Source organism: Andrena cerasifolii, chromosome 2, assembly GCF_050908995.1.
Source record: "Andrena cerasifolii isolate SP2316 chromosome 2, iyAndCera1_principal, whole genome shotgun sequence".
NCBI classification, from domain to species: domain Eukaryota; kingdom Metazoa; phylum Arthropoda; class Insecta; order Hymenoptera; family Andrenidae; genus Andrena; species Andrena cerasifolii.
The window spans coordinates 17353400-17789777 of NC_135119.1; the positions used below are offsets into that span (position 1 = coordinate 17353400).

Here is a 436378-nt window from a genome sequence, read left to right on the forward strand (position 1 = left end):
TCCGCCACGACCTATTAGCATTCCAGGGTCAGACCGGCCGATTCTTTTGCCGAACGCCCGTGACGCAGCATCCCCTAATCTCCATCCCCCGATCAGGCACGTTGGTTGGGTCGAGAGTGACGCGCTCGGTCAACATCAACGGCACACGCCAAGTGTATGACCGAGGCGAAGAGACACGGGTCGTGCGCTCGCGCAACCCCTGCAGGGTCGTGGGGTGACGGCGACGCGGCGCGACGCGACCGTCGCTGCGTCTACGCGGGACACGGCGGGGTAGGCGGGTGGAGGTGCGGTTGGTGGGAAAGAGAGGAAAGATGAGCGAGAGGGTAAGGGTCGGAGAGGGAGTAGAACGTCGGTCGAGTGTGTATGGTAGGGGCAAAGAGAGAGTGGGGAGTTCGCACGCCGACCGGAACGGCCCCACCGAGTTTTATCCAACGATCCGGGAGGCTCGTCGAGGTAGTGGTCCGCGCCCCACAGCCGCGACAGCTTGAAACGCGTGTCGTTGTGCTCCGTTCTCTCCCTCTCACTCTTTCTCTCCTCTCTCTCTTTCTCTGGTTGAAAATTCCTCACAGAGAAGGTTTCCGCGTTGGGAAGAAAAATCGCGCGTCCGTAGCAGGCGGGTGCGTCCATCTCGATCGTCGAAAGCCCACCGGGAGGAGCGGAGTTCTCGGAACGGACAGCCGGGTTTCGGGGTGGTGAAATACTCGGCTTTCCGGCGGAGGGAAGAGCGCGCGATTCGGATAGGGAAACGAATCGTTCGGCTGCCAAGGTGGTGGGAAATGAAAACAGGGAGCAACCATTGAGAGGGGGGGTGAGGCCTTTCCCGATGGTGTCATCGTCACGAAGGATTCTAAGTTGCGCGTGAAGGTTCTGAAGAGTCGTCGATAATATACCGGTGCGTGGTGAGCTCGTGCCAGGGGCTAGTTTCTCGAACCCCCGAACCGGGCTAGTAGACGGTGAACAACGCCGGTCGAGTGTCGTGTTTTCGTTTCTTCTACTCGATCCAATTGGACTGCAGGAGAGTCGCTCGGGACACCCAGCAGCGGCTGCAGGTGTCAGGACAATTTCGGGGGTGGTGCCGGTTATACTCCCTCTACCTTTACGTTGGTGATCGTTGGCGTCCCCGGGGCTAGACGCCGTTGGATATTCGCACCTGGACAAGCGTACGTATTTTCACGAGAACACCTGGCCCCCGTGCTACCTAGTGCGGCGGTGCCATGCTATGGCCTCTCTCCTTAGGTACTCTCCTACACCCCCAAACAGGTTATTGATTTTGCCGAAGTAAGGAGGTACGGATGTAGCCCGTACGCCCTGCGGCCTGCGACCTGCTCGTTTTTCCACCCCCTTCGCCGCCTGTCTCTCGTCCTCTTTATCCCCAGATCTCTCTCTCTCTCTCTCTCTCTTTCGGTCGCCTGTCCTTGATGCTGGGGCCACCCTTTGACGGCCGGGCGACGTTCACGCGATCTTTTGACACAGTTCTGCGAAACGTCAAACGATGGGCGAGCGTCAAGGAAACCTCTGGTGGGGGTGTTGTCGCGAAAAAGAGGGAGAAGAGACCACTGTCCCTTTCTAGCATATACCACCTCGTAGAGCATCGTCTGTCATCGCGTGCCAATCTCCCGTGTCCTTTCTTCCTTTGCTAATTGACAATGATTACGAAGTCCCGCGAAACTGTCCCGTGATCGAAAGACGAGCCTGGTTTCGTCGAGAAAGGTCGAGTGTTACGATGATTCCGGAAACAGCCGGTGTCGATTCCCTGAAGCCAGTCTAAAGCCCTGTGTCGTATAGTGTACCGTGTCACTGAACTGTTGGAGCAGACTGTTGCAGTGGCAGCGTGACTATACACGAGACAACGGCTACGAGGTGATTCCGACTGACAGCGGATCGATCAGCGGTGAACTTTTCACTACGGGACTTTGCGGTTCTTTCGGAAAAGCAGCGCCTCGTAGTAAATCAATAGAAGCCACGTGAAGTCAGGACGAGAGATCGCGCTCTTGTTCTCTCTCTCTCTCTCTCTCTCTCTCTCTCTCTCTCTCTCTCTCCCACCCCCACTCTCTCTGCCTCTCTCTTTTTCCCTCTTGCTTCCACTCTCGCTTTCTCACTCTTTCTCTCCCTCTCTCTCTCTCTCTCTCACCCTCTTTCCCTCCCTCTCTCTCTCTCTCTCTCTCTCACTCACTCACTCTGTGCCTCCCTCACACACACTCTCCCTTGCGCCCTCTCGCTCCCCATTTTCCGCTTTTCTCGTTTTCCGCCGACCGATACGCGCGTTTCGCGAATTTCGTCGGATGAAGCCGATCGATAGCGTGCAGAAGAACGCCTCGCGTGCGCCCGTCTTCCCGCTCGTAGACGGAATTAAATAATTAGCGGTGATCGCTCTGATAGCTACCCTCGTTTCAATCCATCCGACAGCGGATGGCTGTGTGTTGAATCGTCCATGATACGTCAACCGTTCGCTCCACTCCACGCCGCTCCGCGCTCGTCAATTATGTAAGATTTCCTGAATTTTGGCTTATCGACCGGTCGGAACCGGGACGTGGTTAATCTTTCATCAGCCCGTGGCGCGCTCGAAATCGTATTTTCCTCCCCCCCCCCCCCCCCCCGGTTCGTTGAACGCGGAGTATCGGATTTTCACGGTTTTATTTTAGCGTCCTCGGCGCGGACGTAAATTTCTATGCCTCCTCCGCACCGGACGGCCGGCAGAATTTTTGCTGCCCCGCCGAAACGTTTCGCCGCGTGCAATTTTTATCGCGCGAAACGCTGCCGGCCGCGGATGAAGCTCGCCCGAACGTTCGATGGGGAGAATATGGAGGTGCTCCGAGTTGACTGTGAGCAGTGGCGAGTACCAGTGGCGCTGGGAATGAGACGAATTCGGGAGACGTTCGCATGGCCCTCGGCAAAATTCTGAGGTCGCCTGAGCATCTTTGATCGAAATAGGGCCAGCTCGTAGGCGTGTCCAACCTGGTGTGGTCGCGGGGAAATATAACGGTTCCCTTCGTAGATATACGAACCATCCGGCTACTTTTACTGCGGCTACGTGCTGCCAAAGCAAATGGTACCGCGTTTATCTTAACTAATGAAAACGGATTAACGGGGAGCGCGAGATTAATGGAGATTAGATCGAATCTGTCGGGAGGGTATGAATTATCGAGTTGTCACGTGTCAGTGATTCCATCGGCTCCACCAACCGTTCCTTTGCAAACAATGAAGACGTTCCGTTCGTGTCAATCAGCAAGAAGGGCTTAAAAGATTCTTCTGCACTCCAAACACAGAATATTTATAAAAAAAAAATAGTATCAAGAAATAGATGTTCTTCTCAGGTGAAAACAGTTCAAATTCATGACGAAATAGATGAGCGAAAACTTGAGTCTCCTTTCTACCAAAGTACGATTACCTTCCATTCTTTTGGGCTACGCAAGACGGGGAGGATGGGCGGGAGGGGAAGTTTCATGAAACTGAGGAATAAATGCCAGCTGCGAACTTTTATTTCGCGTGTCTAAATACAATGACTGGTTTTACTTTCGCGGCAGCAGATGGCAAAACACGGTCAGTGACCAAGCGATGCAACGTGCCACGTATCCATGGAAGTCCGCCAGTCCCGAAATACGACGGAAGTAACGTCCGCGGGGGGAGGGGACGCTTTCCGAACGGCTCGTAGCTCGTGGTTCCGGCATCTATTCGCTGAAATCCTGACAAGCTGACAGGAAATGTATCGGCAAAAAGTAGAACTGTCAGCCAACTCTTATTTACTACTACCCCTAAACATTTATTAGGAAAAAGTGAGAGAACCACATTCGAAGTAAGAAACAAACTTCTAACGTCTAACGATTAGAGGCCTCAGAGTGTTAGCACCCAAGAAGAATATCTCACACCACGTTGTGTCTGGCTTAAATTCAGAAGATACCTCTCAAACTTAATACGCGCGTCATAAACGGCACATTTTATGGCGCGAATCGAAGTCCAAGAGAATATTCGCAATCGTTACGTTGCGTCGCTCCTTGCCTCGACTGAGGAAGGCGAGGCGAGGCACGAGGTGGGCATAAAAAATCATAGCCAGACTTATCGAGTCGCGAATTCATCGTCGCATGCGAGGCCTGCGTGCTTTCCTCCTCCTAGCCCTGAGACTCCCGTCTCGTGGAAATAGGTTCCCCATTTGACATCAGCGTTGCGTGTACAGCGCACACGCTGGAGCAGCGGTTGTGTGGGTGTGTGTGCACGCGCGCGCACGCGCCATCCGTCGCGTGGAATGCTCGCCTCTACCCCGTGCAGCTTCTCCCTTTCTCTCCCGTTTTGCTCTTCAGACTCCCCTCGGTTAAAGGCTCTTTAACGTTTGCGTGCGGCCAGCTTTCTAAGCGGCTACTTAGGTCGGAGTTCATCGTTTGTCGGGCGACGATCACGGTTACGGCGGAAGTCCGCTGGCTCGCGATCCCGCCGCCTCAAGGATAAGGGAGCCCCCGGTGATTAAGCTGTTCCGAGGCCAGACGCTTCGATTTCGGTAAGATAGAGTTGCATGGGCAGGCTTTGAGGTGTCGCCGGGTCATCGTTTTAGCGGCTAGCGAACAAGCACGGGACACTGATTGAGGAGTGGATCCTTGCATTTTGACCTGCAGTGGTGTCGTGAAAGCTGCAGGGGGCTGAGATGGTAGGGGTCTTCGTTGTTTTGCATACGAGTTAAGAACATGGGGACATTACGTGAAAATGAGTGCAACGAGTGGCTAAGAAAGTGTTTGGGAGCTTGAATTCTCAAGGTGTTGTAACCTCTCGAAGACGCAATATGAATCGTGGGGCCGTCTCACTTGGTTTGGAGATGTAGATACGCTTGAGGATCAGTTGAATTGTTCAGTTTGCCTTCTATGTGGAATGATGGAGGTGTTATATGTGTACTGTTTTGTGTCGCATCTGACTGGGGAGTGTCTACTTTATTGGGTGATGCTTTCCCTTGGAAAGGGTGATTTTTACTGTTGATAAGTCCTAGTGTGTATAGTAGGGTGGCCCTTATTTTCAACCTACGATTTCTTTTGCTCTCACTCCCTAATATGGTTCCATTTCATAAAAAAATAGTCCCTGAAAAAGATTATTGCAATCGGACAAAGGGAAAGGGTGCCGACCAGGCCTTATAGTTTATAATTCATCAATAGTTTGGATTTAAAGAATTTCTCAAAAATGTTAAGCCCTATCGAAATTTTATTCAAACAATAGTTAAAGAGCATTCAATTTTCTACAATTACTGTATATATAATTTTTTCGTGCTTCCAACCATTTTTTAGATAACAACGTTTGAATATAGAGAAATCCGCACTTCGCGCGTCCCACCTGTACGGCGTGACGCATTCTGTATACGCGCGTAGTGCGTAGTGTGGACCTGTCTATATTCAAACGCTGGGTATTATCTAAAAAATGGTTGGAAGCACGAAAAACATATATACGTATACAGTAATTGTAGAAAATGGAATGCTCTTTTTACATTATTCGAACAAAATTTCGATGCGACTTACCATTTTTGAGAAATTATTTAAATCCAAACTGTTGATGAATTCTAAACTTCAAGGCCTGGTCGGCATCCATTTCCGTTGTCCGATTTCAATAAACTTTTTCAGGGACTATTTTTTTAATCAAATGCCACTGTTCTAGGGAGTGATAGCAAAGAAATACACAAAAAAATGTCGACATGTATAAATAAGGGCTACCCTAGCGTATTGGAGACAGGGGCTAGTTGATACTTTTTTTAGTTTTCAATTTTTTTCATTTTTGTTTTAATTAATTACTTGATAACAAATATGCTAAAATATACTTGGGTCTTTCCTCTTTAATATATTGTAAATGAAATGTTGAGAAAATACATACAAAATGAATGAAAAAATGTTATTTGAACGAAGGTAAAATGTATCAATTTACACGACTGCGGGGCTAGTTGATACGTTATTCTGTTTTCAATTTTTTTCATTTTTTATTTTAATTAATTACTTAGTAACAAATATGCCCAAATATACTTTGGTCCTTCCTGTTTAATATACAGTAAGCGAACACTTGAGAAAATACGTACAAAATGAATGAAAAAATGTTATTTCGACGATCAATTTGGATGTATCAAAACTATTTACTTTTTCTCGATATAAACGAAAACAGTTAAAAACGGTCGTTAACGTCAATGTACAGACACGTACGCTCGATCGTAGAAAAGAATTGAACAACAATCATCATATACCTCGCTCAAATGGAGCTACACATATACAGTGTCGAGATAATTCGTCTGTAACAACTTGCCCCCTGTATCAACTAGCCCCGGTCTCCCCTATAGTTCTGGAAACTATTTTTTGTCGATCGGTGACGCGAAAAGTGAAACGAAATGCCTGTAAGGTAAATAGTGTTTCACCTGATAAATAAATGGCATTGTTTTAAATAAACGATAATTGGTTAAAAGAAGATAGCGTATTGTTTCAAATTTAAGAATCAGTAAACAAGTTACTGTTCGAAAAATGAATCGCAATAAGTTAGCTCTCGCTATAAGTTTTCTAAAGTTGTATGTAAATTTCGTGTATTCAAATTGTTTTCTCTGCCTTATTAACTTCTTACATAATTTTTAAGAAGATTGAATATGCCTTTCCTTTGGCAGTTATGTTTCAATTAATGTATACATAATCATATATTGGCCGAAAAATAGTGTCGAGCACTATATTGCTGAAGATGTAATAAGTGTTTTCATGGGAGTTTCTGCTAACGTTTCTAATTCGTTGAGAAAATACACAGACGTTGAGGGTGTTAAGAGAATCTATTGGAGTTTCGTTTCAGACATATGCTCCATTTGATCCCATTCAGACAAAACAGGTGCTTTTATTTTTATCGTTGGGTGATCGCTCGAATTTTAAGAAAGGATAACTCCAAATTCCAAAATTGGATAGTATTTATTTCTATTATGCAGTATAATGAAGAGATGGTGACAAACAGAGGCTTAGGATATATATTTATTATTAGCAACATACGATAAGTATCTACGTTCGCTCACGCAATTATTTATACGTTGGACTGAATTAATCTAGAAGTACTCGTAGGTACTTGGTAAAGCAACGCTTAATGATTACACTACCCAGGATCATTATTCAAACTATAATCCCATATATTCGAGTTAAAATTATCAAAATAACGTATGGTCGGTTCAGTTTACTAGATATATTTACATTCGCAATACAATTTTGCACATGCTTTAACTTCGCAAGAAAACAAAATTTTTTAAAAATATGGGTGTTGGAAAGTGTTTTCTATTTCAACTACAAATTTTAAACAATTTCATCTCATAACTTTCTGGAGCATAACAAAAGATTGGATTTATAATACAGGAAAATAAGAAAATACATTATTTTTTAAGAGGTGATGCCACTCCAAAGCATAAAAACGTAGGCGTGGAAAAGAATTATCCGATAGTTCTTCATAATTGTATAAAGCTGAGAAATCCTATTCTTTGGGTTAAAACAGCAAAATTTGGGTTCTTTTTTAAGAATCCAGCAATTCGATTCATCTGAAATTTGGACCACGTTTTAATGCACCTTTGAAGAAGCTGCAGATTTTTGTTTATTAATTTTTAACCATAGTAGTTAAGCATGATTGACCATCACGCCACGCAAAATTCGTCGTCCATTGGTGTGCGTGATATTTATCTACCAGGTAATCTGAAACAGAAAAATGAAACGGCGTTTTATTTTATACATATGTAGCTTGAAATTGATGAGCCAGCAAAAAAGCAAAAAATTTATTTGTGTGGGGAGTTTTCAAACTGAAAGGTCTGAACCTTTAATTTCTGCGATCCAATTTTGCGCCAAAATGTCTTATGTAACAAAAGAAGTATATAGAACTTAGCGATAGTCTGGTTCATCAAATTGAAGCTACATATGCACAAAGTAAAAGGCCGTTTCATTTTTCTGTTTCAGATTACCTGGCAGGTAAATATCATGCACACCAGCGGACGACGAGTTTTGTGCGGCGTGACGCATAGCTCCTATATTTATTATCAAAAAAGAATGAAAAAAAAACTGCAACTTCTTCCAGGATGCATCAAAACATGATCCACATTTCAGATGAATCGAAATGCTAGTTTCTGAAAAAAAAAATCCTAAATTATGCTATGTCTAGCCCAAAAAATTATATTACCCCCTTAAACATCACACAACCCCCTTTCATCATCACTATATGCAGAATAAACGTTGCTAACGATAATTATCCACGAATAAGGAAAAGACAAAGTTGTCATCGCTAAATGAATAGGCAACTGAGCTCCAATTACAAAGTCACACAAGCCTCCCGAAGTCGGGCCAACGTTTCCATCGTGAATTCCGTGTCGTTGAGCCGGAAGCAAGCAGGGAGGATCACGAAACTGTGCCCCCGCGCGTCGCAGAGAATGTCAAGGGTGGCGTCGAAACCGCCATTTCGCGACGTCTCGTCAGACACAGCCCTCGGAGCGCAGGGAAAATTTGCTTCCTTGCCCTCCCCCTGTGGGAAGTTCAAGTTCTTCGCTAGGGTGTGCGCCGGGGCGCAGCCTGTCTGCGCAGCCATGGAGCACCGACATGATGGGGCAGCCCGATGTCGATGGTTTCACGGTAATTCCATAAAAGATTTACCGACGCGTCTGGCATCTGTCGGTGTCGTCGCGATGCCGTTATCTACGCGGTCCTGGGCGATGCAATTCTCCGGGAATCAGGAACGAAATTTCCATAGCTCCGCGAGCAGTCGCGGTATCTGTCTTGCTGTGTCAAAAACGAAGCCATGGAGGGCCCTTTCAGGAGACACAGTGTCTAACTCCTCCGCAGGGACGCGCCTGGGTATCTCCGTTGCACCGGAACCGTCGCGGAAACTTCGAGGAGCGTTACCAGAAATGGGCGTTCCTCTGCAGCCCCCCGATCCAGTGGTCCATGCCTGGAGCCCGCTAATTAAGGTTCATTGTTATTTGTGCACGCGCGGGACTTGAATTTTAGTTCCTGTTATGTGCACGCGCGAAGGCAGAGGTGCTTTCCGCGCTTCCTCTTGATTAAGTCCGCTCTGCCAGCCAATAAGGCTATAGGAGCCGTCCTGGCTGGCTCGTTCCTTTTTCTGCCACTCGGTTCAATGATCTTGAGAATTGGAAATACTTTGGGCTTTAATTATACGGTGGCTGCAGGTAGCGTAGAGTAGAAGAGGGAGTGCAGTAGGATGGTGAGTTGATTGGAAGCTACTTAGGTATTGAAATTAATAGCTAATACGAAGTTCTTTTTTTTGTATTTGAGAGGGATGAGTATTTTTAATACCACTTTTGAAATTGTTTTGTTTATTTGTTTCGTGATAGTAGCCCAGTTAAATTATGCTCAGCATTTTTGCAATTGGTTAGAAGGTACGAGCGAGGATAAAAGAAACGACTGAAGATGATATTCCGTTGGAATCGTCGTATCGGATCAGTGAGGCTGAAATATTTCCACTGTTATTACTTATAATGCCTTGCATTAACATAGAACGGGGATATTTCGCTTATAATTACCATTAAACTGCACGCTCTCCTGAACTTCGCGAATCTTGTCCCACGTGAGATACACGAAAGCGTTTCCTATGCATGAATTCACGTTATCCTGCAAAAACCGAGACAGCCCCGTACTGCACCCCGCACCCTGCGCGCTGCAACGTGGACAATGCGATACAGATACGCGCGAAACAAAATTCCGCATTCAAAAGTTTTGCGGGGCGCATTAATTAGAGATCTCCGCGCCGCTAAAATTGCGTTTACTTGCATGAGTTACTTGTTCCATTAACTCGACGACTGTTTCTCATCTCAATGTTACGCAGCTCGCTGGAAAAAAAAGTATATTGCGCGGGGAACTAAATATTTGCAAACTGCTAGCTTTTAATATCCTGTTTTCTTCGCCTTTCGAGCTTGCACCATGTAAACTACCGGGCACCAGTGTATAGAAATATCGTATATTCTAGATCGACCGGATTTTTTTTTAAAAATACACTCGTGCTTTCTGGCACCAGAAATACGTAGGATGAAATTCGCACGCCGATTTTTATACAATTTCGCAGAAATGTACTTTAGTCCAACCTAAGAATGTTATCGTATTTGGTTAGTGCTACCTGTCAAATTTAAGTGAGAAACTACACCGTTTATCGGACAAGGCAAGTTTGGTTACCCGAATATTGCGATATTTTTGAAACTGCGCAGGTTTGTAGAGGCCCCGAATGTGCACAAAACGACGATGCACGAAGAAACTACACAGTTTTCACCGATGAGCGTTATCCACGCGTATTTATTAACATTTCACTTGGTTGTAAAAAAAGTTTCAGCCATTTATAATAATAATTAATGGAGATAAAGCGTGTGCGAAAAAAAGTCGCCTCGTGGTACACGCGATTCCGGCTGTTCCGCTGATCCAAAACGAAAAAATCGAAAGGATTCTTAATCATTAAGAGTGTGGCTATATCCGTTAGCAGATTTATGAAAAAAAATTAAAAATTCATAAAATGGCAGGATTTTGAATTTAAACTCATCTTTTCCGTGTTCTTTTTCGTCTTTAAGTGGCCTTAAACTTGTGAAAAGAAAAGTATTTCGCTTTGATTCTGCTACCTGCAAGAATCATATGTTTTCTGAAGGTGCACGAAAAAGATGGACCAGATTGGCCCAGTAGAAGTTGAGATATCGCGTGTACTGTCATGAGAAACACCATTTTGAGAAAAACCTATATCTCCATTAATTATTATTATGCATGACTGATTTTTTTACAAGTTACTGAAATGTTAGTAAATATGTGTGGATAATTCTTATCGGTAAAAATTGCGTAATTTTTTTTGTAGGTCGTCCCTAAAGAGAATAGGAGGATCTCGTCCCTCTAGACGAGAATATCCCGTTAAAGGTTAATCTGTGATTTCCTGTTTTCCAGTACCTATATCTTGAAAACTATAGTAGATATAAAAAAAATTGTTACGAAGAAAATTGCATACATCGAAGTAGTATAGGTAAGTGTATAGAGTTGAACGCTTTTAAAATCTTCTAACTGTACATATGATGCACAAATTAATTTCTCAAGATTCTTTTTCATAACTTTACTCACAATTGTTTCGCAAAATATGCATAATCCTCTGCTGAATTGCAAAATTCCTTGTCACGGAATAATTTTAAAATAATCCCGTACACGAGGACGACATTTCACCGTGAGAGAATTTTAAGGCACGGCAGGAAGTTCCACTGGCTGGACACCTAGGCGACGGAAGAAAAAAAGTCTTGGGCCCAGTGAAAAACGTGGCAAGTTTCGGAGCTTGGAAAATATCGCGGCGAACGCACCGTGCGTCGCCCGCTCTCCCTTGCCACCCCTTTGTCCTGCCAGCGAATTTACGAAGCAACACCCTGCGCGCCCCGTTGAAACATTTCGTCCGTTTATCCCGAAGTAATTAGAGCTAAACGAAAACGCGTCAGGGAATTAATAGTTTAAGCGAAGCTGTCGCCGTTCAACGTAAATTAAGAAGTAATCCTTTTAAGTCGCTCTCGTTTCGTATCTCGGCGCTGGCTGCGCTTTCAAACGATTGCGTCAGGACAAGCGAAACTTTCGGAATTCCGCTTCAGCACTTTCTGCTCGACGCTACTGTTATTATTGTTCATCCGCGAGCAGTCACGACGAGTCTCCTCGAAACTGAAATTTTGTCTTTGAAATACTTTTTTCGTGGCCACGGTTCTGATTATTCAATGGCGAAGTTGTATAGGTAAAGGACCCAGGTTCTGTCACTTTTAGAATTGACTCTGACATTATAGCAGAGTTTTCGTATTTACTGGCCGAAAGTATAATTCTTTCTATTTATTTATTATTATTTAACACGTTTAGTTGAAGAAAAAAATTTTTGCGACTCTCAAACCCTCTGCTTTTATTTATAAATTCGTTGATTTGAAAAGAATATGTCGGGAGCTATTACTCTCACCCTTAAAACGTGGTCGGTGGAATTACTGACACCCTAATTATTGCCACCTAACCAAATACCTAAAAAAATTCGTTAATATATTAATGTATCTTCAGATTGGCGGAGGGAATTTTCCGAAATATTAATTTAAAACAAAATGGCCGCTATTTAAAGTTGAAATCATGATTTTTTTCACGTGATTTTTGCACGAAAAAATCAGGTCTTCAAATTTAATTAGCCACCATTTTGTTTTAAATTAATATTTCGGAAAATTCCCTCCGTCAATCTGAAGATACATTAATATATTAACGAAATTTGTTTTGTATTTTGATTTTAGATAATCTGGTTCCGAATGGCAGTGCTCACCGCAAAAGCAAATTTTTAAAAAGACTTCTTCTATATGGGTTGTTATTTTATTATAAACATAAATATTTTTCTACGAAAAAATTACGAAATATTCTTTATATGTTGCTCTTTTAAGTGCAAAAAGTTCTGTATGAATATATGCTTCTGCTTTTTCAAAAAAAATTCACAAACATTCGCCTCTTTTCGGCCGCCTGTCTGGGTATAACCCTTTAATACCTTGTTTTCTCTTTCGCTAGTAAAGAAGTTATCGTTTTGATTCTTCTAATATCCGCTTAAAATTTTGAATCGCCTTATTAAAAATTGTATTATGTATGATTTCATAAGCCTGTTTCGTTATTTTAAGTGAAACAGCTTAGAGTGGCAGTAACTGGGTACTTTACCTTAATGACTTTATTCACAAACAGCATTGAGTCTCGATTTTAGTAAGCACAACCTAAATCGGGGGCCAATGCAGTTGCCTTTGTAAGGTTTTATAGCGAAGTATCGAAGGAGGCGATGTCTTCTTTCAGTTCTGATTCACTGTGCGCTGTCATTTAAAATTTTAATTCAGGTTACAATGGGCGTCTGTCACGTTTTTTTCTCGGAATGTATTATCCTTGATATATTATGGCCTGTTATAAATGGCTGTCATGATTGATGCTTTCAGCTGCCCTCTTCATGCAAACGGATTTGAATATTTTTCGCTTCGCAGTTTCGTTGGTGATCAATTACAGTTTGGCCACCTTGTACGAAATCGTGATTAATACAGAGGAGGAACTGCCTCTGCGTTGTTTGTAATAAACACATAGGTGTATCATTGTAAATATTACACATTTCTCGAAATTGTTCCTCTCGTGTGCAATAAATTTGACTGGAAATTGTACTGCTAAAAACGTGAGCATGATATTAATTACAAGGTATCATAATTAGATGGTACCATGCGGCCTGGTGCACTGTCTACGTTTATAACATTAATTGCTTTCAATTAATTACACCGTAGTGATAAAGCACTGCCTTTGTAGAAGCCATGGCAAAACGCAGATGGGACCTACATATCTCGTTTGCATAAAATCATTTTTCACGTTCGTTGACGTTCGTCAAGTGAACTGCGAACTTTGATGATACGATGATTCCGTTGGTTCAATTGCTGCGCGTGCCATCGCTCGTAAAAGATGAACAAGCAATTAGATCCGCAACGACGTATAATTTATCATCGTAGTTTATAGCACTCTCTGCTTCTTGCCACTTGTTTGGCGGTTAATTTGGCTTGCTGTTGAATTATCTATCGTTAACACGTTTCATCAGATTATACTGCGTCAGTAGTTGCTACCATCATACGCAGAGACACGAAATTCGGATGCGCTGCACGTTCTGCCATGTTTTTAAAAGTAATTATTTCCTGCAAATGTAACTGGCGGAATGGCGTAATTTCGATGTAAGTTCATCAGCACATTTAAACGGAACCGGCCAGCACGGGTTAATTCATCACTCGAAAACACGCGTAAAGTTATCCGAATGGGAATGTTGCACGCGAATTGCAAATATGCCGTTGCCCTGAAAGCGACATTCAAGGAATTTAGCGAATTCTCTTTGCCCGGGCAGGCCAGAATACATCTGTACTGTGAGTACCGTGTCCTGGGCGCGAATGTTTTTGTGATATAAAAACTAATCGCCGACCATCTTTTATCGCGTGCTTTTAAAATAATTTTCATCCCTATCGCACAATTTTTATTTTTATACGAATATGGATAGAGAATCAATAAACGTACTGTGATAAATGGAAACGGCATTGTGATAAGCAGTTCTGCATAAATTTTGCGAAATACGAGGGCGTCGGAATGTAGCTTTTGTATTCGCACAATGAGAAAAGTATAAAAGAAATAGTTTATCGCCATTGTCAGGAAGAATAAGGTATAGACACTAACTGATGTACCCTGAAGTTGTTATTTTTATATAAAAATTCTGCGTAAACGTAGTTATTTGCAAATATTCCATGAATATTAAGATAAAACCAATTTGACACAAATTTCTGATATTAAGTTACTTCCTCTCTAAACAGAATAAGTATTGTTTAGCCGTAGACTGGTGCGATCATTTAAACGGGCCAAGCACTTCGGTGTCATTTAATGCCGAGTGCCCTAAGACGACATTGCACTTCAATATTATCCAGTCCGCATGAAATTAGGGGTAGTTTAAGTCATCACTTCGCACGTTTCAAGTTTGTTTAAAAAATACAGGCCACAAAGCTTTGCAATTTTTCCCTATTTTCAGGTACAATGCTGTCCCTTCGAAATATATAATTACACACCAGCACTGTGACTTACATCCTTCCTAATAATATCCCTTAAATAACAAGACCTCGTCATATTCAGCAGCACAGCTGCAGCAACATTCTCCACCGCTGTCAGCTTTCAAATAACCAGCAAACATCTTTGCCGCCGGTAATCCGCTTCAATTTCATCCCCTCTTGGATCGGGCATTTAATTCTTCTGTGCCAGTACTCGCCAATAAATTAAGCAAAGCCAATACCGAGAAACTTGGATGCCTCGCTGCTTCATTCAGCCGGCTAACGCGCAATTGTTTAAGGCAGCCGGGGAATGTAAAACCAATAGAACGGCCGTTGTACCGAATTGTCGATTAAGATTACGACGAGAGGGATTTGTCATTGTCAAGACGACGCTCTAATTACGTGGACCGTTGCGATTGCAGCTCACGTAACAGCAATTGCGGTTGCTCGGCCGGGAGGGCGGGCCGGTCGGGTAGAAGAGCGAAAAAGGAGGGGCGGCAATTCACCTTGGCAAATAATCGTTGCCTCTGTTACGTTGAGTTGTTTCGCCGTAAAGATTTTCGCGAGCAATTCCCCAGCGGTCTTCCTTTGCATTCGGTGGACGCTTAATGGCCTGTGCCTCGACTCCGCGGCGAACCTACTCAGCCGGGGCTGGCTTCAATTTGCAAGGGTAAGGTCGCCTTAAGATCAACGAACGGAACTGCGTCTCACAGTTCGTCCGACGTTAGAGCGCCTCGTCAAAGGGGGCCCGTGGTTGCGAGGTACTTAACAATACGCCCTGCCCCCCCTGCAAGTTTAAACTGACTGGCGTGGCTAAGTTTCTCGGCGTTGATCCGCGCGTGCAGGAAGAAGGGAAAAATACAGCGAGCTGCTTGTCGATACAGCGCGTTCTAACTGTCGCCTTTGGCACCGAGTTGTGCAAATGAATGCGATTCACGGAGCCCTACGTAGTTGGAGTATTTGTGAGCGAAAAGTGCACCGTACTACTTGAAGTGATAGTCTTGTTCTTGAGGTGTTCGGAGTTAGACGAGCAGCTTCTTTAGTCTCTAATGGAATTGGATTGTACGTCCTAAGGACGGACTAAGGTCCTGATCCACTTCTGGAGTATTTGGGAATCTAGTGTGATCGAGGTAATAGGGGGTGCTCAAGACATTTAACTTTAATAGGTAGTTTTTATGGGCATCGATAGCAGGTACTGTAGTATGACGGTGAAGTAGAATATGTATGGGGTGGTACTCCCAGTTTTGAGAAGTTTGTTGCGGAGGGAAAGAGGACAATTTTGGTGATAGTTTACAATTTATTGATTTGTGTATGTGTGCTGTTAAGTGGATTTAATGTATTTAGGTTCCAAGTAAAAAAGGTGAAGAGGAACTTTTGAATTTATTGTAGAGGAAGCGCAGCATATTTGGAATACTGTTGGTAATTTGAAATACCGAAGTATCTAATAAACTACTAACGCTATTTAATTTGTAAAAATAAAGGCTTCTGCGGTGACCACTGCTGCTCGAAAGTCGATCATCTAAAATAAAAAATTCAAAAGAATTTACTTATTATATTGTATTGTCTAGTACTTGAACGAAGGATTTTTCGAAGTATTGATTTGGGAAAAAATGGCTGATGTTTAAAGTAAAAGTTTCAATTTTTATCATAAAGCTTGCCTGATTTTCGTCAATTACAAGAGAACTAAGCATCGGATAAAAAAATCCTTCGATCAAATACTAGATAATATAATATAATAAGTAAATTCTTTGTAATTTTTTATTTTAGACGATCGACTTTCGAGCAGCAGTGGTCACCGCAGAAGCCTTTATTTTTAGAGAACCTTCGAGTGATGGACAATAACTTAGTTATTGATAAATATTTTTAAATAAAAAAATTACGATGCACGGTACTAGATGCAATGCTTAAAAGGAAGAAAGATTTTTTGAGAAATGTGTTATAGCTTTTGAGTAAAAAATTTCCAAAGACCACCCTTTTTTCGGCCTCCTGATATTCCAAATATACTGCAATTCCTCTATTATATTATTGATCTTAATTTGCACAATTTTCAATGTCTCCGTGAATGAAAATTCACGGTGGAAAAGATTTTTTTATAAAACAAGTACCAAATTCTTTACTCTTGCATTTTGTATAAACTACTTCAGATAAAAACTGAAAAGTAACTTGTTTTTTTGTCTTCAAAGTCTGTATCTATGTATCTAATACTTACACATCAAAAGTCTCATTCCATCTTTGCAAGAATTGAAAGAATAACATTCAATTTGCACGTACAGATTGAACTCGTTAAAAAACATGTAATTGAATTTTGCGCGTACTGAAGGCTTAAAAAGGAAACGATTACTTTTTACTTTCTCTATATACCTACCTATGAGAAATTCACTTATATCAACTACATTGCAAGTGTGATAAAAAATAAGTTCCTTTCTTCTGTATGCTGGTGAAAAAATAAGTTTTCGTATTAATTAAAACCGACAACCTTATCGTCCCCGAGTTCTGCCAGGGCAAAAGGAAATTACGATACTCCTCGCGATAACAATCATCTATATCTATACTATTACCACTAGAAGAACTCTCATTACCGTTCACCCAAGAACCAATTTCTTTTTATACAATCATCTGATAGCTTCTTCAGTGCCCCGCACGATCGTGAAGGGGAGGAATAAAATCCTGTGGCGTATAAAGAAGCCGCAACTTTCGGCTCGTTAGGTTTTTATTCGGTTGGAGAGAGCACGACGATCTTAGCAATCGCATTTACTTAAACGATTCCCATTACAAGAATGGAATTTCCTCTTCCAGAGAAACAATATGTTGTTGCGAGCTCAGAATGAAACACAAAACAAACGCTACGTTTCCTTGGGCGTTAGAAGTCTTACAAAGAATGTAAAAGTTCTTTTTTCAATGCTCGAAGCGATAGAACATTATAAAATATTATTACCGTTTATTTCTATTATGTTGTAATGTTTTACTTGAGTCTTCAGAGGGTTACTTAAGGGGTAGTTCCGGTTTAGAGCCAATAAAAATAGGTGATCTTTAGGAATTAATTAAAGGAAAACTACAAAACCTGCCAGGAGATCGCTGATATTTCTTTTATTTATTTATATTTTCCATCGGAAAAATTACCACAAGTAGTTTAACATGTACACTTTCGAATACGTACAAGTTTATTTAAAAAAGTCTTCAAGTTCGTTAAAAAAAAAATCCCGAAAATATTGGTGTTTTCAGACCTTGCAGGTAGGCATAACCCCTTAACACACATCGTGAATTTCATTAAGTTAACACATCCCACAATTTTTCCTGTCCAAGCAAGAATCCTCATCAAAACACATTACAATACTATCCGAACATTTACAACATCCGAATGGTATCTACAGCCGAGCTTAACACCTTCGTTGCTGCAACCTCTTCCCAACACTCTCTACCACAGACCATTAACGTGTCGCCCACAAGGTTCTTCTTAAACGTCGATCAGCAGATAGGCCTGCTACTCCCATAATCAAACCCTCGCCCCGTAATTCCCCCGCTCCATTTATCCAGCATTCAATTTATCCAGCATCTCGTTTGGTGGTCCATCGCGTCCCTGAACGTGAGGAATAAAATCCCCGCTGCCCAGCAGCGCCGTCATCGCGGAGTTGCTGTGGCCAGACGTTCATACTAATTAGGGTACGTGTCCGCACGCGAGCCAATAACGTGTCGAAGGGTGGATAGTGGCAGACCGAGGGGGAACGGAGGGGGTCTGAATTCCCCAGGCGGGCCGTTGGTGCGTGGCATCTGCGACAATGGGCAGGGGTGTCGTCGAAGGGTGCAGCACAATGAGCCGAGGAGTCGACGCGGGAACAGTTACGAGCGCGAGGGAGCTGCAATTTTGTAAATAGGGAATAGCGCTGGATTATTCTAGGTGGCGATGATTCAATTCTGCCCCAGCAGCTGCGCATCGTCGGGGTCGACGTTACACAGCATCCGCACCGTTGTTTCCGTATCGATACCAACGTCAGCCTCGGCTCCTTCCACGGGCTGATCGTTTGTCACGACTGGATGCGGGCAAACGGGGGCGCTGGGGAATGAACGTGAGAGAGTGCTTCACTTTGGAACCAATTTCTCCGTGCAACGTGCATATTTCCCTTTTTAAGTAATTCTCTGCGGACGAGTGTGGGTTCGATGCTAAAAGAATCGATCGAGCGAGCTGCTAGCGTGGTTGGAGGGAAGGTTGGCAACGAATGTTAAAGGGATGATATGGAGATCGATGCAGTGTAAGGTATATTGGATAGGTGGTTGCAGGAAGTACTGTCTGAGGGATTTGGTGATTCGGTATGTTGAGGATGGTATTTTTAAAGGAGGTATGTTCGCTTAAGGTTGAAATTGAGAGCTTGGATTAGTAGATTCGAAAGTTGCTGTGTTTAATCTTCAGTTAGGGTATTTTTCAGTGGCGGAATGATTGGAGTAACTGTGAGGAAGAATAGAGAAGTTTTTGAACGGTGAATAGAATTCCTCTTGATTTATTACATTTGCAACAGTTTGTGCTATTTTTGTTCCTGAAAGATTATTTTGAGTAATTTATATTCAACACCCTTTCCTCCGTATTCCAAGCTTCTCAACGAACCCTTTTCTACTTACGATTTTCATACCAAATCAATGAAGAAAATTCTGAGATGCCCCACCTAGAAATTAATAGAATTTTTCACATCAATGTATTTTACTAATCAAACAGTCTATAATGAATTTCCACATTTCAGTGGAGAACGAGGCAAAATTACCGTGATTGTAGACATCCATTCGAATAAAATACAAAGTTCTTTTCAGAGAAGAGTGTCATTGCAGTAATAAGTCTAATTTTTTAATCCCATCAGCGTTATTTGCGACTATCTCGCCTGTACAGTGCGACACAATCTCCCTCACTAATTACATCATAATGGCTGTTATCGTTCGCCATCGCGGGTCCCAACCGCGGCTACAAAGAAGCTACATCTATTTGCATCACGGTGCGACGACCTCGGTGTATAAATAAATTCCCTGCCTGAAATACGCCGAATAGCCTGAATAACTCTAAGCAACTCATTCAAACACGATCCTTCCCCGTTTCCGCGAGACGGCTCCCGCGCATTCACCGCGCGGCGGCGAAAAGAAAGGGTTGACTTGTGCTGCGACGAGCCGCGAATACGGCAAGTCGTTTTCACGCGTCCCTCTTCCGCGAATTTTGAAGGGGAAACGTCGCAGGAGCGTCGATAGCATTCAGCGCGGACCGACGTTCGAGTTTTCATAAGGATGCATGGAGATGCGAAAAAATTTTCGCCTGCGACAGTCGACGAATAAAAATAACATATTCGTGGCTAACGAAGCTTGCTGTAAATTGTGTCTGAATATTCGGATAACTTTCTTCGGTGTAAACATTTAAATAATTTTGGTTTAGACAGCTGTTATTTTTAGAGAACTTCGCTGTTTCAATGTAGATACATAGGTGCATGATAACTGAGTTTTGGAAATGGTGGATAGAATTTTTCTGCAACAGTAGTGTCTTCTGATTTTATAAATTGCGGTTTAGTAGACAGTAAGTTACATTTAGAAGCTACTAAATAGTTCTACATTTTTTATTCACTTTCCATGTTGACCTTTAGAGGGCCGGGATTTTTTCATTGAAATTGTAAATTTTGTTTACTTAAAATTTATGCATATATACCACCGAAATGGCCGGCAAAGTATCCAAATTCTTAGGCGGCCACTATAGTGGCCAGCCCGGCCCTCTAAAGGTTAAAGACTAACAAGGGAAGTTAGGCAAAAATTCAGAAAATTATGCAATGTTGTGTGAAAAGTAGAGTAGTTTATCCCTAACACAAACCTATCTTTTGTTGGTGCTATAGTGCGATTTTATGGGGAGAAATCACCCTTTGAAAAATATGCAGAATTTTCTTTTTCGTGGAGTATACCGAGAACGGTGAGAGATATCTAAAATAAGTTTAAACAGAAGTTGCATCTCTTTTTAGCACACTTGAAAAGGGGGAGGTTATAGATCCGACCCGTATGTATTTTTTTACTGCTTGTCCCCGCATGACTCCTCAGCATATAAATCGATTTTGATGATTTTTTTTTTATTAATATTTTGCCAGTTCTGGTTAATAAAGGCTATTGTCACCTAATTATTATTATTTTATGTACGTACGCCCATATCTCTCCAGCATAAAAAAATGTAAAAAAATAAAACCGGCTTCAGAAAAAAAAATAAAAATGCACTAAAAAGTAAAACATAATTTTCCCCTTATTTAATCTATGACTCTCAATTTTTGTATGTCGGCGCCTCATCATTTGCACTGCATAAATCTGGGGCCGACTTAAACAAATTGAGTGTCGTAGATTAAGTAAGGGAAAAAATTAGTTTTTACTTTTTCGTGCATTTTTATTTTTCACATCTACAAAACTGCGTAAAAATAATTATCGAGAAATTCATACATTTCAGGTTACCCCCACCACCAATGCTTAATTTGATAATTATTTACTCCAAGTAGTCAGTCGAGACCGGTTGTCAGTCCATCGCCTCATGAAGCTATTGAGATTCAGATCGCCACGGTGCAAAGCCATGAATTACATACTCAGCTCACTACTGAAAATCATTCCCGCGCATTCGCGTTACATTTCATTACCTGTTACATTATTATCAATCAGAGTCAAGCCATAACACGTCCACCACAATAGCCTTTGAGAACTTTCGACTTTAATCGATATAATCTCCGTGTACCTCTCTAAGTGCGCCCAGCAATAACGATGCAGATAAAAATGCACTGTAATTTATTCGAAGCTTAGCACCCGAGTCTGCCAGGCTACCGATGATCGCGGAGCAATCAGGCTGCAGCCGCGTTCACGCGAGCAACGAATAACTTACTCGTGTCACGACACGCGGAACAGGAAGAATTTCATTTGAATAGTAATCTGGATGAAAACTCATTCGAATAACGAGGAAACTCTGCTGGCTGGTGGCGTGCGTTCGCGTGCACCGTGCGGCTCCACGCTGCGAGCTTGCTTTTTTATAAGCGCCCGCGTCGCGCTGGCATTATAATATTGGTCACGCCATATGGCGTCGATGGAGCGTAAAGGGTCGCTGGTCCTCAAGCTCCTGAAAGCCGCCTCGCTTACCAGTCCTTCACCTTGGGTCTCGAGAGGTCGGCATTACAAGGAGATCCCGCCCTTTTGTTCGAGGCCCCGGCATTCGCGCGCGCTTCCATTTCGTGCGTACGTGCCCTCGCGACGCGCAGAAAGATCTTCGCCTCCTGCTCGCTCCCCGGGGCAATTAACGACGCTTTTTTTAACCCTTCCGCGAGGGTCCATGTAAATGAACGGTAAACGTCAGGTCGCTGGTGTAGGTATCGACAAGCACGGTGCTCTTCCCCTTTCTCGTCCAGGGAAGCGTTGTTTCTCAGAGTTTCTGAAAGCTTGGAGAGGATGTCATTCTCCGTTGCATTTCAGCGTTCCGGTGGATGTAGTCCGATTGGAATCCTGTTGCTCTTTTTATTACGGAGTGTTGAATTTCTTGCGGAAGCGGGGATAAATAAGAATGGTGGTTGCGAGCAGGAACGGAAACTAAAATGGGGAAGGAAAAGATCGAAATATTTTTCCGGGACGGAAACAGAAACGAAACGAAATTCTTAATCCTACTGCAGGAGTGAAAAGGATATATATAAACTAGAAATGATAATGTTATTATTCTGTTTTCGACGCACACTTTATGTTACAAAATTTAAATTTAGCGCGCCCCTTATTCTGGTTATGAGTATATTTGTGCCTCAATTTGAACGGAAGATTCATTCTGTGATTTCGGATTTTTATTTTTATAAACTAGTTTTTATTATACAGTTTATATTGTTCGAAGCTTTCGGGTGTAAGCCTCTATTTTTTCGTAGTACATAATATATGTAATATATAATTATTATGTATGTATAATAGTTTATAATACATAACTACCAAATGCTATAAAATTGTTAAAAATAAATTTATACGACACCTTTAGTTTCGGCAAGACTCCCAGCGAACAAAACAGGAGACTTTAAACCGGATCCGAGTGGACTAGATAGAAGGGACCAAGTAACTATTACGCGTTTAATAATTGGCCATACCAAACTGACACACACCCATTTGATAACGAAAGAAAATACACCTAAATGCGAAATCTAAATATCAGCCACATTCTTTTTGAATGCGATCATCTCGCTGAAAGCAGGAAAAGGTACCAAGTCGAAAACATCATAAGTGAAATAATAAACTCAAGCGAAAAACATCAGAAACACAATTACGTTTTTAAAAGCGATCGAAATATATGCCAAATTGTAAAGTTAGAAACGAGCTAAAATTGTTTGTATTTTTCGTAATATGTAGGTACCCTGCAGCACATCGATAAACTTGTAAAGTCGCTCATGACCTCAGCAGTTAATGCGACTCAAAACCTTAAATAAAAAAAAAAAATTTTAAATAAAAAAATTATATGAGTTTCTTATAAATATGAAATAACCGGTTCGGAACAAAATTTGTTTCTCGTTCCAATAGAAACGAAATATTTTTCAGCATAAACGATATTAGCCGAAACGAAATTATTATTATTATTATCGGTGCTGAATCGAAACGAAATTATTATTATTATTATCGGTGCTGAATCGAAACGAAATTATTATTATTATTATTATTATCGGTGCTGAATCGAAACGAAACAAAATAACATTTGGTTTCAGGTTCCTGGTTACGAGGGTGTTAATGTAACTTGTCAGGTGATCATGCTGCTTTAGAAGTAGGAAATTGGAACGTGCCCTCGCAGAGTGATATTTGAATGTCTCTTAAAACCATTCGTTGGATTCGTTTGAGGTAATATTCGGTGAAACGTGCTGTGATATTCACTTTCGTATCAAGCTTCAACGTTCCTTTGAATTAATACATCGAATGTAGTGGGAGGACGGAAAAATTCGAGAAATGTATTTTTTTCTGTTGTACTGAAAGAGGAGAAAAGACGAAGACAGTCGTTTCCTGGTAATAATTCAGGGAAGTGTGGCGTGAAAACTGGTGGAACGTTCAATTTCTATTTTGTAAGTCTAAACGAAACGAGAGCAAGTTTTCCTAGTTCATCGGGCGAGTTCCCGCGGGACATTTAATTTATTAGCGCGTCGAGCAGCGAACTCCGGTTTAGCGTAATGAAGCGCTTAATTAACTCAATAATTAAAGTTTTTCCTAATTTGCATTCTACAGGGATACACGAGGAGCCTGGCTCGCGCTCCGTTAAATACGTCGAAGTTAGGGGGAATAATGACGCGAATCCGCGTTAACGCTCTTCTTTTTTTCTCTCTCCGCTGGGGGGTGGAAAGAAGGGTGTAATAGCCAGCCCCGTTGTTTTCTTTCCGCGATCGAGACCGTCGATTAATGCAGAACTTTCTCTAGCGTGCAAAATATTCACTCTGACGGTCCGTCTCGGTCTCAAAGCTGACCCTTCAAAGGGTTGAACGGGAGAATAACAGGATGTGAACGCAATCAACGACGAATACGCGGCGTAAAAGGCGCCGGACACACAGTAACGCCGTGGACACGGCCGGGCTTCAATACTGTTTTCCTTTGATCCCCGTCTAGGGGGGGTTAATTATTAAAATAACTAATTTCCTTTATTTGGCGAAAACGGAGAACGTCAGCGTGACATAATATAGGTACCTACTTTGGCTAACGAATGCAACGACAGACACCGAAAATCTGTAGGCATGCCAGGGATCTCGATTACAGGATTCTTGTGAACGTTTTATTGTGGAAAAGGTTAATTTTAGTACCCGTGAAGAGTATAGGCTAAATAATAAAGGATGAGAACAATGGCGGTCACTGTATTGGATTATGGGCCTGGAGTATTGGAGAATTTGCATCGATATTAGAAAAATACGGATATTGCTCAGACCCTTCGCAGTGAATTCGACAGAGTAAGTCTCATTCAGAGTATCTCCATTCACTAAACGGTAATAGGGGAGACCGGGGCTAGTTGTGACAGTTTTCCGTTTTATATTTTTTAATTTTTTGCATTCCATATTCAATACTATAAATGACTCTCGCTTAAAGTACGCGCTTTCCTCTACCGATCACCGCTATCACGTGTAATCAAACGAAAACCGTGACTTTGAAAAAAGGCATTTTGGAGGTCGAGACTAGGGATTGCAAAATTACCGACTTTTTCAACTACCGGTAATTCGGCAAAATTTTTAATTAAAACCGGTTTACCGATAATTTACCGGTATTTTTTAAGGTATTGAAAATGTGAGTAGACATTACAAAAAAAACTTTTTTTTTAACTGTAATCGAGCATTATAAAAAATATATGGAAATAAAACTATTCTGAACATAAAATATAAAATAATATAACACAAAATAGATATATTTATATAACTATCGACAATACTTATTAATATGGATCGTCACCACGAAAACAATGAAAAGAATCTTAACTTACATACATAATTAAATATTTTTTATTTAACAATTCTTTTTATCAAATAAGCACGCAAAAACATACCTAATTCGTCTAAGCTTTGGTCTGTATCCTTTGGTGTTTAAATTTTGCAATGGAAATTTGTCCAAAGGATACATATTATTAGTTGAATATCTTGTCCTGCTATTGGCATTAAAGAAAATCAAAATTTTTATATTCGTCATCCTTCAAAAATTGAAACTAAAAACATCCATTTTTTAGGAGAGACGCCGCACGTGCGGGAGTGGTGCTGCATTTCGAAAAACGTTTAACTTTCCATTTAAACTTGTTAATTTTAACTTTTTATTTAAAAAAAATAGTAGAAGCAAAATAAAATGAAACATCTTTTTAATTTATACAGTTATAAAGTACAATAAAATTGGAAAAATAAATAGGAGCAGATATTATTTCTGCTTTTCTAAATTTAATTGTCATTACACATAGAATAAAAATAAAATGTGAAAAAAGAGTAAAAAGCCCACAAATATGTTTGGATTATCAGATTTGTCATTAAAAAATAAATGATTTGCCTTGAGATATCACGGTATTTATTTTGAAACACTTTTTCTGTATTTTTAACATTAAAAGCATCATTTAGTCGACTTAGGTACCTTCCGATACAGTGCGCATAAAAGTGCGGCATCTATCCCAAACGCCCGGAAGAGACACCGCACTTTCGTATTTCCAAGTGCTATGTCGAATATATCCTATTCTAGTCGAGAAATATCCCACAGAGTTCCTTCAACGTATTACAAAAGTTATATGACGAAAAACCATGAATTTTTAACTACTACGATAGCAAAAATAAACTCGACGTATAACTATTGAGGCAAAGTGTGAAAGGGTCTCTCATCTGAGCCGACGTGTCAGCGTTTCGCGTTGTCTTCCGTTTCGTTCGTCGCCGAGGTCGCAGGCGCGGTAATTTCATTCAGAATATGTGTACCCGCAGTTGAATTTTCGATTACGATGCGGCTAATGGGAAATGCCATTTAAGGGGTAACCGGGGACGGTACGAATTTGCTGGAAATACGTGGCGTATGTAAGAGCGTTACCGCGGAATTCCCTCGATCCACTTAGCACGAAGATTCTTATTCTAGAGATATCGGGGGGAATACGGTGCCCGCGGCAAAGTGGATCGGAGGAGTTTTATAGCGACACGACCCGATGGTGCTCGAGAAATTTCTGCGGGACCATTTCCTTTGCTTGCCCCACGGAAACCCCTCGAGTACATTCCTGTGACGTTCCATTCCGGACAAACGGCCCAGTAGCACGCTTATCCCGGGGATAATGCGACGCTAACCAGTTTCGGGTCAGTTGTGGATACTAATTAATCGATTAGCCTTCGATGCTCGTGGCTTCGATAAGACGAAGCTGCCGCGGATTGCATCGCTGCGGGCAGGACTGCTGTAAGCATGTCGTTCTAGTCACTGTTAGTGCCTTCTGTGGCAGGAAAGCTTGGGGAATAGTGCATGATAGATTGCTTCGAGGGGACAGTATGATGTGACTGTTTTTTTTTAAGACTATCTGCTCGTGGGTTTGGGAGTTTGATTTATTCCCTCTTATATGAGGTATTGACAGCAAAAAACGGACTGGCCCACGTTGAAAAAAATGTAATTTCTCCTATTTTATATGATCAGTAGAGCCTATTGAAATACATTATGGATAGTAACTCACAAGGGGAGGACACCATGTGGTAGACACCGATTTTGATGAGCCTTGGCACGATGAATCTATGTTGAAAATAAGTAAATAGGTGTCCGAGCGTTTCTGCCAATGGGCCTTAATAATAGAGATATTTACATGGAAATTGTTAAAAATTTCATAGTGGCCGTGGAGTTTTAATGGGTAAAAATCACACACTACCCTGGCGCCCCAGGGAATTCCTCTCTGAAGGAGTCGGGGTGCCTTTTGAAGATTTCCCCAAGTTAAAAAAAAAAATTATATAAAAAATAATTTTTTTATTATACATTTTTTATTATAAATTATACATTTTTTTTTATAAAGTCTATAAAACTTTATAAAAATGCCTCGTATCATGTTTGTCGCTGGTGAAAGTGCGTAACTGAAAGATTTTAATGGCGTTTATAGGATGAAACTGTAAATGTTTTCACGAATTGATTAATAATTTGGAAATTTTGCTGTAAAATGTATGACTGATTCTATACTGAGGTCATTCGGTATTCTTTTCTTAATGGAGTTGTATATTTATTTCCTTACGAATGCAGATAGAAGGATAATTGGAAATAGTGGCTTGATAGCTAGATTTATTGTGTCGCATGCAAAGAGCCTTGTGCCACTCAAACACCAATTTATATAAATGTATCTGATTTCAAGAGCTTCCAATAGAATCATACGGTGCTCCAGTTGGTGCTTAATACTCCCTTAATACTTTAATAAACGAAACAAATTCACGAAAATAGGAAAAATATTACGTGTATATAAGTTGTCTAAGTTTCAGTATCCCAGTTGTAATGAATTTGAAAGTGGTCGATGTATTATCTATCATTTCAGTAGTGGCACATACATTCTGATATTTCACTTTGGACAGATGTTACAGATGGCAATTCCTTCTTTGATATTAGAAGAGAAATTGTATCGTTAGTAGATAAGCGATATTACATAAATATTATATATAATGAGATCAATATTAGGTAACTATTAACTCTCGACTTAACACTTAGCAGGTTTCCTTTTCTAACTCAGGGTAACTTAACTTTCTTCCTCTCCAGGTTTTTCTTTATTCACTCTGTGTATTATGTAAGTATAGTCAATTTTGATAACCTTTAATTCAACGACCAACATAAGTACAACAAAAGCATGTACATAATAGTTAAAAAAAAAAGAATTAAAGCTTTGAGTGGCGTGGGCGTGTATTCACGCTGGGGTATTGCTATCTTCTGCACAGTTTTGGCTCGTTCTCGCGTGGATATTTTCTGGAATAGTTACATTGAAAATAAACTAAGCAAGAACGTCGCTTTCTACGCTTTGTACAAATCTGTCCCGGGGAAGACGATCGATCAGAAAGGCCTGACCTACTTAAAGGGGCGTTTTTCGAAACCCTGCGCCACTCAGAGATCTTAACACTTTACGATAGCGTGCCCATTACTTGAAAGTTAATAACCATTGGCGTTACTAAGTGGGATAGTATTATTTGCAGTAGCGCGAATTAAATATACGGTGCAGGAAATTGCTTTCAGCACTGTTGACATTTAAAAGGAACGAAATGTTTTGTGAGGATTAGTACCCGTCAGTGGAAAAGTAGTCATGAAAGCAATTTAACGGCGACGAGGGCAATTTGTTAGTGCTCGTGGCACGGCCCGGTAAATCCACAACATGGGCCATTTGTTTTGAACGCAGCTCGCGACATTTTTATTCGACGTTTTACGAAACAATTTTTCTATGATGGAGAGCTACTCCTCAATTAATTGGCTTCCTTCTCAACATCGTCGGTTATAATTACACGTTCACTTTCTATATGGGAATCTGTATTTCATTCCGTCCTTCATTAGTTGAATCTTACGAGTACCTAATTAAGTCGTTAACGCAACTGGTCAACTTCTATGAAATTGAGGATTATATAAATTACGTCAAATGAGATTATTATTTAGAATTTTATCTAATTGTGAAAAAGATGAATGGGCTTACATGTAAAGTTATAAATTTTAGAAAAATGTTGATCTGCTTAGTTTTATTATATTTAGGTATTCTAAGTTTATCGTTGTATTTTTATTATCATGCTGTTGTTAAACGTACAAATAACGACAGTTCTAATTTAATTCTGGATGAAGGAAATTATTTTAATATTTTCAAAATTTTCATACTTGTGTAAATCCAAAATTAAAACAGAGAAGCGGATAATCGCAGCGATGGAAGCTTTATTTATAATATACTAGCTTTACTATTTGTCTTCGCCCGAAATTTAGATTCCGAGTTTATAAAAAAAATTTATTTATTTATTTTTTGTGAAAATAGACAGATTGATCTGGATTAGCCTGGCATAATGTTCGAAAGGTTTCAGGCGACAGACAAACACACAAACACTTTCTGCTTTATATAATAAGGGGTTAGGTATACAATTTTTTCCGGCTAGAGTTGTACAATAACAGACATCATCTTAAATTTTCTGTTTATTTCATTATCTTCCTAAAAAAAAATTTCGAAAATGACTGCAATTTTGCTCCGACCAAGGTGGCCTAACCCCTTAAGACGAATGAAAAATATGTATTTCTGGTTTCTTCCTCATCATCTCGCCGAATATTATATAAAATAAGTGATACGCAGTTTCACCTCGTTTGCAAGTGAAATGAGATATTAGGTACCTGGATCGTGTCACCTGAAATGTCTGCCCCGTGAAAACTGTAAAATTGTAAAGCAAATATATGAACGCTTTAATAACGTGGCCCTCTACTCTTAATCCCGCCAGACGGGTAAATTATCAACGGCAACTTATTACTTTAAAATTCTAATGGACACGCTTTAATTCAGATGACTCGCCTTCCCATAAAATTTACATTTTTATACGTATTCCTGCCTCTTACCTCATTTTATTCCTCGCCGACTTACCAGCAGTACTCGTTTCTGATCAAATAATTTTCCCTGCCTCGCTTATTCAATCAATTTCTGCTTCACCGTTCCCGATTGGAGCATCAGGATTCGGAAATCCTTTCGAGCGGCGACGTTGCACGGCGATGGGAGAATTCAGGGCACCATGCTTCAGGCTGACAAGCGTTCAGCGAAATCTTTAATTAATTACCGATCAGATTAATAATCACCCGTGCATGGCAGACGATCAATTCGAATCAAGATCGCCCGGCGTTACGGCTGAAATCGCGGATCTCGTTAAATGGAACGGGCAAAGGGTCAATGAAACGAGTCACGTGGAAATCGTTTTCCTGAGGAGCGTGTAAAATCCCATAAATCTCTTCCTCGTGACTCGGCGTTCCCATGTCCGGGTTACGCCCAGTGATCTTTTTTTTCTCCCGTTCTGTGCTTCCAACCGGCCGAGGCATCATCTTTCTATCAATTACTACGACAGATCGAAACACAAAATCGAGGGAGACGTAACATTAGGGTGTTGCGGAACTCGCTAAAAACTTTCAGCTCTCTAGTCGTTAGTTGCGATTTTACTTTTTACAGAAGTGAACTCAAAGTTGTGAGACGATCTCTTTCAAGGATACTCTGTAAAATACAGGGACCTATTAACGAGAGATAAGAGTTGAATTTTTATTTGGAAATAAGTTGACAATTGGAATGAATCTTTTTGCATGGGATTTCGTTTTCCAGGAAATCAAGGTCGAAGATTTCTCAGAAACGCGAGCAGCTGACCTAATTTTAGTATTTACATAGCTTTCATCTACTTTGACTTTACTCTTCAGATCACACTAAGGAATTCTGCAAGTGCTTGAACAATTTAGCAGCCAGTGCCAAGTATTAAAACCCATCCACCTTAGTCTGGCTAATCTCCATTTTTTTTTCTAATTCACATGCCTCCTTACAATGAGGAACCAAGTTGTTCATAAGTAACTGCTTCATTCCAAGTGAAATAAATTTTCGACTGCACTCCCCTTTAAGGGACTAGTATTAAAGGGATTAAGTGTTCGATTGTAATTGATTATTCGAGACATAAGTTTTTTAGTTAAGGGGACTAGGCAGTCGAAAAATCGATATGTTTTATTGAAATTTCCGAAATTACTATCTTTTCTGAATAAAATACTGCTTGGTTTATAGTGAAATTCGCAAAATTGTAGATTTGGCAGCTAAAAACGTCAAGCGGCAACCTATAGCGTCGCCTTTGCCCAAAAACTTTAAACGCGTTTTTCTCGAAAATTTTTTTCTCTTCATTTTATCATGATTGCGAACGAATTGAAAAAAATTTTGAAAAGTGTGGTTATAATTATTTCTTTATTTTGTTCATGTGGAATTTCTTTTTTATCTGGTTTTTATTCGAAGGATATAATTTTTGAGTATTTTTTGGTTACTTCAATGAATTTATTTTGAATATTGATGTTTTATTTATCTATGATTTTTACGGTTAGATATTCAGTTCGATTAGTTCGGATCGACTTGGAAAAATTACAGGATGTGTAAAACATGTGCCATTTCGTCCCAAACCTCTGATATGGTTCGTAAAAATTCGAGATTTTCATAAAAAAATTAAGAAGTCACCGGATTTTTTTTATGAAAATCTCGAATTTTTACGGACCATATCAGAGGTTTGAGCCGAAATGGCACATGTTTTACACATCCTGTAATTTTTCCAAGTCGATCTGAACCTCAATTCGTTCGCAATCATGAAAAAATGAAGAGAAAAAAATTTTCGTGAAAAACGTGTTTAAAGTTTCTGGGCAAAGGCGACGCTGTAGGTTGCCACTTGACGTTTTTAGCTGCCAAATCTACAATTTTGCGAATTTTACTATTAACCAAGCGGCATTTTATTCAGAAAAGATAGTACTTTCGGAAATTTTAATAAAACAAATCGATGTTTTGACTGCCTAGTCCTCTTAACTAAAAGAAACTTATGTCTCGAATAATCAATTACAATCGAACACGTAATCGTCGTGAAAACTCACGAAGCACATAGATTATACCATAAGTCACAAATCATCAACTGCTGTTTCTAGCTGTTCACTTCTACTGTCCAAACCCTTCCGCGGCTTTGTGTGGCACAAAGAAACCGAACCCTCCTCTGCCTGTCGGGGGTCACGTTTCATTTCTCGGCATACCAACGTGGTCGACGGAAGTTCCATTTATTTTATTACCAGAATTCCTGGTGCAGCTACCGCTGAGCGAAAGCGTTGTCGGATATTCGTCTTCGTTACAGAGGGGCCACTGTGCTCGTTAGAAGGAGCTTTGCCACAAGTGCTAGTTTAGCGATTAGAGGGAGCGGGGGAGGGGCGTGTACACGACTCCTCTTCTGTTTTTTGTGGCCGACGATAAGTGGTATCCTTATGTACTTAGGAGACCGAGGTCGAGAGCCATTAGGTGTCCGTGGATCTGATTTCAAGCCTCGCGGATCGCCGGGAAAAATAAGCAACCCCAATAACGAAGGGTGCGTGAAACTAATTGAAAAAAAAATGCAAGGTGTACGAGGCCTGTGATTTCTTTAATCTACCGTTTATGCGGCCGTTACTGAGAATCGAATTTTATAGGGCGTTTTATAGAATGTGGCCACGGATTCTGGAGTGAATTCATTATTTAATATTAATTATAATAAAAATAGAAGCTTACGAATAGATTTATTTTGTCCGGTTTCGTTTTTGGGTCACAGGCGATTTTTAATCTTTCAAAATTTTTGGTCAGAAATTAAAGGAACCGTAACTGATACCATTGAGGTACCTATCTCTCTCTTACCGATTTGCCGGATTATTTGCGAACATATTTGTATCGCGTAGGTGGGCAAATACGTTGAGGATAAAGCAGCGTGAAAAAATTCTAATGACATTTTCACAGAAATATAATTTGATAACGTGGTCAAATTGGCCAAACTTTTTACCATTCTTGTGTGCTGAAATAAACCCTGAAGGTCGATCTACGTTCTACGAAACACCTTGTAGACTGTGTCAACGTGATTCGAGGTGTAATATTGCGAAGGTTCTGGCAGTCTGTTAAGAATATTAAACCAAAGTTCAATTTTTCTGATTTCAAAATGTTTTGAATAGTAACGCCTATTACTAAGGTGGGTTAGTATAGGGTGAACAAGTGTAATGAAGGTACAGGTCCATTGAAATTACTATTCTTATAGATTAAACTATCGTTCCGTTATTTTATGAGTGGAGATCACTTCGATCTAAACTTTAAACTATACTTCCGTTCCCGAAATTGATCTATCTACGATCTTGTCTGCGGTCTACTTAAATAAGTGTCTGCCAGACAGTTGGGTGTCAATTGATATAGATGAGGAAGTCGAGTTACTGGTTGGTCCATCGTTTACTATGGCCTCACTTTTCTCCGCACTTTCCTACGTTTCTGTAGCTTCTCCCATACAACGAAGCAAATGGATGCAGAGAAGATCAGAAGCACTGTAAGAATTTAATTAATGCTCTGTAAAAATTGCAATATTTTATATAACTACTTGCGCGACCCACAACTCCTACTATTAATGTAAATGTAAATGTTACTTGAAAAGTAAGTGTAATTAATTTTTATTACTTATTCAAGCAAGTATTGTTTTTTGCGTCTTTTTTTAATTCTTTGTGTGCTATAAGTTGTGCTGCATACGTAATATTTGCGGTAAAGAATTATTAATAATAGTAGATTGGAAGTATTTGTGCGAATGTAATTGTTAATTTTATGTTAATACTATTGAAAAATTGGCAACTGGAAATTTTTTACGAGAAACGAGTGTTTACTTTATAGATATTGTTTAGGGAAATTTTTCTTAGGAATTAGTTGTGAATTAAGGATCGAAGGCTAAGGTAGTTTGCTTTAGAAATTGTGTATTTCGAGTACCTGTATATATGTATTGGTTTTGCAACGCAGCGATATTTATAATTGTACCGCAACCAGTGTATGTTACTGATATTTTTCAACATATTTACTATTGACCAAGTTCTTTAATCCTTTGGGTACAGATTTATTTGAAGTACAGATTTATTTGGGTACTGATTTATTTGCAGATTTTTTGCATATGAAATAAATTTAACACGTGCACATGACATAACATGTTCATAACGAGTGTGAGTCGTCAAATATACCCAAAGGGTTAACTACCGCTTTTAAATTGCTTGCATTTAATTAATTAATGACATAAAAGTGTTCATCCCTTCTAAAATGGCGTTCGGTTAAAACAGAATGCCATTTTATCAAAATGTTGACAGAAAGTCGTCAAAAACAAACTAGGAGAAAATTACAATTTCACTATCAAGATAGTCATCCCTTTGACAGAAACGATATTATTAGATCCGTGCAAAAGTTTCTTCGCTCGGTGTTAAGTGGCGTGAAATGTTTTTTTTTTCCACCAACCCCTTACGTGTGCTTTCATCAGAAAAGTGGCAAATGGTCACAGATAGCGAAGAAAAACACTTTGATTAAAAGACCACGTAATGTATTTTCACTTTTAATAAACTCTGATGGTGATGAACACTGACCCAACGTAATCTACCCATCATCAGACAAAGTATCCTACGAAATTTACCGGCAATTTCACGAACATCGAGACGCGTTATCCGCGTTTTTTAATCAGACTAAAGGATTCGTGTCGCAGCCCACGCCATTACACGTTCAACTTTTCCAGAGCCACTTTCAGAAGGAAGTCCGCGCCGTTGTCTTTCTTTTTTTCTATTCTGAACAGCACGAGCGTCTAATTATAGACAGTGCAATCACGTCCCAGCCGTCCGTCCCGCGCGCGGGTTGACCCTGTCCAGCTGGAGCGCTCTAAATTCGGAAAGTTTTAAACGCGACAGTCCAGCCACGGGCGCAACAACGTCCAGGAACTTTGCAGATTAACTGCTTGCAACAATAATAGCGACAGTAGTAACCGTAGTGGCAGCGGCGGCGTCGGGGGTGAATTTAGAGACGCATGCAACCGCTATCGATTGACATCCCTCCCTCGTCCTCTCCGCCATAGTAGACACCACCGCGGGCGCAACGGCCTCTTGCCTTTTCTCTCAATCAATTCGAGTAGTTTCCTCCCTTTTCTTCTTTCCCTTTTCCCATCCCCCGTCGCTATCCGGCTGCCTCCGTCTTTCTCCTGCCACCCTTCGGCTTCCGCAGCGTCCGTCCTCCACGACGAAATCCTGCGAAGACTTTCCGTTTTCTCCGTCTTCCTCTCGCCTCCTCGTCGCCCCCGTCGCTTAATCTCTCCCTCTCTGTCTTCTTTCATTTACCACCCCCTAGCTCCCTCCGCCGTCTCCTTCTCCCTCCCCGTCTTTCAACGTCTCTGGTGCTGCTCCAGCCGTGTCCCACCCTTCGCCTCTTCTGGTACTCTCGCTCCCTCGCCTCTCAGCGTTTTCCCAGAGTCGCGGAGAGCCTCTCTCTATTTCGATCCTCCGGTCCAGGCGTCTTTCTCACGGAACAGAGTGGAACAGAGTGGAACAGAGCCTCACCCGCCGCAGCTCGCCACCTTCGCCAGGCTCCCTCTCTGCCCCCGCCCCTTGTCACAGTGTTCGCCTCGCCCCTCTGCCCTCTTCCTGCGCCCAACCCTTCAGGAGAGTTTGTCGTCCTCGGCCGTCTCACTTGGCCGTTCGCCGCGGGATTTCTTCCGTGAACCCCTGCACGAGGGGATCCCCTTACGCCGAGAGACGACACAGGGAGGGAAACACGACGGGGACAGACGGGATGATCGAGCGAAGGGGGACGCGCGCTGAGGGAGGAACGGAGAGAGCCGACGATAGGATAAACAGAGGGGGAATTGGAGACAGACAAAGGGGGGTCGTTCTCCAATCGGACGCTTTCGAAATATTTTACGAGCTAAACTGCGCCGGCGGCCTTTGCACGCCTCCGAGAATCGATGTCCGAAGATCAGACGCCGAGGGGTAGTTGACGGCCACTCGATTCCCTCTGTCGCTGACCATTGAGCAATTTCGCAACGTGAAGCCCCGAGCCGCTTTGAATTTAAGGGCCTTAAATTAGAATCTACTACGAGTCTCGAGAATTCCGATACCGTATCGACGTAACGCTTTTACGTAAGCACTCGTGCGGGGAAAAAGTTTTGGTGAACGGGGTGTGGGGGACACGTTGTTTTGTTATTTCCGCTGCTACTTGGGATATTCATATGACATTTAGGCATACGTGGAAATAGAGTCGAGGCTCGCGGGTCTGGAGAACCTTCTAACATTTAACCTTTTACGTATGAATAGTATTCGAAACGACCTGTAAGCAGCAAGTGTTGCGAAATATGTTAGGGGGTCATTCTCCTTGGATCGGCCGAAAAATTAAGTTATTTTTAAAGATCTTTTTCTGAGTAAATACAACCTGTATTGAAATAAATCTTTTTGGTATTTATTAAGCTATTTTTATATTATACAAAAAAAATTAAAAAGAATTTTATTAATTTGTTTTAACCGATTTTTTACGGCGTTAATGTGGCACCTAAAAAAGAGGTATGTTCGTGGCGTAGGTGATTTCCGTGGGCTCAGGCTTATCTGAAACAAAAAATTCGATAAGATTCTTAATCTACATGAGTGTCGCTATCGTCCGTAGCGCAATTAACAATTTTTGTTGAAAAATAACCGAGATCTATCTCGGGGAACACCCGAGCAAACATCATTTTGGGTGTACTGTCAAACTTTTTTTTCAAACCGGCGCCATCTTGTTACTTTTCAACAAAAATTTTTAGTTGAGTTATGGGCGATAGCGGCACTCATACAGGTTGAGAATTTTTTCGAATTTTCTGTTTCAGATAAGCCTGAGCCGGAAAATCACCTACGCCACGATCATACCTCTTTTTTTTAGGTTCCATATTGACTCTGCAAAATAACAATTAAAACAAATTATAAAAACTCTTTTTAATTTTTTTCTGTATACTATAAGAGTAGCTTAATAAATACTAAAAAGATATATTTCATTATATGATGTATTTACTGAGAAAACATCTTTAAAGTTTGCTTAATTTTTCGGCCGATCAAAGGAGAATAACCCCTTAAGATACCATATCTCCTGATATTTATATTAAATATCAGTGAAATTGTAAGAAATTGTCGATGGAGGAAAAAAGGAGACTCTGAGGAAATGGAGTCTGGGTGATTCGAATATGTATTAAGTATGAATAACAATAAGAGAATGAATTACATTATGATTAATTATCGATGCATCTATAGATATTTCATTTGGTTAACATTACATTAATTTGATATTAAGATATGTGGCAAACTATTTTTAGAACAGTCCCCAACATTATTATAAAATCTTTTTGCACATATCTGTCCCTTTCTTAGTTGTAGTCATTTTTTTAGAAACACTTTCAACGAGGACAAATCAAGAAATTTTTGAAAAAATTTTATATAATACGTACCTACGACGTTTCCATCCTGTACACTGACTTCAGTTTTAAAATAGCAGCAAAATGCGGTACACGTGATCAAAAGAATTTCATAAAAATACGTTTCGAATAAAAGTTAGTAGGTACTGAGTTTGCAACAAATTGCGAAAGTAAATACTGAAAAAAACTTTTTATTCAATAAAAAATCATGATCATCTCAATTCTTTTAATGGAACTGTATGTTGTTTTATACAACAATGCATCGTTATATACTCGTTAAAAAAGTATTACATTACATAGACCGATAACTGATTTGTTCAGAAGTGATGAGTTTCGTCCCGAACGTTCATTCGGCGTGTTTTCATACAAGAGATTTACTCAATCTGCACACGGTTTTGACGTGTTTTCACCTCGATATAATCTGCAAAGCATCAAAAGTATTGTTTGACACGTTTCCACCGAAAAGAGTCTCATCTATAAATTTAATGCACAACATAGAAGCTTCAATTTCTTTGTTAATATTCCAAAGAAACTTAAAATTCTTGAAATCGGTACAGTCTTGGTCTACCGAAAGTATATATATATACATAATTGTACATGTATGTCGTAGGACAATTATAAAATCAGCCTTTTTTTTAAAAAAGCCTAGTCTTTTTGCCAAAAAATATTTTCTATCTCAATTAGGGTGGGAAATCATAGCCTTTCTGCAATACTTTTCATTGCACCTATTAATATATAATTATACCTAATACTTTACTACTTCAATACCTTTCATTGTCAAATGTTTCCATTACATTAAGGCTGGAGGTTAAGATCCCTCAGCCTACTTGGGGCCAAAATTTGGTAGAAAGGCTAGGCTTTTTACAGAAAGTCTGATTTTACAATTGTCCTGCGACATATACGTACGTATCATACTTGAAATCGCTTGCAGGCCATCGTCATTGGAAGGTCCAGCTTCTCCCTCGCTTGCTGAGGGTTGGGCGCCCAGTGTTGCTCGTTCAATAGACGATTAAAGGAGAAAGTGCAACCCCTTGACCGTAGGCCGAGGAAAGGGAATTTTCGATTTCCGATTATCTCGAAAGCGCAAGCCCGTGGGCCGCGGGGTATCGTGTCGTTCCGTCGACCCCGTTACACCCTCTGACGGCCCTCGCGCCCGGAACTCTTGCCGATCGTGGAAGAGGCCGTCTAACGAGGCGTGTCTCTTGACGGGAAACTGGGTTAAGTGGCGAGAAAACGAGGCAGAGGCGGAAAAGTGTAATTTTCGGCGGCTCTTTCTGTGGAAATATCTTCCTCGAGGGTTGTAGAGAAGGTATTGGCTACAGGAAAACGTAATTCTCTTCCCTCCGCTGGCTTCGTTTGAAATACAGCTTTTTCTGGGGCTTGAGGTTCCAGGGGGGGAACTGATTATTACGCTGACCCCTTGAAATTCGGATATTCCCTCGTTTCCCTTGTCGGGATGAAACGAGCGAATTTCCTTTTCTACAGTGGATTAGAGCGTAGGTGGTTCTGCAAACTGCCTTGTGGTGTGCAGAGTAGCTTTCGCGTAGAAAAGATATCGTGTGGACGGTAGGTATAATTGAAGCTTGTCACTTGTAGAAATTTTGAGGTCACAGAGTGTCAAGGGGGTGAAATAAGGGAGAAGGGGTGGGATGTCCAGATTTTATAGTAGTCCATATTTTCCGCAGGGTTCTAGAGAGTAATTATGCAAAATTTGGTCCAGATTGGTTGAAAGAATCGGGATAAAAAGTATCCTGTACATTATTCCTGGTCCTAGACTACGTGTAGGTATACGAAATTTCAGAAAGATCAGCGAGATTTCAGAAAGATACTTGCGTAGTTGCGAGGTGATTCAGTAACAAACATCCAAACATCCGAACATACATGCACGCTTTCGCATTTATTATATTAGTAGGAAAACAATAAGAATGATAGTCAAGAATAGCGGGAGCAATTTACTCCTTTTTAAAAAATTTATATTAGCTTCGATCCCCTGTAGGTTTGATTGGTGTATGGTTCAAATCTGGCAACTCAATTTTCACTCACATCCACCAATCCAATTGTCTTGAAACTTTTTAGGCGTGCGTGGATGTGATGACAATATAATTTAAAAAAAAAATAAAAAATGTAAAGAATAAAATATAAAAAATAAAAAATGTATAATTACGTGCTGCACACGCTGGCGTAAAATAAACCGGAGTGGTTTAAAAAATTACCCAGTCATCAATAAATATAACCCATAACCACAAATCTAAACGAGTTGAAATCAGCCTATAACCACAGATAAAACTTGACACTAAAAAGTAATAAATAAAAAATATACATATATAAAAAAATTTTAAATTAAACGATTTATAAAATGCACTAAAAGCTGAAAAATAATTATTTTATTGTACTACAATTTCGATGGTGTTTTCTCACTTTAAATAAAATTCTGGTGCTGCATTAAAATTGATTCATATTCTGCTATGAAATGTCCCGCGCCACGATTTTATTTAAAGTGAGAAAACACCATCGAAATTGTAGTACAAGAAAAGAATTATTTTTTATTTTTTAGTGCATTTTATAAATCGTTTAACTTAAATTTTTTTTATATATATTTATTTATTACTCCATGGATATGGTGGATAGGTAAACGACCTCAGAGTCTAAATCTTTGTAATACAATTATACATGATGGCAAACAAATGATGTGCAAAGAACTGTATTGTACCTAAGTAGGTATTTATCGACTAAGCATATCATTTTCACTGTCGAAATAAAAAGTTGCATATTTCTGTGATGTGGTGGATAACGACATTACGTTAACAAGGTACTTTTATCTATTTCTAAGAGCACTGTTATCTCTGAATCGTTTTCCTCCCCTTTGAGATGCCTATTTTAATTTCTGCCTTTACAGCATAACACTGCGCTGCAGCTATTTCTCTTGGGGTAGTCTAATTGCATCAAATATATTTCCACCGACGAAGCTAAAACTTGTTTAAAATATATTTGCATATTATAGATGAAATTGTTGATTTTAAACCCCATGGGAGTGGACGAATTTCAGCGTAAAATATTCTACCAAAATGAAACTATGTGCGGTATCTACTCGATAGAAGATGTAAATCCTCACGCTCCAGTTTCATAGCAGATCATAAATCTTTAAAATTCTCTTAAATATTCTCTCTTCAATGCCGTAGATTATGACTTAAAGTCGTAGGGAAACTCTCAACGATGAAAGCATGTTCAATTTAACCAAGAAAATCAGCGACGACATTCAATCTCGGGAACTTCAACTTAAAATGGAAAAGTTACGGCGCTGCACTTCGCTTCGGAATGCGTTTCAAAAGGTATTTGCGGTCGGAAATATTTCCAACGACTGCAACGAAGTTATGGAGTCCCTTTATGTGCAATTTCCGCGGTAATAAAAATTGACTGTTTGTATCGCCGTGGGGTAAGGTTGCGCGACAAGATTTGTCGCCAATGCGAGTTTTGCACTTGTAAAATCAACAGAAAAATAATAACAATTGTCGCAGAGGAATAAGGGACACACTGTAGTGCATCGCATAGAAACTCGAGATGGGCAATAACAAATAATTCTGCCCTCGTTCCATTCTACTTAACAGTTAACAGCGCTGTCGTTATCTATGCTGGTTTTATTGTCCGCAGTTGAAGTCAAACGGTTCGTCTGGAGTTTCTTTATGAGAGAACTTCACCAAGCGCAAAGTTCGAAGCCATTTTTCGCGAGATTCAAGAACGACCCGGAGTAAGACGCTGTATGTAACGTGAATTCAGTAAAGTAAAAATGCCATAAACGTCCCGAAGTCGATGTACCATAATTTCACTTGAAAGTTAGACTCGATTAAAACAAGAAGGATTTACGAATTATAGGAAAAGGACTGTGAACTGTATCTGGAAATTTTTTACAAATAATGGTGCCTCTATTTCACTTTTTGGTTTTTTGTTTGCAGAAGAAAGATTTTTAAGTTTCGTTTTATTTTTTCTATTATTAATGTTCAAGCCAAAGTAATACTAGTTACAAATGTATAATACGAAACTAGTTTTTTAATGTTTAATTACTACTTTTTTTACCATCAAACATAAAGTGATTCGATTCGCCTCTGTCGACTCTATCTGAAAAATGTATTTTAATCTTATGGAATGGCAGTTACAGTTGCATTGACGTTAACAATAGTTTTTTTTAAACTGTTTTCGTTTATATACAGAAAAAGTAAATAGTATTGATACATCCAAATTGATCGTCCAAATAACATTTTTTCATTCATTTTGAATGTATTTTCTCAACTTTTCATTTACAATATATTAAAAAGGAAAGACCCAAGTATATTTTAGCATATTTGTTATCGAGTAATTAATTAAAACAAGAATGAAAAAAATTGAAAACTGAAAAACGTATCAACTAGCCCCGGTCTCCCCTACTTCAGGATATAGAGCATTCTTATGCATTATTGCCATGGTCAGCCATCGTTCCTCAAACATTTAAAGTTCCTCGAATATCGATGGAAAGTTTGCAACTCTGTTGGTACGCTATGGACTTGCAGTGACGTAAAGATTGTAGTTGTAACCGAAGTACCTATTATGCTTCCTTGGCTTTTATTGAACTGCATGTTTCAATAGGTATTTATATACATGAAAACCATCAATAATATAGCATATTGTAAGTAGAGTAGAAATCTTTGAACGATGTAGTTTTGTTAGTAATTTATGTACACATCGAAATCACGAATTCACGCATACATGACAACGGCCCGGGAGTAGGCGCGCAGACCCGCGCTTTTTTAGTAGACCCGCATTTTTTAAAACAAAAATTGATTCTACTTTTAGATCAATAAATTTATTATTAATTAAAAGAAAAATCACATTTCTGTCTATTATACATGGGTCACAATCCTTCTTCAAAAAACACCCATTTTTAAGGCTGTCGCACTGTTGATCCCACTGGACTGCCTGTAAAATCTGTACCGTCAGGAATTTCTATTCAAAATTTTAACTGAGCCTTTATGAGATGTTGTTGAATGAAAATATGCATCAGCAACAAAAAATTCGATTTTTTGACCGGCGGATGCCCTTAAACGCATTTATCTCGAAACATGATTTTTCCGAACGGCAGTTCTTCGCAGAACAAAAGAAATTGTGAACCGATTCGAAAAGTCTTGGTGGCATTTTCTTTGTAATTGAATTCACTATCGTATTAGTCTTCGATCATAAATTTTAAATCTCATAGTTTTACGTTATTTACATTTTTGTGCGGTAAATGACTCCTTTTTTTACCATGTTTGTATTCAAACATGCGCCACGCATCTTCATTTTGCTTTCGTTGCCTTCTTAAAGGCTGGTATGATAGCGATTGGTATAACATAGGTAAAATAATATCTTTGGTTTTTTCATTTGAGACAATCGTACGTCGAGTTATACTGTCTACCACCGACGCCTCTTTTTGTTGTAGCAGTACACTTAGCGCCACGTAGAAATCGAACCACTAGAGGAAAATGAAAAAAGAAGAAGATTTTTTCATATCTTTGAGTAACGAATAAATAAAGGCCATAAAGTATTTTTATTGCATGTTGCGTACTTTTTCCAAAAAAGAATCCTAAACATCACCTAGTTTTTTAGCGATTTCATGAGAATGTCCCTTTAAAGTTTACACACAGGTTATTTAAGCCATTGACATTTGCCTTTCGTCTTTATTAATATTAGCAACTGTGTTTACTCTTAGCAAATATGGTATGCGCATGGACTTTAACAAAATGTAATCTTCTCCAAACATGGACAATTGTTTGCAACCCACTTGATGTCTGTCGACTACGTCTCGGTTCATAAATCTAGGCAAAATCTGAATCGCGAACAGAGGGATATGTTATGTGTCTAAAATAGAGCGAATATACTGGCTGCAACTAAGATATATGGGAGCCGAGGAGAATGTCTTCAGAAAGCACGAAATGTTCCCTGCTGCCAGAAATCTCTTTTTGCGTCTTTCACCCCTTTTCCGCGCGATGTGCGCGTAACGGACCAGAAGGGGTGGAAATTTACAAGGATTTAGGGTGCATTTTTATTCGAAAGCCTCCCCATGTTTGCCTTCTTGCGCTGAGATTTAAATTCTTAAAATTTCACGATTTCCCGCTCGATTTCCTCCCGTTCACAGTACGTTAAAGATTCTTGTAGTCGAAACGCGTCGGATTCGTTGGTCGCTCATTTTTCACGCGGATCGTTGAAACAATTTCAAAGTCCCTCAAACTCCTTTCAACATGTGAAACGTTGCACAATAAAGTGAACAACAACATTTCAAATATTAAAATAATTTTCTGCCACCGCGGATAGGGGAGATGTCCCGATTACCGTGCCCTGTCTCTATTAATACCGTGCCTTTATACTTAAAGAAGGCCAACAAAAAAACTCGCATAAATAAATAAGGAAAGAATCTTTTTAATTAAGTTAAACTATTAATCTGTGTGTTACACACGAGAAGGTTGCATTTATAAACAATTAAAGCATAGTAAAAAATATTTCAAGAATGCATATGAAGATTTCGATGGATTTACCTAAATCCTTACTGGAAACGTTAAGGAACGCGTACTTTACAGAAGGGAATAAATTTATAATTATCGTGATTTGCACTTATGTAAAGTGTTTATTAGGTATATCATAAAAGGTTCAAATTTTATGAAAAAATAGCAAAATGAGCACTTCTGAAATGTTTTTGTATTTTAAAGTGAATTCAGTAATAGGGACAGGAATTTAAGGGTTGTCCCTATTTACCGTGCCTCTCGGTGCCCACTGGCTCCCTCTGTAACTGCTAAACCTAACCTTACTTTCGTTTCTCAGAACGGGTGAACAGAAATTTATATTTCCATCTTTTGCTTTTGTAATGAATAGGTCATATTAAAATTACATAAAAACACCTCTCGTAGAGCAGAAATATATTTCGAACAGTTCAAAGTTGAAAGACATAACCTAACCGCGGGAACGCTATTAAAAAAAAAGGGCACGGTAATTGAGGACACGGGTAGGACAACACAGTTTTCAGTGCACGGTAATTGGAACAAAAACATGTATTTTTATTTCAATTAAAAAAATATGAAAAATCAACATTTTCAACCCGAAAAAAATGGCTTAATAAAGAGAACAGTTCAAAACACCGATATAAATTTTCACCAAGAAAAATTAAGATAAGAGATGTCAGTAATTAATTCCTTCGTGAGCAAGTCGGCGTCAAAGCACGGTAATCTACCCTATTCTCCATTTTCAGAATAAAGGGTACACTTGTGGACGTCCTAATTCTAATATTTCTACACACATGTACATGTGTAAAGTTATAAGAAGTATCGATTAATGAAAACAGACGACGAATTATAACTGAAAAGTCATAATTTCCAAGTGTATTGCCACTCCTGCGAATACAAATTAATCTCATTTATCGAAGTAGCATATTTTCGTACCAATTCTTCCAGTCCCCATTTGAAAAAGGGCATTCCAGGTCGTCCCGCTTCCTAAAATTATGGAACACGCTTTTAGACAGTGCCGTCCCGTTTCGCGTATTGATAGACTCGAAGAATCGGGGTTCGGGGAATAGTACGACGACCTGTAGGTCACAACCAGGGGTTGTAACCCCTTTACGTCAGAAATCGAGTAGACGCGTACTATCAAGCGCGGCAAGTGCTCACGTGTAGGAGTTCCCGTAAGTGCTTTCGATGGGTAGATGTCGATAAAGGGCGCAGCAGAGAAACATCGTCGGAGCATCGTCATTACATTTTTCACTACCCTTGTCGTAAGTCGTCGGGGAGACTTACCCTCGGCGTTCGTTAGGGATACCGGCGAACTTCGCAATGCTCTTTGAACGTATCACGAACTCCAGTCATCAGGAAGTACGACATGGATGGAACGCGGATTTCACTACCACCCGCCGTGTTTCAGAAGGAACTCAATGAATCTCGTTTAAGTTCCGAGCTTCATCGTGAAACTTCTCTTGTTTCTTCATTGTCATTTGCGATGGAGCTCGCGTAACTGTTCTTGATTGTAAATTAGATACCTGCTGTAGCTTCTTAATGAGAAAAACGCACCTTTGCTGTATATTTAACAATCACAATTATTGTTGATAAACTACTGAGATTTGTGTGCCAACAGAATGTGTACCGCGTAATTATTGATATTGTGCATCTGATTGCTCAGCGTTTCAATTTCGGATTTCATTTAGCGCAGCGAGATAGCCGCCCCTCGATTCACAAAAGAATTAATATTAACGAGCACACAAACACTCCAATTACGATGTCAATACAACGTGACGTTTAATTATGCACCGCCTCCATGTTTACTGTATTACATTAATTTCAACGCGCGCATATAATAATTTCCTATTAAAATCCTCCGGCCCAACGACCCAAAATTTTATATCGCGAAGATACGCATTTGCAGCGGCGCTTTATTATGGTCGCTATACTTAACGCGCGGAATTTGCATTAAACGGAAATTACTCGTGTTACGGGGCTTGATTAATAGCTTGCAGCAACAACGACTGTAGAAGTACAATATTTGCCGGGCCAACGAACTCGAAGTGTCAATATTGCAGGATACCTATAGGGAGCCGCTGTTATTTCAGGAGAAAGAAATCGATCGCTGGTGCCTGCTCGATGATTGTTGTCTCCCCCGTTCGGCAAACGTTGCGACTTGCGCCGCGCCCCGTAACCCCTCATTAACCCCTTTCAACGTTTCGAGTATTCGCGATAATAACCCCCGTTATTACCGGTTTTCTGCCCCCACCATTACCCCCTCGTTCTCCGTTAAAGTGCGTGCACTTGGCCGGCCAGGTGGTCACGTCACTTTCTTAGGAAACATTGCCCGCCTCGTTAGCATGAGACACTTGGCCCCCTTGATTGGCTTAATTAAACTCTCCACGTTCATTGCTAATCACCGACACGTCGTCGCTCCACGCCCCTGGAGTCCATGTGTTTTTCAGTGGCTTTCGCGACGGACAACGTGAGCGCTCACGTGACCATCAATGGCAGAGGAAATGCTCGCAAGCCGAGCGTTTTAACCCTTAGACAGTTTAATCAAATTTCAAATTACGGTTCTGGAAATGTATGTTCTTTTTATGTTCTACAATAATTTTGTTTGTGCTAGAACGTGTAAAAAAATGTGTTTTACAAATAGGTACCTTTTTTTATTTTTTCTTATCCTTCTGCCCGTGCCTGACACGTGTTAAATTGTCAATGGGTTAAGGCCCTTTCACGCGAAACGTTTTTAGGGATCTTAATATTTTCGATAATTTGCATATTTTATATCAGTTATCAGTTCTATCAAAGTTGTAGTGTGGCACTGTGTCGCGTATGGTCGTCGTCGGTTTAAAGTTGTGTGATTTAACCGTAAGGCTCTTCTCATACGGGAGATTTATTTATATTTTCGATGTAAATGGTGCGATATTCTGGATTAATTTACACAGTTTATACCTGCTCTATCTACCAATTCTACTGTGACGTGATGTCGTGCTACGTACTTCCGTCATGGATGATCTAACGATTTCATGATTTAACAGTAAAGCCCTTTTCACACGAGAATCTTTTGCGGTTCGTGATTGGGGTAGCTTGCATGTTATCTATACTTTCCTCTCTTCGATCTGAGACATAATTTATGTAATTTAGCAGCCAAAAAGATATTTTTTGCTCGCTTCATTTTTCGAAAAATTTCTGTAAAATTTAATGACAACTGACTTCCATTTAAATAAAAATTAACGTTTCTCAATGATTTCTTTCAAAAAAGCTTAAAAAATAATTGTTACTATTGGTCTCTGTTTAAAAACTCTTTGCCATATTCACTAAGAATTTAGCATTAAAACTTTTAACTAAACACATTACATACAAACGCTTCCTGTAAGTAATGCAACATGAATAAACTCACATCATAATTAAAAATTACAAAAATTCTGCTTTAAAGTCCTAAATTACGACTTACATGGCCACCAATTTATTATCTACGTTATTTACTTGCCCCATACAAAGCGCGCCACACGAAACTCCCTAATTGAACATCGCTAGGTGATCTACCATATTCTTGTAATTTAAGAAATCGAATGTTCCCTCTGCTCGAGGGTTCGTGACCAATAAGTGAATTAAAACGTCCCTTTAACTCTCCTCGAAAATCATACGGGTACACCCGCACGCCTACAACAGAACCAGCGGTTCAGGCCGTCATTGAATTGTGAACATCGTGGCTTTCAATGAACGACCAAAATGTTCCTCTTAATAACAACTCATCCCTTCAATTGGTTTCTGTCTATACTCTTCAATTATTCCTCCTTGCGTGCCCTGTAATTCGCCGGAACCGCTAACCGAGCGCCGCGAGTTATTAATCTTCGATGAAAGAAGGCGTAACTTACAGGACCGTTAAATAAAAGGCAAGCGTTATCGTAAGCTACTGCTGAAAATATTGAACTACCCTAACGTTCAGGCCCATTATATACATATAAAAGCAATGCAATTATATATATAATATTTTACAATTGGTGCAAATGACTTGTCAACCGATTTCAACAAAATCTTCAGCACGCGTACAACTTACTTAAATCTATAACCGGGATTTTTAAAAATTAAAAAATTTTATTTTCTATTCTACGACTCGTTTATATCGATCAGCCCGATCGTAGCCCCTCCCCTTCCTTTTCCTCGCTTAAAGTTAGGCTCGCTCGCTATCAAATACATTTCCTATCTTCGTCAACAAATCCGCTGCTCCCTAAGGCCAAATTCCTCCAAACACTGTTCAACGGCCGACGACTGCCGTCACTCACCGTGACGGGAACTCTCAACCGTTCTCGCGTCACAAAAGCATTTCACCATCCCCGTCGAAATTTCATCGCGATTTCCTGCCTCTTTAGCGAAACGTTTAATTACCAAATAATCAGGGACTGTCTCGCTGAATTCTGCGCGTTTAAATACCGTCGAACGTTCCGCGATGCCTGTGTACACTGTGCATCCGTGAACGTCAGTTGCAATAGTTTTCGCAACGTGGCCATCGTTGTATAACCCGCGTTCAATCTGAAAATTGATATTGACGCTAACGAACGACCTGTCGATTCCTGCTGCATGAGCAGCCGCACCCTCCGAAGCCCAGTCTCGCCACCCCCACCCCCCCTTCCTCCGCCGCCCCAGCCCCCTGCGCCACCGTAATTTGCCAGCAGCTCATTCTATGTATCCTTCGAATTCACTGATGACCCTTTTTCGATATCGCCGTTCGACGACTCTCGGCGATTTAATTGGCGGATCGTATCGTTGCAGCGATTCCCTCAGGTGTTATGACGGGTCTGTTTTAATTTAATGCCAGTTTTTATCGGGACGACGGTATCGATTAGTATGGCGAGACTCGTGGAGCCATTTTGAGAAGCAAAATGCTGGGGGTGATTTAAAAATATTGTATTCGCGTTTCAGGCCCCTACAGGTGTCCCAGGTATCCTGGGGTATCGATGTTTCGAGTTCGTTGCACCTGGCAGATACTGTATTACTACGGTCGTTGTTGTTGTAAGTTGTTAATGAAACTTTGTAACAAGGGGAACTTCCCTTTAATGCGAATTCCGTCTGTTGAGGGGAGGAGCCATGTTAAAGGGCTATTGGAATTATGTATTAGGTACATATTCAGGGGCGGATTCAGAGGGGGGCGATAGGGGCGGTCGTCCCCCTCCCCCAAATAAAAATAATAAAATAGAAAAATATTGTGACATTGTGTATTATTCTGTAAAAATAATTAATGTAAATTAATTAGGCTATAGTATCAGATAGAGATATTCAAATATATATTACAAGCAAATTCTAAATCATGTAGAAGAAGATTAAAAAATGTACTTATGTAGTTTTATATATTTCGCCCCCTCCAAGAAAGGCGCCTGAATCCGCCTTTGTACATATTATGAGGTGAAGGGTTGAATTGTTGATGGGGAGTACTATAAGAGGTCGACGAACTTTCCGAATGTTTGGAAAGTTTTATGTGTGATAAGATTTTAAAATTGATTTGAAGTGAAGCATATTGCAGAATATTGAATATTAAAGGATATTAAAGTATTAACATTGATTCCAGAGAAAATTTAATATCTCCGGTGAATATTTAACAAATATTGGCAACTGAGTACAAAGTTTTGAGGAGCTACGTAGTTACAATCTACTTTCTTGGAATTGTAATACTTCTTTGATCGAGGAAATATCATGGGATTTAAATTTAAATTTTAAATTTTCTCTGATTTTGTTAAAAGAGATTGCGTCGGCTGGAAAACAGAGATGATAAAAGAAGAGGAGTTGTAAAAGATCACAGCTTCTGCTTAGACGGAAATTGTTATTGACATCTTTTAGTTTCTCTTTCTGCTTTAATGGAAATTGTTACTGACATCTTTTAGTTTGTGCTTCCGTTTTTACATGAAAACGAAAAAAAGAAATTATATTTTATATAAAAACTTTAGTGCACTCAGAGTGTGTGAAATATGTAAATGACGTATTTGTCATATTCCAAATGTCTTAAGGACTTGAGGATACGTACTCGTGAATTAGGAGACTGTCAAAGCGACGAAGATATAACTTGTCCCGTAGTACACTCTGAACTGTCGGAAAGTTGCAAAGCACTCTAAAATAGTACACGGGTAACTTTTTCATTTTACATTCCCAGGAAGGCAATTAACGCGCACTTTACAAACGAAGGGAGGTTGTTTACCATTTGAAAGTCCAACAGAATTTAATTTTGATCAACCAGCTAAAAATATCTGTTTTAAGTTATTTCATCTTTATTTAAGTGGTTAATTTAACAGTAGTTCTGGTTCAGCTTATACATACATTTGCATTTTCGAAAATGGCAGTTAAAGTTATAATTGAAAAAGTAGAATTAAGTAGTCAATTGAAGAAAATTCACTGGTCGAGGCTATAAACATCAAGATACCAGCATATAGCGACTGTTATGATAAGTTTATGAGTAGCGTGAATGGAGCCATCTTTTATAATCCTCCTTAAACATTACTTTAGTCAGACTGTCTTGACACAGAATGACCATTGTAATTCTTAAAGGGTCATGCTCAGTCAGGAGGCTCAAAAAAGGGTGATCTTTGGAATTTTTTTCATTCAAAAGCTATAACACATTTCTCAAAAAATCTTTTTTCCTTTTAAGTATTGCATCTAGTGCCGTGCATCGTAATTTTTTTATTCAAAAATAATGATGACCACTGCTGCTCGAAAGTCGATCATCTAAAATAAAAAATTCAAAAGAATTTACTTATTATATTATATTATCTAGTATTTGAAGGAAGGATTTTTTTATCCGATGTTTTCTTTTAATTGACGAAAATCAGGATTTATGATAAAATTTGAAACTTTTACTTTAAACATCAGCCATTTTTTCCCAAATCAATATTTCGAAAAATCCTTCGTTCAAATACTAGATAACATAATATAATAAGTAAATTCTTTGGAATTTTTTATTTTAGACGATCGACTTTAGAGCAGCAGTGGTCACCGCAGAAGCCTTTATTTTTAGAGAACCTTCGAGTGATGGACAATAACTTAGTTATTGCTAAATATTTTTAAATAAAAAAATTACGATGCACTGTACTAGATGCAATCCTTAAAATGAAAAAAGATTTTTTGAGCAATATGTTATAGCTTTTGAGTAAAAAATTTCCAAAGACCACCCTTTTTTCGGCCTCCTGACCGAGCATGACCCCTTAAGCCAGACATACCGGGCATCAAATTATCAAACTTCGTTCCTTCCGAATTATCTTGTAACAGCTCGGGACGACGGTAATTAACCATCTTATACCAGTAGCAACCGCCGTGCCAATCCAATTGTCCTTCTACCGAGTCCAAGCGCAGTCCATCGCATTAATCACCGCGAAGCAAATATTTTGTCGCTCCAATCCCGTTTGCCTGCCGGCGAATAGAGGCGCGGTATGAATCAAACCTTAATCACGTACCATCTCGTGCCTGCGGACCAAGTTTCGCGCCAGACGGTTTCGTGAAAACGACGATAATTTACCTTCCCAGCTGGTTATTAAGCCTTCTATAATTCACCGGCCGCCTCTCTCCAAACCGTCTCGAGCTATATCGCACAGACGTCGGAGGTTATTCGCATTTTTATTCTTAGAGCGACGAACCCAGGTCGCTCGGACTGTTATTCTAAATGAAACGTTGCACGAAACACAGAGGAGAGGATAACTGGGAGCGTCTGGCTTCCGACATTTAGAAAATCGTTCGAATCCAGCGCGGTGAAATCACGTGGGCGCGTGCACGAGCCGGGACCGTTGTCCCGCCGTGATAAATCTTCACCGGCTAATAGGCCTCTGTCACGGTTTAACGCGGGTTATTCGCGTTCACGTGGATCGATCGAAGAGGCTACACGCTAGGAGGTCGTATCATGGTCGTGTAGGCTTGTAAGGATTGCTTCATCGTGAGAAACGGGCCCCTATCTGTTGCCTTCCGCGATGAAGATGCTTGGAAGGCTTCGGTCGACTGATCGCGATCTCTTTCAGAGGTAGAGTACTGGATTTAGGAATGTAGCGATTGTTAGGGTAAAGTATCGACTGCCTTATTAAATTTCGTGATATTAAATTTAATTGCTCCTTACGAATGGGGTTGTTATCCCTTCGTTGGCACTCTGGGTGTGAGCCACGCATAAGCTAATTTTGACGCTTTGTACCTTTTTCAATACGTAGAATATCCTGAATATTCGTGGAATATCTCTGTTTTTCAATTACCGAAATAACCTACCTTCTATGTGCGAAATGAATAGGTTTTTTCCAAAGCCGAGTTACAAACTATTTTCTTTCCCAAAATATATCTGAAAAACAACTCTAGATTTTTAGGTTTTAATATTGAAATTTGTAAAAGTTACAATTTTGTGAAGATTTTTTTCGCCATATGGTAATCTAGAATTTTTTTTACATAAACTGTGGTCAAATTTCAATAAAATAAAGTATTGGAACACATTTTAGAAACTTTAAAATACACCCATGGTTTTTCTCATAACGATTGGATTCTGTAGATGAGAACAGCAGTCACAATGTACAATGTTCCACTGGTTTCAAGAAATCAAAAAGTCGTTTATCCTCTTGTAACCTGAAGCTTTATTTCTAAGACGTAAGTAAGCCTCCACAGTCGGCATACGTAGGAAATGTGGAGCAAGTAGTTGAGAAACGTGGGTGAGTGGACTGATGATACAAATATGTGTACAGGTTCGTATTATTTCAATAGTCACTATCCCGAAAAATATTTCATACGGCTGGTTGCTGTCATATTGAAGGGAAATTCCAATTTTTAATGACAGGGAAACTGATATCGTAATCTTTTGTTTTTACTGGCATAAGGAAGTTGCATGTCTTGGTTGCCCTCATAACTTCAGGTTATCCTGTACATAATTGATGTGCATTATTAAAACTAAGTGATATTGCAGTGAATTGAAGCTTTTCGAAATTAAAATTAAAAATAAAAATTACAATAGGTTTAAAGTTAAGTTTTCCAGAAATAATTTATTAAATCCCATCAATTTTAATTGCATCACTAATTTACATTATTATCTGTGGGTATTACTATCTAATATTTAGGCAAGCTTAGTTAACTTACCCTATTTGTTAAAACAATTTTAGTGGGGTGTTATTTAAAGACTAAATAAGCATCCAAAAACATGGAATACGATTACATGTTTCATTACCTGCATTAAACCAAATTATTCGAAATTCTATGTTGGTACTATTTTGTGTAGTAATAAAGCTATACTATTTCGAACATCCGAAAATAACAATTATTCGCACAGAATCAAGTTAATAACCTTGACTGGAATATATAAGTATTCTCCAATGCAACACGTTAATTTGCAAATTATAATTATTTAGAGAAATTTTAATTAACCAAGTAAAAAGTATCCCAGAATATTTTTTTTACGATAGCCTCTCAGTATTTAATCAGTGGAGACGTCACGTTTTATATTGCAACGCGGTATTAGCGTGCTTCTGTTCCGTCAAGTATGTGCTTCCGATAAATTCAATGTGCCTGGTGAAATAACGAATTTATAGGCACTTACTGTGCGTTCACGTTTTTCCTCTCTATCCGCTTCGGATTTAAAATGTACATATGTTGTTTCGTTAACGCAAACGCCGCGTTTTGCAAATTCCTTTTAAAAGGGTGACTAAAATGAAACGTTTTCCAGAATGGCAGCGATTTTCCCACTTATAAATGCTGAAATTGAAAACTGTGCTTGTGAAAAAAAAAATGTTTTTAAAAAGAAGCGTTGTGAATTTGATCGAGGTGACTATGTACATAATCCATATACTATATTTCCAATAGAAGAAACGTTACATCGAAAGACTATTTTTATTAAATATGGCAAAGAAATTAGCGAGTATGTGGTATTTACTAGAATAATGTAAAACGTTGTAGATATAAAAAAGAGGTAGTGTTAACGAGCTCGAAGACGATGATTTTACTTTCAATTTATAACCAGGGCTGTGAAGTCGGAGTCGGAGTTTTTGGGGCTTTTATCGGTTGACGTTGGTGTTGTCATCATCCTGGGTAGCTCTAAAAAGGTTTTAGTCGTCGCTCGTTGTTCGTTAAAAAGTTAATAACAAAAACTCTGACCGGTAGTTGGTTGTGGCTAGATTTATTTAGCGGTAACATACTCCCCATGAGTTGCTGGTTCAAATTCCCATGACCATCCATTTCTGAAACACATTTTTTTATCTTAAATCTCCCAAAAATTGCCAACCCTCCTCGCGGGGGAGTGGATTTTCCTATAATTTCCCGAGTTTTCCTTTGCATCGACTGTCGAAGTCGGTTGTGGTTAGATAAGAGTGTTTCAATGCCGGGTCTATAGTTTTTAATCTATAATTTTTTACTGCAACTATTTGTTACTATTTCTCATCAAGAAGATTCGACACCAACGTTAACTCCCGTCTTCAGATACAATACTTTTTCTCTTCTTACGTTGAATTCCGAACGCTCGGTTCACAAAGGCATATCCTACCCATTTCTGATCAAGGGCCCCCCACTTTCTGAGTAGGAAGTCGGACGTCGGTCACAAGTGCATCTCGACTCGGAAGACCGGCGCCGTGGAATGAGTTGGGCTTTTTGAAAGGGCGCCGGGTGCAGGCCGATGTATCGTTTTCCATGCTCAAGTCCCATGGGCCCCGGCTGAAGGCAGTCACTTAATACGTTCCGAGGAGGGATTAGGTGTCGTGTTTCTACGGACTTAACCGTATAAAATGCTGCCTCGACCCACGACATCTGCTCCCGCTGCAAACACTGTCCCCGGCGATTCGCAGAGGCAGATGATGGGACGCTTCGCGATCGCCTTTCGATACGTACTGTTACACTCGTGAGGGGACTGCAGGAGGTTTGGGTCATTGATTTGGCTAAAATATCGCGTGCAGTTATACAGCCCATGCTGTGTGCACACTAACGCATCAAACACAGAGGACGCAATAATCCGCGAGTAAATTAAGTTCGAAGTTTTAGCTTTTGCAAGTTGGTACTGTATGATTTATTTGTACGACTGGATGAATTAAATAATTAATTGCAGGAATAGTAAGGAATAAGTAGAGCTTTGCAGATACAGTTAATCACAAAAGTATCCCTCCACCCTATATGTAACATATTTTCTATATTAAACCGACTTCACAAAGTAAGAATTAGCAATTCTAATTCACATTAATATAAACCTTGATTACCTACTATACTTTTGTTTTGGGTACACTCAATTGAAAATTTTACACATTTATTGAGAAAAGTATTATTATCCGTCCAAGTAGCAAAGATCGGGCAAAAATATTCGCTCAAATTCAATATTTAAATCACACAAGCATAATTACTGTAAATAATAAGTAATATTCTTCTAATATGCCTGCGATTTTATTATAAGCTTTAATCTATTATGCATAGATTTAACTAATTTTCTATGAAATTCGGGCTGATCTTGTTCCATTCTTCTAGCAAAATTTCCTTCGACATTTCTTTGGTAGATGTTTACTAACAAAAAATATATTAATCAAGGTTTATAGCAATGAAAATTATAATGCGTAATCCTGAAATTAGCATTACTTAAATAAGTAAAATATGTTATGCGTACGGGGGTGCGCGAATACTTTTGCGAGTAACTGTACGTCTAGAATTGCTATATGAATTACAATTGAGTGGTGTATACATAACGTGTGCATATATCGAGGGTTTTGAAAAAGACAGAAATTCGAACTCGAATTCCTCGCAAAATTGTCAGTAGTGCGCTGTATGCGTTTGACACATTGTTATATTCGTTGTATACTAACTAACTGTATTGTGTTTTTGGGGAACGTTCGCTGCATGTAAAATTGATTTATATTACAACAGCATCGATCGTTCTTCTTTATCGTACAGATATCACGTTTATGTTTTCTAGTTGTATACTGTAAGGCAACTGGAACGGTAGATCTACACTGCGTTCCATATAAGAGTGGACCAACGCCCCTAGCGATTTGCGACCGATCTGCGCAGCTCCCACGGATCTGACACGCGCGATTGGTCGTAGCACTCTCGCGATTGGTCGTAGCACTTACCCTGCCGGTTTACTACCAATCAATAGTGTATCCCTGCGCGAAACGAGTATGTTCTAATGTGGAACGCAGTGTAAACGAGTTAGTTCTGTTTAAAAGTAGAGGACTGCAGCTGCAGTTGCTGACGCTGTTAGGTATTCGAGGTTATCATCTTCTGAGTGGAGATTTTACGGTGATTCGTTTAAGGTCTTTTAATGAAGTGACTTTTTTTTAGTACTTCTAGTAGTAACAGGGACGAAACTAGGTTGTAAGCAGGGCATGAAACGGTTCCGAAAATGACTGTTTGAAACTGTTATAAAAAGGTTCTGATTAAAACGGTTATGGAAAAAACTTTATTCCAAATAACTGATATGAAGTTCTTCGAAACTTCCAACTATTACCTGTTTCGGTTACGGTTCCTATTTCCCTCCTCATATCGATTCCATAACTGTTATTTTTTCGGTTGTATATCGGTTCCGTAACGGTTTCAGAATCAATTCTTGTATCGATTTCTCCCTAATTGATATCATTAATAATTATTGTAGCTGCAGATTACTGTATATGTGCATATTTCTTACAGAATCCTTATAGAAACAGGAGAAACTTTTAACTTCCCATTCTGAATAATACAGTGTGTGTGTGAATGCAAAAAATATGTAGCTGATTTATTTATTTCAATGCTTTATTAGAAATCAATGATATGTATTAATGTTTCTCATTTTTCTATAAGGATTTTGTAAAAAATGTGCACATATACAGTAATCTGCAGCTATAATAATTAATGATATCAATTAGGGAAAAGTCGATGCAAGAATTGACTCTGCAACCGTTTCGGAACCGACATAGAACCGAAAAAATAACGGTTATGGAACCGATATAAGGATGAAAATAAGAACCGTAACCGAAACAGATAATAATTGGAAATTTCGGTTCTGAATAATAGTTATTCCAAATAAAGGTTCTTCATAACCGTTTGGAGAACGAAATCGATATTATATCACTTGTCAAGCCCTGACAGGTACCCTAATTTGTTTGGTGTTTGATAACAGATAAATCAATTTTAAACAGATGAATTTTAATTTCTTTTCCATAAAATCTGCATCTCCTTTATTCCTAACGCAATAACGTAATATATAAATTCGACTAAAGCCATTGATATAGCTTTTCCAAAATTCTGTCCTTTCTCTACAAAGATATCTTGGCGCCCCCGGCAACTCAGCGCCCGGGGCTGAAACACCCGCTGCCCCCGCTCGCGGAGTAGTAACACGAAGAATCTATCCACAATGGAATCTCTTAAACAACTGTAAACCTAAAATCGCCCAAAAATACGTCCACCTAAAATATTCCTACAATTGCTTCAAACTAGGAATCAGCCTGATCTAGAAATTAACACAAAACACGGAAATCTCGAAATGGCCAACAGATAAGCATTCCCTCTCGAAAAGAACGTGAAAAATCGGCGCGTGCAGGTGTATTGAGAACGTTGCTCGGATTGAAAAGGAATAACAATCGTTCCGTCATTGTCGCCCTTTATCGTTCAAAAATATCAATGCTACTGGCATTCGTGCTCGCAGCTCCGAGCAGAGTGAGGTCGTTCAACAGAGAGAGACCCCGACGCAATGGACAATGTCCGCAACGTTGCACCGGAAATAAGAACCGGCGCGTACGAGTTGACCATTGTCATTTAGTAACCCCCCCGTTCCATTTGATTCTATTCACGCCCCGGGAGGACCGGACGTGAGGTCAGCCGCGGCTCGTTTAAGTTCGAAACTGCTGTGGCGAAAAAAGGCTCGCGAAAGAGGCGACTTTCTCGCGACGTCGCCTAACGACGCGTCCCATTCGGGCTCGTTTCAATTCCTAGCCGCGTTCGACACTTGACGAACGTGCACCCTTGCGGGAGCAGTTGATTAGTCGGCTGCTGCATGACTGTACGTTGCAATGTTCGAGGAAATAAGGTGAATCATGGCACGAAGGAATTGGGAACTTGGGGATGGGAATGGTGCAAGTTACTCAGCCTTCGTTTTGAGAAATTTAAGGGAGCTTATATTTCTGGAGGGGTAAGAGTTTCAGGGTAACTTAGTTTTTTAGTCTCTTTATCGCCTACCATGATTATTATCTTGTTATTTAAGGTGATTTATTATTGTTACATTCTAACAACTTTGTCGGTTTATAGAGCGACTCAAGACAAGAACAACGGTATGTCTGGTTCGTGCACAATCGCTCTTTAAGGGTGTGAAAACTAACCTCAAACTCAAATAGGCGCTCCCATGTTTTCGCGGATAACTCCTAAAGTACAAGGGATAGAAAAAATTTCAAACAAAAGTTTAACGGTAGGTACAATAAGCGCTGCACACTTGCGTGAACAAGATTATGAAGAGTTTAAAAAAAAATGCCTGAAGAAAAATAAGTTTTCTCAAAATTTTTTTAACGCATGTTTTGCAACGCTTAGTGCATTATTAAACTTTTGTTTGAAACATTTTTTTCTGCCTCTTGTACTTTAGGAGTTATCCGCGAAAACATGGGAGCGCCTATTTGAGTTTGAGGTTAGTTTTTTTCGGAACAAGAACCCGGGTGATTGGGCACAAATGAAACATACTATAAACCCACAAAGTTGCGTTCCAATTGGTGAGTAAGGGTTCGCGGTGATCCCTTGTACTTAAGTGTTTTTTTTTCTTAGAATTAGTGGAAGGAGGTATAATAATTGTGATACTATAGTTAAAGTTTTTGGCTACGAAGGGTACTTTTACATATAGTTCGGACAAGCAGTCCATTGTGATCATTTAATTAAATTATAACAAGCTCAGGGATAAATAGGGTAACGTTAAGAAATTATGTACTTATTGTATTTTGTTGCGCTGAATCTTACTGGTGTTGCTATGGTCCTAAAGATATTACAGATCAATTGAATTTGTTGTAGCCTGCGGATATTTTATTTGTAATCAGTAGCCCCTTTATTGACGTGTCAGGATTTACGAGAACTGTTCGAGTATTCAAACTCTGCAGCGTCACTTTCTCTCGAATGTCCAACTGAGCCAAGCCCTCGATAGCTTCAAGTAGATCAAATGCATTCCCGTTTTTTTCGGTTCGAATTTCAAACCCCTTGATGATTCAGACTATTGGAACAGCTCTATCCTCGCGCCATTGCGCCTTGCTTTACCCAACTGAACACGATTCATTCCCTAAAGCCGGGAATACACCTGAAAGCCGAGCTAAGCTATGCTATGTTCCTTTTATGTTTTATAGCAAAGCCAGACATAGCATAGCATAGCACAGCTTAGCTTAGCTTTTGGTGGAAGCGGTTCCATGAGGATATATTGAAGTTATTTTTTTAAAACTTAGCATTGCATGCGATAGCTAAGCTGAGCTATACTATGTTTATTATGTTTTATAGCATAGCATAGCTTAGCTCCCAGGTGGATCCCCGGCCTTAGGATCATTTCTGTGAATTTACCATGGACAACTTCCATTACAAGCAGTCCAAAAATCCCGTCTTTATCTTCGCAATAAAATGCGAACACCTTCAGAGTTGGCCTTAAAATTTCTAATTTCAAATTTGTCGATACAGGAAACGGTGGAAAAATTACATCCACTATGTGAATGAAACTTCAAAAGTACACTCAAGTGACACGTCAACAATATCCCTGAAATTCAAGCATCCATTTCTGCTAATCATTACAGGAACACATTTGGAGATTTGTCCTCCCACATGAATGTGTCTCCAAAATGCTATCACGCTTGACTGCGACTTATCTGCCCTCTCTCTTGCCAACAGACTCGAAGTAACGAAACTCAAATCCACTATTAAATGCATTCTCATCACAATGTGAAGAAAAAAAATTCCATCATCCGATTCTTCTCTACACAGCATCCCAACGACACTCGTACCGCCGCGGCGGCGTTAAATCCAACGTCACTCCGCGCAAGCTCGGCATTGTCCTCTCAAGATGACAAAGTGGGGGAGGAAAGGTAGAAAATTCCATGGAAATGAACGATTTAATACATACATCGCGTCCCGGCGCACAAAATTAAGGCTAATTGGCAACGGTTTTCCACGGCAGGAGCGCGTTAATGATGTTTCGCACAGCTTCGTCGGGTGTACATATAATTGCGCGAGGCAGTGTCTCTCGTCTCGTGGCTGAATCGCGCGTGTAAATTATTTGCGCGTTGGTCACTGGCGTGCCGACCGCAATCGGCACTCGGGCGATCGAAAGCGCATGGAAAATCGCGCCCGCTAATGCGAAAATTGCTCGTTATGCTCGCAATATGTCGGGGGGCGGCGCGGGGTGGGGGGCTGACTTGCGCGTAGGCGTACGAATGCGCGGTCTGTTTAAGGGGAGACATAAATCAGAATGAAGGGAGGGTGCAAATTGTGCCGATCGAAATAATTTATCGCCGTTTCGGGGCTGTCGCTCCTCGTTTCGGAGTTTTCACTGGATGATCGGCATGGGAACGGATCTTTTAGGGGGTTTCAACCCTACACGAACCCCATAAATCATTGAGTCTAAGGGTACAATGATTCATGCTACTTTTAATTTAACTTTTTCGGGGAAGAGGGGTTCATGAATATTCCTTTTGGATTAAGTTATATGTTTAAATGTGGGGGATCCTTTCGATGGGTACAGATATGAAGATATAAATAAGTGAAGTTGCTGGAGAACTGCCTTCTGATTGGATTAAATACTGTTGTGCCTCTCGCTATTATTCTTTTTATATAACGATGCCGGTGTATTACGCAATACAGAGTCGTTTGCCCCCTCACCGTTAATTAACACAATTTAAAGTCTCCATCTGAGTAAATAATCAACGAAATCTGGAGCGTCTGGGGTCCTCGACGAATACCTTCACTACTGATTAATTGAATTTCGGTTTCGTTTCGGTATATCCTTCGTAATTATTATCTCCCGAATCGTTCCCCCTTGGCCTGATTTTAACTTCGAAAGGGGGTCCATAAACAGGGGGAGGGTGGTTTTAACTTTAGGAGCTAAGTATCCTGAAAATATTACATGTCTGATAACCCTGTCGAACAAAATTGATCGTTTATCGCTATCACCCTCAGTTTTCGAGAAATTCGATTTTGAAAAAAAAAAATGCAAATTTTCAAATTTGAACATATTTTGTGTTCAAACAGTAATAGTTATTCGGTTGTTTGTCGCCTCAAATTATTCTATAAACCCTCCCGAATACAACGATATAAGTTATTGGTGCATTATGAACATTTTAATATGTTTAAACAACGATCACAGGGAAAAGAACACCCGAAATGAACCCATGTTTGAGGATATTTTTAATTTTATTTCCAAAACTAAGGGTCTAGGAGAAAATCTGACTACTTCACGCGACGCAGCAGACATTTTGCTTTCGGAAAGCATCAACAGAAGTGGTAAGTCACATTTCGTTTCCAATACAGAAGCGAAATAGTTTGGCGAAACGTGCGCCGTCGACAGTGGTAGTCAACGACGGCGCGCGATCCACTGCCGCTCAGCGTAATACAATGGCTTAAAAGCGCGTGACTACCACTGTCGGCGCCGCACTTTTTGCGAAACGATTTCGCTTCTATATTGAAAATAAAACCCGACTTATCACTTCTGTTGATGCTTCCCGAAGGAAAAATGTCTGGTGCATCGCGTGGAGTAGTCAGATTTTCTCCTAGACCCTTAGTTTTGGGAATAATTTGAAAATTTGCAGTTTTTTTGAAAATCAAATTTCTCAAAAACTGAGGGTTACGGCGATAAACACTTTGCGAATTCGTTTTCAGCGCACGAAAACCTATAAGAGACGGCTATTGAATGTTACAAGTCCAGATGCCTGTCGAACTGTGTAATCGATACCTGATCCAACACTTCGTCCCGTATTTAACCGAAACCAACGATATTTTCTCCTAACCTCAGTATTTCTGGTTTCAGAAGGTGCCTGCACACATGCTCTAGTGAAAGCGCCAGCCTACTGAGAGCGGAGCGGACAAGAGGCAGCACGATGTGGCGTATACTCGTCATCGTGGCCTTCCTGGTGGCCACGTCGGCGGGCGACAAGGTGGCCGTCCTGCCCCACGACGTTTACCCTGGCTACGAGGTCACCCAGTTCGACACAAAACAGCCGTCCAACTTCCACCTGATGGAGAACGGTTTCTCCCAGTTCTTCACGGTCCTTGGGAACGGCCTGGTGATGACCACGTCCGACCTGTCGCCGCTGGTCGACCGGCCTGTGAACCTGATCGTCCTCGAGGAGCTGGCCAACAGCACCGAGACGCATTTCCTTCATCTCTACGTGATTAATCGCAGGAACATGGTCACCTTCTCGCACGACCACCTCGGCGAGGGGGAGGTGCCGGAGAACTCTGCGCCAGGCACTTTGATCGACGGTTTTCCCGTTCTATGGGCCCGAGGTAGCTTCCCAGTTCATTACACCGTGCTGCCAGACGAGACCGGCGAGAGGGTGTTCGCTCTGAAGCAGGAAGACTCGGATAAGACTGGCTTCAACCTGACACTGAACAGCCAGAAGGTGGGCGTCAGGGTGGTCACCGCGAAGCCTTTGGACAGGGAGGCCAAGAAGCTCTACAATCTGGCGATACACGCTTCCGACGGCAACTTCCTCAGCAGCTCGCAGATCAACGGAGTGGTGCACGTCCTCGACGAGAACGACAACAGCCCCGTCTTCGAGAGGGACCTCTACACGTTCGACATCAGACCGACCAACTTGGACGCGATTCACAAAAACTCTGTCGCCTTGCCTGGGTGGAAACGGTTCTCCACGGTAGGCAAGGTAGTTGCCAGGGATAATGACGGCGATAAGGTCGCCTACAAGCTGCTCACGCCTAGCAGCCTGTTCGTTGTCGTGCCTCAAACTGGGGAACTCATGCTGGCTGGCGAACCAGAGATCACCACCGAGGAAGACAGCGAATGCGCTGTGATAGTCGAGGCTCACGATATACGGACCCCGAGTAGGTCCGCGGAGAAGCCAGCCAAGGTCATCGTCAGATTCCTCACGTCGGAGCCGATTGAAATGGAACTCCATCGGATACAGAAGCGCAGGGTGACGAGAGCTGTCAGGCCGACGAAGAAGGTGGACTTCACCGAGGCGGACGGCAAAATGGAGGGGACAATTGCGTTTTATCTGGAGAAGGAGAACGAGAAGGAGACGTACAAGATTAGGGACGATAACAAGTGGGTCACTGTAGGGCCTAATGGGTCTGTCATAGTCAACCAGAAATGGGATTACGAGGAATTAGGGTCGGAAAAGACCATCGATTTTTGGGTGACCATCACGAACACAGGTAAACGATAGTAATTGAAACCTTACGGACGGTCAGAGAGTATATTATTATTTTTATACTCGTTCACTCGAGGAAAGAGTTAGTTTTGTTGAGTGGAGGATTAAGTTATTATTTGCGAGTTGGGGGACGGTTTGCTAGCTTGATCAACTAAGTTAAACATTAGATAATGTTTAGTTTCATAGATTAAGTTTTTTTGATTGATTTGTTTGAAAGTTTAAACTACAGGTATTTTACAGTTTCCTTTAATTAATTTTCATTTTTTTTGTTCGTCCCTTGGCCGAAGATCGGTGTGCACGGTACCCACCGTACCTCCGGTGCCCATTTCACGGTACAATTTTAATTTTTACCCTTATCTCGACGCACCATGCCATTCGATCGTCCATCCACCTTCACGTTACTTTTCTCTATGGTTCTGTTTCCTCTTACTTGCTGGATCTTCTTCGAAAATCGAGGCGGGAATCTGTGCTTTGTGGAGAACCGTGCGCTGCACGCTGCACGATCATTATTCCAACGACCTGACACGTAGCGAAACTAGTTCTATCGTGGGTGGAAAAAGTACAGTGATGTATTTGGGAGCTCCTTCGAGTGGTGTATAAGACGACACCACTGAGGTGGAGATGAAGCATTAATGGTAACATATCTCACTTGGGTAGTAAGAAGGAATCTTAACATTATTGTGATTTGAGGATAAGAGCCACAAGAAAGGAAATAGGTACCTACTGTGATACCTATGTAAAGGGGGTGTTGCTGGTAGATATAGAGCTGAAATATAGAGGCAATATTGCACTGTCAAAATGTTGTAAGCCGCCGAATGTGCCTCTAGCCCCTAGTTACAGTGATGTACAATCCCTAAGCGCCTATTTACCTTGGTACCTAGATTCTTACCTCTCACGTGGTGAATACTGGGTCGCTTTGGACCTACGCTATCTACCAAGCAGGTAACATAATTTATTCCCTACTAATGTCTATAGCTTTTGAGTACGATGGACCCTGTAAACGCCGTGAACTTAACTGTAGAGCCATTTGCTTCCTAAGGATCGATATTCCAGCTTCGAAAAATTATACAGAAAACATTCGATTTCTTAATTATCAACAATCCAGCTCGCTAAAGTCTTCACCCTCTACTGCTTCCATAACCTCACTGTATTTTGTCCACTCACTGTACGCCATAAGGGAGGCACTGCAAGAAATACTGAAAGTTGGCTTCCGGTGGAAGCATTCTGGGCGCTGCTCGCACGTGGATACAATTTCCTTCTGGGGTGGGTGACTGTTTGAGTGTTGGTTTCGTATAGTGGGTTATACGTTAATTACAGCTTCGCTGGGAAGAATGGCCGGGGCCCGCGTTACGCATGAAGGGACCGGAAGGAATTAAATTCCATATTCCGGGGCGTTTGAACGTTATTTAGTCGCGCGTGTTGGTAGCGAAATTATTACGTCGCCACAGTTTTCCATGTAATACGTGTAATACCAATAGGGACATTCCTTTCAACGTTGCGTTGTTAAAATTCTGATCTAATGTACGGTGACTTGTTTACCCTTCGAAAATGAATATCTGGGTAGTAATCTTTTTTTTTCATTTTAGATAACACCAATAATAGTACTGTTATCGTACTTTGGAATTAATTAGATAATTAAGTCAATTCTTGGGTCCAGGTATTTGTTTGTTAGCTGGGGTTAAGTTTCGTTAGCAACTTAATGGAGGAAGAAAGCCATTGCAGTGTTAAGCAGCAAAGGATACTTCAAATATACAGTCATGCGAATTTTTTATTGTTTTCTATAATATTTTATGTTTACCACATCGTCTTATATTTCTATGTTCTGTACAGTCTTACTTTTAGTAACTTTCTGTTCTTAAATGGTTAATTCTTGTTTAGTAAAAACTTAAAGCACATCAGTTTTCACGTGCCCGGTGCATCCCCTCTTTTCTTGCTGTGCGTCCACGTTTAATTATCTGCGCTTTGGTATCACTCTTACTAATGACGAATGTTCTCTTTCCCGCAATCTCGGCTTCCACAGGATATCAATGTAAGTAGACACACCTTTCACCTTCATTTTCATCTTTTTGTACAGTCATTTGTATATACAATCGATAAGGAGACATATTATGACAGCTTCGGTAGCTGGGCAGTTTGCATAGAACAAACCAATTAGTTTCTTGCACTAGACGCTTTTTCAAATTAAAGCTTGCCACGTAGAGCGCCGTTGCTGAGTTGACAGTGTTCATCAACGATGACCGAAGAAGATGCACGTTAATAATCTGACTTTTTGTTCTGTCCGAGCATTGCCTCTTGGAACATTAACACGATAGCAAATCACTATTACGAAAGAATTTTTAGAAAATTCGGTTATCGGCAATAAAAATGATCAAAGTGTAGGTAATATGAGGAGGTAATTTCTACCAATTTCGAAAATTAATAATATAACGTTAAGCACTAATTATTATTAAAAAAGGAACATTGTTTTACCTGAATTTCACAGAACCCTGAAATTCATATAAAATCTATTCGATTGCGTATTAGCGCTCCAGATATATTCCCTAAATTTCTTTCTAGCAGGCCTTTGTTGGGTCCACTGAATCAGGGCTCTGAAAAAATTAAGCCACTGAATGATATTTCGAAATACATATACAATTCACCGACAAAGCTTCGCGCGATGACGCGGATCGTGAAATTTAATTTCTGGCGTTGAATTTAACAGGCCAAAGGTCATAGCGCGACGCGAGATAATGTCAAATGCTATTCGGTCGTCGCCTTTGAATACTGTCCAACGTTTTCTGTCGGCGCGCATACACGTTGCGAGCGCATATCAATAATCGATGGACGATTACAGACACGGACAATCAGCGTGTCATTATCAACATGAAGGACGTTAACGATGAGCCGCCGTACTTCATAAATCGGCCTCTGCCAATGGAAACGGTCGTGCAGCTGAATGCGCCACCGAATACTCACGTGTTTACCCTTCAAGCACGGGATCCTGACACCGACAGCAATATTCACTACTTCATCGTACGGGATCGGAGTACGTATAAATTGTACATTACGATCTTCTTTGTCGTTAATACTTTGGCTTGTCTCGCTGCAGTGGCGGATTTAAGGGGTCATTCTGGTTAGCGCGCCGATAAATTCAGCGATTTTCAGGAATTTATTTCGACGAAAGTAATTATAGTAATGGAATAAAACTTTTTTCTATTCATTAAACTACATTTCTACAATAAATAGAAAATATTAAAGTAATAAAACTATCGCTTTTAAAATACTTTTGAAAGCGATCTTGTTGACGTGTTTAAAATTTCTCACCTCGCCCGTGCAGACGATTTCAGCTGTTAGACTTATCTGAAACCACAAATCCAAACAGATCCTTGATTAGCACGACTGTCGCTTTCGCTCGAACTCTAATTAGTGATTCATCTTAAAAATTAGCAAAACGGGGGACAAAATGCAAGAAAAATGTTTTTCGGCTTTTCTATTTTGCTATTTTCGATTCTAAAACTAGGTTAGACTCAATGAAAATACTTGGTTGTAGTCTCTGCGAGAGTCATCGGTGTGCAGAATAAGCAGTAAAATTTATAAAGCCATCGGTTCGATAGATTTTGAGATTTTATCTTCACGATGTGAGAAAACGACGTTTTAAGAAAAACGCGTTCAAAGTTTTCATCTATAGAGGCCGAGCCTCTGCGCTCTCTACAAAATAGGTACCTCTATAGTATTCGATTTTATTGGAGTAAAAAAAAATACATAGAGTATGAGCGGATCTTCTGCTCGCTCGAATATCTCTGTTGCTTCTAGATATTTTAAGGAACCCAGTTGTCATGGGACCGTTTTCCCGTGAAACATCCGCGGGATTCTTCGCGTGAAACATTGAATCCCCCGGCCTGATGTCAGTCGCCATGAAATTATTCGGCTGAAAAATAAATGGGCGCACGTTTTGGTTGCAGCTGGGGGCCGTTTCGAGGTAGACGAGCGATCTGGTGTGGTACGGACCCGTGGGACCGATTTGTTCCAGTTGGACATGGAGTACGTTCTGTACGTGAAAGCGGAGGATCAGAACGGCCGTTTAGACGAGAAGCGTTTTCAGTCGACTCCTGAGGAGCGGTTATCGATCGTAGGTGGGAAGCGCGCACCGCAGTTCTACATGACGGGTTACGACGCCGAGATACCGGAAAACCAGAGGAAAGACTCTGAGTGAGTTGAACGTCTCTCAGATCTCGAGCATTTCCGCGACGCTCGAATCACGATTGGACATTGAATAAATAACAGTAAACGACGACGTCGCATTTTCGAAACACCATCTTTGATAATTTTCCATTTGGCTAATGCTCCTTTCGCCGAGGAATGGGCGATGCATTATACGAGTATTTGAAGAGTTGCAACTTTGACAGGGTGTGTTTTTTTAAACAAATTCGAAATCAGCCAAATGGTGACTTAAACTCCCCCTAATTTTACACGGTTCATGTTATATGTATTTCAATTTCATGGAAATCTTCCGTGTCAACTGTAGAAAATGACCGATTTGCCGTGGAATTACCATTCAGATAAAGGAACCCTCGAACCAGAGAAGAGTGGACGTTTAGATTTATTTTTAAACAGAATAGTAATTTATGCAAAGCAGAAAATATAGTACAAAGGATAGTACCAAGGATCCTTTTAAAAATTTGATACAGTTAACTGCGTAGAATTATATTCTTCTTGTCCTTCGAATCAATTAATGCAGACTCTGTTTAGTGTCATGAATTCTTCAAAGATTCTTGGCGAGGACATTTTTAAGGCTAATGCACGTGGGTAGACTTTTTGACGCTATGAATACTTGAGACTCTTGTGGCAGTTTTGTAAAAATATAATGTTGCAGAAAGAATTACAGTTCAATTTAGGAAGTTACTAAATAACAAAATAACTGTATTCACCATTCTCAAGTCTAATACATTCAATATACGCGTATACAGATATATTTTGTTCGTAACTTAATTTTAATTGAGATAAAAAAAAAGAACAATTTTAACTTGTAAGTATCACAAGTCTCGTACACTCAATAAAGTCCATGTTAACATTTATTCCAGTATTATATCGGTGAAGGCGAAATCATTCGCTGACCGTGAAATTCGGTACACCCTGAAGGCCCGAGGTCAAGGCGCAGCGGGAACATTCAATATAGGCCCTACTTCTGGTATCGTGAAGCTTGCTAAAGAATTGGATTTCGAGGATCTACGTCAACCACACATCTACTCTCTGATAGTAACAGCCACCGAGGATTCTGGTGGTTTCTCCACAACCGTCGAGGTACCATATCTTTCCCTCTCAAATTCCATTAATTATAATGGCAAAATTCATAAGTAAAATTTTATTTTCCCATTAATCAACAGAAGTACCTGCGAGACCTTAAAAACTATTACCACGCGATGCAGACAATCTAGTATTCTTAGTCTCACGTGGTACATACACCTGTATTTTAATAAATAATTATAGGATAAAGTAACTTCACCACGATATTCAGTTGGTTACCAAGTTAAAGTTGTTATGAGTCGATGAAGGAGTATCGATGCGGCTGATTGTGCAAGAGCCTGCCCTATTTGAAATCTCCCTGTCGTTTGCAGTTGACCATTCGAGTCTCGGACGTGAACGACAACGCGCCGAAATTCGAGTTGCCCGATTACCAAGCTCACAACGTGGACGAGGACATATCATTGGGCACCAGTATACTGAAAGTGAAAGCGACCGACGCGGATTCTGGCGCTAATGCGGAAATAGAGTATCTGGTGTCCGACGACCACTTCAGCGTGGACTCGAGCGGCATCATCGTGAACAATAAGCAGCTCGACGCGGACAACAACAATGCGTACTACGAGTTCGTTGTCACTGCCAAAGATAAAGGTACACCTCTACTTGAAAAATCATGGAAGAGTCAATTAATCTTGGTGCTTTCACCACTGTTTACAAACCACCAGTGTCATTCGATTAGTAATCACTGTGGAAAATTGAAATTTGTTATGGTTCACCCTTTGATTCTAAACAATTTCTTAAATTCTCTTAAAAAGTTGTGCAATAGTAATTGCAAGTCTGGCGAATCAAGCTTTAGGGAAAGACAAACACGATTGGAAGACAGAGAGGGGAGACGTAAAAGACTATCCTCGTTCATTTTTAAATATGTACCTACATTTCATTTTATTACGGTCCACCATTCTCCATTAGCCTCAGTCATTTGGATAACATATCTCCCCTGGAAATAACATGCAAGTCTTATGTATCAAGTCACTCTCGCTGCCGTTACGCTAATGGCAACCTACCTTTCCAGGCGAGCCGCCAAAGACCGGCACAGCTACGGTCCGCGTGTACACGAAGAACAAGAACGACGAGGAACCGAAATTCTCCCAGCAGGTGTACACGCCGAACGTGGACGAGAACGCCGGGCCCAACACGCTGGTCACCACTGTGGTCGCTTCGGATAAAGACGGCGATAACGTTCAATTCAGATTCGTCGGCGGGAACACCACTTCTGGCCAATTCGTGATAGAGGAGATCACTGGCGTGATCCGACTTCACGGGAAGAACATCTCCTTGGAAAGGGACAAGTACGAGCTGAACGTGACCGCCCTCGACGACGGTACCTGCTGTCCGAACGGCGAGCTGACCACCCACACCAGCACGGCTGTTGTCGTGGTCTTTATCACGGACGTGAACGATAACAAGCCAGTCTTCAAGGATTGCAGCATGTACAACCCGAAAGTGGAGGAGGGCGCCCCGAATGGCAGCACTGTTATCAAGGTGCAGGCCACGGACGAGGACAAGGGTGTGAACGGGCAGGTGAAATACTCGATCGTTCAGCAACCTAATCAGAAGGGAACGAAGTTCATCGTCGACGAAGAGACTGGACAAGTGCTGACCAATAAGGTACGCCTTGACTTGGGATCGGTAGCTGGGATGGGTCGCGTGGGATTAGATGGCTGTGGAAGCTTCCTGCATACGAATCGAATCGCGTGAATGGACGTTGGTAGAATGCAGAGGAGCTGGCACCTTTTCAAGTGTATTTTATTGCTTTGATGTTGCTGAGGATTTAGTTTAGATTAAGCATTTTTTCAACTTGCGGTTCTTTATTCAGTGATTTAATCAATCAGTTACTCAATCACATCGCAACTACGCAACGGATCTTTCTGAAATTTTGTATATACGTAGTCTAGGACCAGGAATAACATAGCAGGGGTGTCGAACCAGCGGCTCGCGAGCCGCAGTGGCTCCTTCTCCTCTTCGCCTGCTCCGCAGAGCCGTAGGAGAATGGCCCCCACCTACTTCACTCTGATGAATTTCTCCTCCGGGAGCCGCACTGTCTCCCTGCCGGGTCTCGTGCAACGCCTGGAGAAAAATAAGTGGGGGAACCGGCTGACCGGGGGCCCGACTCGTGCGGCTCTCGGAGTGGGGAAGTTCGACACTCCTGACATATAGGATACTTTTTATCCCGATTTTTTTAACCGATCTGAACCAAATTTTGCATAATTACTCTCTAGAAACCTTGCGGGAAATATAGGTTACCATGAAATCTGGAGATCCCACCCCTTCCCCCTTATTTCACCCCCTCACACTTCGTGATAATCGAAGTTTTACCCAGCCAACGCCGGGTACTTTAAGCTAGTTTTAAATGAAACTAATATGAACGTAATGTTATTGTATGCGAATGTTTGCAGGTATTCGATCGTGAAGGAGACGATGGAAAATTTGTGTCTGTTACTGTCAAAGCAACAGATCAAGGAGAACCTTCCTTGGAAGGCGTGTGCTCATTCACTGTTGAGATTACTGATGTTAATGACAACCCACCATTGTTCGACCGTCAGGTGAGTAAATTTATAGAAAACCGCAATCGAAAACTGGACGTGATCGTTCAGTTTATTAACCACCTTTAGCATAAAAAATCTCTTTTACTGAAACGTAGGTACCTGTTCCCTTAAAAGTGGTGTTACAGTTCTGTCCCAAGATCAAAATTATTCACTAGCTTATACTTTTCTCTTGAAACATACGTATTTCAGTAGTACGTGCATCTTTGAACTGTGCTTTTATTCGTATTCATACCTTATTCTCTGTTCACTCTCTTTTTTCGCCGAGAAAACAGAGAGAAGGAGCGGGTGGAAACAATCAAAGGAGAAAATTAATTTTCACGTGGTCGCATCGCGCTATTCCATGCTCTTTGAAATTTCAAATAGCAACTACCAGAGAGTACAAACAGCTGCAATTGAAAGAAACGCAAACAATGCCTGACGATGGCGTTTTGAACTTTGTGCGTGAAATAGCTGTTCGGAATAAATTAACGAACCCCCTGTTTGCGATAAACAAAAGACTCCTTGTGGTTTGCATATCTGTGTGTCAGTCTTCCGCCGTACATTGCTGGAACTGACAGTTGAAGTTTTGTTGGGGAAGAATGTTTCAATGGAGGATACAAATTATGCGGGAATCTTTACGTTCGCCATTTATCTTTTACAAAAGAATTTGCAATTGAACCGTACTTGCTTACTTTGGACGAAAAACATTTTGTCCATTTCGTTTCTAATAGCAGAACTTGATTGTTGTAATGGGTACTTCAAAAGTTCGTGATAATTATAGATGGTAGGAGACTGGTACTTTTAATTCGAAGAACGTATGAATAATTATAATTACAAGATATATATAATGATTTTTTATTATAAGAAGGTCTATGTCAGGTCTACACAAGGAGCCGTTTTTAGCGCCTATCTGCGAGCAACCAGCCGATCGTCGAGCTGTCTCGTTGCTAAGGGTAAAGTCAGTGAGGAGAACTGCAGTAGTGTAGGTGCATACTCGTAAGCGCGTAGCGTAAGAATATGTATTTTGGCTGCTCGACTGTCGGCTGGTTGCTAGCAGCTAGGCGCTAAAAGCGGCTCCTTGCGCAGCCCTGATCTAAGCTAAATGTAATTTAAAAATACCACTTCCCTGTTCCCTGATTACAAATACTTACTGCATCGCACAAGGCTCAGAGACTTATGCATCAAATCCACACAAACTCCTCCACAGATATATTTAATAACAGAGAAGAATATAACTGCTACTATTTAACACGATAACGTTTCTAAATCTCGAGAAAAAATAAAAGCTTTTCATTACCCGTTTAGGGTACCCCATCCAAGCGTAAAGATAATTAGCATTCCTTAGAAAAAGCTCCACTGAACTTCGATTCCTACGTTAAATGAATCTCGAACAGAAATTATTAACCGTGCCAGTACCCAACGCTGCTATGCACCTTTGGGTATCCCCATTCTTCAGCAAGACAGCGACTCAACTTACACTTTTGTTTTTATTACAGAAATACGTAGAGAATGTGAAACAGGACGCTAGCATCGGAACAAACATTTTGAGAGTGTCGGCATCAGACGAAGATGCCGACAATAATGGTGCCATAACGTACTCGTTGAGTTCGCCCAACAATGAGCAGGGCTTGGAATACTTTGAGATTCAACCAGAGTCTGGTTGGATCGTCTTAAAGAAGCCTCTAGACGTGAGTATTCCCATTGACGATCATCTACATATACATCTCTCTCTAGTAGTAATGACAGCAATCGTTCTCTGGAGGGCCACTGTGCGTTCCCGAGCGAAGAACATCTGGTTCTCTGACCCGCGCTGACCAACGTCCGGCATTTGTCACGTGCCCCGTGCCTCCAACCAATTTATGAATGTCATCCAACCCGATTGCCCTATATTTTACTGCAACGGAGCGCAATCTAGAATGTTATTATTCAGTGCTTTGAATGGCACCGCACGAGAGAACGTCAGCTGGCGAGAATCGTTCGACAGCCGAGAACACACGGAATGGCCCTCCGGCCATTATTATGCCCATTTACGATATACACGCACACGTATGCGTACCTTAGACCGTACTCCCTATACGTGTGCGTGTACCAAGCAAAGATATATACATATAATTATATCTATATTCATATGATACGAATTACAAAACTTGAGTGTACACCTTCTGCCGATATATTGTACGTTTACGTTCTGACTTACGTTCTTTAAACACGAATCCGTTTTGTTGCTGATCGGATAACTTGTATACTAATATGCGTTTGGTCGGCAATTATTTCTCTAATTATCACTAATATGCAACGAACAATGAGTTTCCTTTTTACGGCACATGTATAGAACTTTTTAATTCCCATTGATATGCACAATGTGTTCACTATGGTAAATACTTAGCTATGCCTGATTTCCTCAAACGCTTCATGTACCTGAATCGATCGACCGTTCGGGCTATTTTTGCAACAGAACACTCTCTCTCTGTCTCTCTCATTCTTTTCTATCGAGAACATGCTCGCGCCGCGAGTACCTATTTTCTTTTCATTTTTTTTTTTTAAAAAATTCCAAATCGAACTGTCGAATACCTTGTTTGTCCAGTTTCGTTTAACGTCGCGGTCGGTCGTCGACGAACGTCTTCAAATATGTTTCGTTCCATTTACCGGTATCTCGTTTACTCTTTGTACGTTTTCTTCTCACTTTCGTTCGATCTTTTCTTTTTGTTTTCCTTCCGTTGTTCCTTTTAACATCTTTTTCGTTGGCCGACTCGAATTCGCGAAACGAGACGAGAATCCGCGGTTTCCTTTCTATTTGTTCCTTTTTTTTTCTTGTTTCTTTTCTAATAATTTTCGCGAAGTCTCGGACGGTAACGGATGAGATTAAAAAAAAAAAAAAAACGATAACCGCGGTGTTTTGTGTCGCGCGCCAGGCAGATCGGTCCGTGGCGGAACGAGCGTGTGCACTTTTCTTCATTTTCCAATACCTTAGCCAAGGAGAAAGATGTCTGCGTATTTTTCATTCCCATTTTTTGTACACGCGTCACAGAGCCGCGGGGATACGACGGGAAGGAACGAACGAATAACAGAGCAAAAGGAAGGGAAACGATCGATAAAGAACCCAGACTAATTACCTTTTAATTATTCTCCTTAACTGAATACTAATGTGAATGTTTTTCAAAAGGGAAGTGATGTTTTTTGAACTTCCAGGAGCAGGTGGGAACGACATTTTTTGAGCCCCACGTACGGTGTACTTCAACCTCTACGCATTTTGTGGTGCATCAGACATAAACAATTTTTGAAAATGCTTGCATATTTTATATGAATGTGTTTTTGATTCCTTTACAGGAACGGATCTCGCTCTCGCTCCTACATCCTTCCTCTCTGCTCTCTGTCTCTATCTCTCTCTCTATCTCTCTCTCTCTCTCACTCTCTCTCTATCTCTCTCTATCTCTATCTATCTATCTGTCTCCCCCTCTCTGTCTGTCACGTTTTTATCCATTTTTTTCTACATTCTTTACTACTTGCCGTTTGGTCAGCCGGTTTCTTTTACCTTGCATCGTGATCTGCGCGTGGTTTGGACACTTTTGTGACTTTTTTGTTCTGGGAACGTTCGAAGTATGATCGCCGGGGAAACGTGATTTTCTACGATTTGCATTTTGTTAACACAACACGTTGGAACGTACTTTTCCCATTTTTTGTTTTTCCACCTTTCGTTCCCGTCTTTTTTTTTTTCTCGCTGGAACGATTCGATTACCGTCTTTCTTTCTCGCTCTGTTCGCATCTCGGATTTTTTTCCGTCACTTTCGTTCTCAACCCACCCCGCAACCCGTCCACCTTTCTGTGCGACGTTTCCCGACTTTCGTCCTCGCATCTCCTCCGCAAACCATGACGTGACTGACAATGAGCCAAACAAAAAAAAAAAAGCTAAAAGAGAAACGAGAGACATTTTTTGCCGAGAGCGCAATAACACGATAAACCGTAAGAAATCTGTCCGTGGTGTGACATTTTTTCTTCTGTGATTGGGGCGGCATACCACTGTCGTAACGAAACAGAGAAAAAAAATATATACGGATAAATGCGGATCTATAATACACACACACGACGAGGCAACGTAAAAAAAAATATATATACATATATATATATAAGAATGATGCACGGTAAAAACGTCCATCGGTTTTTGAGTGTCGTTAAAACGAAAGAATCAGACGAGGGGTCGTCATAATTTTTTTTCCTTCTCTCTCTCTGTGACTCCGGCCACCCTCCCGATCTACCCTTTCCCACTCCCCCCGAAGCTCTGTATTTTTCTCTCTCTCTCTCTCTCTCTCGCTCTCTCTCTCTTTCTCTGTCTCTCGCTGTCTGTCTGCCTTTCTCTTTCTGTCTGTCTGTCTCTTTCTTTCTTTCTCACGTTACCCAGTTCCTCCCGATGCCTCTTTAAACGCATTCTCGCTTGCATGCAAAATGCCTGCATTGGTTGATTTCGTAAAGGAACTAATTTGAATTTCTTATTGTTTATGTTTGTGTTCATTGCACCATTTACTTTCTTCGGATTTGATGATGACAAAAAAAAGGGCTGTTTTCCAGTAAGTAGGAACTACATTCTTGTGTTTTCACACTTTGCATCGAGAGAACACAGTATAACATGATAGCTGAATGTTATACCAGCGCAAGAAAAGAGAAAAAAAAAAAAAAAGAAAAGATAAGAGAAAAAGATGTATGACATTCGTTGCAGTAATACTAGAGCGCCTTTCCGTTCGATTAATTGAGTGTTTACCTTATCGTTTCGATTGTATTTTCTTTTTCGCCTCTGTTGTTGTTCTATATTTTTATATGATTACTGTCACTCGGATACGTCACTCTGTTTCTTGATTTTTAATTTTTCATTCTTCATTTTCCATTGTGTTTTTTTTTGTTGTATCGCTCTCTCTTTCTCTCTCTCTCTTTCTGTCTCTCTTTCTATCTCTCTGTGTCTCTCTTTCTCTGTCTCCGTCTTTGATCGATTTCTTGGTTTTTCTTTCTCTGTCTTTACGTTCGATATTTATTACCATGCGCGATCCGTACGGTTCTTTAGTTATTCTTCACTCTTTTTTTCGTTTGGAGATATTCGCTCGTGTCACCGCGCTTTCAGTTCGTTCTATCGTCCTGGTCTCGAGCGTATCCGCAGGTGAAGGACCTCTTCGATACCGAATCACTGCCGATAACGATTTTGCGAAGGATTTCGTTGAAAATAGATGGAAAGTATATAAAAAGGTTACGCGAAAAGACAAAGGAGAAATATGCATATGAAAAGAAGCAAAATTTAACATGGCTGCGATCACCATCGAGGGAATTGTTGATACTAATAAATTTACAATATAAATAATTGAAAACCTTTGCCTCGGTAAATTTAAAGTGTCCAACGTATATTTTCACCTCAGTAAATTCAGTCAGGTCTTATATAATATTGCACACCTGTTTTATACTCTTCTTATCTATCGCAAAAAGATTGCATTAACAAAATGGAAACGTTATCGGCATAAAGACATCCTAGTTTCGCTGTTCATCGGTATATTTCAGGAACGATCACGAAATCGTTTTATACTGTCACGCTGCTCGCATTCCGAGATATTTCGAGATATGTAATTTTATTTTCTGCCCGCGTAATTTTATAAAGAGAAAATAATAAGGTATCGGGTAAGTACTCATTATAGGAACTAACGATCGTTCACGGCAAAGATTAAATCACCGAAGTAAGCAACTGGGATCGACCGTGCCGGTGTCGCAGCTACGAAGGAATGGACCCGATAATGGTAGAGATTTTCAGGTCGATCGCAGATTGGCAGACGCGTCAAGGATTAATTTTAACGACCCCCTGAAAGAAAGAGGTCTGGAACGGTTAGGCGGATACCCGCGAGACTGCATGGTCCTTCACTCTCTTCTATCTCTTTCGTTTCGTTTCGCGACTAGGAGAAATAAAAACCCTTCGGTAAAAACCGCGCTCGCCACTGAGTGACTTATCTCTCCGTGAAACGCCAACTGAGAAAAAAAGAAACAAAAAACCTTAAACCAAAAAAAAAAAGCAGAAAAATGAAACAGAAAAAAAGAGAAACAATGAACAAAAAAAAAATCCGCCGACAACAGTCCCGAAAAAGTGTCCTGTGAGTTGACGGCCCAATGTTTTGCCACTAGCGTGACAGCTATCACCTGCGAGTACGGGCCTCCGACAGAGGGATGCAAGTCTTGCACGCAGACGTGGACGTTGAGTTAGACGTCGTAGACAGAAACAATAAACCACCTGTGTGGGATGCGAATGTATACGGCCCCATTCACATCAAAGAAAATGTCACAGTGGGTACTGTAGTGACGTCGGTGAAAGCCAGGTTTGTATGTCACGACATGACCGAGACAAGACACGTGACATGCCGTGCCGTGCCATGCAGTGCTGACTCCCCCTTTTTTTATTTTACCTTCTGTCTGCCTTCTGGACACACTTTCCACTCTGGTGTTTCTGTCTCTTCCTTTTTTTGGTTCTCACCGCCCATCTGTCGCTACGTTTCCCCCCATCTCTCTTAAGGCAAGCTCTCACTACGCCTGGCCTCGCCCCGACTCGGCGCAACTTCATTTCGCACTCACGTCTAGGTTCGCGCCGCCTCGGTTTCTCCGTACCTGAAGTTATCCGAGCTTGCCTCGGTTCATGTGTTTGGTCAGTTGCTGAAAGAACCTCTTCCCTCCTCTTTTAGCGGTTACCGAAAGCGTTGCATCCACTCACACTACGCCTCGCCTCGCCTCTCTTCCTCAAAGTATTCTCGAGGAAGAATCCGCGGCTGGGAGTGGCGCCGAGGCGAGGCGCAGTGCGAGTCAAATTGTCAAAATGCACAAGAAAAGCATAGGAAGAATAAAATGAGCCGAGGCGAGGCGAGGCGTAGCGAGAACCTACCTTTATTAGACACCTATAGCTTCACGTTCACCTCCGCCCCACCGGCTATGCGTCATGGTACCACTTTGGTTTGCCTCTGTGCCGTCATTTCACACAAGCTTCGATCTTGGTTCGTTACATTACATTCTGCCGTCTCCTGTTTCATTTCTTGCGCGTACATGATGCATTTCACGGGAGCTGAGGCATGCATGGTCAAGCGCGGCGCGGTAGATCGCTGATTGGTCGGACACTCCTACCTACTACTACCTACTACTACTTACTGTTACTACAACTACTACTACCATTACTATACTATTACCACTACTGTCTATCCCTTACTTATATTAATTGTTATTAACTCGTCGGAGCTGATTTCCCGCAGTACGTTTGGGAATCGAGCGGCACCCCTGCCAAGCAGTCTCAATGAGCCCCGCCGGTGAGAGCACCCGTCGCGAAATGATTCCCGAAGTATGGTGGGATTGGCTCCGACGACCTCACCGTAAAACATCCCTAGATGTGTACGAGTTCGGAAAACCGGATGCCGGATTGCGCGATGATCCGTATAGGGTAGGCGAGGATATAGCGAGAGATCCAGGTCCCGGGTTTTCTTTTTCTTTCACGTGCAGTACGCAGGTGCAGAAGCGGGCGCGAGAGCGCATCAGCGAACGCCGTTCCCGTGTTCAGCACGCTCAGCTTCCAGCTGGCGCTAGTATCGCTTTGCTTAGAGCGTAATCGCGCTAGTTAGAGGGCTAACCGAGCTGGCAGCGGCTAAAGCAGATGGGTCCAACAGTGTTATCCAGGCCGACGTAATTACGAGCTACATAACGATGTAGCGTGGCACAGATGATTTAACTGACTACACCAGGGTCCAAAGCAATGGCTGGGCAGGAATTTAACCGATGGAATTGGCGGGTGGCGCCGCCGCCGCAGGCAGAGGGAGAGAGAGAGAGAGAGAGAGGGAGAGAGAGAGAGAGCGAGAGAGAGAGAACGAGCCACGACCGTGTTAAATACCACTGCCACGAGCCATTACGCCTGACACTAACGCCATTGTTTTTTGTTCCCGTTTGTTATACACGCGGTCTGGTGTAGCGTGAGATGTACAAGCTGGCGGCGATGGCCCAAGACAAGGGCTTCCCGCCCTTGTCGCGAACGGTGGAGGTTCAGATTGACGTTGTGGACCGTGCGAATAATCCGCCCGTATGGGACCACATAGTGTATGGCCCGATCTACTGTAAAGAGAACATGGCCGTTGGGGCTAAAGTTGTGTCTGTTAAAGCCAGGTCTGTCACACTGTTAATGCTCCGTGCGGCTCTGCACGAACCCGCCCTGCACGCAATCTCGTGGCAGTATTGTTCTTGTGCACGTTAATTGATATTGTGTACGATTTCATACACACACACACACTCACACACACACACACACACGCGGGCGCGTGCATCTGAACACACGAGACATAGATACACCCGCTCATACACATACACGTGTACATTGATCATGTCACTAGTGATGGGCTCGAGATGCTTTGAACGTGGGGCCAAAGTTGCGAATCGCTTTGTGTATCGTTCGAAAGTAGGAGTATCTTTGAATTATCCAACCGTCTCCATGATACCTGGGTGTCTTGAAACGTTGGAGCTGTTCGAGTAGTGGTAGATACTGTATCAACGCTTCAACGAGTAAAATACTGTAACCGTCCTAATTTCTTGCGAGAGATCATTTCTACATAGAGTTATGCTGATACTATATTTTGGTGTTATTATGCTGCTGCATGCGTCTATCATATTGGAGCCCCTCGTAGGATTCCGGTGCCTCGAGGCTCTTCAGATTTGCGATACCCTCCAAGTCAGTCAGCACCAGTTGGAGCATTCGGGAGCACGAGCATCCACGGTGTTATCCGAAGCCGCGCGGATGGGGACTCGAAGCCAATGATGCGGGCGTACAACGGATAGGGAAAATTGTAAGAGTGTAGGTAGCAATGTGCGGTGCAGGCTCATACCCATAGGCTGAAGTAACTGGCCCACCTGGGAGCACCAGTGACAGCGAACACTGGGGCCCTCAAGAATCCCAGTCATTCAAGCCTATCCTACAGGTGTGAGTCTGTATCGCACGCTACTGTACTACAGTTCTCCCTATCCGTTACCCACGCGTAATCATTGGTTTCCAGCTCCCCTTCCGTGCGGCTCTGGTAAACAGCATGGAAGTAGGGCTCCCAAATTGCTCCAACTGGCCTTGACTGCTCCAAGTCCATCGAAGTTGTCGAGGCTGTCAAGCCTCCGTAGATTTCCGAGGTTCTCGAATGCTTTTGTACTGGAACAACATTCGAAGCGATTCACGCGACTAAGTTACTTATTAGAGAACACGCAATCGGGTGCCCATCGCTACACATGACGACGCAGCGTATACGCGCACAGGTGGACACGCATACACGTCAGGTGGTGAGCACGAATATTCGTTTGGAAAGAAACATAGGGAGAAGAAAATATGGGGGAACACAGCGATCGTTTGCGAAAGCTCCGTTCATTGCAGCGTCCGCGCGATTGTGCGCCGAACCACTGTGACCCGTTCATTCGAGCATCGATGCATACGCGAGGGAAAAATTGACCCACAGAAACGGTCCGTATACATGCTTTCGACATGGCGTTGCACGAGTTAGGTCTGGGGTTTTTTCTGCAAAATTCCAAGCAGATTCGTTACCTTTTCACGCTGACTCGTTTGTTTCGTGTCACACCGCGACTGCCGTTTGTATCCGGCGTTGACGTTTTCTCGCGCTGCTGGGGTAGCTAGATAAAATTGTTTCTGCAGACCACGGTACTGGCAACGAAGCTTAAGGAGAGTTTGATGCTAACGCAGCGAGGGGCATTTGTTCGTTCGAATTTCATTGGCTCATTTTGTTGCGCTCATTCTTGCGGTACTAGTGTATTCTAGTGAATATGTCAACACTGATATGGCGATATATAATCCGTTAAGCCTCGTTCACATTAGTCAAATTGAATTCCAAGGCAGACCAGCGGCCATGGCCGTGATGGAAACACCGGTTCCCGTAAGATCACCGAAGTTAAACATCACGGGGCGGCGTACTGGGGAAAGATGGGTGACCATCACCTGTCTCCCGGTGCGTCGCTGCTGCTGGGACCCGAAGGAGAGAGGAGGGAAAAAGGAAAAATGACTATCGTTCGTTGGGCAATATAAGCGAAATGCTTGAAACGCCATCCTGTGTGTCAGAAACACACAGGAAAACAAAAAATACAAATACAATTCCAAGGCAAATAAAATTGAAAGAATCTCTACTTCACTTGAAACTTCAAAGAAACCTGAAAAGACATTTCAAGTCAAGTAATTAACTGATTCACATTGGTAATATAGTTGCAAGTTACTTGAAGTCGCTTGATTAATGTGAACGAAGTTTTACTGAAATTAGCATTTGTTAAATTCATATTGGTAACTGAGAGGTTCTTTAGACAGTGTGCAGGGTAAGTGGGAAAAACAAGGAACGTCATAAAACAGCTTTATTGTATATAGAGCTGTTCAATGAATTTAACTGTATTGTTGGTAAATGAACAATTTATATTGTAATTAAGCAACAGAAAAGAACTGAGCAAAAAGATAACTGTTTTACATTGTTTTAATATCTTTCAAGTGGAACAATGCAGTATACTGTAACAAAATAAATGTCCACCTCTGTTATTATCAAAACAAGGATATGTAGACAGTGCAAGCTTACACCAATCAGAAATAGGGTAAACTACACTAATGCTGACACTGCACTAATCATTGGCACTCCTGATTAAAACGCCAAATATTAAGTAGTACAAGCTTAAAAAGTACTTTTTTTACAATTTCTTATTTTTCTTTCACTACAACACTGCAAAGCCCAGTAGTTGAACCACACATTTTACATCCGGCAACACCACAAAGTGGGACAAAGGGCTGAGTTTTAGGCGTTTTCTTAAAATTTTGATAAGGAGTAGGTAAGTATATTTTGTCGCTTTGTAACTAAGTAATGGATTGAAATGCAGATTTACTAAGTGTTGTAGGTATTTCATAGCGAATGAAATAGTCTGTTTAAACACTTTAAGCTTCGTTTTTAACTAAATCTATTTTTCTATAGAACCTAAAATATTAGAGTTTTTCATTGAATATATTTTAAAAAAAAAGACTTAATAGGTACTCAAGATGTTTTATTTTAATGAGAAAACATCATTGATAATAACTGAAAATTAAGACCATATAAAAACTTCACAACAAAATTTAGACATTCCAAATGGGATTTCCGCTTAGGGTGCCAATCATTGTAACAGTTTGCCCTACATAGTGCAAGTAGGAAGACTGGGGACATTCCTTGTTTTGTTCCAGTGGAGGGTGGACATTCCCTGTCTTAAATCAGTACACCAAATCTTTAATGCCTCATGTGGACATTTCTATTTTATAAACCTTTGTGATTCGACAGTTCTGTGGCCTCAGTTGCCACCAACGAAATACGTTATACATCGCAGAATCGCTAAAAATGGACATCCCCTGTTTTATCCCCTTACCTTTCACACGAACCAAACAAATTTACATTCAATGTGGCTCGTTTAAAATAAGTTGAAATTAGCGAAGAGCATTCTACGAGTGCAATTTATTAGACGCCAATGCTTCTTCTCTGGAGGTATAATCAAACGATCCTGGCAAGCGTCAGTAACGTTGCATCTGCTTTCAGCGTACCAACTGTTTCCCGGAGCAACGTCTCAGAAACAGATTGACTTCCGTTACGAACGAGTCGGGTAATTATGCGCGCGTTTGAACCAAATATTATGTGACCACGTGCTGCCAGTGCAACACAAGGGGCAGCGCATTCCATTGTGTGTAGACAGAGCGCAACCCCTCACGCATAACGTCCCGCGATCGCTCGCACGCCAAACACGTGCCAATTTCTTCCTTAATGTGGTTTTCTGCACTCACGTTGGAAGATGAAACTACCTTTCACTTACGACTTACTTACATGATTGCAGGAGCACTTGCAACGTAGAACGAATTTTTGCACAGTATTTGATTACACAGGCTATATAAAAAATCAGGGAAATTATTAACACTCCACACTTTCCATTTTTCCCACTTCCATTTATTGTATAAACTTACAAAGTCCAAAATAGTAAGTGAAAAATGATTTACTGTTGGACGAGGAGCTTTGAATTTAATCTCAAACCATTCCTTTCTGCGAGAACTGCAAATTAATCCTACACCTTGCTCGCAAAATGATAAAGTATAATAAAAAATACAGCTTCTTTTATGGTCTAAATTTTCTTCATTTATTATAAGAATTCAATGAATATATTGTCACATTTAATATTACACCTTTTCTTTTTGTACCTCTGAATAAGCCTCGCCATATTTCATCCGAACTAAACCAGTAACTGTTTTCCATTCTGGGACAAGTATCTATTAGTCAAAATACGGGTTTCTCCAGCACGTATCCATAAATCAGTGAGCGATCGCAGCGCGTTGCAAGAAAACGTCACGAACCGGCATTCCCTCGGGTTCTTCATCGTGCAGGCGAGTCTGTTGGCAGAAAAGACACGAGTTTTCCTCGTAAATGAAACGAGAATGGCTGGAAGCTACTCGATTACTGGGTCGTTTGGTATGGCATCGAATGACGGATTAACGAGATCGGTGGCGCGCACGCAACGAACATCGCGAAAGTCACATTCGCTCTGGCGATTATCCAGGTAACAGCCGCGGCTGGATTTTTGCCGCGGAGACTCATACAATTAGTGTGTGTGTGCCGTAAACATTTTTTGGGCATGTTTTACAAATAGATGCTTCCCTCAGACATGATACTTTTGATTGATTACGTTCACCCTGGTCTCTGTTTCGATTTCTCCGCGATTCCCCATATTTTCCGTTCTTCTTCCATCGTTCTTCTCTGTTTACGTATTTTTGCACCAGATTGGCTTTTTTCAAAATTCTTTACCTGTCGTTGTTTTACGTCTCGTTTTCGTCGTTTTCGTGTGCTCCAAGGGGCGCACCATCTCAGAACCACGCGCCAACCGTCGACCGAACCTGCGAAGGTGACGTCGCGACGACCACCGAGCCGAACGGTGTGCACTTATGGCAATGATTTTATGAAGTCGACGAAAAAAGAAATTTCTTGCACCGCGTGTACCGGATGGGACAGTTGACTGGAACGAGTTCGACAAAGCCGGATATACTGATTTTATTAAAAATTGGTCTCGATGAAAATTCCATGGTTCAAAGAATTTCCTGTAATTTTAATAACTTATAATGACTTATATGAGTTATTCTAATATTTGTATATTTACGAAGGTTGTAGATAACTTTGACAGTGTTATTTAAGTAGGTAACTAAATTGTTTTAATTGAATTTTAATTGCGCGTTAGTATGTGGCAGGATGAATGTAGAACTTAAAATAGAAATCAGTTGTATTCTATTCAATTGAAGAGGTTGATTGAGATTAAATTTCTATATCGTATTTCTTTTGATTTCGATCTCTAATGAAGCGTCATCTTATGCTTTTCGTGTCAGTAAGGATTAAATAATGTGGTCTTCAAGCACCATTAGAGAAATTCAGTTTTAATTACGGTGGAAGTTAATTGATATTTTTAATTATTAAGAAAAGGAGGACCACCATCGTATGATAAATAATTGAAAAATATGATTCACGATGATCAATCTATAATTATTTAACATAGAATTTATGTAATAGTTGATGCACGTTTCCCCGATCGAGTTCAACTAACTTTCGAAGGAAAAATACTCAAAAGTAACATTCTGAACAAGAAAATAATATTACAATCGAAAAATCTTATTATTCACAATTGAAGTCATACTATCTCATGTTTTTATATTTACTCCAGCGATATATACAATTTTGATCGCTGTAAAAAATTGAGTTGTTGTTCGAAATGATAAATGATGAAAAGAACTTAGAAGGGGAGGACAGGGTGTGGTAGAAATCGATTTTGATGAGCCTTGGTAGGATGGATCAATGTCGAAAATAAGTAAATAGGTGTATGTGCGTGTAAGCCAATAGGCCTTAATAACAGAGATATTTACATGTAAATTAAACATTTCATATTGGCCGTGGGGTGTTAGTGGGTAAAAATCCTACACTACCCTGGCGCCTCGGGGGATTCCTCTCTGGAGGCGTGGGGATACCTTTTGAAGATTTTCCCACGTTGAAAAAAAATTATAAATTTTTCTATAAATTATTATTTTTATATTTTTTTTTCTACGTGGGAAAATCTTCAGAAGGCACCCCGATGCCTCCAGAGAGGAATCACCCGGGGGCGCCAGGATAGTGTGGGATTTTTACCCACTAAAACCCACGGCCACCATGAAATGTTTAATAATTTATATGTAAATATCTCTATTATTAAGCTCTATTAGCTTAAACGCTCGGACACCTATTTACTTATTTTCGACATAGATCCATCGTGCTAAGGCTCATCAAAATCGACGTCTACGACACCCTGTCCTCCCCTTGTTAGAAGTTACCAACGTCATAGCTGTACCCTATTTTGAACCATGCAATGTCCATATAAATCAATTTTTCCAGAAATACCAGCATCCATTTTGAAATTATCGAATTCACTCCAGTTTATCCTACCTCGTACAGGACGTCTGACGACACTGTGCGTCGTGTGGCCAGCCATCATTCGCCATTTTTCCGTTCCACGACCTTTTCTTTTACAGTTTGTTGCGAGACTTGCATTCAGTATAGATCGTCGATATGTATACATACTATATATATATATACATTATACATACGTATTGTACATTACGTGAATGCCGTATTAATTTTTGGGCATGTTTCGTCAGTTGCTTATCTGCGGTAGGTTACCGTATCATTCTGACAGTGACTCTCTTTTCCGTTTTTATTTCCATACGTCCCATTTTGTGATCTCGTTTACGTTGGACGGCTGTCCTTCCCCGTTTACTACCCCTCATTTTGTTTTTTTTTTTTTCATTTCGAGAGCGTAGTATGTTCTCATAGTGGTTTTTTGCCGGACAGACATTTTTTGCGCCAATCAGCGGCAAGCTCAGTAAGAATTAGCCATTTGAGAGTTGTTTTTTAGTTAGAGCTTCCCTCGGACTTTATTAGCCGTTCGCGTCGAGCAGGTTGAATCGTGGCGGGATCCAGTTGAATGCTATTGGTAGTTTTAAGCGTGTCGCCGCGTTATTAGGCGCTGTCGATCCAAGCTTCCACGATGCGACCACGATCAAGCTCAGGTAACGAGGAAAGGGGCGAATGCCGATCGTTGCGGGATGGCGGTCGACGAGAGATCGTTTAGGTGTACCGTAGTGAATGGTGGTATGAGAGCGAAAACGATGACAGAGATTTTGTCTGTGGCCTTTGACCTGCCAAGCGAGGCAATGCTAATTAATAAATATCACGCTGAAACACGGCTATCGAACACCAAGCACCATTGTTCGGGAACTATTTGAGCACCCACTGGGGATACAGCAGGTTCACGCTGTTCTTTTGTGTCGTTACTAATCTGGGGTAGTTGTTAGAGAGTAATTGGGCGATGTCTTTGCTCGCTTCTTTGCTAATTAATCATGGGTACAAGTGTTCACACGTACGTTGCACAGAGAACATGCAAATGTGGGGGGTGAGAGGCCACGCTTATGAGCTACTAATCCACACTGTCGTCTATCGGCGTTTGACTTCTCACATACTGACATCCTCTTTTACACAACATCTGTTAGACGTCTCCCAGGAACGTTCATAAAGGGGTTGGAAGAAAAAGGAACGGGTGCAGCTGAACTATCCGTTGCTGGTTAATAAGCGATTGATACCATTCGCCTGACTTTTCTGGTTCGCTAAAAAATGTAGTGTCCAATTAATTTATGACAAGGAGCTTAGGTACACTAATTGGCCATTTATGTCTCATATGAGCATGGAACAGGGAGGAATTCTTTTCTCGTGCATTGACGTTTGAAATATCTTGCAAAGTTGGCACATTTCTTAATAGGGGCAATGTGGAAAGCTGGAAAATTCTTTTGAAAAATTTAGAATTTAAAATTATGGTGTAACGTTCTGAGATGTTGTTAATTTTATTAAGCGATAATTTTCTTTTTAGCTTCTGTGTAGAGAAGGTTCTAAAATTTACTTTTGTTAGCATTAAGTGAAATTACGACAAATTTAGAACAAAATTTAGGTATTGTACAATTTGGAGTATTTTAGTCGGGTTATCGAACGGTCTCTTTTAATTCGATAGTGTCGTATTAATTGAGTATGATGTGGACTCAAGCTTGTTTAAATTTTGGTGATGAAAATCGAAGTATTTTAAAAAACATATTCTATGAAGGTATTTTATTTTAATTTATAGGGATTTTAAATTGCTAATTAATGCTGATGTGTAATCTTAATTTATATGTGCATTTTAATACTGGCACATTGGTTTTCCGCATTAATATTTTAATACTGATAGGAACGTGTCACGATGTTAGTAATACGGAACAACATCAAAATACATTTGTTGTCAATAAATGGAAATATTTTTGCAACCGTATCAATTTGTAAAATTACAAATATTAAATCAGAGCATTTGTCGCGGAAGAATTTTTTTAATCGTAATTGAAATCGTTAGTCAGACTCTAATTGTAAGTATTGCAAAGCATAACGGCAATTCAGAATGATATATTATAACAAAGATTACAAATCATTTCTAATGTTCCAATTCAACTTATAAAAGTAACCCAAAAGTACTAAATTCTCTGTCAGTTTTCTCAGTTTCAATCGATAGTAATTTTTAGTGAATAATAATATCTCCTTATACAAGAAATGCAAAAAAATCTGAATATTAACAGAAGAAACATACATATACAAATTGTTTTGTAAATAAACAGGTAAAGTTGCTATAGAATTTATCAAAATTATATTAAAATAGTTTTCGTAACAATAAATATAACTATGCGAAGATGAAATTATCTGAATTAGGAGAATAACTGTAGGAATAATTTGTAACATTTGGAAACAGATTATTTTCAATACTAAACGGAATTCCTTGACAGTAAAGCTGCATGTTGCTTAACATCCCTGGTTTGCTTATAAAAGCTGTAAACCCTTTAAAATGTTAAAAATAATGCGATTTAATCGTATTTACTCTACTGAAGTATCGATCGGCTATATTATTCAGTTTAATGGCGGTACCTAAAGTTAATCTTATTTTAATCTTGCGGTTGGTTATTATTAAAAATCGGGTTACTGGATTTTTAATCTCATCAGGCCTCGTAGAAACTTTAATCCTTGCCCGACGTGAATTATTAAAGCGGGAGGCTGCATTTAAGATTACCTCGAAACTGGGGATTAAAAGGGAATGATTCATGATTTTAGTCGGTGAAATTAGATTTTAAAACGCAAGAGTCGCTGAGAAAAATGTAGATACTTTCGACTATTGAATAGTATTTTCTTGGAGTTTGAACTATATTTCTGCGGATATTCAGAAGCTTATCGATCACTTAAAAACACTCAAAATTTCTTACTCAAATTTATTACACTATCGAGATTTTTAAATAAATGTTCCTCCAGGTACATTAACCGAATATTCAGCCACATACTTTCGAAAATTCCGTATTTCTTTTGGGAATCATCTTTTTCCATGTGGTATGCTTTACTGCCTAGAGATGGAATTTAATAACGTCGCTGTTTATTAAATCCGACTGAGTGACGTTTATTTTTTAATTGCAACAATTGTTCCATGCAGTCCTGGAAACAAATTCCAATCGTATTTTGCAATGGAAATTTCAATCCGTAGAATGCTTCGTATCATTTCAGCCATACTGTTGGCATCGGTATGTTGACAATTAATATGACGATTGTATATTTCGTTCTCGCGTAAATAATTCTCCTACATGTACGCCTGTATTGATTCAATCGGACGCAATACTTTTGCAAAGTTCATGACATTGATGTAAATTCTATTTGGATTCTATATTTCTCCACTTCGTAAAGTAAGCTGTCACTAAATCCCCAACGACCTCTTTGGCAGTACAACACTCTCTGAAAATAGAAAGGAATTCATTTATTACTACAGGTTTTGAATAAAACTGAATAAAGCTTATAGGAGGCCAGAAAATTCACCTTTGCTTTGGAACATTTCAAACATTTCATCAAAGTATACTCGGTTACAATTAAGTGAAATGGTCCAAGCGATTGCAACAAATGCAGGACGATAATGGCAGTAAAAATCTGCAATAAAGTTCAATAAATCTTTTCAACCAAACATTTTTTACCACAAAACAGTAAAAAAATTTCAAAACTGAAGATCCACTACTTCCTTGAATATTTCCATCGAAAACGTTCCAGATCTCAAAATCAGAATCCTTGAAATCAGTAGCATCAACGAATTAATTCATCCGAGCACGTTTTACGTTTCAAATGACGTTAAAGAAAACGTCGATGCACGAGGAGAAAGAATAGCCAGTATTCTCAACGGGATTTACTTCTACACAATCGCGTTTCGAGTCACTTGACCCGCTCGGGGGCTGCAAACATCCCCCTAGTCCTCGTCAAACGGCATTAATCGTCGAAAAATTAATGCAGAGCCGGATTTCCTTTCGCTAAGCCAGCCAGGGAATGCTCCCGTTTATCAATGCCCTTTTTCGACGCCCCTCGGAGCATCAAGATTACACCGAGAAGAGGGTTAATTCATGGAGCCTCGGTATCCAGGGACCAGCACGAAGCGTCGAGTACTTGCGAATTGCCCGGCATTTATCAGAATTCTAACGACGCTTGACGTCTGACGCGTGGATGTCGGTCTCGGAGTTCCGTTGCCTTCTTCGGCGGGTTCCGTTCACGATTCGGACATCCCGGTGGTGGTTCGAATTGACAAACGGCGCCATTAATTTCGAGGCCTTTGAAGAGCTCGACGGGGAATCGTCGAGGCGCGTCGTGGACGTAAAGGTGGAATCGGACGGCGCGTGAATCGGCGAGCTTGCTCGGCTCGTCCAGGTTCGGCGATTCGGCTTGGCGAGCACGACTCGGCGATCCATGACCGATCGGACGGCGCGTGGATCGGCGAGTTTGCTCCGCTCGCCCAGGTTCGCCCAGGTTCGGCAAATCGGTTTGGCGAGCTTCAGCCGGCGATCCATAAAACGGTCACGCGGCACGTGTATTGGCGAGCTTACTCGGCTCGCTCAGCGTCGGCGATTCGGCTTGGCGAGCGCGAGACGCCGATTTACGCACCGTCTGATTCCACCTTATAATATATCGTCGATGATAGTGCAAAACCGCGTATCAGCAGTTCGTAAATACCGCGTATCTGCAAAAGTAGCAAAATTGAGATTTCGCGCCCACGGTTGGCAAGCGCTGTTTCGCTTTTTTTTTAAAGTCGCGCCATGTGAAATAGCCAATAGGAAGTCTCTCTTAGCAAGTTGGCGGCAAAACCGCGCATTTACAGAGAAATCAGGTGATGTGGCGGCACGTTTGGTGGGTGAAAGTGACTTTGCCCAGAAATTAAGCATTTTTATGATGAACTGATGTTAGTATTTATTACAGGGAGTGCTGAAACTGTCCCAAAAAAGTTCAGTCAAAGAAAACCCCCCGTAAAATGGCTGAAATATTAAGTTTTTTCTTCCTCCTGTAAAATCGGTAAAATGCAGAACCGTGGTATTTACAAACTGCTCATACACGGTTTTGCACTATCATCGACGATATGATATCGTCACCATAAAGACCGGTGACCGCGTTGAAGGGGCCAATTTATTAGAGGAAGATTAAAGTGTTTTTTATATTTTCTATCTATGTGGGGGTAGTTGAAAGGGGTGGAAACTATCTGTTCTTTCCCAGCCACCTTTCAATTTTGCCAGGGAGAATTACTATAGTCGATTATTTGGTATGATGAAGTTTTGTTTAATCGAAGAAGGTAATTTGTTGAGATTAATTCTGATTGCTTTCTTCCTCGTGATTGTTAGTTTTGTAGTTTATGGATTTCATTGATGGCTGTGTAGTAAATATTTGACTTGGCGGGATTTTGGGTTTGTGAAACTTTGAGATCTTTTTGTGGAATTTTAGTGTTACCGTCTGGGTTGGGAAGTTGTTCTATGTTTAGGCTTTTTTTTAATGGGTTTAATACGAAGGAAAAAGAGAAACAGCAAATATTTATTGTGCATTGAAAGCACATGTACATGTTTTATTAGTTGGTTGATTAAATTGAAACAAGTAGATAGTAATTCAGATTTTGTAAATTGCCATTGGTTTCATTTCATTTAGTATTTTTGGAAATTAGTAAGAGAAGGATAACTTAATTAATTAATAGAGAATTTCTAAGTTTCAAATTTAGTAATTGTACCATAAGTCTTTCAATGCTGGTAGCTCTTCTCATTCGAAAAATTACGAGATTCGTAACTTAAAATAGTGGAATTCAATTGTCCACGAATATTTGAATACATTTCAGGAAGAATATCAATTTCTACTACTTTAATAATTTGGCCAGCTTCGTGCGCGATCGGGCATACGCATACTCGACGAGGTTCCATCGTTCTTGCCAGAATATCTCATTGTCAGTAAATTTCGAATGGCTTCAAACATCATTAGAAGCTTTAAAATTTGGAAAACCTCCAACACTACAGGAATTTCATATCTCGAACGCTTCGAGAGAACTTAGTTAAATCTCAGTGGTCCAAGTATTTGTAGAATCTTCCGAGAAGCCTGCATTCGGTGAAATTATTTCCCAATCTAATTAACTCCAGAAAGGTTTCATAGTTCTTGAAAAGCATGACTGAAAAGTCTCGAAACATTTGCTTTAAAATTACCGTTTTCAAATTTCTTGCTTATTCCATTTAATAATCTCACGTTTCAAAACATTTTTCGCCAATACTCTGATTGTACAAAGATTGAAGGGAACAAAGCTTCTAATAACTCCACTGCTTCCTAGTATCGCCTGCAGACTCGAAGGACGTTACATGAAAATTTTGAAAAATGTCTCCCTTCATCAATGTTACCTTTTCAACAGTCCGCAAAATAAATTATGCTTCACAAGGCTCTCCGCCCCACGCGCACAAAATGAAAAGATTCCCCATCTTAGCATTCGTACTGTTAAAACATTACAACTGTAACTATCCCATGACCCCATGGAAATTGTACGATCGGAACCTCTTCAACTCGCCGTAGATACCCATGATACCTGAAGACCCCGTAAACACACGCACGCCACAACACAACGTGACAGGACGCTTCTAACAAATCTGCTGGTAGACAACTAGGACTAGCAACTAGGGCAAGGATGAGGGGCCTAGCTTTAGAATTAGCAACGATATCATTTGCAAAGCGCCTTATCGCGACCGTGGTACGCTTAGGTTATGGACGTGCTAACAGTCTATTTAACTCTGCTCACGTGCGCCCTAGTCGCACCAGGAACGGAACAGGCAGGCGACGACGGGAAGTGCAACGCGTTAGGCAAATTTCCATCAAGTCCCTTAGATCGCATCGCAGCTCTCCAAAGTAGTTTGTCCAATTAGCGAGAGGACGTTCCTTCTTTCGTTCGGCGAACACCGACAAAAAAAAAGAACGGACGGACAAGAAAAGAGAAACGAAAAGAAAGAGAAAAATGGAACGCAAAGAACGTACGTGTGGGGGGTGGGGGTGGGGATGTAACTGTCGATGAATCGCATGGAGTCTTTTCGTTTCAAGACGGGTACTTTTCATAGTCTCTCTCACCTAGTCGGTAAACTATATTAGCCTTGTACTTTTCGATATACATATGTCTACCCTAGGAGTATTTCCGTTCTCGTTTCTGTTTCCGTTTCCCGTTTCCGTTTGTTAAGTCGACTCCGTTTGCCGGAGCTGATGAAGACCCCTGGCCGGGCTTTGTAACATGTAACTATGGTGTGTGTCGACAGCTCGGGGATCGAAAATAGTCCGACGGTGTTTTACCGGCTAATGCCCGGCTCCACGGCACAGACCAACAAGCTTCACACGTTTTACCTTCAGCAACGCCCGGAGAACTCCGTCACCTGGGCCGACATCAAGGTTAACCATCAGCTGGATTACGAGAGCATAAAGGAATACAATCTGACTATACGAGTGGAGGTACGTGAGAAGTAAGGTGCCATCGGGCTCGGAGGAACGTGTTTCCTGCGTTGCGCCCCCCCGAAATGTTTGTTGGGAAATTCGCAGCAGTGTTTGCGCTGCGGAAACTGAAAGAACAGTCTTGGCAGAGTTCGACCTGCGAATACGTGCTTCCAGAGATATGATTCCAGTGTTGCTGTTTATTCGTGGGAGTCCCCCTTTCTTGTTAGATAGAATTTAGAAATTAATTAAACGAGAAATGTTCTCGCGGGATATTGTTGGTTTAATATTCCAAGAGAAATGGCTGATTATAGTGGCAGAGGGGAAGTTCGGTAACCAAGGGGCATTTCTGTGCGAAATTCAACGCTCTCGAAGCACGAGTAATGCGGTATTGAATGGAGTTATTAAAAATAACGAACGCATTTCCGCGGAAATGTTAGTGTGACTGCGGAAAGCAATCTCCCACGACTAAATAACCACTGTACTTTAATCCGTTTGGTAACTGGGAACGGAGCAACTTGAAAATCCGCTTACGGATCGCGGTATTATTTATATTTCAGTAATACCCCGTGTAGAATATCTGTAGGTACGTCTGAGGTAGTAAGTAACAATGTGCAACAATACGGTGTGCTTTTCGCAATTCCTAGTTTAATACAGTGTAAGAAGCCGTGTCTGTCTTTCCATTTATTCTCCAGCTTTTCAAACAATTAGCGTTTCTCTCCTTGATAATAATTAAAGCTAAACAATTTAAGTTGAATGTCAATAGGTACTCTTTACACTTATGTTATTAACTTCGTTTTGCAAAATGTAACATGTGACTCCGGTGAATAATTAAACATAGCTTGCTGCACAGAGGTGACTTGCTACCTCAGAATTTAAGGGGTTATACCTAGCAAGGCGGCCGAAAAGAGTTGATAATTTGTGAATTTTTTTTGAACAAGCGGAAGCGTATATTTTTACAAAACTTTTTGCGCTTAAAAGAGTAACATTTAAAGAACATATGGTAATTTTTTCGCGGAAAAATATTTAGGTTTATAATAAAATAACAACCGACATTCAAGAAGCATTTTTAAAAATTTGGTTTTGCGGTGAGCACTGTCATTCGGTACCAGATTATCTAAAATAAAAAGCAAAAAAAAATTCGTTTGTATATTAACGTATCTTCAGGTTGACGGAGAGAATTTTTCGAAATATTAATTTAAAATAAAATGGAGGGTATTTAAAGTTGAAGCCCTGATTTTGTCGTGCAAAAATCCCCCGAAAAGAATCAGGATTTCAATTTTAAATACCCGCCATTTCATTTTAAATTAATATTTCGAAAAATCCACTCCGTCAACCTGAGAATACATTAATATACAAACGAATTTTTTTTTGCTTTTTATTTTAGATAATCTGGTACCGAATGGCAGTGCTCACCGCAAAAGCAAATTTTTAAAAATGCTTCTTGGATGTCGGTTGTTATTTTATTATAAACTTCAATATTTTTCTACGAAAAAATTACGAAATGTTCTTTAAATGTTGCTCTTTTATGTTCAAAAAGTTCTGTAAGAATATATGCTTCCAATTTTTCAGAAAAAATTCATAAACATTCGCCTCGTTTCGGCCGCCTGACTATGTATAACCCCTTAAGAGCTCTCAATTGTAAACTTTTTATTTCAACGTTAGTTCGTGCAGTTGAAAATGTCCCCTGTGATAAATTAAGAACATTTCAATGCAGTCAGTTCTAATTAATTTACCTTAACGTTTAATTTGAGATTCAGTGAATCGAACCGAACGGAAAATAGAATGTACACGTAAGATAAAGACAATTCTCTCCTGTAGAACAATGGTGCCCAGCAGCTCGCCTCTGAAGCGACCGTTTACATTGTCTTGGAGGACGTTAACGACGAAATACCATTGTTCACTGAACGCGAGCAAGAAACCGTACTCGAGGGCGAACCTGTCGGCAGTAAGGTTACTCAAGTCAACGCTATTGATAAGGATGGCACTTTCCCGAACAATCAGGTGAGTACAGATCACGAGCGGCCATATTAGCTGGTAGAATAAACGCATTTACAACGTACAGGGTAGACAACAGAGTTGGGCATTAACTAAATAAAATATTATGTAAGTAACGGATCGAAAAAAAGTTACTTTAACTTTAGATTATTCGACGAATGAAGTTCCTTTTTTTTATTCGTCGAACGCACGTCAGAAAATTATTCGACGTCGAAGAAAGTTAAAGTTGAAAAATACGACGTTCAAGTTGAAACGCTCGACGAATAAAAAAATTAACCCTTTGCTGACACACCTATTTTTTCGATCAACTTTGACATATTGGTGGCTCACACCCAAAGCACTTTTTCATCTACTGCTTTCTCATCTAAAGAATCCATGAAGTTATGAAGAAATCATGGCAATTTTAAGGTCTCTAGAATGTATTCGAATAATTTTTTCATCGAAATTTTATCACAGATTACCATATGTCGAGAAAATACGAAGAAGATCTTCAAGAAATTGTAACTTTTACAAATTTCAATATTAGAAGCTGAAAATCTACAGAGTTGTTTTTCAGATATAATATTTTGACAGAAAAAATAGTTTTTATGTCAGCTTTGGAGAAAAGGTTCACTTCTTTCATATTGCACATAGAAGGTAGGATATTTCGGTTATGGGTAAAACAGAGGTACGTATTCCACAATATCCAGGATATTCTACGCATGGAAAAAATTACAGAGCGTCAAATTCACCTTATGGGTGGCTCACACCCACAGTGTCAACAAAAGGGTAACTTTTTTCGACACGTGACGAGTAAATTTTTTTAACTTTTATTCGTTATTCAACATTTTATTTAAATCAAAAGTTTGCCCATCTCTGGTAGATACCTAATAACATTTGAATGGGTTCTGCTTTATTTGGATACATTAACCTAAGTGTAATGCTCGTAATCATCACATTAGAAATTCGTTATATTTCTTGTTATTTAGTTGCATTGATTTCGGATGAAATTCTGAATGAAGTTTATTCGTAATATTTATCGTCTTTGAATTCCTGTACGAACGGAGGGAACCTTGATACGTTTAATTGAGTTAAAAAATAGGTACATATACCTTCTTTGTATCAAAGTATTCCATCTACTATTTTTAATTAATGTTCTGGTCATAATTATGTGAAGCGATGAGAAAGAAAGTGGGAAATTTTCCCTTTTGAACAACCTACATATAAACTTCGTGCGTTCAATTTAACAGAAAGAAACTTCTATGTTTTCTGCAATTAATGGAACAACATTTATGCTTTGTAATGGAGCTGTAAAACATTCGTGCAAAAACTTTTTTCATCATTGGAAATTTAGTTCCCTTCTATTTTATTGCAACCGATTTTACAAGATTTCTTTGTATAATATTACGCCCGTTCATGGGGAAGTTAAACGATTTTGCATTCAACAGCTTCAATATATGGGTTCGATTTCAGAGTACTATTAACCAACTCTCGTGGCCAGTTTTCAGATTAGAGACTTCAATTACACGCTCTGTCTGCCATGTGCAGTATGTTGTACTGCGCGTGCATGTGCGTTCCAATCATTAATAGGCAAACTATCCGGCGATGACTATTTTACTCGGAGCCAAATTACTTCGAGATGACTATTTTAGTAGAAAACTAGTGATATCAAAGTGAATAACTTACTTTCGAGCTAGTAGTAACATCAGAATTAGAAAATTGTTATTTTGATGATATTGTTTAAAAGTGATTATTTTATTCAGAGTCGAATATTTTTTAAATGACACACTACGTAAAACTTTCTTGATCTGGTCGTGATTATTTTACAAGGAACATTTATTGTTTACTAGTTAGTATTTTATTAAAAGTTAGTAGATCCTTCTCAAGCTAAATATGAACAAAGTAACACAGATAAGCAAAATCATCGTGTCGATTAAAAGCATATATGTATCCTGATGTTTTACTTTCCGCATTTGGCAACTCGAATAATTAATAATAAAAATGTAACAGGACTACGCGTTTCAATTAAAATAACACCTGGCAATTGTTGTTCATTAACATATTTTGGCTTTTGCGAATATATAAATAAAGGAAGAAAAAGCAGGCTCACTCAGAATTTACTTTCTGTTGTCCTGACAAAAGCAGCGCTCTCCTCTGAATTTTTCAGTATCCTTGGTTGTGGACCATGCAATATTCTATTTGCCTGTCCGCGAAGCATCAATGATTCAAAACAACATAGTGTTTGTTTGAAACGGAACTAGCGGGGGTGTCCACAATACCGGAATGCTCGGGCTTGTCGAACTCTGCTAGCGGAACATAAACATCCAACCCCGCAGGCACAATACCTCTGGGCCTACGATTTCACCCGCGGTTGAAGAACAGGGTAGGGATGGGACGTACAGTGACTCGCATTAATATTCGGACACTTTTTAAAATCGCATAACTTTTCTAGAATTGGTCCGAACGACTTGAGTTTTTTTTGAGAAGCTAGAAGGATTAGTTTGCTAAATGACGTATTTGGTCGTTTTGAAAAAAAATGTATTTGGTCGGAATAGTGAAAAGAATAGTAAAGGTCGATTTTTAAACTTTTTTTTGTGAGCTTGTAATGAAAATTAAAAAAAAGTTTGTAGATTGCAGTAAGTTGTATACGTGCCTAAAATTTCATCAAAATCGGTTAACGTTGCTCCGAGCTACAAACGTTTAAAGATCGCAGAATAAGGTCGAGAATCGCGAAAATTCCCGAAAGTATTTACCCATTTATAAAAAAAAATAGTAACAACGAATGTACTCGTATTCAATCTAACTTATCCCATTATTAAAAGAAAAAGCTGTACAAAATTACTATATCTATATTTCATAAATCAGAACCTCGTGCACAGAGTACCCGTTTAGTTAATACGGACAAATAAAAAAAGAGCAAAATTCCAAACTAAGCTAAGAAGAACGGAGGTAACGCTAAATACAGTATCGTTTTTTGATGTTACTATATAAATAATTATATTTGTTGGCTGCATAAAAGTGGCGTAATTTTAATATGTATTGGACCTATCTTCAAAATGGTACCAAGTTGATGAAAATTTGTGAGATTGTTCTTTCTAATCTTCTTGATGTGCTCCAAAAATTTTAAACGTATTCACTAAATGATTGCTGAGTTATAACGATTTTAATTTCCACTGATTTTACACGTACTCTTATGGAAAGAGACGACCTTCACAGATAAAACAGCTGAAAAAATGTTGAAGAAATAGTACCAATGTTTCCAATTTTTTTTTACCTATAGTATACGGGCAGATGAAAATATCTGCCAAGTTTCAATTGTTTTCACTACACCGTTTTAAAGAAATAAATTATAACTTGAGATAATTGCGAATTTAGGGCATTTTCACTGCCAAAAGTTTAGCAAATAATGCTTGAGAAAGCATTTGTGAAGTGAAAAATACCTTCCTAGGAGTAAAAATAAGATTCCAACTGTCGTTCGAGTTCCTTACATCTAGATTTACTATGCGTAACACGAAGATAGTCAAGTATTTCAAGTTTCGTATACTTTTGTCTAATATTGTGCGTCCGAGACATCCTTAAATTTCTTTGTACGCGAATCAATCGAAATTGGCATCTTTAGAGCCAATAATTATTCTATAATTACGAAGCTTGGCATACCTAAGCATAGGTTTATGATCAAAACTTCTAATTGGAATCGACGGTTTCAGTTTCTCCTAATAAGTAGGTATCATAGTTGCGATCTGGTAAACGAACATATTATTCCTAGCCGAAACTTTGTTAATTTCGCGCGGTTAAATTCTGTTTGTCGAAGTCGTGGTGTAGCGGAAATACCAGTGTGCAAATTTCTTGCGCCGTGTAATATCGTTATATGTACTACGAAATACAGTAATTAAATTTAATCACGCGGGCCTCCGCGTCGCAGATCAGTTTAAAATCTCGCGTAAATTCATTGTAAATAATGTACCGCGCAAATGCTAATGACTCTTTCTGTCAACCGTTGATTTTAATATATTCGCAGTCATTATCCTTTTAATGCAGTAATAACGATATTAAATGCATATTTGACTTCAGCATATTAAACTTCATTAGCTTGGGGGGGGGGGGGGAGAATTTTTGAAGTTGTTTATTCAAAAAAGTTTATATAATTACGTCAGTTAATTTATGGAAATAGCGTGTAATACTTCCAACAATCGAAATATATATTAAAATTGAAAATGATTGTACAAGAGCTTGAAGATTCGAAGAAGTGGTGGTGAATGTTACAATATGTCAATCTAAAAAGACAATTTATCGCTAGGTACGTCTTTTAACTTAAAAGTAAAATGTAATACCGGTATGTTTTTTTTTTTTAATTTAAGGATTCTCTTCCAATTTCACAGAGATTCTAATGCTCGGCTGTATCTCGCGCCATTTTATCTGCCTGATAATTGTAACTGAAGGGGGTGTCGAAAGTGCCACCTTACTCTCTATTTTCACAAGAGTTCTACTTCTTCTTTCTCGACGTCGCTTTACATCGATGATAAGTTCCTTAACACGAAAACTTTTCCGAGTACGGACGAAATAGAGTCGACAGGCCTAACGGACTTTCTTTACTTAAGGGGCAGCGTATCCTAATGAACCCTTCCACCACCTTTCACGAAGTTCCGGTGGGCGAATGACGCTTACGTCACCCGGTTGAAGTTAAACCTTCGTGATTTAATTTATAGATAGGAGGTCTTCAATTTGTGCTGTCATAAAGATTGGAATCGATTAACATACTAATGTGAGTTGTGAAATTATATTATTCAGCAAACAATGACACTTTGAAATTGTTTCATTGATAATTATAATTTTATAAAAATCGAATGAATAAAAAATTGTCTTGCTTAAACGTTTGAATGAATTTTTATTTAGACTGTTCGTTTATTAATACCTAAATACTCTGCAGTATTGAGAACACACGCGTTGTAAGTATTTATGTACATGGTAAAGTAACAACTGCTGCATTTAAGTCTTAATATATAAAGCAGAAAGTGTTTGTGTGTTTGTCTGTCGCCTAAAAACTTTCGAACGGTAAACTCTGGGGTCACGAGATGTGTCCCGGCTCATTATGCCTAGCTGATCCAGATGAATGTGACTATTTTCACAAACAAAAAATAAATATTTCTTTATTTTAAAATAAAGATGTTGTCGCCTTGGATTTATTGGATGTAAGGGCTTTAATGCCGTTTCTTATTTATAAGTGGAACTAAGTTCCGTTAATAAACGATTATTATTATTAAATAAATAAATAAAAACAAAATTATAACTCAGAATCTAAATTTTGGGCGAAGCCGAGTAGTAAAGCTAGTACATCATATTATATCAAACAGTGATTCACGCAAAAGCTTTCTGTTTAGGAATGTTTTAAGGATGTGCAAACTCAAAACCATGAAAATGAATATATATATCGGTGATGCTAACGTAAATGTTTCTATCTGTTTAATTGCGCATAGGTTTGAGGACTTTGAGGGAACCTGTAGCATCGGTATTTTTCATATAAAATTCTGTTTCACTATTTATTTACGTTCCTAAAATTCCATTCGATGATTTGCATATCACGAGTATGTAAACCTAATAAATTAATGATTTTATTTAATCAAACTACAACACTTTGATTTCCATTTCTCAATAGATTAAATAGACTATTTTATTTTCGACAAAAAGAAATTATAGACACATTCAGACCTTTCGAAATCGAAGATCAAAATTTAATTACGAGCATCCTAACAGTTACACGCATTATTAATGGATTTCATGCTTCTAACTACAGTAATTAATACTGTTTATTGATGTTGCCTTTACTCCGTTGAATATCCTCGAATCAAATATCAAATTTGCGTCTCGTGTTTCCTCGATACGCAGGGTATTCACTATATTTCGAGCTGGCACTTTTCATTTTTATTTTTTCCCTTCCGAATGCTTAGTGAACGAAATCCTTTGAATTCGCACGAGTTCACAGGGCTGCGGCGATTTTAGGACGTTGCTCCACTTCTTCTTTCAAAGCGCAAATATTTTCAGATCACGTTGTCGATACCTATTGATGGATTTTAATTTACGTGAAAAATGTACGTACGTCTTTGGATTTAGGGGAATATCACGGATGTGCATGGTTACTTTTCGTTCCAATTAAAGCAGAATACGATAGGCGGAAATAGCGTATCCAGGACGTTCGGAACTTCCAGGATATATTTTCATTATTAACGTCCTGCTTTATCTAAAAAATTTATCGGACTTCAGGCTAACGAGGTACTCGAAAAGCACATCTACATTTTTTTTACGTGTACTATAGAGAACATTTTTCCTTTTTACTTATGTTTCATCATAACCCGTACTTTTTACTTTAATTCATTGCTTTTATTTTCTGTATCTTCTATTACTGTACATATATATAGAATGATGCCTCATTAATATTTTAGATGCCGGAGTACCCAAATTTTTACCATTTTCTACCATTCCCCTTTTAAATAAAATTGCTAATAAATGTGTATTTCATTGCGAAGCTACAATGTAACTCTTGCCTTAAAGAATTTTTAATTTTTCAAAATTAACCTGGATGGTTAGCTCACGGAGAGAAATAAATTATAAGGCAGCTAGGGAAAGTGGTATGTGTATGGTCAGACAGGTTCTCCAAGTAGGAGTGTAGAATGTATGATCCGTTATATACAGATCATTCTGTGAACACGCACGCTAATGCACTTTAAATTGGGTAATAAATATGTTACTTACCCACAGTAAATATAGTATATTAATATTGCGTAATATTCTTTGTTGGACAAAACGCCACGTGATACCGGGAAGCTTAAAAAGCAATTTAGAAATTCTCTCCTTAAGATACTCCAACTACTACTTTCTTAAAGCTAGATCTGAATTAACTTTATCTGCTATATGTCTTGAATTTAAGTGCACCTTTCTTCCTATTTAACTATAACAAAACACTATGTTGAAGACGTACAAATGTAGTTCTCTCCTGCAAATCAGAGTTGGGCATTAACTAAACAATAAATTAAATAACGGATCGAATAAAACTTTAACTTTAGATTATTCGACGAATAAAGTTAATAAGGTTAAACAGTAATTTCAACTTCAACTTCAACTTCAACTTCAACTTCAACTTCAACTTCAACTTCAACTTCAACTTCAACTTCAACTTCAACTTCAGCTTCAACTTCAACTTCAACTTCAACTTCAACTTCAACTTCAACTTCAACTTCAACTTCAACTTCAACTTCAACTTCAACATCAACTTCAACTTCAACTTCAACATCAACATCAACTTCAACTTCAACTTCAACATCAACATCAACATCAACATCAACTTCAACTTCAACACCAACACCAACACCAACACCAACACCAACATCAACATCAACATCAACATCAACATCAACATCATCATCAACTTCAACTTCAACTATATTCGACACATGATGAATATTTTTGTTAACTTTTATTCGTTATTCGAAATATTTATTTAACCCAAATTTCGCCCATCTCTGTGCAAATCTAGCGCAGACCTGGCACCGCAAGTAACAGTACAAGCTAAAAGGTTCCAGGATCGTAGCATCGCAACAACGTCAACGAACTGTTCCTAAGAATATTAGCGAAGCCCTTTCTGTAACCCAGCACCTGATCAAGAAAGTCACCTTATTGCCAAGCATAGCGCGTCATATTCGATCTAATTCTGTTGCAGGTCACCTATTACGTCGTCGACAGCAGCAGGAACGAGGGAAAGGACTACTTCGAGATCAACAAGGAGACTGGCGAGATCTTCACGAAAGTGATGTTCGATCGTGAAAAAAAGGGGGCGTACGCGTTGGAGGTGGAGGCCAGGGACGGTGCACCATCTGCGCGACCCAACGGCAATGACCAGCCGAATTCAGGTAGGTGGACCATTGAATTCACTTCGAATCCTTTCAGCCTGATCGTGCACAGTTCCAGGCGAACGTTGGTGTACGTACAGGTTTAGAATATCGGACGGTTGCTCGGAATTGAATCAGCTGGAGAAAGATAGCACCGGGAACGTGCAATCGTACATACTTATGCAAAAATGGGGATCACTAAAATAGCTGTCGAATTACGATTGAATCGCGTTTGTTCGCTGATTTAGGAACGACCAGTTTGTAAATTTCTTCATACGGATAAAAGACAGAAGTGGTTGAAGCGAGAACTATGATAATAGTGAAGGGAAGTTGAAAATGGGGATGGGAAGCAAATTTTTAGTTAGTGTGTTATCCCAACAGCACAGCAGTGTTAATTCGATATGCACCGCGGACGTAGCGATAGCTTTGTTGGTTTTAAATAATACTGCAGAGCTTCTCATTTACGTAGAGATACGGTAAGAAAATGTTTGATAGAACAGAGCACATTGCGATAGTTTCACGAGCGAGACTCTTTTAGGAGGCAAGGACAGAGAGCGGTTTGCATTTGAAAGCGCCGTAGACTGTGGGGTACTCTAGTTTCTCTAGCTTCATGTATATCAAAGAGAGCTGAGGATTTAATGATACCGCTGAAAATACGGTTTTTAATAACTTTTTGAGTTTCATAAATTGGAAAGGTACAGCCGTGAAATTGCGGGGCAAATTATATTCATAGAAACGAAGGACATAGAAAACCAATGAGAAATATATTAGAATATGATTTGTGCAATAATCATTTAAACAAATTCTATTTCATTAAAATGTATATCGCGAAATATTAGCAATATAAGATGTGGGCCCTTAACTCTTAATATTCAACCTTAAATGAATTTTCAGCCAACCTAAAACGAAATTTAGTTCATTAGATCTATTATTTTCTTGTTTTATTGTTTGCTTAGTTTTGTACTGGCTTTTCTTCCACACTGTTTCATTGTTAATTTTGTTAATTGTATATTGTACAGTAAGGTGTCTTTACTCGTGGAATAAATAAATAATAATAATAAAATAATAAAGAAAATCATTTTCATTCGCGTTAGGAAAAACTCTAAATTTATATTTCTCGAGGTTTCAAAATGATTTATTGTCAGTAAAATGTTTCTACTCGCGGGATTCGAATTTCTTCAATCCAATTGAACATACTTTTCTTGAATCACTTCCGTGCTAGACGCTCGAGATTGATGTTAAGCAACGATCCCTTCGACGTCCAACTCTTCTCCGGAAAGTTGAACGTTTCACCCCTCCTCGAGGTGCAGGTTTTATTGCTTTACTATCTGATCGACGTAACTTTTCCAATTTCCATGAAAGGAATCTCTAAATCATTCTCCTATCAGACTAGTTATTGAATCCGAGACAGCTGTACAGTCATAAAAATACTGGAACACTCGCGACTCGTAATTTAACGTCGACATTTCCATTTCATTTTCTGCGTTTACACATTTGCTTATCCAAACATTATTTAAGCATCTCCTAATCTGTCTTCGAACGGATTGCTTTATCTACAGATATTAAACGCAAAATAGCAATTCGTCTAGGAAACAATGAAGCAATTAATATTCCCAAAGGTATAACGAAACGTGGAACAGGAACGAAAAAAGTGACGTAAAGAGGATTGTGCCTCTAAATATAACGTTTCTATGCGTTCCAAAGCATGCCTCGAAGCTTACGAAATGCTTTTCATTCACGGAAGCTTCATCGCGGAAGCTCAAAAACCCTATCGATTTTTAAATGAACGTGTGGTTTAGTGACCGAAAAAAATTAGAAGACTCGAAGGTGTGACAAAACACTTACCATGAATATTCATGTAATTTCTCATTAATCATTTTTCGTGTTAAAGTGGAATCGTTATCTGAAAGAATGGTCCATCGTTTGATATTGAATTTCTCCGATTAATATGATTACCCACTTCAGAAGTCTCCACACTGCGTCCCCAAAGTTGCAATTCTTTTTTAAAGCAATCGCAAATAAATAACGCCATTATCGAATTCCGTTCTCGTAGGTAAATTCATTGGTTCGCCATATTGCAGTATCCAATTCCTTTGGCGACGTCGTAGCTCTACGTTCACGTAGCATTTGCAGTCGCGTGAGATTTGCCCCCGCAAATTACTCCGCACGTGTGTTTAAGGAGCAAGCCAATTGGTCACGTTTTCCTAACTTTTCATGGGGAACCTGGTAACATTTATATAGGGGTTGCACAGGAGACCGATTGTTCGCTGTTTCGCGTCGAACCGAGCGTGCACTTCTGGAGTTTTGATGCGGTATAGCTTGAACTTCTGGTTCGTAATTGGAATCGCAACAGTCGAGGTATGAGGATTGTCGTTCCGAGATAAACGAAATATTTCAAACATTGTGTACCGAGTTTTCTATAATAAATATGTGAAAATGACAATATAATTATAATTATGAGGCGTTATCTGTACGTATAGAAAGATTTTATGCGCAATCCCTTAAGGGGGGATTCTCGTGTGACAGCCTCTGTAATTTATGAATTTTTTTTTTAAAACTATTGTTAATATTGCTTTAAACTCCTTTGAGATATAAAGAGGCATCTTTAAACTTACAGAAAATATTTTTTTTATATCGATCGTTCTTATTATTTATTAATTATTGTGGAATCGTGTTAACCTCTTCGTCGATGTTGGCGTCAGGTGTAACACCTCTCACAGTCATCCGATTGCAACAGAAGAAAATTTTCTTAAATTTGTATAATTTACGCTGGGATTGGTTCTAAAATTGTAATTTTTCTTTTTATTTTTAATACTTCTTTCGTCGATGTAAAGAATAATATGAAAAATTTGTCGAAGGAAAATACTTACTTTTTCTTTCAAACGCTATAACTCCTTCAATTTTTCAATTTTTTTTCTTTAAAGTGGACCAATCCCAGCGTAAACTATTTAACTTTAAGAAACTTTTATTTTATTTTTTGCAATCAAATGTCTGTGACAGGTGCTACACATCTCGCTAACAGGAGTTACATCGAAGAGGTGGACAAGATTCCACAGTAATTAATAAATAACAAGAAGGATCGACATAAAAAAAAATATTTTCTGCGAGTTTAAAGGTGCCTCCTTATATCCCAAAAGAATTTAATCCAATATGACCAACTGTTTTTAAAATAAAAATTCTTAAATATCAATTACTTTTGGTGCTGCTAAAGGAGAATTCACCCTTAAATGGAACAGCAGGGTTTTCGGCAAAATAGTGATTTGTTACTAAGTTTGTTTCTTAAGCTGAGGAGGAAAATAATTTTTATGACAGCTAATTAATATTACTTCGAATTTCACTGTGGCATCAGTTAGGTGCAAGCTGTCTAGGTATAATAAATACTATTCGTAATTACTTTTATTACAAAACTTTGGGCTAATATAAGCTCAGAATATTTATACAGTTTATTTCTAAAGCCATTGAGTATAAATACATTGAAAAATTAATTGAAAGAATACTTAATATCCACGATATTAAGCGTTAATTATATCCACAGTACAAATAAAAATAATTACAATATTTATTATTGCGTGCTGTTCTCATAGAAAATCCTTTAACATCATAGAAAGTAGTCTTTCCAAAAACATTTTTACGTCCATGATATCTGGAAATTTGTACTATCTTTGTTTACTGACTTAGAATCTGTTTAGCGAGGAAAGCAATATATGAATGCCTCAGGATTAAAATAAATATTAAAGTTGTCGATAAAGTTCACCTGAAATCTCGCGTTTACCATTTTGTGCCACATGACGTATCATAGGAAACGTTATTTCGTCGTGGGTAGATCGATTGGTGCAAAAAGTTTCATCGGAGCTCAAAGAAGGCAGAGGCAAACGAAAAATCTAAAGACGAATTTAATAGCGGCTAAGTCGAATGAAACCACCACAGGAATGAAGGAAACCCGAGAAACGGAACAGAAAAGAGAACACGAGTTTCTGCTAGATTATTTTCGAACGAAGTTTAACATTTTCCAAAGTGCGATATATTATTATGGATACATCAGAGTTTGATATAAGGGAGTAACGCTGGTGTAGTGAATTTATTTCAAGAAGTTTAGATACGTTTTTCGTACCTCGGGGATTCCATCCTGACCTCTGGTACTGAATTTTCAACCACGGTTTGGAGGTATTACATCAGAAAATCTTTACCAGCGCTGGGAAACTTTGAAGATTCATTGAAAAGCGTTCAATCCTCTTCAAGACTAATCTAACTGTAATTCCTCTCAGCTGACATTCATGAAATATCTACTGAAATAAATAGGGAACGGGGAAGCGAATTTCGCACCACCCCTTTACAGAATATACTTTTCTCTTCCAATTTTTTTATGGTTTAAGAAATTTTGCAGTGTGAATCTTGAACTGTAATTACATGATTTTGCCAATATGGCTATTCTTTTTATATTGCACTTTTAAAAACGTTGTATTATATAACAAACTTGAAATTTGTTACGAAAATCAGTGCTTCATTCGTGGAGATGTTTGAACACTCCCTCATCATATACCAAGCATTTCACAAACAATAAATCCCTGTATCTATACTCTTCGTTACAGAATTCAGAGGGGAGCCTGGTGTAACTAGCTGAAAATCGAAGCATTGTTCGGGAATTTTTTTTAAAGAAAGTATTTAATCGATCTTTCTGAAACTTTCAGGATATTGTATTATCAGATTAAGGTAGATAAACAAAAAATTGTATTAAAAAAGAGGGGCAAATAACAGAGTTATACGGGCTTATATCCAGTCCGTTGGCGACGCAATTGTTCCACTGCGTTCAACGTAGCATCTACTGTATTCATCTGAAACCAAAAATCGAACAATTTTTGTTTAGTTTATGAGTGCACGCACAAATCGTATAAATTCACACTTAAAATATGCAAAATTGAACAAATGGCGGCCTCTCGAAGGAAAAGTTCACTTTCCAACGAAATTTTTCCTGAAATGTGTAAGAAAAAAAGTAATTTATTTAAATAATATCATTATACCAATAGCTAAGCTCTGCGAAGAAAATGTTCACAAATATCCGTGCACAAGATCAAGTCGATTGGTTGAATATTTTGGAGTTACATTGCCCGCGAATTGTAAAACTGTCGTTTCGAGAAAAACACATTTCAAGTTTTCTGGTAACCTGGTGCTCCGTAGCAAACCGGCTGTATCCGCTTTAATTTTTCGAATTTCGTGTTGCGGCATTGGGAACACATTATATTCAACTATTGATTTGTGCAAAAAAAAATCGGTTTCTTCGCCCCGCTACACCAGGCTCCCCCCTTAAGGACACCACTGCTCACGTGAAAAGGTCGCCCAAACAATTTCCTCCAATTTTTGCTTCCGAGGCTTCTGCGTTAACAAATAACCCAGACCTGCAGTGCACTTCACTTTTAAACCAACCCCAAAACCGCACAACAGTCCAAAATCTAAAGATTCGAATTAACCAACGAACCACCAATTCTCCAGATTCAAACTGAGACTGTCGTCTTTCCACTGGGAATATTCCGAAGAGAATCAACTCGCAGAAAAATACACAACTGATTGTGAGTTCAAAAAGAAATGTGCAATCGCACTTCGCAGGTGCATCATTGCGCCCCAGAAAGCGAAACATAAACCTCAGCGAACCGCTCTGCCTTTTTTCATCCCCCAGTTTTCTTCTACCTTCAACGAAACAGAAAATACCTCCACGTTTAATTGCAGAACTCTCCCCGTAGATGTTTGCAGCGAAGTTGTGTTAAGCTGCCTTCAAAGGTATTCAGCTCCATTTCCAGCGATAAGAGCATCTTGTTCGGGGATTATTCTGCGAACAACGCTTCTGTGTCGTTGCCATCGCCTGCAGTCGTGCATCGTTTGTATAATGCAAAAACTGATTACACTTGTCGGCAGTGCCTTTGCACGAGGATCCTCGACGATAAATCCCGTAATGATTACTCCACCATTCAGCTTCCGCGTTTCCACGCGGGGCGGTGAAATTTATAACGCGCAGTATATTTCGTTAGCATATTTGACGCGTGTATCCACATTATATTACGCGCAACTAAATTTCGGGTAATGGGCCGTTTTTCACGGGGACGTTAAATTTGTCGCGGTCAGCAGATTACCTGGCACGCGTGCACCATTCTGCCATACCGCGCGCTCTCTATTTACGGGGAAACAATATAAATGCGCCGCCCGAGGATTGTCGCGAGAAATTGGTATAATTTTCTTGCCATGAGCCAGGGCTGTTTTGTCGAGTTGGAGGGAACGGGTCCCTTAATGAGCGAGACGTCACTGCAATTAAAGTGCTGGCATCATTTGAGGAGGAGAAGCAATTTATAATAGCACTTTCCAGTTGTCGATACAAGTTGGTAGGTACACGTTTTTACAGCTTGTAAATTATTTAGAATTTAGTTTAAGGGGGTATTCTGATCTGGCGCGCGAGGTTCATGGCCGCATTTCAGAATTTTTTATGGGCAATGAAAGTAAGTGTACTGTATAAAGTTTTTCCTAAAATCTTAATCATCCTTTTAACTGTATTTACAATTTTTTTTGTCGTGAAAAAATTAGTATTAGATGTCTATATGAAGACATGAAAATTGTGCGTTTTGTCATGATGCTGTCCTTCGTAGGCGTCTGAAACAAATGATTAATGACAAATTTTATTCAGTAAGAATATGGCTATCGGCTGGATCGAGATTATTCATTGAAATTAATTTTTCACAATATGGCGACATGAATCTCGATCCAGACGGTGGCCATATTCTTATGAATAAAATTTTTCATTAATCATTTGTTTCAGATGCTTACGAAGGACAGCATCATGACAAAACGAACAATTTTCATGTCTTCATATAGACATGTCATACTAATTTTTTCGCGACAAAAGAAATTTGTAAATATAATTAAAAGGACTATTAAGATTTTAGGAATAACTTTGTGTAGTACAGTTACTTTGATTGCCCATAAAAAATTCTGAAAAGTGGTCATGAAACTCGCGTGCTAGACCAGAATCTTCCTTGAAGGTATACCCGTTTGAAATCTCGAAAAATGTGTACATTTTGTGGATTTTTTTACAAGTCAACGGCTCGATGAAAATTTTCGGTTTTTTCGCTATCTTTACATAGTATTATGAACTACTTAAAAAAAAAGTTTCAGTTAAAAAACTATTGTTCTTCGGAAGTTATGCATACATATCCGAAAGTCTCTCGATTTTAGACGGCTAAACGGTGGGCCTGAAAAAAGCTGTATGTCGTGTCTGAAATAAAAAACAATCAAATCTTCTTATAAATTATGTTAATAGCTATCGTCCAACGGGGCTGATTTTGAAAATTTAAAAAAATAAAGAAATGGTGAGAGATCAAAGGTAAAGTTACATTTTTCTAAGAGAAAAGGTCACCTTTTTTCTTTATAAATAATAAACGGTGAATCGGAATAAAAAAAGCCCTCGTTGGACGATGTGGAATCTTATTACGATCCTACATGCAAAATTGGAAGTGAATTGGTTGAACGTAGCGCGAGTTTTTAGGGCCACCGTGTTTAGCCGTCTAAAATCGAGAGACTTTCGGGTATGTATGCATAACTTCCGAAAAACAATAGTTTTTTAACTGAAACTTTTTTTCGAAGTAGTTCATAATACAATGTGAAGATAGTAAAAAAACGGGAAATCTTCATCAACCCGTTGACTTGTAAAAAAATTCACAAAATGTACACATTTTCCGTTGAAACGGGTATACCCCCTTAAGGTCTCAGGTTACAGTCAACTTATATGGAAGTGAGTAATACTATTTTGAAATTATTTAGAATTTGTAATCGTCGTTTTATAATTGAAGGATTAATGAACAATATTACTCTGATTGAGAGTGCAATTTTTGAAGAGAGTATGATATAGGAACAGTGGGAATTAAATGCAAGAGTCCCATCCCAATTCCGAGGTCTGTGTAACTTCTTTTGTAATTCAGAAAGAGCAGCCCCTAAAATATAACAGCTCTACCTTCGACTAAGTAGTTTTGTAAGCGGATTGCAAAGTTCAGGATACTGCAAACTAATTTGCCATTCATCCTGTACGTTATCACGGTCCCCAGGTTTCTATAGCCATCGGTTTGCACTCTTTTTTGTTTAACTTATCGGTTTATTTCCACGCGTGCGGATTAAACGATAGGTAATGAAAGTATGAAAAAAAAATTGATATCACAAATCGCGAGCATCGTTTCGGTGGTGAGTTAATTATTCCTGCTGGTTGCTGAGTAACCAGACTTTATTTCCGTGCACCGTTGGTGATTTACGCGAATCCCGCGTGTTCGTTCGCATTGATTTTTACTGTGAATGGTGGGGCCATCCGAAAAAGCCGTCACTCGATTAACGTTCAATAAGAATTGATCAATGAACACGTGTTGGATTTCGTGATTTAAAATGCAGGACACGAATGGCAATTAGCGAACGTCCATTTGCATTTGAGAGTGTTGTCCACTGCTGGAAAAAAAAACATTGCGAATGTATTTTAAAGCTGCTGTTTAATGGTTTATTTTGTTACGATTGGTGAACGCGCAATAATTTTGTTTATACGGAAGGGTGGATATTTTTTAATAATTCGGGCAAATGAACCGAATATACGAGATGAGAGGAATACTATTTATTTCGTGCAACGTAATATTTTTATTGATTGCTTAATTTGCACAGCGTATTCGAATTTTTAAATTACTATAAAATTTTGATCACTTAAAATGATTTAAGCTTTCTGAATATTTCAAAGAAAAGTTTATCCAATTAAGAAGAGTGTTTACACATTCTGAAGAGTGAATAATGAATGGTTAATTGATTTTTAAAAGCCTGATTTTGCAAGTGTCGCTATTGCAGTATTCGTTTTAAGCTTGGAACCTGGAACTGGTCGACTGGGAAGCTTCTTACTTTCCTTTCTTACGCTACAGACATTTTCTTTACTTTTTACTACGCTTGCTTTACGTTTACTCGTTCTTCACTTTCTTGCTCATTGACATTAGTCTCGCAGTTCTTTCAAACCTCCTTCCGTTTTGCAAGCTTCATGAATATGTGGGCTGCAGATGTTACTTGAAAAATAGTACGAGTAATGATCTACTAATTATTCATTCCGATTCGAAACGGATATTTTTCAAGGCATGTTTTCTGTAAATTTTCCCTACGAAAGTTGTGCAATTGAATAAACAAGTTACTTCCTGATAATAAGTATATTATCGCGTCAGCAGTTTAATGAATAGATTATAGGACTCCAAACTACCAATAGAACGAAATAATTATAATTTCTACCGTTTCCTCTAACTGTAACCACAATTTAAATGTATTACATAATATAAAATAATTATTAAGGATATGGTAGATGACACTTCTCGTCCATTCTTAAGTAATATTCAGAGAATTTGTTTTCTCAGTCTTTAAGTTTTCTGCGAAACGTGTCAATAAATTTAATACTTCCCCAAACTATGAAAGCCACGAGTCTTTAAAAGTTGACAGTATTGAAGCCGTGAAAACTTTTCGAAGTGTCCAGAGCCGTGAAACTTTATGGAGCTTACGGAAACATTGACAAATTTTGCGAATATTCGACAGAAATCTATGACGTTGGTAAAAGAATAAAGAACGAAAATTCATTCATTCTATTGAGCAACTCTTCTAAATCTAGTAACTATTTCCCCACCCAGAATTACTCATTTAAATAATATTCATTCCTGTGCAATTCTAAAAAGACAACATTCCATTTTATAACAAGTGGTATAGGCACTTACCCAAATTTCAGTGACATATCTACAAAGTAGTAGAATTGCTCCACATCTTTAACTACACATTTTGTTTACCATATTAACATTTTAGTGGCATTGATACATACTATTAAGGGGTTACACGCGGTCAAGGGGTAGAAAAAAAACGATTCTTTGGGAATTTATTTCAGAAACTACACGCATACTTTTAAGCAAAGGCTTTTGTATTCAGATGGGAGACACTTTAACAGGTTATTATATTATGTTTTGGTATAAAAGTATTTAGTTATGGCAAAATTACAACAGATTTCCCGGAAGCTGTTTTGGAAATACGTTTCGCGGTGACCAACATTATATGGAACTGGGTTATCTGAAATAAAAGAAAACAAGAAGATTTGGTTAGTACAATAGTTTATCTAGTCTTTAATCGTTCCGTTTTATAAAACATTAACCTGGGACAAAATGCCGGATGTCAAAGTGAAATGATCGATGCTCGTAGAAAAAAAACTCATTTCTCCTGCATAAAATAAAAACTATGCATTGGAAAAACAAAAGCTTCGATTAAACACTGGATTTGAATGTCTAGAAGAATCCTACATAGTTTCAGAAACATTGGTGAAGCGGTTTTTGAGAAATCCTGGTCACCACAGTCGAAAAACTCATTTTGGGAAATCAGTTGTAACTTTGAAATAAATAAATAAATACTTTTGCACCAAAACATAATACAGTGACATCTTACAGTGTCCCTTATCGACATACAAAAACGTTTGCATTAAAATATGCATGTACACTTTCCAAAATAAATTTCCAAATAATCTCTACTTCCTCTTCTTCTACCTCCTGACTGCGTGTAGCCCCTTAAATACCAAAATAGTACTATCACGGTACTAAATACCACATCACTCGTGCTATACTATAAAAATACGACATTAGCAGTATCACACTGCTAAAATATTACATTGGCAATACCACACTACAAACGACTTACATTTAGTAGTACCACACTACCAAAATACTACCCATACTATTTAGCACCAGTTTCCTAAACTACGACAGTTGGTATTATTAACACCTGCTCGATTTATTTAGTATCGACACCGATCGCCATTTTTCCACAAAATATAAGCTTGAAAATCTGATGCCAATTTAAACAAGAGATCTCGACGACTCTCCATTCCTTTCGCTGAAGTATTTTGGAATCGAACTTCTCGGATATAAAAAATGTCTATCCCATCAATCTCATCATTAGCCGCTCGCTGCTCGTGATATGGCTTCCGTTCGTAATAACCCAACGCCCGATCGATTCTTATAACGCTCTCAGCTGCCGCAGCGAATTTCATTCCTAACCGTAGCACGCATAAATCGACCGGCGAAAGTTTTCCAACAGCGCGGAATTCGGCAAACTCCGGCTGCCAGCGACGTTTTATATACCTACATAGATTTTTCGCCGTTGGAAAAAATTGCCAGCCCCTATTTCACTGCGAGCTTTCACATTAGCGATCCTGGCTGGCCGCTACCCGAGCCATATCCCACCAGATTTACATTATTCGCGCCCCGTGACTGGTTCCTATACCCGGCCTTTGTTTCTCTCACTGAATGGATTTCGAAAGTAATCAGCGATGGGAATTCTTTTGCATTTACTTTGGAACGAAATTTGTGCGCTTTGCAAGGGATTTGCGCTGCAATTTCGGAAGAATGATATTAGCACAGTAGGGTGCCCAACAATGAAGGCCCCTTCGAGCGAGATAATTCTATGGTGCGTGACTAGTGCATATTTTCGTTATGTCCATATGACAGAGGCGGTGCTGGTTTGAGAAAGATAGCGGTTCTGAGAATATATCGGAAATAACAGTTGTGAGGCATGACAGTGACTCGTGTGAAACGGCTTTAAGGGCCCATTCTACTCAGGGTTGGGCATTATCTAAATAAAAAATTATTTAAATAATGGATCGAATAAAAGTTGCTTTAACTTTAGATTATTCGACGAGTAAAGTTAATTTTTTTATTCGATGAATAAAGTTAACTTTTTTTATTCACACATTTGTAATTATATTGTGGAAATATAAAAAATACAACTCTATGCAGCAAGGAGTAGTAAATATTCAACAACAAAAAAAATCATTAAGATCAGTACAAAATTTTGTCATATTGCGCTTCATTGTCGAGAAAATCGACTTTGAAATTCTTGACGTTCCGTCCAGTCAGGAATCTACCACCGCGGGAGCGGTGGCGCTAGTGTAACATAACAAATATGGACGACGTAAGTATGCCTTTTACTATATGTTTATATGGATCCAGTAGTATAAAAGTTTATTTCAAAGTTATTTCTTACAGTAAAAATGTTGACAATACATTTAGACACATTTTTGGAATATGTAAAAGTATGTAATGTGAACAATTTTAGTTGCTCCACTTTTTGGCACTTTTATGAAAACTTAAATTTAGATCATTGTTCATTGTACCGTGGCAATTTGTTACACAACATTTATTTCTGCACACAGTTCGTCGATACTGTGAAAATTGGTAGACCGCAATAAATTGTATACTTGCGTCGGCCATTACTACTAGTTCGCGTACCGACCGCTAGTGTCGCATACTAATGTTCTACCCCCAATAGGATAACCTACCTTTACGCCCGTTTCACAAAGCAAACTGCATAATTAAGAATTATTGCACACATACGTATACCAACTTTTTTTATTATTTTGGTCAGTAGAAGCAATCCTCATAAAATGTTCCACATTTTTCTAAACACCCTGCATAGTGTTTATAACGCTTAGCAACACATAATTGGTGCGGCTTTTGAAGTCGAGAAATTTTTCAGGGCCCGTTTCATGGTATTTACATGCCTAAGTGGGTTTCACAATCTTTTGAACAAAATTCTTGAGTTTTTACAGTAGCATTTAACTGACGCACTGACATAGTTTTCAGTTTCATAGGTGTTCTCAAATACCATACAAATGGAAATTGATTGCAGTCTGAAATTCAGCAGTGGGTGTAGACAATTGCTTCAAATGAAACGAAATTCTGCCATGGCAATGTGATGCAGAATTTTTCACAGAGATTGAACGATCAGCGACTAAACAATTCAAATTAAATTTTAATTAATGTCTGTACCGTTCGTATCCAAACTGCAATTAACGTAAATTTAATTAACATTAACACGCTGAATTTAATTTCACTGTACGCGAGCGTGAAATTTTCTACAACCGTCTCGAAATCATTACTGTCATTTATCACTGTATCTCTGTAATAGCTCTTAATTTAATTCCAGACTAATATTAAAAATTGCCAAAAAGCTGTGATAAACCTACTGTTTTATTTTAGACGCATCCCTCGGCTATTCCCAAGAACTATTTACCTTTAACTCCACGTTTAATCTTGAATTAGTTCACGATTGAAAGGTTGCCATTGAAATCTCCAACGCAGCGACTGTCCCCGCGAAATTTACCTTCGACTTTAAATAAGGAGATTGCTCTTATCAGAGGCGTGTCAAGCGTTGAACGAGTATTAGGCAGAAGGCCACCCTAAAACGGGGACTTAAATCGTGCCGCGTTGCGTGAAAACCGCAAAGTGATACGGTCGGACGTGAGTTACAGTAAGTTTAATGAAGAGCAAGATTCGAATGCTGATAGCGGAATGGGTTAACCGTATTTATTGGAATACTGCTGCTATTGGATAGCCCGGTCGCTTTGCATTATGAAGAGAGAGAGATGCGGTTAGATTGGGGGCTGCATTTCTATTGCTTCGTGTGCTCCACGAAGGGATTCCGTGGGTTTGCAGCCGCTTGATTAATTAACAGATGGCGCGCAGCGTGCAACCCACGCATTGCTCCCTTGATTGTGTTTTCCCGCCTGATATCAGCCCTTGCTGGGTGTTGGTTTTTTTTTGTTAAGGGAACGCTGATAAATCTCTTCATATGGGACACGCGAAAAGCGCGACTGGATTGAATATTGAGATTAGGGATTTGTGTTGGTGAGTTACGAAGTAATTTGCGATTGCATAATGCGTATCGGTGATTCGCGGAATGAATGAAGAAAATGGTGAATGCGTGTGTGATGTCCACTCTAGTGTCTGACTTACGACGACTTGCAACAGTGGGTAATGTTTTAAGTAGTCTAAGGCCGTTCGTATACCGCCCGGAATTCAATTGCGATTTGACGAAGAAACGATTGCATGCGCCATTCGTAGGGGTTTGTTTCTCGTCAACGCGACTTCTTTCTCGTTAATTCTTTAAGGAAAAGTCTGACGAATTTCCTCCTCCATTTTTGGTCAAGATGTAGTTGCGTTGTGGCGGTGGACGAACGCCCTAAAGGAGGGCTCTCACTGCGCCTCAACTCGGCGTCACTTTTTTAAATGATTTCATTTAGCTTCACTCCTGTCTGTTTGTTTCGTTCAAATCTTGTAATTCAACTTTTACACACTTCCACCAATCCAATAGATTTGATATTTTGCTTACGTAGTTATGACGACAATGAGAATTTAATTAAAAAAATCACACCGAGGGAGTGGAAAAATTGCATCTCATTTCATTTTTGTGAAAAATCCTGCCACTCGATTTTACTTAAAGTGACAAAACACCATCATTATTTTAGTACAAGAAGATAATTATTTTTTAGTTTTTATTGTGATTTTGATCAAGTTAATCGTGTAACTCAAAATTTTTTTATTTTGACTCACAACTAAACTCACCTTGCCTCGGTCTTGCTCTATCTCGGTTCACAGTTTTAGTCAGTCGCTCAGAGAATTCACTGCCACCGTGAGTGACAATTGTTTCAGCGGTCGCTCAAGGCGTTGGCGTTGCATCCGCTCACGCTATGCCTCGCCGTGGTTCGCCTCTAATTTTTATACAAGAAATTAGAATTGTAAATATGTTGTACAAGGTTAATAATATTCAGGGAAACAGCTTTAAATTTCCTACATGTACCTACGTTAATAAATAATCACATACGAATATTTGAATAGACAGTATTTTGGACAATTAATTTCGAAATTAGTCGATACAGCCAACGTTATAAGTTGATAATCCTTGTTATTCAGTAAATCTAGATTCCACGTGGAACGTGGGTTATATCCGATTCATTGATACTTCTATTTGGAAACGGGAATAAAATTATTTTAAGAAAAAGCATAAGTGAAGTTGGCGCGATTATTAATCATCTGGACGTTTGGTTCTGCGCCACTGTCGATGTCTAACATAATTTAAATCTGTGGGGAACTTTAATTAAAGGGCGATGAGAAACATCGATGCATAGGTTTGTAACCTGCGAAGATACCGAGTCTCCGGTTGAATATTTCCTCGACGTCAGAAACACGTGACGTTGTTCTTTACTGCAAAGTTGTGCAGGGGATATGATAAATCGCCGTGGTAATCCCCTTGGCTGTCATTGCGCCATAAATTCAGAACAGAGCAAAAAAAAAAAATGGTAATGTACGACTGTGTCTGTATAAGCACTTCTTGACCAGTGAGGGAAATGAATGAAGTGGAAATGAAAAGGGAAACAAGGAAGAATACATAGAAAATGGAAGAGAGTAAATTCTTTTCAATGCAAAATTGTCTACTTTTTTTATTAAGGGCTATTTTCATGATTTGTTTTTCATGATCTAATTGCTAACGCACAAACATTGCGACTTAAATCCACACATTTGTAATTATGTTTTGTACATATGAAAAATACAATTCTATACAGCAAGGAATAATAAATATTTGACAAGAAAGAAACATTAAAATCCGTACAGTAGTTCCTGCAGAAAAAAATCATGAAAATAGGCTTCTTCGACCGGCAAAGTAGAATGGACTCTTAGCTGTATTTTAATCAGTAACTTGTTAATTAACTTGTAGAATTGTTTCTACTCCATATACCAAAGTCATTTAGAGGCTCTTCGCGCAGATTTCTGTAGCTCTCGATTAGTCTTTTAGATACATGGAGGTATTCACTTGACAGAAATAGACAAAAGATGCAGCAAGATAGAAAATGTATGAACGTGCCTTAAATATGAATGAATTGCAGAAGCATCTCTTGTGAAAAAAACTCTTAGTGTACTATGACCTCAAAAGCATAACGCTAGAAATCCAAGGAATTACAATACACAAACGTTTGAAATTAATAAAAAATGTTTTTAGATAGTTCGAGAGGTATGAGAAAAAAATTTACTAATTCGAGCTATGTGAAAAGTACAAGGCTCAAAATACAGAAATAATAGTTCAGTGCCTAGTAAAAAAAATAGAGAAAAAGAGCGTAGACACGAAATAACTGGCATCGCTTTTAATCCAGAAAAAAACACACACACATTTCGTCTAAACTACGAACTATTATAGTGTGCTTAAAGCAAATTATATTTCACTTTAACCAGAGGCACAGAGGGAATGAAAGCGCCGTGGGTTTTGCACGTGCAGTATCACTCATTGCCAATGCAATTTGAATTAAGTGGCCAGGACATTTTGATTCTAGGGCTCGTAAATAATTTAGCATAAATAGCAGGGCGGTGGCTTTTATGCACGTATGCTCGCTCATTTCCGATATTTCGAATATATTATAAATGAACAATTTGTTGCTCATTCCTGTTCAGCGTGTAACGTGGCGGAGCATATTGATATCGAGTAGCATTTATTGCTCATATGGAACCGCAAATGAAAAGCCGCCCGCGTAAATGAACCGTATAAGCAATTTTGCGGTGATCTTTGGTTGAACCGTAAGCAAAATATCGTTGCTACTCGAACGTCCGTGATTAATGCAATTTGAATGGAACCGTTGAAATAATAGGGGAAATGGTGATCCACGTGCAGCCGTAGTGTCACTTTGTTTGCACGACAAAGAGACATGTAAATGAACTTGAATACCAATCGAGATGACTTCCATCCAGCTGAAAACTGTTTTTGTAGGATAATACTCAACACAATTTGTCAAGGATTCCATTAACTAAGGTGTAGTGAAAAGTGTACAACAGTAAGTTCGATAGGCGGTGCAAAATTATTATTTAAATTGGTGGGTATGCTGTTTACCTACACATTCAATTATGGTAGGAAGGATAAATGTTATATAATTAATGCTATATTTATTTTATATTATTTATTATATATTATATTATCTATATTATATTTATACTAATATGAATTAATAAGAAGACGTAGTGAATTTTGTTGGGATTTATACCTTCTGGGTAACCAGATTCCATCCAGTTACTCCTCTCGGGAATATAATAAAGTGGACACATACATTTGATAGAGAAAATTTTACTAAAGTTTATTACGTAGGGGAAACCGGGGCAAAGTGAACCTCGGGGTAAATTGAGCTTCCTTAATTTATCTTTAACAATAGAATATATTCACAAAATTTTGGTGACGTAATAAATGTGCGTAATACCACAATGATAATTATGCACATTCAGATATCGAAAAATGGAAATTCGTTTAAAAAATTAAAAATGAAGTTTTAGAGACTTCCAATTGGTTTTCTTTTCAATTTAGCTTTTTGGATGAGTGAGTCTTGAATGTGTTATTTTAACTTCAATTTTTTTCTGCGTGCTTATAACAAGCTTATAAACATACATGTACACGCGTTTGAGAAAACATTAATCCTAACATTATTAAGTAATTAATTTTCTACTCAGCACATATTCGGGGCAAAGTGACCGGGGTAAACTGAGCTGCAAAGAAAAGATGCGCGAGGTGCGTGAATATAAAAGTAAGAAGTAATACTGTGCGTTACAAAAGTCAAAACGTATATGCGAATATAGTATAATATAGAAGGTGGCGCCTCGCCCTAATGCCTGGAACTTGAAGCGCCAGATTTCGAAATCTAAATCTCGACAAATTTGATAATTTAAATGAGTTTAATAGACCAAGTCGAAATGATAGATTTTTCCAATAACGATAATTCGCAAAATTCTCCCAACCCCCAAAGCATCTCGAAATCCTCAGAATTAGTTCAGCACTAGAGCAAAGCAAACACTTCTCTCATCGCGATCCAAAATTTCTAAGCAAACTTGAAGCTTAAAAATTATTGATCCCAAGTTAAGTTCATGCGCTGCGTTTGAAAAAAAAAACGAAGTAGAAGGATGGATTTAGACTTTACAGTTTCCATCACAAGCTCAGCAAGCATGCTTAATTGAACGCGGGCCTCTTCGAACGCGCGACAGTAATAACGTCTTTTGATACGGTGAATTCTAATCGCGTCAGTGCGATATCGGTTTCATGCAAATGAAGTCGGGAAGTTTTAAGGCGCATGGCGTGGAAGACGGACGTCGGGAATTGCGGCTAAGTGGAAGTCTCTGCCAGGACAAGTGTTAAATTGCAATTATGTTAAAGCGTACCTTTCGAGGCGCGCGTGGAACTGGAATACGTAGGGAACCAGAGTTAACGATACAGAGGGGCGCCGTAAAATTTGCACGTTCCCTGTCTCGAACGTGCCAGCAGCTACTCGCACCTTAAACGAACTCCTGTTTGTAATTAATCGCGCCTTCTATACGAACGACAATTATACAGTAAGATTGTCGCTCGCCGTCCGCCGCCGTGTCACTTGGACCCAAATTGATGGGCAGCTGATTTTCGTTTCCGACGGAAATTTGCGAATTAGGAGGATTTAGTATAGGTAGGTCGTTTAGTGCTGTTACTTCTCATAGAAGAGGGGCGCGTTGTTTCTACGAAATGAATAAAAATACACGAAGAAGAGGTAAATTAAGCTGTATGGGTTTTAGGACCTGTGGATATTGCGGTTGAAAGACGCCGCTTTGAATATTGATTGTATTTGACTAGTATAACTTTACAGTTTACACCTCAAAGGTTGTCATTGCTTAAGGGGTCAGTCCACTGTGCAGTCGTGAAAAATTGTCATTTTCTAGGATTTATTTTTAGTAAACGGAATGTTCAACGTAAGTAATGTTTTGTCTACTTATTAATACAATTATTGACAGTATAAAAAATATATTTTAAATTTTTAACAGTTTTTTTTTAATTTATATCGCACTGATGTGAGCGCCTTGAGAAAGCGATGCAGTGCTGGTGCAGGTGATTCCGGGAGAACGATGCATTTGAAATAAAAAATTCAAAGTGTGTTGTAATCATTATGAGTGTGGTTATCGCCGGAGCCTGGATTATTTTTACTGATAAAAAATTAACAAAATGGCGGAGGTTTGAAGTTTATATGTCGAAATTTTCAATCATTTTGCCATGTAAAAAGTATGAAATATTTAATCGAAAAAGGTTTCCGTGGTCCCGGCAATAGCCACTGATGTTCTGAATGACGTGTAAAAATTTGAGACTGATTGATCTAATAGTTTTTTTGCAATCAAACAAATTAAAACAAATTAAAAAATTCTTTTAATTTTTTTTTGTATAATATAAGAGTAGCTTAATAAATACCAAAAACATTTATTGCATTATATGTAGTATCTACGGAGAAAAAAATCTTTAAAAATAGCTTAATTTTTCAAACCGTCTCAGTGGACTGCCCCCTTAATAGAAGATGGCCAAATTCAAAATCATTTCAACTTCAAATTGTGAAAATTAGCTTAACACGTTTTTGGGTGTTAATTTCGAAAGGTATAAAAGCAGAATTGGGCATTAACGAAATAAGAGATCGAATAAAAGTTACTTTAACTTTAGATTATTCGACGAGTAAAAAAAAATCAAAATTTTACCCATTTCTGGATAAAAGTATACATTGCCATTAAAAGGACAATAATTATTCATGTTTTCAATGTAGATAAGATACGAGAATTCAATTCTACAGATTTATATGAGTTACTAGAATTTCTGTCGTTATATGTATACTTTCGTTACATTTTTGCACGGAATGCACAGTTTGCAGTGAAAATAGCAAACTGGATTTCCACGGATCAGGCATTCAGACTTTTGGTCGGTGCATAATGTGCAGCCTGGCTTTGAAGCTTCCCGCATTGCATCGTTCCTTGTTAAGTATATGAAATTTGTGTTGTTGGCTGGAGATAAAGACATAGTTCGAGTTACATCTGGTGTTATGGTTCCCCTCGTTTTAGCGGTCAGCGGAAGTTCGGTGCAGGGGCGAGTCAAATAAAGCGTTGGAAATAGTTCCCGCATGAATTTTCTGTAGTTTTCCGTGGAACTTCATGCAAGTGCATGCAGCTTATGTAAATATGCATATGCAACTCATTCAAATTCTACAGAATTTGAGGGCAAAGCCACTGATAGTTTTCAGCCAGCAGCATTCATAAAATTTCACCCTCCTCGCTCGCGCAATATTCGTGTTCAATATGTGAAAAATGGAGGGAAATCGAACACGCTGTGCGTTTCTATAAAATAGCATAATGCCTCTCCGGTCGTTATGACGCTAAACGCAGACTTTTCTGAATAATAAAATCGAACTTTAATAACTTTAATATTGGAATTTTATTTTAAAACAAATCTTAGTGGATTTATCACACCTTTAGCGTGCAAAATTAACTCACGAAAAAAGGTGAACTGACATCAGGAGCGATAGAAAAATTATTTTGCAAAGGTGTGCATTATCCATTTCTTACTCCAACTGCATAACTATTTTCTAATTGTAACGCTAGTGTAAATTTTTAAATAACTACAGCACACAAAATTCAAATTAGCCGAAATGATTGAAATTGATGCATAGCAGGAAACAGTAGGTATTTAGTATTTCTACCAAATTTCAAATATTCATTAACATATCGCATGATATCAACACTGGAACTTATCAATAATGTCACGTAAAATACAGCGTGATATATATAAAAGAAATATGTAACATATATGCATATGCCTTGTTTAAAGAAGGCATATGCAATATACAAAAGAATTTTTGCATAAACATCCACGGTCTAATAATTTTATTCAGGGCTCTGAGTCACCATTAAAAACACCCCTAGATTACAAGTACCAAAGCAGTTAAGTGGCAAGTAATAATTTTTTAATTTTGAAAAGGAAACATGTGATTTCAATTACTATTAAAAAAAGCACCTTTAAACGCATCTTCTAACTGTCTCTGTGTAGAATTATTGGCAATAATCACCCATAGTATCTAGTTACAGAAAAATCATAATCCACCCAATTTTGCCATTCGACCCCTTTGGTACTGGCACTCAACAATTGTGCGCTACCCTCCGCTAGAGAAAAGGGTGTTTCACCTCATTAGCCAACGTCTTATCATAGCTTTCGTTGGAAACTAGAATACCTCGCGTCGCAGCCCCCTTCGACTAATACTTTGCCGAAGCGAGGTCGTAATCTTAATGGGATACCGTCGGGACCAGAACCATCCCCCCCGATTCGGCTCGACTTCGCGTCAAGTCCCCCTTTCAGAGGGAGTAGCTCGCGACCGTTGCGCGTCCGCCGCCATGTTTTTTCACGTCGACGGTGGTTACGTCGACCGACGGAAGTTTAAGTTGCAGCTGATGGCGTCCTCTGCCGCGTAACCTCTGCTCCCTGATCCAATTGTCGCGGACCGATCCATTAAGGTCGCAGCACGGATAACGTTTCAAGGGAACGCGAACCGTGCCCGAGATACGCACGTCACACCCTTGAAATCACTATCCTCCCAGTTTCATTTCACTTCCAATATCACAGAATCCAAAGAGAACTTTAGTAGCCTCTTCTCGCTACAATTAACACGATCCATGTCGCGATGGAATTCCTCATAATTTCCGCTTTTTTGGTGTTCCATTGTGATTTCACCTTTGAAATGGCAAGAGGCTTTTAGGTGTCCGCCTTCGATTGTTTCAGGTTTTGGATATCTTTCGGAGGACCGAAAAAATAACAAATACGTGCTTTGTATTTTGGCCTGTTTGCATATTTAGGGGTAAACCACCCCTCAAAGTTCATAAGAACTGGTACAATATGTAGTTGCTATTGTTGGTTTAAAGAATATTATAACATTGTGTTGAATACAAATTTCGAATGAAATGAAGTTATTCGAGAATAACTAATAATTTTTTATTCGAATGACTCTGTATCAGAGTTGGGCAAAATGTAATGACAAAATTGTGATCAACTACCTAAATTAACGATTACAGAAAATATATGTGTAATTAATTACACAATTACAGTTGAATCGTAATTTGTAATTTGTAATTAGATTACACTTTGTTTTGACCACAATTTTGTCAACTACCTAAATTAACGATTACAAAAAAATAATGTGTAATTAATTACACAATTACAGTTGAATCGTAATTTGTAACTTGTACATGGATTACATTTTGCCCAACTCTGCTCTGTACACCGTTCAGCTGATATTGAAATTTTTTGCTTCCGAAGTACCTACTTTATAAAACTCAAGCGCATGATATCACCTGCTGAAAACAGTTGTTCTCTATTTGATTGTATCACCACTTAAAGCACTTATCGACACGTAAAGAATCTAGGCTGTGTTTCGATTCAACGATCAGCTTACACATTTCTTTTCCTGCTCCATAGTCTGGGGGTCGTAGACCGATTTGGTTAAACCAAATCAAAGTAGTACAAATTTAGTTCTTGGATCTTGTGTCTTTAATACCGTGTGTATTGCTCAGTCGAGGCACGTAAAGAACAAAAATTGGTATCTCGCGGAAGAAACAATATCTGGGGGGGGGGGGGAGAAAATTACATTCCTCCGTGTGAACCTCAGCGACGGGAAGAAATTCGAGCGACCAAGTCCGACGAGAATTAAAATAAACGAATCCGCGTTAGCTGCGAAGGGGCGTATGAATAATTCTACGATGGAAATAGTATCTTCATTGGTCTGTGTTGAATAGTCACAAGAATTTGAATGGCTTTGTTCGCAGTAATTTTCGTCGAGACGCGATATGATAAAAAAAATTCGTGGAGTTGCAAATTTTACTGAAGTGTGTAATATTTGTTTGTTGAAGGGGTGTAATAGCCTGATCAGACTTTTTTAATCATAAAGAGGCACTTAATTTCTGTTATATGTAGGCTATATTTTACGAAATTCAAGTTTTGAAGTTGTAGAGGAGAGGTCTTATAAAAGAAACTATTTTAATTAGTGTTATCATTTCTGATAATATCATGATAGGTATTTGAAGCACAAGTCCATTAATAGGAAGTATGTTGTTTGGCCTTCAATAGAAATCTTCGATTTTCAAATAAGTCGAAAAGTTCCCTTACACGAGTAGGTAGTCTTAAGGGATCTCCAAATTCCAAATATGGCATTCTTTTCGGGCCGCCAAGGTAGGGGGACCCCTTAAATGAGACATTAGACGCCATGAAAGGGACAAGTTACTGAAAATGAACCAACTGAGAAGAAAAATGAGATCAATTATTAAAATATCAGTAATAGCTTATCCCCATAAAAAACTTCGAAAAAGTAAAAAAATAGAGGATAATAATAATTACAAAAATAAAGAAAGATGTGAAATCAAAATGAGCTGCAAGTACAGAAAGGTGCTTTCAGTCAAATACTTGGCTATTATGAACTTTCTACATCCCAGAAATCATTATAAAACAAGGCGCAGAAGCTTCTTTGAAATTTTAAAATTTCGAGAAACAGAAATGAACTTCACAATAATTTCAAAGCAACTGCATATCAACTGCGTTACTGGTTAATGTAATAACCGTCTCTGCTCCCCAAACAAAACTGGTGGAAGAGACGGAAACTCAGGTCAAGCCGAAGCAAACTTCACTATTAAAGTTTGCTCGGTTACCGGTGAAAAGTGAAATATTGACCCGCAGGAATTCAACGTTACATAAAACTCGCCGGAAATTACGAGGCGTTCTCCGTTCCGGCTTTTTCGCGTATCGCTGCGAGGAATACAAATTTTTCTCGTTTTTTTTTTTTCGCGTTCGACGAGTTCGATAGCCATATAATTTCTAGGGGAATTAAGTAAGCTACACGTGGCGAACGAACGGGCAAATTTTTAGTGGAATTGGATTCTTGCAAATTTTTCAGCAAACCATATAACGGATGGCGGAAAAGAAATCCGCGGGGCGTAGACATTTCGGTGCAGATAGGATCACGATGTTCGTAGTTAACCCGTTGAAACCAAATTCCGCTGCACGCCGGCCGTTCGTGACGTTTATTCGCCGAAATACCGCGGCGGGCAGGCAGGATCGAACGCATACGTTATTCCGTCCCATGAACATCAGTTTTGTTGTATAAACAACGCGCGAAACTCGTTGCCGAGCTGTTTGTCGCGGCCCGATGCGTGTCGACGTCTGGGGAATTAGCTCGGCGGTATTCCACCCGCGTGAATAACCGGTGGAATTTGCCGGGGCGAATTTTTAATATCGAGATCGAGCGGGACCCCGCCGAACGCTCGCGAAAAGGAATAATGGCCGGGTAAATAGCGGTGTCGTCGATGAAGTAATATTTCTGCGAGCGGTGGGTGGGGTTTCTGTCGTCGGCTGAATCAGCTACGATTTCACGACACGTTTGAGGCAACGAAATGCAATTCTGCTGTTGCGCGGCCCCGCGCTGAATCTGAATCGCTATTTCGATCGCATTCACCCGGGAATGATAAATAGGATCCCGTCGAAATAGGAAAAGTGCCGATTTAAAGGCGCGTTTAGAAGGCGGAATAAAGTGCTGCTGGGAGAACTTCCCTGTGAATCGAAAGCGATCCAATGCATTACGGGATTTGTTTGTGGATGAAGGTTGTTTTCTAGAATTTCTTGGAGGGGCTGTTTCTTGCTGGGAAAGGGTTTTGGAAGGGGGTGCCAAGGGATTGGTACCATTCATGGTGCGTTTATTGCAGTATGTGGAATGCTGGCTTTTAGGTAGAATATTGTAAGAAACGAACAATGAAAGAGTGTTATTTTTAAGGAATAAGGAAAGCAGACGAAGCAACGATTTTGGTCGATTTTTTTAGTAGAAATTGTAGAATATTGCCTTTGCTGAACAGTTTTTAATCAGTGCTGCGTTTTATTTTTTAATTTCTTTTATTGGTGGAGTGTGCATAACCCCTATATTTATTACTAAAAATTATTTTAAAAAAACTGCAACTTTTCCATAGCTGCATAAATACATGGTCCAAATTTTAGATGAATCGAATAGCTAGTTTCTTCAGAAAAAATTCCCAATTTTCCTAGGTTTTTAGCTTCAAAAATAGGGTTCCCTCCTTAAGGGGTCGCCCTTAAATTACGTAAGGCTTTTGGGGGAGGGGGAGTCGCAAATTTCTCACGTCTTCTTACAAGGGAGGGAAATATTACATAAGACGCTACCTGAATCTCCCTAATAAATAAGTTACCTAATTTTCAATAAGTACAAATTCCATCATATTAATGTTCCAGCAAAGTAGTTTTAGTTTAAATTTCTCGAAACCGAGTTAAATGAATGATATGAACATTTAAAAGAATTTTAGTAACTGAAAACAATTCAATGTGAAAAATATTACGTAAGTAGGGGGTTGCAATATCAAATCTTACGAATTCTTATACTGAAACAATTAATGATATTACCCAGTAGTTCTATAGTGAGGATATTTCAAACTATACGATGAACTATAAATTAGTGGAACACAATTTAGAGATAGGAACCATAAAAAATTGCTAAAGCTCTTTGTGTGCATACTTTCGAATTCCATCGAGAGCAGACGTGTGCTTATTTAGCTATCGTCGTTTCGACAGGCAAAATCAGGCGCGAAACATTACTTCGGAAGACAAGTAGATCTAGTTGTAAAAGGTTGGCGAGTGTTGCTTCAGACCATGGTAGAGCCATTACACCGAAATCATTCTTTCCACCCACAAAGCTTGCGGAGTTGTGACAAAGAGGGAATGTGTAGCTCTCGTGCTCCTTTTTTTCTTTGCTTGCTTTTCCATCGACGTGACCAAGAACGCACAAAGCAAAATGAACAGGAGAAGCAAGAACCTAGTACAAATTGGGACACGTACTCTTGTTCCTAAGAGGATTATCTTCGTAGAAGCTACGTGGACTTTTGCAAAAGGAATTAAGGTTTTCGCGTCTCTGGTCTAGACTGACTATCCTCTCGCCTTTTCTATAACATTTCAAACTATTGTTAGTAATTGCACTGGAACTTTTTATTGTTAAACTTTTAGTTAAACGTTTTCCAATCTTGACTTTGGTTTTTGCTCTTTCTGAATAATATATTAGATAATTGCTGGAAGAATTTATCGACAAAATCAGGAATAGTGTCAATACTAGGCCACTCTTGATTCTACAATTACATTTAACACGTGATCTAGGCTTCTGCATCCCCTTCTTTGGAGGTAAAAAAGTTTCTTTAAACCTATTTTATCATTCAGTAGCTGCTTTAGGATTAAAGAAATGATCTTGTTTATTTAGTAGGCATTTCTACGCTACAAATAATAAAGGTATTCAGATGAATCTTTATTCCACGAAAGAAATTAAACTTCCAAAATGATTACCAGTGACAGTATTCACTATTTTATTGTAACGTCACGTAGGTAACTGGTAAGTCGACGAATCTGAAATTTAGATGAACTGTAACTGAGGGAAATTAAAAGTTCAAATTAATATTAGCTGAACAACTACAAGTACGTACACCGAGGTAAGAAACACAGATACAACTTCTTTGACTCGACTCGTGTCTGTACATCTTCGTAACTGAACCCTTGCTCTCACTGCCTTCGCTTTTAAATGTTAAACTGAGTTGCTTCGTAAGACGATATCCACGATCCTTTTCACCTGGCTCGCTCAATTATTCAAAAATCTTGCGCGTAAAGACTAATTTGCAGTGCAGAGAGTCCAAAGCCGTTGGTTAGACTTTAGTAGGGGCTTTCCCTTTGAGGGAAACTAGTTTCCTTACAGGGAAGACGAAAACAGACTACGGAATGTGGAGAAAAGAGGCACCAAGGACCATAATCCCCAAAGATGTCACGTTTTCATTTGTGATAAAAGGCAACTCCTGCTCTTAAGTCTTAGATGCATTGTTACCACAGACACTGTTTCCTTGTATTCTTTTTCTTTTCCAAAAAAATCAATGCATTCGCGGAGCAGCAGTCTTAAGAAAAGGAGAAAATGTGAAGCAGCGCCAATTGGCGATAGAGGAAGGTTTTATAGAGAGAAACGCTTTAGAACAATTGCCTCTTCTTTCGATTCCAATGCTTTTTAAAGGAAGGAGAAAAGTCGAAACTCTTCTTCTGTTGTCAAGTCATACTATTTACCAAAAACTTTTAGAGCGTTTAGTGTTGATGAAATTCTTGAAAATATTCAAGGACCAGAGATCTCGTAGCTGTTTCCAGTTTAATATTTCAAGAATTTTGAAAAAGATAGTAACCTTTGGCAAATTAACGGTCCAAGTTTTAGGGAATTTCGTAGGGTATTATAGAAATCAGATTACACAATCAGTTAAAAGTTATATAATGATTTATAACGTTGATAATTTTCTCTTTTCAACTCTCATAAGATATTCTATGGTTTCTTTACTAATTTGTACTATACAAAAGAAAGACGAACACTGTATCTACCAAGGGAGTCAAAATGACTTTTGTTAATTTTTTTTCGACTTTTTCGTGATTTTTATTGAATTATATAAATGGTTAATTCTGTAAAATAGTTTTCTACCTTGCTTGTTTATCTACAAAATTTATTTGTACTATATCCACATATACCGAGATGGGTCATTTTGAACCCTCGCGGGACGCAAGTAAACTCTTGATTTCAGAAGTTTTTCATAATATTTCAGTATAGTTCAAATACTTCTATAGAAGACTAAATGCATTTCAGTACATACATGTTGTACAGAAAATGCCAAACAATACCTCTGTGGTATGTTTGCTCAATTGTTACATTCTTTTTTTACTTTTTCATGCCTTTCGCTTTTTCATAAAAACCAATCGAAAATATTGAAATTCGGAATTCTATTTTATATCGTGATCTGTAAAAAAATGTTACGCATACAACTGCCCAGGAATTGTGGTAATATATTCACGAAGCGTGAAATTAGTGAAACAATAAATAATTTAGACGAAAAATGCTCTGGCACTGATGTGATGAAAGTGATTCGTTAGAAAGTGAGTCATCCAGATACTGACAGTGAAAATAAAGATTTCGTCGTTTACATAAACAAAGGAAAAGAGTGCAAGTTAAATAAAGCAGAAAAATATATAAAAACCCATGTTTTTTCTTAAATGACTTGTTCGTTTCCAAAACAAGCCAACGTCAATCGTCGGTAGTTCTACTGTTAATCTCAAGAGATCCAAAAAATTAGACCCACCAGCCTCACAAGACAAATATCAAGCAAACCATTTGATTTCGTGCAACAATGGAACTGCTTTTTCCGGAAACAAAGAGTAGCATTTCCATAAAAGGTGTTTCAAAATCATGTTACGCTTTTCTGTTCCTTGTCATGAATTCTATTTTTCTCTCGAACTTACACCTACAGTTCTAGAAGCCCTTTTACGCAACCTCTATTTCTCGCGACCAAAGAGGATAAGATAGAGTGGAAGCATCCCACAAGACCCCGTGTTAGAAAGTAATACACGTGATTCAGCGCCCTCGAAATTTCGATAAAGGAGGCAATATTTAAAAATTTTAAAGTTAGAAATGAACGAATTAAAACATTAATTAAAGGAGACATAATAAAAAGAACTGTAAATTTGATGTTATGTTAAAATTTATTAATGGTGAATTACATTATGAATATTACAGACATATTACATACATTACATTACATATACATATATAAATGAAACATAATAAAGTTAATTAATTTTTAAAATAATACATAAAGTAAAAGTATAAGGAAGTAATTGCAGGTGAAAAGAGATTTCTTTATTGATACTAATTCCATAAACTTCATTATTTAATAACATTGAAAGTTAGGTTATTGCTTGAAATCATTATACTTACATCATTAAATCTGCAGGTTCTGAGAAAAAGTGGTGATTTTTGTCTTTGACTTGTGATCTATGGCATACTTTAACGTGACAACGAACCATTTTTTTACACTTTCTTCACCTTTAAATCAACGAATATCCCAAGCCCACTACAAACAGCTACAAATGGCTACCGATGGCTACAAACAGGTGCCAAAGGCCGGTATTCATAGTCGCTACTTATTCTTAAGCAAATGCTTAAGCGTTCGGCATCATTTACTAGTTCCTAGGTTAGCAGAGGACACCGCATGCTTAAGCATTCGCTTAAGAATAAGTAGCGACTATGAATACCGACCAAAGTATGACTTGGCTTGTCTTGGCTTCTTCACCTCCCACTCTGCTACCCGCAAACTGAATAATATTGAGCCTGAACAGACAGGTGTCGCTGGCATCGCATATTTCTGCTTCTACTCTATCTTATCCTCTGTGCTCACGCTAATCACCAGCCACAGATCCACTCCTCGCCGTTGCTATACGCTTCCTTTCTCACCTTTTACAAATTCTATTACCCACTCGAACTTGCGCCCAGAAATAAAAACAAAAAACCGGTACGTGACCTCCATTTCTCGCGTCAATCGCCAGCCACAGACGCACATTTCATCGCTGCTTTGCGCCACGATTATAATCGCGTTGTCAAACCTCCGAGGCCGCGAAAACAGGCGAGATGTCGATTCTATCCGACACAATTTCCGCGCAACGGCCGGCCGCCGAGAGGCTCGCAGTTGCGGCCGGAAGCGCGGGATACGAATGAATCGTGGCAGATGCATACACGTGCACGCATCGAACGGACGATTTTTCTTTTGTATCTCGCGTCGTTTCATGGCTTGATTGACAGGCTTGTTTCAGGACAAACCTGGATGTCGGGATAGGCGTGTATTAACCCGTAGGTGACGGGTGTGGTGCTCGCATTCGAGGTTATAAGTCCGCCTAAAAGCGCGGTCTGCCGAACGCCCTTTGACATTTGTCTACGCTTCGGAACATCGTCGCATTCGTTTTGGTTTTCACTCTTTTATCCTATGGTAACGCCGCCGGTACGCTTTGTTGCGCTTCTGTTGGCGCACGACAATGCGCCGTGTTTACACGCGAGGTGAGGTATTTTTTGCCCGTAGCCGATGGTTTTCGAACGGAGCAAAAACTTTTCATGACCGTGCCGAGAGAGCGCGACGTGTTAACTGCAACAGGTAACGCGCTGCTGCGAGCGTGTGTTTGTTCGGCGCGATAAAGCGAGTAATTGGAACAATTTTTGAACGAGCGGAGCGAATTATTTAGTGACCAACTGGCGGCGCTCGCAGTCGGTTCTTCTCTGTTTATTTGTTCATGGCTGATGGATAAATAATAGCTAACAGTATTATTCGTAGAGGTTTGTGGAAATGTATAACGTAAACGTTGCCGTTGGCAATTCGGTCTCCTTTATTGGTAAATTCTTTTTATTTGCCCATTAAAAGTGGCAAATAAGTAAACGTCCTAACGCGGGACAAATGAAAATAGACTTATACATATATAGATTTATTTGCGATGCAACATATATTATCAAATTTGTTAATGTTCCCAGTCAATACCAGATTATTCCATTCTTACAATTATCCATGTATACGATTAACAATTCTTATATTCAAAATACGCAGACCAAGGATAGAAAAATGTTCTGGAACTCTTATTTTTAAAAAATTCTGTTAGAACTTATGTTTCGTTTAAGAAAACATCTGTTCCTGTGGAATTTTTATTGAAAGAAATGTTAGCCTTAGGAACTTCTTTAGAAAGAGTTCTCATGGAACAGATATTTTAAAAAAGGTTTCCATAAGATAAAGAAAAGTAGTAAACTATTAGGTACTAGTATTATTTAACAATATAATATTATATTCTTCGTGTTTATTTAATAAAAGGTATGAAAATCATAACATAAGTAATTCATAGTTTCATAAAAAGTATTGAACAGAAAACAGTACTTGTGAAGAATAATACCTAAATAACATTTTTTTATGACTTACATGAACCAAAATACACAAAAATTTTATAATATCTGCGTAGAAGTTATCTAAGTAGGTTGTTGAGCGTGCCGAGACTATGCTCGGTCCTTCTCGATCGATTTGCACTTGATCGAGCCGCGTTTAAATAAAGCCGCAGTCGTAGGGCAGTAAAAACGATAGTTTATTATAATGAACTTTATAATGGTCTGTCTCCGGTCTCGTTCGAGTCGTAAGAACCATCTGATCTGCCGACGTGTCGAGCCGGTCGCGCAGCGCTCGATTCGTGCAGCGCCGTCTTTCGTCGGTCGCCAGCGCGCACCGTTGCCACAAAAGAGGCGAATTCCTTTCGGGCGCTTCCAGGAAACGTACAGTGTTTTCGGAACGCAACGTAGGTAAATATTACAAATAAATAACACATTCAGAATATCAATTTAAATGTAATAATTATTTATTAAAGTTGTAGTACTATACATTGAATAGTATTCAGTATTTCTTACACCGATTGAGAACTTTTTTTAATATTGATGGACAAAACTTCTGTACCTGTCATAGAGAAATTTTTATTTTTATATTTTATAAGTTCCATTCGAACTAGCACTTTTATTTTCAAGAACTTTTACTTTATCAGCTCTCGTGAGAACTTACAATGTGAGAGCGTTTTTAAAAAAAGTTCCACGTTCCATGTTTCAAATAGAACCTATTGAAAAGTGCCAAAACTCTTTCGAGCCCTGACGGAGACATTTGTAGCATTAAAAACTACTGATCATAGGGCAAACTTGCCAGCAGCTTTGCACGTCCAAATTATAAGCGCACACCCAAACATGTCCATCAGGATCTCACGTATCTCGTTACCGTTCAAAGCGTTTAATTCTCGCGGCTTGTTGGGTCGCGCGATGGCCGACCGCCTTTGCGCCTTATTCTCTTCATCTCCGCCACCGTGACAGACACCCTGGAATGTCGCGCAAAAACACGATTATGTCCACTATTGGTGGCGTGTACAAAGGGAACGAGGGCGTTACGTCGACGGCAGCGTTCGACGAGCCCCGGGCGTTAAACTGACCGTGGAAACTTTCGGACTGGCGCACACAATTTCGTGTTTATCTCGGCGCCCGCTCGCGAACGAAGTTGCCTGGCGTGAACGTGGACCGTCAGGCTAGAGGCGCCGGTAAAAGCGGAAGAGCAGGGAGAGGTTGAGCAGGGGGGAAATGCAGGGCTGGTGAAGAGATAGAGAAGGCTGGTAAATAGAGAGCCAGTTAATGAGCGGGCAGGGGTGGGGCGCGAAGAATACGAGGGGAGAGATGCGTGCAAGTAATCTACAGGCGAGTGGGGGTTAATAGAGAGCCAAAGATAGAGGAAGGGAACGGCGAACGCAAAGGACGAAGACGGGGAACGTGGCAATGCGGAGACGAGAAAGGGACAGAGATCGTGTAGACAAATGGACAAAGGAAACAGTGAAACTCTGCGGCGTGGGGGTGGCAGGGGCGGGCGGGAGCTAGGCTAGAGAACTAGAGTAGAGGTCGGAGTAACGACGAGGAACGCAGAAGGAAACAGAATTTCGTGCCAGAGGCCACGAGATCTCTGAATCCTGATTGCGACCATACCGCGTCCCTTTTGACTTCCGCCCGCGCTGCGATAACGTATGACATTATCAGCTTTGCGCTCGGCATTGTCCGTAGCTCTGATATTTATGGGCTCGAATCTCGGTCGGTGGGGTGGATTCTTAACCGCGGAGATCCGCTATCGGCGGCGGTATCTTTATATCCCCGGCTCACGCGGGGCGTTTACGATAAAAATGCAGAAGTGGAGTTCGCAAGGTAGTTGCTGGAAGGCTGGCTCCTTCGGAGAAATAGGGACCTGTGCTAACAACAGGCGCTCGAATGTCGTTTTACGTGTCTGTCGGCTTTTGGTAAGATTGATGGTGGTGTGGGTTAATTTAATGCGACAGATTGTTACGGATTTATTTGTTCTTTTTTTTTATTTATTCTGGTAGCAATTGAGGACCTTGCAGCAACAGGGGTGCAGCTCCATCTTTACCAACTTCGAGTAAATTAGAGAAAACTGTTTGCAAAATTATTGCTTTCACTTCAGATTAAAAAGGGAACACTAATCGAAAAATATATTATTTTTCACATAATAAATAGTAGCTACTTAGTTATTGAGTTGATAAGTTTTTATTTCTATTTCTGACGAATTTTTTTTTGAGCTGCCCAAAACAAACATATTGCACAAAACAGTAATGGGTGCAGGTTCAGAATTTGCAAAAAATCGCTCATTTTTTATCGGATTTGCATGAAACGTGCACCAACCGGTGTAGATTTTTTTACGCATATTACACGTCATCGCTCAAAAAGTGACAAAAATGGAGTTGCACTTAGGTTTCACTGATCTTGCTTTCTTGGCTTCTATGGCGATATTAAGGTGATAGTTAAGACACCTCATTAAAAGATCTTAACAAACAGGAGCCCTTAAAAATTCCAACTCCTTCAACTTTCCCTTAGACATTTAATCGAGAATCTTCAATGCTTTCGAGAACCCTGTATTCCGAACAACACAAGAAGCGATTTAAGGTTCCGAAAGTTTGATCGCAGTTCGAAGCGACTCGAACCCATCGCTACGACGAGCTTGCTTCTTGGACAGAAAGGTTCGCTCCTTTTCTTCTCCTTCTTCTTCCTTTTCCTCGTGCCTTCGTTGCCAGGGAGCTTTGAAATGCGATAATGTCAGTCGTCTAGTTTAATGCGTGTCCCTTTGGCTGTGCCCGTGTGCGCGCGAGCGCGGCTAAAGAAGTTGAAAGAAGTCGGGAACGTGCCCTCTTTAAATTTACCCCTGTTCCGCTGCTGCTCGAGAGCGTTACATTACAGACGTGATGTTCCGCGTCGGTGATAGCAGCCACCCGGATTTCCGGATTTTCCGTCGCACGTCCATTTCCACGACACTTCTTCGGCCAACCAGTTGGAATTCCTACGAGCTTTCCCCGATACTTGCCCGATTTGGCTCGGAATTGAACGAACGAAGTGTAATCGTTCCTTCGCGACTTCGAGGCGAACTACGTGAGGAGCTTTACGTACAGGAGAAGGGTTGATATAAGAACTTGCTTCGAGGGAACGATATTAATAGTATTAATGGAAAGGGAAGTACAAATCAAGGTTACTGTTGATCGAGGATTTTTTTAAATGTTGGGTGAAGGTAGAAGGAAATTATGGTTGATCTGGTTTTTCTTGGATTTTTTTTTTGTAGTTTAAGTACCTAGGTATAACTTTGGTTAATGAATGTTTGATATCGTTTAGTATTTATAATTGTATATTTATTTATTTATTAATAGTTTCTTTTTTTGTGTCAAGTGGTGAATTTATCACGACGTTATTTTTAAAAAATGTCGAATTATTTACTTGTGTGAAACTTCTTGATGTGTTATATACTATTTGATAGCTGCACTGTGTAATTATGACTGAGATAATTTTCCTTTATTTTATTTCATTTAATTCTATAATTTTCTTCAATACAGAAAGATTAATATAATGTACAATAATTACATACGTTTCATTTGATACTCTGATTAAAAATTTTCATTATTCCATGAATTATAAAATTACGTTGACAAAGTAAACGACGTATAATTGTTTAATCAAGTTTTCAATCGAACCACGTCCTGCAGCAGTAAAACTGGAGTAAATTGCTTTTAATCTGCTAATTGTTTTAGAATGACTGAACGGTAAATAAGACAATAGCATGTTTTAATTGCGATATTATTCGTCTTTATTGTAACGAAATGCAAAAGCCACATTTAACCGTTTGTTGGCTGTAAAAAATATATAATAGAAACACTGTTTCCGAGATAACAAATGCCATGCCAAAAATAAATATTAGAAACTTAATGATTCAATATTGTAATTAAAAAGTTAGTAGTAAAATTTTCCTTGTTCATCCTTATGCAATACGAATCAATTTCACGGCCAAAAAATATATTTATTCATAATTCAGTTGTTAGTATTACAACTTAATTGCATCCTCAAGTGTTCTTTCATAATTCGGTTCAGATCACTCTAATTTTGATCACTGTAATTTTCCTAAGAATTTAAAGTAACCCTTCTTAATGGAAATGTTAACCTGCACAAACAAACATTGTTATTTCTGAAAAAGAAAATACGAACAAAGCTACCAAGTTCTACTAAAATTGCCCTCGGTGCGATGTTTAGCATGTGTGCATTTATTTCTGGCATATTTTGAAATCACTACGAATCATGCACGTGGAAAACACCATTATACAATAGTTGGGTAGAAAATAGCATCGCAAAATGCTTATGCAGACTACGTCTGTAGAGAATGGCCCTCAATTTGCATTTTGAAGGCAGCACAGGTAGCCGGTTTTCAGTTACATTTTAAAATCGAGATTTCCTGAGAGGATTTCGCATCATCTTCGTACGAGGTGTGCTTCGGAGAGTAAAGTGCAGCGCGGCTACATTTATTTTAATAGTAACAAAACAAATATTAAATAAATATACCTATTACATCTTAAAATGTTGGAGGTCTCATATTTATTGGGGACTTGTATTAGGTATTTAAAAGCCTGTTTACTAACTTACTCCTTTTATTATCATTAATTGCACGTGTTGTAATGAAATGTGTAATGAAATACATTCCTAGTGTTTAGGTTCGACCTGCGTTAAGGGTACCTCCGTTCAAATCGCTCAAAAAATAGGTAATTTTTAGAATTCTATGTAAAACAAGTAAACGTCATAGCGTTAACCTTTTTTAGCCTGTATTTGTACATGATTGAAGATAATAATTTTTTTTGCATATTTTATCTAATACTACTGTCCGTTGGTGGCTGTGACTGTCCTGGTGATACACAAAATCTGCGGATTTCCTTGTGGAATTATCTGAAATTCACAAACCAAGAAAATTCTTAAAGTATATAAGATTGTTCATGGAATCATCTACGGCCGTAGTAAAATATTGTAATCTCATGTTTCGGCAGATGTTTGGACCACAAACTTAAATAAAAACGTGTAATTTTATACACAAAAATGTTTATAAAAGGAAGAAGATTGGTCGAAAAGTTATGATCGTAGATGATGCCACGGAGAATCTTATAAACTTTAAGAATTTCCTTGGTTCGTTGATTTCAGATAATTCTACAAGGTGTTATAAATTCCGCAGATTTTTGTTGTACCATCAGGACAGTCGCAGCCACCAACAGACAGGAGTATTATCTTTTATTTTCTTCCATGATGTACAAATACAAGCTAAAAATTTTTTTAACACTATGACGTTCCCTTTTTTTTGTAAATAAAATCCTAAAAATGTGCAATTTTTGAAGCGATGTGATGAGAGGGCACCCTTAAGTTCAACTGTAAAAAAAATAATGTCACTAGGAGTCAAGATATCTAATGCTACCACAAAATTAATGACAACAACAAATTCACCCCAGACCTGACACCGTGAACCAGCACAGTAGGACTCTCTCCACTCCTAATACTTCATTCATCCCCTAAATTCACCAGAAACTTGGGCCCCTAATTATTTCTTTTGTAAATAAAATCCTAAAAATGTCCTATTTTTGGAGCGATGTGATGAGAGGGCACCCTTAAGTTCAACTGTAAAAAAAATAATGTCACTAGGAGTCAAGAAATCTAATGCTACCACAAAATTAATAACAACAACAAAATCATCCCAGACCTGACACCGTGAACCAGCACAGTAGGACTCTTTCCACTCCTAATACTTCATTCATCCCCTAAATTCACCAGAAACTTGGGTCCCTAATTATTTCACATAAAACGGCACGATCGCTAATTTTAAACTGATATCCCATACTTCAAACAACACTAACATGTATCGACATTTTCAATAACAACTGGAAGCACAGTATCAGCAAACAGTCCCCAGGGCGATCCCAGCGAAGCAAACAAATAAAGGGACATTTTCGAGGCAGAGTCACGACGCTTTTCTCCGTGGCGGGAGAAATGGTCGATCCCCAATATCGTTGAGCAGAGATTCCTTACCTCGGCTGCGTCCAAAAAGCCAACGTCAGCAGCGACGGCGGCGCAGCATTTGCTCGCCAGGGGCCACGTATTCAGGGGCGCCTCTATCAGATGGCTCCGGAATTATAACCGGCCGCATTATCTCTCTGCGAACAATTTCGAGAAAATTTGCCCGGACAAATCTCCGCGATCGCGGCTACGTATCGCCGTTTCGGGGAATGGTGATCGTGTCGATCTCGGCTGGGGTCGTCTGATGCGTTTCGGATTATCTCCTCCGATGTATTCCAATCGTCGGAATGGGGCTGGAGCATTCGAGAATCGTGGCATCGCGGCTCCGGGGCGTTCCTCTCGAATCCCCCCTTCATTTTCTATCCGCGCAAGCGGCGCGAAAAAAATGCGATTGATACCGCGCTGGAACAACTTTATTGACGGGCTAACTTCCCTCGTTACACTGGAAACTGGATCGCATGATGCGCCGTCTGTAGCCGATCCCACGCGTGATTTCTCTATAAATATACCTGCGCTGTGCAGCATCGGAGTAACAGCTGAACGCCAACAAAAAACGTTTCGCTGTTAACGCTCTTGGTATATCCAGCGTGTGTATCGTCGTTGAATTTAATTGAAATACAGGCTCCAGTGGAACGTCACGAGGCGGGCTGAGTACCTGCACGCGGAATTACCTCAAGCTGACCAGCCACTTTGCCCCGCGCCATTTCCCGTTCCTCACGCGCCATTTCAATCCATCTTTCATACGCCGCCACCTTACACAGTATTCCACTTTGCTGTCGCAGCGGAGGCCGCTCGCGTTTATTGCGCTCGATACCCCAGGCTGCCCCTTTGTACACAGGACAATTATTCCGCCCTGGTAGGCGATTATGCAGCCGACAATGACGTTCCATAACAATTCGTAGAGTTAAACGTCGATTATCTGTAACTTCTCGCCCCGATGAGAGGCGACGAATCCAGCGCGAGCGGCGCGCGGAGACGCGAGGAGGAGCGCTTTTATACTCGACCCCTCCTCGGCGGAGATTAATTAAGCCGGACAATGAAACGCGTTTCGTCCCCCTTCCTTGATTTAATAATGGAGCGGCTCTCTCCCGCTTGTTTTTTTTCTGCGCCCGGCACAACATTTCCCCCTCGAAGCGTCCCACCAGCGCCGCGTCAAGCCGCTCAACCCCCGAAGAATTAGCAAGAGACGCCGCGTTTCCTCGCGCCGGTCCAGCCCGCGACGTTGCCTCGCGATAAATGTCGCAGGTTACGATTAGCAGCGAGCGCCGATTAACCGTCTATTTGCACGTTTGCTGGCCATGTCACGCTCGCTGGCGTCGATCGAGTGTACGCTGGGGGTGTTTGCTGGGGGAAGGAACACCTCGAGTGGACGAATTTGTCGAAAATTCGAAACTATTTGCGCTATGGCCGGATAGAATTGATGACTATTTTCTGGCGCAAGCACGCGATTCGGTTCGAGCTGGTAATCGGGGCGTTTTACTGTAAATTGGGAATTGATTTCGTTGTTATTCAAGACACTGTAATTTGCATTGTTAATGCGGTGTTTAATTGGGGACTGCAGGGGACGAAATTAAAAATGTGAAGTCGAATTGGAGATTTTAATCGAACCCTGATTTGCTTATATTGTCGCGAGAACGCGGATGCGAGTTAGAACTAATTGTCGTTGCTGAATTGATGAAATATTTCGTTAACTTTCTGTAACGATGTTGTTCTGTGAAAAGTTCTAGATTGGATGTTACAAAGCATCGTCGTTAAAATTTGCAATGAATGTAGGGGGAAGGTATCTGCAATTAGGTGGTTCGTTTCGTTAAAATTTACGAGTTCGAGGGCATTGATGATTGGTAAGATATAATAATCGAAATCTATTTTCACTATTGGTGAATCAACGAAGCATGGAAGTTGTGTGTGTTATAACCTACTTCGAACTGTATAAAAAATACGAATACTTTTATTCTGGCAAAATACGTTGCGAATCTGGAACGTTATTAAACTTAATACATACAAAATGTAGGAAGACGTTTTCTCTTAATCCTTCTTTGCATAACTTCTTCGATTTTGGATAATAATACACTGTTAGACTCGTACAGGTGATAATAATAAGGGAAAAATAATAAAAAAATATTTGTATTTTTTAGTTTTCCATTTTTTCCGGTATTACGGTCGTGATTATTTAAACCCGCGGAATTACAACGTACCTACACGATCCATGTAAGTGTTTAGACACTAGGATATGTATCATTCACGATAAAGTAGTTACTTACAACAAAAGAATTTTTTATAAATTGACCTGGGGCGAGCTGGGTAGGTTAAGAAGACTAAACTTGTTATTATTTAAGTTTGTAATATAAGTGAATATATTTAGTATTAAAGACATATGAATACTTAAAACTACAGATATTAATATTGAACATAACTTTTCTCCGAACAAGGAGCTTTCTCAGTACTACCGTCTCTCCTTTCTTTCTCAGTGCCACCAGCAGCACTCGACCCTGTCCACATTCATGCCTTCAAACATCCTAACAGAATTAAAAAGAAAAAATAAGTTGCATATTTGCAACAGTATGCAACGAATGGTTACATCAACACATTTTGTTTGATTTCTTAAATAAAACCTGTAAATCGACCAAAAGTATCTTCTGTTGAGTGAAATCGACAACACTAATTCAAAATAATTGGAGAGTGGTTAAAACTTAATAATCCCTCGAAAGTAAGAGTTCATAGTTCATAAATGAATGAATATAATTCCGTTTGAAATTGACGCGTGCGAGATATTTCAAAGCGACAAATAAAAATAAAAAGGAGAAAGGAGAGCTGACGAAGGGAATCGCAAGGCAACAGCCGCCGAGGACATATTGCGAGAGCCCCCATTTCGAACCGAGACTTCCATATTCACCTGATCTGCTCTCCGACGATTATTATCTGTTCCCCAATTTGAGGAAAGTGTTACGAGGACGGCAGTTCAAAGGAAAATTCTCCGGCCAGCTGCTGAGCTTTTATATTGCGAGCAGGGAGTTTGCAGAGCAGATTTGTAAATTGGCTACGCGAAACAGAAGAATATATTCGACAGCAGAGGACCTCTGTTTTGGACCAAATAGCAGTTAAATTATTCAATATCATCGCATCGCGATAAAATTAATTAGCTTGATTTTGATAATGCATATATTAATCCAAATTCCTGTAGTAGGTATGGGACTCGTATCCAAAATGAAGTGAAATTTAGTCGCATTGAGTGAAGCCTTCCGTTCAATTTAGTGAACGATTAATAACGAATTTATATAGGAAATCAGTTAATAAAATGTGGATATTCCTAGGAGGATTTCTTTAAATTTAAATGCACACGTGTTTTTAAGAATTTTGGAATTTTTTTTGATGAGGAAGTGTTATTCAAAAATCTCGTAGGTAAATTGGTTTTTAGAGGTGCAATCTTCCATTCTTTTCTCATTTGTGTCTGTATCTGGGGCTCAGCACGTTGAACCGGTGCGAGTCTCCTCGTATGCAGGTCATACAGAATTCGGAAAACGGTGTTCGTTGTTCGACTCTTTGTCCTTATTGGACTGGCAGCTGTACGATTACAATGGGAGGCTGACCTATCGTTCCTTAGTTTGCATACCATCTACCTGCGCATTTCGATCTCACGATTTGCGAGCAATTCCATTGATAGAACTGAACGTTTTCCTGGAGTTCGTTTCCTGATCTTCGCAATCAGCCTAACAAATACCTACACACAGGGCCGCTGTTCTCTGTTCGAAATTCAATTTCTGCAGTTGATGCTTGAGCTTTTAGCTTTGTTACTGTCACGGGGAAATAGTGTCCGTTCGATCGAAAAATTTGATTCTCCGACATTCCAAACAAAACTGAACGTTGACGCGTTTCAAATCGATGGATGACGGAATTAATCTCACAGGTGCTTCGTCTCTGTTCTGAGCTTATGATATTTAATTTTATTCAGTACGAAACTTGCTATCATATTTGGGGGAATTTTTTTTTAGTGAAATTCAATATTAAATTAAATTTTATATTTTCGTACATAATAATTATAAGGTTCGTCGATAAAATTAGTAAACAATTTGAGTGAGATATAATATTTTTGAGTATCTTTGCAAGGGTTGATAAGTATTCTAACAAAATTTATTTTCTTTATTTCCAGTTCATATTATTATTTAAAGGAAACCGCAAACCTCTGACCTTGAAATATTAAATTTGTTTTCCAGCCAGGATATACTGTCGTAACGATATTAGTAACTCATGCCTATATTTCACTACGTATGAAACGAAGTAATTCGTGGTTATTAGAATGGCCAGAGTGTAATTAACGCGCGAAAATAACGACAGCCCTCTCCATATATGGATACTCGATACCTATACCTGCATGCTTGAATTGCTAATACGCAGTTCGGCAAATGAATTAGCCGAACCATAGATATTCCTGCACTCGAAATCAGCTGAAATTTTGTGCGGCCCGCAAAATGCGATGCTAATGCGAACAATCCTCCATTTTGCTAAATGACTTTCGAAACGTCTGCGTGTTTATCATTTATTCCCGAGTTGCCGGTTATTTGGACATGCAACAAATGTAAAAGCGGGCTGCTGCTGAATTCACGCTTTTGCTATTCAAAGGTTCTATTTATGCAGAGGGATATGAAAATGACATACAGCGAGTAACGAAAATATTCGGACACTTTTTAAAATCGCATAACTTCTTTAAAATTAATCCAAACGACTTGAGTTTTTTTGAGAAGCTAGAAGGATTAGTGTGCTAAGTGACGTGACTCGTCGTTTTGAAATTATGCACTTGGTCGGAATAGCAAAAAAAAAATAGTAAAGGTCGTTTTTAAACTGTTTTTTTTTTGAGCCTGTAATGAAAATTCAAGAAACCCGTTTGTAGATTGAGGTAAATTGTATACATGCCTAAAATTTCATGGAAATCGGTTAAAATTGCTCTGAGCTATAAACGCTTAAAGATCGCAGAGTAAGGTCGAAAATCGTGTCACTTAGCAAAAAGCTCAAGTGGTTTGGATTAATTTTAAAAAAGTTACGCGTTTTTAAACAGTTTCCGAATATTTTCGTTACTCACTGTACATAAAAGAAAATCAGAGCACACAGCAGTTACAAAAATGGGCCAAAAGTACTCAGATACAATACGTATCTATATCAACCTTGAAATTTAATGATTCAATAGAAATACAATGCCAAATGCATGGCATCTATAAAACAATTAACCACCAGCCATGCATTTCTCGAAGTGTGCGCCATTTTATTCCTGAAAATTCAAATTTATCTTTATACTTTCTGTACGAGGTGCAAATGAAAGTCCAACTTAAGAATAAGATCGTTTTTGTGAGAGTACTATACTCTTCTAAATGCTTCAGTCCTTTCTTCGATTATCCTGAAGCCACCTACTGCGTTTCTGTGACCTTATGTCAACACTGATCCAGCATTTAATATAAATTCCTCGAGCTTGTTTATGATCTCAAGTAATTAATCTCCGCAAAGATTCAGCTTTCCCGTCTCAGTCGCTCCAAGGTATCAAAGCACTAAGCTTCCGTAGACCTTCGCAAAGGAATGGTCGGACGCGCCCTCTATTCAAAATAATTATCTACGCTGCAGTTGAGAAATACGTAAAAATCCAGACGCACCGTTATCCGTGTCAAGGTGTACTCCCCTCAAGGATTTATTCTGCCTGGAATTCCTAGCAAGAATTTCAATTTTACTTATCTTGCGCGCGTACAATCCTCGGATAAAAAGAAACGGGAGCAGAAAAGGCGTAGGGACTTGAGAGCTCCCCTCGCGCACGCTGTAAGTCACTCGTACGTGCTCATCCGATAGGGGATGTTCGCGATTCTTAGCGTATGTAAAGGTGTATCGTGCACTTCGATAAATAGGTACAGTTATCTTCGTAATTCTAAACTCGAGAATTAAATTAAACCATCATGTTCCTTATCAAAACTGTTACATAAAATCATTCTCTTCCATGTTTCTCTTACACAAGCCACAAGAAGGAGACTGAACCCTACAAATATACACTGCCAGCGAAAAGTTAATATATAATACCAGAGGAGATAATTACAATCATAACTACTACAGCGCCCTCTATCAACTTGAAAGCGAATATTCACAGTATGCAATGATAATGAAAAATTTAATTTGCATTGTTTCTAATGCAAGTTCTTCCACCAAATACGATAGTAAAATAAATGCGATACGGTGCTGCATCGCGCCGGACGAAGTAAAAGAACGGCATATACAGCGTGCTCGGATACAGGTGGGCAACCTTTTAGAGGATGATTCTACGTGGCAAAATAAGACGAAAATCAAGAATGGCAAAATTGCGTTTCGGGCTTTGTTTGCGAATTATTAATTGTTGAAAATGTGTACGCGTAAAAAGCGTCTGACGCGAGTGACTTATACTACTGACCTCGCCGTGCCTGACCTGGTTAATTTGATACTACTGCGAGCCGGCAGTAGTCTAAATCCCTCGCGTCAGAAGTTTTCTACATATGGAACGCAATTCTGTCATTGTTGAGTTTCGTGTTATTTTGACCTGTAGAATCACTCTGTAAAAGGGTGCCTACGTATAGCCGACGACTTACATGTTCAGGAAAGCATCAAATCCTCCCTCTGGGTGCGCCACTGATCCTGATAAGAACTATATAAATGGATATCCATCGTTCCGAATATCCCCAACGCAGGTGCCAAATAATCGTGTTTTATTCGCCCGCGGGTACGAGTGTTTGGACAGGGAAGGCGAGGTATTAAAAAAATCTGGATTATATCCGGTGACCTATATCGCACGGCGACCAGCATCGTCCCTCTCTCGCATAAAGGCGAACCCACATGCGCCGTGAACCGATCGGGATAAAAGGGCAAAATACCAGCATATAGGGGAGATGCGGATTTAACGAACCGACGCGCGAATCGAAATCGCGGCCGGCTGGAAACGAAGCCACGGCTCGCGGAACGTGTCAAGGGAAAAATTTTGTCAATATACGATGTGGGGGGGGGGGGAGGGCGAGGCAGAAGAGGACCGCTCGCCACGAAGAGGGCGCGTCGGTGTGCGCGCCTCGTGTGTTGCGCGGATGAACGAGCCCTTTCGCACGAACTGTAATTTGTTTCCGATTGAAACGCGCGGCTTAAAAGTCCGTCGAACGCTCCGCCAGAAAAGTGGATGAGAATTTAGATTCAAGCGCAGGCTCGGTCAACATCGAACGAATCGCGGTATTTTTATTGGAGTTACGCGCCCCATGAAACGTGAAATTTATGCACCACGGTGGTAAACATCGTTTGCTGAGGAAAAAAGCAATAGTACAGTGTATACGGTATCGCGGAGCGGGAACGATATATCAACATGGGGACTGAGTTGTGCCCATGCTATTGTTCGCAGTAGGTATTCAATAGGAGAAATTAGGTTTCAGGTATTCCCTTTTCGGGGGACGTTAGGCCGAGTGCAGATCTGAACCGAACGGCGAACCGAACGCCACTGGAGACTCCCTAATGCCTAAATGCCTATAATGATAAACCGTACCTTCAATTTCTGTTTTATTTTCTGTCAGGGCCTCGGTTTTGTCCTGGCCTTCTCTGAATGCAGCCCTGCAAGAGGTAGTAGAGGGGCACGTTTAGCGGCCAGTACCCAGCAGGGTGACGGTTAAGACCCTGCTGAGGTACTTCACACCTAAGTCACTGTATCTCGGATAGGCACTGTACGTTCCCCACGTAGGAACGCGGCATTAGGAAGCCTAAAGTGGCGTTCGGTTCGCCGTTCGGTTCAGATCTGGACGCGGCCTTAGATTTGGTTGTTGTATTTATATCGCTTTGTAAGCAAACTAGTGAATTTTCTTACGTAATTTATTTGTTGTATATAGGCTTGTTGTTAATGAAGAATGTGTGTAAAATGAAGCGAAGGATTAACTGCTAGTAATTTTGTACTTTGATCGAAGTACAGTAAGTCCTCGTTATAGTCTACCGAGGTGACTATCCCCACCATTTCTTGGAATCCTTCGGTCGAGAGTGAGAGAACCCGAGATCTAGCACGAGGGAACGAAAGAGCCGACGGCAACTTCGTGTCAACTGTTTCGTTCCCTCTCGCTCACTCTTCGGTTTTCTCACTCGCGGCATCGGCCGCATGGAATAGGGTCCGTAAAGGTTTAGACACACTTGTCAGTTCCGTGTCAGTACCGTTCCGTCGTGCCAGTGGTAAGAAGAAGAGACCCTCTATGCCCCTCTTCTTCTTACCGCCGGTGGTAAGGGTCTCTTCTTCTTACCACTGGCACGACAGAACAGTACTGATACGGAACTGATACGTGTGCGCAGCCCTTAACGCGTCGTACGCCCGCTGCCAGCCCCGTCCGTCGGGTTTAATACGAGTGTTTACTGTATAATTTATTTATACCTGGCTTATACCACGTGCGAAATTGAAAGGATGATTATTCACATTTAGATCAATCAATTTTGGGAAACTGTTACATATGTCTTCTGAGTCCAGCGATCATCTTAATCTAACGGAAATTAAAAATTAACCGCTGTACATGAATCTCCTGGTACTGGGACACCGATGTATCCTTGTCATATTAATTGTTTCCCTTGAGAACAATAGAATTTCTAATTCATGGCGACAGTGTATTCGTGGCGTGACTGATTGATCACCGTCCTAACAGCCATTAAATCATTGCTGGAACAGTGATTTATTATTCAGTCCTATTTTAACAGTGCCTAGTTCGCCATAAACATTCGAGCAGTAGAATATGCGTGTACACGTTGCCATTGAACCAGACAGGCAAAGATTTCGTCATGCTGTTGATAAAATTCTGTCAGTTAATTTTCACACGTTCGACAGGAAAGCTGTGCGGCGTGCATGCTCTTTTAGGTGCGAAAAATAAATTTTCATTCCCCTTTAATTGTTCACCATAAAATCCGACTTGATCATATTTCATGCTACCACATTCACCAAAATCTTCTGACAAAGTAGTTCCCAAAAAAAAAAAAAGAAAATTGTGAACCGAAAACAGAATTAGAAAAACTTCATATAACTCTTCAGTCATCTGCGCAGCACAAACTTACGAGCTGTAAGATTACGTTCCTCCTTATTTCAGAATTTTTAATGGCCAACAGAAATGTAGATTCAGAATGGAACTTGGAGAACGCCAATGTCTCGCAATTAAGAACGCGTGCAGCGTCTCTGCGTTGCATACCTGCAGGCTACACACAGCAGATTGTATGAAATATATGCAAATTTAGTGTACCTCCTGAAAACTTCCCGTAGACACACTGACGCGCTTCAGTTCTACGCAGAAGCAGTCCTGAAAAACAGCTTGGGTGTTTAAACAGAAATATTTGGGATGTATTCTTTTATCATTAATAATACATTAGAAATTGATTTTTTTGGAATCTGCTTCAGCAACTTCAAATTTTCAAATTTTCAGTTCTAGCCAAAGCTTCAGATCAAAGAAATTAAACTGCATCAATTAAATTACCAATTTGACCACCCCCACTTTAGGGAATAAACTAAATTTTAGAAAGTCTAGGAATCCGTCTAGGAAAGTCTAGTATTCCCGATTAAAAAATACATCGCTTTGCCATTTTCAAAAATTACGTGCGAAATATTTTTGTAAGAACTACTTTCTACCAAGGTCGTATAAAAATCGGCGATTGTCACTTTGATACAGTAGCGATAGACTAGTTATAAAGCCCAGAATCACTCTGTACTTCAGGATTACTTGGGCGTATGAATCTAGAATTGTGTACGTACGTGATCATTCGCCATGCGCAAACAAAGGACGTGACATTATTCGAAACTGCCGAGGTTCCTATTATGTGTTGGACTTTGCACTTGTTGAACATTAGTGGATATTAATTAATCGCAAATATCAACTACGTTAGCCAACAATCGTTATATTTACTGTATAATCAACGAACTTTGCCCGAGTTTGACACTCTGGAAAAGGATTAACTGCTCATTCTGCCATTGCGAGTCGAGCGTTAAGGCGTTTCCGCACGACTGGTATTTGGAACATGAAAATAGTCACAAATGTTTCGTGCACAAATCTTCATTAAAGTCACTAAAAGTACTTACTTACTTTAAATTGAGTTGGTAAAATTTTATTTCTATTTTTGGCGAATTTTTCAAATTTGGAGCAGCCCAAAACAAAAATATTCTACAAAAAATGTAATGGGTGCAGGTTCAAAGTTTCCAGTAAACCGCGCATTTATTATGTGATTTGCATCAAACCTGCACCAAGTGGCGTAGAATTTTTTACGTATATTACACGTCATAATTAAAAAAATGTAAAAAATGGAGCTACACCACTCTTGCTGCAAGGTCCTCAATTATAGTAGAACCTCCAGCGTCCAAATTAATAGAGAAACATGATCGCTCGTATAGTGGAACACTCGCTTTCCGCGTTCTAGCTGACTTGTGTAGATGGGCAGGTCTAGCTATATTCACTGACAAGTGTACAAAAAGTACAAAAAAAAGCAGTGGCGGATTTATGGGAAAAGGCCCAGGTGACAAACGTTCTGGGACACCCAGTATATTAAGATGCCCCTTATTTACTAATTAAAAAATATATAAAATTTTCCGTGCCCCCCCCCCTAATTTTGTTTAAGTTGATCTAATATATTGATGTGTAAAGATTCAGCTTAATCGAATAACATTAAACCGTGGCGATTTGAACTTTAACTTTAAAAAATTACAAAGAAATTTTGCAAACAACGAAAATTAAGGAATGCAACAGCAACCCCCGCTATTCCATTATACTTTTATTGTTTCGTGGAATTGTCGATATCTGTAACGATTATATAAATTACCGTGTATCAAATCAGTTATAAACGCAGCATAATAAAACAGTAAACTTTTATACTTGGCTTTGGTATGTTACGGAATTGTGATTGATTGTTTTAATTATCGAATTAATTAGAATATAAGTACGTAGGATTTGGAAGACAGTTGGGATATTTGAAACAAGATAAGTCCTTCAATAAAAATTTGAGAAAGTAATTTTTTGTTAATATTATAATATTATCCTAATGAGCTGAAATTTTGTGTAGCGCAATTTTAAATAAAAAGGAACAAAACTGGGGGGGGGGCGATCTCCTTAAAAATAAAAAATCGAAAAATAATTGGCACCCTACTGTATATATAACAGAATTGCAAATAAATTTACTTGCGTGTGTATGAAAATTATGGGAAGTAAACAAAACTTTAGGGTTTGAATAAAATCATAATTTTGTTTGAAGATGGGGCCTGGAGGCATTCTCGAGTAAGGACCCATCGGCCGCCTGATAAATCCTTCACCGGAAAAAAGGCGCGAAATAGACAGTTCCATCCATCTTCTTTTCTGTGCACTTCTTAGGCACGCGTACCCGCCGTTAATGCCCAAGTAATTATCGCGGTATTATTATCGTGGATATATTGCGTTAATTGAAGTATCAAGTTCACGTATCAGGGTAACGGGATATTATCCGCTGGCATCGCTAGATTCGTGACGGCAGAATAGCGGCAAACGAAGCAGTATTTCCCTCGCGTTATTAGCACCGCCGTTGATGGATAACCGATTAATTAACGAGGTCTCTTTTGTTACATCGTTGAATTCGTATTTCATTAGCGGGTATGTAAGTACAGGTAAGTACCTGACTCCCGATACTTCTTGCCGGACAGTTTCTCGTCGTTGACGAAGCTAAACGAAAAGTTCGGTTGGACGAAATAGTTGGAAATTGAAGGGAACGCTCGTAAAAGGGAAATGTTTCTACGTTTTTATTATTACAATAAAATACAATGCACATCGTAAGGGATTTACGTTGGGCGAGGTTCCGGTTTCAGCTGACCAAACACGGCTTGAACGCGGGCGGAGGAAACACCAAAAGTCTGTACACGCCACTGCTTTATTTATTCACAGAAGTCTATCTACATGTATACACACAGACCGCGGGCGGGAGCGAACGTACATATACCTATCGAGGGGTACGCGGAATAGCTACTATACTCTCGGCACGGTAGATATCGCTTGACCGTGTCCTGTACCGCTAGGTCTGGACGTTCGGTCGTAGGCGGTCGAGGGTCGTAAAGAGTCTGGCTGCCCCGACCGCGGTGTTCCTGTGCGGGTCGTCTGGATGCACCAGGTCAGGTAGTCCGTATTCATTAGGGACTCGACGTTGACTGACACAGGTTTCTTTTTTAAATTAAATTCCTCGATTTTCGTACCTCTGCACCTGCGCACCAGCGTGCGCTTATCAGCGCTCTTATGGTGGGGTTGACGTTACCTAAGGAAATACTGGCTATTTCCACCAGTCTGAATTAATTTAGAGATATATTTGCAATGAAACTCCGGGCATATTTATAGCCGTGCGTTGTTGCAGGAATTTTGACCTTTAGGACTAGAATAGAAACAGGTTGATGCGATGAGCACCTGGACATTTTATTAGAAATGCCATGCAATTGCATTTGGGGTCAAACGTGCATGCACGAGTCGTTGACTGACTTTAAGAGGGGATTTTCGTCTAACAGCCCCAAATGTAATTGATATTTAAGAAGGCCCTCTACACGGTTGCCAAAAATATACAACTTCCACTCGACGATCCAAACGATGCCTCTCAACGTAAACATTCAACAAACACAGTCCAATAATCGCAGTGGAACATTCAACAGACCCGTTTATTACCAACGAACCCCCGAAGGAATGGCATGCATGTACGCAATTAAAACACGATTACGTAAAGTCCGTTAGGCCGCCACGGTTCCATACATTATTGCTGTAATTGAGAGCAACGAATGCGTCAAACGAACCGTTAGGTAGCCCTCTAAAGAAACGATCGTAGCCACCAAGTTCCATGCCGGAAGACCTGTTGGGGCGCCTGGCTGGTAAGCGCTCGGAGGAGCTCGTTAATTAAACACGTGATTGGCTGTACCAGCGGGAAACAGGGTCCGCGCTTCGTGAAATTAATATAACGATACTCGGGCAGCTGGGAAAAACCGTGGTAAATCAATCGTCACCGGCGTAGGCGAATGCGCTGGCTGCTGGTAAAGATGGAAAACAGGGGGGCGACCTCGCGTCGAGGAGGCTCGTTTGCAAGATGCGCGATGTGCGCGTCGCTGGAACGCAAAAGGGGTCATGGCGGATGTTGAACGGCCGGCCATAACGGCAACGCACTCGTGGATGCACTTGGGAACTCGGTGTTGCACGCGGTAGCTCGTAACGTTCAGGCTTAATGGTACTTGTCTAGTTGCCGTTATTAATTGTCATTGTGATACACGCAAGGCAGCATTAACATCGCGACACCAGAACGGCAGGGTTACGCGTGCGAACGCGTCGAGCACACCCTCGAAAACGGTATTTTCGGCGACACCGGCAGCCGAGATTGCGCCATTAAACGCAAAGGTGCTAACTGGCGCTGATCACTCCACGATAATTACGTTGTCCGGTTTCGCTGGAGACATTGCACCGGCGATGCCGCGTAATATGATGTTGCTTCGTGCGATTCGGTAACTCCGAACGGGCTCGGCTGCCCGAGCAACGAGGCGAGGGCTGCGGGAAGTAGGGACATCGTTTAGATCTGCAGCATGGATTTGCAAGAGCAATTTATGCTTTCACAGAGCTATTCCTGAAAGAGAGTTATTTTTCTCCTGGTAACTTCTTCTTAGCCTGAACACGAGGGAAGTAATTTCTTAAAAATTGACTTGTAACTGGTGATTCCTTTACCTTCAGATAGAGACGGCGATGAACGATTCATGTATCGAGAATGAAGAGAGTATGGGCGGTAGTCTCAGTCGTTACTTATTCTTAAGCAAATGCTTAAGCGGACTAGACAGTCGAAAAATCGATTTGTTTTATTGCATTTTCCGAAAGTACTATCTTTTCTCAATAAAATGCCGCTTGATTTATAGTAAAATTCGCAAAATTGTAGATTCGACAGCTAAAAACGTCAAGCGGCAACCTATAGCGTCGCCTTTGTCCAGAAACTTTAAACAAGTTTTTCTCGAATATTATTTTCTCTTCATTTTTTTCGTGATTGTGAACGAATTGAGGTTCAGATCGACTTGGAAAAAATTACAGGATGTGTAGAACATTTGCCATTTCGGCGCAAACCTCTGATATGGTCCGTAAAAATTCGAGACTTTGATAAAGAAAATTAAGAAATCGCCGGATTTTGGTAGCACACAAACAATGATGGTGCGCTACCAAAATCCGGTGACTTCTTATTTTTTTTATGAAAGTCTCGAATTTTTACAGACCATATCAGAGGTTTGCGTCGAAATGACATATGTTCTACACATCCTGTAATTTTTTTCAAGTCGATTTGAACCTCAATTTGCTGGCAATCAGGAAAAAATGAAGAGAAAAAACTATTCGAGAAAAACGCATTTAAAGTTTCTGGGCAAAGGCGACGCTATAGGTTGCCGCTTGACGTTTTTAGCTGTCAAATCTACAATTTTGCAAATTTTACTATAAACCAAGCGGCATTTTATTGAGAAAAGATAGTACTTTCAGAAAATGCAATAAAAAATCGATTTTTCGACTGCCTAGTCCCCTTAAGCACGCGGCATCCTCTACTAACCTAATGGCTAGTAAAGGATGCCGAATGCTTAAGCATGTGCGACTGAGAATACCGCCCTATGGCGATGTTCTTTGGAAGTTGGCTTCAATAAAACTTGTCAACGGTTCACTGAATTAATTTTCCTTCATATTCAGTAATATAGACGATTTGTTAGTAATATTATTTGAAACACACGCGTTTTCCAGGGAGATTTGTTATACCTGTAAAATTGATTTAAAATTTATTCTCACGAAACCCACGATTTCGAATTTATTTCGGGGTGGTCGTTTAAATGCTTCGTCCTTTATTTAGAAAATGCAGGAGACACATTCTGTCATGTTTGCGCCTCCTGAAATTGCTGGCATTAATTTGAAATTCCTGAGCAAGGCGACGAAGAGGATCGGCACGCGAAATCGAAAAGCACGGAATTGGAGCGGCGTTTAAAGCATAAACGGCCGTGCGACGGTTTTCCGTGGTTGTTGAAGTAGGGCTCTCGACTTACAAACAAACTGGCGAATAAAAACGTGACGCGCGTTAATTGCTTCCACGTTATTAAAAGTTCGACGACGTCCAATTGAACTTGAAGCATTCGAGGTGCGTCTGATGGAAATTAGTTTCATAAGAAGTGTGATCGAACTCTTTTTTAACCCTTCGTTGACGCACCTCTTATTTCGATCAACTTTGACATACCTGGGTGGCTCACACCCAGAACAATTTTTGAACTACTGCCATTCTCATCTCAAGAATCTAATCGTTGTGAAAAAAATCATGGCTCAATTTCAAGGTCTGTAGAATGTATTCTAATAGTTTTTATTATTGAAATTTCATCACAGTTTTTGCAAAAAAAATCTAGATTACCATATGTCGAGAAAACACGAAGAAAATCTTCAAAAAATTGTAACTTTTACAAATTTCAATATTAGAAGCTAAAAATCTACAGAGTTATTGTTCAGATACAATATTTTCAGAGAGAAACTAGTTTGTAAGTTGGCTTTGGGAAAAAGGTATTAATTTTGCATGTAGAAGATACAGAGCGTCAAAATCAGCTTATGGGTGGCTTACACCCAGAGTGTCAACGAAGGTTTAAGATACCTTTTTTAAGATGATCTCCGGAAAAACGAGGCAGACGTTTCTCGCGCGATTAGAAAATTCTCGGCTTTATTTTTCCCCGTATCAAGATGGAAGTCTCAAAGTTTGCGAAAAGTCTATTTTTAGTTAAGTAATATTTTCTTAATGACTCCAAAATTGTTTCGAAAGAAGATAGCATTTAGAACAATGTCTAGATATAGTTCGATTTCATTTAACTTATATTTCCGATCCTCGTTTGGTTGTAGAAGTGTTTAAAATAGCAAAACCATAATTAAGTCTTTATGCTGTTTTGCGTTGTGTATTCGTGAAACAGTCTTGATAGAAAATGTACCTACTTATTTAAAAGTAGGTTGAGTGCTCTACAGCCCACATGTGCGTCAGGTAAATTTTATACACAGCGAGTCAAGAGACTTGAAATTTGCAAGCTTTCTATCTTGGGCTTGGATGCGCAGAATATTGTGCGGAAAAATAGTGCAATTCTTTTTAGAAGATAGAAATATTGATCAGAATTTCTTCTCCCTTTAATGTTACTTTTTTTCTGAGAGTGTTCCACGCTGTCGTGAATAATGTAAATGTACATGTTTTTGTTTCTGCATATTGTAACAGATAACGTGGCATAATGTCACGTATATTAAAACAGTGTAAATATTTTCTTGTATACTGTTTTAATTCACTCTACGTATTGAAATATAGAGAATTATATATATATTAATATTCTGCAATTAACATTCGGCAAATAATTCGCGAATGCTCTTTATAATAACTTCAAAACTATTTACAATATTATATTCTAATACCCAATTTTTTATTCTTTATGTTACAGGTAAGGAACTCGATCGACATTTTACCTCCTTTTTCGGGGAGTGTCTGATTCTAAACTACAAATACACGAGATTCTACTAACGAGTAAGTAAATAGATACCAATTGTTATCTAACCCATCTAGTACTGCAAAGTTTCTCGTCATTGATGGTATTAGGAACTCTTAAAAAAAAACTCAGAGATAGGCAGGAAGTGCAACTTATTTTCGAAACATGGAGATCAGGCTCATTTTCCATCTCAAAAATCTTCTCATTAAATTATTAATATTTCAATTCAACAGTCATACATGACTAAACTCCTATTTACATCAACCAAAACATATACTAAATAGGATATAAAAAATTAAAAATACGTAAATCGTTTTAAAAAAAAGCTCTTTAGAAGATAATTCTCTTAAGTGCTAAGGAAGAAGCTATTCGACATTTTCGTCTTGTAAAGCCATTTAAAAATTGTCCAACGAGTGTCTTACAACTCTCAATCTAAAGGAGATAACTGGGTGCCTTTTATATATTAATAGATCCTGTATTTTGTACATTTTGAGTATCTTCACAAATCAACCACGTCTTCCTTACATGATATTTATTTCTACGCAAAGAGTGTAACATAATTTGTGAGAAATATTCAAGAATAGATTCAACATTAAAAAACAATACAGTAAGTTCGTATCAACATATGTCTAGTTTTGATGTATTTCGAAGTTCCTATAGAATAACCATTCTTCATTACAAGGGAAATTCGGTTATCCGAACATTCCGATTTTGTTGAAACTGTGCAGGTTTGTAAAGGACCTCAATAGAAGTATCAGACAATTTTTCGTTGATTTCCATATTCGATTTTTCAGGGTGAAAACACCCCTTAAAGGTTAACACGTGACTTCCAATTTTCCAGTACATCTAGAAAACAATAGAAGGTATAAAAAAATTGTTATAAAGAAAAATTACTAGGTTTTTATGTTGCATAAAACTGTGTAATCGAATTGTTTAAAATTTGTGGTGGGGAATATTTTCCTGCTTGACTTACAGGTTTTAAACAATTTGATTGCACGGTTTTGTAGAGCATAAAAAGCCGTTAAGTTTTCTTTGTAATAATTTTTTTATATCTGCTACAGTTTTCAAGATATAGAATAGGAAAATAGTAAATCACTCATTAATCTTTAACAGGTGTTTTTACCCTGAAGAACCGAACACGAACGAAAAATTTCCTGATACTCGTATCGAGGTCCTCTACAAACCCGCACAGTTTCAACAAAAATCGGAGTGTTCGGGTAACCGAACATCCTTTGTTAGTAATACATACATAACAACGTGTATCTGCTTATCTCCACAAGATACACTGAACATGGCCGCCCTATATTCAATACAAGCTTGTAATCGTTCTGCCATTGATCTGTTTACTCTGTGGGTACATGCAGATGCTACTCGTATTTATAAAATCTATTGTTCAATTAATTGGCGAAGTTGTCAATTGAATATTATCAATATTCTATCTATTACACTAATTTACCATATTAAAACTATTACTGGAAAACACAAAGCTTGCTGGAATTCGGAAACAATGCAAAAGTGTGCATATATTACGAATTTATTTTATCGTTTTACTGCTGCCTCCATTCTTATGTTTCCCACTTATCACGTGGCTACACATTCTGTAAAAAATTACCCGCGTAGTACGCAGCGAGTAAATATCAAATTACTTTCGTTTAGAGTTCATTCAGATCGTTATGGTTATTCTTCGCCCAATTATATGCCTTACACCTTAATTACCATACCGTATATTTCGGGCATTAATAACGGATGAAGAATTAACAAATCCAGCGGTATTTTCTTCTCGACTTACGTAACACTGAAATCGTATATAGCGCATAAAAAATGAGAGCATCAAGCTTCCCTTCACGTTTCATTTTCCCCCCGAATGGTAAATAACCCAGTTTCCTAGCTTTCATTAAATTCGAGAGTGGATACTTCATTCCAGATTTTCATTAAAATTTGCCGGCTCGTTTCACTTTCCATTAAAAGCGAAAAATTAATAAGTATTACTTTGGATAACATGCTCCACAGGGGAAAAAGCGTATATCGTGTTCGGCGATTTCAATTCCAGGCATACAACCTTCCATAATTTCCGATGTCGCGGGGACGCATTCAGAGGCTCTTGTCACGTTCGATTTTTAAAATTACTCCATTAGAGAGCGACATCCAAGAGCATAGACTTTTTCGTTACACACGTGCGGAGTTATTCCTATCAGAATTCTCTTATTAGAAGCTCGGGGATCTCGTGGCATGTGAAAATATCAATGAATATCTTACCTTCGTTGTAAAAAGTAAGTAATAAAATATCTAATAAATGTAGAAACCACGTAACGGTTTAATAAACAAACATTTCTCCATTAAAGACAAAGTAACTCGTAATTGCATGCCAGTGTTTCGAAGGTCGAAGGGTAATCCTATAGATATAGTGCAAAAAGTGAGGAAAAACGATTACAGACTTCATCTGCTGAATTACAAAGAATCAAACTACAATACTGTTTAACCAAATCTAACATTTACAAATCTTACACCTCCTCCAATTTGCGCTAGCATCCTGCAGCATCTGGCACACATCTTGAAAAATCAAATTAGCACAATAATTCCCGTTCACCATTCTCCTGGTGTTTTGCAAAAATTAACACAAACCTCGCCTCGCGGAATGAAGGATCGCCTTGCGTAACGATAACAGAGCGTCGAAAGTATGGTAATGTAATTGAGTTCAAGCAAGAGAGAGAGAGAAACGGGGGTAAAAAAAAAAATAATAAATGGGGCTATGAAGCTTTTTCCCAGCGGGCACGCGTAAATGGATTTTCCAATTTTCGTTGAAGAGGAGGCGATACGGTGCTGGCCGTCCCGAAAATCAGAAGCTCAAACAGCGTCGGTACATATTTCCTTATGGTAATTCTCCAACCCCCCTCTTCCTTCTTTTTCTGCAAGTCACTTTTCTGTCTCGGTTGTGCGGTAGACTTCTGACATACGCGCGCGCACCAGCTCATGGATATTCTCTTAACGGCCTCCTTTTTTCCCTCCTTAACGAAGGGAGATGAAAAAGTAATTTTCTTTCACGACGCGAAAGGAATTTTACATTAACACATTCAGAAGAGCACTCGAGGATTTTCGTTCCTTTTCAACGGCAGAGCGACGACGACTCCGTCCGGATATTCCCGTCGTTTTTCTTTCCGGGACGCGTCGGGAACACCGAGCACGGAAATTTCACCCTTTTATTCATCGCATTCTGATGATCTAGAGACGCGGCAGCGTCTCGACGCCAAGTGCATGTTTCGACACCCTGCATCTGTCGACTGTCGCTGCCCTGTATCTTTACTCGAAACGTGGCTATTCCAAGCTTATCAGAAATTAATTATTTTATTAATATCTCATCACGCCTGCAATTTTTTCTAAATTTAAAGGCATTTTTCTTATGTAAACCGCATATAAGCTTTCGAATAAGATGAAATTCAATGAAATCGGTCCACGCATGACAGAGATATCGTAATGTCGTCTCATGGATCAGTCGGAAACGGTAAGATTTTTCTTTTGACTCTGATTGTCCTTCAACAAAATTTTCGTCAGTATAATAGGGTAGGTGGGGTATTACTGCGGATCATATTTAATGTTGGGGAGTACATAATCTCTTGAAAATTTTTGATAAAATTATTTTAAACTCTATTACAGATAATTATTAATAAATATGTACAGCAAAGTTATTATTAATTCTTTTATCGTAGTTTGAAATTCGTCAGGGCGAAACTTCGGTCGATTCCCGATATGGCGGTCATGAACACCTACTTGAAACACATTTATATTTTTGTTATTAACAGTAATACATGTAATGCAGCTTTATTACTCGATAGAGTAAGAGTTATTTTTCAGAAAAACAGTAAATCAGTCACCTGCATTTTAGATTTAATTTTTATTTCTCAACGCAGTATTAAGTGCAGTACTTTACAGCATGTGCATGTATTACTGCGGACCGACGACAGCGCAATCTAACCCTTCTTCCGACCGTATTCAGTGACGTGATATTTGTACTAAGATTGTGTTTCGCCTGACGTCGGACCGCAGTAATACATGCGCAGTAACTGGTATTTCGTTAGTAATTAACACGCAGTAATGCATGCGTGTCCGCAGTAACACCTGCAATGACATTGATCGACAAATCTCTGTGTTTTTAATTAACTGTGCTTATCACCCCGCCCTCATATTTTTTTATGGAATTATTAAGGTTCCACCTTTCTTTTAAAAAAAGAAGGAGGAACTTTCATTCGTTCGAACGCCGTGTCGAGGGTTTTAAAGTTAACCTACCTTAAAAGTCCGCAGTAATACCCCCACCTACCCTAACGCATGTTTCGTTCGTCAATCGCTATCTTCACTATGCAATCTACCTCAAATTTTGACAGCTTACCGTCAAGTTATAACCTGGCGAGTGTCAAATAAGATAAGTTGTCAAAATTTTAGATGCCACGTGTTTTTACAAATCTGTATCGTTGTGCCATTGAGTTGCAACCGAAATGCAGTCTCAAACACAAGGTGAGTTGCCGCAATTTGAATTGCGACATGTTTGTATATCATCGAGATGTTTTTTATTGGTAACTAAACTGAGGATTTTATGTACATGTAGATAATCGAAGCGCGAAATGATGCTGTGACCTATTGCAGGCTATGTATGTACGCATAATTGTGCAGGAAGGATTTTGTATACATAATTATTCAGTTAATTTGACACATGGACTCCTTCGATAATGCATGAATTTAATCAGTGTTTATTGCACTGTGCACAAAGTACTGTACATATGCCATAAAAGACTTCGAAAAAGTAAACAAATTACGCCAAGTACATGAAATCAAATAGATCACAAAAAATAGAAGAAAATAATGATCATAAAATTAAAAAAAGGTGTGAAATCAAAATGAGCTGCAAATACATAAAGGTGCTTTCCCGCAGCGTGCAAAGGCGACACTGTGTAACGTAATACAAGACAAAAAGGATGGCCTGGCCTGGAAGTGAAATACTTGGCGTGGCTAGGCAAGATCAAGGTGTCGATGAATAAGAATTATTTAAAAACCGGAAACTAATGAAAGTGTACTCATATATTGTCAGAGTTTTAAATTGGCAAATTATTTGAAAGCCTGCGAGAGGGAAGGTGTGGGCATTGATGATCTGAGAAAAATACTTTGCCACGCCACGCCAAGTATTTCACTTCCAGGCCCGGCCATCTATTTTGTCTTTTATTGTGTTACACAGTGTCGCCTTCGCACGCTGCGGGAAAGCACCTTTATGTACTTGCAGCTCATTTTGATTTCGCATCTTCTTTTAATTTTGTGATTATTATTATCTACTATTTTTTGTGATTTATTTGATTTCATGTACTTGGCGTAATTTGTTTACTTTTTTTAAAACGTTATTATGCGGATTACATAATTACAACTGTCATCGTGCACAATTATCCTCATGACACTGTTCAGTCACCTGCCTAAATAAGTAGCAACGAAATCCAAAATCGTGCGAATGATAATCAGCCCCGGATGAAACGCCTTGTTTGCGCCGCCCGAGCGTCGTTTCGATACATTATCAAATAGATGTCACTGATTATTACCGATTAATGTCAAGCGCGGCGAGCGTCGAAATAAACTGTTCCGACGGCTCCTGGACAGGCAGATCAATGGGCGGCGCGCGCTATTTGTTGGACATCATCGAATTGGAAGATACGGAATGACAGTTACACGATGCAATCGTATGGTTCCCTGTCAGGAGGTAGAGAAACAAATTACGGCCCGCGGGCGGGTAATCGTGCCAGCCGCGATCCTCGTGACACGAATTTCCCTTGGAATAATTAATAAAGCAATCGCATTGCGACGATGAAAACGGTTCGACCAACTGATCAGATAAAGTCCCGAACGCTCGGGGGCAAAGCAGCGTTTGTAGCGTGCGCCCTCAGTGTTCACGCACAGTCCTCTCCAGTTTAACAAGCTTGCGATATACGCTTATTATAGAGGAGACCTAGCACACTGCAGCGATTTGCCATGCGCAACATGTGAATTACTTTTCTGTACAACTGGCGGATCTAATACTACATTTAACAACGTGTACAGTAGTGTCTCGAAAGAAGAACGGTGCGTCTGGCTCGAAATAAGATCATCGCTTTCCCCTCCACTTCTTCTGCTGCTGTCGCGGCGAACGCCACTGCGTGTGAGTGAGAGGTGCACTCAGAAGGGAAAATCCCCAACCCGGAAAATCAAAAATCATGAAACTTTGGAGATATCTCCACGATATATATATATATATATATATTGCGCAATTTTTTTTGCTTCCCAAATTCACTCTAAGGGGTGAAATTGACTCCTGAAAATCCGGCTACTTTCCGATTTTCTGTTATAACTCGCGAACTGTCAGAGATAGAAAAAAAAGGTTTCAGACAAAAGTCGCTTCTTTTCATTAGGAATATCATTTGGTAAAAGTGATACGCGAGTAAATTTAGAGTAAATTTGAGTAGCAAAAAAAATTGCGTAATACGTACCAATATATCCTCTACATGTACCCAAAGTGTCATAATTTTTTTAGTTTAAGGGTTAGGGATTTCCTCTTGTAAGCCCTCTCTCAAAAAACATCCTGTCTCAAAAATTCGGTCCCAAACGTCATCTTCTTGCAAGACAAATCGGTATCGCTTGGTCGACTGAAGATTCGCGTCCCCAAGTGAGTTGGTGGTCGGTGGCTGGGTCCGTGTGGACCAGAGTTGGGCATTAACTAAATAAAAGTTTATTTAAATAACGGATCAAATAGAAGTAACTTTAACTTTAGATTATTTGACGAATAAAGTTAATTTTTTTACTCGACACATGACGAAAATTTTGTTTAACTCTTTTTCGTTAATTGAAATTTTATTTAAATAACAATTTTGCACATCTCTGGTTTGGGCTCGTAATACATGTCCACTGATAAAGCATTTTAGATGATGTTGTATCTGTTGTAGCAATTTATTTTTTTGAACCCTTAGATTTTTTTCTTAAGACACTAGTTTCAACTTATTAATCACCATTGAACTGTATAGTAGGTATTCATATAATGCAAATAACAGAATAATAAAAATCATTTATGTTAAATAGTGCTCGCTCCTAAATATTCATTTGAAACTAACGAGACGTTAAATTTATCGTTCTATGTTGGCTGTGCAAATTTTCTAAGAGATTGATATTCCAAAATTCCCGTATTTATACGCGCCCGTTTCGTAATACGAAATATCAATTTGAAGCGCTTCAGCTAATCTCCGATCGTTGACGTTATATTGTCCCATTCCGGATTTTATTTGATCACGGGCATGCAACGCGAAACGCGCAACGCCCGCCCTGTTTTATTAATCGGTAATATAGAAAATACGTGTTTACGTGGATTTTGCAAGATCCGCGTGCAGATTGGATTTCGCCGGAGATGCATAAATGCGTTGTGTCACTGCAGTTACCGTGGCGCGTTTTCGCGCGAAAATTCACGGATAAAATGGCAGAGATTTTTCGTAATTCCATAATAGAAATATTTCACGATTATCAGAAATACCGGATTCAATTTCCAGAAATGATCATTTAGGACAGGTGTTTTGGAGCGGAATAAGTAGGAATGAAAGTATTGAAAAGGTCTATTATCACCGAGGAACAAAAACATTAATACCATTTTTAATGAATAAAAAGAACAGCAGGTGGCAGATGCATTTAATTTCCAATTAAATTTCTACTTTTTAATAAAAGCTTCTCAATTGAATTGCATTAATAAAAGGTTTTGCCATAGAAAGTATACAATATTTATATTATCAGGATATTTATATTTAAAACACCTTTCACAAGCATTATTACGAAATGTTTGAATAAATGAAATTTGTACCTTACGTCCTACAATTGACGGTCTCAGTGGAAAATAGGCACATGCCACATATACATAAATTTTCGTTTCTTTATACCATCAATTCGTTCTTGCAATGTAGTGTGATCCCACCACCTACTTATATAATAACATAAATTTCTACGAGTAGAATCATATTAAATTTTCTTCACACTGAGAAAAAGCAAATGCGTAATGGAAAATGGTCCCGTGCCACTCAACTTCTCGGGGACAAGTGACCTGATAAAATTAATTCCTCAGCTAAAATTTTATAATAGTTGTCATTTACCACCTAATTCAAGTACCGTTTAATATAATTACAATTTCGTACCGCATTTCCTATGAAAATGATTTTTCAGCTAAAAGTTGACAATAGTTGTCATTTACCCTCTAATTCAAGTAGCGGTTAAAATAATTGCAATTTCGTGCCGCATCTCCTATGCAAATAATTTTTCCTTCAACTTGCTTTCCTGTAAAATTATAAAACAGTGGCATGTGCCTGTTTTCCACTGAGCCTCTCAATTACAAACATACATATGTACTTACATACTCAAGGAATCGTATATTTGCGTGAAACAACCTAATTCGAAACGCGTCAGGAATTTTCGTTAATTAAATAAAGCGACTTGTTAAATATTCTACGAATCACTGCAGCACTGAAATAAAACCGATTTAAAAATACACGCATAGGTAATACCCCCGCTAGGAAGGCGATAGTGGATTAATTTGAAATTTATTGCTGTCTGAATGGTGCTGAATCTAATTAAAAAAGTACGTTAAAGAAACTACTCGTTAAAGAACGAGTCCTCTATGAATACCTACTGTGATGAATTGTACCTCGGAAGTTTAAACTGCAATCATTTATGGGGCTGTCAAGTGGCTGACATTAAGTTGGCTATAAAACTTGGTCACGCGTATATCGGACTTTAGTACGGAATTTGTTATCGCGTTTTATTATTGGATTATGGGGGCAGGGCACTAAAGTCTCGCTATCGATCCACAAGTAAGATATAAATTAATGATTTACTGCGAAAATTCTTTACGATATTTTTCTTCGGTTCGCGTTTGTGAAAGTAATATAAACGATCACAGAATGAACCGACGCTATCTGTAACGAGTGATATATTGCAAATAAATTATCGAGCCACTACCGAAGTGTGAAGTTTTCCAAGGAAGTTCCACCTCGTTATATGGTGTGCTTGCTGTGTTGGAGAAATATTTCTCACTGTAAAATCTTGCTCTGTAACTGCTTCCAGAAGCTTCACTTTCAAATATAAATTTCCCTCTGCATATTGAAATACAAAAGTTTGCACATGAAGCTTAGAAGAATTTCAAATAGAAAGTATATAGTTACCTCGCACGTTACTAAAGTATAAATTATTTAAATATCAATTTCACTTCACTTGACTTCTGCAACTTCAACACTGAGAAATATTTATTAGATATCAATTTATATTATGAAAAGTAGTTGAGGATTTTAGAATTTACTTGAGATTGTGTAAAAGTACTAGAAATACGTCGCACGGCTATCACAGATGAATGTTTTACATTTTCAAAGTATAATAACATAAATAATACGAAGCTTACACATAATCATTAAGTATAGAGCTATCGAAGAAGCTAATAAATATCATAGATTCCTATACATTTTTCAAAATCTAATCATTTGCCAATCAGGCTTCAAGTTTGCTAGCCAAAGCAAAACTACAATTTAATATTGCAGTTTTATGCAATATTTACATCATAATCTCGGACTAACAAGTTAGTCTGATATTGCGAGTAGCTGCAATATCCCGCAGAAGAAAGAGAACTTCGACGTTCTGATACTGAAACAGCACACTACTATACACCATCACTAAGTAGTGGCATTAACTTTGAATGATCGATCAAAACTTTATGACATACGCCGAATGCACACATAATAGGGGGGGGGGAGGGCAGCGAGTGTCACGGATTATCGCAAGTTGGCCGTAAATTATTCGACAGTAAAGTAGGTGTAACTATAACTTTTGGCCGTAATAATTCCAGCGAAATTAAACGCCCCCGTAACTACCTATGGGTTTATAATTACTACGCCTTAACCACGGATAAAAATAACGCGCCTTAATGGAACTTTTGCCGCAGCACACATTTCGTTCCTCCCTCTCCGTCCAAGATTCGCAAACTGCTTTAGGGCGACCCTCCGGTCAGCTCGCTTGAAAATAGCTGATTTTTATACACGTTTTTACAAGAAGAGGATATCCTAAAAAATATTTTACGGTTTTATTAACACACTCGTTAGAGTACGAAAAAAAAATGTTTGTTTTATGTTTCCCTTCTCGTTGCTTTTTCTAGGTGGCCCTTAGTGCAGCGCTGCCAAAAAGGGACGCCTAAACGGTAACTGCATTGTAAAAAATTCATGAAAATCACATTTTTCAAGCGGTTTGACCGGAGGGTCCCGTTAACGTAGAACGATTCTGCGCGAGAAATTCTGGCGACTCGCGTTCGCGAGCGGGAAATTGAAGGCTTGAGGAATTCACCTGTCCGAATCCAATAACGTATTCCCGCGTTATTGGAACGCTATTTTGTAACGTTTTCATTTTTGTAGAAAACGTAGCGAGAGGCGAGATATGGGTCCGCGTGGCTTTGCTCGCTCGTCTTTTCGCGTCTTATATCTCCAGAGATAAAAGCAGGTGTTCTGGGATACGTGAACTGACATCCGTGTTCCATGAGGGAGGCTCGCGCGCGCGTTTAACGCGACACTGGGAAGACCGATTGCCATTCAGCATGATCATTTTCAAATCCTGACTTGTTCGACATGCTAGTCAAAAATTGAAAAGGGTAAGGAAACTTTTGATAGGATGTAACATCGATGGTGATCTTGTCTGGCTTAAGCATAATTTAATTATTTCATTTGAAAGGATATTGGTGGCTCTGATAATTAAGCAAACGCAATTTTTAATTATTACTGGGTAGGCAATGTAATTTCTTTGGAATTTAGTAGATTGCCTAGTAGAAGAAAATTATTTTGAAAATACGCTCTATTGATCACATTGGAATTGAAATTCTGAGCATCTGGGTCCTGGGGTTCCTTGAAGAAAGTTTCTTCAGCACACAGAATCTCTTGTGACAGAACGTGAACCGATCTATTTAGATACATTTGCATTGATCACTTTATAGCAATCACTTTGTAGGCTCGAAGAACTGAGAAATTCTAAATTATCGTAGACCTATATTCATGTCTCGTATATTTCGTGATCTATCTAATTTGTAAAATACTAAATACTATTTACGAGAAAATCATCTGAAATATTATGCCCCGAATTTTTTTGGGTGTGAGTTTATTTTAAGGTGGTCGCATCAACACTAGAGTCATTAGCGACCACCCACCTCCGCGCAACGATTACACACCTGAAGATTTAGTTACAAAATAATTCGACCATACATAGAGCTGCCTAGTGCTCCATTACAAGAGAAGCTAATATATCTGTTTGAAAAATTTGATCACATTCAGGATATTTTCTGACTTGTTCAAGTTTAAGTTGAAATTCTCTTTGACGTTGAGTCGACTTCTTTTCTGCGAGAACTTAGGGCATTCCAGCAAAATATGTACTATACGCACCGGTTTTGATAAGAGTTCGTAGTGTAGTAGTAGTCACTTCTGTGAGAAATCATGGTATGTAATACATTAGGGTAGTCCTTATTTATATGTGTCGACATTTTTTTTTATTTCTTTGCTCTTATCCCCTAAAACAGTGCGATTTGATAAGCAAATAGCTCCTAAAATTCATCAAAAGTTTGAATTTGAAATATTTCTAAAAAATTGTAAGCCCTATCAAAATTTTGTTCAAATAATATTAAAAGAGCATTCAATTTTCTACAATTACTGTATATATAATTTTTTCGTGTTTCCAACCATTTCTTAGATAATAGCGTTTGAATAGAGAGAAATCCGCACTACGCGCGTGTAGACAATACGTCACGCCGTAAAGGTGGGACGCGCGAAGTGCGGATTTCTCTATATTCAAACGCTATTATCTAAGAAATGGTTGGAAGCACAAAAAAATTGTATATACAGTAATTGTAGAAAATTGAATGCTCTTTTAATATTATTTAAACAAAATTTCGATAGAGCCTGCCATTTTGGAGAAATTCTTCAAATTCAAACAATTGATGAATTCTAAACTTTAAAGCCTGGTGGGGACCCTTTCCTGTTGTCTAATTGCAATAATCTTTTTCCGGGAATATTTTTTTATGAAATGGAACCGTATTGGGGGGTGAGAGCAAAAGAAATCGATGGTTGAAAATAAGGGCCACCCTAAGTAGTCATACGTATGCGTCGTATACATATATTTGGATTTTCCATTCTATTGAAGAGAAGGAAATATAAGAAGAATAAGATGCCGCAGGACTTGGCTAGCGTAGCGCCCACTCCACAGCTATTCCTTTCCAAAACAGTCTAACTGTAGATGCCAGCTTGAGAACGGAAATGCGGCCGAGCGGTACGTGAAATCGTCCAGTGTCGAGGGTGCTCGCGTAATACCGGCCGGTATTACATTTCGCCTGACCGAATATTCGTTTCCTGGCTGCAACGGCCACGGAAAAAGGCGTAGCGCACGGGCGGATTAATTGGCGGGAATTTTTAACGGCAACGATGTCACGGGCACTACCATCGACAAGTTCGAATGGATATTGTTTCGATGGCGTGCAATTCCGCGGCAAAGCTTTTTGGGATTTTCATTTCGCAGAAGAGCGAAATGTTAATCTAACTCTTAGCTCCGGGGCGGTATTTTATTCGCACTGGAGGATAGGACACAGGGAGATGGAAGGTAGAATTTCGGGAAAATATTTTTGCTGGGCTTGACCATCGCTTCAACGAATGGGGCCACGTTTCTGCAGCATGAAAACTGAGGATGAAAAAGCGCAGCTGATTCGAGGAGTTCTTATATGCATAACGTTTGTTTACTCTGCTGTTCCATTAGATTTTCAGTTCTGTGGTTTATTTAGGAATGGAATTGTTAATTAGGCGTCTGTTTTGGCTGAGGCATTAGTGAGTAATTGCGTGAGAAGTGCAGTAGGACATTTGGTAGTTGAAAGTGTAATGGTAATTGATCACCCGAAGATTCTCATTATTTTAAATATTTATGTAAGAAGTGATCCCTACCTACAATTGTTATGTGCAACATTTTCGTGCTTGAATCAGAAAGAATATCTACAAGTGAGAATTGCATGGCGGTAGATAATTTATAAACGTCTCTTTAAGTTAGGTAGTAGAGCAGCAGTTATTAATAATAATAATAATTCGTGGAATACTAATTGTGTACTTTATTTATGATTTTGTAGAGGCATTGTGGTATATTTATTCTCTTCTTTCGTATAAACCATGAGTCCTTTTTTTTATTAAGAACTGCAGAGCGGCACGAATTAAACGCATTCGTAACATTTTACTACAATTTGTTAGCACGAGTTGCAAGCAAAAACAGTTTTAAATGTTTATGAATGCGAGACCATCACAATGGTCGTCCTGCATACAATGCAATTGTTGTAGAAGTGGTATTACATCACCTGTTGTAGGGTGATTTTTTTTTAAAGCTGTACTATCCGCCAATTGAGAATATTCATCTCGAAGGAAACACGAAAGAAAGATTTTCAGAATGATTAAGTTACGTGAGTAATTGATTCGTCGATATTTTAATAATTAACGAGATAACACTGTGCAGTTTAACAATTACTTGACGAAACTATTCCTAATTCGTACTAATGTAGCGTTGATTGTGATTATTAAATAAAATCAACCAAGTTATACAACTTTGAGTAAATTATATACTACGGTCTCAGTTGACATTTTAATTGGCTTTTCTTGGCTTTAATGGACGTCCTAAAAAGATTATCACCGAGTTGCAGACATTGAAATTTATGTGTTACTGGAAGGAATCGATATTAATATTCATATTGACATTAATATTCAATTTGCTCCTTCAAACGTGTAAAAGGATTTGTGGAATCGAAGTGAATGTGAATGAAGTTGCCCGAGGTAATTCCTCAGTGGAAATTATTCTGCCATTTAACGAGCAGGGACGAGTGCAAAGAAAGGGATGAGAATCGAAGACCCATTATTCCTGTTTCGCGTTACGTTGACGTGTACTGCTTACATAACTCTGTGAGTGGGGCAGGGAAAACAGTGTGTAATTGAACATTATATCAATTTAATCGAAATGCGATACAAATAATGCATCTATTACTATGTTGAAAAATAACTAAGAAAGCAACCACCTCAGAAAACACAAACAAATATTTAATTTCCCTCGAATTATTTCATACACCCCCAACAAACTTTCTGCATGTACAACGCTCAAATAATATTTCCTACACATAAACACCCAATGTTTAAATAAAATATTCGACTTTCCTGCGTCATTAACCAATTAGATACAGAATCCACTGAAACATTGGAACGCGAAATTCCACAAAACACACTGCCAACGAAACTATAAATACCAACCTTTCTCAACCCTGATTTACAAACAGCAGAAAATCAGTTGCATCAGCAGACTCAATTTCCAAACATAAAAATTATTCCGATCAGCACTTCGCTCTTAACGAGTGCACAATCGCACACCCCTCGAACCATGCGCATAATTGCAATTTAAATAACCTCCCTCTGAAATCTCATTCCACTTGATTCTTCGACCGTTCGTACCCTTCTCGCCTCCGCGATTCCACCGTGATCCCACCGGCCCAGCGAAAACTTCGCGTCGTAGGACAAGTTCAGCGAGATCGACTAACAAGTGAAGCTGAGGGGTGGGAAGTTTTCCTGTTGCTCGTCGAGGCATCCGCCATCCCCTGATATGCTGCAACCGTTGCACTTTTCCGTTGCACGTCGCTTGCGCAGCGAATCCCTGCTACCGTGGCGTGTCCATCATCGGCGTATGTATCATCATACCGTGCGATTGGGAGAAAGGGGAGCCTCTGATTATCGATCTGGGCAGAGCCTCATTGACGGATCACGTTATTGACAGTGCGCGCCGTACCCGTGCAAGTTTGCATTAGCTATGGATTAGGTCTAATGAGTTGGAGAACAGTCGGCTTGAGAGAAGACTCGGGAAACACTGACTGTATGATTTTCACAAATCCTGGGAATCCAATGCGTACCAACGTCGAACCTCGTTGGCTCGAGTTTATTGCATGCTCTGGCTGGAGCGTGCAGATGACTCAGAATCGAATTTATCGCCGCGATAAATATCGCGGAAGGAAGAAAACGATGCAAGTTTGCGCGCGCAGGAAGTCTCTCTTCCTAGTGACGGCGCTCTGCGAATCGACGAGAGTTTTGTATTGTTATCGACCCATAAATCGAGCCTGATAACGGGCGAATGTAAAACTGGCTATCCGCGCGGAAGGCTCGTATTTTCTTGGCCATTCGGGGTGGTTGATGCTCGAATGAAACGGCCAGATCATTTTTCATAGTGTGTAGTGAAGGCGAATTGGGTAGCGTATATCACGTTCACATGTATTTATTTAGTTGGGCTCGGCTGGATATTGTTTTAGTAAATCGGGTTATGAAATGGAATTGTTCATTTAGTTTAGGCGTTTTGATTTAGGTCCTCGACTTCTGAGATGTCAATTTTGTTAAGCTTTCGTTGCGACGATTTTAAGGAATTTTGTGTGAAACTTATGTCTAAAGTTACTGGGTAGAAGGAAATGAGTAATTCAGAAGGTTGAAGTCTGATTTTCTTTGTAAGAAATAATATTTCAACTGTGAACATTGAACAGAATACTTGAAATGCGATAAGTTAGTTTGTCAATATCCATCAAGACTTAAGCTCTGAAATTTACTGAAAAGAATAATTGGAGGATTCAATGTTATTGCTTAAGGGGTTGTACCTAGTCAGGCGGCCGAAAGGAGGCGAGTGTTTGTGATTTTTTTTTGAAAAAGTGGAGGCATGTATTCCTACAGAACTTCTTGCACGTAGGAGAGCAACATTTAAAGAACATTTGGTAATTTTTTCGTAGAAAAATATTTACGTTTATAATAAAGTAACAACCTACATCCAAGAAGCCTTTTTGAAAATTTGCTTTTGCGGTGAGCACTGCCATGCGGAGCCAGATTATCTAGAGTCAAAATACAAAAAAGATTTCGTTAATATATCGATGTATCCTCTGATTGACGGAGGAAATTTCCGAAATATTAATTTAAAACAAAATGGCGGCTGTTTAAATTTGAAATCGTGATTTTTTCCGCGTGGTTTTTGCACGAAAACTTAGGATTTCAACTTTAAATAGCCGCCATTTTGTTTTAATCTAATATTTCGGAAATTAAGTGCAAAAAGTTCTGTAAGAATGTACGCTTCCGCTTTTTGAAAAAAAATTCACTGGAGTTCACCTCTTTTCTAGATATAACCCCTTAACTCAAAACCATACTTTAGACATAAAAAGATGTTTGTAACACTCCAACGTACCACAGGCTTATAGTTTTAAGAAGTGAAATACATCTAAAAATGTTGTACCTACAACATTCAACAGTTCAAGCATGTAAAATTATTATTCAAGGGTAATGATACACTGTAACAAGGCTAATTCCATCAATCCATTCTGAAAGGCAGTAAATACTTTTCTACAGAACAGATCAACCAGCTAGACTACCATTATTTAATACTTTCATCGTGTCCCCCCCAAAAAATGGACTTATTGAAATATTTAAATTAGAAATGAATCATTCAATTAAAATGCGTATCTTTAAGAAAATCCAAGGTCTTACGACCAGGACGAGCGAGTGAAGAATGTCGAGGCAGCAGCTTTTTGCCAATCCTGGTGTTCTCGTTGCACCTCCGAGGATTTAAGTAGGTCGTCCTTCCCTTCTGGTCACTTGGTCGAAGACACAGGATCAGCAGATTTTTTTCCTCTTAAATCCCATGGATCCACGAAAATGTCGATAAATCAATAGTGCACTTCGAACCCTTCGAATTTCGAAGTTTATGATAAAGTTTCAAAGTTTTACGCTGAAATGCGTTATTCTGTAAGACTGCACATGTAAGACTGTGAGATAACGTATGGAACGCAAAAGAAAATTTTTCAATGCTTTCTTGGAACATTAGAGTGGGAAATGAAAGGTAGTAGGTGAGCATTGGTGGTTCAACTTTAAGAAAGTTTACTCGAGTTGATTTCACTTGTTGTTTGTTTTGTGGAGAAATACTTATTTTCATATTCTATGTTATACATGGTTACTAGAAAAGTAATAGACACATTCAACATTTTATGAAACTGAAAGCGTTAAAGAGACAGCGATCCAATGTAGCGTTGTGTGTAATTGAATTAGCAAAAACTAGAGTTTCCATATTACCAGAAAATTATCCAGTATGACTTTTCTAACTACCCGAATAGTCGAGTGCTCGAATAATGTTAATTTTTGCGCAAATAATTTAATTTAATAGTTAAAAACAATTAGATAAAGATCATATACTTAAAAACAAAAACAATTTATATATTTTGAAAACATAAAAGCAAAATTAAAACAAAACAATTAAAATCTCACAAAAATAGAGCAAAATGAAAAAAAAATTATTGCGCTTTTAAACATTTTGGTTTCAATTTTGTTTGTTAAAATAATATTTCGAAAAGACCAGGGCATTCAACGTCTTGGTACTCATTTTAAATAAAATCGTTCAACTTAAATTTTTTTTTTAAATATTTATTTCATTATTTACTTTATAGTGTCATTTTGATTTGTGGTTATATGCTGACTTCATGTCGACTGAATTGATTTGATTTGTGGTTATAGGCTGATTTCAAGTTGTTTGCATTTGTAGGAATGGGTTATATTTATTGATGACTGGGTAATTTTTGCACCCCCTCGGGGTTATTTTTTTAAAAAAAATATTGTATTTTCATTCCAACTACGGACGCCTGCATCGTTTCAAGACAATTGGATAGTTGGAAGTTGGTTAAATTTGAGTTCAAACAGAGGATCGAAGCTGAATAAAATCGTTTAAAAATCGTTTGAAAACTCTTTCGTCGATGCTGCATACCAACATACAATAGTCGGTGCGATATTTTTTTAGCCCAGTGTGCAATTCCGATATGTCATATGTAACAATCCATAGCGACATCCTTCGACAAGTTGTACGCCAAACTAAAAACATAAAATACGGTTTTAGTGCGTGAAATATGATGTTTGATACTATTGTACGTACTTTTAGTTTTTTTAACCAAGGGCAAGTTTTTGCGTTACAGAATCTTCGAATTTGCCGGCGGGCTTAATTTAATTACCCGGCAAATTTAATACGCGGACAAATAACTTGTTTATCGGGTAGTCGAGTATGCGAGCATTTGGGTTGAAAACCCTAGCAAAAACAAATTTCGTTATTGTCGTGCAGCGGAATTTTAGAACAAGATACGGTACAACGCCACCGACAAGACAATCCATCTGCAATAGGAGCAACAAATTTCAGAACACGGGATATCTGCGTAAAGAGAAATGTTCTGGAAGACCGCCCCTGTCAGAGGAACAAGTTGATCAAATTGAACTATCCTATTAAAGTATCTGCTGTGCAGGGTCTAGGGGAGCGCAGGCAGGACAATTGCCCAGAGCGGCAAATTGGAGGTGGCAAAATTAATAGAAAGAGAAAATTAAAATCAGTAAAACCCAATAAAAAAGTAAATTTTTTTGAAATAGTGGTTAAAAAGTAGGTAGGAGAAAGTGGGGCAAAACCGGGTGCTTAAAGTATTTTTCCTGCTAGCAAAAAGTCAGACGGCAAATTAAACTTTGGACACCGCTAGAAATCTTAATTGGACCTTACAGAATCAAAAAATGAGAGTACTTTTTTGAAAAAAAAAACTATTTGGCTCATAGGAAAATAAGTCTTCTCGGAAGTATGCAAGTACCTGGTTTTACCTTATAGGTGTGGGTAATATCGGGTACCTATTAAAAAGCGCATAAAATATGATATAATTATGTAACCTTTATTACTATTACTTTAGAAACCATAAAGAAAGATATTTCAACAAATATTAATTTGTACATGAATTTATTTTAATTTATCTAGTGCACAAAAATCACGAATAAAGGTCTCGTCGCCCTCCTCAAGATTTATGCAAATCTCACGAGCCCACCCGTGACCTATACATATAATCAAGATTATTATTGGATTTTTGAAAGATTAGAAATCAGCTCCTATAAGACATCTGACCCGCGTACCCGGTTTTGCCCCACTTTCCCCTAATACATATTTGAATTTAATATCAAACTTTATAATTAAATATAAAGGGCGGCAGAAAAGATTTTTGCCCAGAGCAGCGGAAGAACTATTGTACTTACAAGTAGTTGCACACAAAGTGCACACGTAGAACATCTAGAACTGATACAAACTTAAAAACGTCCTCCACAAAACCATGAAAAGTATTTATCTGCATCTTGTATGATAGTTTGGTTTGTACGAAATATAACAAGTGTCTATTCTTTTATAGTAACCCTGTATAATGAAATATCCAATCTGAGACATTACTTACTGTCGACCATCCTACACTAACTCAACTAACTTAGGATTGCAATTTATTTAAAAATATCTATTCTCGTATCATATATAAGTCATAGCTAACCATAGTTTTTAGTTGATTATGTGATCAATTAGAAAGTGGAGGGGGGGAGGGGAGAATGTATTGCAGATGGCGTTCAAGTAGTAACTCATGTCCCAGGTGGTGTTATTAGAGAATTTCCACATTTCCATATTTCAGGAAATTAATGCTTCTACGTTCATTATCAGATTTGTTCGAATTCTCGATCTTCATGTACCACTTCATGACTTTATTCAAGAGAAAATATATATGAACTGCAGTTAGTGCATCACTGCCATAACTATAGTCAAACGAATATAAGTTTGTTTTAATCCCCTAATATTTGCTTCATCCAATTTTTATCTCATCTTATATACCTGCAACAACTGTTCCAAGTGCGTCGTTCTCCTCGTGCGCACTTTGAATCTCGAATGAATCGGTATTACCGAACTCTATTATTTACTGTTACATCGTGTCGACGTGTCAGCTGCGCTCGCCGACACTTTGCTCGAAAGAAGCTGCAGGTTCGCGTCGTTTCTATACAGTGTTAGTAGAACCGGAGATAAAACACCTGGGGTACTGGACACCTCACTGGTTCTCGGAAGATTGTCTCTTACGTTGAAGAGATTCAACCCACCATTGTGTCGCCGCTAAATTCGCACAGAAATATCGCGATCCATTCGAGGGACCTCTTCACGCGAGCAATTTATACGAATTTTTCAGTGGTCGAATGAAACTATTAAAATCTTCAATTAATTACGAAATAACTGTAATTTAAGACTATTTTCATTTCTGTTCCGAGAGAACTGTTATAAAATGCCGTGCGTTAACTGAAACTTTTATTCCATAAGTAGATAGATCTGAAGTTGAAACCTTAAACTGTTCGGTGAAAATAATTAAATAAAAATCACAATGTGCTTTCTTTTCTATATTTCATATCGCTTCCAATTCCTTAAATATAACCAATTAAAAAAGTATTCCTAACGTTTATATTTCACCCTTAAATATCCGTTTAGAAGTATATGGTCCTCCAGAACGTTTATTAATCGAACATAAAATAACCATTAAAACTGAACTCTTACACCAGAGTTAAAGTGTTAATGAACAAAGTTAACTTGAAGCAGAAAAGAAATGTAGTGAAAAGTTCGATAATTGACTTTTATTTTTAATAAGCTAACAGTTTCATTCGACCCCTGGAATTTTTCCATGTGTGCAACCCAATGGATAGTAACATAATAATATAGTAAGTTGAGTTAGTAATATAATAAGTCGGCACGGAATGTGCTAGGTAAGAAAAATTGCAATGGTAGGAATTTTATGTTTATTTAAAAGGAACTTTTAGTAACCGCGATCTTTGTATTGGTGTTTTAAAAGTAAATAACTTAGTAGGTTATAACCCTTTCGAAAGCAATTTCTTTATTGTTTCTATTGATATTTTAGTTTAGTTTTATCGTTCGCGGTTAGGCTTACCATCAGTGTCACCACTGTAGCCTCGCCTCTACTCTTCTTGTCTACCCTTGTAAATCATCTGTTCTTTTTTCCCATTAGAGTAATAAAGACGAATAATAATAATAATAATAATAATAATAATAATAATAATAATAATAATAATAATAATAATAATAATAATAATAATAATAATAATATTGTTTTGTCGTTACTGCCGAAAAAAAATGTAAACTTTTGAGAGACATTAAAGCAGTAGCTGAATATTTGTTGTAAATATAAGAAGTAACAGATTCAGAAAAAGATTCGCGTAATTAGAAGGGACCACTGACAATATGTATTATGTATAACAGTTCCAAGCAAACTAGTAATCATGTAAATTTAAAACAGTAGTTTACAACATTCTTCATCTTACATTATTTTCTAAAATCCCGCAGGAAATGAATCTTGCGTTGCATTCGGTTACCATTATTCCCGAAAAAATTCAAAAATTCAAAAATTTTTAATCTAGCTGGAGAGTAAAATGCTTATACGTATGCCTTGCATGACGACTGCCATTTCAGACGTATTCCCATAATTTTATCTGTTCTCATTTTTTAAACCGTCATTGCTACTGCCCAAACTTGGAACGTACTTATCCGAAACACCAATCACGAGCCACAAAAATATCCCCCGAAAACTCAGAAGCACCGCGGCAAATTCAGTTTTACGTCACGAAGCAGGCAAACGGAAATGAACATAGGCGTGTTCTCGACGCACATCTGGCTTTACCGCGTCGGGGCTTTCCGAGTGGATCCCGAATATCCTGCACTCGAACCGTATGAGTGGTCTCTGTCGATAAGGCTGCCATTTCACGGGCGATCTTTAGCGGAGGTCGCGGTCCAGCCACTACAGTAGACCCTGGCGGAGTGGTCAGAACTTAAAACTACAAAATCCTTCAGCGTCCATCCGATAATATCGTTTTCATCGATCGACGGAGCCACCTAAAAGCTACGTACAAGGGGATATACACTCAATAAAAGTTCCCGTCCATCGCCACTGTTCCCAACTGTTGCCTGTTGGTGTTCGAGGGCTGATAACTAGGTGAGAAATGTTCTTTCTTCCGACGTCCATCGACACGATCGATGTGCTCCCCCCCACGGTGAGTTTGTACGAAACGTTTCACGGAGTTTTTCAACGCGACGGCAGGATTAGGTAACGTCGCCTGGTAGCACTTTGGGGTGCTACTTTCCAAGACACTCGAACGAATGAATTTGGCGTGTGATTTAGATTGGTGTGTCAGCTGATTTATGGGATTCAATGGGACGATGGATTTCTTTGTGCACGAGGGATGGTGGAGGCTTCAGTTTATCATACCGTGACGTGTCCTTTTGCTCGTAGGGTGCGGGGATAGAGGGTGTTACCTTTTATTTATTCGAAACGAGAAATGATGCAGAAGCGGAGGCAAATGTGTTTTTACGTGACTTTATAAATTTTGGGCTTCTGTTAGCTTGTGTATCCCGATTCACTTTATAGTTCTTCACCGATTCAGGGTCCACCGACGGAGGACTAAGAACGAAAGAAGATGGACACGATGTGTCTAGTTGCGTAGGTGATTCAAATATCACGGATCTAGCTAAATACGAAATTGCGTGAATACAAAGGCAGGTCTTAGGGGTAATATTCTCAATTTTTGTTAGAAAGAAAAATAATGAAATTCTCCAAATTACAAATAACAAATTTTCAGTTAAAGAAAACGAGAAAATTATCAAGGCCTCCTTGAAACCTAATCTGCTTACAATTTAACGTAAAAATTTGGTAGAAATTATGTTAGGCGACAAACTATACGTTGTAGATAATGATGCACATTTAGGTTGCTAACTGTAGACGAATTAGCCCCAGTGCTCCAGGATTCATTATCCGTCGCTGTTTATATGAATTTCATCGTAAATTGCAGTAAATGAACCGTGCATGGGATGAAAGGCGGCGCCTCGCCATGCTGTCCAACTATTTAACTCATTTTGGCCGTGATTGGTAGTTAATGAGTTTCGTCGGCGCAACGATGAAACAGCGTTGCCTCGCAGAAATCGCAGCTTAAAGCGGATAATCGTTTCCGAACATCGTTATTCGGATTCGCTACATTAAATTCCAACAGTCACGCATTACTACCTACGATGCATTTGGGAGTTTTCATTTCCGAATTAGAGAATTCGCTGAGAATTGCCGATCAGAAATCGATAACTTAGCAATAAGTTTCGACTCCTCCATATGTCGATGAGAAGTCGACATTGCGAATTGGAAGAAGCGAAGTAAAATGTGGGGAATGATAAACTTTTAACGTCATTCCTCCTTGTTTCTCGTTGAGTTTCATTGAGGAAGTGTATAAAGATAATTTGATTGCAATCGCGGACTGAAGTTGAAGTAATTACTTTTATTAAATTCAGCGTTGAAAATCACTGTTTATTGCGAAGAAATTGTGGGGTCAGACGGTTGGAATGCATTGCTGGTTATTCGTGAGATTCATAAGCTGGGGAAATTGTATTGACATCTGTATTTCATCGTGTAATCGAGTTGCACGACGCACGTCCTAATAATTACTCTTGCATCAGCAACTGTAGACAGGTGCAAATTGCGTCGGAATGTGTGACACCATACGCGTTAAAGACATTTGCAAAAACTTCTACACGTCCAAAGTTCTATTCCTCCAAAACATCAAACCTCGTTCTATGATATTTTTCCGAACATTTATTTTCTATGCAAGGTGAATGTCCCAATTTCTGCTCATGCCCGTACGTTTGTACTATAGTTGCAACAAAATAATTCTAAATTATTTAAACATTTACGCGAGTGTTGCACTAATAGTCAAATTACTAATAGTAAAACATCTTGAAATATCTTTCTTAAATAGTTTTTGAATTGGTTGATTTATTATTAAAGAATTAATCAATTACTCTGCAAATTTTCATCACAAACAAATTTCTTACACCTTCTTTATGACGAGTTACCTCTTAAATGAACAGAAATTGGGACATTCACCTTATTTAGGTATTTATCCAATAACATTGGCAATTGATATCCTCCTGTATATTATTTGATATGAGTGCATGGACTTTAAGTTAATTTCGTCGATAATTAAAACTGAACTTTCTTGACAAGTTATTATGGAAAAAAGCAGGGTGAATGATGTGAAAACTCTTTTGTGTACTTATCTGTAAACTTCCCCGAAGAATCAACAGTTGCAGTCACGGGTGTTCTCGTGGACATAGGTTAGGTCTCTGCTGCAGTTAAACAAACTATCTCCCTGGTAGCCGAAGAAGCCGATATCGATAGAAAACAAATGCTGGGGAAGGCTTCTTATAGAAAGAATGCTTGTTGACGAACACTGATGAAGGACACTTTTCAGACCGGACCAACAGTAAATGTTAGCTTTGGACTTCCCCTTAAGATGAGCTTTGCCTGGATGGAGCAAAGGGTCTAGACTGTTGCCCTAAAAAAATATGATCTTGCAGATAGGTGTCTCTTTGGATCGCTTCTTGTACAAGTAAGCACCTATAAACTGTCTTGACTATTTTGTTCCGACATTGTCAAAAGTAACAAGACAAAAACCTTTCGAGCGCTAAATTAACAGCGGTAGGAAATTTTAATGCTGTAGCAGATTGCAATGAATGGATATCCAGGAATTCTTCTACAACTGGAATATTTACAACTACAGGATCACAATTATTATTCACGGATCAACTGATAACTATGACCAGTTTGGGATCAACTGTTTAAAGATTTAGAAATTAACTTGACAGAGGTGTAAGGTTAACTTGTCCACAGTTCGAGGCGGGCTTAACCAAGGACGGAACAACGATATTGATTATCACTTAAGGTTACTGGACCTCTATCATGCTGCCATCGTAGCTGTTCAAAATACCGATTTCATCAAAAATAGAATCAATCGGAACAAGGACAAGCAGGTCGTACAAAATCGCAGTAAAAATTCAGAAACGAAAGCACTCTAATTAATCCCGTTTTAGTAAAACCCCTTTTTGGTGCGGGACTCCGCGATCTGCCGCAACCTATGGGAAAACTTTGACCGAATTAGTGTTTCGCCAAGTTATGGGTTGAACCTCGTAAGTTACCTGAAATTAATGTTCAGAAAACGTGGCTCTACGATATAGTGGAGGAGCAAGTTGTATTCGTGCGCGGAGCGGGCAAAAGTCCTCGGAAGTTTGTATATTGAACTCAGATTCGGTCGGACAACTTAGGAAACAAGTCAGAGATCAGATAGAATTTAATCAACCAAATTGTACTGCGAATACAGAGAATTTACATCAGGGAAATTAGGAGATGCAGCAGGCGAATTGCGCCAAATGACACCTACCACCGAAAAGAATTGCAAATTAGCTAAAACTACGAGTGCTTTTCACTTGTTTATCATTTAAGTCACACACCGAGCACTAAGGCCGCATTTATACTTTTTGGAGGTCCTAGACGCAACATCATTGTGAGGCCTCTCAAATTTTTCAACTGCCTTTGATTTTTTTATTATGAACTTAATATTTAAAAATAAGTATTTTATTTTGCAACTATAACTAGGCTGCTTTTATATTGTTTGCGAGGAGTAAGGATTTAAAATGTGGCCATAAACTGTATGGTAAATTTGACCCTGCTGAGTGGTGTTTTAAACTGTTTATTAACCGACTTCGAAAAGAAATAGGTTCTACGTTCGATGTGCATGTATGCATTGTTCAAATGGGTTAGCATTTTGTTAGTTAATCTTTATCTACTTAACTGATCCTACTGACCTAATTTTGACGATGTATGTATGTTTGTATGTATTATGTTTGTCCTCGAATTTCTCTGTAACTACTGAACCAATTCTCGTAAAACTTAATACATTTAGTTTATCTTCAAACAACTTAGGTCATGGAGAAAGAAATATAAAAATCGGTTAAGTAGTTTTGATGTTACACCAAAAATAATAAATCTCTTTCACTAGCCGACTTCGTTATTTAAATAAATGCAGTTATATAACTTAAATAACTAAAAAGTAAAAAATAAATAAAATTAAAGCCAAGGTAAAAAAAATTTAAAATGCGCTAAAAAGTACAAAATAATTTTCTTCCTTATTTAATCTACGACTCGCAATTTTTTACATCGGCGTCAGATTTACAGAGTGCAAATGATGAGGCGCCAACTTAAAAAAAATTAAGAGTCGTAGATTAAATAAGGAACACAATTACTTTTTACTTTTTAGCGCATTTTTATTCTTGTTGAAGCTGATTTTAATTTTTTCCTGTATTCTAATCCGCTGCGACTGTGTGTATAAATAATCCCACCAGTCTGCCTGGTATCAGTAAGAACCCCAATCGAGAGTTACTCATTAATTCGCATTAATAGCTTCGAAATTAATTGGAGGTAGGAGGGGAGAAGATCAAAACTCTGCGAGTCACCTGCGAAAGATGAAATAAACCAGCTTGTTGTTCGCTTTGCGAACCCCCTCGATCAACGGAGTGCGGTTTCGATCGCGATGGACGTGACCCAGTTTTCCAGCCCGACCAGAAAATCAGGAATTAATTCAGCCACCGATTATCGAGCTCCGCGCTTGTCTGTCGACGCCAAGCAATCGCGGGGCGACGCTCCACGGATCCAGTGATTTCCAGAGAGATGTGCCGCTGGGACTATTCCTCTTATTGCACGTACTTCCTGTCACCGCGTATTGACCTGGAAATCCATAAATTCCGGTGACAATATCGATGCCGGCCGGGAAGATCGACAGACGAATGAGGAGATAGAAACAGATGTCTAGGCAGCGCGGATATGTTTTTAATGTGCGGGTTGCGAACATATCGGGTGTAAATTTTACCGTACTGTTTGAAATCGATGATTTCTCCATCTAGACGTTCCACGGCCCTCCACCCATTGGTATCTATGTATACTGAAAACGTGGGGTAGAGGTAAAAGGAAGTGGGGAGTACCGGAGCTTCCAAAATGAATTATTTGGTACCACTTTTGACATTGCAGGAATATGCAGAGTGAGTCACACGTGACGTTAGGATGATTACACGTTACTTGGTTGGGTACCAAAATTTTCTTTGTAGTCTATCATTATCCAGATATGCTCTTCGAATTTCTTCATACCACTATTTACCCTCTTGTCACCCTCCACAGCAGCAAATAGGCAAAATGAAGCATCAAGCTACTCAAAGAGCAGGGTGGAGATAGTTGCCCATTGCCTTTGAGTAGTCAAAGCCTTCTCCTCCTGCTTTCCATGCCTTTGATCAAACTAATAAAAGCAATAAAAGGACTAATAACTTTCCCAGCAATTTACAAACGGGCAACGTAGTAAAAATTTTAAACTAATTATATATTGCACCGCTCGGTGTAGAACAGATCGCCAGTCACGAGTAGACGCACAACACCGATATCAAACGTCGATTTCTCGAGAAAGGAAAGTTTGAAAAGCTCCAATTTGTGTGTTTCAGAAGAGAACATAATTTCTTTCCCGCTTGAAGCCACTGTTGGTCTCACTTTGTAGATACATTCATTGTCAATCAGAACGTGTTTCTGCGTCTGATGTTTCCGGCGAGCGTTGTTTGTGGCTTTTAACGACAAGTGCTTGCCCCTTTGATGTTTAAAGGAAGACGATTGAACCAGGTTAAGTTGGAGAGACGGGGCATAAAAAGATAGTAAATTTAATTCCAGGGAAGCGGACATCAGTGGGAAAGTATGGCGTAGTAATCTGTCGTGGAGATTGAGACAGGCGTTCACCGCGTCAACGTGTTTCTTGCGGTGTTCGGATTAAAGTGGTGTCCTCCAGGAATACCCTTCTTACGGATTGCAACTGTCCTTTGTTTTAAAAAGGGTGTCGCGCAACATTTCGTATGCGCCTGCCAAGGCTTTTTGTACTTGAGACGTTCAGCGGAGAATCTTGAGGCTGCTCGAACATATTTCTAACGGTCTTAATAGAATAGCGACGAAATTAGAGCAATAATAATTACTATAGCAATGGCAACTGGAAAGTCGTGTGTCTTGTGAAATGCAATTAGTTTCGTTCTGAAACTTAGTGAACTTTCAAGAAAGAAGAATTACTTGCGCGCCATGATGCATTGCTACGCGAAGTACTAAACAACCGAAAAGAAGGATGAAAATTGCTGATTTAATTATTTTCTACTAACAAAAAATTCTATTCGACTGTTAATTAATTCAGACGAAAGAGTTCTATTTCCCTCGAGGAAGACAATATTAAATCTAAAACGAATCTGGCGCAATTGCAAAATTTGTCTATGTGCCTATCGGAATTTTGGAATGGCGGGAGAGATTCATGGGGCAGAGCAAGGACATTGCAGAGCACCTATGTAGTAATGCATGGTGTGTCATAAATTTGGGACGACGAAGGTGGCGTCCTCGATGGGTGCTAGGCCATTAGGAACACTCACAATTAGGAGAGAACCCACAACCTGTACGGTGTGCTGATACTAGCTTCTCTTTCTGGCAATAAAACTTATTAAAAAACACCAGAAACGGCGAATCTCCGTCTGACTTTGAACTCCGGGCAAGAATTGCGCCACTGCATTTAGGAGAAGTGAAAATTCATAAGGGAAGCTTTTACTACTTAGTCTCAATTCATGCTCCTAAATAATAGCATGAATTCTATTTATTATTCCTTCAGTCTTTCCATAGTACTTTGAACTTCGTGAAAATAATTACACATGCTGCTCATATCAGTAAATATTTTGAGTGTTGAATTTTACATAGTCCATGTAATGTATTCCTTTTTCATTACATCATACTTTTAACACACAACATTAGGTTCAATGTTCACCAGACATACTCAACGACATACTTCAATCAAATATTACAAACTGTTCTTTTAGTTTGTTATTCAGTAACACTATATAATGAAAGGCTAAACAAACCACAGAAATTAAGACTGAATTAATTTTTAAGCTAAGAAGCTAAGAATGAATAAAAAAAACCTGCAGTTTTCTGTCTAACAATTTTATTACAACATTAGAAAGGATGTAGTTCCTGGCGTCGTTATTTCGAGGCCCGTTATCGTACTGTTCCCTTCTGCTGGTCATTCTGGAGAAGCAAGACGAGCAGAATTACGACTGGCTCCACTTTACGAGCAGCTTTTAATCCAGTCGCTGAATCTTATGAAGTGCACGAGAGATCTGATCCCAGTGAGGTTCTAAACCCGTGATTTTTTTTGCCTGAAATTTCTAATCCGGTCTTCTCTCTTCCCCGAAACCACGATCTTCAATAAAGTCCCTGATGATTTAATTGTCCTTAGGAATTTCGATTTGCACGCACACTTATTCTCGCCCCCTTTTCCCTGAAGCCTTAATTGTACCTAAAATTTTCATTCGTCTCTGGCCAAATTACAGAATAAGTGTTTGACAAGTGGTTTGTAACAGAACTCAGTTTTGAAAACTTATTTAAACGGCTATGAACAGTCTAATAATGTTGAGTCAGTTTCCATGCATTCATACCTTTTCCATTTTAAATGGAAGCTACTAAATTGCTTGACGATTCTGAACACTGGAAGTGTTGCAATTATCAAACGAATCTCGTTTATCATCATACATAGTTGAAATTATAATTCTGTGATATTCTTGCAGGAATTTTTCGAGAATCCACGAACAGCCGTGCTTTAAACTATATTATTTAAGAGCGACCAGAGTACAGGCAATGAAATTAATTTTTAACCTGAATATATTTCTCGCTGCATCTTGCTCTTTACCCACAATAATATTAACCCCAGTAGCATTCATTGTTGGCATTTTGATGGCCAACTAATTCCCAACTTGGGGATACTGTGGGCCACCCAGAAATGCTACTGGGGAATCTCCTCATATTCGCTTCTTCTCGTTTTTATTAAACTCTTGCATCGTTACCCGTTTCATTTCGCTTATTATTTATTACACAATATATCTGTACAATAACGACGCAGTATTATTATTGTAGAATATATCGACGATAATCGCCAATGGATTCCACTGAGCAAAAAGCAACAGTGTAGAAAAATTATTCCTTTGTCAAAAAAAATGCAATAGAAACGTCGATTCAATTCTGACACTTGGAATACGCGCGTATAGCGGTGTTGCGTTCGGTGTAGGCGACAGAAAAATCGATCGAAGTGCACGGTGGCTTAAAGCCAGTTTCCAGAGACAACCAGCCCCTATCGTTCGTCTTCCTGTAACGGTCTGTACGTTATCGGGTAATCCTGGTAACAACTTGTTAAAATAGAGAACGGTGGTTTCATCGTATGTCTCGTGAGTTAAGGTGTCCGTAACTTGATGACATTCTATGGTCCTCGGCTCCACATCCTCCACTTGCTCGCCCTAGTTGCCCGTGCTCCACTCTACATTATTGCAACGCAGTTCTAAACCGTGCCCTCTTGGGATTCTTCCCCAGTAACGGGGATTTTTACGCTCGGGACACTAATGCAAGTTTTATTCGCCGGTACACAGTTAATGGGGTTTAATCCGCGGCACGGCTAAAAAAGAGGGAAGCAGTTATAGAAAAATAGATTAAAACTGCGGGATAGAGTCTTTGCGCAGAGGAAACTTTACACGGCGGAGAATTGAGAAATTCTGCGCGCTCGAAGTAAGTCTTATGCGTCCCTGTTAACTCACCCTTACTTGCAATCTTCAAACATTCGCGTTTGTGTAACCCGGTTCGTACGAGACTTACTATCTTACAATTTGTTTTCAGCTATCGGTATTTAAATAGCTGAATATCTCGAGCAATCGGGAGACATTTGCTGAAGTGGGAAAAAATTTGTGTAGTAAATGATTAACGTAACCTAGATACGATTAAAAGAAACAAGAAACATGGCTGATGGAGCATTATCAAATAATCGGCAAGATTTTTAACAATTTCTGAAATAGGTTCCTAATGAAATTACAGGAACGTAAAAGCTATGAAAATCGCTTGCGCGGTTTTTAGCCGTGGCGTCATCAAAGAGACAAATACATATCTACATACCTGACGCGCTTCATATTTTCAAATTTCATCCCCTCGGAATCATGTAATAGAATTTCATTCAGCGCGTTCTGTTCCGATTCGACGGAGCAATAACCATTCCGAGCAGGCTAAAGGTGAATGTATTTTTAATAATATTCGAGCATTTCATTTTCAAATAGCCATGGACTGTCTGAATTAATTTCAAAGGCCGTGCATTGGAGAGGTCTTGCCATTCAAAAGAGTGTCCGCTGTTTCAAAGCTTCCAATATGCTGATTCAATAACTCATGGTGAATTTCGCATATTGGTCAGAACAGTAGGTATGCGGGGGAGGATTCTGGGCTCGTATGTAAGGATTGCAAAATTACCGACTTCTTCAGTTACCGGTGATTCGGTAAAATTTTTAATCAAAACCGATTTACCGGCATTGCAATCCCTACTCGTATGCGCCATTATCCACCAGTGATTCGCGGAACAATATGACCGTCAGTCGCCACCTTTGCAAGACACTTTTCAGAAACAGAATGGTCAACTTTGTGTTTAGACCGTCCTTCTGTATTAAATCTTTACGTTGCCACATTGCCTGCTCGAGGCGCTGCCACTAATAAAACTAAACAAGCAGAACCGTCTTTCTCGTACAGGATTTCGACCAATTTCCCCACAACCGCCAAAATTTCGTCGATCAAATTTGTGGACAGTTGAACACATTCTTCAGATTCGTCAACCAGTCAAATTTCGTCATATATTTATACTATGCAAATGTTAATCATTCGGTGAAGATATGATCATGACAAATAACTTACAATTAAACATTTTTTAAATATGGGGAAATCGAGGAGTCGAGCTGACGACGGAATTTCGACGCGTATTCTTGTAACCGAAAAGAGCCATTTCACCCCAGATCGAGGATTTTAATGGAATTGAATTGTTACGTCATTATTTTGCTGGTTTCGAATTTACTTAAAAACTATTTTACCTTGAAGTTTGTAATTTTTGCCTGTTTAGTTTTAAGAAGGCCATTTTTAGATGTTTTATTGGTCAGAAATCTGTTATTCGTACCACGACTGACAATTTTGAGCCTTAAGGGAAACTTCCGGTCTAGAGCCCCAAAAAATAGATGATCTGTAAGAATTAATTAAAGGAAAACTACTATATATAATTTAATGGGATTTTTTGCATTGTATTAAGGGTGCCTTAAATTATAGAAATATTTTTTTGTTTTATAATTAATCGTTACAAGACGGCACTGGGGTGTAGTTAAAGTCGAGTCGTCAAAAATTTCATCCAAATCGGTGGAAACTGTAGCACCTAAACCATTGGTTTGAAATAAAAAAACAATGCTGGATTATTAAAGGGCATTAAACTCGCCCTTGGACTGACCAGAAGAAATTACAAAAAATCACATTTTTCGAGAAAATAACGACACTTGAAGTTTGAAATCACTCTTCGCCTATATTTTTCGCCTTCTTAACGCCTTTAAAAATTACAAATTTTCAAATTTTGTAAATTTTACTAGTCTATCCACGAGCCAGAAGTATATTCTTCAACATAAAAAAAGTTTCAGTCGAAGCGGATAATAACTTTTGGAGATACAGGTTCCACCGATTTTGAGGACACTGTTTCGAGAAAAACGCGTTTAAACTTTTACGAATTTGAAAAAATCCTTTTAAACACGTATTTCTAAAAGGTTGAAGATTCGAAAAATGAAATAAAAAAATCGATTTTTAGATCGGAACCTTCCCTTAAGACGCGGAGAAGATTGGAGAGACCCTGTGTGTAATTTAACATTTAACTCGCGTAATCGTACACTTTCATTGTATTTTTGCATAAGGAAGCAGCACCTCCTCAGTGCAAATTACACCTGACACTGATAATAACTATCCATTAACGAATGCCACTATAATTAGTGTTTCCCCTTCAAAGTTACACCTTAGGTAAAAACTTCGTTTGTCTTTACTTTTTAAAGAACTCGCGCACCTATAAATGAATTTAAGCAGTGCGTAAAGCAGTGAATAGCTGTCGTTTTAATTAGTTCCCGCAAAACAAATCGCAAAATAATTTATTCTGCTGACAGAGCTGCTTTCGATGGCTGGAAGTTTCAGGGGCGCGCGCAAACAAATTCGAAACAATGCGTGGAATAACGAACTGCTCTTTCAATTTGCAACTTCGTAGAAAATTATCGGGGAACAATTTATCTTGCTCACTGAACTGTTTTGAAAACTGGGCTGGATAATTCCTCCGCAGAATGCTGGGGTATAGGTACCTATGTAATTGTGTGCATGTATACCTATACCGTCAAAGCATCGTGCAACTTTCTTCTCGCCCTGTGGCTTTTCAGAAAACTCCAACGGAACGGATTAACTAAAGGCGCTGTCCACTTTTATAAGCTACTCAAAAAATACATGTAACGAGAGTACTCTTTATTTTAAACCACAAGCTCCTAGGGAACTTAAAAAACAACTACTTACGTTAATAGAAAAGTTCTGTAGATAAAATCAGATGTGTAGGCTGACAAGGGGAGGACACCATGGTAGACACCGATTTTGAAATAAAAAATTTATTCATTTTTTTTATAAATTTTTTTTTTAACTTGGAGAAATCTTCAAAAGGCACCCCGACTCCTTCAGAGGGGAATCCCTCGGGGGCGCCAGGGTAGTATGGGATTTTTACCCATTAAAACCCCACGGCCACTATGAAATTTTTAATAATTTCCATGTAAATATTTCTATTATTAAGGCACATTGGCAGAAACGCTCGGACACCTATTTACTCATTTTTGACGTAGATCCATCGTGCCAAGGCTCATCAAAATCGGTCTCTACCACATGGTGTCCTCCGCTTGTGAGTTTTGTTGTGTTCAAAATATTAAAGAAAACGACATCTTAGATTCTAGGATTCTATTTAATTTTCTCTGAAGGAAACTCATAATTCAATCTGGCATTATATAACAATCACTTGCTGTACCTATTACCGAAAAGTGGAAGCCTATCAATAATTCTAATTCTTCTTTAAAATTCAACCTAAGTAGTTTAATTTCGTTTTATTTGAGGATAGTGGGTAATAAATGTCACAAGCTAAAATGATTGCTGCCGTAATGTAGAGCGCAATTCGTTTCAATCTTAATCTCAACGAAATGATCGAAATGAAAGGGAATATTTGAAGAAGCACTTACTTTCGTGTCTCCCGGCGTCATAAAGCGAGGTCCAATTGAATATTAGCGTCTGTTAAATATTAATATACAAGAGAGCATAAGGAGATAATATTTTATGCTATAAGGGGATGAAATGGCGCATAAAAGAAGCTTATGATTTAATATTACATGCGCACATTATCAGGGTAGGTACATTAAAGAAATGATCTTTATTGAAAAACGAAGAGTAAAAATTATAAATACATTTTCGTTTCTGAATCCTTCAAGCTCTATAAATAACACGAATCATGGTAAAATAAGTCTGCATCAAACACTCTTATAATATCCCCTATCAATCTTCATCCTTTTGTTTCCAAAATTAAAAAGTTTCTCACATTCTTCCTCCATTCTTGGATCTCTGATCTCCTGGTATTTAGATATTCTTTCGCTACTGAAGTGATTCCAGTTCGCCACTAGTCACCTCCTTCTGTTACTCTCTAATAAAGAACATGTCCGTTGCTACATATATTGTTACTTTTCTTTTGCAATAAATACCCTACCAACGAGGCTTCCTCTGCCTTCTTCCTGAGTCTCCTTGTTCACACCCTTTTTGCCCCGGGCAGTCGGCAACCTCCGATAAAGAAGCCGCCACAGCCCCAGCCTCGACCTTCCTTCTTTCTCCCACGGATGTACAATTTCGTCGGCCCTTTTTTGCACACACGTGTGACCTATGACCCAGTTCTTTTTTCCCATGTAAGTAGGAGCTGATCTTCTTTTTTCCGGGACACGTGTTCACACCTTTTTTCTGGAACACGTGTTAACATCCTCCTTTCCTTGGTCAATAGAGAGCCGGCGGTGAAGGACATCACCGCGCTAGTGACCTCAAGCTCCCTTACCTTTCCTCGAGCTGTGAACAACTATACGTCGCTCTTTTTCGGACGCACTTAAGGGGACACTCTAGCGTAACTATCTGTTTTTTCACTGCCATCTTCGGGAATTTATTTAACCAAAACTATAGGTTTATACTGTCTGACGTTTCGCCTGGATATTGAGGTAGGTTTGAAGTAATACTCGGAATTTTTTCAGGCGCGAGCTTTTTCAAAAAAATTATTTTCTGACAGGCGATTGTGTGGGGACTGTTATAGTCACCCAAAGTGGAAAAACTAAGGTTTATTTTATTTATTATGGTTGTCGCTATGGCTGCAACTACAGAGGCCCCCTAACAATCAAAATTTGCAGAATGACAACATTTTGAAAAAATGTCCCATTTTTTGATAAAAATTTAGCTGTTTTCTTTCTATAAAATTATTTTTTTTATAAGATAGAAACTCGCCCGTAGCCAGTGAAAACTACCCGCCATGTGGAACCCGTTTTCCTTCCGCCGAGCGTAAAATCGCGGTCACTTTGTTTTTCACACACGCAAGTGCGATATCATATTCTCATTGAAAAAGGGTACCTATGTGTTTCTTTATTCGTATTTCGTTTCAGTTATAAGGAGCGTAACTACTGAAAGCAAATTTTCGGAACTTGCGACGTAGATTTTTTTTAAAAAATGATAACACATTTACGAAAAACTTGTACTGCCCGTTTCGACCTATTTTATTTTATAAATAATGATATATTTATTTATATCCCTTAGTCAATGGTCGCTATTACATCGATGTTTCTCAAAATTTAAGCGAATTTTTAATACACAATTAATACTGTGGACTGTGGAAGAACTTCGCCGGACATCTGGACTCCAGGAAACATTGTTGGAGTACGATTTTCGTAGGAATTGGTTCAATGGAGGAATATTTCTCCGGATGAATAGAGCGCCTCCCGATGGAATACTGATATGAAAATGAAGATGTCGAGGCTCCGGAGCCTATGTAGTAACGGGCGGGAAAGGGGATGGCACTAGGGGGCAAAGAATATTCTCCAGTAAATTCTTCGCGTACCATCAAATTTTTATATTAATCTGCCTTCCACCAACAAAAATCCTAAATTCCCTCGACACGCCAGCGTGGCTTTTTTTCGGTCAGCAGTGTTTCGATAATTTTGTCCAATACACAAGCTAGAAACGTGGATACGAAGTGGAGGGCAAAAAGCATGGCAATCTGGGGCAGACGCGTTGCAAACGCAGCGTGGCGAAATCTGCGAACGAGACACATGATTTAAGCGTGGGAGAATGAACAGGGGAAAAGTAAGCAACGGGAAATGGGAAAGTTCCCGGCCACCTTAAACAAATAACGGCACGTTCAGACTTTTAAATTACCGCCGGCAGAAGCTGACAATACTAATACCAGATACTACTATAATCTCCGTTGGACAAAGAATTCCTCGAAAATTTATAGTTGAAAATTACCGTTCGCAAACTTTTGTGGCCGTGCTCCGGCGGGTGGTGTACGCGCACACATTGTCACGGCCCGTTCTTAGCTGCTTAACCCACAGCGTTGGTACTTTTAACACGTTTATCGGGGGTGGAATCATGTAACCGGATTAACAGGTTGCCCGTGTAAGGAAAAAACTTTTATTCCACCGTCGGGAACGAGGTAAATAACATTTCCCTATTATCAGCGTTCCTGTTCGTTTCGCAGCGAAACTGCTCATAGCTGCTGGCCAAATAGACGATTAATCCTTCCGCGTGGTAGATAGAAGTTACGTATTTGAAATTTTACTGTGTCGTGCGCGTCATAAACACCGAAAATCGGTCTCGATTCGTGTCAGTAAATGTTTATGATTGTTTTCTGATTTTATTGACTTTTTAGTCTCTGGGAAATGGGAAGCGAGTATCGTAAAAATCGGATGTGATTCGTAATAATTGTTTTATCTATGTTTTCGGTAGGCGAATGGAATGATATTTGTGTGTGCATGGATGTTAAATAAACACTTGAAGTTCGTTCAGAACAACTGCAAAACAATTCTTATGAACGCAGGCGCTTGCAGAGCGTATTCACAAATAATTGTGTCACCGCGTATATGAAGGCATCTCGTGCGGAACGGTTGACAGAGAGGTAGGTAACAGGCGGTAAGACGGAGAAAAACAACGGTTAAGGGGAGAAGATCGTATAAATCGAACGAAAAATAAAAAGAAATTTTTTTCCATAAATCGCTTCTAAAATATTTAAACATTGTATTCTCAAAGTTATAGGCCGAAATTCAACTCCGTATTGATAATATAGCCCGGTGAGTCAGCGCGCCTCCAAGCACCGAAGTGATCTAAATCGCACTTTAAGAGGAGAACACTTTATAAATCAACTCAAAAATTGAAAAAAATATTTACACAAATCGCTTCTAAAACATTGAAGATGGTCTTCGTTAAGAAAACCTGAAATTAACAAAAATATCAATTACTGTCGTGCAATGGAATTTAGGACATTAATAGAGGTATTAAATAACTTTCGCTGCGGTCGAAGCATCCACCATGAAGATTTTCAGGCATCCTGTGCTGGATCGTGGGCTTTATTTACTGAAAGCGGAATCGTGAAATCCTCCCTTTGTTCCCCTTATTCATGTACGTGGGATTAGTATATCAGCAGATAAGGCCTCTATCAGATCGAAACTTTCGGATGTTTAAAGTGTTGCCCTCTCAAAGTTTGCCAGCTGCAGCGTAAAACGACGCTTATCCGCCTTCTTCACTTAAAAACTCGTTCATTCTGAATGGGAGGTTGGAACGAAGTTGGTTAGGATCAAAGATATCAGTAGTAACATATTAAGGGACCATATTTTGTAACTAGAAAATCTGCATTTTTCGCTGAGCATTCCGTTCCACATAATTAATTTACCGGATTTATGGGAGGGCACATTACATTCTAGTGACTTAAAAGTAGAGTTGGGCCTCAACTGAATAAAAAATTATTTAAATAACGGATCGAATAACAGTTACTTTCACATTAGATTATTCGACGTCAAATAATTTTCTGACGCGCGTTCGAGCCGCCGGAGCGATGCTACAGAAAATTATTCGATGTCGAATAAAGTAGAAGTTAACGTTACAGTTAAAGTTGAAATTGAAAAATTTATTCGACGCTGAAGTTGAAACGTTCGACGAATAAAAAATTCACTTTATTCGTCGAATATATTTACCTCGGGTCAACTTTATTCCTCACACGACGAATAATTTGCTTTTTAACTTTTATTGGTTATTCAAAATTTACTTAAATAAAATCTTTGCCCATCTCTGCTTCAACGAAATGGGTAATAGAAATTATTTATTACGTAAATAATGATTAGTAGTATGAACGATGGCTTCATTATGAAATACAAAGAAACACAACTAGTTAAAAAACAATCACTTTTAATAACCAAACAAGAAAAAGTGAATGTGATTGGTACGTTATGATAATTCAGCTCCCTTTTAACAAAATCCCCATTACACATATGTCCCTCAATGGACCAAAATTATAATCCCCATTCAATTTAAAAATCAAAATCCATTCCACCATTACGTCTAAAATATCCGAAAAACATCCATCCTCGATAACTTTCATTTAACTCTTGACATCGTGCCCCAGCGAATCCTCGGCTCCCTTAATTCGTCGCGTGGACGTCGAATTTCTCCTCCCCGTTCTTTTTCTAGCGCTTTCACGCGTTATCCTTGAGTGCATGAGAGTCACGTGTAACTTTGCGGAATAACTTTCCGAGTGGTATCGCGCCCGTTGCCGCGAAAGTATCAGAGTCAAACGCTGCGCGCTGAACTTCCACACAAAGGGGTGGAACTTGGCCAGCAGGAAGACACCGCGGCGAACTTTTGCTCCTTTTCACACACACACACACAGCGTCCAAGGATGAAGTTAACAGGGTGCCGGCTCACGAGATGAATCCCCCTGGCTTTCGCGCGGCTGATATAAATAAACGGTCCGCGTCTAATTGCGAGAGTTCTTCGGGAAATTGAAATTTAGTCCTGGTCGGTGTAAAACAGGGACGGACTGGCGGATCCGCTCCGTTTGGTAAAAGTTCACCGTGTCTCTTTCTGCAGTCGGAAATGGAGTTGCGGTTTCGTTCGGCGAAGCTGCGTCTTTCCACCCCCCCCCCCCCCCGCGCTCCCTGTATCAACGTTTTAAACGTTTGTGCTGTCGAGTTGTGTTCGGCGATGAGTAAGTTGCGGAAACTGTAGTTAGGTTCATAATTACCTATTGGCTGTTTGCTGATCAAATGTTCTGGAGCCGTAAGAAATGAGAGGCGCTGTTCAGGGAAAATATTTTACGGAAGTTTGAATTGCATCTCTTGGAAATAAATTCTTGATGGTAGATAGGAATTAAATGTAGTCAGTTCTCAAAGTCTGCTGGTATTACGAGTTTATGGGGTTTCTGATGCAATTGAAGCTGTACAGGTGCTTCTAAATAATTGCTGTTTATTCATGAAGCGTGTAAATTTTGCAAAACCACCTCTTTGAATATTGCCAAGGAATAAAAAAGGTACAGGGTTATCGCATTCACCTGTCCCTCTTTTGCAGGTAGGGTAGCCCGGGCGAATCGGATCACTTTGTGTTTGGCGGTAAAAAAATACTAGTCGAACATCAAATAACTAATTTTTTATTATATGTTCGCGATTAGTACGCCTTTGGCTTTAAGATTAATAATAGAAGATAAAATCAAACTTACAAATGTTTCTTCTGCAAACAAAGAAGCAAAAAGTGAGAAACATCCGATTCGCCCCGAAACTTCGCCAACCCTAAGGATCTTCTCGCATAAGCGCTTCTAAGCCCACGATTGGTATTTTGAATATATTCACTTGGTAAAGCAAACACTGATTAAAAAAGAAGAAGAAACGTAGTAAATCAAGAGGTATACATATCCAAAGTACCAGTTCTCTTTAAAAGCCCCTAACACACATTTGCAATTTCCAAAGGTATACGTCTCAGTGCCTACCAAACATCCAACATTCTGCTCACAAATTTATGCACCTACGTAATACGATCCAAAATTTAATAACACAGAGTTGACATTGCCTCTCCCAACGCCCTGTACAGTAACTCCACCCTAAACAACAGCTACTCCTGTCGCAGTATTACTCTGCAAACACAAACAAGTGAAAAGTAGTGCAATTACCACAGAGGTAACACTTATCCGTTAAGAGAAAGAAGAAGAAACACCAACACAGAAAAACATCGGATCAACATGATCAAACGTTTTATCGAGCCTCGACTCTTTAATAAGGTTGCCCTTATTTATACGCGTCGAAATTTTCTTTGTATTTCTTTGCTGTCACCCACTAGAACGGTGCCATTTGGTAAAAAACATAGTCCCTGAAAAAGTGTATTGCAATCGAACAACAGGCAAGGGTGCCTGCCGACCAGGCCTTGAAGTTTAGAATTCGTCAATAGTTTGGATTTAAAGAATTTCTCGAAAATGGTAAGCCCCATCGAAACTTAGTTCCAATAATATTAAAAGAGTATCCAATTTTCTACAATTACTGTATATATAATTTTTCCGTGCTTCCAACCATTTTTTAGATAATAGCGTTTGAATACCGAGAGGTCCGCACTGTGGGACGCGCGAAGTGCGGACTTCCCTATACTGAAACGTTATTATCTAAAAAATGGTTGGATGCACGAAAAATTTATATGCACAGTAATTGTAGAAAGTTGAATGCTCTTTTAATATTATTTGAACAAAATTTCGATAGGGCCTACCATTTTTGAGAAATTCCTCAAATTCAAAACATTGATGAATTCTAAACTTGAAGGCCTGGTCGGCACCCTTTCCTCTTGTCCGGTTGCAATAATTTTTTTCAGGGACTCGGGTAAAGGTACCACTAGTTGACTAACTTTTCAGAAACACGTGAAAAATAAGGTTTTTAGAAGTGCAACTATCTCTTTTCAACAGCGCGCCGCGGCTCCTAATACCCATAGTTCGCCACTTATAAAAACCTTATTTCTCACGTTTTTCTGAAAAGTTATCAGCTACTGATACATGGTCAACTGCTGGTGCCTTTACCCTATTTCTTTTATGAAGTGGAACTATATTAGGGGGCGAGAGCAAAAGAGATCGCAGGTTTAAAATAAGGGCCACCCTACTCTTTAATCCCTTTTCAAGCTTTTTAGCAGCTCGATACATGGGTACCTCCATTTGCATCACACTCCCCCGGGCATCTGTTTACGCGTTATCTCACCTCCGCGTGAGATACGAGCGGCGGGCCATCGTAAAGAAGGGAAGTGTTTTCGGATATATTTGTTCGCGCGGCGCGACCCATTTCGGTGGATTTGATGGGCCGTGGGCTAATCCGGTGAGTTACGCCCGCGAAAGTTCCTCGCGATTTTTCTGGCCTGGCCAGTTTGTCATCCCTTCTTGCGCGCCCTTTTAAGCCAAAGTAACTTTTCCGCCTCTATATCGGCGGAATTCAGTCCCAGAAGCGAGAAATCTTCGATCCCAATCGTCGCGGTCCAGCCAACTCTCGTCGCTTTTCTTTCGAAGTTACAGGCTCCCAAGTCGTAACGGCCCTCCGTGCTCGTTCCACGGTCGTTGTTCCTCGACCGAGTGCAATTAAGGGCGCATTCTTACGTTAAAGCGCACGGTATCCCGCCGCTTCTTCTTTACGCTCGAAATTCCTTGCCTCGTGTCTCCGGAGGTATATACACAAACGCTAAAAAATTCGGGTGCATCTGCCATATTTGCAGCCTGCACTGGAATACAGATGTAAAGTCTAACATTTGTCTGTAGCTTAACCTTTGCACGTTCGTCGAACGATTTTTGTACGATAAAAGCGTTCACTTTGCTTCCAGCTGTAGGCGACAGTGGTTTAATTACTTACTAATTGGGGTTTTAATTACTTTCCTATGGCCCTTTGTGACTTTATGATTTCAGGATTTAAATATCTTTTGATGAACAACGTAAGCAATGGTTACTTAAACTTTGTAATGCAAATGACAAAATTGTGTAAAATATTGATGAGAGGAAGGTGGATATTTTGGTAACGAAAAGACTTATGATGATAAACATTATGTAAGTTATAATATTATCCTGTTTCATACATTTTTGTTTAAACGAAATTTTATTCTAACATAAATACAAAATTTAAGAACAATTTCTCATGGCAGTGTAAATGACGTGTAGCGTTGAGTTGATAATTCGAAATTCTCCGTGGAGCTGAATATTATCGTCCAAACGATAATTGATAGCTGGGACATAGTTGGAAATTAATGGCGACTTATACGGAAGAAGCTGAATACAAATCACTTGGCTTGCGCTTCTTTCAGTGGAACAGCTGGTGGATTTTAATTGCTTTCCCTATATATGGAAGGAATGGGAATCTAGTTGTAGGGGGAAATGTGTGCATGTATAGCAGAATGAATGCATGGCCATTACATGGTCTTGTTTTGCTGCAAGTAAAGCGCGGGCTTTGGGATCTGGAGGTAGAAGAGGGAAATAAGGTGGGGCAGAGAGAACATCTTGCGGGGTCGCTTAAAGTGACACGGAATTGTTTTCATTTTGTATCTAGGTTTCTTTGAATTTTACTGCTTATTTAATGTTCGATAAAAGTGAGGCTCAGTTGAGGCTGAGTTTGAAAATGTTTGGTACTGTTTATGCAGTATTGTATGTACCATGTTTAAGTAGAGAAGAGAATTTATAGTCAACAGATACTTTGTGAATATGTAGGGGATTTCCTCCTGATTACCACGCAATTTTTGTTTGCTGCCCAAATTCACTCGAAGGGGGTGAAATTAACCCCTGAAAATTCGGCTATTTTCCGATTTTGTGTTACAACTCGCGAACTGTAAGAGATAGAAAAAAAGTTTCCAGACAAAGGTTACTTCTTTTAATTAGATCTACCATTTGGTGAAAAAAATATTTTACAGTTCACGAATTATAACACAAAATCGGTAAATAACCGGATTTTCAGCGGTCAATTACACCCGCACAGAGTGAATTTGGGCAGCAAACAAAAATTGTGTTGTAATCAGGAGGAAATTCTCTACATATTCACAAAGTTTCAGTATTTTTCGAATTTCCGGGTTCGGGATGTTCCCTTGTTAGTCACATTCAGCTAATGAAATTTAATGACTATCAAATATTATGAAATTTATAATGTCAAAGCTCGGAGACCAATTATGGTGTATTAACACCCGCCATGGCACGGTGTTTGATTATTACATCACTCCACAAAGAGGGTTGACAAATCCCATCCATCGGACAGGTATAAAATTAGCTCGAACAACATGTTGAATTTCTCTCAAATGCAGTACCTACTTATCACACACGAATTTGTGATCGCCGTCGCACCCTTCTGGAGTGAACAGAGCCAGAGAAAAGTGATAATAACACTACATACAGAGTACGGAAAGTGGTATGTTTAAAGCTGCGGACGCATAAGCAATATTGCTAAGCACCAATTAACCGTTAACAGAGTGAGGTACCTATGTAGTTGCAGCTTCATCGACTACGAGATTTAACTTTTGTAATGCACTTCGCGCGTATTCGCCGCGGCCGCTGGTGAAATCTCGAGAATTCCCCCTCGGATGATTAACCGAATTCCAAACGGTAAGCTATTATGAGTATTGCAAGCTCGTGATAACGCGATGGCTACAGAACATGCCCGTGGATATTCGAGAAATTTCCTGACACTACCTGAAGGAAGTGTAACAAAAATATTATCACGGCCATAGTTTTCATAAATGAACCTATACGTCTGGTTCGATGAAAAGCCCATTTTGAAGTCGTACAATAAAATCGCTCGAACTTGCTTTTTCTCCATCTTTAACGCGAAGGTCGAAAAGAAACAAAACCATTTCCATAAATCGATAGAACGAATTCACGCTTTAAAATGGTACATTACACGAACATTATAGTCAAAGTAAAATTTATTCCAAAATAAGCATGAAAGATTAAAGTCACAGAAGCCGAAATTAATTTTTCATCAATCTAATAATTATTGCTACTCTCGAAAATGAAGATGATTCCTTCTTTGTAACTATTGCCAATAACGTAAATAACAATTTCTTTAAAAAAATGTCAGTGCGCTTTCGCAAAATTTTATTTTAGAGAAACACAAGAAACGTACAGTACGTTGATGCAGGAGCACGAAGTACGGAAAAAGGATAATCGAGATTTGGAAATTCTGAGAATAAAATTCTTTCAGCAGACTGCAACATGTTACTACTTCTTACTTAAGTTTGCATCGTACAGTAGAGAACACTTAATTTTCTGCGGTCGAAGGTGCAGGTATTCCTGAAACGCTTTTACGAATTCGACAGCGCGATGGGAAACGTTCGCCCATTCGTCACAAGGGAGCAAGCAATATATTCTATAATAGAAAAGCATATATCATCGTTTCACGTGCACCGATAGCAGAAGCAAATTTATGCGCTTTCTAAGAACTCTTGTAATCTCTGGCTAAACGTCCATACGTCTTTTTCAGCCGCACAACAATTCAAACAAAACTTGCAATTGCCACTCTGATGGCGTCACACAACAGATCAAACTTTATTTTATAAAGAGCAGTGGATTAAAATAAAGAAAATTGAGCGACTAGTGAAATTGTGCTTCTGATTTCCTTGTCTGGCCACTGTGACGAGTTTAACATATAATTCGATTGGGGTCTACCCACTGATATATCAGTATGTAAATCATGTCCATTAATCAAGTGTCATTGTATTAGATTGCATTGAGAAATGAAACGGGGCGGGCAACGCAGTCACGCGTAATCAATTCAGCGATCAATGGCAAAAATTAGGTTTGACGTAACGGTGGAGTAAACTCACAGTGACGACGTGAAATCAAGTTTTGTAAATGTTCTATCTATATATAAAATGTACTTTCGTAAATTAGTGTAGGTGGTTGAGATAATGCTAACAAGGGATGTTCGACAACTGACAAATTCAAAGTAACTTCGCAGAAAAATGCAGGTAATTCAAATGATGCTAATAACGTAACCACTTTTTATTTCAAAAGGAAAGAAATTTAGATGGTAAATTTCTGAGCTGACAGAATAACTTTACAAGGCGATATTGAATGATACTTAATTGCAGCACTACTCAAAGTGGGGCCATAAACACTTAAATGTAAATATTAGTTGAAATTTAAAAAAGTAGTGTTAAGTCTGGGATTATTTAATTGGAAAATTTACAATACCCGTCGTATAGTATCAGATGTTGAAACCATAATGGAAATGGGCATAACAATGGCTGACATGTGCGTTATGAGGATATATTTATTAATTTCTGTAGAAATCAAGTTTTTATTCACGGAAAGGTGTACGATTAACAACATAAATCCCTTCATAACGGCACAGCTTAATGAGCTGGTTATTAGGGGTAACAAACAGGGCTGAATGAGTTATAATGGCGATGGTAAACCTCTATTCTTTCAATCAATATAACAACGAAACGACAAATGTACGGTTGTATCAATCTGAATGTGCATTACGTCATTATTATAAGCTTAAATTACAACTGCCAGGCTTAGCGTGACTGTTAACATTCGGATGAAATTATGTAGGTCGTAAATCTTGGTTTTTGGCAAATGTTGCAACGAATGTGTGCACTGCCGAAGCCAAACAGATCGAATTGCAATATATAATATACATACGAAGATTCACAAACCGCGTTTTATTTAAACAGTACTTAGAAACCTTTTCATGCGAAACTAGCTGACTGCTAATGTGTGGCATATTTACTTTTCGCCATTTACACGTGGCAGGCTTCCGAAAATTAGTCGATGAAAACATATACTGTACAGTTAAACATATTACAGAGTGTAGTTCGTGTTTCCCAATACAGAAATTCGAAATCGAAGTTTGATATACCTATCAACTGTGGTTAATAACTGAATAACTATGTAGTAGTTCGTAGAAATTAAACTGGTCGACCCTATTTTTTCCGAATATGTGATTACGTACATTAAGTGAAACATAAATGCCCAAGAAAAAGTATATAGGTACAATCTTCCTAAAAATCATGTAAGAATTAAATAAGACAGAGAAAGGAATATGAATACACGAAATTTACATACAACTTTAGAAAACTTATAACGAGGACTAATTTATTGCGACACATTTTTTCGACAATACAGCTTATCACTTTTTTACTAATTCTTAAATTCGAAAGGATACACTATCTTCTTCTATCTAATAAATGATAATTTAAAACAATGCCATCTACGTATCAGACGATACACTATTCAGTTTACCTGAATTTTGTTTAAATTTTCGCGTGACCGATCGGCAAAAAATAGTGTTCAGCAGTATAATACTTCCACACATAGAGGGCATTTACTAAAAAAACTCTACATATATATTACAATTGTGGGGAAATACTACCGTAATAAATATGTATAGGACACTTAAGAATTTTAAAAAATATTAATCTCTTTTTTCACTTGTCAGCACAACGCATGAACAGCATCCAATCGACATCAACACATTCATTATATTAATCTATACTGTTCATGCGCTGTGCTGATAAGAGCAACAACACTTATTATTATAGTTATTGTTATGAATATATTATATTCTTCTCAAAAAAATCGGTGTCTACCATATGGTGTCCTCCCCTTGTTAGTCAAGGATGATGTTAGAACTTAACTGACTATGAACACAAACAGATGGAGCCTTTAAGACTTAAAATCTGTCATCAACTCAAATTATCAATATTTCCACTTACACCACTACGATATATTATTGAATACAATTATAGCTCACACGGCAGAAAAACATAATTTCCATTATACCTATAACGTTCGCAATACTTCGAAGTATAATAGAAAACCGCTGCAAATATCCTCGTCCAGAAACGTTATTCCATCAAAATATGTATACAGAACCGAAAGAAAACAGCCCTACCACCGCAGCCTCTATTTACTGTTTCAAATACCGCAGCTTCCCCACGGCCCTCGGTAAAGTACACATCTTCCGCAAAGCGCGGGGGCCAACGACAAAACCATTCGCCCTCTGCTTCTACTTATCCCCGAAAGATCCCCCCTATTTGGCCTAAGTATTAAAGTCGTTTGTTCACGGTACATATTCCACGCGATCGATTAGCCGAGCTACAGTGCAAACTCCGACGGTACCACTGGCGCAGCAATCTAACCGATCGAAAAATATCCGCGACACAGCCTCGGTATACCCGGAAGTAACCTAAACCGACCGGGTGTCGAGATTAAATCTATTTAGCTAACTGCATCGAGGGACGAGTTCGCTTGGGATCAGAGCCGAAGGAATCCTCGGGCACGTGTTTCTCGACCAGACCCACGTTGACTATGGATCCTATCTATTTGCTAGTTACCAGGGATCGGCTCACCTGTCCGATCATCGCCGATATCGATCGCGCGTCCCTTTTTGTTACCTTATACACGGCATCAGTGACGGTAAGATTATCTGGGAGCGTAGACAGCGGATTGGCAACATCACATTCGAGGCACGTGTACGCTCGAACTTGAGGAACGTATTATTATACGCGATACACGTATTATCGGGCGCACGGGGGTTGGATACTGGGGGAGGGAGAGCGGGGGGTAAATCCCACGGCATTCGGCTCGGATGGAAATGTGGAAAAATGTTTCCGTTTGTGCGGGTCGTTTCACGGTGCCCGAACACGCGGATCGGCATGTCTGCAGCGTTCTGAAATTGGTCGGAACTGGTGGAAACGGAATGGCGGAAGGGTTGCGCGCCATCGCCTACCGCGCCCCCGTTCGGTTCGACTGCTGGTCGATGATTGGAATTTGTTTGACATACGAAATCTCGCGTAACTCGTGGGCTTGAATGAAGAGAACATGTATCTAGATTCTCGTCGTAAATCAATTAATCCTGTAGGACCTATGGAATGAAAAAGGGGCTGTTTGGTGGCGAGGTTTCGGGTTTTGATTGCGGTTACGCTTCGCTGGAGGGTGTGCAATGCTATGTTTATTGGGTAGGTTTCCTTTTCTCGGGAATACGAGATCTCCTTGGTACTATTACGCAGTAGTTTTTCCAATAATAATAATAATAATAGGTCTTTATTATATTCCCAAAAAGCACGAAGAGATGCAATGGGCGAGAATCAGCAACTTGCTGCTCTTAAGGGGACTAGGCAGGCGTTTTCCGTGAAAGGAACACTTTCTTTTTAATCTATTCGTAAAAAAATGAAAATAAATCTAGATATATCCTGTTACCCAATGTCTATTATTATCACAAAGATAAAAAAAAAGATTGGTATAAAATATACACGTGCTTTAAAAATGGCGCTGCTAACTGTTAAACATTTTAACGTTCTTCTGTTGTTTTGTTGTAGTATTGGTCTTAAAAAGTGTCACAATCCAATTTCAAGGTGTGATTATTGTTCGTTGCGATGGGCAAAAAATTATTTGAAATAAAAATTTGTCTACAGCAGACTTGAACTAATTACAAGATGTATAAAACATGTGCCATTTCCCGCGCAACCTATTACATGGTCTTAAAAAGTTCGAGATTTTCGTAAAAAAATTAAGAAGACGCGAATTTATAGTAACCCACAAACACGACCGAATTTTTCTTGAAATAATCGCTGTGTTTCGGCCACCAATTTAATAATTCAGTTTTAATTTCAGTTAAGACGAATAAAAAATTTAACTTTATTCGTCAAATCCTCTAAAGTTAAAGTAACTTTTATTTGATCCGTTATTTAAATAATCGTTTATTTACGCCTGCTTCCAGTAAAGAGTAATAAATAAACTCGAACCTTCTAAGTTTTAATAAAACACTTTCGCCGACAGGAAAATCGTGAAAATTTTTGATACCGCCGTTGGAGAAAAATAGCTTACCCCTCCAAATCGCCAATAAAGTACTTCAATGCCATGATAATCTTCAGTTCTACCTACGCTGCTAAGAACATAACCAAAATTACTTCACTCAGCAAACGACACATTCAGTACAACAGTCTTTCAACAAATAAACGTACCCCATTCACTTCCAAAAGACCCTTCTCTTATCGCGTTAATCCTTGAGAAACATACCTACTCCTCCGAGTCTCGAGTCCTGCGCCTTTGGACCGTGAAGAAACCCCCTCCCCATCGCGGACAAACGACGAATCGACGGAGCTAAATAACTCGCGCGTTCGCGCTCTAATCTGTCTCTTCGTAAACGCGGGCGGGGTGAAATTCCAGGAACAATCAAATTACCCCGATGAACCCGTAGCGGGACGTTTCATTAGGAGAAGAGGCTGCGAATAAGGTGCCCCCGAACCAGAATTAAACCGATTGTCGCTACCCCCGTTTTTCCACGGGTCCGCATCGAGGGCTGGAAATCGGTTCGACGGGGGCTCCACCGCGACGTTGATACCCCCGGGGAGGAGCGGGATTAGTGTCCTGGAAAAGTAATTTGTACTTGGCAACGGCACACCATTTGCCTAAGTGCCAGTTAACTGTAATCAAATCGTTCAGACAAATACCGGGGCCCGGGTACCCGGGATTAAATAGGGGGAGCGATTATTCGAGCGATCGTATCGTACGGGCGATATCCGATTACCATTTGTCTGATAATCGCGATACAATGGCTAATTCCGCTCTTCGTGTTTCTGCGCACAAACGAGGCGTCGCTGGGCAAAGCACAGACGGGTCTGAAATTGTCTAGGGGGGCTGCGTAATGGAGTTTTGGATCGCGGCCGTGCCGCCCGTTCTGTCGCCAGTTGTTCTCGTCAACGTCGTCAGACGTGGAAACCGCATTCCCAGCGCTCCCAGTGTGCATCATGCACTCGGCGGGGCAGTAAATTGAGCGTTGACGGTTAACGTTTCTTGGTTGGAGGCACGGGTACAGCTGGCACGCTGTATATATTGCACTGATAGTACTAAACGCTAAAGGAATGCGATAGGATTTACATTTTCTTTAAGACCACAGTATTTCTTTGCAAGCAGATTTATAGAAGTCTTTTATTTGTCAGTCGGACACGTGATGTTTCAATCGTATTTTATCTGCTATTATATAGTTGTTAAGTGCTGTCAGTAGTTCGGGAATGGGGTGAATGTTGTATAATAAAAGGTTGTTATTCCTCCAATAATTGAAATAAAAATAATATTTAAATAGACTTATTTAATAGATAAATTTTTTTAATAGATAAATTTATTATGAAAGATAGTATTAATAAGTTCATAATTCTGTAAATTACTAATGTTAGGATCAGTATTAATGGAAGAATATAATTTATTAATATTGATGAAATCTGCAGAAGCTAGCTGTGAAGATTTTTAACAAATTCTTTAAATCTGAGAACACTTGAACTACTGTATTCTTTTTCGAATTTCTTCCGTTAGAATATAGGGCGCAAAGGGTTCGAGACTTCCAGGAAAGATAATACACAACACGAGAAGTTTAGGCAACACGGCAATTCAGAAAATTATGCAACTTTGTGTGCAAGTAGAGTAGTTCATGCGTAAGACGAACCTATTTTTTGTTGGTACCATAGTGCTGTTATAGGGGGTGAAATCACCCTTTGAATAAAATGCAGAATTTTCTTTTTCGTGAAATATATCGAGAAGGGTGGGAGATATTGGAAAAGAGTTTAAAACAAAAGTTACATTTTTTTATATCCACAAAACTGCGCAAAAGTAATTATCGAATTAGGGATTGGGGGTAACTTGAAAAGTATGGATTGTTTTGACAATTATTTCTACGCAGTGTTGTAGATTACAGAAAGAAGCAACTTTTGTTTATACTTTCTTCCATATCTCTCACCGTTCTCGAGATATTCCACGAAAAATAAAACTCTGCATTTTTTCAAGGGGTGAGTTCACCACCCAAACCCGCACTATAGCACCCACAAAAATAGGTTTGTGTTACGCACGAACTACTCTACTTGCACAAAAAGTTGCATAATTTTCTGAATTTCCGGGTTGCCTAACTTCCCTTGTAAGTTGAATAAAATATGCTTATTACCCCTCCGCGCACCAGGTGAATAATAGTCACGCTCTGAATCATGTAAGACTCATTTTATCCTGAATATTATCCATTTACAAATATATCATTTGAATAAAAATTACAACTTCAACTCCATCTACTCGAAAAGCCATACCGCATGCGTATGTTTAAAAAAAAAACAGAAGCAGTTTTCAAACCGCTGGGGCTTAGTATACCCTACATGGTTCACGGGAGCTTAAACGTGAGGTGAAAAATGAATACGTCAAAGTTAGAAGGTAACGCATTATATTCACAAGTTTCAGGCGCAGAGGATAAAGGTAAAGGTTTTGCGACGTGTTTTGGGACGAACGTAAAAACTTTCAACATAAATTTCTTCGGTGCAGTGGGCACATAAGTATTCAAATAATGAAAATGCTTAGCTTTTTTGCTCGTACAACATTTTAATCTTGAAGTATATAAATACAACGTTCCGAAGCTGGGAGGCAAGATGTAGAAAAAAATCACGAAACTATTTAGACACCCCTTATTTAATATTGACTGACCCGTTACCCGGTTACAACCGGGAATTATTTCTGATGTTTCCAAAATAAAAGAGCCTTAACAAAAAACATAAATAGCCTATAATCTAATCTAGGACGTGTGTAATGTTTATTCAAAATTTCATTGAAATCCGTTCAGCCGTTTAGGCGTGAAAGAAGGACAAACAAACAGGCAACGTTTCACATTTACATATTAGAAAGGATAAGTAAGTAAAGTTTACAGTATGTAAACAACAACCTGATGCAAATATTTAAATAAATCACCAGCTAACTATCACTGAAAATCCATAAATTTGTATTGTTTGCGTCGGCCTGTGATACAGTAAATCGTACCAATTTCACATATCTAGTGCACGGATGGATTTACATAAATAAGTTTACACTCAATAGGGCACGTAGCAGACTATTCAATTTTTAACTATATACCTAGGACAGGGTTTCCCAAACTATGTTCCGCGGAACACTAGTGTTCCGCTGAACCTGAATAGGTGTTCCGCGACAATTTGGAAAGGTTTTTTACACTGCAACAGTTTTAAAGATCTTCTACTAAGTAGGGACCTATCAACCTAAAAAATAAGCTAAGTGTTTCGTTTAAAATTTCCGGGTTTGCGAAGTGTTCCATTGCAGAAAAAGTTTGGGAAACCCTGACCTAGGAGAATTGGAAGCTGCCACAGTAGCCAGCCAGCCAGCCAGCGAAATCGAATGTTATGATATAAATGGGGAAAAGAGTCAATCTAAACGATTTCTCGGCGAGAAACTCACACCAACGCTTATCGAGCACGCTAGAAGTGTTCACAGAGCTTTTAACTGGCTACCATTTCTGTGGAAATTGGTTTAAAACAACAGCATGAGCTATGAACTCTAACTTTCTTTCTGTCAGAAGTGCACATGCACGAATAACTTAGAGCAAATGTGCTTTAATTAGAATACTCAGATCTGTGACGTTCGTTTTTTAATTAGATTGAGTACAAAAAGATGAAAAGTCAAGGACTTTTCTCACAAAGAGGAAAAAGAAACTCAGCTTAAAAATATACAGTTCATCCCTTGATTTGTCAAAAAATGCAATATTGTGAGCAAATGATGTACTATCCGCATATGTACTTTGCAGAACTGTTCGCAAAGAAATACTGCACGTGCTAGAAGCTAGCCCATAAATTTATACTGTAAATGGGTCATTCTTTCTCACAAGGGAAGATCCCGAATCCGAAAATTCAAAAAATTCTAAAACTTTGTGAATATGTAGGGGATTTTCTCCTGATTACAACGCAATTTTTATTTGCTGCCCAAATTCACTCGAAGGGCGTGAAATTAACCCCTAAAAATTCGGCTATTTTTCGATTTTGTCTTATAACTTGCGAACTGTAAGAGATAGAAAAAAAGTTTCACGACAAAAGTTACTTCTTTTAATTAGATCTAGCATTTGGTGAAAAAAAAATATTTTACAGTTCACGATTTATAACACAAAATCAGAAAATAACCGGATTTCCAGGGGTCAATTCTACCCCCTTAAAAGTGAATTTGGGCAGGAAACAAAAATTACGTTGTAATCAGGAGGAAGTCCCCTACGTATTCACAAAGTTTCAGAATTTTTTGAATTTTCCGGTTCGGGATCTTCCCTTGTCAGTGACTGGAAGCATTATTCCCCAAACGGTATGAAAGTTCGTTGCATAAGAATAGTTTTAGTGAACTTAGTTATTGTTGGCAAAAAGTCATCTTTTACTGCGTATGCACTATCTCCAACCAACAGTCACAATTTCAATCTATACACTTTTGTCAGCTTTTGAATCCCGTTTGCTTTTCGTTAACGTAAAAGCTACCACTTTTGCCGTTGCGCAACTTAGATACACAATTTTTGACGCGGCCCATATTTTGAAGCGATTTCCCCTTAAGTGAACCTGGCTACATACTTCCAAATTCGAACTGACTGAACTAGGATTGCCAACTTTTTCCGGGAAAGGATAGCAGGTACACTACGGCCAAATGTAATAGAGAATGTAGTACCTACGTACATTGTGAAAAAATATAGTAATTTTCAGAGGGAAGTGGTACAAAATAAAACTACGCCCAATAAACGACATCTTATTTTCTAAATGTATATTTTTTGTGCATTTTGCATTATTAATTAATTTGTTGTATTTAAGAAATATGTCAAAGGTTTGGTTGCACTGAAAGTTCAAATTAACATATATGAGGGGCTCATGTTTTATGAGAGACTAGCAAAATACCCCCGCGCTTCGCTTCGGGCCTAAGAGATATTAAGGACTCCATGAACACACATTGCACCCCTTTTCACCACCCCCTTAAGGGTTAATTAGGGCAAAATCCTGAAATTGGTTTTTAGGCATTTGTGTGGGTAATCTTTGTGAGTAAGAGCCAAGTTGATATCTAATCGGGCTTAAGACATATTAGGGAGTCCGAGAAAATATATTCTACCCCTTTTCACCCCCTTGGGGATGAAATTTCCAAAAATCTTTCCTTAGTGGTTGCCTACGTCATGAAAACAATGTACCTCCCAAATTTCACGTTGCTAGGTTAAACGGTTTGACCCGATTATCTAAAAAATCATTGGAGGCGCGAAAAAATTATATACACAGTAATTGTAGAAAATTGAACGCTCTTTTAATATTATTTGAACAAAATTTCGATAGGGCTTACCATTTTTGAGAAATTCCTTAAATCCAAACTATTGATGAATTCTAAACTTTAGAGCCTGGTCGGCACCCTTTCCTTTTGTCTGATTACAATGAACTTTTTCAGAGACTATTTTTTTATCAAATAGCAACGTTCTAGGGGATGAGAGCAAAGAAATACAACAACAAAAAATTCGACGCGTATAAATAAGGGCCACCCTCATCTACATGCATGATTCCCACCCCCGCCCCCCTCCATCCTTCAATAATGCTTCTCGAAGGGTACACGTGTTGAAAATTCAAGTGACCTCATCACCCGAGCCGATAATTCTGGACAATTCTGTTGCGACCATGGATCCTTATTATCAGGTATCAAAGAAGTTGTATATTATAGTAAAGTCATTACCATATCCTCCCATGAAAATCGCTCTCAGAGTACCAGCGATACATCAATGAACTTCTGATCCTCGAGTATCGAAGGAACCATTCCTTTGCGCTGTATCAGTAGCGCGTTATCACCGGCAGAAACTTTTTCTTCACCGTCAAAGTGTCTTAAGCGTACTTACTTCGGCAAGGAGCACTCGCAAAGTGTCGGAAGCGACGTGACATCGCGAGGCGCGACCATCAGAAAGTATCAAAAGTATTACGCTGTTATAAAGAGAAACGCTTCCCTTTTAGAATCTGCGAGGCACCGTCGCGGCATAGAAAGGGGCACTTGCTCGCGGGGGCGATAGAGGGCACCGATTATCGCGAGCGCAAATGTTTTTCGCTCGGGGATCTCGACGGTATCGCGATCCTACGGGTAATGCGCTTCACAATGCATTCTTAATACCGTGGAGAACAGTCCATCCGTCACAAAGGGGGAAAGAAGTGCACACAGAAAAGCTCTTCCGACGAACTGTGAAAAGTACTATCGCCGTCCCGAGCAGAAGCATCCTCTTAGAAGCAGCCGAAATTGCTGCTGCCGTTACAAAGGGAATGGCTGGATCCGATGATCTAGAAGCGCCGTGCCATCGCGCGACGTCGAGGCCCCTTCATTTGCGAAATGAACGAAATGTTGCGCCGAGGCCGAACACACGGCCGTGCAAAATGTAATTGCCTTCGAAAAATTTTCTGGAAATATCACGGGGATTAAAGCTTCATGCCCGGGTGTGCGACGCCGTTGTAATCATTAAACACTCGAAAGCTGTACCGAGGGAAGCAAGAAACGTTCTTCGGATGGGAAATATGTTTGCTAACGTAAATGTAAATTTTATAACACCAAATAATGGCATCTTAACTGGTAATAATTCAAGTTGAGGAAAGTAGCAGTTCATTGTCTTATCAAGGAGCAACAACGCAGCGCAACTGTAAAGAGATACAGTTTTAATATTTTCATCGTGGCTTTTTCACAAGTGACAAAGCTAGCAAAGCTGGCTAGCAACTTATTTCTAACATACCATTCGCCACAATTTTGTATTTTTTTCAACCAACCTTATCTTCACCAACCGAATGCATCTGGACTCCCAATTGCGATAACCCAGACTTAACCCAATTGCGCAGCACTTAAGTCCCCCCGCGCGAAAGGGCCCTTAGACTTGCAGCGCTGGATTATTATACCGTGCAGAGAAATCGATCAATCTACGTGCAAAATAATCAATTCTATGCCATTCAGCGGATCAGGTTGCTGACGCATGAACGCGTTCTACGCGGAGATTGGTCGATCCTCCATTGGTTGGCTGTAGAACGGGAAACAACACTCGGCATAATCTGGCCTCCGCCATCCACCCCCGGCCCCCTTCCTCACGAAACACGCCAGTCAATCCGTTTCACCGCGATTTATGTGATAATCACGAACCACTGTCTAGAGCTATTCTCCGTGTCCCAGGTCCGGCAGGTCGTGGTCGTGTATGAAATTGTTCCCAGAGTACGTAACGGGGCGTCGGGGATATCCGGTTCCCGTTGCTGCACCGACATCTTCCTTGACAGCGTTGTCGCGTCGCGTGGTGTCAGTCTTCCACGCCATATCCCAGCAATATCGCGTTGTTTACGCGCGCACCACAGGCAGGGCGGCACAATGAACGGCGGTAGAAGTGGGTCACCGAGCGGCGGCGAGGCCGGTTTTTCAAGTCTCAACTGAAATTCAATCGAACATAAACACGCGAAAGGATATCGAGTAAATTGCGGTGGACTTCGCGACCGCATAAACGACGCGGACGGATGGACTCACGGGACTCTTTCGCTACGCTTGCTCAGATGGCTGGCGATCAACGGTCGATCTCGTCGGAAGGCGATACGACGACGGTCAGGCGAGTAACGAAGGCGGAACTTAACACCGTTCCTACCGGCACTTCACGTATACCTATTCCTACAGGGACCGGTCAAATGACCGGTCTTTAGCACAATTTATATTTTTTAAAATAGAACGAAGATAATAGCCAATTTGACAGTATAAAAATATAGTTTCTTTTATTCAGAAGTATATCATGTACGTACGTATATTTGAGGAAAAGTCGTGAAGTTTAAAGGCGGTTCAATTAAGTTGTATATAGGAAATTCTAATCGAAATTTTGAAAACGGTCATTTGACCGGTCGCGGTGGGATTAGTGTTAATACAGTTCGAAGATCTTGCCTCGTATCGCCGGGGGGAAAGTAAAACGATTCTGCTACGAGCAAGATCTTTGCAGAACATTCGCGATACCGGGGGCACGGTAATTCTTCGGCATTGTGAGCGTATCGTTTGGAATTGTTGGGCTGGTTGCGTCAGAACAAACGTTCGAGCGAAGCTACCCCTACCCACTGTCATTGTTCAGCCAGCTCGTCTTCCTCCTGGCTGAAAATGACGTTAAAACGAGATCGAGCATCGTTTCTTGCAGTGGTTACAGGATAATGTGTCAGCGTATTGTCTGCTGCATCTATAGTGTTTTTTAAGTTCATGATGTTTGTTGAGTGAGCTTTAAATTGTTGGCAGGAAAGGAAGATACTTTGGATGGCCACAAACAGGCTGGTAGAATTTACTTTGGAAATGAGAATGGCTCGGTGTTTACAGACTCCGAAATCCTCATACGAGTTGGGACGTTGAAGTGGAGACCTCTCGAATCACGTCAAAGAATATAACAAAGACCTTAAATCGCTCGGAATACTTTTCGAGTGTTGAAAATTGTAAAAGTTTGGATGGCTCTTAGAAGTTTCGACAAGTTAAGAAAGTCTCGATGGCTTTCAACAATCTTGACATGTATTTTTCGTCTTCAACAGTGCAGGCAGATATTCAAAGTTGGAATTAGAATTAGAATACTCTCCATTGCCAACTTGACATGCATTGAAACTCGAACAAAGTACATAGTCACGACTCATCAAAACTTTCAAAATCTACTGTTGCAGTAAGCTTCGAAGTACCTAATGGAAAACAGAAATCTGATTACATTAAACATACACCTTTCAGATACATGTCGAACGCCCTCGTTCAGTTGCCTCGAATAAAGTTCCCCCAAGGGCAAGCTACCCCCGTTGACCGCGAATTTAAAATCTCGCCCGTCGCGGAAACAGCCACCCCCTGGTATCTGCCGGGTGGCTGAAAATCAGGGCAGGTAGAGAGAACATCCGAACGACGATGTAGCTGGAACGTGGTGGTCGTCAACGGTGCCGTGGCACACGTCCCATAGACCGCATTCCGACAATTTCACGTTCCGTACGCGGTGACACAGTATATTGACTGAGGGTGGATTGTGCGCCCGCCGACTGATTTGCCGCGACTGCGCGAATCTGAGCTGGAGCTTGCAGCCTCCACATACCCACTGGCCCGGTTGGTATCGCGTACGTACTGTACCCTCGTGGCTCGTTCCGTACCCTTAACCGTGCCCGTGGCGCACACCGTGCTCGCCCCGCGTACGATCCAGCCGCCGCGCCGTCGACGCCGACGCTGACGCCGACGCCGACTCCGACGCCGACGCTCGGCGACGCTGCCGCCGCGTCGGGCACTCACGCTGCCGCTCCACTAGCCCGCCCGCCGCCTCCTCACCCTCTCCGTCCGTTCTTTCCACTTTCTCTCCGTTCGGCCACCACCACAGCCACCCACACGGTCTCGCGAGCCCCGCTGCGCGAAGTATAACCCGCGACAAAAACACGTCGATGACAGGCGCCGCGCGGAACGTACCGGCACCTCAGTACCTGCCCGCTACGAGACGACGACGTGCCGCGTTATAGAGAGGGTACGGCCGGAAACTGAAAGTCTCGGTACCTCGAGGCCGCGGCATATACGAGCAGTGGACCCAGCAGAGAGGAAGCAAAAAGAGTCGTACCGAGTTTCGAAGTGTGAAGACGGAAGACAGTGCCGGAAGATTGCCACGTGTTACTCGTTGTCGCTTCCTCTGGTCCACGTCTCTCCGTGTCACTGTGCTTTTTCCCATCCCTCAGTCGTGTGTCAGTAGTGCATGATTTTTGCTCTCTGTTTCCCTCGGCTGCCAGTGATCGTTCCCGGTGAGCACCCTGGGGAATAACAAGGGACGGTGTCAGTGAACGGAACATCGTCCGTTGTGTGTGTGTGTTAAACGGTTCGTGAACCCGTGGCGCGTTAAACGATTACGGTGTTTCGTGGTTGAACCGCCACGTCGGCCCGACGCAAGCCGGCCACCCTGCTCCATTGGAACGTGTTGTCTATGTGATGAAAGTGGTTTAATGGTTGATCCGCTAAAACTCTTCTGGGTTATTACCAACAGCACCTACTTAGGTATGCGCTAGTTTATTTCCCCGCGTTTGTTGTTCTGTTGTTTCCCCGCGCGACCACGCGTGATGATTTCCTGAGAGGAGGAGTTAGAGGGAGGATACGGTGCCGCGTAAATCTCTGTGTGGAAAAAAAAGAACGACTCCGTCGGGGGCTGTTCGGCAGGTCGTTGAGCTTCCGTGTCACGAACTGGAGACGCGTTCGATCTTGAGGATATTCGATGAGTCCCCAGCTATCCCGGGGCTTCTCGAGTCAGCCGGGGGGATCGCGTCGCAATTAATCAGCCGGCTTCCAGCGATTTCGCGACTGTTTATCGCGGACTCGTTCGCGGCAAACAACTTCCAACAGGTGACGAAACGGTGAACGCAGCGAGTGTAGCTTCTGTTGCAAGTGCATTCGCGAGCATCCTTGCTGTGAAAGTTCTCAGGGTCAGCCGAGTGCTGCCCTAAACTTTTCTGGACTAGTTCCTTTGTCCGCGAGCCTCCCCGAAACAATGGGTCTCGCGCACACGGGGTACTCCCTGAAAAACGAACCACCCTCGCAACCAGTGTTATCCCGGGCTCGATTCAGTTTCCAAAAAGAAGAGGGGTCGGGCTGGGAGGCCTACGAGGATCGCAGGTGACGAAAACACAATAGGTTGCAAGTGGAAAAATTGATGAAGTGTCGGTGAAACGTCCTCCATCGAGGAGCGATCAAATTCTCGTTACGCCGTTTCTATGCCGAGAACTGGGCATTCGACGAACGTTGCTCTGTACAAGCGAAATCCTGTAGTTTCCGCGTGTGGCATCGATCGAGGTCGGCGTTATTTTCAAAGGACACAATGTGTACATTGTACGCGTACAACGGTACCCCCGGCCAGGCTCCAGTGTACGGGCACAATTGGGATATCGTTCCATTCAACCGACGGAAAATCAATTCGGCTTAGTAATTACGAGGCGAAGATATTGACATCGTCGTTGAGTTTGCATCGAGCTCCCTCCCCCGCCCCCTCTGTTGTGTGACGTTTGTTTTCGGGGTGTTTTGTTCAGTGGCGGCGGAAGTTGACTCGACTTGGCGGCGAATATGGCCAGCGGGTTTCAAGCCAGCCGAAGCACACAATTCGGATGCCGGATTTTCGGAGGTGAAAATTCACGGTGGGGGCGACGAAACGAGATGCTCAGCTGGCAGCCGCTATTTGACGCGGATTTGCTCGAGCACTGGGATGAACGGGGATTGCAAGATTTAATTTGACAGCGCGACGATAAAAGTGCGCCTCCCTTAAGCGTGATGTGCCACGGGCTCAGCTTATCGCAGCGACTGCGAGCGGAATGCGTCCTGCTTAAGCAAATCGAGTGTGCCTCTCGTTTAGAAACGCCCGAATCTGTGGCAGCGTACGTCCGTATTTTGCTTGAAGAAAGCTGAGGCTTGAATTGTTCGATGTTTTAACGCATCCCGTGTCAAGCCAGCCTCCGCCGGCCCGCGATATTCGTCCGGGGGGTGAAATTTTCATTTGAGGGGGAAAGGTATTTCTCAATTCAGTGTCGTGCAACTACTTTTTTTCTGTAATTGAATATCGCAGTCTAGTTTTCTCGTTCAACCAAGAATCTGAATTTTACTGTGGCAGGAATCTAACTTTGCTTCGCGTGAAACATTTTAAAGGGAGAGTGTTTGAAAGGGAAAGGAATATGTGGTTAGATGTGGGTGTACATGTATGTTTTCTATCTTATTTTATTGGGGTTGATAGGAAAGCGAGTTACGTAAGGTGTTAATTTATAAAAATTTCAATGCATGTTTTAAAGATTTGAACGACTTTTATTGCTTACTATGAAATAATGGAAGCCCCGTAGCTTGGAAGGTCAGAATTATAATCATTCTACTGAGGAATTGTCGCGGAATGGGTGGAAGAATTTGTTTTATTCGACGAATTGAACGTTTTATAACTGAGAAGGTACTTACGTGAGAGTGAGAACGTTGGGAATATGAGAAATCAGAGAGGAAAAGAAATGTGAACTTTCATTACAACAACGTTTTATGTTACTTTTATCGCATGATAGCAAAGTTTATATATACACGTGCACAGTAATTGTGGAACAATAATATTCGTATTTCGTTCGGTGGTGTGTTTTGTCGATGAACTGTGATATATTTATTTTTAATAAAATTGTCATCGAGATAGTTTACTGGGAGAAAAAAATGATTAAAGTTGTCTGCTACTTGAATTTCATAAAACGAAACACTATTCGCTGGCAATTCACGTGATTCCGATTTAGATCTATGGAGGAGTACCTTATTAATTTCTATGTTTCATTCGTTTCCACTGATAAAGTTATTTTTTATAGTAGGTACATGTCTCTTAAAATGAAATTTAAGTACTTAAAGCGGAGATTCTGTTAAGTGTGAGTTCTATTAGTGACTAAACACATTTGATTGCTAATATTTGTATGAAATTAGGAGGAGAACTAGTTTGTTTTTAGACAGGGTACAACGAGCTGCTATCAATGTGATAAAATGAGCTAATTTAATCGCTGGTAACTTCCTATAATAACATACACTCTTGAATTACACTAATTACAGTGTCATAAATTCTTGCTTTATATTGGATATACCTTTTAAGGGCTTGGCTGTAATTATTTTTCTGGAACACCATTTTGGAAAACTTGAATTAATGCGGTATTTTGGCAAACAACGGATTTAATCGTTAGTAGTTTTCTGTAATTAGTTTTTCACAAAGTGTGCTGCTTTAATCATTGGTGTTTCAGTTGATTAATTAATAGAGGTGTATCTAACATATAAATTCACTATCAATTGAATTTTCCAAGTGAGGTGAAGGAGTAGTCGATCCCTTTACGATTTAATTTGAACAATATTTTTCAGTTAACACATTCGATATAGATACCAATAAATATAATACTTGTAATAAATACTTGCAAATTAATACTTGTGTCCAAACATAGTAAAGGTCCTATGATTTAGGAAAAACAATGTTAGTCGCTATTTAAATAGTAAGCAGTTAAATTATGAGATTCTGTTCCTACACATTCCTAAGTTAATAATACACTGTCATCAAAACTATCACCAAACATACAAATACAATTTCTATCGACAATTTACAAATAATTTCTTATCGCCCAGTTGCAGCTTTAAAGCTATTACGGGCACCATAGGATTATTAACAAATTTCTATAATATGAGAAAAAACGCCGTTCCATTGAAGTGTATTATTTTGGTGGAAATTTTATAATTACTATAGTTGTACTGTTATTGATAAAGTGAAACGCGATCAGCATGCCAGAATTTAATTCCGCGGAATTAATGGGCGCACGTTAACTCGTGATAAATTTTTCAGCGCAAAATTTTTCAGATAACAGATTTATAAGCGGAACGATGAAATTTACGACGAAAATGAGCTGCAAAAAAGGGACGAGAAAACCAAATGCTATTAGTGCGCCACAATTTTTCATGCGCTTCCTAATTAGTGGATCTAGGTTAACCAATGCGGAATTTCAGGAAATAAAATGTGCATAATAAATTCAATAAATGCGTGGGAAAAATCGGCGCAATGTCATTATAAAAAATAGATCTATAAATTAATAGGTGTATAATATTTCCACTATTATTACTGGGGGGGAGGGAGGGTTAGAGAAATTAATTGTTTTTGGAAATGTATCCAAACGAATACTCACTCCAGTATTCTAAAGTTGCCGTATAATTTTTGTCCAAATATTTATTTTATCTCGTGCAGTGGCTCTTATTTATTTTGTACTCCTTTATGTAAATTTTACGTTTGTTAGCTTTTAAGCGCTTATACAGGGTGGGCCAAATAAAGTGTTACAAGCTGTTTGCATCGAAACCACTGCAGTAATCGACTTCAATTTAATTTTAGTGTTATACCATATATGTAGCAATCAATCAACGTTAATAAAAATCAAATTGTAGAATATTTAATAAAATTGGCTAGGTCGACGTTCCCCTCCAATTTGTGCCAGCACATCTACAAGTAAATTCATCCAATAGAATTCGCCTTGGACTGTCAGTTTCATTTCTATTTTCTTATTATTCGACTAGCCTGAATTATTACATAGCACTTTAGAAGCTCGTGCTATCAGGAGACCAGACAAATCGAACTTTCAGCTGGCAGAATCGACTCAGACCATCAAATTTGTCCAAGGAAGCAGATAACATTTCATCAGATCCGTTTTCAAGGAAACTATCAAGATCGGCCTTCTCCCTCATTTTACTCTGATATATCTGAAACTATCATCAAGCACAATGGGAGTCTTAAATCGTCGCGTCCGTCTCCATCTGATATGTCACTTCACTAGCTTAAATTATTACGTAACATTTTCAAACAGCTGCTGCACGATCTTACTCTTCTCAGAGGAATCGCGCTATCTGACAGCGTTTATGTGATACCATTAAATTTGAACAGGGACACGTCGGAAACGTCCAAACAATTTTAAAGGAAACTAACTGGATGGAAATAGTTGTTTATCTTATTCAAGTGCATCTGTCAACACGTTTAAGTAGAATGAAAATTCCTAATCGTTTCATCCATTTCTACTTTCTTTATTAAATTCGTCTAGGCTAGACTGCTACGGGCAGCATTTTGGAGAAGCAGTTACGTGCATGATCTCAGCCTACCATACGTTCACAGTATGGATCCAATGTCACCAAACCTGGCCAAGCAAACAGCCAATGCAACGAGCCAAGCAATAACACGACATTAAAGACATCCAGAAAATGCACTTCGGCTTCCAAATTGCGCCTAGCAAGTAGCGATCGATTCTCGTGCACGATAAAACGCCAGCCATCCAGACTTGGCAGCACGTAACTCATGCTTCGCATGCCCCGCGAGCTAAACAAACATGCTGTATTTTATGTATAGGGTAATCTTAAAAGGTTTAATCAAACCGTATCAGTGCACCGATGATAAAGTTTCTTGTATACGTGGGTGCATTAGCTTCGAGTCACAGCCGCCGAACATTCTGTACATCATTCGAGTGTAAACAGTCAAAGATGACGAATAAGGATGAGGATCACAGCGTTGTAGAGAGGAAAGATTATATGAGACACTTTCTTGTGCATTTCACTATTTGAAAATATTTATTAGCATTCTTTACAATTTTATGTATTTAATTTCATAAATGGTGGGCTATTTCCCAAGTTCTCTGTAGAAGAGGCAGGGGAGACGGGGGAAATACGAGGCAGTTAACGAAAAGTCGAAATATTTAATCAATCAGCTGAAATGTTTATTAGAACCTTTGGCAATTCCTTAAACAAGTAATAAACAATAATATAAGACTGACCTTTTTCTCGTGCCACCAACTCAAAATAAACTATGACATTTTGTTGAAAAAGTAGTTTTGGCTCACATTGCCCGCAGGTTGGGGTAATGAGGGCCAAGCAAGTCTTCACACAGAACGCAATAAAATTATGTAGCCCAAAACAAAATTAAAATCTTTTCTTCTAATACTAAAAGGATAGAAATTATTAGAGATCCATAATATCCGTACAATAATTAAATTTAATGATTTGATTAATGGTTAACGAATTCTAATTAAGTGGATACACTTAGTTACTAAAATCACATGTGTAAGTACTTCTTTGGTGTGTCACAACCTGTGCCAACCGTTGCCAAGTTCTCGGCATTTGTGGCAAAAATGCTGTCACTATTCAAAGTGTTTGTCTGGGTTAGGACTTGACTCTCATTACCCCCATGAATGTTATTATATTTCTGTAAAAATAGCAGAATAACATTTGAAATAAACATAAAATTGAAGTTACCATAACAAAGCTTAACTATGGATCTTTCAAATAAGATCTAAACAAAATATAATAGACAAAGGTTTCGTACTTACTATTTCGATGCAATTTTTTTATTCTTAAATTGCTTGCAGATCATTATTATGTGGAGAATTTCACATCATAAATATTTTGTTTAGTATATCGCCAGAAATATAAGGCTACATTTATTGCTTACACGGGAAAATATTATATTTGTTAAGAAGTGGCGAAAACTGGTACAATACCTTAAAGTGGCCGCAAATGGTGCATCTACCCTACGAACGCGACTAGCGAGACAAACAAATGCCCAGTGTCGTTGTTGGGGAGGGGGGGATACCTTCGGGTGGAAATGTGTCGCCGTTCGATTTACAATTTTGCTAAAATTATACTGGCTCCAATTACCCACTGGCTCTCATTTCCCCCGCCTCCTCTAACGAATGCAACCCTTGAAGAGCTGTGTACAGCCACTTTTCCTTTGAATTTGTATACCTATACTTGAGGGAGAAAGCATATTGGAACACCAGTAGCACTAGTATTACTTGATGGTATATTGTAGTTTTTGATTACTTTGATCAGGAAGTTTACTTTAAACATTTCTGATCAGGAACATTAGAGGGAGCCACGAGCCTCTGTGTAGGATACTAACAGAGTTAATTTATACGGAAGATTTGTTTATAGTTGTCAACTGCGTTTGATACAGTTTGACACTGGTTGTAAATGAAAATATCACACGTGGGAATGACGTCGATTTGAAGATACCCCAGTGCAAAATGTTTTCATCGGAAATAAAATTCCTCTGGCAGGAATGCACTTCTGTGCCTACCCATCAGAGGAGAGTTACTATCAACTTTGCGAATTAAAAGTAACTACGTAAGAAACGTTATATTCGATTTTGCTGGGTTTCTCAGAAATTTGCAATTCCCTTCTACAGTAGCAACCCTACCAATAACGAAGTTCATACTGTACATTCTGTAGAATTACGTGAATGCAAATCTCTCTTGCCAAAGGAGTTTTGTTTCTGATCAACTATTCAGCTTGAAGGACGTTCGCCGCAGACCTACTACATTTTGCACAAAGGTAAATTTGAATCTACCTCGTTGTCAACATATAGAGACAATTTCTCTCCACATAGTGCCAAATTTTACAACACAAATACCACATAATTCAGTGTGAAAATTGGATGAGTTGCAATTACAATACCACTTTTTCAAAAATAACCAATGTCTCCTTTAACTCTTCGACGACAGATGACTTACCACTCAAATGATGGCCTGATGGACACACTGTAACTCATAATACAATTTAAATCACAAACATCTTGAAATAAGTCTTTATATTACATTTCGAACCTGTTATGATCTAGAACCTTTAATTTATTTCAACGAGTGAGACAAGTACCCAATACAGTCGCATCAATACTGTGATGTATAAGGGTCAAGATAGACCCTGCATCCGCCACAAGTCACTAAACCTCGAAAAGAAATTAGTCTCTCTCCAATCTTCATACAATACTGCTTCATGGAAGCTACTAAAACAGTGTTTTCCAACCTTTTCTGAGTGGCGACCTCCTTTGATAATATTCAAATAACCTGCCACCCGCCCTTCCATATAAAGTAAGGTATATTTAATAAGGTAAAGAAAACATTAAAAGTAGATATTTCAGAATATAATTCCAGCTTAATGACATTTAATTATCCTAATACATATATTAAATATACATAAAGATTTTTAATATATTTAATTACCTTTTTCAGTGCGATGGTTGTGCTTGCATCTGGGTAGCCAGTTTTTCTTTCTCTCATTTACGAAAAATCAGTGTTACATCGTTAATAGAATATGGCAACGTAACCATATTAAAATAAATAAGTGCTAAGAATCGTCAACTAAAAAGAACCGGGGCCACCCCCCAGGAAACACTTTGAAAACACTCCCTTGGGGTTACCCACAGGCGAGGAACCACTCTGCTAAAATAATACACGATAGAACTTATTCGAATATAATTAGTTCGTAGTATTAACACTACGATCACGAATATATCAGTCGAGTATTTTACGAAGAACCTTGTAGGAACATCGCACTGCCTGCCAAATCAAGTCGGCTCGATACTAAAGACACATTGTCTTTGACAATCAGCGCACAGCAAACCGACTAGAGTAATCATCATGAACAGACAGCTCGCGTGAAACGAGGGGCAGTGTTGCAGTCAGCGGGGAAACAATGCGACAAAACAACAACAGCGGCTGCGTTGCGTTACAATTATTTCGCAGCCGTGCACACTGCCGCGCGATTATTATCCGAGTTTCGTGGCTCTTGCTCACCGCGGATCTGTCTTTCTCTAGGCCGCTCATTAGCCTGACGTAACGCAGCAGCAGCTAGTTAATTAAAAAAAAATAATGAAAAAAAAATGGAAAAGAACAGAGAGAGAGAGAGAAGTCGTAACCCCCGAAATCCGGCGTTCGTACGGTTCGCATTGTGTTTCGGCATTGTTCCCCCGACGTTGCGGAACTTTCATGAAATTCGAAACGGGGAAGCTGCCGCGCTCAACGGGAGGTAATATGCGCGGGTATCGTTCGTACCAAGCGCGATCGATGCTGACACTCGAGATCTACGTGACCGTGTGAAGGCTTGGATCTTGTTGGAGGAGGCGTGCAGCGTTCCCACCTTAGCGATAAATCGGCGGGAAGTGCTCTTGGCGAATCCGTTGAACGACTTTCAAACGGCGGGATAAATCATTCATATGCTCGCGTTTGTTGGTGAACGAGTGGGGCGACCGAGAAGGGGATCACTTTCCACCCGCGTTCAAGATTCTTAGGGCAGCTGTTGTGTTTGCTTCGTATGTGGGCAGAAGTAGGTAACTGTTCAAAGTTAAGAAGGGATGTTATCTCATTTGTTACTTCTTACGATTAACAAAACGGTCTTAACAAAAAGTAACAAAGATATTTATATTCCTTTTTCCCTCCACTTTTCTTCGTGCATTCGTGCGATCAATTTATTCAAGCTTCCTGCGGTTGTATTTCTCCATTCTTGCCCCAGTTTTGCTCCACAGTTGTGCTACTGACTTACAAGGGAACCCATCGAAGTGAGAATCGGCAATTTTTATGGGACTTTGGTAGAAAGTAGTTCTTACAAGAATGTTTGACACGTATTTTTTTTATTTGCTGAGATTCGTCTTGAAGGGGTGCAAACAGCACTCAAAGTTGAGGGTGAGAAATATGTTTGGTTGAGTATCTTGGGAATTACTAGAAAATTACGTACATTTTGAAATGAAATTGTTAAAAAATAAGTTTACATATCATTTTTTTTTATAAATATGAAATAACCGGTTCGGGATAAAATTTGCTTTTCGTTTCAACGGAAACGAAATAATTTTCAGCAGGGTCGATATTAACCGGATCGAAATTATTATTATCGGAGCTGAGCCGGAACGAAACAAAAAACATTTCGTTTCAGGAACCTGTACCAAATACTCGAATTTTGATCGAAACAGCGGATATCGTTAGACTTTTGAGCGGGATTGTACATCCCTGTTTGGGAGTGTCGCTGACGCGTTGGCCGCGTTGCTGCGCGTTAAGCGTTGCATAGGAAAGCAATCCCCGAGCGTGTAAATACATGGAAACCTTATGTTTATATTTTACACACAAGAGGGCTGGTGACCCTTATTTCTCGTGAACGAGTGAGAAATTCAAAAATATTTACAAGCTGCTTGTCAGTGAGGGATGAAAATAGAGAATGCAGTTCCCTGTAGTGGGGTGGTGTTAACAAAAATTGTAGACAAAGCGATGAAATACTTTGGAAAGGACGTGCTAGTGTGATTGCTATGTATTGTTGACTTCAGCTTTAATTCTTTTTGTACAATGCATTTAGGCAGCAGTTAGTGTTGGAATGTTGGTAACAATTGCGTCAGCAAGAAAACAAAAATGAATTTGGTTACGTGTGACATCCGCTGACGAAAGACCCATGGGTCTGTGAGTGTTTGTCTGTACCTGACTGACAGGGTAAAAGACAGAACGCAGGCCTGTTCCTTTATCTCAAGTGGCAACGGACTTTTCACTTCGAGTCTTGCCTTCAGTGCAGTACGACGTCCTTCCAAGCTTAGTTTAATAAACGAGAGTTTCAGAAGAATAAGTATTTTCTGGCTTATTCAGCAACCCATTACCAATAGTCAGAAAGCTTTAATTTAGTACACTGGTTAATAGGAGGAGTTAGTAGAACAGGAAATATAAATGGAAATACATCAACAGCTTAGATTGGCTTAGAAGTTCTGATCATTGGATTGCAACGTTGGATGCTCAACCTGCTGTAACCCCGAGTCACTCATATAATCAGCTGTTAATATTCGCCTAAGTAGTGCATGGTTTTCACTGGTATTATGCAGAACTCTGTTGAGTTTGTATTGAAAGGGTGAATTCGTATTTACTCATTCTGTATTAAATTAATGGAGAAGGTCATCTTTTTCGAACTAAACAGATTTGAATATCAAGACACAGTTTATCGAGTATTAAAATCCAGATTCAGATCATTGCAGAGTATTCCCAAGTATTGTGCATCGTAAAGTATCGTAAAATATTTTACAGTACAATCCACCAAATGTATAATTTTCCACTCGTTACAAGATGCTCTTATTTGATCGCATTTCCACCCAACTCATTTTCAGCAATCCCTCAACTCGTCACTTTTCAACTGAACACTGAAAGTCATTGAAACTAAATTTGTAAATTCATCTATTGATGAATTTATGAATTTATAATAAATATATTTAATTAAGTTGATTTAAAGTATGGTGAAATATTTTTAATTATTATATTAAACTTTATTTAACTAATGTTTATTAAATTTTATTAGAAACTAGGATTAGATACCCTATTATAGAAGTGATTTAAATTGAATTGACTAATAAGTGAATCTCTGCAAATCGCAATCCCTCGTCACATTTCTGAAAGGCACTTGGTCTAACAGAAGTCATCAACTCCGTACAACTTATGCATATTACCTCTCCCACCGAACTAACAATAAGTACCTACACCTCCTTCAACTTTCACCAACAAAGGTAGAATAAACTCTTGAAGGTCAAATAAAAACCAAAAGCACCAAAAGGGACATTTTAGCCCCTAGGAAGAGCCTATCGTTCTCAACAATCCCAGTTCCCCGATTAATCATGATTTCGCCGCAACACGCGCAGTTTAATCCCCGGTTAGCTAGGTCGTTATAAATTTCAAGTCATAATTATCAGGCATTCCCGACCAATTCCAAGATTAATGCACGTAAATACCGTTCGAGTCCTACTTTTTGCTCTTCGGCGCGCGCATGTAACACGTTTCGGTGGCGTGCGGCACAGAGGGCAATGTTTCAGCTACGAAATCCCGGCCAATAATCCGGCTACTTTGATCTCGATGTCTACAATCGACGTCCACTGTAAACATCTGGTGATTTCGCTCGTGAACGTCCCAGTCTGCCCCTCTGTGAAATAACGTTTGTGTAGATTGTCGCGGTTCCGGTGGACCGCAGAGGTCGCGCGACAAGTGAAACTTCCTCGTCCGAAATAAGTCGTGGCTTTTTACGAGTCGCGACGATCGATCCTTTCCTCTAGTGGAATCGACGGAAACGTTATCCCTGCCTCGTATATACGTCTCTTTACCGGCGGGCGCGATTCTTTCACCCCGTGTTTGCGGCTGGCTTTTGTACCGTACCTATATCCGCTTAGGCGATTGTGGATCTCCATTTCCAGCGCGAGCATTTCCTTTTGTTAGCGCTACGGCTGAATTATTAAAGGATCCCCCGTTCGAATGACGTTATTAAGCAGTGAGGTTCCTAGGACTTCCGAGGATGTTATAACTAAAAGGAAGCTTAATGATCCTGAGTAGACTTAGCGCTTTCTTGAGTTCTAAGATGGGTAGCACTGGAGTAGTTTTACACGTGTTAGAATGTTATGTGCGTCTATGCCACGAATTTCGCGGTGCCTTCGCTTCGCAACGGGTATTATTTCGTAAATGGAGGAATTGTGGTGAAGTAGAAGGAATCGGGGTAGTTGTGTTCTTAAGGATGGATTGCTTAAGACGATCGCTCGAGACACACAACGAAACTATTCCACAGATCAACGTAGGTATCTATTAATTTGTTAATTTTGCCATTTCTCGAACAGAAACGTCGCTAGTGTATTAAAAGTTGACTACTTATATTTAAAAATGATTACAAGCGAGTTAACTCATTTTGTCCACAGGAAATGCGATGGGAAAAATAACAATTGAATTTTACATACATCACGTAATGAATTATTTATTCTATTTCCATAAGTGAAAGTTGTTAATTTACGCGGGGAATTAATTCGTGTAAGCCGGCGCAAAGGGATCTTCAAATGACAAATTATCACAGTTCGACAGCCATCTGGACTTGTAACATTCAATAGCCGTTTCATGTAGGTTTCCGCGCGCTGAAAACGAATCCGCAAACTGTTTGTCATCACCCTCAGTTTTTGAGAAATTCGATTTTGAAAAAATCTGCAAATTTTCAACTTTGAACATCTTTTGTGTCGAAACAGTAATAGTTATTGGGTTGCTTGTCCCATCAAATTATTCTATGAGCCCTCACGAATACAACGATATAAGTTGTCAGTGCATTATGAACATTTAAGTATGTTTAAACAATGATTAAAAGGAAAAGAACACCCGAAATACACCCAAAACTAAGGGTCTAGGAGAAAATCTGACTACTCCACGCGATGCAGCAGACATTTTCCCTTCGGAAAGCATCGACAAAAGTGGTAAGTCACGTTTTGTTTTCAATACAGAAAGGAAATAGTTTGGCAAAACGTGCGCCGTTGACAGTGGTAGACAACCGCGCGGGCGCGGCGGCGCCCGATCCACTGCCGCTCAGCGTAGCCGAATCGCTTAAAGGCTCCCCCAAAGCAACGCGAATTTCGCGGCGCGGAGCGGATCCGCCGCGGATCAGATAACACCGCCCATAAGCCGCCACGTATAAAAAACGGCTGCCTGGATTTTCGCATTGGTTTGGGGGAGCCTTAACACGGATGACTACCACTGTCGGCGCCGCACGTTTTGCCAAACGATTTCGCTTCTCTATTGAAAACAAAACGCGACTTACCACTTCTGTTGATGCTTCCCGAAGGAAAAATGTCTGCTGCATCGCGTGGAATAGTCAGATTTTCTCCTAGACCCTTAGTTTTGGAAATAAATTGAAAGATAACTGCAAAAATGGGTGCATTTCGGGTGTTCCTTTCCCTTTGATCGTTGTTTAAACATATTTAAATGTGCATAATGCACTAATAACTTATATCGTTGTATTCGGGAGAGTTCATAGAATAATTTGACGGACAAGCAACCCAATAACTACTACTATTTCAACACAAAAGATGTTCAAAGTAGAAAATTTGCAGTTTTTTTTTCAAACTCGAATTTCTCAAAAACTGGGGATGGTGATAACAAACAGTTTGTGGTTTCGTTTTCAGCGCACGAAAACCTATAAGAAACGGCTATTGAATGTGACAAGTCCGAAGAAAAAGTCAATTTTGTCGAACTGCGCAGTGGAGCGTCTAACTAAACAATTTCTTGAATCAGGTATAATAGGTGTGTGCTTTACAAAAGGATGTCAAAAATTTCAGACATTTTTATACGCACACTATTTAGGAGAGCCGTAGTTATTAATAAAAAAGATACAAGACCACAATTACGAAAGGAGTGAAATTAAAAACAGAGGCAAGAAATGTTAGTCCATTTGTCAGTCCATCATTCAACAATTTTTATATATCTGTCACGAAGTGGGTACTGGATTAAATACCGAGCACCTCCTTTGCATCGAACATACATAATTAAATCCTCAGTATCGCCCGCAACTCATGAAATAATTTCTGCACCATCACCTCGACTTTCTTCGAGTTTATTGTCTTTGAAACTTCAACGATTCGATTTAGAAGCAAGCTGCGGCTCGTTCGATTGTCTTTTAGCTGTGACGTCGCTTCGTTTTCGAGTTTTCCTTTGTCCGGCCCCGAGGGTATTAAAGCCCTTGTTAGGGTGTTCCCCAAGGAACGAGGTGTTCTTGTTCGAAAGACAGCGGCGCGGGGGGAGGAGGCCGAAGGAATTTTCGCGAATTCTCAGCGATTTGCATAGATATTCGCCATTGCTTACGCGTAATCGTAGCGCGAATTACGAAGCATTTAAATCCAATGTGCCGCGCAGTTATGCGGGGTACGGTTGTGAAAAATTTCCATCGAACTTTCCACCCCCATTCACCGACCCTCATGCTTGTACTTCTTCCGTTTGCTTGCGCGCTGCTCGTTGGTGCTCGCTGGGCGTTAACGCGAATCTGGGGTGCGGTTGTCAACGCTGAAACTAGTCCGCCTATTTGCAATATTTTCCCCCCGTAATATTTTCCCCCCGTGAAATGATTGGCGAGGATCGTTTAATTGGTCATACAGCATGAATCCGCTCGTGTTATCACATTCACAGTCTCGAAAGATATTCATGTTAATTGCATACTCAAAAGTGTATCCGTTTCGATCAGTTTCGTTATTTATATGTAGACTGCGGATGTTCGTGCAAATGCATATTTTTATAGGAAACAAATCAAGTAATGGGACTTGGGCAGAAATTTGTTTTGTCATTAGAGAAATTCAAAATTATACTTTTTATCTTGCATATCGCGTATATGTTTTGCGTAATGCATATTTCGTACATATTTCTCATGCGTTTCGTGGATGCGCAGCTGACTTTGTATTACGCGCTGAATATAGGCACAAAACAATTGATAAACGTTGATGGTGGAGTAAAAAAAACTATTGTAATATACTGCAATTTGAACTATAATACCTAAGTAAAATGATAAAGGGATAAATGTCTTGTAGATGTTTCTGTGTAAAACGTTTTTTTAGCTATAATTAACAATCTCCAAGAAATATTTCAATTTTGGATGACTCACTTTGTATTGTGCATATGTGTTGCACAAGTGTTGCATATATGTTGCATATTACGACATATTATACGTGCATAAACATCCGTAGTCTATTTATATGGATTATTAAGGAATTCTGGGATTTAAAAATGTAATTTGAAAAGGGTATTGCAATTTTATTGAACCTCACATAAGAACCCCTAAAGTAACGCATCCTCAATGTGTAGGTATGTACATAGTTGTGGGGAATATAAAAGACTAGAAGGAGGAAAGTAAAAGAATTTTATTTTTTTTTATAGGAATACAAAATGGCACTAGAAGATTGATATATCGGTTTATTCTCAAATGAGGACTTTGCAGCAAAAGGGGTGCAACTCCCTTTTTGACAGGTTTTTTGTTTCTACGTCGTTTGGTGGATGTTTCATGCAAATCCGACAACAAATCCAAAGCGATTTATTGCAAAATTTGGACCTGCACCCATTACTGTTTCGTGCAATACTTTTGTTTTGGGGAGTTCCAGATTTGAAAAATTCGTCAAAAATAGAACTAAAAACTTATGAACTCAATAACTACTACTTATTATGTGAAAATATATTTTTCTCAATTACTGTTCTCTTTTTTAATGTTAAGTGAAAGCAATAATTTTATTAACAGTTTTTTCTAATATACTCGAAGTTGGTAAAGATGGAGTTTCACCCCTCTGGCTCCCAGGTCCTCAAATTAGACTACCATACATATCTAAAATATTGAACTTACAATTAGAATTATAAAACCCTTTCATTCTAATTCTTGGAATGCGATAGAAGACTAACAAATTGTTGTATTTTTCCTACTTATACAATAATATTAGCACCAACCCTTGATACCCTCCCCAAATAGATAATTAACAGCACTTTGAGTACTCTACTTTGGATCTCTCAAATTAGGTCTAAAGCACACATTCACGCTTCTTAAATTACATTTATAAATATCAGTTAGGCACAGAGACATTCCCATTAAGTTCCATCGAAAATAATAAAAGTTGAACGTTGCAATGATTAATGAAGAATTATTTAGGTACTTGCATCGTGCACGGGTGTATATTTCGCAAATAATACACATACAGACCGCTATACCGTAGGCAACGTGTTAACCGCGTGGAAACCACGCTGCCTACGTTCAGAATTTGGTGGTCAAATTTTCCGTTATTGCGCCAGGACATGAGTTTGCCCAAATATAATATGTCCCGCTGTGGACGAGAACATTGGGTTTTCAAAACACCCCTGTTTGCGTCAAACACGGAAGCTCCGTCAGAATTAATGTTTAATAAAGCACGAATAAACTAGAAAAGACATTTTACGATTTAAGATTAGATTTCACTTACTCAGTAAAGATCCTTTGAGAATTGTTCCTGGTCCCGTGGAAATCATTGGCATAGAATGCATAGATAGTAGATTTTCCTTCGTTTCCTTTAGTAGGTACACGGAAATTCCGACGCCAGATGGCAAATAAATTCCGTCGTTCCTTGGACGTATTATGATTATTATTTGCTGCGACAAGGAAACGGTGAACGCGATAAGGTTCTCTGGATAGGTACTAGGGCGGAGCGATAATGTATAGGCGAAAATTTAAATTTTAATTTTCAGTTGGCCTGGGTGCGGAATAGTTGTCTTTTGATTAACGAAACACAACTGTAAAAAAAATGTGGAAAATATTTATGTCTGCAGGTTCCTTTTTCTCCTAAAAATGATTATATAAATCAAACTATATAGACAACGATTTAAATTTGAATTTTCAGTCGGTCTGGATGCAGGATAGTTGTCTTTTGATTAACCAAACAAAACTGTAAAAAAATTTTGGAAAAATATTCATGTCTGCAGGTTCCTTTTTCTCATAAAAATGATTATATGATTATATGATTATATGATTATATGATTATATGATTATATGATTATATGATTATATGATTATATGATTATATGATCGCATTTATTATATTAGTAGGATATCAAATTGAAATCGATATCAAAAGTAAATGCTATGAACTTATCAACGAACGCAAAGAAAACAATTCGTAACAATTTTTTCAAAACAATACTCAGAATTTTCCTAAAGTACCTACACACATACTAAGAATCACCAGCTTACATAGTGTTAGTGAAAGGTTTTTGGACTTTTATTGCACGTGGTCGGTTATTCCCCCGCCGAAGGGTACCTAAAACAACACCGCACAGGATCGTGCGAGAAAATAGATATTTTCGCAGCTTGTGCCTCTGTGGTAAATTTTACTCAGTAGCGCCTCCCGCCGAGTTGAGAACTAAGTTAAGTAGGTCTAGGTTTCTTGTGTTAGTTAGATTTTGGAGTATAATGATTTTTCTCCCAGACAGTCGATTAAATAAGTAATTTTGTAATTTTGTAGATCGAGTATTACGTTTTGCACTCAGTGTTGTAATTCTGAATATCTGAAGTGAAACTCTCCTATATCAGTAATTTAGTGGGGGGAACAGCATCGAGTTGGCCGCGTAGTTTACCCGCTACGAGTTCCTCGAATTTAAAACATACGGTCCAACCTAAAGTCCCTGCATATCCAGAATATATGAAGGCCTCCAAGTTATTATTGCCGTTCTAAAGCATTTGCACTAACCAAGCTTGGGTAGTCCGGCTGATACAGTGCAATCGTAACTTCTGCGACTATAGATTTCGGCGGGTATTTACATTTCAATTATTTTCACTCGCGGTACGAGTCCCTTCTGCCCCGACCACTTAATATCACCGTGGAAGTAGTAGTAAATCCGATCGAGTGCAAATATTCTTGAAACTCAGCCAGCTGGACCGGTTAATAACGGGAATATTGATTTTTCGTAAAGAAAAGTTTATTGCACGGCCAACGATCGCGTATAATTCTCTCCGGGAATTAGCAATTTAAATATTTTTTGGAAAAAAAAACAGACGATGGAATTTTTCGCATAATGCACCATCTTCCTTCGACGAAGATGAAAACTTGGAATACAATACCTAGAGGAAGGAGGACGGTTGATTTGCTTCTTTTTTATTTACTCATATTTATACATACCTAGTAGGGTGTTTTAATTTTCCAAAGGTGCTATTTTCATGTAACTTTGCTCGCCCCCTTGATTCTATTCATCTAAGTGATCGGTGTGCCAAATTTTAGACAAATTTAATAATATTTAGGGGTTGCACAGTTTTATCACTAGGGTAGACCTGGGTCGATAGTGACACTTCGACTTTTGAATACGATTGCGCAGGAACTATTACATTTACAACAAAAACTCTTAGACGGAAATGTTACTTACTGATCTGACATCATTGAGTCACAGCAGTGTCACTGTATGTCTAGTAATATCCAAGTTATTAATAAAAAAATGAGAAGCGGAGTGTTATAGTCTTAACGTTACATTGTAAAGTTTTGCAACCGTCTCTGACCCCGGGTCTGTTGATTTGTTGCTCTCTGAGTGGAGTTTGTTTATGACAATTTACTCTACGATTTTTTCTGTATAAATTTTAACAAAATCAGTGGTTTTATATTGTTAAAATGCTTGAATTTTAAGAGTTTGCAAAAATGAGGTAAAACTTCAATATTTACACATATCTTGCATTCAGAATTAGATTTACATCTGCTAGAATTCTTTCTGAAGGTTTTTCGTCTGTTTACGAGCACTGTATGTCTCTCTTCATAAGAATTTCAGAATTTATTGTTAAAAAGGACTTATAGAGCGAGTTGCGATTCTACTATATTTTTGCCACTGTAAATGTTTGCGCGATCTTTTTCCAGAGCGTAATAAAGGCTGAACCACCGGAAGTATCTTTTCCTGGCCCCCTTCACGCTCTTTGTAGGGAGCATTTGTGGCGGAGATACTTCAAAACCGATAGGATTTATATTTTTCATCGAGAAATGCAATGAACAGAGCTTGTTTTGACAAAATAATATTAGAATACAGAACTGATTTGTTTGATAATAATTGTATGCATGCAAGATAATTGAACATTAAATTTTGGACTGCCTTAATGTTTAAAACTAACAAAAGTATTAAAAAGTATAAAAAAATAAATATAAAAACGAACGATAAAATATTAGCCTAAAAGTACAATTGTTTCTTAACTGGAGACATTATAGCGTACTTTAAAACTTTAAAACCACCATATCTTCTGTTTTACAAGACTATCGAAAGTGATTTCAACAAATTTGGAAGGCGAAGAACTAAGAAGTTTGAAAATGAAAATAAATTAACAGTTATTGGAATAATATATGTATATAAATATGAATAAAAATCAAAATATAATGCATTTTAATTAAACGTTGCCACAATTAATGCGTATCCGGGCACATCTGCGACTGCATTTTAATTACAAAAGCTTTGGAGCAATTATTATTTAATGTAGATCCATGAAGTTAAATCCACGGCCAAAGCTGCATCGCGATGTAAAAGCGAAATCGTGTTCCGCCGGAAATTATGTAGCTGCACGTGTAATTAATTTCCGCGAGAAAACAATTTTTTTAATTGACGTCGCGCGAGACTGTAACGAAAGCGAGAATAATGGAGCACGAACAATTGCTAAACACCTTGCCTGGTGTCTGAGGAAGAGTAAAAGGATATGAATTAATTAATTCTTGGCTTCATTTAAAAAGCAATCTTTTTAATTGGGGGTTTAATGTGGAAATCTGGATAACGTGCGAATATAAGACGGAACGAAAAGGAAACAACGTAGATACAAATGATTTTGTTGTTTCTGTTGATAAACGTTATTCTTAATAGAGAATTCGAAGTGATGTTTAACTCTTAATTGTTGTAGGGTAAACGCACCAATAAATGAACACTTAAAGCTAATGAATGAACACTTTTATAAAATTATGTTTGCAGCGTGATTGATTTCACGTGCTGCATAAATTGTTTAGATATGAAGCAAGAAATTAAAAGAAGTTTCTAATTAATTAGTAGCTTATTTTAATAACTTATTTCACTCATTTTAATATAAAATGTCCATTCACTGGTTCCTATTCATTTACTGGTACATCCACCCTATCATATAATTAACTAATTCGTGAGGAATAGACTGTAAGTATAGGTATGTGTAATTACTGAGTATTAAACATCAATTAATAAATGGCCAATATATAGAGCGAAATGTGTATATATAAATAAAACAAATTATCGGTCAACAGTTGGATGAATATGGAGTATAATAATTTTTTTTCCAAGGAGAAACAGCGGTAGCCTTTTATCTTACTCAGAGATTAATAAAAATAGAGACACGAATAAGCAAAAAAAAAAAAAACAGTAAGAAAAACTAAAAGAAAGAAAAATAAAGAGAAATAACGAAAGGAAAATTTTATATTTCTGTTTGATATTTGGAAGGAAAATATTCTTTGACAAAGTATGAATCGATGATGAATACCACGTGTGCGCAGAAAGTGAGTGGCATGATATATGCGTACCTACCTATACATTTTTTTTTCAAAAACGATTCGTGTACCCTCCCGTCATGCTGTTTGAAAAATCGAATTATTTTCATCTTCGCTGATTTATGTCTCGCGACTGGGGAAGAGTGCAATGTAATATATTTATTCTGTTTAAAAAACAACATTCCTGCGCGAATTCCATTTCGATATTTCAAAATTATATTTTACGAATTCCACGAATTTGGTTATGATGCAATTTAACGAACAAGTCTTCTGTACTCTATAATCCGCTCTAAAAGTAGGTACCTACAGAAAAATATTATCTCTATAATGACGACTTACCATGCACTACCGATTCCCTTTTCAAAATTCCGCGTCTCTTTCACAACTGCCTGTATAAAACAGGGAACTTGCACGTTTGAATAATCACCGTTCCCACCAACAAATTCTGTTTGCCCAAAATCAACGAACGGCTCTAGCAATTTTTTGCCACGGAATTTCGGTCACAACGCAGCCACCGCAGAGAGTTAACGCGCCGCTAAAAGCTGTATGATTAATAGCCGACGGTAGGAGGAATTTCATGCGCGAACCGCGTCGTTGAAGAAGAATCTGACACTTCCTCCTCGCGCCAAAGCTTTTCAGCGAAACAATAATTCCTGGCGGAACAGAAACGCCGAAAAGCGAATTTCGCGACGCTTTGCCGCGTCGCGACCGATCGCCGTTCCGCATTGTGCGGGTGTTTGCTGCGAGAAAGAAAAGCGGGGGAAAAAAGGCAGGGATTTGCAATCTCGCTTAAACGATGGTCGCAAGAAACACCGTCTCTCTTGACGTGTACAGATTACGGGAAAGGGAATGGCGTTCCTTATAATACCGCCTTTATGAAACAAACGTTCAACCCGTGATTCATAAAGTTCCATCGAGGCGTCCTCGCGGAATTTGTATAATTCATGAACGTTTAAATGAATCTGAGCCGTCGCTCGCCTGCGAGGGAACAATTCCAACGATCTTTGAGAATCTTTTCCCTAAGTTTTGTTTAATTAAATCCTGTGTCTTATAATGCCAGTTCGCGCTATTATTTACAGCGACGATCGGAATATACTATCCCCATATCGAAGTGAAGTGAATTTGAATATAACTTGGCGACGAAGTCGAATAGCAACAGATTGTTGAACTTTGTACTCGAATGAGGGAGACGCTACGTCATTTCTTCGAGCAACTCTCAGGCCGCGCACAGTTGCGGAACTTTCGCGTTACGCTGTTGTAGAAATTTGAGTGACATCGGCTTGGAATAATTAACAGTTCTGCGGTAATTAGTATGCATTTGCAGCTGAAGGTAATCAGCACCTCTGTTGTATTAAGGGGCGAAGCCACTGTGACCGTCGAAAATAAAGGTTACTTTCAAGACATTCTTTTGTAATGAAATGTAACTTTCTGCGGAAAATATTTATTGCCAACTAAAAATACATATATTTAACTAATATTTTATGCTAACAGATTGAAAATTTGTTCGGTAGTATGGCCACAGCATACGATAAAGTTAGGCTCTGCGAAAGAAAATTACGAAACAGGCGCTCGTGTAACTTTCCAACATTTGCTCCGAATTGAAAAATTCGTACGGTTTCTTAAAGTATATTACAATAGCTTCTGTTAAGCGTAGGGATATTAAAAAATATTAATTTTTGAAGAAATGGCGGACTTGAGAAGAAATCTGTAACAGTATAAAAAATCAACATGTTTTTTTTAATGTTACGTTTAAACGAATTATTCGATCAAAGAACTGGTACGATTAACTGAAGATAATTGTATTACGAATATTCCCTGAAAATTTCAAGTGAATCCGATCAAAATTAACTGAGTTATTAATGCGCCCAGTTTGAGAAATGTAGTTTCGAGATAATTCGTTGTTAAAAAACTGTATTTGTTTAAAATAATTGCACTTAGCACAATAATTTTTTCTTAAAACCTCAATGTCTTTTCTACAAATCGCCGTAAACCTCATCTCCATCCGTTTACTACTTCCATAGTTATGATTTATTGAAAAAAAGTTAGCACTTACCTTAAAACAGCTATAAAATCGACATTTTTCAAAATTGTCAAAAATTCTTCGAGATATGTTTATATATCCCTAAAGACTACACATATTCAAATTTCAGCCACATCCGAAATGTTACTCCAAAATGTGTGTGATTTCGCGTGGAATGTCCCTTCCGTAACTCCGAGAATTTTTCGAGATCCACTTTGAAATTGTGCAGGTATATTTTTCAGACCCCAAATATCATGAAAATGCACAAAAAGAAAAATCGATAAAAAAAATTTCACAGTGGCTTCCCCCCTTAATATTTCGCCTCCGCGTATTTTTCGAGAAAAACAGTAGACTGTGTTATTTTGAAATAAGGGGAACCATCGTTCAGTATTATTTATCGGGATTCGAATTCTTTTTGAGGTGTTTATTTGTGTGGTTCTGTAGAAGAAGGGGGAAGTAAGAGTAACAGAAACATTTTTCATCGTGGGAAAGAGGATATGGGGGAATTACGATGGTTCCAGGGTGGAGTTTGTAATTACAGAAGGCTGTGAATCAAAAAGAGATTCCTCCATTCTTTATTGGTGTTAATAGGTGCAGGAGTCATTCCTCTCTCTCTCGCCGTTTGAAATTTTTATTCGCTTCAGGTTAAATTGAAGTTTTGTACCAGTTTATGGCAAAGCTTTTCAGGCTACAGGGAGGGAAGGAACGGTTTATCTACTACACATTCGCGGGCGTACTTGTACACAACATTATTTATGATAATAACTCCTCCATATCCCACATGATCCATCTGTAGCGCGAATAAAACGAACCAGAAACGTCTTGCCGCTGAAACGATCGCTGCGGGATGTGAAGCTTCCCATGCAAGCAGCTACAAAGTTATTTGAAATGGAAATTTTATCATCTCCGTGCGGTGTTTTTCGCTGAAAACGCTGAAACGATACCTTAACTATGGCGAAGAACTGTTAGAAATTTTCTTCACAGTGCTTTTGAAAATGCGTTACAGGAATTGCTTGAAAATATTTTTACGGGATGTTTACTGTGGCATAATGCCTTTGCTGAAAAGGAATCAACAATTTCGCAGACGATAGACGAGCTGTTGAAAGAATTTAGGTCGGCGAAGCTAAAGCAGACGACTTCAATTTTATATTTCGCGAATTTTCGTCGAAGCAAAAGAATTTGAAGACTACTAGATGATTATTCTGAGAAAATCGAGATATTATCTTCTCTCAACATCGATCAGCTGAGAATATGTTAAAGCACAATAAGCACAGTCCTCGAGCTATCAGTTATTCAGCGGAATATAATCACGGTTGTTGGAAAGTAAATTTGTTTAAGCCAGTGTTCTCTAAAAATTTCAAATTCAAGCTAAAAGCATAAAAGTTAAGTTTCTTATAAGTTAGGAAAGTCTGAGATTATTAAAGAACTTCTTGCATCCTTAACGATACCTCTTTAATTAATCTCATACATATAACAGTTTTCTCACGCTTCCCATTTTCCACCGCGCTCGTTCGAAAGCTCATTCATCATCCCCCAAAATTGCGACACGTTCCATTGACATTATTCGCTTCTCATCGATTTCGCGTCGTGTCGCTGTATTCGATTGGCCATTATAAAGAAGCTCATTAATTTCACCATGTATCAGTTTGTCAGGCGGTGGAAATTGATCGAACGTATAATATTAACTGCCACTATCACGCGAACTGAAACGGGGACATCGACGCGGCCGGCGTTGCCCGATGAATTTTGCAGTGTCAAAAATGGCTGCAAGCCACGCGCGGCAACTGCGACGCTGTCACGTCAGTCACGTCAAATGTTTCCAGCTGCGGCTATTTTCTGTCAACGGATGCCAGAAGCCAGTGAACGTCGAGCTGTAACTATCCGCGAATTAAATGACTGAGAACCGTGAAATTAAAATATCAGTGCGCACGCACTTTGAGAAACAGCTGTTTGATAAATCGAAACCCCTATCGCCATGTGAACACAGAAGCAGGATTTTTTTAATAATCAGAGTGCGCCTAAATATTTTCTTTGGATTAGAATTTTTTTTTTAAATATAGAAGGAAAAATCTAGGTACCCATTATTAAATTATTAATGCTTTGTATCGAAATTTTTATAAAAATTTTTATACAAATTTTGCTGTACTGCGTTCCACATTAGAGCGTACTAGTTTCGCGCAGAGATACACTGGTGATTGGTAGTAAACCGGCAGGGAAAGTGCTACGACCAATCGCGAAAGTGCTACGACCAATCGCGTGTGACAGATCCGTGGGAGCTGCGCAGATCGGTCGCGAATCGGCAGGGGCGTTGGTGCGCTCTTATATGGAACAGTGTATAGTCAAATTGACAATACTTTCGCGGCGTTTAGTCTAGAATTTTTTTAATTTAATCGGGTATTGTAATATGCGAAGTCGAGGAACAGTCTTGGCAGAGGGGTTGTGGAGGACAGGACAACGTGCACTCCCCTCGTAAATCTTTCATATCGGTGATATTGGTATTCTAGAATTTATGACTCTGATAACCAGTAGGGTGGTCCTTATTTTTCAACTTTAAAATTTGGTATTGTCTGACCCCTTTAAAATTTTCTATCTGACAAAAAAATATCTTCGTGTTTTTTATTTGTATATTTTGATATATAAAGATCGCTCAAACACTTAATATTTCGCATGACTTTCCATAATTGTCACTTGTCAATTTTAATGAAACGGGGCCCATATTTATATATCAGAATCCGAAATCATGTTTTTATCTATGCGTTTAACAACCTAAATATGTAGAATGTGCGTCGAAGTTTGCGTCTGCATCTGATTCGAGAGCTGCTGATGAGAGAAATTTAAATGTGCATTTAAAGCCTTATGCCACAACACAATACAGTACGCACTCGTTATAAACCCGTTTCGTCTATGCGATGTGTGCCCGATTTTTAATGTTATACTCTCACTTAAAAGTTAATAAAATTATGCAGTCCTTATTGCAAAAATTTCTATCGATTTATACCAAAATAGTAATATTTCAATGGCATTGAGCGACCTTTAATCCTTAATATATTTTAACAAAACTTTAGACGAAATTCTTTTAAACTATTCGGAAACTTCTGAGAGGGTCAGAAGAAAGTTTTAAAAACTTCGATTTTTTACCATACATACAAGGGCCACCCTAATAACCAGATGTTCCTTAATTGTTTGCGCATGTTGCAGGCATATTCCACGTTCCTCCTTTTTCGAGAAATGCCTTACTCCCTTACATTTTCACACCTCCCTTCCACCCTTCCTCAACCAATCATATCAAACATGCCCGCTCGAATTCCGCGGGGATTAACCCCACTTGTGAGACCAGTATCAGTCTCGTTGGTTCAGTCGAAGTGCCTTGTGCGTGGTCTCGTGTCAATAATCGAAAGACTCCATCAGAAATCATGTCTTAATTAATTCAATTATTTTTATACATTACATAACTCGAATATTGAGGATATGCTTCAAGCTGTTGTATGAACAATCGTATTTTACCTTATCCTGCTGGACTCGGAAGAGATATTTACTTGCTTTTTGTAGTTCATACTACACGTGTAAGTGTAGAGATACTATCTGAGTGAATATGGAATTGGATTATAATTTTCTAGAATTTTTCTCTACCCAATATAACAATTTTTTAACTGTCTATTCTATTGTAACCTAATGTTTAATTTTTTTTATGTTGCAGGTAAGCACCTTACTATCAGTACATTACTTTCATCCGGGAAAAGTGACTGAGATCCAAATCTGCGGATATGCAAGTTCAATTCAATGAGTAAGTAAATTTAATAGAATCCACTGTGTACTTAATTCAGAGCTGACATTTTTCTTTCTCGTTACGTCATGAACGCTGTCAAATAACTTGAGCTTTCAACTGCAGTGCAGTGGTAGAAAAATGGCTCACTGTTTTGACTGTAACCAAAAGATATGGAGAAGAATTTATTTTAACGTCACAGCAAAATGCCGAAAAACGAATTTAATAACTTCAGATACTTTAACTTGAAAAGATGAACAGAAAGAAATAGTTTATGATGTACAGCACGTTTAAAAATGTCTTATATTTGGTATAAAACTAATGCAATTTGGTTCCAAATTCACTTCTTCCTTTTTCACGAAAGCCACAAGAAATTCTCCCAGGAATTCTTTTCCACAACACACAAAACGCATACGGGTGGCCTTATTTTAACTGCAATTTGCTATTTCCATTCATTTTGTTCTGCTTTTTTTCTCGTCGATTGCATCGGCAAACATTTCCTCTCTGCCCACTTCTCCAACCCCTTCCTGGAATTCTTTAGAGGATTAAAGACCGTAATTTCGACTTATCTTTTCACCTCGATCGAGTGACGTTGCATTCACCTTTTTTCTCCATTGACTATCAACTTGTACCGTTGCTTTAACGGCAAGAATAACGAGGCGACGAGCTCGGCGATAATGGAAATTACATAGAAATAACAACAGGAAATAAATCAGTGACGAGCTAAAAGACAATTTTCTGTATTTAAAATTGAAAGAAAAGTGTGATCGTTTAGTTTGTGAAATGAAAGTAAACACTCGTTGAGTCGTTGTATATTTTGTTAAAATTATCAGTTCCTGTAAAATGGTAGATGTTGATCTACAAAAATCTGTTTCTCTTTTTGGAAAATACCAGATCAATTTCCGAAAAATCTCTGGTGGCCTGCGATAATTAGTTATTGAAATTCTTAGGACTTATTGAATATAGGTATTCAAGTCAGTCCCTCAGATTCGTGGAATTAGTAAAATTGACTAAAAGAAAAATACATGTTTATCGCGAAATTACTACATGTCACTACACACATGTTTGTGGTTTTTCCTTCTACATCATTTCACCCACACAATAATGCACAGAACACTGAAAAAAATTAAAAATTAGAATGGTATGTTATAACTTACTTGCTTAAGCACGAAATCGATCAATAATTGAATATGTAGAATCGTCGAATTTTAATTCTAATTTTTAAACATTTCCAATTTTGTTCTCAATCTAAATTTCATAGTTTATGATTCAGAAGCTTGCTTTCCAAAATCACTTTTTAACATTTAATCTGTTCCAATCCGTTACTAAATTTTCATGCGGATTTTCGTGCTAGAGGACAACGTATATTCTCAAAAATGGTGGGAATTTGCAAAATTAAAGACCAGACTGTGAAACTCCATTCTAGTGTAATACTGAAGGGCAGACTTTAATCGCATCAGAATTCTCGGCTCATCTTCAGTTAGATAGTCTCTCTGGCATGGAACGAGTCGATATCGTTCCTCCTCCACGGGCGTTATGGCGATAGAATCGATACTTCGAAGTTCCATAACGGGGAACGTTATGGGGGTAACTGATTTTGAGAAACTACGTTTGAAAGTTTGAATAAAACAATCGCGTGAAATGGCTGGAACACGAACGAGCAACTAAACGACTCGTCTCTTTATAGATATCGAATATAGTATTCCCTGCAGAGATTCTCCACGTTACGACCAATTTTCTATCTTACTACTTTCTTGTCGGAGAGGGAAATTTTAGTGAATTTCCAAGAATATCGTGCTCTTATTCTTTGAACCAATCGATAACATGTTGCAATTGCTATTCTAGTACTGCTGTTATTTTTTAAATACCTATTTCGATAAAAAGGATATTTGAACTGCGGTACGAAACAAGGGTATAAAGAACAAGCAATCCACATTTGTATAATTATTTTGTTTAATTGTACGCAGCAATGCTCGAAACAGATTTAATGTTTAGCAAACTTACCATTTTTCTAAAATTTTTGGGAGTGCTTTTGAGTCTAAAAAATTATTTCACGACACACTGTTACAACGATAATATGTGTCTTGTTTAATTATACATTTAAATTATTAAAATATTTATTATAAATTATTTGTAGTAGTTTTTGAAACTACTTAGTTTCCTTTCTTCATTTAAAATTCTCCTGTACCATAGGTCTGTATTAATTACTCGAACAAGATTCGTTAAAATGACGTCCACGTAGTAAGGAAATTATTGGGCGAATTTAATTAGTGGTCGATTGAATGAAACACCTCCGGCGATGTTCGCGCCATTTCGTTTTTCGTTTTGGAGCGACGGGATACACGCGAACTGGATCGACCCAATGCTTATAATGACCGTATCGACAATGGCGCGCTGACGATCTGGGATGTGTCCAAACGAGAGACATTATTTTTTCGAATTTGTTAACAGGGGTTCTCAAACTTCCTCTCACTACAAACGATACATGTTCCACCTTATGGTTTTTTAAAAATCCTCTCTTCAGATTTCTTATTGGTCCTATGGATGTTAATGTGTCGCCATCGGTGTTTAAATGTTTTCGAAAGAAAGCATTTGATAGAAGAAAATTCCAACCCTCTGGACAAAATTAATTTAAAACAAGAAACGCTTAATTTCCCGTTACAACATACATTTGGTACTCTTCTTTGCAAAGTTAAAAGTTATTTAAAATAGTTTACGGTTCATGTGTTTGTGGTAATAGTATATAGTTTGTAAACTGCCTTCATCGAGCTTCATACTGAATTTTATTATTTTTAAAAGTTATATGAAGAGGGAAGCAGAATGAGTTGCTAAAAGCAATGTTAATATTGACAGATTATGGTTGGAGAAATTTGTTGGATTCAAATAGAGATTTACTTATTGGATACGATTTTTCAGCATTTCCTGTTTTTTATTCAATATATATACCTTTGGTATAATACAGAAGTTTCCTCCAGCAAACAAAATTCTTCCCACAGTATATATATATGTTTCTCTCTCCGATTTACTTTCGTTATTTGATTTGTGCAATTAAATTTTTTATTTAATGCATTTTTACGCGCCTTTTCTCGATCTATTTGCTTTACACATAAAACCACGAGAATGCTCATATTTTTCCCTTGCAAACAAAATATTTTGGGTCTCAAACATTTTCAGAATACGAATTTTCTATAAGTTATTTTCATCATTACATATAGGAAGCTTCATTAATTCTCTTATAAACAGTTTGTCAAGAATGTATTACTTACAAGGGAAGATCCTGAACCCGGAAATTCAATAAATTCTGAAGCTTTGTGAATATGTAGGGAATTCGCACTTGATTATAACGGAATTAATTTAATTAAATTAACCCCTGAAAATCCGGTTATTTTCCGATTTTGTGTTCTAACTCGTGAACGGTAAAATAATTTGTTTACCAAATGATAGATCTAATTAAAAGAAGTAACTTTTGTCTTGAAACTTTTTCCCTCTCTCCTACAGTTTGCGGGTTATAACACAAAATCGGAAAATAGCCGAATTTCCAGGGGTTAATTTCTCCCGCTTCGAGTGAATTTGGGCAGCAAACAAAAATTGCGTTGTAATCAGGAGGAAATCCCCTACATATTCACAAAGTTTCAGAATTTTTTTAATTTTCAGTTTCGGGATCTTTCCTTGTTAGTCAGTTCTACTGATGTAAGAGATTGTTTTTTTTTAAAGGGTGATCAGAGGAATAAGAAATAAAATGACTATCGAATTTGTGCATACGTCAACAGTTCTTGTTACTCTATATAACTTTTACTGTTAGTAATTTTTTAAATAATGCACATATAAAAAGTTACAAAGAGATACAGTTTCAGTTATATCGGTGCGAAGGAACGTCTGACCATATACAAACCGCCTTCACTTGCGCTGTTACACTCCGTTTCCCTAGGCTTCAGTGACGCAGGTCAATCATATGCCTGCGTATCTTCCCATATCCTTGAAGTTACGAATTATTTTCAACATTTTATCAAACCAATTTACTCATAATATATACATATTTTTCAACACCTAAGATTTCTAAGTTACACCACTGTATTTTCTGCTAAACAAAATAAAAAATCATCCCCCCTATACGAGACGAAAGGACTTACGAGTACAACGAAGTTTATTAAAAATATTTCATCACCGTTGTGACTACATTCATTAAGCTCGTAACAGTTAATAAACCACTCTACTCAAAATATTCTTAACACTTAATCGATTTCACGATGTCCACCAATTGCATACCTCGTCTGCCTAAGAATTCACGTTTATTTCACATTTATCGCGATAAAACTGTGCCATTTAAAGATTCCTATTCTATTTGCAAGGTGTGTTGATGGGTTCCAAAAATCAATGAGCAGTTGAGAAATTCGAGAAAGATGTTAAAAGTTTCTACTCGTCCCACATACTGAAGCCATGTATTGAAACAAATTACCTAAGCAAACAAAGTTCTTCCTCTCCGCAAATACTCGAACGACTATCCTTACTATTTCCTTGCCCCCGGTCTATGAGAACCGCTGGGTGGTGATGCAACGCGAACGAACGGGGTGCATGCACGTACAAACAGTTTCGCAGGGACACGGGGGAAGGTTGCCCGTGTAATGAGCGTGTTTTATTATTTAATCCCCTTAAACTCTTCCGGATTATGACACTTACACCGCTCCGTCCACCCTCCGGCGGCATCTCCGCGCTAATTAGCATCCACGCTCACCAGTTTCGCGTGCCTGCGAGCCAGGCCCCTTCTTCCACCGACTTCTGCGCACGCTTTTTTGCACTTTCAATTCAGTTTCCACCAGCGTGTCTAATTTGCATAAGTGACGCGCACGGTACGCGTGGCGACACCGTAGCAAGCTTGCCGTCGAAATTCATGGGCGTGGGGGGCAACGTTACCCCCCTCCCCATCTCCCGTGCATTACGCAATGGTACATAACCTAGAAATTTTCACGACTCCAAGCTGTTAATCGAATGAAACTCCACCGAAAACAACGATCCTCGGCAAACAAAGCGTCAAAAGCCGTGTCCACAATTCACGTAGTCTCTGAGGAACCAGCTAGTCGAACCATCCGGCGATCCTCGCCAAACAAAGCGTCGGAGATCGCATTCCCAATTCACTCGGTCGCGGAAGGGCAGCCATGTTGATTCCCGGCGATTCTTACGCGTACATCCAGGGCGATATTTAATTAAGGCACCGACAACTGGGGAACAAACACCGTGGCCGGACTTTTAATTCACGGTGGAAGGAAATCGAGTTAGCGGGGCGAGACGGATCGCGACGATCAATCGTCAGTAGCGACCCAGGTCGAGCGATTCGTCAGCCCCCGAAGCCGTATCATGAGCCCGCGATATCCTTCTTTCTCCCCTCGAACGCGGCGATCGTAAATTTCCCCGGGCTTATGCTCGCCTCCCTCCCCTTTCGAAATTATAAATTTAAGTGTCCGCTTCGAGGTGAATTTGCCAAGTAAACCACCCCAGCCCCGCGCCCTCCCGGCTCGCTCTGAATTATACCCTTTTCTTCTCTACATCCGACTCCCCGTTCCTGCCGCTTCCAGCCGGCTACGTTCAATTTCTCGACACAACCATCCGACCCAGTGCATAATGTAGCCACGCCGATGCAATGAGCGAGTCTGTTTGCCCGCTTTCCGAATAGCGCCTCGCGTCCCACCTTCTCATCTCGCGCTGACGCGCTTAGACACCGCTGTTGCGCTCGTTGACTTCGGATTTATTTGCAGTTAATTAGCGGCCGGGTCCTACATGGGTGGGGGCGAACTCGGCGGGGGACAATGGCGTTGTAGTGTTAGAATATTCATGGTCGCAAATGCTGGTTCTTTGGGGATTGTAGATGTGCATTGGTGGTAGTATAGTAAAGAGAGTTCTAACCCAAATTTGAGTTTTGCGTTCAATACACGTTCAGGGTGGTGCGATAGACGTTCGATACGCGTTCAGAGTGCTGCGATAAACGTTCAATACACTTCAAAATGGTACGATAGAGTTCAATACACGTTCAAAGTGGTACGATAGAGGTTCAACACACGTTCGAGGTGGTACGATAGAAGTTCAATACATCTACGGCGCCAGTCAAAAGTAGTATAGTGTGTTGATCGTCTATCGTACCACTCTGAACGTGTATTGAACGTCTATCGTACCACTCTGAACGTGTATCGAACGTCTGTCGTGCCACTTTGAACGTGTATTGAATGCAAAGCTTAAATTTAGGTTAGAACTCTCTTTACTATACTACTGCGTGTGTTTGGATTTTTTTTTGTAATTTCTACTTGCGGTATTTTATGTAGTATATATTTTTAATTATGTTAATGAAGAATGCAAGAGCGAGGTTAATTTAGAATTCAGCCCTCATTCGTTCCTCATTTAACAAATTCTCCGGTCTTTCCTTTTTGAGTTATATCTATAGAAATTTTTTTACACAAAAAATAACATCATACTCGGATTCAGCACCTCAAAAAACATGCAGATGCCAGGTTTTATGCAATTATTCTTAAATAAGTTGATTTTGCCGTTTTTTCGTGTAAGCTTCAATAACATGAGTAAAATAGGTCCATCGCAGATATAATTTTCAGGATTTCTTAGTTACTATGAGTACTCTAAAAAAATATATTCCAAATCGGGAAACTCCGTTCACCATAAGTGAATGTTTACTTGTGAGTGACTCATCAACGCCCAGCTCAGATCGTTTAACCTAGGAACTTAAAATTTGGAATGTACAGTTTCTATGACGTAGGCACCCACTACGGAAGGATTTTTGTAAATTCCATACCCAAGGGATCAGCTATCAACTTGGACTTTACTTACAAAAGTTACACACACAAGTGCCTTAAAACAAATTTCTAAATTTTGCCCTAAACAACCCTTAAAGAGTCAACAGATTGGTAACAGATCTTTTTGTAACATTTTGTGCTAAGAGTACATTGAATTGGAACGTCTTAAATTTTGAATAGCAGGTTTGAACGAACATATACATAATTGCATAAATATTCGTTATACAAAAGTTACTTTACAGATATTACATTAAAAAATTACTTAAAAAACAGATATAAAAGTAATTCCTTTTAAATTTATTGTTCTACCCTAGCGAAGCAGGGGTATATTGCTACTCATTTATAAGTGGTTCTGATTTTTGATCCTAACAATCACTATCGAGTTCTAAAATAATTAACAGTTTATTGTAAAATGAGCAGTACGTTTTTAATTATTGTGCTAGGAAGCTGTGTTCATAAAATACGATACTGTTGATATTTCAAAACGTCTTATTGACCGCAAGTGCTTCTTCCAAGTGTTTATCGTCTATTTATTCTTTTCAATGGAAACTTTGTGCTCCGAGAAACGAAGTTTCGCAAATGCATCGCGCGTTAAGGTTTCATTCGTTTCTCTGATACTCAACAAGAAACTTCATCTCGACATCTTCGTAAAATCGGTCGGTTGGAAGTTGGATAATGCTTCAACGTCCCGGGTCTTGCGTGATGCTCATGTGAAACACCTTGACGGCCATTATTTATGGGTCGTGTAATACAGGAGCATTAATCGTTCCCTTTTTCCGTGACACGCTGATGTCGCTCACGCGTATCGATTATGTGACAAATGAGGACTTGATTACGTAGGTAAAAATTTCCATCGTAATTAAATGATTTCATCTTCCATGGAATTTAGCGAACTGTGGACTGCATTTATATGTTGACTTTTTATTCGATTAAATGGAGTTTATAGAAAAATTTTGTTTCTTAAACAAAATTGCGTGTTAACCCTTTGTGGCCACACCTTCTTATAATCACAAATTGGTCACATGGGGTTCACTGCATTCCAGCGTCATTTTTTAGTTATCATTTTCGTATTCTTGAATCTTTTAACTCTTAAGTGATAATTGTACATTCGTAATACTCGTGCAATCGTGTTCTAATTGCCTTTTTGTAGTTTAAAAACAGCAATTTCCACGGTTGTGAAAGAAGCGATATTTTTCACAGTAAATCCCCTTTAGAAGTCGTAAAGGCGCGACGTTTGTACTCGAAAATTTCTCTGCAAAAGGTTAAGTAAACGAACTCACTACTACTCGAATGGAGTGCATGTTGCGAACGAAGAAGAAATTTGTCTATTTTTGCTGTGGTGAGGTAAAATTAATGGAACAGGAACAAAGTTTGTATTACACACAAAACTTTGACCACAGTCAACTATAAAAACCAGGGTGACACTGGCGTTTAATATACATTCGTGTATAACATACTCTACTAAAAAATGTTGAAATATTTTATCACAATCAGTAATATAGTATTTACATTCAGTTCGACTAACTTGATATTAATATCACAAATATACTACTAATACTAATAATAATAATGTCTTTATTTCACACAAAACGACTTGCAATGTGTTACAAAACAAAAAGAAATTACTAAAAAACAAATTCTGTCGCAAAAAGCCAGCTACAATTTTCTGCTGCTGTTAACCTAATCTGATATATTTATTACGTTGATACTTCGAAAATTCAAGAGCAAAACAATTTGTCATCACTTATTCATCCTTCGCGGCTATCATCTGGGTATGTGGCACTGTGGTTCGAGCTGAACAGAGGTAATTAACTGATTTTTTCGCAGAAAATGGCGAGCAGTAACCTGAAATTCATACGAAATATCTCCCTCGAATATACACTTCCATCATAATGCGGATCAGCGTGACATACCACATCTATGGTAAAATCACATTTTTCCGCGAAACGCGGTTCCGCGCGGTGCACCGCGCTTAATTCTCGCGCTTCCATCGTCCCTTGTTCACGGGGGAAAATATGTATAGGTATGTTCGGACCTCCCCGCGACTGGCATTCAATTTATATCGAAAACTGATTCGTCGGAAATGGCGGCACAAGTAGGTTGCGATTGGTAAATACGAGCTGCAAGAAGACAGCTTGTATCGGTTTAGCAAATATTCTGGCTTCAATGTTTGCCTGCCGCAGATAATTTTTCGTACTGTTGCTACTTAGGCGCTAGTGAAGTACTTGTATAAAGTTTGTAATTGATACAGAGTATTGATTTACTTTTTACCAAGCTCTATTTTACTGGAATTATTTTTAAAAGAATGTCCTTATTATAAAAGATAACCAGCTGCACACTGATTTCTTAACGAAAATATCGTCAAAAGCTTTGAAAATATTCTCGGCTGCTCCCTAAACCGTGCCTAAAATGTGTGTTTGATTTTTCTTGCCACCCTAGCATTCCAAGCTTCAAATGCAAACCAAAATATAAAGTTTAATCCCTGAGCTTAAAATAAAAAAATAGAATATAATTCATCCTAAATGACTGAGCACGCGAAATTCACAAATACCAACACAATTTGAATTAATAGCAGTCACGTCGTTACAAAATGATATTTCGTATATATATATAATAACACAAAATTTTCCTTAGTAAATTAGAAATTGCAGCAAACAAAATACCTCGAAAATTTCTCTGTCCAAGAAAATATTGCAAACTATAATACACTTCAAAATTTAAGTCTCCACCATGCATATGGGAAATCATGTGCCGAAGAAAATCGAGTCGAATCGATAGAGGCAACCCTGCACACGTCATCCTTCGACAGCTGTGATTAATTGCTGATCTGGAACAGACCTGGAAAATTATTGCATATTTTGGTGTACACGTCAGCTGAACATATCTCTTTAAAATCAGATATAAAAGAGAGGAGACGAATATAAACTGGACATGCTGGAGCATTTAATTGTCGTCTCGGGGTAGGTATGCATAAATTCTGTTGGCGAGGTGTTGTAAAACAAGCATAAAGTGATCCCACGAGAAACAGACGCGATAAACGTTAACATTTATTCCGTACAACCTTTTATCCGATTATAATCATAATCGCGCTGTTTATTGCGCTGCAGAATAACAACGCGCTTGTACCAGACTATAAACTGCTCTATAAATGCTCTGCAATCCATTTGCTTGCTTGCAAGGTGGCCTTACAGGTATATTTAAACAACAACAAAACAGTATAGCAGCAGAAAATGAGATAGGTAGTTGTCGCTCGTAAAACAAAACTGTCGAAAAAAATCTTATCACACGACACAACTCACTGACTCACAACTACATATAAACTATTTCAATTACACGCGCTAAGCAAAGAATTCTTTATTTGAAAGAAAAATATCGAACACCGTAGAAACTGTACGAATATCCTCGAAATAATCCCCAAAAGTCATAAAACTGTCTCACGCGAAAAATCCCCGAAAAATGATCAACTCGCACTTCTTCGAAATCGATTTCCCCCGTACCGAAGTTTCGCGACGAAGAATTTTATTCAACATTTTCCATGTACCTTGTCAAAACCTCAAAACGAATTACCCTTTTTATCCCACGCCATGAATTTTCAGTCACGTTCAAGTACATTGCTGAAAAGATGGCGGGGCGCGCGCAAAATGTATCCAGAGGGGCGGAAACATGTTTGTCTCGAGGCAGAGAAAGCATTTCGGGCAGCTTGCTTAAAGCGTTATCCACCCTCGAACCACGCCATCAGCCTGTTTAATTCTCATGAATTTTTCACACCTTCCGCTGACCGGCGATTTTAATTTCATTTACGCGACACTCCAGCCTACCCCTGGAACAACGCAGCCCCGTTCGTCGCTAAACTCCCGCCGGCTCGCGGCCCAGAACACGCTCGATGCTTCTCATTCCACGCTCTCGACGCGAAGGGCGCGAAAATATTCATCGTTATATTTCCATACGCGAGCACCGGCGGCGGCTCGGATCCAAATTTCGTTACAGACCGCGTTTCCAACTTTTAATTGTGACCGACTCGCGCGCGCTATTTGTCGCCGGGCGACTTTTAATTCCGCCTGCTAGCTTCCCGCCGCCTTCCCTTCGCCAGACGCAAATGAATCGGGACGTTTAATTAGACCCCTCGCCAGCCTGTCGCGGATCCCAAAACGATCGCCGAACGCGATTTTCCACGCGCAAGCTAATCGCTCGACGGTGAATGCGACAAAGCGGACGATGATTGAGTGTTCGGAACACGCGGTCGATTTCCAATTGATTTAATTAGTGTTACTTGTAATTTATCGAGGTGGTTGGTGTAATTTGGAGTTACATAATAGGCTGGAAAGTTCAATTGTTGGGGAAGTGGTGTCGACTGAGGTTGGAATGGGAATGTAGGATTGAATAATATCGTTTCTTGCGACTCAGCCTTAAGGGTACTAGGCAGTCGTTCCTGTCTAAAATGAAGCATTTCTGTTTCAATTAATTGCAAAGAAACCAATTGAAACTGAGGCTTGTTCTTTGGCATGAGGTTTATTAACGGCATTGAAGTTTATTAACGAAAGCTTATTGGACATAGATCCATCGTGCGAAGGCTCGTAAAAATCGATGTCTACCACACCCTGTCCTCCCCTTGTCAGAGCAACTCACTCTCCTAAACCAACACATATCCTAAATCACTATCTCTTCAGTCAACATCCCCTGAATTTAGATAATTCTCTAAGTGAAGCACATTCGCAAAGTCAACATTCTGGTCAATATACTCCCGCTTCAACACTCTCTCGCTCTTGTACCTCAAGATTCAGCGATACACGCAGTGGTAGCCTGCACTCAGGCGCCTATACTAGTCCACCTCTCGTCGACTCTATTTACACAGATTCCCCACCCAACAAATCCAGACACCAACGCGATCTACCTACTGCACAACAACTCTGTGCCCAAGCTTTTAAAACAATCCTTTCCCAATCCCTTGCAGCACTACCGCGTAAAAACCTCATAGCGCCACGAGCCAGCGTGCTCTCTGAGCATCGAGGGTCCCAGTCGTTACTCTGCATCACCGATGAATCGATCAATCGCTGTTGCATTTCAAAGAGAAAAGCTCGATACCCCATTTACTGATAGGATTCTCATCCATCCTCGAGGGGCTATTACACGCAACGAGCAGCGATTAAGTTCCCGAGGGGAAAGGGATTCTGAGCAGTCGATCTCCGAGCAGCTAACATCGAAGGTCTTCTGTAAAAAAGAAGATAGCAAGAACGAAGCAAGGCTAGAAGAAGAGAAAGGAGCATTTTTCAGATAGTCCTCGTGGCGAAGAGGGATCCTCCTCTGAATCTCACAAGTACCGAGCCTGCGATCATCGTAGCTGAGAGGTAGTAAAAAAGAGAAGGTGGAAGGATGCAGGCAGTATAGATCCTAAGGGTGGTGCTTGAATTCTATCGAGGAGAGCTCTCTTGTCGAGAAAGGCTGCCATTACGTTTACTCGGTTACTGGATGCGGCTGCACACCAGCCATTTTATTACACTAGGTGGCGCGTCCCGTTAAATCCGCTTGCGTGCATGGGAAAATCTATGGAGGTCGTTAACTGGCGCGCGAAACGCGTGCATCCTGTAATGCATGCAGCACGTGAGCCGGTGACATATACCCTGCAGCGCAGCCTCCCTTAACTCACTGGATCCAGCTTTGGCTGTCCATTTTTATTTATGCTGGCGAAACCATTGCGACAACGCGACGATGTCCGTTCGAAAGGTTTGCACTGTTAGGGGCACTATAAGTGTGTACGTATGTGCCCCGAGATGCTACATAAATTGGTACTTTCATGTACAACCATACCCTTTCGCGTTGTATCGCCAGCTTCGTGATATCCCGTAGATGCTCCGCTAGGAACAAATATTTGCCAACCGAAACAGGGATGAACAATCTAAACAAACTTGACACCGCTCGACACTTCCTTGTGCAAGTTATATTTCTTTTGGGACAGCACTTCAACTTTTCGCCAACATTGCTCCCTTTTAGTAGAAATCGGGTAATACAGGGTGTTCGACTACCGCTGGGAGAAAATTTAAGGGGTGATTGTAGACACATTAATAGGCTTCGTTTGTTAGTTAGAAGCGTTTAAAGGTATGCCTAAAGCAGGCAATGGATTTTAGCGAGTAGGCAGGTCTGGTGTGATTCAACGATACCCTTCAATTTTAGGTGAAGCGATATAGAATAAGAGATAAATTTGGCCGCAGCTTCTCTGAGGTGAGTGGAGAGATAGGCAAAATTTTTATTTAAATCAAATTTCGCATAACGAATAAAAGTTAAAAATATTATTCGTCATGGGTGGAATAAAGTTAACTGGAGTTAACTTCAGTACTATTTTCAAAAAGGTAGGTTAAAAATGCTGAAGATTTAAACTTTCGTCATTGGGTGATACTATATTCCAACGTGCGTACCAGGCCTCAACGCCCCAGTTCTCGGCGGCTCAGACACGCACCAGAAAATTATTCGACGCTGAAGTTGAAACTCTCGACGAATAAAAAAATTAACTTTGCTCGTCGAATAATTTCTCATCGAATAAAAAAGTTAACTTTGTTCGCCGAATAATCTAAAGTTAAAGTAGCTTTTATTTCATCCTTATTTCAATCATTCTTTATTTAGTTAATGCCCAACTCTGTCCTCGTGCGACAATTGCTTTGAATACCACTGCTCGACCCCTGACCTGTGTTTCCCGGCGTGCACCGCTGCACGCAGATTGCCTGCTTTTAGGCGTATCTTTAAACGCTTATAACTAACAAACGAAGCCTCAAACGTAATATCGTTATTCTTAATTTTCGTTTTAATCTGGTGTCTAGAATCACCCCTTAAATTTTCTCCCAGCAGTAGTCGAACACCCTGTATAATACTCGAGCAACGTGCACAAATCTAAAGCTTGCACCGCTGAAAACTCGAAACCGCAGCATCAGTTAAGTTTAACACCCCCTTCGCACCACAGCCCTAAATAGAAACGAATATTCCAATCTGCAAACTACAAATCGCTACATCCCCCTGCTTCTCGTGGCTTTCCCCACCACGCGCCGCCAACCAATGAACTCCTATTTCTCTTGGCGACCACATTTCACTGAGAATCTTCGCAGCCAGGAACTCCGAACAACCGTGAAACGTTAATCGACATAGGACACGGCATTACACGAGCATCTAATTACCGCGCAAACGGGCAGGCGGATACGAATTATCCGCAGCCACGTTTATGGTTAATATCCTGACCCTATTCTCGACTGCAGGGCGAAGTTCTCTAAGTTCCGCCGCGACCTATGCCTCAGCGCCACGCGGGAATCTCGAGTGCGTTGCGACTGGTGGCGCGGTTGCAATTTTCGCCGCGGAGGATCAGACGCCCAGTTCGAGGCGGGAAGACCTGGCAACAGCGTCGACGCGGATATTTGTCGCGTTCGCGGCCCAGCTCGTTTATTATATAAGCGGCGAGCGTCGTTCGTCGTGTAAATTCCAGCGCGGGAAATTTGCTCGCGTTTCTTCCGTCGGCGATTTGCACAACAACCGAGAACTCTACGATTTCGAGCAGAACCTGTTTAGAGGGAATTTGCTGGCGTGGGCGCGCATTGCCACCACCTTATAGCCGTGCACAGATCAAAATAATGCGAATTTCAAGCTTGTTATTTCCTTCAACTTTTTCAATTTCAAGTTTCGAGGACTGGTCGAAGTCACCCGTCCTCCTGGCAGACAGCTCGACGGGCAAAGACGATAAATGGTCGGAACGTTGCCGCGGCTGCTCCAGAATTAAAGCGCGCGACGACGGTTTGGCAGGCGACTGTGTAGACTTGGAGTGAATAAAATTTTACGCTTCTCACTGGAGGGTCCGCGGAATATCTTTGGCTGCCACAGGTCCTTTTAGATTCTGAAATTTTATTGGAGACAGTGGATGAAGACTCGTAACGTAGAAGTGGATGGAAGGTTATGGTACCCCCATTGTCGGGGGAATGGAAGTTTGGGGGTGGGTTTATTTTGAGCACTTGACGAAGGAATATTTGCTGTACGCTCTATTCATTTCAGCGGTCTTCCTATTGGGACTGACAATGTGGGTGAATTACCTTCTTTGAATTTTGTATTACAGGAGGAGGAATATTTATCGAATATTTTTAATAATTTTGCAAATTTCGACATCATCGATTTTATTATAAGCCTGACTATTCAACCACAATCTTATTTCCCATTTCCCGAAATGTAAAAATATATCCTTCTTAAGGGGGGAGGCCTATCTAGTAAAAAATCCCGATAGCGCTTAGATTTTTAACCCTAAAATAAGCCTGCAAAGCCTTGAGAAAATCGGTTCATTAATTGTTGAGTTATGTGCGTCAGCGACTTTGAATACATGATTTTGAGGAAAACGCGTTTAAAGTTTTGGGCCCAGTTTACACCTAAATAGAGAATTATTTTTTTAACTTAGTTATCGATTCCTGGCCCATATAATAATCCTTTTGCATCAGCTACCGCTTCCGAAACTCCAACTTAGTCCTGTTTGCGACGCTGCCTTGCTTTTTTCTTCTTTCTGCCGTCATGCTTGCTCCAAGCGGTAGAACGAGGAACGTACTTACACGCATATAACTTGTCAGTTTTGGTCAGATTATCTTGACACTTCCAGGGAATATTTTCAAGATGTTGTACTTCAAGAAAATATAAATATCGAAAAATGGATTTTTCAAAAATTCCTAGGTAGGCCTCCCCTTAAGATAGAATATGATAATTCCTAAAACTTTTTCGGAAAACTGAAACAAGAAGTATAGATTTACTTACTACTATGTAAACCTTGAAATTAAATACTAGGATCATTCTTGAAGCATTATAAAACATACCGAACTCAGACCCGACACCCCAAGTAGTATAATAATTCTTGAGTCGTAAGAGAAAGTATTCCATTTAAACATTGTTCGGAATATCCTGTATTCAGTTTCTTAACGCTCATCGTACAAGTCCACATTTTATGAATACTCGGAAATATTCGCGTCCTCCCTGTTGCTAATTTATCAGGTGATCCCAATCGCGCAGCTAATAAACGTATCCACTTATTGACCGAATTATCTATACGCGCAAATATTGTCGGCCGAATGGCGACACACGAGTGATTTAATGATAGAAATCCGTTGCGCAAATAACAAGAATACGTTTCGTTGTCGTTCTTGTTTATGCACGATGATCGGACGCGGGTCAACAGGCGGCGCGCAACGTTTTAATTAAATGCCTCCACGAAAATTGCACAGGGACACGGCTTTCGGGCACGATATTACACACCGTTCCGTATTTTCAATGAACGACCAGGGTACTGCACGCGTATATCGGGAAAAAGCCTGCCGCGATGTGATACCCATAGCTGTCGAATGATTCTATTATACATAGCGTTCGCGGCTTCATTCGCGCAGGAAAGTTCGAACACGGAGGGTGACGTAGAACGAGTCGCCTCCGGCTTAACCGTAATCCCTAAGGCCGGTGTTGTCATGCTTTTTGGAGTACTGTTATGCGGGGCAGGTGGATTGTCATTAAAGACCGAGAAGAACAAGAAGAAGAGGAAGAGAGAGATGTGGATTGTCATTAAATATCGAGAAGAACAAGAAGAAGAGGAAGAGAGAGATGTGGATTGTCATTAAATATCGAGAAGAACAAGAAGAAGAGGAAGAGAGAGATGAGATGTTGTGGCGGTCCGTTCTCGTGTTTTTCGTCTTGGATCGTCAGCCAGACTCTCATCAGTAGGGCTATAGCTGACGGCCCCTGCCCTAGACACGCGGGGACTAAGTGGAAATGAACTTGGAACTTATATATATACGAACGAGAGTGGACGATAGGACTTGCGAGAAGAGTAGACCTCTAGCGGCGCCGGCGGAGACTAACCGGCGTGACCCATGTGGTGGGGCCGGGACGTCACAGCATATATTGAATTAAAAATAATTAAAGATATATATGTATTAAAAAGGAAGGAAATCGTGAGCGAAGCTAACAAAATACAATAAGTACATGTGATGTCAGAAAATATTTGTCGATACATATTTGGCTGAGTATCGTCAAGACTAAGTCAACTGGTTGCTTAAGATCACTGAATGGCTATTTCCATAATAGTATTTTACAGTAGGTACTGAAGTGCCTACAATGTCTGATTTATAGTCAAGTAGCCTCGAGCAGCTAATCATTTTTGCTCTGACTATAGCCAGTCAAGAGCCACTTATGCATTTGAAACAATCTGTATGAATTCAGCACAAAGACAAAAATATTCTAAGAAGAATGCAAAGCAAACAGTTTTCTCTGAACATACAAACTATCATTACAGATATTACTGCTACTCTTCAACATTGCTTGGAATATTTCTATAGAGTTATTTTATTAATTTGGCTGCCACCCAAAGTATTTCCTCGTCTGAAATAAGAATGTCGTGTTTCCTTGAAGCAACCGCCACGATTTAGATACCGTAATTTAATTAACAGAATTCTGATTCCTAATTGAAAAGGTGGCCTGGCTTCCAAATATACATACAGGTAGTACAGGACTTTTTCACACTCCAAAATGCGAGGAGTAATGGGATTACGTGGGTTAGTTTCCAAGTAAAAGAAGTCAAACCTCAGAAATTAATAGCGACCGTAAAGGGAAACAAAAGATTCTACCGACGTTAAATTAGAGCTGATATTTCCGCTGGGACAGCCAGTTGCGATAGGAGCAGAATTTAGATACCCACCCGTAGTATCTACGATCGTGAATTTAGGATTTCGTTGAATTAAGCGTATCAGTTTTGCCGGAACAAATCGGATTTCCTGAATGAATGTGCATTAATGCCGCTCAACTGACGCGCACGATTAAATACGGATACGCTACAATTTATTGTTGCTTTATTATTCTGGATCTAATGCTTCCGAACAGTTCTCTCTCTCGATTAAAGCTTCGATTGTCCAGGCGTGACAGGAATTGCTGCTACCGTAATAAATATTCCGTCTCCCTGCACTTTGATTTTTGTTTATATAACATCGATATATCCAAGCTAATTTTTCTAGTTTCGAGTCAAAATAATTTGTTAAAAAATCTAATTCTGTAAATTATCACAACACAAATTTACATATCTATTCTCCTAGTTTGACATTCCCTGTATTAAAAATTGCTGAGTTTCTTTTGGATAACAAAGAGATCATTTCTGTCCACGTTTCTTGGCAACAATGATGTATTTTTCTGTGATAACACATACTCCCATTCGTTAGATATTAGTTATAACCTTGAGCATTTATTGACTACTTATAGTTCTTCATTAATCGCGTTTCTGTGTTATGCCAATATAGTAGAGTACCTGCTGCGGCAGGCGAGAACAGAATGAGAAAGAAATTTCGTTAGAATTGACTATTATTCGCCCGACAGCAGAAACTCGAAAACTAGAGTTCTTGGGGTAGCTCTGTTTTTGATGTGGCCTTGAAATAGTCTGCAGAAATATCCAGGTATTCCTTATTTCTGGCGGCTCAACCTGTATAGCCGTGACGCGCCGAATTTTCCGGCGAAAATCTAGGTCACTGCGTTTTCGGGATTTTCGATTGCCATTCAACATCCAATACACTTTAAATTCTACGCTTTGAATATCCATATCTCGCGAACCAATTGAGGTATCAATTTCAAACGAAATACGTTTCGGCGATTGCATTTCCTCTGTCATCCGGGTAGATTTGCTTCTTTAAATTTCACGATCCCTCTAAACGTGTATTGATTGAGAAAACTAGAGATCGAAATTCATGCTTTCGATACTTTCGAAGACTGACAATTCATTTGCAGACACTACCTTGCGAAAATGGACAAAAATTGCAAACTTTAATAATCTTCAAACCAATTGAAAACCAGCAAACTGATGAATTAAACCGCCTCTAATTTTACATGGACTATTGAGATAAAGTACCCTTAAATTTCCGAAAGGATTAGCGCATTGGTATCTTTGCATAAAAATTCCTAAAAATTCATACAAAAATAAGCCGTTTATTCGGGCTTCTTCCCTTAAATTCTTTTAACCTAACGCCTTAAAACATAACAGCGCTAAATAATATAAGTACATATAAAACAAATGAAATTTTACCAATCACGCCTTTAATTCCGGTGTTCATGGAAAACCACCTTAAGTGAATAAAATTTGTTCATCGCGTGGCACACTTAACGTTATCGCCTTGAACCAAATTTCACGCCCCGTTTCTTTCTCGTCGATCGTGACAGGTTGGGAAAGATCGCCGCTTGATAATGGAGCTTTTGATCGCCATTTAGCCGCGAGAAGAATTCGGGGTAAATAAACCAGTGAACAGTAAATCGAGCAGAACGTGGACTCGTAACGACGCCGACGGCCGCAGTGAAACCGTCAAAGCAAAAGGCACGTTTACCTATAAATCAGGTGTCGTTTACGAGGACGGAATAGCGATTTTATCGGCGTCCAAGGGAATATTAATGATAGAGATTTGTATCGATTTCCGGGGCAAGTTTTACGACAAGTACACTTGGCGAACAGTTCTTGACGTGGGAGTTTTATGTCCACGTTTTTTTTCTCGGTGACCTAAGTGGTAATGCTGCTCAACTATTTCAAGCGCGCGAAGCTTGTGAATATCGTGAATTCTCCGCTGCACCATTTTCTTACAAGGGCAGGTATTGCGAATTTTAAACAGAATTAGATCAGTTTTCTAATTAAGTTTGCTAATTGATATTACGTATTATAGTGTATTTATCAGAAAATGAAAATTTATAGAAGGAGGGAGGGTTACGAGCAAGTTCTTTGTGTCAGAATGATTGAAGGTTATGAAATTCAGTAACAATGCTTTATTATTAGCAACTCTAGTGAAACTGCGATGTAATGCACATTAATTAGTAGCTTGATGAAGGATGTATTATCAAATTTCATACAACAATTCTCTCCAAAAAATGAAGGCACGTGGTCTCATTGACTAAGTAAATATATAAATTGTTCTTGCTCTAATTAACATTTTTTTCGTGAAACCATTTCCGTTCAATTTCAAATTTTAGGAAAAATTGGGATCGTCTATTGTGAATTCCTATTTGATTTCCGACCGCGTTTTACGGAGCCGTGGATGTTATAATTGTCCAGCTGTTCAGTGACTTCCGCTGCTCGTTTTTCATTTGCCAGATCAAAACACGCTTCCCTCATTTCCAACCCACGGCGCTCGAAATAAAACACGAAATTTAATAAATTCTATCCCTATATAAGTATATATTAACGAAAAATAGCGGGCTGTAGGATTTCGAGAAAAATATACGAACGTTGAAAATGATAAATTCGAGGGACCATTCTTTACTTTGACACATTATTACAGGAATGACAGATGATACACCTCGTGTCATCTTGTCCATCACAGGGTTCGTAAAATTCGAACTGGAGATAATTATATAGAAAGTATAATTAATTGAACATGATAATTATGGCGTGGCAGACAAAGGATTAAATTTACAAATTTCTCAACGTTACCAGAAGTTAATTAACATTTTTTTGTCGACGCTTCCGTTTCAAGGTAGTTAATGGTTTAACGAGGAATTAAATTTCGCGGCTTAATAATGATTTAGTATGATTATACGAACTTCAGAGCAGTTTTATGAGCATTTTACAAGCTCCAGATATTACTACTATTTCAGCATTTAAATGAGAATGCAATATTGAAAAATTATAAATTATGGGATTTTATGAATAATTCCTAGGAGATTATTCAGTCGTCGATATCTGCATTGATTACAGCTTCGGTAAAGGAAAGAATAATTCATACCTACCATGCGTGGCGGCAAATTAAAATCATTAAAAGGGAATTTTATGCATAAAGCTGTATTAATGAATCGAATAATGGACATAACGATTTAAATGAATTTTCAAACGAAGTTTCATTTCACGTTAAATGTATGTACCTACTTTAAATTGCAACGAGTTTCTATTCGAAAGCTGTACAAAATATTATACGCGAAATGATAACTACTACTTAATACCTCTGGAGCGAATCATTATAAATTCCCATTATTAATAACTTTACCGAAGCATTATCCAAAAGATCCACTTTCTATCGAATGGAAGGGAAATGAACATTTTATAATTCCTTTGCTTTTTGGAATTCCCAACTCATCTCATACTTTCAAATAAAACATCATATTTTTACGTAATGAGAACTCGTGCAATAAAAACTTCAACGCACTAAAAATCTTCCACCATTATTCATATCACCCTGTACCACTTCCAGAACACTTTCTTATAAAACAATAGATAAAGAGACTATTACATTTCTACGTCAGCAGATCCACCCACGCGTCGCTGTTAAATGCATTGAAAATATCCAAAACAATTCGCGAAAGAAAAATTTTCCAGGAACTATGCATAGTATGCGATACATTAAAGTTAGGGAGCCTTTATAAACTTTATGGGCAATACCATGACGTAGCTCTCGGATAATTAACAGGGCAATTTTCGTGAAAGGGTATAATTGCGAAACCGAATAATTAGGAGCCAGCTAATTATAATTCTCCACGGTTCTCCCTTGGCGGGCGAAGCACAGTTCCCGAGACTAAAATCCTTAATTATCTTCTTTAATATATCTGCCAGAGCGTAGGAAGCAACATAAGCCGGATGTAGAGGTACACGGGCTGCTTCCCCGTACCATACCCTTCCGACCGCTTTTTGGAGTAATTTATGGGGAATTTCCCGGCGAAAAGCTAAGGCGTGCCAGTTTAGCAAGTTCACGCGGTGTACCTTGCTACAATTTCCCCCTATAAATTACCGGACTTCCGTATCTCAATCCCTATCCAGCCGAAATGGAACAGGGCTCTCCACTTGGTACCGAAGCTGAGCACAAAAATTGCGGGTGCTTCGTTTTACTATTTAATTGCTAAAGAAGTGACGTGTAAAGGAGAAGCTATATCGAATCGAGGAATTATAGTTGAGTATCAAGTTTTGCTACTCCGTTTCAAACTAAGGACGTATTTTTTTTTCTTCCATTATTTAATGTCGCATCAACCACTAGTATGGGTATTAGCGACGTAGGGTCTAATCTACAGTTGGTTGTACAGCTTGGTATGTTTTAGGTAATCTAATAGTTTTTGTGTTGATACTTTGTCGCTTAAGGGGAGGTTCTGGTCTAAAAAGTCGATTTTTTTGTATTTCATTTTTCGAATGTTCAACATTTTAGGAATACGTGTTTAAAAGGATTTGTTGAAATTCGTAATATTCCCGAAGTTATAGGCATTTGAGTAGCGGCAAATGCACGAGCAACAACCGGCCACTCTGCGCCCACGTAAAACTTTAAAAGCGTTTTTCTCGAAACAGTGTTCTCAAAACGGTGGGACCTGTATTTCCAAAAGTTATTATCCGATTCGACTGAAACTTTTTTTGTTTTGAAGAATATACTTCTAGCTAGAGGGGATACCAGAAAAAATTACAAAAAATTGAAAATTTATAATTTTCGAAGCCGTTGAAAGGGTGACAAATATAGGGAAAAAGTGATTTCAAACTTCAAGTGTCGTTATTTTCTAAAAAAAATGTTATGTTTGTAATTTGCCTAGTTTCCCCCCTAGCTAGAAGTATATTCTTCAAAATAAAAAAAGTTTCAGTCGAATTGGATAATAACTTCTGAAGATATAGGTCCCACTGATTTGGATGATTCATTTGATGCCTTCACTTTAACGACTCCCCAGTGCCGTCTCCAATCATTAATTACAAAACAAAAATCATATTTCTATAATTTAAGACATCCTTAATACAATGCAAAAAGTCCCATTAAATTATATATTGTAGTTTTCCTTTAATTAATTCCTAAAAATCACCTATTTTTGTTGGGCTCTAGACCGGAAAGTCCCCTTAAGTTGTCCTTTAGGGTGTGTTCCAAGTTGAAGTTTTGTCTATCGGGGTAGTATTTCCTGCAGTGTAAGATGATGTGTTCCACTGACAGCTGCATAGATCACAGGAAAGCGATTTCCATGCTCGAGTATTTTTAATTCTCCAAAGATGGTCGATGGATAGCTTGCCAGTGGACTGAATGACAGATACGGGTCCATTTTGACCCACAATTTAATTCCACTTGTGTACATTCTAAAATAAGCTTTTGTATTAGGTTTCGACCTTGTTATGCTCTAGAAACATTATTTCTTTTTAACAAGCGATACTAATATAAGCAGCTTAACATCTGCTGGTGGGTTTAAAATTTAATGTCTAAATGAACACCGAGTCCAATGGACTACTGTAGTGCCCACCGTGCTAGAGTTAACAGTAAAGCGATAACTGTATAGTAATTCATTTCAGCGTTCGCGGCTCTAGCTTTAGACGGTTAAACTGTAGAGCTGATCATCTTCTTTGTTCATTGGATCAAACGCACAAATATTCGACCAAGTCGGCATGTCAACTGATTAACGTAATCAGTAGGAACCGCTGTTTCGCTGTGTCATTTCTCTGCTATTAGCATAGTGCTTTCGGGCATGTAAGCTTCCGTCATTCATCGGCGCAAGCCTGTCGATTTATGGAATATACGCGTAATCGTGTTTCACGCGACATCATTCGACCGTTTTATCGACAAGTGAGCCAGCGCAAGCCGCACAAGCACTGCAAGCTGTGCAACTGGCAGCGAAACCTTCATTCATGACTGCTTATTCGAAGGGTTCACATTGTGCAGACACTCTGTAGGAAAATTCCTTTAAATCCCGTTCGCCAAGATTTGTTCACTCACTGTTCAACCTTTGAGCACGATGCTGCGTTACTATTCAGAGTCTATCCTGTTTAAACCACTGTAGGCAGGTTAGCAGGTACTCTGCACTCGCTATTTATGGGAGCAACTGAATATTAGATAGGCACTGTGTGGATTTTGCGATGAAATATTTGTAAATCATGCCTGCTTTGATTTTGCCTATTTATTTGCCATATCAGCTGTTTTCTTTATTTTATCGCACGTGTCATTCCAAGGGAAATGTTAAGTCGAAGAATTCTGTGATGATTTAATGGCTGGCACAGAGAAACGTCTTATTTATCTCCTTCGTATCTACGTTCACGTCAGGTTTTCTATTTGAAATGATTGTACGCAACGAAAATGTATCGATAACAATACCTATCCTCTTTCTCCCAACTCTCTTTTTGTTCATACTTACTGAACATTCTACAAAATATTTTTCGCTTCCTGCTATATTCCTGCTAGGAATTAGCGGGCGTTGTATAAGAGAAAACTATGAAGTCGACTTAAAACAAAATGTTTCATATCACTAGTGAAGGTTGGCGAATGTGCTATTAATCTATTACCGACTTTGATTCGTTTAAATTAGTCTCTACCAAGTTTTTATTATTTTCCATCGTAAAACGATTTTCGTACGACATTTTTAACAGAAGATGTCCCTCTTATAAAAGTTTTTGTGTCAACTACAGGCCTCGCCCGCTAATTCCTTAAAACCGAAGCTGAAAATCTGAGCACTGAATCGATTTGTGGCCAATAAAGGAATGTCAAGTATAAAAAGTGACAGAGGAATCAGTGTTCGAACGGAGAACGAGAGTACAATTGGAATTAGCAAAGTTGATTTCACAATCTTTGCGCGAGAAGGTTTTTAATGTTTTTCGCGAATTAAAGGGTTAAAGGTACAATTGGAATTAGCAAAGATGATTTCACAATCTTTGCGTGAGAATTTTTTTCGCGAATTAAAGGGAATTAGCTTCTTTCATACATGAGTCATGTTTATGGGGGGGATTGCAAGTTACAGAAATTCTTATATCCGACTAGAATATTTGACAATCGCAGCTATCGGCTCGGTTCTCACCGATTACCAGGTCTCACCGCGAGGAGGTTGCTGCGTTTCGAGACCCGTAGGGAGATAGATGGAATCAAAGTTCCATCGATCTCCCTGTACATTAAGCCAACTAAACCAAAGAGATGGATGGAAACAAAGTTCCATCGGTCTCTTTGGTTTAGATGTAGAATCTAGGGAACTGCCAAGCAATCACGCGATTAAAAGAAATTCAGGAAAGAAGGAAAGACTACCGGTGAGCATGAAAGGAGTATAGAGTGGCGCAGTTCCTACCACCCTGCTCTCCGAGTCGAAAGGGAAAAGCACTCGGCGCCTCCCAGACGATTCCTGTTGCTCCGATGCGACTCGTCAGGAGCACACACTTGACCTGACTCAAGCCGTCTAACACGGAGATTGGGTAATCGAACCGGGTGACTTACGCAGGCAGTGTACCAAAAGGTACACCCCCTACGCCCGAAACTTTTCCCTTTCGACAAGAACACCAGGGGATGAAACTGATCCACCCATACCGATTCCATGCTCAGTCGCTTGCTCCCGAAAACGGAACCAGCGGCGACCTCCTCATCGGAGATGAGGAGCCTACAAAAGAGCAACAAAGTTGATGATTTAGTGACTACTTCGCAATTTTACATGGGGCCTTAAATACTTCATGCTATAATAAACTAACCTGGGCTTCCTTAGATATCTTCTTCCACTATCACTTTGCACTAACACTTTTCACTACCACTTTTCTTTTTAAATATATTATTTTATTAACTCTCTTCCCCGCGAACGGATGAACCTGGAAAGCGAAACAATCAAGTACGTTGTGTTATCAATGGTGTGGTCAGCCTGGAAGGAAACTAAGAAAAAACTTAATTAGTTGGTGCCGATCGAGATAATTTCGACTTATAGCAGAGCACGCACGAGCATGCAAAACCATCGTAGAGATACACGAAGAAGACCATGGAATGACGACACATCGACGAGACGCGCGATAGAGTGACAAAAGTCATACAAAGCCATCGAAGAAATCCATGAAAAGAAATAAATCATGAAAACCCATCGAAGTAATCCATGAAATAGAATAAATCATGTAAACCCATCGTAGAGATACGTACATCAAAGAGAGCAGGGAAAGGAAACACATCAGTGATATGCGTGCCAGGGAAGAAGTCTTGCAAAATCATCGAAGAGATCCATGAATAGAAATAAATCATGCCAAACCATCGAAGAAATGCACGAAGTAGAATAAATCATGCAAAACCATCGTTGAGATACATGAAGGAGAGCAGGGAATGTAGACCCCCCGAAGAGATGCATGAAAGAGTAACAGAAATCATGAAAACCCATCGAAGAAATGCATGAAATAAAATGAATCATGTACATCCATAGAAGAAATGCATGAAATAGGACAGATCATGCAAACCCATCGAAGAAATACACGAAATAGAACGACTCGTTCAAAAATCCTGGAAGGAATACATGAAATCGGACAGATGATGAAAATCAATCGAAGAAAGCAATTACATAGAGAGGGAAATCAGTTTTGACTTTGGCAGAATAATAAAATTTTAAATGGCTTAACGAACCCCAAAATTTCATCGGCACCAACCGAATAAAGTAACCCTGGCCAGGGGGGTGAGGGGCCGCAGGAAGAACCAAGGTTGAAACCCTGACCAGGTCTCCAGCATGTCCAGCAAGTCCAGTAGGTCCCAATGGTCCAGGGGGCTCCGGGGGCTCCGGGGGTGGAGGAAGGACCAGGTCCCCAGCCAGTCCAGGAAGTCGAGAAGGTCCAGGGGGCTCGGGAGCTCCGGGGGTGGAGGAAGGACCAGGGTTGAATCCCTGACCAGGTCCCCAGCCAGTCCAGGAAGTCCAGGAAGTCGAGAAGGTCCAGGTGGCTCGGCAGCTCCAGGGTCCCCGGAGGTCCTCCAGGCTTGGAGGACCGACGCGCGACTGAGTACATGGAGCTCTGTGAGCTCCTTATCTAGCCTTTGAGAAACGATGTCCCGCGATCAAAACAAGGTCGACGGTTAATTACAATTGCGAAATTCACCGAATTCTTTGGCAAAAATGGATTTTCTGCTAAAATATCCATTCCAGTGGCTATTGCAATGACAAATAATGTTAACAACATTTACACTAACTGCCCAGTATAATTTATTATTAATTATGATCGATAGAACTCGAGATATCGAGCAATTAGTAACATTTGCTCTTGGATTTGCAAATGATTTTCTACGCCGAATGATTTCTCTTTTATTCTCATTGTCAGTGTTTAATCGTTCGATACAGTAATGTTAATGCTTATACATATTACATAGTATTATATATAATGTATAAACCCCCCCATAAACATGATTCATGTATGAAAGAAGCTAATTCCCTTTAATTCACGAAAAAAGTTCTCACGCAAAGATTGTGAAATCATCTTTGCTAATTCCAATTGTACCTTTAATTCACGAAAAACATTAAAAACATTCTCACGCAAAGATTGTGAAATCAACTTTGCTAATTCCAATTGTATTCTCGTTCTCCGTTCGAACACTGATTCCTCTGTCACTTTTTATACTTGACATTCCTTTATTGGCCACAAATCGATTCAGTGCTCAGATTTTCAGCTTCGGTTTTAAGGAATTAGCGGGCGAGGCCTGTAGTTGACACAAAAACATTTATAAGAGGGACATCTTCTGTTAAAAATGTCGTATGGAAATCGTTTTACGATGGAAAATAATAAAAACTTGGTAGAGATTAATTTAAACGAATCAAAGTCGGTAATAGATTAATAGCACATTCGCCAACCTGCACTAGTGATATGAAACATTTTGTTTTAAGTCGACTTCATAGTTTTTTCTTATACAACGCCCGCTAATTCCTTAAAACCGAGAGTCCATAGATTCAACAATTTGATCATTCACTGGTTGGTTCACCCTATAAAGATTAGTGTACAATAATAATAAAAAGAAGAAGAACAACAACAACAGTCCCAATATAATAATACATTTTTTTGTACACTATTCTTTATACTTTACGTTGCTATTAACTAAAATAAACAGAGTGGTAATACCCTACCTTATTCCCAAAGATAACTGCCAACTTTGGATCACAACTTGCTAACTAGCAGAAGCTAAGTCGAAAAGATTACCACGCTAATCTGGTATTTTTGCAATTCATTTTTCTTCATTTCCTAAATGGAACTCCACTGTTTTCATTCTTGATCTGGTTACTGTTGCAACTTCTCCCAGCTATTCGTAATTAAGAAATGTTATCAGCACCTTCCCCTATTTACTCTCTCGCCCACCCCTTCCCCCCCATCGAGTCATCGTTTGCCTAGCAAAACTCATCCTGCTGTAACCGAAAGCAAACGATATCCGTGCAACCGTTAATCGTCATAAAGAGCAACGAGCGAGCTCTGTGCCCATTCGTTTGTTAATTACACGGTCGCGGAAATGTTCCGAATTAACGTCGAAGCGCAAGGCCACTGTGTTCCCGCGCGGCCGCGCGCCGGCCATCTCGGTCTCGCGCGGCGCGGAAAATCCATCCCGCAAGTTCGAAAGTGTCTTAACTGTTGTAGGAAAGTCGTGCTACCCCCGTAGCTCGCTAATGCGCCTCATTATCATAGCCACGTTCATGTGGACTTGCACATCGTGAACCGCTGGCAATGGAACGTAACATTCGCGCATTAATAGTAATTTCACGAGCTTGCTAGCTGTCGGAAATGTTCATCGGACCGTTCTGCAAGGTGCGGTGGGCAGCCTCGGAAGTGGCTGAATTGAATGGATGTAGTATGTGGTTAGCAGCGTTACGAACGCGTGGATATCACAAGGTTAAAAACAGCAACTTGGTTGACGATTTGAACGTGATTTCTTCGCGGTTTTTTAGATCATGTTTGTAAGCATGTTTTCGGTATTGATGCGAGAAAGAGGTTGATATATCGATTAATACATCGAGGATTTGGGGCTTCTTCCTGTCTCCGGATAGAGTTTGATTTGGCATCAACCCATGGAAAGGTTACTTCAAAATTCAGTCAGCGTCTTCAACTACAAGTGTCCAAGCTTTGTGAAAATCAAACAAATGCTTTCGTTTGTTATATACTGTTAAATTATAAAAAGAAAGGTTTCTACGTCCACTAGGGTGGCCCTTGTTTTCAACCTGTGATTTATGTTGCTCTCACCCTGTAATATGGTTCCATTTCATAAAAAAATAGACCCTGAAAAAGATTATTGCAATCGGACAACAGGAAAGGGTGCTGACCAGGCATTAAAGTTTAGAATTCATCAATGGGTTTGATTTAAAGAATTTCTCAAAAAATGGTAAGCCCTATCGAAATTTTGTTCAAATAATATTAAAAGAGCATTCAATTTTCTACAATTACTGTATAAAAAATTTTTTCGTGCTTCCAACCATTTCTTAGATAATAGTGTATGAATATAGAGAGGTCTGCGCATCTCACCTGTACGGCGTGACGCGTACAGTGCGGACCTCTCTATATTCAAACGCTATTATATAAAAAATGGTTGGAAGCACGAAAAAATTGTATATACAGTAATTGTAGAAAATTGAATGCTCTTTTAATATTGTTGGAACTAAATTTCGATGGGGCTTGCCATTTTTGAGAAATTCTTTAAATCCAAACTATTGATGGATTCCAAACTTTAATTGATCGGCATCCTTTCCGCTTGTCCGATTGCAATAAACTTTTTTCAGGGACTATTTTTCTATCAAATGCCACCGTTCTAGGTGGGTGAGAGTAAAAAAATACAAAATAAAATCTCGACACGTATAAATAAGAGCCGCCATAATGTCCACCCACGTTATTAGCAGTAATATTTTAAAAATCAGTGATGGGATTGAGATAATATAAAATACATCAACGCTCAAGTTCTTTATTCCCAGTATTTGAAATTACGCTGAAATTCTATCTACGCACGCGATTGCAAAGCGAGTGTACTTACCACCTTTTCTGCCACATGAAATATGGTAATAAGTAATGCGTATCATTTCCCCCTTAACTTGAGAGTGTTCAGGGGAAAGAATATATTTGAAAGAATTCGATTACCTAACGGTACTCCCAGGCGAATACTTAAGAGTAAAGTGCAAGGATGTTGCACCAGGCAACGAATGCACCGTGAAATTAAGATTGATCGAGCCGGCGGGGAAACTACACCGGTAAATTTCAGACCGCTTTTATTTTTGATCGATGGCCAAACCCCCAGTGTCGTAATTTGTCCACCTGCATTCATCAAATCATATTTATACAGAGCTCCTTCGCCTTCTATTTGCGGAGTCGCGTTCATTGCATCAAATCTATCGAATTTTATATGCGAACATAAACAAAAATATGAAAAAATCTAATTACATTTCACAAATGGAACAGAAACAAAAGGTGCACAAATCTCACTGTAAGTTTTCGACTTTTCATGACGCGATTTTCGTTATGCATAGAAATGGATTTTTTTTTTAAATATTTCAATGTATTATGAACTATGAGATTCGTGATGCTTCGTTTATTTTTCCTCGGTGTATTGTGCACACACATGGTTTATGAGAAATTCATGTTTCAACATCGTTCGTAGTTGTCAGCTGTTCGATAACGATTAATCTCAAACCTGGAACCTGCTGATCGGTTTAACTGCACTTATAGTTCATAGTAGCCTGCGATTAGTGTCAAACTAGTTTGCATGTCGCCCAGCGCCATAAGTTGAATGAATGACTTACGAGACTTCTCGGCAGTCTGGCGAACAGCAACCTCAAGCCACGAGCACTTTGATCCCGCTGTCGAGTGCGCCAATTATTACGATGAAACGTGCCACTGACAGGGGGAAATTTGCATATAAATTTTATTTTGAAAATGAAAGGCAGTGGAACGAAAGCAATGGAATAAACTTGTTGTGTACTTTTAACTATATTGACGCAAATGGTGTACTTATATATAATCCTTTAAAATTCGAATAATTCAACAAATTGTCCTTACTTGAAAAATCGCTGAAACATTGCCGCATTCGCTAAAATTTGGAAAAGTTCGGAACACTCGAATTCCAAGAGTGGATATAAATAAATTGAAATTCAAATTCGGACAAAGTCGTATCAAGAATTCATGCCTATAAAATTTCAACTAACGTTTCGCAAAAAAATAACGTCTACAATAATTTTGAAGCAGAATTTATTTGGAATTGTAACAAATTAATTCTCCAGCTAATTTAGTCATTGACACAGTTTCAGCATTCTCTACCATCTTTCGCCGCTGTTAGAAGGAATTGAAGGCTACAAGCTTCCACTGCAGAAAGCCACTGACATTCTTTTAAGTTTCCTAAGAACTTTTCGACTTTATCCCACCATACGTCAGCCAGGACTAAAAATTACCATAGTGTCTAAATCTTCGAAGACATCCCGCGTTTCGAAAATACATTTTCATACTGTGTCGTAATGTTCCCTTTTAAGGTTGAGAACTGAATTCTGAATGGCGAATCTGACAGTAGGATGTTCAATAATCCCCTTTCCATATCTTTTTCCTAGTAGTGAACTTCTCATGTAGGCTACCTATCTGGATTTACTGTATATACACCCACGTCATGCACATTTTCTCTACAATAGCGAAATGGGCTGTCGATCATTCCAACACTTTTTAATTTTCAAATTTGTAACAGTCTCGTTTTACAGAGGTCAGTAGGGGCTGAATAGCCCTCATCATAGCTAATTTTAGCTATTTACATTCCATATAGGTGAAAAATCTATTTTGAAATTCCAAACAAACTATACAGAATTATATAAAATAGCCTCCTAATTGAAGACCTCCAGCAAGGGCTGCAGCTCCACTTTTGACAGTTTTTGAGTATGACGTGTAATATTTGTAAACATATATTCCACATCGTTTGGTGGACGGTTGATGCAAATCAGATAACAAACGAGCGATCTATTGAAGATTTTTAATCTGCGCCTATTACACCTTTACCCATTATAAAATTCGCTAGAAATAGACAGAAAAACTTATCAACTCAATAACTACTACTTAGTATGTGAAACTATATATATTTTTTAATCAGTGTTCTCTTTTTAACGTCAAAGCGGTAATTTTATAAACAGTTTCTTCTAATTTACTTGAAGTTGGTGAAGATGAAGCTGCACCCTTCTTGCTGCAATTCATCAATCGAACTTAACTACAGTTTCCAAAGGCTGCCATAATTAATAATAGACAATTATATTAGAAACTCTCTTAACTTTTCACGCGCTATAAGTAATCAGAAAATAGTATCGTAAATTAAACACAATTTGAACATATCCTGAGATACTTGAAGAAACCTTGAACACAGACACTTTGAACACGTCACAGTCAACAAGCGACAGACAAAAGGAGAATACCCAAGTCATAGAAGGTAATAATTAAAAGTTGACAATTAGTATTCACGAACAGGTCTTTTAATAATAAATTTCTCGTTACTCGCGCTGCCTTCTTGTTAATTTTACCCTGGTAAGAGGGAGATGTACGAGTACTCTGTCCCGTTGACACATGCACCCGAAGTTTTGAGGGATAGTGTTTGTTTCGAAGCTCTGAAAACTTCGGAAAGGTTGTAAATTTCTCATCTCTCCAAGCTGATAACGCAAACCGGACGACGTATCAAAGATACGCGGTTGCCCAGCCGGCTTGCGGGTTTCCGGTTAATTCGGAGGAAATTTCCGGGCAGCAGAGCGGCAAAGTCGCCTCGGTTTACTGGCTTCCCTTGGGTCTCCCTCTTTCCAATTTCCTGCGGGCTTCGCGATAGAAACAAAAGTTACGCCACACGTTTCCTGGTCAGAGTGGAGTCGTACTGTTCGGGCTTTCTGAAGGGCTAGTCTGCTGTTTGACACCTTTACCTCGCAGCTAGGTCGATAAGTCTCGCCGGTGGCGTGGGCTGCGATAGTTTTCTACACAGAACTGTGCGATGCGAATTGGATCATCGCTTCCTGACCGAGTTTTACAGAGGGCCGTTCATGAAACTTTTGCCCAGTCTGCGTGCTAGGTTTATTGTATAAAGATTTATGCAAAATCTGTAGTTTCAGGTCAATGAAAAAAATGCTGCAAATTGGGCAATAATTTATGATTCACTGTCTGTAATTCGATTAATCATGGGAAGTTTTAAAAAATTAATTTGTTTAGTTGCTGCTGTAGGAAATCTTTGTAAGAAGTAACAAGCGAATGATTCTACATGTAATTTGGCCCTGGAGCCTACAAACTTTTTCTGCTTTTAACCAATTTTTAGGGCTTAGATTTATGTGAACGCATAGTTGAACATACATACGGTTATAGATGTATCTATTCAACGCTGCATTTAGAGAAGAATAAAATTAGAAATTAGGAAGCCATTATATGGTTGTTTGCAATCTATTGAATTGACAAAAATTTGTCAAACCATTTTATACTATTTTCTGATATACTGTTTATAAAGCACAACATTTTAACACTTAATTTTATTTTTCTGTTGCAGGTAAGAGTTACTAGAAATTCACCTTGTACCTTCTCCCTCGAAAAATGTTCAAGAACTAAAGGTACAATAGTACAAGGTTCCTTTTCCACGTAAGTACGTTCGACATAAAAAAAGCCGCAGAGAATCTTAAATCGCATTACAATTTACACTGTATACAATTGGGGAGTTGACAAAATTTTTAAAAGTGTTTAAAACTGTTCATTATGATAAAATATGCTTGTAAAAAAAATATTCATTTTTTGCTACACCTCTAACATGAAAAAAAATGTAATATTTATTTGAAATAACAAAATTGCCGCGAAAACGCACTGCATGGTCACGTAACCATTTGTGACGTCAACGTGCAGTAAACACAGAAAGTTGTGGTTAGGGAAAGTAAGGAGTGAATTTTTCTCACAAAAATAATGGCGAATAAAAATTATTATCAGTACTGTGCTGTTCCCTGCAGTGGGAACACTACTTTTCCCTTTTTTCAAATACTGGCAACTCCCCAATTATTTAACTATCATTTACAATTCTTCTTTAAAAATTCAACTTCAATCGCCCCGGCATTAGTCACCAGACAGCCATTAAAATTCAATGCGTCATACTGCCAGGCAAAGCCACTTATTCTTATCACACAACCAATTTCTAGAGAACCTACGACCAGGGTCGGCATTATCAAACCTGACAATGTAAACTTGGACAATAAACGCCGTCAATAGATCGCAACGGCAATAATCTCAGCAATCATAATCATTCAGTCTTCGTCGCAGTAGTCGCAAGTATACAATTCCGATTTCAGTCGACTCGACTCCTCGATTCATGGCGACTCGCCCCGCTCGCCTATTTATTCTATACACACACGTTCACGCCCCATCGTCGCTTCTATCGCGGCGCCTCTGTAAGCCCTCCAAGGGAGGAGTTAACAAGTGCTTAATAATACCGCGTCTCGTCGCTTCAAACGGTATCACTTTCAACGATGGCTCCGCTTCCGGGGCACAGGTTGCACATCGACGCTGAACGTGCTCGTGGTCCCTTTGCCCGCGACCTACCCCGATGAATGGGGTAGAAAAGCTTGTTGAATACGCTGAGCTTGTTAGAGGGGATCCGGAGCGAACCGGTAATGCATTAGCGCCATTAACCCTAATGGCGGGACCGCCGTTGGTCAACGTACCCTTTTTATCTAGCTTCCGATCTGTCAAGAGCACCGTCATGTTTGTCATCTTCCGCGAGCGACAAGCGAACAGGAGGGCGAGTTGCTTTCGCGGATAACCACGAGCGTGCACACAAGTTTTCATTGCTCTCGGCGAATTGCTGTCACAGCGGACGGTCGAAAGTTCTTTCATGGTGGTCGTTTTTTCTTGGACTTAATCGATAAGGGTTTCTCTGCTTCACGATGACGAGGTACTTGAGGTACAACGAAGAGGTTGCTAGAAGCAAGGGGAGCAGGATACTTAGGGTTAGGTCTGGGTCAATTTCTTGATATTTCTTAGTCGTGCAGTTGATTAATTAAGACATTGAGCTGTAATTGGCGACCGTGTCGATGATCGATAGATTAAGAGTTTAAGGCGCGTTAAGGTGTTTTCGCACCGAGGGATTTTCATCTTCGGCACGGTTTTGGCGTGTTATCGTAAAGGTACTTTCTAGGAAACATTGGAGGTATTTTCCGAGAGTACTTGAATGTTTACTTTAAAACGAAAGCAAACCAGGTGCTCGCTTTGTTTGCTTTGTGCAGAACATTTCCGGCAGTGGCGATTCTTTGGCTCGCAAAGGATTGACCGACTTAAAGGGACATTTACCATTGGACACAAATCCTGTGAGCTTCATGGGAAGTTGTAATGCTAGCGAAAGGTAGGAATATTTCGAAAGGATATAGGTACGTTCCTTTTGGATGATCGGGCATAAGTTTGCACCTACACTACTCACATTGATTAAAGCATCACCTCTAGGAACTAGGGCTGGTACTATTCGAATAATAAATTTTACAAGTATTCGAATGCTACGAATAAACTTCGAATATTTGAGTATTTGAATGTTATTATTCGAATACTGATGTATTCGAATAGTATTCGAATAATGGCATTCAAATACTATTCGTGTGAAGTGGGTCAAAATTAGCTTACAAGATTTCACCCTGACAAATGAACCTAAAGAACTTGATTTATAATTCACACCATACTATTCGAATACTTAAATATTCGAATACTATTCGAATACTTGGATATTCGAATTATATTCGTGAAATAATTGAGCAACTGAAGTATTCGAATATTCGAATACCGAAAAATTCAACAAATAGTCCCAGCCCTGCTAGGAACCCGAAAAATAGGGTTACAGCGAGTTGAAGAAAAAATGGAATTTGTTCTCCCCGTGGAACATCGCAAATTTGAAGAAATTTTTTTAAAATTGACCAAGTGCTCTCTATATCGCTATAACTTTGCCGAAAAACAATCCATCTAAAATCTGAAAAAAATAGCTGAAAGTAGAGATTTTACGCTTTCAACTACAATTTCAAAATATCGATACGACTATTTTCGCCGGAGTTATAACCATGTGATCTTGCCCCTATTTTTCGGGTTCCTAGAGGTGATCCTTTATTTAATGCCAGGAGTGTATATGAGAAATTACTATTTTCTTAAAGAAATTGAGTAGTGATTTTTGTAAAAGTGCATATTTCCATTTGTACCTTGAAGCAAATTTTTATGGCGTCGCCTTAATAATGTTAAATTACATCCCCCAGTAATTATTATACCTACTAATGTAAAAGAAAATACGTACCTTTAAGTCTGGGAATATTTAAAATAGGTATTCCACTGTATTTCGCCATCACTGTTGAGGAATGTTATACTTTTTTTTTCACGAAGTAGAAGTCAGCTGGCGTGGGCAAAATTATTTAACAATAAAACTTTGTCTTCTCCAAGGCAATCTCTGTTCTTTCGTACGCATTCGTTCCTTCCACGAAGTTGTGCGCGCCATCCGGAATTATAAAAAGCAAGAAGATAAGCTGCTGTATTCCAATGAGGAAACAATTTCTCCGGGCCACAAAGAAGTTCCCCCATAAAAACTATTCGTTCAACCGTATCGTTCTTCCTGAAAACTATCTGCGGCCACGCGAAAACGCCGAACAATTTGCACGTTTTCAAGCTTCACTTGGCAATATAACCCGAGGAAAGTCGCAAACGACGATTTTATGGAACACGAGCGCAATATATATCTGCCCACCGTTATTGCGTGCCCGAATAGATATCGATAAATAGAAAGTTGTATCGAGAATTATGAAACGCGATGGATAAAATAAAATACTGTATTAGCAGGATTAAAATCGTTCCAGCCGATTTTCAAGCATTACGAGATGTAGGTTTATGTTTATAACACGCGAAACCTTGTAACATCGTTAGACTGTCAAGTATTCGTAGCTTCTTTATGCTATACAGGATGAGGACGATGGCTCGTTATAGAGAAATTGCTGCATAATAAATTTTGAAATTTTAGCAGAGTATTTTCTTACTTTCAGGTGCTTCAAAGAGTTTAGCTTGTGAAATACAGGATCACAAAAATAAGTGCAATATCTTGCGTTTCCGTACGTGCTCAAAGTTTCAACGCTTCGATCTCGATGCAATTTCAAACTTTTAATATTTTGCAACTTCAAACGTGTGAGACTAGATCCATTTCCACCAAGTTACTCCAAAATTAAGCGTTACTTCTGAATAAGAATTGACCAAGAAATTCGCACCCCAATCACATTCTCATACCCGTTTAACAAAACTGTAAACGAAGGAAATTTTTTTTAAAAAGCCTCTTTAATGATACATATGTAGTTTCATATATAATGCATATTTTTTACTAAAACACATTTTTTTCAAACCCTATGATGTTAGTAAACTTCGTGCCAATAAAAAATATAAGTCTCAGCTTCAGTTTATTTATTTATAATTAATTGAAAAAGAAATGCTTCATTTTCGACAAAAACAACTGCCTAGTACCCTTGAGAGCCCAGAAATACGACCACTAAGAAATACATCTGCCTGTGCTCCACCTACTGTGATATATTAAGTCCATGGAAAATTTTTATCGCTTTCCTCGTTCACGCTGTAAAACTCCTGGACAGCCACAAATAGCAGAAACAATTTCTAATATTACATCCACTGGAATTCAAAATTCATGCCAGATCACTTGCTCGATTCTTACAAAAGTCCATATACAGTAGCGGACAAAAAAGTTACCACTTTTTCGAACCACTCTACTTTTATTACTTTTAAACACCAACTCGAAACTGCAGTATGTGCCTAATATACATATTCTGAAAGAGAATTAAAAGCTGTATAAAATCCAGTTACAGTTGAATTTATTTAACTAACAAACAAAACCCCTACATAACATTAAGTAAGACAACACACATTTAAAGCTGACAAAAAGTTACCACTTCTGAACGTTAATAAAAAAATCTAATAGTTTGTGGGGGTACCTTTTGCTTATAGGACAGCCTAAAATATTACCAAACGTGGTAACTTCTTTCTCGGCCCCCAAAATGTTTTGCCCCGTTCAATGTCATATAACACTTTTGTTTGTCAGTTAAATAAATTCAATTTTAACTGGGTTTTATACAGCTTTAAATTCTCCAGCAGAATACATTAAGCATAGGTATCACAGTTCCAAATTTATGCTAAAAAAAATAACATAAATACTTAACGTCTATTAAAAAGGCATCTACTTAACGTCTATTAAAAAGGAAGAGGAAACAAATTTTATACATTTTCACACTTGTATTACCATCACAAACGATGCAATGTTATAAGATACCTAAATCAAATTTAAAAATGTTAATTAGAAAAATAAAAAAATAAGAGAATAAAAAAAATAGAAAATAAAGTACATTGAACATAAAAAGAAACAAATTTAAGTGTTGGTGTAAGTTCAGATGTGGTAAAACTTTAACTATTTACTGCTATTTATATATGATGTGCCAATGTTACCCGGTTACGGGGTAACATTGGCAGGTATTTAACATGCATTAAAGAAGGATACGGACAAAAATTGTATGCATCTTGACACTTGTAGTGAATCCACAAAAGATTCAATGTTCTGATAGGATACTTAAATCAAATGTTCTTAAAGTAGAAATGTTCATTTTAATATTACACAGCAAAATGTTCCATAAATATGCCAATGCTCCCCCAGCTTACGCTACATACTTGGTCTAAAAACATTCCCATACTGCGACCGCTAACAGCGAAACACCCCGTACATTTTTTCCAAACAGTCAACTAAAAGCGTCGTTTCGGAAGCTTCAAGAGCAGATCGTAGACGTCCCTTGAAGTTTCGTGAACGAATTTTAATGCATCGCCTCTTAAACCAGCCACCTCCAGCGTTCCCTCTAAATCACGTGGAAAATTTTAATATCTTACGAGCGCCGTAAAAACGGCCACCGTAAAGTTCCGATGCCCCGTGTCTCGCGTGCATAAACTTTAAAGTTCGAGGCATGGCCGGCCGCTATCGGGCCGTGCCATCGTTTAGCGTTTTATTCGATATTAATGGCCGATCGATAATCCCCGTTTGACGCGCACGCGGTCGCAATTTGGCTTGTTTAATTAACACCGAGTTGCTTACTCTGCCGGTCAAAGGGGGGCATTTCTCAATGCTGATAATTAGTGTTATTAGCACGGAGCGTACTCTTGCCGCGTAATAGGTTTCGCGCAGGTCTTTTGACACGGCTGCGGTCGCTGCGGGACGAATTGTTATAATGTACAGCGGGCCACTATGACGCGGCGTTTCCAGAATTATTTTGGGGCGGGGGAAGTCACCCCCGTAGCGCAACATCACTGGTCGACTCGACGAAATTAGAAGCGAGCGGGTAGCTTTTTCAAACACCGTAAATAGAAGCGCAATCTGATTTACATTTATTAACTATTTCGCTGGGGCAGGCGACTCTTCTGGATATAAAAAAATGTTATGGTACAGGTGCATTCTTTTTCGTGAATTCTTTAGCAGGTTGTTATGGGTTATAGGCATCCATAAAACTTTATACTTAACTCTCTTTTTTTTTCAATATCTTTTACGGTTTTGCAAAGGTGCAGGAGTTTCTGCAAAGTATCAGCTTTTTCCTGAATTCTCGCGCTGACGAATTTTCCTTGTTGTTGCCTGTAATTATTTGTTGCGTGTGACTTCGTCACTGCTAAAATGTGTTTTAGGTACGCGGCGATGCATATATTTCGAAAGAAACTTCTCGACGAGCTGTAGGTGGCAGCGTACTCAATTTTAATTACACGGCAGAAAAGTTAAAGTTGTAATGAAATTTGTTTGTAGCGTGTTTTAATAATTTTTGTGTAATATTCCTCACGAGCAAATTGGAAAGGTAAATCTCAACGATGTTGAATCAGGGTGGCAGGGGGAAGGGAGGTATTAAGTGCAAAGTATGTATTAAAAAGATGTGATAATAAGAAGAATAAAAGGATATAAACGTAAATATTACTCTCCATTGCGATACTCATTAAAATTCTCCCTGTAAACTCGTTTAAGAGTGTTTAAAAGCTTGTTAAAAACTCGCTGAAGTTCCTATAACGGAGATTCGCAGAACTCTGTAAAGGTGCCTCGCATCTGTTTTCTCAAAGAGTTCTCTACACCTCAAGCCTCAACAGGGACCTCCACTTTCAAACAATTCAGTCTTACTTATCCTTAAAAGCCTTTCTCTGCCTCATACAATTACCAAAGATTTTTTCATGGCATAAATATTCCTCGGAATATCGCTAACACCTACTACACATATAGTAAATTCTAACACATTCGCCACAATTTTTTCCGTAGTAGAAATTTCCATGAAATTAATATCTTAAAATATTTTTTTCTGTATTACTGTACTTAGCATGTTTTTTAGTAAACTACCGCTTCATTTTCCCCTCAAAATGGGCCCCTTAGAACGTTTGCCACCTGGGCCTTTTTTCTTAAACCCGCCATTGGGAATAATCGTGCCAAGTTTCATTCAAATCGGTTCAGTAGTTTTTGAAATATCATTAGCACCGATTTGAAAAGCACAGTTTCGAGAAAGCAGCGTTTAAAATTTAAGATGCAGGTTAAAGTGAGATAATATTTTTTTGGAACTTACAGAAAAACGTTGATTCCGGGCCCATAGAATTGATCTGCCTTTTGATGTTGTAGTTTCTGCGAATTCTTTATTGGAAAAATCGATTTCTTCGACACATTCTAGGTGTAAGCCTTTAATACTCGAGTCTTCAAGGCTACTATTTGAATACTAGAGAAACTGTTTGCTTCGTTCATTTTACCATCCGCTTAATATCAATTCCTGTACTATGAATCAGCTGATAACTCGAACTGAGTCAATTCCAAGTTCAGCTTACTTCAGTTACCATACACTCGTGCAATCGCGGCATTGAAAGGGCCACCGCAAGTACCGTAACTTGCATTAGGAAGTTTCCCACCTTTAGCAAAATGAACCTCCCTAAAATACGGCCATTGAAGCCAAGAAATTCCCTGCTCTCCGCAGCGCATCCCATTTTGGCTGTTCATTCTCGGCCTTCGATTTCGAAACCAATTAATCCCCGCCCAATTTCGAACCTCGGGAATTCGAGTCCTCGAAAACAGGAAAATTGGGTCGTCCCCTCGGCGATGGCCGTAGGACTTAATCAGCGCTTCTTCGTTCTGACGCAGCTGGAATCTCCCTGCGTTACCCGCATTCCTACTTGCCCCGTTCTTCGCCCTTCCGGCTGACAGGCAAACGACGTAACTGGAGGGCGCGTGATTTATCACCAGCCAGGGCAATCGAGACGATTAGTCGACCGACAAGGAATAGGGGAAGTTATTGTCGAGTTTTTTTCAAATAAGAATACCGTCAGAAATAAATTCGATGAAATGGTCGTTGACCTTTTGGAGATAACCTTAAGATTTTTGGGGCAAGTGAATTCATAATACTCCTGTCATCCTCGTCAAATATTTTGCTACTACAAAATAGCGGAAATCATTAATTAAATCTAGGATGACGAATAAGTTGATCCCACCGGGGACGCAGGGTCTATTTTGACCCACAAGTTGATTCTTACACACCCCAGAATAAGCTTCTCGATTTGATTGTAATCTTAGCGTGACCTAAAATAATAATAGCAAGTAATACATGTAGTTTGATATTTAAGATGAGTCTAAATGGATCCTGTTTTCGCAATGCGAGGGTTAATAATAAAATGCTACCTAGTAGATAGAACCGAGGAAGAACCACTAGGGGCTTTTCGCGTAAAACACTTTGCAGAGGCAACTTTAGTATAACAAAGACGGAAAACGTGGAAATATCTTCGAAAGGCTCTTGTTGTACCTAAAGGCATCGGGTACTGAACTAAGGCAGGATCAAATGTTGCTCTGGTAATACTAGTCTGTTTCCATTAAATAAGCAATCTGTTCCAAGAACTTGTGCCACCTGCAAACAATTGTTCATTATCTTCCTTTCAACTGAAAATTGGGCAGCTCTGGTGTAGAGTTTTCCAGCCACTCTTCAAACAATCCGAAGCCTCGTAAAATGTGTGCACGCAGTTGGGAGCAGCTGATTTCAACGATCACTACAGACAAACTCGTAACAAACTCGAGTTTGACCCTCGAACGATAATCTAGAGTATTCTAGAGTCTAGCAGATTGCAAATAGGCGTGGTTCAGAGATGGTTAAGATTTATGAGTATTTCAGTAACGCTGGTAACAGATTCGAATAATACCTTTTCCATGCTGGAATGCAAGTGAACTCTTAAAAAAACATTTGGTCGACGAACGAAACGAGGTTAAGAGGGATGAAATTTTCTAGAAAATTTTGAATAAAATTTGAAGAATATTGGATGAAGTTTTTCATATTTTATGATTTGGGCAATAATAGAGGTTTAGTGCTCAACAATACCTATCTACATATTTTATTACGAAGAATCGTTAATAGACCGATTTTAATTCTACCAGTTCTACATGCATACAACTTTAATCTTTGAAATTCGATCATAATTATAATCTCTTTCGCTTTCGTTAGAATAATATTCTAAGACAAAAAAAAGGAGGGGTGGTGGAACAGGTCATTTAAATTTATCCAGCTCATCTTTCGGATAATTATGACCCGTAACATTTTTATGACAAGCAGACTATCTTTTTTCTTTATTAGCTTTAGTACTATTTTTTACTTCATAAAATGGTTGATCCGGTACCACATAAATTTAACAAGTCTATTTTCTCTCAGAAATAACAAAAGCACAGGGAGGTAAACATTAAACTTCAAAACTAAGCTGATTAAACACAGCAACGATTTTTATGCTTTGGAGTAACGAAGTGGCCATGTGTACTTTCTTAAACTCAATACAGTTTGTGAATTATTTTCTTTCGTTCATGAAGTATCGAGGCACAGAAATGTGGTATCATTTTCTACCTCGGAAGAATGGCTAAGAGCAATTCTTTGTCCCGAATAATAACATTAATATAATTACTACGTTTTGTTATTCTTGATGAAATTATTATTCACCTGTCTACGGAGGCAGCAGTGTTTTTGCATTAGTCACCGAGATACGCAAAAATGGTGACGCACAGTAATGAATTATGATGAAATTAATACACGTCTGTGGCTTACAGTGAATCGCGAATAGGCGTGGCTGAGAAACAGCACCGTCGAGAAGTTGATATATCGCCGCAGCTCTCTGCCGAGTTTCGTTATATTCTTTCGAACTTTTTTTCACGACCCCCTTCTTTCAATTCAACTTTCCAACACCCCGTTGCCAGCATTCACACACTTCCACGCCTGTGAAAACCGCGTTACGTGGTAAAATTATTCGAACAATACAATTATTAGAACAATACAATTAATCTCGCAGCACTGTACGTGCTACAAGGAAATAAAAATAATACTCGTAATTACATATAGGTATTTATTGCAGCAGTGCCATATGCACATTACTTATTACTCTACTATCAAAAATAACAAACAGCGACATAAGAATAACAATAAATAGGTCACTGTTCAAAAGCGAGGAATAACAATTCGCTGTTATAAACCGACCCTCGAATTAATAATATTTTACTAAGGGGTCGTCCTTAAATTACGTAAGGGTAATTTTTACGATTTCTTACCTCTTCCCTCCCTCCAGTATAAGAATTCGTAAGAATTAAATTAATTATTTCGTAAGATTTGATTTTCCACCCGCTCCTTACGTAATATTTTTTACATTTAACTGTTTTCAGTTATTAAAATTCTTTTAAAGGTTTATATAATTCATTTGACTCGGTTTCGGGAAATTTAAACTAAAACCACTTTTCTGGAACATAAATGGTAGAATTTGTATTTATTGAAAATTGTGTAAAAGAATATTACGTAAGACGCTACCTGACTCTCCCCCCCTGTAAGAAAACGTAAGAAATTCCCTTGCCCTCCAAAAAGCCTTACGTAATTTAAGGACGACCCCTAATAGATATACTTGGTTAATCGTTATATTAAAAAAACATAAATCCTTCCCTAACTTTTATATTCTATAACAAGACAGCAGTGTTCTTCCTTGAGGTAGTCCATGAAATTAAGGTGTTCCAATAGGAAACACCCTAACTTCTCCAAAGCAGCTATGACGAGATAAGAAGCATACGAATAAGAATTCGATATATATTTTTGCACTACGCGTCAGAATAATGTTTAGATTCTCTCTGTTTCTATTTTTCTTCCCTTGTTTTAGTTTTAATTTAATGTTAGTTATTTAGTTACGGTTAGGCTTCTAACAGTATTCTACTGCAGCCTCGCCCTTTACTTCGCTAGCCTTTATGTACTGTTTTTCTCTGTATGCTTCAAGTAATAAACTAATAACAATAATAATAATAATAATTCTGAGACTAATAACAATAATAATAATAATAATTCTGAACCAAAACTGAGAACTCTTTATCCATTCTTACCACCACTAATCTATAATAGGAAGTGCGCGTTTTGGCTTGAAACCGAACCATGAACATCCTTCGTAACTTACCCCCTCTTTTTGCGAGCTTCCATTAGCTTAACGACACCGATTATTAACGTCACTGTAGTCCGTACTTTATGGAGAACAATCCATCCGGCGATCGTTTTCGACGCTTTATCGCCGGGCGTTGGTGTTTACGGGCGTCATACACCGCTTAGGTATATTAATTAACTTTACCAAGTGCCAGGGGGTTACACGGAGCTCCTGGGCGACTGAGAAATTACGCAAGAGGATACGGCTCTTTGCAGCGGTGGCCGTAAAGGAACCAAAGAAACGTTGTTTACGCGGAGACGGGAACCGTGACTGGATTAAGGAGCTTCTTCCGCGGCATGTCGGCTCATTTATCCAACAATAATAAATGAACAATGCGCTCCGGCTAAGATCCTCTCGGGAGCGATTTCGCGCTAATGTTACGATGTTAATTATTAGCGCGTTGATAACTACGCGGTGAAAAACAGCCTGGATGCTTGTCTTCCGTTTTGCTTGCACCAGGTTCTACCTTCTACGGAGATGCGGGGTCTGCGGAATGGAAAGGGGCTGTTGTTTCTTCCGTTCGTACGTGGATCCATTACCGCGCGAGTAGTTGAGGTTGAAATAGTGGTGGGTTGCTAAAACAAGGTGTGGGGGAGGTTGTATTAAAACTATTGGTATAATTCTGCTTTGGGCTACAGGTACACATTCATTCTGAATGTGTGTCAAATTTTAGCTCAATCAGTGCAGTAGTTTTTGAGAAAAATGTGTGCCCGATCTAAAAAAATTGTTCCGAGAAAAATGCGTTTAAAGTTTTCCATGCAGTTACGACCTATACGACTGAAGTTACGGTAGATAACAACTAATTTCTGCAACTTATCGCTAATCTGGTATACCAGGACCGTTGAGGAAACCTTCCTCAGCTTAAAAAAAATCATTCTGGGCAGCTCTCTTTTCTTTGCTGGCAGTCATAGCCACTTTAGATACAAGGGTCGAGGGAACGACTGTCGGTCACGCTGCGGCCTTAAGCCCCTATAACTCTGGGAGGTTTTCGAGTTTCCCCTTAATATTTTAGGGACATATTTTCGAAACCCTAAACTATTCTAAACTATTAGAAAATCAAAAAAAAATCGAATTTTTGGGTAGAATACCCAGACCTAACCCAGACCTAACCCCCTTAAGCAATTTTAAGATGATCTTGAGACCCTTCAACCTGAAATTGCGAATTCCACCAGAGACCCCTGTTAAGCGTTGAGGTTTCAACACCTAAACCACGATACGAAATAATTACCTAGGCAGGCAGTTACTTTGAACCCAAAAGCGCGCAGCTTAAGCTAATATAACTCAAACTTTAATTGCCGTTAAGTTGAGTAAACACGTTACAGGTTAAAGTTCTGATCCTCTTGAGAAATTAATTTCCCCGCGGCGAAGATGGAGCCGAGAAATATGGCTGATAATCGTCGCATGCCTTCTGCGGTTACGGATGGCAATTTTCGTGACAAAGGAGAATTACTTCAGAAGCTCACCTTATTTTCATACGTCAGTAATAATGGTTAATGTGTTTCAGTGAAACTGATTTATTGTTACTTTAACAAGAAAGGCAAGAATGCTGTGACATTTCCTATCTATATTGATTTTAACTGTAGCGACTTTTTATCTATACGATGTAGATAATATTTTGGATACTATTCATACAAATTAAGCGTTTAATAAAAATCCTATGATATTAAATACATCTACTACTCTTTTGGTTCATCCTCCAGAAATTGATGAAAAAAAATATACAGTGCTATCAGCTATATTTCAATTTAAGGGTGTAGTGGAATATTTCAGCTTGAAAAAATCGATATTTTTTATTTTACTGCTTCTGAAAGTCTTATCCTTTACGAACATTTTAAACAAATGTTCATGAAAAATTCAAATAACTGTCAAAATTACAGCAGCGAACGTAACACAGCGTACCGCCGAGTAACCGCGCGATGAAGGTAACTTTGAAGCCGGTTTTCCCGAAACACCATTTTCAGAAACGGTATACATCATAACTCTTGAACGAATGAATATTTTCACTTAAAATTTTAAACGGAGCTGTAGAATTCCATTCTCTATCGTGTAGAAATTCCGCATCAATATTGGATGTTTGCAAAACATTTTATAACTGAGTAAAGACGATGTTTCCCGCAAAAATGTGGAAAGAAAATTGATTAGTGCGTAACTTCCACAATTTTTGTTCAAATTCATCGGCAAGTTTCCACACTGTAGATATTTGTGTATAGAGTAATCATCTCAAAGCATTTTGCTTTCAGATGATTGGTTCACCTGAATCGATGTACACCACCTGCAGCGGCGCGCCGTACAGGACTATCTTCAACGATTAATAACTTCGATAATTTCATACATTCCGACGATTTTTTTTGTTGAAAATACTCGCAAACATGCCCACAATAGATTGTCAAAAGCACGACTGTAACGATTGTTTGGTATCAAAGTAATTTAGCGTCAAAGGAACCAACGATTTTACGTATCCAATAGTCCACTACCCCCTTAATATTTTAAAATATCAAAACAAATCGGTAAGAAATTTCATAACTGTTGCGTAAAATAAATGACGTTACAAAAGAAACTGATGTAACGCAGCAATATGTAGAATCGTTGCAACGTAGCAAACGAAATAACTGGAACAAATGACACGTCTGTTATAAAGTATAGCGAAGGGGGATGATTTATGTGTGTTTGAAGCGACGTGAAATTTGTTATTGTGAAGCCGACATTACATTACGATTCTCTCGAACAATTTTTCGAGTCGTACGACAGTTGATGAACATCTATGGAGCTGCAAATTTTTACATCAACTGTACGGAAACCATGACATTTCTCTTTCGACGGGGGGACAGAACTTCTCACGTCGCGTCTACTCTTGGCACGGTTCCTTTGTTCTGCATTCGCTGGGAGGAAAAAACTTTCCTCGTCAAAGGAGAAAAAAAAATTGGTGCACAAAGACGAATGAGATCCTTTGTATTCCCCGGGGTTCAATTTTCGTTAATGTTAAACGCGAATGTTAATTTAAAAGCCCGTGGAAAATTAATACTGATCCCTTTGCTTTGGCGACAAAGTGACAAAAGTGTGCAAACATTGAAAAATAGGAAAGTAAATTGAATGAAAATTCATAACTTCTTTTTAAAACCAATCTGTTCAAGATTAAGCGACCTACCAATTTGACAAATATACAGTCTCTGCAAATTTTCATTTCAGATACTTTTACGTGAGGTGTTATTAATATTTTGCAATTAAAGTACTTATTGCGAATATTAGAAAGTCTACTGGACAATGAAAATATGTGGAAGAATAGTTCGTAATTAAAGTGGATACAGCTGACTTGAGGAGACGCACCGAGCTGTACCAAGTTTGACTAGCGTTTGTAATATTCATGGCGTTAACGTGCAACTTAATTACTGTCGGGTTGGTATTTCAGGTGCAACTAATTTGTTCTGTTAGACCGAGAAATACACCTGAAGCTTTTGAACGTTGAAAAGCAATTAGTTTGGTTGATGTTTACTGTGTTTACAGTCTAAAAAATGTATTCCAATGTGATTGCAAAAGCACAGAGACGTTATAAAAGTAGATTCCCACTTACCAAGTAAATTTATTTAAGTCTAATACTGCACAATTAAAATAATTGGAAAATAATCTTCGTGCAATTGCTGCTTTCGAGGATAAAAATTCACTTACAGTTAGACTGTATTTTTCAAACAAATTCAAAATCAATAAAATGATGACTTAAATCCCCCGCCCCTAATTTAGCATGGACTTAATCATATTTCAATTTCACAAAAATCCCCAACATCGATCACAAAACCTAATTGATTTTCCATGGAATCGCCTCAAACACTTTTAATCAAAGTTCTACTATTGTCAATACCCAACTAAGTCTTCGTAAAAAAAATATAATTTTGGTTCCTTGCTAAGCAATAAAGTTAAATATAAAAACGTACATCCTCCCCCCCAAAAAAACAATAAGAAGCTAAAAAATATTTCGTAAAGAAGCAAGAACAAGTGAAACAGTTCCCTCAAATAAGAGTAAAAAGCACCAAGTGTGATGGAAAACAAAATCGTCCCTCCACGATATACTGTGCTTTCTAAAGACACGCTGCGCGGCTGAAAAGAGAGAGAGAAAAGCGCCCGCTTCAAGTGCTTCGCGGCAAGCCCGACCCGGTGGGCCCACTAATTATGCATCAATTAATCAACGACGATGGCAATTCAGACCGCCAGAGGACCAGGGGGTTGGAAACCCGTAACCGTTCGGCTTAATTGACTGGATTTCACGTTTCCAAGCCTCGCTACAAACCTCGCCGTGACTTCAGCCAACCGGTAGATTGCTAATTTTAATTCCCGCCTATTTTCTTCGAGCCGGATCGACCTCTTCAATGCTCACCGAGCTCTCGCTGGGATTTCACCGGAGTGTTTTCGTTCCTGCCACTCTCCTTCCCGCTGCTTTCAGAATCGTCCACGAATCGACGAGTCTTTGATTCTGGCCGTTCCTCCCGCGTCCACCCAGTTTCCCTCGAATCATCGCGATGAATCGACGCAGCGATCCATTCGGCGGATAAGCGTGCTCGCGGGAACAATCGATGGCTGTTTTCGACTCGGGTTGCGGCGTTTTTACGGTTCGCAAAACAGTATGTGGGAGGCGACGTGGGGGATGAAATGAATTGTTTTGGTTTGTCGACGAGCTGCGGCTCGTAGCGGAGCAATTATTCAATTTCGAGATTTGGTCGAGGATAAAATCGAGAGGGTGCCTTGCCATGGCAATTCGATGATTGAATGGGATTCGCTCGGTTTGCTGTTGCGTTATGTCGTTAAGGTTTCGGTTTGTTTGGAGGGTGAAGCAATCAGTCAGTAATAGCTAGTGATTCGATCATACTCGATGGACAGTGGCTTTCGAGAGAATTGCATCAAGAAGCCAGGGGCGATAGAGCAGGAGCAAGTGGCTTTTAATAAATCACCGTAATGAATTGTCATTTTGTCAGAAAGATCGTCTATGTCGATGCAGAAAAAATTCAAAATTAAAAAGATTTTTATCAGTTATATAGGGTGAACTTGCCTAAATCGTACCCCTTAAGAACAAATGCTACAAAATTAGAACATGAAACAAAATTAGTGTTAATCAGCTCTTTATTAATAGAATAAACAGTTTTATAAACTCCAGCAACGAAAAATAATTAACTTCTATTCGTGAAAACGATTTATTTTTAATATGGGAAAAGTCTTTTTTTAATATGAGAAAAGTCTCACTCTTTCTTTCACTAATTTTCACAAATAGTAATTGTACAAAATCCTCAAGAATCATGGCAAAATTTTAGTGAAAAGTACCCGAAATATTTTTTTTTTTTTAATTTTTTTGTGTGTCTTTTCCAATACCCTTTTCTCAATTCCAAGAGAAACATAGATTGCTTTTACAGACAGGTTCTGAGAAACATTCGCAAAGTCACATGGAGCTTAGAGAATGCCATTTAAAACAAAATCCATAATAATTTGTAGCGCAAAAAAAAAACAGAAGATACGTATTTTAAAAAGGGAAAATACGAAAGCTTACGCGGATATGGATATTTTGTTCAATGAATCTTAACTAAAAGTAGAATTCCCGAGCCTTTTACTGGTGCACAGTTAAATTCCATCAAATGTAACGTTCACATCCCTTTAAGCGCCCCTTTGTTCAGCTCCCTTTAATCTGCCAGCGAGACTCCTTTGGTTTTTCCCCAGGTAAGCTTCTTTATCGATAACGCGGCAACGGCAAAATTTTTGCTAGTGTCCAGCAGATAAACGTCCACGCTGCTCGATTTCTTGCGACCCCGGCTACGCGTGCTGGTCTCTCCTCCGCGGTGGGCAGCGCGAGCACACGGGGCATAAACAAATGGAGCTGGTAGAAAAAAAATCTCGCCGCTCCGCGAAAGGATTTTTCCAGCGGGTAACGCGTTTACTCGACATTTAATTTTCCTGGCGACGCGGATGTCCCTGTTTCCTTTTTGTGCTCCGCGCGAAGCTCAACTGTTTTCCCCACCGCTCGGCGCGAAGGGGATCGAGACGCGCATTCAGCGACGAGCTGTTTTAAATGGCATCAGCTTGAACGTCACGATCCCAATGACATACAAAAAAAAAGTCGTCCGCGTGTCGTGGTTATCCGGTTGCTTCTGGTAGTTTTCATAGAGAAAAGTTTATAACGAAAACATTTTGCATCGAATCGGCAATAAATTGCAACGGCACAATTTTTTTCTGTACTTTTTTGTAAGGAGAAAAAATTATACGCAATGTTTTTCGTGTGTATTGTGAATTGAAATAATTTCGCACACAGTCAAAGCAGATTTTGAGCATGGGAATAGTTAGGACTACAGATGAAGGGAATTTTGAGGGGGAAATAAGGAACTAAGGCTTTGAAGGAAATTTATCTTTGTGAAATAGTAACTCTAGAATTCTTTCTCTTCTGTATCGGATCTGAGAGCTGGAAGACTTCTTGTTAGCGAAAGGAATTGTTCTGCTTTTTCTGGGATAGTCGAGTCGTTCACTCCAGTTGCCTGGCGAAAGAAGAATCCAGGTTTGAATTTCAATTCAATAAATCGGACGCTCGATTCTTTTCCCCCTTGCCGAAGGAACGGCACGGTTGCTACAAATGTTTTAAAGAGGAGACGGAGTTTAGCGTCAGCGGAGTTACTCCTGCCGCGGTCGAGGATCGAAGATTATTCGAACGGGGATGCTAATGGGGCGAATGGGAAAGAAGGAAGAGAGGGAAGAGAGTAAACGTTCAGGCACGTTTCCTTCCTCATTAATGCAAACGCTGCATTCTGCCGAAGATGACCTCTGGAATCGATTAAGAACTTGCCTAGAAAGTACACAGCGGTATCTTCGGTTTCATTAAACCTTTGGTCTTATTTCGAAAGTTCGCTCGCGACTTTTAATACCAACAATCGAATATTTTATCCTTCGAGTGAAGTGGCATTGTTTTTTTCTTTAATGGACAAACAGGAACTGGGGTGAATATATAATCCGGATGACTTAATTTGAATCGAAATTAGAAGAAATATTATAGGTGCGTTTAAAATTAGGGAAAAGTTCTTTTAGTTAATAGAATTTTCGGTGTTCAAGAAACTAACTTTGTCTGTGGCAATGGTGTCATACGTAATCTGTACTCCCTAGTGAATTTAATTGATAAAAGTGACAAATGTTATTACATAAGATGAATGTCCCAATTTCTGCTCATTTAAGAGGTTATAAAGAAGGCGTAAAAAATTTGTTTGTGATCAAAATTTGCAGAGTAATTGATTAATTCTTTAATAATAAATCAACCAATTCAAAAACTATTTAAGAAATATATTTCAAGATGTTTAACTATTAGTAATTTGTAATTAAATATATAATCCTCCAAATGAAAAATAGCGATATATGTACTGCCCCAAGCTCGTGCAACACTCGCGAAAATGTTTAAATAATTTAACGCATATAATAATAAGAAAGCCACGAAATGATCCGAAATGGGGACATGAGCAGAAATTGGGACATTCACTTTATACCAATTTTCAGATAAACAAAAACAATTTATTTCTTCAAATATTAAAGTAAAATCTTTATAAAGAGATCATGCTTCCATTATTTATTATTTTTACTCGCATCGAAATTTCGCGTTTCATTTATAATTTGTTTAAATCACTTAATTAAACGACTTCGATATAGGATATGTAATAAGTTATTATCAATAATAGCGAATAACAAATCCCAAGTAATTGCGGGCATTCTGCTGAATGATAGTAATAAAATATTTAACATAAAGAACAGTAATCGTTTTGTATTACGTTGCTATTGGCGTATCAAGGTAAATTTCATTCGATGCTCGCGTAAATGATTTAATTGGTCGAGCAGCGATATTCAGGCAGCAGAGAGTACAGAGGATCTGCTTAAATTATAAAACGCAATGCAATAATCCGTGAAACGATATTTTCGCGAACTTCCCCCCAACAGGCTTAATTGTTTATCTTAAACATCTTGCTGTAATTGAACGTTGTGATTATACGTTACGGAGTTTAATTAAACGTCATGTCCGAAATCGTATCCGTATTTTCTGCCCTGCTGGTAGCACCAGTATCGCAGTATTCGTGTAGCGGAAGTTCCAGTTGTTTCTGTCTAACGAGCAAACCTACGTGTACCAGTTCATTGAAATACATCTCGCAATAACGAGTCGTGGTTGCGCCATGATATTGTTGATAAGGTTCTGCTTCTAGTTCCGTACACACAGCCTTGCGAGGTTTCATTTGTACGACTGAAGGCGAACCGAGCTTGAAATCGAATGGCATTTTAAGAAAATAAAGGCGCAGCAGCAATTTTCTCTGCGAGTGAATTAATTAAAAGTATATTTCATTCGTTAAACAGTGCTTAGAATATTTGAAATTTTTCTGCTTCGTCCGTTTCGTGCTTTTCAAGATGAATCTGTTCAACGACAAAGTGGAAATTAAGCGATCTTACTAAGTAAAGTGGATTGCTGTGCAAACGAATGTAATTACATAAAGGAATCCGCAGTTTGTTGAGGAGGAAAGAATAATTTCTTCGGGGCAATGATAGAGCATTGTGTTATTATTAAATAATGGAACGCTCGAAGCAAGACGGATTGTAGTGCAACAGTTGATGCTGTGCTTCTGGTAGAAAACACCGGTCGGGGAAGTAATTTTTCAGCAGAAACGAGGGAAGACTGGCGATTTATGAAGCACCGAAGGTAAATACTAAGCTGCTGGAACTGTGGGAAAACGCAACTCGTAACATTTTTCTCCGGGGAGAACTACTGTCGATGCATTAAAATGTGGCGCTATTTTCGGTAAATAATTCGTGGAAGGAGTTGTCGAAAATAACGGTGTGGAATTAAGTGGAACAGTTGGCATAAACGAGTTTGCTTTTAAATTTGTATATCTTTAGGAAGATTTTGTTAATCTGAAATACTTTTCAAAATTAAACGACGCGGCATGATATAGGAATCTATGTACGATCAACGTGTCTGTGTAAAATACGAGAAAGAAGGAAGATATGTATAGAGCAGTAAGTGAAAGTGGTCAGTCTATGATCAGACGCGCTTGCATTGCAACTGACACGATACGCGCTGCTTCTAGTTTACTATACGAGATATTTAAACAATTATTTAGAGCATGGATTACTCAAGCTACCATTTGCTTTAGAAATTTGCATAAATTTAGTTCTAATTTCACAAAAAAAATGATTATACTCAAACAAAATGTTTGTAATAATTTCATCCAGGCCCTTTTAAAAACAAATGCGATTTATATATTGAAAAGTTACTCACAATATTACCAGATGTTGTAGCTAATCAATAAATGAAAACACAATAGCATTCGTGCATTGTTACTTTAATCACAGCCACGACTTTCACAGATTTTGAGGAAGATTTATTGAGTATAATAATTTGGAAACCCTCTGTACACATGTGTAAAAAATAATAAAATAATCTCAATATTATTCATATACAAGGGGAAGTCAACCACTAAATGATTAAGATTTGTTGCAATTTATTAATCAATATAACCAAGCCAAACTTAATGATTCACTCAGCTATTTTAAACACATATACAGTCTCCTTTTCAATAAAATAGAAATATATATCTAACTACGAGTAACATATACCTACGCAGGGAGAGAAACTAGGAATCCCTTCTCCACACCTAGCTCTCGTTATTCCCACAAATTCTTTGCCACAAAATCAACGAGAAGCTCTCTGCGCGTTCATCAAAGTATCACTCTCGTTCGCCGCAAACGCGAAGCTTGAGAATTTTCTACAGATTAATATCACCGCGAGAACTTTTAACCGATAGTCCGTCATCTGCAAAATATTCGAACGAATCGCCGAGTCGTCGAGCATCCGTTTCGTTTGCCGCGTATGGAGAGCGCTGAGACGTGTACAGAAAAGAGACGCTTTGAAAGAGCGGCTTCCTCTATGGAGGTGTGAAACGACGTCGTCTGTTCCCCGCGAAAACATTAAATTCCGGCCGAAACGTTCGCCGTGGCTCTCGCGTGTATCTTCGAGAGCCGTGGCTTCCACAAATTAAAATGCAACGTGCGTTGGCGAAGCAGTTCAAAGGTTTACGTGGAAGCCTTGCGCGTTGGGACGTGCACGCGTGAACGGGGCTCACGGTGCCGTCTGGTGTCGAATGAAATTATGTATGAAATAAAAGCGGACGCCGGCTTGTGTTTCTTCGCGTGCTGGGCAAACTCGAGTTTTATCTTTGAATGGCCCCGCTTCTGGCATTTGGGGGGGAATTATGCAGAGCTTTATATTTCGTACGTAATTGAAATCTATTTTTGCGAATTAATGAGTTAATAATGAAATATTTCTACAACTGGGAAAATTTTTAGGGCTCTGAAATCATGAAAACAAACGATGCTGAAAGAAATCGTTGATTATAGTATTCGTCATTTTGGAACAGATAACACAGTACTTTCCAACCTTCTTTGAGACGCGACCCCCTTTTGTAATATTCAAATAACCTACCCCCCCCCACCCTTTATATGAGGTGGGGCAAATTTAATAAGGTAACGAAAACACATTAAAAAAGGTAGTTTAGAATATAATACTAACTTAATGATATTAAAGCAATTAAATATATGTAAAGATATTTAATATATTTAATTATCTTATATACATTTTTTTTTCAAAACAACCAAATACGTCATTTAGCAAACTAATCCATCTAGCTTCTCAAAAAAACTCAAGTCGTTTGGACCAATTCTAAAAGAGTTATGCGATTTTAAAAAGTATCCGAATATCAATGCGAGTCACTGTAGTGCGATAGTTGCGCTTGCATCGGTCTAACCAGCAATTTCTTTTTGTCATTTATGAAAAATCAGTGTTACATCATTAATATGGCAATGTAACCATACTAAAATAAATAAGTGCTAAGAATCGTCAACTAAAAGTACCCGCGGCGACCTCTCAGAAAACATTTCGCGACCCACAAATTGAGTTAGGTCTGCGTCAGGGTTAGTAACAAATTGGGAACCACAGAGATAACATATTCCTTATTAATTTTGTTCCTGGCTTCCTGAATACGAAATATAAAATCAACTGAATCGATTGATAAATTGAGAAACTAAGTGCACTATTAACCATTTCGTGAATAAAATTGACAATGGTTTGAGAAAAAGGTTCAAACGCAAGTTTAGAAGTGGATGTACCTATACTACTTAAACTAATTCTAAAACAGTTGCGTACACTGTCGTTTCAAACGTTAACTGTCAACACTACAAAATGGAATGTGTACATAGAGAAAGAAAGAGTACCGATCCAACACTAAATAATATAATTAAAAATTCATCCACCTTGAAACTGTGGAAAATGTGGAATGGATATTAAATATAACACTCATTATAGAATGACAAATTTAATATGGATATATTAATAATAATATTGGTTAACGATAAATCACTTTGAATGTAACATGCTTTCACTGCGCTCTCTTCTCCCATTGCTGCCAACCATTACATCATTCCCCACACATTAGGCCCATTCACACTCACACTCAAACCAACTCAAAGATGAGAAATAACTCCACAGAAAGAAGGAACTTTCTTTGAGACATGGAATACAGGCTTTCCCCTGCAATAAAGTGACGTTAATCCTGAAATTCTGGTACGTAATTCGAAGCGAATTGAATTTAATATAAGTTGTTAACAATAAAGTTGCTCGACGTCGTAGGGAGTCTCAAAGGAGAGTGCACCAAGGGTTGTTTAAAATTGGACCGACTGCGAGTATATTTCGCTCTCTCGCGACGCGTATCTCCGTTTTCATTTTAACTGAAACAATCTAATGTTCCTCGAGTCCCGGATATAGTTTGAGCGAATTCCATTAATACGTAATTTCGTGGGGCCGCGAATGGCTGCGGAAACTTCTCGATACTCTCGAGATCTTGGAGCTCTTTAGAGGATTGGAATATCGAAAGTTGTGGACGGTCTCGAAAAGATGAGACGCTTCGGTGTCTTTAATAGGATGAAGGATCTCGAACGTCTTGAAGCCTCCTCGAATAACGTCTCGAGGATCGTGGAAGACCTTCTCGCGGCTAACGTCCGATCCTTTGATACCACTCTGCAACCTCTGCCAACGTCGTACAAATTTAGGAACTTTAGGAAACGCCAAAACCAAACGTGTCAATCGCCGACTCGCAATTTTATTTTAAACCTAGCTTCTGCTCCGTTTAGACCTCCTCCCGTTAATATTTCAACGTTGCAATATTTCTACGTTAGAAGCAAAAGCATTCCACTTTATTAAAAGCACAGTCTGATCGATTAATTAATATCACTGTATTAATTCACGCATATATCTTCGCATAAATAACAAATTCACAAAAAAATGCTTTCGACAAGCTGTCAACATTCCCCAGGCGTTATAGTTATCTATCAATAATTACAAAAACCACTGTTACGCGGTTTGCGTCCAAAAACCACAACAAATTGAAATGACGACATGGCATTAAGCATTATTCTGTTAATATTATATGAGCATCGATGTTTCATCTCATTAAAACGCGGGCTCGTCAATGATCCCACGAGTCCTCTGTTTAAATTATTATCAGTCAGCGTGAAGCATGCGCGAGCAAAGTGATCCATTAAAGTTATTACGACGAATCCGTTACACTTGTTGCAGACTTTTGTCGCAAGTATCGGGCAGCGTTCAGTATCCATGGTAAACAGAAATTGTTGAAATCGACAGGACGCTGATATTTTCTGTTCCCTCGCGACAATACCTCGTTCGCGAAGAGGAACCAATAAAACCACGCCGGGCGCTTTTCCATCGCAGCCGAACAGCTGGTGGATCCGCGTCCAATATTGACTGTCTCCGAGGTCTTTGAAGCTATATAAACAGATATAACTGGATTACAGAGCAGCAATCTGTAAACGCTGCTCACATCGTTGAATTAGATTTAGGTACCTAGAGGCGTGTTATCAAATTTCCCGGTACGCACCCAACAGTCGCGGTTGATTGGATAGGATTCGTTTCTCGCGGAAAAATACAGCTTCTCTGTAGGTAACGCAAAGCTGCAGACATTTTCTCCGTTTTTATTTATTTATTTATTTTTTTTTTTGGTGAAATGCAACGAATGAAGCGCAAACAGACATATCAGGACATCGATTTAATCTGCAAGATATGAATGCTGCTTTTCGCCGTTACTTTTGCGCGACAACTGAAATTCGTGCTGTTTTAATGGAAAATGGCAGAGGGACTATTACGAATCCCTATGGCATGGGCGAAAATTTCCACTGAAATATAAACAATGCTGAATCGTAAAGCTGAATTTTCGAGCTTTTACGCGGTGCAGCATCAATTTTACTTTCCGCAAGCAATATTACGCCGGAATACGTATTTATATCCGTCCACGTGAACACGCACGCACAGGCTCGTAATTCGAATTCATATGGGGAGAAAAAATTCCTTGGCGTAAAACTGCGAATCCCTGTTTTGGGGCCAGAATGTCGTATTAAAACTGATGGAGTGTATAAATTCGAATGCTTCTGGCCGGGGAATCCCCCTCCATGCAATGGCATGCACGGGATGATTTTAGGGTAGAAAGATAGTTCGTTGCTCTTTTCATAGAGAAGATATTGGTGAGAGAACATGTTTCATAGCTGAAGGGGACAAGTCAAATCGCTCGAAAATCAAGTATTCTTTGCGAATTAATTGCGAGGAGATGAACGCAAGCACAGACTTTTCCTTTTTCACAATGTTTATTACTATGTCGTAGAGTAAAAACAGATTTTTTTTGTCTACATATTTCTTTTACAAATGGCGCCACACGCGGTTGTTTACGGAGTGTTTCAGAAAATGTGTCTCTGGTTTTGACCCGATACTTATTGAGCTTAAAAATAAAGATACAGCGATTTCCTTGGAATATGTTTGCCCTAGAACCCGCAATTTTGGAGGGCACCACTGAAAAAAAATTGAAACCAAAATTATTAAATTAGCGACTAGGAGAAGGTGGTTTGTATAATAAATGTCGATTTTCGGGGTGTACAGATGACTGTTTTTGTTATCTCAAAAACTAGAGCTTTTACAATTAATCCTGAGTTCCACTCCAAACAGGAATATATTTTGAACATCCTGTAAAAATTTCAAGTCAATCCGGACAATAGTTTTTTCGAAATCAGGGCAAAACCTCGGAAAAAACACAGAAATAACAAATAATAAAATTTTTGTACAAGCTCGAAAATATTTTTAATGGTAAAATTCAAAGATTTTGCGTATACTATTTGAAGTCACATAGAAATGATACCATTATACACCTAAAAATTGCACTTTTATTAAAAAATATATATATATATATATTCATTGATACTTCCAAAATAGCCGAATAAGATTATGTGTGAATTTGACGAAAAATCACTAAAATTTCAAAACTTCCCTTTGTCCAATCATTTTGATATTTGACGCATATCATTTTCTCACCGAATGTCACAATTTAGGGGGGTAAAACAAAAAGAAATCAGAAGTTGAAAAATGAGGACCACCCTATTTGTTACACATTCCAACTATTTCATTCAGCTTCACTGAAAATTAATATTACATTCTCAATTTTCTCCCATCTGTACTCCCTTTTGTAATCATTTAACGTTTTATTAACCCTCGGTTGTCGGACCTACTTTTTCGAACGTTGCTGTCACACTGGGTCAATTCGACCCTGCCAATTTTCAACCAGTTGTTATTTAAAAACTATTTGTCAAATTAAGTCTAAAAAATTCTCAGATAAAGTTTGAACATTGTCAAATATATGCCCATCGTTGAAAATTGACATTTACAGTGTCATAATGCTTAAAAATAATTTGAAGCAATAAGAGTTCCGACAAAAAGTTTTTTGCTTAAAAAAATTGCAGGGTCAATTTAACCCAGTGTGACAACCGAGGATTAACCTCACCAAGCCTTCTAACAACGATCTCTCGAAATCCTCTGTTTCATACTCCCAGAAATCTGAGCAACATTTTCATATAGTAGCAGTTGATAAATAAGACAAGCACTTTGCGCCACTGAACGAGAATGAAAACCATCGTCCAAGTAACACTCAAATCCAATAGAATACGCAACATTATTTTACACGAATTCTTTCTGTCCTTGCTAAAAAAAAACTGCGTCTCATCCCACTGTACAATAATTAGACCAAATGAAGTATTTCATACCTTCCCCTAAAAGGTCGACTATTTAAAATTTCCCTCCAACCTTACATCATCAACCTTTACGTAAGAATATCTCATTTAATTTTACAAAGTCATTTTAAATAATTAATTTATGCACGCACTCGTGAATACCTTTCGGTCGTCGTACCCGAAATACACTTGTACCCACCCAGTTGATTCGTTCGTCGATTTGAGTCGACAAGCTATGAATTATTCTAGCCCCCATTTCCTAAACGACAGAAGCTCAACGACTAACCCTGATTTGATATAGAGTTCCTCGATGTTTAAAGGTTACGTCGAAATGCCGTAAAACGTGGTTCTGGCGTTCATCTTTTATTCGCATCCCCGAGAACTCGTGCCTCGCCGAGCATTTGAGAGCATTAAGCTCAAACGGAGCATTCTTCACCTTGAATTTTAATGCTCGCTTTCAGGATGACAGGCAATTCTCGAACTCTCGCGGTATCTTTTAACATAGGAACTATAGTCTCCCTGCAGCAACACCTCTGCTTCTCAATTACCAAAGTTCCATTCCAAGTTCCCCTCTTAATTATCCGGAGGGGGAACTGGGAAGCTTACAGGAAAGACGACAGAGGAATCTCTAAGTGTCTCACCATTTTCACTGATGGGATCAATCGCAGGACTCTCTCCACAGTATTCATCGACAGTCGATAGCAGCTTGAGTTTCTTTTTTTTTTACAGGAAACAATGAAACAGCACGGATAAAACAGAGCTGTTACGGACTTGACAGCCAGCTGCTCCAATTACATATACTGTCCAGTTCGTGCCTGCAGTGCGAACAAAATGTTTTGCAAATATTGCAAAAAGCGATCGTTAGGATGTGTTAGGTAAAATGACGAGTATAACTCCCCGGAGCTCGCGCGAAGATCGCTATTTCACGGAGAAGTGATTACCGACTGTATGATCACGTCAAGCATGTTCCACGGCAGATTAGCTACGCCACATTTATGCCATGTCACGTGTAAGCGCGATTAACTCACGCCTGCTAAGCGACTGTATATCAAAGAACTCGGCTACCCGTTCGTGTAAATGATACCGTCCCAAATCTTCGTAAGCTACGTATTAGCAGCTTATCTCTGATAAACTGCAGTATCTCCTCTGAGTTTTTGCGGAAACGTGTATCGAGCAATCAGGAGGATAGAAAGCTGGCAAAGCTGTCGAACCAGGCTAGCGAACTCTGGTGGAATGGAATTCTCTTCATAGTCCCTAAACGTCCTGGCATCGAGCAAAATGTCCGAAGTGGCTTCCTCTCGCGAGAATGCTAGGCTTCACGCCATCTCATCAATTGTCAAACGCTTTCGAAGATTCGTGGAATACCTTGAATTGTTTCACAGCCACGCGATCACATGCAGGTTGGTGCAATACTGAGGTCGCACAGTGGTTCCAGCGTACTACATGCTAGCTGGACAAAATTATTTTTTCGCGGTATTGGGTTTATATGGGGGTTCAAATTGTTAGAAACAAACCTGATTCGTACCACAGTTTATTATTTCACTAAAAATATCAAGAAAATAAAAATATGACTAATTCAAGAAAGGAAAAAGAAGAAAACGACAGTATTGTACTTTAACTATAATTATCAGTTGCAACATTATGTTTATTCCTGTAATTTCTGAGTTTTCTGTGGAGTTTTAAAAAAATTTCGAGCCACAGAATAGAAAAATCTGTGTACTTTCAAACATTAAAAGACGCTACAATTCGTACCTACTTATCAAAGTTCGGAAATTTGTAATAAAAAAACAATTTTTTTAATGCTCTTCTTCATTTATGTTTCCCATTGGAGTTTTATAAGTAAAGTTGCGCAGAGGAAAACTGGTACAAGTACAACGGCGCCAACGTTGTAAGGTCACGATTGGATTTTCCATTATATCCAAAGAAGAAGCTTCTATTTTACAAGCTTTTATTTAGCTTCACTTGTGAGTTCGTTGGTTTGTTAGGGTGAAATCTTGTAAGCTAATTTTGACCCACTTACGCATATCCGATCGACTTGAAATCTTGCACACAAACGTAGTTCCTAGAACAATATAATATTTTCACTAAAAGTCATAAAATATTTTATATGTAGCTAGTATACAGCTTCCTGTACTTATATCGTTGTCGATAAAAAATTAGTACCAGTTTTCCACTGAAACCCGCAAGTGATGTTAGAATTTTCTGAAGTCTGTGTCAGTATTCTTCATCTCTAAAAACCTGAGTAGGAGGGCGATGCTTGTGTTTGCCAGCAAACTTTTCACAACTGCGGTCTAACTGTTTCTAACGTGACTTCTGCTGAAACTGAATTCTGAGTGAATTCGTTTTTCTTCTTCGCGGAACATTTTATGCGCACGTCGTTTACATTCTACATCGGTTTGAAAATAATTGGTTTGTTTTCTTGACCTTTTAAAATTTTAGATCCAGGGGAGAGCTTTTGAAACGTCCTCCTCGGTAAAGAAAATAAGATGCACTCGTAAACTTGGACACCTGTTTAGGAACAATATTTGCATACCGTTACACATTTATTATAATTAATAGTTAGTGTAGTGCAAATTTTAGATGCAGATCTTCAACTGCAAATGCATCCAAATTAACAAGTCTTATCTGTTTACGGAAATTTGCAGGCACATACCTATAATATTTCAAATAAAAGACAACCTGAAATTAAGGTTTGTCTGTTTTTAAAAACCGCGTTTAAAACCCGGTTTTTATTTATAAATTTGTAAAATTCAAAAACCGGGATTTAAAATTGAAAAAAAAAACGGTTTTATATGCTAGAATTAATATGCAGAAATGAATGAATTATTTCATTAGAAACGTTAACATTTTGACTTGAAATCGCCTAGGACACAAGTATATTGTAGTAGGTAGTAACAGTTTACTGTAAAACTAATCTTCAAGAGTTCATATTTTCTGAAAGAAAAAAGTAAATGGAATAAAGATTTATAATTTGGTACCATCTTTTAATAGATTTATATTTTGTACGGATTCTAGTTATTTTAATTTTTTTCATAGGTATACCTAGTACATTTTATTTTGTTATATTTCTGTAATTCCATAATATTAAGGAAACTGAAATTTTTTAAAATAAGTACAAATATTTAGTTACTATTTTAATTATATTTTTTTTTGTTAAAATTCGAAAACCGGTGTAATCGATTTTTTGGGGATAGTGGAATTCGAAAACCGATTTATCAAATGTCGTTTTTTGTATAAACCCTACCTGAAATGGGGTAAAAGTAAAGTTATGTCTAGCACAATTTCAAATTAGAAAAGTGGCCTAGAGCAGCCAATTAATTTTTAGTCAACTTCAAATTGGAGAAGTGGCCTAGAGCAGCCAATTAATGTTTTCTCTTTATCGACTAATAAATAATTTTAATTTTCATATAATTCTAAGAAATTTCAATTAAACCTAATCCAGACCAGTAAACATAATATATTGATTGCATACTACTTTTTCTAACTTCAATGCACAAATATACAAGAAAATTCATACTTGTTATTGCAATCCATCACATACTGCATCAACTATCAGACAAATACGATTTGCAAGGTGACTAAGAAAAGGTACTAAATAGTATTTAATACATACTGTCTTGTCACTCAGCCAGTTGCCGGAAATGGAAGTTTTTCTCCGTTCTTCCCATTCTTCTCGTTTAATGAAACTTCGTGTCTACAGGTACGGGGACTTAATAACTTCTTTTTAGCAAGAACCATCCAATTCGTCGTGCCTTGAAAGTTGAAACTTACACCGTCGCGTTGAAATTCAATAGTAGTCATGGAGGCAACTGTTGTTTTCAAACTATTTTAAAAGGATATTTAATATTATAACAGCAGGGATCGAGAAAGTTCTGGAACTCTCGTTTATAGAAAAATTCCGTGAGAACTTATATGTGTGCTTCGTTTATGAAAATGTGGAATTTTTATTGAAAGAAATGTTACCCACAGGAACTTCTTTAACAAGTGTTCTCATGGAACAGATATTTTAGAATCTGTGTAATAAAAATTCCATGGAAAGAAGTTATTTTAGAACGTTTATTAGAGAAGGTTCCCTGAGATAAAAAGAAGTACTAAACTGTTAGGTACTAAGTAGTTTTATTTAACAATATAATATCATATTCTTCATATGTTATTTAATAAAAGGTATGAAAATCATAATTAAGTAATTAATAATTTCGTAAGAAGTATTGAACAGAAAAGAGAACTTGTAAAGAATAATACCTAAATAACATTTTTTTTATAACTTACATGAATCGAAATACATAAAAATTCTATAATATCTACGTAAGAATTATCTACGTGGGTAAATATTACAAATAAATATATATAGAATATCAAGTTAACTCTAATAATTATTTAATATCGTTGCAGTACTATTCATTGAATAGAAATCTGTATTTGTTACAACGATTGAGAACTTTTTTAATATTGATGAACAAAATATCTGTTCCTGTTATAGAAAAATTTCTACTTTTATAATTAATAAGTTCTATTCCAACAGAAGCTTTTATGTTCAGCAACTTTTCTTTAACGGTTCTCATGGGAACTTATAACGTGAGAGCATTTTTTAAAAAAGTTCCACCGTCCATGTTTTAAATAGAACTTATTAAAAAGTTTCAGAACCCTTTCGATCCCTGTATAATACTGTAAGAGCAATAGAAAATTCTCTATATTTCAGAGGGGTGGGGAAGCAGCGGTGCTTTGAGGGAGTGTAATATTTCACGGGTGATAAGGCATGCAAAGGCCTTCGCAACATAACTAGGGAAAAATATTATGACCGTGTTCAGGAATAAATATGAAAATTTCTAATGAGGCATATGTGTCCCGAAAAGGCATAGGCACTTCTGTGTGCTCAATAAAATAAATAAAACCAATAATTTAAAAAAATTTAAGCACAATAGTCATACTATAAATTGAAAGGCTACGATAACAAGTTTCAGAGAATTAATAAACGAGATTTCTATCATTGTGAATTTGCAGCCATATATCCTACGTCCTTCCAAAATAAAAATAATTCAGCAATTTACTATACGTTGCTTATTGTCATAATTGCCAATCAAAGATAGCTGTGTGTAGTCAGCTTAACTAAAAAAGAATAAAATAACGCACGTATGTGGCACGTAGTGTTCCACAGATGACCAGAAATATTCACTGGGACATATGTGTTTCAACAGGGTCGAAGGGTTAGGTATTATTTCTGTAATGTAATACTTAAGAATTATCTCACATTACATAAAAATTAAATAAGGGTAGAAAGATTTATTAAGTATCTCTTGGATAGGATATAGGATAAACACTACTTTAAAAACAGTGTTTAAAAGTAACAAAAATTTCCTTCATTACATAGCATTGAAAAAATTCCTATATTATCAATTCTTATCGTAAACTCCTACCATCATAAATTTAAGAATTCATGACTTAGGGCGCTATCACACAAGAGAGCTACACTTTTCTAGCTTACAATTCTATTTCATATTCACACATTTTCTACCTTACCCTATCTCTTTTAAACCAACAATATCTCCACCTTGTGAATATATCAAAAATACCCATCAGGAGTCACAGAAGTGTCTGGTATGAAAGGGCCTGTACTTCACCTTGAATTTACTGTACCCACTACAGTATTACGAAAAAAAATGTATTGGTCTGTCTTTCAATCCAATACGGCGAAGTAACTCACTTCTACGTAGCAGAGAAGGGATGTGAAATTACGAGAATAATTTTCTACCGGCGACGTGAGCGTAATAGAAGGCCATACATGTCCAAAGGAAACCCTCTGCCAATATCGGTCTCGAAATCGAACATCTTATTCGACGCTTCTTAGCGATGAAAACGGATATATCGAAACAGCTTCTCTACGCGAATCTTCTATTTCCCCTGGTGATGCTCGTTTCTTCGAAGAACCCCAGGTAGTAGTGTGCGTGCCCCTATGTGGTTATTTTATCGACTGAAATTGCGAATATTTCCATGGTCCTATATCGACAGAAGCCTCTTCTTCAACTTTCAAAGTTCCACGAAAACATCGTCCATTGACGGACCCTGCCAGCTAAAACTTTTATCGTTAATACAGTTTGTTCGCTATTCCTCCCCTTTACCCGTATACCCTTCGTTTGCGCCATTTCCAGTCCTTTCAGAATGTCTTTGGCGAGAAATGTTCGGGATTCTTGAATGGGAACGGTTTCACATACTGAAAATACTAGCGAAGCGCGCATTTGATGGGAAATATTATAAATACTCTAAAGACTTTAGGTAAGTAAGGCATATGTATAGTAGAAGATTTGAAACGAAAGAGTAAAAGGTTTATTATAACAGTATTCTTAAGGTGCAAATCCACGATGAGACAAAAATATCGTGTCTCACGTGAGACTTTAATCTCAGGAGACAATTATTATTTCACGATGCTTCCACTAATGGGTAAATTTGAATATTTTCATGAAACTAGACTCTCGTGAAACAAGTCTCGTGATATACTTTCAAAAATTTTATCTCTCGCGAATATTTCCATTATTTATATTTAGTTATCGCTGTGATTTTTGTCTCATGATAGAAAAGCATTCGATTCATTTTATTTACAAATAAATGTAGTGAGTATTGCAAGTTAAAGTTAGAAGAAATGTTAAAAACTTCAATGCTATCAGTATCTTTCGTTTAAACATTTCGGTTTTACTTTGATTTCATAAAATCGATTTAACCGAAAATATACTCCTGCAAAATTCCTATATACAATGTACTTACACAGTTGTCTAAATTTCACTGATTTCAAAATTTCACTGATTTCAAAATGTTTACGTATCTAAAATAAATAATCCCCCTTCTTCTATTACACACTGTAGATACTTCACATTCTCTGAAGAGGTGATCTCAAATATCACATAACAAAATATAATCCCACAGCTCCATAAACATTGTTCCAATCACACAGAATGTACCTAAAGACAAAATTTAGATGCAGAAAGTCACCCAACTCTAATTCATCACCGTCAGCCTCTAGGTTGCACCGGCTAACTTCCCAGTTAGCCAGATCGATCTCCCTTCATCTCAGTCACCAGTCAATTTATAGTTCAACATCAATCTTCTACAGTCCTTCAGAAATTACGATCTCTTTATGCAATAAAACCTCCTTCTCTAAACACGGTGACAGAAAACGTAAAAATGTCACATAAATATCACAGCAACAATGCACTACGCAATCATCCAAGCACAAGCAACTTATGCTCAAAGATAGAAGTACAAATTCTTCCTCCCCTACCTGCTCTAGAATTCACTAAACTAATAAAAGCGTTCCACGCTCCAAAGGCAAGCCAATACAGGTTGTGAATGCTCGTGCAAAAGTAAGTGACTGGTGCAGAATTTGATTTTGGCACTTACAGTGTTTTCTACAAGGACTCTTCAATTCTGAATCAGGTACACGCGTAATTGAACAAATTTTCAGAATCGATTTTTCCGAAAACGAAACCCTGTACGAAAAAATGTTATTCTGCGCTTTTGACTTACTTAAGTTTCGAAGTAATATTTCAGTACAAGAAATCAGTTCCTTCCCGATTGTACTATCCTGTCGACCGCACCCTGTATACCCCCTTTATCGATAAACATAAGTATACACACAAATTGTTCATCCACTTAAGGGGGTTTAACGGCAATACTAAAGGATCCATTAAATTCATTTTTCTGCTTTTCCCCTGCTTCTCCCATTCTCCCTCTGCGACGAGCACTCTAGGAGGGAACGAAGCCCGTACCAAGTGATACCGGTGAAAAAAGTTTGAGGTCAGTGCAGTGGTCATAAATCTCGTTGGCCGGGTCCTTTCTGGGCGCCGTGGGATCGTTTAAAATTCCAGATTGGTCCCGTTAAAAAGTTTTGCTCGTAAGGGCGCCAGACTAACCAGCATCGATCCCTCAACCCTCCACCGAGCCGAGGGCTGCTCATGGCTTTTACGACACCGCGCGCCGCCGGCCGTTGACACTTTTACTGTGTCCTAATTCATTCGATCAATGCGGCCGTAATTAGGCGCCATTATGCGAGAAGATGAGTCGTCAAGTTTGGAGTTCCGCGGCCCCGAATCGTGTTCGAAAGAGTCGAGCGAGATGGGAAATGTTCGGGGGAAGTTTCGAGAGCCGAGACGCTGTTGAACTTGCGAAAGTGGATCTCGAAGGGAGGGGTTGACGGGTTGAATGGAGGATTTCGAGAGAATACGCTGAATTGCCTGGCGATTTTTGTCGTATATTTATCAGGGCGTGCACGTTAAATAGGCGAGTTTTGAAAGAAGGGGTGGGGTTTATATTCACGAGTTCTCTTTTCAGTAAATGGGGTTACTTTAGTTGTCTTTCTAGTATTGCAGTATGTCTAAGTAGTTTATGGTGATCAGGGATATTAATTTTCTTGTCTGGTAATGTCGTAAATATTTTAAGCAATTTTTTAACCTGATTTCTCTAATTTTATTTATCGTGACGTTTTTGGGTCGTGGTATATCTAGTTTTAAATAGTGCAGGATTATTGATATATAGAGTAACGTTTTACTACTTTGCAACTAGCGTTCCTTCGTGAGAATTCGTCCTCGAGAACTTCTGAAGAAAAAATTTTTGATTTTACATTTCTCGAGAAATTCCTCGATTAATTTTAAATCTATTTTAAAGAAAAACTAAAAATATAAAACCAAATAAATATACGTCTGAATCTTATTTAATTTTATTATTAATTCTCATTTCTATGATATATAATAATATTAAAATAATCAAACATCAAGTTCTTACTACTTGTACATTTACTGTCCTTCTTTATTTATTTGAAGGAAATATTATTATTACATATTATGTGCTTATTTAAGAAATTGATGTTTGACTACATAAATATCCACTTGCAACGAAATCGAATTGAATTTAAGGATGTATATTATCAATAAATTTCTCGAGAATTCTCGAGAACTCAGAGTAAAATTTATTTATTTTCTGGGGAAATGAAATATGTCTAGAAATCAGAGACACTATTTGTAAAATATATAAATCACAAAACTGTTAAAATTACGATAAACCAAAGAGTACAGTTCACATTACTGGTTTATTACAAATTTTTATAACGTATCTTATATTGTTTATTTAATGAGTCGTTATTCAAAGTAGTTCTTAATATCACATACTACCATTGTGAGTGTGTAAATACATGTAAATGATTTAATTAGCAGAACCTTTAAGCGTACAGTGTGTGTATCAGAAATTAATGTGAACTTTAGCTTTCCTTGCAAGTAGCGTTCATAAATTTTGCTGTTACCCTGCTCGACCTTAATTACAACATTAAGCTTGAAATTGTCTCCTAACGATATTCCCCTCCGATGTATCCGATAATTTCTTGTATAAGTTCCCCTTAGATTGTAGATGTAATGAAATTGGTCTAGTTTTCTTCTATGTTCGGTATCACGCCTTCATCATCTTTTAACATATTATACACACGAAACTATTTCTGGCACGTGTTAATTATTAGTTGTTAAAAAATCATGGAAACTGTAGAAATTTGAGGTCTAAATAAAACGTCGAGACTGCTTTCACTTCAACTCAGCCATTCAATTCATTACTATCATTAAAAAGTTCATCGCAATCACTAGAAGCACGAAAGTTTAGAAGCCTGAAATATTAAAGAGTCTTGTGTGTGGGACACACCGCGAACAAGTTGGCCCCAACTTTGAAAAAAATGAAGGTAGTATATTTTGAGGGTATTAAAATTAAACTACCACGACTTTTAATTCAACTTATGAAAGAAGGATTCCTACGTGCCAAGTTGGATCTATCAGGACCTTCACTGTGTCTAATACCTTCCACAATTTCCCTCAATTACCAATAAATTATCTCTTTCAAATCACTGGATTGTTAAAGCAATCGAATATCAATCTTCACAATAGTAACGACACTTGTCACCAAAATTTTCGAGCTTCCACTTCTTACAATCATCACAGTACGCATTCTAATCACAAGGGACACAATTCTGATTAAAACCAACATACTTCTGAAGATCTTCGACATACTTGTTCAGCTATAATTCTGTAACAGAATTTTTCGAATCACTTGGCAAGGAAGCGAGTTACTGGGAATTCCGTCGAGGTTAACCCAGATTCGAAGGGCGGAAAATTCCTCAGAAAAATACATATATATATATATATATATATATATATATATATATGGATCCGGTTGATTCCGCGGAGCGAGGCGGGCGGAATTTTGCGGATTCCGTGATTCTTTGCGCAAAATGCTACTCCGTCGCGAGTGACTGCCAGGAAGCGGCGACATTGTGTCAGAACGCCCTGAGGGATCGAATTTCGCGCGCTTGACGTGCGACTCACGAAACCTGCCCCGATACCGGAGATTCCGCGCGTGCAACTCGAGTACGGCTCCTGTCGCCGAGATTTCGTGACTTATCGATTCGCTCTTCGTTAATATCACGTCATTCCACTGCTTCGCGAATAGTACAGGCCTTTCCACGCGAGAGGCTACTGTGTCTGCTATTTCGGGAATATTCATTTATTCTTAGTAGAGACGTTGCTGACTGGAGGAAAAAAGACGAGGAAAAGTGTTGCATTTTGCCGAGGTAAAGTGATGTAAAAACAGTAGGCGATAAGGTTGGTTGTCCTAACACTGAGGGGGATGAGAGTAAAGATATTGTTTTGGAATATATTATAATTCTGTGTCAACGATGTTAAATTTGAGAAACAGTAGATCGAGATGGATTATTAATAATATCATATTGATTTTAGTAGCGAAGCAATGAAAGGCGTTTCGAAAGCTGTGACGCAACTCAAAAGTAGATATTTTAATATAAAAGGGTAGTTTTCATGAGTTTGAAGTATTTGTATCCAGATGCCTGTTTTCTTATTTGGAGAATTCCGCTGGGGTAGAAAGCTACCCCCGTGGGGTAGAAAGAAATAAAGTTGCGGTCTCCGTAAGTTTCTACCACCGAATCGGTCCGATAAGATACATCGCCTTCGAATTTCGAGTTAAGTTTCCGCCTGAAGTCCTACAGTTACTAAGTTTCCCCCATATTTGGCTTGTGACCCTTCTAAAAGTTGGTACTCCATCCCAGATCCTCTATACCGGTAATACTTCAAAGATTAACCTCGATTACCACTTTGCAGTTAGAATATTAACAAACTGCCCTGCAGACGAAATTATTCAGCATCGTAAAATGCAACTGATAAGGGACTTTCGGTAACTCGAAAATAGTTTTTTTTTGTGGAGTATAAAAACACCATCCAATTTTCATTATAATTGTTCTGTGTCTACCATAGTTTTCAAGATATGCAACATATCAAACTTGGAGGGATGTTTTAAACCTTAAGAACCAAAAAGTAACAGAAAAAATTGCCGGATACTTTTATCGATGTTCTCCACAAACCTGCAAAGTTTAAAAGAAATCGGAATTTGGAAGAAATCAGCTGTAAGTATCACACACAACTATGGCGCATATGACGTCATACTAGTGATTCATCAAAGCTTGATTCACCACAAAAGATATAGAAAAATACCTAACGGAAAGAAAAATTACACCCTCTCCATATCATCCACTATCTCTCATTCTAAAAATCATCTCGGATGACCGTGACGAAACACACTAACTCCTTCCAACCCTTACTGGAATTTTTCTCACCACGTCAACATTAAGAATACAAAGAAAAAATAAAACAAAATCACTAAAATTAAACCTCACGTGTCCGTTTCTCTTGAATTAAAAAAGAGCGACCACAATAAAATCGCATCTGACATTCACAGCCATACCGTGCACCGTTTTATCCGCCACGGAAAACTCGAACAGAATGCAGCGAGAGATAACTTCGAAGGGACACCTCGTTGGGGAACACAGGGGGGTGGAAGGAAGAGAGAGATTTCACGCGGGCAGGTCGTCCAAGCGAGATTTTATCCGAAAACAGTTTTCCCTATGCAAATGGCGGAGGCGATCGAGTCGTCCGGCGAGTAATTCGCGACACACCCCGTATACGCGGGCGCTTTAGCCACGTATGAACACACAGGTGCACCGCTCGTAAGCCAAGCGCGCGGACGTGATATACTTGGCCCGCGCTGCAACGTGACACTATTTTTCCTCCGCGATTTATTACCGCGGTTTTATCACCGGAGATTTATTTCTACGGAAAACAGGAAGGAAATTAAGTCAGGAGACCCGCTTCCTTGCCACCACCGGTCCCCTCGTTTTGCACCTTCTGGGCCCGCTTTATTTGTGTGCCCACGCTTTCGTCTCGGCGCAGTTGTTCGCTCAGAACGACCAGCCGCAGCTTCTCGCGGCCGCATCTAAGAATTCATACACGAATGAACGTCCTCGGGGTAGCCATAAATCTTTAGTTACACTGATACCTACTAGCCGCGGACGATCAATCTTCCCGCCCAGCTGGAACGATCTATCGAGCTGAATTAAATCATCACGATTATCCACTTAAGGAAGCTGGATCGTTCTATTGTGTACCTACCTCGTATCGTCGGTGAGTTCTTGTCTGCGATAGTAAGCTCTCTGGGTGGAGTTGTTTATTGTTTTGTGGAGACATGTGGTTAAGAGGTAAATTATGTCTTCGTACTAAACTTAGGGACTGAATTTTTGTAGGGAATATTTGTAGGTAGTATGTAACAGGGTTTATACAAAACCCAACTTTTGAAAAAACAGGTTTTCGAATTCCACTATTCCGCCAAAAAATGGTTAGATCGGTTTTCGAATTTTCACAAAGAAATATAATTAAAATAGTAAATAAATATTTGTACTTGTTTTAAAAAAATTTAGTTTCCTTAATATTATGGAATTACAAAAATATAACATAAAATATACTCTATCTATACAAAAGCAAATAAAAGAAAAATGAAAATAACTAAAATCCGTACCAATACGTAAAATTTTCAAATACGTACTAGTTCATTTAATATTTATGCATTTATAAAAATATAGCACAATAAAATAAACTGCATGCAACACCGAATGAAAAAAGAACTAAAATAACTAAAATCCGTACGAAATATAAATCTTTTAAAAGGTAGTACCAAATTATAAATCTTTATTCTATTTAGTATTCTTTTCTGAAAATATGAACTCATGAAGATTAGTGTTTCAATAAACTGTTACCTACTACAATGTGCTTGTGTCCGAGGCGATTTCAATCCAAAATGTTAACGTTTTTAATTAAATAATTCATTTCTGCATATTAATTCTAGTATATAACACCGGTTTTTTAAATTTAAAACTCGGTTTTCGAATTTTACAAATATATATAAAAAAAATTACAAATTTTACAAATATACTTAAAATAAAATTGAGAAGCGCCTGAACTGTGTATAGCGATTAATATGCAACACCAAGGTTATCGAGAAGAGGGGGACGATTTTATTTGTGATCACAGTGCGATGTTGCATATAATTAATGACGTGGCAGGTGCGCATCGCCCTTTAAGATACGAGCACGGCTACCAAGTGCGCCCCATCACGCTTCAACTTGCAAGCTTCGTAATCTTCTTAGCTTAGGAAATGACATACGCGTGTTTCAATATAGACAAGTCTTCTCGCGTGTTTCAAAGCTACAGTGAATATATCATTTTTCTTCCACCTGAATATATGTACTACATACGTCTATATTCCTGGATGCAGAAGCACTGACTGCCTTCAAAAGCAGTAACACTGTTTCACCTAAGTACAACAAGGTCCTTCCACTGTGGCCATGTGCATCCGATTACCTATATTATAGTCTGATTTTCGAGAGTTCAGACCTGAGCTGGGTCCCTCGGACGGAGCGTGGTTAAGGAGGAACAAATGGTAAGCTACGTCGCACGCAATCCATAGCGTACCATTGGTTCCTCCTTAACCAGGTGTTAGAAAAACATTAAAATACCTTAATTGTTGTCACATTGAATCAACTTCAATAATTTCATCAGATAGCCAAATGTATGCCCTATCAAATATACTAACCGGTTTAATGATATTTCGTCCACATATTTTGTTAAAAATCAAAAACTGAAAAACTGGCCTACCAGCCCCGATCTCCCCTATTATACAACAAATATCACAATTTCACTGCGTTCCGACTATAAAGAAATTCCAATTTGTAAATGCATTGCACCAAACGCAACTTCGTGTTTACACCTTTCCATTCAATGACGCGCTTCATGCAATCACACCCGTCTGAAACAATTCTCCCCTACTATCGGGAATCGATATCCACGATTTTTTTCAGCTCCACTTCCACCGCCGCCCCCTATACGCGGGTGTAAATGGAAGGCGTGTAAAAAATCGTTTCCCGATCTGTGAAACGTGAAAACTTCGCGCCCGGCTGCGTCGTCACGGGTAACGCTAACAAGACGAGCGGAAAAAATTCGAACTACCTCCAACTCTCGCCGTTCTTTTCCTCCGGGGAAGCAATCTCCGCCCGATTGGATACTCGATTACATCATTGTCGCAAACAATTCCAATTAAGTGAGAATCGCGGCGATCAGGTTCCGAGTACTATCTTTTCGGAAGCCTGTCGCAGCAGTGGAAGGATAAAAAAAATCGATACCATCCATTAGTCTCCATTCTTCCTTGCCCCCAGCTCTACCTCCTTTCTCACGTCCAACGTTCCTCTAAGGCCCGGTGCAGACGAGCGGTTTGCGGCAGTTTGCCGCTGCGTTCATTCGCGGTGGAGCAATAGCTGCGTTCGTCAAAACGAACGCAAGCATACCGCTTAGTAGCCGCAAAAGTTTTCGTCCAGTGTGAACTGCTTCATATAAACTTATGTTCTGCTAAAACGCCGTCTCCGCTAAACTGTATCGAAAATATAGAATCACGAATATGCAGCTCGAGTGCTCGGTACCACGCAGCAGGGCATACTTGCTCAACATTACCCTAGGGTTAGATAGGGTACACGATACAGTAGTTGACCACCTAAGAGCTTCAGTTTAGGTAAACGCTTTGGAATAAGTAACTTGCATTTTATAAATGAAAATTTGTTATACCAGGCGGCAAGAAAAGTATCGAAGATGATTACAACAACAAAGAAACTTTGAAGAAATCAGTAGCTTCGATGTTATGCTATTGTAAAGAAACATAACTCAAAAGTATAGTTATTGAGCGGTCGTGGTATAGTTGTTGACCGGTCTTAGTACAGTTGCTGACCACTTGCTGAATATAAAAGAAAATGGCATATTTTTTACTGTAAAATCATTTTTATTCAATCCATCTGTCACCATATAAAAATCAAAGACATATTGCCTTGGGGCAGGGTGAGTTTCACGTGCACCCTTCACGACGTTTGCCGTGCACTTTGCCGCGGTCTCATTGACTTCTGATTCGCTTTTTTTTATTCTTAGATTTCTCTCTCACCTGCTCTTTCTTGTCTTCTTCTTCTTCTTCTCTTTGCATCTCTCGGCCTCTTTCTTTTTCTTCTTTCGCTTTTTTTTTTTCTTTTCTTTCGACAAGCACCTCTGACCTCCGAATTATCGTGCCGACCCCCGGACCAATGAAAAATCAGAAGTCATCGGAGGTGCATACCCGAAACCATGTAAAAGCAGGGCACATTGCCCCGTGCCTCCAAAGATCTAAATCAATTTTCATCGCGGTCTTTCAGCACGAAAATTACGAGTGGTCGAAAATTCGACACGACTGGACGTATGACGAATGTTAACATTGGGCCCTTGTCACCTATTGTGACCAATGGCATTCACGGCAAACAAAATTGAACAATTAATTATACGGTCATTAAACCCGTCGCCGCTCTAAAGATGCCCGCTAAGCCGTTAAGGTGAATGTCCCAATTTCTGCTGACTTAAGAGGTAACTCGTCATAAAGAAGGTGTAAAAAATTTGTTTGTGATGAAAATTTGCAGAATAATTGATTAATTCTTTGATAATAAATCAACCAATTCAAAAACTATTTAAGAAATATATTTCAAGATTATTAAACTATAGTACAAACGTAACGCAAATAATAATAAGAAAAATACGAAATGATCAGAAATGGGGACATGAGCAGAAATTGGGACATTCACCTTACCTTGTTTGAGAGTTGACATTACGGGTTCTCCTTTCCATCGATCTCACGACGGAACGCGTTTACTGAAATCATCGGTTGTTGGTTGAAACGAAAGGTGGAACTGTCTTTTCTGATAAAAGTGCATCATTGGAAGCGCGCATGTTCGTTAGACTATGGCGGCAGAAATTTGAAGTGGTCAACTGTACCCTGGTCATCGTTTACCCTAAAACGCACAGAAAGAACGTAGCGCTAGCACGTCCAAAAATTCTTCAGACACGGGAGTTCATTAGCGGAGCGATTAATTATATAATTTGAAACCGAAATTCCCTTAAACCATAGACACAGTGATAATTTCCGTTTAATCGTTCCCCTGGCCACGGTCCAAGCCCAGTCCCGAGCGACGTCTGAAACGGGTTGACGTCCCTTTGTCAGCGTGCGTCCTTCCTCTTTATTTTCTTAAGCCCCTATCGAATAGACGATCGCACGGGGTCGATTCCAGGCAATAGAGATCAAGTATTTCGGGAAGCGATCGAGGAAGTCGGTAGGGTGCGGTTGCGGGGTAGCTGCTCTGAACGGTTTGGTGCTTGGAAAGTGGTTGCAAAGGGGGCTGGAAAGGGATTCGAGGACCACGGGTGGGAGGCTTCATCGATTTCTTACACGTGGCCCAGTAACGCGCTTCGTACATCCACTGTACCGTCATTGGGTGTAGCCGTTGCTGGCCGTGTTAGGAGAAAACAACCCGGACCCCCAGCTCCCCGGAACTTCTATTCCTCCGTGAATCCAATGGCCGATACGTGGCTGTCCCGCGCTTCTGCTTCAAGTGCGCAGGAAATTTGTAAAGGTTTGCACCGTGCCGAAACGAGGCGACCTCGGGTTTCGTCGCTATTCTGGAGAATAGGGGAGGGGGGTGTCGGTGTGCGCGCGGCTATTACCGCGGATTGTAATTTAAAAGCGAGACGGTAACGTTCGGCTGACTATGTTTGAATTTGGTCCCGTGCCTGGTTGAATCGACGTGAAATCCTGTTCGGGAGATTTTAATCTTTAAACGCCAGATGCTGGGGTAAATTTTCACCGATAGTGAACCGTTTAAACGTTGACGTTTCCATTCGAGGCGTTTCCAGCTACGTGTTCACGTCAAATTTCCATTTGATCGTGTTTTATGAGGAAATGCAGATGAAAAATTATGGTAGGAATATTTGAGAGAGGGGAAGTAAAAGATTATTTAAGTTTTCGAGGAAATAGGGGTGCAAAAAATGAATCATACTGAATTACACATACCTACTGAAATTTGGATATTTATTTGGTATACCCTCTATAGATTTTTAAGAATTATTAGGCTTTATTCTGTTATGATACTTTTCACCTGATAAGACCTCGCCAATCTCGATTGACTTTGTTCTCACGTGGAGCTTAATAGATTTCAATTTTACTGATAATTTTTATCCTGCAAAGATGCGAAAATGAAATTCCGGGTTTGGCAGAATGGAGAGTAAATTTAGGAAATGGAAATCTGCAGGATAATAATGCTTTATCAAATGTGTATTCACTATATAGAACGTTATGATTAAGCTTCACTGCAGAGAAAAACATGACAATAAATATTAAATGTTTTCGTGATTCGTGTATCACTGAATTTTTGCATACACATGTATGAATTACTGTTATTACTTATATCCTGCAAAAAGGGGAAAAATGCATACGTTATTTCTCTACAGTAATCATATTTATTCAAAATCTGCACAGGGTCGGGGAAATGTGTCGACAAATTCTAAAAATGAATAGCATAGAGACAGTTTGAATAGATAATACATCAAATTATGTAGAACTTTCTGCAGTTTCTCGTCTTTTCTTGATTCATCATTTTGAAATCAATAACACAAAGGCAATTACTCGATTATAATTTGCAACTAAACAAAATCCGATTATAAATTCCTAATAAAAGATTTTATTCAACGGGAATACGTCAGTCGCTCTTTTAGGATTGACGTTACCTTCCTGGAAATAGGGAAAATGTAGAGTTGGGGCGAATATGAAATGATAACTTTCAGTTAGTGGATTGTACGCTATAGAAGCGCATTTTTATCCCTCCTTTTGTAAGTTTCCATTTAGATATTAAAATTCAGAATTTATGGGCATATAAAATGAAGTTTTTACCATTGGGATTCGTATCAGGGGCGTGTCGATTTTTTCATCAAAACGTCCGTTTTTAACTTCAATGCCTAGGTAGCTTTTACGTAGTAATCATTTCACCTGAATACGAAATATCAGTTTCTATTGAAAAGCTCCACGTTACCGATGCATGTGAATTCTAATAAAATAAAAATCATATTGCATCAGTCACAGTGTTGTAAAACGATATAGTGTTTTCTCATATTTTCAGTAAAAGGTTGCAAACAATTCGGGTTTTAAAATTTTCAAAAATTCCAGAAGCTTCGGAATCCTACGCTTGTCCATGTTGCGCAGAAAGATTGCCAATTTACATAAAACGTATCCGCGATACTAAAGGAGAATAAGGATTAAAAATTGACAAACTCCACGAAAATCCGAATTAGAAATTTACTGAAGATTAAAATGCACTCCCATTTTAAAAGGATATTTATAACTACAAGCACCTTATTTCCTTGTAAAAAAGTTTGCGTGCGATGTTTGATGTTGAAAAGCACAGAAATTTCAGCGAATATAATTTAAACACTAAATCACACTGAGCTGCAAGTAGAATTAACTGTAGGGAATATTTATTTGTTGAAAACTGAAACAATCTTCTCCATTGGTTTCGGTCGCGTAAAACTTAGCGAGTGTCTGATTAATAAGAATCGGCAAATAAACTGAACGAAAATCTAGACACTAGAACAAACAGGTCACTTTTCTCACAAATCAGAATTTTATTTTTCTCAGCATGAAGATTAAATTACGTTGTAATTTAGACAATTTTTTCTGAAAGATTTCGTTGTAATTTCTTTAGAACAAATTTTATATAAAACTAATATTAGTTTTTCATACCATAGATATAGATTTCTGCATTTACGTGAATTCGTAGGGATGCATTCATAAATTTTGGTAATAAACAGCAAGGCTGGGAAAGGTGGTAACGTCTGACCATATACGATCTTATTCTACTGAAATATATAATGCTGCTTACATCTGCTATCGTTGCATTTTTTTTTATTCTTGGACTCCTTTTCCATGCAAAATAATATCTTGAAGCAAATAAATATATATTTGCGCTAACTTTTATTTGCCTACGTAATTGGACAGCTCGAAGATATGATCTGAATAAATAGATAATTTTTTAATGCAACTAAAAATCTCATAAAAATCATCATCTTTCTAATGTAAACTAAAGAATCCATCGATCAAGGTTATTATCCAAAAAATATATAAAATAAAAAATTATTAAATCACAAACATACCGCGTTACATCAAATCTTCGTTATTGTTCCAGTTCACTGACATTATATATTCTCACATCCGACACCTTCTCCGAATAATCAGACAAATTTTACCCACTCCCCTACATTACCGAATACTTAAATAACTCAAATCTCTGCAAACCATCCGTAACTTATTAAAATTAAAATTCCTCGCATCGAATCACAAACGAATATTCATTCTCTCCGTTCGCAGCTCCATACTCCACAATGAATAGTTTCGATCGCAGCCTTTAAACCCAATAACGTATTCACTCCGTTCCATCTGGACTGCTTCACTTACTTCGTTGGAAAAAGAAAAATGGCACACCATGTCACTGCCGTATCGCTATTAATCGAATACAGGAACGAGAAAATTCGAGCGGCGCGCGGAACTGATACGAGAACTCGCGCTTTTAATCCTCATCAATATTCACGTCCACCAGCGAAAAAACGTCGGCAATATTATTGCCCTGCGACGAGGACTTTAAATCTCCATCCCCAAATCGCCGGTCAGCGTTTTTTGAGCCTCCACTTGCTAATGAAACGACCGTATGCACTGTAAATTACGTAAACGACCGGCCATAAGTCTTTTCAAACATTCACCAACGAGAACAGAGAGTCACGTTCCATTGGCCATTCAGTTATCCGCCATATGGATTGCCAGTTCGTTAAAAGTTAACGTGGTTCCGGTAGCAGCCCCTCCCTCTATGTATTTTAAATTATATGCGCCACGTGGGAGACGGATTTATTTTGCCACTCAGCCAGCTATATTTAGTGCACACCACGGTCCTGGATCGAGCAGCTGTAATTCCATGAAACTTTAGGTGACTTGCGGCACTCCTTGTATTATTATGTCGATAAATGTGATGGTAATAAGCAGCGTACGTAGAGTATTGTACTTTACGAAAGAGATTCATATTATTTGGTACAGTGCCGGACGAAAGAGAGTTTACAACTTTTAAAATCGCGTAACTTTTTTAGAATTGGCCCAAACTACGTGAGTTTGTTTGAGAAGCTAGAAGGATTAGTTTGCTAAGTGAAAATCGCTGATTTCGGTGATTCCGCGATTTTCGACCTTATTCTGCGATTTTTAAGGGGGATTTGCGCCTTGTTGGTTCGAAAAATAGGCAATTCTTTGTGAATTTTTTCTGCAAAAACCGGTCGACAAATTAATTTGAGGTTTGGCAGGCTGTTTTATTGTATCTTGAACTATTGTTATGAATTTTTGTGTGACAGTGAAAAAAAACATGACAGAGAAAAAAAAACGTTGAAAAATAATCGGGTGGTTCTCGCGTTGACGAAAAGTACTGTAAGGTTTATCCGAACACACAAAAAGGAAAAGAGATTCTTAGGCCTGTTTCACACATTTACGGCGCGGCACGGCACCATTTATACGGTAAAAGGAACGAAGATCATATAGAGACCTTTCACACCTGCCGTCGCCGCATAGACGGCAAACGGCCACCGTGACGTGTGAAAGGTCTCTATATGATCTTCGTTCCTTTTACCGTATAAACGGTGCCGTGCCGTGAATGTGTGAAACGGGCCTTAATCTATATGAATGTGGCTATCGGTGGTAGTAGATTTATTGCCGAATCTGTTACCGTTCCTTTTTTATTTAAAGATGTTTTCCCGATTTTGCGGCAACACCTGTTTCAGACTCAAATCAGGACGCTTCGCTTTATTCAAAAGGCTGTCATTTTAACATTTTTTTATATTTAATAATAAAATTACTACCATCGATAGCCACATTCATATAGATTAAGAATCTCTTTTCTTTTTTGTGGTTCGGATAAATTTTACAGTACTTTTCGTCAACGCCAGAACCACTCGATTATTTTGCAACGCTCTTTTTGTATCTGCCATGTTTTTTTTCACTGTCACACAAAAATTCAGAACAATAGTTCAAGATACAATAAAACAGCCTGCCAAACCTCAAATTAATTTGTCGAACCGTTTTTGCAGAAAAAATTCACAAAGAATTACCTATTTTTCGGCTCAACAAGGCGCAAACCCCCCTTAAGCGTTTATAACTCAGTGCAACTTTAACCGACTTCGATGAAATTTTAAGCATGTATACAACTTACTTCGATCTACAAACGGGTTTTTTGAATTTTCATTACAAGCTCACAAAAAAAGGTTCAAAAACGACCTTTATTATTTTTTTTTTTTTGCTATTCCGTCCAATTGCATTTTTTCAAAACGACGAAACATGTCACTTAGCAAATTAATCCTTCTAGCTTCTCAAAAAAAATCACGTCGTTTGGACCAATTTTAAAAAAGTTATGCGATTTTAAAAGTGGTAAACTTCCTTTCGTCCGCCACTGTATATCGTTTTCTTTGAAAATTTTTATCTCCTGGATAGGTACAATGAGAAACGATAAGATTGTTTTAAGACAAACAATGGTTGATTGACGATTTCTGTGTGGTGGTACTTAATTGTTACTTCTGAAGCATCTAAAGTTCTGATATCAGAACTGAGCGGTTTTCTTCTTTTATTCTTAACGTGCCATTTAACAGTATCTATTTTCTTGTACGAGAAAAGTGGCAGACGCAATCCCCTCTTAGTCTTTAGAAGAGAAAGCTGCCTATCAGACATCCTGGCTGGTTGCCAGATATTGTCTATTGTTTTGTCCCCCTTGCTTACGACATATCTTCGATGACATATCGTTCGATGTTGCCAGTTTTTTCATATTTCTAATTTCTACCTAAGTTAGTAATTATCTTTAAAACGCCTATGAAGCATGCCTAATAAGTATGTAAATACAAAGTCTTTACCACATCGAACACTGCGGCTTGTAATTCACATTTCAGACATATTAATTTCGCAAAAATTACATTGATTCGAAAGGACGAGAAACAAGTGGAATAATGTGAATGTATTCAAAACGTCAGTCGTGGGCAAAGACCTTTCGCAAATTTTAGAACCATAACCCTTCGTTGACACACCTCCTGTTTCGATCAACTTTGACACACTGGGTGGCTCACACCCGCAATAATTTTATTGAACGACTGCCATTTTTATCTAAACAATCCAATCGTTATGAAAAAAACCATGGGTCAATTTCAAGATCTCCAGGATGTATTGCAGTAGTTGTTTGATTGAAATTTTATAACAGTTTTTGTAAAAAAATTCTAGATTACCATACGTCGAGAAAAAAAGAAGGAAATCTTCAAAAAATTGTAACTGTTACAAACTTCAATATTACAAGCTACAAATCTACAGAATTGTTGTTTAGATATAATATTTTGAGAAAAAAATAGGTTGTAAGTCAGCTTTTCGGTAATTGAAAAAAAAGCAGAGATTTCATATAAACGTTACATTTTTCTGTAAGAAATGATAGAAAATTTTTATACAGTGTATTTTCCTGAGAAATTACGATGAAATTGATAGATTTTTCCTCTTCTTCATCGTTTTGCAGTATAGCTTGTACGACTGTTCGAGGGTGCAAATTGTAAGCCATGATGCTGTGTATTGTAATGCATAATACACAATTAATGTAATACATAATGATTATCATTCTAAGGTATACTTTTTATAAATATGAGCGAAAACAGCCGAGAGCACGATACTTTTTTGTTCACTCGAAACTGACGTCTTTAATACACCTTGGGTAGTTCACACCCCTAACTTGCTACCTACGACCCCAGGACAACAATTGACGCTTGCCACGCTTGAGTAATACCCGCAAACTGTAGCGAACTTTCCAATCTAGCCCTACGTGGTGCCACTAATTCGATATTCGACGTTTTGGAAAAGGTATAGAGCGTCAAAATCAGCTTATGGGTGGCTCACACCCAGAGTGTCAGTGAAGGGTTTAAAAATTTCAATCCGGTGTTTTTCACACTTTACTGACTAATATTTCGATCACATTCGCACATTCCCTCATTTTCTTCTCTCATATTTTAAAACCAAATCTACCTAGTCAATGTACCCGCAGTACCAATCGTGAACGGCGATAGTGTGACGCGTGAATAGTCCCTTAGGGCTCTGTCGACAATCAGCAAACATACCGCGGTCCTTTACACACTCCTGTGACCGATATCTCGAACGTATCTACACATTCCCGTCTCTTCATTCCTCAGGCCACCTCTATCTTCGCCGCGCGCACATATCCGAAATACCAATCACAAGCTTCAAAAGTGTCCCCCGAGTGAAAAGGCCCCTAGAGCCCCAGTTACCGTTACCTTCGGGATAAAAGCATCCCTCCGTAACCGGGTGTTTCGATCGACGCCTGTCACGTTCCGCGGGCACAAGAAGGAATCACTTGGAGCGGGACAAAAAGATCCGGATATTACAAGCGTGTCCGCCATCCGTCCTAGCCTTTGTCGGTTGAACGACGTCGCCCGTAGTCCAATCGCCTCTGGTTCGCAATAAATCGCGGAAAGCCGCGCATTAAGAATTACGGTCCAGCGAAAGTGGGTCGCGAATCAATCGACGGAAGGAAACCCTCCAACTGTTGCGGCCCAGCTGAGCGGGGAGGGTGGAGAGCCGATGGTTTTGCTCGGTGGAAAGAGTAATCACTGCGGGAGGGACTGCCGGCATAATTAATTCCCCAGGCAGCCCTCAAAGTCGCCCACGGCGTGGACACTAATGCTTCACTTCTGTTTTTTTCGCCGGTTCCTGCATGCGCGACGGAAATTAATTCGATGGAACGTCAAAGGAACGAAACGGGCGCGTTTATACAAGGATCTGTGGGAAACTCAGCGGCGAGCCCGAAGCGATGTGCTTGTCAATGTTCCTCGAACATTTTTTATCGTTGTACGTGTCCGCGAGGAATGCCGTGGCACTGATCGTTCCTTTTATCTTTTTCTTCTCGTTTTCGCTGCGTGGAACGGGGCTGTATCCTTGGTTTTAAGGGGGTAGGTTACCCTCGACAGCTCAAAATCAGGCCCCTCTTCAAACGCATATTCTGAAGTAATAAATGAACATTGAGATAATTTTCTTTTTCTAGGTGAATTTAACGTATGAAATATCGGTCCCATGAAAACGGACAGATAATAACCCTGCCTGCTTTTCCGTTTTTCCGAAAAATCACGCGTGTGTTCACATCAAATGTTTAATGTTATCGTTTAAAACCACTGCAGAGGAATGAGAAGCGTAGCTATCGAATTGAATGCGATGGATAAGAGCGGACGAGCCCCGATCGTTTCAACCACTTTCATTTCGATCCCCATTCAGCCGGAAGCGTTTATGCTTGCTACATGAGGGCTGTTCGACATTCGCGTAACAATTACGGGCTTTGGCGATGTTTCATCGTTGTGCCTCGGTGAAGTAGCGATTAGCATGCAAGCCATTCTACAGCTCGTAATCGTTTCTTCGATTGAAGACCGACACGAATCATTACCACGTTACCGTTTAACGTCTCTTCCGCGCCAGTTAGAGAGAATCTTCGACCTGAATGAGTGGCAACAGATATTCGCTGGCGAAAGTTAATAAAAATTGTGAATAATCCAGCTACCTCTCTCTATTGAGGTAGCAACTAATGTTCCTAATGAAATAAAAATTCACAGGCATTTTAGAGGGTAACTTTCGACCCCCCAATTTGCGTAAATTGTAGTCTAAGTTCTAAAACGATGAAAAATGGCAGTTTTCACATTTTTTTCTGAAGCTTTTATAATAACACTTAAATTAATTTTTATCATTGTCTTCGAGCATAGATAGCAGAACCTTTCTGTTTCCTTCATAACGACCTGAAAAACGAAATTCTACAAGTCCCTGCTCCATAGAAATTAGTAAAATAAAATAGGGGAGGCCGGGGTAAAGTGAACCTCGGGGTAAAATGAGCTTCCTTAATTTGTTCTTTAACAATGGAATATATTGACAAATTTTGGTGACGTAATAAATGTATGTAATATAAGAATGATAATTATGCGCATTTAGATATCGAAGAATGTAAATTCATTTAAAAAATTAGAAGTTAATTTTTAGAGACTTCCGATTGCTTTTCTTTTCCATTTAGCTTTTCGGATAAATGAGTCATAAATGTGTTATTTTAACTCCAAATTTTTTCTGCTTGTTTAAAACAAGCTTATAAACATATATGTACGCGCGTTTGCGAAAACATTAATCCTAACATTATTAAATAATTAATTTTCCACTGAGTACATATTCGGGGTACAGTGACCGGGGTAAACTGAGCTGCAAATGGCTGCTACGAACCTATGCGCAAGTGATGTGCGCAATATCCTAACCTCTCAGCTGGCTAGAAAACCACGCGACGTGGTGGAACAGAAACTAACCTAAAAAAAAATGAAAAATATGTCAGTTTTTGACAACCACGATGCAAAAAAGCCAGAAGCTGCCGTGCTAATACCTTATTCCAGCGCAAGGCGTTAATATTTACCTATATCCTTAATTAAAGTTCTTATTTTGTTGCACCGCACTTTAAACCGGATAGGAGTTCACTTTACCCCATGTATGGGGTAAAGTGATACCACTTGCATAATTTCTTTCAAGTTGAATTTTAATATACTCTAAGTATATTTTAAGTATTGTTATTCACCATTTATCAATAGTAATGTTTAAATTATATTATAAATCTATTTCCACACATATTTATTGAAAGGGAAAAATTTTATTCGGCTTCAAACTTTTTCGGGCTCACTTTACCTCGGTCTCTCCTATCGACTGAGAGATCTTAGGAAAATGCATATATTGAAGTAAATAATCAGGGCAAACGATACAAAGAAATTTCAAACATTTTCTACCGCAGAGATTCAAGCTCATCGGTGTTCTCATTAACGACGCAATTTTCTTAATTCTCGAGAATCCACGGAGCCCTAATTTTGTCCTTCTTCGATCACCCAACCAATACTTCTTTAACTTCCATTCCCGGCACCTTGCGAAGCTCTCGCATTAAATAAGGCATAAAATTCTGGAAATTCTCGAGAATCTGGAAATTACGACGATCGTTGATCGTAGTTGGCAAATATCATTTTTGGAGCAGAAATCATCTAGCTGGTTCGAGCTCGTTGGCCACGATTACATCGGCGTTGAAGCGTTCCATCCTGGCGGGTGAGCCGCGGCCGAGTTAACTTAATCAGGCGGGTATTTGTCAAGCAAAGAGAATCAGGCAAGTTAAACGCCGAATCTCCCGTAAGATACGTCGTTGCGCCGAGGCAAATTGCCTGCAGCAGTGCATCCTGGCGTTCAACAAATTGACGCGGGAATTCATCTTGATAGTCCGCCTATTAGCGAAGCGCATAGATATTTCGGATACATCGTTCCGTGGAATACACGCTTGCCAGGCCAGGCACACGTGAATTCCGGCTGCCCGAAAATGTAGATGGAAATGCCACCGACTCGCTTCACTATCGGGAAGACGGTCGCTTCTGTACTGGCTGAGAAGGATGGCTCATGAATCTGCAAATCATGGGGTCTCATGAATATGTGAATCACGAACTGAATTATGAAGGTTGCGTGTGCTCTTAATCCCAGAACTTGGGACTCCCTTAAAATTCTTTCCGTAAAGTAACTTCGCATTCTTTAAATTTCATTCATTAAACTAACTTGGAATTCCGGACATTTCTTTCGTCAATCTAATTTGGAATTCTTCAAAGTTCCTTGGACTTCCTTGAAAACGTCTTTCCTTAACTTCGGATACAATTGTTACTTCAGAAGAAGCTTCAACAGGTAACGAGGAGAAACTTTTAGTAAATGATTAAGTAAATTACTTGTGCAGCGTGATTTTGCATTATACATTCGTGTTTCAGTGGCTCATGCTTCGTGGTTCTCATTTGTTTAATTTTCGTATGATATGTTTCAAGCAGTCTCAGCTACACATCTGTCTCTGAATCATAAGTGTATTTAGTTACCTACTCGGCCATTTTGCCACTTTAGACATTCAGCTCCATTACACCAGAAAATAGCACAACACCTTTCTCCACCTCGACATAGTTTAGAAAATTAAATCTGAGTGTTACACGTTTTTAAAACACTTTCCTTCTCCCTTTCCCTTTTATACTAGATATTGCATTACAGTGCAAAATGTAAGTGGTTAAAAATAGTCAAAGTATTATTTTAACCCTCGATTGTCGCACTGGGTCAAATTGGCTCTGCAATTTTTTAAGCAAAAAACTTTTTGTCGGAACTCTTATTGCTTCAAATTTTTTTTTAAGCACGATGACACTTTAAATGTCAACTTTCAACCATAGGCATATATTCTACAACGTTCAAACTATATCTCAGATTTTTTTAGACTTAATTTAACAAATAGTTTTTAAGTAACAACTGATTGAAAATTGGCAGGGTTAAATTGACCCAGTGTGACAACGACGTTCGAAAAAGTAGGTGTGACAACCGAGGATTAAACTAATCGATGTCTTAAAAATATTAAACAATATACCTTCTTTTTAGTATGACGAACATATAATCCTCACTCCACTATTTACCTAGAATTTCCTTCTTTTTTTTTTAATAAGAAAACGTAAGGTAGAAAATGGCCTTTATGTCCATACTCTGATTTTACAATCAATTAGGTCTCGTCACTGCTTTCACAATGAACTTCTGTCTCCATTTAATCATTTTACCTCGAAGATCGATACCCTACTCCTCAAAATCTCAGATCCACGACGAAACCTAATACATTATTGAACATGAATTCTCCATTAAATTATCTGCATAAATTAACCATGAAGCACAAGGGCCCAAGAAAAACTAGGAAATGCCTTATAATCCTGAACAGAATAAGGAAGCCACATCCGAAAATCCTGAACCGCCTTCAAGGTTTCCGTCCGTGAAAATATGAGAAGAATTGAATTTACATTTTCAAGGTATATATTTGAGAAGGAAATATGAAAGGCTCTGCATCTCTCGGAAGGATTACCCCCAGCCCACATCCACTGACTTCCGTCTCGTTGCGAGACACATTAACGAAACGAAATTCTGACGTCCCGATTCTTTTGTCTGTTACAGTGACGAAATTCATCCGCATTGGAATAGCTGACAAGAACGACAATCCGCCTTACTTCGACAAAGTCCTCTACGAGGCAGAAGTAGACGAAAATGAGGACATTCAGCACACAGTTCTCACTGTCACCGCCAAAGATCACGACGAGTGTAAGTGGTTGCATGTGTAGATAGTGCGGTGCTTTCAGCTTGGCAAGATCAGCGAGTTATGCTTAAAAGGAATTTATAAGTTCACAAAATTCTTTTCTCCTCAAACATCATTTTCCGTTCACTAAAAATTCCTCTTCGACTATTGTCCAAATGGTGATTTTGGGGTAAAATGGGTGAGCATAAAAAAGAATATTTTCCTTGGTTATCAGTAAGAAAATACAACGAGTAAATACTTTAATTGACAATTAAGTTCGTGTCGTGTCTAGATTTTTAACACAGAAATTACGAAGGAGATTTTCAAATTTTTTATAATAAAAAGTTTCTCAATAATCACATAAATTTTAAAAGATTTCCATTATTTCCAAGCAATGATATATCTTGTACAAATATTCTAAGTTCTAAAAATGAAAATACTTGGTTCCAAGACTCGGCAATGGTCTGGAACAGTCTCGTCATATAATTATTTTCCAACGTCCACACCCTCGAACTTGAAATTAAGTGATTTTATCACTAGTAAAATGCAGTAAAAATATCGATTTTATCAAAGGGAATAAGAGGTCCAAATGAAGCGTGCAGTAATTTTCAGTTCAGTAAGGGAGTTCTCGCGAAGTTTCCGCGTGCGTCTTCTCTCCATTTCGCGTAATGATTTTATACCAGATCGAAGTTCTGTATCCTTAACACGGGTAACAAGTTTCGCCGGGTAACAGAATCCAACTACCTCTCCGCGACTTACTCAGGGAGCACATTAACTACTTACAGAAGTTTAAATACCAGATGGCTGGACGAAGTCCCGAAACATATTTATCTGATGGACCTCAATTAAGAACTTGGACGTTCGCCGTTATTAAGTTCTAATAAAACTCGCTTAAGGATGCAGTTCAGCGACTGTAAACCGACATTCAAAAGTAAAAGAAGCTATGTAGTAGGAAGATAATTTTCCCGCTGTTTACAGCAGAACGGAATCCTCAGAGGGAGATAAAATTACAGAGATAAAAATTCAAAGTGTGGCTAGTTTAACGAATTACTGTAATCGTTTGGAAATTTTTAATATAAACGACGAGGATTAGTATGAGAATAGAATCTTTATCAAACGACACTTGCTACTATTTGTTGTATTGACGGGATAAAACGCAAATTGTAATTCGTATAATCTACAAGAATATATTTTTGGATTTGTAGAAGTTGAGGATGTTAAAGCAATACTATGTATTTTCTTAATCTGAAGTCAAAACATAATTTATTTTATTTATAAGTTCTATTCACAGAGTAAGCACACAATGACTAATAAAATGGGGAAGATTTGAAGTTGTGAGTTGTAATGCATTGAGGTTATAAATATTAACTACCATTTTAGTGAACAACTTCTGAAACTCTTTTCTTAATACATCGACAACAGAGAAGAATATACTAATTTAATATTTAGCTGAGCAAAATTTAAAACTAAACTAAGCTTAAGCTTCACTCGGTAGAGGAAAGCACTCAAGCACTCCCTGTAATTATTAAATATTTACGCCCTGGAAGAATCAGGAAGAGGATTGAAAAATCTTCTCTACTGGCTGAAATAAACGTGTTACAGCTATAATTCTCGATGGTTATATGACACTTCTAACACTTTATGCTGAGTTCAACCCTCGAAACAAAGTGTGCAGTTCGTTGGTACTTGATCTCCCTAACATCTACACGCCTCAAAGAAAACACGATTTATTCATAAAGAGAACAAAGAAATTTCATCTCCTTTACCTTAGTCAAGAAATATCGTGTTACAATGCAGCCAGCCTACTTAGCTTGTTCCATCCTTTAAGCCAATTTAAGGGGATGTTCCAGTCTAGAGACCATAAAAATAGGTGATCTTTAGGAATTAAATAAAGGAAAACTACCACAGATAATTCAATGGGACTTTTTGCATAGCATTAAGGATGTCTGAAACTATGGAAATATATTTTATTTTCTGTAATTAATCATTGCAAATGGCACTGGGGATTCGTTGAAGTGGAGGCGTCAAAAAGTTCATCCAAAACGGTGGGACTCGTGGCACCTAAACCGTTAGTCTGAAATAAGAAACAATGCCAGATTATTAATGGGTATGAAATTCCCCAGTGGACAAAGCATTAAAAATTAAAACAAATGACATTTGTTGACAAGATAACGGCACTTGAATTTTCAAATCACTTTTTCCCTGTATTTTTGGTCCTTTCAACGCCCTTAAACAATACAAATTTCCAAAATTTGTAAACTCTTAGAGGTTTCTCCACTGCATAGAAGTATATTCTTCAAAATAAAAGTAGTTTCAATCGAATCGGATCATAATTTTTCGAGACATTTGTCCCAGCGGTTTGAAGAACACTGTTTCACGAATGCCTATAACTTAACGACTTTTTGGAATTTGAAAAAGTCCTTTTAAACTTCAGAGTTTAGATACGCATTTTCGAAAGGTTGAACATTCGAAAAATAAAACCAAAAAAAAACGATTTTTTGACATTTTTAGATCGGAACCTCCCCTTAAGAACAAGAGTTTATTATATTCTACTGATACACCGTATGTCGTCGTTCTCGAGGGGGCATAAAGACCATCGTAATTTCCCTAGAACCCCATCTGAAAGGCTCTCTTTTCTGCATTTTACAGCCTCGCGTATTCGATACGAGATTACAAGCGGTAACGTAGGCGGTGCGTTCGCCGTGAAGAATATGACTGGCGCCATTTACGTCGCAGGTGCCTTAGATTACGAGACGAGGAAAAGGGTGAGTGTGTAGCACGTGTCGAATAACAGACACTTACAACGATAGAAACAAGTACGAAATCCACAATAATTAAACCCTTTAACCATGCTACTGCTGCTTTTATTACCCCCTGCCCATTAAAACAGTAAAATCCCACGAAAAGTTTCACGGCGTTCCCATACGCTCGTTTGTCATTGTTTCAGTAAGTCTTCCGGTTTATGCAACCGGGTCGAATCATCGAGATTGTATCGCCGTGAATTTCGCCGGGGGAATCGGGTCATTCTGTATCCGGTTTAATCGAATCTCGCCATAAAATATTGGTTTTCGTTTGGGGATAGCCTTTCGTAAATATTGAATTCGCGATAGATTTTTATTTCCGTATTTGCCCCGAGTTTTTTTCATTAATTCCTGTTTGCCCCGAGGATTGAAAAGTATAGGATATTGTTTGCTGAAATCAGGGAGATGAATTTGTGCTTCGAGTACTAATACAGCATACATAATCCTCCCGCTGGCTTCTCCTTTTATTTTGAATTTATTAAATTTATTACTTGCTTTCGGCCATTTGTAGTGGAATTGTAGATCCTTTTGTGAATCAACTCGAGTATAAGCTGCACTTTTCCTTTACTCACCACCACTTTAATGTCCTTCCGTTAATATTATAGTAAACTCTCCTTGTAACTGATACGATTCATATAGCATTTTCATCAATTGAAGTATCTATATTCAATCTATAGGAGAGACCGGGGCTAAAAATTTCGATTTCGATAAAACATAAAAAATGACTGGAATATAATGTAGTTGTTCTCTTCACTATTGACTAATCTCTTGTTAAATTAATATCGACGTTAAATAATTGAAATAGACCAAAAAATAACGATAGAAATTTTTTTACTTATCTGGTACGCGACTAATAGGTCCTTGCTTACAACCACACAATTCGCTGTCGAAGACGCTATTAAAGTGGGCGACAGAGTGGCGTGATCAACTCGCACGGAAAAAATAATTTAAAGTACAATGCTCTTTTTATTTTGAAGATAGAGCCGTCGGAACAACTTACCCCCGGAACTTTTAGCCCCGGCCTCCTCTACTTCCCCACTTAATTAAATGCATCGTTAATGTAACATTCTCACGAGTTTCCTTTCAGAAAAAGATACTTATTCCAGCGAAATGCCCGCCCTAATTTAACCGTGTCATCAATTTGCATAATACATTGCGAAAATATGAGTCCTTGTTAATTAAAACCCCTTTCACTCATTGCCGGTTGATCACCAACTTCCATGCGCGCTGCAAACCTACTTCGTTGCAAAAACTTGCGCTCCTTTTTGAACTGGTAGCTGTCAGTTGCAACTCAAATTGAGGCGCTTTGAACGGCGTTATTCACTGGTTCCACTTTAATGCCGCAGTACGAGCTTCGTCTTACCGCTTCGGACAACTTGAAAGAAAATTACACAACAGTTGTGATACACGTGAAGGATGTGAACGACAATCCGCCCGTTTTCGAGCGTCCAAATTACAAAACGCAGATCACCGAGGAAGACGACAGGACCCTGCCGAAACGCATCCTTGGGGTAATTATTATTCCTGTCCTAATATTAATGCTATCAGATTTTCATCGTGCAGTTTGTAATTACACTGGTAACCGAGTTTGAATAATGCATCCTGCTCGCTCGCCCCACCGTTTAACTGGCACCAGAGTCAGACACCACTGAGATACGTTTCCGTCCGGATTTTTATTCGAATTATTCGTGCTATTTACTATTTCTACTGCTCGCGCTATTTGTTCTTGTATTTGTCGATTACTCACAGATCGTAGGAGTGATTGTTCGAAAGTGCCTATTTCCATTTTTAATCTCGAAGCAAATTTTCATGGCATCATCTTAATAATCTTAATTACATCCTCCAGTGGCACGAAACACTACAAAGTAGATTTATTCCTTTTTGAAAAGTTGGAGTGAAAATAGATGTTTCGTACAAAAGGTCTTATCTCCAAATTTGTCTGACGACATAGTGAAATCATTTTTTAGTCTGAAACAAAACGGACATATTTCCTACACTCATCTAGGAAATTGTAATGAATTCGAGACACAAGGAGCTTAATTTCCATGGACTTACACAAGCATATACTAAATTAGTTTAAAAATGTACCAACTCTCGTGGTATCTTTAGACTTCTACGTGGTAAAACGCAGAGGCGGATTCAGGAGCCTTTCTTGGAGGGGGCTTTCTTGGGAAATATTTCGTAAAAGTACATTAGTACATTTTTTAACCCTCTTTTACAAGATTTAAAATTTGCTTGTAACTTATATTTTAATATCTCTATCTGATACTATAGCCTGAATAATTAAATTCACATTAATTATTTATACAGAATAATACACAATGTCATAATATTTTTCTGTTTTATTACTCTTGGGCGGAGGATTGGGGGTGCGATCGCCCCTATCGCCCCCCTCTGGAACCGCCCATGGTAAAACGTTTGTTTTAACCGTATACATATTTAATGTACTCATCAAGCGTTTGAAACCTTTCTACTTTACTTGTTTCCACGTTTCTACAAACGGACTTATTTCTAAATGTGTTTAGAACAAGAGGGCTTATTTCCACATGGTCTCATACAAAAGGGTTTATTTCTTATAGTTTCCATCAAAAGGGCTTATTTCCAAACATTTTTTTAAATAACTATTAAAACAATGTCGCTAAATTTAAAGCATTGCCATTATCAGATGGAAGAATAAAATGAATGTGTACTAATGAAAAAAAAATTGTTTTTTAATAAACGTAGGTACCACAGTTTTTTGCAGGTATTGAAAATTTGTTCTATGTGCAAATGTGCCTCTTTGAAAAGTCACTCCTCATATATCAGCAAAATATAAGGCGAATATTACCTAAGAAGAGAAAGAAATCGAGAAAGTAGGGTAATTTTTTTTATGAAGCTTCGTCTTCTAAGAAATTGGATTTTGAATCAAGTGTTTCTCGCCCGTGTTGTTTTGTTAAAGCGGTCCAACATTTTGTTCTTGGATTACGTAAATACCGGGGTAGTAAAACACGACATCCTAAGAACTATTATGGGATTCAGAACGTGAAATGCAATATGCGGAATAGAGAATATGAGACATAAAATACGGGTTGTACAATATGGAATACGTAATGTGGAACGTAAAATATGTAATATAAAGTGCAGAATGTGCCGTACAGAACAACACGCGCAGTTACAATGAGAAAAGTTCTGCGGAAAATATAATGCCCATACGAAATGAGTTTACTAAAGAAAGAACAGAAATACATATATGAAACCTCCATCAAATTCTTCTTTGAATGCTTCCATTGATTTGCAACAGAAATGGTAATTAAATTACATGCGTTGAACTTCTCTTTCCGCACAGGTCAAAGCGACTGATGGCGATAAGGACAGGCCACAAAATATCGTCTACTTCTTAACAGGCCAGGGAATCGATCCTGACAATCCAGCAAACAGCAAATTCGATATTAACCGCACGACTGGAGACATCTACGTTCTAAAGGTCTGCAAATCTTCTACCATACATTTCGTACGAGTCGATCATCTGCCGCGAATTCTCAACCGAACAGTTCCCACCCCAGAAAACAGGATCATAAGACCATAAAACATGGGAACAGGCAATACTTCCTGCGTCTAGGGTTTATCGGTTGTTAAAAACCGAGTTTAACAATCGTTTTTTCCGATAAATCGATAAAATTCAAAAACCGGTTATACATTTAAAAAAAAACGGGTTTAAATACTAGAATTAATATGTAAACTGAATTAATTATTTAATTAAAAACGTTAACATTTTGACTTGAAATCGCCTCGGGCAAAAGTATGTTGCTGTAAAAGTTTACTGTAAAACTAATCTTCATGAATTCATATTTGCCGAAGAAAAATACAAAACGAAATAATGATTTTAGTTATTTTAGTTTTCATTCATTTGGTTTTTACAGATAGAGTATATTTCATTTTGTTACACTTTTGTGATTCCATAACTATTAAAAACTGACAAATTTTGAAATAGGTTTAAATATTTTTTTACCGTTTTAACTGCTCTTATATAAATTTTTGTTCTAAAAATTCGAAATCCGCTTAAACCGCTTAATTCGAACCGTGGAATTCGAAAACCGTTTTTTTTTTCAAACGCCAATTTTTGTATAAACCCTACACGCGCCCTTTAAATAATATTCTGCACTTCCATTGAACAGACCCCCTGATAGGACGCGTCAAAGTTATTCCCTAATACGTATATATCGAGGGAAACAGAATTCAACGATATTAAACTTTTCATCACTGCGCGCGGTGGCGCGAGAAACTTCACTAGGCTTTTGATGCTTAGTCGTGTTCAACTTGTAATCCTCAGGAAAGCATGGCTTTTTACCAGGAAGCTGAAGAGAAAGCTTCGAAGCTTTCGCGAGCTTCCAGCTTTATTAAATTTACCTCGCATCCTCTGTCACTCGCCTTTGGTTTTTCTGCAGCCACTGGACAGGGATCAGCCAAATGGAAGGCCGCAGTGGCGATTCACCGTGTTTGCTCAAGATGAACACGGAGAGGGCCTGGTCGGCTATGCTGACGTTCAAGTGAACCTGAAGGATATTAACGACAACGCACCGACCTTCCCGCAAGGGGTGTACTTTGGCAACGTCACAGAAAACGGCACGGCAGGTACGGTTCGCTCGATCAACGTTTTCGCTTGGCGAACATCGTACGATAGGCGACTTTCAAAAATTCATGGAATAATTTTCAAAGCTCCGGGACACGTGACAGATGTGTTTACGATAAATATTGGGGGATGAGTTGTAAGATATAATCAACTGTTTGATAGATAACGGAGACAATAAATTTGTTCTTTTTTTATTCGTTAGTAAAGTTACAGTTTCCAGGCAACGGGGGCTCAGTCGTTTTTGGATGTTAAGGTTTTAAGTTCAATTTTCTATGCGTTAGAATGTAACCCGCCATGTGTGATCGACGTAGGCTTACGGAAGAGATTCCCCAATCTCTATACGTATGCGTGTGTTGTGGATAGCGCCCAGAACTTTCGGCGCTTCTTTTCATTATAGCAGTTAGTCTTAGTCTTTGCGTTGATTTATATATATATAAATCAACGCAAACCGCTTATTGCGCTCATAGTAATAACTTTACTGATCTATACACTTCTGGACACTAATATTCTGTCACTATGAAACAAGAATATTTAAGGCTACAAATACACAGACCGCAAAGTGATCATCAAAATATATATTTTTAACAGGATGAGCATTGAACGGTTTGAATATCTACTTGTGTTAACAAGATTTACCTTGAAAATCACTTTATTTTATTCAATCGACCAATTTTCACGTTGAAAAAGAAACAGATGGAAATTGTTACAAGTGGCAGGTGCTTCGTTATCACTAATGAAGAAATTTTTGGATTTATTGAATTTCAAAGGATTTGAGGGAGTTTCTCCATTCCACGCTTGTCATATTTTTTTTTTTTACAAGAATTTTAAAGTCAGGCGAAGTTTGGCGTGAATATTTTCACATACTATTGTTTCCCCCCTTCCCCTTGGAAATTCTGTTTTGTACAGTCGATTCTGTTTCGTGCTCGATTCAGGAATGGTCGTGATGACTATGACGGCGGTCGACTATGATGACCCGCGCGAAGGCTTAAACGCCAAACTGATTTACTCCATCGAGAAGAACGTGATCGAAGAGGAGACTGGGTCGCCGATTTTCGAAATTGAACCGGAAACTGGTGTAATAAAAACGGCAGTGTGCTGTCTGGACAGGGAGCGCACGCCAGATTACTCTATACAGGTCGTTGCAATGGATGGAGGGGGGTTAAAGGGTAAGTGTGAAATTGAATAAAATTGTTTATATTTTAATTAATAAGAGCAAGGATTATTAACAGAATTCGGGAATCATTGTTTGTACATTTTCCCTGTTTTTATATTTAATTAGCGTAGACAGCTTTCGACCAGAGTGATTGTTACAAATGCTGATTTTAACGTAAATAATACCTATATTAGTTTTAATTAATATCGTAATAATATAGAGGGTGGCCAAATTATTATATTCAAAACGATTTCATGAAAATCTGCGAAAGACGTGGCTGTAATTAAAGTAACAATGCACGAATGTTGTTGCTTTTTCATTTATTGCTTAGCTACAACATCTGCCAACAGTGTGAGTAATTTTTCAACATATAAATCTCATTTGGTTTTAAAAGAGCGGGGATAAAATTATTACAAGTAAGACAAAAATAACAGAGAATATCAGCAGAGCATGGCAGAATATTCCAAAACTGCAGGAAGTAGCCACAGAATGCATTGAAAGCATGCGAGGCCGAATACAAGCCGTCATAAAAGCTAAAGGCGAAGTCACCAAATATTGAGTAATAATTGTATTTCTCGTACAATATAGGCTTAAACCTGTATACGTAAATGTATTTAATTTGCATTCTTAAATACATATACTAGTATTAAAAAATAATATTATAACATTAAAAACGAGACATCTATTTTATTCCATAGCTTAAACTTACAAAATCTGAAATCTTTTTATTTGAGTATAATAATTTGGCCAGCCACTGTAATACGATGTACAATTAAATGTTACTTGCTACAATCTCTCTACATACATTTTTTTCAAAATTCTCACTTCCCCATTATGGTCCATCAATATTTTCAAATCTTCTTTTATAATCAAAAGTAGTAAACGAACGAATAAATTTAGCATATCTTATGTCAATACTCATCTGCATAATTTGTCATAATCTGTCGTGTTTAGGGACGGGGACAGCATCTATACGAGTGAAAGACATAAACGATATGCCACCGCAATTTACGAAAGAAGAGTGGTTCACGGAAGTGGACGAAACGGAGGGTCCAGATTTGCCGGAAATGCCAATTCTTACGGTCACTGTTCACGATGAAGACGAGACCAACAAGTTCCAATACAAGGTACCTTCTATCATTTTCAACTTTCTCTTCTCCAATTTCCCAGAGGAACTACACCAACTTACCGATCAAAAAGTAATAAACCAGTGCCTTCAAGTTCCTCAGCATAGCCTCGACTCTGTAACGATACTTTACCTTCTCTTATCTCTGCGCTACTGCATAATAAAATCAAAGCAAGTAACACTTTTTATTCTTTGTTCAATTTTAAAAACAGTTCTGTATTTCCTTTAAATTTAAGCTAATTTAAATGCATCAAAATTCAATGAACCTGGTGTCGTCTAGGGCTGGGACTATTCGAATAATTTAATATTCGAATATTTGACAAGTATTCGAATGCTACGAATAAACTTCGAATATTTGTATGTTCGAATATTTTACAAGTATTCGAATGCTACGAATAAACTTCGAATATTTGAATATTCGAATATTTTACAAGTATTCGAATGCTACGAATAAACTTCGAATATTTGAATATTCGAATGTTATTATTCGAATACTATTCTGATGTATTCGAATAGTATGGTGTGAAGTGGGTCAAAATTAGCTTACAAGATTTCAACCTGACAAATGAACCTAAAGAACTTGATTTATAATTCACACCATACTATTCGAATACATCAGTATTCGAATACTTAAATATTCGAATAGTATTCGAATACTTGGATATTCGAATTATATTCGAATACTTGGATATTCGAATTATATTCGAATACTTGTATATTCGAATTAAATTCGTGAAATAATTGAGCAACTGAAGTATTCGAATACTCGAATACCGAAAAATTCGACAAATAATCCCAGCCCTAGTGTCGTCCTCGAATTACACAATGGCCATTAATTTGTCCCAATTTGCTGCTTCCTTAAACAAACTACGCCGACTGTTGCGAATCGATAGGTGATAGAAAGCAGCGGTTACGGTGCTGACAAGTTCACCATGGTGAGGAACAACGATGGCACGGGCTCCCTGAAGATCGTGCAGTCGTTGGATTACGAGGACCAATTGCAGAGCAACGGTTTTAGGTTTAGGATACAAGTGAACGATAAGGTACGTCAAGATTTACAATCGTGGAATCTGGTAACCATTTGTCGAACTTTAAATCGACGTTTAATTCACAACGCTTGTTCAACCAGTGTTAAAGGTAAATTTCTATTCCCCTTTTGTTTATCCAGGGCGAAGACAATGACAACGACAAATATCACGTCGCCTATTCGTGGGTGGTCGTGAAGCTGCGTGACATAAACGATAATCAGCCGCAATTCGAGAAGGCTAATATCGAGACCATGGTGTCAGAGAACGCTCGCATAGGCAACAGCCTCGAGACGTTCAAAGCTACCGATCCTGATCAAGGTGGCAAGAGCAAGGTGTTTTACTCCATCGACAGAAGCTCCGATCGTAAGAGGCAATTCTCGATCAACGAAAATGGCACGGTATCGATCCAGAGGAGTTTAGATCGCGAAGAGACCCCGCGACATCAGGTAAGTCGACACCTTTTCAAATTTCCCGCCATTTATTTCTTTCCTTATTTATCGCTGCAACTGCAAACTTTCGTGCTATTTTGACTTTGGTTTATTAATTTCCACGAATTGTTTTGAAATGATGTCGTATTTTTATCTTTGTACTTCAATTTTTTTCGACTGATGTGATGCACTTTGGCCATTTTATTTTAGTTCCTGCATCTCTAATTTTACGTCACTTCAATGAAACATTTTTACTGTAATTTATTTTTCATTCCTCACCTTGTAATTATTTTTTCTATCTCCATTATTTTACATTATGTTTCCCTAGGTTATATAGGCTGCAGGCTTTTATTACCTTTTAAAAATACATATTTCATATTACCCTAGTGTTGCGATTGACGCTTACCATTTCGAAATTATCGACTGCTTATGAGGTTTTGGTTTGGAATCGTTTTTCTTTTCTTTTCTTTTCGGTGACTTCCACTTTCTCTCTCTCTCTCGTTTCTTGTTTTCTAGCGAGCTAATAAGTTCTAAAGATTATTTCTTAACAAGGGATGTTCAGTAAGTGTCGCACGTCGATTTTGACGAAACTTTGCACAATTGTTCACTAATTCAACCTAACAACTTTATATTTGATTGGCGCTAGATTTTCGATTTTGGAATGAGAAACCACCCCTTTTATCCGAGACACTCTTCTTATTCATGCATATATAACTTTTAAGTCAACCCAAAAAGGGCAGTTGCCCTCCCCCCTGGCTTTTGAGAAAAAAATCGCTTATTTTTAAAAACTGATCTTTATTAATTTTATACTAAAAAAGTGAATATTTCTGAACCTTAGATTTAAATTTTTAATTAAATTGGCACTACAAAATGATTTCAAAATTGCAAGCGGACTACTCGTTTTTTTCATTACTATATTTTTCATCACCGTCACCCCAAAGTTGCCCCGTCCTGGAAAAAAGTCTGCGGACGCCCTTGGTTCTCACACTTATTTTTCCATAGTTGTCACAAGTCAGTTTTCAATTAGCTGCTTCTCCAAAACTATCCGTTAAATTAAGCCGCAAAAATTCCGAGACAAAGTTTGAAAACTGTAGAATATATGTTCACCGTTGAATATTAACATTTGAAGTATCACCAGGTTTACACAGTAGTACCATTTTCAATGATACCTCAAAGTTAAATTGCGGGTATTTGGCCCAGTGTGATAACCGAGGGTTGAGCATCCCAAGTCCAAATATCGATTGCTTTCCGCATCCCAACGCAACAAACACACGTTCTAGGTGAAAATCTTGGCCATCGACGACGGTATCCCGCCGAAGACGGCGACAGCCACGCTGACCGTGATTGTCCACGACATAAACGACAATCCACCGAGATTCTTAAAAGATTATCGGCCAGTGCTGCAGGAGCATTCGCAAACGAAGAAAGTGGTGGAGATTTTAGCGACGGACGACGACGATCGATCGAAGATCAACGGGCCGCCGTTTACTTTCAGGATGGATCCGAATGCGGACGACGTGATTCGAGCCAGTTTCAAAGTTGAGAGCGACAACAGTAAGTCTCCAGCCAGCGTTATTACTCCTCGTACTCGGTTGTTAGCCGTAGTTCGGTAGTTAGTAGATCAAACGCGTGCTTTTTGTACCTTCAGAGGGAGCAAACGGAGACGGCATGGCCATCGTGTCGTCATTGCGATCGTTTAACAGAGAACAACAAAAGGAGTACTTGATACCGATCGTTATCATGGACTCGGGGACTCCGTCAATGTCTGGGACCAGTACCTTAACTGTTATTATCGGGGACATTAATGATAACAAAATGCAGCCCGGCTCGAAGGACATTTTTGTATATAATTATGCAGTACGTATTACGCGCGGCCATGTTCCTGCAAGTTAGAAAGACAGAACTGAAATATCGCGTAGCCCACGCGAAATTAGGCGAAGTTTAATTCATCATTTTACTCGCTTCGAATTCATTTAAAAACCACAGAACTTTGAAATATCCTATTCTCACCTACTTTCGCAAAAGATGACTCTGCGTGACAAAGAGCTTGTCACCTAACTCGCCTGTTCTTTACATCACTTTCTTGCCGATCAGTTAAAGTTTCCCGTGATCCTACTGTTCAAAAATTCATTTCACTCGAAATTTCATCTCGACCACCGATTTCCACGACAATGTCATTCATGCATCGTGAATCGTGCCGATCCGACAGGGACAATCACCAGACACCGAGATAGGCAGAGTCTACGTGTACGACTTGGACGACTGGGATTTGCCGGACAAAAAGTTCTACTGGGAGAACCTGGAGCATACGCTGTTCAAGCTAGACGAGGACACGGGCATGATTTACATGAAATCGGGCACGCACGACGGTAGGTACCACCTACGGTTCAAAGTCTACGATCGGAAGCACACTCAGACGGACGTCCCAGCGAACGTCACCGTCACCGTCAAGACTATTCCCCACGAAGCTGTGCTGAACTCTGGGTCTGTTCGGATATCGGGCATAACGGACGAGGACTTCATTCGTGTTTGGGATTATAAGGTGAGCATTCTTCTCCGCCAATCGACGGCCATCGGTTCGTTTACCTCTGCTGGAGAGGAGCGCTGATTTACTGCCACGATTTTCAGTCGCAAACCCTGTCACGGAGCAAAGCAGAGTTATTCCGCGAGAAGCTGGCGCATCTGTTGAACATTGACAGGGAGAACGTCGACGTGTTCAGCGTCCAACTGCGCAGGATGCATCCACCGTCGACAGACATCAGATTCGCGGCCCACGGGTCACCGTACTATAAGCCCGTCAGATTGAATGGAATCGTGCTGATGCACCGCGAAGAGGTGAACTGTCGATTCGTATAATTTTAGTCAAATCATGCGTGACCTGGTGCTAGGGATGTATCAACGTAAAGTTTTATTCTGCATATCTTTAAATTCTTCTGAATTACTAACAACAAATAGATTTCGACACGTTTGTTCATTGGTCCACTCTGAATTGCTCAACATCACAATAATTTTATAAAGTCCCATAAAGAACTTAGTATAGAACAAGTTTATAAAGTATTTAAAAAATAGACAGCTTCAAGCCATCGAAAAAATGGAAGAATTGCTCAGGACACTAATGTAGCTCTAGAAAATCTAATTTAGAAATATTGAGTATAAAAAATAATATTTAAATACGTAGAAATAATGGAATAAAAATTATATAAGGAATAAACTAATATTTTAAAATATTAGTAGAACAGCTACGTGCCTGCGTATTTAATTTGCGAGAAGTAAGGGAAATCTTTCATCTATAGAAAGGATAGAAGAACATGAAGCTGCTTTCCACTTTTCCTTACAACGTGGAATATTCCCTAAAACATCATTTTAAATTGCCTAGATCGAGAAAGAGGTGGGGATCAATATAACAATGGTCGGCATCGACGAGTGTTACTACGAGAACGAGATGTGCGAGGGTAGCTGCACAAATACCTTGGACATCAGCAGCTTACCGTACATGGTCAACGCAAACAAAACCGCCCTGGTCGGCGTCAGGGTGGATGTAATCGCTGAGTGTACATGCGGGGCGCGAAATTTCAGCAAAGGGGAATCCTGTAGAAGCAGCCCTTGTTATAACGGTGGCCGTTGCGTGGAGGGGCGGTTCGGATTATCGTGAGTACTGGTTCATTGAAATTCATGCGACAGGGGCACACTGACCTTGGTCGATTAACAATTTTCGCATTTCTATCGCGCAGATGCCAATGTCCAGCTGGGTACAATGGTCCGAGGTGTCAACAGACCGCGAGAAGCTTCCGCGGCAATGGCTGGGCCTGGTACCCTGCTTTGGAGATGTGCGACAACAGTCATTTGAGCTTCGAGTTCATTACGAAGAAATCTGATGGTTTGCTTCTATACAATGGCCCCATCGTTCCCCCCGAAACTGACGAAATCATGGTTTCTGGTGAGTTACCTGAAATCATAATACATATACTGGAAAGGATCTAACACCGTGTGGTTAAATATATCTTTGATTCTGCTGCTTCGTTGGAATTTTATTCTGATCATCATTTTTATTCTAAAAATAAATTTGACATATTTCGTTCAAAATACAAAACTTTCAGCAAATTCACGTAAAGGCGTACCTTGTACAAGCACTAACATCTTTAACATTATTAAATTTACAGATTTCATATCTGTCGAGCTGGAACGCGGCATACCGCGTCTGTTAATCGACTTCGGTTCTGGTACTCTGGAGCTGAAAGTTAAACCAAAAAGGACTCTGGATGACGGCGAATGGCACAGGCTCGATATCTTCTGGAATACAGAGGTCAGAGCTGTACTCTTAACTGTAGCGTTACAAATCGATAGCAACGATATATAAAAATATGAACTTTCAATTACGAATGTAAACAAATGAAATCAGGAATATCCCTTGATAGTTCAATTTCTAACTACTCACAGATCCCTTCTTCATCTTTCAGAGCGTGAAACTCATCATCGATTACTGTAAATCCGCTGACATCTCAGAGCCTGAGGACGGCACGCCGCCAGAATTCAACGACACCAGTTGCCAAGCACAGGGCATGATACCGCCGTTCAACGAGTACCTGAACGTGAACGCACCCCTCCAAATCGGCGGCCTGTACGTCGAGCAATTCGACCCGGCCCATTACAAGTGGAAGCACATGCCAGTGGGCAAGGGATTCGACGGCTGCATCAAGAACCTCTTCCACAACAGCAAGCTCTACGACCTAGCCCACCCTGGGCTCTCGAGGAACAGCGTGGCCGGCTGCCCCCAGACCGAGGAGATCTGCCACAACCAGGAGTCCACGTTCCGTTGCTGGGAACACGGTACCTGCGTGGGTAGCTTCACTGAGGCGAGGTGCCAGTGCAATCCAGGATGGACTGGCCCAGGGTGCATGACACCCACCATACCGACAACCTTCAAGCCCCAGAGTTACATCAAATACGCGCTGTCCTTCGAGCCAGACAAATATTCCACCCAGGTGCAGCTGAGGTTCCGCACTAGGGAGGTCCACGGTGAACTGTTCAGAGCTAGCGATCAGCACAACAGAGAGTACGCTATCTTGGAGGTGAGTGTTTCGGCGCTTGATCGTAGTCTTTTGTGGTGAAACTTGAGGAAGTGGTAATTATCGTAACAGAAGTGGTAGTTGTAATAAAAAGGAAGGCAGTGGCTTAAATATTCTAATGTCGGAGCACATTGCTGTCTAAGACTCGACACTCTTCTATATCATGACAAAGTGGCAAAGTTGGTACTAGTATATTAGCATAAACCTGAATATCGTAAGAACTGTTCCTAACAGAAAATTAGAAGCATTTTGACCGGTGGTTCTGTGAGGTGACAAATCTTTTCCACCATACTTAGCGGTTCATTCTGAATCAAGAGGGTGCATATATTTACAATGGAACACGCATATTAAATTGTAACAGGCAAGCGAATGGTAAGAATTGGATCGGTCTTGTAATTTGCAGATCAAGGACAGCAGACTGCACTTCAGGTACAACTTGAACAGTTTGAGAACAGAGGAACGTGATATTTGGCTCACAGCGATTGCGGTCGACGATGGACAGTGGCACACTGTCAGAGTTTCGAGATACGGATCGGCTGCCACCTTGGAATTGGACGGTGGCGAAGGAAGAAGGTTCAACGAGACCTTCTCCTTCGAGGGGCACCAGTGGCTGCTCGTGGACAAGCAGGAGGGAGTTTACGCGGGTGGCAAGGCTGAGTACACTGGTGTTAGGACCTTCGAAGTGTACGCTGATTACCAGAAAGGTAAACTTTGTAATCATCCACATATAAATTTATATATCAAGATGTTTCACTTTATAACTCATATTATGTCTTCGTATAAGAAAATAATTTATATTTAATAAAAAAGGGGGAGAAAGTTCATTAAGCACGTAATTTTCTCTTAGGAATAAGGAAACTGATAGATACATATTGAATAAAGATAAAAGTATCATAATGTTTCGAATATATTCCACTCAGGTTGCCTCGATGACATACGATTAGAAGGAAAGCACCTCCCATTGCCGCCTGCTATGAATGGTACGCAATGGGGTCAAGCAACGATGGCCACAAATCTGGAAAGGAATTGCCCATCGAACAAACCTTGCGCTAACGTCATTTGCCACGATCCCTTTGAGTGTATCGATCTCTGGAATGAATATGACTGCACGTGAGTGTCACTTCGTAAAAATGGTACCTTCTCTTTACCATGCAAACATGATTAAGAGCATAATTTTCTTTCTGCGTTCAGTTGCGGGGAAGGAAGAGTCCCATCGCCAGATAATAAAGGATGCATGGACAAGAACGAGTGTATAGATTATCCTTGCTTACACGGTGGCACCTGTATCAATCAGGATCCTCGGTTTCGGTATAGATGCATCTGCCCTGACGGTTTCTGGGGAGAGAATTGCGAGCTCATACAAGAAGGGCAAACACTGAAGCTCAGTATGGGGGCCTTGGCCGCCATCTTGGTCTGCCTTCTGATTATTCTCGGTGAGTATTGCTTAATAGTCTTCCTTCAATGACTTAAATAAACAAAGCAAACATCACATCCCCTAAGCTTCATGTATTTGAAACTACGAATGAGATTGACGTGTAATCTATCAAGATTTATTAAATGATAACACTAGAAGGCTTCTACGTTTGTTAATGTTCGAAGATCTTAAGTATATATTAGCAATATTAAAAGTGGTTAGTAAATAACTGATATTAGAGGAATTACGACTGAAATGTACCGTATACATCAGCATTTAAAATTTGCCCCATCATTATAGCACGGATTTGCATCGAAGTGTATGCTGATGGAACATATTAACATTTGACCCCTTGCTTTACAGTTCTCGTTCTGGTTTTCGTCGTCTACAACAGAAGAAGAGAGTCCCATATCAAGTACCCTGGCCCCGACGATGATGTAAGGGAAAATATCATCAACTACGATGACGAGGGTGGCGGAGAAGATGACATGACCGCGTTCGATATCACACCACTTCAAATCCCAATTGGTGGCCCGATACCCGAGATGGGTGGAAAATTGCCACCGTGCAAAGTACCCTGTTAGTTGTTACATCTCATTATTAATCTATACCTACACCACAATTTCAGCTGTTCGGAATTGAAGGCATTGATGATTCACGCGGAAACATTTTCCAGATACACTGGGGCCGGAGCCAAATGTGGGTATCTTTATAGAAGACCATAAAAAGAGGGCTGACAGTGATCCAAACGCACCACCATTCGACGATCTACGAAATTATGCATATGAGGGTGGCGGAAGCATTGCGGGCTCATTGTCATCGTTAGCTTCCGGTACGTATGTACAGACTTTCTGTACGCAACACTTCAGTTTTTCTTGATGTAAAAGATCGATTCGGCTTCGGGTCGATAGTAATGTATTTCTACAATAGTCGCATTTAATGAAAATTAATGCTGGTTTATGAATATAAAGATCGTGGTTTGTTCACAAAATTGAAATATTAAGAAATATTTAATAAGTTTCATAGTTTGTTTAATATCACACACTGTGAGAGCGCTGGAGACTAAGGTGTGTAAAATTGAACAAAGTATGACACTTTTATATTTTAGGAATTGGTTAGTCGTTAGGGGTTACATACATTCTCGATGCCTAATAATTGATCACATTTGGAATTTTTTTCCTCGAGAAGTGTGAAATAAATCGGAAATTTTATAATTGTATCTTGTTCTTGGGACCTTTATTCGTATAAACAAATTTATTTGACACACTTTTGTTATATATTGCCGTTCGTTTTCTGCGGTTGCAGCAACCTCTGCACCGAGCAGGGGGGCTCCTTATCAGCATGATAACTTCGACAATTTACAACCTTTTTTAATGAACGTTGCGTTCATCTATGCAGAATGACATTCTCTAAGGGCCATCGGGCAAAATTTTTTAATTTGTAGAAAATAAGAAAATTATTCCATTTTGAAGAAAACAGACGATTCTCTTCTACAATTTCGATCTTTAAATGGTAAAAAAAAATATTAAAAATAATATTTTTTAAAAAAAATGGCTCGTTGGACCTTAGAAGATGTCATTCTGCATAGATTAACACAAAGTTCATGAAAAACGGTTGTAAATTGGCGAAGTTATGATGCTGATAAGGTGGCCCCCTGCTTGGTACAGAGGTTGCTGTAACCGCAGAAAACGAAAGGCAATATATGACAAAAGTGTGTCAAATAAATTTTTTTATATGGACAAAGGTCCCAAGAACAAAATACAATTATAAAATTTTCGATTTATTTCACACCTCCCGAGAAAAAAATTCCAAAAGCGATGAATCATTAGGCGCTGAGAACGTATGTCAGCTCTGAATGAAGACACCATATGATCGATTTAATTTCTTTTTACTCGAGTTATCACGATTTTATTAATTGACGATATAAATCTTTAAATACCTATGGTTGTATAAGCCACCAATCAAGGTGTTGACAAGCACATATTGAAAAAATAATGCGTGAGAAGTGGGAACTGTCTTCCTTCCTGCGAACTGTTTCCTTTCCAGACAAAACGAGAAAGTAGAAACGCACGGTATATGGTCAGACACAGCCTTGGGCTCATAACGGGAATTTACTGTAGTAGAAAGTTATTACTTAAAAAAATCATTGTTTCCACTGTGCAACAACAATATACTATCTATTATATTTCCATTACGAATCTAGCCTTGATTATGTGCAATCATTTTACAAACTTAGGTATTTAAAAGCACAGGTTGCCATTTCGAACAATTCTAATAACATTGGTACTGCCTAAGTGCCCTCCGCCTGTACACCACAAATGCATTTAAAACCAAAAGCTACAGGAGCCCTTCAGAACGTGAATTCCAATATCTAATAAACAATTCACAGAAAAGGAAGGACAAAGTACCAAAAAAATTCCTCTGACATCAACAGGAACGGACGACGAGCAGCACGAGTACGAGTACTTAGGCGCCTGGGGGCCCAGATTCGACAAGCTGGCCGACATGTACGGTCCAGCGGAGGAAAGCGAGGAGGAGGACTAAAACGCGCCAAAGAGCTCCCCAGAATCTCTAAGCTCACACGATCTCACGCACACCTGGGAAACGTAGTGTCCGTGTGACCTTGAAATGGGCGAGGAAGCACGAGAGGGGCTGTCCCCCAAAGAACGCGAGTTCGAACAAACTTTCCGCGGGCAGCCTCGCGAAGACAGAATGGAGAAAGGATGCCCGAAGAGCGAAACGAGATCCGCGCCCGTTGGAGTGGTGTTTTCGTTACTCAAGAGCAAGAAAAGACGTTAAATTTCGTTTACCAATCGTCGAGCACGTCCACGTCGCGGGGCCGTTTTCGGCGCGCGTGACCGTACATCATGCGCGATTCGCGCCCGCAGACAACGACGGGATCTTCGTGCAGGGCACGCGGCAACCGCAGCATTCGTTCGCCACCCTTCCCGCCCCCCTCCTAACCAACGAGAGGCCAAATGGCCTTCCCAACAACGGTGATCTCAGCAAAGAGCTTTCTCAACACCCCCTGCTGCCCTGTCGCGTCACGAACGTTGCTGCAATAGATCGGTCGAGTCGCGGCCAGCCGTCAGGCGAATCGCGAGTGGCGCGGTCTACCCGCGAGAAGGGTGCATACCTAACCTGTATAGCACGGTACGCGTATACGTAGTGAATTCGCGTGTGTGTACCAACACGTGAGACTTTTCTATTAATAAAAAATAAAAACAAAATAAATCTATATATATATTATATATACGATCTATTATTTTTAGTCACAGTCATAGTTACTATTTATCGGTACCAAACGGCGCCGACGTCACGGTACTCGCTCGGTGAATCGCCGTCGGGCGCGACACCATCGGACTTCACCATCACGACTCAACTCGTCAAACGTTTAACTACTGCCAGCATCATTGTCGCGCAAGCGCGTTATTCGTTCCGTTTCCATCGACGGCCACGCGAACACGCGGCCCCGTCGTGTTTTATGGGCATTTCTCGTTTCACCCCCGACCCGTCCCCCATTTGCCGCGGTTCTTCTGTTGTATCATAGCAGTGAAGCTCCGGCGCGACTTTTGCGTTCCCCCCGGCGAACGCGCAGCGACCCCCTCGGCTCCCCGTGTCACGCGGGCTTCGTGTATCGTTGTTCAGTGTAAACTATCCTGTGAAACGGCACATTCGCGACGCCTTCCTCGTTCGCGTGCACGCGAACGATCCTACCGTAATGCGGTCTGTCGTGCTAGAAGTTATTCAGATCACCCGAGTTTATCTACTGTTCCGTGAGTCGAGAAAGCCATCCTCATCGTTGTCTCTAATCGTCACCCGTCACCGCCATCCTCATTACTGATTGATAGTATTATTATTGACATTACGAAATATATATATATATATATATATTATAAATATGGATTTATAAATAAATAAATATATAAATATAAATAAAAATAAATAAATATATATAAATAGAAAGAGAGAGAAGCGCAAAGTGGAGAACAAAAAGGGTACAGCGACGTGGAGTGCACGAAAGTCCGCGAGAACAAAGAGAGTTACCGCGCGCGTATGTAATTATTATAATTAATATTATATAATAGCGATATAAATATAAATATATATATACATACTATACATGTACACACTATATATGTATATATATATGTATACGAAAGAAAGAACACAGACGAAGGCACGTAAAGCGACGGTTAAAAAGCAAAAAAAAAAAAATGGAGAAAGAAACGAAAGAAAGAATAGTAGCGCGAGATACGAGAGCCGGCTGTCGGGAAAAGCTCACGGTTCAAGTTCTCGATATAGTATTAATATTTATTTTCTGTCAATATCGAGCCGGCCGGGATTCTCGAATTAAATATAAAGAGGAACGGATGGAAACGATCGACGAGAGCGAATGGGAATGGGGCACGGACGTGGTCCTCTCTTTGCTGGGGCTCGGCGCTCCGGTCAGGCGCGACGCTCGAACGAACGAAGCTCGCGCCGCCCACGGCGAGAGAACAGCGATCCCCCATGCGCGTGTCTCGACTGATTTGTAAAATTCTCTACGGAAATATTAATAGTCAATTTATCGGTTAGGCAGGCGAGGCCCCGTCGGATCGGGTGATCCGGGCGTAGTATAAGCACTTGTACGAATATTGTAAGTAACATGTATCACGGCATGCCGGCGCCGGCCGTACTGCGCCGCGCCCGGCGCCGCGCATCTCTGTATAATTGTCCTACCGATTGTCGTCTTGCGTATCGTTCACCCGGCGAATTTGTGATATTACGTTTCCCCGCGGCCATCACCTTCGACGTGCGCCCGCACGCTCGTTCCTCGCGAACTCCGCGAATACCGACAAACGCGTCGATGCCCTCCCCCGCCACCCTTCTTTACTTTGCGCCGGTATCTGCTAGTCCCTTTTCAATTCCAGGCATCGAGACGGCAATACTCTTTGCGCGCGCGCCGTTTTTTTCTCGGGAGTCCAAACACGCGGGAGTTCTTATAAACGCAGAGCTTCAAGAACGTCGAATATGGACAGTGGAACTGCGAGGGTCGTGGGACTTCAATGGGAGAGCTGAGGATTCGACTCTGGTAATTTGACTCTTCCAGGATAGTTTGTAGAGTGTAGATATTTGTGGGTGGATTCGTTTTCAATTATGTATATTGCTCTTTGTTCTATGCGATAGCGTTGCGGTTTTACTGTATCGATAGAGGAATATTTTACTACGGTAAATTGGTCGGTGGTTGCATCGAAATAGGGCTCATCGGTTCCCGGCGTCGTCGGGTCGACGTTTCTCGGCGTTAGCGGGGTACAGAAGTTGAATTGGCGCGCCTCATTCTATCCACCGTCCTCCTTCCTACCACACTCTTTCGTTTCTCCGGCCATTCCTATCGATTTCACGTCGACTTCACCCCCGCCAAGTAGATTCTAAGCAGAGACAGTATTCAACGGACTGGCGTTTGTAGGAGGACGAACGATTTATCGTTGAGTAACTGATAATAAGTTGTGCAGCGCCGCGCGTTCATGTGCGTATGTGTGCGTGTGTGTGTGTGCAGTGGCAATTAACGGTTTGGCGCGCGATTGTTTCGCGATCGACCCTTGGATTCTTGGAGATTGGCTTTGTGGGAGGAGAAATGACAGAAAGGCCAGAAATATTGGAGGGTATTCATTTTAAGTGATTCTTTGCCTGGTGTTAATAATTAATTTAAATTATCTCGACGACTCGTTCGGAGGAAAATTCATTTAACACCGTCGATTGTGTTATTTAATTTAAGTCAAAAATCATTTTAAATTTCTACTTGAATATTCTTCTGAAAAACGGAATTAAACTCTGCCACGTCAATGTAAAAGTTTCGTCGCTGAGGGTGGAAAAAACGAAGAAACGTGGATTGCATTGCGCAACGATACTTAAATAATATACGAACATACGAATTATGCTGTAATTGATAAGCCTGTGACGTTCACTATGGTTTCGCAACGCCAGATAAATTCAGTTAACGCCCTTTACGCAAAGTCGACCTCCGAGATTTCTTCTCTAATAAGCGTAATCGAATCTCGAATGTAATTCGGCGAGCCACGAAAAAATGTCCAGTCCATTCGCTCGACCTAGGCACCTCGAAGCACTATCGCTTGTCAGTGACAAGGGATACCACACTTTACGGACCGCCCTTGACGCATTACGACGCTAAATTTCATTTAAAAACATCCCCTATCCCCGTCGAAATAACGGAACGAAATTAAATTGTAATGAACTTAGCAAATTCTCATTATTTATGGAGAATCAACGGAATCGCCTTTCATTTAACCAGCAATTCATAAGATAAAGAAAGTTAAAGAAAGTCGCGCTGATTTGGAGCCGCAGCCTCGTGAAACGGACTAAAATTCTTCGAAATATCTTTATGAAAAGTAACGCAGTCCGTAAGGTGTAAACGAAATTTCGTTAGTCACAACGCTAACGAACCAGACTATATAACAATGGAACTATGTAACATCCATAGCGCAGTAACGTCTGTCCGAATCGATCGGAAGACTACGCGTTGCAGTTTCGCGCTCGACGGAAAGTAGGCACTCGCTTCCGAAGTGTGGCGTTTGAAAAGGAAGAGAAATTGTAACAGGGAGCGCGCGAAGGATCGAGCGTAAGAGGAGGGAAGAAAGCATTGCGAACGAAAGCGTTCCTCACACTCATTCCACAAGATCATCCTCGCGGTTGGTCGGGACAGCCATTATTTTTAAGGATCCGAAGCTCAAGGAATCTTCATTCTCTTCCTTCCTTCTGTTCTCCGCGGCATCCTCTTCGGTATGGTACTGATTAGCGTAAGGAAAGCAACAATCGGTATTATAAATTAACGGATGCCTATAAGTTTTTGTAATACTCTTTTTATTCGGACTTATCGATCGCGGTGAATACGCACCCCTTTTAAACAGAGGAAATAACGAGGCTTCTCCTGCGCGTTGCAGAACCTCGGGGCGCGCGAATGCGTGACGTGTAAACGGAGTCAGAAAGTGGAGCCTGTAAATTTTTTTAGAATAATTAATTGTGAATATTTAACACTTTTTCCTTTTAACAATTACAGCGCATCCATCTTTGAGGTGGCACTTTTCATTAAGAATATTCTGCGATCAGATGATTCGATCATTTAAAGGTACGCGAATTTATTACAGCAGGCAAACCTGTAACTGGCTCAGAGAACACATTAAGATCGATTTAATATTAGATATTTCTTTTAACAATACCATTTTTACCATACACGGCACACGAATTCTCTAAGGATCGACTTGTAACCGTCGAGCTTGATCTAACGATCAAATGTTTACCGCCGAGCGATCGGTATTAATTTAAGTGTACGCTCTTCGAGTCTACGCGGCTCATTTTTTTTTTTACCGACAAGCGAGTTCTCGTCCGAAAAGGAAGTAGGTATCGAGAAGCGAGTGAACGAAAGACGGAAACGTACTTATCTTACCTCGAACAGATCCCGTCGCTCTGGGCGAGGAAACGGCGAAAGAAAATTCCATTTTCCTGGCCGAGGCGCGCGATCGAAGGAAGAACGAAGAACGTGGCGCGCGGTGAAAGTGGCGGCCACGCAAAGCTCATCCTACAACATATCTGTAAACTTTTTCTAAGCACTGCCTGATCGTGCACAAAAGACACAAGGGCGCGGCTAGTTGAGCCCGCGCCCTTGGTATAACTACGATTAAAAATCGGCGCGATTGATTTTACAACGGCACTAGTCCATCTCGTCGAAGCTCAACGACGACAGAATTCTTTTCCCGCGAGCTCGAACCCTTTCTAACTTTCTCCCTGTCTCTCTCTCTCTCTCTCTCTCTCTCTTTGTTGGTCACCATCGGGACGCTTTTAACGTGAACCTCTATCGTCATGAAGAACCGAGCGAAACGCTGTATACATCGAAAACGAAACGTTGCTCACGTCGCTGGAAGCATTTAGTTGGATACCATTAGAATCGTTATAAGTACGTTGTTTCTGCTCGAACGAAGAGTACTGGGAACACTTGTATTTCTTCGAAAAAATTGACTGGTTTTTTTTTTCTTAAAAAAAAATTAGTCTTTAACTGGTCGCGAGATAGAAACGATTACAGCGGAAGGTGTTATGTTGTAGCATCACTTTGTTTAATTCATAGTGTTCGGTGAATGTATGTCACTGTTCCTTGCCACTTCAGAATTATCATAGACACCCGTATGAATAAGGACACGTATAATCTTGCCGAGCTCTAAATTCTCATCTTTCTGAATGCATGTTGATACGAATAGTACTTAAATTAGTGTGTAAAGGAATATTGTATAATATCCAACTTGGTGTGTTTCTGGAGGGTGAGCAAGCATTTCTTCCTTGTTGTCTTGATCAGTGCCCCTCTGCACTTTGCGGTGGCGAAGCAATCGGATAGTTTGAATGTACACGTATATCAGAAGTTAGCGAGAAAGGAGGAATGTTGTCGAGGATAGCAATGGATACATTGACGAAAGCACAATCGAGGAAACTGACCCTCTAGCCGTCGGTCAGCGAGAATGGAGAAACTGTACACTGTAATATATACACTTCGATTACAATGATGTAACGCTGCCACTGAACACATCCCGTGTAGTACAATTACCGTGCATATAATACTCCGCAGTATACTGGTACACACCGTATTATTAATTGAATTGAATATTTATTAACGATTAATTATTACATTATTACCACTGTATTATCTATACCATTTGTACTTTACATTTCAGTTCGAACGAAATAAATGCCTTCTTTTTCATAAAAATAAACAGGCCAGTGCGTTTCGAGCGACACGCTACCCTGTCTGCATCTCTTCTCTTATTGTCTTTTCGATTAGATCGATTTGGTTATGAAATTATCGTAGATCAGCATGCTTGGGGAATTTGGTATTGATAACAGCTGTGAAAATAGAATGAAAGCAATGGTTCTTGTATTTCGCATTACAATGCTTCTTATGCTTCGTAAACGAGATAAATTTAAAATAAATTAACACCGAGGCGAGTGAAATATAAATAAGGAAATAAATTTGTGGAAGTAGTTAATGATTAAATGAAGCCTTTTATTGTGCACGATCGATTATGCGTCAATAGTTTACTGTACATTGAAGTAATTTCTGATGAATAAGCACAACGGTTTATCGGTAGAGTGATTCGTAGCACTATCTACTGCTGTGGTTAATGCGACTTCTGCTACGACCCCTCCTGCGAACATTGCAACGGCAGCTTTTGGTACCTTCATCCAAGAATGGAAATTCTCGGCGTAGTCTCTCTGTCAACTTTTCTTTTACGTGCATTGCAAATGGTAGTACTCCATCATCACTGTGCAGGGAATACGTGGAATGAATTTCCGCGAATTTCGGTGGAATAATGCTTTTGGAAGCAATAAAGACACTTTTAACAATCTCGTAGATTTCCAGGTTCGAATCTTGCGTTTGCTTCAATACGCATAAATTGCAATGGCAAAAATGACTAACTTGGTGTTTAATGCTTCTTTTCAGTTAAGGGGGGACCCCATCCTAAAACCACTAACAAAAGGCAAAATTGGGGATTTTTTTGTTCGTATAAATAAAAATATAGGGCTTGGATTTTTTATATAATTTTAACGAAATCTTTATTTTGCAAGAAATTTTTTTCTTGGTGAAAAATTGTATAAAATTGGGGAGTGTGGGCCTGTTATTTTGCAGTGCTCCGGGAAGTCATTTTGTTCACCGTCATTTCGTACAATTTTTCATAAAAAAAAATTTTTCTACCAAAATAAAGATTGCTCTAAAATTATATAAAAAAATCCAAGCCCTATATTTTTATTTATACGAAAAAAAAATCCCTAACTTGTTATTTTTTTAGTGGCTTCAGGGTGGGATCCCCCCTTAATAAAAACTACTGTATTTATAAACAGAGCTTTCAAGGAAAATAGGAAATAATATATTACAGCAGTATATAAAGAATTACAAATTTAAAGTTCGTTTCGGAGTAGTACAGTTAAATAAAGAAATGAAGTTTTGAGGTATATATGAGACAATTACCATATAATTTCCAAAAGAAGTGTCTAATACTATTTTTCATGAGGACTACTGAAAATCGTATTAAATAGTAATAAAATATTACATTGAGCAATATTGTTTTCTTCCTTATGCGCACTCTATCATTTAAGTTGGCTAATTACCTTACAAGAACACCTTTCTCTTTAGATTTTAGTTAATAAAACATACAGATAGTACCTAATAATTGTGTAATCCACTGCGTCCGTGACGTGGAGCGTAATTACAAGAAACGTAAATGACACAATGTACGTTATAACAGCGGCCAAACCCTTATTCGTCAAGCTAGTGATTACTACATCTTCAGCTCCAAGCTGATGAAGTACCTGATTTATTTAAAAATCAAAGAAACTCGATTTAGAACGAACAATATATGTTTTGAAAAGAGTTCATTATAGCTCAAAGTTCGTCATTGAATTTTTTACTCCTCTTCTGCAATATTAAGTAAGGTACTGAGTTGTTACATTACGTGGCAAATACCAGTCGGTAGCGTTGACAGAAGAAGCACATCAATCGGCGTCCAAATACAAGCTAACGCAAACTCCAATAGAAACGCTGTGGCTAAAAACTTCGTGTAAGAGCAGAAGAGTCAAATATATTACACAGGCCTTGGTTTCAAAAGATAATTGAGGAAATTGCCAATAAACAGTAACTTAAAATATAATTGATGGTTTGGTAATAAATTAAATATCATGTTAGATCTAGAGTGGAAAGTCCTATCGCATTTATCCGCCATTGTCTATCTGGTCTATCATAAGAAATTAAAAATAACTGGGAATTAAATTTACACTCACTAACTCTTTAATTACTCTGCTTCATGAGAAACTTACTAAATGCTAGAAATATTTAAAAATATTAATTAAATTGTGTCGTCAGGAAATTGTGCTAAACAATTGGATGCAGATTTTTTAAGAAATACATTACGTATTGAGTTTATTTTAGAAGATAATGCGTTACACAAACAGATATATTTAGGTACAAGGTATTGTCACATCCAGAGGTTATCAGAAATCAACCAATGGAGACTTCAACATCAATTAGTAATATAAAAAATAAAGTAGAAATCTCGAATAAACCTATCGTAGTTAGATTACAGGTGATAGGAAATGGAAAATTGAATATTACGACTATGATAGTAATCTATGTAATAGGATTGTTTATAATAATAGTTGCCACTAACCTCGTAGATTGCTAGAAAAGCTGTTTTCGGTGCACGAAAATATCGGGGGAAAATGGTGGAATTAACGATAAGGATGTAAATACCAATGCTGAAAAATATGGAACTAAGTGGTGGTCCCAAAAGAAGAGATTCGCAATCTTCATCTTCCATGGCATTGGCGAAGCATGTTCGAAAAATTGGGAGCCTGAAAATATTTAATAATAACGCCCAGATTGTATAAACCAACTGCGACATTTCAGTAAACGGTAGACTTTATCTTCTTTTGCTGTTAAAACTGATATTCTAGATAAATTATTAAGAATAACTCATTAATGAACATCTGGCAAATTAATTTCCGAGATATCTCGATTGCTATTGCGACATTTCGATTGTTATTTTTTGAAAGTGGGCGAGAAATAAAAATTGAGGTTCGAATTAGTTGCGTTTTACACTTAATTTAACTAAATAATACAGCTTCATCGTTAATATTCGCGCAAGTTAAATAAAAGAACATATGGAACTGCAGGTTCGATTTACTCAAACTTGCTGATATTTTTTTCATTTGGAATACTATCTATAAATTGTGAATGGAACAGAGAATATTAAATAATGAACATTTTTCTTCTTCCTTAATACATTCTGCACTTTTCACTGTTCCAAACTGCATACTTATTCGACACTCGGTATATGACAATGAGGTGCACCACGAGGAATATTAAAATAGCAAACAATAGACATTTTATTACAATTACCAAAATTCTATACAAATACAAATCATGCATATACGATTTACGCGGTATAAATATTTTCAAGCTAATTGTGTGTATTTGGCGGATCCCTGCTGCACATGAATTTATATACGAACCAGTCTGTCACTTCGGGATCTGCGAAGCTGATCTTCTTCCTTTTGCATTTGCAGAACATCCAAAATCTACCGCTGCCTTCCCTAAATGCCCAAAACGTGGACGCTATAAACTTTGTTCAAAATAACACCATTGTAATTGTTGCAGCACAAATCAAGTACACGGAGTCCTGACACTTCAAAAATTATTTTCCTTAATTATAACTTCAGTTACTCGTTGTCGAACAACATCACAAACACGAATTACAAGAAGTACATTTTCTATACAGTTCTAAGCAAATATTCAACACTAAATTATTTTGTCCCGAATTTATGTAAAAAAAACACAGAAAATTGAAAATTTCATAAAAAGGTCAATTACATTAATCCATCTGTCAAAAACTCTAAAACAATATTTGAAAGAAAAATACACTTCCCGTCCTTGAAATACATGTTGTCCACGCTGCATTATTCTTTCTAGGATATTAGATTATCGCCAGACCACCGTTCATTTGCGTTTTTGTACCGCAACAGTAACGTATCAATGAATATAAAGTATTAACAAAGAAAAATCAGATACTATGCTCTGGATAAAATAAATATAAATGCCAACCAATCGTTAATATTCGCACATTTTTCCAGAATTTTGCAAAATAGGTTTCTATTTGTGGTAGCGCTTCAAAAATACCCACAGTTACATGATAATTGTACGCTTATAATTTAAATGAAACCGATTTCTGTGATTAGGGCACTCTATACTGTTGGAAGTGTCTTGCAAAACTAAACATTACTGGTTCACTACTTGGTCCAAGTATCCAAAATCGCGTCCAAGGACTCGGTGGCATCCAGCATCCACACGAACGACAGTATCGACATGCAGAAGGCCATGTGTATCGCGGCGCAGTCTTTCGCCATGTAGTAAGCAAAATCGGTCAAAAACGAATAACGACTCAGGCCCAGTATCGTGTTTACCCAAAGCAACTGAAAGGCAATTCGTTTCCATTACAAAAGTGTATGGAAAATAAAAACATTTTATCGGATACAAATTTAGAGTTCCTTCCAACATTACATTGATTTGAGAATTTCTAAAAGTTTTTACATAGACTCACCCATTTACTTGATTCCTGAGTTAAACAATAAATGACGTGCATAAGCGGTACCCAAATCGCCCGCGTCGCTAAGTTCGTAGTCAAAGCAGCCACCAACATCTGCGCATGATTAAAATAAGGAAATGAACATTATAATCGTGCTGTATTTCGATTTACGGTAATACGACGTGATTACTAATATTAAGCAATGAAATTACGTCTGCGTATCAACTTTTCGAAATTATAATTTGCAATATTTCATCACAAGTCGAAAATTCCTGTACCTGCAAGAATTAATTCTTAAACATTGGGAATATGTTTATCGAGTTAAGCACAGTTCACATTATTCTATTTCTTAGATTGCACACTACATACTTTTCCTTTGCGTCGTGTCGTAATTATTAACCCTTCGTGGTCACACGGGGTGTATTGTAACTCAAGAATAATTTTCGAGTTAAAATGTCGTGTCTATACGACTTCCAAAGGGAATTTATCGCATGAAAAAAAAATTAAAAAACCGCTTTTTTCCCAAAACCGTGGAAAATCACTCATTTTCAACTACAAATTTTATCATATCAAAATTTACGTTTCTAGAAAAAGATTATTAGACCATGATTGTATAAGTATTACGAGCGTACAATTATCACTGAAAAGTTAAAGGGTTCGAAAATAGGAAAATGGTAACTCGAAAAAATGACGCTGGGGTACAGTGAACCCCGTGGGACCAACTTGTGATTATAAGAAGGTGTGACCACGAAGAGTAAATATAAATAAAGTCCCGCACAAAAGGTATTTGTTCGCCTGAATTTCAACACGTTCAACGTCCTGATTTCCTTTAGTTTGAGATATTTTTTCAAATATGCAATACGGTGCTCACTTCGTAAATGTAGAGAAGCTGTATCGGTGGCTCCTTAAGCGTTCTCGGCCAAAGTTTGTACTCCGCGAGGAGGCACAGCACGGAAAATGTGAAAAGCACTGACGCGTACGACGGATCGAAGGGTGGGCTGCTGTCGTCATCGAAACATAGGCCAATTATGCAGATTTGTCGGAGATGAGTGTACATGCCTGATGCCACTACCGCTACCCAATGAGGATTTACGTATCCTAGGTACTCCTTCACTGTGTCCATGTCCTGTGAATAAATGTATCGACCCTTTCGTCAATTATCAAATTAGAAACTTTGCATCAGCAATGCGCACCTTCCCATGATAAATAAGTTTATAGCTCTATCTTAAGGGGTTATGCTCAGTCAGGAGGCCGAAAAAGGGTGGTCTTTGGAAATTTTTTACTCAAAAGCTATAACACATTTCTGAAAAAATCTTTTTTCCTTTTAAAGATTGCATCTAGTACCGTGCATCGTAATTTTTTTATTTAAAAATATTTAGCAATAACTAAGTTATTGTTCATCATTCGAAGGTTGTCTAAAAAAAAAGCAAAAAAAAAAGTTAACAGATCCGTGATGAGATCTTTTCCATAGTTCATTAAAGCACTTACATTATATTTAAATATACATACTTGTGATTATAAAGTGATACATTCGAACGATATTAAAAATATGTATTTTTTCACAACGAAATAAGTAGAGGAAACAGTAACTTTATGCCACTGCGATAATGTAAAAGGTTACATGTCCAATCCGGGACACTTTGGCGGACACTTTTCAATGCGGGACAAAGGGCTCAAATGCGGGACGTCTGGTCACTTTAGTCTATATATATATAGAGGGATATTCCCCACGAATGAATATGGAAAAGAGGTAGCGACGATAGAAGTTCGTTACTTGCCAAACAATCTACAGCGATTCGAAAGCTACTGCGTATCAGTTGCAAGAACAATTGTTCATACTGTACCATTAAATACTCGTCCTTGGAGCGTAAACGTGCATCTGTAACTGGAAACTAACATCGGGAATATTTTTCCACAAGCCCTGCTGCTTTTCGATGCACTGGCTCTTCAGAAAACAGATTCATATACATACATACGCATAATATGCTCCAACCAGATCCCCCTTTCAAATCTGAATGGGAATTTGGTGAAGAATTTCTAACTGTTAATTTAACATTCCTCTATATTTCCTTTCGCATCCACGGGCTAGGTTATAACTATGACATTTGTTACGCGCAGACAGCGGGAATCAACGCCTTGTCGAACTCGCTCATATATGTAGCGAGTCGCTGTTGATGATAGTTTCATGCTGCTTCTGATTTCATATTTTGAATTACTTTGAATAATAAAAGTAGTCGGAATTGGGTGGAAATGTTATTAGCTATCTTTTAAAAGAATAATGTACACTTAAACTGGTGGATATTGATAGGGTGACCGTAGCTAATATCGCCCATGTTCCTAATATTGCCACTCGTTATATCTCGCAAAGTAAGCACTAAAATTTATCGGTTACGTACTGAATTACTGCCTAAACATATGTAGGAAGACATACTGTAATTGTAGCGTTATGCGATCAACAATTACAGAAAGGGAAATATTTTAGTGAAGCTTAATAGTGTAGAAAGAAATTCTTATAAAAAAATTCTTTATTCTTAACGTGTCACATTTACATTTGTGTCAAATTTTCTATTTCTTGCGCACGTCATATAAGCGAACCTAGTAAAACAAGCTGTTAGCTTTTAGCATGATTTAATATGTCACAGTGAAAGTGAATGAAATGAGAACAAAAGTAAAAGAATTCTAAGCTGTTCGCCCAATAGAAGAAAACGATTAGTTAGAACTCAGTTCGACGTAGGTTCTTCAATGTCTAAGTGGTAGCACAGTGGTTCATTGAAAACCGTTCAGCTTGCCAATTCGTTTAATTCGTCCTCGCGGGGTTGCAAAAGTGTGTGCTCCGGAGTACAGTTTATATTTCAGGTTAATGGAATTCTCTTGTGCTCGAATTTTCCATCAAACTGTGGCCAGCTATACATCACGCATTGTTTTATTTCTGTTTCCTTTTCATTTTTATATTACTCTCGTGAAATTAATCATACCACTTTCACGATAGAAACGTATAAAGGAAGTAAACTACCAAATACTTTTCAAAATACTTCAAAATTAAAAGAACGTGTATAAGACACCAGGATACATTTCGCTAAAAATCCTATAAATTATTCCATATTTGTAAGTAACAATGTGCAATAATGTGAAATTAATAAATTTCAGTGCGCTGTGCTTTCGGATTAAACGACTTCTGCTCGTGGCGTACCTTTATTCACAACAATTGAGTTTTTTTAAATGGATTAATGAACCGAAAAGAACACGAGAACGTGAAAGAAAGGTCATGAGTATCGCTCTCAGTTATAGTGGCGCTTGAATGAGCTTCGTTTCCTGAAACGGGACCATTTTACTTCGGTATCACGCACTCATACATAATGCATTACATTTGCCAATAGCTTTTCCTCTTCCCAGCGAGAAAACGAATGGTTGCGAATAATGCGCTGTTTCTTTCGCGTCAGGTTTCCCCCTGATTTCAACCGTTAATCGCATTAACGTGATTTTGCTGACGAAAAATGGAATACTCAGTGCTGAGTGTCTAATGGAAACTTGGAAAACACTAGTTAAGTGCAGACCTATCCGATTGACGAAGGCATAATGATTAAAATTTCCTATCCTTTTCTGAAATTACAATTTTAATCTTGCTACAGAATACATTGACGCATTTATTTATTTTTGGACTTTAATACGGTTTCAATAGAATTGTGGAAATTTATTCGAAATTTTGTATCGTTTCTTCCTATTTGTTAACTAACGTATTAAATTAGACAGATGATAGGTAATAATCAGTCTTTTTAAAGGCGTGATACGTAGCCAAGTGTAAATCGTCCCCTAAAGTACGAAATGTACTAAAAGACGGAGCAGTTTTAACAAAGACGAGTTAATAGCACAAGAATGATCAAAGCTTCTAGGTAGGGGGCAGAACTCAATGATTCAAAGGCCGCAGTTTCTCGTAGGATAGAATAGCTGAACAACTTTAGTCAAAGGAAACGTCGGACCATGGGACACCAGGAAATTGTCCTTTTAGGCTCGGATCCTTCCCTCTGTTAATGACATATTCCCTGTATAGGAAGATCAGCAATATAAACTACACGAGATAAGTTGGCAAGGAGTATTGACAACGATTTCAATGTGGAGAATTAAAACAGATAGATAGAAACAAATAATAAATATGCCACAGTGCATAATATACATATGTACATAAAAACTTGCCCCATCACAATGGGACTCTCATATTTTTATATTTTTTGTGAAATATAAATTCGAGAAATAAGGACAGAATTTAATTAAAATTAGTATCAGCTAAACTAAGATTTTATAGTTCACCTAAAATTAATATCGAAGCAAGTCTACATTTAAAGTGTTAAACTACACGTTGCCGTTTTGCTTCTCGTTCTTTCTTAATAAAATGCTAATCATAATATTCTACTCTGTTTATTCTTTTTCTAATAAATATTCAAGGAAAAAGGGAAGCTAAAATATTTGAAACATTCGTGTTGCCCGAAACGTTCAAGCTTCAAGATCCAAGCTACTCGACACAGTCAAAAAGCAAAAATTTGAGTTTCTAAATTTTGTATTTTATTTCATGGATTGGCATTTTTGTGGTATTTATAAGTTCTCTTCTTTCCTTCTTTCTTGAAAATAAGCAAAATATATCCTTCTATCGTTTTATTAATTAAAAATTCTTGCATTTAAAGATACGGATACGTACCAGTGGCTGAAATTATTAATTTTTTTTGTCGCATCTTCTAACTTCTGAAGAGAATTAAAAAAGAAACGAAACATATCGGTTCTTTCATTTTTTTACCACAATTAGTTCTTTTTAAGCCCTTTAATTCGGTGTAAATTTTATCTGTTCCCGAGTGCTCCCACATAAGAAGAAATACGCATAATAAAACGAAAAATTAGACAAATCTGTGCTAGAATATTTATTTTTAAAAGGCACTGAGCTTTGAATTCCTTCAGATTCAACTGATAGTGACGAAGATGTATAATAAGAATGAATAATTTTAAATTTATTATCAATACGAATTATTTAAAAAATTATTTTTATTTTTTTATAATTGTTTCATATGTTTGTTATTAATTTGTGTTTAAATGTATTTAAAAAATTATATATTTTATTTGTTTTACAAAAGTATGCACGATATGATTAACTAATAAAAATTATGTTCAAAGATATATTTCAATGAATTATTATATGTTAAAAATTAATTTTTTGTGTACAAATATGATTGACAATATCAATTACATGTAAATAACTGTATCTTAATGGAAAATTGATTTTTAATTATTTTTCTTATATACTCGTTGCACTGTGGGGCCGCTCGAAAAAATTCGAGCTACTCGGTTTAATCGAGCCGCTCGGTTCTTTCGAGCCACTCAGTTTTTACGGGTACTCGGGTCGGCTCGGCTCGAAAAACCGAGCCCGGCTCGGCTCGCTTTTTCCGAGTACTCGAACAGCCTTACAGTACCCTAGTGACGGTGTCATCACGCGTTACTAAACTCGCAGCGGAAAAACGCTTTCACAGGAGCGAGAAATAAAATGGCCTGATATTACGGAGGACATGTTCTCTCAGAGGGAGAAGATTATCCAAGACGATGGTAGCCATGGCGACGGCACACTGTATCGAGGAAAAGTACATTCGTTTCTCGGCTTCTCGACGTCTGAATAAGGGAGGCGAATCGAAGAGGGAAACGAAGGTGCAGAAAGGAACTCGACCGAGTAAAAGTTGCTTGAGAACAAAAAAGAGAAATCCCCGCTGTCCCATCTCGACGAGGGCTCGACCACTTTAACCCCCTTCGCCCATTCCGCGTTTCAACCACCAACGAGACCTCGTTCTTCAGAGAGCATCCATTCCTTTTACGCATTCATGCTGCCACTTGTCGGATCAGGGCTTCAACCTCTTTTATATTTCCAAATGAACTGACGCGACGTCAAGGTAATCGACAAATTGAATCTCCAATTCATCCTGGGACTTTTTAATTCCATAGGGAATTTTAGGATGACGATCCATGGCTCTATAAAATAAACGTACTCGTTCCATGCAAATGTACTTTTATATGAATTACGTGCATCAGGAAACTTTAATATTGAACAAGTTAAAAATTATTGTAAGCATGTAGTGTGGTGTCTAAATGTGTGCACTATACTCCATTGTCATATTAATTGTAATGGTGTAATAAAGTCATTTAATAATAATAATAATAATAATACACCTGAATATTTTAGTTGTCTTTAGAGAGGCAGATAGAATAATATAGATAATTTTTATCGAGCTGATTTTTGCTGCAGTTTCAAGCTTCAAGTTCGTGCTTTTTAGTGGAATCGTGTGGCTCGTTAATAATTAGGTTAAAACAAGATGCTAAAAATAAATATATTTATATGCTGTTCGTGTGTACATATCACGAGGTATTTAATATAAAAATTCTTTGGAAGATTTTTTAATAATTTTACAGACAGGCTGGAATACGATAGCTGGTTTCAAGCTTCCAGTAATTGCATAGCGTTGATCAGCACGAGACTATATCAATGGAACGATGCATTATTGATAGGTTTTTACCTCGATGAAGCGCATTAGCGATACACTTGGGCAGACCTTAATACAAGGTCTCTAAATGAAAGTAGATCTTTATCGCCGCCGTTCGACCAACTGCGTTTCTCACATTCCGCATACATTTATAAACATGGATTTTAATTAGTAGATCGTGAACACGCGACAAAAACATATTACAACACGCGAAGATATTGCGTTGAATTCTTGGTTTGTCCATACACGTATTCACGACTTCCTTGCAACAAAAGGGATATGCACATACAGCCGATCAAAAAAAATCTACGCACGCCTATCTTCATCAGAATTACTGGAACTATCATAATTTTTATAATATCTCAACTGTATATTTATAATTTATTTATCTGATTCATCATTTTGTGCACGTGACACAAAGTTTTTTGGTCCCATCGCGAACAAAGTTTTTATAATAATCGAACTTTGTAAATAGTTTGAATTGCTACAAGTACTTTCTTCGATACAATGTCGGTGTGTTTAAACATATATATGAAGGGTAAGGGAGAAAAACAGGGAATTTCATAAAGCACCTTTATCGAGAAAATTAAATTTGAATACCCTGGTCCACCAGTAAAGAAGTAAATTTCAATGAATTTTATTTTCTTACATAATTTTCTTAAATAATTCCTTGTTTTACCTTGACGACAGAGGCTTCAAGCTTATGCTTAGGCAAAGAGTGGGGAAATTCCGCGTTTTTTCCAGTGCAGAGTGGAGATTTTCTGTTTTTACCTATCGCACCAAATCTTTAACGTTATCTTACGGGGCATTTGAACTTTATAACCGTTTGTGCCAATTTAACCCAATTGCCAGCAACAAAATATGCTATAAATCGCAGTCACAAAAAAATGGACATACCTCGTTTTCCCCCTTACCCTTCGTATGTATATTCTAACAGCAGTGCATAATAAATGGAGCCTGCATTTACGAATAACTGCTTCTATAGCTAAACGTCTAAACAAATAACAGTTAAATTTTAATCACTGAAATATCACTATTTAACTCGAATATTTCAATACACTATCATTTCTACAAATGAAACAACACAATTCCATTCCAGAACCAGAAAAACCCTCGCTAAAATTGCTTCTGTTTAAACATTACTCCCGCAGCACCTAATTTACATATAGGTAATGAGTCATAAACGAACTTACTTAAGCGAAGTTCCATCGTAATTGTATGAAGCGCCTCCTGAAAATCAGTCCCGCCCAAATAATTCCCATACTTTACTTTATGCCATTCTAGCCACAAGGTTTTCAGAAAAAAAACCTAGAAACAAGCCTTAAACTCAGCCTCTGATCCTTGGTTCGTGTCGCTCCGTTCAAGTCCATCATTATCTTAAAGACAAAGAAAACTGCCGTATAAATTGTGTTAACTGCTAAGTTAAGTATGGTAATTATTCGGGCGGGACTGATTTTCAGGAGGAGGCGCTTCGTACAATTACGACAGAACTTCACTTAGGTAAGTTCATTTAATCGTTCACACACGTCAGAAGCCTGCATAAGGATTACGTACAATTTCACTCTGAACTATCTCCACGCAAAAGTCACTTGAACCCTCTCCAATAAAATTCTCGAGGTGGTTCCCACTTTCGTGCCCCCCCTATCTCTACGACAGGGATATCCCGTGTATCGGGTCAGCGTGGCCGCAAATGTCGCGGGGCAGCATATGCGTCACGATCGCAGAATCGTGCACCTTTATCTCGGCCTTTCCGTTTCTCTCTGAATGAGTCAGTGTCGATTAGAGATTCCTTGGTGGAGATTTTTCCGTGATACCCTGGTGGGGGGAACGCTGGGAGCTGAAGTGGACGACACCCATCGGCAAAGGAATTGTATATGTCCATGAAGAGACCCGGTTCCGCTTGGAAACTATTAGTGGCTGCTGGATTAACCAGCTCCAGACCAGGGCTCTAACGAATGTTCGGATAATGTAAGTATCTAATCCTAATTATTCGAATGTTCGAAGAAACTATTCGTATTCGAAATTATTCGAATAATTACAGCTCTACTCTAGACCACTGCTGGCGTTTCTTTAACGACATTGTAAGGCACCAGTGATCATTATTTCAACGCGTATGAATGATTCGTTCGTGGGCAGAAATCAAGTGCGATACGCGGAAGCTACAGGTTTCCTCCTCTTGGGACGACTTGTTGAACGTTCCGCGCAACGATCTCATTGTCAGTCGCAGTTTCCTTCAGAATAATTCTCTTCTCGCTTTGTCACGATCGTGGGCTATTTGAGCCCCGCTAAGTCCCTTGGATCTTCTTTTACCCAATCGGGTTCTCGCGTTAAAGAATCCTACTACGACTCCCGAGGCTTTTTTGAACCACTTGTGTTGTTTTTTTTAAGATTTTTCTAATTGTTAAATAATGATGTTATTGTTAATGCGAATGTTTCTCGTTGTTTGATACTATGTTCAATTGGGGATAATTGTATCCCTTCTCTGTCTACAAACCTCTTGAAATCTTTAGAACTGGCGGAAATCTGAATGAACAGTATTTGGTGGGTGTTGTTGATAAATGAAACCTTGACAATTTTGCAATTTTTCTTTTACAACACATCGGTGGCTTTGTGCACAAATATTCTATATCCACTTTTAGTGTTTTCGAGAAAAACAGGTTTAAATATAAATGGTACATAAGATTCAGGGGCATTCGATGAACAAAAATATTATTTCTGACAAATTTATGAAATAGATATAAATGTGATTTTTATACAGCGTAAAGAAACAGTGAAGAACTATATGTTGTATATAAAAACTCAAATTTCACAAAGGGAGGATATACTGTATTTGTGCACTAAACCATCGACATGACTCCTTGTGCTCCTAATGGGACAAAACATAACACTGTGTCACCGACACTCTTCTAATATCAATTTCAAAAGCCCTAATTGATTAAAAGCAACGATTTATAAAGGATAATATCATTCGTATCCTATTAAAGAGATAAAGCTTCCTGTTGGTATAATTCTGACTTTGATTGAAGGTGGTATGTATTTGGTTCCCTAACACGATGCTTCCGGTGTATAACGTCGCCATGTAAAACCGCCGACAATGGCTAACTTTGTTCGTATTTTCAAATTTTTCCAACATTCAAATTAAGGGGGGCACGGCTGTAATGCCCCGAAAAGTAAAGGTATCTTTGGAAATTTATTAAAAGCAAACTACGTAATGAATCTTTTTTAAACTTTCAGGACTTTTTATTGGCTATTTAAGTTATACGAAGATCTTTTTTTAAATTTATTTAAAGCAGATTTACAAGCTGTACAGGTGCAGTAACTTTGCGCTGCAAAAAAATCTGGTTGACAATTTTCTGATGAAATGGTGATTTTAAAATCAACAAACCAAAATATTTTGGAAAGTATATGCGGATGGCTATGACACTACCGGAGATTTTTTTGATTGGTCGTTTCTTTCTATTCCTTTTTCAACGAAAGAGGTTAATTTACTAAAACCAAATTTCACAGTTTTTTTCAAAGGTTCGCCACGTTATCATTTTTCAAAATTTTCAAAATCGAACCCGTCGAGCCATAGCCATGCGCATATAGTTCCTAAAGCTTTTTGTTTTTTTTACTTCCGAAGAACCGTTTCCTCGGAAAACTGTCAAACATGTCAGCGGAAATGTTTTGCAGCCATAAGTTACCATTCCTGTACAACTTATAAATCTGCTTTAAATAAATTCAAAAAAAGATATTCGTATAACTTAAATATCCAATAAAAAGTCCTGAATATTTAAAAACGATTCATTGCATAGTTTGCTTTTAATAAATTTCCAAATATACCTTTACTTTTCGGGCCATTACAGTGGTGTCCCCTCTTGAAGTAAAATTTATGCCACTTACAGCATTCAGTTTGTAAACATACGATGCATTTGAATCATCTAATTTCTAATGGTGCTCTAACTACTAAATGGAGTTCAAAGAAAATAACATTCAGATTCATGAATTAAAATTGACTAATTAATTTACATATACACTGTAATGAATAATGGAATTATTAGATTCGGTGGTAACTGTAACGCAAAACTCTACGTATCACGATGGTATTAATCGACGAAAGACCAGTCATGAGGGAATTGAATTTTCATATTTCAACTTCGAGTTCTATCTCGAATCGAACGGCCTTCACTGCTCGTTCACTGACCGAGGTGTAGAATTGCGTCTGTGGCATTACAATGGTCACAGTGAAAGTCCAAACTGGTTGAGCGAATAAATCAATTTCGAGATCACTGATCAGGGGGTACCAGTAGCCAGTAGCGTTCTTGCAACGCATCTTTCAAGACATGGCGAACAGGAACAGAGCAGCGCTGACTTTGACAGCGTTAATTCGATTCTCCACGTCTGAATGGCGCCTTGATTCCGAACTTGAAATCGAATTACAATTCGCGACGCTATCGCCTGCTTTGATTTTCAAAACGATATTACGCAGTTACGCTTATTAAATGACACTCGCGCTACGCTTCGTTTACGTTGAACTGAATTGCTTGAACCCCTGGTGACTTCGGAATTTGATATCAACGTTTGGTATAAGTTTATTATAATTTGGAACTGTATAGTAGGGCAGAGCGATACTATATAGGCGAAAATTTAAATTTGAATTTTCAGTTGGCTTAGGTGCGGGATAGTTGCCTCTTGATTAACCTAACACAACTGTAAAAAAAATTTGGAAGAATATTCATATCTGCAGGTTCCTTTTTCTCCTAAAAATGATCATATAATCATATAATAATCATTTTCAGGAGAAAAAGAAACCTGGTCATATAATCATATAATAATCATTTTCAGGAGAAAAAGAAACCTGATCATATAGTCATATAATAATCATTTTCAGGAGAAAAAGAAACCTGCAGACATGAATATTTTCCCAAATTTTTTTTACAGTTGTGTTTGGTTAATCAAACGACAACTATCCCGCACCCAGGCCAACTGAAAATTCAAATTTAAATTTTCCGCTCCGCCCTACTGTATAGGACAATGAATAAATTATGCGTTGTACATTCTACTAATAGCTTTGAAAATACCTAAATCAGAGAAACATCGCATCTATGTTCACACGATAATGAAAATCATTATTTAGTACCACTACTGACAATGAAATCCCTCAAGAAGAAAGGGTACATAAATCTCCGCTCACGTTCTACATTATTCACAAGCATACCCATCAAAATCCCCTTCCAATTCCCAACAACAAACCCTCCCACAAACCACTTCACTTACATACATCAACATGCCATTCCCATTCAAGAGCCAGGGATCCACCAATTAACATACTTCTCCTAATAATCATACCTGGAGTTAATTATGCAGCACGAGCCACAAAAGCAAAAGAAAATTAAAAAAACAAACGGTCCCAAGGAATTCCACCAAAACTTCGCGTCTAAATCCTCCTATAATTACCAGTCAGGAAATACTGAAAGCAGTAACGATCAATTAACGAAAGATGTTAGTCGCAGCCCTGCGTCCAGCCACTCGTGCCCCCGAACGTTTCACAGACTTCGTTAGAGCCGAGGCACGGCTTATCGATCTCCGACTTCGCGCCGAGATCAATCGAAACGGCGATTCAGGGACGAGGCGAGCGGATCTACCTGCGCAAGTCGTAATCACGATCAGTCGAAAGGGTCCACTCGGTGGAGCCGACAAGTGCCGACCATCGTGCCCGAGAGGTGGGGAGCTACATAAAGCTCGGGTGTAGACAGCAGGCGGCGAATTTCCGGCGGGCACTCGCGAATCGTGGATCGCTCGAGCACGTTCGCGGATCTTTCCCTGATCCATCGACTCCCGCCAACCGGATCCACGTGGATACCAGCAACTGTCAAGTCTGCACGCCATCCACTCTCTACCGTCGTCGTCAGCTACTGGTACGTTGAGTGTGTTCTCTTTAATAGAAAACGACGGGGTAAGTAGATTCTTGCAGAGTTGTTCGGTCGCGTGACTCGTTAGGGGCTAGCAGGGGGAGTGTTTGAACTTGAACTTAACGATTTGGGTCAAAGTTTGCGCACAGATAGTTAGTGTTAACACTGTGTATGATAATATTGCGAATGCAGTAGTAGCAACACTGAATGTTTTGTGGGGAAATCGAGTTGCAAGGTTTGTCTTTTTCTGGAAGATATTTCAAAGTAGCTTGCTTGCGCTTCCGAGGAGTGATTGTTTATTATCGAGAGCATTGTTTCTTAGACCTTTACGTGGAAAAATAGTATGCGTTCCAATCTAGGCATTAATGGTAATTAAAGTACTGCGTGTTCAATGGAAGGAATTCCTTTGTATTAAGTAAATACTGATACTGTATTGGATGTTACCTCGATTCAGGACACTTTGTTACATGGTAAGAGAGTTTTCAAAAATATCAAACACTTTAAAAATGACTGTAGAAGTGAGTTCGTATTTGTTGCATTTTTTTATTTATTTTTAATGCAACGCTTAATGCCCGGTCACAAGTAATCGTTACAAGGTGTACCAGAGTCACTAGTGAAGTAAACTTTCTTTTTCCTCAGTTAATTAAAAGTTGAACGAATGGTACATAAGCATGTGGCAGAGATGTACAGAGGAACGTGTACATAGAAGCATCTAGCATGCATCTATGTCGCTAACATTTATTACGACATATTTGGATGTTCAAAAAATCCCTATCGAGATAACGTAAATGCCTGTTGTACAGGCGGTTCATCCAATGGTGGTCGTGTGCCTTCGATTAGTGACCGACTTCACGTGTTTGGTCTTCTTTTGGCGAACATTTCTACAATATTTCCTAACCGCTTATCCCTCCGATTAACATTCGTTTCCATTCTTTTCATTATTACTCTAATGTCCTACTGTCTTTCTTTGTTTCTTTCGTGAGGAATGATTACTGTGGTTGAAGACCCGCCCTTTAAACTTCAAGGGGGGAACCCCAATTGACGAGCGGAAATTCATATGAAAATTTGTGAGTGTTTTTCTTCGGAAACTAACCAGAGGATCCATTTCAAATTGTGAGGGATTCTTTATACTTGTATAAATAATTCTCTGAATTCGTTTTTCTTTTTGCTAACTAATGGTTTTTTGATAATTGACAGGCGCTCCGTTTCTGTGCAGCGTGTAGCACAGCGGCTGTTCTATTAATCTGAAACAAAGAGAAACAGATTTTTTTAAAGAAATTGCGCAGGTGATGAACCTCGAATCGCAGGAATAGCTGCGAAATTGGCAAAACAGCGGCAATTTGAAGAAAAGTATCGATTCCTCAAAATCGAATTAATAATACAGATGAATCTGAAAATAAAATATTTCTGCATTCAATTTCGGTAGAAGCACGTAGGCATATCATTCATACAGCAATGACCTCATTTTAATGAAAATAAAAATGATGAATTTGAAATATGCAGAGTAAATAAATCATCGGAATAGGAGTGTTCTAGACGGGAACCTATGGGTGGCAATGCCCTAAACTGTGTTCATGAAATATTGTAGAACTGTTTCCCAATAAAAAGGCCAACCGTGTGAAATCGATGACAAATCGAAGGCGCACGGCCGCAATCAAATGAGCCGCCTGTACAGAGTTTTAACCGGCAGGCGTTAATAACTTGAGATAAACTGCGTTGCGATATAAACAGCTGCATTGCTGAAACTCGCATTGAATTACGTACGTCAATGTGTGTTTGCGTTAACATGAACCGCGATACGTTTTCTATTTCTTTAGAAATACACTTCCAAGGAGAAGAAGTTTCTTTCGCTTTCGCGGACATGCATGATAATTTATTCTCCTGATTTTTAACAATTCCTCTTATTCTCTTCATCATTTGAAGCAGGACAAGATGTGTGTCTTCGAATGCTGATCTAAGAAAAAAATCATTTCATGCAATTGTAGTAAATTAATATATGAAACGGGTAATAAAATTGACGTTCAACGTAACGTAAAATAAGTAATAAAATTGTAATAGTTACCTTAATAACATTTGTTTACCGTCGTCAAGATCACGAGGTTTATTATTAATATTACTGGCATTAATGAATCGTGCATTTATTAAAAGTTAAACATAATTTACAAAATTGTACAAAAGAGATTTTATGACACCATTTTTTTTTTGTCGAAACGATAACATGTGTAAAAAAATCTGATATTAATTGTGAAGAATTTATTTATTGATTTAAAAATTTGGAGAATGTTTTGTGTAGGGAAAAATGATTTTTTATTGTAAACTTAACGTTCAGTTAACGTTAAGCATTTAGTGGACTCCAGAAGCGTGGTATAAACGTGGTAAAAATTCGGAGTAATTAGAAATTGAAAGGCAGGGTTGAGTAATTCTCGTTGGGTAACTCGCGAAAAGAGGGGCAAGAACTCCATTGCTATATAAGAACATAATAACTGCGACCTTGTGCGAACGTAGTACGATTTAAAGGAACGATAACCGGTCATGGTCGATTTAGACCAAATATCGCAAAGATATTATGAAATGTCTCGGAGCGTTGAAGGAAAGTCCAATTCACGAATTTCTGGTTCGCGTAAAATGTACCTATTCGAAGAAACGATCTAATATTTCGAAGTTTCCAGTAATTTGATTCATTTTATCACTCGAATCTCCTCGCTGTTTTGGCAGAATTCAGGGAACCCAAAAATGTTGAAGCATACAGAGAATAGTCATTTTTAAATAACAATAAAAAAGAACATTTATTTTAAATATTAATCTTATGCTAATCTTGTTCAGTTATTTTCTTATATAGGGGATGATTAAAAGGAAGTTTAAATTGAACACAGTTGCCAAAATGTCATGATTTAAAAAAGACTGTACCTACCTGTCTATACCAAAGTGTGTGACAAACAGTATAAGCTAAAGCAGTGTTTCCCAACCTTTTTTGAGTCGCGATCTCCTTTTATAAGACTGAAATAACCCGTATAATGTAAGGTAAATGTAATAAGGTAAAGAAAACACATTAAAAGAAGGTATTTCAGAATATCATTTTAACTTAATAATTAGAATAAATAAGTGCTAAAAATCTCCAACTAAAAATAACTGCGGCGACCCCCCAGAAAACATTCTGGAGCCACAGTTTGGGAATCACTGAGTTAAAGTTTACTATTAAAATTTGTGCACATATAAAAATATCAATTTTAAGATTTCTTGTGATCACCACTCTGTATTTATGAAAAGTATTATCTATGAAGTAGCAGTGCTTATTATCATATCTCGTGTTAATGTTCAAATAACCAACATCACAGAATATCCATTAAATTTCAAAAATTCTACAGATTGGAACATATATACATTTGAAAATTCACATTATTCTAATCTACTACAGAAAACATTCTACATACAGCTGTTTACACGCGAAAGTAAACTATATACCTACTTCGTGTAAAGAAATGTATCACAAAAGTAACGAAAACATTGCTAAATTTTCATTTATCATTTATTGAATATTTTGATATAGATCATCTACTAAAATAAATTTTCTGCTTTATAAAATTTTGAATACAGTCTCAGCTCCAATACATAAGTTAGATCGCCACTAAAAATATCACTAGGTACTACACTAGGATACTAAATATACCTACAATAATTCATGTTCGGCTCATTCACTGGAATTCTCCAGAATTCTTGTCCTCTAACCTAGGAGTACTATTTATAGCTGTGCGTATATAAAACAAATGTTTGACAAATGAAAATATTTAATGAACATCGTAATTAGGTCATCGATTTCAACATGTTTAGAATGAGATAGCACAGCACGTTGTTTAGATTAAAGGAAACCTGTACGTACATTCGTTGCAACATCCCGCATAATGCTTCCTAAGAACAAGGATAACTTTTTTTATTTGCTTACGTCACTCTGGTTTTTCCTGAAGGTATCCTGTATTTTCTTAAACTAAAGACAATTAATCACACGTGAAAGTATTACATATACATTCGCGTCTGTACCAAAAGTTGAACGACCTCAAATGGTTAGTACCTACTTCTGCGAGAGTCGTCTCGTTGCATTTCTCGTTCCGAGAATCCTCTAACGTCACAGACGCGATCAGGGGAATCCCCACGGGAGTTCCCTGCTTTCATTGACGCTGGAGGATCTGTAGTAAATCCTTGATCATTTCCTCGCGCAATACAATCTATTGATCCAGTTCAGTTAAGTAAAAAGAATGGGAATGAAAATTATGGTGTCTTTCATATCTGGTAATAAATAAATTGAAAAAAAAAATTGCTAATGAATGATGAGTAACTTATAATATTAAAGTTGTGTAACTTATAATATTAAAGTTGTGTAACTTATAATATTAAAGTTGTGTAACTTATAATATTAAAGTTGTGTAACCTTAATTCCCAACATTCAATTTTTGCTAATTAATTAAGTTTTGTAATAAAAAGTGAGTTAAAATTAATTTCTCTTTAGAAATTAGGATAGCTGTACCTACTTGTACATTATTTTCAGTATCCATACCTATGAAGCAGTAATGAGTAATGGGATTAGCAAAATTATTAATAATATTACACAAATCTTCTGCTATTCATTAGACGGTTAATATTCATTTGGTTTATCTGTAATTACTATTTCTCTTTTATTTGCAATCGGAATGCCATATGTATGTTACAACCCAAGTTAACGTGATTAGATAGTCTTATCAGAAGCGAACTTTCCACGACAAAATTATACAGCTTTCTTTATCTCAAGAAATCGTGTAAAAGTATAAACGACTTACATAATAATTAAATTAATAACAAGAACAGAATTACTTTGTCACTGCCCCAATTTCTAGCATTAAAGACGAGTACTTCTGCTCTACTTTCAATCCACATAGATATACTGAACTCTATTTTAGACTGGACGAGTAATAGAATTTTTTATAATTAATTCACGTTTCACTGCCGCGAATTTCTTTCACTTATCCTTTCACATTATCCGCGACTCTTACGCAACAAAATGACATTTCAAATAATTCGATCTTCCTTCAAGGGGGGAACTTCGTATAAATTTTTTTCAAACATCTTATTTATTCTGACCTGTTAAATTTTCCAGGATGACTTAATACATATTTAGAAAAGTAACAAAAATTTCCATAATCAAATATAGTCAATATCGATTCATGGAAGCAGTTCCCAGCGACCACGGCGTCAAAGGTATAAATTGATGTGCAGCATAACTAAAAAAATACGTGACCAATCGACTTCTCCCATTGCCTAGATATAGAACATTAAATTCTCCTCTAGATGACCCTATAAGTTTAACTATATTATTAAATTATATAACATCTATTGCACAGTGACGACGGAAGTTTTTCGTAAGAATCGGTATCTTTTCGTTTCAAGTCCTAAGATTTTTTTAATAAAGCACTTTTTATTATTCTAATAGGTTCATCCCTAGCACAATCGTATTTAAAAAAAATAATAATTTGTGTTTTTTGTTTGAGGCGACTGCAGTGTATGGTACGCTGCACGTATTTTTATTATGTATTTTTTTACTTCTTTAAATATGTACTAACTCATTCTGAAAGCTTCAACAAGCTGAAATAAAGAAGCTCCTTGAAAAAATTTCCAAAATTCAGGCTTTATTTTAGTCATCTACATAAAGTTCCCCTTAAATTAATCCAATAATTTTGCTTCCGTGTATAAAGTCTAACCATAAATCATTGATGCGATCCAGTTCAATATTGGAGTCAGAAAACAGCCTATGACAAATCTCGAAGGGGAAAGGAGTCGAACGAGACCAGCTTCGCAAAAATGAGTCATGGTCGTTCTTCCTCCACGAGTCAACTTGTCGCCACTCGCGATGGAAACTGTGGATCATTATGTACAGACTCTATAGACCGTATCTGTTACTCTCTCTTTCTCTCGATTTAACAACGAGGCACGTGTCACTGCCTCCTACCTCGATTCTCAAGACCCACATTGAGAAGGTTAGTCTTGCCAATTATTGCAGCGCATATACAGAACGTTGCCAACGGTATCCCAGCGACGTGGATCCAGCAGAGATTCGTCTCGATCTCGAGGAACTTTACGATCTTTTGTTTTTTTCCCGGCGTCAGTGGTACAAGTATGATTTTGCGCAGTGAGAATAAATTCTAATAAAAAGTAATAAGTGTCGATGCCAGAAAGGGGAAATTTTCATTGAAACATATTTGTGCTCCTTTCGGTTCGTGTAGTATTTAATTAGCTTTAGCGAAAAGGTGATAAATTAGTGGATGTTGGACAAGTGATTGTATATCTAACAGAGCACGTGGAAGAATTGTATTGTCAGGCTGAGGTAATGAGTGGTAATTGATGCGAGGAAGCAAAGATGATGTAAAGTTTTAATTTTAATTTTTTTATTCCAAATTATAAATTGGAAAATAGATTTTATCACAAAGCACTTACTACGTATGTGTAGTAGGAACTAGGAATTAAGGTATTGTCAAAATTCGAATTTTTCGTATCCTTTCAGATTGAAAAATTTCGAAAGATATAGGTATTGCCCTGCGAGTAAAAAAAGTTAAATTTCAGTATATAGAAAGTATTACAAAAATGATCGTAAAATTTTTTATAATTTTCATGTTGTATCACTTTAATTTCAATCGAACAAAAATTAGTTTTCAACCATCTCTGAATATGATCTGACGATAGTAAATTGATATTTGTATTGACATAAGATACACGATATCTGCAACCAACATCGTTCTAGATAATTTTCTTTCACACTGTTATTTTCATACGAGATAATGCCCCTTTATACACGTAAAGTGATTCACGGTTGTGTTCACATATTTTCGGATACCGGCAATGAGAGTTACCTTTATCGCCCCTGACATTGTAAACACTGCGTTTATTTGTATTCCATTATTACCTCTGATATTCTCACAAAATTATTTCCTCCGTGTATGAATTACTGTGTTAGGACTCGTATCCAGCCTCGATTAATAAATCTTGAAACATAATTATAGTATTACCATTGGCACGTAGAACGTTTTATTCATAAAAATTTTTTGTTTTAATTTTGGCATTCGCAGTGTTTACTACAAGGACTTTTAAACTCCTCTATTAACATTTCCCACATTTAGAATTCCAGTAGAAGTAGAAGTCACGGTTAAAACCGTACTATAGAAATCAGTAGAATGAGCCAGTGGAATCAGCCCATTTTTGTAGAATTTAAAGACGGGAATGTAAAGAGGATTTATAGAGAAAACTAAAATTACTAACAAACTATTGTTTACTTCTGCTCAAAATTATTAACCACAGAAGGTTCAAATATTATTTTAAAAAAAAACGTGATACTGTTTCAACTTAAATTAACGAAAAGTATATTTTTTAGCGATATACTTTCTCATCGCGAATTTCGTAAGGGTTATTTATTCCGCGAGCATTCGAAAGTTTTAATACCTACATGCAACTATGATTAGTAATTATATGCAAATTTCTCATAGGGAGATCTGTTTCACTTCTATACTTCTATTTCCCATTGTCGATTGTAATCTATCAAGATTGAAAGATAAATGGTAACATTTTCACCCGCATGATTGCATAAAATCTCTGAATTACATAAGAATTCATTAGCTTCGAATATCAATTAACGGAGTATTGGCATGTTACAGGAAACGCGAAATGGATCCCGACAGTTTCAAGGATTTCGCCAAGGAAATGGCGGAATACATTACGAATTACCTGGAGAATATCAGGGACAGGTGAATTTTTATTTTTTTTTTCATCGCTATATCCTGTTTGATCGTCCTTCGATTTTTTTTACAGATCACTGCATTGAAGCTTTCAATTCGTTATCTGTGTAAAACGATGTTAGTCTCGACAGGATTCGCGGTCAATTTTTTGTTACGAATTTTGCATACGCTACAATTACAATTTTGAAATATGAGGACTGATATTCACTGAAAAATTCAAGAAAATATATATTTTATATTGAAAATAAAAAGTTCAATTACGCTTTTTTATGGGCAATGGCTTCAATGATTTAAATGCACCTATCTACACGTATGATTTATTACAAATCAGCCTCTCATGGAGAAAGCTCTAAACGCCTATGGTTAAAAGTGATGAATATTTAAATGATTACGTAGGTTTTTTAATCGTAAAGCGCTGATTAAATAATATTTGTAGGAGAGTGTTGCCAACAGTGGAACCAGGTTACATGAAGCCCCTTTTACCAACCGAGGCCCCGCAAACGCCAGAAAGTTGGGAAGATATTATGTCAGACATTGAAAGAATAATAATGCCAGGTGTAAGTATAAAATATATAATAGTACATAAAATCACCTCTCTCGCCGTATAACATAATAGAGAAGAATACATAAAATATTTCAAGTGGGGGTGTAAAGAGAAGAGCATTTAACTTGGAATGTATGAATGTAAAAATATATTGTAGTGCTGTATCTTTAATTTTTTTTTCATTGAAATGAATTTGTATTTCAACAAATGAATGTTTCCTAGGTTACCCATTGGCACAGTCCAAAATTCCACGCATATTTTCCTACTGCCCAATCTTACCCAGCAATTGTGGCTGACATGCTGAGTGGTGCTATTGCTTGCATTGGATTCACTTGGGTAAGACCTGCTCTCCGAATATTAATCAAATATATTTTATACACTACTATACAATATAGAATTAAAATAGACAATCAAATCATATTTTATATTAAATTTCCTTAATATATTTTAATATATTTTAGTATATTATGTTTCCCAAATTATCAATAAAACTTTGATCATACTTTATATTAAATCAAACATATAGTTTCGTTAAAGAAATATTTATTGCAACTCGTTTAGATGTTACTAACATTTAATAGAATCGTTCAATGTCTCACGCAGATTGCGAGTCCTGCTTGCACGGAGTTGGAGGTGATAATGTTGGACTGGTTAGGAAAGATGTTAGACTTGCCCAAGGAATTTTTAGCTTGCAGCGGTGGAAAAGGGGGTGGTGTGATCCAGGTAATATTTTCCTACTGCTGAAACGATAATTCTGTAATAACCAAATTAATATACATACACAAACTATTGTCTACTACAAGTCTGTCAGAGTTTAACGTAAAAAGATTCGTTGAAATTTAATTAGTTATTAAAATATAATTATCTGCCCGTAAATAACAATCAACGATTGATTCCATTTTATAGGGAACTGCGAGTGAAGCCACTTTAGTCGCACTTCTCGGCGCCAAGGCTAGAAAAATAAGACAAATCAAGGAAGAGCATCCAGATTGGACGGACAGCGAAATAGTTGAGAAACTGGTGGCTTATAGTTCTTGTAAGTATTTTTTGAATAGATACTACTAAAGATGAATGAAAATGTTAGAATAATATTATAACATTTCGAGCTTACTTGAGGAACTGTTTAAATTTCAAAACTTATTCGAATTTCGTAATCATGGTCCACTCCCCAAATGAATTAATAATTTAAAAGTAATTCTGTTACAAAAAGAATGTGGTGCAGTGCATAATCCCTCTTAAATATCTGTCACATTTCGATACTACATAAATATTATTTATAACAATTTCTCTTATATAAACGCTATAGTACAACCTAGAGAAAAGGAAAAGTTTCCCCCTATTTACTATTATTCCATTCGTGGGGACAAAATTTAATCACCTAGCTGAATAACCGCAGCTTCAACTAAAATCAATTTGTCTTCAAATATTTAACCACATGGCCTACTAAAACACCAATCTATCAAACCGCGTACACCAATTTTATTAATTTCCCGGGGACTTAACGAACATCGTTCTCCATTTTAAGTCACACAGGTACTAGAATCTCGAAATATTCTTTCGGAATGAAAATAATCTTTCCAAAATGTAATATCGACCCTTATTTCCATTATATCAAACCCTTTTTGTGGCGGACAATGAAAAAGGGGATAAACGATGGAGCGATTAGAAATTGGAGCGCGTGTCTTACCGTGATTCCCCGTAAACAAGATTAACGATGACGTCGCCCGGCGCTCTTTAACATTTGACAAAGGTACGGGAGCCGGGGGTGAAATGACAAGGGCGAGTATGGGGTTGCAGCACTTCATCAGCCAGCACTTTGTCACCATAGCAACGCGTAATAACCACTCGAGTTATTCCAACCCGACCACCCCCGATCCACTCCGTCCCTACCCCGACGGCTACTCCATGCCCCTGTTACCACTTCTGTCTGCTGGTCACGTCCAATTGCGAAAAATTGTGCCAATCCAGGCGAGGACTTTGCAATTCTCTAAATGTAACTTATCGCCTCGTATAATAAAAGAAGAAAGGAGAAAGAGACTAGCTATTCTCTCGAGAAATTCATTTCTCATGGAGAATCTATTGATAATCGTTCCTTTTGAGATAATCATTACTGGCTATTGTTCCTTAGAAGCGGGAGATTAAAACGAGACACTGTTTTATGGATTCTTGGTGTCTATTGTTCCTGTTAGAATAAAAGATAGGGGTGTTTTAGATTGATTGACGAAGTGTGTATATTTTGTGTCGCTTTTTTTATGGAAAGGAAGCAAAGAGTGATTTGGTTGCAAGATACTAGGGCTCGGACTATTTGTCGAATTTTTCGGTATTCGAATATTTAAGTATTCGAATACTAATGTATTCGAATAGTATGGTGTGAATTATAAATCAAGTTCTTTAGGTTCATTTGTCAGGGTGAAATCTTGTAAGCTAATTTTGACCTAAAGGTCAATTTTTGAGGATAATTTTTCGAATAATTTAATATTCGACTATTTGAGTATTCGAATAATTTAATATTAGAAAATTTGCGTATTCGAATATTTGAGTATTCGAATAATTTAATATTCGAATATTTGAGTATTCGAATAATTTAATATTCGAATATTTGAGTATTCGAATAATTTAATATTCGAATATTTGAGTATTCGAATTTTATTATTCGAATACTATTCGAATACTCAAATATTCGAAGTTTATTCGTAGCATTCGAATACTCAAATATTCGAAGTTTACTCGTAGCATTCGAATACTTGTAAAATATTCGAATATTAAATTATTCGAATAGTCCCAGCCCTTGAAGATACTTGTGACTCGTAACTCTTGAATAATTTATTAGAACAGTTGACGATTTGTGTAAAACATACATACACAAGTATTATATATTTAAATTGTTACACAGATTTTTAGGATATAAATTTGAAAATCGCGACATTTCTTGCGTCTTTAGTATCAGCTTGAATATTGTCAAGAAATTCTCTAAACGCGCAACCACGACAGTACAGCGAAGAGCAAACTCATTTTCGCTTCCGCTTATTGCACAGGTCAAGCTCACAGTTCTGTGGAGCGAGCTGGGCTTCTAGGAGGCGTAAAGTTCCGGTTGCTGGACGTAGACTCGAAGTACAAACTTCGCGGTGATACACTGGCGGAAGCTATTCGCAAAGACAAAGAGCAAGGACTAATACCATTCTACGTAAGTTCGAAATTCGAGATTAATTAAATTCGAAATTACCATTCAAAATTCAAGTCAGATACCGGGTGCAGCTGCAACTCCAAGTTTCGCGAAATCGAAGCCTTGTATAGACAAATTTTGAGTGTGATATTTATAAGGACAATATTTTCACAAACGAACGAGATGAAAATATTTTTCTCCGCAGGTTGTTGCAACTCTAGGAACAACTTGCTCGTGTGCGTTCGATCGTCTCGATGAAATGGGTGTCGTTGCAAATCGCGAGAACGTGTGGCTACACGTCGATGCAGCTTATGCTGGTTAGTTTATGAGAAATCGTATTCGACCTTTCACAGAATTCCGTGTTGATTTAAATTAACTGTTTAATAAATTGCCTTTAGGCTCCTCTTTCATCTGCCCCGAATTTCGACACCTAATGAAGGGAATCGAGCTGGCTGATTCCTTCAACTTCAACCCACACAAGTGGATGCTGGTGAACTTCGACTGTTCGACGATGTGGTTGAAAGATCCAACTTTCGTTATCAACGCCTTCAATGTTGATCCACTGTACCTGAAACACGACATGCAAGGATCCGCTCCTGATTACAGGGTAATTTCTCATTCTGTCACCGATATCTTCCGCTTTTCTAGCACATACTTTGTGTAATAATAGTATTTTATTATGCGTCGAGTAAATTATGTAAAGGTATTTTCATGTAAGAAGATTTTAAGTTTATGCATGTTTATCGGGGAACATAATTTATTTTCTTGGGTACGCTGGAAATTGCTTTGAATCGGGAAATTATTTGGCCAATTTTATACAGGGGAATGTACCTACTTATTGAAATTTTGAGAAAACATGTATTCTTTGTCGCAGCATTGGCAAATTCCACTTGGACGTAGATTCAGGGCGCTGAAACTCTGGTTCGTCTTGAGAATTTATGGGGTGGAGAATCTTCAGCGATTTATTAGGAACCATGTCGCTCAGGCGCATGAATTCGAGGCTCTGGTGCTCACAGATCCTCGCTTCGAAATTGTTGCTGAAGTAATACTGGGACTCGTTTGCTTCCGATTAAAGGTACATAATCATTTTTAACGTTACTGTTTACATAGAGAAATGTGTTGAAAAATTTAGTGGATTTTAAAATATTGTTAAACAATTTAAGGGGTTACGCTTTGGACTCTAAAGATAGCAGTCATCCTTAAGATTTTTTTTGAAAAAATGATAAAGAAAATGGAAAATCTATAACTAAGCATTTAATATACAACTATTGAAGTACACGAAAATATTTTTTTTTCTTTCCTTCGAACAAAATGGCGTCGCTGTGACCGGTCCATGTAATTCCTATTTTGGGGGCGAGCCAAATTGGTGTGCAAGATAACTGCAAAGCAGTTGGACCTGAGAATAAACCCAACACTTTCATTTTCCACGTGATATTCACTAAAGAAATATGTTAGAGAAATATACAGATTTTTCATTTTCTTTGTCATTTTCTCAAATAAAAAATCTTAAAGGCAGCTGCTATTTTTAAAATCCAAAGTAGCGTAACCCCTGAATGTAGCAATTGACAACACACTCCAGATTTTATTAACTCGTTTCCGACTGATACATGAAATTCTTGATTACTAATTTTATAAAAAAAAATTGTATCACCTTTTACTGACTTAAACACAGTGCTCTGAAAGAATGTTAGGTGACCGCAGAAAAAGTAGTTTGAAAGGAAGCACCTACTTTAACAGCGCATATTGTCCAACAGGGATCGAACGATATAAACGAGACTCTATTGAAGAAAATCAACGGTGCCGGGAACATTCATCTGGTCCCATCGAAGATAAACGACATGTACTTCCTGCGGTTCGCGATTTGCTCGCGATACAGCGAGAGCAAGGACATCCAGAGCTCCTGGAAGGAAATAAAGCTCAGAGCCGACGAGGTCCTCGAGGAACAATCGGTCTCCAAGTGATGGCGGGCTCAGTTAGCCCGCGGTTGCAGATCCTTGGCCCCTGCCACCTGTAATCAATCCTAGCTTCCAGTTGTTTCTTGTTCTAGTTAGCCTAGAAGAACGCGTGGATGATTGAGAGATTGGGATCTGTCTTACGTATTCCACAGCTCCAGATACGAGGAAGGGTGTTTCGTTGCTCAAGGTTTCAGGTAAGATCACGGGCAACGTGGAACGTTGAACACGTTTCTGATCTATCGAGACTGAATTATGAAATGGTTGAAGCAGGATCGGTGGTAGCAAATATTTGTTCCTTCCTTTCAAATGTACATGCCTCGTAAATACTGTATTCCTCTGTCAGGTTAGTGTGGTGTAAAAAATTAATAGACATTTCAATCCAAAAGGTAGTTCACCTTCGCACCCACGAATAATTTTGTTTCAATATTGCAAACGCCGTATAAAGATGGCATACTTGCGTAGACATCGTTGCGACTAGAAATGGGTGACCAATTTTACTTTAATGAATTAGCGAATGCTTCTAAGGACTTTGCCACAGTGGCCAAGAAATTTGTAACCGAGGACGGGGTGATTTTCACTCTGCGAGGAGAAGAAATGTTTTAAAACTTTCTACGTGGCGATATCTCGGAATACTTAGAACACAAAGATCATTATGCTGGAAATACATTGGACAGATCCCGTGAACATAACATGCCAAAGATCGTTCTTCGAGTTCGCTGTTTTACGCTGTCGCGCGAATGTTTCATGTGAACACAGTATTTACCTGTCGACTTGTGCCACTTTTGCGACGTATATAGCTAACCGGACCCATTAGTTCGCTTTCGTCGACTACATCGAGGTACATGACAGGCACGGGTGAAACTTCTGTAACGCTGTTGCGCAATTATTGACATGTGCGCGATTTACAGGAGCACTAGGTATCTGCGAAAATTCTGCGCACACTAAACAGTGAAACGTACCTGGATAATGAATTTCAGTAGGGTAAACCAAACAGTGAATTACCGAATTGTTGAATCTACGGAGCTTTGAGATTAATACTAGAATATATATATGTATAACAACGAAACAACTGTTGAAGTTGCATTTACATTTATTTTTCTTGAAATTTCTATAAAAATAATTACTTATTCTTATCGTAATTTAATAAAAAAAATTATAAAATTATATTAAAAATGCAACTACACTCCATTTATAAACATATAATAATGTTTTTTATAATTGACATTTCTTTGCCCAATGGTCATTCACTGGTATGCGGTGAATTACTGGTTGGTTTACCCTAGTTATTCTTCTATTTTCCGTTATCGTTGTTTACCAACGATTCGGAGGAACTAGGTACTTAGTTATGGAATGTAATCACAGGTGTTCGAGAGAATTTTTGCATTTACCTAATTACTTGGGAAACTATACTGTATTATGACATCGTAACATTGTATTTATAGTTAATATGTTTAGTTTAATATGTGTAGATTGTAGATACTAATGGTATGTACGTCGGAACAAAATCAATTGGCCGCTCAATGTCACTGAAGAGTTGTCCCTTCTATATGACTTACTTACCCCTCCACTTTAAACACTTCAGAGTTGAGCATTAGTCGAATAAATTTTTATTCGACTAAATTTGTATTCAACTAAATTTTCATTCACCTAAATTTAATCGAATAATGTCCAATTCTGCTTCAAACAGAGAAAAACTACTTAGGTGAAAGTGGCCTTTTGCGGCGAGTTGATTTTATTTCGTCTAACAAAGGAAGTTAGGCAACTCGAAAATTCAGAGCATTATGGAACGTTAAGTGTAAGTAGAGTAATTCATCCGGAATGCAAGCCGATTTTTTGTAGGTGCTATAGTGCGGTTTTAGGGGGAGAAGTCACCCCTTGAGAAAATGCAGATTTTTTTGTGAAATATCTCGAGAACGATGAGAGATATCGAAAAGAAGTTTCAACAAAAGTTGCATATAATTTTTATATCTACATAACTGCGTAAAAATAATTATCGATAAATCTATAGTTTTCAAGTTACCCCCACCACTAATCTTTAATTCGATAATTATTTTTACGCAGTTTTGTAGATATAAAAAATAGATGCATCTTTTGTTTAAACTTCTTTTCGGTATCTCGCACTGTTCTCGAGATATTCCACGAAAAACAAAATTCTGCATTTTTTCAAGGGGTAATTTCGCCCCCTAAAACCGCGCTATAGCACCAACAAAAAATAGGTTTGTGTTAGGGAGAAACTACTCTACTTGCACACAGAATTGCTTGATTTCCTGAATTTTTTGGTTGCTCAACTTCCCTTGTAAGTATCGATTGCAACACGAGAACGATTTGTTCCGAAGGTTGTTGAAATCGATCGTGTCTTTAGCAGTGGGCTGGATGCAATTTGTGCATCACTTATTTGTGGATGTAAATTATTTTACTAAAATGAACACGAAAGATTTGCGATGTTTTGACGACAGAACCGTCACGAAACGAAACTGTTTTTTTTTTAATTTAAATACGAAAGAAAATAACAACAGTGCTCAATAATTTATAAATAATGTACATGGAGGGAGAAAAAATACTCGAGCAGAGTATAAATAAAATACCTTCAGGTGACAATACCTTTTCATGAGCTACTTGGACATTCTTTTAATTTTCTCTTTTCTGTAGAAAGAAAATGCATTATTTCCATCTATCTACTTTAATAAATTCATTATTTACACAGATATTGCATTTCATGTATAAACGGATCTTTGTTGGTACGATTTTGTAATGTTAACATTTACAAAAATTTCCGAGGGCAGGATATTCGATTAAGCGAGTGTTCCGCGCGAGTAAAGTAATTGTAGAAATGATCTGTGGTGTATTCATAGTCGTAGGTAATGTCCCAGCACGTGCATGGAAGACAATATTGTGTAAAATATTAGCAGATTTGTAGATTGAATTTCAAACTGCGTTAGATGAGTGTTGTGTAAAATATTGGCTGGTTCATAGATTAATTTTAAATCAGAATAGACGACTCTCTGCTGCTACGCTCGTGTTTAATATTACATATTTTATGTTACATCAAGTGCGCCCTACAAAATTGCACTCTGCAATCGTCGATGAGAAGGAGATTATTTATTCCATAGTATTATCAATCCAAAATTAGTATAGCCAAGCAAATAGCATTAATCCTCTTTCCTTTCTTCGATTTTCAAACTAAGCCTATTTATTCATCGTGGAGTAACTAAATTAATATTGACACGATACAGAGACGAGTATATACATGAAATTTTGGTATGCAATCGATATTACTCCAATTAATAGGAGGCAATGTTGATCTAGGAAGTTGAACAATCAAATCTTCTTTTTTCTCTCTTTCCCAATTTCACCACTTTATTAATAGTGTCACCATTATTCCGTTGCATATGTTCTATTTTTATTTTTGTAAGTAAGGAATTGAAATAAAGTCGATACTTTCATGTCGCTCTCGTGCCAGTATTGTATACGCATTTTCAAAGAGTAAAGAAACAGTATTGTAGAATTAAAAAAAAATTGTTTGACATCTTATAAAAGATTTTTAGGGCGTTATGAAAATTATATTAAAACAATAAGTTCCGAAAAAAGGACAAGTATTATATCCCATTGAAATATTTAAAAATCGAACGTCTTGAATGTTGCAAAATAGAAAAGAGAATTCGTCTCAGACACTTGTTGATCCAATACTCATGTATGGTAAAGAGCGAACAGTAAGAAATATATATATATATATATATATATGTTGTAAATAAGTTATGTAGATAACTATACGTATATATGTACGCAACATATCTGTCTTCCTCTCATAGACAAGCCACCTCCGTTCCCGAATATTTATATTTATTGGCCATGATCGTGCTCGAGATACAATATCGCAGTTATTGATTAAATACGAGAACATGAAATTATTTTTTATTCGTTGCATTATCAATTTCACGAATACTGAGCATCGATACTAATACCCAAATGTATAAAAGTCACATAAGTTGCCATCTTCAAATGGTTGAGCTTCATTAATCTCGAAAACCATTTAGTATTATAATAATTCAGTACATACTTCGAAGTCGCAATAAAAAATTCTTCACAATATTACTTCGACTATTGTTACAAATACTAAAGTATTCACTCTTCGATTGGCAATCTATCAATGACGTCCAACGAAAAATTGCCGCTTTTGCTTCCTTGACTTTCCAGCAGAAATCAATTTTCGACCTCCAATTCTGACTGCAGAATAAATTCTATTCGTTACGCGAATAAGTACCGGAACGAATTGTAAACTGTGGAAGCTTAAACCAACTGCTATATACAATTTTGTTACACTGATTTTTGTAAATTTAGGCGATAGACGAGAGATGAAGTGATATTGCACGACAAATAAGTTGGCGGGGATGGTCCCATTGTGGCCTAGAATAATCAATTTTCTTCCAATTACCGCGGATTGTATGAAAGGTATGGAAACAAAGCGATATTAAATATTTAACAATGCCAAATGGCCAAATGTATTCACTAATATTTGGTAAGCTTGCTCAAATAACGCATTGTAGAATAATGTTATTATTTTTGCATTGTGGTTATTCAATTTCGTGCACCATCTGAAGAATATGGCGGCATTCGATATCCACGTCTACCGAAGTATTTATTTAAAAAATTAATTGTGGCTAAGTATCGTTTACACGTCGTTTTTCACTAATTAATTATTGAGCCATAGAAATTCATAACTCGAAATTGATACCAATTACGAAATTTATTGGTGATTCAGACGACTTATATTGCTTCGAGTACTTTTATGGCATCTTCAATGTAAAGTAGTGCTGCAACTGGGACAATAAATAGATTTAGAATTACTTTGCACGGTTTGGTCTGGCGAACGAGTAAACGTTCTTAAAGATGCTTGGAATGATGAGGTATTGGCCATTCTTTTACTCACTGGTTAACTGTGCACCTTTATGTTTGTAACACAGTGTGTCAACACCTCCACACGAGTGCAATAAATAATTGGAAATGATATATATTTTTGGATGGAAAATATATAAAATATAGTTTGACAGTACAATAGGGAGTAATTTTTCACCAAGGTAAGAAGTACACTGAAGGCATTAATTTGAAACATAAAAGCAGTAGAAAAAATCGATTTCTTTTAATAAATAATCTGTGAGATGTAAGAACGTTTTCTCGATGAAGTAACGCGTATTGCTGTTAAACGGGACCAACGGAAAGTAATAAAAAGGAAATGTAACCGTATGTACGTACCTGCTGTATCGATATACGAAGATTTCTTTGAACATTTTCGTTTGATTTAATGCGAACAGTTACACGTTATAATATATATATATGTGTATTATATAATATATAAATGTTGGAAATGTCTGTCCAAGTGTCCTCGTCGTTATAGCAATGTGAATGCAATAATAAATTATGTATTACACATAACTTAACTATTATTTTGCCTCAAATATTAAATTTTATAAATACTTCAAACAGGGTACAAGTATTTCAACCAAACACAATAAAAACTGTTTGAACAAGATGTTGTTCTAAACAGTTGCAGATATGCTTCCTACTATTCGTTTGTTAGTATCCAAAGGAAGAAAAGAATTTTAAAAAATTTTGTATGTATAACTATAAATTGTCTAACACTTATAAAAATATATACCATACAATTCAGAGGTGCACAGGGAGCCGTTTTTAGCGCCTAGCAGCGAGCAACCCGGCTGTCGCGTTGCTAAGGTTGGAATCGGTGAGGAGAACTGCAGTAGTGTATATAGCTGGCTTCAAGTCTTCCCAAATACACGTACACTACTGCAGGTTCGCCTCACTGATTCTAACCTTAGCAACGGGACAGGCGGGTTGCTCGCAGCTAGGCGCTAAAAACGGCTCCCTGCGCACCCCTGCCATACATTATAAAGCATGTGCAGACAAGGAAGGTAATTAGAAACACAAATTATAATAACAACAAATTATAATAACACCAAGTCGCAGGAGTCCATGCAGATGCAGTCACTAATATAAATCAAACGAACTAAATTTTGAATTAACTATTACATTCTTTTATTCCAATTGACTGCGTCCGGTGTAAAGATACAAAAATCAGAAACATTCTTATTAAGTCGAAGAATGAAATATATTCCTAGAAAAATTTCGGACAAATGATCGCTGCATATTTAACGAAATACATCAATGTTGCTCGATTGGCCAAGCTTAATTAAGAAAAATTTTCGGTCGGACGACCTGGCCGTACATATATTCTCTGCAACGTCTACCAATTCTTCGTGCTACCGCGGAATTATTCACGCGATCAGCTTTTAACAGGGAGTTTAGTTGGTGGCCCGCCAAAGCGTTTCGTTAGCTGGATTATTCTCTCCGCTTCGCGAATACCGCTCAATCGTGCCCCGTGAACTGTGCTGTAGTGTCCTGGAATCGTGGCCTCGCCAGCAAATAACAGAATCGGTGGTATCGGCTCGCATGTACCTGACAAAAGAAATCACTGTCCAAAGAAAGGGGCCAAAAAATGATAAACCGGGAAACTAAAAGGAAATAGAAGAAACTGGTATTCACAGATTTGGAAGATGGTGTTTCACAGATTTGTTGAAATATAACTAACACACCTATCTACTAGGAGAACCTACTTTTCGAAAATTGAATTATTTTTATAATCCTGTTTCACATAACGAATATCATATTTTAGAGGGTAATGTCAAAGAATAAATTTAATTTGCAAGTTTCTCATTTTTAATGTATCCAGGTGCTGGACCTATGTCAGCTTTCTTGAGCGTAAAGAAATATAGGATAAAACTATCGATATTTAGCCCAAAAAATCACACGATGCGGTGTGCGAGAACAAGGGAAATTGCACCCTCTGAATTATCCAGAGGAGACTATTATTTTCATCCTTAATATTCAACTCATTCCTGTAAATCCTCTCGGAACGTGACACCAATGGTTCTAAGCAATGTAACACGGATTACTGACAATTCAATTTAAGCGTTGGAAAGTTACTTTGTAGAATACTTTTACATGTAGACAAGTTTTGCTAATGTCTGCACACCGTACCTGGCAAAGGACTGGCTAGATCACACTGGTGACCGACTGTACTGTCCATTCCCATGTAGCTGTATGCACCAGCGAAGAATTGATCCATGCACCATTTGCTTCTAAGAAGATTAGCTGGATATGGGAGCGTAGGATCACCGGTGAATTGGCGGAGAACTCTTGTTATCGTCTCCACGACCTCTTCGTCGGAGCACAATTCCATATCTGCCGCCTCGCGGCCGCAGATCCATGCACACAAAACGTGCTGGGAAGTCGACAATTCTTCTATATTAGATATTCCTAAGGTATATATAAGGAACTATCTATTACACAAATTCATATTTCCGAATAATTCTGTCACAGCTGAATGTATCCGTATACACCCCGCTGTGACCGCGAACATGGGCATTTGAAAACTAAAATACGAGGTAAATGAGTAATGAGCAAAAGTCAAGTGATATTCTGAAAAGTCAGCACTCAAGAACTCTTGCGAAATATTAAAATACTTCAATTGTACTAAAAGAAACATAAGAAAATAGGTCGGACTATCAACACGCTGTATCTTTCGTAGGTACTATATCCAAGAAATAACTAATCGTAAGAGACTACTAGTGACTACTCTTTTTTAACATGAAAAAATTACTTTTTATTATTACTCTCTTTTCTTCGATTAATCAAACTCGGGTACTCATTTTAAACACGAAGAATTACAATATTTTGAAGATTTATAAGGCGATCTTTCTAAGTTGATATCAATATGATTATCCTTTTAAGGATCTCACCTCGAACTTTACTATATTATACTTTTCAGAAGCTTATTCCTTTACCTCTGATAAAATAATTACTTCAAAAACAGTCGGCAGTATCTCGATCATATTTTCAAATGGACCTGTTGATGTTCAAACGTGGTTATCTATTTGCTGACCTTTTATCCAGTCACATCTATCGGCGAGTTCGTCAGCGGACCAGGCCAGCTTAATGCCACCTTCCTTCCAAACCCAGAATGGCCTCGCGTACTCCAAGAATATTTTATTAACGTAGCCGTATCCCAATTTACAGATAGCTTCGACTTTTTCCGCGGGCAAGGCTGGGCAGAAAAGCTTGTCGTGCTGATGCTTCAGAACTCCAAGGGATACGGTGACGACAACATAATCGGCGGGAAATTCTTCACCGTCGCAGCACTTCACTACTGCTCGGGGGCAAGAATCACTTATGGCGCCCCATCTTATGCAGCTCACTGGCTTGCAATATCTATTACAACATATAACACGATCTTATTGGAGATTAATTGCATCTCGAACTATATTTTGTGAATGTATGTCTTAGAGATCTATGTACAGATTTATACTAAGATTTGCTTCAAGTTCTATTAGAGTTCTATTTCGACTTGAGATTTTGCTACCCAAATTACCGATTGGAAATGGTCATAGAATAGCTATTCAATTCAATGAGAAATGTAATAAAGTTTTAATGGGTAAAATCGGAATGAGTAAGAAAAAACGAACATAGGTAAACTTTTACTTCTCTAAGTAAAACCAAGACAAGGTGAAAAACGTGGGAGCAGAGATTAGATAGACTCTGATAGAAAAAGTAAGACTCTATGGTGAAAGTTTCATTAAGGGTACCCTCCGGTCAAAACGCTTGAAAAATACGCGATTTTCATGAATTAAAAAAAAAAGAAACTGAACGACGCACAGTAAAAATGCTTTTTGAACTTTATTACTTCATATTTGAAGAATAAACAAAAAATGATTGTTTAAATTTTATCCATTATTGCCTTAGATACACAGCATTCACTGTACCACTGTAGAAATTAGAGCTCTTGACGGGTGCCACTGTAAAAAGCTTAATTATGAACCGATTTCAAAAACTCTTACGGCATTCTATTCATAATTAGACTCGCTATCGCCTTATCCGCAATGAGTAATTTTGGATCACACATTTTTTTTATGGACAGATTTATGCGTAGAAATACTACTTTTTTTGCAACATTGTGTTTAAACATGTGCTAAAAATCGCCCGATTGTTTGTTTGCAATGAAGACAGATAAGACGATAACCATTTACATATATTTTAAGAATATTTTTATTTTTTTAATTCAGACGATCCTGTCACGAGTTCTGATGGTGTCCGTCAGGAGCTCTAATTTCTACAGTGGTACAATGATTGCTGTATATCTAATGCAAAAATTGATAAAACTCAAACAATAAGTTTTTTGTTTGCTCTGCAAATATGTAGTAATAATGTAGAGAAAGTTTTTTTTTACTGCTTCTTCAGTTTCTTTTTATTTTAATTCATGAAAATCACGTATTTTTCAAGCGTTTTGACCGGAGGGTACCCTTAAGATAGAAGTGCCATTTTTAGCTCTCTGACTCGTCAAAAAAATAATAATTGAGTTTTTCTGGTCGGCACAAAGGTTGTTTTGTGATCGTTAACTAACTTGAGGGCACAGCTTGGCAAATCCCGCATTAAGGGAGCAAGGACACCCACGTATCCTAGGGGCACCCTTACGTTGCCACCAGGGATCTCGATGTAACTTCCAAACTGATCTGCTGAGACGAGCGATAAATCATCGCCACATCGACATCTTACGCAATTAGTCATTCCATACATCACCCTGGCTGCGTCATACCTGAAAACGGAAAATCGCCAACGCTATCGGGGGAAAACAATCTGCGGTGTCGTGTCGTTAAAAACGCAGTGATGTAACGTCACGTGTTAACTAGAGGATCTCGTGTACCATCAAGCTGTCAGACATTTGTTTTCTGGAGAAATGTAACTATGGTTATTAAAGGATAAAAGGCTCGATCTGGCTCTTCTATTCGAATAATATTGTTCCTAGCTGACAGGGTATTTGATATTAGATAAACTGTAAAGATACGTGGGAAAGGTATTAATATTATTCCATTTCTGATACTTGACTCATTTTTTTAGAAACGTGATCCTCTAATTACATTGAGCACTGTATTTGAAATTGCTCAAAACAAAGACGAGTACTAAATGAGTGACCTACTGCAGTTCATGTATCTAAGAACTCTGAGCCATTTACCTTCTTAATTAGCCAATGATCCTAATTTTCATGAAAATGATGTCAAAAGTGAATTGCTCACTCGAAAACGTATTCATTTAGGTTACAATTTTAAGTGTACAGTATACTTGTAATTAAAACGTCTACTATCAAGTGATATTGTTCACTCTTTAATTTACGAAGACTGTATTGACCATCACTCATCTATTTGACAAAAGTTGAAAAACATTCAGAAAATTGCTTTCAAAATAATTGTCATTCCTGAAGTATCTTTTTTGTAAGATTATTCAATTCCTGAGAATATTTGTCGTCATCCGCTATTGTTGTATATAATTAATTCTTTAAAATCACTTAAATATGCGATTATAATGACATAAAGAATAAAGTAACGATAAGTTAATGTTAGAAAGAAAAATAACATTAGCTACGAAAATGACTGGCAACCAGGTGGTACACAAAGTCTCAAAGATTAATATGTTCCTAGTTGTACCTCTGAATCTGCACTATGTTTCCGAGAAATACATAGTTGCATTCCTACCATTTCCAATATATCACTTACCCTTCTCTGTTTGTAAAAGATTACGTCACAGCTAATCGCTTCTAAACTGAAACTTATTGCAAATTTGTTGTCCTAATTAAATCCCTCAACTCAAGTCAAACTACCCCAGTTAACACAACAATGACTACACACACGTAAACAGATTGACAAAAATAATATCCACAAAGTATGATCCACAGGTTACTTGGGCAGCGCTAAATATTAGAAATTTTATATACACAATTTCAAACAACATTGCATAAGTTTCTAATAAAAAAAGGAAGATTAATGTAGACTGCATCCCCAGCTAGTACCATTTTGTTTACCCTTTATACTAAACTCAGTGTCTCCGACAAAAACAGAAACCCCCACCAAACTTAAGATGAAATAAAATTTTGGGAAGTATAAGACATTAGCCCTGCAGTGCACGCGTGCGGCCTGACAGGTCCAAGTGAACTGTGAAATGAATATAAAAAATGAAGCTTTTAAATAAATGGTACCATATCTTATATAGCTTTCTGTAAGCCTGTTCTCGTGATATTGAAAGAGATTCAAGTACCGATGACCCGTAGTGTTAAAGAGACATATGTTCAGTATTTCATTTTGTTATAAATATTTTCCTTAATAACGATTGAGAGCAATAGATTACGCGTAGTGTAAAAATATTTTTCCCTCAAAATATCCATGCATCCCTAGATTTGAAGATAGGGGCCTGTGAGGTCCAACGTGCGCAATGGTGAAATTTTAATTTACGTGCGCACTGTAGGGTTAAGGAGCTAACAACTTCATAAAATATTAATTCAAACGGAGCGCAGAAACTGCACGTCAAAGATGGATTTTACAACTATGTACTTTTACATCACTGCCGATAAAATTTTCAGTTGACCTGGACAACTGTACCGTTGCTCCTCCGGGAAATTGTGGAGCTCCTGCTGAATTCTGACTCCCATGAAATTCAGCAACGTACCGTGGGTGCGGCCACAACCTAGGGAGAAAAGGGATGCCGCCTGTTGCTCGATTTGCCGGAAGGTGTGATAAGCCGTGATGCTGACAGGAAGATCGATAGCCCGACCGTCGCTCGTGCAAAAAAGCCCGCGACTTGGATCAGGTCTGAAAATAGGTGGCTTCAGAAGACCCTCTTGAGCAGCCAGGGTGAAAACAGGGTTCGCCACGCATCCCCCCTCGATCCATGTGGCTCCCATTTCCGCCACCACGTCGCCCAGCCAGCATGAATGAATTCGGCCTCCTGGTCTGCAAAGAGGGTCAATCTGGAATGCATGACGTAATTATAACGACCTGGGGAAGGCATGTTGGGGAAACATTTCATCATTTTTATCACGACAGAGGAGAGCGATATTCCATGACAAGGAGTGATTCTTTGCATGAGAGTATCTCGAAAATGTGAAATGAGTTCCCCACTCGTAACGTTCCCTTTTTGAAAGTTCGTTGAATATATGTGCATTACTGGATTAATGTAGGAATTGAATTTCTAATATCACTGGACTTTGTTACCCTTAATTTTCACATTTAAGGGGTGCACGGGTATGTCAGGGTCAAAAAATTGAAAAGTAATGTCGATTGCTTATGATAGCCACAGGTCTTAGAAGTAGTTTAAATTCATTGAAAGCGTAAATTTACAGCGTAAAAAGTAAAGTGCGGGCCAATGCACGAAACTGTGTTTCTCAAGACGATGAACATCGTAACTCGAGAACGGTTCGATATTTTTTGTTGATATTTTAATTGAACCTACAGAACACTTTTCTCCACGATGTGGAACTAACATTTAACCCTTTCGCTACGGCGGTCCGCTCCGCCGGAGCACCCCCACTGAAAGGGAACCTCACGCCAAAAGTGAACACATTGCGCGCGGACAGTCTTCGGCGTTCGGGTTTACGTCTTACGCCTGACCAACGCCACCTTGACATGCTTTTGGAAGAAAAGGGACTTTTCATTAAAACAAGATATTTATACATTCTGCATAAACGTATTTTCACTTGTTTAATGACAATCAGTTAACAATTATCCGCAGTATGCGAAGCTACAATCGCCCAACAATAGCTCTACAGTTCGAACTGAAAATCTTATAACCATTATATTTTGTATTATTATTACTATTGTATTACTATGCATCACGGAACGTCATTGAGTGTTGAAGAGATTGAGAAAATAGAAGAGTTTTCTCGAGAGCGACTATAGTCGCCCGTCGTATGTACATCGCGTTTTGTGGAGGGCGACTATAGTCGCCCGTAGTAGCGAAAGGGTTAAGACAACATTTATCACAGGATTACTGCAGTAAAATCCTCCAAACTTGATATTCGTTGAATAACTCCGTGAATTTTTATTAAAATTTTTCGACCGAGTTCCACATTGCGGAGAAGAGTATTTTGTAGGTTCAGTTAAAATTTCAACTAAAAATATTAATTCGTTCTCGACTTATGATGCTCACCGTTTTAACGCGTGCATTGCGCAGCGCCCACTTTGACGTTTTGTAATTCCTTTAATTTTTATTATTTTTCTGGTTTCCTAGTCTTAAAATGCGTGTTATATTCACAATAAAGTATTTTAAAACGCGCAAATGGTATGAATTATTAGTCATCCTTCAATCCAACCCAAAAGTAACTGTTCATTTTAGCCGTCTAATACCCGTGTACCCCCTTAAAGGTATCCAAATTTTGAAGTGAACACTACAAATTTTCATACACATAATTGTACTGTTTTAATGATTATAAGGCACGTTTTAGTGCAAGCCTTAGTGTGACTCGTGGTAATACATAAGGTATACCTATCCGTTGCCTCTAATATCGTGAAGTTCTGAAGACCACATTGGGCCAATCGATGAGCCGCTGAAAGTCCTGCCATTCCTGCACCGATGATCACCACCGTTGGTTCTGGTTTGCATGGATCCAGCATGCATGGGTCTAGCTGGCAGGACTCGAATTTGGCCAGTTTTGCGCATGGTGGTATATTCTTCTTTTCTCCACCTCCACATTTATCCGATGAGAAAATTCTATTTGACATGGACGATGGGAATTAACATTGTGCCCATGCACCTTTCACAAGTTTGTCGTAACGTAAAACAGAATTTTTTACAATTTTCCAGGTACATGCAAATCTTTATACAATTCAGATTGAACAGTTTTAACCCTTTGTTGACACAAAGGGGTGGCTCACACCCAAAGCAATTTTTGAACTGCCATTCTCATCTGAAGAATCTAATCGTTATGAAAAAAGGGTCAATTTTAAGGTCTCTAGGATGTATTGAATAGTTTTTTTATTTAAATATTATCACAGTTTATGTAAAAAAATTCTAGATTACCATATGTCGAGAAAATACGAAGAAATCTTCCAAAAATTGTAACTTTTACGAATTTCAATATTAGACGCTAAAAATCTACAGAGTTGATTTTCAGATATAATATTTTGAGGAAAAAAAATAGTTTGTAAGTCGGCTTTGGAGAAAAGGTTCATTTCTTTCATTTTGCAACATAGAAGGTAGGCTATTTCGGTAATTGAAAAAACGGAGATATTCCACGAATATCCAGGATACTCTACGTATTGAAAAAGATGCAGAACCTCAAAATCAGGTTATAGGTGGCTCACACCCTGAGTGTCAACGATCATAGACGATTTAATTCCATTGTAACTCACCCAATAAATATAGCAATTCTGGCTCTTGAACGTAAGCCTGACAGTTCCTGCTAAACATCCTCAAATAATAAAAAAAAAATTATTATACTGGCACCGATTCACTTTCACCGTTTGAGGGAAACCAAAATTTAAAATTGAATGCCAAAATAATGAAGTGGTCCTTCCAACCCCTAAGTCTGACACGGACACAGTAGATGGAGTCATCAAACGTGCATTCCAACCTCACAAACTTATATACATGACAGAGCATGTTGCAACATGTATTTTATAAACAAAATAGGACTATATTAGTTTGTCTACTTGCGACACGTATTAAAAAGAATATGGAACGTAGGAACAAACGTTCGAAACTTAATGTCACGATATGGCCCCAATTTTCTTCATCTACCTTATTAAAACTGTGTGGACTCTCCGACTTGGTAGCCTGGTCCTCGTAAGTAGCATTTCATTGGACGTAAATCGGCGGAACTGATGAATTTGTTCATGAAGACGTTGATGGCTGCTCTTGGTAGAAATTTTGATTTTATTTAAGGAGGGTCCCCTATTAGCGAACGTTGCTATGGGGGGAGCCTGTCACACGCGCAAACAAACGATCATTGCCGTCACGACGATCTGCTGTTGTTGAAAGAACGTGTCATAGCCGACTACAAGCAACTTTTCTGCTTGTCATTGGATCGTAACCCACTCAATTTTCGGGATTTATCAAACCTATACACCATAGATTATTTACTGTACTCTTAATATTTAACGAACTTTTAACGTCCAGTTTTGTTAATTCGCGAGGAAAAAAGGAATATGAAGTTGAAAAGGATTATAGTGTTCAGTAACTCAAGAAAATTTTAAAAATAATTCTCTTTTTCATTTGTAGCACTATAATAGACTATAGGCTAAGTAAGTATCTCCGGCGCGGAGCGCTCGCGCCGTCTCTCGGATTTTTTTTTCAATTTTGAGAGTATATGAGCGGAAACTGTTTAAGATTCAAATGTGAAATATGCGTTTTGTAATTTATTGTTTAACGGGTTGTACGTGGTTACAATAACATTAAAATACAGTAAAATAATACGACAACATATACGACGTGCACGATTAGTATTTTTCACAAATAACGCAATGCGTTCTGCAGAATTCATGTTTGAATGTTACGCAGGTTATGCGTGTTGCCTGGCCCTCCAGTGAATTTGACTTTAACTAATTTCAAACATTAAAAACTTCCGCTAATTTCACCCTCATTTCTTCCCCTACTATATTCAACCACATTCGATTAATCATCCCACTTTTCAAAAAAGTGACCGCGAGGCAGCGCTGTCCGCGGTACTTACCTAGCCTATAGACCCTAAAAAATGTGGACTGTGAAAGTCATCTCTACAGTAATACAATAGGAGCAGAATTCTTTTAAATAATATCATGGGTTGGGTAAAGCAGTAATTTTTTTTAGTACCTGCTTTCCCTTTTAGAAATTAAGTTAGCTTAGTTTAGGACTTCATTTGAGGGGCTGGGTTAGGTCTGGATTAGGTGACTCAGCAGGGATGAGACATGAGAGAAAATAGTAAAGAACGAACAAAAGTAATGTCGATTATAAATATTATTTAAAAAAAAAATACATTCTTACAATTAAATCACACAGAGTTCCCGCCTTTCCCACTCAAATTTTGTGTAATATGGCCACCTTCATGATACCATAAAACTATTATTTTAAGCTCAAATTATTTAGTATTAGAGACTATTGCCTTAGTACCATATTTTCAAAAATTGCAATGCAAATTTTCATCATTTTTTCCTATTTGCACCACCGAATCAATTAAAACATTTATCCAAACTTTTATCTTCAATTTATCGAGCTTCATTTTTTTCCAAAGTGTGTCTTCATATTAAGGATCGTTGCTATTGAAACTCTTTGAACATGCAAACCGAAAAGGATCAGACACTATTCAACTATTCACTAATTAATTAATTTAAAGCCATAAATGAATTTTACGATATCTTTTGTGTTTTTGATTCGAGGTTCAAGCTTTCTATCCTCGTTGCTATGTCGCCTGGAGATTTCACAAAAGACTCGCGCAAATCTTCCTGCAATGGAGGAGCTTGCGACCGTAAAACTTCCGTCGCCTGTTTCGTGATCTCGTTCCATGCAAATGTGATGTCTTCTTCTCGAGTTAAACGACTGCACACCACGAATCGAGCGATCAATTTTCCGCGATAAGTTGCTGCGACGATGTAGATCTTCTTCTCGTCTGTCAGACGGCTGAGTAGCTCCTTGGTTAATTTATCGTCACCCTAAAATCGGTAAATCAATTGGAACCAAATCCTTCTACAAGCAGTCATTCTCTGTTTTTATTTAGTTCCTCAAATTCATCAAATTATCCAATTCTTTGGTAACACATGTTTTAAATGCATTAGATTGAACAATTACGGCATAGTATTCGTTTTAAAAAAATGTTAATTTTCACAAAAAATCGTGATTTCGTTTCTTATTTTAAAATTTATTGCTATTCCTTCAATTTCTTTACACACCTTCATTCTGAAGCAAATTAGACCCATAGACCTCTCTATCACCAATTCAAACCTGTTGTCGGATTTGACGTATTTCTCAAATATTTGCGCCAGTTTGATGGTACGCCTTATGTGTTGTTGTAGACCTTCCACTCCATAAAGACGTAATACGAACCAAATTTTTAGGGAACGAAAACGACGACCCAGAGGAATTTGCCAATTCTAAAAAAGGATTTTTAGAAACACTCACTTTTACTCTTTCCCATAAATATATCAAAATTGTAGTGAAAATAGAAAAGTTATTTTAATAATTTCCAAAATAAATCAATTTCCTTTTAATTATGTTTTTTTACTTTCATTACAATAGACGGTCTAGATAACCCTTTGGTACAATTTACCCTATAATCTGGAGCAAGGCCTTGCTTCTCATGCGACAAGTAAATTCTGTCTATGCTAAACGTTTCGATAAGTCGCCTAGAATCTTTCACCCTGAAATCAAGCAGTGCATAAAATTATTGTCCAACATTTTCTTTCAAAACCTAGTGAAATTATTTCGACGAATATATCGTGAATATGTGTCTCTAAAAAAATGGAAATAATTGAAATATTAATTTGCTTAATTTATAAGTTAATGAAAATATCCGATAAAATAAGTTAACAGAAATTGTATCAATTATATTGCTACGAAAATTGGGCGTACTACGTAAATTTGAGAGTGATGCAATAAATATTTCCAGTACTGTATACATATGTATATATTATAGAAGTTGATAAGAAATTATTGATCATTAAAATTTCAACGAATGAGGAATCCCTGAAAATGTCTGCAACGATCCAATAGTATAATATTGCAAAGCAAAAGTGTACGCACCAAAGCGCAGAGCAGTCGAAATTAACGAGCAGCCATTTATGTGGATTGATATCGAAGGAGTCAGCATATTCAACGCCAGCCATTAAATGTCGATACTCTGGGCAAACGAAAGCAGCGCCTATAAAAATAAATATATGTACAACATCGGTTCGTACAAATCGAGTCGATCTCTTTCCCAGAACATTGTGATTTGCAGAAACGTGAAATGAGAACTTAAACTACTTGTTCCATCTAGTCGTAACGTAGGTGTTCAAATGCCCACGTATTTCGCCACATTTCTAATTTTCTATGCTTGTTTATTAAACTTTTTACACTTACTTGTGGGTAAATTAATATAAGCCGTTCATAAAATATATAAAAAATAGCAATTAGTGAAGGTTTGTTTTGCTAATTTATTCAAATTAAAAAATGCACTTTTGTTTTAAAGATATTATTGGACAGGAAAAATGATAAACCTGCGTAGGCAGCATCTATGTGTAGCCATATGCTGTATTCGTTGCAAATGGGCCCCAATTCTTCGAGGTTGTCGAAGGCACACGTGCCAGTAGTCCCCAAAGTAGCCACGACACAGCACGGTATCAGACCTTTCTCCAAGTCCTCCTTAATTGCTTTCAATAACGTTTCACCTCTCAGTTCGCATTTGTCGTCGGTGGATAGAAGTTTCATGGGTATTGACGCTAAAATTCCTGCCTTTTCTACCGACGAATTCGACTGATCTATGAAACAGAGTTAGGAATACTAAATAAAAAGTGCTTTGGTGAAACTGAAATATGATGTAGTCCACGTAAAATTAAGAGCAGACTACGTCACCATTTTGCTGGTTTCAAATTTGTTTAAAAAATACAGGCCAAGACGACTTTTTGGTCTAAAAAAATTAAATCACGAAGGCTAATCCTTTTCGGTTAAAATGAAAGAAGAGCAAACTCTGAACGATTGATAGTGTGGGAGATAAAAATACGTTTATAAGAGTCTAATCTCACAAAAATGGCCAAAAATTAGAAATTTTCATGGTCTGTATTTTTTCAACAAATTCGAAACCAGGAAAATGATGACTTAAACGCTACTTAATTTTACGTGAACTACATAATAATTTAATGTCATCGATATCTCTGACGTCATCTGCAAAATGTTATGAAATTAACGTGGAATGTATGTACCTATAGGAAATAAAGTTTAATAGTCGATACTCTAGCTAACGAAATGTAAATGAATATTCAGAAGCGATCGAAGAATTTGTCAAGTACTTCAAGAGAAAAGTTAAACAAATATTGTTCGATGAAAATAGAGGACATAGAATAATTACCAGATGTATAGGCAATTAGTTTAGACTTGATAATACCCTCGTCCCAATCCGGATGAAGACGTTGCATGCGACGCGTTGTTTGTTCCTTTGCTGCTAACAAGCATACTAAGGTAGCCTCACTTGCTGATCCCTAAATAAATGAAAAATATATGAACAAAAAGTTCTACAATATTCCTGCTGTACTTAATAATAACAGTTACTGCAATTTACTTTCAATACATCTGTACACAATCATACTCAAAATTTGCTTTTATTTAAAGAGATTTTTAATATTTCATGATAGCAATAGATGTTTTGGAACCGTAATATTTAGAGGGAACACAACATACACCTTTGTGCCTTGCAAACATCAAAAAGAAAAGCGTGGAATAAGAAACATGGCTGATAAATACGAATGCTACAAGTGGTTAAGTTTCATATTAATGCTACATTTTCAAAAAGTATTGCTATTATATAATAATTCGTATTCAAATATACATTTTAATCAATTAGTACTTTGTGATGAGTAATTTCAATGTAAAGAGTAACTAAATACAGTAGTATCGTTATATAGTAATATAATGAATTTACATCAAATATGAAATCCAGTGTGACTCGTCAAATGTCAAAATGAGTTGATAGATATAGCGGCTCGTTGGTCTAGGGGTATGATTCTCGCTTAGGGTGCGAGAGGTCCCGGGTTCAAATCCCGGACGAGCCCCTCTCTTTTTTATTCTTTTTTTCCTTTCCAAATTAATGAAAGTGTCATTTGCAAAAATTTTTTGGTAAATTACAAATTTATCCGAGGCAAATTTTCAATATTAAAACAACATTTTGATTGTTGATAATGTGGTGTAGTATACATTCATTACAAAACTTAAATGTTTATTATATTAGTTTTATTATAACACGAAAAGAGTAATATGTTAAAATAACAGTACAAGTGTATTTATTCTTTTGTTTGGGCTTTGGACTCCATTCGACTGTTGTTAATAACGCCAAAATTGTTATGTCGTATCTAAAAATTCTGCTTGAGATATTTAACAGCCCAACTTTCGTTGGGCACACAAAAAATTGTCTTATAGACTCATCAATTGCTCCCCTCCACGGAAATCTTTAGTAAAAGGCGAAAGATTTATGCGTGATTTGAAGGGAAACCAGAGTAACCATACCACCGTTACGTTGATAGTTATGCTACCTGGGACTCTCTTTCAAAAGCGAGAAATTTCTCCCTCTAGTGAGAATCTGGTGCATTAACGTGCACCGGTGCATCAGGACATAGAAATATCACGTAATAAGAAGAAATTTCAGAGTTAAATTTGTTTAAATTTGTAAAAACACTTTGCCACACGGAAGTATAAAATGACACTATAGTATAGTATAGAGGAAGTGTTAATAAATTTAAATGCTTTGTATTTTCACAAGAGCTGATTCTAGTAAAAGTAATCATTCTACTGTATATGTCACTTCTAGATATCCTAAAAGAAAATAGTGGCTTAACAGATATTGAAACTTGGAAATAGATAATACAGAATGAAGCAAAAACTTTAAAAATTAAATTTTATTTATACTATTGTTGACTGCTCATTTTATAAATAAATCATGCATTGCTTGACTCCATCATTAAATTTCCAATAAGATCCACGTCATAAAAACGTGTCATTTATCAAATCAATTAAATAGTGCCAAATAATAGCAATTTAAATTAGTATAAAACATAAAGTTACTCCTTAAATTAAATACACTTTCCCATTCAAAGAATCAAGGCTTTAAGAATGTATGTACATATGTATTTCTCACAAAGCTGATTTTGAAATCCTATATTCCTTGTGCCTTGTGACATTTTGTTTTGAATTTCGTCTTAAGTATAAACAAATGACGGTGAAAGAATAATTTTATAATTTTAGCAACTTTGAAATTACTACTCTTATGAAACGAAATTTTCTAATGCTATTCCTCTGTTGTTAAGACCTTAATCCCATTTTCTATTATAATTTTTATAGTCGTCTTGTACCTACCTGTATAACGCCTCCGCCTGGTCCTTCACTGCAGTTTAAAAACTCCTGCGGTAATCCAATTAATTTTCCAAGCCAGTTCATCGTAATGACCTCAAGTTCAGTGCACGCAGGCGAAGCTAGCCATGAAAATCCAATACAACCGATACCGGTGCTCAAAATGTCGCCCACAATCGCGGGGTATGAGTTTGCTGTTGGATAGAACGCGTGGAAATGGGGCGAGTTCCAATGAGTTACCTAAGAATATGCCAATCAATCCAGTCAAATAATAGTAAATAATTAATTAGTGAATTCGTATGTATTGAAGGAATGAAATGGAATTCAATTTGAAAACTAAGTAGTCCAATTTTCTCCATAATTCATAATATTACATAATCATTTTTATTGTGTATTGATAGAAGATATTATCCTTGAACGATTATATTCTTACAGTTCTGCTAGAGGAGCCTTGTATAGCAAACTCATACTGTATTTACAAAAACATTTATTTTTTAAATAGTAGCTAAAGCAGCATGGTTAACAAATAACAGAAAAATATAATATGGTAAGAAGGAGAAGGGAAATATTTAAAATAGTGGGTATTATTGACAGAGTTTATACATTTCGTTATTAAAGTTTTATGGTTGTATAAATTCGTGAGGATAACAATAACAGAAAGGTTCCTTCACAAGAGAGTCTACAATCTCGTGTTGCCACGATGGAAATTTACAAAATGTATCTAAACAAAGTGTCAATTAGTAACTAGAACAAATTAAAATTTTTAAAAATTGATACCCCTGGTATAATATATCGCTCGACATCTTTCAGTACTTCTTGCCACGTTTCCGCTTTTTGCGGTGCTTCCTCAGGTAAGAATTGACTGAGATATCCAGGATCGACGTCTGGAAGGACGTTCTTGTTTCTTAAGCTCTCTGTGTAGTTCGCGATGAAATCGATAGCCGCCTTGCCAAAATCAATAAATTCTTCGGTGTCCATCGCTAAACGAGATCTCTTCGAATGCGAATCCTTTTGTTAACTAATCCTGCACGACAGAAGCAAGAAGTTACGTGAACAAACCGGTATTAAAACAATATCAAGGTCTTTCTAGAAATTTGACATTAAATGGCTCGTTGAGCATATTGAAATGTGCATTTGTCCCAAGAATGTGAATGCGCTCTTAAGAAATCAGCCCTCGAAATCGAGAAGAAAATAATATACAACAAATATGTTTATATTTATTATAAAACCAAAATAGCTTGAATTTATTGGTCATTGTGTGTTTTAGGAAATTATAAATGATAACACAGACTGAACAGTCTTGGGCACCTGAATTGTATCCAATAGATAAATTATGAACTACTTGTACCGTTGGGCATAAAATCGATGCATTAATAGTTTAATACAGCCACGTGAATTTAAATAGCAAAATATTCAGCTCATAAGCAACAAAAACGAACCCTGGGCAAGAAAGGTCCAAAGATATACTTCTTCCATGCCAGAGATTCAACAATAACAATAATCTACAGATTCATTATCCATTCCACGACGACCAAATGAAAAGAAAGGATTTAATCTTTACATTTCAATACACTGTCACTCCACATTTCCACCATCGAGTGGAATATATTTTTCTCGTTAAAAATTACATTAATAACAATTTATTACCAGTACGAAGAACTATTTTTAATACTCCTAAGAACATGGAATTAAATGAGTTTGTGTGTTCACCGAAAGAATCGAATAATTAAAAACTGTAAAACTGAAAGTGTAAAAAAGTTCATTCATTCAAAAATAAAAGCCTGCACTCCAAAATCGAAATTATCAGATCTAGAGTTCACTAATAACAAAACGCACCTTTCGAGCACGTCAATACAAACACTTTAACTAAACATTTTAGCGAAAGCGTCGCTCTTTCGTATTTAAAATAAAACGATTCCCAATAGCTTGAGAGTATTCGCACGATGTTGATATCGCGTAAAATTGGCGTCGAATCCGGCAACGTACTTCGAGCTCGTGTTCAAATCGGTAACACCACTGATTGATCAAGCATGGAACTTGGTAAATCGATCGAGAACGATGCACGATCAGAGTGGATCCGAAAACTATGACGCACGTGTCGATCCGAGAACGGTCCACGAAGAAATGAGTTTGCTTGGAACGTGACTGGTAAAATTGTATGCCGTGATACATAGAAAACTTTCTCCCGCTTTCTCCATAATTATACAAAAAAAATTGATCCGTCTGCGGCGCAAAAGAAAAGATCCTATTTCGAGGAACGTTTTTCACGAATCTCGTAGTCAAAGCACGGGCAAACACACTGTTCACTAACAGCATTGTATAATAGGAGCAATTCGAAGAATCATCTGATGTTAAGTGTTAGAAGGCTCATCATGTTTGCTCGCGTTTAAAAAATATAGATTTTTGGAAATTATAAAGTGGTCTACGTTGAGTGAAGAATCGTGTGAAAAGTGGTATAAAAAAAATACAATGAAGGTGTAATTGGGTAATGAGTCTTTGTGATATTCAAATCGCATGTTTGTGGCAAATTCGAATAGAAGAATAAAAAAAATCTGACTCTTGAATACAATTTTCATTTCTGTGATTTTAGGCTTACGGGGAGATGTGAATGAATTTTTTTACCAACGTTGTATAGGTACATAGAAAATGAAAATACTAAATTATATGTATTTTGTGTGGGAAATATAGAAATGGAAATTTGCCCTAGTTCATTGATTCTGGTGATGAGAAAAGAGTATTGGAACTGTCCACATAACACTCAAAAAAGAAATCTGAAGCAAAAATGTAATATGCAGAAAGAAGGTCCTTGAACTAATCTCGAACACCCGGAAGAGTATAAAATCGATGCGTTCGTGCATAACGGCCTTCACTTCTTCGAAGGAAAATATGTATTTCAATCAGGGAAAAAGTGTAACAGGCACAAGTGGAGTTAAGAAATTTCCTTAATTAATTTCTGTGTCATCTCTTCGTTCCTTTATTTCTTCGATTTATGAAAAATGATTGATAATGACGAATAACGACGATTTAGTTGTATCTGAACTGAATTGCACTGATTAAAATTTTGTGAATACCTTTTCGCTTCAAAGAAATATCTAATTTCTATGAAATTGGGAACTGCATATAAAATTGAAACAGAGAAACGGTGTAGTTTGTAAAAACATTTGGATTTGATTTGGAATATCATGTGTAGATACATGTTTCTATAATTAAATTTCCTTCGCATGTAGATTCATGATCAGGTTACAGTTAAATACAATGTTCCAATAAATATTCGAAATATTAAACAAGGTTTCCATTATCGCAAGCATGCCATGCAGAAAAAACTATTTCGCAGTTACATTTTAGAAACTTCATGTCAGAAAATTGAATGCTGTACAATATGAGTAGTCTAATTGCCAAATCAATCAACAATCATTAATTAATAAATAAATGAATTGCTATCTAAATATACAAATATCAGTTTATGGAAGCTATTCAAATATTTAAACTCAGTTATGTAGCAACTGATTAGTGAATTGATTTATTATCAATAATTTTTTTTAAATTTTCAGTGAACGTAGGTACTAATGCCTAAAATTGTTTATACGAAGTGAATTAATCAATACGAACGGTCTAACATCTTTTTTCAAAAATGTACCAAATATTCGGCTGCCATCAGCCAGTCTTGTAATTAATCTACTTGCCTGGAAACGATTCCTGCCGAAAAAAAGCACGACAGGGAATTGCAATTTTTTGAATGGACACCTTCAATCAACGAAGAGAACGTATTCCACTGCGAATGATAGCAGAACCATCCCCTTTATATATCCTCGGCTGACCGAGGTTGTTTTTCATGCATCGAATATAAAATGGCTGGCACTTCTGTACACGCTTCTTTCTTCTCTGATTTTCATTGTTGTCCCGGACAACCTTGATCGATCGTAGCGATCGTGGTAATACCAATTGTTACTTCCAATTCGTTTTCCGTTAGATCAGATACTTCCTGTCTCTTCGATTTACGAAAAAAAAGTTTGTTTGATGTGGCAGGGTAAACAATTTGTTTGAAAAAAGTTTGCAGAATCTCTCGTTTTGATGAAAAAATTTACATTCAATAAGATAGTTATTCGATTCCTCGTTTTCTAAATTGTTAAGAAGTATAATTGTACGAAGATCTATTTATTTGAAATATTATTTTAAAATCATTCGAAAATTGAAAAATGTAGAATTTAAAAATTGTCGAATGCTTTAAATATTGTAAGAAGGAACGATCGAATAATAACTACTAACGAATTTAATAATCTCTGAATATTAAAATAATTTTTTGCGGAAATAAAGTATATAATTTTCATTTTCGTTTTTTGTATTGAATTTAAGCTCAAACATTGATATAAGTTTTATTACTACAGCGTGAGATCTTTCAAGACTTACTTAAATTATTTTTAATTATAAACGTGTAAAAAATTTTAATTATTAGATATGTCAAATAATTAGGAATATCTCTTAAATTAGATATAATAGATTAACTTATACAAATTTAATGGCACATTTATTTTCAAATTAATTGAATAAACAACATTATCTGTATCTCTCGAAGAACTGCATAGCACAAGGTTACACGAAATATTTTTATTGTAGAAATAGGCCACCGCGTGATTTAATTATCGTGTAACTTGCATAAATAGCGATTTTTCACACAGTATTTGCAGAGTTCGTAGCACTATCTATACATCACAAGTATGGCTTAAGACTTTACGTCGGTTTTTTCGCAAATCATTGGCGTAGGTCCTTACTTTCTTCCAATTCAGTATGTATGTCTTTATCATGAAGTAATACGAAATTGATCGAACTATAAATTAATCCATTAAATTCATTATTCTTTATATTCTTACCATTATCATTTCGACAGGCATTTTTCTTATAACTCAAATCATAAAAGAAATATAGACTATCTGTCGTAACAAAATATTTCTCAATCAAAAGTCTGCTATGAAAAACCATTAAACACAAACTCATTAAAGATTCGTTTTCTACCTCCAATATGTAGAACCCATAAGAAAAGCATACAAAAATGTTCTGTATAGAGAAAAATATTTGTTTATACAGATTGCAATTGCATAAACTAAGTTAATAGTGTGCACTTTACACAACAATGACGTTTAATTAACTAATTATATTGAGAAGAAAACAGTTGTGAACGCATTTCAACACAATCTTTTCTTACTAGTCTCAGAGGGACAGGAATAAATCCCGCATCATTCAATAATATTTTTTTAGTATGAAATAAATAAATTAAAAACGAGGAAAAAATTTAAAAAATAAACCAACATGGGCTCGTCCGGGATTTGAACCCGGGACCTCTCGCACCCGAAGCGAGAATCATACCCCTAGACCAACGAGCCAACTTACGAACTTTTTTCCCTTTGAACAACACTATGTTGATAACAACGAAAACAACATTCAATCATCGGTATATCAGTATAATCATTCATTTATGTCATTTAAGAACTACTATAGTATACATTCTTATTCCTATGGCAATAAGATATAGCCATAGAGAATTTCAAGCATCTTTTTAAAATTACAAAATATTAATTTTATACAAAACGTGTGCAACGAATTAAAAATACACTTTTGATTGTGAATTTCAAAGCACGGAAGACGTAATTGTCAACAGGATCACTTGATCGAATCCGTTGAACAAGTCTGGAAAGTTACCGACCGATAGACGTTTCCTTTCTTCAAGACGTTGTTTATTGATCTTCCATGATCCGGTTTGCAGTGAAAGGAACGTTTTTCAACGTGGCTCGTTGGTCTAGGGGTATGATTCTCAAATGTAGCTTCCATCTCCGGTATGGTCTAGTGCCTAGGATGCATTATAGATGACTGTCATCAAGTGTCAGGATGGCCGAGCGGTCTAAGGCGCAAAAGCGTCTGTGTTAAGCAGATGCAATTAATCGCTGAATACAAAGAAAGCTTTTAGCAAAACATTATCTCCTGGGCAGTGGGATGTAAGAATAACTATTTTTCAGTATAAATGGCATAAGCTATCGCATAAGAAGTAAGCAAGCACAGTAAGGTTAGTTACGCACGTGTTCAAGCACGTGGCGAGCAAATGATCACTTATGCAGTGAGGCAGTCAGTGTCTTATAAGTGAAGTACCAGCAACACAAGATAAAATACAAAAAAATCATAAAGTCCGAAGCCCCCAGGGGGCTTCGGTCCCTGCTAGTAGCAATGTGATTAAGGAAAAGACGGAGACTGCGGTCAGTAAAGAGGATGGAGAGATAACCTCAATTCTAAGCGAAGAGGCAAACAGCCAAGTGAAGTTCGGGCTGAGCCAGAAGAATTTATCACAAATAAAAAAATTATTAGACAGCAACAAAGACGGCTCAACAGCAAAAACTAAATTAAACAAAGTGTTATACCAGATCACCAAGCCAAAAACGGCCATAAAAAAAGTAAGCATTCCCAACATTTCCAAAATAGCTAGGAGGCAGGAATACAAAAAACAGCTTAACAAAAAAGAGATAAAAGTTAACAGTGAGCACATAATGAACCTTTCAATGGACTACGAAGCAGATGACTCGTCAGCTACGCTACATTCACAAGCTACGGTGGATGGTTACAAAAAAACCAGCTCAAGGAAACGATCCTCAAACTATCTAAGGAGCTCGAAGCAGTATAGAACGGCAAAAGTCAACCCAGCCAAAAGGAAGAGGTATCAGGAATAACGACGTATAATAGATATGAAATATTGGGAGACGTAGCTATGATAGTAGCTGAACCGTCAACGTCAAAGGAAGTACCAATACGGGCAAGAAAAGAAACGCAAGCAGGGAAGAAGAGAATGAACTCCGACGACTTCGAAAACCAAAGATTCAAAAGGAAAGACAACGGTGGTACACGACTTCATCCCAGGGAGGAGGCGGCAAGGAAAGAAGAAACAGATCCACAGGGGCCAAAGGAAGTTAACAGCAACGACAGCGGAGTCACAAAACCGCCGCCAATTAATATAATGAACAATTCAGTGAAAAATGTAATAGAATGCTTACAAAATTCAGGTATTTCAGGAATGTGTGTATATAGGCGTGTGTGGGTATGTGTGTAAGAGTATGTTGTAAGAATGGTTGGCTAACAAGAGGAGACAGGGGTAGACAAACTGGTAGTGTGCAATTACCGTAGTTTACCAGATATAAGAGGAGAACGAGGTGTACGACCAAGGTTTAGCACATGGTAGAGTGCACAGCGTTGGTACAAAGGCTAAGGCCGCAATAAGTATTAAAAGTACCTGATTAGCATATTAAAAGTTAAGGCAGGTGTACGCCAAAATCTGTTTAACTAAAAAGTATGACTTCAGTATAGTTTTTGTATCATACCCTTTTCTATACTAGTGATTCACCAAAGTACAGAAGTTTAAGATCAAGCTAAAATTACAGCTATTACTGACTAGTTTAGCAGAAGGTGCTTGTTGCCATAAGTGACAGATAGACGGTGCGTACCCAAGAAAAGGTCTTTTAGTGTGATAAGTGCATTGTGATACAGATATTCTTTATACGTGGAATGAAAATGTTCTTTGTTAATTTATTTGTATTGCTGGGTAATAAACGTATAAAAAACAAAACAAAAATGTGTATGATTCTCGCCTAGGGTGCGAGAGGTCCCGGGTTCAAATCCCGGACGAGCCCAATTTTTTTAATTATGAAACCGGATTTCTGATAACCTAAACAAGTTTCGTCACACTGGGCCCAAGGTATGCTTAGTATACGACAAAACAACCGAGTATAAAACATGACTCTCCATTTCTTTTAGATTCTAAGCTCTGACACGAGTATGTAGAAAGTACAAAGAGACTGAAATATTCACAGATACTTTAATATAATAAGTATTTGCATCAGTTTCGCAGACGCACGGATGATGAATTGCACATGCGCAGCCCACACTCCTATGCTGGAAACAATTTTTCGTATAACTTATAGTAGCGGCGTCTACAGATAGCCCCTTATGCACGCTTGCCCTGTCGACATGACGTATTTCGTTTGCTGGGATGTGCAGTGTGCAGAACGCAGCATCGACTAGCGTCCATATGCATCGCGCAGATGGCAGAGTAGGGGAAACTATCCAAGTTACTGATTATTTAATTTGTTTTGTTTGCTCATTTCTCACTTATGGTATGATTAGTTCAGACTACGAAGTAGCACACAGTACACAACTTTCTTTTCCCAAACCCATACTGTGCGAAGCACTAGAATTTTAACGCTTTAGGCCAGGCTAAATAGTAGTAAACAGAAAAAGTTTTGTTGCCGCAACACATGGCTCAGCTATAGGAATGAGTTCATTTTCCACAAAGGAATTATGAAGAATTAATACAAAGAATTTGCAGGATACCTTTTTACGACCCGTTAAGTTCATGAGGAATACCACGTGGCCACTTACATAACGCCGATAGTTAAAAGGTAATAAGAAACATGGCCATTGATGTGGTGACTGTCATGGTCAACCCTCTGTAAGTGTCGTACTACCGTGAACCGGACTGTTATTTGATTTCCCAGTATTAATGCTTTATTGCACCGACAAAAAGGATTAGATGCAGGTTATCCTTGTATGTATGTATATGAAATAAAAAACCCGATATTTGTGCAACACGCAACAAGTTGATATATAGATAAGAAAGTAGTTTAATTTCCTCAAACTTGTACAAAACTTTAACCTTTTTTTTAGATAAACGAAGTTATATTTGGTAAGAATATTGTTTATAATAATTATACGAACCATAAAATACATAGAATAAGAATTGCATTGCAACTGGGGGCGTAGCTCAGATGGTAGAGCGCTCGCTTAGCATGCGAGAGGTACCGGGATCGATGCCCGGCGCCTCCAAAAGAGGTATATTTTTTTTAAATATACATTTTTTTAGTTTTGTTTCATACCAGTAAAACATTCCACTTTACAAGTTCGAAACGGTGCATAACTTAATTATTATTTTGTTTTATAGCATTTGTATATACGGATATTAGTCCTGTAGAGAGAATCTCCGGATGTACATACATGACAAGTGCATTAGTATAAATACGTACCACATGTCTATACAACTGTAAATATTATTTGCAAAATACATACCATATATATTTCATGAATTAAAGAAGTTCGTCGACAAAATGGCGCCGTGGCTTAGTTGGTTAAAGCGCCTGTCTAGTAAACAGGAGATCGAGGGTTCGAATCCCTCCGGGGCCTTCCGTATCTGACAAACAAATGCGGGGTGGGGTTTATGTTTTTTAGCACTTTTTTTAATTCATAACAATATAGAATACAGTACATACTGAATTTGAGGGAATAAAAACGGCATAGTGGAATATTATGAACACAAATAATTAACGCACATGTTTCATTTATTACATTTATATGATATTACAACAGTCAATTAAAAACATTGCACAAAAGAAAATTTGTTTAAATCTTTCTAAATTGTGTTGTGAAATGCAGGCAACTTTTCCCTTTAGAATGTAAAGGACAACACAATCATGTAGGAGGACTGGTTTAGGATTTTTAGAAGTAGCTTATATATATTATTACTTTGCTCCTTGATTCTAATCTTCGACGAACCAAAAAAATTGTATTATAATTCTCCTCTCAAGAACCCAATGCTGAATTAGGTCTGGGTTAAAGTCTAAAGACTCATCATCAACGCTCCTCTCCCTACAGAGTCCCCCGCAGATGGGAGACCCATGCGTATGGGATAGAAACTTGAGCATAATTTTAAACCCCTCTGGTAGTCTTCTTATACTACGGCAGTGTATTCATATAAGCGAGAAGGAATTCCACCTAGCGGGATATATTTGACTTAGTCCTTGGTAGGATGTATAGATGCCTATTTGTTACACACATATATCTAAGCGGGGTCGGGTTTACTACAAGACGCAAGCTAGGGCCACATTTTAAAAATGAGTATGCATTTCATTAACTCAAATAGACTTGTTCTTTTGAGGTCTCGTAATAATGTTGCGCCTAGGGCCTCTAAAAGTATAAATGCAGCCCTGTGTCTATATATTGTACATGACTGTATGCATTAAATGCTTAGAAACATTTGTATATGTTACATGTGCATACATATGTATGTTCACAAGCCACGCTTTCTGTTTGCAATTAGTAGCTTAGTAGCACAAAAAAACAATGACACTGAGTTACCAACCAGTAATGGCGAAATAGAAAAATTGTAATGCAAATTTTCTATGAATGACGAAGTAAAATTTACATTCGTATAAAGCAGTTGTAACGAATTTATGGATAAAATAACGATGTTTTTGTTCCATTTGTCAAGATTCACGATGGTCATAATATAATTCATACATAGTACATATGTTTTTTTTTGGTATGCTGAATTTAAAAGATATACATAATACGTAATTAAATATTTGGTTTAATAGAGAATTTGTTACAAAATATTTATAATAACAATAAATTTATAAAGAAGGGTAATAAAAATCGTACACAAGTTAATATCTCTTCTAGCGAACATTCTATTGTGTTGCAAACTAATTTATATATGCATTTATATACATAAGAACAAAACAACACTTCTAAACATATCCTTCTTTCTATTTGAAAATGATCGGAGGTGCAAAATGCAAATAATTTTATAAACATCTCTGGAGCATGCATTTTATTAGAGGCGAATATATTTTCTTACCTCTTAAAAATACAAATAAAGAAACAGGGAGTAAATGTAAAAAAACAGTCTTTTACTCTTCCTTATCTTACAACACACACAACAATTATATATTATGTTTTCATACTTATAATGACCCAACTTTCGTCGGGTACTACAAAAAAATTAGAGTATAGACTCATCAATTGTCCCCCTCCACGGAAATCTTTAGTAAAAGGCGAAAGATTTATGCGTGTTTTGAAGGGAGACCAGAGTAACAATACGTTCTAAAGCTCCCACAATTATAGCCGCACTGTACCATTTTTAGAAGCGAGAAAACTCGCCATCTGGCGGTTAGTATTGGTATTAATTTCATTTTTTAGTAAAAGCCGTATTATTTCAAAAGTTCGTATTACAGATGTACGGTGTCCATCTTTTCAACCAGAAATTTACAAGGTTCGTCAAATTAAATATTTTACCTAATTTTCTGTATTTTTATAAATATTACAAATTACGTCTACATTATAGTTTTAAAATACGCCAAACGTTGAATCGAATAGCAACACTATAATGGATGAAATATGTAAATGTTGCAAATACATTATCTTAAATTTACAATACTATTGGTATAAATTGCATCTTAACAATATAATATTTAATTTATTAATAATTTACTAAAATATTATACATTATACAATAATTAATGATAATTACAGATTGCTTCGGTTTATAAAGGTGAGAAAGTTTTTAAATTTACTTTGACACATTACGGTGTAAAACTACAATAGAAAGTAAAGGCCATCCTATACCTCGTTCGTGTACAGTCTGTGTGCGGGTAAACTTCTCTAGTCCGTCAATAGATGGCGATACGATGGCAAAACGTTTGTACTCGAATACAAGATCTGCATTTCCAACGTATTGCTTTTCAAGTTGCATGAATTGTGAAGTTTCAAATTGCAAGAGTTTCCTGTAGGATTTTTAAACACTTAATTAATGTTTTTTTATGCATCATAAAAATATAACATCACCATTCTGTTATGCAAGCCAGATAGCGTACCTGCATGTCGTAAGCATATTTTTAATTCTATTATATCTATCATTTTATCAATATGATAGAGTGTATTGCTAATACGTAAAGATCGAAAGTAGAAAACCAAAAATTATATTTCGCGTGGGGAACTAGGAAGAAGAATTATGTAGGTATCAACATTTTCTACGGCAGAACATTGTACTGTGACCAAATAGAGGGCAGCTGGTGCAGAGTATATTCTGTTCAGTCGCTTCTGTGGAAGTTGTTACCGCAAGAAATATCATTTATTCCGTTGGAACTTGTACAATGAATCTTTGATCAAGTTTAATATTGATTGCACCTACCCACTGAAGAAGAAGTTAAACTAAAGTAAATCAGTAACTTTTCAATGGTATTCAGTTACGTGCTTCATTTTAGTTCAGAAATTAAGATAACGCCACTGTAGCTGCAAAATATATATACACCAGATGGGCGATTAATAGTAGAAATGAGCGCTAAGGGTACGTTAAAAATATTATGTCCAAAAACGTACAGCTCTAAATTTGAATGAAGACACTTTACAAGCGACTGTGGAGCAAAATGCAATTGGCTTTGAATAAGATTCTGCGTCATTCATAAACGTTATAAGGTAGTCGATAACAAAAGGTAAATGTACGCTGCGTTCTATAATTAACTTGGAAAATGCCAATCATAACAATAGGCGTTATACAATAATGTCAGATAGCGGAGATAATGGATTAATTATTTCAAAGCACGAGTGCCATACTTGGTCCTATAATTGAAGACAGTCTTGTTACCTGCTCAGTGAGATGTTTACGAAATTATTCACTATAAGCTGTTGCCTCTTAGTTAATCAGTAAGGAAAGTATTTTATTTCGAACGATTACTTAAAATCGAGTTTTCCCTGCAAAGGAAACGCTATAAAAATTTCAAAGCTTCAGTTACAAAAATACGTACCTATGTATCATCTAAAATATTCGCAAAATCACTTTATCAACATCTTAAAACCCCCGGAATCTAGGTAACAGAAATTTCCTCCACATTACTCAATTAGCTACATAAGACCACGAGACTATTAGTAACCGAGTGCCGCAAAAAGCGTCTTTCACAAAATTGCAATCACTTCAACGCTAACACGTTCGATCCCCTACAAGCTCAACCCCAAGAAACATTCCCACCCCCGTTCCACCCTCTCAACCCGTTTAACGCCACCGATACCTCTCCGAATCGCTGCTGTTCACCGACGTTCGAGAATAATACTCCAGACCGACGGGCTCGCTTGTCGTCGCCTGTTCCCGAACGAGTGCGTGAACAAGGGTGGAAAAAAGCCCCGTGACGAACGGCACGGACATCGCGGCGTGCGCTCGCGTGTTGCAACAGGCAGCAGCCCACGCATGCAGATGAACTTGCGGGGTACCTCGATACCCCTGGCAGCAGGGGTTCCGCCGATTGAAAAAGGGACAGCCGATAACAGCGCGAAGGGTAGATGAAATGGGGGTTCGTTTACCCCTGGAAGAGTCACCCTGTCCTCATCGATCCTCATCCTCCGCCTTTTCCACGGGCGTCTCCTCCTCCACTCCCCCTATCTCCCTCTCTTGCACCACCGCTACCATCCGCGTAGCGCCTCATTCTATTTCTCTGCCATCCGACTTCGCCCCTATCCCTTCGGCGTTCCCTCTTCGTCGGGCCGCCTAACCACCCCTCCGCCACCCACCCCCGCCTTCCCACCGACGCAGCGTCTCTCTGTTGCGCTCGACGGCACTCCCGTCAGCATCGCGAAGAAATTCACTTTCGCGAAAAAAAGAGCCCGCGAAAAATCGATGCCGGGCGCCTATTGGTCGCGCGGCCGGTGGATCCTGGCTGCATTGGTGCTCGCGGCCTCGCGGGCGTGGCTTAAAGATGAGCTCTCGCTATGTCATCGCTTATATTGATCCTACACTCGGCCGGCAGCCGGTGTGGAAGCGGTGTGCGGGCGCATCGACGTCGGTCCACACGCACGCCACGTATTCCGCCGTGGACTCATCTGTGCACGCGCGACCAAGCACACGTCCGCGAGACGCGTCCCATTTCCGTTTTCACGCTTACCTGGTACCGGTGCCACCGGAACACGCGCGTCAACTTAGGCGCCGTCAGCTCGCGCGCGCTCCTCGCCCGCGACGCGACGGAGCCGGGTATGCTTCCAACGATCATCGATAAGTCCTAGATAACTCGGCGATAAGGTTCTTAATTCGCTGCGAGCGGGGAAACGCAGCCTGGGCAATGATTGGGCTATAATCGGAGTTTCCATCTGGAAGCTTGGCTTGAAAGTGGCGAGGGGCGAAGGAATTCTGTAACCAGCGAATTTGACATTTTGGGGAATTTTATAAACCGAAAAGGAATCTGGAAGGCAATTGATGATCGTTCCGTTTATTTTTACTTGGTTCAAATAGGCATTGGTTGGAAGAAATTAAGAGGAGTTTCAGATTTCTGGGGATTATTGGAGTTACTTGTAAGTTTCACTGGCAAGGGATGGCCGGCAGTGGAAAATTCATAAAAATGTGACACTTTGCAGAAATGTAGTTCAAGTGATGCTAACAACGTAACCGTTTTGGGAATGAAACAGTCTTAGGGGTGAAAGCACCCCCTCAAAGAAAATGCGAGTTTTCATATTATCGTGAATATTTGTGAAACCATGAAAGATATCGAAAAAAAGTTTAATTCAAAATTGTATGGTTTTTGATATCCTACAATATGGAGGTAAAGAATTTTCGAAAAAGGTGGGGATAAATTTTGGGACATTAATTTCTTCGAAAATTCTTTACCACCTTACTGTAGGATATTGAAAACCATGCAACTTCAAATTAAACTTTTTCCCATATCTTTTACGCTTTCACAGATATTCACGATAATATGAAAACTCATAATTTCATTGAGGGGGTGTTTTTACCCCTAAAAGTGGTTAGGTGCATTGTTAGCCTCGTTTGAACTACATTTCTGCAACGTTCTAAATTTGTATGAATTTCCGAGTTGCTGAACATCCCTTAAGTTTAATAATTAATGGACAGAGAATCAATGCTAATCTAATGAAGTGGTACGAATTATTGCATAATCGAGGGGATCATGTGTTGGGGTGTAAAAATAAATCTCGGAAACGACTTCCTTATGATAACTGAATCTTTCATACAGCCCTGAATTATCGAATCAAGGGATTTCGAGGTCGATAGTCACGAAGAATGCATGAGGGAAGCTCGTGATTAATTTATCTACTAGGAACTCTCTTCGTAATGAACGACACATATTTAGGTTAATGGTGCCAGCTGGTTCGAAGCCAGAATAGTCTTCGAGGTAGACAGGTGGTAAGAACTGATCTAAGTGCTCGAGTCACAGGTGCTTTTGCATTTTGTATGAGTAACAGCTTTTCGTACGTAGCCATGTTTCCAGAAATTCAAGAAGATCATAGAAGACTTGGAAATACCTACGAAGGAAATTATTGTAAATAGATGTCAATCTAACTTAAATTTGTAATTTAATGCATTCACTTCGAATACTGTTAGTCTCTCGAAATACCAATCATACATCTTCAACTCGAGGAATAGAATTGGAAATCGCAGTAAATTACGTGTTATAGTTGCCATACCTCTTCATTAACATCACAGTCCAGGATGTTCTTTTCAGGACAAACAATTTCCAAAATACAAAAAAAACATATCCCACTTAGATGAACACAACGTGTTTAATACTAATATGAAAGTTTTTTCATACAGTGCATGTATTATGTCCCACAATTATTATTTTTATTAATTACAACCCTAGAATGTCTGCTGCAAAGCACCTAGCAAAAACACCTGTAGACTAGGGCGGTCCTTAGCTTAAATTGTGACACTTGATGAGAAAATGTGATGTGCGAAATTTCAAAGTGATTGGAGCACAGAAACTCGTGCCGCATCTCAGTCAAAGTTTTGAATTTTAAGTGATTTTTCATCAATTTTGAACATAATTTTGTTTAGCTTTTTTTAAAGTATCAGTGAATATATTTTAATAAAAGTATAATTTCTTAGGTGTATAATGGTATCATATATATGTGACTTCAAACATTATACTCAAAATTTTTGAATTTTAAAAATTTTAATGGTAAAAATTTTTGAATACACTGTTTGAAGTCACACTCAAATGTTACCATTATACACCTAAGAAATTATACTTACATTAAAAAAATATTCACTAATACTTACAAAACAGCCGAACAAAATTATGTTCGAAATTGACCAGATCTCACTAAAATTTCAAAACTTTGACTGAGATGCGGCACGAGTTCCCTTTGTCCAATCACTTTGAAATTTTGCACATATCATTTTTGTTTGCACCAAGTGTCAGAATTTAGGGGGGTAAGGCAACAAAAATCGGAAATCGAAAAATAAGGACCGCCCTATTGTAGACACATCGTTGCAGTAATATTTCCAGCAATGTAGATTTCTTCAAACTTGCACCAAACAGAGAAGAAGTTTCCGAATTTCGAGCCGTTCGTGTATTTAAATAAGCTGCGCAATCAATTTCGAAAGTTTAGAAGGTGAGCAAAAGGGGTGGTGAAAGGCGGGCGTGAGTTATATCGTGACCGTTTTTGATGGATTAATTCGCGTACCGAGTGGAAAGCTGCAAAGACGAACCTTGCCATGTAGATTCATTTTATTTTTTCCCAATTAACACCTGGTCCGTCTATTGTTCCTCGAATTCGACTATTGCTTCTCAATCATTGAAGTGTCATCGTTGTTTCGGAATACAGCGGAGTATTGGGGATGGATGTTAATCCTCGGAGCAGTTACATCGATACAGATATCGCGTCTGATATTAAAAGTGGCTTTTAATAGCGAAGCAAGGGTTCATGAATCATGATCACAGTTTTCACAAACATGAGAAACAGATACTGGATGGGTAGGTATTACTGACGTTCCTGCTAACAAGGGTGTAAGTAGAATGTGCTGTATGAAGAAAAATATAAAAAGTTAGGGAATGGATGATTAACGAAGATTAAAAATTGTTAAATGTTAAAAAGATGACAAGGTTTCTTCGAATTAATGAGAATACGGATTGTCAAATACACCGATTTATCTTTAACTATTTGTACGTGTCAAAGTTGAATCATTTTCAATGTAGTAATTGTCTCCGGTGTTATATGTTTAAATATTACAATTTTAATTTATAAAAAATTTCATTCAGAGTTAGGCTAAAATTAACACTAGTCTATGGTAGAATAGAGATTACTTTAACAAGTTATTTCCATGCAACTTTTATAATGTTATGACTATTTTAAATAAACAAATATGTACTAATTTGAAAGAACTATGTGTAAAGGTCTAAACTATTGGCAGAGTACTGATGAATATTTTAATACTTATGTCATACAAATTTTTCCACGCATATTCCAATAAAATAAAAATCGTGTAGTATGGTCGTCAGTCTGTAAGAATTATGATTTATTGCCATGTGACCACTCAAAAAATGACACGATTCCTAATTTGTTCTCCCGACGTTCATGAAAACAAGAAAAAAAACCCAGAAGCAAGTTACCCATGTCACGTCGACGCTCTTTTAACGCGGTGGCGTCACGAGTTCCTTTTGAAGAATTCTGCACCCTTATGGGGCTCAATACACATCGATTCCCGGCCATGTGTGCCTTAGTCACGGTGGCATATGGCTAAGTCATGAAGCCACTAGGTGGTCCTCACTATATTACTCTACCTGTCGCCGTTCCTGCCTTACGGGGGGCCGAGCTCATGGCTATTTGTATGACAACAAGAGCTGTTTTTCAACTACCCCCTGTCAGTCATTGATGACCTGCAATCACTATGAAATCTATGGGTACAAAATACCTGCGATTTTCATTCATTTGTCTGTTGAGCAACCACCCGACGATTTAGACATAAATATTTTAAAAACAGGTTGTTCCTTGATCCTGGATTATAGGTACCTACTGATTGTTTGGTGTATACATCGTACATTATACGTTCGTTGGTTTATTAAAAGAAGTTCAATTGTAATACACTTTCGAATCGAATAGCGGTATTCTCAGTAGCGGATTTAAAAAAAGGCCCAGGTGGTAAACGTTCCGAGGGGCCCATTTTGGAGGGAAAATGAAGGTAGTTTACTAAAAACAGGCTAAGTGTAATAGTACAAAAAAATATACAGTGTTTGGTTAAAATCGTAATTTTTTTTTAAGATAGGGCCCTACGGGGGCCTCCTGAGCAGGGGCCCATTTTTCAGGAAAATGAAGAGGTAGTTTACTAAAAACGGGCCAAGTGTTGTAGTACGGAAAAATGTAGTGTTTATAATTATCATAATTTTTTTATTGGTCCTGGGCGGCAACTGCTCATCAGCTGCCCTATTAAATCCGCCACCGAGTATTCTATAGTTATTTAATAAGTAACTTTCTTAACCTTTAATTTACGTAATAGTCTTTTTAAACATCAATATTGTGCGTTGGAGTTTGAGTAGTAATTATAATAAAACTTTTAATGAAATTAATGTTTCACCTATTTTGAAATTGAGTAGATTTTTAGAACAATAAAATATATTTATCGAATAATATAATATGCCATGGCGCTGTGTGAAAAGTATTGTTTAATTGGACTTCAACGGGGAGTATAGCTCAGTGGTAGAGCATTCGACTGCAGATCGAGAGGTCCCCGGTTCAAACCCGGGTACTCCCTTCCCCTTGTTTTACCCCTTCTTTTCCTTTTGTATACAAACTATTTTGTTTTAAATATTATTTGACCGGTCCCAAACGAGCGGTAGTTTACGAACTTTTTACAGGAAATGTATGCGATCACTTGGAATGACCTTTTTGCCATGTATACAGTATTTCCTGAACTTTGAAGAACAAGTTTTTTTAAACAGTCTTTTATCACGGAAAAATGGCGGTATTCCCAATTCTCATCCATGCAGCGGTGCGCATGGTACGCTGGTATCAGTTATTTCGACTTCCTCAGTAACTCAAAATCCAATGTTCAGCAGTCTCCTTATTTTTAAAGATACTTTCTATCATATGACGTACGGATTTTTTGAAATTCAACAGATTGTAGAAATTATAGCATTTTAAGGAAAAAATGGATTTTTAGCAGAGCTTTTCTTAATACCTTGAGAACTAATTAAAAATAAAAACGTAACTACGTCGTACGATAGATAATATCACTGAGAATATGTTTACGAAATTTCATTAAATTTGGTTGAACGGTTTATGAATTATTAGTGACACCAGGTTTAGAAGTGTAGTTTCGAGGAAAACGCGTTTAAAAATGGTCAGGCGCGTTTACGCTCGTCGTGCAGGCTTCCAATTTATGGGCCATATCTTTGTTATTACAACGAATGTTTCAATAGGACCTTTTTCACATTGGGTATTTTTAAAGGTCCGCACTGCCATTTCGTGGAAGAAAAATGGTTTTGATTTTTTTAAACAGCTAAGGTACCTTAACCTAGTGAAAAACGTAATGTACCTTTGTTTGTGGATAAACAAAGAAATAAGTCGAAAATCTGTTCAAACGCCTTCATTATACACATATTAAGTAGTTTCAAGCTATTTTTTTTACTTTTCTTTTTTTTTTAAAATGGCACTTTAACGCTTTTTTCTCGGAAGCCCGTTTTTCAAATTTGCCAGCAGCACCATTTGAACAAAAAAATTTCAATTCACTTGAAATTTTTACAGTGAAGTGGAGAATTTCATGCTATTTCTACGGTACTAATGATAAAGTTCAGATACTAATGGCAACACGTAGTTCCTCTAGTTTGCAAGTTGTATTGTCCATTCGCTGTTCGAGCACTTGCTAGTGCATTTTGATGAATATTATCACAATACACCAAACACCAACCTTCACTATATGGAAAATGACACGTACGAAATTATTGCTAGAACCAGTTACAAACAAAAGCAAGACAAACCATTAATTATACAGAGAACTGAAAACGTCATTAGTCAGACTATGTTTCTAACATATCTTTGAAAGGAGACGGTAAAGTGTGAGGGCACCACTTTGGATTAAAAACTGAAGTAAGGCGTCACTATTCCGCGCATAGCGGATAATGGATCGATTCTGACCCATTCGACATCTTAAACCTCTTATACTCCGTGTTATTTATATGTAGGGGAGAGCGGGGACAAACGTAACGGCGTCATGAAAGTAACACACCTTCTCCCCCCTTCAACAAACATTTCCAAAACGTTTGCTTTACACAGTTACATATGCATAGTGTGTCTTTTATTTTACTAAGTGACGCTGAGTGGCGCAGTTTCAATTTTGGATGATTCTGCACCGAGCTACGATTTTCATCGCAGAGCGCCTAAAAACAGGACGTTTCGGGCATCCCCTATTACTCACAAACCTTTCAATACTTTTTACAACAAAAAATACTGAAACATCCTCTAAGATGTCCTTTTCCCAACACATTAATGTTTAATAATAAAAGTTTATCGATTTTTCTAGAAAAAATTCCCACAGGAGCATGTTGTTTTGACCGTTCTAGGTAGGCCTCTCCCCTTAAGAAAAACATGGATCATAATCTAGTAGGGAAGCTTATATTAAAGTGCATATAAATTAAACTATATCACGGGTCAAAGTTGACCCTGTGCCCGCCGTGCTGCCGACTGCTAAGCCATCCTGTGGCGAAGGGCTATTAGCGAGCCGTCATAAGGGCGGAAAGGTCGTCGATCAATTCGTAGGACTTCTAACCGCACTAGATGAATATCCAGGGCGAAAACCACCTGCTCCGGCGGCGAACGTTAAATCCGTAAGCTCCGCGAAATATTCGTCGAAATCCGTGAAATACCCGCAGTGCTCCGGATGATCAGGCCAATTGGCTGATCGCCAAATGAAATGTATATCCGGCATAAGTCTCCCCATTTGACTCGTTTGTCGTATTTACGTTCGTGCACCCTCCTATATACGTCCGTACGTGTTCGTCACTGTAACCGATATAGGGCCCTTTGAAATTCGGATCGAAGAAAGTCAAGCGGAATGCCAGCGAGCTTTATTGCCTGAACAGGTCGAAATTGTACGCGTGCAGAGTGTTTTGGAAAGGAAATGCGAGTACCGTGCCAATGGATTATGCAGCTTACTTTAAGAGAGAAGTATTGTATTAAGATAAACATGATTCTTGATAAAGGGTAGTTAAGTTTGATATTTATGTCGAGGTCCCTTAATAAGTGTTTTCTAAGCCGGCAACGTAGTAGCTGACTACCTAAAATTTTATTTCTTGATTTTGTAATAGATAGGGTTGATGTAGCAATGTTAGTTAATTTCTGCAGAGATTGATAAATCGGTTTATTTGGAAAATTATTCCTACTTTCCTTACTTCGGTTTAGCAGGTTGATGCCTTGCGGAACGTACTAACGCTGAAAGTGGTCATTTTTATAACATACCACAACAGTTGTACGATCACAGTCTCTCATTTCGATGGACCTTAAACCTGATACTTTTTAATTGAAACCAGCTGGGTAATAATACACTAGCAACTGCCATTTCTCTCATACTGCACAATTTAAAGCCCTTAAAAAGCAACTCTACTTAGCGATGCTTATCTTGGATGAGCAATACGAAATACTGTAGCACACACTACACATCCAGATGATAAATACCAGCAATCGCCACAAAATGAATTAATCTAAATTACTAATAGTTTCTATAGCCAAATCCAGGTGCAAATGTAATTCTTCCAACTTTTTTCAATCTGCCAATTTTATGGAGATATGTAGATACTAGATTTCCATGATACTTTCAGGGTAGGCCCAAACTCGATCCAGGATTAAGCTACTTTATTTGATCCTCGATAATGTACTAGGTATCCTTGGTACCTATACGCGATTCTGCGTAAGTCAAATGACAGATGGGATCGTGCTAATCCGCCATTATCGTCGGCTATGATCGGCCCTGCGTTGAATAGAATACTTTCGATTCACGAGGCTTAGGGATCCTCCCCGAAGTTAGCTCGGTCGTTCATGAGCAGTCGCGTGAATCACTGCAGATCGATCTAGCCGGTCTCGTCTAACGACGGGTCAGAATAGGAGCGTCGATTCGAGTAACTTTATGATCAGGTGCAACGCATTGTTTTCGGTGGAGTTAGTTGTTCTCGTTTCATGGCCACGCCAGGGTTCGAGCTTTCGGGTGTGAAACGTTCGAAGTTGTTTCCAGAGACAGTTAGGAACGCCATTTTTTTGGAGACTAAATGCACCTGATTTTAGAAAAATAGAATTTTTTGTGGGCCACCAGATTGAAGTTACTTATATGCATATGCAAACTGTTATTCCCAAAATTTCATTCGACCGCCACTACCCACACATTTAATATAAGTACTTCTATAGCTGCGAACCCTTAAAAATATTTCTAAGTACATCGACGAACGAAGTCATTCGCCTAACCTGCAAGCAAAATTTTATCACTGACGCTTAATAGCTTTTTATTACTAAAACATCGATAGATTTTATGACACCACAATTTCGGCAATAATCTTCATCTTTCGCCATACAACACGAAGCTGCAACAAACTTCGCTGCGCGAATAGTGAAAAATGTTCGGTCAACTGTTGGAAACTGACGATTTTTGACGCTAATAAGGTACAACATTTTTGAGCGCGTTTATTTGTGAATTCGCAACCCCTATATGATCGTGAAAGCGGTGGTACAACATGGAAGACCAATGCAAACAGTGGCTTACCACGTGCGATAGGTTCAAAGAGCAGGATCCTTGCTTCAACCACCAGCAAGGCGGTAACAAAAGGGTCTTCGTCCCTGAGGGGTTTCTGCGTTTTGTCCTAGGAGGATTGTCAGCCTCACCCCAGCCAATATCCAGGGGCCGGGCGTTTAAATTATTCATAAACAGTCGAGTGATTTGTAGAATATAACTTACTATTACGTGCAATAACGTCCCCGTTTCATTCGATTTCATCTCGGGGTGTTAGCGACTTAAAACGAGTCAAAACCCTGTGACTCGACTTGTAAATTTTCGTATACATTGAAAATCTAATAGCGCACTATAATATGTATTTTAATACATTTCTCTGTAATATCGTGTTCAAGTAATTTCCTTGAAACCTTGTTTAGTGCATCGATTTTAAAGCAGAGATTTTACCAAGATTTTACCTTATAATTAGTAGATACAGTAATTGTTTAAAAATAAGACCCGAAACGTGGTATAACACGTGAAAAAAAGTATTTTTATGTGTTGAAATGAAAAGAAGGTTTGTAGTAAATGCGTGGCAGAGATTCGATTTTTCTTCGCGCTTGCTTGCAATGAAGGGTATAAATATTTAAAGGGATTCGATATAATGTTCTCTTTTCATTAAGAAATAGTAAAGATAGTAAAAATACTGAGGGCACGAATCTTTCGGCGTTTAAAATAATGCTAAGTGAATTTTGGGTAGATATTCATTATTCGTAGAATGTGAAACTTTATGAATTATTATCTTTTCATTTATATTGCAAGGTAGCAATTTGACGAAGCATCAATACAGCGAGAAATTACATTTTCGTCAGAAGAATTCTAGTGTGCACAAGGCTAATTTAATTTTCTCTCGTTTCCTCACGGTCTACGAGAGTCTCTTTGTTCAGAGGGAATCCAAGATGGAAACCAATTCAGAATTCTGCTGACCGAAGGTAACACGAAGGAGAAAAGTTTCCGGGAGGCAAAAAGGAATGTACGATATAAAAGTTTGCAGACCGTTGTTTCTGAATTGCTGAATCTCAGCATTACGCAAATAGTAATCGCCGTTCGATTTTGGCGCAACTTCAATCTGCGTATTATCATACAGTCCATTTGTAGGTATTGTTAAAAACATAAATGATAACGGTTAAAAAATAATAGCATCTCTAAAATCAAAAATTGACTATTAATAACATTTCGAATGTTTTTACTAGTAATTAATGGCTACAATCGCTGCATTATAAAAAAATTAATTATTTTCCTAAACTTCTACCTAGACAACAGTTAACTAATAATACTCCACAAACTTTCCATTTTATTTTCCATAAATCCATCATTACCTCATAATTATATTAATATATTTACTATAACAAAACAGCATCCTTGGTTAAACTTCAACTATTAATTGAAATGAAATAAATTTCTCGAAGTACCTTCCCCTTTGTTCTAAATAGAATGCTGTTGGTATTATTATCTATATAATATTATATATTAATATTATATTATATCTATAAATGATGTCTGTAAATTATATTATATTATATTATTATATAATAAAATTAATTTCCATAAAATCAAATTACTTGAAAAAGTCTCCCTTATACTTCAAAGCCGTGCATACATGTACATGTAACTGAGAGAAACTAATATAACTCACTGATAAACTAATACAATTCGCGCGTAAAAATTTTAGCACAAGTTGCTTCCATTCACATTGAACGATTTCAATTACGTACCATGAACCATCCCTTCCTTCGTTCCCCATCAATACATCGATACATTGCTACTTTCCGCTAACCCATTTTTCGCAAGCAAGAACGTATCCGTCGTATATATGTGACATTCTATCAGTTAAGCCACCCCAAGCTGGCTGGTGATCTAATTTAATTGACACCCTAATAGCAAGCCTGCACGGCCGTTAGAGTTCCGGGGTACGGTGCTCCCGAGTGCTCGAGGAGAGAAGGATGAAAATATAAGGGTGGTTAGCCGGGAGACGCATGGGGCGAAGACAATTGAATTTCATGGGGGTTTGGCCGCTTAACCAGCTAATTGGTTTGTTCATGTTACTGCGAGTACATAACTCGTCCTCTATCGTGCTTGCTCAATACTTAACCGCACTTTTCGCCTATCATAAAAAATTAGGCGAATCAGAAATCTTGATTTCGCAGTGAATGTCAGGGCAGTGAGGATATTCTGTCATTTCGTTCATTGCAATTCAGGGCATCCTGACGTTTCCTACGAAACTTTTTTATCCTGTTTATTATTATGCTTTTATCCTCTAACAATATTCAACTTGAATTGACTACTTAAATTCGACGTTTTCTTTATTTTCACTTAACTATTAGTGTCTATCGAATAAAACACTTTGTAGTGACCGAAGCAGAGGATAATTTTATAATGTTAAATTAAAAGAATACGGTGTTCACTGAACAGTTACTTCTGCTCAGATAACACATAAATAGTTCAGTGTATTATAATAAATATATTCGGTATTAAACATCACTCTAGTATGAAATATAAACTATGAAAGTTCCAGTTTAAGGGAGAAATTTATAGAAGGGAGAATTATAAAGGCAATCGCTAGAAATTATTAATAAAAGTTGAAGGTAGAACTGACTGTGTTTGATATCGAATCATTTCAAGTCTTCGACACTTAAACAAATTAAATAGGGACGCTGATATAAATGTGAAACGGAATTATAAATAGAAATTGTGAATTACACGAGTCGGGGCTTACTGTATTTTCGCGTAGGGAGTAAATGAATTCCTCGCCGCCATTCCGCGGAAGGCAAGCCACTAAGAAGAGGGAAACTGTGCCCCTTTACGGCACTTTCATGAAGTGAATATTTAACTTTACGTCTTGCGGGTTAAAAATGCTGACCTGCCGGCAGAGGTTTAAAAAGTTGGCGAAGCACCGAGATAAAAGATAACGGCTGATAAAACTTGCTCAAAGTTCCGGCGCCAGACTTTGTGGCACTCCGCGTTAGGCATGTCGCAATTACTCTCTTCTAACAATTAAAAACTTCTCATTGCCTTTTGATGAGCGCTTGTCAAATTTTTCTCACGGACGGCCTCGCTCTTGCGTCGGCTAGGCTTAACGATCTGTCGATATTTTGAAAAAGATATTCAAAGATTTTCTCTTTCGCCATTTATGAAAATAATTATACCACAATTTTTGCCGCGTTGCAAGCACTCTTCTAGTTTCACTGCATAATATCGTTTGAATTTATATATTATAGCAGTTACACTTTGAATAATCCATTTTAAAAAGCGATGCTTATGCTTAAACTAATCTGAACTTTGCAGTTAAAAGTACAATAAGTTTAAGCTTAAGCTTCTATTTAAGGTACCTTGCAGGCTTGTTATTGTATTAAGAGTTTAAAAAAATGGATTTCGTTTATTTGTCTAATTTCTTTACGTGATAATAAAAGGTTATGGTAAAAAAAATGTAATTCCTAAATGTCAATTTAGGAATAGGCCCCGGAGGGATTCGAACCCTCGATCTCCTGTTTACTAGACAGGCGCTTTAACCAACTAAGCCACGGCGCCGTTGAAGTGCAGCTCAACTTTGCGCTATTTTTCTCCACAATATTTTTTAATAAATACGTAAACTTAAATGTATGCAACTATCAAGATATATTATTCATCAACAAGTTATCATTCAATTACATATAGTATTTGATTAATCGGAATAAGTCATTGCAATATTTTACCAACTGCTTATTGTTGCTCAAGGCTTCGAAGTTCTATAAAAGTATTATCGGATAGGTGGGAGATACTCAAACGCAGCAGGACGTTTCAGGATCTTCGAATTCCATTTTTGATAAAATAAAATTGAAATATAAAGTAGGTAGTTATTGGGATGAAGAAAGAAACAATGCATAAAAATAATTGAAGAAAACACTGTAAAAGACACTGTAAGTATCGAAAATAAAAATTGGCATATAGAATATTTTCCGAGAAGAAAACTTTTTTTAATTTTAGCACTTACTGTGTTCTCCACAAAGACTCTTAATTCCTTGTTTAATTCTGTTTCAATTCATCTGCACGAAGTCCCTTCGACAAACACAACTAACAAATTCAAAGCTATTCGTTATTAAAAGTGTGGTTATAGTACCACCATTGATATGTTTACAATTAGTAATGGAATAGGTAATATATATATATATACAGCTTGATTATACTTTCCTTGTCTGAAACACGATTGGCTCCTTTGTGAATATATAACTCGGCTCTAATCAGTCCACCTTCTATCAAAAGATTTCCCGCGTTTATACCGAAGAGATAGATTAAAGACGTAGCTCCGGGCAAAAGGATATTTCCTTTTCGACGCGTCATCTCCTTTACTTCGTTAACTGGTAATAATCCGTGGAACTGGATTGCCCGTCATTCAATAATCTCTCGTTAATTCGGTCGTTAATATTGAAAACACCACCGAAGGATGTGCCGCAAGCCTTTCCCTGCGTTAAATCGAATTCTCCTCGGAGCAGACTTAATCATAAACGCTGATTTGCTCGATGCATTTTAAATTACTCGCTCTGTTCGCGCACTGACAGTCTGCCACGTAAAATTAAACATTTCGCTGCGAATTTCGGTTGAATGGATAAATAGTAAGTAATCTTCTATCTGTACTTATATAATCGTTGTGTCACTGGTTCATCACCGTCCAGCTCAAACCGCTGACCCTAGAAACATTAAATTCGAAGGGTATATTCCTTTCGCGAGGTAGGCGCTCGATAAGAAGGGATTTTTTTAAATTCCATTCTGAAAGGGATAAAAAGGGGTGGAATATGTTTTCTCGGACTTCTTATTATTTCGTAGGCCCGATTAGATATCAACTTGGTTTTTACTTCAAACGGTTACCCACATAAATGTCTACAAACCAGATTCAGCATTTTGCCCTAATCAACCCCTAAAGGAGCGAAAAGAGGTGAAATGTGTTTCCACGGATTTCTTAAAATCTCTTCGGCCCGATTAGATATCAACTTGGTTTTTACTTCAAAACGATACCCACACAAATTCCTAAAAACAGATTCCGCATTTTGCCCTAATCAACCCCTAAAGGAGCGAAAAGAGGTGAAATGTGATTCCACGAATTTCTTAAAATCTCTTCAGCCCGATTAGATATCAACTTGGTCTTTACTTCAAAAGGTTACCCACATAAATGCCTAAAAACCAATTTTAGGATTTTGCCCTAATCAACCCCTAGGCGGTGGTGAAAAGGAGTGAAGTTGTTCGGGGGGTAGTTTGCAAGTATTTTATAATTCTGGAGCTTTGGCCTTATGCAGGTAGTGTTTAACAAAACTGACCAGTATCTAAATCATTTTTTGTACCCTTAAACATCATTTCCAAAAACTAAGCAGATGTATTCTTCATCACATCAGATCACAATCGATTAAGTAATTTTTTTTGGGGCTGTTCTTAAATTACATAAGGGTAATTTCGATGATTTCTTACCCCCTCTCTACCCAAATATTTGAATTCATAAGATTTTATATTCCACCCCCCCCCCTTTCTTAAGTAATTTGTTTTACATTGTATTTTCTGAGTTATTAAAATTCTTTTAGGGATTTCCATAATTCATTTAATTCGGTTTCGCGTATGCGATGTATCATCGCTTTTTAGACTACTCATATTGAAAATTAGGTTAAAAAATATTACGTAAGCCGCTACCTGACTCCCTCTCCCCCCCAAAAAGCCACTCGTAATTTAAGGACGCCTTTCGAACATATATACATAAATAATCTCGAATAATTTAAATTTTTGGTAATTTTCCACAATTTCATAAAAAATTTCGAGTTTCATTTAGTTCGTTAAAAAGTCTAATTCCACCCCGTCTGCGGAGGTGCGGATTAAAGTATGAAAAATTACACTTCCACTTAAAAGTTCGTAAATGGGGGCACTCGTGTCGCATTAGCGACGCCACTAACAATATCGTGGCCAGCTTTTCGCGTGATAAGATTCGAAATATCCCACGCAGGGGGGAGGGGAAAGGGCCAAACTTTTTGACAGGCTTGGGAGAATGGCGAAAATGGAGGCAGGAAGCTCGAGCGGTACGAAGTTCGGTAGCCTATACACTCTTGTTCTCGTGTATATCGAGGAATGAGGAGCTCGCCGGGGCCAAGAGAATCGAGAAAGATAGCGGGCAGATAGATGTATGGATAAAGAGTAGACGAGGGAGACGGGAAGACAGAGAGAAAGAGAGTATCCGGGGGTGCCTCGTAAATTCTCGCGAATAGCTTCAAGTAAAATATAGAGGTGGCTACGTTCCGCATATGTCATTCCTGCTCTTTCTCGCTCACTTTACGAATACTCGCCGACGATCACGTAGAGACGGATAGGTGTGTGGATGCATTTTAACCCAGTGCTTCTCAAACTTTCGTTCTGCAATCAAAGTTCAATGCCTTTGATGGACATCTACAAACATTGATAGGCTACTGTAAATTAGTAGCTCTAAAGTAGTCAATGTCACCAGTACAATATATTTTCTCATCCCTTCGAATTTATTTTATTTCTCCTTCAATTCTATAGGTAGAAACTGTGTGTTAAGATCTAAACGCTCAATGTTTAATTTGATTGACACATGGTAAACTCACTTTATTTGCGAATACAACAATACAACTGCAAAGTGGGATTTCTTTTATAAAGCCTCGAAGTTTCTTTTACTAAACCGATTCCGCTGAATATTCTACATGTAAGATTAAGATAATCGTGCGCTCGAAAAGTTAGTATTTCATGGAATATTTTACATTTTTTAAAAGGGGGTGCATGCTTTATTAAATGAGCTGCTTAAATAATCTACAAGTGACGTTTCTTAATTTACTTTGAGGTACTTCTTCAATTTCTCCATAATTTATTTTTTTTATTTATTTATTACGGGTAATAACCCTTCGGTACATTATACTGAAATGAAACGTCGTGAGTAGAGAATATTTAAGCACACATATAGCAAAGAAAACCACAAAAAGAGATGAGATAGCAAGTATAAATATTCAAACTTAATAACCCAGAATGCGCAGAACTGAATTTCTAAAAGCAGATAAGGGAGTGGCGAAAAAGTCAATATTAGGGAAGCATAATAACAAGTGGACAATTGAAGCTCTCATAAGCTTTGCATGGAAAAAGGGACTACAATGGCTTCCACACTCTTCCCAAGATGACTGTTCCACCTGATGACACTAATTAGACAAACATTCAGGCAAACAAGTATTCATTTAATCACTGCCGACGCGATCCAAGTTCCACTGTACACTTTTAGAAAATCACAACTACGACATAGGTGTCATTAACGTGCGGTAAATATTCGGAACATGTTGCGGTCGTATTTATATCCAAAACAATCAGGAATACTGCAAATGGTACACCCAAAGTTGTAATGTACATCGAGAATCGTGTCGCTCAACGCACGCCGGATAAGAAACATTTGCGTCTCTACATTTTCCTACGACTTACAAAGAAATTTCATCAGAAGCAGCGCGCAATTTTATTCGCCGAAGTCACTCGCTCGGCAAGGAAGTTTGAGAAACGCTGTTTTAACTTACATAAACGGCGGTGCCGTTTGGAGCATCGCGCATACGTGGGTGGAGAAGGGAAGGCAGAGAAAGGGCGAAAGAGCGAAGAGCAAATCGTGGGGAAATTTCACACGCGAGGGAGCACATGCTCGAGCCAGCGACTACGAAGTACATTGGAAAGGACAGAACAAGATGTGTGCCCGATGAAAGTACATTTTCCGCTTGTATACTGGCGATTCCTGCGATTCCCCGAATCCCGACTGCGCCTTCTTATTTTGTTTCTAAAGGTGGGGGTTGACGTTGTTGACTTTGACGCTGCCGTTTCACAGTCGACTCGCAAGCTTTATTTGCGCCACCTAAGGGATTTATCATATTCTCCACGTACCCTGGCATTTTTAAATCAATTTTGCCTCTACCAAGTGAGTAGTATGTCCGAAATTATTAGTCAGAGGCCACAGAAGTGTGAAAAGGATCTACTTGTTAAACATTCTATTAGCTTTTCAGTGGAGCAGTTGATTTCAAACAACAGGAAGTCTAGACACGTTGAATTCCATACAAAACTTTTTTTAAATGGAAGGGTGGAAGTTGCAGCGAAGAAGGTAGGTAGTATAAGAAATAATTCATGATTTATTAACACTTTATACCTTAAAGTCTAGGAATATTTCCTGCTTTTAGCTCGGATCATTATCCGTGGACAACGAATTATTTTGTATTTACAAGTGAGATATACTCAAATGGGCACATATAATGCTGGACACTATTTTTTGTTGATCGGTCACGCGAAAAGTTAACCGAAATTCGTGTATAGTAAATAGTGTATGATCTGATACATAAATGGCAATGTTATCGGCGCACTGGATCGGTCAGATTAAAACAATTATTATTTAAATTAAAATAATACATCAAAGCTATTAAGCTGTTTTTAACTTTCCTTGAAGATGATCTAAACCAAAATCGAAACGGCGGAAACTAGTATATATAATTAATTAATTGCAAAATAGCTTTGATGTATTATTTTAATTTATTAAAATAATAATTGTTTTAATCTGACCGATCCAGTGCGCCGATACCATTGTAGTTAAGTTTTACGGTCAAAATTTAATTTATTTATAATTCTTTCTAAATGGCAACGGTTTAAATTACCAATTATTAGTTAGGCTCCAAATATTGTACGATTAGGCTCAATGTTTGCACAGGTGTTAGTTAGCATGTTTGGAACAAAAGAAACCTTGTGGAAGACCTACATTTTATACTGGAAAAAACCCTATTATACCCGGACCACCCTATTATACATGCCTCTTCTTGTGCATTTATTTTCAACTAGCTGGCCCGTTACCCGGTTTCACACAGGAATTATTTATGATGTTTCCAAAATAAAAAAGCGTAAAAAATAAAATGAATAAAGCTCATCATCTAATCTAGGACGTATGTAATGTATATTCAAAATTTCATTGAAATTCGTTCAGCCGTTTAGGCGTGAAAGAGGGACAAACAAACAGACAACGTTTCACTTTTATATATTAGTAAGGATAAGGATTAAAGAATACATCCATAATCATATATTCGGCAAAATATAGTGTCGAGCAGTACGTGTATACTCCTTCCACACAGCTCCATAGGCTCTGTAAAAGATACCTTAAATCCTTGAACTCGATCTTTCCAGAAAATGTTGATCAGCGCGACCTATACATTTAGCGCATTGCCATACATGGCATGGCTCGACCGCGCGCACAATTTTATCCAAATCGATGACCCAAACCTTGCGCGCGTCCCTTAGACGACCAATTCATCGTTGGCTTAACACGGCCGAAGGGGCCAGCAGGGGAGAGGCGTGCTTTATAAAGGGTAACCGGTATCGGATACCGCGAAAGAGAAACGACGCCACGGTAGAATAAAACTGCGAGATAGAAACTGGCCGCGCGGTGGTATCAGTTCCCGGGGAAACCAAATAATTTTTCCCTTCGGTTTGAGGGAAATAACGAGAAATATCGTTCTGGAAGGCGCGGCCGAGGCAACGGACGGCTATATGCCCGTTCCCGATACGCGGCTAGTGCGAAACAGGGGTGAA

General features: G+C 38.6%; 5 protein-coding genes, 1 long non-coding RNA gene and 8 other non-coding genes across 18 annotated transcripts; 6 read left to right on the plus strand and 8 right to left on the minus strand.

Moving 5' to 3' along the window:
- The first annotated feature begins 463 nt into the window (after window positions 1-463).
- On the plus strand, window positions 464-353414 carry LOC143379012 (neural-cadherin). Of its 2 annotated transcripts, none has more exons than XM_076831259.1 (37): window positions 464-1160; window positions 61321-62687; window positions 64704-64712; window positions 65517-65708; window positions 66625-66871; window positions 67744-67963; window positions 68278-68554; window positions 68976-69571; window positions 70360-70506; window positions 71985-72176; window positions 76636-76826; window positions 92204-92393; window positions 94194-94376; window positions 102061-102250; window positions 326916-327059; window positions 329683-329798; window positions 331181-331345; window positions 333160-333297; window positions 334259-334445; window positions 335376-335609; window positions 336551-336723; window positions 337616-337765; window positions 337891-338196; window positions 339459-339732; window positions 339827-340035; window positions 340388-340720; window positions 340807-341013; window positions 341555-341826; window positions 341910-342115; window positions 342339-342481; window positions 342636-343247; window positions 343648-343948; window positions 344165-344354; window positions 344436-344677; window positions 345022-345237; window positions 345335-345490; window positions 347048-353414. In XM_076831259.1, the coding sequence occupies exons 2-37, from the start codon at window positions 61391-61393 to the stop codon at window positions 347200-347202; spliced, it is 9060 nt and encodes a 3019-aa protein (XP_076687374.1). In that variant the 5' UTR covers window positions 464-1160; window positions 61321-61390; the 3' UTR covers window positions 347203-353414. The 2 variants fall into 2 exon arrangements, with proteins under 2 accessions (XP_076687374.1, XP_076687375.1); XM_076831260.1 differs by having other exon boundaries at window positions 465-1160; window positions 347093-353414.
- LOC143366042 (uncharacterized) lies at window positions 173298-175228 on the minus strand. Its single transcript, XR_013084654.1, has 4 exons — window positions 174914-175228; window positions 174503-174833; window positions 174348-174471; window positions 173298-173405 (listed from the first exon to the last, which is right to left on the minus strand). It is a non-coding gene; the product is annotated as an uncharacterized LOC143366042 (long non-coding RNA).
- Window positions 353415-357447: 4033 nt separating the features above from the next.
- Window positions 357448-359715, minus strand: LOC143366349 (uncharacterized). Its single transcript, XM_076807391.1, has 4 exons — window positions 359621-359715; window positions 358648-358902; window positions 357792-357890; window positions 357448-357663 (listed from the first exon to the last, which is right to left on the minus strand). Exons 1-4 carry the CDS (start codon window positions 359621-359623, stop codon window positions 357481-357483), a joined length of 540 nt encoding a protein of 179 aa, XP_076663506.1. The 5' UTR covers window positions 359624-359715; the 3' UTR covers window positions 357448-357480.
- A 10234-nt stretch (window positions 359716-369949) lies between these two features.
- On the plus strand, window positions 369950-389030 carry Ddc (aromatic-L-amino-acid decarboxylase). 4 transcript variants are annotated; one of them, XR_013088408.1, is made up of 12 exons: window positions 369951-370182; window positions 377847-377936; window positions 378364-378484; window positions 378694-378807; window positions 379075-379194; window positions 379378-379507; window positions 381507-381655; window positions 381840-381951; window positions 382033-382241; window positions 382509-382709; window positions 383389-385811; window positions 385843-389030. XR_013088408.1 is itself a non-coding variant. In XM_076831308.1 (11 exons), exons 2-11 carry the CDS (start codon window positions 377857-377859, stop codon window positions 383593-383595), a joined length of 1443 nt encoding a protein of 480 aa, XP_076687423.1. In that variant the 5' UTR covers window positions 369950-370193; window positions 377847-377856; the 3' UTR covers window positions 383596-389030. The 4 variants fall into 4 exon arrangements, 3 of the variants coding, with proteins under 3 accessions (XP_076687423.1, XP_076687422.1, XP_076687424.1); XM_076831308.1 differs by having other exon boundaries at window positions 369950-370193; window positions 383389-389030; XM_076831307.1 differs by having other exon boundaries at window positions 383389-389030.
- Window positions 389031-389828: 798 nt separating this feature from the next.
- Window positions 389829-398365, minus strand: LOC143366306 (peroxisomal N(1)-acetyl-spermine/spermidine oxidase). Its single transcript, XM_076807255.1, has 7 exons — window positions 398221-398365; window positions 396967-397191; window positions 395085-395435; window positions 393059-393250; window positions 391544-391869; window positions 390640-390918; window positions 389829-390057 (listed from the first exon to the last, which is right to left on the minus strand). The coding sequence occupies exons 1-7, from the start codon at window positions 398274-398276 to the stop codon at window positions 389885-389887; spliced, it is 1602 nt and encodes a 533-aa protein (XP_076663370.1). The 5' UTR covers window positions 398277-398365; the 3' UTR covers window positions 389829-389884.
- A 1040-nt stretch (window positions 398366-399405) lies between these two features.
- LOC143366307 (aromatic-L-amino-acid decarboxylase) lies at window positions 399406-405508 on the minus strand. The gene is made up of 8 exons (XM_076807256.1): window positions 405265-405508; window positions 404494-404727; window positions 402497-402626; window positions 401649-401909; window positions 401194-401311; window positions 400721-400811; window positions 400344-400544; window positions 399406-400106 (listed from the first exon to the last, which is right to left on the minus strand). The coding sequence occupies exons 1-8, from the start codon at window positions 405463-405465 to the stop codon at window positions 399804-399806; spliced, it is 1539 nt and encodes a 512-aa protein (XP_076663371.1). The 5' UTR covers window positions 405466-405508; the 3' UTR covers window positions 399406-399803.
- Trnap-agg (transfer RNA proline (anticodon AGG)) lies at window positions 403125-403196 on the plus strand. The gene has a single exon. It is a non-coding gene; the product is annotated as a tRNA-Pro (tRNA).
- On the minus strand, window positions 403521-403641 carry LOC143366536 (U5 spliceosomal RNA). Its single transcript, XR_013084757.1, has one exon. It is a non-coding gene; the product is annotated as a U5 spliceosomal RNA (small nuclear RNA).
- Window positions 405509-409793: 4285 nt separating the features above from the next.
- Window positions 409794-409865, minus strand: Trnap-cgg (transfer RNA proline (anticodon CGG)). The gene has a single exon. It is a non-coding gene; the product is annotated as a tRNA-Pro (tRNA).
- Window positions 409866-413270: 3405 nt separating this feature from the next.
- Trnaa-agc (transfer RNA alanine (anticodon AGC)) lies at window positions 413271-413343 on the plus strand. The gene has a single exon. It is a non-coding gene; the product is annotated as a tRNA-Ala (tRNA).
- A 280-nt stretch (window positions 413344-413623) lies between these two features.
- Window positions 413624-413697, plus strand: Trnat-agu (transfer RNA threonine (anticodon AGU)). The gene has a single exon. It is a non-coding gene; the product is annotated as a tRNA-Thr (tRNA).
- Window positions 413698-415263: 1566 nt separating this feature from the next.
- Window positions 415264-415386, minus strand: LOC143366537 (U5 spliceosomal RNA). The gene has a single exon (XR_013084758.1). It is a non-coding gene; the product is annotated as a U5 spliceosomal RNA (small nuclear RNA).
- Window positions 415387-422749: 7363 nt separating this feature from the next.
- Window positions 422750-422821, plus strand: Trnac-gca (transfer RNA cysteine (anticodon GCA)). The gene has a single exon. It is a non-coding gene; the product is annotated as a tRNA-Cys (tRNA).
- Window positions 422822-430274: 7453 nt separating this feature from the next.
- Trnat-agu (transfer RNA threonine (anticodon AGU)) lies at window positions 430275-430348 on the minus strand. Its single transcript has one exon. It is a non-coding gene; the product is annotated as a tRNA-Thr (tRNA).
- Between the last annotated feature and the right edge of the window lie 6030 nt (window positions 430349-436378).

Bases quoted from the DNA above. Each gene is read 5' to 3' on its own strand.
- LOC143366307 (XM_076807256.1), bottom strand. From the start codon at position 405,465: ATGGACACCGAAGAATTTATTGATTTTGGCAAGGCGGCTATCGATTTC. The intron at 404,728-405,264 runs GTATCAATTTTT...GCATATTCTTAG, and splicing joins AGCGATATATTATACCAGGG to GTAACTCATTGGAACTCGCC. The intron at 400,812-401,193 runs GTGCGTACACTT...GCTTGATTTCAG, and splicing joins TTCGACTGCTCTGCGCTTTG to GGTGAAAGATTCTAGGCGAC.
- LOC143366349 (XM_076807391.1), bottom strand. The intron at 357,891-358,647 runs GTGAGCACCGTA...AATCATGCGCAG, and splicing joins AGCTTCTCTACATTTACGAA to ATGTTGGTGGCTGCTTTGAC. The intron at 357,664-357,791 runs GTGAGTCTATGT...ATTGCCTTTCAG, and splicing joins CTCAGGAATCAAGTAAATGG to TTGCTTTGGGTAAACACGAT.
- LOC143379012 (XM_076831259.1), top strand. From the start codon at position 61,391: ATGTGGCGTATACTCGTCATCGTGGCCTTCCTGGTGGCCACGTCGGCG. The intron at 331,346-333,159 runs GTAATTATTATT...CTTTCCGCACAG, and splicing joins TGCCGAAACGCATCCTTGGG to GTCAAAGCGACTGATGGCGA. The intron at 341,827-341,909 runs GTGAGTACTGGT...TCTATCGCGCAG, and splicing joins GAGGGGCGGTTCGGATTATC to ATGCCAATGTCCAGCTGGGT.
- LOC143366306 (XM_076807255.1), bottom strand. From the start codon at position 398,276: ATGCTACTTACGAGGACCAGGCTACCAAGTCGGAGAGTCCACACAGTT. The intron at 397,192-398,220 runs GTAGATGAAGAA...CATGTCAAATAG, and splicing joins GTCCACACAGTTTTAATAAG to AATTTTCTCATCGGATAAAT. The intron at 395,436-396,966 runs GTATACCTTATG...CCCTCTTTGCAG, and splicing joins ATATTAGAGGCAACGGATAG to ACCAGGAGGCCGAATTCATT.
- Ddc (XM_076831308.1), top strand. From the start codon at position 377,857: ATGGATCCCGACAGTTTCAAGGATTTCGCCAAGGAAATGGCGGAATAC. The intron at 377,937-378,363 runs GTGAATTTTTAT...TAATATTTGTAG, and splicing joins CTGGAGAATATCAGGGACAG to GAGAGTGTTGCCAACAGTGG. The intron at 381,656-381,839 runs GTAAGTTCGAAA...TTTTCTCCGCAG, and splicing joins AAGGACTAATACCATTCTAC to GTTGTTGCAACTCTAGGAAC.